This window comes from Stegodyphus dumicola, chromosome 6 (genome assembly GCF_044657685.1).
Source record: "Stegodyphus dumicola isolate Sdum_Otavi_A_Nest chromosome 6, ASM4465768v1".
Classification (NCBI taxonomy): domain Eukaryota; kingdom Metazoa; phylum Arthropoda; class Arachnida; order Araneae; family Eresidae; genus Stegodyphus; species Stegodyphus dumicola.
The window spans coordinates 102,354,397-102,898,995 of NC_140773.1; the positions used below are offsets into that span (position 1 = coordinate 102,354,397).

The 544,599-nt window shown below is 33.9% G+C and overlaps 4 protein-coding genes and 1 long non-coding RNA gene across 10 annotated transcripts; 4 read left to right on the top strand and 1 right to left on the bottom strand.

The window, feature by feature from the left end:
- The first annotated feature begins 55,152 nt into the window (after positions 1-55,152).
- LOC146996813 (uncharacterized) lies at positions 55,153-69,046 on the top strand. The gene is made up of 3 exons (XR_015041684.1): positions 55,153-55,345; positions 63,951-64,011; positions 68,346-69,046. It is a non-coding gene; the product is annotated as an uncharacterized LOC146996813 (long non-coding RNA).
- A 12,334-nt stretch (positions 69,047-81,380) lies between these two features.
- Positions 81,381-353,477, top strand: Nup214 (nuclear pore complex protein Nup214). Of its 4 annotated transcripts, none has more exons than XM_085818717.1 (32): positions 81,381-81,589; positions 113,828-113,876; positions 116,236-116,362; positions 135,136-135,347; positions 138,491-138,683; positions 161,098-161,226; positions 162,632-162,729; positions 171,012-171,109; positions 171,647-171,704; positions 171,859-171,979; positions 172,360-172,515; positions 176,954-177,038; positions 179,560-179,723; positions 195,451-195,746; positions 204,609-204,713; positions 207,140-207,199; positions 209,950-210,096; positions 212,422-212,684; positions 221,638-221,805; positions 240,594-240,763; positions 247,180-247,268; positions 254,521-254,701; positions 269,551-269,616; positions 279,532-279,608; positions 286,320-288,097; positions 289,397-289,468; positions 315,134-315,273; positions 330,850-330,987; positions 338,219-338,363; positions 338,495-338,640; positions 352,892-352,919; positions 353,246-353,477. In XM_085818717.1, the coding sequence occupies exons 2-32, from the start codon at positions 113,838-113,840 to the stop codon at positions 353,289-353,291; spliced, it is 5,595 nt and encodes a 1,864-aa protein (XP_085674843.1). In that variant the 5' UTR covers positions 81,381-81,589; positions 113,828-113,837; the 3' UTR covers positions 353,292-353,477. The 4 variants fall into 4 exon arrangements, with proteins under 4 accessions (XP_085674843.1, XP_085674842.1, XP_085674844.1 ...); XM_085818716.1 differs by having other exon boundaries at positions 81,381-81,546; XM_085818718.1 differs by lacking the exon at positions 81,381-81,589 and having other exon boundaries at positions 338,495-338,622.
- Positions 353,478-418,722: 65,245 nt separating this feature from the next.
- Positions 418,723-426,436, bottom strand: LOC118186715 (uncharacterized). Its single transcript, XM_035356846.2, has 2 exons — positions 425,673-426,436; positions 418,723-419,103 (listed from the first exon to the last, which is right to left on the bottom strand). Exons 1-2 carry the CDS (start codon positions 426,314-426,316, stop codon positions 419,013-419,015), a joined length of 735 nt encoding a protein of 244 aa, XP_035212737.1. The 5' UTR covers positions 426,317-426,436; the 3' UTR covers positions 418,723-419,012.
- Positions 426,437-429,007: 2,571 nt separating this feature from the next.
- LOC118186716 (uncharacterized) lies at positions 429,008-436,037 on the top strand. The gene is made up of 2 exons (XM_035356847.2): positions 429,008-429,728; positions 435,868-436,037. Exons 1-2 carry the CDS (start codon positions 429,082-429,084, stop codon positions 435,962-435,964), a joined length of 744 nt encoding a protein of 247 aa, XP_035212738.1. The 5' UTR covers positions 429,008-429,081; the 3' UTR covers positions 435,965-436,037.
- Positions 436,038-464,464: 28,427 nt separating this feature from the next.
- Positions 464,465-489,759, top strand: LOC118186717 (kielin/chordin-like protein). Of its 3 annotated transcripts, none has more exons than XM_035356848.2 (7): positions 464,465-464,609; positions 469,131-469,271; positions 471,770-471,985; positions 473,440-473,466; positions 480,378-480,602; positions 489,316-489,366; positions 489,509-489,759. In XM_035356848.2, exons 1-7 carry the CDS (start codon positions 464,564-464,566, stop codon positions 489,739-489,741), a joined length of 939 nt encoding a protein of 312 aa, XP_035212739.1. In that variant the 5' UTR covers positions 464,465-464,563; the 3' UTR covers positions 489,742-489,759. The 3 variants fall into 3 exon arrangements, with proteins under 3 accessions (XP_035212739.1, XP_035212740.1, XP_035212742.1); XM_035356849.2 differs by having other exon boundaries at positions 473,446-473,466; XM_035356851.2 differs by lacking the exon at positions 473,440-473,466.
- Positions 489,760-544,599: the final 54,840 nt, after the last annotated feature.

Here is a 544,599-nt window from a genome sequence, read left to right on the forward strand (position 1 = left end):
TTTTTTTTTTTTTTTAATGTGTGAAAATTTTTCCAGAGCTCTGAGAATTTTTCCCAGTCGGTTTCTAGAAGCAACTCGTTAATGTATTTAAACCACTCGCGTTTCGGCTTCAGATCAGTCTGTGCTGTGCACTCAACGTGGATACACGCTTCTCACTCTCCTGGGAAGAGCTTCTGTGAAGGTATGTGAACATTTTTTTCTTACTCTTTTGTATTTCATAGACTACAAATATTTATTGAGTCACCCATTTTATAGAAATGTATTCTTATTTCCTTTCAATACTTTGAGGTAGGGTAATATTTTCACCCCTGCTACTGTTTTTGTTTTTCAAGGCTAGAAATGTTTTACTCAATAGCTGTTTTATAGAAAACATGCTATTATTTCCTATACTGATATATTTTGTGAAACTTTAACAAATCCTTTTCAACAAGGCAAGATCATGTGATCCACAGCTGGCTAGACCCGTCAGTGTAATCGGATCACGATTGTTCCATCATATACTGATATATTTTGTGAAACTTTAACAAATTCCTTTCAAGAAGCCAAGATCTCGTGATCCACAGCTGGCTAGACACGTCAGTGTAATCGGATCACGATTGTTCCATCCTATACTGATATATTTTGTGAAACTTTAACAAATTCCTTTCAAGAAGCCAAGATCTCGTGATCCACAGCTGGCTAGACCCGTCAGTGTAATCGGATCACGATTGTTCCATCCTATACTGATATATTTTGTGAAACTTTAACAAATTCCTTTCAAGAAGCCAAGATCTCGTGATCCACACCTGGCTAGACCCGTCAGTGTAATCGGATCACGATTGTTCCATCATATACTGATATATTTTGTGAAACTTTAACAAATTCCTTTCAAGAAGCCAAGATCTCGTGATCCACAGCTGGCTAGACCCGTCAGTGTAATCGGATCACGTTTGTTCCATCATATACTGATATATTTTGTGAAACTTTAACAAATTCCTTTCAAGAAGCCAAGATCTCGTGATCCACAGCTGACTCCATTAGTCAGGAAAAACGGATCACGATTTTATCAATCGTATACTGATATATTTTGTGAAACTTTAACAAATCCCTTTCAACAGGGCAAGAACTCGTGATCCATAGCTGGCTAGAGCAGTCAGGATCAACGCATCACGATGGTTCCCTCGTATATTGATATATTTTGTGAAATTTTAACAAGGCAAGATCTCGTGATCCACAGCTGGCTAGACTAGTCAGGATTAATGGATCACGATTTTATCAATCGTATACTGATATATTTTGCGAAACCTCTTTAACAAATCCTTTTCAATAAGGCAAGATCTCGTGATTCAGAGCTGACTGAATCAGTCAGGATTAACGGATCACGATTATTCCATTGTATACTGATATATTTTGTGAAACTTCTTTAACAAATGACTTTCAAGAAGGCAAGATCTCGTGATCCACAGCTGACTAGACTTGTCAGAATTAACGGATCACGATAGTTCCATTGTATACTGATATATTTTGTGGAACTTTAAGAATTTGTTTTCAACAAGGCAAGATCCTGTGATCCACAGCTGACTCCATCAGTCAGGATAACGGATCATGATTTTTTTTCAATCGTATACTGATATATATTTTGTATATTTTGTGAAACTTTAACAAATCCTTTTCAAAAAAGGCAAGGTCTTGTGATCCACAGCTGACTCCATCAGTCAGGATAACGGATCACGATGGTTCCATCTTATACTGATATATATTTTGTGAAACGTTAACAAATGACTTTCAAGAAGGCAAGATCATGTGATTCAATAGAATTGTTCAATCGAATACTGGCATATTCTGATAAAACAACAGAATGATCCAATTTTGAATACGATCCCAATATGTTTTTATAAAATCCATTTCATATTTTGTAAAACGTGAACGACTGACTTTCAAGCTGGCTGCATGGGTGTTTTTTTTTCGTGGTTTTTCCCCATGTGTAACGTAAATACGAGCCAGTTTCCCTTCCAAAGTCCTCCACGAAGGCATTTCTTAAGGCAAATAGCCCTCAAATGCTTTACCGTCCTCCGAATCGACTTGACCTCTCTCCAACTTCCACGGTGTCATTTGAACGATCGAGTCGGCTGTTGGAAAAAAATGTCTGACATCTGAAAACAATATCTCCACACACCTTCACAAAACCTCTTTCCAGGAGGAAGAAGCGTGTATTCAGCTCCAGTGCACAGTACAGACTGATTTAAAGCTGAAACGCGAGTGGTTTAAATATATGAGAACCCTCTATAGAAATAATTTGAATATATGTGGTTTTGTGAATCAAGCCGACTGGGAAAAAATTCTCAGAGCTCAGAAAAAAATTCTGAGATGTAAAAAAAAAAAAATATTATTGTTAATTTTTATCATGTTTTCTAGACATGATAAAAATTAACTCCCTTCTCTTTTTGTCTGGGAATGTTGTCTCACTCTTTCTAAAAATAGACTATGACTCATTCTTGTGGAATTCTGTTGGGATTTTACTTTCGATTGGGTTTTGACTTTGTTTCAATTACCCAGTTATCTATAAAAGCATTCCGCGTTTCACTTCAGATCCGTGTGGGCTGTGGAAGAGGCAACACGTCTCTCTCTTTACCCAATCTCATGATATTCTTTAAGAATTTCTTAGCCATTTGTCAAAGAAGGGGACTGTAATTGAAGAATTTATGAATTTGGGAACATGTCACCATGGCAAATCTAAAATCTTGGCACTGGATACTGGAAAGCCCCGCTCTGATTATAATTCTGAGTTCTAGCATGGGACATTTTTTAAATCAATAAGCTAAACTATTTTTCTAGTCTCATATTCTCTCGTGACTAGGGTTCTAGATTTGGGTAGAGAGAGACATGTTGCCTCATCAACAGCCCGCACTGTTCTGGTGGGAAAAAAACTTTCCCTTTTCCGAAGAAACATTTTTGGGAGGGAAACAGGCATGGTGTGCCTTTTCACGACACCCGTGTGGCTGAACACCCTATCGGTCACCGGTGATATCTCTGGAAGGACAGAAAAAAACTATCCACTGTCGTTGTTGGAGTTGTGTTCACTGGAGGCTATTTCTTTCCCTTTTAATTTTCTCTGAGATCCTTTAGAAATGGGTGAGGATGGGTAGCGTGAAGCGCGGGAAACCTGAATCAGCAGAACGAAAATCCCTTTGAACAACTATTTAAAAAGTAAATGTAAAAGAGGACCTAACTTTCGTGAGAAGCATTTCTGTGTAGACGAAAGTAGGAAGAGATTTCGAAAAAATATTCTATCCTAGAACGATGAAGTCATTCTATTGAAATCTTCTTCTTTGATCCATCAATAGCTTCGAAATACGAAAAAGAAACATTCAGCTTGTCTAAGGTTCAGGAATTGTAAGAGATTCTTAAAGAATTCTTCTTAAGATCATCATGGGTTCCAGATTTGGGTAAAGAGAGAGGGAGACATGTTACCTTTTCAAAGCCCACACTGTTATGAACAAAAACGCGGAATACTTTTATAGAAAAGAGAAGAATTGAAAGTGAAAGTCAAAAAACGAAATGGGATCCGCTGGGAAAAAATTTTTCAGAGCTCAGGAAAATTATGAGATTGAAAAAAAAAAAAAAAAAACTCTTCATTTTTCTTTATTAATTTGATGTCTTCACTCTTTTGACCTTGTAGAAAGTCAAAAAGTGAAGACATCAAATTAAAAAAGAAAAAAGGAAGGGTTATTATTATTATTATTATTATTATTATTATTATTATTATTATTATTATTATTTTCTGACTCAGAATTTTTTCTGGGCTCAGAAATTTTCCCAGCCTATCCGATTTCGTTTTTTTACTTTCACTTTCAATTCTTCTCTTATCTATAAAAGCATTCTACGTTTTTGTTCAGAACAGTGTGGGCTGTTGGAAAGGCAACACGTCAATGTTTTCCCCCTCTACTCGATGAGTCAAACGAGACCTATCTAAAGGGTTATTAGAACGAATTCATACTTGTGTATTGAAATCACTCCAGTTTCGACTTAACATCAGTCTGTGCTGTGTATTCTGCTTGGATACATACATTTCCCTCCTAGAAACAGCTTTTGTGAAGGTAGGCCATCCATTCTTCACAGCTCTTAGACATTTATTTACAGCTGATTTGATCGACGAGACATCACCTTATTTTTAAGCATCCACTCTCTGGGATCTATGAAAGTTTTTATCGTTTTGTTTCTGTTGAGTCTGTGCTGTAGAGCCCCCAAATGTCTACAAGGGTTCTTATTCTAGAACGTGTGCACTGTTTTGACGTTTCATTTCATAGCTGGGGTGATGGGTGGGTCACCTTCCTTTCAAACTGCACCGTGGAGGTAGAGATGTTAGAAAGTTTCGAGCCTACGTGTTTAATTCATGGGTGAACCACGCTTCGTGAACAAAAGAGGACCCTTTCGTGGATCGTGCCTAGGAAAAAGCATAGAACTGAAATCGCTACTCGTGTTTGGTCTATTCGACATTATTCAAAAGGATCTCTACTCTCTTTTTGGTTCGAAGTATGTCTCTACCTGTTGTTTTAGGTGTCTAAAGAAATTTGCTTTTCAGGAAAGGAGTTGTCTTAGGTTTCTAAAGAAATTAGCTTTTCAGGAAAGGAATGTTACTTGAGAAACAGGACGAGATAGGTTGAGAGAGGTTTCAAAGAAAAAAAGAGAGATGTCGTTCATTTTTATTATGTCTGAAGGCATGATAAAAATGAACAAAAAGTATTTATAATATATATTATATAATATATATATTATATAATATATATAAATTTTATTTTTAAAATTTTTTTTCAAATCTCTCAGAAAATATTTTCCAGCTCATCTCAAAATGACCCTCCTACTCAGTTTCGAAAAAAGAGACTGTGTCTTACTACTCTCCATTTTTTCAACTTTCTAAGAAAAAAACTATTTTACCACCTCATCTCTCACCATGAGCCACCTTCATGCTTTCTGAAAAACGACACGTTGGTATCGTCTTCATGGGTGTTTCTCTGAGATCCTTTAAAAATGGTTTCAGAATCCACTCGACAGGATTTGTCAAAGTATTCCGAGCTTCACTTCAGAGGGCGTGCGCTGCTAACCATACCTCATTTCAGGGAAAAGAGTTCCACGAGTCGTTGGAGGAGATATCCAAAAAAATATAACGTGGTTGTGAGTCAAAATAAACGAACCCTTTTCACTTGACCCATCACGAGATTTCAGTGACCACGAGAGGGTGGAGAAGATATCCAAAACACATCTCGTGGAGATGACTATCTCGTAAGAAAGCAAGCTAACCGTCCCACCACACCTACACAAACACACATGTTTTTTTTAAAAGGATCATGCTTTTGGAAACTCATTTCAACTTTGAATAGGAAAATCATGTTTTTAAAAGAGGGTCTCATCTAAAACGTAGAGTAAAACATATGAATCATGCCGGGTATAGGTAGACCTAAAATTAGGCATTGAAATTTTTTAATAGATTCATGATCAACAGAAAATAATACAACGTCTTACTTGCAACTATTTAAAAGAATCCTTTAAACCCATACTTGAAAAAGAAATGAAGAAATATCCAGCTAGCTCGTCTAAAGTTCAGAAAGGTTAAGAGATTCTCAAAGAATTCTTCTTTAGAACATCTTGGATTCCCAATTAATGTAGAGAGGGAGACGTGTTGCCTTTTCAACAGCCCACAGTGTTCTGAACAGAAACTCGAAATTCTTTTATAGAAAAGAGAAGAGTTGAAAGTGAAAGTCGAAAAACGAAATGACATCGGCTGGGAAAATATTTTCAGAGCTCAGAAAAAAATTCTGAGATGTAAAAAAAAAAAAAAAAAAAAAAAAAACTTTTTGTTAATCTTTATCATGTCTTCTAGACATGATAAAAATTAACTCATCCCCCTTTTATCTGGGAATGTTGTCTTACCGTTTCTAAAAATAGACCAGAACCCAATCTTTTCTTGGAATTCTATTCTTTAGAAAGGATGAGTCATGGTCTATTTTTAGAAAGTGGGAGACAACATTCCCAGACAAAAAGAGAAGGGAGTTAATTTTTATCATGTCTAGAAGACATGATAAAAATTAACAAAATTGTTTTTTTTTTTTTTTTTTTTTTTTTTTTTTTTTTTTTTTTACATCTCAAAATTTTTTTTTTCTGAGCTCTGAGAAATTTTTCCTAGCCGATCCCATTTCGTTTTTCGACTTTCACTTTCAACTCTTCACTTTTCTATAAAAGCATTCCGCGTTTCTGTTCAGAACAGTGCGGGCTGTTGATGAGGCAACATGTCTCTCTCTACCCAAATCTAGAACCCTAGTCACGAGAGAATATGAGACTAGAAAAATAGTTTAGCTTATTGATTTAAAAAATGTCCCATGCTAGAACTCAGAATTATAATCAGAGCGGGGCTTTCCAGTATCCAGTGCCAAGATTTTAGATTTGCCATGGTGATATGTTCCCAAATTCATAAATTTTTCAATTATAGTCCCCTTCTTTGACAAATGGCTAAGAAATTCTTAAAGAATATCATGAGATTGGGTAAAGAGAGAGACGTGTTGCCTCTTCCACAGCCCACACGGATCTGAAGTGAAACGCGGAATGCTTTTATAGATAACTGGGTAATTGAAACAAAGTCAAAACCCAATCGAAAGTAAAATCCCAACAGAATTCCACAAGAATGAGTCATAGTCTATTTTTAGAAAGAGTGAGACAACATTCCCAGACAAAAAGAGAAGGGAGTTAATTTTTATCATGTCTAGAAGACATGATAAAAATTAAGAAAAAGATTTTTTTTTTTTTTACATCTCAGAATTTTTTCTGAGCTCTGAGAATTTTTTCCCAGTCGGCTTGATTCACAAAACCAGATATATTCAAATTATTTCTATAGAGGGTTCTCATCTATTTAAACCACTCGCGTTTCAGCTTTAAATCAGTCTGTACTGTGCACTGGAGCTGAATACACGCTTCTTCCTCCTGGAAAGAGGTTTTGTGAAGGTGTGTGGAGATATTGTTTTCAGATGTCAGACATTTTTTTCCAACAACCGACTCGATCGTTCAAATGACACCGTGGAAGTTGGAGAGAGGTCAAGTCGATTCGGAGGACGGTGAAGCATTTGAGGGCTATTTGCCTTAAGAAATGCCTTCGTGGAGGACTTTGGAAGGGAAACTGGCTCGTATTCACGTTACACATGGGGAAAAACCACGAAAAAAAACACCCATGCTGCCATTTTGAAAGTCAGTCGTTCACGTTTTACAAAATATGAAATGGATTTTATAAAAACATATTGGGATCGTATTCAAAATTGGATCATTCTGTTGTTTTATCAGAATATACCAGTATACGATTGAACAATTCTATTGAATCACATGATCTTGCCTTCTTGAAAGTCATTTATTAACGTTTCACAAAATATATATCAGTATAAGATGGAACCATCGTGATCCGTTATCCTGACTGATGGAGTCAGCTGTGGATCACAAGACCTTACCTTTTTTGAAAAGGATTTGTTAAAGTTTCACAAAATATACAAAATATATATCAGTATACGATTGAAAAAAATCATGATCCGTTATCCTGACTGATGGAGTCAGCTGTGGATCACAGGATCTTGCCTTGTTGAAAACAATTTGTTAAAGTTCCACAAAATATATCAGTATACAATGGAACTATCGTGATCCGTTAATTCTGACAAGTCTAGTCAGCTGTGGATCACGAGATCTTGCCTTCTTGAAAGTCATTTGTTAAAGAAGTTTCACAAAATATATCAGTATACAATGGAATAATCGTGATCCGTTAATCCTGACTGATTGAGTCAGCTCTGGATCACGAGATCTTGCCTTCTTGAAAGTCATTTGTTAAAGAAGTTTCACAAAATGTATCAGTATACAATGGAACAATCGTGATCCGTTAATCCTGACTGATTGAGTCAGCTCTGGATCACGAGATCTTGCCTTCTTGAAAGTCATTTGTTAAAATTTCACAAAATATATCAGTATACGAGGGAACAGTCGTGATCCGATTATACTGACTGCTCTAGCCAGCTGTGGATCACGAGATCTTGCCTTCTTGAAAAGGATTTGTTAAAGAAGTTTCACAAAATATATCAGTATACGATTGATAAAATTGTGATCCGTTAATCCTGACTAGTCTAGCCAGCTGTGGATCACGAGATCTTGCCTTGTTAAAGTTTCACAAAATATATCAGTATACGATGGAATCATCGTGATCCGTTGATCCTGACTGCTCTAGCCAGCTATGGATCACGAGATCTTGCCCTGTTGAAAGGGATTTGTTAAAGTTTCACAAAATATATCAGTATACGATTGATAAAATCGTGATCCGTTTTTCCTGACTAATAGAGTCAGCTGTGGATCACGAGATCTTGGCTTCTTGAAAGGAATTTGTTAAAGTTTCACAAAATATATTAGTATAGGATGGAACAATCGTGATCCGATTACACTGACGTTTCTAGCCAGCTGTGGATCACGAGATCTTGGCTTCTTGAAAGGAATTTGTTAAAGTTTCACAAAATATATCAGTATAGGATGGAACAATCGTGATCCGATTACACTGACGTGTCTAGCCAGCTGTGGATCACGAGATCTTGGCTTCTTGAAAGGAATTTGTTAAAGTTTCACAAAATATATCCGTATATGATGGAACAATCATGATCCGATTACACTGACGTGTCTAGCCAGCTGTGGATCACATGATCTTGCCTTGTTTAAAAGGATTTGTTAAAGGTTCACAAAATATATCAGTATACGAAATAATAGCATGTTTTCTATAAAACAGCTATTGAGTAAAACATTTCTAGCCTTGAAAAACAAAAACAGTAGCAGGGGGAAAAATATTACCCTACCTCAAAGTATTGAAAGGAAATAAGAATACATTTCTATAAAATGGGTGACTCAATAAATATTTGTAGTCTATGAAATACAAAAGAGTAAGAAAAAAATGTTCACATACCTTCACAGAAGCTCTTCCCAGGAGAGTGAGAAGCGTGTATCCACGTTGAGTGCACAGCACAGACTGATCTGAAGCCGAAACGCGAGTGGTTTAAATACATTAACGAGTTGCTTCTAGAAACCGACTGGGAAAAATTCTCAGAGCTCTGGAAAAATTTTCACGCATTAAAAAAAAAAAAAAAAAAAAAAAAAAAACACTTCCTTTTTTCTTTCTTAATTTGATGTCTTCACTTTTTTAATTTCTACAAGGTCAAAAGAATGAAGACATCAAATTAAGAAAGAAAAAAGAAGATTTTTTTTTTTTTAATCTTTTTTGAGCTTTGAAAATTTTCTTCCCAGTCGTTAACATTTCGTTTTTGGACTTTCAGTTTCAATTCTTGGACCCATGATGTTCTTTTCTTGATGTTCTTGTAGTATATTTCTATACAAATTCACTCCTTTTCCCCAAAAAAGATATCTTTTTTTTATTTTTTTTTACGTTCCAATTTGTATAGCTATATACTGAAAAACAGGCATTAAAGTCAGTTTGTAGTATATTCCTATACAAATTCACTCCTTTTCCCCAAAAAAGATATCTTTTTTATTATTTTTTTTATCTTCCAATTTGTATAGCTATATGCTGAAAACAGGCATTAATGTCAGTTTGTAGTATATTCCTATACAAATATTCACTGCCTTCCCCCCCCGAAAAAAAAGATGTCTTTTTTTATTTTTTTTACCTTCCAATTTGTATAGCTATATACTGAAAACAGGCCTTAAATTCCGTTTGTAGTATATTCCTATACAAATTTACTCCCTTTTCCCCAAAAAGATGTCTTTTTTTTAATTTTACCTTCAAATTTGTATAGCTACATACTGAGAACAGGCGTTCAAGTCCGTTTGTAGTATATTGGTATACATGGTCTATTTTTAGAAAGGGTGAGACAACATTCCCAGACAAAAGGGGGTAGAGTTAATTTTTATCATGTCTAGAAGACATAATAAAAATTAACAAAAAGATTTTTTTTTTTTTTTCATCTCAGAACTTTTTTCTCAGTATTTTTTTCTGAGCTCTGAAAATTTTTTCCCAGTCGGCAACCAAGTGAAAAATTTCCAATCGGCTTTTACTTTCACTTTCAACTCTTTTCTATAAAAGCATTCCACGTTTTCTGTTCAGAACCGTCCGGGCTCTCCACGGTGCAACATGCTTTTTCTCTCTCTACCTCATCTGCAGCCAGGATGTTTTTCCTTCTTCAAGAAGTGGAATTTTTTGGGAATACCTTACAATTTCACGAGCTAGCTGTTTCTTATATTTCGAGGAGATTTCAATAAAATTGTTTATAGATGTCACCTATTGCAGATGGGGAAAAAGTCTATACTGGATCACTGGAGACATCTCGTCCAGATAGGTCACGTTATATTTTTTCCCACATCTAAATAAATTTGACATGAGCCATCCTTTTGTTTTCTCATCCAACAAAGATAGATACTGCAGAACGTTTTGGGTTTTCACTCTTCGCGAACCGAGACGAGCCGCAGCGACACTTTGCGTTTTCTCTGAGCGCACCTATTGCAGATGGATCACGTGAGCAGCCATTTTGTTTCCCATCTCACCCAGATAGGTTATGTTGTATTTTGTTTCATGCACCTAGCCAATTTTGGACATGAGCCATCCTTTTGTTTTTTTTCTATCGAACCAAGATGGACTCTGGAGACAATTTTGTTTCTCAACGGAAAAGTAAATTTTCTGAATGGGTGCCGGTGTTCGAATACTTTTGTGACCGACTGTCTGATTATACTGTTATAACCACGAAATCTCCATTTCAGCGATGGGTTTTACAGTTGACTACGGTAAGACGCAGGGAGACCTGTCATCCCTAGCTCCTCCTAGGAATTCTGAAGATACTATTACAACCCCAAAATCTCAAAAATGATAGGCTTTACAATTGACATCGAGTCCCGAACAAATCGAGCTGACCCTAGAGAGATTGGAAAGGAAGATGGATTCGATGGGTGGGAGATTATTTTTCTTTCGGGATGGAAAAAATATTCGTACTACTTTTCTTTCAAGAGGGAAAGGGGCATCCAATCCCACAACCTGTCGAGCGAACCCTAGAGACGTTGAAAAGGCAGACAGATTCGACTGGGGTCGGTTTCGGGTTAAAAAGAAGAGCCGTTCCGCTTTTCTTCCAACATGGAAAAGGGTATCTAGTCTCACAACTTACAAACGCATCTTCTTTCAAAAAGTTAGAAAGGATTTTAAAATAGGTTGGAAACTATTTTCTTCTTCAAAATTCGGGAAAACAACAACATACGCTTGGGTTCCAAAAAACAGTTAAAGAAGGCTAAATGAACAGCCCGTCTAAAGTGAAATTCCGAAGAGAATAAATGGGTAAGGACTTATCCATCGAGTCGGCTGGGCAATGGTTTTCTTAGAAATTGAAACGGTCCACAAATAAACAACGTGGTAAACAATATCAACAAAATGGTAAAGCAAATCTATTGAGCTGGTCTCTCAAATCTCACCCCGCAAAATATTTTAAACGTAAACAAGTCAACAACATAGTAAATACCATCAATAGAATAAGATAATAACATCGGCTAGAAGGGGAAAAACCTGTCAGAGAAGCAAAAACACAAAAGAGTGGAAGAAAAAATGTTAACATACCTTCACAGAAGCTTTTTCCAGGAGAGATAGAAGCGTGTATCCACGTTGAGTGCCCCGCACAGACTGATTGGAATCTGAAACACGAGTGGTTTAAATAGCTAAGTGAGAGTTCTTTCTAGAAACAATTTGGAAGTCTTATTTTGATCATCGAGTCGACTGGGAAAAAATTCTCAGAGCTCAGAAAAAAATTCCGAGATTTAAAAAAAAAAAAAAAACACTTTTTGTTAATTTTTATCATGTCTTCTAGACATGATAAAAATTAACTACCCTCTTTTGTCTGGGACTGTTGTCTCCCACTTTCTAAAAATAGACCATGACTCATCCTTTCTTAAGAATACAATTCCAAGAAAAGAATGGGTTGGGATCTATTTTTAGAAACGGTGAGACAACATTCCCAGACAAAAAGGGGGTAGTTAATTTTTATCATGTCTAGAAGACATGATAAAAATTAACAAAAAGGTTCTTTTTTTTTTTTTTTTTTTTTACATCTCAGAATTTTTTTCTGAGCTCTGAGAATTTTTTCCCAGTCTACTCGATGATCAAAACAAGTCTTCCAAATTGTTTCTAGAAATAACTCTCACTTAGCTATTTAAACCACTCCAGTTTCAGCTTCAGTTCAGTCTGTGCTGGGCAGTTCACCTGGATATAGGCTTTTGGATACAAGAATGGTTTTTCTCAACTCGCAGAAATTTGTTTCCAGCCGACTCGTTTTCACTTTCCCATTCAACTCGTCTCTGATCTATAAAAACATTCCGAGTTTCAGTTCAGTTCGGAACGGGCTGTTGGACACGCAATACAACAAAATGCTTCTCCTCCAGACCTGGAAAATACTTCCCTATTAGGAAGATAGAGATACGTAAAAGAATAAGCTGTTACGTTATTATTGATTCCATCTCCTTTTTAGCTTCTTCTCGTATGTGTTTACGATACTTTGTAATTTTCATAGAACGTTTAATGATGGTATAGGAAGGATTAAAAGATCGATACGGGAAATACTTTCGAAAGAATCGTTTTAACCTTCTCGAGCAACTATCTAATCTTCGAGGGAAAAGGGGGCCGGCAATAACCCAAGCAAGAAATTCATACAAAAATCGATTACGTTGATCCCATATATTAGACGAAGCCAATTTCTTTTCTGCATAATGTCGTCGAAGATCTGTTTCGTTCAGAAGTTTTAAAATTTCAGTTGCTTTTAAGTCAGTTTCAAGAATGACAAGAATAAATAAAGCCATCTCTTCATATTCATAGCGATCTATAACTATTTTTCTAAGTTTTTTGAGGTCATCTAATGTATGCAGAGGACCTTGACATCTTTTAATATTGGTTTGTTTTGGATGTTCCCATTTCTCACTTAACAAGCGATACAAAAACCAGAGTTTATTCTTCACTTGATTGCGCGATTTCTTCTTTACTTCAGTCAGATACTTTTCATATTCCTCTAATGCTTTCTTATAATGATATTTAATGCCATCACCATGTTTTCGATACCAGTCATAGAATTCATTAAAATAAAATTCATAGTTAGTTCTTGTTGCTTTCGAAATATTCATACGTTTAATAATAATTTGACATTCCTCCATTGTCGGATTTGGTATGAATACTGTACTGTCATGCTTGTGTCTATGTTTAGGAAGAGAGTTTTCCCAACATTTCCACCGTCTCATTCGTTGGTATTCCTTCTCTTTGAATCGAACATTTGGATCTCTTCTCCTTTCTCGTAATCTCCATCGATTTGCTTCTTTTACTCTTTCCAATGACCAATAATGTTTCATGTAGGCCTTCTTTTTCCTTTTCCTTTCAGATAAAATTGTGGATTCCTCATTATTCATCTTGATTCGAACCCTTCATTATTCATTATTATCTATGTTATTTTTGATTCCGTCTTATATTTTTTTTAATCTAGTCCTTTTTTGGTACCTAAAAATTAAATTGATTAAAAAAATATAGGGCTTCTATAAACCTTTTGAATATCCTTTAACCGTAAAATAGAAAAGAGAATAAAAACCTAACCCCTTTCATATTACCCCATTTCTCGCTCAAGGCACCTTGATCAAGTAATGGGATAATGATAGAAGGGTTAGGACTTTAGGATCCTTTTTATTTCACTATAAATTGATAAAAAAGATTTATACTAAAGGATTTCAAAATTTTATTAATGATATTAAATTATTATTAATGATTTTTTCAATGGGTGTCAGGATCTGACGATATTCAAAAAGAAATAACTTTATCAATAATATATATGTTTGAAAAATGAATATCATGAAGGGAGGAAAAAAACATAATTTTTCCTAATATCTAGCTTGTTGTGTTTGATAAATCATGTAAATGGTCAAACAAATCACTAATGTAATGACAAATAAACAGTAAAGCTGGACAGTACGAATGAAAGACATAAACTTACCCCTTTTCAATTTGAAGATTTGAAAAGGATAGAATATGTTATCTTCTTTAAGTGGAAGAGATTCCGGCTATTATATTTCACCTTGAACTGTAGATTGGAAATCTAAATACTTCTATCGATAACAATCGATATGTATCCAAAAGCCTATATCCAGGTGAACTTCCCAGCACAGACTGATCTGAAGCTGAAACTGGAGTGGTTTAAATAGCTAAGTGAGAGTTATTTCTAGAAACAATTTGGAAGTATTGTTTCGATCATCGAGTAGACTGGGAAAAAATTCTCAGAGCTCAGAAAAAAATTCTGAGATGTAAAAAAAAAAAAAAAAAAAAAAAAAAAAACAAGAACCTTTTTGTTAATTTTTATCATGTCTTCTAGACATGATAAAAATTAACTACCCTCTTTTTGTCTGGGAATGTTGTCTCACCGTTTCTAAAAATAGATCCCAACCCATTCTTTTCTTGGAATTGTATTCTTAAGAAATGATGAGTCATGGTCTATTTTTAGAAAGTGGGAGACAACAGTCCCAGACAAAAGAGGGTAGTTAATTTTTATCATGTCTAGAAGACATGATAAAAATTAATAAAAAGCGTTTTTTTTTTTTTTTTTTTTTTTTTTTTTTATCTCAGAATTTTTTTTCTGAGCTCTGAGAATTTTTTCCCAGTCGACTCGATGATCAAAATAAGACTTCCAAATTGTTTCTAGAAAGAACTCTCACTTAGCTATTTAAACCACTCGTGTTTCAGCTTCCAATCAGTCTGTGCGGGGCACTCAACGTGGATACACGCTTCTATCTCTCCTGGAAAAAGCTTCTGTGAAGGTATGTTAACATTTTTTCTTCCACTCTTTTGTGTTTTTGCTTCTCTGACAGGTTTTCCCCCTTCTAGCCGATGTTATTATCCTATTCTATTGATGGTATTTACTATGTTGTTGACTTGTTTACGTTTAAAATATTTTGCGGGGTGAGATTTGAGAGACCAGCTCAATGGATTTGCTTTACCATTTTGTTGATATTGTTTACCACGTTGTTTATTTGTGAACCGTTTCAATTTCTAAGATAACCATTGCCCAGCCGACTCGATGGATAAGTCCTTACCCATTTATTCTCTTCGGAATTTCACTTTAGACGGGCTGTTCATTTAGCCTTCTTTAACCGTTTTTTGGAACCCAAGCGTATGTTGTTGTTTTCCCGAATTTTGAAGAAGAAAATAGTTTCCAACCTATTTTAAAATCCTTTCTAACTTTTTGAAAGAAGATGCGTTTGTAAGTTGTGAGACTAGATACCCTTTTCCATGTTGGAAGAAAAGCGGAACGGCTCTTCTTTTTAACCCGAAACCGACCCCAGTCGAATCTGTCTGCCTTTTCAACCTCTCTAGGGTCCACTCGACAGGTTGTGGGATTGGATGCCCCTTTTCCTCATGAAAGAAAAGTAGTACGAATATTGTTTCCATCCCGAAAGAAGAATAATCTCCCTCCCATCGAATCCATCTTCCTCTCCAATCTCTCTAGGGTCAGCTCGATTGGTTTCGGGACTCGATGTCAATTGTAAAGCCTATCATTTTTGAAATTTTGGGGTTGTAATAGTATCTTCAGAATTCCTAGGAGGAGCTAGGGATGACAGGTCTTCCTGCGTCTTACCGTAGTCAACTGTAAAACCCATCCATTTCGAGATTTCGTGGTTGTAACAGTATAATCAGACAGTCGGTCACAAAAGTATTCGAACACCGGCACCCATTCAGAAAATTTACTTTTCCGTTGAGAAACAAAATTGTCTCCAGAGTCCATCTTGGTTCGATAGAAAAAAAAACAAAAGGATGGCTCATGTCCAAAATTGGCTAGGTGCATGAAACAAAATACAACATAACCTATCTGGGTGAGATGGGAAACAAAATGGCTGCTCACGTGATTCATTATTGCGCTCAGAGAAAACGCAAAGTGTCGCTGCGGCTCGTCTCGGTTCGCGAAGAGTGAAAACCCAAAACGGTCTGCAGTGTCTATCTTTGTTGGATGAGAAAACAAAAGGATGGCTCATGTCCAATTTATTTAGGTGTGGGAAAAATATAACGTGACCTATCTGGATGAGATGTCTCCAGCGATCCAGTATACACTTTTTCCCCATCTGCTATAGGTGACATCTATAAACAATTTTATTGAAATCTCCTCGAAATATAAGAAACAGCTAGCTCGTGAAATTGTAAGGTATTCCCAAAAAATTCCACTTCTTGAAGAAGGAAAAACATCCTAGCTGCAGATGAGGTAGAGAGAGAAAAAGCATGTTGCACCATGGAGAGCCCGCACGGTTCTGAACAGAAAACGTGGAATGCTTTTATGGAAAAGAGTTGAAAGTGAAAGTAAAAGCCGATTGGAAATTTTTCACTTGGTTGCCGACTGGGAAAAAATTTTCAGAGCTCAGAAAAAAATACTGAGATTAAAAAAAAAAAAAAAAAAAAAACTTTTTGTTAATTTTTATCATGTCTTCTAGACATGATAAAAATTAACCCTACCTCCTTTTGTGTGGGAATGTTGTCTCACTGTTTCTAAAAATAGACCATGACTCATTCTAGGAATTATATGTTTTAGAAAGGATGTCATGGTCTTTGGGTTTCTCCATTCCAAAGTAAACAAAGTGAAGACATCAAATTAATAGAAAAAAGGAAGAGGTTGTTTTCTTTTTTTTTTTTTCAGCTTTGGAAATATTTTTCCCATTCAACAGCCAAGAAATATTTCCAGCCAATACAATTTCATTTTTACTTTCACTTTCAATTCATTTCTTATATCTATAAAAACATTTCATGTTTCTGTTCAGATCAGTGTGGGTTGTTCAAGATGCAACATCTCTACTCCATCCCAGAACCACGAAGGAAAGATGTTCTTTCATGAGGAATTCTTTTGGCTTTCGAAAACAAAGATGACATGATGATTGTAATACATTTCTGTTCTCATGTCCCATGATTGAACTCAGAATTATTTCCAGAACTCTCAGAATTTTTCCTAGTCAGCTCGATGAACCAAATTTCGTATATTTATTTTTTAAGCCACTCGAGTTTCCACTTCCCATCCGTGTGTGCTGTGCATTCAACCTGGAGGCACTTTCCCTGAGCTCTAAGAAAATGTTTCCCAGCCTACTCAATCGCTGAAATGGATTAAAAATAAATTCTTTCATACATTTTTAAAGCTCAAGCGTGTTAGCTATCATGGAAAGAACCTTTTTTTCCCCAGCCCACTCAATCGCTGAAATGGATTAAAAATAACTTCTTTCATACATTTTTAAAGCTCAAGCGTGTTAGCTGTCATAGAAACTGAAATTTATGTCATGGTTTGTGTCTCACACGTCGTCAACGGTATGGTTTGAGGTGTCTTTCAATATCATGACATCTCCTTTCAAATAGGATTGAAGGATTTTTCTTAAACTATGTTGAAATCTTGTTGCATCCAAACCACGGATGGGAAATTCTGATTCATGGATGGATCATCCAATTTCGCTAGACCCTGATAAACGGTTGCTGATGAAATCCAAACGAGGGGTCCTAGCTTTTCAAAAGGGAAACATTTTCCCCTAAACAGAAGAATGATTTCTATTCTGTGAGACATTAAAAAGTGGAAAGAAACTTGTATTCACAGAAGCTCTTTCTAGAAGAATGTTCCTGGGTCCAGATGAGATAGAGAAAGAGAAAAAGCATGCTGCACCTTGGATAGCCCGCACGGTTCTGAATTGAAAACGTGGAATACTTTTATAGAAAAGCGATGAAAGTGAAAGTAAAAGCCAAATCGTCTTGGCTGGAAAATTTTCACTTGGTTGCCGACTGGGAAAAAATTTTCAGAGCTCAGAAAAGAAATCTGAGATGTAAAAAAAAAAAAAAACTTTTTGTTAATTTTTATCATGTCTTCTAGACATGATAAAAATTAACCCTACCCCCCTTTTGTGTGGGAATGTTGTCTCACTGTTTCTAAAAATAGACCATGACTCATTCTAGGAATTATATGTTTTAGAAAGGATGAGTCATGGTCTTTGGGTTTCTGCATTCCAAAGTAAACAAAGTGAAGACATCAAAATAATAGAAAAAAAAGAAGAGTTTTTTTTTTTTCAGCTCTGGAAATATTTTTCCCATTCAACAGCCAAGAAATATTTCCAGCCTATACAATTTCATTTTTACTTTCACTTTCAATTCATTTCTTATATCTATAAGAACATTTCATGTTTCTGTTCAGATCAGTGTGGGTTGTTCAAGATGCAGCAACTCTACTCCATCCCACAACCAGGAAAAAAAGATGTTCTTTCATGAGGAATTCTTTTGGCTTTCGAAAACAACGAGGACATGATGATTGTAATATATTTCTGTTCTCATGTCCGATGCTTGAACTCAGAATTATTTCCAGAGATCTGAGAATTTTTCCTAGTCACTCGATGACACAAATTTCGTATATTTATTTAAGCCACTCGAGTTTCGACTTCCCATCAGTCTGTGCTGTGCATTCAACCTGGAGACACATTCCCTGAGCTCTAAGAAAATTTTCCGAGCCCACTCAATCACTGAAATGGATTAAAAATAAATTGTTTCATACATTTTTAAAGCTCAAGCGTGTTAGGTGTCATGGAAAGAGCCTTTTTTCCCCTGAGCTCTAAGAAAATGTTTCCCAGCCCCCTCAATCGCTGAAATGGATTAAAAATAAATTCTTTCATACATTTTTAAAGCTCAAGCGTGTTAGGTATCGTGGAAAGAGCCTTTTTTTCCCCTGAGCTCTAAGAAAATGTTTCCCAGCCCCCTCAATCGCTGAAATGGATTAAAAATAAATTCTTTCATACATTTTTAAAGCTCAAGCGTGTTAGGTATCATGGAAAGAGCCTTTTTTTTTCCCTGAGCTCTAAGAAAATGTTTCCCAGCCCCCTCAATCGCTGAAATGGATTAAAAATAAATTCTTTCATACATTTTTAAAGCTCAAGCGTGTTAGGTATCATGGAAAGAGCCTTTCTTTCCCCTGAGCTCTAAGAAAATGTGTCCCAGCCCCCTCAATCCCTGAAATGGATTAAAAATAAATTCTTTCATACATTTTTAAAGTTCAAGAGTGTTAGGTATCATGGAAAGAGCTTTTTCTTTTCACAGCCCACTCAATCGCTGAAACGGATCAAAAATAAATTCTTTCATACATTTGTTTAAACCTCAAGACTGTTAGCTGTCATGGAAACTGAAATTTATGTCACGGTTTGTGTGTCACACGTCGTCAACGGTATGATTTGAGGTGAAAATTGAAAACCCGGTATGAAAAATCTCTTTAACTTCACTTTAGAAGAAGGTGTGTGATAGAGAGATTTCGTCATGGGAAAATGTCTTTCAATGTCCGTCATGGGAAAATGTCTTTCAATATCATGTCATCTCCTTTCAAATAGGATTGAAGGATTTTTCTTAAACTATGTTGAAATCTTGATGCATAAAAACCACGGATGGGAAATTCTGATCCATGGATGGATCATCCAATTTCGCTAGACCCTGATAAACGGTTGCTGATGAAATCCAAACGAGGGGTCCTAGCTTTTCAAATGGGAAACATTTTCCCCTAAACGGAGGAATGATTTCTATTCTGTGAGACGTCAAAAATTGGAAAAAAGCTTGTGTTCACAGAAGCTCTTTCTAGAAGAGTGGTCCTGGGTCCAGATGAGGTAGAGAGAGAAGAAGCATGCTGCACCTTGGACAGACCGCACAGTTCTGAACAGAAAACGTAGAATACTTTTATAGAAAAGTGTTGAAAGTGAAAGTAAAAGGCCAATCGTCTTGGCTGGAGAATTTTCACTTGGTTGCCGACTGGGAAACATTTTTCAAAGCTCAGAAAAAAAAAATTTGAGATGTAAAAAAAAAAAAAAAAAAAAAAAAACTTTTTGTTAATTTTTATCATGTGTTCTAGACATGATAAAAATTAACCCTACCCCCCTTTTGTGTGGGAATGTTTTCTCACTGTTTCTAAAAATAGACCATGACTCATTCTAGGAATTATATGTTTTAGAAAGGATGAGTCATGGTCTGTGGGTTTCTCCATTCCAAAGTAAACAAAATAAAGACATCAAATTAATAGAAAAAAGGAAGAGTTTTTTTTTTTTTTTTTTTCTTTTTTAAAGCTTTGGAAAATTTTTTCCCATTCGACAGCCAAGAAATATTTCCAGCCAATATGATTTCATTTTTACTTTCACTTTCAGTTAATTTCTTATATCTATAAAAACATTCCACATTTCTGTTCAGATCAGTGTGGGTTGTTAACGATGCAACATCTCTACCTCATCTCACAACCAGGAAGAAAAGATGTTGTTTCATGAGGAATTGTTTTGTCTTTCGAAAACCACGATGGCGTGATGATTGTAATATATTTCTGTTCTAATCCGTGGGGTTTGTGGAAAATACATTCTCGGTACGCAATCCCCCACCCAGGAAGAACAGAAAATGTTTTAAAAGGAATACTTTGGCCTGACTTTTGAAAAAAAACAATGATCACAGGGCTGTTGGGATACTATTGAGAACCCATGATGATGTTGTGCGATGGGGCTAATCCTTTTTACTTAAACGGATCTTCTTCTAAACATCCAAGGTATGATTGTTTCCCTAGATGAAAGAAAACAATACTTTTTTTCTTTTTTACAAGAAAAGTATCCTCAATAATGTTACTGAAAAGATTAAAGCGATATTTTGTCATAGAACTATTGGACCGCTCGTCTATGGTGTTGTCGGAAGGGATATCGCATTCAATCCCTTTTTACCGACTCACAAATCACGAAAGGAGTGGCTTTCCAGCATCCAGTGCACCCAGCTTCCCTTACAGAGTTCCGTGAAGGAGGCTCGTGGGTATTGAATTCTATTTCTGTATGTTATTTCTCAAAGACCCACAGGATGAAATCCATCTTCCTCCCTCGCGATTGACTAAAAGAATTCCTCTTCTCGAGAAAGAACATCCTAGGTCTAGAGGAGGTAGAGAGAGAGAGAGAAAAATAGCATGTTGCACCTTCGACAGCCCGCACGGTTCTGAACAGAAAACGTGGAATACTTATATAGAAAAGAGTTGAAAGTGAAAGTAAATCGCGTTGGCTGGAAACATTTCTGTTGGCTGTCGACAGGGAAAAAATTCTCAGAGCTCAGAAAAAATTTCTGAGATGAAAAAAAAAAAAAAATCTTTTTGTTAATTTTTATCATGTTTTCTAGACATGATAAAAATTAACTCTACCCCCTTTTGTCTGGGAATGTTGTCTCACCCTTTCTAAAAATAGACCATGTATACCAATATACTACAAACGGACTTGAACGCCTGTTTTCAGTATATAGCTATACAAATTGGAAGGTAAAAAAAATAAAAAAAGACATCTTTTTTTTCGGGGGGGGAAGGCAGTGAATTTGTATAGGAATATACTACAAACTGACTTTAATGCCTGTTTTCAGTATATAGCTATACAAATTGGAAGGTAAAAAAAAATAAAAAAAAAAGATAGCTTTTTTGGGGAAAAGGAGTGAATTTGTATAGGAATATACTACAAACTGACTTTAATGCCTGTTTTCAGTATATAGCTATACAAATTGGAAGGTAAAAAAAAATTAAAAAAAAGATATCTTTTTTGGGGAAAAGGAGTGAATTTGTATAGAAATATACTACAAGAACATCAAGAAAAGAACATCATGGGTCCAAGAATTGAAACTGAAAGTCCAAAAACGAAATGTTAACGACTGGGAAGAAAATTTTCAAAGCTCAAAAAAGATTTAAAAAAAGAAAAAAAAAAAACTTCCTTTTTCTTTCTTAATTTGACGTCTTCATTCTTTTGACCTTGTAGAAATAAAAAAAGTGAAGACATCAAATTAAGAAAGAAAAAAGGAAGTGTTTTTTTTTTTTTTTTTTTTTTTTTTTTTAATGCGTGAAAATTTTTCCAGAGCTCTGAGAATTTTTCCCAGTCGGTTTCTAGAAGCAACTCGTTAATGTATTTAAACCACTCGCGTTTCGGCTTCAGATCAGTCTGTGCTGTGCACTCAACGTGGATACACGCTTTTCACTCTCCTGGGAAGAGCTTCTGTGAAGGTATGTGAACATTTTTTTCTTACTCTTTTGTATTTCATAGACTACAAATATTTATTGAGCCACCCATTTTATAGAAATGTATTCTTATTTCCTTTCAATACTTTGAGGTAGGGTAATATTTCCCCCCCCCCCTGCTACTGTTTTCGTTTTTCAAGGCTAGAAATGTTTTACTCAATAGCTGTTTTATAGAAAACATGCTATTATTTCGTATACTGATATAGTTTGTGAAACTTTAACAAATCCTTTTCAACAAGGCAAGATCATGTGATCCACAGCTGGCTAGACACGTCAGTGTAATCGGATCATGATTGTTCCATCATATACTGATATATTTTGTGAAACTTTAACAAATTCCTTTCAAGAAGCCAAGATCTCGTGATCCACAGCTGACTCAATCAGTCAGGATTAACGAATCACGATTATTCCATTGTATACTGATATATTTTGTGAAACTTCTTTAACAAATGACTTTCAAGAAGGCAAGATCTCGTGATCCACAGCTGACTAGACTTGTCAGAATTAACGGATCACGATAGTTCCATTGTATACTGATATATTTTGTGGAACTTTAACAAATTGTTTTCAACAAGGCAAGATCCTGTGATCTACTGCTGACTCCATCAGTCAGGATAACGGATCATGATTTTTTTCAATCGTATACTGATATATATTTTGTATATTTTGTGAAACTTTAACAAATCCTTTTAAAAAAAGGCAAGGTCTTGTGATCCACAGCTGACTCCATCAGTCAGGATAACGGATCACGATGGTTCCATCTTATACTGATATATATTTTGTGAAATGTTAACAAATGACTTTCAAGAAGGCAAGATCATGTGATTCAATAGAATTGTTCAATCGTATACTGGTATATTCTGATAAAACAACAGAATGATCCAATTTTGAATACGATCCCAATATGTTTTTATAAAACCATTTCATATTTTGTAAAACGTGAACGACTGACTTTCAAGCTGGCTGCATGGGTGCTTTTTTCGTGGTTTTTCCCCATGTGTAACGTGAATACGAGCCAGTTTCCCTTCCAAAGTCCTCCACGAAGGCATTTCTTAAGGCAAATAGCCCTCAAATGCTTTACCGTCCTCCGAATCGACTTGATCTCTCTCCAACTTCCACGGTGTCATTTGAACGATCGAGTCGGTTGTTGGAAAAAAATGTCTGACATCTGAAAACAATATCTCCACACACCTTCACAAAACTTCTTTCCAGGAGGAAGAAGCGTGTATTCAGCTCCTGTGCACAGTACAGACTGATTTAAAGCTGAAACGCGAGTGGTTTAAATAGATGAGAACCCTCTATAGAAATAATTTGAATATATGAGGTTTTGTGATCCAAGCGGACTGGGAAAAAATTCTCAGAGCTCAGAAAAAAATTCTGAGATGTAAAAAAAAAAAATATTATTGTTAATTTTTATCATGTCTTCTAGACATGATAAAAATTAACTCCCTTCTCTTTTTGTCTGGGAATGTTGTCTCACTCTTTCTAAAAATAGACTATGACTCATTCTTGTGGAATTCTGTTGGGATTTTACTTTCGATTGGCTTTTGACTTTGTTTCAATTCCCCAGTTATCTATAAAAGCATTCCGCGTTTCACTTCAGATCCGTGTGGGCTGTGGAAGAGGCAACACGTCTCTCTCTTTACATAATCTCATGATAATCTTTAAGAATTTCTTAGCCATTTGTCAAAGAAGGGGACTATAATTGAAGAATTTATGAATTTGGGAACATGTCACCCATGTCAAATCTAAAATCTTGGAACTGGATACTGGAAAGCCCCGCTCTGATTATAATTCTGAGTTCTAGCATGGGACATTTTTTAAATCAATAAGCTAAACTATTTTTCTAGTCTCATATTCTCTCGTGACTAGGGTTCCAGATTTGGGTAGAGAGAGACATGTTGCCTCATCAACAGCCCGCACTGTTCTGAACAGAAACGTGGAATGCTTTTATAGAAAAGTGAAGAGTTGAAAGTGAAAGTCGAAAAACGAAATGGGATCGGCTAGGAAAAATTTCTCAGAGCTCAGAAAAAAAAAATTTTGAGATGTAAAAAAAAAAAAAAAAAAAAAAAAAAAAAAAAACAATTTTGTTAATTTTTATCATGTCTTCTAGACATGATAAAAATTAACTCCCTTCTCTTTTTGTCTGGGAATGTTGTCTCCCACTTTCTAAAAATAGACCATGACTCATCCTTTCTAATGAATAGAATTCCAAGAAAAGATTGGGTTCTGGTCTATTTTTAGAAACGGTAAGACAACATTCCCAGATAAAAGGGGGATGAGTTAATTTTTATCATGTCTAGAAGACATGATAAAGATTAACAAAAAGTTTTTTTTTTTTTTTTTTTTTTTACATCTCAGAATTTTTTTCTGAGCTCTGAAAATATTTTCCCAGCCGATGTCATTTCGTTTTTCGACTTTCACTTTCAACTCTTCTCTTTTCTATAAAAGTATTTCGAGTTTCTGTTCAGAACACTGTGGGCTGTTGAAAAGGCAACACGTCTCCCTCTCTACATTAATTGGGAATCCAAGATGTTCTAAAGAAGAATTCTTTGAGAATCTCTTAACCTTTCTGAACTTTAGACGAGCTAGCTGGATATTTCTTCATTTCTTTTTCAAGTATGGGTTCAAAGGATTCTTTTAAATAGTTGCAAGTAAGACGTTGTATTATTTTCTGTTGATCATGAATCTATTAAAAAATTTCAATGCCTAATTTTAGGGCTACCTATACCCGGCATGATTCATATGTTTTACTCTACGTTTTAGATGAGACCGTCTCTTAAAAACATGATTTTCCTATTCAAAGTTGAAATGAGTTTCCAAAACCATGATCCTTTTAAAAAAACATGTGTGTTTGTGTAGGTGTGGTGGGACGCTTAGCTTTCTTTCTTACGAGATAGTCATCTCCACGAGATGTGTTTTGGATATCTTCTCCACCCTCTCGTGGTCACTGAAATCTCGTGGTGGCTCAAGTGAAAAGGGTTCGTTTATTTTGACTCACAACCACGTTATATTTTTTTGGATATCTCCTCCAACGACTCGTGGAACTCTTTTCGCTGAAATGAGGTATGTTTAGCAGCGCACGCCCTCTGAAGTGAAGCACGGAATACTTTGACAGATCCTGTCGAGTGGATTCTGAAACCATTTTTAAAGGATCTCAGAGAAACACCCATGAAAACGATACCAACGTGTCGTTTTTCAGAAAGCATGAAGGTGGCTCATGGTGAGAGATGAGGTGGTAAAATAGTTTTTTTCTTAGAAAGTTGAAAAAATGGAGAGTGTAAGACACAGTCTCTTTTTTCGAAACTGAGTAGGAGGGTCATTTTGAGATGAGCTGGAAAATATTTTCTGAGAGATTTGAAAAAAAAAATTTAAAAATAAAAAATATATATATTATATAATATATATTATAAATACTTTTTGTTCATTTTTATCATGTCTTCAGTCATGATAAAAATGAACGACATCTCTCTTTTTTTTTTGAAACCTCTCTCAACCTATCTCGTCCTGTTTCTCAAGTAACATTCCTTTCCTGAAAAGCTAATTTCTTTAGAAACCTGAGACAACTCCTTTCCTGAAAAGCTAATTTCTTTAGACACGTAAGACAACAGGTAGAGACATCCTTCGAACCAAAAAGAGAGTAGAGATCCTTTTCAATAATGTCGAATAGACAAAAGACGGCTAGCCATTTCCGTTCTATGCTTTTTTTCCTAGGGACGATCCACGAAGGGTCCTCTTTTGTTCACGAAGCGTGGTTCACCCATGAATGAAACACGTAGGCTCGAAACTTTCTAACATCTCTACCTCCACGGTGCAGTTTGAAAGAAAGGTGACCCACCCATCACCCCAGCTATGAAATGAAACGTCAAAACAGTGCACACGTTCTAGAATAAGAACCCTTGTAGACATTTGGGGGCTCTACAGCACAGACTCAACAGAAACAAAACGATAAAAACTTTCATAGATCCCAGAGAGTGGATGCTTAAAAATAAGGTGATGTCTCGTCGATCAAATCAGCTGGAAATAAATGTCTAAGAGCTGTGAAGAATGGATGGCCTACCTTCACAAAAGCTGTTTCTAGGAGGGAAAAGTGTGTATCCAAGCAGAATACACAGCACAGACTGATGTTAAGTCGAAACTGGAGTGATTTCAATACACAAGTATGAATTCGTTCTAATAACCCTTTAGATAGGTCTCGTTTGACTCATCGAGTCGAGGGGGAAAACATTGACGTGTTGCCTTTCCAACAGCCCACACTGTTCTGAACAGAAACGTAGAATGCTTTTATAGATAAGAGAAGAATTGAAAGTGAAAGTAAAAAAACGAAATCGGATCGGCTGGGAAAATATTTTCAGAGCTCAGAAAAAATTCTGAGATGTAAAAAAAAAAAAAAAAAAAAAAAACTTTTTGTTAATTTTTATCATGTCTTCTAGACATGATAAAAATTAACTCATCCCCCTTTTATCTGGGAATGTTGTCTTACCGTTTCTAAAAATAGACCAGAACCCAATCTTTTCTTGGAATTCTATTCTTTAGAAAGGATGAGTCATGGTCTATTTTTAGAAAGTGGGAGACAGCATTCCCAGACAAAAAGAGAAGGGAGTTAATTTTTATCATGTCTAGAAGACATAATAAAAATTAACAAAAAGATTTTTTTTTTTTTAACATCTCAGAATTTTTTTCTGAGCTCTGAGAAATTTTTCCTAGCGGATCCCATTTCGTTTTTCGACTTTCACTTTCAACTCTTCACTTTTCTATAAAAGCATTCCACGTTTCTGTTCAGAACAGTGCGGGCTGTTGATGAGGCAACATGTCTCTCTCTACCCAAATCTGGAACCCTAGTCACGAGAGAATATGAGACTAGAAAAATAGTTTAGCTTATTGATTTAAAAAATGTCCCATGCTAGAACTCAGAATTATAATCAGAGCGGGGCTTTCCAGTATCCAGTTCCAAGATTTTAGATTTGACATGGGTGACATGTTCCCAAATTCATAAATTCTTCAATTATAGTCCCCTTCTTTGACAAATGGCTAAGAAATTCTTAAAGATTATCATGAGATTATGTAAAGAGAGAGACGTGTTGCCTCTTCCACAGCCCACACGGATCTGAAGTGAAACGCGGAATGCTTTTATAGATAACTGGGGAATTGAAACAAAGTCAAAAGCCAATCGAAAGTAAAATCCCAACAGAATTCCACAAGAATGAGTCATAGTCTATTTTTAGAAAGAGTGAGACAACATTCCCAGACAAAAAGAGAAGGGAGTTAATTTTTATCATGTCTAGAAGACATGATAAAAATTAACAATAATATTTTTTTTTTTACATCTCAGAATTTTTTTCTGAGCTCTGAGAATTTTTTCCCAGTCCGCTTGGATCACAAAACCTCATATATTCAAATTATTTCTATAGAGGGTTCTCATCTATTTAAACCACTCGCGTTTCAGCTTTAAATCAGTCTGTGCTGTGCACTGGAGCTGAATACACGCTTCTTCCTCCTGGAAAGAGGTTTTGTGAAGGTGTGTGGAGATATTGTTTTCAGCTGTCAGACATTTTTTTCGAACAGCCGACTCGATCGTTCAAATGACACCCTTGAAGTTGGAGAGAGGTCAAGTCGATTCGCAGGACGGTAAAACATTTGAGGGCTATTTGCCTTAAGAAATGCCTTCGTGGAGGACTTTGGAAGGGAAACTGGCTCGTATTCACGTTACACATGGGGAAAAACCACGAAAAAAACACCCATGCAGCCAGCTTGAAAGTCAGTCGTTCACGTTTTACAAAATATGAAATGGATTTTATAAAAACATATTGGGATCGTATTCAAAATTGGATCATTCTGTTGTTTTATCAGAATATACCAGTATACGATTGAACAATTCTATTGAATCACATGATTTTGCCTTCTTGAAAGTCATTTGTTAACGTTTCACAAAATATATATCAGTATATGATGGAACCATCATGATCCGTTATCCTGACTGATGGAGTCAGCTGTGGATCATGGGATCGTGCCTTGTTGAAAACGATTTGTTAAAATTCCACAAAATATATCAGTATACAATGGAACTATCGTGATCCGTTAATTCTGACGGGTCTAGTCAGCTGTGGATCACGAGATCTTGCCTTCTTGAAAGTCATTTGTTAAAGAAGTTTCACAAAATATATCAGTATACAATGCAACAATCGTGATCCGTTAATCCTGACTGATTGAGTCAGTTCTGGATCACGAGATCTTGCCTTCTTGAAAGTCATTTGTTAAAATTTCACAAAATATATCAGTATACGAGGGAACAGTCGTGATCCGATTATACTGACTGCTCTAGCCAGCTGTAGATCACGAGATCTTGCCTTCTTGAAAAGGATTTGTTAAAGAAGTTTCACAAAATATATCAGTATACGATTGATAAAATCGTGATCCGTTAATCCTGACTAGTCTAGCCAGCTGTGGATCACGAGATCTTGCCTTGTTAAAGTTTCACAAAATATATCAGTATACGATGGAATCATCGTGATCCGTTGATCCTGACTGCTCTAGCCAGCTATGGATCACGAGATCTTGCCCTGTTGAAAGGGATTTGTTAAAGTTTCACAAAATATATCAGTATACGATTGATAAAATCGTGATCCGTTTTTCCTGACTAATGGAGTCAGCTGTGGATCACGAGATCTTGGCTTCTTGAAAGAAATTTGTTAAAGTTTCACAAAATATATCAGTATATGATGGAACAATCGTGATCCAATTACACTGACGGGTCTAGCCAGCTGTGGATCACGAGATCTTGGCTTCTTGAAAGGAATTTGTTAAAGTTTAACAAAATATATCAGTATATGATGGAACAATCGTGATCCGATTACACTGACGGGTCTAGCCAGCTGTGGATCACGAGATCTTGGCTTCTTGAAAGGAATTTGTTAAAGTTTCACAAAATATATCAGTATATGATGGAACAATCGTGATCCGATTACACTGACGGGTCTAGCCAGCTGTGGATCACATGATCTTGCCTTGTTGAAAAGGATTTGTTAAAGTTTCACAAAATATATCAGTATAGGAAATAATAGCATGTTTTCTATAAAACAGCTATTGAGTAAAACATTTCTAGCCTTGAAAAACAAAAACAGTAGCAGGGGTGAAAATATTACCCTACCTCAAAGTATTGAAAGGAAATAAGAATACATTTCTATAAAATGGGTGACTCAATAAATATTTGTAGTCTATGAAATACAAAAGAGTAAGAAAAAAATGTTCACATACCTTCACAGAAGCTCTTCCCAGGAGAGTGAGAAGCGTGTATCCACGTTGAGTGCACAGCACAGACTGATCTGAAGCCGAAACGCGAGTGGTGTAAATACATTAACGAGTTGCTTCTAGAAACCGACTGGGAAAAATTCTCAGAGCTCTGGAAAAATTTTCACACATTAAAAAAAAAAAAAAAAAAAAAAAACCTTCCTTTTTTCTTTCTTAATTTGATGTCTTCACTTTTTTTATTTCTACAAGGTCAAAAGAATGAAGACATCAAATTAAGAAAGAAAAAGGAAGGTTTTTTTTTTTTTTTTTTTTTTTTTTTTTTTTTAATCTTTTTTGAGTTTTGAAAATTTTCTTCCCAGTCGTTAACATTTCGTTTTTGGACTTTCTGTTTCAATTCTTGGACCCATGATGTTCTTTTCTTGATGTTCTTGTAGTATATTTCTATACAAATTCACTCCTTTTCCCCAAAAAAGATATCTTTTTTTTATTTTTTTTACCTTCCAATTTGTATACTTATATACTGAAAACAGGCATTAAAGTCAGTTTGTAGTATATTCCTATACAAATTCACTTAATTTCCCAGCAAAAAGATGTCTTTTTTATTTTTTTACCTTTCAATTTGTATAGCTATATGCTGACAACAGGCTTTAATGTAAGTTTGTAGTATATTCCTATACAAATTCACTGCCTTCCCCCGCCCCGAAAAAAAAAGATGTCTTTTTTTTATTTTTTTTTACCTTACAATTTGTATAGCTATATGCTGAAAACAGGCTTTAAAGTCCGTTTGTAGTATATTCCTATACAAATTCACTGCCTTCCCCCCCGAAAAAAAAGATGGCATTTTTTATTTTTTTTACCTTCCAATTTGTATAGCTATATACTGAAAACAGGCCGTAAATTCCGTTTGTAGTATATTCCTATACAAATTTACTCCCTTTTCCCCAAAAAGATGTCTTTTTTTAAATTTTACCTTCAAATTTGAATAGCTACATACTGAGAACAGGCGTTCAAGTCCGTTTGTAGTATATTGGTATACATGGTCCATTTTTAGAAACAGTGAGACAACATTCCCACACAAAAGGGGGGTAGGGTTAATTTTTATCATGTCTAGAAGACATGATAAAAATTAACAAAAAGTTTTTTTTTTTTTTTTTTTTTTTTTTTTTTTTTTTTTTACATCTCAAATTTTTTTTTCTGAGCTTTGAAAAATTTTTCCCAGTCGGCAACCAAGTGAAAATTCTCCAGCCAAGACGATTGGCCTTTTACTTTCACTTTCAACACTTTTCTATAAAAGTATTCTACGTTTTCTGTTCAGAACTGTGCGGTCTGTCCAAGGTGCAGCATGCTTCTTCTCTCTCTACCTCATCTGGACCCAGGACCACTCTTCTAGAAAGAGCTTCTGTGAACACAAGCTTTTTTCCAATTTTTGACGTCTCACAGAATAGAAATCATTCCTCCGTTTAGGGGAAAATGTTTCCCATTTGAAAAGCTAGGACCCCTCGTTAGGATTTCATCAGCAGCCGTTTATCAGGGTCTAGCGAAATTGGATGATCCATCCATGAATCAGAATTTCCCATCCGTGGTTTTTATGCATCAAGATTTCAACATAGTTTAAGAAAAATCCTTCAATCCTATTTGAAAGGAGATGACATGATATTGAAAGACATTTTCCCATGAAGGACATTGAAAGACATTTTCCCATGACGAAATCTCTCTATCCCACACCTTCTTCTAAAGTGAAGTTAAAGAGATTTTTCATACCGGGTTTTCAATTTTCACCTCAAATCATACCGTTGACGACGTGTGACACACAAACCGTGACATAAATTTCAGTTTCCATGACAGCTAACAGTCTTGAGGTTTAAACAAATGTATGAAAGAATTTATTTTTGATCCGTTTCAGAGATTGAGTGGGCTGGGAAAAAAAGGCTCTTTCCATGACAGCTAACACGCTTGAGCTTTAAATATGTATGAAAGAATTTATTTTTAATCCATTTCAGCGATTGAGTGGGCTGGGGAAAAATAAGGCCCTTTCCATGACAGCTAACACGCTTGAGCTTTAAATATGTATGAAAGAATTTGTTTTTAATCGATTTCAGCGATTGAGTGGGCTGTGAAAAGAAAAAAGCTCTTTCCATGACACCTAACACTCTTGAGCTTTATAAATGTATGAAAGAATTTGTTTTTAATCGATTTCAGTGATTGAGTGGGCTGTGAAAAGAAAAAAGCTCTTTCCATGACACCTAACACTATTGAGCTTTATAAATGTATGAAAGAATTTGTTTTTAATCGATTTCAGTGATTGAGTGGGCTGTGAAAAGAAAAAAGCTCTTTCCATGACACCTAACACTCTTGAGCTTTAAAAATGTATGAAAGAATTAATTTTTAATCCATTTCAGCTATTGAGGGGGCTGGGAAACATTTTCTTAGAGCTCAGAGGAAAAAAAGGCTCTTTCCATGACACCTAACACGCTTGAGCTTTAAAAATGTATGAAAGAATTTATTTTTAATCCATTTCAGCGATTGAGGGGGGCTGGGAAACATTTTCTTAGAGCTCAGGGGAAGAAAGGCTCTTTCCATGACACCCAACACGCTTGAGCTTTAAAAATGTATGAAACAATTTATTTTTAATCCATTTCAGCGATTGAGTGGGCTCGGAAAATTTTCTTAGAGCTCAGGGAATGTGTCTCCAGGTTGAATGCACAGCACACACGGATGGGAAGTCGAAACTCGAGTGGCTTAAATAAATATACGTAATTTGGGTCATCGAGTAACTAGGAAAAATTCTCAGATGTCTGGAAATAATTCTGAGTACAAGCATCGGACATAAGAACAGAAATATATTACAATCATCATGTCATCATTGTTTTCGAAAGACAAAAGAATTCCTCATGAAAGAACATCTTTTTTTTCCTGGTTGTGGGATGGAGTAGAGTTGCTGCATCTTGAACAACCCACACTGATCTGAACAGAAACATGAAATGTTCTTATAGATATGAGAAATGAATTGAAAGTGAAAGTAAAAATGAAATTGTATTGGCTGGAAATATTTCTTGGCTGTTGAATGGGGAAAATATTTCCAGAGCTGAAAAAAAAAATTCTTCCTTTTTTTCTATTAATTTGATGTCTTCACTTTGTTTACTTTGGAATGGAGAAACCCAAAGACTATGACTCAACCTTTCTAAAACATATAATTCCTAGAATGAGTCATGGTCTATTTTTAGAAACAGTGAGACAACATTCCCACACAAAGGGGGGGTAGGGTTAATTTTTATCATGTCTAGAAAACATGATAAAAATTAACAAAAAGTTTTTTTTTTTTTTTTTTTTTTTACATCTCAAATTTTTTTTTTCTGAGCTTTGAAAAATTTTTCCCAGTCGGCAACCAAGTGAAAATTCTCCACCCAAGACGATTGGCCTTTTACTTTCACTTTCAACACTTTTCTATAAAAGTATTCTACGTTTTCTGTTCAGAACTGTGCGGGCTGTCCAAGGTGCAGCATGCTTCTCTCTCTACCTCATCTGGACCCAGGACCACTCTTCTAGAAAGAGCTTCTGTGAACACAAGCTTTTTTCCAATTTTTGACGTCTCACAGAATAGAAATCATTCCTCCGTTTAGGGGAAAATGTTTCCCATTTGAAAAGCTAGGACCCCTCGTTAGGATTTCATCAGCAGCCGTTTATCAGGGTCTAGCGAAATTGGATGATCCATCCATGAATCAGAATTTCCCATCCGTGGTTTTTATGCATCAAGATTTCAACATAGTTTAAGAAAAATCCTTCAATCCTATTTGAAAGGAGATGACATGATATTGAAAGACATTTTCCCATGACGGACATTGAAAGACATTTTCCCATGACGAAATCTCTCTATCACACACCTTCTTCTAAAGTGAAGTTAAAGAGATTTTTCATACCGGGTTTTCAATTTTCACCTCAAATCATACCGTTGACGACGTGTGACACACAAACCGTGACATAAATTTCACTTTCCATGACAGCTAACAGTCTTGAGGTTTAAATAAATGTATGAAAGAATTTATTTTTGATCCGTTTCAGAGATTAAGTGGGCTGGGAAAAAATGGCTCTTTCCATGACAGCTAACACGCTTGAGCTTTAAATATGTATGAAAGAATTTATTTTTAATCCATTTCAGCGATTGAGTGGGCTGGGGAAAAATAAGGCCCTTTCCATGACAGCTAACACGCTTGAGCTTTAAAAATGTATGAAAGAATTTGTTTTTAATCGATTTCAGCGATTGAGTGGGCTGTGAAATGAAAAAAGCTCTTTCCATGACACCTAACACTCTTGAGCTTTATAAATGTATGAAAGAATTTGTTTTTAATCGATTTCAGTGATTGAGTGGGCTGTGAAAAGAAAAAAGCTCTTTCCATGACACCTAACACTCTTGAGCTTTATAAATGTATGAAAGAATTTGTTTTTAATCGATTTCAGTGATTGAGAGGGCTGTGAAAAGAAAAAAGCTCTTTCCATGACACCTAACACTCTTGAGCTTTAAAAATGTATGAAAGAATTTATTTTTAATCCATTTCAGCTATTGAAGGGGCTGGGAAACATTTTCCTAGAGCTCAGAGGAAAAAAAGGCTCATTCCATGACACCTAACACGCTTGAGCTTTAAAAATGTATGAAAGAATTTATTTTTAATCCATTTCAGCGATTGAGGGGGGCTGGGAAACATTTTCTTAGACCTCAGGGGAAGAAAGGCTCTTTCCATGGCACTCAACACGCTTGAGCGTTAAAAATGTATGAAACAATTTATTTTTAATCCATTTCAGCGATTGAGTGGGCTCGGAAAATTTTTTTAGAGCTCAGGGAATGTGTCTCCAGGTTGAATGCACAGCACACACGGATGGGAAGTCGAAACTCGAGTGGCTTGAATAAATATACGTAATTTGGGTCATCGAGTAACTAGGAAAAATTCTCAGATCTCTGGAAATAATTCTGAGTACAAGCATCGGACATAAGAACAGAAATATATTACAATCATCATGTCATCATTGTTTTCGAAAGCCAAAAGAATTCCTCATGAAAAAACATCTTTTTTTTCCTGGTTGTGGGATGGAGTAGAGTTGCTGCATCTTGAACAACCCACACTGATCTGAACAGAAACATGAAATGTTCTTATAGATATGAGAAATGAATTGAAAGTGAAAGTAAAAATGAAATTGTATTGGCTGGAAATATTTCTTGGCTGTTGAATGGGGAAAATATTTCCAGAGCTGAAAAAAAAAATTCTTCCTTTTTTTCTATTAATTTGATGTCTTCACTTTGTTTACTTTGGAATGGAGAAACCCAAAGACCATGACTCATCCTTTCTAAAACATATAATTCCTAGAATGAGTCATGGTCTATTTTTAGAAACAGTGAGACAACATTCCCACACAAAGGGGGGGTAGGGTTAATTTTTATCATGTCTAGAAAACATGATAAAAATTAACAAAAAGTTTTTTTTTTTTTTTTTTTTTTACATCTCAGATTTTTTTTCTGAGCTCTGAAAATTTTTTCCCAGTCGGCAACCAAGTGAAAATTTTCCAGCCAAGACGGTTTGGCTTTTACTTTCACTTTTATCGCTTTTCTATAAAAGTATTCCACGTTTTCTATTCAGAACTGTGCGGGCTATCCAAGGGGCAGCATGCTTTTTCTCTTTCTCTATCTCATCTGGACCCAGGAACATTCTTCTAGAAAGAGCTTCTGTGAACACAAGTTTCTTTCCACTTTTTAATGTCTCACAGAATAGAAATCATTCTTCTGTTTAGGGGAAAATGTTTCCCCTTTGAAAAGCTAGGACACCTCGTTTGGATTTCATCAGCAACCCTTTATCAGGTTCTAGCGAAATTGGATGATCCATCCATGAATCAGAATTTCCCATCCGTGGTTTGGATGCAACAAGATTTCAACATAGTTTAAGAAAAATCCTTCAATCCTATTTGAAAGGAGATGTCATGATATTGAAAGACACCTCAAACCATACCGTTGACGACGTGTGAGACACAAACCATGACATAAATTTCAGTTTCTATGACAGCTAACACGCTTGAGCTTTAAAAATGTATGAAAGAAGTTATTTTTAATCCATTTCAGCGATTGAGTGGGCTGGGGAAAAAAAAGGCCCTTTCCATGACAGCTAACACGCTTGAGCTTTAAAAATATATGAAAGAATTTGTTTTTAATCCATTTCAGCGATTGAGTGGACTGGGAAACATTTTCTTAGAGCTCAGGGGGAAAAAAGGCTCTTTCCATGAGAACTAACACTCTTGAGGTTTAAAAATGTATGAAAGAATTTGTTTTTAATTCATTTCAGCTATTGAGTGGGCTGGGGAAAAAAGGCCCTTTTCATGAGAGCTAACATGCTTGAGCTTTAAAAATATAGGAACGAATTTATTTTTAATCCATTTCAGCGATTGATTGGGCTGGGAAACATTTTCTTAGAGCTCAGGGAAAAAAAGGTTCTTTCCATGACAGCTAACACGCTTGAGCTTTAAAAATGTATGAAAGAATTTTTTTTAATCCATTTCAGCGATTGAGTGGGCTGGGAAACATTTTCTTAGAGCTCAGGGAATGTGTGTCTAGGTTGAATGCACAGCACACACGGATGGGAAGTCGAAACTCGAGTGGCTTAAAAAATAAATATACGAAATTTGGTTCATCGAGCTGACTAGGAAAAATTCTCAGAGTTCTGGAAATAATTCTGAGTTCAATCATGGGACATGAGAACAGAAATGTATTACAATCATCATGTCATCATTGTTTTCGAAAGCCAAAAGAATTCATCATGAAAGAACATCTTCTTTTCCTTGTTGTGGGATGGAGTAGAGTTGCTGCATCTTGAACAACCCACACTGATCTGAACAGAAACATGAAATGTTCTTATAGATATAAGAAATGAATTGAAAGTGAAAGTAAAAATGAAATTGTATAGGCTGGAAATATTTCTTGGCTGTTGAATGGGAAAAATATTTCCAGAGCTGAAAAAAAAAAAACTCTTCTTTTTTTTCTATTATTTTGATGTCTTCACTTTGTTTACTTTGGAATGCAGAAACCCAAAGACCATGACTCATCCTTTCTAAAACATATAATTCCTAGAATGAGTCATGGTCTATTTTTAGAAACAGTGAGACAACATTCCCACACAAAAGGGGGGTAGGGTTAATTTTTATCATGTCTAGAAGAAATGTTAAAAATTAACAAAAAGTTTTTTTTTTTTTTTTTGTTTACATCTCATAATTTTTTTCTGAGCTCTGAAAATTTTTTCCCAGTCGGCAACCAAGTGAAAAATTTCCAATCGGCTTTTACTTTCACTTTCATCTCTTTTCTATAAAAAAATTCCACGTTTTCTGTTCAGAACCGTACGGGCTCTCCATGGTGCAACATGCTTTTTCTCTCTCTACCTCATTTGCAGCTCTATGACAGCTAACACGCTTGAGCTTTAAAAATGTATGAAAGAAGTTATTTTTAATCCATTTCTACGATTGAGTGGGCTGGGGAAAAAAAGGCCCTTTCCATGACAGCTAACACGCTTGAGCTTTAAAAATATATGAAAGAATTTGTTTTTAATCCATTTCAGCGATTGAGTCTGCTGGGAAACATTTTCTCAGAGCTCAGGGTAAAAAAGGCTCTTTCCATGACAGCTAACACTCTTGAGGTTTAAAAATGTATGAAAGAATTTATTTTTAATCCATTTCAGCGATTGAGTGGGCTGGGAAACATTTTCTTAGAGCTCAGGGAAAAAAAGGCTTTTTCCATGACAGCTAACACTCTTGAGGTTTAAAAATGTATGAAAGAATTTATTTTTAATCCATTTCAGCGATTGAGTCTGCTGGGAAACATTTTCTTAGAGCTCAGGGGAAAAAAGGCTCTTTCCATGACAGCTAACACTCTTGAGGTTTAAAAATGTATGAAAGAATTTATTTTTAATCCATTTCAGCGATTGAGTGGGCTGGGAAACATTTTCTTAGAGCTCAGGGAAAAAAAGGCTCTTTCCATGACAGCTAACACTCTTGAGGTTAAAAAATGTATGAAAGAATTTATTTTTAATCCATTTCAGCGATTGAGTGGGCTGGGAAACATTTTCTTAGAGCTCAGGGGAAAAAAGGCTCTTTCCATGACAGCTAACACTCTTGAGGTTTGAAAATGTATGAAAGAATTTATTTTTAATCCATTTCAGCGATTGAGTGGGCTGGGAAACATTTTCTTAGAGCTCAGGGGAAAAAAGGCTCTTTCCATGACAGCTAACACTCTTGAGGTTTAAAAATGTATGAAAGAATTTATTTTTAATCCATTTCAGCGATTGAATGGGCTGGGAAACATTTTCTTAGAGCTCAGGGAAAAAAAGGCTCTTTCCATGACAACTAACATTCTTGAGGTTTAAAAATGTATGAAAGAATTTATTTTTAATTCATTTCAGCGATTGAGTCTGCTGGGAAACATTTTCTTAGAGCTCAGGGGAAAAAAGGCTCTTTCCATGACACCTAACACTCTTGAGGTTTCAAAATGTATGAAAGAATTTATTTTTAATCCATTTCAGCGATTGAGTCTGCTGGGAAACATTTTCTTAGAGCTCAGGGGAAAAAAGGCTCTTTCCATGACACCTAACACTCTTGAGGTTTAAAAATGTATGAAAAAATTTATTTTTAATCCATTTCAGCGATTGAGTGGGCTGGGAGACATTTTCTTAGAGCTCAGGGAATGTGTCTCCAGGTTGAATGCACAGCACTTACGGATGGGAAGTCGAAACTCGAGTGGCTTAAAAAATAAATATACGAAATTTGGGTCATCGAGGTGACTAGGAAAAATTCTCAGAGTTCTGGAAATAATTCTGAGTTCAAGTATGGGACATGACAACAGAAATGTATTACAATCATCATGTCATCATTGTTTTCGAAAGCCAAAAGAATTCCTCATGAAAAAACATCTTTTTTTTCCTGGTTGTGGGATGGAGTAGAGTTGCTGCATATTGAACAACCCACACTGATCTGAACAGAAACATGAAATGTTCTTATAGATATGAGAAATGAATTGAAAGTGAAAGTAAAAATGAAATTGTATTGGCTGGAAATATTTCTTGGCTGTTGAATGGGGAAAATATTTCCAGAGCTGAAAAAAAAAAAAAATTCTTCCTTTTTTTCTATTAATTTGATGTCTTCACTTTGTTTACTTTGGAATGGAGAAACCCAAAGACCATGACTCATCCTTTCTAAAACATATAATTCCTAGAATGAGTCATGGTCTATTTTTAGAAACAGTGAGACAACATTCCCACACAAAAGGGGGGTAGGGTTAATTTTTATCATGTCTAGAAAACATGATAAAAATTAACAAAAAGTTTTTTTTTTTTTTTTTTTTTTTTTTTTACATCTCAGAATTTTTTTTCTGAGCTCTGAAAATTTTTTCCCAGTCGGCAACCAAGTGAAAAATTTCCAATCGGCTTTTACTTTCACTTTCAACTCTTTTCTATAAGAGCATTCCACGTTTTCTGTTCAGAACCGTGCGGGCTCTCCATGGTGCAACATGCTTTTTCTCTCTCTACCTCATCTGCAGCTAGGATGTTTTTCCTTCTTCAAGAAGTGGAATTTTTTGGGAATACCTTACAATTTCACGAGCTAGCTGTTTCTTATATTTCGAGGAGATTTCAATGAAATTGTTTATAGATGTCACCTATTGCAGATGGGGAAATAGTCTATACTGGATCGCTGGAGACATCTCATCCAGATAGGTCACGTTATATTTTTTCCCACACCTAAATAAATTGGACATGAGCCATCCTTTTGTTTTCTCATCCAACAAAGATAGACACTGCAGACCGTTTTGGGTTTTCACTCTTCGCGAACCGAGACGAGCCGCAGCGACACTTTGCGTTTTCTCTGAGCGCAATAATGGATATCACGTGAGCAGCCATTTTGTTTCCCATCTCACCCAGATAGGTTATGTTGTATTTTGTTTCATGCACCTAGCCAATTTTGGACATGAGCCATCCTTTTGTTTTTTTTTCTATCGAACCAAGATGGACTCTGGAGACAATTTTGTTTCTCAACGGAAAAGTAAATTTTCTGAATGGGTGCCGGTGTTCGAATACTTTTGTGACCGACTGTACTTCAATTTCCTTTCACTGCATATATTAATATATTTATAATACATTTATATATACATATAGTCATTTATTTAAAACAGGTTTTGTATGCCTTAATTTTTTATGCTTTTGGAAATTACGAGAAATATGTTGGTAATGACAGATATATTGGTTATCAGAGATATGTTGGTAATGACACAAACCCGTTCGCAGTATTTGAACCTCGGACCGAACTACCAGTGTTCAGCGATTTTACCACACCGTCACTAATGGGATCGATTTAAAAAGGGTATAAATAGGAATATGCATTGCAATTTCCTTTCACTGCATATGTTAATATATATATATATATATGTAAAATAAAAATGTATGAATCAGAATTATAATATAACTATAAACATAAATTCTTCCTCTCTATTCTAAAATCGTAATAACTTATCTGCATTGCGTCATTCAAATTAATCATGCGATCTTACGTAACCGTTAATACCAGATATCTCTTGACGATTAATCACCGAATTGTAAACCAAAACTTTTCTCTTCGCGTGCTTCCATCTTTCATAACTACGCACTTCAGCTTTAGCTCTGTACTGTGCTAAGATGTAATTTCGCTGGCTTGCTTTCTATCTCAACAATATCAAAAATGTAAATCTTCTGTGGAAAGGCACGACTAGAGTGCCAAGTGATTGTGGCCACAAATATCAATTGGAAATAAAAATGGAATTAAAACTGCTTCGACTGCCAAGTTCTTTAGATATTACCAAGTTAGCATTACTAGCATACTACGCAATCAAATTCTTCTTCAGTATGGGTCTAATCACGCATCTACAGTGTTCCGTCTTTTCCTTGTGCTTTTATTATGACAATTAAGTCGACAGGATAGTTTCCTGCAACCTGAAACCTCAATGGAAAATTTAATTCAGCTCTTCAAATCATCGTTTTGTGATAAATCCAAGATAATGTGAAATAAGTGAATCATCAAATTTGTTTTTTCAGTGTTTAAAAAATAACAGATCATTCTTCTGCTGTGGTGTTTTGCAAGTGTTTCAAGAAAAAAAAAAAAAAAAAATCACGCGTAGTGTTTACAAATTGAAAGTAATCTCTCGATAAAATGAGAAGTTCGAATGCCTAGTGAAAAGTAAATCATCAGTGAATTACCGTTTAGGAATTAAGCATTACAGCGGGTTCAAGATCGATCTGAGTTACTGTTTGCAAGTATGTGCGACAGAAAATTATTTGCACTTCTGCTTTTTCAACAGCTCAAAAATTATTACATTCGTGTGAATGTAGCTTAGGAACTAAATTATTTAATGTGCTGCGGATTCTATAGTTTATATTTCAACTTTGGTTAAAATTTCTGCAATTTGTTTTGAGAAAATCTGAAATTCTTGTTCATTAATTTTTCTAATTTTTCATAATTATGTGTGATCAAATTAAGTAATTAATTTTAAGCTATTTAAATTATTCATAGGGAAGGATATTAAGATAAGTTTTTATGTTTTGAAATTTTGTTGAGAATTTTGAATACAAATTTTATAATTATTCTAAAAATAAAGATGTTAAAAATAAGTGAAATTAGTACAGATAAGTAATATGAAATTATGGTAAATGCATGTTAAAATTTATGGGTTATTGTGTGTTAACTATAGTATGATGAGGGTGTACTGGTTCCTTTAAAAGAGGCCTGCAATTATCTCTGTACATTTGTTCTTTTTACCCTCTTCATGCAAGATAATGTTGGAGGCTCTCATTTTATGAATGCATGTAAATTTTTTATATTATTATTATTATATTTTTTTATTATGGAATGTATTAGTGCAGTTCTCAAAGGCCAGTTACCTTAATGCAAGGAACGGAGGCCTTTTCAAGTAACTGCCTAGGCACCCTGGGCCACCAGTGCAGAGAACACACTGGTTAGCTCAAGCGGATAGCCCTATTGATGGATATGTTTGTTTAGTATTGCGAGGCTTCCAGTTTGGTAAAATCAGGAATTGTAAATGAAAGATGATAACGGTGAAACCATAATTTCTGAAGCTTACTCCTATTATTATATGGTATTAAAATATAATTTATCAATATGAAAATTAATATCATAAATATTTATGTGCATTACATTTTATTATAAGTAATGATTATGTAAAAGTTTATTTTGTGATATTCTGCAATAACAAGAACTTTCCCTGAAGAATTATGATTATGTGAATTCTCAAACAAAAGGACTTTTGGACTGAAATGCTGAAAAATTCAATAGGACTCTAAAAATTAAAAATTTATTTAAAAAAATTGATATTTATAAATTATACTTTACAGGACAAAAATTTTATGATTTATTTATTTTTATGTTTTTTCATTTGCTAGTGCTTTAACTCTTTTTCTTTAAAAAGGCTTCTGTGTCGCTACGCCTTTTTCTTTTTGAAGGGGGGAAATATGTAAGATAAAAATGTATGAATCAGAATTATAATATAACTATAAACATAAATTCTTCCTCTCTATTCTAAAATCGTAATAACTTATCTGCATTGCGTCATTCAAATTAATCATGCGATCTTACGTAACCGTTAATACCAGATGCCTCTTGACGATTAATCACCGAATTGTAAACCAAAACTTTTCTCTTCGCGTGCTTCCATCTTTCATAACTACGCACTTCAGCTTTAGCTCTGTACTGTGCTAAGATGTAATTTCGCTGGCTTGCTTTCTATCTCAACAATATCAAAAATGTAAATCTTCTGTGGAAAGGCACGACTAGAGTGCCAAGTGATTGTGGCCACAAATATCAATTGGAAATAAAAATGGAATTAAAACTGCTTCGACTGCCAAGTTCTTTAGATATTACCAAGTTAGCATTACTAGCATACTACGCAATCAAATTCTTCTTCAGTATGGGTCTAATCACGCATCTACAGTGTTCCGTCTTTTCCTTGTGCTTTTATTATGACAATTAAGTCGACAGGATAGTTTCCTGCAACCTGAAACCTCAATGGAAAATTTAATTCAGCTCTTCAAATCATCGTTTTGTGATAAATCCAAGATAATGTGAAATAAGTGAATCATCAAATTTGTTTTTTCAGTGTTTAAAAAATAACAGATCATTCTTCTGCTGTGGTGTTTTGCAAGTGTCTCAAGAAAAAAAAAAAAAAAAAAAATCACGCGTAGTGTTTACAGATTGAAAGTAATCTCTCGATAAAATGAGAAGTTCGAATGCCTAGTGAAAAGTAAATCATCAGTGAATTACCGTTTAGGAATTAAGCATTACAGCGGGTTCAAGATCGATCTGAGTTACTGTTTGCAAGTATGTGCGACAGAAAATTATTTGCACTTCTGCTTTCTCAACAGCTCAAAAATTATTACATTCGTGTGAATGTAGCTTAGGAACTAAATTATTTAATGTGCTGCGGATTCTATAGTTTATATTTCAACTTTGGTTAAAATTTCTGCAATTTGTTTTGAGAAAATCTGAAATTCTTGTTCATTAATTTTTCTAATTTTTCATAATTATGTGTGATCAAATTAAGTAATTAATTTTAAGCTATTTAAATTATTCATAGGGAAGGATATTAAGATAAGTTTTTATGTTTTGAAATTTTGTTGAGAATTTTGAATACAAATTTTATAATTATTCTAAAAATAAAGATGTTAAAAATAAGTGAAATTAGTACAGATAAGTAATATGAAATTATGGTAAATGCATGTTAAAATTTATGGGTTATTGTGTGTTAACTATAGTATGATGAGGGTGTACTGGTTCCTTTAAAAGAGGCCTGCAATTATCTCTGTACATTTGTTCTTTTTACCCTCTTCATGCAAGATAATGTTGGAGGCTCTCATTTTATGAATGCATGTAAATTTTTTATATTATTATTATTATATTTTTTTATTATGGAATGTATTAGTGCAGTTCTCAAAGGCCAGTTACCTTAATGCAAGGAACGGAGGCCTTTTCAAGTAACTGCCTAGGCACCCTGGGCCACCAGTGCAGAGAACACACTGGTTAGCTCAAGCGGATAGCCCTATTGATGGATATGTTTGTTTAGTATTGCGAGGCTTCCAGTTTGGTAAAATCAGGAATTGTAAATGAAAGATGATAACGGTGAAACCATAATTTCTGAAGCTTACTCCTATTATTATACGGTATTAAAATATAATTTATCAATATGAAAATTAATATCATAAATATTTATGTGCATTACATTTTATTTTAAGTAATGATTATGTAAAAGTTTATTTTGTGATATTCTGCAATAACAAGAACTTTCCCTGAAGAATTATGATTATGTGAATTCTCAAACAAAAGGACTTTTGGACTGAAATGCTGAAAAATTCAATAGGACTCTAAAAATTAAAAATTTATTTAAAAAAATTGATATTTATAAATTATACTTTACAGGACAAAAATTTTATGATTTATTTATTTTTATGTTTTTTTATTTGCTAGTGCTTTAACTCTTTTTCTTTAAAAAGGCTTCTGTGTCGCTACGCCTTTTTCTTTTTGAAGGGGGGAAATATGTAAGATAAAAATGTATGAATCAGAATTATAATATAACTATAAACATAAATTCTTCTTCTCTATTCTAAAATCGTAATAACTTATCTGCATTGCGTCATTCAAATTAATCATGCGATCTTACGTAACCGTTAATACCAGATACCTCTTGACGATTAATCACCGAATTGTAAACCAAAACTTTTCTCTTCGCGTGCTTCCATCTTTCATAACTACGCACTTCAGCTTTAGCTCTCTACTGTGCTAAGATGTAATTTCGCTGGCTTGCTTTCTATCTCAACAATATCAAAAATGTAAATTTTCTGTGGAAAGGCACGACTAGAGTGCCAAGTGATTGTGGCCACAAATATCAATTGGAAATAAAAATGGAATTAAAACTGCTTCGACTGCCAAGTTCTTTAGATATTACCAAGTTAGCATTACTAGCATACTACGCAATCAAATTCTTCTTCAGTATGGGTCTAATCACGCATCTACAGTGTTCCGTCTTTTCCTTGTGCTTTTATTATGACAATTAAGTCGACAGGATAGTTTCCTGCAACCTGAAACCTCAATGGAAAATTTAATTCAGCTCTTCAAATCATCGTTTTGTGATAAATCCAAGATAATGTGAAAGAAGTGAATCATCAAATTTGTTTTTTCAGTGTTTAAAAAATAACAGATCATTTTTCTGCTGTGGTGTTTTGCAAGTGTTTCAAGAAAAAAAAAAAAAAAAAAAAAAAAAATCACGCGTAGTGTTTACAGATTGAAAGTAATCTCTCGATAAAATGAGAAGTTCGAATACCTAGTGAAAAGTAAATCATCAGTGAATTACCGTTTAGGAATTAAGCATTACAGCGGGTTCAAGATCGATCTGAGTTACTGTTTGCAAGTATGTGCGACAGAAAATTATTTGCACTTCTGCTTTTTCAACAGCTCAAAAATTATTACATTCGTGTGAATGTAGCTTAGGAACTAAATTATTTAATGTGCTGCGGATTCTATAGTTTATATTTCAACTTTGGTTAAAATTTCTGCAATTTGTTTTGAGAAAATCTGAAATTCTTGTTCATTAATTTTTCTAATTTTTCATAATTATGTGTGATCAAATTAAGTAATTAATTTTAAGCTATTTAAATTATTCATAGGGAAGGATATTAAGATAAGTTTTTATGTTTTGAAATTTTGTTGAGAATTTTGAATACAAATTTTATAATTATTCTAAAAATAAAGATGTTAAAAATAAGTGAAATTAGTACAGATAAGTAATATGAAATTATGGTAAATGCATGTTAAAATTTATGGGTTATTGTGTGTTAACTATAGTATGATAAGGGTGTACTGGTTCCTTTAAAAGAGGACTGCAATTACCTCTGTACATTTGTTCTTTTTACCCTCTTCATGCAAGATAATGTTGGAGGCTCTCATTTTATGAATGCATGTAAATTTTTTATATTATTTTTATTATATTTTTTTATTATGGAATGTATTAGTGCAGTTCTCAAAGGCCAGTTACCTTAATGCAAGGAACGGAGGCCTTTTCAAGTAACTTCCTAGGCACTTTGGGCCACCAGTGCAGAGAACACACTGGTTAGCTCAAGCGGATAGCCCTATTGATGGATATGTTTGTTTAGTATTGCGAGGCTTCCAGTTTGGTAAAATCAGGAATTGCAAATGAAAGATGATAACGGTGAAACCATAATTTCTGAAGCTTACTCCTATTATTATATGGTATTAAAATATAATTTATCAATATGAAAATTAATATCATAAATATTTATGTGCATTACATTTTATTATAAGTAATGATTATGTAAAAGTTTATTTTGTGATATTCTGCGATAACAAGAACTTTCCCTGAAGAATTATGATTATGTGAATTCTCAAACAAAAGGACTTTTGGACTGAAATGCTGAAAAATTCAATAGGACTCTAAAAATTAAAAATTTATTAAAAAAATTGATATTTATAAATTATACTTTACAGGACAAAAATTTTATGATTTATTTATTTTTATGTTTTTTCATTTGCTAGTGCTTTAACTCTTTTTCTTTAAAAAGGCTTCTGTGTCGCTACGCCTTTTTCTTTTTGAAGGGGGGAAATATGTAAGATAAAAATGTATGAATCAGAATTATAATATAACTATAAACATAAATTCCTCCTCTCTATTCTAAAATCGTAATAACTTACCTGCATTGCGTCATTCAAATTAATCATGCGATCTTACGTAACCGTTAATACCAGATGCCTCTTGACGATTAATCACCGAATTGTAAACCAAAACTTTTCTCTTCGCGTGCTTCCATCTTTCATAACTACGCACTTCAGCTTTAGCTCTGTACTGTGCTAAGATGTAATTTCGCTGGCTTGCTTTCTATCTCAACAATATCAAAAATGTAAATCTTCCGTGGAAAGGCACGACTAGAGTGCCAAGTGATTGTGGCCACAAATATCAATTGGAAATAAAAATGGAATTAAAACTGCTTCGACTGCCAAGTTCTTTAGATATTACCAAGTTAGCATTACTAGCATACTACGCAATCAAATTCTTCTTCAGTATGGGTCTAATCACGCATCTACAGTGTTCCGTCTTTTCCTTGTACTTTTATTATGACATATATATATGTGTATGTGTGCAAGATAATATGTTTTATGATTTAACCTATAGTTATTTAATTTTTTTTTTATTTCTCTTCCTATTACTTTTGTTAAAAGTTTGTTATATTTTTACTCACTGCTTATTGGTATCTACGATACATAGTATATTTGTAGCTACGTGATAGGTATAATTCCTGAATAAATAAAATTTATTGATATAATCATGGGTTGCTAAAAATTAAAATTGTTTTGTGATTCAAATTCATTAGGAATATTAAACACGCGTATGCGGTGCTATATTTCAATGATTTGACTTATGACGTTGTTGCATAACCTTTTCAGACAAAAATAATGTATTTTAATCATAAAAATTCCTGTGAACAAATAGTTTACAAACATATCACCTTTTAGAAAATTTCCATTTTGCAAAAGATCATACGTAAAATTATGTTTACGTTTCTTCACATACCTGAAGTTTTGAAAAGGCCATTTCTTTCTGCGTCTAAAATATCCATAAACGTTCCCCATTTCTTTTTTCCATAGTCTTTACTAAATCCAGCAGCGTATTTTTTCGAAAAATTAAAAATTTCACCATTACTCGAACTCGATTTTTTTTCTACCGCCATCCTCAGTAATAAGCACGTGCGAAACAGCCCCTTTGACAACAAACTACCCCCTTCCCCTGAGGTCGCCGCTTTTTCGGATGGCCCAGACCAAGGAGGTTAGAATAGATGGAGTAAGCCTTCCCCGTATGTTCCCATGCAATGAAAATGAAGCCATGATACGTCACGATGCGTGACGTCACGACTGATATGTGTGAGTCGTCAGCCATGTTTTTGCGACCCTCTAGGGTTGCAATTTCGGTTGGGGGCCAATCTTTGGCTCTTTAGCCGTATTAGTTAAAACTTTAATTATTTAACATTTTAGAGGACCTTTTAGAGAATCATAAGTTCCGATTTTTCGCACTCATACATGCATACAATACATGCATAATGTTAGACAACTCAAAATGTACTTTTTGACAAGAGATTTCCCGAAGCTGTATTTTTAATTTCCATGAGGTTATAATGGGTTTGAAATAACGTTTTCATATTTATGTAACTACTTTTCTTTTATAATTCAAGGTAGTTTCATGTATTATATAAAAATTATAAGCCTTTCAATACAGTACTTGTATGATAATTCTTAATATCTTAACTATACCATTTCAGTACTGATGGAGTTAAGCATATTACTTTTATTTACATTACACGTTAAATTATTTAGAGAACATTAAAGCTGTGGCTACAAATTTGTATGAAGAAAACTTCAGTAATTTTTAAGTTTCTAAAGCTTTTCTGAATCAAAAGTTACTTTTCTAAAATTGTAAGCAAATTTTATATGATAAGTGGATAAATACATGCTGATGCTTTAATATATCTAGCAAGTTCGCATTTTAAACTTCTGAAAAATTTAATAGCTTGTCTGCATAATAATTCTTGTTTTTCATTTTTAATCTACTTCTTGTTTATCATTTTTAATATGCAGTTTGAAGTTTGCTCACATGGAATCGAATGTCTATTATTGCAACAATTTGGTTAAAAATGTTATTTTGTGTGCATATCCAGAAAAAGGTAGCTAAAAGCTTTATGATTTTAAATACTGATTTGAGATATACACCTTTAAATTTTGATGTTTTAGCAGAATGCTATAAAAACTATTTCAATGCTCTAATGGCTGTGGGAATCTATATTTTATAAATATATTTTTATATAAATTTAGCAATGTAAAAATTCCATATCAAAAATACTATTTTTGTTCTTTATTTAGCTAAAAAGAAAATTTTAAAAATTAATAAATACACACATAAATAAATAAAAAATAAAAAGAATACCTTTCCACACAAAATTTACAGACTGTATTTACCGATACATTTGCTATTGAGAAAATACTTCATACAGTACATAGAAAAACTGGTAAATTTATGAATTAAACAAGGGGAAAAAACATACATAAAATTTTAAATTTTAATTTTATATTTGCTTTATACGAGTAGAGAATTTTATATTTGCTTTATACAAATAGTGAATATTTGTTAAATTCAAATTTCATTCCTTGAAGCAATGGCACAAGAAAATTATTAAAATTAATTTAATTTTACTATTTTCTCATGAAACAATGTTGTTAATATATTATTATACATATCTGAATATTTAATGATAATTCAGTACTCTTCTGTTATCAGGATGGAAATCAAAAATGTATGTATACACACACATACATATGCATGGTTCATATATACATACATTCAATATACATCCATATAGAGATTTCTGAATCCGGTCCCGATAACAGAAGAGTACCAATAATTCTATAATTAGTTAATATCCTTATTAATTAATTTGCATAAGTAAAAACAAAAGTATTATTTAGCTTTAAATCTACATCTTTTGATAACAAACATATGCAAAATACTTGTACTTATAGTGAAAATAAAACAAAAATTGTTATTTTTCACTCTTTTTTTCTAACACAGTGCAAGTCATTCCATTATAATTAAATTTTATTAAAACTGGATTTTTTCCATTAAAGTCAACAGCTTTATATAGAATATACATAAAGTCAACAGCTTTATATAGAATATACATAAAGTCAACAGCTTTATATAGAATGATATAATGCTAGACCTACTTTACCTGAAATTTTATTTATATGAATTTATGGGGAAATGCCAGAATAAATGCAAAAAAAAAAAAAAAAAAAAAAACCATCTGAATAAATCTTAGCCGACACTGTTATGATAGTATTTTTGTTTTCAATAAAAAGTTTTTAAGGTATACCATTTTAGTTCAGTTTTCTCCCTATTAAAGGAGCTACCCTAAGAGACATATTTTATTTACATATATCTCATTAATATGTTAAAAATATAGCTTAAGTGAGTTTTATGTGCATGCTATAAGGAGGGGGAAAGCCTTAATTCAAAACCTGTTTTAAAGCAGTAAGTAAATAAATAAAATACATTGCTTTTATTAGCATCTCAAAAAATAATGTTTTGGCTTCTAAAAACAAATCCTAAGCATCACATCATGATAGATAATAATCTTACGTAAGAAGAAATATCTGATTAGGAATACATTCTTTATATTTATTTGATAAGATCAAAACATATATGCAACATCACATTATGAAAAATCCTGCGAATCAGTTCAAAACTGTAAGATATTGATTAGTAAGGTAAACATCAGTTGATCATTCTTTCACAGTAGCAATAAATTTTTCATTCAAATTCTTAAAAATATGCCAAAACAAATTTACGATTGGTGCTTAAGATTTAAGGTCACACAAAAGTAAATTTGATTTAGCAGAGCTTGATATCTTCCGCTCAAAAACATAAAACTAACATAAAAGTAACTGCTACATGATGGAAGTTTTTGTGAACAAAATATAAACATTTTATAAATACTTAACCTTAATGACTAACTTCAAATTAATCCAATAATGATGGAAACAATAATGTAATTGAGTACTGCAAATCTACTTTGTATGATATTTCTATGTAAAATCTGAAATTTATAATAGGTGAAGGACTTTACATTATTTAAACAATGAAGCCCCACTTCTGAAAGGGAGGACTTAGACAAGACATATAGGACATTAAAACATACATTACCATATTATTATATTACTCAAAATTATTACTTTCAATAATACTGTTCTTTTGCTTACTTAATGCATATTCCTATATATATGTAAAATTAAAAATTAAGCAAAAAAGTTATTTTAGTTTAATCCTGATTTTGAACAAACCTCTGTGGACTTTGAAGGCAAATACAGGTTTCTCTTTTTTAGGGGCAAATCTGAAGAAATGAGACCTGTGTCTGATAGGCCTTGAAATCAGTAATTTTAATCAAAAACTATATCAAATTGAGGTTGCTTTTATGCCTCATTTTAAATATGATTATTATAATAAAATACACATTTAATTATATATATATATAACAGCAAAATTTAAACAGTATTATGAATTATTATCTATTAAAAATTTCAATTTTTAATCTATTCTTAGGCACTGAAATTAAAGCTTAATCATATAATGCCTGAATTTCAATATTTTGATTTATTTATAAAACAAATTAGTCCACTTTTAATATGAAAAATTTTTTATGAAAACTATAAAACTTAAAAAAACATACATTTTAAAAACTGGATATCATTGAATGGTAGTTTGGTAAACCCAATGCCTTTTACATACTGTGGGGTCAACAGTTGTGTTGGATTAGGCACATTAAACAAAGCTTTAGTTTTTTAAACCCATCTTTCCTAGAACATTCAAACTGATTTTCTTCAAAATGCACCTTCAAATTTAACAAAAGCATGTATGAAGTTTAACATTAAAATCAAAAACACTAGTATTTAATTACAGTTGCATGTACTAAATGAATTCAATCACACTATTAAGAATGAAATTCTGTGAAAAATTTTAACTTTTATATGAAAATAGGACAAAATTAAGAATAAATAATTAAGTTTATGAAGCTTCCTGAAGGGCACAGAATATATTTACCTTACTATACAGAATAACCTAAACAATTTATAATTTATGTTATACTTACCAATTTTTAAGACTGGCGCCAACTGATATATTTGGCGACAATACATCAGAATCAAAATACAGCATAGACCTTTAATTCACTATTCGTACAGTAAAATTTAAATAAAAAAACGCATATTACAATCCCAACCGAGACAAAGTTTACATAAAATGTAGAATACAATTTTACAAACAGTATAAACTATTAGCAACAGTAAAAAACAGTATTGGCGATATTTTGCTGCACAAATGCACACACATTCCACAATTGATTTTATATTTGTAAAATCATTTCAGCGTCAATAAGTGACAGCTAGGAAGCACTTCCGCAGAGGATCCGTTAAATGTAAACATCGCCAAAATTGGCGATAACAGTTCAAAGTTGGTAACCCGGCGAATTCGGTGGTCGTAGGTAGCAACCTGATTCTTCAAACGCTTAGACAACGAATCTGTTCTCGTATGTTCTGCGCGTGCTCCGTTTTGCCGCTGGCTGGTGGTGCATCACTACCGGATGAGCAGGTGAAATTGCGGCGGAGGGGGGGGGCTTATTGACAATTGGTAACACGCCTGTTTAGAGTAGTATGACTGTGTTCTTAATAATTAAAAGACTAAACACTCAGAACCATAGGGTACCCGAGTCCTAAAACATGATTAACGTGGGCCGCAATAATATAAGGTTTTAAATAATTAACTAAAGTTTTTATTTTTATTACTCTTATTTTTATCTAAAATAATAGGAATTACATCACTTTTCATGCTTAAAAATTTGACATATTTTTAATGTATCTTAGCAATTACCTTTCAGAAGATGCTAGGTGTTTATATACGAGGGCCATCCAGGAAGTAGATTACGTTTCCGTCTGTGTCCGCTAGGGGCGGGGCTAGCGCGGCCATCTTGGGGTCAGAGCGTTGCGCAGCTCAGTCTGCATCTAGCCGTGCTAGTGAGAGGTTCATGCTGTGCTCCGTTCAGATACTGTGACGGTTTGAAATGTCTGCGTTAATTGAAAATCCCGCGAGCTGCGAGGTGCGCTCAGTAATAAGGTTTCTGACTGCAAAAAACTGTAAACCGATAGAAATCTATCGGCAGCTTCGTGAAGTGTATGGGGACAACATTATCACTGAAGGTGGAGTGCGTCAGTGGGTCATAAGATTTCAAAATGGCCGAACCAATGTTCACGACGAAGATCGAAGTGGGAGACCCAGCATAGTGACCGCCGAACTTCTCGAAAAAGTCGATGCTAAAGTCCGTGAAAATCGAAATTTCACAATAACGGAACTTTCTTTGAGTTTTTCACAAATTTCGCGAAGTTTGTTGCACGAAATCATCAGCGAAAAGCTTGGTTACCACAAGTTTTGTGCAAGATGGATTCCAAAAATCTTGACAGAGGACCACAAAAATCAGCGAATGGCTGCAGCGTTGAACTTTTTGGACGCTTACCATAAGGATGGTGACTCTTTACTCGATCGCATCGTTACTGGTGACGAAACATGGGTGAAACATGTGAACTTTGAAACGAAATTGCAATCAATGCAGTGGGGGCACACAAGTTCTCCCCAAAAACCCAAGAAATGCATGCAAACAATGTCGGCAAGGAAGATGATGGCGACTGTTTTTTGGGACAGAAAAGGTGTAATTTTGGTGGACTTCCTGGAAAAGAGGCACTACAATAAACTCTCAAAGGTATTGCCAAACTCTCCAAAAACTCAGAAGAGCAATTCAAAACAAGCGCAGAGGAATGTTGAGCTCTAAGATCTTGTTGATTCACGACAACGCCCGGCCCCACACGGCAAATGTCACTCGTAAAGTTCTTGAATCTTTTAAGTGGGAGTTGTTTCCTCATCCGCCGTACAGTCCCGACCTGGCACCGAGCGACTTCCACCTATTCCCAGCAATGAAGAAGTGGCTGGCTATGCAGCGTTTTGATGACGACGCACAGCTGCAAGAAGAGGTAACGAAGTGGTTGAAGGCGCAGGCGGCCGAATTTTTCGACGAAGGAATTTCCAAGCTCGTACATCGCTGCGATAAATGCCTTAATTTGTATGGTGACTATGTAGAAAAGTAGTATTTGAGTGTGGCTTTCATCTGTATATAATAAAATTTGTTTCCTATACTTTGTTTATTTTTTTATTCCAAAACGTAATCTACTTTCTGGATAGCCCTCGTATGATAGATGATTAGAATGAAATAAAGAAGTAATAATGAATAAAAAAAAGTATTATTGGTTCTCTGAGATGAGATTTAAAAAAAAAAAAAAAATTAAGATTTTTTATTGGTCATCAAAGTTAGTAAGCCACAGCTTTGAGTAATTAATTAAAGTTTGACTTTTGAAAGATAACAAAATGTATAATGTTCTTATAGTTTTATTTACAATGCTACTCTAAAGGATTTGAATATTATTGAAGATTCTTGGCAATGTCCAGTTTATTGTGAAAAAGGCAGTTGTTTCAAAATAAAATATTTTAAGCTATCAGCAAGTAAATTCAAAAAATAACTTTGAAAATTGCTTGCATAAAATGGATATTTGAAATGTATTATTCTGTAATGAATCCATTAATCTATTATATGTACAGTAGCACCTAACATATGAAACACAATTTTGGGAATATTGACAAGCAAAGCACTTAATGAAAAAGACACTTTTAAATGTACTAAAATATTAGTATCTGTATGAACAACAGAGAATATATGTAATGAATAATACCATGACCAAATACCTATATAAACAAAACAAAATTAAGTATTCTCATCCTCGACACTTGAAAAAGTAATCCAGCTGTGCAACATTTAGTGAATTTCTGATTGCATGATATTGCAAGCATTTTTTTAGATTTTTCCTATTAGTGCTTAAGACCATTGAATACTGGTAGTTTGATCTGTGTTCATATCATGGTTAAAGGGCTGGTTGCATGGTTGATTTTTCTAGTTTTCCTCATATGTAATGCAAATACAAGCCAGTTTCCCTTAGAATGTTCATAAATACATCCTTCTTCAGGTCAACAGCTGGTATGCTTTGCCATATTCGAATAACCTAAACTTTCCTTCAGATTATACATTGAAAGGTTATATCTGTAGTAAGCAGGACAATGATCATTCAGCTTCTATCCGTGTGGAAGGAGTACAGTCAAAAGTCTTTAATCCGGACTCGTCGGGACTTAGGCAATTCCGGATTATCGATTTTTCCGGATTATAGATCATCAGTTTAAATCTGGTAAGACGGCATGCAGAAATTATAAAATTAAAAATATGAAACCGTAATTTATAAAATAATGAGCAATTATGATCTAAAGGGTACCAAAATTTACAAAAAAAGAAGCTTAATATTTATTTGTTTACTTTATTAAACATTTCTTTCAACCCGCACATGCGTAAAGCATACCTTAAATGAAAGTACACATTTTGAATAATAAGGGAACTTTTCTAATATGCTATGAAAAAATACGAAGCTGCACTTACTTCACAAAAACACGCTCCTGCGACCGAAATCCATTGATCTCGACCAGAAAGAATTACTTCTTCTTCGTCTTTTTTCATTTTTTTTTGCGAAACAAAACATCCTAAAGTTATTTCTAGAATGATTTGACAATTTGGTGCAGCACATCTATCCATATTTCTCAAAATCAGGTCGAAACGATCAACAAAGCAATGCTGAACTAATAGCGAGTAGCAATAAAGTCAGAATAATAGAAATACTAAAATACCTGTTTATGGCATTTACTTATGAAATTAGCTGCGTAGCAGCGAGAATGATTGATATCCTTCACTACATTCACCAATTTTATCTGGCTGAGCAGTTTCAATACAATTATAAACAAAGCTTTCGTCTTATCCGTACGCTAAACGGCAGCCATGCTGGCTGATCAGTCGTGACGTGACGCTGTCGATCCTTCCTCGGCTTCAATTTTGTGACGTCATGCTTACTCCATCTATTCTAACCTCCTTGGCCCAGACGGAAGTGTCAACCCGTACGACGTCGGACGGCTAGCTCTAACATGGTAAAAATGCTAAACGTACGACTGGTTGCGCAGAGACCATCTGCGCATGAACATGCCTCCAATGTGCCATGCAAATCGAGCGCTATTTTGTTCTCGAACGTGGTCGGATGGTGTGGTGAGTATACGAGTGATATCTATTGTTCCAAATTTTAAGTTGAAATTCAAATAAATTAAAATTCTAATGCTTTTTCCACTTAAATGAATAGTCTTTTTTTTAATTTAATTGTCTTTTTGATTAATTTTAATCAATATTATTTTTTTTCTTGCACAGACCGCAATTATAGGCATAATTCGTTTTCTGCTGAATGTATAGGTAAGAATTATTTTTGATTTTGTAAATATTTAATTAACTTTGAATACAAAATTATTTATGAATTGTATATAGTTTATTGGTTTGTGTGTGCAGTTAAAAGGAAGAAAAAAAATTCGTGGTGTTTATGTACTTATTCACCCATATTTATTATTAAATACTGCGAAATGTAATATATTCTTGTATTTCTGTGTTCTTTTGAACAAATATACTCATTTTTTCATGTTCTCTTTGATATCGTATTAATAGTAATGTTAAATATCTGGCCGAGCAAATATTTTGGTTATCTGCGCTCCACTTCTCATACGTTATTGGAAATCAGCTTTAATAATGCATCTAGTTGAACATGCTTAGCCAGAAACATTAACATATTAACTTCAGCCGAGCTAGAGTGTGTAATATTAATACCAAAAGCCTAACATTCTATGTACATTTATTGTAAGCAATTCTAGTATTATTCTGTTATTTGTAGCGAAATTAAAAATTGCAGCAAGAAGCAGTAGCTTTTGCTGTGATGTAGTTGTTATTAAGCCCAGTTAAATGTTCTCTTGCCTGTATGCAGCCTGGTGTGGGTGTGATGCGGCTATTCTCATTCTTGATTGTAAGGTAAAATTAAAATTTATAATCCATTATTTGCTTAAATGAATAGGTTTTCAATTGTAATTATTTATGTTAATTCATTTTTTTAAAGCAAACTGGTGAATGCGATCTGTCGATCTTTTTTTCCTGAATTTATTAAATTTCAGAATGTAGTTGCAGATTAAATATTTACATGGTTCTGCTCGATTCAGGGTAAGAAATGAACATGGTGTACTTCAAAGGTATTCTTTCAATGCTGTGCGCAGAACTCTATTTTCTTATTCAAACGTAATTGTATGGTGTGGCAGTGATATTGATGTGCCTTTTTTTTTTTTTTTTTTTTTTTTGTTGCTTACGTACTTATTTACACAAATTTCTTATTACATTCTGTGAACAAATTTATAATTTTGTTGTTGTTATTGGATGAGCATTGGTGCTAAATCTCTAGCTGAACAAATTAATATTTTTCTTAATATCAGCAAATATTTCAGTTAGTGTTCATTTGGCAGCATTTACTGCAAACCAGTTTTAATGTTGCTTCTACTTAACCAGAAACATTAACATCGAAGTTGAGCCAAAGTATGTTTTGCCAGGAAGCTAATGTGCGCTATTTTTTTATGAGATTCTGGCCATGTCTAACCATATGCTTTTGCAGTGCCTTTCTTATTTTTTTGTCTGCCATTGTCCATATGATTTGTTTTTAGGATTACAGTATTTTTAAATTGTTAAACTTGTACTCATCTTCAAACATGTCTTTTCACAACAGCAATATGGTAAAACTAGATATTACGGTCCAGATTGGTGAGTTTTTAAAAAATTGCCAAATCGATTATTTTCGTGTGTTTTAGAAAATCGCTAACTCATCATATTGCTGGTTACAAATTTGAATTAATTCTATAAACATGCAAAAATATCTAAAACAGGACTTAAAGAAAAACAATGAAGAATCACCCACTGCTTGGCGCATTTTTAAGAATTACACATCCTCGGTATCCATGTACACATCGACCAATTTTTTACTTGAAGAAACATCTTAGAATTGCACAACTGCACAGTCGTAGTCAAGAAGTTGAGTATGCAGCTGAAATCATAGAATGAATGTCAGTTTGTGTTTGCTTCACTGTATTTCAACAGTTCTTGTGTTAAGTTGGCATTAAGGAAAAAAATTACAAGAAGAAAGGTTCAGTGTAACCTTTGTATGTATTTATGGGATTTTGTCTTTGTAAGTAAGACAATGATTACCGCATCAACAAATACATTTTAAACTATAGGAAAGCTCATTCTAATAATGTATTGAAAAAGTGGAAAATGAGGGAAATATTTTTAATAAATTTCAGCACTGTAAAGTGGGGGGGTGAATATAGCAATTCATCATTGGCAGGTCTTCGATAAAGCAACGTGCATCATAATAATCATCTTTATGACTAAAGGTAAGAATCAGCCACAGTGCCAAAAAAAAAGTCCCTCTTCTGTTTTGACATTCAAAGTTAAAATATGCATCAGGTGATGGTATAGTTCATTAATGCCATATATTTTGTTAATTTCACAAAACTGGATCAAATTATTTCATAACAGTAGTATATAAATTTCATAAAGTTGCTAGCTGGAATGTCCTCTGGAGCAGGATTTTTAATTTTCTTTCCTGTTTCAAGGGCAAACTTGCTAGCAAATTCCAATCTGTGTAATTATGTCATATATTAACCCATTAAATGCTGTGGTGCTCATTTGGTTATTGTAAACAGTCAAAAGTCTTTAATTTGGACTCTTCGGCAATTTTAGATTATCGGTTTTTTTGTATTATAGCTCATCAGTTTAAATCTTTTAAGATGGCATGCAGAAATTATAAAATTAAAAATATGAAATAAAGAGCAATTATGATCTAAAGGGTATAAAAATTTACAAAAAAAAGTTTAATATTTATTTGTTTACTTTATTAAACTTTTCTTTCAAAGTGCGCATGCGTAAAGCATACATTACGCATAGTCGAAATTAGAAAATTGCAACCAGAAAGCTATTTCATGTGTATTCATGATATTTATAATGATGAATTTGATTTAAATCATATCAAAGACGGAGTATATCGAGATGAAATACTACATTTAGTGAGGAATTATAAGCCGAATAAAATAAAAACATCTGCCCTGAAGATGATAGTGCTGACAGATCAACTTCCAGTTCATTGCGCGCTGCGACGTACCCTCCCCCTCTCCCGCAGAGCAGCGCGAAATTGATAAACAGATTTCGGAATGGTTAGAGAAACAAATCACCTCTCTGTCACTTTCTTCATGCCTTTAACCATTTTTTGCAGCAATTTCACTTTTTGTTTGATGGACATCAAAACATGCTTTCGCTGGTAAATCCTTTGATATCTCCAAAATCGGAAACTCTTTTCGACATAATCGAAAGTTCAAGCTTACTTTTTATAAAATTGCTCTAACAGTCTGCAAAAAATAATAAGCCGGATCCAATTAGAAGATTAAGGAACAACGTGATCTGCAACATTAACTGAAATAGATAATTTTAGCTTAGCTTATACCGTCCATTATACATTAAATGCATATGCGCATGCGTTTAAGCATATGCAGAAAGTTTGTAGCTTTGAGGTCCGGATTAAAGACTTTTGACTGTACTTTAAGCCACCTAGTAACACCATCTAGCTATCTCGGAGGGGAAAAAAGGCAACATTCAACTCATCCACTGACTGTCATCTGTTTTGGCCTCCTCGGTGATTGCGGTGATTTGTGCCCAGAGGGCGTACCGCACAAAAAGTTAGTTGCGTTACAGAACGTAAGGGAAGCGGACACGCCAAAATGTCGGGCGTATTACCGCTAATTGAGGTAATTGCATCGTGTCTGTCAGGTGGCAGAAAACTAATATGATGTATCAATTCACATGCCAGGTGGCAGAATATGTCTATCATGTACATTCCAGGAGGCATAACGCTTGTAAACATGCCAGGTGGCATACGACTTGTAAATAAATTGTAAATAAATGTACAGTAAAATATCTTGGTGCAATAGATCAAGGAACAAGCATCAACAACCTTCTGATCATTTGGATACGTACATTTTTTTCTGGTGACCCGGACGTGATTTGTGGAGATGAAGAATGGACGAAGAAAATTAGTGAGTTCATGACTGAAAAGCCAGGATTTAACGCGAAGAAATTCGAGGTAGGCCCTTTTTCATTTTTCCAGTTTTGAATAGAATTGTTGAATAAAAATCTAGGTGATTATTATAGTTGATAGAATCTAATGGTAAAATGGAGGCTATGAATAAGGCAAAGAAGTTGCGTACGGTGACGCGTAACTTAACTACTAAGTTGATGAGTAAAATAGATTCTGCATTGTTAGAAGAGGGTGAAACCGCGGATGAGAAATTAAAAGAACTACTCGAAATGTTACTTGAAAAATCGCAGTTGTTGAAACAATACGATTCTGAGATTGAAAAACGTATAATTACGGAACAGGAGTTGGAAACAGAAGTAATTTCCGCGCAGGAATATCAGGAAAGAATTATAAGTTTTAAATGTAAAATTCAGGAAAAATTAAGAAAAAACGCGTGTAAAGTTGAATCTAGAGGTAAACTGTAAAGTGAGGAAACTATATCCCCGAAGTTGAAAACTTGTGAAGTTAATACTTTAAAATTGCCAAAATTAACGATTACAAAATATTACGGTGATCCTTGTTCTTGGCTTGAATTCTGGAATCAGTTTAGTAATTCCATTCACCAAAACGAAAGTCTCAGTTCGGTTGACAAGTTTTGTTATTTAAAATCGCTTTTGGGAGGTTTAGCTTTAAATGCTATTAGTGGATTAACATTTACTAGTGAAAACTATACGGTGGCTGTTGATATACTAAAAAACCGTTTTGGCAGAGATGACCTGCTAATTAATGCGCATATGAATAAATTGTTGAGTTTAGAACCTGTAAAATATTCCGGAAATACGGCTTCTTTGAGGAAACTTTATGACGATATAGAAATACAAATAAGGAATTTAAATTCTTTAAATGTTACTAATGGTTCTTATGGACATTTATTATCCCCTATTTTGTTAAAGTTAATACCCGAGAATTTAACTCTAGAATTCACTAGGAAAAGAAGTGATAAACAAAATTTCGATGTTAATGAACTACTAACGTTCTTGAAAACTGAAGTGGAATGTAGGGAAACATCAATGATGTTAGCGCGTTCTAAGAATTTTGATGTAAATGAAACATCAATACGAAACAAAAGTTCCCATCAAGGTTGTCAAAATAAATCTTACATGCATTCTAAAAGAAATGATTACAGTACGAATAAGCAAGGTGCTTCGGTATTAACTAGTCAAAGCGAAACTCCCTCTAAATACTTTCAAAAATCACATTTTAATCGAAATCGAAAGTTCTCTACCCCGCCTAAGAAAGAGAATCAAAATGTCTGCATATTTTGTTTATCTGCTTGTCATATGAATCATGATTGCGCACTTGATTTAAAGGCTCGCCGGAAGGCATTAATGGATCGAGGTTTATGTTTTATTTGCTTTTCGAAAGGGCATCCAAGGCGTTTCTGTGCTCATAAAGATGAAAAATGCAGACTGTGCAATGTCCAAGGTCTACATAATTCGTTAATATGTGACGCTGCATCGAAAGATTTAGAGACGGATACTTCCAATCAGACAAAACAAACGCCAATCCTTAAACCTTCTCTTTCGCTCTTATGTAATGAAAATAATAACAAAATTAAACCACTGACTTCCGTTCTTTTACAGACGTTTTCGGCGGCAGTTAGGTGTAAAGGGGGGAACGAAAAGGTATTACGTTGTATGCTAGATTCAGGGTCAACAAAGTCATTCATCTTACGAGAAGTGGTTGATTCACTGGGGTTGAAAATTATTAATAAAGAAGCTCTTATTATTTTCACATTTGGATGCAAAGATGCAAAAGAGCACTTGTATGATATCGTAGAAATCGTATTGCAAAATGTAAGCCATCCCAGTAAAAAGATAAAAATTAACGCAATAGTCATTGATTCTATAACACTAGGGCAAGTAAAAGTTCCTTCTCGGTGGATACGAAAGATGGCGTTTGAGAAAGGAATAGAATTAGCAGATGCTGGTACGAGTGACGAAATTCAAGTATTAATAGGTTCGGATTATATTTGGGAAATTTTAGGAGAACGAAACGTGAAGATTTGTAAAAAATTAGTCGCAACAGAAAGCACTTTCGGTTTTGTGATTCAAGGCAAGGACGAAGGATCAAATTGTAAGGACGCAAGAGTTAATCATATAACTGTTGTAAATGAGGACTTAGATTATGAAAGAGTTAAAAAATTATGTGAATTAGAAGCAATTGGGATAAGTTCGGATAAAGAAATATCTCTATCAGATAAAGAAATTTTAGAGTCATTTGAACGAAATACAACTTACAAGAATAAAAGGTATGAAACTCGATTATTGTGGAAAGAGGGTGTTGAAGGTTTAAATAACAATTATGAAATCGCGAAACAGCGTTTACAATTTTTAAATAATAAGTTTCAGAAAAATAGTGAGCTATATTTAAAATATAATGAGATAATTAATGAACACTTGAGAGATGGTATAGTGGAACGGGTAGATACGTATTTAAATAGTAGTTTGAAAACGGGGTATTACATGCCTCATCACGCGGTAGTGCGCGAGCAGAAGGATTCTACAAAGGTTCGAATAGTTTTTGACGCTTCTTCTAAAAGTAAGGGAAATTTATCACTTAATGATTGTTTGGAAAGCGGACCTAATTTAAATCCTGATTTGCTAAAGATTATCATTAAATTCAGGGTACATTTAATTGCGTTTTGTGCCGACATTCAGCGTGCATTTTTAGAGGTAGGCTTAGCTAAAGAAGATAGGGATTTTTTAAAGTTTTTGTGGATAAATGAAGAAGGGTCAAATCTCGATCACAGTAATCCCAACTTACAAGTTCTTCAACACAATCGAGTTCCTTTCGGGGTCAAGTGCTCACCTTATTTATTAACAGCTACAGTAAGACTGCATTTAAAAAAGTATGAAGATGCCTACGAAGAGGCATGCAGTATGTTAAAAGAGCTTTACGTAGATGATTTAATTTCTGGGACAGTTAATGTAGCAAAGGCCTTACATTTAAGCAAGGACATGATTTTCATTCTTAGCGAGGCCAGTATGAATTTACGTAGATGGGTTTCAAGCTCACCTGAGCTGAATGAACTATGGAAACTTAATGGAATTGACTCTCGTGAAACATCTGAAGGCTCTTTGGTGCCGTTGAAAGTTTTAGGTCTTATCTGGGACAATGTTAATGATAACTTGAAAATAGATGTATCTCAGTTTGAGAAGTTACAAAATCTCAAAGTAACTAAACGCATCATTTTAGCAGCATGTGGTATGCTCTTTGATCTCTTAGGAATTATGAATCCATTTACTGTTCGAATTAAACTCTTAATGCAAACTATGTGGGAAAAGGGTATTCAATGGGACGAAAATGTTCCCCTTGATACAGAATTCATATTTCAGGAATGGTTAAAGGAAGTTGAAAAAATAAAGTTTTTCGAAATTCCCAGACAGTACTTCAGTGATATGTGTTGGAAGTTTATAGAAGCTCACATATTTTCTGATGCCAGTCCCAAGTGTTATGGTGCCGTAGCATATTTTAGATTTAAGAAGAAAAATAAATTAAAACAAGTTTCATAGTGTCGAAATCCCGTTTGGCTCCATTAAAAAGAGCAACACTCCCTAGGCTTGAACTTTTGGGAACATTAATTTCTGCAAGATTAGGTTCGTATTTGCAATCGATATTTCCGCAGTTGGATAAGGGAAATATATTTTACTGGACTGATTCCCAAATTTGCATTCACTGGATCAAGGGGTCTGCCAACGAGTGGAAACAATTTGTTAGAAATCGTGTGGTAGAAATCAAGGAGAAAACAATTTTAAACAATTGGTATTTTTGCAGTGGGAAGACAAACCCTGCTGATAAACTTACGAGGGGGATGGATGCTGAAGCTCTAATTAATGATAGTGATTGGTTTTCTGGGCCACCCTGGCTTTCAGAAGTAGATATTCGACATCACATAAACGAAATGAATACCGAAGCTGACTTGCAAAACGTTAGTGAAGAACGAAAATGTGTTACTTTGAAAACACTTGTGGAATCTACAGAACCGTTACTAAATCTTGAACTGTATGGAAATTTAACCAAAGTACTGGGAATAACGGCTTATGTTCTGCACTTCGTGAACAACTGTAAATCCATTCGTGAAAAGCAATCTGGTATGCTTACCGCCTATGAGTTACGGAAGGCTTCAGAATTTCAAAGGTGGTTAGCAAATGAAAACATAAGGTGGATATTCAACCCGCCTGCTGCTCCACATCATGGTGGTATATGGGAGGCAGCTGTTAGATCTATGAAGCTGCATCTAAAGAAATGTGTTGGAACTCAAATTTTGACTTATGAAGAGTTTCTAACTCTAATTGCACAAATTGAAGCATGCTTAAATTCGAGGCCAATAACACCGGTCTCCAGTGATCCCAATGATTTGACAGCTTTGACTCCTGGACACTTTATTAAAGGGAATATATATAATAAATTTATTATAGGGAATTCTTTAACAGCTGTTCCGGAACAAGATTTAACCGAAGTACGAGTGTCTCCATTGCAAAGATGGCAACTAACACAGCAGATGTTCCAAGGGTTTTGGAAGCGGTGGTCTAAAGAGTACCTGTGCCAACTACAGCAGCGTAGCAAATGGAGACAGCCTAGCAAAAATATTCGTCTAAATGACTTGGTTCTCATTAAAGAAGATAATATGCCTTCATTACGTTGGAAACTCGGGCGAGTAATAGAGGTGTTTCCTGGAAGAGACAATAATGTCCGAGTGGTTAGACTAAAAACTGTGCACGGGGACATTAAACGTCCTATTACCAAACTGTGTCTTTTACCAGTTGAAGAACATTAACTTAAGTGTTTGTTTCATATTGAATATGTTTTATTATTATTTTCATTTCTTATTGTACTAATAATTTTATTTGTTTGTTCTAGTTTAACCCTCATAGTTAACGTTTCAGTATAGTAAGATATAAGATGTTTTGCTAGAAGATTGGTAAGTGTAACATGTAATTTTATACTTTTTGAAGGTTTTTGTATGTTTTCAGTTTCTATATTTTTCAATTACTTGTTTGCATATATTGAAGATTGTATTAAGATGAATGTAATTCATCGGGGGGGGGAGGATGTTTTGGCCTCCTCGGTGATTGCGGTGATTTGTGCCCAGAGGGCGCACCGCACAAAAAGTTAGTTGCGTTACAGAACGTAAGGGAAGCGGACACGCCAAAATGTCGGGCGTATTACCGCTAATTGAGGTAATTGCATCGTATCTGTCAGGTGGCAGAAAACTAATATGATGTATCAATTCACATGCCAGGTGGCAGAATATGTCTACAGTCAAAAGTCGTTAATCCGGACTCGTCGGGACTTCGGCGATTCCGGATTATCGATTTTTCCGGATTATAGATCATCAGTTTAAATCTGGTAAAATGGCATGCAGAAATTATAAAATTAAAAATATGAAACCGTAATTTACGAAATAAAGAACAATTATGATCTAAAGGGTATCAAAATTTACAAAAAAAAAGCTTAATATTTATTTGTTTACTTTATTAAACATTTCTTTCAATGTAAGTTGTTTAAGTTGCTTCGTTTTTTATGTGATAATACATTCTCTTTAATTCTATAAACAGACATAATTTCGTGTTCAGTTACAAAGTTCCGCTGTTCAAGTCCTATAATTGCTGTGTCAAGAATACCGACTAATTTGTCAATCGAAATTTTTTCGTTTTCAATAACCTCTATCACTTTCTTCGCTATCCGTGAATTATAATGACGAGGCATTTGATTTAAATCATATCAAAGACACATCGAGATGAAATACTACATTGAGTAAGCAATTATAAGCCAAATAAAATAAAAACATCTGCTCTTAAGATAAGGATAGTGCTGGATCAACTTCCAATTCATTGCACGCCGCCCGGTGTTAAAGATAAACAATGTTTAGATAAACAAACGTTAAAGTTTACATAAACAAAGGATATGCCTTTATTTATTTTTTGCAGCAATTCTACTTTTTGTTTAATGGACTCCGAAAGATACTTTCGCTTTGTATATCCTTTACCGGAAATTCTATTTGACATAATCGAAAGTTTAAGCTTACTTTTATAAAATTGCTCTAACAGTCTGCAAAAAATAATAATCCGGATCCAATTCGAAGATTATGGAACAACGCAATCTGCAACACTAACTGAAATAGATAATTAGATAATTTTAGCTTAGCTTATCCCGTCCATTATACATTAAACGCGCATTCGTAAACGTATTTTGTGCACGCGCACACGCAAATTTGCAGCGGTAAAGGTCTTACGCGCATGCGTCAAAGCGACGCATGCGCAGAAAGTTTGTAGCTTTGAGGTCCGGATTATAGATCATTCCGGATTATGGGTGTCCGAATTAATGACTTTTGACTGTATCATGTACATGTCAGGAGGCATAACGCTTGTAAACATGCCAGGTGGCATACGACTTGTAAATAAATTGTAAATAAATGTACAGTAAAATATCTTGTTGCAATAGATCAAGGAACAAGCATCAACAACCTTCTGATCATTTGGATACGTACATCATCTGTAGAAAACCTAAAGTGATCACTACCTATACGCTCTTATGCTGAGCTCATGTTCATTTTCACATTCCACTCTCCTCTTATCACAAAAGTGAAACATGTGTTTTGAAAACGGATTAGACATAGTGGATTGAGGCTAATTTTGGTCATTGTGATTTTACTATATTATTAGTGAGTGTTGATTAAAGTGGTTATTTACTTCTAGCAACAGTCCCTGCTAGACGGGACTTTCCTGAGAAGCAAGATTTTTGGTAGCACTAGTTTAAATGGGAGGATTCTTAGAAAAAAAATCCCACCTAGCTACAGAAACAGTGTAGCGGCTATGTGATAGTTCTTCAAACCTCGCCAAAAATGTCTCAGCTGAAACTCTGTCCCGGGTAGAAATGAACCAATCAGATGAAAGTTCTGCTTCTGAAGGATCATGTGGTCCCAATCTGAGCGATAATCGATTATTGTTTGGCGTTGTCTTTGTAGTAAGTGAAAATGGTAACCTAGCTACATGGGTTTCCTGGAAATGTGCAGGTTTTGAGAATTGCCCCTTTCGTCATCCAGTTCGGCATAGCCAAAAGATAATGCGATTTTAAAAATTAGATAATGCTTTTGTTTTAATTTATTTTAAAAATTAGATAATGTTTTGTTTTGTTTTGTTTTTGGTCAGTGTAATTTGTATAGATGATGGACACAAATTCATAAAGCCACATTTGGAGATTACAGTTGATACTGAATAGAATTTCAACAAGCATTTTAAGATTGCATTGTACAAGAAAAGGCTTGAGAAAAGCTTTGAAAGAATTTAAAGATAATATGGGATTCCCAGAACCTCTGTAATTCTGCCTTTGAAGATGACGGCAATGATTTTATAAATGTGGAGCTTCCTCCACAGCAGGTTGATGGAATTTTCTGATGATGGACTAGAGGCAGAATGAGGCATTGCTAGCAGTGACAAGTGTTATTTAAGATTCTGTGCTTAGCAATGAATCATTACAAGCATTTCAATAGAGGTTAAAAATTGTCTTCAGTTAGTCATTTATCTTGAGTAACATACGAGAGGATGCTGAACAGGCACTGGAAGCTGTAGACACACTAATGTTTGTGAAAAATGCAACACCATGAAGGAATTGTTGGAAATGAATGAAATTTATTCCACATATTACCGATAGTGATACAAGTAAACGATCACATTTACAAACGAAAGTTGGAAAATCAGTACTTTGAGTTTCTGTCATGCCGAGCGAGAGCCTGTACACATCGTGGCATTGAATTGTATAGGTTCTGAATGTAATCCTGGGGAATGGCTTTGACTTGATGTGAAAGTTCAGTTTCATTGTGTGCCCCACTAGCTGTACGTGTGAGTCACTGACCGATGAAATCCTAGGCATGCTGATTGAGCAACATATCTGTCTTCAGTCAAAAGCTGTTGTACCTTAAAGAAGGCTTGTGCACAGGCATTTTTTTCCCCCTAAAATATAGTGCATGGAATGCATCGAATAATGCATACTCTGTCATCATTATACTCCAGATTGTAGCCAGATTTGTTGGAGAAAGCAACTTGTTGCCACAGAGCACGCCACGCACTGAGTTGCAGTGCTCACTGAAGTCGGAGGCATATGTTACTCAGTGACAGAGCAATCCTGCGTAGAGGAACCCTTGCATGCAGTTCATGTTGCAGCAGACAGCAACGAACACTTGTAACCGTGCTCCAATATTGTACTAACATACGAGAGGATGCTCTACAATCCATCACAGCCATGCAGATGAGGTGTTTGTCGTCCTGTGCTGTTGTGTGCCCCATTGCCAGGATTTCACCTTGTTTGGTTCTCGCTGTCCATTTCTTCCAAACATGCATCACTGTTGTGGCATTGTGCTGCGTGCGGGCTGTGATTGTTTGATATGAAAGTCCACCCTCTTCCATACAGACGATGTGGGCTCGTTCAAACTTGTTGGTATGGCATCCTCCACTGTTGACGAGGCATACTGAGCACAAATTAAATGTTCACTGCAGACGGAGGATGATAAACAGATTTCAGCACAACTTTACAGTCCTTTAGTACTGCCAGTTCTCATTTCATGCATGCATAATCCCTTTGTAATTCTAATCATTTGTATGTCTTAACTCACTTTACATTTCATGTAAGTTTGGTTCAAAGTGCATAATTCCTTCATGGTTGTGATTTTCACAAACATTAGTGTATATTAGGTAGTCCTAACTAAAAAAAGCATCTTAAAATAAAAGTATGCAGTTGTCCAGATCAAATGTTTATTTTACAGAAAAATATAAACAGCTTATGCATTCATGCATTGTTTTTATAGGATTCTGATCATACCTGAATAATTTTTCACTAAGTTGTATTTTACAATAATTCTTTCAAATAAGTAACAGTTACTTATCCATTATTTTAATTAAAAGAATTTTGTATATATTTTTGTTCTTATCAACTAATGAAAGGGATGTATATGTATTAATTTTATAAAATTCATGTGAATGTATGCAAATAAATTGTTTATAAATGTCACATAAGTTTATACCTCCTTAAACCATTTTCATGTGAAACAGAAGCCTTATTCATAACAATATAATCAAACATACCAAGGTATAATTTTATTAAGACCCTGAGTTACATCAGTATGAACTTATGATGGAACTATTGGAACAATACTCATCATGAGTTGAGGATTACTTATAATTTGTCAGTAGGCATGTATGAAAATGGGTTTTGTAATTAATATTGAATGTATAACTTTTTCTTTTCATATAAATACAGAAGGATTTCATGTCTGCAGATAATGTATTACAAGAGGCTGTTGTGTGCCAGTGGAGAAGCTGAACACTAATAGCTTGAATCCTGGTGAATGGACTGCCTGCATAAGCGTCGTCATGACTTTTCCACGTGTAATATGAATGCAAGCCAGTTTGCCTTAAAGCATCCCTTCTTGGAAAATATCTTCTAGTGTTTCATCACAAAAATCAGTCAAAAACTGTTTCTCATGATTTGAAAAATGCATATAAAGGAAGTCAAATTTAATTGATAAATTGTGCATGCTGGGATTGTATACTATATCATATACATTTTTAATATATTTTCTCTATCTCTAATGTTGAGAATTTTGATGTTTTAATTTAACCCTGAATAAAATGTTAAGTACTATAAGCAAAGTAAGCAGTATTGTATTTGATGTCAGAACAATATTTTTTTTATTTTTTATTTTATACTTGTATATTTTTGCTTATGATTGGAATTTTAGTACAAATTATTTTGGCATGATGTGGCCTGTTCTCATTTAAAATGCATTTTGTATTTTTTTTTCTTCTGTTATTTGCATTATAATAGTTTGGCCATAACAACTTTGGATGCCAAATCAACATGTATGGGAATAACTGTATTAAATTTTGAGAAAACCTTTAGGTGTCATTTATTATAAAGGTTGAGATGATTGTTTTTATAAATTAATTCATTCTTGTCTATTTAAGAATTATCATTTAACATAAAAATATGAAAAAGAATAATATATTATAATACTAAATAAAATATACTTTTATATATATATATATATATCCAAGCTCACTATATGCACACTCAAAGAGATACATTTCTTTTTTGTGATGTATGTGATGATAATTTACTGTTAAGTATCTTAAGTTGTTCATAAATAGTGCTCATTTTTCATAATGCACCAAGCAAACCTCACATAATTAATTTAATATAATATTATTGCAGAGACATATTTTTGAAATTGACATTAGTCCTCTATCCGTCCATCCCATAGGGATAACTATGGGCCAGCTTCTGGGCAGATTCCTACTGTCATCTACAATATGCCCAAGCCCTTCGCCAATGACAGTTGCTTCTCAGTACCCGTATTTTACAATCAAATTCACGAATCTGATCTGGCTGAGTTTCATATCAGGGGAATTAAAAAAGCAAAATACATTCATTACCTAAAACCATTTTTCTCCAACTAGCTGGATGATTATGTGATTGGTGTGCATGGATGGTAATGGGAAAGGATATGATTAGATTTCTTCTAGGTCATAACAGTTTTTAATAATGAAAAGCTCTTGTTCTTTTTACTTTAAATTCTTGTGTTTTTTTTTATTTCAATGCACACTTTTTTAAAAGCAAACTGAATTAGCTGGATGATGACTACGAGTTTCTTGACATATTTAAAAGTAAAATATTGCATCTACATTCATTTTGAATAAATTGTTATTACTATAGTCTGCAATCATTGAGTTCATTTTAATATTATTTGTCCTTTTTTTGTTTGTGAAATAGGAGGCTGTATTTTTTAGATTTTCTGTTTATTTAGCCAGTTTTCTATATAATGGCTAACATAAAATATAATTTATGTTAGCCATTATATAGAAATTTATGTGCCCTGTTTTAAAAATTATGTATATCTTAATTTAAGTTTGTCTCATGTCAGATGAACAATGCTGCTAGTCTGGTTGAGAAATTAAGAAAGTCTGACCATTCCATGAAAAATCTTTTAGAACAGCTCACTGATTAAAATACATATACACACCAATTAACTGTGCTCATCAAAAGTGCTGTATTATTTAATGCTTCTTCTGATGAGCAAAATTCAAAGCATTATTTCTCTTGTTTTCTGTGTATGAAGTTTGTAGCAAAATGGAATTATTTTTTTTTTAAATTTCATTCACTGATATCACTATTTTTATATGTCTGATAATGATCTACTGCATAAGTAATATCTATATGCAAACATAAACCAAAATCTTGCATTAGAAGAATTCCACCGGTTTCGGTTCTCGAATAGATAAGACCACAGAATACTGGTGATACAATTTAGGTTTGAATTCTATCTAATGGGTTAGCTACATCTCTGTTTTTACAGTTTTCCCTATGTTTAATACGAATACAAGTCAGTTTCATTCAAAAAGTGCTCAAAGAAAGGCATCTCTTCTTTTAAGCAGATAGCCCTCAGGACCTTTGCCATAAAAATTCAACAGCTGAGCATGTACTAAAAGATAACATAGTATACAGATGTCCATTTTATAACTTTCAAATGGAGTGGTCGATTTAAATTTCACATCTGGTGCTATAGCAATATATGTGACTTGGGTAAACAGCCAGTTGATATGGTCTAAGGAACAGGGTTTTTAATTTTATTTTCTTTTCGTATAGCAAACTAGCTTGCCTATGCATATATGCAAGTCTAATTTATTTTTTACAAAACATTCATATTAAAATACATACACATATGACAAAGAAATGTATGCACATAAACTATAACTAATAAATCAATTGAGCAATATGTGAACATAGATGCTAATGGTTCAAGTGTCGTGTAGCAGGGTATGACTGCAAACCCTATAGTGGTGCTGCAAACAAAAATTAGTGTCTGATTCAAAGCAGGCATAAAAACTAGTATACAGTTTGTCCCCATATGACACAAAACAAAAAGTATGTAATCAGAAAAAATATCATGTAGACATTGATTTACCCAACTTATAAGCTTCGGTAAAGGCCTTATCATTCACCTTAAATCTGTAGAATGATCAGCACCCTTCTGCTTTGGAAACAGCTCCAGAAAGACATGTTAACCTAATCCACACTACAGTAGAACATGTGCCTCTGAACCATTACCATCGAAACTGCAATTTCAGAGTCACTATGTACACTAATCTCGATATTAAAGCACTGGTAGCTCTATTTGCGATTGTGCTACTGTAGATGAGTGTAGAGCACCATAGAATGGTGATATATAATATTAGGTTTATTTAGGAGAAAAAAAAAATAGAATTGACCTATGCTGGATTCGAAATCTAGGCTTAAAGACTGCCATCCAGAAGTGCTTCTAATTACATCATGAAAGCATGCGTTGAGAAAAAAGAAAATTCCGTACATTCTTCCCCATTTAAAAGGCAGTTGGGGAGGTGGTAACCTAATCGCCACCTGCTGGTGGTGAAGAATTTTCGTCTACCACATTTTAGTTTGGGAACCACTTGGTTAGTTGGTTGAGCCTTTAGGTATTTATTTGAAATAGAAAATATCAGCGAATGACCGCCTCAGGATTTGCATTTCTGGACTTCTCTGTTGCCAGCCGAACGTGCTTCTAATTAGAACACGAAGCCAAGCGGTAAGGAAAGAGAAAATTAGTGACTTAGTATCTTATTTTATTTTGGCTGCACACAGTTCCTATATGTAGCTAAGCGAATTTCCCGGTCAGTAGCATAAATCCCAAGCTTCCTAGTGGACAGCGTGCTTCCGCACGATAGCTGATCAGTTCTGCAATTATATAAATAATAAAATTAAGAATGAAATGGAGAAATTAATGTAACGTTAGTATAAACAAGAAGATGTAACAAAAAGATCAATTAGGAGATCACTTAAGGTCCGGTATTGTACAGCATGCACATATACGTAGCATGATATCTATGGGGTGTAGGAGAGGGTATAAAGCATGGTGTATGCTCAAAACATGAACGGAAGCTACTGCACGGTACATTTGGTTTTAACAACATCGATTTGTAGTCTCAGCGTGACAGTTCTATAGACAATATCTGGACGACTTTGTCTGGAAGTTTGAAAGAAGGCCAAAGTGCGACTATACACATCATGTCAGTAGTTTGGATTACATTTCGAACAAAGGGAGCAGCTATCTGAAGGTTTAGTAATGCTCATTGCCAAATTAGACTTTTATATGCCTGTAGCACTTCAAAGATTTTGCTGCCTCCACATACCCATCTATAGTATAACGCCTCTTTCTCATCATTCCCTCTTTCTCGGGCTTGGATTAACTGCACTATGTATTCCTTTCTAAAATCTGCAGTGAGAATTTTATTTTTGTGGAGCCTTTGCACTCTTTCTTTGAATCTTTAAGCACCTTTTTGTAACGCCGCCTTTACCTGATGCCCTAAGCACGTGCTTACTTTCCTTAATGGCTAATCCAACTCTGGTAGTGGTTTTCCACAAACAACCACGCCAGGATATGAAAAACTGATATCTTCTCTTACAGATGATGAGTTGGGTTCAGTTTATTTAGTTATGGCGAAACATTCGAGAGCTACCTGTCTAAGGGAAGGGATGGCTTCGTGAAAGACTTTCTAAGGGAAATTGGACTGTATATAGGTTACACATATGGAAACCATGTAAACGCTTAGTTAGCAGCCAATCTGCTTGCCGGGATTCGAGCCCCGGCCGGAGTTTATCGGCTTTACCGCTCGGCCACTGGAGAGCCGTCTTTAGATGATGCGATATCTATGCTAATGACTCCCATCATCTGGTGGTGGTGACAGTGGGTGACATCCTAAGATGCATTACTGGACATCCAATATGGCTAAAGACTTGCTATAGTTTTCAGGGCCTAAAGACAACTGCAGATTTCGTACACCCTTCTGTTTTCTAAGTATGGAAACTGTTTCATTCTAAAACTTCGTCAGTTTGGCATTTCCGTAACACTACGCCCAGGAACAGTTGTCCACCCTCGCCCGCCTCTAGCTATAACACTGATATCACTACGAAACAATCTGATGGTGTTTTGATCCCTTTGCGGACTTTCATGCCTTCTTGTCGGAGGCAGTGTCTTCTGTAGTGTTGCAAACAAAAGATCTGAGTAGCTCCAGTGGAGTGGCGAGCATAACTGGCCCCCGGGGCAAAATACCTTTTGGCGCCCTCCTTCCCGAAAAAAACACAGTGATACGATGAAAATCTTGTTTGGAGACTATTTGGCACCCCTCTGCGACTGGCGTATCATACACCCCCTTTACGCCACTGAGTAGCTCCAATGGAGTTGAGCTTTAAGGATAGCAGCAGTCGCTGGCAAGACTAAACAGGGAAAGGGGGTGTCATCCAGTTTTCTAGGACAATAGAGCAGCCGCTGCAATATTATATGAGGGGTTATCATCCAGGTTCAAGAATAAGATAACAGCTCTAATCTTCCGATATTTAGATGATCTAGCCATTCTGGAAGTCTAAATATCTAGATAAAGCAGAGATTACGCAGTCGTCCCTCTAAGATCATCGAAAGGAAACAGTTTGCAAGAGCTCAAATTTTCGTTTGTGGAAGTGAAATGCTTGGTCGCTATATGAAGCTCCATACATCTGAAGAAGATTAATTCACTACTGACTGCAGTTGTGCTAATGTTCTTTTCCTCACGTGCATCTTTTCCAAGATTCTTCGCGAACAATAGTGCTACACTTCATGGTATACCAACTGTCGCTAGCTTGTTAAGGAGTGAAGATATAGCACCTGTCTTAGCGTAGGCATTCTGAAGGCTGTCGTATGCTCCAACTTAATATATGGTGTATGGTCTGGGGACTTTTGACAGCCCGTTGCTAGTGCCTTTCAATGCTTTCATAGCTGTAATCAGCGCTGCAAGAAGAATTGAACATAATTTCTCAGAAATTCGTGGACGATCTCTTACAGAGCATGAATATACAGTAGAGAGACTGCATCACAATTAAGTAGGATTGTATCCCCTAGTGATAATTGCGTTTGTGTTACCCTTATCATATGGGCATTCACCTTCTAATTTGAGTAGAATACAGATGTATTTCGAATCTGCTTTTGTATCCTTTGCATTCCTTTCTTAGTCAGGGTTGTCACATTTCTCACTGTCTAATACGTTGACGATGTTATACTATGCTTTGCACCATTCTAATTACTGCTTGCACATGAGACATAACATGCGAAAATCTGTCTGTCTCAACCAATATACACCAATACCTGACAAAGAATCCAAGCACGATATTTCAGTAGGATAATGAACGCCACTCATAGCTTATTGCCCAAGACTGGCTACGTCATTTACTGACACTTACACAACCTACCTGCTCCAAAAATATGTCCCTTGTTGAGCATAAACCTACCAGTAAATTTGGTGAATACTGTTAGTTCGACTGGTTTGAAATTCCAGCGAACGGACTGGTCGCATGGGAGTTTTTGATGTTTTCTCTTGCGAAATGTGAATGCCAGCTAGTTTTCTTCGAAAAGTTCATCATGAAGCCATCCAGAATCTTTGCGCTTCTTAGACAAATAGCCCTCAAGTGCTTTTCTAAAATCAAACAAACCAAATCGAACCTTTAAAAAGTGCTCCACAAAAGCATCCCTGTTCTTAGGCAGAAAGCCCTTGCGTGCTTTGCAGTGATCAAAATAATGTGACCTAAGCTCTATCTGGCCTGCGTAGGCTCAGTGCTTCGATGTCCTCAATGTGAAACACATTATCTAGCAAGTGTGGAATGTTTGCCATAGGATTATATGAGTGCCTGTTCAATTTTATGCCTCAATGCATTGTGGTCAGTACTTAATTTCTAAAAGAAGGACTATGAAAGGTCGTCAACAAAGATAAAAATAAAGAAAAAAACAAAATAAAATAATAATAATAATAAAAATAAAATGTAAATTAATAAATAAAATTAGATAATTCAATTTAATTAATGAAAATAGTTCCGTAGAAAATTGAAATACCGGAGCTCATCTTAATTTAGACTCCAACAGGAATTATACTTTTGCTCAAAGAGTGAAAAGTACTGGGACTGGATTTTAGGTGGATTAAAGACGTGACTATGACTTGAGATCGTACTGAAGATGATTGCACTGCATGCATATCCTTCTTTAATTGACCTGCTGCTCTGTTTTGATGAGCAGATCTCAAAACAAGAGAATAGATAAACAAGAGCTAAGTTCAGAATCCAGAAAGCAAACAGAATTAACATTTTTTATGAAGAGCATTGCTTATAGATTATAGGTCACATAATATCATGATAGAAGGTGTTTATTACGCTAATCTGTTGACTCAACTTGTACTAGGCCCACCAGCGGCCGAGAGGTAAATCCGCTGAATGCTAGTAATTCGCTCAGAGTTTTATCTTGACGAATAGGCTGGCTGCAGAGGAGATTTTGCTGTTTTCCTCATGTATAAAGTGAATCAGAGCCAGTTTTCCCTATATTGTTCCTTTGAAAAGGCATATCTTCTCTTAGACAGATAGTTCCTCACATTTTTTGAAGTAATAATCCAATACAATTCCTATTAACTATAAAACTGTGTAGCAAACTCAGCAGTAAAATTCCGCTTTGCATAAAAACGCTGCAGCACACAAGACTAAAATTTGCCAGATTGCTGTTCCAGGAATGATAATTTCAGCTTATACCCTATGCACAGTGTTCACTAGACCTTGTCATCATTCTTTTTTGTTTCAAAAACAGAAGAAGTATTTGTATATTTCATACTGCAGTCTGATGATGATTTGAATGATATTCAGGAATGATCTGAAGGCTGTGATAAAAAATATTTTTATATTGGAATTCAATGCGTAATTGATTGCTGTACTAAATGCATTTAAGTCTACATAGGAAACTGAGAATGGAATTTTAGAAATTTATCTTATACAAATTTATTATGCTTAAACTTACTGAATATCTCTATTTATGGAATAAAATTAAGCAGAGAGAAGGAATATTTCACAAATGGCATGACATGACAAAACTAATGTATATAGGCTGTACAATGAAATTTTCTACCATTATGAAGATGTAAGACACAGAGCTCTTAAGTTGTCTGAATAATTTAAAAATAATACACTTGTTATGAATCCAGGTAAACACTGATATTTAAAATGGAAGTTAGATTTTGAACGTTGATCATAAGTTTCAAGGCTATTAAGTTAAACTGCAGAAAACTTTTCAAAAGAGAAATTAAAAACTGAAAACAACAAATTACAGAATTAATGTAGTCACAAAAAAAAAAAAAAAAAAAAAATCACAGGAGTTCACCAGACAAACCAGTTAAAAAAAATAATAATTGAACTAAGGAAGTAGCTGTTATTTTGGAAACAAATGAACAAAAACTTTTCATTTGAATAATAATAAAAAAACATAGAGAGATTTTAAATCATTAGTGAAAAGATCATTAAAAATGCCAGTGTGGTAACTGTATTAGAAATCTCAGCTCTTCTACATATAAATCCATTAGTAACTTTAAATAAATAAATAAAGGTAATACAAGACATTCTGATGTAGTCATACATGTGTGCTGATTCATTGCAGTTAGCAATATTTCTTGAAATGTGTTGTTCCTGAAATCAGTTTCTCATGTATTTCAAGGTTTTGAAAAGAAGTAAAAAAAGTATCAAATTGGTTAAAATTTATTCAAAGGGGTTAAAACAAAAAGAGAGGCATTTATCTCATGTACATATTTTAATTCTTTTAGAACTTGTATTTTAGAACCATCAAAAATTGTTTTCAGATTTTTTCATTAAATAGCTTCACAAAACTCACTTCATTCTCTGACAACTGAAAGTATTAAATTATATTGCTTGTATTATTTGTTACTGTACTAAAAATGGTCTGCCTTAATAGATGTTGTGTAATATTTATTTTTAGATTATTATATTAGATTAAGTTTATTCTTATAGGAAAAAAAAAGTAATAATGTATATATGTGCAAGATAAGTTGATAAAAAGGTTAATTTTTTGATTGTTTACTTAAAACATCCAACAGAAGTCATACACTTAAAATTTATATGTATAAATTGATTCACATATTTGCATTAAACTGAATATTTTTAAATACATTACCTTAGAATAATAATGTACTTATGTAGAATTTACTAATATTTTACTCTATATACATACAAATATATTGCATTATTTCAGACTTCCATATTTAGATATTTGGATAAAAAAGGCCAAGCATTTTTAGATGTCACATCTGTAAATAGTATAAAGCAAAACTCTTACAGGAAAAAAAAAAGGGGGGGAAAGAAAAGGACATTTGAAGTACAGTTCTTATACTAGAAATTAGGTGCTTTGAACCTATAAGTTCTTTTAATAAAGTTAATGACATAGTGCTGCCATTTATTTCTTAAATAGAATATATAAATATGTCATCTATTACTTTAATACAATATATATATATTAATATATAAATATGCTTGGATATAATGTATAATTATTTTCAGGAAAATATTTTTTTAGAAAATATTCATAACATTATAATTTTTCTAACAAAAATAATCATCTGTTATCATACTTCAATACCATAAAATATATTTGGAGGTAAAATGACTTTCCTGTATAAAGTTTTATTTTTGAGCTTATGGGGGCAGGATATGATAATAAAACAAATACTGCATAAGTCATTTGTAAGCGATTATTTTCTATATTCAGAGTGTGTAATCAGTCACATATATTTATAAAAAATACCTTAGAATTATCTTTATTATAATTTTGTATATATCCTCCTCCTTCTTTTCAATATTAAATATAAGAGAGTCAATTGTGTTTTTAATAAATCATCAGGTACACTATCAAAAGGTAAAAAATTTTCACGTCTTTATATTAAAATTTGAGTTCTTCTAAGAGTTTAAAACAAACCCACACACAAAAGTTTGCTGTAGAAACCAAAATTATGATAAAAAATTTCTAAACTTTTTTTTTTTTTAAGGAGCTGGGCGGTTTGTTTACATTCTTTTTCAGCAAGACATTTTTCGAGACCAGACTCAAAAATGTATGTATGCATGTATATCTGTGCACACACACAAACGTATGTACACACATATACATATGCTACATGAACACCTACATCTCCGTACATACAAGCATATGCACATACATTTCTGAATTAATCTCCCGAACACACTCTTTATGTATATAAATGCTTCTGTATGCAATTTTATAGAAATATTTAGCTACGCATGACACAAAAGTTACACAAGGTTTTAAGACGATTTTTCAATTTCGTTTCATAAGAATGTGATTTTACTGCTTGCATGCATGATTTATTTAAATCTGTTGATAAGAATTTCAAGAAATTTTGATTATTTGTGTAAACTCCGCATCAGTATAAAATGATCAAACATTAGCAATTTAAAACAAGAATAATATTCAGATATATTGAAAGTTCTTTATTTTATATAATGTTTTAGATATCTATCAAAGAATGATAGTAATTAGTCATCAAATGAAATAAAAAATAACTTTTTCTTGACATTCTAGCACTACACGGAAAAGCAATTCACCCTTCCGATAATCAGACAGACAGACAAAGTAGACAGATGTCTTGTTTTGCACCCGCTAAGTCTTTCTGCACCGATGGGCGAAAAATCAAGCATAGGTGCGAAGGAAAGGTATATAGAAAGAAGGGCAATTTCGTATTTGAGGAGAATAAAAAGGAACTTCGTACATCTTGTACGAGTTCAAAAGGCCAGGAAGAAAAGATGGGACAAAATAAAATTTAAAATAAATGGCCCAAAAATAATAGAGGGAAAAAAAAAAAAAAAAGGCCTATAGAAAGAAAAGGAAAAGAAGTAGAAAATATCCTAAAATACGATTGTGTCCATGAGTGTAGTTAAAAGGAGAAGAAACTGTCTTCATTTACAATAAATAGTGTCTCACAGGTGTGTTTGGTAATGGTGAATAGATGTGTTACTGGGAAAAAAAACAAATATTGACGGTGTTAAAATTCTTCGTATCAAGGTATTTAGTATGGAATATAAAGTAATATGTACGCTTGCATCCTAAGATATCAACAAAGGTCATCAAACAAAAGTATATATTAATTTAACCAAAGTAACTTATACTACTTTCATTCTCAACATTTTCATACATTTTTTAAAATGCAGCAGCAGACTAACAACATAGAACCATATACAATATAAGACCACAACCGCACACACCCAAAATAAATAAATAATATATATATATATATATATACATACATATATATATATTTATGTGTGTAAATTACTGAGTATATGTATTAAAAACACAAATTAAACAGTATTTATTAATTTAACTATCATAATTTATTACAAGATTAATTATTTTACTATCATAATTTATTACTAGTTAAATAATGTTAATATAACACAATGAGGCACACTGTTATTTATATAAGCTCATAGTTCTAAAAATTCATTTAAGGCGGTGAAGAATAAACCATCCCTTACATATGGACATTTAACAGATAGCAAAGAACAGTATGAGAAAACATCGGTGAGGTATAATATTATTTAAAGGCGAAACTATATTCAAGCGATCTAGAAAGAAAAGAGAATCCAGAAGATCCGAGAGGGAAATAGCGCGATGCCCAAATTATCCCTCTCATCCCCAAATTTTGCCTCTCTCGGGATTCCTTAAGGGCTTTGTAAGTGTTGACAGACGTGAACTGATAACGCTGGCGTCTGTTTCGAGTTGATACACAAAGGAAGCCACAAGCAATGGCAATTTCAAGTATTTTTTAATGCTTTAAACTGATGAAAAATTAAGATTTATTGATTTAAAGGCACTTATTTATAGAAATTTGATTTAGTTTAGATGAAAGAAAAGTACTTATCTTAAAATTCCAGGCTTTTGGAGTATATCCTTACATTGTCCGCTGTTTTATTCTCGTCAACATCGGAGCCGAAATTCATTGGAATGATATAGGTTTTGTAGGAGAAAAATAAACATTTTTCAAAGAAATTTAATTGATAATCACCAAGAGGAAAGGAAAAATTTTCACTTTTTTACGGAGCGCAGCGATCGTGCTGCCGCTTGCCTCGGTGATCACACAGCCCTCCTTTCCGATAATCAACACAAATGTAAACAAACATCTCCTTACGACTGGTCGGAATGCGCAAAAATCACGAAAGTGTCTCTGCGCAACTAGTCGTACTTTTAGCATTTTTAACATGTTTCAGCTAAACGTCCGACGTCGTACGGGTAGACACAGCCACAGTTTGGGCCATCCGAAAAAGCGGCGACCTTTCCCTGAGCCTGGAGCAATGTAAAGGTGAGATAGACTGGTTGTTATTCAATAAACGTCACTTCGGCACGGTATTTCAAATTCACTTTCCGCCGACGGAATTTGAAGGGGCCAGACTTAAGGCTCCTTTAGAGGAGCCTTAGCCAGACTCGCTCTCCCTTCTGCTGTCGAGTGGAAAGAGAATCCCGACTGGTTTTCCGATATCGATCTCGACCGGTGTCCAGACTAGACCCCTTAGTCATCATCGATCCGTTTCCTTGTGTATTGTCCATGTTCATTTCGGTATTTCGAACAAAGCTTAATGTCTATCAGTGGACGAGATATTAGAAATTAATCGTTGACCACTGCCCTGGGTGAGGTTAACTCTCAGCCGAGAGAACCCCGAGACAGATGCAGTAGCTGGAGATGCCTAAGGTTCCTGACATTAGTCTAAAATGAAGCTTGGGGGTAACTTTAACAACGTATAAAATCCTTATAGGAGAAAGGCAGCAGTGAGATAAGCGAAACGCGGCGATGGTTGTGGTCGCTGAGGTCGTTGACCGGCGCTACCGCGCTGGCTGTATGGTGAGGGAGTGGGTGCAGTACTAATGCTAGGAGAGAGCAGAAAATACGTCTTTCTTCTTCGCTTTCCAGCATCCGAAATGCTAGAATTTGGTAGAGCTGGTAAGGAACCCTTTAAAGAAACCTTAGGGTTTGGAAATACGCTAACCGTCCGACGTCAAACAAGTAGACACTTTTTTTGGGAAGGGGTGATGTTTCCTTCGAATTTACCTATTTTTTTGTTATCTGAGTGTATGTTGGATACCCAAATGGATATATATGTTACTTATTACCGTTATTCGAGAAACGGCATTCATTTTTAATATTTATATGATGTGAAATTAGACCTATTTATTTTTTCTTTTGTAAAGAAGTTCCATATAATTTAACTTCTTTGTCTTACAACGGATTTAAACTGGGATTTTCTCTAATTTCTAAATTTAATTCTTTGATATCTTTAGGACGGTGTCTAAAATTCTAATGCATTGTTGGCTAATGCATGCTCCTGAAAATTTTATGATGCACTTTCACTTTCATTAAAAATTTAAGTTTAGTGGTCTTTGTGTAATGTAAACAATATGCGTATAAAATTAAGATTATAGTGTTAACTTGTGTTTATATCGGAGTGTTAGAGTATTATAAAATTCCTAAGTACATACCGTATTTTGAAGCTAAAGCTATTTTTTTTTAATCTTCTGATTTTAATCGCTTGAGTAAGTCATTTTATTATCATAGAAACTGATTCTAATAAGTGAAGTAAGTCTTGATCATTTACTTCAAATGTAGAATTTTTTGTATTATCTTAAAAAAAAAAGAAGCCTTGTTATTTTCATATTTTTCTGATGCCATTATTGATTAATTTGAAGAAGCTGAATACACTTGCAAAAAAATCAGTTCGGCAAATCAATTCAGCAAAAAAATCAAAAGAATAAAAACTTTCTGAAAATATGAAGAGCTCATATACAATGCAGTCGCAAAAAAATTTAAGCTATAATTTGGTTTTTTATCTTTTATTTTTAAAGAATAATTAGTTGTATTTTATCTATAAAGTCAGTTTAAATTCGCTAGTTCGCTAGTTTTTTATACATTCACTAGGTATAAAGAACATATAGATTTTATTCTAAGAAAACAGAGCCAGGAAACTGTACACTTCATTAAAACTAATGCAGTGTAACAATTTTATGAGGCTTTTTTTGTTTTTTTTAACCAACTGAAATCTTAGCTCTTACCCATCAAATGTTTCTCAAATGTGTGAATTTGTGGGTTATCTCTGATAGCTGAATTAAATGTTGAATTCACACTAATGCAAATATCTGACTCTGAAATTTATTCTACTTTATCACCTGTTTTATTGTCACCATAATGTTTTACCGCCGTCACTTGACAAATTTCTCACCAAATATTTTTGACGAGAAACTCCACGATGCCATATTACTATGTAAATTTTTTGTCTACATTTCAAAATTTAAGCCTAAAATGCCTCCAAAAACATGTTTTGAAGACACAATTTAAGCTAAAAATCTGAAACAAAAAATTTAGATAGAAAAAACGTAAAGTTTCTAATAAAAATATTTGACAAAAATCCATGTACACAGCTATATGTTTTAACTTCAGAAAACATCACGGAATTGCACAATCTATGCAGCGAAAGAATCTGTGAACTACACACATTTAGCTTAATTAAATTAACATAACAACAATAAATTTCAAAGAATACCATGTACACAGCATTCTGTTTAAATCTAAAAAAAAATATCTACGAATTGCACAATCTAGGCAGCAAAGAAATCTACGAACTACGCACACCTTGCTTTAAGAATAAATTTCAAGAATATTATGTACACAGCATTCTGTTTAGATTTAAAAAAAGATCTACGAATTGCACAATCTAGCCATTGTGCACTAATCAACAAAATAAACTAAAATAAATTTCAAACAATTAAAAAAAAAACAACAATAACGACAGAAATTCATACTAAAAAAACAATGTACATAACATTCTACAAAATAAAAACAAGAATAAGGTTAGAGTTGACTTTAATGTAGCCCTTGTATTATCGCAAAGTTGTTGTTTCATTTATCGCCAAGTTGTTTCGTTTATTGCCAAGTTGTTGTATCATTAATGGTAACTTGAGTAGCTGAATGTTATAGAAACCCTATAATTACGTAACTGTTTGCCTTATTCTGAGAAATTTTGAATCGTGGGATGTTTTGCAAGGGCTTTCATGGTGTGTGTTGCTTAGGAAGTACATTGCTTGCTTCATTGCTTAGACGGTACAATGGCTGAATGTAGTAGGATTAATTTGATGTTTCTGTACGATTTGGAACAAAAGGGGAAAAGTGCATTAATTGACTGGTGTGTAAATGAAGGTTTACTTAGTAGCCATAGTTCAGAACTACGTAGTATATTTTTGACTCTTATTTTTGTGAATTTCTGTGGCAACACTATACGGAATGTAGTTCAGATAATTTTAGGAAGTTTTTGGATGCTGTGAAGGAATTTTGTGTGCTACAGACTGAAGACGAACGAATTTCTAAATAAGGTAAGGAGATATTTGCTTTGTTTAGTGCTAAAATACATAACAGGTTTTTCCTTTTTTGTGTTATTTTATTGTTTGGTTTAAAATGTAGTTTATTGAGATTATGTATTTTTTGTTGGCCTCTGCTGTAGAATTGGGTGTTCCTTTGACTTTTTAAGTGTAAATATATCAATATGTACATGGACAAACTCAAGGGAGTGCGTGAAGCATAGTTTGTACAATTCTCTGATGTTTTTTAAATGAAAATAGGTTGATGTGTACATGGATAAAGTAAAGGGAGTGCACAATGCCATTTTTATGCAATTCAGGGATTTTTTTAAAAATAGGTCGATGTGTACATGGATACCGAGTTTGTGCAATTTATTGACTTGTTCTTTTGGGTTGAGCAGCGGCAATTTTTGTGCCAAAAATCACCGCTACGCAGGCCAAAATAAGTCAAAGAATTGTACAAACTCGGTATCCATGTACCGCCAAAAATCGCCAAGTTTCGCCAAGGGGTACCCTAAAATATACTTTTACCCAAGAATAAAATAAAATGCACTTATCATGAATGAGTGCTTCTTTGAACAGCAGAAATACTGATTTCAAACATCACCAAAACAATTTCACTACAAATTTGTTAAAAACATCTTCTCCCGTTTCAGAACAATGATGGAAAAATGTATAAACTGCAAAATAAAACACAAAATGGCATTTCCGATTATAAGTAGGCAATTTAGCTTTAACATGCTGTCACGTAATCTCTATCGTATTTATATGACAGCCAGACTCATTATCCACAAAATTTATACTAAAGTGATGTGAATATATTCTTCATGTGATAAAATAACGTCTTCTCGCCGTGATAAACTAGAGTCAATTCCTAAGTAAAAAGGGAAATATGTGAAATATATCTGAAAGCAATACAGAGTGTAACAGAGCCCCACATAGTAAACCCTAAAGCTTCGTCCAGACGGGGGCTTAAAGGGCATAAGTGGTTAAAGCCGAGCTGTGTTGCCAAGGCAACCAATCTGTGCAACGTCTGGTTTAGGGCTCATGGCATAGGGTTCAAAGCTTTCAACTTTATGTCGAGTTTGGGATAAGCGTCGACCAATCAGAGCGAAGCTGAAACGAAGCGGCGTTATACAGAAGATTTCGTTGTCACAAAACAAGCAGAGCGAACGCGGGAAATCATTCGAGCAGGAGAACAGCGCGGGAAAGTTGTAGACACATCCACGCATGCGCAAATTTAGCTTCTCTCATTGGCCATGGCTTACATGCCATTCTCGCAAGTGTGAACGGAATTCCCGTATTTTATGCCCTTATGACTACGCCTCTATGCCCTTTACACCACCGTCTGAACACAGCCTAAAAGACCCTATTTAATAGAGGATAGAAAATAAAATAAAATAAAAAAAGAAATCTGAAAGCTTTCAAATTTTATATTATGCCCAGACTTTTTTTTAACATTTTGTGTGTTACCTTTATTTATTAAATATCATGTTCTTCTCATTTAAACCATAAAATTCAGTTCAACAGCAATATTGCAAAATATTTAAAAGAGCTTATATTTAGAATTTCTGATACGGAATCTTGCGTGCTGGAGATAAAAATGTTTTTTTTTCCATACAGTGTTGCCATTGTTTGCTTTGAAATGATTGAGCTTCTTAGTAAAAAACTCATAAATGCTTAACGGATTCCAGATTCTAAATCTGGGCTTCCAGGTGTCCATTTTTGGGTAGAGATGTTCATTATTCAAAACTTGTTGGCTCAAGATACTGTTGTTTTATCACAGTGTAAGAAACGTACATACATTTATGCAGATACTTCATTATTTAGTTTCTTTAAATATAATACAGGGCTCTAATATTTGGTGGCAACAATTTAAAAAGTAATTTGTCGTTTATAGTGAATCAATGCAAATTGTCAAAACAAAAATATTAGCCCTTCTGGGCAAATTGCCCCTTTCAGCTAAAAAGAATTTGAAGATATATCATAAACATGAATGTTTATATCACATGGAGAGTTAAAGAGCCAAACTCTCTTTACATTACACTTTCTCTCTTCCCCAGCAACAGCTGAAGAATGAAATACCAAAGATAGGCAGAATGTGAACTGAAGCTGAAAAACAACAAAAGAAACCTGAGTTACACAAACTTTCCAAGGAGATGCGAGGATAATTTTCACGTTAGTGTTTGTCATTATCATGATGTAAGATTTTAATACCATTCATTTTTATTTTATCAACAAATAGCATCATTATGAAGTGTAATATCAAGTTTTATTAGACGTACCTATATAGTTTAACTAAGACTTAAAAATTGAAGTATTAAGTTAATTTTAGGCAGTGTTGTGGAGTGAAGAAAGATGTCATGTTGAGAATTCAAAAAGTTATATTAAGATTCTTTGGACATATAGAGAGAATAAACAAAAGAATACACAAGATAAAAATACAAGACAAGTGTAGATAGGATAGTTGGAAGAAGGTCAACCTCAACAAATGTATGTTTTTCAGATTTAGATGTTCTCAGTAAAAGCCAGCTGAAGAGTACCTTAATTAAATTAATAATAATTAACCTACCTATATAATTTACATTTTAAAAATGTTGCTGTCAACAGAGATTTCAGTCATTCAACTGCTGATAATTGGCTGTATTGACTGATGAGTTTGCCAACCACTGCTCTAGGAGGGAATGTGTGAGTAAGTGTGTGCTATTGTGCTCCGTGAGAGCGACTGCATAGAAGCAAACAATTTTCGAAATATCAATTAAAATGTTGAATTTTAAAAAATGTGTGGAATTCTTTTTATAATATGCCAGAAAATATAATTTTGTTGCAAGGAAGAACAAATCTGGAAAAGATTTAAAGCAGCAAAATTCAAGAACAAGATTTCATATAATTTCTAGATAAAAAATTATATTATCACTCAATCTTTAATCACCAGAAATAGTAATTATTACGAGGGCTATCCAGAAAGTAGATTATGTTTTGGAATAAAAAAATAAACAAAGTATAGGAAACAAATTTTATTATATACAGATGAAAGCCACACTCAAATACTACTTTTCTACATAGTCACCATACAAATTAAGGCATTTATCGTAGCGATGTACGAGCTTGGAAATTCCTTCGTCGAAAAATTCGGCCGCCTGCGCCTTCAACCACTTCGTTACCTCTTCTTGCAGCTGTGCGTCGTCATCAAAACGCTGCATAGCCAGCCACTTCTTCATTGCTGGGAATAGGTGGAAGTCGCTCGGTGCCAGGTCGGGACTGTACGGCGGATGAGGAAACAACTCCCACTTAAAAGATTCAAGAACTTTACAAGTGACATTTGCCGTGTGGGGCCGGGCGTTGTCGTGAATCAACAAGATCTTAGAGCTCAACATTCCTCTGCGCTTGTTTTGAATTGCTCTTCTGAGTTTTTGGAGAGTTTGGCAATACCTTTGAGAGTTTATTGTAGTGCCTCTTTCCAGGAAGTCCACCAAAATTACACCTTTTCTGTCCCAAAAAACAGTCGCCATCATCTTCCTTGCCGACATTGTTTGCATGCATTTCTTGGGTTTTTGGGGAGAACTTGTGTGCCCCCACTGCATTGATTGCAATTTCGTTTCACAGTTCACATGTTTCACCCATGTTTCGTCACCAGTAACGATGCGATCGAGTAAAGAGTCACCATCCTTATGGTAAGCGTCCAAAAAGTTCAACGCTGCAGCCATTCGCTGATTTTTGTGGTCCTCTGTCAAGATTTTTGGAATCTATCTTGCACAAAACTTGTGGTAACCAAGCTTTTCGCTGATGATTTCGTGCAACAAACTTCGCGAAATTTGTGGAAAACTCAAAGAAAGTTCCGTTTATTGTGAAATTTCGATTTTCACGGACTTTAGCATCGACTTTTTCGAGAAGTTCGGCGGTCACTATGCTGGGTCTCCCACTTCGATCTTCGTCGTGAACATTGGTTCGGCCATTTTGAAATCTTATGACCCACTGACGCACTCCACCTTCAGTGATAATGTTGTCCCCATACACTTCACGAAGCTGCCGATAGATTTCTATCGGTTTACAGTTTTTTGCAGTCAGAAACCTTATTACTGAGCGCACCTCGCAGCTCGCGGGATTTTCAATTAACGCAGACATTTCAAACCGTCACAGTATCTGAACGGAGCACAGCACGAACCTCTCACTAGCACGGCTAGATGCAGACTGAGCTGCGCAACGCTCTGACCCCAAGATGGCCGTGCTAGCCCCGCCCCTAGCGGACACAGACGGAAACGTAATCTACTTCCTGGATGGCCCTCGTATTATTACTATTAAGTCAAGTTATTATGAATTTGACTTTTGCCGAGATAATTTCACAGCCTAGAAAAAAAGAAATTGTCACCTCATCATTTGTGGGATATTCTTTTGCATGCCTTCTAGTATATTTAAAAAAAAAAAAAAAAAAGGCACAGTTATGCAAGGTAGGTGCCACAGCCAGTGCAGTCACACCAAGCGACAGAATGTAGGAGTGGAACAATTTATGGATGGGAAAATAGTTTAGAATTTAGAGAAGGCACTTCTTAATCCAGCAGAATTTACAGCTCATAGAAATTGCACTAAATGGTAAAATGTCCAGCAGCAGCCCTGCAAGCTATGTGTTGAAATAGAAATTGCCATCCAAGGAACAAATGCATGCTACATTTGATTAATTTTAAAAATGCTATAATTTCATCTGCAGGAAATATTTGTTGCAAGTCTTGGGTATGAGTAATCCAATTTAAAAAAAAGGAGAAATTCATTAAAAAAAATAAAAAGAAAATCTGAAAGGTTTCAGATCTTAAATTACGTCCAAAGGTGCTTTTTTTTTAACATTTTGCGTGTTACCTTTATTTATTAAATATCATGTTCTTCGCACTTAAACCATAAAATTCAATTCAATTGCAATATTGCAAAATAATTTTAAATTGAGCATATCTTTAGAATTTCCAATACACAGTCTCGTGCGCTGGAGATAAATTTTTTTTTTCCGGAATAACGTTGCCTTTGCTCGCTTTGAAATCCTTGAGTTTGTTAATCAAAAATTCGTTAAAAGTGTTACAAAATATGAAATAGATGATAAAACAAAATCTAAATTTTAAATTTCGTCTTCCAGATGCCCATATTCACTGTAGGATTACATCATTCAAAATTGGATGGCTCTAGGTACTGTTGTTTTTGAAAAGTTTTCAACGCAAAATGCCAAAACGAAAATAATAGTCTTTCAAGGCAAATTGCCTCTTTGGACTAAAAAGTGTTAATCTTCATGCATGTTACTTTATGGTTGAATAATATGATATGATGATTTTCTCTACCATTTGTCAGGGTCATGTTGAAAAACCCACTTTAAATATATGATTTTGTATTCTGTATCTTGAATTGTTAGGAATTAATTCTTAAATCAGTAGGCCTATCATTTTTTTTTTTTTTTTAACTAACATTTGAATACAAAGTTAAGACTGGAATTTTTTCCAAACTTGAAAGAGTTTTGAAAACTTAGAAGTACGATTGTGATGTATGGGTGACGCCAACCAACGAGATGTATAGAGGGTGCTGGCTCTCAATCCGAGGAGCGTTTAGTTTCCAAGAGGGAGACCGACAGAGAGGTCATAGGGAAGGCTCGTGGGAGCCATTAATAAAAACGAAATTAACTTGTATTACTTAATATATATACATATGTATTTTAGTTATTAGATTGTTTTAGTATTAGTTTTGTGTTTGAGCAATAAATGTTCAAAAAATAAAAAGGTGAAGTTATTTCTCTTTGAGGCGGAGGACGAAGGATGAAATGATAAAAATACAAAATTGACAGTTTAGATGAGGACCATGCCAAATTAGTATTTTGATGCTGGGTAATGATTTAAATCTAATAACCCATACTCATTGGTGCATAAGTGCCGAGTTTGTGCAATTTTCTGATTTTTTTTAAACCAAAAACAGATCACTCTATACATGAGGAGCACAACAGAAATGTATAGTGTTTAATGTTTTCATTAAACAGTTCAAATTTATCATTTAACCCTTTCCAGATGGTTGTCTCGCATATGAATTCTCTATTAACATTTCTCAGAGCTGAGCGTTCCACCCATGCATCGCTGGGGAATGCTCGTAGGAAATGGGTGATGCATATATATATGCATTTTAAGCTGGAATATTTTTTAAAGACCACTAGATACCCTATGTATATTACTTTTGAACTGAACATGGATTTAAGATACATGTTAATATATGTTCAACGATTGAAATCTCTTCTGAGAGAAACCTTTTTAAAACTTAAATTATATAGGTAAGTTGATTATTATTCGTTTAATTAGGGTACTCTTATACTGGCTTTTACTAAGAACGTCCTAAATCTGAACAACATACGTTTGTTGAGGTCGACCCTCTTCCAACTTTTCCCATCTACACTTGTCTTGTATTTTTATTTCGTGTATCTTCTTTTGTTTATTCTCTGTATATGTCCAAACAATCTCAATATAACTCTCTGAATTCTCAACACTACATCTTTTTTCACTCCACAACACTGCCTAAAATTAGCTTACTTTAGTTTTTAAGTCTTAGTTAAACTAGATAGGTATGTCGAATAAAACTTGATATTACTCTTAATAATGATGCTATTTGTTGAAATAAATATATAAGATATCCAAAACCATAAATTATGATAATGATGAACAAACACTAATGTGAACAATGGCCTTGTATCTCCTTGGAAAGTTACTGTAACTCAGGTTTGTATGCTGCTGTTTTTACTTTTAAGCATTATTATAAGTTCTCATGAATAAGAAATTTACTCTAAATAAGGTTTATGCTTAAAAATAATTACTATTCACACGAATATGTAGACCTGAATAAGGAAAGAACAGCAAACGCTGTTTTTTTCCCAACTGATTACTATATGATTCATGAATGCTATTCCATGTGTAAAAAATCAATGTATCTTTCTTCTCTAGATCTTTCAAAGCAGACCACTTGTGCTGCGAACTAAGCTTATGCTTGTTTTCTCCAATCTTTTCTGTATCAGCATTAAGATGTTCACATTTCAATCTCCATAATTCTTTGTTTTTTAAATCCAGCAAGTGGCTTCCAAAACTGCCAATGTTAATATTAAAGGGAGAAAAATTTATTATGTTACAATAGTATTAAGAGTTTTTTTTTTTTTTTTTTTTTTTTAACAAAAGCTAACATTACTTTATTATTTCTAAATTCCTGAAACCTGCTCAGAAAAATTCTCTCATATTTAAACAGGGTTCGTACGGTCCTTAAGAGTCCTTAAAAGTCCTTAAGTTTTTTGGAATCGATTTTTGGTCCTTAAAAGTTCTTAATTTTGGCCAAAAGTGGCAGAAGGTCCTTAATTTTAATCATCTGAAATTTCTGTCTGCTTTTATGACTGTTATTTTGAGTGTGAATTAGCATTTTGCAAGAATATTTTTGGCGATTCACTGACAAATATGGCTATTTTTTGAATGGGTTGAATATTTTTTCCTATTTGTAATACAAATAATGGTGGGATACTTGAGTTTCTGAACGAGAAGTGAAACATAAGCATTTCAAAATTATTTCATTTTTTGTAATGAAGAGCTCTTAAAGAACTTTCCACTTTTGGGGATGTGAATTCTTTTATTAAACGGTTCTAAATTTGGCGATTATCAACATTTTGGCGATTTTAAGATTGGTTTTTATAAAAAATTTTTAATTATGAGATCTAAGAATTTTTTGACGATTTTTTGTTAAATTTCATTAAAATAATGGTAATATATTGGAATTATATTTAAGAAATAATATTAAAATAAAGTATTTTATTTTTCTTTGTCATATTATAAAGTTCCATTTTGGCCATATATTGTACAATTTTTTGAATGTGAAAAATAAGCAAGGAATAATGCTATAAAGCACAGTTTACAAAACAGTTTTTAGCAAAAGCAAAATAGCTATGTAATTAATTAAAAATGTCTTTTTAATTTTTTCATGGTAAGAATTTTTCCCATTTCTCAGAATGATCAGAATTCTCAGAAAATGCATCAGTTTTCTCTATAAAATTGATTTCACACTTTTTTCTTCCGATTTAAAAAAAAAAAAAAAAAAAACATTTCTGGCTTTTTGCTGTTACAGAATTGGTAGGGGTAATTTTTCTTTAGGATTTTAGACATTGAAGCTTGGAAAGTTTAGAAAGATTTTAAGGCAAATTATAGACCTTCGATTCTAAAAGATTCCAGAAAATGTGATAAAATGAAAGTTTCTGGAGTGTAAGACAAGTGTGTTTCTGACCTCCACTTGCTCTTTACATTAGTTGTGTCAGCTCTGATAATTTGTAATTATTAGTCTTTCCATTACTGCTGCTGACATTTGAGTTTATTATGACAATAGAGTTACTGAACCAGATTAAATTGAAATTAAATTGTATAGTCTTTGACCACTAGTCCATATTTTTAGTTTGAATTTGACTCTTCTTGTTTAATTATATCACCACAAACTGTAAATGATTTTGTTTGCATAAGAACAGGCCTATATGTTCCAAGTTCTTTTTGAATAAGAAGCTTATTTAAACTTTTATTTAAATTTATTATCTGATTTATAATTACTTTCAGACATAGTGATAATTTGTTTCACGTCTGTCGGGGGGGGGGGGTTGTTGGACTATTTAACTTTTACCAGCTCAAGTAAGCCCTCATAGGTAGTACATTGTGGAGAGGTTGGCAGTTGGGAGATAAAACATGCAGAAACTAATGAGAACATTATTTTGCATATTGAGACAAATTTCTGATTGTTAGAAAACATGTTTAAGGAGAAGGAAATCGATATAAATTAGCCAAAATGTCTGGGCAGGCCTTCAAATTAAAAAGACGCATAATTATTTTGTTGAGTTTTATGTTTTGTAGATTTTAATGTGTAATTATCCTAATATTGTTTAGAAATCAATGTCATAAATTGCATATATTTTAAACTGTGAAATTTTATGAGATTGTGATATTAATAGGGTTTTTTAACAAATATTATTCTGCAATTTTTGTTTGGCTGGCGTCAGTCCGCCGGACCGACAGTATTAAAGTTAAAAAATAAGTATAGTCTCAATGAAATGTGATCAAAAGTAGTTTTAATGAAATTTATTGAAACATTCTAAACAAAAATACGGCTTAGCTTTACACATATTACAATATGAAACAACTGTTTTGGTTACATTTTTGGCTATCTTGCATCCAAATGGTTTTGAATTGTCATCATAACATTCCAAACAATACTTTCAGACTTTATGTGCGTCTCCTTCCTTTTTGTATAATTTATGAATAATTTAAGTCGGCAATACAGTCAAAAGTCTTTAATCCGGACTCGTCGAGACTTCGGCGATTCCGGATTATCGATCATCAGTTTAAATCTGGTAAGATGGCATGCAGAAATTATAAAATTAAAAATATGAAACTGTAATTTATAAAATAATGAGCAATTATGATCTACAGGGTATCAAAATTTACAAAAAAGAAGCTTAATATTTATTTGTTTACTTTATTAAACATTTCTTTCAACGCGCGCATGCGTACCTTACGCATAGCCGAAATTAGAAAATTGCAACCAGAAAACTATTTGATTTGTATTCGTGATATTTATAATGACGAGGAATTTGATTTAAATCATATCAAAGACGGAGTACATCAAGATTAAATACTACATTTAGTAAGGAATTATAAGCCGAATAAAATAAAAACATCTGCCCTGAAGATAACGATAGTGCTGACAGATCAACTTCGAGTTCATTGTGCGCCACGACGTCCCCCCCCCACCTTGCAGAGCAGCGTGAAATTTAAAACAGATTTCGGAACGGTTAGATAAACAAAGGATATACCTTTATCCATTTTTTATAGCAATTCGTTTTCTGTTTGATGGACATCGAAACATACTTTCGCTTTGTAGATCCTTTGGCAGCTTCAGAATCGGAAACTCTTTTTGACATAATCGAAATTTCAAGCTTACTTTTCATAAAATTGCTCTAACAGTCTGCAAAAAATAATAAGCCGGATCCAGTTCGAAGATTAAGGAACAACGCAATCATCAACATTAACTGAAATAGATAATTAGATAATTTTAGCTTATACCGTCCATTATACATTAAACGCGCACGCGAAAACGTATTCTGCGCTTGCGCAGTTGCATATGTGCAGTCGTATATGTCGCGCGCACGCGTAAAACGCATATGAGCATGCGTCAACGCGGCGCATGCGCAGAAAGATTTTAGCTTTGAGGTCCGGATTATAGATCATTCCTGATTATGGGTGTTCGAATTAACGACTTTTGACTGTATTGCACCGCTTGATCGGAATATTGCCACCGGCTGATTGCTGCTGGCTGAACAGAAAGGACAACAAATTCGGCGCCGGCTCAACGTGTTAAATCTTTACCGTGGTCACAAAGTAAAACACAAAAATATGAAAATTCATGTGAAACTTATTCTTTGCATCTAGTTAGACTTAATGCAAAATAACTTATCAACGCTAATGCTTTAGTGGCCTAATAGAACCTTAAATTATATTAACTGAGTTACAACCCCTGGAACTCTACACAAAGCTATGACACTAACAGCATCAGACAGTGGTCAGCTAACTTTCAAAACTTGCCAACTGTGCCTATATCAGGCCTTTCAGGTTTGTTCTGATTAGCAGGGCTTAATATAGGCAAGCAGGAGCGGTGACAACAGCCAGTCTTTTGTTATGAATCATGCTGATTATGATTTTAATGCTCATTTTAACCTATGTTGCTTGACATAAAATCTACTTACTAAACCTCTAGACTGAGCAAGTGTGTGACAAAAGGAGACATAAAAAAAAAAAAAAAAAGCTAACTGTTAGTAAAATGTAACTAAAATGTCACTTATCTTCTTTCAGATATGTCCAGTTATTATGAGTGTAAAATATTTAATGCTTCTTGATAAATTTCATAAAAAAATTTTTATTCTCAAAATATTAATAATTATGTTAATTAAGTTATGTTTAATAATAATGCAAGCTACTCACATTCAGGCATAGATATAATATTTTAATTGAATTTATTCAGTTCCCATTTGCTCATAGGTCCTTAATTTTTTTCATTAATAGTTCTTAAAAGTACTTAATTTCCTTGTCCAGAAATGCGTAAGAACCCTGTTAAAACTGATTTGAAATAGCAAATTTCAATACCAGAATTATTTTCTTGGCGATATTTCAACAGGCTTGGAGAGTGAACCAAAGTTTCTCTTTCAAAATCTTGAGCAAAATTAGATGATTTATTTTGAAATGAAATAACTTCGGTAAAAGTATATTTAAGGGTACCCCTTTGTGAAACTTGGCGATGCATGGATACCGAGTTTGTGCAGTTCTTTGACTTGTTATTTTGGCTTGCTATTTTTGGTGCAGAAATCGCCAATATAACAAGACGAAGAATTGCACAAACTGGGCATCCATGTATACATGGACCTATTATCACTTAAAAAAACATCCCACAATTACCCAAAAATGGCATATTGCACTCCCTTGGCTTTACCCATGTACACATCGACCTACTTTCACTTAAAAAACATCAGAGAATTACACAAACTGGGCTAAATCACCACTACACAAAGCCAAAATGAAAAGACAGATAATTGTACAAACTCTGTATCCATGTACACATCGACCTATTTTCACTTAAAAAAAATCGGAGAATTGCACAAACTAGGCTTTGCGCACTCCCTTGAGTTTGTTCATGTATGCATCGAACTATATGCACTTCAGAAGTCAAAAGAACAGCCAACAAAATATATATAATCTCAATAAACTACATTTTAAATCAAACAATGAAATAACATAAAAAGGGAAATTCACCTTTGCACTACACAAAGGAAATATCCGCTTACCTTATTTACGAATTCGCACCTCTTCAGTTAAAGAAAATTCCTTAATAGCATCCAAAAACTTCATAAAATTATCTGAACTAGAATCTGTATACTGGTGTCACCAAATAAATTCACAAAATAAGAGTAAAAAATATCCTTCGTAACGACATTCAACCATACGCATTTCCTTCCTACAAACTGGACACATAATAATGGCTACTAAGTAAACCTTCATTTACACACCAGTCAAGTAATGCTCTTTTCCCTTTTCCTTCCAAATCGTAGAGAAAATTCAAATTAATCTTACCACATTTGGTCATTTTACCATCTAAACCACGAAACAAGCAATATACAGTCAAAAGTCGTTAATCCGGACTCGTCGGGACTTCGACGATTCCGGATTATCGATTTTTTCGGATTATAGATCATCAGTTTAAATCTGGCAAGATGGCATGCAGAAATTACAAAATTAAAAATATGAAACCGTAATTTATGAAATAAAGAACAATTATGATCTAAAGGGTATCAAAATTTACAAAAAGAAAAAGCTTAATATTTATTTGTTTACTTTATTAAACATTTCTTTCAATGTAAGTTGCTTCGTTTCATGTGATAATACTTTCTCTTTAATTCTATTAAACAGACATAATTTCTTGTTTAGTTACAAAGTTCCGCTGTTCAAGTCCCATAATTGCTGTGTTGAGAATACCGACTAATTTGTCAATCGAAATGTTTTCGTTTTCAATAACCTCTGGGTCACTTTCTTCACTATCGGAAGCGAATTATAATGACGAGGAACTTGATTTAAATCATATTGAGATGAAATACTACACTTAGTAAGGAATTATAAGCCAAATAAAATAAAAACATCTGCCCTGAAGATAAGGATAGTGCTGACAGATCAACTTCCAATCCGCCACGTGAAATCGATAAACAGATTTCGGATTACAAAACATACTTTTGCTTTGTAGATACAAATTACATATTAGTAAATATATATCGGAAATTCTATTTGACATAATCGAAGTTCAAGCTTACTTTTATGAAATTGCTCTAACAGTCTGCAAAAAATAATAAGCCGGATCCAATTCGAAGATTACATATCGCGGTAAGGTACACCACAATATGTAACATTAACTGAATTATTTAATTTTAGCTTAGCTTATACCTCCGTTACACATTACACGCGCATGCGCACAAACATATTCGCAGCCGTAAAGGTCTTATGCGCACTCGTAAATGCCTGTGTGCATGCGTGAATGCGACGCATGCACAGAAAGTTTGTAGCTTTGAGGTCCGGATTATAGATCATTCCGGATTATGGGTGTTCGAATTAATGACTTTTGACTGTACTTCCTAACCAATACACACACACAACCACAAGCCCTTACAAATTTACCTAAATAATAGGGCTTCCATAACATCAACTACTCAGGCTACCATAAATGAAACAACAACTTGGCGATAAATGAAACAAAAACTTGGCGATGAATGAAACAGCAACTTTGCGATAATACAAGGGGTACCCTAAAGTCAACTTTAACTGTAACTTCTTCTAACATCGGAAAAATTGTGTTTCCTTTCTCCTGTAGTTTTTGATTAAGCTGGTTTAGATGAGACGTACGCTGACCATTTGTTAGTTCTGGTAATAAGCATTCTTTTCAAGGAGAAATGCTTTAATTTCTGTTAATATGAACGTGAAACATTTTGAAGCATTTCCTCTTGATAACCAACATACTTTGTTATGTATCAGAAGATCTGCTCTTCATTTCAACTAAACATTCTTTAAACTGGCAATGACTAAGAGCTTTAGCTATGATGAAGCTGATAATCTTAATCACTAATTCCATAACTGCAAATTTCTTCCGGAAATGTCTGCACACAAATTGCTACTTGAAGAAGGATACAATAGTAAGTAAATATCTCGCGATTTTTTTTTTTTTTTCCTCCTTTCAAAATAGCAACAAACCCGCATTTTATGCCAGTCATACTTTTCACCCCATCTGTTGCAATTGAAATAGTTTTATCGAGTGGAATGTGATGCTTTTCAATGCATCCATTTGCAGCATTTGCTATATTCTCTCCATGTATTTGACCTTTGAGTGGCAATAATTCTAAAAGTTTTTTGGGACTTGTAGATAAAATAAAAAGTACAAAAAGTATAACTTGCACTATATATGAAGACTCGTCATTGAAAATGCAGAAACCAGTTTAAGATTTTTGACTTGCTGGTTGGTTATATTTGAAGACATTTTGACTGTTTTGTTTTGCCTTGTTTTAGTTTTTTTTTGTCTGTGTATGGTTTCCTTCTTTTAACAGTCTCTTGACTAATCACAAAAACTTTTAATATTAACATTATTGGAAGATTGCATCCAGTAATTAAATACACAACTTGATTTTTTTTTTTTTTTTTTTTTAACTCTTGCTCAAAGTTCCTGAGCTGCTTTCTTCCTTGTTTCACCAATGAGATATTTGGTACTAAATGACATATGTTTAGATGTGAAGTGTCTCTAGGTTTGATTTCTTGTTATTAGCCAATTCTTTCTGACAAGTAAGACAGGCCGGAAGGCCATTTGAGTTTCGAATAAATGCGAAAGTCTCAGTCCATTCAACTCGAAATTCATGGTGGATTTCATCTTACATTTTCTTTGCTTCTTCTTTGTAGCCATGTTGTTATTAGGAGGAATAAATAGAGCCAGAAATATAGAAATGATTGAGGATCAGCCAACAGCAGTTGGGCAAGGTATCCCAGAGCACAAAGTAACAGGAAATGCACATTTTCACACATGAATTCATTCCCCCATTTTAAGTGATTTTTAAATAAAACGGGAAACCTCTTGCATTAACCATTCCACGACAAGCCTAACTGACTGGTTTACAAAAGTAATAACACTTACTCAACTCGTGTATGAAAGGCGAGTGCAGCATTGGAGGTGGTGGAACCTCTGTCATAAAAAGATTGCATCGCAGAGAAGCAAGAACACAATCGAACACGGATATCAGTGTTATCCTTGTCGGTACAATTTCACTGAAATCAGTACAATAGCCCATGTATCAATACATCAGTAAACATTGTACTAAAATACAATGGCAATTTTAATTTTGATACTCCAAAAAACTTAAAGAATGAAATTTCGTGTCAAAATATCTGGGTCTTAGAATTTAGACATTTCCAATCTAAAGTTTTTTCATATTATATGCAACCCAAATATCGTTTATGTATTTTATGTTGCCTAAATTGAGTTGTTAGGGAAATTTTTATTTCAGACACTCTAAAAAACTTCAAATTTGAAAGGTCTGGAAGCTAAAAATCCTTATATTTTGAAACTAAGTTTCATTTTTAAGTTATTTCGTTTCTCATTCAAGTTATTCTCAAGTTAAAACTGTCATTAAATGGTATACACTACAAAGTCCATAATCCGGGCGTCCATTATCTGGAATGATCTATAATCCGGACCTCAAAGCCACAAACTTACACATGCGCGTTTGATGCGCACATGCGCTATGCATGAGCATAAAGCCAGTAAAGCGTTTACACATGCGGGGCTTCCGATAGTGAAGAAAGTGACAGCGATGTTATTGAAAACGAAAAAATTTCGATTGACAAGTTAGTCGGTATTCTCGACACAGCAATTACAGCATTTGAACAGTGGAACTTTGTAACTGAACAAGAAATTATGTCTGTTTATAGAAGAGAGAATTAAAGAGAAAGTATTAACACAAAAAACGAAGCAGCTTAAACAACTTACATTGAAAGAAATGTTTAATAAACTAAGCAAATATTAAGCTTTTTTTTTTTTTTTGTAAATTTTGATACCCTTTAGATCATAATTGCTCTTTATTTCATAAATTACGGTTTCATATTTTTAATTGTTTAATTTCTGCATGCGATCTTACCAGATTTAAATTGATGATCTATAATCCAGAAAAACCCATAATCCAGAATCAGCGAAGTGTCGATGAGTCCGGATTATGGACTTTGTACTCTATTAATTCAAAGCATTTAATTAGTTAAAACTTGGCGTGTGACAATTACTACAACAGCACAGTTTGGTGTATAATCAGTACAATCAAAACGCCGAAATCGCACAAAAAAAAAAAAAAAAAAATTTCCTAGGAATAACATTGACGGGTATGTTTCCAAATGTTTTCATGCTTAGGTAAAATTTGATGGCCTTTGTGTTGTATTTTCAAGATTATCTTGCTTTGATGTGCATGCGCCCGCTTGTGCTATTTTGTGGAAGAGCCACAATTTGCCAACCACTGTATTATGTATAACATGAACATGTATAACATGAATTATACATGAGTTAATTTTCCTTAAAAAGTCCTCCATGAAGGCATCCCTTCCCTTAGTTAGGTAACCTTTGAATCAAAGCCAATCAAGCAAATAATCAGCAATGAAAAAAAATTGTGTTACTTTAAATTATGCAATCTGTGGAGTAGGAGTTCCACCTGTGGTCAAGTAGTAGACATCTGAATACTGGTAGTTCGATCTAGGTTAGAGTACAGAAGAATGGGCTGTCCATATGGAGCATTTGTGGCTTTCTGCTTGTGCAACGTGAATATGACCTAGTTTCGCTGAACAATTAATCCACGAAAACATCCCTTCCCTTTGGACAGCCGTCATATGCTTTGTCATATCCAAATACCCTAACCTGATAACCCACTAGCTACATTTTAAACCGAGACATCTGATGAAATTTTATTATTATTTTTTATTTTTTAATATATTTTTTAAAAACTGAGTAATCAAAGTATTTTTTAATATATTTTTTAAAAACTGAGTAATTAAAGTATTTTTTAATATGTTTTATTTCACATCTTTTAATTTCCTATACTTTCGTTCATTATGAAATTTTAAGCACCTCTATGTCTTTCATTTCCCTTTGCTTCTGTTTCTCATTCAATCTAATAATGTGGTTAAGAAACACAGACAAAAATTTGAACTTTGTTCATTAAGCCTTAAGAATAAAGTGACCACACATCCCGATTTTGGCGGGACAGTCCCACATTTTGGAGGACTGTGCCGCGTCCCGCCGATTTTTAAAAATGTCTCGCCTTTTAGAAAACATCTGCATTTCTTATTGTAAATGTACTGTAAAAATATATTACCTATTATTTATTAGTTATTATAGTAAATATAAAGAAATAAAAAATACATAAATAAAAAAAAAACACATAAAATGCATGCAGAGTATTGCAAAAACCGAAGCAATTATTTGTAATGTTTTATCACTATATTCGTTTTCACAATTTCAGAAAAAATTAGATAAATGCATATTTATCTGATATCATATATTATGATGCTTCCAACCACAAAGATTTAAAATTATTTCCCACAATTGTTAGACTTTTTGATTCAGAAACAGGGATTAAAACTAGAATATTATATTTTGTTTCATTGCTGGGTGAAACTTCATAAATAATTTTTGATTACTATTTTAAAAAAGAATTATTTGAACAATAAAATTATTGCGTATTGTGAGGATAACACTAATGCAAATTTTGGTGGAAAACCTAGAAGAGGCATCAATAATGTTTTTACGAAACTTAACGAACATTTGAACCATAAAAAGTATTGGAGTAGGTTGTGCAGTTTACATTCTACACAGTACTATTCAAATAGCATCTGACTTACTTCCAGTGGATCTTGAAAATATTATTGCAAAAATTTATTCGTCTTTTTATACTGTGTGTGTCAAAAGTTTGAAGGATTTTTGTGAAAGCGCAGAGATCGAATATAAAAGAATTGGTTGACATTAAAAAAGGAAATTTTATGGAAATATGCGGAAAAATCCTTTTGGTATATCGGTAACCATTTTCCGAAAAATAATATTTGCGAAAATGATCTTTTTGATGAGGTGTCATTGGTAAAAAGATATGTTACTGAAGAAAAAATTAAATGTTGGTTGTCTGCAAATGTGGAAACAGACAAAAAATGGACGGAGTTATTCCTTCATTTTAAACAGAATAATATTCCTGATGAAAATATTTTGAAAATTGTAGAACACGCGCTCTCCCTTCCAGGAACAAATGCAGCAACAGAATGTGTTTTTTCTAGTATATCAATAAAATATGAACAATTGAAAAACACAGTTGAACATTAAAATTTTAAAATCTGTATTGAGGGTAAAATATAATTTGACTAACTCATGTGAGAAATTTCACAACATTTTAATAAATGATCCAAATCTATAGCAAAGTATTTACTTAGATAAAAATATGACTGTGAAAGAAAATCATAATTTTTTTAAATAAAATTTTAAATTAATTTAAAACATAATATTCAAATTATAGTTTTTTAAAAATATTTTTATAGTTACCAATATTTAATAAAAATATGTTTTTGTATATAGACAAGTATATGAATGCATACAATAAAAAATATTTTTTTGAATTATTGGTTTGCTTTCATAACAAAATTACTATTCTCATTTCATTCCATTTGTCCCACTTTGTCTCCATGAAAATGTGGTCACTTTACTTAAGAACTAAGTTCATCACTTCATCATCTTTATGAACCCACACTGAATTTTCTGTCAGAATAAAAATATCAAATGGGAAGACTCGTATTTGATGAAATATTGTAACATCGCGGAAATGACTCGGAAGAAGAGATTGAAATTGGCAAAACAAGTCGGAAATTTATTTCAAAATTTGACTCAGTCAAAAAATAAACAGAAAAGTCAAAATAAATAGTAACTTGTAAAATATATATATATAAATCTGTTTGTTATTTAATTTTCAGTTCTTAACTACATAATAGACAGATGATTTAATGGAATTTGATAAATATACCTCAGAAAGAGAGGACTTTCTAATGATGTACTTTTTTAGTTTTCCTTTTGGGTAGAAACAAGAACTTTACTGTAGAAAAGGATATATATAATGAATATATATTTAATAATTGAAAATATTCGATTGATTGAGGGAAAATCACACACATGGTGTTTATGATACCATGAATTTACTTGCAACGCTGCCAGTTTTTCTTACAAAGCCCTCGGCTTTATAAGAAATTGTAAAAGTCATTATTTCATTAAGGAAATAGACTTTGAATACTTTGCTTTGTACAGTTAACCAACCGTCCGTGAAATAATTACAATTTCGTTTTCCTAATCACTGTGCATCAAGTTTAAATATAATGATTTTCTACTCAAAATGTACATTATTGCTTTTGAAACTATAATTAAAGATATAAAATTTAGACTTTCTTTGCATACATTTCTTGTATTATTTTAGTTGTAATCATTAGTTTCAGTTTATGGTTAGTTGTTGTCTATAGTACTGTACAATTATTCTATATTTTATTATGCTACAGAATTTAGCACAGTAAGAGAAATTTCAAGATAATTTCAGGTGCCCAGTCAGCCAAAATCTCTCTTGTTTGAAATTGTTGTTGCATGTGAATTTTTCTATTTCCTCTATTATCGAAACCAGTTTGTTTCAACTCCAGACTGTCTTAGTAGCAGCTTTGACATCAACCATTTTATATTGTGCATTATATATATTGCATTTATGACATATATTATATTTACTATTTAAATTCTATGATATACACTCTTTTGCAAAAAAAATCGAAGCACCATGAAGGAAGTGGTTGTGTTTAATGAAATTGAATATGATTAAAAAATTAAGGTCATAGTACCTGTTCACGGCTCACAATCACCCATTTAGTGTTTAAATTAGTAGTTGGTCAAACCGCCCCTGGTGGCAATTCATGCTTGAATTCGTTGAGGCAAAAGAGTTGTAGAGGTTCCTAATGTCATCCTGCGATACATTCTGCCAGGCATTCATCACTTGTCACTCCAGATCTGCGATATTTTGTAGTGGCCGAATCTGGCGCCCTAATATGTCTCAGATATGCCAGATTGGTGAAAGGTCTGTTGACCTTGCTGGCCAAGGAAGAGTATCAGCTGCACGGAGACAGTCCAGAGATATGCGAGCAGTATGTGGCCTGGCATTATCTTGTTGGAAGATGGCCCCAGGATGACATGCCATGAAGGGTAATGCAACCGGCCGCAGGATGGTATCAACATATCGTTGAGCTTTTAAAGATGTACAGAGGATGACTAAAGATGACCTGCTGTCATAAGAAATAGTGCCCCACACCATCACACCAGTGGTTATGGCTGTATGCCTTTGTAAAACAAAGGCTTATTGAGACCGCTCGCCCTGTCCTCTCCCAGACACGAACACGGTGGTCATCTGCTTCAAGAGTGAAGCGAGATTCATCGTTCAACACTATATGATGCCAGTCTGATGGCAGCCATGATGATCGGCTGCGACACCACTCCAGACGCCTCCGACAACGTTGTGGGGAGAAAGGCAAACGTCTCAAAGGCCTCTGTGAGCATAAACATAAATCCGCCTCAGACAAGTGCCGTGAGATAGTGGATGGTACCACGGGAGGTATAGACGTGGCGGTAGTACTTTGAATAGTCGACAATGATACTGTTGGGACGGTTCGTGCCTGGCGAACAATCATCCTATCTTGCCTCTCATTTGTGCTCCTTGGCCTTCTAGAGCCTTCATTTCATCGACAATTTCCTTGTAGCAACCATTGCTGCCAACATCTTTGCACAGCAGTGTCTGTAAGTTGCAAGTGGTGGCTTATAGCTCGGTATGACCACCCAGCTTCACGCAACCCTACAATGCAACCATGTTTGAAGTTGTTTAGTTGTCTGTAAGGTCTTTGATATCGTCGTAGTGGCATCTTTAGGAAATTACAATGGCAGCAATAAAAAAGATAAATTTTCCACCTCTGTTACTGGTTTTAAATTTTGCAAATTGTGCACTAGAAATGCATGCTATGATTGCAGTTCCTGTTCATTTGCTTTGAAACGTTGATCATTTGCATGTTCGATCAAGATGTTTTTGCATACCAAATTTCATTATCATTGCAAAAGTCCTTGGTGCTTTGATTTTTTTTGCAGTAGAGTGTATTAGTATGTATCTTTATGTGCAATTACTCAAAAAAATTTCATTGTTAGGTCAAGTTAATCCTATACTGACACAGTTGAATTGACCGTTTTTCCCTTTTTGATTGAAAATTTTGCAGCCATTCATTGGTTCATTAACATCTCAGTCATTATGCTCTATTACCAAAACTATTCTATAACTGAGTGTATCAAGGTATAACCAAAGTATGCCCTCAGGAATTTGTCCTTGAGTGTATGTGCCGAGATTTGTGTCTGATGAATGAATGGCAAAGGCATTCAATCGTTTAAAAAGTAAAGGCGCAGAAATTTAGACGGAAAACATTTGTTAGATTAGAACAATGATTTGTATGTTAAATAAGTGATTTTATATCCTGTTTGTATTCTCGGAACTTAACAGTGATATTCACAAATGCCACTCTAATCCATTTTGAACAACCAACTTAAAAATTATTTTACTGTGAAATCAAGATACTGATATGGAGGTAGCTTTTAAAATGTGCCATCTGGAATCTAATGGTTAGAGATGAGCCCTAGGGAGAAAATGAAGAAATTCGTCTCTTCTACAAAGGAAAAAGCTTTCAAACTGATCGACTAGTCTTAGTGTATTATCGATTTCTAGGTTTCAGACTGAAATTGTAAAGCTATTTTTATTTCTTTGACACAAAATTTATACGTATGTTCTTATGATTTGTTTACAACAGTACCATCACAGTAGACTTCCGTGTGAGAAGATCATTTCAGCATGGACAGATACGTATGGAAATAAAAACAGATAGAATGAACTAATAAGAACTGATAAGAATCTAAGAAAAAACTGCTTTTACCTTTATACAAGTACATGGGAATTTATATTTGTTTATGGAAATGTATACCTACATATCTATGTAGTATGTATGTCTGTATTTATATAACATGGTATAAGTGCAAGTATATACATTAAGTGGAAAGCATGCATACCCATTTATACATATGTGTTTGCACGTGGATTTATGCATACCGTATATAAGATATAGATATATGTATTTGTATATATGTATTAAATTATGTATGTATATATTCAATAATATATGTACATTATATTTGTATATACATATACGTTCCAGCATAACTATTTGAAAATATGTGTAGTGTTTTCTCTTGATGATTTTGGATCATGTGGAGGACTCATTGATTTCTTTTTTAAGGATATAAAAATAAGAATGAGATATTGAACAGTTTATTACAGAATGAAAAAAATAGTTTTCGAAAGATATAACCATTAATTTTTATAAGTATGTTAAAAAGAAATATTCTCATTTGCTTTTGTGCAAATTTTGAAGCAAGTGACACAGAGCCCTGTGTTGCATTTTTCACAAGAATATGTTGATCGCTTTCTTAATTCGCTTTCCTGACAAGCAGCACATCTTCGTGGAATCGTTTTGTGAATCGGCAAGTGGCCTGCCAATGAAATAGTGTCTGTGACTCGAGCAGAGCTGACTGAAGCTTCTGAATCATTAAGGAGTTGCTTTATAAGATTTTTTCTATCAATTTCTATGATCTTGTTTTTGATATAAATATGTATTTTTTAATCAAAGATCTGTCTATAACATGCTGAAATAAATGATAATTTTGAATTTCAGTTTTTTCTCTTATGCATAGCCAATAGATTGTAATTTTGTTAATTTAATGCTATCAAAAATTATGTTTTAGTAACACTTACAAAAGGCACTAGTAGTATATTTCTTTAGGTCTTGAATAACTTCTGAAACGTTCATAAACATTATGATTAGGTTTGATTGTTTTTTAATTAAATATGATGAAAGAACATAACCTTTTATGAGTTTGCAATGCACCTGATATAGCATACGAGAGCTATTTGCCCTAAGGAAAAGGATGCCTATGTGGAGGATTTTCTAAGGGAAACTAGCTCGTGTTCACATTGTACATGGGAAAAAATACAAAAACGACCTTAGTAGCCACCCCATTCTGCGGGATTTTAACCGCAGCTTAATGCTATTATTCAGTGATCTTATCCACTCAGCCAGTGGTAGGCCTTTTACTGAGGCTGGGAATTTTAATAATATTAGTAGTGAGTATTGTGAAACATTTACAAATGAAATTAATAATTTCAAGGAAAAGTTAAATTGAATTCTAAAATTTGATTCCATATTCAATGTAATTAAAATACCGAGAAGATAAAATTGAACGCATATTGATCAAATGTCAGGCCTGTCTTCTAAATGGGTATTAAAAATCATTCGGTAAGAATGCTGTAGAAGAAAGTGATTATTATAGATTCGTGCATATTGTATGGATTTTTTAACTTATTCAAACACCATTGATTTCTCTCGACATATTTCGTTCTCTGTCAAACTTTAGTTTGAAAACAAAATTGTAATCCTGTTAATAGCTTGAGAAGCTCTTTTTTTTTTTTTTTTTTTTTTTTTTTTTTTAAATCTTTAGCACTTTATGAAAATGTCTAAGCAACACTTTTTACAATATATTGTCAATGTATTGTAATAAAATATGTATAACATATCTTTACTCATTTCTGAATTTTTTTTACTCAATTCTGAATTACCCTGTATATAATTTTCAATACTTTTGCGAGCGTAAGGGTTCGTAATAAATTGAATGCACAAGTCTGTTGAAAAGTGAATAAAATTTATTCTTATACCAACAAATAAAACAAAATGCTGAAATTTCCTCAGAGATATTCATACAATATTGCAATGTCTCACAGTAGTTATATTTGAAACTACTAAAACATAAATATAACTCAAATTCAAAAACACACAGAAAGCTAATCCGATTTTACCGCAAATTCGCTACAATCAATAACAGCAATAAGCAAACAACTGAATTGAGATGTTTTCCTCCAACTTTTATAAGCTTTTCAATCAAGCATAAGAATATTCTGTTATTTTCTAGATTTTTCCGGAAAGCAAAAGTGTACAATTACCAGGTATCTATTTATTAAATGTGCGTGCTCCTATATTTTTAATTTTTCTGTGTAGCTTTCTCTTCAAATAAGTCTCGTGCTGCATTGCATGGGGATATAAAACAATATTAATTAATTCTACTAAAAATAGCTAAACAAATACAAAATCCATAACAATACAATACTGATATGCTTCTATTAAAACAAATCTTCGTTAAATGTTAAGGTGCATGAAATCATTAAAATTTTGAAATTTATTTTAATGATTCTGTTCAACTTATTGTGTTGATGATATTCGATTCTAAAATAAAAAAAAAGGAACTTTGAATAAGTATTCTGGATTTATATATTGGCTTCAAACTGTCAAACCAGATTTTATTTGAAAAATGCTTAAAGTCTTATTATTCAATTATTTTTATTCTTCATATCAGATATTGGATGAAGAAATAAATTCCATTTTCATTTTCAATACATGTTGAAAGTATTTCTGCTGTCTTGGCTAATTCAGTAGTAGTATTAAAAATGTCAGCAAAATATAGATAGATTTTTGGTGACACAACAGTTTTGTGCAGCAGCATCAAAATATTCGTAGCGTATATATATGTTTGCTGGCCACTTAGAGCAAGATTTGGGTTGGACATATATATATGCTTATTTTAGAAGTCAAACAACAAAAATCAGCATTATATTTTCAAATTTTCACAGCACTGGTTTTGATGATTTTACTGAACCATCATCCTCAGCTGCAAAAGCGCAAATGAACGAGATAAGATATAATGATTAGGTAAGATAAGAAAGCCTGGACAGGAGATAAGCCACTGGTGCCATCTGTTGATGAAACCAGAACTAAAATATAATTTCTTTAAAGGTTGAAGACAAAGATGGACTGGAATTAGGGTTGTTAACTAGAACAGAAAGATTTTTTTTTTAATGTGAAATGCATCTAGAAAGTCCAGTTCGCCAATAGAAGATGTTTTTTGAATAATTTTTGCAGCAGAAAATTGAAAGTGTGATTTTCAGACCAACAACGTTGTGCAACAGAAGACTTCTGTGTTTCCTTTTTTCTTACATATGCCTCATGTTCCTTAATGCAAAATTTTAAGGCTGTGTTAGTTTGACCAATGTAAATTAAGCCACACTGGCAAGGAATCCTGTAAATACCCCAGGAATTCATATCCGGAATGGGGTCCTTAAGTATGGAACTCTAAATTTTATTGATGGGAGAATAAATGACCCAAAAGTTAAATTTCTGCAAAATACATGCAACTTTATAGCTAATTGGTGGAAAGAAGGGAATGACAACAGAATTTTTATAATCTCCTAAAACAAGAGTGTGCCTTTTGGTGTGTTGAGATGAGAATTTTTTAACTGCTTGATTAATAATGTTGAGTGAAAAATCCTTGTCAATAGCTAATTGCTTCTAATAATTTAGTTCTTCATCAAGGGATAGTTTGGAGGAGCAAACTTGAAGACCACGGAAAACATATTAATAAAATGAAGCTAACTTTTGTTTAGTCGGATGACATGAAGGCAAACCGATGAAGGTTTATGGTAAACCGTAGTGTTGAAGTTGGATGTGTTACATCTGACCAGAATGTTGAGAAATGGAAGAGAATTGCAAGTCTCAAGTTCAAAAGTGAACTGACTAGCAGGATCAGTAGAATTCATTGTTGAAAGAACTTTGTTTAAATCATGTTTATTACCTTTAAACAGGGTAAAAGTATCATCTACGTTGCGGAACCATACCGGGAAGTTTAAAGTATAAAACAATTTTGATTCATAATAATGCATGTAGATATCTCCCAGGATAGGGCTGAGAGGGCTAATCCCTCAGTTTGCTTGTAATATTTATTTTGGAAAACGAAATGCGTTTGTTTCAAACAGAGTTGAGTAAGAGAAATTAGCTCATCAATTTCAATGTAAGAGAAATGAAATTCGCGAAGTCTGGTTTCTAGACATCTTAATGCACCCTCCACTGGAACATTGGTGAATAATGATTTTACATCAAAAGAAACCATGAGTAAATTTCTAGGAGAAATGTTTTTAACCTTTTTTACAAACTCTATTGAATATTTTATGGTGTAAATGTTATAGTCTAATAGAGTTGAAAATCTAGAAACTTAATATTTAACAAACAGGTACAAGGCAGTACCTAAATTTGATACAATAGGGCAGAAAGGAATATCACTTTTATGAATTTTGAGAAGAGCATACAATCTGGCACGATTCGCAACAGATGGGATAAGTGAATGTTTTAAGTTGCATGAAAGGATTTGTGAAGATTTGATTGCAGTTTTTATTTTTGACAGGTTCGAAGGTGAAGTATCTTTAAAGATTGGATTATATGGTTCTTCGTTTAAGAGTTTAGTAACACCATCGATGTAAGGGTTCTTATCCATGACGACTATCTGGCCACTTTTGTAAGCCTTTGAAATGATAATATCCAGGTTAGAATGAATTTCACGCATTGTAGCTCTTTCTCTCGCGGTTAGATTTGGTTTCAAAGGTTTATTATTGAATTTCACATTATGTGCAATAAGATGCCAAATCATTTCTTTCTGTGAATCTGAAACTTTACTGAACTTGAAAGCTTTTTCGATAGGTTCCAAAATCTTTGGAATTGAGGGTTTAGAGGTTTGTGAGAAGTTAAAATTATATTTTAGAATTTTCTCTTGTTCTTCTGATAAGCTAACATTAGAAATATTAACTATTGGATTAATGTTTACAATGTGAAGATTTTTTGAACTACTTGAACTGGAATACCATAAAAGAAGTTTTTTGAATTAACCTGCAAGGGTGTTCAATCAAAAACCTTCCAGTCACGTTTTAAGAATTCTGTTAAACTGCAAGCTAGCCTTATTTCGGTCCATCATAAGGGATACATGCCAACAGTTATCCAAAATTGAACATGAGCTCTATTAGCTTCATCTGGAATTCGCTAATTCATATCCGAAATTCACTTCCTTGAAACTATCCCTTGATGAAGAACTAAATTATTTAAAAGCAATGGCTATTAACAGGGGCTTTTCACCCAACATTATTAATCAAGCAGTTAAAAAATTCTCATCTCAACACACCAAAAGGCACACTCTTGCTTTAGGAGATTATAAAAATTCTGTTATCATTCCCTTCTTTCCATCAGTTAGCTATAAAGTTGCATGCATTTTGCAGAAATTTAACTTTCGGGTTGTTTATTGTCCCATCAATAAAATTCCGAGTTCCATACTCAAGGACCCCATTCCGGATATGAATTCCTGGTATATTTACAGGATTCCTTGCCAGTGTGGCTTAATTTACATTGGCCAAACTATGAGAGCCTTAAAATTTCACGTTAAGGAACATGAGGCATATACTAGAGAAAAGGAAACACGGAAATCTTGTGTTGCCCAACATTGTTGGTCTGAAAATCACACTTTTAATTTTTCTGCTGCCAAAATTATTCAAAAAACATCTTCCATTGGTGAACTGGATTTTCTAGAGGAATTTCACATTCAAAAAAATCTTTCTGTTCTAGTTAATGACACTAATTCCAATCTATCTTTGCCTTCAGGCTTTAAAGAAATTATGTTTCAGTTCTGGTTTCATCAATAGATTGCACCAATGGCTTGTCTCCTGTCCAGGCTTTCTTGTCTTACCTAATCATTATATCTTATCTCGTTCATTTGCGCTTTTGCTGCTGAGGATGATGGTTTGGTAAAACCATCGAAACTAGTCCTGTCAAAATTTGAAAATGTATCACTAATTTTTGTTGTTTGACTTCTAAATTAATATTTGTTTGGCGGGCTATTGTATCTTAATATATATGCTAGCTGGGAGCTTAGAAGAGGATTTTGGTTAGACGTATATATGCTTGCTGGCCACTTAAAGTACAATTTTGGTTGAACGTACATATACGGTTTGGCCATTTGGAGGGTTAACGCATGCGTCATCCATTCTCTTTTATTTGCATGCTATATAACGAGGAAAAACTTTACTCCTTTAAATGATCGAGGTTGTGTTTTTCCAAATACGAAAAAAATTACATTTGTGCCTTCCTACAGCATTTGCACATGTTAAATTTGCTAGTCTCATTTTGGAATCTTTGACACCAGTTGAAGGTAGAGGTTGCCAAGATATTTCACAGTATATATTGCTAGAAATGACCAGTTTCATCAGCGTTGTAAATGTGTTCTGGAGATGACATTTCACTGTTATTGAGTTCAATGAATTTATTTGCAAATAGTTCAGCAGCTTCAGTATCAGCTGAAGCTTTTTCATTTGAAATTTTTAATTGCCTTATACCATGGTGATTTTTAAATTTGGTTAAAGCTTATCTGAGTCCTGAATAAATAAATTCATTCATATACATAGGGCTTATCAAGCGCTGGCGCTAGATATCTTACCAAAATCCTAAATTCTGCTACCAAGCGCCTCCTTAAATTCTAAATTTTTGTGGCGTCTAAATTTTGGTTCTCAGCACTTTCCCTAAATTCTAAAAATTTTGTCATCCGTTAATTTTATGGCTCGCTGCTTCTCTAAATTTCAATAATTTTGTCTTGTCTAAATTCTGCCGTTCGGTGCAGCTGTATTTGCTGTATTGCCAATTCTGGGTTTAAGTGAATAACAAATCAGTTAGTCTTAATTCTAATAGCACTAAATATAATCTTTTAGCCTATGAGTATCATTAACAAAATTTATTTTTAGCATATGGAAGGAAATTTTTGTTAAATTTTTCCTTGTCAACATTTCTTAGCGCATTTAGCTTAGATCTGTAATCATCGCCATGCATTATGCCAGCATAATAGGTTAGCATACTCTTTGTTATTCAATTACTAATATAAAAAAATATTTAGGCATCGCTGCATGAGTCATTACTCAGGTTGTCATGTGTTGATAAACATGCAACAATTAAAGCAAAATATAATAAATAATGATTCGCCAGGTTAGCATCAGGGATGTAAAATATTAGTAGGTGTAAAATAAATGATAGTTCTATTTAGAATATTTCGGTTTGAGTTGTATTCGAAGCAGAGCTACAAAGCCAAATTATTGATCACAGAGATTTATGCTAAAATGATTGTTTCTTCAATAACGAGGTATTTTATTTAGTGCCGAAGTGAAATTATGAATCAGGACTCTGCACATGTTGTATTATGTGGGGGGGGGAATTCAAATGCACATGCCTGAAGCAGAGGAAAAAAAAATAAAAAAAGGGGAGGTTGTTAGTGGCTTTGAGGTCCGAATGTTAGATCATTCCGGATATTGGATGTCTGGATCTTGGACTTTGTACTGTATCTGTGAAAATCTGTGTATACTCATAAAGATACTGCTTTAAGTGATGGTGTACTTTTGCAACATTTATTTTGGGTTCTTGGTACTATTATGTATTTTGTGCTGTCAAAGTTTGTTCCTCAGAACCTTTGCTTGCTGATGAACTCAATTATTTGAGATCACTTGCTAATGACTTGAGGATTTTCTCCCATGGTTATTGATAAAACCTTTAAAAATTTTTCTGCTCACAATCAAAGAAAACATTCTGCTGTTAGAAATAACATTAATAACCTTGTCGTGCTTCCACTTCATCCTTCTGTCAGTTATAAAATTGCACGGATTCTCCAGAAAAATCAGTTTTCAAGTCATTTTCTCATCAATAAAATTCATGGTTCGATTGTCGATGATTTTATTTTTTGGGGAATATATAGCATATTGTGTCAGTGAACTTTGAGATACATTGGCCAAACTAAAAGGTTGTTAAATTTTCTTGTCAAGGAACACAAATCTTATGTCCAAAAAGACGAAATTAACATCTTCGATAGCTAATCATTGTTATAAATTTAATAATAATTTTGACTTGCATTATTTTTCATCATAATGACATCATAATTTTGATTTTTTGTCTGCAAAAATTATTCAAAAAGCTTCTTCACTTGGTGACTTTGATTTTCTTGAAACTTTTCTTATTCACAAAGGTTACCTTTAGTTAATGACATTAAGTCCAATCCAGTCCTTCCTAACTCTTTTAAAATTTTATTAACTTAATTTTTCAGCTTCAATACTATTTTTGCTGATAGATGGCACTACCTTCTCTGTTGAGTTTAAATATGATTGCTGTGCCTACTGCTTGCAGGTTTCTTTGCTCCTGATGAAGATGTACCTGTATGTGTTTGCCCTCGAAATCCATTGAGATCTTGACTAAATCTGTGTTAAACTCAAAGTTGTTGCGTTACTAATTTTATGCTTATTTGAACTTTACAATAGTAGTACCTTGTACACAAGTTCATAACCTAAATTCAATGGAAATCATTAAATTAATGACAAAAAATATAAACATATTAAACTCATAAAACAGACAAAATTTAATTTTATTTTATGAAGCATATAAGGCAGCATGAATGGAAACTAAGAAAGCCGTTATATTTTGGATGCAAAATTTCCTACTATAAAAATATCATGTCAATAACTGTCTTTTCTTTGTCTCTAAGTGGCGTTTCACTCCTCTTGAGACTCATTAGTCCACTCACCTGTTTCACTCAGCATTTGTCCAATATTTTTTTTTTTACATTTTAAAATTAAAATTTGTTAAAACTGTTTGATAAGGTGAGATGTGGCACATTATCATTGAAAATGCATATACTTTAGGCTTGCTACTCCTTTATCAGGGTGATATTGTTATGTAAAAACTTTGCATGTTATCTCATTTATTGACAACTGTGCAATATTTGTAACTATATAAATATGCTTGCAAACTAAACTTAGAACTAATCAAATACTTTGTTTTTACAGCATTGGAAAAATGCTGGAAGAAGCTGCAGTTGCTTTAAAGGAAGTTTCTGTAAGTTTAGATTTCAAATTTCCTTCTAATAAATGACCATATATTTAAAAAAAAAAATCTTGTCTTAGAATCCAAAACAAATAATTTTTTAGTGTTGATATCATTTTAAAATAGTCTCTAGTTAATGATTTAATTTCCATTTATTGTTTAACAATAAATATGTAGTTTTGGTATATCCTTAATATATGTGTTTTTTTTTTTTTTTTCCTTTTTGTTTTTGTTTTTAAGTTGTTGTATAAGAACCAATTTCTAAGACAGTTGCTTCATTTCAACCTGTTATGCAGTTAAGCTGCATTTTGTAGAAGAGATTTTTGTTTCCAATGTAAAACTGTGACATTACGAATTAAATCAGTGGAAACAAATGCACTGTATAATATGAATGTGGAAAACATCCTTATGTCAAAAAATTAACATAAAATACTTATTTTCACTTTAAATTAGTATGAAGTACTTAATAACTTGATCATTAATCATACATTTTTAGTAAATTCTGGCTGAAGTTTGCCTAGTATGTCTGCATATGTGGTATAAGCAACAGTGTTGTATGCATTTTAAATGAATGAGTCTGATTGAAATAAAGTTATAACCAAAAAAGACTTGTATGCTTTTAACATTACAGTCGTGTGCAAAAGTTGAAGACCACACATGGAAAAATCAGATTTTTTTGAATTCCGCAACAAAAACCTATGTTATAAATGAAAAAAATATACTTACAAGGTTATTGATGTATAGCCAGTATTTTGTCAAACCTCCTTTATTTTTTATCACTGCTGTAATCCTTTTAGGCATACTATGAACAAGAGACTAGCAGTAAGCTTGAGAAGTCTGTACACCACACATTCTTTATTGCTTCAACAAGTTCTGTAGCACTGGATGGTAGCTTCTCTGCAATTTTATTTTTCACAATGCACCACAGATTTTCTATGGGATTCAAATCCAGGCTGTTACTTGACCATTCAAGCAGTTTGAGTAGCCATCAGATAGTCCTTAACATTCATTGCCCTGTGACACGGAGCCCCATCATACATGAAAACTGAACATCTGTGAACATTCAAGTGAAGCTTCAACTTGTCACGTAACAAATTAAGGTACCAACTGCTGTTTATCATGGTTTTAGGTGGCAGGAAATATACAGCAGCAGTACCAGACACAGACATTGCACCCTATATCATTTGGCTTGGAGGGTATTTCACTGTTGGAATCGTATATCTGTCATCATATCTTTTTCCAAATGGGCGGCGAATACATTTAGCATGTGCAGAAATTTGCTGCACACTTGACTCATTGGCAAATAACACTGTACTCCTCTGTTGTTCGGTCCAATTCTGTTATTGTCTGGTGAAAGTCAGTCATTCCTTTTTAATATTTTGAGTAAGTCAAGGTTTCCTTGCAGGTTTATAGGAAAATAAACCATAATCTTATGTCAAACATCTTGAAATAGTACTCAAACTGAAGCTGGTACCGTTTGCAACGAGAGCAGCTCTGATTTTATTGCAGGATGTTGTTAGACATCGAGTGATCATCCTTCTTATAACACGATCATCACGTGCACAAGTATATTTTGGACGACCGCTTCTCTCAACATCTGTATAATTTTACTGAATTTACTGATAGATTGATGCATGCCTGTCTTGCTGACATTTACCTTCAAACTTATTTCACATTCAGAAAAGCCAACTTCATGCAGGGCCACTATTTTTGTCCGTTTTTCAACAGTAAGCGAAGGTTTCTTATCCATTACAAGAATTATACAACAGCACTGTGTAGGTAAAATCCAATAACAAACTACTGATAAACGAGACCACGTTATAATTATAGCAGTAGAAAGCATTTGATGCAATCAATGCATGAGATAATGCAATTACGAGTGAAAATGGTGCAATCTGTTAAAATACAGGAAAACGGCTACTGGTCTTAAACTTTTGCACATGACTGTAAAATAAATGTGCATATACCTGCATTTATTTTTCTTTCTGTTGGCTGGGCAATAAATATGCATTTATGGGCATTTGCAGTTATGCATTCACCAAGAGATGGCTTTAATCATGGGCTTTGTAAGAATAGAACCTGTCCTTATTGTGTTAAATCCATCACTTGGCAAGGCCTTATATGCATTTATGTTGATGTTTGAAGTAATTACAGTAACCTTGTTATATATAATCTAAGATGCCAAACTTACATTTATAATGATATTAAATTACGGTATTTTTATTCTTTATAAAAAAGGCTTTCCATGAAGAAAGGAATCTTGTTTCTCAAGGTTTCTTTTTTGTTGTTGTTCTGTTACCAAGCTAAAAATTTATAAAATGCTTTGATTTTATCGTCCGTTCTAATATGTAATTTCTTTTATATGTCTTAGAATTTTCATTTCTGCCAATTAAGAACCTTGCGAGTAGCCAAAGGGAATGAGAAAGTACCAAAGAAGAATATAAATATTATTGCTACTGCAAGCAAATATGGCTTAATCTTCATTGGCATTGAAAACGGTAAATATTCAGCAAATTTATAAACATGATTTAATCAGATATAATTTGAATTTAACAAATCTTCTCTATTCGTAAAAAGGAAATTTAAAGTTAATTGTCCTCTATATTATTATATATTTATAAAGTTAGAAGAAACACACTACTTAACATCACTTAGGCATGCTGCTCCACTCTTCAAATACAAATATAGTTGGTTAAATTAAAACTTAATTTTTTAATGCCTTTTTAGTATTATTTTAGTATTATTTATGTATTTTTTATAAATAGTATCTAGTTTCTTTTTGATTTATTTGCATAATTCGTATCGGGGAAGTTTTGAGTTTTTAAATTACTTTGGTTTTCTAAAAAATTTGGTTTTCTACACTTAATTGACTTAAATTATTCTAGTCTTTACTTGCTAATTTCTCTAAATTCCACTTGTTTAAATTTCTTTTTAGTAATTCACAACATTTGATTTTACTTTTAGTTTTGAATTTTCCTTTTACCCTTGCCTACATGGATGACGAAACACGAATTGAATAATTTAAGAGTTAAATTTGGAGGCAACTTCCCCTTGATAAGTCTGTCTCCTGCCTGCTGAACAATTATTCACTTATGCATTTTTATAAATTTTTAGGATTAAAAAATGTATTGGAATTATATATTATACATTTATTACATATTCATAGTTTTGATACTTGCACTTGATTTACATATGCTCTCTCAATTGAAATGATATTGTAGATGAGTTCACAGCAATTATTAGTCATTTATTTTAATTCAATTTCATTTAAAATTTAATTAACTTTAAATTGCTTTTTACGAATAGAGAATGTTTGTCAAATTCAAATTTCATTCCTTGTAGCAATGGAGGAAGAGAGTTATTTAAATTTAATTTAACTTTACCATTTTCTTTTGAAACAATTAGTCAGATATAATATATTTTGATTTGATGTTGTATGTAATCTATTACTTTGTTATTTATTTTTTTCTGGCATTATAAAAATTATAAAAATGCTGTTTTTAAATATGAAAAAAAAAAAAAAAAATAACATATAAATGAAAAATGTTTCTGTGAACTAATTTTAATAATCTATTAAATTTTAAATTCCATGAAATGTAAATTGCTTCTGATGTTGGGGGGGGGAACCCCGCTGTTTTTATACAGTGCTGTGGAATCAGTAGGGAAAACGACGGGCTACGACTCTGACTCGACTCCGACTCCTTCATATATATATACACTGGTTATCATAAATTAAGGAAGAATCACAAAAATCACGATTACTGAAAAAGTTACATGTAGAATTTAATGAAACTTACCCACAATATACAACACATAGTAAGGTATCAAATAACATAAAAAGAAATTACCAGACAAATATGGTAGTATAGAAATTAGCACATGTATAAAATGAACAAATCAAAGGTGTCAGTTTGCTATAGGAAAAGTACCTTCAATATGGAATATGATCGCCTCTAGAAGCAATATAGCACATAAGCGATGTGTGATGCTTTCAGTTATGCGGTCTATCAGTTCCATAGGAAGCAAGAGCCATTGCTCTTGCAAAGCAATTGCAAGCACGACAAGGGTTTGAGGGGGTGGATTGATAGCAGCTAGATGTCTCCTTAAAGCATCCCAAACGTGCTCGATAGGATTCAGTTCCGGGGATCGAGCTGGCCACTCCATGGGCATATTTGTTCCTGTTGAAGATAATCATCTATGATGCGAGCCCTGTGTGGTCTTGCATTGTTGTCCTGTAACAGGAAAGCATCACCTACTGCCCCAGTATATGGGCGCACATAAACATTTAGGATGTCATCTCTATAAATCTGAGCATTCACGGTTCCCCTTGGAAAGACATGGAGCTCTGTGCGTCCACCCAAAGAGATGCCACCCCAAACACAGACACTCCCTCTTCCATATGCATCTCTTTCACGGATGTTTGACGGATGATAACGAGTTCTAGGTTCTCTCCATATCAAATAACGCCTACTATCGCTTTCTAGACCAAACCTGGCCTCATCTGTAAAGAGAACCACCCTCCATTGATCAGGCGTCCAGTGGACATGTTGTCAGGCCCACTGAAAATGGTCCCTCCTATGGCGTGACGTGAGCGGCACACAAATGGCTGGTCGCCTCGCATACAGACCACCTTCGTAAAGCCTTCTACGCACAGTTGATGTTGGCACGAACCTTCCATTGGCTGTAGCAAGGGAGGATCTAAGAAGAATCGGAGTAGCGGTTCTATTCCCGCGTGCACATAATGTCAAATATCGGTCATCGGTGCTCATCATAGCAGTTGGCCATCCTTGGCTGAATCTCCTAGATGCCGAATCTGTGGTTTGAAATTGCCTCCAAAATCTATGAACCACAGAAGGACTCACATTTAGCTATCTGGCCACTTCTGTTTGACTTTGCCCTGCCTCTAGTCTCCCAATGGCTCTGCATCGCTGTTCTGCAGGCAAATGATGCCTGGAGGTCATTGTTACGAATTGGCTATCTCAGATTTCTGATGTCACTGTCACAGTGAAATATGTGGGCTTGCTCTCAAACATGGACTTTTATGCTCCTCGCAGATGACGTATTCCGAAAGCAGTACCACTAATTTGCATATTGCAGTTTTATTCAGCTGCTCTTACTTGGCAACATATTCAAATTTTACATGGTTTGGCTTATTTTTGAGGGAGTTATCGCTATTTTTGTGATTTTTCTGTAATTTATGATAACCAGTGTATATATAATGTAAATGATCTAAAATTCATCTAGCTCGAAAATTTCTTTTATTTCTTTAATACATAAATTTTATATATGCAAACATCTACACACGGGTTACAGCTTTTTTTTTTAATATAAAAGAAGTAATAGATACTACAGGGAAAAAATTGATAGCATAGCACATTATTTATATTAATTAGCATTTGTTATGAAATGAAAAAACTGGCATTAGTTATTTCTAAGAAACAGTATAGCTTTGGCAAGATCTTCTTTGTTGGAGGGCCAAATATCTGATTTGATAAACTCCAGAGCTAAGAAGAGCCTTACCACACTAACTTGAGTAGGAGCAAGAGCTGTTACTGTTAGGGCTACTTCTTTTAACTTTTCAGGATAGATATTTTATAAGTTCTAAAAGACGTGTTTCACAAGCACAATCATATTTCTCTATTTCTTCAAAGGCAGTGTAGAAATCTTGTTTGTATTTTTTCATTTTCATACCTAAAGGCTCTTGGTTCTTTTATTTTCATTCGCTTTGCTTTAGCCTTTTAAATATGATCCAAAAATATTTCTCAAAGTCTAATTCATCACTGGAAGAGGATGATAGAGATTTAATTCCAATGCCTGCAGTTTGACTGTCGTGACTCAAATTCTCCAATTGTTCTGAAAATAATTTCATTCTTAATGAAAGTTCATAGATGGCTTTCTTTGCCTTTTTAATTTATTTGTCATCCAAGAAAATTCGGTGTTTCAGATCTACATATTTATCGAACCCAGCAAGATCCCATTTTCTAGCAAACTAGTTTCTCTTTTTTTTCATTGAAGAAATGATTCCTTCTGCAATAAACCCACCATTTCAGAAAGAAAAACTTCACATTCTTCCATTCTCACCTCCTGTCAGTTCTTCAGTGTTAGTGAAACATTAGAGTTATCTACATCTTCTAAAAAAAGTTCTTAATTCTAACAACCTCTTTATCATCAAATATGTACTTCCTTATCGTGTCGCTTGATCAATAATTGCTCCTTTTCCTGCTCACTTCCTAAAAATGGCATCAATTTGGGAGTTCTTGCTGCTGTTACTGCTTACCTAAATGTACCAGTGAGATTTGTAACTAAATGAATCAGTTTAATCACTAATGGTAAATATCACATCTGTCTTCCTTCGTTATATTTATTTATTAATATGTCAATAAAATAGAAAAGAATAATTTTTTTTAATCCAGATATTTTGTGGATAAATTAAGAATATTTTAAATTTCAGCGCTTTTTAATAGGACGACAGATAAGAAATGCACTCGTGATTTTACTGCTTGCAACGTTGAAAAACGTAAACATGTTGTATTGATGGAAATGAAAAAAGTGGAAATTCTGCTGAAGATGGAGGAAGGTGCTACTACTTGGTTTATAGCAGAATTGTATGGAATTACCACACGGACTGTGTATGATATACAGAACAATAAAGAAAAGCTGTTGAAATTTTATAGCAACAGTGATTCTAACACCGGAATCCGAAACTAGAAATCTTTACATGAGGCGAAATCGGCAAACCTCGATGCTGTCTTGTACGAGTGGTTCTGGCAGCGGTGGAGTGATGGGGTACCTATTTCAGGACTACTCCTGAGAGAAAAGGGGAAGCAGATTCATGCTGATTTAAAAATAGAGTAGCCTAATGGAAATGAACAATATAATCAGTTTATATATGTAATAATAATTTAATGCATATAATTAATTATTGTATTAATGTATGTATTTATTTAATTAAATGTATCTAATACACCTTATTTATTTTGAACTTTTTAGTCTGAATATTATCTTTTCTTTCCTGAAATCCCTAAGATCCACACAACCTCTGGTCCCAAGCGTTGCGGATTTCTGGACTTCTACTGTAGTCTGTTAATGACCAGAGGCCTTGCTGATAATACAAATAGTCATTTAACTTGTGTGTTACATGTAACATATTCTGTATTTTTACAGCAAAGTAAGTTAGATGGAATAAAGTATTATTAACAAATGAGGAAGCGAAAATACATCTGTATTCATCATTATCCTTTATTTTCAGTTCTTTGCTTATGTGATGAATTCATTGGTTTGAAAAATGTCATGATTTTTCTGTAATGTTCAGGAGCAATTTTTATATAACTAATGTTATTTCATATGAAAGCTGTGGGAATATTTAAAGTTTACATTAAAATGCTAAACATGATGATTAATAGAGAATTATTGAAAGTCTTGTTATGCTGAAATGCTTTTATTAATTTGATGAATTTTTCATATAGAGCTGATTATACAAGGTTATAAGTAGATTCTTGCAACATATGAAATCAGTGCAATATTCTACTGTTACTTTAGGCTCTTCAAAGTCGTGCCTTTGTCTAGCTTATGACTATGGTAATAGTCAAGTCTTCTAATCTTCTATAACCCTCAATACTTTCTGATTATCCACACCCCTCTGAAAGTATTCTAGAGACTGTGCTTTCTTATATGAAAAGTAGAAAATTGTTTTTCTTCTTTTAAGAGTAAAATATTTTTCTTATATGATACTGAATAAATTTGAATTCCTGCATGATAATTTTCATGATGGAAATGTTCAATCTGTCTTCTGTGAATATCGAATTTTCAGGCAGTAGGATTGATGATATAAAATTTGGTGTATTCAGTGCTTACGTATTATCACAGCTATCTTAGGTAGAAGTGGCCAAGTTTTTAAAATATGCCAATCTCTGGCAACAATGCTCACAACAGTTCGTCAGTCAAGCAATGTCTCCATTTTTGTATGCATTCTTCTTATAGTATTCCAAATTGCAATGGTTTTGATCAACAGATTGTGATATTTTTTGCTTTAAAACTCGATTTCAAAATAAGTCTTTGTGTAATTTGCCAGCAATGGAGGAGTATAGTGTTTAGCTGTAAAATCACCAAATAAATGATGATGAGATATGTTTGGTAGATAGCCGGTGTGCATTGCCAAAGTTGTACATGACGAGTTTGTGCAATTCTCCGATTTTTTTAGCAAAAAAGTTTAGTATGCACATGGAGACAAGAACAATGCAAAAAATTAGCTGTGAAATCATTAAATAAATAATGATGAGAAATGTTTGGTAGATAGCCAGTGTGCAATGCCAAGGTTGTATGCAACGAGTTTGTGCAGTTCTCGGATTTTTTTTCAGCAAAAACAGATTGGTGTGCACATGGAGACAAGAAAAATGCAAAAAATTACAGAAAGATTCTGTAAAAAATGTAAGATTAATGTTATCATGTATTATATTATCCTTATTTATATAGTTAAAAATTTGTATTTTAAATTATTGTGCTAAATTAAATTTTAAATTTTGTTTTCTTTTTACATATTGCTGTTTTCCTGCTTATGATAAATAATGATAGTTTGGCAATACTTTTTAAAATAAGTCCCGAAAATTACGAAATTCTGCCAGGGTGGGTGTGTTAATACATATGTACCATCAATTGTTTGTTTGGTACAAACTTTTACAGGCATAATTCCTTCTTTGTCTTTGAGTGTATGTAGGTATGCAGTTTTAGTTTCATCAGAAAAATATCTGTTTTGCTTTTATCAAATTAGTATCTCAGCATTTATGCTCTTTCGTAGTGTTAAATAACTTCTTTTTTTTCCTGTTCTTATAATTTAATGTGATGTTAACAAATATCAGTGCTTAATTTATTATCCTGAAGATGTGATAATTTGAGATCTTATTTCATACTAGGGCATATTATCTTTATAAGAAAAGAAGGTTATGTTCTGTTATCAGGACCGGATTCAGAAGTGTATGTATATATATGCACATGTGTATGTTTGCCCATTGTAGGATTCAAATGTTCCTGGACTGAGTCTATAACATAAAAATTTTTTTGCAGTAGTGCGACTATGAGAACATTTTTGTGTTACTACATTCTCCCCCTTTTCTAAAAGGGGTTTGTCCCAAATCATGTGGTCGAAAGCTCGCGGCGACAGCGTTTTTTGTAGGCAGGCGCATTTAGTAACTGGCGATAGAAAGAAATGGTGTCAGTTGAGCAGAGAATAAATATCAAATTTTGTGTTTGCTTGGGAAAGAGTGCTACGGGGACTTTCAAAATGTTGAAGCATGTGTATGGAAGTGAAACGTTATTGAGAATGCAAGCTTTTGAGTAGCATCGTCGTTTCAGAGAGGGCAGGGAAAGTGCCGAATATGACGAACCCTGTGGCCATTCCATGACTTCCCGCACCAATGAAAACATCAAAAAGGTGTCTGCGGCGGTACGTGCGAACAGGCAGCAAACAATTTGCGAAATAGCAGAATCAGTTGGGATATCAGAGGCTACATGTCAGTGTTTACTGACTAAGGATCTTAACATGCATAGGATGTGTCAACACATCGTTCCCCACATGTTAAACATAGACCAAAAGGGAATTCAAATGAAAATGGCGATAGGCTTAATCTCAGCTGTTGACAAAGATATTTCCCTACTTGGCAGAATTGTTACTGGAGATGGGAAATGGTGTGTTTTGTGTCCACAAACCAAGAGAGCATCAGCAACATGAAAATTACCGCAATCTCCACAGAAGCAGAAATTTCACAAAAATCGCTCTAAAGGAAAGGTCATGCTAGAGGTATTCTTCAATATCCAGGGCATTCATTGTGCATCTGGAATTTATCCGTGAAGGATGCACTGTGGACAAAGAACTGTACATCGAAATCCTGTGTCGTTTGCATTAGTCGATCCAGAAGACGAGATCAAAAATATGGGCTGAGCAGTCATGGGTGCTGTTGCATGACAACGCTCCTGCTCATCGATGCCAACTTGTGAATGACTTTCTTGTGAAAACGAAAACAATAGTTTTGCCTTATCCTCTCTTCTTACTCACCAGATCTCACACCCTGCAATTTCTTTCTATTTCCTGAACTGGCAAGATGCTTGCAGGGTCATTGATTTCAATCTTCAAAGAAGTTAATGTGCATCACAAGCTGAATTAAAAGATATGGCCAAAAATGGATTCCGGACATGCTTCGATGAACTTTACAGGTGCTGGCAAAAGTGTGTTGTTGCACAAGGGTCTTATTTTGAAGGAGGATGTGTTTCTGCTATTTAATTGATAATATTTGTTACGTTATAGACTTAGTCTGGGAATTTTCGAATCCTACCTCGTATGTGCGTATATGTGTGTGTATACACACAGATACATATGTACAAACATATATACATGAATACATGAACACATACATCAATCCATACTTACATACATTTCTGAACCTCGTCCCAATAACACAACAGTACTGAAATGTCCCTGTTGCTTCCTTTATTTTATAAATTTTTATGTTTTACAAATTTTCAATGTATTTATTATTTATTATCTTATTTCATATCCTTTATTATACATGATTATTATAAGTACAGTCATAAAGAAGTCCACATTGTATAATAAAAGAACAGATAAAACTTATTAGCTACAATCTATAATAAATTACAGATTTGATGTAAAATTTATTTATAATGTAATGAGCTATCTGGATCATACAGAGGTTAGACAAAAATATCTAAACACCGAAATAGAAACATATTGCTGTGACTAATATGGTGTAGAAAAACTGTTGACATTCAAGACAGCTTGAAGTCTTCTCCGAATGGATAAATGGAAGTCTTGTGTGCTTTGGAAGGGAAACTTGTACCATTTCCCCTGTGAAAACATTAGAAAGTTCAATTGATGATGGTAGTGGATAGCCCTAATGCAGATTTCCCTCAAAAAATAGCCCATAAAGGCTCAATAATATTGATATCTGGTGACTGTGATGGCCATGGTAGATGTGAAAGTTCTGTGTGTGAGCTGAGTGAATAGGAACTGTTTCATCTTGGAATGTGGCATTACCATTGGAGAACAAAATTCGTACCATGGGATGAACATGATTAGGTTAAATGGCTACATAACCCTTGACAATAATATGACCTTGCATAATAATGATGGTTCCCTTGGAATTCCATGATATTGCTGCCCAGACCATGATTGTACTCCCACCATGTTTCATTCTCAGCAGCAAACAGTCTTTATAATACGCTTGGGACATTGTTTGCCAGATGTAAACTCTTCCAGAAGTCAGAAATAGTGTGAAGCAAGACTCATCTGACCAAATGGCTGTCTTCCATTGCTGTACAGCAGGGGTGGGCATTACATCGATCGTGATCAACCGGTTGCCCACCAAGGCATTTTGGGGTGACCTCCTTTACTAGAATCTAAGGCACACATACTAAAATAAACATATTTATGAAACACTGACGCCAGCTGGAGAATGACTGGAGAATTGGATTTTCACAATCGATGTGACTGTGCTTACTTAAGCAAATGATTCAGTGAGTGTGTAGATGGCATGTGTATCTTCTTCGAAGGGCACAATGATCCTTAAGTACATACGTCGGATTCATCAGTTCACATGTGTTTGCTACTCGCTGCATTGAATACGTCCATGCTCCACAATTTAGCAGTTGCTTAAGTTCAAACATTCAGTTTGACAATTTTGTGTTTCTTGTGTTTTTGTAGTAAAAATAATAATCTGTCATATTTTAAAAGAGAGGTGCAATGTCGAAAATAAGTGTTAAGAAAAGAAAAACATACAATTTTCATACAGAATGGGGAGTTTTTCTTTACACTGGTGAATGCAAAATATGTGTGCTATATATGTCATGCGAATGTGACACTTTCAAAAAAGGAAACCTTGAAAGGCATTTCAAAAGCATGTATGGAAGTTTTGATACAGATTTTCCATTAAAAAGCAAAATGCATAAGCAAAAATTGAAAGAATTTAAATTGCAATTAATCGGACAAATTTTATTAAACCCAAAACTATATCTGAGGCTGCAACAATTTCCTCTTATCATGTGAGTTGTATGTTAGTAAAACATAAGAAACTTTTCGCAGATGGAGAAATGATAAAAAAAAAAAGCATTTCTGGAAGCCAGCGATTCATTATTTGGTTCATTCAAGAACAAAAATGAAATTATTTCTGCAATTACAGATGTAAAACTTTCACATAAAACTATCACATGCTGTATAGAAATGATTAATTCTGATCTAGCTGATCAGCTGACTGAAGATATTACTAACTGTGTTTGCTTTTCCTTGCAGTGTGACAAATCTACAGACATGGTTGATATTTCTCAACTTTGCATTTTTATAAAAATGGTTTTTAAGGATATGAGTGTAAACGAAGAATTATTAAGAATATTATTATTATTATTATTATTATTATTATTATTACCTAAAGAAGAAAATAGCAGGTGAAGATGTTTACTATGCCTTCAAAAAATACATGGAGGAGGGAAAAAATTCCAATTTATAAAATTGTATCAAGGACAACTGATGGGGCCCCATCAATGACTGACACAGTCAATGCATTTTTGGCTGTATGTATCACAGACAATGGCATACTGCATGCCCTTTCTTATCATTGCATTATTCTCCAACAGGCCCCTTTGTTATAAAATTCTAAATATGCATCATGTTATGGGAATCTGCATGAAAACTGTGAACTCAATTTGAGGAAGAAATTTTTAGAGAAGAATATTTTGTGCCCAACTAGAAGAAAATGAATCTGATTACTGGTAATTATTATATCGTACAGATGTTCGTTGGTTAAGTTGGAGTATATTTTTACAAAGAATCAGGGACCTACTACAAGAGGTAAAATATTTTTTAGAATCAAATAATAAAGTGTATGTTGAACTTAGCAATGACGTTTTTTTGATGGATTTAGCTTTTGTTATTGATATAACAAGCCATCTTAATGAACTGACAAATGCAAGGGAAAAAATCAAAAAATAGTAGAATTGATTGGATTTTGTTTAGATACTTTCAAAAATAAGCTAATATCTTCCCAGTTGATGAAGAATGAACTAAAGAATTTCAAAAATATTTCTGACGAGTTGTTTAAAAATGGAGGTGCATTAAACAAAGAGAAATATTATGAAGAAACAATAAAACTTTCCTCCAAATTTGAGAGCAGTTGTGTAATTAGAACTTTTGGGCTCCTATGCAAAAGCTTTTCATAGGGGTCCCTCAAAAAGAGGCAATTAGTCCAGAAGGACTATTAATTTCATTTTGGCATTTTGCATTGATTCACTATAAATGACGAATCATTTTTCAATTGTTGCTACCAAATATTAGAGCCCTGTATTATATTTAAAGAAATTAAATAGTGAAGAATCTGCATAAATGTATGTATGTAAAACATCATATTTATATTCGCTATATTACTTTTTTAAAACTAGCTGCATAATATAGTTATCATAAATAATTAAAAGTATATACTGATTTTAATGAGTCTGTTAATATAATTTCATAAAAATATTGAATACTTCTAATTAAACATGTTTATTTAAATCAATTACATCAGAACGTAGTAAAAAATGTTTTCAAGAACTTTTCTTGTTGTTTTTAAAACACTTAGTTTATTTTTTAGTAACCTTCCAGATTAAATATGAAAGTATCTGAACTTTCATATTTAGTATTTCATATTATTAGGCTTTACTGAATAGCAACATGCTGACCAGAGGAAAATAAAAGAATTGTACTTCTAGCAGCGACAACACATTGCTTTCATAGAGACAACTTTGTTAATTAAAATTAAAAGATAAATAAATATATTACACTTTTATGATTAGCAGCACTCTCATGCGTTGAGATAAAAGTGTTCCGTTTCGAACAGTATTGCCTCTGCTCTCTTTCAAATTCATTACAGTTTTACAAAATATGAAATAAATGATAAAACAAACTAGAAATGGCTTTAATGGCTTTAGGCACCCTCGTTCTTTTGAAATGCGAGAAACATACATTCATGCAATCAGAATCTCCATTATTTAACCCTCTGACTGCTCAATTTGTGGACCGAAATCGCTTCAAAAATTTTTTAATTTTGCATATTTTAAATCTATATATATTGGTGAATTGAAAAATGCATTTTTTCTTTCTAGAAAATATTTTTTGTATTGATTTTTATCATGAGAAATTAAGTTCCAGAAAAACCAATTTCAGATGTTATCAGCAAAAAAATTTTTTTAAAATAAATTTCAGTTGAATTACAGTTAATTTTTATTTATTGCATAATATAAAAATGTATAAAATTTAAGAAAACATAAAACACTGAAGAAGAAATACCTTAGAAATGTATTTTATTATGTGATATAGTTCAAGTTTATTGAATCATGATCAGAGTCCAAAAAGTCTATATCACTATCAAAATTAAACTTGCTTTCAGAATCTGGTAAGTAATGCAAAGTGCCTTCAAATGCCATAGATTAGTGGACAAATATTAATATCTGTTGGCCAAAACGTAAACTAAACATCTAATACTGTATATAATTTATTTCAATGGTTAAACGGGGAAAGAACGAGATGCACTCCTCAATAAAAGAAGAAAAACACATGTCCGCGGAAATTGCAAGAGCAGCAGATTTTGCTACATTTGAGTTGCCCATGGAAATCACGGGATGAGCAGCCAGAACGTTAAATCTCTTTAAAAAAATACAGAGTGATAATATGTGACAGCAACAATTTGATAAGGTATATAGCATTTATAGTGAATCAAAGCAATGTATTTTATATTAAACTGTAATAATCACTCATATTGATGAATTTAATTTTAAGCTTAATACTAGGACTGATTTTTTGGAGTTGATTAATGGAAATGCCAGTAACAGATTAAATATATGAAAAATTAAACGCTCCAAAGGCTATGATTTGAAAATTGAGAACTGCAAATAATATATACCATGATTTCTCTTTTAATTTGCTAAGTTCATTCCAAATTAAGTACCAGAACCATGCCTAGTTACTTCTTTGATTTATACTTCAGAATATATCTTGATTATTCGATCTCAATAACAAAATCTACAGAAACAAAATAATTACATAAATATAAAACAATATCAGTTTAATAAGAAATTATTATACCTATTTTCAGGCGTCTTGTAATTTAACTCTTCTAATTTATACCTTGTTACATATTTTGTTCCATTCATATATGCCTATATACATATAGATATATATACACTGCTGGCCACTGTAAATGCAACACCCTGAAGGAAGCATGCAAATAACATAAAATTTACAACATGCGTTAGCGAAAGTGAGATATGCAAATGATTAGAATTTCAGCGCAGACGCGCATCACGCGTGTCTGTGGCACCACTTCAAAGTGCTGTTTAAGACTTGGAATTTTAAACGATTTCAAGTTCGGCAATTGTGTTTTTCTTGTGGAGGGGGGAATCAATTATGTCTTGTAGAAACAGCGATCATTGTTTGATCAAGTATCTGAGTTCGACAGAGGAAGGCTAGTGGTCTACCGAGAGTGTGGATTATCTTTCAGGGAAATTGGTAGTTGTGTTGGACAAAACCGAACAACTGTAATGCCGATATATGACCGTTGGATGTAGGAGGGTACGACGGACCGATGTGTTCGATCGCATCTACCTCAGCGCACCACTTCACATGATGACAGGAACATTGTGCGCATGGCAGTGACGATCGCTCAGTCACATCACGAACCATAGCACAGCACATTCAATCTGTAACGCATCATCCAGGGTCTGCGCATACCATTCGACTCCGTTTACAGCAGAGTGGTCTGTTCGCAAGACGTCCATTGCTTCATCTACCCTTGACGCAGAACTACAGACGTCTCCGCCGCCAATGGTGCAATGAAAGAAGGATGTGGACGGCAGAATGGAATGAAATTGTCTTTACTGATGAATCACGCTTCTGTCTGCAACACCACGATGGTCGGATTCGAGTCTGGAGACAGCGTGGAGAGAGGATGCCGAAGACCTGCGTTATGCACCGCCACACTGGTCCTGCACCGGGTATTATGGTATGGGGCGGTATTGGATATCACTCTTGTACTCCTCTAGTAAGCATTGACGGTACTTAGCCAGCCCTAGATCTCCGAGGTGTTGGAGCCAGTTGTCTTTCCTTACTTTCAGGGCTCGCCCACAGCCATATTTCAACAGGATAATGCACAACCACACGTACCACACATACCACACATTGTCTAAGCGTTCTTCGTCAATCGCCAGATTGAATTGCTTCCCTGTCCGGCTCGCTCTACGAATCTTTTGCAGATAGAAAACATGTGGTCCATGGTTGCTGAACGATTGACCCAGATTACATTCCAAGCTGCCACACCAGATCAACTTTGGCAGCATGTGGAAGCTGCTTGGTCTGCTGTACCCCAAAAACACATCCAAAGTCTCTTTGAATCAATGCTGAGGCGTGTGGCAGCGGTGATCTCCAACAATGGTGGCTACTCTGTCTACTGATTCTAGAATGAACCACACTTCACAGAAGTCTATAAATTTAATCATTTGATACTTGGTCAACATGTTATCTACTAAATAAATTTTGTTGTGATATCTCTTGTCTTTCTTGGTGTTGCAATTTGGGTGGCCAGCAGTGTAATTTAAGAATTCTATATTAACTAAAACGTATGTAACGAAAAGTTACATCAATAATGTATTTTTGAGTATCATTAACTTTATTCTTAAGAATTTTCTGCTGTCTAGATAGCGTTATTTTATAAGTACCAAATAAAAAACAATTAAATTTTTACATGGCATTAGAAAATTCACCAAAAAGTAGCGACCCGCAATGTATTTGTAATTTGATAAATGGTTCTTAGACGTGAAAAGGTTGAACAACATTTGAGATACGACTATTTTCTCAGATACTCAGGTATTTCGTATATGTATGTCGAGTTGCAAAACTCAATATTTACACTACAGATCCATTGATGTTATAAATATGTGTCTTTCTACTCCTATATGCAACTGCAGAACTTTTACTACTCTACATGTGGCTGCAGTATAAAATCACTTCCAGAAACTGGAATTTCTGCGAATTCTAGTGAACTTTAGGGGGCCTGACTTTTTTTCCTGTATCTGAATTTTTGCAGCCATTGTCACTTACTCGCCTCAACAAATTCAGAATTTGTTTTCACAATAAACCCGAACAACATTTTGACCTCGGTTATAGCTAATGATTTGAAAGCTGTTCTCCCGAGGGGAATCAAAACTAAAGCATACAACCTTTTTTATGGCAACACTGAATTTAGCTGTTATATCTGCGTGCAAGGACCCATATCTGCATCATATATATATATATATCTGCATCATATATATGTAATATTAAAAGCACAAGGAAAAGCCGGAGCAGTGTCGATGCGTGATTAGATCCATATTGAAGAAGAATTTTGATTGCGCAGTATTTAAAGAACTTGTCAGTCGAGGCAGTTTTAATTCCATTTTTATTTCCAATTGATATTTGTGGCCACAATCACTTGGCACTCTAGTTGTGCCTTTCCACATTGATATTGCTGAGATAGAAAGCAAGTCAGCGAAATTACATCTTAGCAAAGTAGATAGCAAAAGCTGAAGTGCGTAGTTATGAAGGATGGAAGCACGCGAAGAGAAAAGTTTTGGTTTACAGTTTGGTGATTGGTCGTCAAGAGGCATCTGGTATTAACAATTAATAACTAATGTTTTCAGTTATTCCAACACATCGTGGGCGAATGGTGAGGCTATTCCATTACACGTTCTGGCATATGGTTGACGAAGCTGGGATGATTGAAACACGGAGAAAAATGACGACTCCGGGCTTTTCAATTTTAACAGCAAGCATATCTTTATTTTAATTTAGAGCAGATGACTTTTTCCAGATGAAGTTAATCAAATAACTTATTCAGTAATTGAACTATTAGATACAACTGTCTTCTGCATCATATATATATATATATATATATATACCAGGTTGTTCAATAAGTTCAATAAGAAACCAATTTTTGTTTGTAAAAATGACTTTATTTTTCAGCGTAGTTTCCCTCAACTTCAATACACTTATTCCAACGGTCTTCTAATTTATGGATCCTTTGACTGTAGTGGTTTTTCGGCAGCTCTGCAAAATATCCCTCCACGGCAGCTATTACCTCTTCGTTTGAAGAAAATCGTTTTCCACAGAGATATTGTTTGAGGTGTGGGAAGAGCCAGAAGTCGGAGGGAGCTAAATCTGGCGAATAGGCTAGATGTTGCAACAATTCGTACTTCAATTATTTTGGCAATGGTTTTTTGAGCAGGTGCGCAGGTGTGTTATCTTGGTGGAAAATGATTTTCTTCTTATGTAATCCGTGTCTTCTTTCACGAATTTTTTCGTCTAATTGATTCAAAAGATTACAATAATAATCCAAATTAATTGTTTTGCCAGTTTGAAGGTAATCTATAAACAAAATTCGTTTCACATCCCAAAAAACTGATGCTAACACCTTGGCTGATTTTTGCACACGAACTGGCTTCGGTGCGAAGAGCCGGGTTCACACCACTCCTTAGCCTCCTGTTTTGATTCAGGATCGTGATGGTAGACCCAATCTCATCCATTCTGATAAATCGACGGATAAAGTCACTTTTATTCTTCTTAAAATGCTCCAAATGTTGCTGGCAAAGTCGCATCTGAATGTGTTTTTGCTTCATTGTTAGAGAATGCGGCACCCATTTTGCACAGAGTTTTTTGAAACCCAAATTAACACTCAAACTTTCTGCATATGCGTTGCGTTCACGCATGCTCATAGGCATTTACGAGTGCGCGTAAGCCTTTACGGCTGCGAATATGTGTGTGCGCATGCGCGTTTAATGTGTAACAGACGGTATAACCTAAGCTAAAATTATCTAATTCAGTTAATGTTGCAGATTGCGTTGTTCCTTAATCTTCAAATTGGATACGGCTCATTATTTTTTGCAGACTGTTAGAGCAATTTTATAAAAGTAAGCTTGAACTTTCGATTATGTCAAATAGAATATCCGATATATATTTACTAATATGTAAAGTATCTACAAAGTGAAAGTATGTTTCGAAATCCGAAATCTGTTTATCAATTTCACGCCGCGGCACACAATGAATTGGAAGTTGATCTGTCAGCACTGTCCTTATCTTCAGGGCAGATGTTTTTATTTTATTTGGCTTATAATTCCTTACTAAATGTAGTATTTCATCTCAATGTACTCTGTCTTTGATATGATTAACGTCAAGTTCCTCGTCATTATAATTCGCTTCCGATAGTGAGAAAGTGACCCAGACCAGAAAACGAAAAAAATGTCGATTGACAAATTAGTCGGTATTCTCAACACAGCAATTATAGGACTTCAACAGCGGAACTTTGTAACTAAACAAGAAATTATGTCTGTTTAATAGAATTAAAGAGAGAGTATTATCACATGAAATGAAGCAACTTATTAACTTACATTGAAAGAAATGTTTAATAAAGTAAACAAATAAATATTAAGCTTTTTCTTTTTGTAAATTTTGACATCCTTTAGATCATAATTGTTCGTTATTTCGTAAATTACGGTTTCATATTTTTAATTTTGTAATTTCTGCATGCTATCTTACCAGATTTAAACTGATGATCTATAATCCGGAAAAATCAATAATCCGGAATCGCCGAAGTCTTGACGAGTCCGGATTAACGACTTTTGACTGTATTACTTTGGTGCTGACAGGGTTTGCAAATGTGACATTCAGTTCAAGCAGTCACTTCTGCAGTTGTAGTCATCTCATTTTTCATTACAATCCTCTTTGATGATCATTTGTCATGATTACTCGACACACATTTTTGTCCGCACTGTGATTTAGAAGATGTGTTTTTTTTTTTCTGTATGAGTTAAAGATCTTAGATATTCTGCCTCTTGAAACACCAAACATTTCAGCTACCTTGGTATGGAAGCACCCACCATATGAGCCCCAAAAATTTGCCAAGGTTTGAATTCTTTTAGCTCCAATATGATGAACGCACAACTGCACAAGACACTGTCTCAATAATGATTGACACTTGTAACGTTATTGAGGATGTTGACCAGATGGCGTTAGTAAGCAAACATATCAGTGCCACCAACAGCTTTTGCAAGAATAAACATTTCATTTCAAACATGCATTTTACGAGGTGTTTCCATATTTTTGTTCAAGCCCTATATTTAATATAATTATTTTTATCATCATTTGTGCCTGAAATTTAATTTGGGTGGGCCTATCTGTATATAAGCAAAAATGAATTTGAAAATTTAGATTTTAGGCATGACTCAAAAAAGTTAAAAATTTTAGCATTTTAAATTCGATTTTTTTAAGAAATTCTTCCCCTCTTTTTTTGTTGTTTTTGTTTTGTTCTTGAAATGGACTTTAATTAAAAAGGGAATACAATTTCTTTTTGTAAATATAGTTTAAGTATTCATTTTTGTAGAAATAGTAGCAGGAATTAGTTTGGAGATTAAATTATAAGTTATAATTAAAAATTTCAAACTGTGTTCTTTTATAAAGCAAGTATAGGTTTGGTTTGTTGATGTGTCCCCCCTTTCTATCCTTATTTATTTGCATTAAAATGGAGTATGTTGCATAAAAAAGATTTTGCACTATTGTAAAAATTCATAGTTTTATAAAACTTGAATTTAACAACTTTTGATTTGGGTACCAAAGTAGTAATATAACCCTTGTTAGTTTCTTGATCATATTCAAACAAAATTATTTAATGTTGAATATTTACATAGATTAGCATAAAGAAGTATTTTTAATTTCCTGTTAGAGAGTTATGCCATCTAAAGTTTTTAAGTTTTATACAAATTCTAATACTCTATATTGTAAGAGAATTATTTTTTGAAAGGTGCGATAGGTATCTTCTAAGTAAAAAAGACAGTAATAAAATAACTTTAAATTATATATTTTTCCCTCTCTCACTCAGTAATATAGTGTACAATAATGAAACATCATGTTGTTCTGTAGTACAATACTTTTCTTATTACTCCCCCTCTGTAGTGTAATATGCTGCATACTTGTGAATTATGTGTGCTTATCAATGTAATATTTATTTTCTATATGTTTCTTAAAAGTCTTGTGTGTTTACCTTGAGGTACTTTAAGTGGTATTCACTTCTATTTTGCTAATTTTATTTTTCTTAAATGAGGTGATATTTATGATCCTCAATGATGTTTTCAACTTCATATATTTCCTTTATAGTTATTTGCTTCATAGTTTGTTGTTTTATGGTTATTAATATTATTATTGTTATTTCAGGATTTAAAATTTTAAAATTGGAAAATATATTGGATTTAGATGAAGATAAAGAGAACAAAAATATAGAAGAGAATTATTTCAGCCAGTTTGTGAAGTCAGAATCACCATCATTATTAGCACTTAGTACAGATCAAAAAACTCTGGCTGTTTGTATTTCAAATAATACACATGTTGTTGCTGATATGTATGATATTGCCGCCTTTGCTGATCCGGTAAAAATTTTATCTTTACATTTCATGCCATATTTTTGTTTTTATATTAAGTGTGCTTACTTTTTAAAAATTTTATTTAAAATATGTTTATTATATTATAATTTTTTTATTAATTCATTAATTTCTTCTGAGATGTAATAAATATGTTTACATTCTCATTAGTAAAATTTTTATCAAACTAATAGGCTTCCTACTAAATTTAATTTTTAATGCTGTTGAAATGTAAATGAATTTAATATAAACACTTTCATATAATAAATGTACACACAAATTAACACTATTACTTTTGTACCAACACGCAAAAGATGCAGACACAACTGATAAGTTTCATCTTTAGATTTCTTACTGTCATAATTGCCAATTTAAAAAAAGCGGGGCACACAATTATTTAAATGTTTTAATATCCCAACACTTACTTGAAAATTAAGATTACTATGTAAAAACATTAACATGCATATGTGATAATGGTTTTATTGCCCTTTTTCTAATCTATAATTTAAAATATATCAGTCTTTAAATTGATTGCTAATTACTTTTCTGTTGATACTTTCACTTTGGTTAATTTGCATAATCTTTTTTTTTTTTTTTTTGTCTGGTAATAAGTATTTGCCTTCAGTAACATTACTAAAAGCATATGGTGCATCAAAATGCAGGATAAAGGTAGTGAAAACTAGTGATTACAGAGTAATCATAAAGATACCTGCTTTGCCATAATCAAATGAACCAAACCAAACCAGTATGAATCATACTGATTCTGCTATTATATTCTGTGCATGTGCTAGAAAATTTTGAATATATTAAGGAGAGATATCTCTTCTTTTGTCTTTCTTCATTATCATAGTTTCTACTTCTAATATCAGAAAAATCTTTATGTGTATTCTGTTATTTAAGAATTCATTCATATTTCCTGTGGATACATGTTTGCTTGCAGAATATAAACAAACCGTCTGTAAGCTACTTATGATTAGGAATAAATGTCTAAAACGCTGTGGGCAAATAAATTTTTTATGAGAATTAACCATGAATTCATAATTTTTTATTAAAAGATGATAAAGATGATATTTATAAATCACAGAATATATACCCCAAAATAGGGATTAACTTTGAATTTAAGTTATACACAGTGACTGAAAGCCATCACAGTGACTGAAATCGAACTTCTGTGCAGTTAGAATCAGTGATTTTTTTTTCTGAAAAACCTGTTTATGTTTTTAAAATTAAAAATAATAATAACATAAAAAATAAGTATAAATTTAATAAATAATTTTTTCTTTTAAAACTTTTGTTCATATTCTTAGTCTAATTGTTATTTTTATTTTTGTGAACTTATTTGTATTATGATTATGTTGTGTATGTTGTGCACTGTATATTATACAAAAAATGTAAGGTAGTCAATGAAAAAAAAATGTCAATGGAAGGAAAAGGTTGGGAATCTCTGGTTTAGATGCTGGAGATAAAGGTACTTGCAATCATGGTCATTTGAGCAGTAACAATTACTTTTTTGATGTAGATACAGATAAATTGGTGTTAAGCATGCTGTTCTTGGATGAATTTTGACATTTTTCAAGCAAGCAGTTTATCTGAAGAATGAAAGAGCTGCAGCAAGCTTGCAAAGCAAAGAGGGAATACAAAGTTGTATTTAAAAAGTTAGAATGAGTCAGTTAGGGTTTCACGCAGTCCCTTTATTTGTTGTCTTACATATGCATATAATCTCTCCAAGTTTATAGGAAATCAGGAAAAATATAATTTTAAAAATTCATTCTAAGCTGCATCATAATTTTATGTTTTAAATATATAAAAAAAGTGCGTCTTAAGTTCTAATGCAAATTGCAAAATTTGCAGAAATTCACAATCTCTATTTACTTTAAAAAGAAATCACTAAGGTGGATGCAGAAAGTGCTAAATAACATTGATAATGAAATAAATTTGCTTCTTCAATCAAAATTTGTTATAAATACTGTGTATTTTTCTTAAAAAGTTTACTTGTTTAACCATGTAAGAAAATTTGCCATTGGGAATTTACTGAAAATTAAAATTTTGTTTATGCATATTTCAAAATTATTCCAAGCTGAAAGTTTTAATTTATTGTGTGTATTATACCATAATGAGAAATATTCACCTACCTCCACCACCAAAAAAATATAAATCACCTATGATGTCATAATTTATATTAAAATAAAATTTAGTGAAAAGGGGAAAAAGTGTAAGAAGCATAATAATAGTAAAATCTATACTAAATAGCAGCAGTCTTTTGAAGCTCTTCTGCAGCTTTGGTTATTGATTTGACAGCCCTTGTTTCTATTTTTAGATGTATCCTAAAAAGTACACAACAGTTCTCTCAACAATTCAGATATTTATTTCTTGGTAATATAATAGGGACATTTGGTAATACGAATATAATATGTACATTTAATTTAAATGCGTGTAATTAGTAACTGCAAGTAATGTCACCTGTTTGAGGGGCGGGAACTTCAGTTTTCTTCTTTTTAGATGAAGAGCAGTTTTATTCATGGTGAGGAACTTTTTCTTTTTTTTATGGTTTCATCTCCCCCCTCCTCCACAAAATGTATGATAATTCTAATTAAAGTGATATTTGAGTTTGGTTGTATTTGATAGGCTATAAAATATTTGAGCTATTTAAAATAGGAATGCTTTAAACATAGTTTCTTCCTATACTTTAAACATACTTAATTTTAGAGGTTCTTCGCTACCATATTTGTGTAAATCTATTTTAAAAAATTTCGTAAATTTATTAAATCAGATATTATACTTTCCTTTTAAATATTCAAAATTTTTCTTTGTCTGTTTTCTTTGTTTTTATCTCTTCATTTTCACTACTCTTCCTATATAAATGTTTAAAGTTTCTGTGTCTTTCTATATTTCTCTTTTTACATTTTTAAAAACATTTTTTTTTGTTTTTTAAATGAAATCTTTTACTTAGCTTTTTTGTTTCAGAGTTTTTGAATATGTGCTCTACAGAAATGCTGAGTTTGGTCATTCTGGTTTTTTTTTTTTTTTTTTTTTTTAATAAAATCCTTTGTTTTGATTTTGATATTGAAACAAACAAGGGACAAAGTGATTCTATTTTCATGTTATTTATTTGGTTACAAGTAAATATATGCTTTACTGGATGAATTTTTCAGGAGGGAACTCCAGCTCCATTTCTGAATGTACAGTTGTCTTCAAGTGGTGCTGAATTGAAAGAATTTATTTGGAATCCAGTTATTGATGGAATGTATGCTTTCTGTTTGACTGATGGATCCCTTTATGTGCATGAACTTAATGGGACTGTTTTAAAAATTGTTGCTAGTCAAGCTCAGGCAGCTGCTACAGCAGGTTTGTATAATATATTTATATCATATACAAATTTCATAAATTAATTATTGCTGAAAATTGAGGTGATAGATTTTTTTTTCTGTATTTAGTCAAATGTATGGAATTCTCTGCAAATTTTATAGCCAAAATTTTGATATATATATATATATATAATTACAAAACAATTCTTTTGAAAACCAGATGTCTCAGAACTTTTTCTGATTTCAAATATTCATAAGGCATAAAATTTGACACATATACAAGTACTTTTTATCTTGAATTGCGTGTAACATTTTCAAGTTTTTGTGTACAGAATGAATTAATCTCTACATGTGATCCTTTCGTTGCCCAAAGGATATTCCAATACCATCCATTTGTTGTGCAGCATTACATATGAGGGATGGATGTTATGACTTCAGTAATTCTGTGTCTGTAATGCTGCAATGTCTTTCACTGGTGTTTTTGGTAAATCTGGTTCTTAACCCCTTCGCACCGGGTAGCGCAAACACGTGCTTATCGCGTAGGCCGGCAGTGCCTTACACGAGCGTCTGTCCAGGGCCAGAGGCTTTTTTGCTATTAAGCCTAAATCCACGAAATTTCCGAAGTATCACCGCATTGTTTAATAATGCTCTATAAAGTATTTAAACGGCTTATGCTTTATAGATATTTCTATATATACTTTAATTACCTTATTTCTTGTTTAAATGCATATTTTACACATTTTATTTTCATTACTCACCATTTTATGACTTTTAGCATTATACATCTGAAAACTAAATATATTACTTAAAATTCTCTTTTCGTATGAAAAATTTGAAAACAGTGATCTACACACAGTCCTATGTTACGTTCATTGGACTCGTAATAATGACATTGATGATGAGGACATTAATTAATTAAGGATTAATGATGATGAGGACATCTGTATGCCGACGTCGGCATACAGGTCCGAAATGTCCTCATCATCATTAGATTCGCCAGATTCTTTATGATCAGAATATATCATAGTATCACTATCACTACTATCAGAATTTGTTTCAGAATCAATATCTGAAATATTTTGCAGCATTTCTGCTATTTCATGCTCTGTTAAACATTTTCGACGCTTCGACATTGCAATGGTAAAAACTGAAAGTCTAACAAGATCTAATTATTTTCTAAAAACTGAACTGCAAACCGAAATACCCAACGCTTTAGCGAAAATACAACTTCTCTACTTACAATAAACAACTACCACGTGCGTATTTAAAGAGATGTCTTAAATCACGCCATTCGGAAACATTTATTTCCCCTTTTATTTATATTGTTACGAATTTGGTATTTAAAAAGCTAATGTTAGTTCAATTATGAATTGAATGGTTTTATTTCCCGTGCAGTGCAGCACGTGACGAATATTAAAAGAAAGCTAAGCCAGAAAATTGAAAATACAAGAGCGCGTGCATTAAATAAATAAATATCTCTTTTTGATTTCGAGAAAGTACTTGAAAATTCTAGCGCGCGATTTTAAAATCTTATAAAAGGAGGAAAACATCTCAGTTCGTAGTAGTTGCTTAGTTTGTTGTTGTTTAGAAAACTGCTCTTGTTGATTGTAGCGAATTCGCGTATTAGCGTTCTTTAGCTGTTTTGAATTACGTCTATTGGATATTTGAGTAGTTAAAAGATAACTACTGTAAGATATTGTAATACTGCATGATAATTTGAAAAAATTTAAGCATTTTTGTTGTGATAATAATAAATTTTTGTTCATTTTTCATCGGACTTGTGCATTCATTTCATAACAAACCCGTGCGCACGCAACAATATAATCAAAAACACGTGTATGTGAGTCATGCTTCTCTCATTTCGAGTAGAAGGTGTAATGTACATGTATGTGAAACCATATAGACATACAGTGCCATCTTGTGGCAGAAATTATAGTTTTTAAAACGTTCAGGACACTGGCACAAATACGTGACAGTCGGGGCTGAACGGGAAAACGCTCTGGCACGCCTGCGTGTTGGCCGGGAAGTGAGTGTGTTTGTTGCTGGCACGTAGACGTGACAGTCGGCGCGAAGGGGTTAACATAACCCCAAAGAAAGAAATCCAGTAGTTTTATGTCCAGTAATCACAGAGGCCTGTTTATGGTTTCATCTTCCCAGGAATGTTGTATCCAAATGGGCACAGACATCTAACCTGTAGTGAGGACATCTAATCCCACCAACTAACCGCACCATCTTGTTGGAAAATGTTCTGAATGTTCAGGAATGTTCTGAATTTGTCCCGCATTAAATAACTGCAACATATCAAAATAAGTATTGGTTGTGATCATTTTTTTCACTTAAGAAAAAAAAAAGGTCCTATGATTTTATTGTGCATAAGACTGCAGCATACATTCAACTTAGGGCTGTCTCTCATGGTTTCAAACACAGGATGGGGATTCTCGGATCTCCAGATTCTAGCATATCGGTTGACAACACCATTCAAATGAAATGTGGCTTCATCTGAGAAAACAACATGTTTGAGATAGCCAACGTGTTTCTTAGTGTTAGACAGCATGGCAACAGAAAGTCGTAATGAGTTCTCTAATCCATTGGTTGTAGAGACTGCACATCTGGACTTTGTACACATGGAAAAGAAGATGTTTATGTAGGATGCAATGCACAGATGGCTTGGGAATCTGCAAATCACATGAGGCTCTGTGCACTGACTTCTTGTGATTTCTCCCAAAGTGTCTCTCACTGTCTGAATTGCCTGTGCACTAAGTCCAGGCCTACCTGTTCTAGGAAGATCAGGAGATCACAGACACTGCCAGCGTCCTTAAACTTGGCATATCACATCTTGATGCTTTTAACATATGGTGGCTGTCTGTGGTATGCCATCTGGAATTGTCTCTGGATTGTTTATCGTGACTGTGTCTCATGATACCAGAGGACACATTGGGCGTTTTCCTAGTTTGAGTACATGTTTGTGCAAATGGTGTCTGATTCCGCTCTAACAAAGTAACAGTAAGTATTCACACCAAAACTTTAATATGTTGCCCGCATTTCAAGATAAAAAATATTTGTCTATGTGCCATATTTTATGCCTTATCAATATTTGTAATAAGGGAAGGAATTCTGAAACACCCTATATATACACATGTATACAGTACAAAGTTTGAGATCCAGAATTGTTCGAACTGTAAAAATTTTGGGTCTTAGAAATTTCCAGATTTTTTTTAGATCATTGGTTTAAATTTGTACGATGACATGTGCATATGGCAACATTGGGACTTTGCTTATTATTTAGATCAGATAAAGAATGCTAACTGTCTAGCAGGGCTGTGCTAGAGTGGTGCAGCTTCACCATGAATGCAGCAGAATTTAGGGAAGGCAGAAATTTTAGAATTTAGGGGAGCATCAAGCAACAAAATTAGAGATGGCAAAATTTTTAAATTTTAGGAGAGGTGCTGGACAGCAGAATTTAGGAGTGTGAAATATTTAATGTTTAGCTTGTACCAGTTGTCAGAATTTAGACCCCGCAGAGACAATATGTTTCAATATGTAGCATTGGTTCTGCGTGCTCTACAACTTTTTAAGGGCTGAAAGTGTTATTCTGGCCAACATCAAGTATGATGTCAATCAATGTATTGTTATTGGCTATGGTTCGAATCCCCAGCCAGCTGTTGTCTGAAAGTGATATACAGTCAAAAGTCTTTAATCCGGACTCATCGGGACTTCGGCGATTCCGGATTATCGATTTTTCCGGATTATAGATCATCAGTTTAAATCTGGTAAGATGGCATGCAGAAATTATAAAATTAAAAATATGAAACCGTAATTTATAAAATAATGAGCAATTATGATCTAAAGGGTATCAAAATTTACCAAAAAAGAAGCCTAATATTTATTTGTTTACTTTATTAAACATTTCTTTCAATGCGCGGATGCGTAAAGCATACCTTGCGCATAGCCGAAATTAGAAAATTGCAACCAGAAAACTATTTGATTTGTATTCGTGATATTTATAATGACGAGGAATTTGATTTAAATCATATCAAAGACGGAGTACATCGAAATTAAATACTACATTTAGTAAGGAATTATAAGCCGAATAAAATAAAAACATCTGCCCTGAAGATAACGATAGTGTTGACAAATCAACTTCCAGTTCATTGCGCGCCGCGACGTTCCTCCTCCCCCGCCCGTGCAGAGCAGCGTGAAATTGATAAACAGATTTCGGAACGGTTAGATAAACAAAGAATATGCCTTTATCCATTTTTTGTAGCAATTCGTTTTTTGTTTGATGGACATTGAAACATACTTTCGTTTTCTAGATCCTTTGGGAGCTCCAGCATCGGAAATTCTATTTGACATAATTGAAAGTTCAAGCTTACTTTTAGAAAATTGCTCTTACAGTCTGCAAAAATAATAAGCCGGATCCAGTTCGAAGATTAAGGTACAACGCAATCATCAACATTAACTGAAATAGATAATTAGATAATTTTAGCTTATACCGTCCGTTATATATTAAACGCGCACGCGAAAACGTATTCTGCACTTGCGCAGATGCATATGCGCAGTTGTAAATGTCTTGCGCGCACGAGTAAAACGCCTATGCGCATGCGTCAATGCGGCGCATGCGCAGAAAGATTTTAGCTTTGAAGTCCGGATTATGGGTGTCCGAATTAACGACTTTTGACTGTACAGCAATCTTAGCTAGCCGAGAGAAAAATTGAATTTATGGCACTCTTGTTTCCCTTTGTTGTTTTTTTTGATATTCTCCATGTCTAGATTTTGTAAGGTAAGGAAGGTTTTTTTAAAATTATTTATTAATTTTTTGCTGTTGGTCTGGATATTGGATGTATGGTTTGCAAACTTTGTACTGTGTGTCTAGTATATATATATAATCAATTTGGAGGTCAATGATGTAAGGGAATCCTGATTATTCTATCTTAGGAAAAATGTAGTGAAGTAATTATTACAAAGCCTGTTGTACGAGAATCCTGAACTGGTAAAACTTAAAGATGTATTTACCACCGAGTTGCTGTACTGCCTGTTATATGACTATCAGCATTTATATTCAATTGGTGGAGCCTTCTATTATCGCTAAGCTCAGCCAAAAATCTCTATAGAATATTAAAATTTAATTAAAAATTAAATAAATTTGTAGCTAAATTTATGAAGAAGCTACTTCAGAAGATAGGTATTTGTGACCTACAGTTATTAAAGAGACTCTGTCAAGACTTTGCTGAATATTTTTTTTTTTTTTTTTAGATTGCTTTTAGATTTTTGCAGTTCATTGCCAGGTAGTCTATGAGAGTTTTAAGTTTGTTTCATAGTATACTCTATGAACTCATGTTTCAGCCATACCTGGGCATTTTCAGCTGTGTACGGCCGGAAATGTGGGTCTTTGGTTGATTTCACACTTGAACATATAGTGATCGATGGTACCTGTTGAGCTGCATATGCATGAGTCTGTGTTGTGCAATCCAAAGCGAAACAGATAGCTGCAAAAGGGCCATGTGCCATCAGGAAATAGTTCATTGCTTTGCCTGTAGTGGTTAATTCCCTTGAGGGCAATGGGAGGAAATTAAAATGTCCTCCTGCCTGTTAGCTTTTGTGTCTAGTTCGTTTTCCACAGGGACATAAAGTCCTATTCCAGTCTTGATTTAAGATGTGATAATGAAATTGGCAGAGAAATGGCTGGGGCGAGTTGTCCATTTGCACTATCTCTTGCCAATTGGTCATCTGCTTCATTGCCCACTGTGCCCACATGGACATGTGACCAGTGAAGCTTGGGACGGGTTTTTCTCTGGGAAATAGGATAGTAAGTGTTGGATTTCTCTTACTAGTGGCGAGTGGCTTAGTCCGATTATTACCCGTAAGCTTGGAGCACTGTCAAAAATTATAATGCTTTTTTTCTTGTTGTTTCCTGGCAAATTTAACAGCTTATGTAATGGCTAACAGTTCAGCTTGGAATTCAGATTTGTGCTGTAAAACTTTGCCTGCCATGTAAGAAAGTAAGAGTAAATTAATTCAGTAGGAACAGAAGGCACTTCCAACACCTATTTTAATTTTTGACCCGTCCGTATAGACTCAGATTGGGAAATTATTGAAGAATTCACTATTTGGTTTTCTGTGTTCAGATGGTTTAGATGTAGATCTAAATTGTGCTTATGTTCTTCATAATCTGTTGGATTTTGAATTCATGTTCTGAATTAGTTACATCAAAGTTTCTGTTTAGGTTCTGTATTAGTTGCATCATCAGTGTTATTAAGTAATAGGTATGGATTCATCTAAACATGACACAATAGATGCAACTGAAGTGAAATAGGAGAGAAATTCGATGCATTGCAGATCATGGGAGGGGGCATATGAAAATCTGAAGAAGAAATTTTAAGAGCTATTGTTAATTAAGTTGGTATTAATTTATTTTCATATTTTATATTTTACATATTCCTCCTCTTCAAATAGAAAAAAGGCTTGGAAAGCATTTTAAAGAGAAAGTATTGTAGCATTAGCAAGTGAAGAAAAAAGATTTTGAAATATACAAATTATAAAATTTTACCATTGCTTTAATAGGATGACTTGGAAAAAGCTGCAAAGGATTGGTGATAGTTCTTTCCATTGTAATAACTTGGAGAGGCTTTATGTATTTAGAAAGATGACACTTAAATACAGATATAGCCATAAATCCCACACATAATTTTATTCCTTGATAAATAATTCTTAGGACACATTCATTTTCATTGTACATAATCATTGTGGGTGCACTATTCACCTCACAATTTTATACTGATCATATTTTTAGAACTACGCTGATGGAGTTGGAGATGGACCAATTTGGAGAAAACTGCAATGGATTGGTGATGGTTCTTTGCATTATAATAACTTGGAGAGACGACACTCAGAGACAGCTATAGCCGTAAATTCCGTGCACAATTTTTTTCATTGCATATCATCATTGTGCGTGCACCATGCACTCTACAATTTTATGCTGATTATGTCTATTTTTAGAGCAATGGACAACAGCTAGCAGAGGCTTAGCGATACATTAAGTGTCAGCAAGTAGCGTCTTAAGCCCCGTTCACAAGAGCAGATTCGACCGGAAGCGAAAACCGGTTCTTCCAACGTGTCCCATTCACATGGGACAAGCATTAACTGCCTCACTGAATTGGAGGTAGAACTTAGTTGAATGTTCCTTACCTCCTGGGAGCAGGGCAAATGAGGAGATTTCCCATACTATTTTCCGTACTGCGCGATTGCGCGGTTCACTTAATTTTAGTTTGTGCTCGCTGGACTGTCAGTGAAACAATTGTGCTGATAGATGTCTGGGGATGTGATAGCATCTCCCCAAAATTAGATACAACTGTACAAGACACAGAAATTATAGACAAATACAGACAAGGTTATCTGATGCTAGGTATTCCAAAAATATCGTTCAAATTAAAACTAAAGTTAAGATAAGTGCATATCGGCTTCAACGCAACAAGGGACACAGTATCTTTTGAATGATTTTAAAAAAAATTAAGCATTTTCATCTACTTTTTATAAATATTATTAAATGGTTTTGTGAGACAAAATAATTTTAAGCTGAAAAAAAGTTTTTGCTAGTAATTTTTTTTAAATTAAAATTTTTGAAGAAAAATTTTACAATTAAAATGTTTTTCTTCTCCTACAATTTTCAATGTCTCCACTGCAGTTTTTTTATTGTATTTATTAGAGTGTTCTTAATAACTTCAAGGAATGATTTTGCAATTAATGAATTAGTTTTTGAGAAAAAAATAAAAATACACTTTTATCTAAAATCTTTAAAACAAATATGATCTCAGTCATATTTTCATTTCAAATAATTTTTCTTTTCAGTATTTTGCAAAACCCATCCTTGTTTCTATAAAGTATATAATTTTAAATAAGCAGTAAAATAATAAATACCGTAATTTCCGGAAGAAAGGCCGCATTCGAGAAAAATGGCGGGAAAAAAATTAAAATCACACAGAAACGCCGCAATAGATTAAACTGCGCGTGACATCGTCGTGGGCCGTCTAGATGCAAAAACTCAACCTAAGTCCTGATATATGACATACCAGTTAAGAAAAATGCGTGAAATGAAACCATAACTCAAAAATAAATTAAAAGTAAGAAATGTATAGCTTCTGTGCCGTTTAGAGACATTTTCAAAAATTTTCCACTCCCTAATTAAAAACTATCCAACAAGTACTTGTACCCTAACTAATGTGATCTGTATTTGGCAGAATGCCAAGAAAAATCCATTCATGCTGAAGGGGAAATATGTCAGAGTTCGTTATTGCGAGGCAGGTGGAGTCGTGTCCGCCTTTGAAAAAAATTGCAGAAAAGGCAGGGGTGGAAAGAGGATGGGTCCTGGAAGATTCATCGAATGGCAGAGGAGAGAGACTATTCAAACTGATGAGAATGTTGATTTGAAAGGGGGAAGAATGTTATTGTTCTGAGATCGTTTAGGGTGAATAAGGCATGTAGGTCCGTTCAAGGGAAGGAACGTAAACAAAATAACGTTCGCAAAAAGCAACTAAGTGGTCTTTTGTGTGGGAACAGCACCAATCTATGCACAATGACAAGGCCATCCAAACTATGTACAATGACCATCATAGGAAATATTTTATTTTTAGTGCACCTAAATGCCGCATGGGTAGAAACGCTGCACCCGCTGAAAATTTAAGTTTTAAACACGTAAACACCGCGGCGTTTCTTCCGGAAATTACGGTAATTTAGTCCATACCTGTACAGTCAAAAGTCGTTAATTCGGACACCCGTAATCCGGAATGATCTATAATCCGGACCTCAAAGCTAAAATCTTTCTGCGCATGCGCCGCATTGACGCATGCGCATAGGCGTTTTACTCGTGCGCGCAAGACATTTACGACTGAGCATATGCGTCTGCGCAAGTGCAGAATACGTTTTCGCGTGCGCGTTTAATGTATAACGGACGGTATAAGCTAAAATTATCTAATTATCTATTTCAGTTAATGTTGATAATTGCGTTGTTCCTTAATCTTCGAATTGGATCCGGCTTATTATTTTTTGCAGACTGTAAGAGCAATTTTCTAAAAGTAAGCTTGAACTTTCGATTATGTCAAATAGAATTTCCGATGCTGGAGCTCCCAAAGGATCTAGAAAACGAAAGTATGTTTCGATGTCCATCAAACAAAAAACGAATTGCTACAAAAAATGGATAAAAGCATATCCTTTGTTTATCTAACCGTTCCGAAATCTGTTTACCAATTTCACGCTGCTTTGTGCGGGGGGGGGGGGACGTCTCGGCGCGCAATGAACTGGAAGTTGATCCGTCAACACTATCTTCAGGGCAGATGTTTTTATTTTATTGTGCTTATAATTCCTTACTAAATGTAGTATTTAATTTTGATGTACTCCGTCTTTGATATGATTTAAATCAAATTCCTCGTCATTATAAATATCACGAATACAAATCAAATAGTTTTCTGGTTGCAATTTTCTAATTTCGGCTATGCGTAAGGTATGCTTTACGCATCCGCGCGTTGAAAGAAATGTTTAATAAAGTAAACAAATAAATATTAGGCTTCTTTTTTGGTAAATTTTGATACCCTTTAGATCATAACTGCTCATTATTTTATAAATTACGGTTTCATATTTTTAATTTTATAATTTCTGCATGCCATCTTACCAGATTTAAACTGATGATCTATAATCCGGAAAAATCGATAATCCGGAATCGCCGAAGTCCCGACGAGTCCGGATTAAAGACTTTTGACTGTATATGTTTTAGGACTTTAAGTAAAAGGGTGTAAAGATCGTGACTTGTAAAGATCATGACTCGTAAAGATCGTGACTTGTAAAGATCATGACTTAAAGAGAATGTGAAATATAAATAATAGGACAAGAACTTGCATTTTACGGTGTGACAACAAGAAGAGAATTCGGAAGATTTTTTTTTTTTTTTTTTATAGTTGCAAGAGTTTTAACTGTAGTAGTTAAGAGTTTAAAATTTTAATAGTTAAGAGCTGCAGCATTTTATTTTTTTGGTTCCGTTTTAAGAGCTGCAGCATTTTATTTTTTTGGTTCTGTTCTAAAATTCAAATAAAAGTATTTTGTTCATTCTGAAAATTTAGCTTTGTTCATCCTACAAGGTTCAATATCCGTTATATTGAAATAAAGAAAGGATTTTTACTGGCGCAGCCGACAGGATCGGGGTTTCCCCGCATATAATTACGAACCAAAATAACTCAGGTGAGAGCTCAATTTACCTTGTAAATGTAAAATAATTAATTAAGATTATGAAAAGTTAATTAATGTTTCCGTCATGGAATCTTAGTTTATTTACTTGTCAAAGTAATGAATACACCAGTGTTCAAATGTAATTTCGTTTGACTCGCCAGAGTAGGTGAACAACACATTAAGTATTGATTCCACTGATTGATTTTCATGCCGAATAAAATTAAATTCATTGTGAATTATATTTAAATAGAAAAAGAAAAAAATTGCTTTTTATAAAACTAAGAGTCTATTGACTGAATAAAATCAGAAATCAGTACTTGGCGTCAGTCAGCTGCTACAGTGTTACACATAGAAACGATTTTTTTTTTTTGTTTCCCCAACAAAAGAGAAAACCACAATCAGGGAGTTCATACTTTAAGTAATGTTAAGCATAAATTGAAGGACGCATTAACAAGAAATTAGTTTTTTTTTTTTTATTTTTTTTTTTTATGAAATTTGCAAAGAATAAGGTTATTTAAAATCAAGACATGGCTTTTATGGGACATGGGAAAAAAGTGGATTTGCTAGTTTTAGCTGCTGAATTAGAAATTCAAGTAGATGCAAGTATGAAAATCGTGGTGATAAAAAATGAAATAATTAAAAGTGATACATATGATGAAGCATTTGCTAAAGAAGTGTTTTTAACAATTGTTGAAGAGAGGAAAAGAAAAGAAGAGGAACAGCGAAGGAAGGAGAAAGAAGAGATTGAGGAACAACGAAGGAAAGAACAATTAGAAGCACAGCGGAAAAGAGAGCAAATGGAGTTTGAATTGAGGAAACTCGAAATTGAATCTCGTGTTCGACTAACACAAACTCCACGAACAAATGAAAATTGAGATCATAATTTTGATTTAATTAAGCTTATTCCCAAATTCAATTTGAGACACGATGATATTGTGATTTATTTATCCTTATTTGAAAGACAAGCTAAAAGGACAAAGATTGATCCTAAAGATTGGGTTTCATGTTTATTGACTTTAATGCCATCGGAAATCATTCAATTAATTGGTAGGGAATCTGAAGAAAATTTTGAAGATTATGAGTACATTAAGGCCATTTTATTGAAGAGATTTAAATTAAATCCTGAAAGCTTTAGAAAAAAATTTGTGATGCACCAAAAGAGCGCTGAAAAATCATGGAGAGATTTTCGCTACGAAATTACGAGTTATTTTGAAGAATGCATCGATGGTCTTGAAATCACAAATTTTGCCACATTAAAAGACTTGATTATTACTGACCAAATTAAGGAAAGAGTACCCTATGAAGTAAGAGACCATTTTCTTGACGACTGGGCAAAGTTCGTTTCTCCAACCAAATTAGCTGATAAACTTGACGAATATGACAGTGTTCTTAATATCTCAAAACGGACTGGTGGTAATCCATCAACAGACAAAACTAATGAAAAATGGCAACCTCGTTCTCCACTTCCAGAAAGAGCTTTCAGAAATAAATCACTGTCCGCTGAAAACACGTCAAGAGTGTACCCATCCCGTAAGAGTGATGAACCACAAAAGCCTAGTTACAAACTAACTTGCTATAATTGTGGAAAAGAAGGTCATACATCTAAGTTATGTACCAAAAATCGGATACCAACAAGTGCTTCTGCAACAGCACAAAACAACTTAATACAAACACTAGTACCCCTTGCAAAAAAGAAAAACCAGAAGTGCTAACTGCCAAGATCTCTTCCTAATTCAGAAGTCAAACAACAAAAATCAGCGTTATACCTACAAAATTTTCACAGGACTAGTTTCGATGGTTTTACCGAACCATCATCTTCAGCTGCAAAACCGCAAATGAACAAGATAGGAAATAATGATTAGATAAGATAAGAAAGCCTGGACAAGAATAAGCAAGTGGCGCCATCTGTTGGCGAAACCAGAACTAAAACATAATTTCTCTAAAAGCCGAAGGCAAATTTGGATTGGAATTAGGATCGTTAACTAGAACAGAAAGATTTTTTTGAATGTGAAATGCCTCTAGAAAATCCAGTTCTCCAATGGAAGATGTTTTTTGAATAATTTTGGCAGCAGAAAAATTGAAAGTGTGATTTTCGGACCAACAATGTTGAGCAACAGAAGACTTCTGTGTTTCCTTTTTTCTAACATATGCCTCATGTTCTTTGACGCGAAATTTTAAGGCTCTCTTAGTTTGGCCAATGTAAATTAAACCACACTGGCAAGGAATCCTATAAATACCCCAGGAATTCATATCCGGAATGGGGTCCTTGAGTATAGAAGTTGGAATTTTATTGATGGGAGAATAAACAACCCGAAAGTTAAATTTCTGCAAAATATATGCAATTTTATAGCTAATTGATGGAAAGAAGGGAATGACAACAGAATTTTTATAATCTCCTAAAATAAGAGTGTGGCTTTTAGTGTGTTGAGATGAGAATTTTTTAATTGCTTGATTAATAATGTTGGGTGAAAAGCCCCTGTCAATAGCTATTGCTTTTAAATAATTTAGTTCTTCATCAAGGGCTAGTTTGGAGGAGCAAACTTGAAGAGCACGGAAAACATAGGAATAAAATGAAGCTAACTTTTGTTTAGTCGGATGACATGATTTAAAGTGTGGTGGAAGGCAAACCGATGAAGGTTTACAGTAAACTGTAGTACTGAAGTTGGATGTGTTACGTGTGACCAGAATGTCGAGAAACGGAAGAGAATTGCAAGTCTCAAGTTCAAAAGTGAACTGAATAGCAGGATCAGTAGAATTCATTGTTGAAAGAACTTTATTTAAATCATCTTTATTACCTTCAAGCAGGGTAAAAGTATCATCTACGTAGCGGAACCATGCCGGGAAGTTTAAAGTTTCAAACAATTTTGATTCATAATAATGCATGTAGATATCAGCCAGGATGGGACTGAGGGGGCTTCCCATGGCTAATCCCTCAGTTTGCTTGTAATATTTATTTTGGAAAACAAAATGTGTTCATTTCAAAGGCCGACAAAGGTGGCCAGATAGTGGTCATGGATAAGAACACTTACATCAATGGTGTCACTAAACTCTTAAACGAAGGACCATATAATCCGATCCCTAAAGATCCTTCACTTTTGGACTTATCCAAAATAAAAACTGCGATCAAATCTTCGCAAATCATTTCAAGCAACTTAAAACATTCGCTTATCCCATCTGTTGCGAATTGTGCCAGATTATATGCTCTTCCCAAAATTCATAAAAGTGGTATTCCTTTCCGCCCTATTGTATCAAATTTAGGTACTGCCTCGTATCCTTTAGCTAAATATTTAGTTTTTAGATTTTCCACTCTATTAGACAATAACATTTACACCATAAAAAATTCAATAGAGTTTGTAAAAAAGGTTAAAAACATTTCTCCTAGTAATTTACGCATGGTTTCTTTTGATGTAAAATCATTATTCACCAATGTCCGAGTGGAGGGTGCATTAAGATGTCTAGAAACCAGACTTCGCGAATTTCATTTCTCTTGCATCGAAATTGATGAGCTAATTTCTCTCACTCAACTCTGTTTGAAACAAACACATTTTGTTTTCCAAAATAAATATTACAAGCAAACTGAGGGATTAGCCATGGGAAGCGACCTCAGTCCCATCCTGGCTGATATCTACATGCATTATTATGAATCAAAATTGTTTGAAACTTTAAACTTCCTGGCATGGTTCCGCTACGTAGATAATACTTTTACCCTGTTTGAAGGTAATAAAGATGATTTAAATAAAGTTCTTTCAACAATGAATTCTATTGATCCTGATTGACTGATTCAGTTCACTTTTGAACTTGAGACTTGCAATTCTCTTCCGTTTCTCGACATTCTGGTCACAGGTAACACATCCAACTTCGGTACTACAGTTTACCGTAAACCTTCATCGGTTTGCCTTCCACCACACTTTAAATCATGTCATCCGACTAAACAAAAGTTAGCTTCATTTTATTCCTATGTTTTCCGTGCTCTTTAAGTTTGCTCCTCCAAACTAGCCCTTGATGAAGAACTAAATTATTTAAAAGCAATAGCTATTGACAGGGGCTTTTCACCCAACATTATTAATCAAGCAATTAAAAAATTCTCATCTCAACACACTAAAAGCCACACTCTTATTTTAGGAGATTATAAAAATTCTGTTGTCATTCCCTTCTTTCCATCAATTAGCTTTAAAATTGCACATATTTTGCAGAAATTTAACTTTCGGGTTGTTTATTCTCCCATCAATAAAATTCCAACTTCTATACTCAAGGACCCCATTCCGGATATGAATTCCTGGGGTATTTATAGGATTCCTTGCCAGTGTGGTTTAATTTACATTGGCCAAACTAAGAGAGCCTTAAAATTTCGCGCAAAGAACATGAGGCATATGTTAGAAAAAAGGAAACACAGAAGTCTTCTGTTGCTCAACATTGTTGGTCTGAAAATCACACTTTCAATTTTTCTGCTGCCAAAATTATTCAAAAAACATCTTCCATTGGAGAACTGGATTTTCTAGAGGCATTTCACATTCATAAAAATCTTTCTGTTCTAGTTAACGATCCTAATTCCAATCCAAATTTGCCTTCGGCTTTTAGAGAAATTATGTTTTAGATCTGGTTTCGCCAACAGATGGCGCCACTTGCTTATTCTTGTCCAGGCTTTCTTATCTTATCTAATCATTATTTCCTATCTTGTTCATTTGCGGTTTTGCAGCTGAAGATGATGGTTCGGTAAAACCATCGAAACTAGTCTTGTGAAAATTTTGTAGGTATAACGCTGATTTTTGTTGTTTGACTTCTGAATTAGTATTTATTCGGCGTGTTATTGTGTCTTAATTATCTCTATTCCTGTCTCAAAATCAGTGGACGTGTCTAGAAACATAGATGAGTTAAAACTTGTCAAAGTTAAATGTGGAGATATTATTCTAAATGGAATCGTAGACACAGGAGCACAAATTTCAGTAGTCCGTGAGAAATTGGTTGACAACATACCTTGCGAAGGAGAAAGCAAAATAGAGATATCTTCTGCTTTTGTTGAAAACGAAATTACTCCACTAAAGATTTTCCAGATGAAAATTGACGATGATTTTCACGGTAGAGTGTCCATTACGTGTGCTGTTTCAAAAAAGCTAGTTACGGACTTGCTATTGAGTTCTTCGGCTTATGAAACGCTTTGTAGAAATATCGAACTGTGGAACAGTGATCGTTATTGATATGCATCCCCCTTAGAGTACAAAGAGACAGATGATGAACCCTCACCAGTTGAAGACAATACTACAAATTTGGCTATTGTTAATCATATTTTTCAAGAAAACACAGAGTCTCTGAAAACAAAGAACAGAGTAAGACTAGAATTCAAGACACATCAAGAACAAAATGAAACTCTGAAAAAATGCTTTGAATGGGCAAATAAAAATCAAAATTCATATACTTTCGATGATGGCATATTACTTCATTCTGAATATATCTGTGGTGAAAACATTAAGCAAGTTGTGTTACTTTTAGAAAAAAGAAGGGAAGTCCTAAGAATGGCACATGAAATCCCTCTTGCCGGCCACCTCGGTGAGAAAAAGACAATTCAACGAATTAAGTACTCATTCTTTTGGCCTACTATTAAGCAAGATGTTAAAAAATTCTGTGAAAGTTGTAAAGAATGCCAATTGAGGAGAACAGTTATGTACAAAGATCGAATCCCAATTCAACCTATTGTTAGACTGGAAACACCCTTTGAAGTATGGAGCGTGGATTGTATCGGGACATTAGAACCTCCATCCAGGAGAGGTCATCGGTTTGTGATATGTGCAGTTGACCTATGCACCAGATGGGCAGAAGCCACTCCCGTCAAAGACATAAGTGCGAAAACAACATGCAATGTTTTGATGAGGCTTACTCAAACTGGATTTCCAAAAGTGATTTGTTCTGACCAGGGAACTAATTTCACAGCCGAACTCACCCGAGCCTTTGAGAACTTACTTGGTGTGTCTCCACGATTCTTCACTCTAGGACACCCCGAGAGTATGGGTGCTGTTGAGCGTTGGAATAGAACCTTAAAAGAGATGATGAACAAAAATATCCAAGAACATGGCAGAAACTGGGATTTGAATCTTCCCCATCTCCTGTTTGCCTACAGAGAAGTGCCACATAGCACCACTGGTTTGTCTCCCTTCCAGATGGTATATGGAAGAATACCACCAGGACCGTTATCTTTGCTGAAAGAGATATGGACAGGTGAACGTAGCATTCCAGTTACAGCTTCCCCTTCAATTGAAAATTATCTACAAGACCTTTTAGAAAAATTAAGAAAAGCTCATGACATTGCATCAGCAAATTCCAAAATATCTCAAGAAGAGTACACTTCAAGATACAATTTACGTTCTCAAGAGAAGACTTTCAATGTTGAGGACAAAGTCCTCGTGTTAATGCCATCATCATCATCACATAAATTGCTCAACAATGGCAAGGACCAGCTACCGTGATCAAACTTACCAGGCCACACTCTGCCAAAATCGAAATGGAAAACGGAAGTATTACAGAACTCCATATAAATAAGTTAAGGCCTTATATTGCTCGTGTAGATCACGTTGGTATCATTTTTGATCAAGATGAAGAGTTTGGAGATATCCACTTTGCACCAGCAGATCTTATGAATAAATCTGCTGATGATATCTGGACCCATTTACAAAATTTGAAAGGCGACTTAAAATATTACCAGTGGGAAGGACTATTTAAAGTACTAAAATCTTATGTAGATGTTTTCAGTAGCAAACCTGGTCAAGCCAATGTTAATGGTCATGACATCAAGGTTACAGAAGAATGTAATCCAAAAAGATTAAACTTACCGTGTTCCTATTTCACTTCAAGAGGAAGTCGATCATCAAGTTAAAGAACTGTTAGAGTGGGATGTTATAGAACCCAGTGACAGTGACTGGGCACATCCTATAGTATGTGTTGCAAAAAAGAATGGCGGCGTTAGACTGTGCATAGACTTCAGGCTTTTAAATAGCTTCACAGTTCTGGATGCCTATCCGATGAAGATTGCTAAAGATTTACTATTCGAAATAGGGAAAGCCAAATTCATAACAGTTCTCAATTTAACCAAGGGATATTGGCAAATTCCTATGAAAGATGAAGCTAAACCCTACACACCATTTATCACTCATTCCGGCCATTACCAATGGAAAGTTCTCCCTTTCGGTTTGAAAAATGCTGGAAGTACCTTCCAAATATCGATGGATAAGGTGCTTGCAAACCATAAGAACTACTGCCGTTCATATATTGATGATGTGGCAATATTTTCTGAAACTTGGGATGGCCACCTCTATCACATCGACCAAGTGTTTCAGACACTGAAAAACACAGGTCTAACCGCAAATCTAGAAAAGTGTGATTTCGGAAAGAGTCATGGGAAGTTTCTAGGACATGTAATAGGTTCTGGCACTCACTCTCCAGATCCTGAGAAGGTAGAAGTCATCAGAAATCTGTCTAAGCCTACCACTAAAAAAGAAGTCAGAAGTCTTTTAGGGCTAGCAAGCTACTATAGGGATTATATCCCAAATTTTTCCGAGATTGTTTTACCTCTAACAAACCTTACAAAGAAGAGTGTTCCAAATAATATTCCATGGGACTCTGAAAAAGAAGCAGCTTTTAACAAACTTAAAGAAGAGTTGATTAAAATGCCATCTCTGCATACTCCAGACATCAGCAAGCCCTTTCAACTCTATACGGATGCATCTGCTTTCGCAATTGGAGCGTGTTTAGCTCAAAACGACAAACATGGCAAAGAAATGCCCATAGCATTTTTCAGCAAGAAACTAATTCCCTGTCAACAACGATGGTCAACCATCGAACGAGAAGCATTTTGTGTCATCGAAGCCTTGAAAAAATTTGACACATGGATTTTCGGTGCCAAAGTGCATATTGTGTCTGATCACAATCCCCTCACCTACTTGACTCAAAGCGCCCCTCATGGTGCTAAACTGTCTCGTTGGGCCTTAGCGTTACAACGGTATAACATGACTGTGACATACCGCAAAGGAAGTTCACTTGGGAATGCTGATGCTTTGTCAAGGTTAGCAGTTAACTCTTTCTCTCTCAATGAAGTCTGAGCAGCATTGTCTCTACGGTGAGACTACTAGTGAGAATGGTGACGAATGTGCTTCTTGTGGGGGGACTTGTAAAGATCATGACTTGTAAAGATCATGACTCGTTTGTAAAGATCATGACTTGTAAAGATCGTGACTTAAAGAGAACGTGAAATATAAATAATAGGACAAGAACTTGCATTTTACGGTGTGGCAACAAGAAGAGAATTCAGAAGATTTTTTTTTTTTTATAGTTGTAAGAGTTTTAACTGTAGTAGTTAAGAGTTTAAAATTTTAATATTTAAGAGCTGCAGCATTTTATTTTTTTGGTTCTGTTCTAAAATTCAAATAAAAGTATTTTGTTCATTCTGAAAATTCATCCTACAAGGTTCAATATCCGTTATATTGAAATAAGGAAAGATTTTTACTAAGGGTTTATCGAAAAAAATGCAAAAGGTTTCTCAGTTTGCATTTGCAGTTTAAAGAATATCTAAATAGACATTTAATCATTTCAGATCTTTAAAATTTTATTACTGAATTTCAATACACACCATATATATATAAATCAAACCTAGTACTATTTATTCAATTGGTAAATATTTATATTTAAATTACAAAACTTTTTTTAAAACCTTATGTGGCCGGAAAAATTGCAAAAAATCATAAAACACAAGCAGAATTTTTCTTTACCTGTTTTTGTTTTGTAAAACACGTTCAAAACAATTTTAATACATTAATTAATTATAATATAGTTGTGTGCGTACGGGTTTGTATTAGATTGATAGTAGTTCGTAAATGATTGTTATTGCACTCAAATCCGATGATAGCTTAATTAAATTTATTTTATCAACAGAAACACTTCAAAGTTCTGGAATTTTCCGCAGAAATACTCATACAAGTGTTTAGAATATTCCTAAAGACGAAAGTGTTTTCCTAAAGACGAAACTCTTTCATATCTCCTTTTTCTCCTCTTGCTAATGGCAGCTGTGCGAAGGAGCATTGCATGTGAAAGGGCTTGAATGGGAATAGAGGTAGAAGCAAAAGTGTGCAGTTATCTAATATGGCTGTCTCTTAAGAGAAAGGTTTCAGTTCTTCATATTTTGAGTTCAAGTTTGAATTAGTTATGACAAAGTTTCAGTTTAGGTTTCTCATTAGTTACGTCATCAACATTATTAAGTCATATGTATGGATTGATCTAGAAATGATACAGACGAGAGAAATTTTCATGTACTGCAGATGCTAAAAGGGGGCATATCAAAATCTAAAGAAGAAATTTAAAGAGATGTTGCTAACTAATTTAGTAATTTATTTTCGTATTTTACACACACATACACATATATACATACTGGCGAGCCAAAACATTATGACCATCCCATTTTTCAGTGAACTCTTCTGGATGACGTAGAGGGCACGTGATTAAGTGAGAATGGTACTGAACTGCTGGTGGAGAAGGAATCATTCTTGCACTTACTTATGCAAGTGATGGGACAGGCTGCTGATCTGAATAAATTTGATAAAGGGCAGATTGTAATGGCCCAAACACTGGGAACGAGTATCTGTGAAACTGCACAACTGGTAGGTTGTTTACAATATACCATTGTTAGTATTTATGAAAAGTGGATAAATAATGGTGATACCAACAGTAGATACTAACGTGTTGGACATCCATGTGTCATTAAAGAAAAAGGACGTCGGAAACTGTCCTGCTTGATAGATCAAAATCAGTGCCAGATAGGCTTAGCTGAACCCCAATTACAATGAAGGTCCAAGTGTTTCAAAACACACAGTTCAGTGGATACTGTTGGATATGGGACTGCACAGCAGACATCCCATTCATGTGCCTCTATTGGGCAAGCTTTATTGTCAACTATGCCTACAGTGGGCCCGAGAACATCGAGACTGAAATTGAGTAAGTGGATGACAGTTGCCAGTTGCCAGGTAGGATGAATCGCAATTTCTCATTCATCATGTTGATGGTCATGTCAGTGTACACCATCTTCCAGCCGAACAATTGCTCTTTCCCGTACAGCAGGTCATACGCAGGCTGATTGTGGCAGTATTATGCTTTGGAAGACATTCCCTTGGGCAGCTCTGGGACCCTTAGTTGTGGTAGAGCAGACCATGAAAGCTGCGGACTATCTGAACATAATTGTGGATCAGTTGCATTCTTACATGGCGTCTGTCTTCCGAAATGGAAAGGGAAACTTCCAGCAGGATAACGCTTTGGTGTCACAAGGCGTGAATTCTGTTGGAGTGGTACAAGGAGCATAAGGATGAATCCTAGTTAATTGTCTGGCCACCTAACTTGCCGGATCTTAACCTGATAGAGCACATTTGGGATGCCATGGAGTGGTAGCTCAGAGCTCAAACACTACCATGTTGGAATATCTCGACTTTGCGTGCCCTCTGTTTAGAGATTTGGTACAACCTATCTCCAGTTATCTACCAAGAAATTGTGGCATCAGTGTGGAGGTGAGTTACAGCTGTTTTACAGGCCAAAGTTGTGCAACATGTTATTGAGTAGGTGGTCATAATGTTTTGGCTAAGTTGCAATTTTTTTTTGGTATGGGTTCAAGTTATGAGCGTTTGTCTGAACTTCATTATTGTAATTAATCTATCATTATTATAATTGAAAGGTGCTTCTAATTCCATTTAAAAGATACTGAAAGAAAGTTATTTGCATACATCTTTACTATAAGAATTTTACCATTTGCAGTTGTGAGGAAACTCTCAGTTGTTTTAAATAATGAATTATGACAACTCAAGTAAAGATTATGGAGCAAGATTACAGTAATTAGAGCTATATAAATTATTATTTGTTATTTGACTTCAATTGCCAGTGGATGACTAAATGATATCTTTAAAATGCTGAAAAAATTAGAAAACAATTATTTTATTTATTTATTTTTAATTTGTAATTAAATGCAAGTGTATATAGGAAGAAGTGTTGGTGAAGGCAATGAAAATATTGAATTTCATAATTAGACAAGTCCAGTAAATAGAGCGATTTATATCAACTATTTATGTTTCAGAATATCTATATTGTTTAGGTGAAGCATTTAAAAAATCACATAAAAGATCTCCTCATAATTTTCTACTTTTGTTGTTTCTGTTTGACACTTAAAAAAGGAGCTTAAAAATAATATAAGACAGAGACTGAAAAAGTTTCGTGTGAGTCATTCACATAGGTTCTAAGTAAATAGCTATATGTACCGAAGAAATAACCAATGTAAATTATATCTAATGAATTATTGAAACCTGATATTTAGCTTTTCTTGTATAAAGAATGAAATCAAAATTTAATGTATTTATTACCTAAAAATTATGTTATCTTAAGTAATCAAAGGATTCATATGAAGATTAACTAATATAACATATTAAGTACTAATTACCATTTTTAATTTCTAAGTTTCATTTAGTTAGCTTCTATTTTTAGAAAACTTAATAATTTACTTTATTAAATTATTAAGTTTTCTAAAATAAAATAGCAGTAGTAAATTAACTTACGTGGCATTAAGTAAATTTACTTAATAATTTAACTTTGTACTGCTTGAACGTTGTAGTGGTTAGGGGAGACTAATGAGGTACCTAAGGGCCCAGCTTCAAATCCCGAAAAAAGCATGGTTGTGGCTGTTCATCCTTTCATAGCAGACAACGATGGCTGCCTATTAAGTACCTCCATAATAAAATGGCCACCACCTCTGGCCTTAGGAGTGGCCTGTTATGAATAGGCAAGCGCCCAACATTTGATTATTAAAAGATAATAATAATTTACTTATCGTTGTAACTTGAATTTCATTTTTAGTCTTTCTTTCTCCCCCAGCAGAACATCCAGTAAAAAATGGCTTAGACTAAGTGAGTGCAGGATCTTGCAGTTGACTCATAAGATTGATTCCTTATTGAAATAAGAAGATACTACTATTAGTTAGTGTAGTAATTGTAGTTTTTCAGTAATTTACAATTGTACGAATATGCTATTGCTGTTGGATTTATATTTCTTTCTTAATTAGTGTGTGGTTATTAAGTTTCCTGTTAAATAAATGAGATGTAATTTTAGCAGTTGCAGAAACTTCAGTAGATTTATTCTGAATATTTGAATTACTTCAAATTATTATTGTACTGGAGTTTTCAAGAAAGCTGTATCTAATAATTTTTTAATGTTAATATACTGTGTTTTAGTTTGTTGGAGTCCAAAGGGGAAGCAGTTAGTTGTTGGAAAGAAAGATGGTTCTTTTACCCAATATAAGCCCACATTACAAGAAGTTAAAACTGTTTCAGCTCCACCATTGCAGGAAGGAGAAATAAAAGGTAAAGATTTTTAAAGTAATAGATATTTTATTTGAATAGTCTGTTTTTACTGTAGATTTGATAGTGAATAAGCATTAGAAATAAGAAACTTCTGAGCTATATGCTGAGACATTTAGTTTGATAGAATTTGCAAATATAATTTCAAAGTACTATTTATGGTAAAACCACCAAGAGAAGCAGTTCATGGCAATGCAATGTAGAAATTTCATTTCAAAGTCATCAAATTCAACAACAAAGATATATTGTGTGTTTAATAGTAGTGAGTTTGAGATGAAGATTAATCTTTGGACTTTGTACTGCTGCATTCATCATGTGTTTCTGAATCTTTTAGAAAGCTGCTTCTGAAAATTTGTATTCCTGTTTTCTTTTGGTTTTAGTTTACGTTTTATGTGGAAATTATTCATTTAATTTATTGTTTCATGAATTTGGTAAATTCATTCAGTAATCTCACTAATTGTGTATTTATGCAGAATGTTAGTTCCCATGACGTTAATGTAGTTATAAGCAATATGTAATTGCAACCCATATATTGCTGTAATAAATTTCTGATTTGAGAATGATTGCATTCAACCATCTTACCTTTATGTTTTAATTCTGCATTTGTTTTTCAACAGAGTGGCATTAGGTATTTTCTTAGCAATTGAGCTGATTTATCTGAGCATTATGAGTGCATATTATCACTACTATAAGACAGAAACACAGATCAGGATCTCTGCCTTTTAAGGCTGCATTCATATATATTGGCAGGAGTGAAGAATTTATGCAGCTGCTCATCTTTATTAAAATTCTTGAAAATCAAGTTTAGAGAGAGGTAAAAATGCTGCAGAACCTGCAATTGTATTGAATTATTGATCCTTCATTATAACTAAGTAGTGTATTTTAAACCACAGAGAGCTGAACTGGATTGAAAGAGCAGCAATAACGTATTAATTTCCCATCCTAATGGGGAGATGTGAAATATTCTATAAACCAAATTTAAAGGGTTACATAGATCACAAACACATTCTGTGGCTTAAGATGAGGGACCTCAACATTTCAGGTGAAAGGGTTTCCTACTTCATGAATAACCATTGCGAAAATCAAACTGAATAATTTCAAATTTAAGTCGTGAAATTATCGATTATATGATGATTTTAATAGATTAGAACTCCTCATTGTAGAAGATAAGTTAAAGACCCTTGGGTTCACAAAGGATTTTCTCTGTGGAAAGCTTTCTACAGTATGTTGTGCACTGTGAGAGAAACTGTACTTTAATAGTTCTTAAGCTGAAGTAGGAATGTATGAAGGAGCATAGAAAATTCACAAATGGTTAAATAAATTATTTTTAATTTAATTTTTTTTAATGCTTGTATTTCTAATGTCTGTAAATTTTGTACTGGTTTAACAATCATATTTGAAATTCTAGTTGCGAATATATGTTGGATATCAACTACCTTATTTGCTATTCTGTATGTCCCAGAGGGTGAGAATGTTTCTCCAAGTTTAATTATGGCTTCCACTCCAGTAAGTAATTTATCCTCCTTTATTAAAGCTATTTAGATATTTTTATGTAATTTATCTGCAAGAAAAGCAGAGGAACCCCATCCGATCAGGTATTTTATTTGCAGATATTTTAATTCTCTGTATTTTTAAGTGTGAAAATATATTAGCATAAATATATTATCAGAATTTGAATGAATAGAAATAAACAAGGATAATTTTTTCTGTATATGTTATCAGTATACAGGAAGATTGAAAGCTATGTATCAGAAACTAACAGGAGATAGGGCAAAACAAATATGATTTAAAATGTGCATTGGCTACATCAAAGAAAAATACTGCCTATAAATTAATGATTAAAAAGCATTATACCAGAAGAGCTGAGGAGGAGTACAGAGGGTTAAGAAGGCAGGTAAAGATTCTACATAGAAAAAAAAAAAAAGAAGCCTTTTTCTTGAGGAGGCAAATAGATGTTACCATAGTCTTAAAAATCAGTTCAAATCTTGATTGATCTGCCATAATACTAAAATTAATACAGTCAAAAGTTGTTAATCCGGACTCGTTGGGAATTCGGCAATTCCGGATTATCGATTTTTCCGTATTATAGATCATCAGTTTAAATCTGGTAAGATGGCATGCAGAAATTGTAAAATTAAAAATATGAAACCGTAATTTATGAAATAAAGAACAATTATGATCTAAAGGGTATCAAAATTTACAAACAAAAAAAAAAAAAAAAAAAAAAAAAAAAAGCTTAATATTTATTGTTTACTTTATTAAACATTTCTTTCAATGTAAGTTTGTAAGTTGTTTAAGTTGCTTCATTTTATGTCATAATACTTTCTCTTTAATTCTATAAACAAACATAATTTCTTGCTGAGTTACAAAGTTCCGCTGTTCAAGTCCTATAATTGCTGTCACTATCGGAAGAGATTATAGCGACGAGGAATTTGATTTAAATCATATCAAAGACGGAGTACATTGAGATGAAACAGATCAACTTCCAATTCATTGTGCGCCACGTAGTCCCCCCCTCCCCCGCAGAGCAGCGTGAAATTGATAAACATATTTTGTAATGATTAGATAATCAAAGGATATGCTTTTATCCATTTTTTGCAGCAATTCCACTTTCTGTTTAATGGACTTCGAAACATACTTTCGCTTTATAGATCCTTTACATATTAGTAAATATATATTGGAAATTCTATTTGACATAATCGAAAGTTCAAGCTTACTTTTATAAAATTGCTCTAACAATCTGCAAAAAATAATAAGCCGGATCCAATTCGAAGATTAAGGAACAACGCAGTCTGCAACATAAACTGAATTAGATAATTCTAGCTTAGCTTATACCATCCGTTATACATTAAACGCGCATGCGTAAACGTATTATGCGCTTGCACACACGCATATTCGCAGCCGTAAAGGTCTTACTCGCATGCGTCAACGCGACGCATGCGCAGAAAGTTTGTAGCTTTGAGATCCAGATTATAGATCATTCCGCATTATGGGTGTCCGAATTAATGACTTTTGACTGTATATATAAAACCCTGTTACGTCCCCTACAGGGAAAGTGAAAAGCTCAAGCGCCAAAAGAATCACTATCAGCTGATAAACAAGATCAGGAAAGATTTCACGCCTAATGGAATATGCTGTACAAATAAAGATGGTGTGCTCCTGAATGAAAAGAATGAGATCTTAGGAAGATGGAGGGAATACTTTAAGGATTTGCTGCATGATAAAAACAATATAAATATAGACAATAGAATTATATTTCCTCTCCATACTGATGAACAAGAACTTGATTTACCAATTCTTTTTGAGATTGAATCTGCAATCAAGAAACTTAAACAGATCAGTGGGCCCTGATGAGATTAATGCTGAATTGTTGAAGGTTGATGAACCTGATCTGATTAAGGCTATACATTCTACTGTTTGTAGGGTTTGGACATCGGAGCAGATGCCCATTGAATGGAATGAGGACTTCATCTGTCCCATCTTTAAAAAAGGTGATAGACAAGACTGTTGCAACCTATTGTGGAATTACCCTCTTGAATACTATATTTAAAATTTAAAAGCTTTAAAGCTGTGCATGACAGCATTAATAGGCAAAAACTATATGAGGCAATGGAGGAATTTGAAATACCAATTAAGTTAATTAATCTAACAATAGCTACACTTAAAAGGGTAAAATGTAGAGTTTAACTTGGTAATGATTTATCTGAAGTTTTCTATACTGACAGAGGTTTATGGCAGGGTGATGCTCTGTCCTGTGTACTTTTTAACCCAGCTCTTGAGAAGTGCTTTCATAGCTTCTGGTCTTATGAATAAAGGAATCATTTACCATAAGGCAATACAAATCTTGGCATTCGCCGATGACATTGCTTTAGTTCATAGATCCAGAAAGTATGTTGCAGAATCATTTAATCTATTAGAAGCTAAGGCAAAAAAAATTAGGCTTAACCATAAATGAAAATAAAACAAAATTTTAGAAATTGCATATAAATCAACTAATCCGTCGCCACTGACCGCTACACTTTTGAAAATGTGTCACAATTCAAATACAGTACAAAGTCCAAAATCCAGGCTCATCAGGACTTTCTCTTTAATGAAATGGCGATTCTGGATTTGGGATTTTTCCGGATATTAGGTCATCAATTTAAATCAGATAAGATTGCATGCAGAAAGTATACAATTAAAAGTATGAAATCGTAATTTATGAAATAAAGAACAATTATGATTAAAAGGGTGTCAAAATGTACAAAAAATGCTTAATATTTATTTGTTTACTTTATTAAACATTTCTTTCAGTGTAAGTTGTTTAAGTTGCTTTCACAAAAAATTCATAAAGTTCCTTTTTCTTTTTTCTTATGTCATATACAGTTGACATTCCAAAGCCACACTCCTCGGATAATTTTGAGACGGATATGCCTTTATCCATTTTTGTTACAGCAATTCCACTTTTTATTTAATGGACATCGGAACATGGTTACGCTTTGTAGATCCTTTGGCAGCTCCAAAATTGGAAACTCTTTTTGACATAATCAAAAGTTCGAGCTTAGTTTTTATAAAATTGCCGTAATAATAACAGTTTGCAAAACATAATAAACTGGATCAAACTAGAAGATTAGGGAGCAGCGCAGTCCACTGCATTAAATGAAATGCCATAGAATCAGTAATGGTAATTTTAGCATCTATTATATATTATTGGCTGTGCATCACTAGATTGGCGACGAAAGCCAAGTTGTTTCGTTAAATTTTGTCTTGCTCCTATTGCGTACTTAATTAAGCCTGGATTGTATTAGTTATTTACTGTACCTACGCTTGTAAGTTGTTTAAGTTGCTTTCACAAAAAATTCATAAAGTTCCTCTTTCTTTTTTCTTATGTCATATACAGTTGACATTCCAAAGCCACACTCCTCGGATAATTTTGAGACGGATATGCCTTTATCCATTTTTGTTACAGCAATTCCACTTTTTATTTAATGGACATCGGAACATGGTTACGCTTTGTAGATCCTTTGGCAGCTCCAAAATTGGAAACTCTTTTTGACATAATCAAAAGTTCGAGCTTAGTTTTTATAAAATTTCCGTAATAATAACAGTTTGCAAAACATAATAAACTGGATCAAACTAGAACATTAGGGAGCAGCGCAGTCCACTGTTTTAAATGAAATGCCATAGAATCAGTAATGGTAATTTTAGCGTCTATTATATATTATTGGCTGTGCATCACTAGATTGGCGACGAAAGCCAAGTTGTTTCGTTAAATTTTGTCTTGCTCCTATTGCGTACTTAATTAAACCTGGATTGTATTAGTTATTTACTGTACCTACGCTTATTTCTTGCACATACTTAAAACTAATCATAGTCCTAAATAAATAAACTCCCACATATACTTAAGGCTTTATCTAAAGCCGGCGCTCGATACCACCTGGTGCAGTCTCTACGGTTCCTAAATTATGCTACAAAGTGCCTTCCTAAGTTCTAAATTTTCACCGCACCTAAACTTTGCACACCAGTGCTTTTCCTAAATCATAAAAAACTTCTCATCCCTTAATTTTGCCACTCGGTGCTTCCTCAAATTCCAAAAATTTCATCTTCCCCTAAATTCTACCTTCTGGTGCCGACATATTCTGTGCCGCTGCTTCTGGGTTAATGGTGAATAACATATCAGCTATTCTTAATTAAAATAGCACTAAATGTAATCTTTTGGCCTATGAATTTCATTTGCAAAATCTATTTTTAGCGTATGAGAAGAAATTTTTGTTGAATTTTTCCTTGTCAACATTTCTTAGAGCATGTAAAAATCTATAATCATTGCCAAGCGTAATGTTAGCATAAAAGGTTGCCATACTCTTGTTATTCAATTACTAATATAAAAAAAAGTTTAGACATCACTGCATGAGTTATTGCTGAAGCTGTCATCTATTGATAAACATGCGATGATGAAAGCAAAATATGATAAATAATGACTCGCCAGGTAGGGGTCAGGGATATAAAATAGGTGAATGCTTCGGTTTGAGATGTATGCTAAGCAGATATTCAGCTACAGAGCCAAATTATTTATCTCCCAAATTTATGGTTACATGATTGTTTTTCCAAAACAAGGTATTTTATTTAGTACCTAAGTGAAATTAAGAATCGGAATTTTGAAGGGAAAATCTCCACATGTTTTATTGTGGAAGGAAAAATCAAATGTGCATGCATAAAGCATTAAAAAAAAAAAAAAAAAAAAAAAAAAAAAAATTCTGGATAATGGACATCCGGATTTCGAACTTTGTACTGTATATTGGAACTATTGTCAGTAATACAGTCAAAAGTCGTTAATTCGGACACCCATAATCCGGAATGATCTATAATCCGGACCTCAAAGCTAAAAACTTTCTGCGCATGCGCCGCGTTGGCACATGCGCACAGGTGTTTTACGCGTGCGCGTAAGCCCTTGACTACTGCACATATGCGTGTGCGCAAGTGCAGAATACGTTTTCGCCTGCGCGTTTAATGTATAACGGACGGTGTAAGCTAAAATTATCTAATTATCTGTTTCAGTTAATGTTAATGATTGCGTTGTTCCTTAATCTTCAAATTGGATCCCGCTGATTATTTTTTGCAGACTGTAAGAGCAATTTTATAAAAGTAAACTTGAACTTTCGATTATGTCAAATAGAATTTCCGATGCTGGAACTTCCAAAGGATCTACAAAACGAAAGTATGTTTCGATGTCCAACAAACAAAAAGTGGAATTGCTGCAAAAAAATGATAAAGACATGAAGAATGTGACAGAGAGGTTAGTGAAAACGAAAAAATTTCGATTGACAAGTTAGTCGGTATTCTCGGCACAGCAATTAACGGAACTTGAACTGCGGGACTTTGTAACTGAACAAGAAATTATGTCTGTTTATAGAATTAAAAAGAAAGTATTATCACATAAAATGAAGCAACTTAAACAACTTACATTGAAAGAAATGTTGAATAAAGTAAACAAATAAATATTAAGCTTTTTTTTTTTGTAAATTTTGATACCCTTTAGATCATAATTGTTCGTTATTTCATAAATTACGGTTTCATATTTTTAATTTTAGAATTTCTGCATGCCATCTTACGAGATTTAAACTGATGATCTATAATCCAGAAAAATCGATAATCCGGAATCGCCGAAGTCCCGACGAGTCCGGATTAACGACTTTTGACTGTAATACTTATTTATTTATTGAAATTAATAATAGGCCCCTCATTGCAAACAGATGCTACCATAGTCTTAAAATCAGTTCCAATCTTGATTGATTTGCCATAATACTAAAATTAGTATATATAAAACCCTGTTATGTCCCATCATACTGTATGGCTGCAAATGCTGGGCAATGACTAAAATAATTAAAAGTGAACTACTAATCTTTGAACGTAAAATGCTAAGAAAAATATTTGCTGCTGTTTGTGAAAATGGTGTTTGGAGATTAATGTATAATCATGAAATCTACCAAAAGTTTAAACAGCCTGATATTGTCAAGATCATAAAAAGCCACAGGATTCAATGTTTGGGCCATTTATAGAGAACTGAAGACATAAACCCAGTAAAACAACTTTCATTTACCAAACTTATGGGAGCCAAAAAGCGAGGAAGGACACCAATTAGGTGGCTTGATACTGTTGAGGATGACATTAATACTATACATAAGGGAGATTGGAGGGTATTGTCATGAATAGGCAGGGTTCGTACGTTCCTGAAAGTCTTAGGTTTTTTGCAATTGATTTTTGGTCCTTAAAAGTTCTTAATTTGACCAAATTCAGCAGGAGGTCCTTAATTTTAATCTTTTAAAATTTCTGTCTGTTTTTACGATTGCTATTTTGAATGCAAATTAACATTTTGGTCAAATGTTTTTGGCTAGTCATTGATAAATATAGTTATCTTTTGAATGGGTGGAAATAGTTTCACTTTCTGCTTGCTTCTCACAGATTGTGAATCATTCGAAACAGTTTCTCTTTCCTCTTGCTTCTAGAAACCTTTCATTGTAAGATTAATGGAGTTATTTTTTCTACAAACTGACTTATGATGTAATTTGCTAAAATATTTTTTATGTGCAATTTTGGCTTTACATTTGCAGGACATGTGATATTTTCTAAAACAGCATCAGCACCTACCTTCATCTTTATCTTATCTATTTTTTTTGTTCTACATCCAATTTTTTGCAATTTATGGTATCGTGATGACCGTCACCGAGTAAACTTGATATATTTTTAGGCTTTGGACAGTTTTTTTTATAAGTTTGATCGCTTTGATAATTTTGAGAAAAGGATCGTTTCATTTTGTAACTTTTGGAAGGATTCATCACAATTTTGAATATTTCCATAGATTCCGCTTTATTTCTCAAAAAGGTAATAATTTCTGAAACCTCACAATTCAATCTTTCATTTTCGGTGGAAATCTAAAACCAAATCTTGTGGTAGAAACTTGAATAATACTGGATTCAATAAATACTCGTATGAATTCTCCATTACATTTAATGAATGTAAATTTCTTATATTAACTGTATTTCATTATATAATTTACGCAAACTGTTAACAATTAGAACTTTTCACAGGCCCTAAATTTAATAATTTTGTCATGCAGGAATTTAGAATAGAATCAGTTCTATCATATCTTTGTTTTAAAAGTCCAAGACATGAATCTTTTTTCTTATTTAATTCAAAACCAGCAACAATATTATATGCAGAATGAGAAAGAAGAGAATTTAAATACTGGGATTTTTTCAATTTCTGTAAGAGAACTATTTGAATGGATTGTTCTATCAAAACAATTTAAGAACTCCAGAAATTTGCTACGATCATGAGATTTCTATCTTTGGTACTTTTAAAGCCATAATGGAATTTTCCAAAATACAAGATGTATTGAGAACTGAAGAGTCCGCTGAACATTTTCTGGTTTTAATACTCGAATTTTACTCTTGTTTAATTTTACGAGCCAATACTTTGTCATCATATTCTTCCAAACCTTTTAATTCACTTCAAACTTCCTTATTATCTATGAGCATTTCTACCTCTAAATCTTAGCTTTTCAAAATCAGTCAGTCAGTTCTAATTGTTTCCATAACTCTGATAATGAAGTCTTCAGCAGCTTTATCAAACTTTGGAACTCTTTTATCTAATATAATAACACTGGTAAGAAAGTTACTTCTCTTTTCAATTATTTTTAAAAGTTTATCCATATTAATTCAGAATTTAAAGTTCAGAAAGACCTTATAACCACAGTCCAGGATACAGTAATTTGTAACATATTCAATGGCCAAATAAAGTATCCAAACTTCACAGAATGTTTTAATTATGTGTCTAATGGTGCACCAATGAGGCTTTTGGAAGAACAATAAAATTTATAAATATAACAATAATAAAAGTATAACAAAAACAAATAGTTGAGGGTATATTATTATGCATCTCTGCCTTCCACCTTTAGAATCCTGTCTGCCACTGGCTATTGGAATGTACACAGCATCCTCTAGCCAAATTGGCATGGGAATTATGTAACAACATGTATTTATCTGCATGTGGTGGCTGTCATAATAATGTGACTTGATCCCTATGTGTATATATATATATATATATATATATATAATCCAGAATTAAATATTAAAAAATGCCAAAGTGTTACATTATGATTTTTGTGTATCTAATAGGTAAAAGTATACTTACAATGAAATTAAATAATGAGAGTAATAAATCATATATGAAATTATAATGTTCTTTTAAAATATGCTATTTTCTGAATCTTGAAATGTTTTTCTGCTTTCTGACTTTTTCTTTATATTTAGAAAGGTGCACCAGTTACATATACGAATTTCTTTGATGTATGTCTTGGAAATGCCACCAGTTCTGATCAGAGATATTTTATGCATTATGAATCAGCATGGTAAGCTCTAATTTTGCTTAATATAGTAACAATTCTTCTCACTGTTAAAGGCATATTATTTCTTATAGATTATAATTTTGATGTTTATTTAGACATTAATGTTAATCGACTGTAAATGTGGGATCATGTGGATTATTCTGTAATTGAGTTGTGATATTTATACACATATTTTTTACCCCCTTTTTTGTTTTACTAATGGATATTGTTTAGCTAGAGCTTGTAGTATAACTTAAAAATTGAATAGAGGAGTTTATCTGCTGCATGCTATCCACTATGCTATAGCCATTTTTGGGATAAAATGGCTTGCTATTCTTTTGGTGCTCATTCTGCAGTTGTAAAAATGACATGGTTGTGAAAAAGAGGCAGACATTTATTGATGCATTATTTCTGCTTATTAATTTCCACTGTAGTTGGAGTTCTGCATAACCCACAAATATTAAAACATAATATCTAACTTAGAATTTCCTTGTGAATTCTATATATGAATTTAATTCATTTTCTTTTGGGAAACTGAATATCTTTGTAACTTTTCTTCAGGGGGATTTTAATATGTGCTTCAACAGATTCCATTGAGATAGCTGTAATTGGCGATCCTGTAAGTAACCTAGAAAACTTTGCTAATAATTTGAAATAAAATTCTTTCCTTTGTTTTATTATTATTATAGTTATTTTGTATATCTTAATTTGTAAAACATTTTTGACTTATGTGCAGCCTTTGTATTGTTGCATAATATTTTTTATTTACTTAGCCAAACTGGACACAATGGGATGTAAAAGAAGATGGTAAAGCACTTTTGCCAGGAAAAGATGGTGCTTCTCATGCGATTGGAATGGGTGTTATGTACTGTGCTCAAAGGAAAATAATCATAAGTAAAATTAATAGTTTGTGTTGCTATATAAAAATTTTTTAACATATGTAAATAGAATTTTAATCATTAAAAGACACTGAATCGGTTACAGAATTAAAGAAAAATTATCTTTTTAGAGATTGCCAAATTAGTTTTCGTGCATTTATTATTAAGTAAATAAAATGTACTAAATTGTGAAAGGCTCACTTGCCACTGAATAGTCAAATTATTACACACAAATATAGTTTTTTCATAAGAAATATTTTTAGAAAAATATTATAAATAGTATAATTTAAAAAACATTAGTTTACAGTGTTTTAAGTAAATCATTTGTAAACCCAAAATAGCTAAATTGTTTTGCTTAGGGAAATTTTGTAATAATTTTTTTGTTTTGTTCTGTAGGTGAAAATGAATCATATCCACCAATGCCTATAATCTTTTTTCTGACTGATAATGGACTTCTTGTTTCCTTTCACGTGATTAACAGTGCCCCAGACTGTGTTAGTTTAGTCCGTCCATCAACTCCTATTGAAATTGAAGGAGAGCGGAAGAGGCCAGGTAATTTTATAAATTAGACATTTGGTGGTAGTGTAATATTCATGCTTAATTATGGCTAGAAATATTTATACTTAATATGGCAATATAATTATATTTTAATATTTTATGTGAAAATTATTTTTACCCTAAAAGAGCATTAGCCTAAAAGGGCTATTAGTCTCAAAACGGCATTTTGCATCAAATCATTATAAACAGTGGTATCACTTTTAAAATTGTTGCCACCAAAGATTATCGCCTTGTAATTTAAAGAAATTAAATAATCAAAAATCTGCATGAATGTGTATATGTTTCTTGCATTGTGAAAAAACAATAGTATGTAGATCATCCAAATTTTGAGTAACGTAGTTCTTCACTCAAATATGGGCAATTGGAAACCTAAATTTCAAATTTGTTTTATTATTTATTTCATATTTAGTAAAACTTTAATGAATTTTTGATTAACAAACTCAATGATTTCAAAATGAGCAATGGCAACACTATATGGAAAAACAAAATTTTCATATTCAGTGTGGAAAACTATCCCGTGGAAATTCTAAAGATATGCTGTTTTTAAATATTTTGTGATATTGCTGTTGAATTGAATTTTTTTGTGGAAGGAAGTGCAAGGAACATAATATTTAATAAATAAAAGGAAACGCACAAAACGTTAAAAAAATGCCTCTTTGGGTGTAATATAAAATCTGAAAGATTTCAGATTTTTTTTTTTTTTTTTTTAATTTTATTCTTTTTCACTGTCACAGTCAAACAGTGATCTTTCTTAACGATTCTGTGATGACTTTTGCAGTAGTTTCTTCCTTACAGACAGAATTTGAAAATCTAAGCTTAGCTTCATCTTTGGTTTCTGCACCGTTTTGCAATCATACTGCTTGAATATCTATGCATGTTATGAGCAATTATTTCTATATATTTGTCTTGTAAATTCAACTGCCTTAGTAGCCCTTTTTCCAAATTTAAAACAAAACTTAATGTTTGCTAATTATGTAACAGTGTTCATTCACTAATTAAAAAAATGATGCCATATTTCCCATCTTGCTTAGCAGATGGTGTTAGAATATTCTGTGATTATACACTCACTTCCAAAAGTTAAGCACGAAGATGTAAAATGCAAAAAAATCAACAAATACTGCTTTGATTGACACAGAGTTCACCAGGAAAGTAGCATATATATTTATGCATATAACAAAATCAATAATTATATACAGAAATGAAAACAATATTAAATTTTTGTAAGTTATCAGATAATGACATACTGGAGACTTGAACAGAATTATGTATAAAGTGAAAATAAACAGCATAAAATGAAAAAAAGGACATTAATAGGGTATGTGACCCCCCTCATCTGTATACAAAGTTTATACCTTGTGACCATGCTTTCAATTAGGTGGTCAACCACCACAGAATTAAGCAATTGCCATTCTTCTTGTAGAGCAGTTTTCACCTCAATAAGAGTGGCTGGAGGCGGGAAGCGTGAAGATACAGCATGGCTGAGAGCATCCCAAAGATTTTCAATTGGATTAAGGTCGGGCGAATATGCTGGCCATGCCATACGCGGAATCCCTTCACTCTCCTGGTAGTCATCGATGATGTCAGCTCTATGGGGACGTGCATTATCGTCCATTAAAACAAAAGTAGGGCCGACTGCTGCACCGTACAATCTCACAATGGGTTTTAGGACTTCATCTCGATACCGGACAGCCGTCAAAGAACCCCGTTTACAGATGTGCAGGTCGGTGCGGTATCCTAATGAAATCCCTGCCCACACCATAATGCTTCCATCTCAGAATGCGTGATGTTCGGTGGTGTTTTGGGACTGATTGCATGTTCGTTGTTCACACCATATCCTTATGCGCTTGTCATCTGGCTCCAGAGCAAATCTTGACTCATCAGTAAACATGACATTGCCCTAGTCAGACACATTCCAATTGACATGTTCCCGGCACCACTGTAATCGTGCCCCTCTTGATTGGATGGATAGAGGAACACAAACTCGAGGTACCTGGGCGTACAGTCCACTCATATGTAATCTTCGCCATACAGTAGTTGCAGATATCGCCTTACCAATGGACACTGTAACCATAGATGTCACACGTGTGGAGGTCGCTCTGCGATTCCGCTTGGCTACAATAGCAATATATCGATCTTCCGTGGGGGTTTTAACCCTTGGGCAATCGGCTACAGGCCTTCGGACAACTGTCTGTGTGGTTTGGAATTGTTTCCATAAACGTGAAATTACCGAATGATGAATGACGAAGAAAAGAGCAATATCTGTGATCGACTGTCCTCCTTCAATGTGCCCCACGCCACGCCATAGATCAGAATCTTCCATTCGTCTCCTGGAAGTCATAGAAACAAGTATGTCTTGAAAACAAATTGTACGAAAGTTTTAAACGCCTTCTATCAGCACTTACAATCAACTTCTATAACCCTTCATAAAGCTGGCTTCTTATGAGAGTGCCTTTTTTGCATAATTCTTGATATGAAAGCGCGATTGGCTGTTACCTAACATATTTGCATACTTCCATCTACCTCTGCAGTGAATTGCATCCTCTTCAATTCTGATTGGCTTCTGGAAATTAGTATTTTCCTCTCCATGTTTAACTTTTGGAAGTGAGTGCAAATGCAGATTAGCATTTGGGTGATATATTACCTGCACAATGGTGTTTTAATCTTAGCCATAATGAAATCAGTCTTTTATTTTATAACTAGATTATGCTTTTGTTCATGGATTATACAGAAGTTCTAGAAGGAAAAAAAAGAATGTGGCCCATCATCCCCTGCCACTAAAAAGGGGGGATAAGGGAAAAATAATTTGGTGTGTTGTCTTTTACCTATATATATATATATATATATATATATATATATATATATATGTATGTGTCTAATAATTTTGAAAAAATGATGGTGTAGCAGATGCGGTAAATTTAATTTTGTGAAGCATAATCATGTGAATTACACATGATGACAATTGACACAATCTGAGCACCCATTCTTAATCACACTTTTGTGTACTCTACATCTTTCTATTAGACAGTATTATGAGTGGTTACATTGTAGAATTTTGCATTCCAAAGGAGAACACTGGATGTAAGCGAATAACAAAAGATGTTAAATGGTAATTTTTCCTTAGATTTAGCAGGATAGATGAACAATGCATGTCAGCCTATGACATATGAAAAAAGGCAAGATGAGGTAATAGGCGATAACTTGACATAACTTTTATGTCAGATCTTGTGAGTCTACTTGGCACATGTCATTAGTCAGCAGGTACTTGACTACATTCGATGCATTGCTTCATAGTAGATATGGTCTGTATTAGAATCTCACACTCTAAAGAATTTCTATTACCATTTTTGTATTCGACAGCTAAATACACCAGGATGTCATGATTTGAAACACTGCTCCAAGTTGAGGAGAACTACAGCTACGAGAGTAACCTCACAGATAGCCACCCTGATATCATGAACGACAGCCATCAGATAGGCTACTAGGACATTAGGTGCATGGGACAGACGACAAAGGTGGTACATAGCTCTGGCAGTTTCACTTATTCCTGTTTTCATCACTGCACAGATGCACATTTCCTAACATGTATGAGAATATAATGGATAAAAAAGAGAGGTAAGTGTCAAGATTTTTATAGACAACAGGCAAGACAGTTGTGTGTCGTATTTCAGAAGAAAGTTGAGCTCAAGAAAAACATTGTGGTTCTCAAAAGGAGTTAGTTTTGGTTTGCTGTATTTGGACTGGATAATATTAAAGCTTCAAAAATTATTATTGGCTGAAGTGTTTATATGAGTTATCTGTATCAGAGCATTATGTAAAAATCGTTTGACATGAATTAATTTGAAAATGATACAGTTTAAGGAGTTTTATTCTAAGCAGTTACTATTTTTAGGATAGGAAGGGGAAATAGCCAGATTAAACTAAGAAATAAAGGAAAAATTTTGACTCACGCATTTTTTTATCTTGATATATGAAAAATTCTGTGTTTTTTAAACTGTTGATAATCATTTAATTTTATTGAAAATGTATTAATTTATTATTAAAATATGTATTATGAGATTAAATGTATTAAAATACTTGTGATATTTATGTAAACAATGCATCATATTCTGTTGTGATACTTGTTTCCTTGTCATTTAACTTGTTTAAAAGCATTTCAAGTAGCATTTTGTTTCTTCATTTGAATCATAACAGCAGTCTATCCTTGTCTGGAGCAAAATGTTAAACTTTTCCATGAGACATGTTTTTTTTTATAGCTGCATATTACTTTTAGTATAACAATTTGCTTAAATTGCATGTAAGGTAATTATATAAAAAGTTTTCTGAAACCTGAAACATTGCATGTTGTAACTTTAGCTTGTGATATTGCTAAGTAATGTAAATATACTTTTTTTTTTTTGCAACATATTCTATTGGAGTTTTCTCTTTGTTTTAGATTACATTCAGAGCAAACCTGCTGAAACTACTGTTGTTTCTACTGCTACAGAAGCTGCAAAAAATATAACTGTGACGTCATCTGTGTGAGTCATAGCATAAATATAGCATTTCTATGCTGCATGGTTATTTACATATTTATTTACGTTACATTTTGTATTTATTTACATATTCGCTTTTTAACTGTTCAAGCTTGTTTTGCTAGTGAACTAACCAACTTTTATTTTTACTTTAAATAATTATAAATTTAAGCAATAGGTAATAGAATATATCAGTCCTACAACTTAAATTTATTTCAAATGCAAAAATTGTTCGTTATTAAGATAAATATAAATTTTTCTCTTTATAAATCTTTTTTTTCGGAATATCAAACAAAAGTTGTGAGCATGGATTTCCTACATGTAATATAGTACTGTCTGTGTTTTCGTTTAGTTATTTAAGAAAATAATTTTTTTTCCCCTCCCAATGGTTGAGCACTAGCAATTATAGGCATTGGCCACTACTCAGCCCGGAAGCGGTAGTCTCTTTATTATAGAGCCACCTGATTAGGTGGGCCACCATTGCTTACTATGAAGAGCTTACTACAGTACAAAGTCTGTAATCCGGACCTCAAAGCCGCAATTATTTTTTTTTCCTGTATGCTTTATGCATGCGCGTTTAACGTTATGTATGCGCGTTTAATGTTATGCATGCGCATTTAATGTTTACGCATGTGCGTTTGGCACAAATAATGAAGCAACTTAAACAACTTACATTGAAAGAAATGTTTAATAAAGTAAACAAATAAATGCTAAGCTTTTTTTTTTTTTTTTTGTAAATTTTGATACCCTTTAGGTCATAATTGCTCTTTATTTCATAAATTATGTTTTCATATTTTTAATTATATAATTTCTGCATGCCATCTTACCAGACTTAAATTGATGATCTGTAATCCGGAATCGCCAAAGTCACGACGAGTCCGGATTACGGACTTTGTACTGTATTACTATTATTTTTGTCCATGCCTTGTCCGGGATTCAAACCCGGGCTCTTTGGTACAGCTGACAGAGTTACTAACCACTTTCTAGTCCATGTGGGGGAGAAAATAAAAACTTATAGAAAATAAATGCATCAGCTGTTTCTGCTTACTTGAAATGAAATTATTGTTTTCTAAGTTTTTGATTCAGGTTTATGGTTTTAATTATCATTTAATAATATAATGCTTACTGTATTTAATACAGTGAATCAGTGATTGTGAAGTAATGTAAATTCTTTAATTTAGATTTGTATTTGTCTTGTATAGGTGGCCTATTATAAGCATAATTAATTTTAATTTTATGGTACTTAACATATTTTCTCTTTGACTGGGAAAGTTGGCAGAGATCCTGTCAAAACTATGCCAAGGATTCCGATGGAAGTTTCAAGGAACAAATTGCTATGTTAGATTATGTAATCAAGAATGGCATATAAAAAATAATTTCAAATTCAAGCTTTGAGATTATCTAACAAAGAACGCATTAAAACTTGTGCTAAACATTCTGGCTACCATAGCATTCTGGCTTCCCTAATGGAATATAAAATAACAAAGCTTTGAGATTATCTAACAAAGAACGCATTAAAACTTGTGCTAAACATTCTGGCTACCATAGCATTCTGGCTTCCCTAATGGAATATAAAATAACAAAGCCGTTGCCTGTTTATGAACTTTGCACCACATAAATTCATGTAAATATGAATCTAACTGCTCTGCAATGTCTTTTGCTGTGCCATTTTGATGAACTGTACACGTTTTCAAAGTTTTGAGTATGTGCATCAGTATAGCTAGTCCCACAACTTTGAAAACATCTTCTACTTACTTTTTACAAAACAGCGGTTCCCAACCTATGTAGCACGCACAATGTTTTACAAAAAAATTAACCTCTAAGTCCTGATTATTGGGTAACATTAGTGGAGGATTTGGCTAAAAGTGATCAATGAGATATTCATAAGAGTATGCATGTACAAAATTTTATGGAAAAATTGTGTAAGTTTGTGCACTGATAGATGGATTAAGTATTTTCATTCAGTTTAATTCATTTATATCTTGTTTATGGCTGCATAAGGAAATTTACCCAAAATTAATGTCTTGCTTGAATGTTTATGCATTATTATGCAAAAATATTTGAAAAACAGATCTCATTAACTAGATTTCTAGTAGGAAATAATTAAAAAAAATCATGTTAATGTAAAAAAAAATACTTAATTTTTTATCATGATATTATTTTTGTTTATGATGTGTGCCATGCTGTGGAAAATGTTGGGAAGTACTGCTGTTGAAGATAAATCCTAAATTTTAATATGCTTTTCAAAATGCAAGAGAAAAGTGTAGAAATAACAGTTAATTTGTAACTTTCTTATAATACCTAACCTAGCTTACTAAAGATCAGGGTTACACATCAAAGCGAAGTTCTGATGAGTGTGTTGTGACAACACGCTTATCCATTATTCACAATAAATTGCACTATTTGGTGAGATTGTTGAAAACAGTCTATGGTAGAATATGTAAGTGCCAATTTTACAACTATAAATATTTTGATATTATATTTGGAGTTATTAGGATATATATATATATATTTTTTTTTTGTTTAGTTTGATGTCATCAACTTTTCCATCATCTGTGCAAGAAAATAAAACTAGTGGATTACCATTTGATTTTAATAAAAACAGCACTTTTGGTTTTAGCCAAAGTAATAGTGGATTATCTCAAGACTTCTCTGCACATCAGAAAAATAAAGAAGGTTCATTGCCATTTGGTAAATAACATATTTTAATTGCAGTTTTGTCATATCTAATTATCATTTAAACAATATAAAATTTTGATTTGCTAGAAAGATAGATTCATGGAAAAACTATGGGGGGGGGAACAACAACTTTTTAATAAAAAAGAGGGACTTAATGCATATGAAAATAATAATGGAGAATTCTTTCAAAATATGAAAATACAGTACTGCTAATAAGTTTCTTCCAAAAAAAATCAATGTTAAAGCTTCTGTTTGTATCTATTTATCTTTTGTAAAAAAACAATTATAAATTCATTGCTTAGAATCTCTGATTTCCACTGATACTGGAAATGCAACTATGGCATTGTGAAGCTAAATTGGATGATGTGAGTGCAAGGTTTTAATACAAAGGTCCAAATGTAGACTTCTTGGCTGATCTTTTGAAATCTTATGTAGCCAATGTTCTTTTGTTTTTAAGGTCAAGTGTGCAAAATTTCATCAAGATCAGAATAAAACTGTTAGGGTTGCCACGCTATCTGGAAAACTGGGAAAACCAGAAAATGTCAGGGAATTAAAAAATTGGCCAAAAAAGTCTGGGAAAAATCAGGCAATTTAAATATTTTAGTCAAAATCTGGAAAAGTCAAGTAATGTCATCCCCCAAAAAGAGAGTTTTGCGCCAATGTTGGAAGCAATGGCTTTTCTGGCGAATTATGTATCGGATGAGTGTCATTCGGGAAGCTGGCATACGCCAATTTTCGCAGCTCCAATCAGATTGTCTTTTAGAAAGGCAAAGCAAGTTTGGTTTCCAGTAACTTCGAGAATCCTAAGACTCGCATGTGCAGGTTATGTTGAACTAAAGAAAATACCTTCCCATTCTCGTATACAACAAAATCGGTTTAATCCTAATAATATGTAAGAATGTGTATGTAAAGAAAGAAAGGTTCCATAGACATAATGTAAATCAGTTTGCTAGATAGCTGCTAGAAAGCAGAGGGAAAAACTCGCCAAGGGATTTGGCGACGGAACCTGACGGTGAGAATTTCCCCATCCGCGATGTATACAGGAAATTGTGGAGAATGTATTAAGAAGAAACGTTCTTTGACTTTTGTGATAATTTATACTCGGATTTTTGTACTTTTTTTGCTCAAAATAGCTAATCTATTAATTAATTTACACATAAAAAAAAAAAAAAAAAAAAAAAAAAAAAAAATCTTTTCCTTTGAAGGAAATTTAAAACTGTATTCGTTTTATGTACTCTTGATAAACTTGACCTTCGAATTTCGCGAGCTTCGGAGACAGATATTTCGTGCATACGCAGCTGTTTCCCTCTACATTGGGACAGAGCCATTCCTGTTGCAGAAGTTTTTTTTATCTTAACAATACATATTGTTTTATTCTAACCTCCTTGTACGGTACACATGGTATTTGGCAACATTATGATGAGCAGTAACAACAGTTACAACAGCTTCTGTCTCTTAGTCTCTGTTTAAGAAGGTGTTGGGTAGTAAACCAGTCATTTTGGTGTTGGTGGCAGTTTTCAAAATTGTACAAAGGCCGTAGTGAAGACTAGGATTTTACCACAAAATCTTTTAAACTTTCTTTTTTTCATTTTAATAAATACCTTATTTTTCATTTTGCAGTAAAATAAAAAATAGTAATCAGTCATCTAGGCTAACGTTTAATATTCGCCCAAATAGCATTGATTATTGTAATTCAATTTTTAAGTAATTAACTTCATTTTAATGTTATTTATGTCATTTAATGTTCTTCTTTCCTCGAAATTTATTTATTGCTAGTTAATAATACTTTCAAATTTCAGGCAAATTTCTCTGGCATAATTCTGAAACTAAATCTAGCAGTATGATGACATACTATCACGAAATTTAATGCACATATTTTTGTTTTTGTATGCTGCTAAATAAATATAAAATACCTGAATTTATTTAAAAATATCATTAAATAGGTTTCTTTCTTTTGTTTAGCTGCAAAATGTCTGCAAAAAACTCATTTTTTAATCCAGATTGGGCAGATTCTAATCTCAATCTTCAGTGGAGAAAACAACAACTATTATAGCTATAATTGTAATGCTTTCAGGATTATAAGTCACATGCAATTGGCAGATTTTTGTGTTTTCAAGTGGTACCATAATTAATTTACCTCTCAGAGCAGTCAAAGCGCACTATGCGGATAGAATGGGATTTTCTCAAAACACACCTGAAAAACCTGGAAAAGTCAGGGAATTTCATTCTCCTCTTTAAGTGGCAACCCTGAACTGTAGATTTATATGAATTTACACACACATACTTAAATGAACAGATTCTCTTCCTTATGTGTGTGTATTATGTATAATTTTAATGGATTCAACTAGTGTAATTTCATGAGTCCAGTTAGTAATTAATAATAATCAAAATGAATCTGTGTTTATTGCTTTCAAATTGTTTAGTCTGTTCATTAATTACAGAATAAATTTTAAAAATATATAAAATATATAAACGTTTTGCTGAACCAAAAAACATTGCAGTGTAGAAGATAAAAATGGTTTAATATGGGCAGTGGCAGTATATTTCTTTTGAATCACTGAATTTGTTTATAAAACTCAAAGGACAAGTATATTGTGAGTGGCAACACACTTCTTTTATATAGCTGAGTTTTCTGATTAAATTTTAAACATAAATATCTTACACATTGCAGTGTGGCAACAGAAAGTCTTACTGATAACTTAACAGCATATTGTCTTTACTGTGCTGCGTTATAGATACTGTTGTGGATGCGATGATCAAGTAAATATAAAACATTAGAAACCTTAACTATTTATTGAATTGTTTAAATGCATTGTGTGCCACTATAGGCGAAAACAAAACTGCAAGTGCGTAGTTTTATGTGAGTGACATTCTAGCCAAGACCATCACCAAGAACAAGATATTGCCAAATGCGTTGAAAACATATTGTTCATACAAGAAAAACAGTTAATACTTAACATACCCCCCATCATTGAAGGGTTTAAACACTTCAGTCAATAATGAATAATTAAACATACATTACAGTTACAAGATAATTACTACATAAATTTGCAAACCACAATAATACAATACAATTATAAGAAATCAAATTACACTGTTAGCAGATTGTTGAATCAAAAATAGTCCTTTAAGAAGAATTCTCCTTTAATGCTCAATATCACAATTTTTGCGATTCCTCTTTTTATAGTTCCAATTGGTGCCTGCACATTGGGAACCATAACCTTTCCATCTGGTTTCAGAAAAACATTTACAACACAACCTAACAACCACTTATTTACAGGAAGGCAGTTTTCTGTAACCAATATTAAGGGAACCTAATTTAAAATTTGTTCTATCTGACTGCCACTTTGAATGTTGTTGAAAAGTGCTCAAATATTCTCGGTGCCATCGATTCCATATAATTTGAACCCACCTACTAATTTTGTGCCATCGAGAGAGTCTATTTTCATTTACATTGATTAATTTGGGTTCAACGATGGCTGTCATTGGCCTTCCGATCAGGAAATGATCTGGTGTCAAAGCCTCCATATCATTAATGTCAGGTGATAATGGATTGATTGAACGCAAAATAGACTCAATTTGTGTTACTACAATTAATAATTCCTCAAATGTTAGTCTTACATTACCTACTGTTCACTTTAAATGATATTTTGCAGATTTTTTCCCTGCCTCTCACATCCCACCAAAATTAGGAGTTCGAGGAGGAATAAATTTCCATTTGATTCCTTCTTTGGACCAATAATTAGCCAACCTTTTTTCAGGATGCCTAATTAAATTGTTAAGTTTTTGCAATTCAGTGCTAGCGCCTACAAAGTTTTTTGTGTTGTCGGAAAATATAACTGCCATTTTCTCTCTTCTTTCAATGAATTTCTTCAAAGTGGCAGTGAAGGCAGCTGTTGTAAGTTCAGATGCTAATTCGAAATGAACTGTCTTGATTAAAAAGGCAAACGAAAATTGCTAAGTATACTTTATTGAGGATCCCTTTTCTTTTTCCTTTTTATCTTATGAAAAAAGCCCCCTCCCCCCAAAAACGTCTGTGCCAACATTATTGGAAGGGGCACTGGGATTTACACATTCTGATGGTAAAGAACCCACTATTTGTTCAAGTGGTTGTTTTCCCTACACTTAACACATTCGTGCGTTATATTTCTGGAAAAATTCCTGCTTTGTATTGGCCAGAATTTCTTCCTCACACTACATAACAATGCTTGTGAACCTACATAGAGATATTTTTGTGATAATATTGTACGATAATATTGCTTAACTTACTCTTTGCTGGTAAGATTATTTGTGAAAAACTCAGGTTGGCATTTTTTACTCTACCTGCAACTCTCATTACCTTATTTTTGTCCATAAAGGGATTCAATGATGCTAATTTATTTTGTAAGAAATTGGTTTACCTTGCAGCAATGCATGGTGTTCTGGATTAAATTTTTTTTTTTTTTTTTTTTTTTTTTTTTTTTTTTTTTTGTGTGTGTGTGTGTGTGTGTGTGTTCCCACATGAGATAATTTTGTGCATAATTTAATTCTTTTGAACTTACCCAATTTGTTCTTTTATGAGGAGAATTTCTTCCCTTTCTTGAATTCCAAACAAACCTGAAAATATAGCTCAAAATACATAGTATTTTATTATAATTATTACTAATGTTTAAAATTGAGTTAATTAAATCATTATCGTCAATGCAGATCAGGGATGTGTCAGTCACTTTTCCAAATTCACTAGAAAAGTCTTCTGTTTCTTCTTGATGTTGATAATCAGTGTTTTTAATGGATACAGGGACTTCTTCCTTCATCAGGAAGAAAGATCCATTCCACCAGAGATCAGCATCACATAGTTTGTCAAAATTTACTTCACGGAAAGCAAGATCCGCTGAATTGTCTTCTGAGCGTACGTGATTTCACTGGTAATTCAAAGTTATGTCTTGAATTTTACTCACTCTGTTGGCACAAAAGGTTTTGAGCAAATGTGGAGGCTTTGAAGCCATGCCAAGACAATGGTTGAATCCGACTACAAATATCTCTTACTGATGGTTAAATTCAAGAGAGTCACCTCCTTTGACGCAAGCTGGGATAATAATAAAGCTGCACTAAGTTCCAATCATGGCACTGACAATGGTTTTAATGGTGTTACCCTTGTTTTACTTCAAAGTAAATTTGAAGATGGATTAGCATTGGTAACACAGCATAAATAAATGGCTGCACCATATGTGTGCTCTGAAGCATCACAAAATCCATGAGTTGTAACTAGTTGTTGTATAAAATATACCTATTCACCCATAACTTGTTTATCAATTGTATGGACATGGTAAATTTTTGCCAGTCCTTGATTATGTTTTCAGGTAGGGGTTCATTCCATTCTAGTTTTAACAACCAAAGTCTTTGAATGAAAATCTTAGTCTTGATTATGCCTGGTGTGAGTAATCCTAAAGGATCATAAATGCGAGCGATATCCGAAAAAATTGTTCTTTTCGTGTACATGACCGGTTCCTTGACAGATGACTTAAAATGAAAGCAATCTAATCTTGGGTTCCACCTCAAGCCTAATGTCTTGATGTTCAGATCTTCATCTGAAGTATTAACCCCTTAACTGCCGCAGGTGTATATATATACGCCTTGCTCAGCTGATATGTTAACTGCCCCGGGTGTATATATTCCAAAATACTATCATTTGCGTTGCACCTCTACCTGTAAAATTATTTGCAAAGCTTTGGAATGCAACACCATAATTAAGTATGCATAGGAAGATACTATTTCAGAGAAGTGTGGGGAGAAATTGGAAAGAGGGAAGTGGTGGAAGTAATGACTGCGCGGTATTGGCTGATGTTGTTTGTGTCAAACGTATATTTTAAAAATTCTGTGTACTCCATTTTCATTTACTTTTTGTAGTAGGTTCCAGGAATAAAGAAAGATATAACGAATGTTTCAAACCTATTTATCTTTCTGAATTATATTTTGATGAACTGCTCGAGCTTCATATTGTTACTGAAACTGACCATTTTGTAGACGAATATATGAACCAACAGCTTGCAAACAAAATAGTGGCATTCAACCAATTGAGAAGAAATATATGTTTTTTTAGGCATACTGATTTCACAAGGTATAACACTGAAACCTGATATTACACTTTACTGGTCTAAAAATAAATTGATCGAAACTTCATTTTAGGGATCTTCTTTATTATAAAAACATCATTACTATTATACTTACGTCTTTTTATTATACTTTTACTCTAAACATTAAATTTCGTGCATTCATTTTTTTCTTTTATTCTTTATTTTGTGAAAGTAAAACAGTTTTTAAAAAGTAAAACTTGCACTTATTTTCCCCCTAATACATCGCATAACTACGTGCACCTGTGTGTAAAACTGGGGTACTGGGAAATGAATCTTGTGCGTTTTCCACGGCAATTAAGGAGTTAAATGAATATTCAGTATAGTCCCGTGGGCAAGGCAAGAGTTGTGAGTGGTTAGCGTGCCACTTGTGTAATTGAAAACCACTGCCTTTGAGTAATTCAATCAATTATGAGCCTTCGTTAAGTTGTAAGCTCCTGCCAAAACATCATCTAAATAAAAATCACAATGTACAATTTATGCTGCCAGCGGAAAGTTTTTGCCTTCATCAGTGCAAATTGCTTGAGTGTCCGTGTTGTGACATATGGTACATTTCATGTACCGTAAGTGATAGTGTTCAGTTTATAAATCTTAACTGATTTACCTTCCCTAGATTTTCATAAGATTCTTAACAAGTCTGTTTGATGTTTCTTAATTACGATCTGACCAGACGTCTTAATGATATCTGCAGTGAAGATGAATTTATGAGTGCAAAGTCTACAAATAATGTCAAATAGTTTATCTTGAACTATCCCACTGTTTTATAAAATATCATATGGAGAAAGTCCGCTAGTTGTAACAGAACTTGCATCAAACACCACTTGTAATTTAGTAGTATGTCTATGTGGTTGGTAAATACTGTGATGAAGCATATAAATATGAAAAACTGGGGTTATCTAATTTAGAAATTTCTTTCGAGTGTCCCAATGTCTGGTATTCATTAATAAATTCTTCATATAAAGTTTTCAAAGTTGAATTGTGTGAGAAACTCTTAAGTAAATAATTTAATCTTATTCTGGTATTTTCCTTCGACTCCCCCCAACTGTGTAAGCCCATCATCTTTAATCGGCAATTCTATGACGTATCTCCCATCCTCTCTTCTATAGTGCATATGAAGAAAATGTTCTTCGAAAAATTTTTCTTCTTTACTATTCAGTTGTTTGGTTTCATGGACCTCTTTGAATTCCCAAAATGCTTTTAAGATGTTAGATAAATCATCAGCCGAATTAATGCGCCCACAGAGAATTCTTGCGGCATGTGCATAGAACCACTCACAATGTATCCTACGACGGATTCATGAAAAATCAATCTTGCGTTTTTAATTTATTTGTTCCTAACAGTTCAAAGACCAACATTGACAGATCATTTGGCAACAAAACATGGATTGGGCCAGGTTTATAAAATTCTGGATCTGGCAATTTAATTGCCTTTTAATGCAGTCAGACACGTAATGTTCAGGTGTCTGGCAGGTGTTATACTTGTTATTTTGTAAACAACATAAAAATTTAAATTGCGAATGAAACTTTTATCTGCGTTGGCAATCATTGAGACACTTTCTTTTATGTTTATATAACTCTGTTTAATCCTTATTCAGAGACATTTATTCTTTTTCCTCGTAGATTTAATGATTCAGCACATTCCCTCGAGAGGAAATTATTTTGGCTGCCATTAAGTGCGGTAAGCAATATAATTCCCATCAAAATGTTTAATGTGAATTAAAGCTGTTGAAAGTATTACTTGTTTATTAAAACCGGAAGTCTTAGTGATTGCAAAGCTGCTATTAGAAGTGTATTGTTTATTTCCACTGGCGTCAATCCTGTAATTCTCCATTAAACACATTATCATCTAGTGAAAGATTTTTGCTCAAACTAGGGTTTACATTACACAGATTCAGTGATGATGCTTTGGCATTTTTGCATTCTTCCTTATCTAGATGCAATAATGTATGGTGATATTTATGACACCTTTTGCGCATGTTAATGCTTTTACAAGAATTAGTCGTATGAAGTGATGATAAGGAATTAAAGCAGAATTTTTTTGCCTTTACAAAATTAAATAGTTTTTTACCCAAAAAATTCAAAAACTGATTGCATTTTAACAATACAGTCAAAAGTCGTTAATTCGGACACCATAATCCGGACCTCAAAGCTACAAACTTTCTGCGCATGCGTCATTTTGACGCATGCACGTAACACCTTTGCGGCTGCGAATATGCGTGTGCGCAGGCCCAAAATACGTATACGCATGCACGTTTAATGTATTACGAACGGTATAAGCTAAGCTAAAATTATCTAATTCAGTTAATGTTGCAGATTGCGTTGTTCCTTAATCTTCGAATTGGATCCGGCTTATTATTTTTTGCAGACTGTTAGAGCAATTTTATAAAAGTAAGCTTGAACTTTCAATTATGTCAAATAGAATTTCCGATATATATTTACTGATATGTAAAGGATCTACAAAGCGAAAGTATGTTCGAAGTCCATTAAACAAAAAGTGGAATTGCTGCAAAAAATGGATAAAGGCATATCCTTTGCTTATCTAACGATTCCAAAATCTGTTTATCAATTTCATGCTGCTCTGCGGCAGGGGGACGCCGCGGCGCGCAATGAATTGGAAATTGATCTGTCAGCACTATCCTTCAAGGCAGATGTTTTTATTTTATTTGGCTTATAATTCCTTACTAAATGTAGTATTTCATCTCGATGTACTCCGTCTTTGATATGATTTAAATCAAATTCCTCGTCATTATAATTCGCTTCCAATAGCGAAGAAAGTAAAGTAAACAAACAAATATTAAGCTTTTTTTTTTGTAAATTTTGATATTCTTTAGATCATAATTGTTCTTTATTTCATAAATTACAGTTTCATATTTTTAATTTTATAATTTCTGCATGCCATATTACCAGATTTAAACTGATGATCTGTAATCCGGAAAAATCGATAATCCGGAATCGCCGAAGTTCCGACGAGTCCAGATTAACGACTTTTGACTGTATATGATCACCTTTAGCAGTAAGAACAAGTTTTTGAGATTTCTGAAAGAGGTGTCAACTTTTTTGAATTAACACTTTGTTTCTTCATTTAGAGGTTTGTTATGCTGAAAAGTGGGCGAATGTTCTTTTAAAACAGATGTTAATGATAATATTGTTCCTATTTCATCCTTCTTCAGTGATCTTTCCCACCAGCATCTCGTATTTTTGTCAAGCTTTTCGACTAATACATAAAGAATTAGCGTATCGCTGAAGCTATTCACATTTTATTCTGACACTTTCAAAAATCGTATACATTCATTTATATTGTCTACAAATTTTAAAAATGGAGGGGCTGAATCACATATCTGCAGTAAAGAAAGTAACCTTTTAATTACTGAATTTATCAGATCTTTTTTATTTGAGTTATGAGTAATTTCTCCTGCCTTCTTAGCATGCCTTCATAGTGGGTGTGTATTCCATAGGTCCGTGGTTCAATTTCTGGCGAGGGTGTTGCTCATTTTTCATCACTACTGTTTTAAAAATAACCTAGTGTCTCTACAAGTGGTGCCCAAACTAAAAAAGGTGGTGGATGATGATTCTCCCCCTCCAGGATTTGGTGACTGGGTCCCCTAAAACCCCAGTTGCCCTTTAAAAGGGGGGAGTATATAAGGTATTTCTTCCACCTTCTTAGCATGCCTTTGTAGTGTAGAGGTCATCATGCTTGGCGCATGTTCGAGAGGTCCTTGGTTTGATTCCTGGTGAGGACGTTGCTAATTTTTCATTACTTGTGCTTTAAAAATAACTTAATGTCTCTACAGATTAGCGCTCAACTAATAAATTTCATGCAATGTCATAATTTGTATCGCAAATGGATATAGAATGAATAATGTCTAAGGTGTCTGATTTACAGGAACTTTTCAAATATTGCAATTTTTGCAAGTTAGTCAAAGTTTTGTTCTTATGAACTCTTGCAGAAAATAAATCTTCGAATTCAAGCCACTCTTCAATTTTTCCACTATATGTGGGCAGCGATAATTTTGGTAATTTTTACTTCAGCAGCAGAAATGTGTTTAGGCGGAATGTTCTTGGTGGTATTAGTTTTTACAGAACTGGATTTTAAATTTTTTCTTTCAATTATCAAATTAATTTTTTCTAAACTGTCTATTATTGTTTCTTTCTCTGTTATGAATGTGTTAATGTTTTTATCATCACAATGCGGGAATATAGAATCAAAAACTCGTTTTACTTCTGTTTGAAAACATGAAATTTTAGATTCATATAACTGTAGCAAGGCTGTATCTGCTTCATCAATAGTTGAATATATTTCTTCCTTAAACCTTAATGTATTAGATTTAACCCTCTTTTTATTTGTTTAGCCGAGTTTATTTCGGCCATATTGATAAGTAAGTCAAAATTTTATGAACCTTTGAACATGTGGCTTAATGCATTAATCCGTAGGTTTTTCAAATATTATCCTCCAATCGACGTTAACCCAAAGTGTTGTGGATGTGGATGCGATGATCAATTAACCACTTAACAGTCTCTTTTTTCTGACATATTGTGTCAAAAAATAAGCATATTTTTCAAAAACAATTTTATTTTAAAATCGATTATAGAAACTCAAATCAAGAGTCAAAACTATAAGTGTTGAATTTATGAAGTTATGATAATTTTTATTTACAACGAAAAATTACATTTTTACTTAAAGTTGGCTTTTTTCCTGTGAAATAAGCGATCTGGGAAAAAACTTTACAGAAATGGATATTAGAAAAGAGAATTTATTATTATACTTACATCTAATATCTTTTAAAATTCAGCTTTTGTATAAAAAATTTTAAAACACGGTGACAAGCATAGTCCAACATCGCAGTCGGTACAAAAATATCTTAGTTTCTTTTCTCACTCTTTTTCCGAAGTCATTTCTTTCAGAGCAGCACACAAAGCACTGCCTCGTTGATCTCAGTTTTTTGTCGCTGGGAGCAATCACTTCTAGAAAGTGCCTTTCAGTCAGTCGTAAGGGATCGGGCAAAATTCCTGGTCGTCCTTTTTTTTCATTTACAGTCCCGTGTCTTTCAATCAGGTGATCAATTATATCAAGTCTGAAATTCAAATGCGAGTATTTTCCTCCATGCTTCTGGTATAAAACGAATGCATTCCACAGTGATACATCTAAAAGGTGGAAGAATATTTTTTTGCAATATTTCTTTCCTCTCTTCTTTGTGACTGGATAATTGGTGAGATGCTGATCCATTCTATCAACACATCCCATGGTATTATTATATTCCATCACTACCTTTGGTTTCTTTCTGACTTCATCTTTGTAAGATAGCACTTCAATCATTATAGGGTTGTGTATTGTGGATAATAGACATACAGCTTTCTTATCTATCCATTTCATTAGACAGACTTTTCCTCTTTGGTACGCACAGATTTCTCCTAATTTTAATTTTTTCTTCTGTAATTGTTTTGGGACATCCTTTCTGGTAAGTTTGAGGGTTCCATATATATCTGTTTGATGGTTGATAAGGATATCTGCAAGTTCTGGTGATGTGTAATAATTGTCTGTCATTACGCAGTATCCTTTATTCAATAGTGGCTGCATAAGTGTCATCACTACTTGACTTAATAATAAGTTGCAAAAATTCTCGGCTTGTACGCTGAAATATCTAATATGTTAAACTATTTAGTTTCATGAAAAGTGCAGAACCACAAAAACATTTTGATTTAATACTTAGAATTCTTTCATGTCATTGTTTTAATCGTTCTAACATCAATAAAGGAAAATGATTCTGGTCCAACATATAATACACTTTACATTGCGCAGCAACAAAATATCAACCTAAATAATCAAAAGAAATTGAAACATTTGAAGAAGAAAACATTTAGCTGTTTCCAACTGATATTACTTCTTATTTTTTAACAAAAGTAAAACTCAATTCAAAGTGAATTTCAAATTTAAGTTTTTGTGCTTGTTTCTGCATTTCTTTTTTAATAAAAATGGTGAAAACAAGAAAAAAAAAATTAAAATATATTATTGCTTGTATAATTTTTTTTTTTAAAAAAAGGAATATATAGAAAGAGGACTGTAATCTATCAAATTTATGTTTTAATATCGTCGTTCAATTTTATATTGGATGCACATGATGGTGCACACAAGCAGAGTTGATTTTTTGTAACTGGCTTGGAAGTATTAGAAATGTATCTGTTAAGTACTAACTGTTTTTCTTGTTTGAACAATATGTTTTCAATGCATTTGGCGATATCATGTTTTTGGTGCCGGTCTTGGCGCATGTTGGCTAGAATGACACTCATTTAAAACTATGCATTTACAATTTTGTTTTCACCTACAGCGGCACACAACACATTTAAACAATTCAATAAATAGTTAAGGTTCGTAATGCTTTATGTTTAACAACTTCCCTGTTTTGCCCGAACACCGTTTTGCCCAAATTTTATGCTTGATTAGTTTGCAGTGCTTCTAACAGATGGCTCTAGTAGTCCAGTAAAGATCTGATTGCAAATCCGGTTTCTAGTTTATCTTTTATTGTTTTTCTTTTACACGGGAAAGCTGCGAATTTTGTTTTGACTCAATCTGCTTACTATACAGCTCGCTGCAAATTCTATTTCTTTTGAAGCTGAAAAGTAGAAGAATGAGTGATAATGAACATCTCATAACAGATTATAACTCTTACAGTGGATCAGACAGTGAATCTGAAATTTCTATAAATGACTCCAGAAGTAATGAAAGTTCATTTTCGGACTTTTCAAGTGATGAGGAAACGGAAAGTTCGGATGACCTAACTCAAGTTCGAAACTTTTGTGAACTAGATATAACAAATCCTCCTTCACCTCCACCTCGATTTCCATTCACAGCAAATCCAGCTGTTCATGTAAATATTGATCTAAGTAATGGAACTCTACAATTTCTTGATATTTTCTTTGATGATAATCTTCTTGAAATTATAGTTTCTGAAACCAATAAATATGCAGATCGGACCATTCGGAGTAGTAATCTATGAAGGAAAAACAGAGCAAAAAAATGGGAACCAACATCAAAGCGCGAAATTCAAGTGTTTCTTGCTTTGAATATTTTACAAGGAATTGTGAAAAAGCCTGATGTTGAGCAATACTGGAGTAAGAGACATTAAAATCCATTTTTTTCCAAAATTATGTCTTACTGACGTTTTTATCTTATTCACCGGTATTTACATTTTTCTGATGATACCGAATTTGATGCTAAAACACATGAGTGTCCAAAACTGCAGAAACTGTGGCCAATCATCAAGCATTTGAATACTTGTTACCGAGAAACTATCACACCTGAAAGAGATGTTACAATTGATGAGAGTTTGATGCTGTACAAGGGAAGATTACACTGGAAACAGTATATACCTCTAAAGAGATCACAATTCGGCATAAAAAGTTTTATTTTATGTGAATCGAAGTCAGGTTATGTGTATCAACTTATTATATACACTGGGAAAGATACACTTTTTGATGATAATTACCAGCATTCTGCAGCTAAATTACAGGGGTTGGCTTATGTATGGACCCAGTAATCCTGCAAAATATGTAGCTATTTATTTGTTAGCTAAGCACAAGTGTTAAATTGCCAAATACTGCATTTCTTTTTTCTTTAGTTTAAATTTCTTTAATTGATGAAAAGATTTAATTTTAAATGAAATGAGATTTTTTTTATGAAAATGAGTTTTTTTATTTTTAAAATTGTTTATAATGCTGGTTTGGTTTGTCATCATCAAAACAAAAAATCTGTTGTGTACACCACATCAGACCACATGACTTCCTTGTACGGAATATTAAATTATATGCATTTGTACACCACGACTTCCTTGTACGGAATATTAAATTATATGCATTTTTTCTTGCATTTCATTTAAACTTATTGGATTGAATTAAATCTACTTCGTCGACAGCGCATAAACCACAGTAGAATAAATGCATTCTTTAAAATTCATTATTTATTTACCATAGCGAAACTCTGGCGCTAGGTTCACTTAATATTTCGTTCATATTATAACTCAGAATGCACAAAATTTATATCATTTGAAGAATTATCTTATCGTTGCCACATGTTCTATTCAAGTACTATAATAAAGCTAGAACGATGTATAAAAGAAATTAAGCAAAACAAAAAAGAAACAGTTTTTCTCAGATGATCCAGTATTTCTCATTCAATTAATTCAGTTCTCACTTCGCGACAAGGCAAAAATACCTAAAAACTCAAAATATCTGTATTAAAAATTACGAAGTAAATTTTAAACACTTATTTCCTCGAAAAAATTCCAGAAAGGATTAAACATGATTTAATTCGCAATAATAAATGAAGGCATTATCTTTGTTGTTGTGAAGCTTAGTCTTTCTAGATTGGCAACAAATCTACTATTATTCTGTTTCAAATGTAAACAAATATGTCCGCCATGTTATTTAAAACTCAACCGCACTTAAACAGCTTTTAAATTGTTGATAATTGTACAAATATTGCTTCAGATTTACGAAAGGCATAAAAACCTTAACCAGAAGATAAGAATAACATAATTCAATCATTTTTAAAGCAAAAAATGCACAATTTACAAATGTATAAGAGTAAAGAAACTGAGGTCACTGAGCCAAGTAACAGAGGGGATATATATATAAATATATTTATATACGTTTGGTGTGGTTGATTGCAACCAAAATACAAGGTGCACATCTACATGTTATAGCTGTCCTATATACAAAATTTCAACGTTCTGAGGCTACTCGTTTTTGAGTTATGCGAGATACGTAAGTACATACGTTCGTACAGACACCACAAAAAATTCTCTTCAGAATTCATTTTAAAGCAGTTTTATAATTTTTTTGGAGGAAAAGTCTTTTATTCTGTCCTTATGTACAGATGTCACGCAAAAACATCGTTAAGTTGCATTCGATAGCGGTCAAAATGGATATTTTCGTTGAAATATGCTGCCTGAAACTTTTCGCGATTACAATACTTCCTTTTTACTTCGTACAAGAGGGGGAAAAAAAAAAAAACAACCATAGTATTGTCAGAATTTTTATCACTTGTGATCACCTGTAGTTTGAAATTTTCCATATAAGAATCTCTCTTCCACAGAAAACAAGACCAGCACAGATACCATAGATCATATACAAGACAATAAATGAATGGGAAAATTTTGCTAGCTTCAGATAGAGTTACCAGACAATAATTTGATTGGAAAATAATCCACTCATCTTACCTGTTTGGCAACATTTTTGCCCTCCTGGTGAATGATTGAATGATACAGCATTTTTGCCCCCCATTTTGTCTTATCTGCATGTTTTGAATTTTGGGTAAATTTTCGAAGAACACACTCTTGACATAGAACAGATCCATGTATACACATTCTTGGCTATACATGGATAGGCTTGTTTTCAGTAATATATGGTAGTTTGATTTTTTTAAACATTCATTTTTATGATATTGTTTCAGATCATAACAAAATATTTTGACCATTATCATTACCAATCTTTTCAGGAAAATTAGTAACAATGAATGCAGTAAATTAATTATTTTTTCTTTTAATTGAAAACATATTAATGTTAAATTCCTTTTAGTATTAGGTCATAATCTGAGATTTTCATACTGCAAAATTAAAAGTGTTATTTACATTTTAGGAAGTAACCTTCAACAACCTAATCTCAATATGGTATCCCCATTTCGGAGTGCAGTGTCTCCATCACAGCCTATAGCTACTTCCAGTTCTCTCTTTGGGGGATCATCTCAGTCTTCAGCAACTTTTGGATCTACTCCACAGCCAGTGTATATAAATACCTCTTCTCCAGATACTGAGAAAATACATAAATTATCAAGAGGAATGGCATTAAACCTTATAACATCAACTTCAAACAAAGAAACTGCAGCAGGCATTCGGCCTGTTGCTGTTGCACAAAGATCTACTTCAGGAAATAAAGTAAGCAGTTTTCCTTCTCTTTCATTTTATACATGTGTGACTGTTATTTAAAATATAGAATAACAAAGGGTTATTCATAATTCTGTGAAGCATTTAAAAAAATTATTTCAAATAAACCCCATGATCAATACAAATTTTATCATACTGAAATTAAAGCAAACTGTCAGAAGCCTTTTTTTCCCCAACATTTTTTGCAAATGCTGAATGTGTTTACCTTTGCTGATATAGCAGAGATTTGTGTGAAAACCATTTCATTCCAAGTCCATACTAGTTGCCATGATCAACTGTATAGCCACAGCATCTGTGATATACTTGCAAGGATCTTGGAAATTGACGGGAGACGGAAACACAAAAACAGTACTCCTGAAAAAGCCTTGCAAGAAGGAAATCACATAGGATTAAATCCAAAGACTTAGATGTCAGTACATTAATATGTCATTTCTTCGTCCTGTATATTCTTTCCAGTTTTATGGGGGCCCACCAGCAGCCGAGTGGTAAAGGCGCTGAACACTGGTAGTTTAGTCCGATGTTTGAATCCAGCAAACAGACTGGCTGCATGGGCGTTTTTGTGGCCCTATGTGTAATGTGTATACGAACCAGTTTCCCTTAGAAAATCTTCCACAAAGGCATCCTTCCCGTTAGGCAGATTGTCCTCAAGGCTTTGCTGGAATGACATGAAACCAATTTTTGGCAAATTTTGACTGAGATATTTATACAAATGATGAATTAAATAATTTTCTTGGTGAAAATCATTACTGTTTTTATTCAGTGTGACATTAGCCAACTTTCTAATATATCCATATGTATCCATAATGTGGCATTGATGTCAGTAAAGGTGGACATACAGAGCATTTGTGAAATATATTTATATAAAAAAAGAGAGAGATTTAATGAGCTTACTTCAGCACAGTAAAATTTGGGCATGTTCTGTAATTTATAGTTATAAGTTATCAGGTTCAATGTTTCTTCTAACCTTCTTCGGAAACATACAATGACCTGACTAGGAACAGAGAGCTTACTAAAGCTATGTTCACTAATTGTAGTAAGTAGACAGGATACAGACGAAGGGTATACAAGACCCTTTATTTTTCTTTATATACAATGACTTCCGTACTTCGGAATACAATGACCCTCCACTCGGGGTCTAACGTAAAAGGTATAAAAATAAAACTAAACTCTAATTTAACTTTAGAATAAGATTGGCCTTATAATAACAGGAAGCGTATGTAGCACAGAGACTGTGAACACTACAATACGTTTAATTTATCAAGAGGATTAAAACCTCTGGCCTGGAAGGCAAATAGCAACTGCGTAACTTCTAAGGTAAGCGGCCTGCTTCGAACTCACTGCTTCCTCTCTCCTGCTTGGCAAAAAGGCCACACTTAAATACTTGGCGTTCGCCAGACAACTTTGCATAAAATCCTTCACGCTTATAATTCTGGCCGGAAGTAGAAAATAAGAAGTGATAGTAAAGATTTAAAATAAAATAAACGTTAGTAAAACTTAAGATCCTTACATACTTCCCGCCAGAGTTAATTTGTTTGAAACTGAGGTCTAAAACGACCTTGTTGAAAACTTTTAGCTCTAAAAACTAACGCGAGGCCAACCTTTTACAATCATAACTTAGCTAGAAACTAGAAAATTTAAAAGAAAGAAATTTGTTACAATAGCAGCTCCCGGGATATACAACAATCTTTTTTTTTTTTTTTTTTCATCTGTACTGCATCTAAACAGGAGCTTTATTCAATTCTGGTTCCTTCCAGAGATCTGGAAGGAAAACTAGTTTAATGAAATGTTACAGAATGACATTGCAATTAACATATAGAATATACTTCTCTTAACATTCTTATTTCATTCATGACTATTTTAATTATCTCTCCCCGTGCTCTCTGACATGTGTTGTAAAAGAACACCAAACACGTATGTGTTTCTGTCTACGTGTGCCACACTTCCTCCTACAATCAAAACACTAACGTGTTAATATTCAACATATGAGACCTCTTAACACACCCTACTTTCAACTCTAAACCCTGAGGTACTATTCTGAAAGTGGCTAACTCTAAAGTGTAGCGTCAGAGAGCCTAACTACATCATTCAACCTTTAACACATATTCACCATGATTTAATCTTTACAGTCACACGAATAACAAATTTTTAACATTACTTTCACTTTTACCATATCACGGTATTTCTTAACATTCAAAATAACAGTTCACATGTATACAAGAACATATCAACATGCCGTTAATTTTACACATTTGAAAACATACATTAGTAGTACATTGTTAACTTCTATTCTTTTCAAAGCAAGTGCCAATTCTTTCTACATTGAAATAATACTACATTTCAAAAAGTCTTTCAGACTAAAACTTCTTTCTTGCTAGAATGTTTTAAATAAAATTTATACAATAACTTTTTACAATATTTAAGTCTTTACACAACGCTATTATACATCAACTTTAGTTTTACGCGCAAGTAATTGAAAAACATAATAAGAAAATCGGTCACAACTCATTTCTCGCCCTTTTGGCGATAAAGGTAGACCTCGCATGAGGTAAAACTTCTTGAAATCTGCCACTTGCAGTAAGAATGAAAGATTAACTTAAGTTTGTAAAGTAACATAAAATTTTACTTATCTTTGTAATATTCAGACATCCTTTTCTGGGCCCAGTCTTTAAAGGTATAGCTGATAGTAGCTTGGTTGATCCTCCTTCTTGTACGGGCTCGCCCTTCAGTGCTTTCCTCTGGAAGCTTCCGTTTTTCACCAGTACGGCCACCCTTGAACACCTTCCTTTTGTGCTCTGCTTGTGGTCTTGGCCGTTTGAAGGCAGCTGGTCTTGGTGGAACCGGGAAACTTCTGTCGTGATCCTGCTTGGACCTCGTTGTTGGCCGTTCAAATTTTTCTTGTACTTTTTCCTCCGCCGCTGATGGCCCTTCCGCAGTTCGGCGACTTTTCCTGCAGAGAGTTCTGTCGGATGAGTCAATCTTCCGTTTCACAGCCGGGTTATAGTTGCCGTCCTTTCCACATACGTCGTCCTTCTCCCTTCTTCATTCTGGGGGTGTTCATGCACTCTGTTTTCTGGACGGTGGAACGGCTTCTTTTTCTTTTTACCTTCAGTTTTTCCGTGGGGCAATTTTCTTTTCACTTGCTTCTGTCTCTCATTGGCTTGCCCTTGTACTTGTCGTTTTCCCACCTCTGGAACTTGTACCTGCGGTGTCTGCCGTACCGGATCTTGCAAAGGATCTGAAAAGATTTTCATTTTATTACGATCGAAGTAGGGTTTAATTTGATCAATATTTGCGGAACAGGTTTCACCATTTCTTGCCTTTAACACTACAACAGCGTGAGTTATTTTTTTCTGTAACATATGGTCCTTCAAAGCGTGGAAAAAATTTGGCAGTTTTATCTTCTGGTGCTGAAGAAAGTGAATGCTTGATTTTTAAAACTTCATCCCCTACTTTATAAGTTACTCCCCGTCGTTTCAGATCATAGTATAACTTCTGTTTTCTTTGTGCTACTTCCGTATTCTTTTTTGCTTCTTTTATTAGTTTTTCTATATCACCCATTTTAAATTCTGGGGCTCTTTGTTGCACATAAAATAGTTTATCTAACGGTGTTATAACCTTTCTGCCTAGAAATAACTCAACAGGAGTTTTGCCCGTTGTATCATGTTTTGCGGTCCTAAGGGCGAAAGCAAATTCATTGACATAGTTATCCCAGCTTTTATGAAAATTTTTAACATAACTACGGATAATTTTCATTATATTTCTGTTGACCCGTTCCGCTATATTTGATTGCGGCCGATACGGGACCATTTTTAAATGACGTATGCCCAGTTTTTGGCACATGTCTTCAAATATATTACTTACAAATTGAGGACCATTATCTGATATAACTTTTAGGGGCGCCCCGTATTTTAAAATATATTTATTTAAAATAGAATCAGTAACTAATTTCGCGGAGGCTCGTTTTAAGGGAACAATTTCGGTCCATTTACTAAAATGATCAACCATAACAAGGAGATAGCGACTTTTGTTTAACTGACTTTTTGGGAAAGGGCCCAATAAATCGATGCCGATTATTTCATTTGGAAATTCGGATTTAATACTATTTAGAAACCCGGCCGGGCGGAAATTAATATAATTCACGGCTTGACATGTTGGGCAGGACTGGACATACGCCCTTGTTAACTTTTGCAGTTCAGCAAAGTAGACTGCCTCGCGTACGCGTTGGATAGTTTTTCGAATACCAGCATGAGAAGCTAAAGGGCTGTCATGGAGCTCTTGCAGGATATTTAATCTAAGACTAGCTGGGATAACAGGTCGAAATTCGTTGTTGGAATTCGTAGTTTTTGTGTAGAATAATAGACCATCTATTAGTTCGTAATGGGCCGCCCTATTTCTTATCGCCACATTATCTTGGTGGCTAAAATTTTCAGGATCCTTCAAATACTCATAAATACTTCCAAACTCAGGATCCTTACCCAGTTCGGTTATTACAGTTTCTCGGGAATTTATTGTACACGCTGTCAGCATTGCAACTTTTACGGTATTACCCTGTTCGTCTAATTTAATTCGTGATAGGGCATCTGCTACGATATTTTCCTTTCCAGGGGTATGCTTGATTACCAGATTATATTCTTGCAGCTTGAGGGCCCATCTTATTAACCTTGGGGATAAATTTTTCCCTGAGTACAATCTAGTTACCGCCGCATGATCAGAATATACTGTTATCGGCGCCTTTCCAAAATAGACTCGGAACTTTTGCACTGCTAACAGAACTGCAAGTGCCTCTCTCTCGGTCGCGGAATAGTTTCTTTGTGTTTGATTTAAAGTTCGGCTAAAAAATGCCACGGGCTGCTGATTTTGCGAAAGTACCGCTCCTACCCCATAATCCGAAGCATCCGCTGAAATTTCTAAATTTTCATCCTTTTCAGGAAATTTCAACACAGGGGCTTGCGTTAATGCTTGTTTTAATTTTTCGAAAGCACTATTGGCTTCAGCCGTCCACGAGAATCTTGCCTTTTTCCTTTTTAATTTTAACAATGGCTCAGCGATAGCCGGAAAATCTTTTATAAAGGACCTATAATATGAACAAAGTCCTAGAAAAGAAGAGAGCTTCTTTGCCGTGTTTGGAGTCGGATACTTTTGTACAGCGATTATTTTTGATTCATCTGTCTCGATCCCTTCTTGCGATATTTTCTAACCTAAATATTTTAATTCAGGGGCTGCAAATTTGCACTTTTCGACATTAACTTTTAGACCGGCCTCATTTAATAAAGAAAACACCTGTCTTAAATCCTGTATATGTTGGTCGAGATTATCACTAGTAATAATGATATCGTCTAAATAGATAAATGTGGACTTTCCAAGAACAGGTCTTAACACAATGTCCATGCATCGCTGAAATGTTGCTGGGGCGCCTGAAAGGCCAAACGGCATACGCAAAAATGCATAAGTGCCAGACTTGGTTATAAAAGTAGTCTTAGGCACGTCCTCAGGCCTGACCCCTATTTGAAAATAACCATTCGTTAAGTCTAAAGTCGTCATAAATTTGGTTGATTTTATGTTCCTTAAAATTTCTTCTATGATCGGTAACGGATATACCGGATATTTCGTTATGGAATTTAATTTACGGTAATCAATAGCGAATCTCCACCTTTTTGGATGCTCCAAAGGATAATCATTATTTTTCTTACATAAAACCACCGGACTAGCATAACTACTTGAGATAGGCGTTATGATCTTTTTACGTAGCATATCGGTAATATGCCATTCTATAATTTTTTCCTTATTCTTATCATACCGGTATGGTTTTTGACGAACCGGCAATGCATCTCCGGTGTCAATACTATGGTTAGTAACCTGAGTAAATCCTGGAATATCACTAAATAAGGAAGCAAATTCACTTACCACTTGTCGGATTCTATCTTGCTCATCATTAGGCAGGTGGTCAAGATTTAACCTTGGCGGTTCAACCTTTTCTACACACACTCGTTTCATCGTCAGCTTAAGGGACGCTGCATTAAAATCCAGTGTAGCTTGTGCGTCTGAAAGAAAGTCTATTCCTAGGATTAAATTTGCTTGCAAATTCTTTACTATAAAAAACATCACCTTTACTTGTTCGTCCTTGATACGGATGTACAAAGGTACTTTACCTACGCACTTACATTGTTCTCCTTGCGCCGCTAATACTGTTGTATTATCCGCATTATATATGCGGTATTTGCGAAAATACTTTCTAAAAAAGACTTCTGCCACACAGGAACACTGCGCGCCGGTATCCAGGAGTGCGGTGGCCGGGATATTATTTACCAAGACTTCAATCTTCGGAAGAGTTAAATTTTCCACCATTACTGTATTTAACTTGTAGGAAGAGGGGTTTTCGTGGCCTTCAGATTTCCGCACCCTCTCGTCAGCAGAAATCCGTTTTAGTTTAAATTATTTTTCCTTTCGGTGCTTTCCTTCTTTCTCCACTGGCCTTGAGACTTTTTTCCTGGGTTGCTATTGAACTGTCGACGTTCGCCGGCTGTTTTTGAATGCTCGGGTTTCCTTGCCCACTGATTCGCTTTTTCTCCGTAGCCATGTGCTTGAGTTTGCTGTAGTCTTGGCGTACCAAATTGGTTTCGCTGTTGATATTGGCGTCTTCTTTCGACGTCCGCCGTTCTTCTACTTTCAAACTGCATTGCTAGCTCAAATAACATTTCCAGTGTAGTCGGATTTCGTAATTCAATAAAGTCTTGCACTTGGGGTAGTAACCTCGGCAAAATCACTTGAATTATTTCAGGATCCAGACGGTTTCCATACAAGAGCTTGAAAACGTGAATTTTTCTTAAAATAAAGCTCGAGAGGTTTTCCATTCTTTGTTGATATATACTGAAAAGTTCTGTTTCTAATTTCGCACGATCCCTTACAACAGGGAAGGCTTTTAGTAGGGCAGTCTTGAAATTTTCGTAAGTATAGGTGGGACTTCCTGCTTGACCCAAGAGACTTCTGCCGATACATTTGAACCAGTTAAGCGCTTGGCCCCTCAAAGCGCTGGTAGCTAAGGTAACTTTTTGAAACTCGTGCACGGGGTAGAGCATGAAGTGGTCATCCAATTTTTCCAAAAAACTGGTTACCTGTGAGTTTCCATTAAACGTTGCTTCTGGTTTCATCGAAGCGCGCATGGTCTGGACGATGTACCCAAATCCTTCCAGGGCGGCAGCTGGCATTTCTGGATTCTGAGCCGTTTCTGCAGGCAGCACAGGTTCTTCTTGAAATTCGGCCATGGTTATTCTTCGTCGGGCGCCACTATCAGGTTCAATGTTTCTTCTAACCTTCTTCGGAAACATACAATGACCTGACTAGGAACAGAGAGCTTACTAAAGCTATGTTCACTAATTGTAGTAAGTAGATAGGATACAGACGAAGGGTATACAAGACCCTTTATTTTTCTTTATATACAATGACTTCCGTACTTCGGAATACAATGACCCTCCACTCGGGGTCTAACGTAAAAGGTATAAAAATAAAACTAAACTCTAATTTAACTTTAGAATAAGATTGGCCTTATAATAACAGGAAGCGTATGTAGCACAGAGACTGTGAACACTACAATACGTTTAATTTATCAAGAGGATTAAAACCTCTGGCCTGGAAGGCAAATAGCAACTGCGTAACTTCTAAGGTAAGCGGCCTGCTTCGAACTCACTGCTTCCTCTCTCCTGCTTGGCAAAAAGGCCACACTTAAATACTTGGCGTTCGCCAGACAACTTTGCATAAAATCCTTCACGCTTATAATTCTGGCCGGAAGTAGAAAATAAGAAGTGATAGTAAAGATTTCAAATAAAATAAACGTTAGTAAAACTTAAGATCCTTACAAAGTTAAAAAAAACTATGCAAAATTATGGAAGACCATGTATTAATGAGTTATGGTATCTTTTAAAATTTGTCAAATTGCATAGCAAGTTTAATTACAGTACAGTAAAAAAACTACTGTATCTTTTCAAAGTGAATTTATTTACAACACTTTTTAAAAATGTTATTTATTTATTTTGTGAGGGGGGGCTAAAAGAGACTGTCAATATTGTTGTAAATATTTGAATTCTTTCTTATTATATTTTTGTTTTTCTGTATTGTTGGATTTTTTGTATTGTTTTTTTATTTGTTGTTTTTAGGTTGATAATTTTTGGGTTTATTTTATGTTTAATCTAGTTTGTAGCCAGTCTTGTATGAAAGTGTTTATTTTTTACATAGAAATGAAGATCTTTTAATTCTGAGTGCAACAATATTGGAATTATAAAAATAGTTCAGTTAGAACATAAGATATAGACAGTTTTATTCCTGATGTCCCATACCAACATTGGCAATTTTTTGCCCACTTGGCTGCTTTTTGGAAGATACACAAAAAATCATTTTCAAAGCCTTACAACAAATTTTTCCAGGAGTTTCCAGAACCCATTTTTTACAGTATATGACTACAGATCTTTGCAGTTGAGTTTTGAATCAGCTGTGAGATTTAACGATTAACTAAATTCTGGGTTAGGGTTTACCCTGAGAGTGATTAACTTTACAATTTTTTTATGTGCTAAGGAGGAACTGCTTAGTATCCATCTTCTCTGTGAGTTATTTCCTGGGATTATTATGTTGTGTGTGCTAATTATTGTGCTGTTTTTCATAATAAATTGGGTCTTTCTACGTGTCTGAACCTATTATTTAATGAAACATCATTGCTCACAATAATGTCATGTAAACATGTAAATCAAATATGACATCATTTAGCTTCTTTCTTTATTTTAGTGTTTCCGCACTTTAATATTATCTTAATAGTATCTTTAAAGATCATAAATATTTGTTTTAATTAGTATTTTTAAATATTAGCTTGCCCATGAAGGTGATGTGTCTAGAATTAATGCTGTTACAAGCCTTAAACAATCAGCATTTGAACCTCCACTTCCTTCAGGAAGTCCAGGCAAGATACTGGAGGTAGTATAATTTTTCAGATAGCATATTATAATGAATTAAATGTTGCTGTTTTTTATTATTATCCCCTGCTTTTTTATGTATTGACATATTGATCGACCAGTTTAACAAAATATAGTGAAGGTCCAAATTATATCTGAATTAAATCAGATCACAGACTATTCAAATATTCAAAAAACTGAATTTTTAAGTCATCAGATTTTGAATAGAGAGGAATAATAATGTTCTTTATTCCACCACTTTGTAATCAAGATTTATATTTGGATATTGAGAAATGCAAAAATATAAAATGAGTAAATTATAAGCAGTTACTTTCAGAATTCTAGTGCATTAAGTTAAAATAAAAAGACACAAAAAGTATGTAATATTGTTAGTGGGAGCTCAATACTTAAAATTTCTCATAGAAAGACATTTAAGTTAATACATTGTATTACAGTTTGATATGTGATTTAATTTTTATGAAAATACACTAGCAATAAAGTAAAGTACTTGAGTAAAAACCGTCTAAGGAATATTGTAAAGCTTTATGTTAATTAATGTAGTTATCTTATTATTTTGACTTTATTACAACTTCTGCTTCATGAACTCTCATCAGAATATGAATTAGTAAAGTATATAAGTGCAGAGTTCTTGAGTCTAAGAGAGAGGTTTTGATAACCTTGCTGAATGCTACTCTATTACACCTCTCTGCAACCTGAACTGATTTATCAGCTTAAACCTCAGCAAGTAGCATGCGTCTAACAAATACTTAGAGTCTGAGCCAAGGCCTTCTGATATATGTGCTAATTTTTATTTCACCTTTTAGTTTGACTCAAACATTTATTATGAATTTCCCACAAGCTACAGAGATTTTATTATGTTATATTGTCTCAGTTTTAAGTTAACCATAGGTTTAAATGCTAATAAATAGGTTTATTTTAAACCTTCATATTAGTTTGTGATTCATACAATCGCAAACCAGGACGATAGGTTATCCGATTGTCTCTATGATTCTAGTAGCTTTGCATTTTAAAGTTGTGTGAAACTATACAGGGTCAATGGTTTTAGCTTATATTATTAATTCATATAAAAATGTACAGAGTGAATAAATGATTGCTTGACCATTAAAAGAGTGCTTTTGTTAAATAATGATTCCAAAATGTTGGTTGTTTAAAAATATTATTATTTTTACTTGATTAATTTTAGTTTTTATGCAGTGACCATATGTTTTTTTTTTTTTTTTTTTTTTCAAGATTTGCAGAAATTGAAACATTTTGATTGCACTTTTCAGCAACATGAAGCAAACTGCAATTTTTTTCAGTAAAATATGGGCTACAAATTTTATATTATGCCTTTTCAACTAAGTGCAATTCTAAATAGTGTAATTTTAGCTTAAATTCTTTGCTTCTGTAGCAAATAAATATGCTTGCCATACAAAAACTAAAGTAATTAAACAAACATAATGTTTTGAATTATCAATATGCTGAATAAACTGTCTACACTGTAAGATAAAAAATATTTGAAGTCTAATTTGTGGTATTTCTTTAACTGTGAATTGTAATTTAGGTGTTTTCTGTTTCTATTTTAAAAACAGGCAGCACTTATAATAACATTGCTGTCAACTACAATGTTTCAAAATTAATGCATGCCATATGATTCTTGCATGATGCTAATGATGCAGGAACTTTCATAAATATGTTAGTCAATAATAATTTTGGAAAATAATTATTAACCAATAGAAATTAAATTGGAACTGAAACCCACTCATTCTGAGCTAGAATTTTATTTTAACCATATTGCATTAGTTCTGTGCTTTCTTTGCTAGTGAGATGAGCTGCTAGTGATTCACTTCTTATTGCAAGGATATAAAAATTGTAAAAAGTTCCAGAACAAGTGTTTGGTACACCAATATATTTGTGTTGTCTCAAATGTTTGCCAGAGGGAATAAAAAGAACTATTAAAATTGGCATGACTGCAAGCTTCCTTTTTCTGCATTTTCAAACCGCCAATTTCCAAAATATTTCGTACACATGTGTCTTACCCTAACACACACGCACACACACACACTGAGCGCTCCCTGTCCCCCCTCTCTCAATTCAAGATGAAAGCAATGCCATAACCTCTTAAATTTTTTTTTTTTTTTTTTCTTTGGGATCTTTCAGTTTTTAGGAAAATTCATTCGAAGATTCTCCATTAATAATTATGGCATCTAAAACATTGAATTGTGTAGAGCACGAGAGAAGGGGAAATAGTGTAACTTCGAGTTTGCGTAAATTGGGTGTTACTGTAATCAGTTCTTTTTTGTTGCTTTTGCTACTTGTTTATCAAAATAAAGTAGTTTGTGCATCTTAATATAAGTTTAAATGATACTGTATTATATTTTATTGTTATTGTTTACACATGTTACAAAATTTATATTTTGTCTAAGTTATTATTTTTTAATTTTATAGAGTAGTACAGTCACCAAATTTGATACACAAATGACGTATATGTCAGCCATTGCTGAAGAGGTAAGCATAAGGGATTTTTGTGTTTTTTAAAATTCAGACAGGTAGTGTTTACTCTATTCATTAACTGCTGACTGAAGTTTTTTTGTATGAAACAAAGATAAAACTTTGGAAGTTCTTTTATATTTCTTATATTCTTTATTCATCAACTTTATTATGTTGATTACAAATACATCAATATTTTGTTCATTGTTTTCATGCAAGTTAATATATTAACAGGCTTTGATATAATTTATCTTGTGATCTGAATTTTAATCTGCATGAAAATAAATAAAATAAATTAAACTAAAATAAGAAAATAATAAAAAGCCGTTCTTGCTGTTTTTGATTCTTCAGTTAAAAATCAGTGTCGACCTAACCTTCCATTAGTTTTAAGTAGTGAAAGCAGAAGCAAAATCTTAAGATTTTGAATATAATAATTATGAATATGATATTGTCTCACCATTAAATAGTTTTCAAGTTTAAGAAATTTGTGAAAATTATTTCGTGTGATATCACAGCATTCATAATTTTGAGTTGCCAAAAAATTTAATTTGCTCAGGTCCATATTCAACTAAAGCTGACATTATTGGTTGATATTAGAAAATGCTATAACACACCTAGTTGATGGATATAATGTAATTTGGTCTTATCAAATTGTCTAATTATTATATAGCAACCGTCCTCAGAATCAGCAGTACATATATGGCCAAAAGATTTTGCCTCTGAAATTTTATTACTGAATTTTTTGTAGTGGAAGTATTCTCCTCTATTTTAGTAATTGAAAATATAGATAAATTATCTAGTCAGTTATACTGAAAATTTTCTTCTTTTCAATTTAACTATTAATGATAAGTTCATTTATTCTTTCCTTGCAACTCTTTATCAAGAATATTTAAATGTTCACTAAAGTAAAAAAAGAAATGCTAAATCTGTTATCCATGTATTATTTATTATACAGCTCATCGATAGTTTTATTTATTTATTTTTGGGTCATTAAAATTTTGATTTCATTTATTAAATAAATAAAAAAAACTTTTAATCCAGCATCTTTACGTAACTATTTTACCTCATTGTATTAAAAATTTTTTTTTTGAGTACTCCCTTTCAGTTTCTTTGGGTAATGCAACAAACTCAGGGATTCAGAGTTCATCTGCAGATAAAGTATGCTGTTATCGTTTCAATAAACTTATCCATCTGCAAACTTTTGGCATCTTATTTACAACAAATACATAAGTAAAATATATTCATGAGCTACATGAAATTGTTTCAGGGTCTGCCAGTTTTAGACTATAGCCCTATTCCACTGCTTTATCTTTATTCTTCCTCTTCTATAAGATGTTATAATAGTGCTAAGAATGGTAGAAATTTCTCCCCCTTAAAAATAAATAAATAAAAAATAAAAAATGTTTGTCGTAAATTGAAATTTTGAACATTTGTTTGTTAAAAACATTTATAGAATATTAAATTAAATAGAACTTCAGTGGAATTAAAAAAAGTTGAATGGGATATTTTCCTTTAAGTAAAATAGTTACCTATATCTTGCCATCCTTTTGTGATAGCCTAGCTCTGCTTGATAGTAAAATTGGTCCTGGCATCTGTGTGTTTCAAATTTATGTTGTCACAAAAAGGAATTTTATGAGAACAAAAATTTATCCTCACAAAAAGGAGAATATTGTGAGCTCATTATTTGATAATAATCTCTGACTTGAGAAACTTTCTTTCTTCCTTTTTTTCCCCCCAACCTTTGAAGATGGTTTAGAACTTTTTACTTTTGAAGCTTTTGTCTCTCTTAATTGCGAGCTCATTATTTGATAATAATCTTTGACTTGAGAAACTTTCTTTCTTCCTTTTTTTTTTTCCCCCAACCTTTGAGGATGGTTTAGAACTTTTCACTTTTGAAGCCTTTGTCTCTCTTAAACAGCTGATGCATGAATTACAACTATAATGAAATAACATTAGGCTGCAGCTTAACATTCCAGGATCTTTATATTATTTTCTAATGGTAGTGCAGAGTTTCTCTAGGTTGTTGCAATACCTATTGGCATCAGTGGTTACAGTTTTGTATTCGTATATTGCAAAATGATGGCTTCAGTTTAATATACCAGTATGTTTGTTTTATCTGTTGTATCTAATGGCCTTTGCTAAATGGCTTAAATAAGTTTTATAGTGACCAGCTGAACATTTCCTTTGTACGAAAACTTTACAACTACATTCTGAGCTTGCTTGAACATATCCATTGCAATAGGCATATCAGGGAAGAGGCTGCATGACTTGTATGTGTAAAAAATGTCTTGAGATCTGTCATTAGATGTTTTGAAAGCTACTTAATATGGCACCACTATAGAAAGAAAATGTTGCCTTAGGAATGCATCTGTCTGAGGTTATCTTTCATTTGAACAGCCTTCTATATTTTGATGTAATTACAGTATTTTTGGCTGCAACTTCATACTCTTTAATTATTTTGATGTTTCCTGAATTAACTTTTTGTTTTTAAACAAACAATAAAAAATTGAAGCATCAAAATAAATTTAGAGTAGCTTTCTTTATTATTACATTTGATTAATTTTAAATAAACAATGTGATTAATATTAAATAATTAAATGTTTTAGTTTCAACTTTTAAGTATGATTTGTTCCTTCTTATCTTCATGTATGAAATGTAAAAAAAACTTTCCTTCTTAATATAGGAAAATTCATTTTATAAATATGTATACTATATTATAAATGTTTGTTTTTCACCTTTTTTCCCCCATTATTATTTATTTTTACTAGATAAACAATTTTGAGAAAGATATAAAAGATTTACAACAATCAGCAAATTTTTTGATATGCATCGGTACTAAAGAAGAGATGACTAGTTTAAAGTCATTTACTTTGAATCTACAAGATTTTCTGAAGGATATGTCTGATACAATGCACGTAAGTTGAAAAATTTTAATTAAATATTATGTTTAATACATTAAATATTTAAATTGAAAATAGTTGGTGAAAATCATAATCATCATTAATTTCTTCTTTTTGTGAAATTATAAATTCTGTGAGTTTCTGTCCTGTTATGTTAAATGAATACTGCATATAATGAAAAAGTTTAACATATTCTTAACCTCCTTCTAGCAGCTGAGCAATAAAGCCACTGAACATTGGTAGTTCAATCTGGGTTCAAGGTAGTTTCACTACGTTTTCCATGAAGGTATCCCTTTCCATAGGCAGATAGCCCTTGCATTGCTTTGCCTCATAAGGCATTTTCTCCCTCTTTTTCAACAATGATGTAACGGTAGTGCATTCGGCGCATATTCGAGAGGTCCAGGTTCGTGTCCTGGCAAGGGCATTCTACATTTTTCACATCTACTTCAAAATAACCTAATGTCTCTACAGCTTTAATCAGTTAACTTTACTTTTAAATAAATTGTCCAAAGGTTAATAAAGCATAATGCACATTGTTCTGTAGATTGATAATGGTAAGCACTATAGAAAGAAATTTTATGGATACTAGCATTTGGTCCTTTGAAAATGTCACTGAGTATGTAATTGATTTGTTTTACTACACTGCAGCCATCTTTGTATTTATGACACAAACACATGTCCATTCTATCAAGTGCCTTTTGCTGTCAGTATCAAAATGAAACAGCCAAGTATCATCACATGTAGTGGTGCCATCAGAGCATTCTGGGCAATTCTGAGAACTTTGCTGATCATCATTACACATATTCGTGATTTTTATCATCTCTCATATCAAGAGGCTTGTAATGCTGCAAATACAAAGTTTCCTGTATCCTAATAATTAAATTAATGGTAATATGGATCCTTTTGCCATACCTGTGTACTCCATGATCTGTCTTGTGATGCATCTGGCATTTTGGATATATTTCTCAATGACATACATTTTCATATGTTGTAACAATGATCTACTTCACCACATCTGGCTTTGGATGTTGCAGTCACCACACCAAAACTTTTAAAGCCATTGACACATGTTACTTTGATTCATTATGTTGTCCCTATAGCCTAGCAATAGCTTACTGTGATTTGATGTTGTTAAGTTAGCTTTCAATCTGTAGAGGAATTTGATCACTTAATGTTGCTGCAATAAGGTTTTAATGGCCTACTTAAAAATTAGGAACTTTATATTCTGGCTTGTAATGTGCACTTCAATGCAAAAAATAAGATTGAAATTTATGGGTGCGCATTATTTGCTGGATATAAAAATGATAGCTTTAAAAAATAAGGAAAAGATGAGCATACAAAAATTAAGATTTTTACACATACCTAAATGCTATTTATTTAAAAGAAATGACATAACTTTTGAGCTTAAAAATTTTGTTATTGGTTAACGTGGTCCTCATATTCATCTTATGTTATACATTCGGGCACATCGTCGAATTCTATTTCATGTTCACCATCACTGTTACTGTCATCTATAAATAAATAATCATCTTCCTTTCCATCTAGACTGTGAGACATTAGATTGTATCATCGGATAAAGAAATGAAAAAGATTGTGTTCCTGCATTCATTTGCATTCAGTATATAAAGTGAATATACTTCGTATTGTTCAGTTTATCAAAATGCATCATATATTAAATGTTATGAATTCAATTTTATTAGTATTTATAAATTTTTTCCCATTATCATCCAGAATGTTAGGTGAAGCTCTATTTTATGTTCATATTTTACAAAACACATTTTTAATAACAGGAAAATAATAAAAATTTCTTTTGTAAGATACAAAGAGTTTGGTATCATCCATCTGCTATGAAGAAACATTTGAGAATGAAAAATGGTATTCATATAAACTTTTAGCGAAATGCAAGAGACCTCTAATAAAATGTCTGAATTGTGAAAAAGATGTGGGGATTTTATAAAACTGGAGGCAGATGAACTTAAATAATCAGAATGCTTTTCAGAATTTTAGCCATGATTTTCTTGTTTATTTTTTAGTGTTATGAGCTCTCACATTGCATTCATAATTACTTTTTTTTAAGAGCTTAAAGATCCTTCATAACTATCCAGAGTTTGGACAAATTGATGAGTCCAAAGTCATATGTTTCTTGCACATAACTTCTTTTTTAAATTACCAATATAGAAATTTTGATCTCTTCATGCCTTTTACTATGTATAATGTTATTTCTGAAGAAAGCCTTTTAACTGCACATATTGATCTAAAATATTTGAAGAACTGAACTGAAAATAAATTTTTACAGTTTTGTGTAATATTTGTCTCTCTCTCTTTCTTTTTTCTTTTCAGTCTCTGAATAGTGATTTTCATTCTTTAAAAAATGTACTTCTTGAGAGTTTTGTCATGGTTGAAGAAGCTAATTCTCGAGAAAGACGCAAAAATGATCACTCCTATATCTCAATGCTTAAAGATCGAGCGTTAGATCCCATGACAGCTAAACGCATGCAGAAAATAAATCAGCTTTATCAGTATTTGCATAATCAGTTACGAGAAGTAAATGATAAAATGGACCGAGATTGGGTTGAATTTTTAGAAAAAAAGAAAAATAAAAAGTAAGTGTCCCATATTTTTATTTATTAGATTTATGTAATATCTCAAATTATTCTAGTTTCTCTTGCAGTTATGAGCTTAAAATATTAGCAGATAATATGAAATTGCATTCTTATTTGTCTCAATGATGTCAGTGTTAAAAACTGAAAACAGAAAAAAAATTCTGTTTAGTTTAAATTTTATTCTTATGTATTTATTGAAAAGAGGAGGCAGTTGATAAAAACTTGACAAATTGGAAATTTAGGAAAGGTTGTACAATATTAGGTACTCTTCTGTTATCGGGGCCAGATTCAGAAATATATGCATGTATATATAGATGCATGTGTTCATGTATGCATGTATCAGGTAACAAAGCTAGTTCGTGCGGTTTTTGAGAACAATTACTTTTGGTACATTAGTGTGGTTTGTTTGATTCTAACGATGCCACATGTTTACATTCCTTTCAAACCTTATTAAGTGGAGAGTTTTTCAGTAAATCACAGGTTTTGCTGTTGGTTTTGTAGGAAGTGCAGTCTTCAAGAGAACGTGCCATTGGGAAAGATTTTCAGGTCTATTTTGCTTTACAAGTAAAAATTAGGAAACAAGCTGCAGAGGCCATGAGAAGAATATGCTCTGCATTTGGAGAGATGTCAGTGGGTGAACGGACTGCTCAAAAGTGTTTCAGCCAATTATTTTCCACTGACAAGAGCCTTGAAGACTAGTCTTGTGTTGTTCGTCTATCCACCCTCGAAAAGTCCAGATGAAGGAGGAAATCAAGCAGAATCCTCATCAAACCTGTCAGAAGTTTGCACACAGGTTTAGAGTATCTGACAAAACAATTCGATTGTATTTTCATAACCTCGGGATGATATGGAAACTAAGCAAGTGGGTTCATGTCCTTTCCATGGAAAACAAGCTCCAACTGTTGAACATCTGCTTCTCATTGCTGTCGTGCTATAATAATGCCTCATTCCTGGGCCAAATCTTGACATCTGAAAAACGGATCATATATGGTAACCAGAAATGGAAACATTGCTGGTCGACTTCTAGTTTGATCTCATTGGCCACTACACGGGACATTTACCAAAAGAAGGTAATGCTGAGTGTTTGGTGGACCATTAATGGCATACCTCACTATGAATACCTAGAAAGCAGAAAAATCTGAACAGCCAAGCTTTACTTGTCACAGCTGCAAAGAGTTCTGCACCACTGCACTAGAAGTAGCCAGCACTGGTCAACAGAAGAGGAATTCTCCTTCTGTACTATAATGCCAGACCTGATACAGCAAAAGTGACTAGAGGTGATCAACACACTCGGCTGGGAAGACTATTACCTGTTTTTGGCCGTGAATAACCATGTGTGAGAACAACAGGTCTGAACAACAGGTTTTTAAAATAGAATATTAGGAAAGGGGACCCATAAAAAATGAGTTCTGTATTATTTTCAGAATTGTTATGGTTGGACATTTTGTGCAAATTCTTTTAAATGCATTTCTATAGCATAGCATTAACAATTCAGTAATTTGTATTTTTAGACTTAATGGTACAATTTTATTTAGTATCTTTTTAGTAACAGTTAGAAAGCAGTTACCTTAATTATAATCTTCTTTGTTATAATAATTTTTATCTGAATTCAAAAGTTCAGTATATTTATAAGTTGTTGAAATTTTTTATCATTATTTTTTTCTTTCTTTCGTTCTTGCAAAATTTATCATTAGATCATAATTATTAATGGGATTTCTTTTACATTTATGGTTAACCTTCAGGTGCTGGAACTAAATTAATATTTATTCTTTAACAAGCAATATTTATTTATTTTATTATTATTATTTTTATACAAGCTTAAAACTATATCAAACAGAAGTGTGCTTCTAGATCAGAATTAAATATAGGTAAAAATAAACATTATACTGATGTTAGTTTAATAGGAAAATTATGTAGATTTTGATGAAGATTGGCACCAAGTCCTTTTTCTTTTTAACCTTTTAATTGTCAAGTAATTTTGATGATTTGGGTGCATAAATTGTCAATTTTTTTATTTCAAAAATGAAATGTTTGCCTCGCAGTCAAAAAAATAAAAAAAATGCCATGCACTTTGAACTTTAACCTCTATCCTTTGAAACCTTCAGTAAAATGCTGCCATCTGTTGAACTGAAGCCAAAATAAACTTCTCACACTATATATTTGGGTATAACAATACAATGCACTCAAAAAAAAAAAAAAAAAAAAAAAAAAAAATTAGCCCGAGTAATACTCGGGCGTGACATTTTGGAATATCAGTGCTGTGCCCGAGATTATTTCGGGCATGACAGTTAAAAGGTTAAGGAGCAAAAATCGAATGTCAGTTTAACCACTTCACTATTTCCTCCAAGACAGATTCATCAATTTGAAAACTGTCCTCAGTAACTTTGAATCTTAATACAATATATGTATAAACCAAAAATTCATAATAATTCATAATAAGAAAACTTTCCATATACCTTCTCCAAGGAACAGAAATTCAATTTAAAACCATGAAATAGGAAAAGAAAATAATTTTTGGTCAGTATTTTAATTAGTATTTTCTAGACCTCATTTGTTTTAAAAATATAAAAATCTGCTCAGAAAAATATTTAATTGCAAAAATAACAAATTCAAAAGTAAATATTTTAAGTAAAGAAAAAGTAGCTGTTGTCATTGATTGCAGATTAATCGACTTATCAAGGATATATAGGGGATAAAAAAGAAGAAAAGACATAGCATTGCTAGGCTTAGAATGTAGCTCCATACTGAAGAGGAAGAGTACTGATTGCTTAGAATACTGAAATACTGACAGGTTTTAATTCCATTTTTATTTAAATTCACATTTAGAGCCACAGTTCACTTGGCACTCTAATTGTGCCTATTTTCAGAACATTTACATTTTTGAATACAGTTGCAACAAGGACAAAACACAGCGAAACGACGTCTAAACAACAACACAGTTACAAGCAAATTAAGCATAAATCAAATATGACAGCTCACCAAAGAGGCGGATTAGTTTACAAAGGTTTCAATTCTCAGAGTCTAGGTTGCAAAGTAACTACTTCAGCAGCGTTATGCAAGCTTTATGGCATAGATTAATCTAGAAATGATGCAGTCCAGAAATATCATTATTATTTTTAGAATAAGGAAGAAATAACCAAATTAAAAAGGAGCAATTAAAAGGCTATTATTAAATTAAATTATGAAGCTGATTTACATATTTTTTAACTTCCATATATATGCATATATACACAATTATTTTGATTTAAGATGGCCATTGGCCTGATGATATTATTTAAATTATTAAAGTTGTTCAAAGCCACTGACAGCACTTCAAGCCGATGGATCTGTATCAAAAAATGGTGAATTTTATTCCACCATCAAAATATTGTTTTTGCAGTGCTCAGAATTCATGTGCAGTAATATTTCTGTCTCTGTTGCATTGAGTTATGTAACCTGCCTCAAACATTAGATTTCTGACCCTTCCCATTTAGACATGCTAGTAGAGAGGGAAAGGTACTGAGTTTGTGTGCATGTTATTAAGAGAGAAATTCATGGACAATGTACAGACTCTCATAAAAGGCACTATGATATAGACTATTAGATATATATATTTGCATGTGACACATGTGACAAGTTGTTGATTATTTTGTAATCCGTATTTATTGAATATTTTAATATTTATGCATCTGTCCTAATTTGGCGAGGTGAACAATGACTCCCAAAAGGTGAATCTATACACCAGCACAGGAATAAACAAAAGAATTTTCTCTTGAAGCAAAAATGAAACCAGCCATCATTATCAAGTAGTAGTTGGTTGGTTACAACACTGCATATTTTGTGAGGTTGTGAATGCAGATTCAAAGATAGCCTTTTCATTCTATAAGTGATTAGATTCTTGTCAGTATTCTATCTTCACTGCTGATAAAAGGAACTTTTGAGACATTCCCCCCCACTCGAATAATTATTACATGCAAAAAATAAATTGTTTCGTATATTTAAAGGGTCAAAAATAGGTTTATGTTAACTCTTGATAGAAATGTAGTTGGTAATTACAGATTGTTTGGCATGTATAATTTATTTCTCAGAGAATTCGTATGCTGGCAAGAACAGGTATAGCTTTCCAGTGGTTTGAAAGTCAAATTTAAGACCTGAACAATTGCTTCTTGTGTTCAAAGATCAACTTGAGGCCTCATTCAATTGAAACAGTGATAATCACTCAAACAGCGATCATTGCATCCAGAATTAGTGATCACTTTTGAAAACGAATGATTTTTCATATTCAATTGAAACACTTCTCTACCAGTCGAACTTGTAGGGGTTGCCAGAGGTTACTTGATGCTGTTTATCACTTGGTGAGAAGTTGCGTTGTTTTTGAAATAACCAATGATAGAGCTACTAGATATGCAGGCTGACTCTTCGTAACCGCTCGTTAGGGTTGCAGTTCAGGTTTGGTGTGCCCTCTTTGGCTTTTCAGCACTGTTTCAAAGTTTTATCCATGAAAAGCCTTCAAAGGGTATCATTTTAATTCCTTTATGAAAATAGCTAACCTAAAAGACACATTCCATTCACATAAATCACATACATGTGAAAAATATAGGTAAAGTATATTTTATATGCATACTTGAAAAAAAAAAAAAAAAGTGATTCAAAAGACATTTTAGAGCAAAAGAAAAACAAAATGTACACTATAGCTAACAACTCAAAAAAATGTAATATATTGTAAAAGAAAAATTATGTAATACATAATGGTATAAACTAAATACATAAAACTATAAAGAATAATGTTCATAACTAAAATACCAACACACATCACATTATGGTACATTAACATTGCTATGAAACGAAGGATATTTAGTTAGAAACATACCTTTTGTATTTATTTGATAACACAAAAGAGTAAAACATAAAGATGACAAGAAAATATGAAAACAGGTTATACAATTTAAGAAACAATAAGAAATCTTTTAAGTTATTGCAATGAATAAGACACTGATTAAGTAAATATCATTTTTTCATTCTTTTACATCAATAATAAGTTTTTCATTAAAAATTTTAGCAGGGAATGCCAAAACAGATTTATTATTGGTGCCTTTGATGCAAGGTCACACAAAAATAAACTTGATTTAGTAAATTTCTGAAAACATTAAAATCAAAAGTATTAAATTACAGTAACATATACAGTCAAAATTCGTTAATTCGGACACCCATAATCCGGAATGATCTATAATCCGAACCTCAAAGCTACAAACTTTCTGCGCATGCGTCGCGCGTAAGACCTTTACAGCTGCGAATTTTCGTGTGCGCGTGCGCAAAATACGTTTACGAATGCACGTTTAATGTATAACGGACGGTATAAGCTAAGCTCTAATTATCTATTTCAGTTAATGTTGCAGATTGCGTTGTTCCTTAATCTTCGAATTGGATCCGACTTATTATTTTTTGTAGACTGTTAGAGCAATTTTATAAAAGTAAGCTTGAACTTTCGATTATGTCAAATAGAATTTCCGATTTATATTTACTAATATGTAACGGATCTACAAAGCTAAAGAATGTTTCGGAGTCCATTACGCAAGAAGTGGAATTGCTGCAAAAAATGAATAAAGGCATATCCTTTGTTTATCTAAACTTTAACGTATGTTTATCTAAACTTTGTTTATCTTTAACGCTACGCGTGCGCAATTAATTGGAAGTTGTTCTGTCAGCACTATCCTTATCTTCAGGGCAGATGTTTTTATTTTATTTGGCTTCTAATTGCTTACTAAATGTAGTATTTCATTTCGATGTACTCTGTCTTTGATATGATTTAAATCAAATGCCTCGTCATTATAATTTGCTTCCGATAGCGAAGAAAGTAACAGAGGTTATTGAAAACGAAAAAATTTCGATTGACAAATTAGTCGGTATTCTCAACACAGCAATTATAGGACTTGAAAAGCGGAACTTTGTAACTGAACAAGAAATTATGTCTATTTATAGAATTAAAGAGAATGTATTATCACATAAAAAACGAAGCAACTTAAACAACTTACATTGAAAGAAATGTTTAGTAAAGTAAACAAATAAATATTAAGCTTTTTTTTTTTTTTTTGTAAATTTTGATACACTTTAGATCATAATTGTTCTTTATTTCGTAAATTACGGTTTCATATTTTTAATTTTATAATTTCTGCATGCCATTTTACCAGATTTAAACTGATGATCTATAATCCGGAATCGCAGAAGTCCCGACGAGTCCGGATTAACGACTTTTGACTGTATTATTAAATTATTTTAATTACACATTAAGGAAGAAATTCTCTGAATGAAATTGAGTGACTAGGCTTGTACAGCATTTTAAAACATATTTCATGTTCATATATTGGAAATAAATTGACAGGAATTGCAGTTAAATGGAAGAGCTGGAAATATAGTCTACGTGATGTATAAAATAAGGTCAAAATTATTCGTTAAATACTTAAACTGATGCTTACTTTCTTCAAAATGAATATATTTATGTTACTTTAAAGGAAAATTATATAATGCATAATTTTAATCATATTATCCGATGTTTACATTTTTCTAACATTGGGGCCAACTGACAGATTTAGCGACAATATAACGGAGTAAAAAAATAACATACGATTTTAAACCATGAATCCCACATTAAAATTTAAATAAAAAAGCACACTTCATAGTTACAATCACACACAAAATTGAAATCAAATGTAAAATATAATTCTTTAAGCTTTATCTGTTCCCGATAATAACAATAAAAAAAATCACATTAGCATCGACTTATCGAAATTGGTATCTGTGTTTTGACTATAGAGACACATTCTACAATTCATTTTGTACAAATAAATCATATCATTAATTAGCAATACTTAAAATGCACATTTCGCTGAAACATGACCATTTATTTTTTTAATAATTAGGAAAACATATGAAGCTGAACTTGTAGAGACATTAGGTATTTTGGAAGCAGAAAAGATGAAGAATTAGCAACCGCCTTCACCGGGAATCGAACCACGGACCTCTGGAATACCAGCCCAGCGTGCTACCGTTACATCACGAAGGCACGCTAGGGAAGTGGGAGAAATACCTTATAAACTTACTTCAAAAGCGCGCGGTTGTGTGCTCAGAATCCATTGCAATGGGCAAAAATTAATTACCCATTTTCTTCATATTTCTTCATTTCTCAGGAAACAGAACATACTAAATTTATTTCTGGAATGATATGAATAATTTGATGCAGTGCGCATCCACCCATATTTCTCAGAATTAAGTTGCAATCTATCAATACAAATGTAAACAACACAACACTAAATCAATATCCGCTAGCAACAAGTGCCCTTTATTTGGATCCAACACAGGTGATGTATCGGCTGCCCTTGCTAGGATCCTTATATGCCCTATACTTTAATATAAATTGCTGCTCACCCAGTAGATCTAAAGCATTTTTCTTAGCACAGTTGAATTCTGCCCTCATGAAAACACAAACAACACAGCCGCCATATTGATTTGATTGTTTTCCACTGTGGAATGATGGGTTCGGAGTGATCGCTACGAGAATATGAGCTCATAGTGATTGTTATGTTTCAATTGAATACCAAAACAGCAAAATCAATCGCAAGTGATGATGTATGATGACTAACGATCACTAATTGTTTCAATTGAATGATGCTTAGTCATTTCATTTAGACCTCAGCACTATGAAGTCAGTGTATGAAATAAAGACTGTGGGAGACTTAAAAGTTTTTTTTTTTTTCAACTTTTCCTCACCATTTATATATATTAGTTTTTAGTTCATGTCAATCTTAAAATTCATGTTGGGAGCAGTATTAAATAATAACTCTTTCACATAATCCAAGTTATAAAAACCTGATTCTTGTGTATTATCCCACCAACTGTAAAGTTGTCACCAAGCAGCACGATTTGGTGCCAGTTATGAATAAGAATGATATAACAACACTCTCACAGCATCTGAACTTTTGTTAGATGTAAACCCAACTGATTTCTGATAAGCCATGTTTTGTTTTTGTTTTTATGAGCTAGAATATGAATTAGCTTTTATTGCTTTATTTTTCCTTGCATATTTTGGGGAAGATTGATTAAAATTTGGGCCTTCCTTCTATGGAGCATGAAATAATGGATTATTTACAAAGTTGTGAAATCTTATCTTATCTTTTTTTTTTTTTTTTTTTTTTTTTTTTTTTAAGTGTGTATTAATGGACACAGTATGATCACTTGAATATGGCTGAGGAAATAGTAATAGGTTTTAACAAAAACCTGCAAGAAATTTGTACTTAAAGCATTTTAAGCAGAGCTTCTGGTAAAAATGGAGGACCTAACAAAGTAGTAGAAAGGGATGAAAGACTTTTTATAAAGCTCAGAAAGTTGTGGGTCAAATATTGATTGGTTAATGAAGAGGTATCAAATCCTTCTGAGTTCTGCTAGAATGGTTTACACAATTTCAGGAAGATCTCTGCCACCTTTCATGGTAGTCAACTTTTATGGTTGATAGGATGATATATAAGAATCTAAAAGCCGTATTTATTTAAATAACAAATTTCTGTCTTATACAGTCTTTTAAATTAAGGAGAAAATTATTCTGTATTTGTTCATTGTTATATTGACAATGTTATTTTAATGACAAATGGAAAGTTGTTTTAATGACTAACGAGTGTGGTATTTGAATGAAAAGCAAATATATTTACTAATAATTGTGAAAAAGTATAAAATACTCGTAGAGATTTCAAAGAGTTAAAATTTAACAATTTTAATATTTAAAATTACTGTTTAAATTAAAGGTTTTCAGTAACATTAAGAATGTGTGCTGGTAACAAAAAAGTGAACAGAATGTTTAATCTTATTATGCATCATTCATTGACAGGAATAAAAAACTATAATGAACTGTAATGTTGTTTGAATATGAAATTAAATGCTTTACATAATTTCTTACAGGTTTTTAATATATATTATTTCACTATAGGGCTGTTCGCCAAGTATCCTCGACAGAAGCAATTTACAAAACAATAGTGAATAATCAAAAAATAATACATAATTTGAGAAACAATGTTGATTACATTTCTAAAAAAGTTGCTGAGAAGAAGATTGAAAATATATCTAAAAGAAGAAATCGAGTAACATATAATAAAAGGTATAATTATTTATTTTTTATTTAATTAATTAATTTTTGTGAAAATGGTTAAGGTTTATTATTTGGAAGAAATATTATGGAGGAAAAATAAATGTAGCTTGAATAAAAATCCATTTAAACAGAATGTAGCCGCTGCTTTTAAATAACATCTAACACAGCTTGATTGGTAATATGTGTTTGTGTGTGTGTATAAGGTAAATTAATCTAATTAAAGCAGCACTAACACTGTCCTTGCTTGCATTTGTGTCAAGAATAAATGGTTTGTCAAGCTGAGGATACATCAGGATTATTGCAGGTTTTGAAGCCTCCTTTAGTTTAAAAACTGCATCCTCACCTTCTTTTGAGCACAGGAACTTTCACATGTCCTTTGCCAGTCTGTGAAGCAGTCTTGTAGTGAAAGAAAAGTCCTTCACAAACATTTTGTAGTAAGTGCAAAGCCTGAGAAAACTTCTCAGCTTAATGGACATTTTCAGGGCATCTGTCTTTGTCGTCAGACACTTTTTCTGGTTCCATATGTACACCTTTAGCAGAGATGATATGTCATTTCATGTCTGAACAATTTACATTTGGCAGAACTTAACTTTAGACTGGCTTCCTTTAATTTCTGAAGACCTTCCTAATATTTTCTAAATGTTGTTTAAAACTTTTCCCGACGACGACGATGTCATCAAGCTATATCAGATGGAATTCATAAGCAGTCACTGTAGTCTTCATGGGAAATTTGAATGTTGCCGGCGTGCTACATAATCCAAATGTCATCACCTTAAACTGCCAAAGTTCTTGTCTGGTAGATATGCCATCTTTTCTTGATCATTAGGATGTATCTCTGCCTGCCAATATCCACTGCTTAAATCATGTGTCAAAAACAACTTGCCACCACAAAGAGTGTTCAGAATGTTGTCAGTTCACAGCAGGATATAGCTATAATTCTTTTTCATATCATTCAACTAATGGTCAGTGCAAAATCTAGTTGAACCATCCTTCTTTCTGACTTTGCATATCCTTCGGAAGTTTTCTTACCTAATCCTGTTTAGCAATAAACATCTTAGTTGCTGCTTGATTGGCGGATGATCTCCCATATCAGTTTTATGATGTGTCAAACTGGGTCATTATGCCAGTAGGTGTGCACGAGGAAACATGCTGAAATTCTTGAATGACACATTCTTTAGCATTCCTCTCTTCATTTCTTAGTCGTACATTCTACAGTAACTGTGATGTTAGGCTCTTTGAAGACACAGCGACTGGAGGACTATTGGTCTATTTAAGGCAGGTCAGTGGAATACATGCTACAACTACTTTATCTTATTAATGAATTTCACCTTATCACTTACATTGGCAAGTCTCGCCAAGGATGACTGTCCTTGCTAGGTCAACCCCTGCTAAGGCTATTAGTACTCCTTTTGGCCTGTTACAATTCTTAAGGTATTCCATTGGGCCATATCAGAAATTTCTTTTTGTAGCTATGGAGCATATCTCCCTTTAGGCAAATAGCCCTTGAGTGTTTGCCAAAATCAAGTAAACCAAACCCATGATCGGATCAGTCGGCTGCCAAGTTTGGTGACTTTTTACAATTTCTCACCAAATTTAGCAACGAAATTTAGTCGCCAAAACCTTCGGCAGCTTTACATTATCTTGCCAGTTTGGAGAGAGAGAGCCAGCTCAATGTTAAATTACCTCAATGTTAAATGGACTTATCCCAATAATCTTATTTTTCTGGTGAAGCTTTGCATTCTTGAAGCCTTTTATTTTAATTTTATATGAGAGAATACTACAATTTACATATAATTTCAATAAAATTATTTTACATATATACAGAATTCGTAACAGTATGAATTCTTTTGTTGTGCATTTGATTTTCAAATACCTTTTCTGAAATTTAACCAAGATAAGAAGTATTATAAAAGAGAATTTCTGAATTACTTTTTAGCAAAAGCAAAATTGCTACTGTAATTATGTAAAACTTTACATAGTTTAGCGATTAATCAAGATTTTGGAGATTTCAAGATGAATTTATCTACAAAAACTTAGGTTTGGTGATTTGTGAGTTTCATGATGATTATTTTAACAAATATTAAATAGTTATTATATCATAAAAATAACACAATATATTAAAATTTTGTTTTTCAGGAAAATGGTTTAGTACAAAGTCCATAATAGATCATCAATTTAAATCTGGTAAGATGGCATGCAGAAATTATATAATTAAAAATATGAAACCGTAATTTATGAAATAAAGAGCAATTATGACCTAAAGGGTGTCAAAATAAAAAAAAAAAAAAAAAAAAAAAAGCTTAATATTTATTTGTTTACTTTATTAAACATTTCTTTCAATGTGAGTTGTTTAAGTTGCTTCGTTTTTGTGCTAATACTTTCTCTTTAATTCTATAAAGAAGCATAATTTTGTGTTCAGTTACAATGTTCCACTGTTCAAGTCCTGTAATTGCTGTGTCGAGAAAACCGAGTAACATGTCAATCGAAACTTTTTTCGTTTTCAATAACCTCTCTGTCACTTTTATCACTATCAGAAGCTCGCATGGGTAAACGCTTTACTGGCTTTACGTGCATGCGCATGCATGAAACCTTTACGTGCATGCGTAAGTTTGTGGCTTTGAGGTCCGGATTATAGATCATTCCGAATAATGGACGTCCGGATTACGGACTTTGTACTGTATTAGTTTTATTTCCATCTGCCTTGTTTTAAAATATAGGTAAGATATTTATTCATTTTCATGATTTTCAAATATCTTGATTCTGAAATTAACGAAGGTAAGAAATATTATAAAAGGTAATTTCTGAATAACTTTCAGGCAAAATCAAAATTGCTACTGTAATTATGTAAAACTTTATATTGTTTATCTAGTTTTTTATGATAATTTTTTTTTCTGCAACTATTTCAAAATAATCAGATATGTCTTAACTTTCTCTAAAACTCATTTTTCACTTTTTGCATACTAGTTACCAAAAAACGTCGATTTTTCAAAAATCTTCAAATTATTCATAAATCTTCTGATGATTCACATATTTTAATGAATAAAAGTGCTGAAAACCCTATTACTAAATGAAAAATGTATTACTATAGAATAGACTATTTTGAAGCAAGATTGTGATGGGTTTTTTGTATTTTTGGAAAAAACAGTGAAAACTGAAGTCATCTGAATTTTATATAATACTTAATTGTTTTCTGAATTTTAAACGGCACCAAGAGCTCATATGCTTAGAATTGATGCTTGATGGTTTGGTCATGGTTTTTGCTAAAAGCTTCAAGTAGGGTTGCTGCTTTAGTGCAGTTTATGAACGAGAAGGCTGTTTGAATAATGTGGCTTGTAATACAGCCAAAAGTTGTTAATCCGGACTCGTCGGGACTTCGGCAATTCCGGATTATCGATTTTTCCGGATTATAGATCATTAGTTTAAGTCTGGTAAGATGGCATGCAGAAATTATAAAATTAAAAATATGAAACCGTAATTTATGAAATAAAGAACAATTATGATCTAAAGGGTATCAAAATTTACAAAAAGAAAAAGCTTAATATTTGTTTACTTTATTAGACATTTCTTTCAGTGTAAGTTGTTTAAGTTGCTTCGTTTCAGGTGATAATACTTTCTCTTTAATTCTGTTAAACAGACATAATTTCTTGTTTAGTTACAAAGTTCCGCTGTTCAAGTCCTATAATTGCTGTGTCGAGAATACTGACTAATTTGTCAGTCGAAATTTTTTCGTTTTTAATAACCTATGTGTCACTGCGCTGTGTAGTCCCCCCCTCCCCCCGCAGAGCAGCGTGAAATTGATAAACATATTTCGTAATGATTAGATAATCAAAGGATATGCCTTTATCCATTTTTTGCAGCAATTCCACTTTCTGTTTAATGGACTTTGAAACATACTTTCGCTTTATAGATCCTTTACATATTAGTAAATATATATCAAAAATTCTATTTGACATAATCGAAAGTTCAAGCTTACTTTTATAAAATTGCTCTAACAATCTGCAAAAAATAATAAGCCGGATCCAATTGGAAGATTAAGGAACAACGCAATTTGCAACATTAACTGAATTAGATAATTTTAGCTTAGCTTATACTGTCCGTTATACATTAAACGCACATGCGTAAATGTATTATGCGCATGCGCACACACATATTTGCAGCCATAAAGGTTGATGCAAAAGCAAAGTTTAAAGTAGTAAAATTAAACTTTTAGCAAAAGTAGCAATAGAAGCTTGTGCAGACATTGAAGACAAAAGTTTTAAACTTAACCAATTTATGAACAATATATAAAGATAAAAACACAATGAATAAATTTAATCAATATCAGAAACTTAAAGAGTATAACATAATCATTATCAAAATTAAACTTAGTTGATAATCCATTAACCCCAAAGGTTTTTCCTTTAAAGAATGTTACACTATTAAAGTCACAGTAAATATTTTACCTGATCTTCAAATACTGGCATTCAATATGCAAAAAACATATCACTAAACAGAAAATACGCGGTTTTAATGAAATTTGCTTCACTATCATTAAGTCCATGCTTCGTGGTCAAGAAGGCACCTGGAAAAATTTAAATTAAATCCTTGAGAGCACTTGAACCGGCAAAATGCCGCTCACTGTAGTTACACACGAGAAATCACAGCCTGTGCAACATCACCGCTAATCCCAGAAAAATGCATGTGTTGAAGATGCCGCCTTCATGAAGACAAGATGCCACCTACGGCAGTCGCTAACATTGCCACCACTTCTCAGGATCCAGAAAAAGTCATCTTTCGGAACAGAATCATGGCACTAGTCGCTGGCTGGCATGAATCGCAACATCGTCTTCCAATGGAGGCGGGAACAGCACACCAAGGAGCAAAGAAACAGGAACCAGAAGGAATGAGCCAGAGCGACGCGAGATATTTATACCTGAAGTAGATATGACGTCATCACACGGCAACCAATCAGCTATTGGCACAACTCGGCTTTCCAGATGACGTAACATCAAGTTTCGTTTTTGCATCTTAATTTGGCTGGAACAGTCTGTTCTTAATACAAATAGTGGCAGTAAAAAACGAAGTAGAAGTAACTACTATGTCCCTTTAAAATAAGAACTAAGCCTTATGTAAAAATTATAATTATTTCAAGGAGAAAGGTTCGTTAAAGGGTTACAATAGGTCATATTATCAATATATCATAATATATCATAATATCATAATATATCATAATAAGGTCATCAATATATCATAATAAGGTCATATACCTTTCCTTAAAGGGTTACAATAGGTCATATTTTCCAATAAATGCCCCCCACATCATCATCTCCGACCTGAAATAAAAACTGAACGCCAGTATTTTTACAAAATTCAGAACAAAAATTAATAAATATCACAACTCCATTCAATTCAGAAAATTTTTCCTTTGATGACAATGTGCACATCTTACCCCATTTTTCAAAATTTTTACCATAACAGGAAAGTCCAACATGTTACGAAACAATACAAAGACATATATATGATCATACATTCAATACATTTACCCAGGGCCCTGGTCATTCATACAACATTCTACACTATGCAATTTTACATTATGTTGGTTGTGCATTAGCACTGAACGCGTAATGAGTACGTTTCCTCAAGCACAGAATTAAAGAATCATAAGTCAAAAGATTAACTACGAAATCTTTATTTTAATAAAATAGGATAATTCTGCTTAACTTAAGCATAAGAAAAAGTAATAATGTTCAAGGACATTAAAACACTGAAGTATTGAAAAGAATAACTTACAGAGAATCATCATCAGTCCTAAATATCAGGTTTACCTAGTTTAGGCAATAAGAAAAATAAACAGGAATATACTTTGCCATCGTACCCAAAAGAGAAGAAAGTACTACTGGATTAGACCTTTGGCCAGGTACAAGTAGCTAGGGTGGAAATCAAATATACTGCATTGCACACGAGCTTTACTTTCTCTTTACCTTGGCGCACGTTCGTTTCGTATGCTTTTCGAGTTTCATTATGCAAAATACCTAAATTTATGCTAACATTGCCCCTGTTTTGCTAATGAAACTCATACCAATTGTAATTCATTCCTGCAAAACTGAAATTTAGCTTTAGGAATTGGTTTAGTCATAATATCAGCAACCATTTGTTCTGTTGAAAGATAAGCAAGTTTTACTATTCCTTTGTTATTCAAGTCCCGTATATGATGAACTTTTGTATCAATATGTTTTGTGCGTGAACTGAATTTTTCAGATTCTACAAGTCTTATAGTAGACTGATTATCTTCAAATACCTTTATCGGTAGAGTTTGGGGTAGATTGAAATCTTCTGTTAATTTTAATAGCCATAATAGTTCTTGCGTAGCTTGCGATAGTGCAACATATTCAGCTTCTGCTGAGGATAAAGAAACACAAGTTTGTTTTCTTGAAAACCATGAAATACAGTTCCTTCCTAATAAAATAACACTTCCTGATGTAGATTTTCTATCTTCAATATCTTGTCCCCAATCAGCATCTGAATAAACTGTAATATTAGGTTCTTCACTCAACGAAATTTGTAAGGATAGATTCTTTGTCGTATTTAAGTCTCTAATGATTCTTTTAACAGCATTCCAGTCCTTTTGACGTGGATTATTACACCTTCTGCTGAGTATATGAGTTGAAGCTGTGATATCTGGTCTTGTGATAGACGATATATACAAAAGACTTCCAATAGCTTGGCAAAATTTATCATTTGAAGTTACGAGATTTTCTTCCTTGTTTAGGTTATAATAGTTCGTTTCCATTGGTGTGCTAGCGTGTTTCGCTTCTTCAAATTGAAATTGCTTGACAAGTTGATTTATTTTATTTTTCTGTGATAAGAGATAACTTCCATCTTCCTTGCGATTTATTTCCATGCTTAAGAAATATTTAGCTTCACCAAGATGCGTTATTTGGTAACGTTTCTTTAAATCATTAATTGTTTGAAGAATTAGTCCTTCTTCTGTAGAACTTATTAGGATGTCATCAACATACACTATTAAATTAATTCTTTTATCACGAACCACTTTTGTGAAAAGACACGGATCTGCTTTGCTTTGACTGAACCCCAGAATCTTCGGTGTATTTTCAATTTCTGCATTCCAGCACCTAGCTGCTTGTTTAACCCCAGAATCTTCAGTGTATTTTCAATTTCTGCATTCCAGCACCTAGCTGCTTGTTTGAGACCATAAATCGACTTCTGTAATTTACAAACTTTATGTCTTTCTTCTGGAACCACGAATCCTTCTGGTTGTTCCATATATATTTCTTCATTTAAGTTGCCGTACAAAAAAGCTGTTTTAACATCTAGTTGATGTACCTTGGCATTATTATACGCTGCCCATGCTAAGAAAACTCTTATCGTAGTGTGTTTCACTACTGGTGAAAAAGTTTCATCATAATCACTGCCGTATTTTTGAGTAAATCCTTTGGCTACTAAGCGTGCTTTGTATTTTATATTTTTACCAGTTTCATCATATTTTGTCTTAAACACCCATTTGCTGCCTACTGCATGTTTTCCTGGTGGTTAATTCTGTAAGTTTATAGGTTTCATTTTCTTTTAGAGAATGTATTTCTTCTTGCATAGCCTTGATCCAAGCTTCTTGTTCACGTTTTGGTAAGTTTAGAATTTCTTCAAAGCTTTCTGGATCTTTAATTTTAAGTAAGATTGATTCTTCGTCTTCTGCTTTATAAGAGAATCTTTCCGGTGGGACCCCTTTGGTTGATCTGCTAGAAACCTTTCTTTCTACATTTTCTTCACATTTAATTAACTCTTCGGAACTTTTTTAATCTTCTGTAAAATCATTGCCAAGAGATGTTTCTTCATTATTTTCTTCATCTTCTTGCGAGTTATTGAAGTGAATTAATTCTAAATCTTCAGCATTATTTTCTGCAAGTTTGTCAGGTAAAGACGCGTTTTCTGAAAATTTAACAGTTCTACTTACTGTTATATTCCTTCCACCTACATAAATCCTGTATCCCTTACTTCGTAAATCGTATCCTACGAATATTCCTTCTTCAGCTCTGTTGTCGAATTTACGCCATTTTTGTTTGTTCACATAGTAAAATGCTTTATAGCCAAATACTCGTAAGTGACTTAAGTTTAGTTTTCTACCATTCCACAATTCATATGGTGTTCTATCTGTGGCTTTAGTTTGTAACCTATTTTGAAGATAGGCAGCAGTAGCTGCTGCTTCAGCCCAGAATCCTTTCGGTAATGTAGAGTTTATTAGCATAGCTTTTGTCATTTCTATTAAAGAGCGATTTTTCCTTTCTGCGACGCCGTTCTGTGCCGGACAATAAGGAACCGAAGTTTGGTGAAAAATGCCGAGTTTCTTTAAATAATTTTCAGTACTTTCATTACAGTATTCTGTACCGTTGACGGATCTGAGAACCTTTATTTTCTTTCTAAATTTATTTGTTGTCGATGCAACATACTGTTTAAGTTTGTCGAATACTTCATCTTTTGAAGTAATAAAATAAATTTGAGTATAACGCGAATAGTCATCAATGAAAGTTACGAAATATCTTTTCCCTCCTAAGCTGTTGACTTCAATTGGCCCACACACATCTGTGTGCACTAAATCCAGTGGATTTTTAGATCTAAAACTAGTTTTGGGATAAGGTGTTTCAGTTAGTTTCGCTTTTACACAAGTAGAACATTCCACACTATGAGTGCATTTGCCAAGTTTAATGCCATCTGCCAAATCATTTTTCTCAAGTGTTTTTATGGCATCTATATTTCTCTGGCCTAATCTTTGATGCCATTTTAGTATACAGTTCGTATTTGAACATGAAACATTATTAGCTAAGTATGCTTTCTCATCAATTGGGTTTACGATCAATTTATATAAACCTTGCTGAGCGTTGCCATCGGCTACGAGTATATTGTTACGCTTTATGTAACACTTATTACTATCAAATATAACAATGCAACCTTTATTGGTAACAGATTGAACAGAAAGTAAATTACTATCTAAACCTGGTACATACAATACATTTTCCAATTTTATTTGTGTAACCTGACCCTTTAAGTTTTGAACTTTAAAATAGCCTTCACCAATACCATAAGAATTTAATTTAGCACCATTGGCTACAGTTACTATTTGTTCATTAGAGTCATTTAACTGAGAGAAAAAATTCTTTTCTCTCGTCATATGAGTTGAGGCTCCCGAGTCGATAACCCGTTCTTGCGTTTGCATGTTTTCATGTTTATTTTCCACTTTTAGAACTTGATTAAACTGAATCTGTGTATTTTCAGTTTCAATACTTTTAAAATACTTATTTTCTTTAAGTTTTGTTATGTTTTCTACACTTTGCATATTTGCTATTTGGCATGCATTACTTTTATAATTTTGAGAATAATTTCTTACTTTACTATTATTTACATCTGTTTTCGGGGAAGTTCTAGCGTTGTGTTTTAAATGAAAACAGTCATTTATCGTATGGTTATTTCTCTTACAATAAGTACAAAATTGTGTAACATACTTTGGTTTATTTTCGCTTTTACTTTTTAAAGCAACTGAATCGTACTTTTGAACTTTCTTAGTTTCCACACGTCTACAATACTCATCTATTAGTTTGTTTTTAACATATTCTAGCGACAATTCAGCTTCCGATTTACTTTCTATTGCGGTTATTAAGGAGTTGTATGAATTTGGTAAAGAACATAGTAGTATTGCTATTAAGTTATTTTCTTTAATTTCTTCACCTATACTACGCAGCTTTTCAGCCAACTCTAGTACTCCTTTGATATGTTCCTGCATTTTAGAACTTTCATTATATCTAATGGAATATAGTTTTCTAAGAAGAAATAATTTATTTGTCAAATTTACACGTTCATGGACACATTTTAACTTCTGCCAAACTTCTTTTGCAGATTTACTATGTAAAACATGGATAATTTGCGAATCCGAAATGTTTAGACATATTAAAGCTTTAGCTTTACGATCATTCTTTAACCAAATATCAGTATCAGTTTCCGGTTTTTCTTCGAATACAACATCATCTAAACCTTCTTTTATTAGAAGTTGTTTTATTTTAAATTTCCACACTGAATAATTTTCATCTGTTAATTTTTCTATACAAATTGATTCTTTTAGAGTATACATTATTACTTGTTACAATTATTCTTATAAACTTTGTAACTAGTTTTTTTTTTTTTTTTTTTTTCAACAAAGAGTTTTAACACTTTATGCCCCTGGAATCTTACATCATTACAAAATTTCAATTTCTCAGTCTCATAATCTTTTGTTGGTTGTGCATTAGCACTGAACGCGTAATGAGTACGTTTCCTCAAGCACAGAATTAAAGAATCATAAGTCAAAAGATTAACTACGAAATCTTTATTTTAATAAAATAGGATAATTCTGCTTAACTTAAGCATAACAAAAAGTAATAATGTTCAAGGACATTAAAACACTGAAGTATTGAAAAGAATAACTTACAGAGAATCATCATCAGTCCTAAATATCAGGTTTACCTATTTTAGTCAATAAGAAAAATAAACAGGAATATACTTTGCCATCGTACCTGAAAGAGAAGAAAGTACTACTGGATTAGACCTTTGGCCAGGTACAAGTAGCTAGGGTGGAAATCAAATATACTGCATTGCACACGAGCTTTACTTTCTCTTGCCAATATATACCTTGGCGCACATTCGTTTCATATGCCTTTCGAGTTTCATTATGCAAAATACCTAAATTTATGCTAATACATTATCTAATACTCATCATAATATGACTTACAATATATTATTTTCAACTAAACAAAACTTAATTTTACCATAAAGTTAAATACATACAAAAACAAGTTTCACAAGAAAATTGCTCCACAAAATCTTATCAAGTTATGTTTAGTCAGCTGTTTTGTCATGGGATCAGCCTGATTATCTTTACTTGGAACATATTTTAGATCAAAAATTTCCCTGTTCAATAGATCACGAGTGAAGAATAGTTTTACATCTATATGTTTTGTCCTTGAGTTTTCAACGGGGGATTTTGTAAAACATATAGCAGCCATGTTATCTGCAAACAATGTAGGCTTTGAAACATAATTACCTGGAATCTTAAACTAAATGCATTCATCCAAAATGTTTTTAAACCAAACTAATTCTTTTGCTGATTAAGTTATGGAGATAAATTCAGCCTCCATAGTAGACAAACTCACTCCCCTTTCTTTAAATGTACGCCAAGATACAGGTGATTCTCCCAACAAAGCTATTTGTCCACCAATAGACACCATATCATCCCCTGCTTGAAGCAAATTCCGAATCTGAATATATATTGAGCTTCAGTTCCTTGCATACCAGTTTAAGTTTGTGATGTCTGGTATTGGAAACGTATCCTTCCCAGTAAAACTTGCCAGGATTGCTTTGAAACTGAGAAAATATATTAAGAGCATAGGCTATATCCGGATGAGTACAATTGCAAAGAAACGAGAGGCATCCCAAAACATTTCTATAAGGATAATTCACCATCTCAGTCGTTTCTTCTTGTGTACTGGGACTTTGAGTATTTCACACCTTTAACTATTGGAAGGGAAGTAATTTGTATTTTAAAAGACTTGAATCGATCAACTATGTCTTCTATATATAATTGCTGGTGAATCAGGACACTATTGTTCTCATATTCAAATTCCACACCCAAAAGCTATTTTGTTTTACCCAAAATTTTCAAATCAAAATGTGAATTCAGGACTTTTAATATCCTTTTAGCCTGAACTTCACTTTTTCCAAAAACAACAGTATCATCAACATAAACCAACAGAATGACAAAATCTTTAAAATGATAGACACAGTTACACCACTCAAACTTGGTAAACCCTAGGTTACATAGTGTTCTATCCAATTCGTAGAACCATAATCGCCCACTCTGATGCAGACCATACAAGGCTCTATCTAAACGATACACAAAAGTTTCTTTATTTTGCTCTACAAAACCCTGAGGTTGGGACATGTAAATTTCCTCAGATAAAGGAGTGTAGAGATAGGCACTTTTTACGTCGCATTGTATATTTGCCCATCCAAGGTGTACAACTAAGAGAGAGAAAAAGAGCCTTATTACTGAAAAGTTAACTACAGGTGAGTAGGTTTCATCATGTGTATCGTATTTAATTTGCTGATAACCCTGAGCCACTAAACGAGCTTTAAAATGAACAGTGTTTCCAAATTCATCACGTTTAATGTTGAAAATCCACCTGCAACCTAGTGGAGTCTTGTCTTTAGGAAGTGGAACAAGATGCCATACCTTATGCTTTAGCATGTTGACCATTTCCTCTTCCATCGCCTCTATCCATTTATGCTTTTCTGTGGATTTCATTGCCTGGTTATAAGTGCTTGGAACTGAAACCTCTAGTCAGCTGTCTTGGGTATATGACGTTGAAGGAGTGCCAGTTGATTCAATTTCACCACTATAAGTATTGCTTCCCTTGAAATCAAACAAGGTAGAATCATACTGAATATTATGCTCAGTGCAATACTTTTCTACATCATTTGGTGATCGTAGTCTTTGATTAGACCCCTTCTCAAAATAGTACACATCCATACGAGTGCCGTCTGGCCTTGGAACAGGTTTACGAAGCCAAGTTACCTGTCTCAATGTAGATTGAGTGTCAGTGCTAGGTATAGAAGAGGGCACACTGGTATCAGTTCTTTCCTCTATTTCAGGAAAATAGCCAACTGGAGTATCAGTAGATTGCAACTCGACCCTCTCTTCAGATTCCAAATCAGGAAGGGTGCCCAGTGCAGCTCCACTGCAACTTCTCTGCATTCCAATTGACTCTTTAAAAGTAGCATTTAGGGTTTCTACTACCTTTTGTTCATTTACGAACCAAATCTTGTACCCTTTTGTTTGTACACTGTATCCAATCAATCAGCCTTTCGTTGCCTTTGGATCAAGCTTAGAATTCTTTTAGCCTTTGGAATTCCCACGTAGGCAATCGTTCCAAAATCCTTAAGGTGACGCACTGATGGTTTCTGCTTAATATACAATTCAAATGGGGTCCTATCTTGGCCTTTATGACAAATTCTATTAAATGAATATGCAAAATACATCACTGCATCTGACCAAAATTCAGGACTCATTCCACTATCATGTAAAATTGCACGTACATTGTTGAGAGCTGTCTGATTGAATCTCTCACAAACTCCATTTTGTTCTGGAGTGTATATATCTGTGAATTCGTGCTGTACTCCATTTTTATTACAATATGACCTGAATTGTTCGTTGTCATATTCTCATCCATTATCTGTCCTAAAGTATTTCAACTTAAGGTTCAGAGATCTTTCAGCACGTGCTATATGCCTTTCAAATACTTCAAACACCTGACATTTCTCTACAATGGAGTACACTACCACATAACGAGAATATTTGTCAATAAAGGAAATGAAATAACGTTCACTATTCCTACCTGGAATGTTAATAGGTCCCCATACATCAGAAAAAACCCTTTCAAGCGGTCTCTTCACTTGAATACCTTCTAAAGCTCTATAGGAGATTCATCTTTGCTTATTGATTTGGCAATGTTCACTGTTCACAAAACAAATTAGGTGAGTTCTTTAACACAGGAAGACCTCGAACTGAATGTCTCTTACTAGTCCTGACAATAGCACCATAATTTATATGACCAAACCGACCATGCCATAATTCACTTATTGTTATGCTGTTCGGGAATACATGATAATTACTTTCTATCAACTTAGCCTTGAACATAGTTTCATTTTCATCATTAGTAATTTTAATTTGCCCATTTTTACCATAAAATCTCGCTCCATTGATATCCACCTTAGGTCCAGATATTAAATTTCGTCTCAGTTCAGGTGAGTATAAAACATCTTTAAACAAAATAATTATATCCCCAAATTTCATTTTAACAGTACCTTTCCCATGAATTGAAAAGTTGCCCCATCAACAGCTACTAGCATATTCTCATTCTTCACAGGAGAAAAAGTATCATACAATTCACGATTTTTAGAAAAATGATGAGATGCAGCAGTATCAAAAATCGAACTATCATCATTTTCCTCCAAATTGTTAACATTAGCTTGAGCTATGAAATGGGACTGAGCAGGGGAATTATTTTTACCTTTACACAACTTGGGTTTATTCTTACACTCAGGGGATGTTTTATTACTCCTAGATACAGCTGAGGAAACAGAAGAAGCAGACGAGGGTGATCTGGAAAAATTACCTTTTGTTCTACAGTACTTTTGAATATGACCTGGACGACCACATTTATAACACTTGACCCCTTTAATCTGCTTAAATTTGGGTTCAAATTGAGTACTTTGAACTTCTATAGTCTTATTGGAATTTTTCCTATCTATCTCCCTTAAATTAAGACGCGTTTCCTCTGCTAGTATTTCGAGTTCAACATTTTTAACTATGAACTTTTCATCTGGCCACCTCAAAACATTCTGAACTACCTGATCATATTTTTCTGGAAGAAACCTAAGAAACTGAAAACATATATATACATCTCTTACAGCCTGATTAATATCAGCCAATTGTTCAGTTATCCGTTTTAATCTAGAAGAAAAGAAACTAATACTTACATTTGGCTTAATTTTGCAATTTAAGAACTCTGAAAACAAGGACATATGTCTAGATCGATAATCTGGCTGAAAAAATTTGGCAAGCATATTCCATGCAACTACCAGATCATCAGTTTCACATATTAAGCTTCTATATTCAGGGCTTACAATCATGTAAATCAATGATAATGCCAAATGATTTCTATTTTGATAGTCGGCAACAATTTCTTTTGTAATACCCTTAACATCATTTAAATCAGGACATTTTCCAATACCTTTAACCAAAAGCCATGCATTTTTCTCATTTAAGACAAACTTCATGTCTTTAGACCATGTAAAATAATTACATGCATCAAGCTTAGTAATACTATGCATAACATTAACAGTAGCCATATTTGAATTTCAACAGAAACCGCCCCCCAGTCTCTTAAGTGCTAAATTAATTTTAAACTTCAAAAGTCTTCAAAAGATAACTCAGGGGCTAGGCCCATAACCAAAATGATGCAAAAGCAAAGTTTAAAGTTGTAAAATTAAACTTTTAGCAAAAGTAGCAATAGAAGCTCCCTAAGGTTATTTACTGCGCAGACATTGAAGACAAAAGTTTTAAACTCAACCAATTTATTAACAATATATAAAAATAAAAACACAATGAATAAATTTAATCAATATCAGAAACTTAAAGAGTATAACATAATCATTATCAAAATTACACTTAGTTGATAATCTATTAACCCCAAGGGTTTTTCCTTTAAAGAATGTTACACTATTAAAGTCACAGTAAATATTTTACCTGATCTTCAAATACTGGCATTCAATATGTGAAAAACATATCACTAAACAGAAACTACGGTTTTAATAAAATTTGCTTCACTATCATTAAGTCCATGCTTCGTGGTCAAGAAGGCACCTGGAAAAATTTTAATTAAATCCTTGAGAGCACTTGAACCGGTAAAACGCCGCTCACTGTAGTTACATGCGAGAAATCACAGCCTGTGCAACATCATTGCTAATCAGTGGCGTAACTAGAACTCTTGGGCCCTTATGCAAACAAATTTTTGGGCACCCTATTAAATTCACAGTACTTTTAAGACGGATAAGTGGGTGGATATATATTCTGCCAATTGCAATAAAAAAGTGAAGTGCACAACTAACTATTATAGCACTCCCATATACAAGATTTCAACGTTCTACGGCTAATCATCTTTGAGTTATGCGAGATATATATCTCTGTTTTTCTGTACACATACGTATGCATGTATATGCGAACGTACAAATATCACGAAAAAAAATCCCTTTTGAATCCGTTTTAAACCCATTTTACAATCCTTTTTTGAAAGGAAGAGCCCTTTATTCTGTCCGCACGTACAAATGTCACGAAAATAAACCGTATAAATGGATTTGAGAACGGTCAAAATGGATATTTCCGTTGAAATATGATACCTGACATTTTGGTATATGTAACACTGAATTCAGCTTTTATGGGGGCACCTTGCCCTTGGTCATAGTATTTATAAAAGAATGCATATTTTTTTTGAAGTTTAATCATGTGAATATAGTTCAGCAAAACATTCAAGGGCCCCTATGCGACGGCACTCTTTGCATACCCTTACTTACACCACTGCCGCTAATCCCGAAAAAACACCTGTGTTGAAGACGCCGCCTTCATGAAGACAGGATGCTGCCCACGGCAGTCGCTCACATTGCCGCCACTTCTCAGGATCCAGAAAAAGTCATCTTTCGGAACAGAATCATGGCACTAGTCGCTGGCTGGCATGCATCGCAACCTCGTCTTCCAATGGGGGCTGGAACGGCACACCAAGGAGCAAACAAACAGGAACCAGAAGGAATGAGCCAGAGCGACGCGAGATACTTATACGTGAAGTAGACATGACGTCATCACACGGCAACCAATCAGCTATCGGGACGACTCGGCTTTCCAGATGACGTAACATCAAGTTTCGTTTTTGCATCTTAATTAGGCTGGAACAGTCTGTTCTTAATACAAACAGTGGCAGTGAAAAACAAAGTAGAAGTAACTACTATATCCCTTTAAAATAAGAACTAAGCCTTATGTAAAAATTAGAATTATTTCAAGGAGGAGAGATGTTGTAGAAAAAGGGTTAGAATAGGTCATATTTTCCAACAAAGGTCTTACGCGCACGCGTAAACGCCTATGCGCATGCGTCAACGTGACGCATGCGCAGAAAGTTTGTAGCTTCGAGGTTCGGATTATAGATCATTCCGGATTATGGGTGTCCGAATTAACGACTTTTGACTGTAGTAAAGAAATACCTTTTCTATTCTTGATACAGTGCCTTGATTCCTTTATTTTCTACTCTATTTTTGTAATTTTTTCCTATCAACAGTATGGAAATCGAAAGGAATTTCTCTTTTAATTAAGATATTAAACACTGACAATTTAAAAGATTTTTCTTATATATATGAATGCATAGTATATAATTTCATAGAATTATTCTCAACACTAAAATGACTAAAGAAATAAGATTAAGTAACATCAGTGCACTCTTGATGCATGTAGTTTTTTAGGGGGGGGGAGTTTGAAATAAGAAAATTCAAAGATGAAAAAAATTATAGAGGAAAAATTTGTTTACATGAAGCTAAAGGAATTTTTGCCTTCAAACGAATGTTGATGATGATATTAACAAATACTTCAAAAGAGGGTTCAAAAACTAGGAAGAACATTGATTCATTTATTGGAGTAAATGAACTTCAAAAAGTAAATAATGGAACTAAATTTTAAAAAAAATTATCAAGTTAAAATGACATAAGTATTTTGTAGTATTATAGATATTCTCCATCTTGTAATGTAATGTTTTTGTAACATTTTTTTTAAACTTACATATTATATATGTATTTGATTGAGATTTCAGTAGTGATGTTTTTGATGAGTATTTTTCAAAAATAAAAGAAACTTTTAATAATGATGTGTAAATATTCTTTAAAATATGTTGTACTATTCCTTATCTTAAAGGAAAAATTGTAAAAACTCATGTAACTTGAATGATTTTGCAGCTAAGAATATGAAATTTGCGCAAGATCTTTTTTTTTATCATATCTGACATATTTTCAAAATGCAGAATTGCTTGTTTTTGATAAAAATAAATGAATTAAAAAAATTATAAAGTAAGGTATGGAAAAAGGGTGCACTAATTTTGCATGTTTTAGTGTTGTGAAGGTGAAACCCAATACAACAAAACTTTGAGAGCTGTTTTTATTCACAAAATTTTTTTTATTAAACTTATTTCATGTTAAATATTAGAGCGTGTTTAATAATAATGATGCATAGTATGTACTTATGTTTTATTTAGAAATAATACTGTAGGAGAAGGCGGTGCATAGATAATTGCTTTAATTTATTCAGTTCTTATTGCTGATGTGTCCTTAATTTTTTACTTTGATAGTTATTAAAGATTCTTAAGTCCTTAACACTCTGAGTGGCCAGGGTTTTTGCTAAGAAAGCACAAATTTCCCAAAATTACTATGAGAACAAATTTTTTTTTATTTTTTTATTTTTAATGTAAAAACTCTCCTGGTATTTCATACTGGATTTGTTTTCTTTTGATATATTGCCTTAATTTCTTTGACATATTTTAATATGCATGTATATATATATATATATACGGCCTTGCCCCTTAGAGGGTTAATTTCCATTTAAGAAAATGTATACAAACCTTGATTTAATTTGTGTAAAATAATTTTAATAGTATTTACTTAATGAGCATATTAACTTAAGTTGTAGTAATATAGTTTTATTTAAAAGTAATTAGTGAGACTCATGAATAAATAAATGCATTTAACTGTATTGCTGCAAAGCTTATGTATATTAAACTATTAATTTCAAAATTTGTGAACCTCAATTGTATATGAACAGAAATGTGCCTTTTAGCTGATGGATATAGTCAGAAAAATTCCTCAGAATTTTATCATAGAAATCCAGAAATATCTTATCTAGGAATAGAGTTCTCATTTATTTGATGACAAACATTTCTTATTTTGAAAAAGAAATGTCTCCCTTCAGCTTTTACAACTACTTATATTTAATTTTTTTTTATTTCTTTATCAGTCAACATCACATTTAATAGAATAATCTTTTCCTTTCGAAGAGCCTTCTTTTTTGTTGTATAACGTGTCGATAACATAATGTTTTGTAAGAGCAAAGTAAGGAAATATTAGTTTTGGTAATGGATTAACTGTTTAGTTTTAACTACAAATTTTGAAATTAATTATGTTATTTCTCTCAGATTAGATCGAGGAGAACTTTCACAGTTAGCTGATGCATTTTTGAAAGCTCAGATTTCAACCGAGGATGAAAGTAAAAAAATTGCTAAAAAGTTTTCTCCTAAACAGCAAAATCTTCTAAAGGAATTTCTTTCAAATTCTAGTATTACTGTAGTGAGACCAACTATTGTATGTAAGTAACATTTCTATATTTTGATATCTATTTTAAAGATATTTATTATCAGTAAATAATTTGTTTGGCTTTGTTTATAATATTTAATGAAAATTATCTATAATATACTAATACTTGTGAAATTGAAAATTACTGCTTATATTAAAATGCATTTATAAATTTTAATTTAGTAAAACAAATCAGTTATCAAGTAAAAAATAATTTGAAGAATTATAAATTTCAGATTTTTGCTGTTAGAGAAGACATTTTATTTATAAACTGAGAGGCCATAAGATGCAAATTAAGAACTTAAAAACAGATTGAGCTTCCTTGAAACATATTGAGCTTTGTGCTGAGGCATGTATTAAAAAAACTGCTGGTACTATTTTGTAGAGTACATCTATAAATTATGTTGCATTGGATAATGTTGGATTTTTTGGTCAAATTATGTTGATATGGTCAGCAGAATGCTGTTTTATCTACACTGTAATGTCAAAAACTGGTGACATGATCTTGTTGAAATATTCTTTTACTGTCTCTTGGGATTGAGGTACATAAATATGATCTGCTTTAATATCTCTGCAAATTGTATGTGAGCAGGTATTTCAGACACATGAGAGGACTTATTTTAGACCACATGAATATGTTTTATGCCATTTCAGAACATGCCTTACCCCATACCTTACATCATCCTTTATCCTGAAGAGTACCTTGTAAATAGGAATGATTTGTAGCTTCTTGGAATCCATGCCAAATACTAATGCACTTTCCAATGCGTAACAAAGAGGACTTTTAGTAGTCAAATCATGCTTCCTCCCTTCATTTTACTTATTGACTACCAGAGATGTCCCACAAGTGATATGTAGTTTAGGGAGAAAATTAGGCCATGTGTACATGACATTATGTGGGTGACAGTTGTTAGTGCTGAGCATTTGTTTACACTTGTTGCCTTCATAATTTGAATTGATTTATACGCGTAAGTTCAGTTTCATATTATACTGTGTTGGAAATGGTATATTGTGCTGTAACATTGTGCCAGTGTTATTAAAAGAAGGTTAAGAGTTGGGGCATGACATATCATTGTTTACCAAGTAGGTATTGCAGATAATTTCAATATAAAAAATTCAAGAACATGTCCTCTTTATTTTACATTGTATATGGGATTTAAAAGTAGAATTGTTTGTCTTAACTTTACAAGGGTATTGAAAGCTAATTCTGTTCCCACTTCATATCTTCCTCCACCATCATGTGAAAGTAATTTAAAAAAATGAGTAAATTATATATGTTGTTCTCCAAAAAAACTGAGGGCAGTCTAAAAAGAAACATTTCCAGCAATTTTAGCGATTCATCAAACTCTGTGCTTAAGGGTTAGAGCAATCAGTTTTATGTTCCTGAAATAATGTAACAAGCTTTGCAAAATTGGGCTTCACTTTACCTGATCTAGATAACATAGATTTTGCAAATCAGTTTACTACCAATGAGACATATGAATTAGCTCAACATGTGAAAATTTTAGAAAAAGGAAAATAAGAGTTCTATTGTTGTAAATATGCTATATTGTCAAATAATACTGAAAAAATAATAAAAATGAAGGAAAAGATATAATGAGCTTGCTTCTTGTAGTAAATTATCTAACTTTCAGAAAATGAGGAGGAAAATAACAAACAAATAAATATGTTGTATTGTCAACTAAAAATAAAAGAGAAAATATAATGAGCTTGCTCCTTCTTGTAGTAAATTATCTAACTTTCAGAAAATGAGAAGGAAAATAACAAAGAAGCAAGTGCATAATGAGGTTAAAAAAAATTTAGGAACAATTTTTACAGGTGATCAAAGTAAGTTTACCGATCTCAAATAAAAAATTTGTTAAGAGAAATGAAGATGACATTGGGAAATCTACAACACTGAGAGCAGTATCTTGAAGATGTACAACTACCTTAGAAAAATTATAAGAAAAGTATATTTAAATACTGAACATTATTTTGAAATACAACAAAAATATTTTTAAGAATCAGTCTGACAGAAATACAAAAGAAATTAAATTTATTTAATATGTATGCAAGTTGAATAAGGATTAAAATCAGCAAAAGTTTTCAATTTTTTGTTATTTAATATATTTATTTGTGTGTGTGTGTTTGTGTATTAATCTATTGTGAGAGTTAATTTTTTTTGTATATGAAAGGATGAATAGGGTCTAAATATCAAAGACTATACACTGTAATAAATAATCATGTGAAGATAAATGCCATAGACAAATCTTTACACTTTAAACATACAAAACATAGTTCTTTTAAATAATCATGAAAAAATATGTGAAAACTTGTGGAAGTCTGAAATGAACAAATCATTGTTTTTACTTTTAATACAGACATTTTGAGTTTTTATGTATTTTTGCCTTGTCGCAAAGTGAGAACTGAATTAATTGAATGAGAAATACTGAATTGTCTGTGAAAAACATTTTTTTTTCTTTGCTTAATTTTTTTATACATAATTTTAGATTTATTATAGTATTTGAATAGAACATGTGGCAACGATTAGATAATTCTTAAGATGATATAAATTTTGTGCATTCTGAGTTAAAAAATGATTGAAATGTAGTGCTGTTAAGTGAACCTAGGGCCAGAGTGTCACTACGGTAAACAAATATAGTGAATTTTTAAAGAGTGCATTTATTCTATTGTGGTTTATGCGCTATCGACGATGTAGATTTAATGGTAAACAAATATAGTGAATTTTTAAAAGTGCATTTATTCTATTGTGATTTATGCTCTCTCGAGGAAGTAGATTTAATTCAATCCAATAAGTTTAAATGAAATACAAGAAAAAATGCGTATTAATTTAATATTCTGTACAAGGAAGTGATGTGGTGCACACATCAGATTTTTTTTTTACCCCAAAGTGTGTTGGCCGAAAAGGGTTATTAATTTTGTTTTGGCATTTTGCATTGGAAAACTTTAGGAGGTTGTATCACTTTTCAAATTGTTGCCACTAAAGAAAGAAAGAATCGCATCAGTGTAAACGGCACACTCGAGAAAAATGGCGGGAAAAAAATTTAAATTACACAGAAACACTACATCAGCATAAACGCTGCAATAGATTAAATTGGGCGTGACATCATTATGTGTTGTATAGATGCAAAATCTTAATTTTATGTCCTGATATATGACATATCAGTTAAGAAAAATGCATGAAATGAAACCATAACTCAAAAATAAATTAAAGGTAAGACATGTTGAAAATATATTTACGTTCATGTATATACTTATATTTACCCGCTAAAGAAGTCCATATTTGTAATACTCAGACTATATTATAAAAAAAATTTGCAACAACGAAATTTTAAATTTGGATGACAAAAGGAAATTTTAAATTTTACTTACAAAAGGAATTACAGCAAACTATACATCATATGAAGCCATCTAAATCTGATTCTTCACTATCTGAATTAAAAAGATTTAGTAAATCCTGATCTAAGTCCAAGTCCTCCAAATCGTCACATTCATCTTCTTGGTTTACAGTCTCTTTATCTAAGGAGATAATTTCAGCTTCTTTTCACCCTGCTATTATTGACGATGTTTCTACCGATTTCCACGCTCTTCCTACCCACTTTGCAACTTCTTCATAAGATGCTCTACATATTTTAGAGCTTTTGGTATACGTATGCAATCCTTCACTCATCCAACACTCCCACCGCTTTCGGACTTCAGCTTTGAAGGATTTATTACCTGAAAAATCTGATAGTTGTAAGATTTTTGTCAAACCACCAGGAATTACTGCTACGGTCGTAGACAATTTTTCGCATCTGGTTTTCACTGACTCAAGTAAATGAGCACGCATGGAATCCATTATCAATAACCCTTTTGGTTGGAAAAAAGATCCCCTACGACACTGCCAATTTTTTTAGCCACTCATGCATGATTGTTTTGCACATCCAGCCATTCTCGGTTGCACAAATAATTACGTCATTAGGAAAAATCTCCCTTTGGAATAGTCTTTTGTTTAAAAATGATCATCGGCTTTAGCTTGTCACCGTTTGCGGCACAAGCTAACACACATGTAAATGACATTCTTTCATGCACTGTCGTAAGCACAGATACAGTTTTTGCACCAGTTTCATCAACAGTTCTGCTTGCAGGAGAGTCAAAAGCTAACGGCATTTCATCCATATGTATTATCTGTGACTGAAGAAGTTTTTTTTTTTTGTCATCAATATCTGTCACATATTTTAGAAAAGATGTCTTTTTATCCTGCCAGTCCATTGGTAATTGTTGCCCAACTGTTGTTCTAGTACAAACAGAAATATTTTTCATAAATCTGCTACACCAGCTAGGCCCTTCTTTGAAATCATTTATGTTCATTTGTTTTGCTATAAATTTTGCTTGTAAGCGAATTTTTACAGTCGAAATTGCCATTCTCTTTCCCCGTTGCTCCTTTATCCAGTTTGCAAGGTCGTCATCTAGATTCGGCCACCTTACAGTACCACTTCTTTTGGCTCGTTTCTGTTGTGGCATATTTTGAAGTTCTTCTTTTTCAGTTCTCCAACGTCGAATACATCGCTCGTCCACTTCAAACTCTCGAGCTAATGCTCTATTTCCAATTTGTTCAGCACGTGAAATGACATTAAGCTTAAAACCAGCAGTATAGCTTCTGTTCTGCTAAAAATTTTTCTGAAAGCTTTTTTCAAAAATTTCCGCTCCCTTCTTACTTAAAAACTGTCCAACAAGTACTTGTACCCAAACTGATGGGATCTGTATCTGGCAGAATGCCAAGAAAAATCGATTCATGCTGAAGGGGAAATAGGTCAGAGTTTGTTATTGCACAGGTGGAGTCGTGTCCGCCTTTGAAAAAAATTGCAGAAAAGGCAGGGGTGGAAAGAGGATGGGTCCTGGAAGATTCATCGAATGGCAGAGGAGAGAGACTATTCAAACTGATGAGAATGTTGATTTGAAAGGGGGAAGAATGTTATTGTTCTGAGATCTCGTTTAGGGTGAATAAGGCATGTAGGTCCGTTCAAGGGAAAGAACGTAAACAAAATAACGTTCGCAAAAAGCAACTGAGTGGTCTTTTGTGTGGGAACAGCACCAGTCTATGTACAATGACAAGGCCATCCAAACTATGTACAATGACCATCATAGGAAATACCTAAACACTGCATGTGTAGAAACGCTGCACCCATTGAAAATTTAAGTTTTAAACACATAAACGCCGTGGCGTTTCTTCCGGAAATTACGTATGTAGAATTTATATGGATTACATATGAACTTGATGATTCAAAACTTTTTATATAAAATTTTCCTTGAGCTGTGTAACTGAAAATTAAAGTCATGATCATATGTTTCTCATGAAATGTTAAAATTAGTTTATGTAAAAAAAAAATGCATGTTTTATGAAAAAACAGAAAAATACTTTTTAATTATGTTATTACCGTAGATTTGCAGCTCTGTTTTCAAGTGTTCTGTTTAACAAGAGTTATTTACATGAAATGCATATGATGTGATTTAAAAATAACGAAAAATGCTGTCCTCTTTACAATGTTTAGTTTCCTTAATAAACAGAAATATCTTTTTTCGTAGTCTAATGTTTTTCTTTAGGAAAAGAGGATAATGTCTACAATTATTTTAGCATTCCTATGAATTTTGAATTTAAAATAAACATCTGCTTTAAAAAAAAATAAAAACCATAATCGAAAAGTATTTATCCTGTATTTCCAATGTGTTTTTATATTTACTGCGTAGAAATCATCTAGCGGATTCCTCAGCTAATGTGTCATGTCATTTGAAGGACATCACTCCCAGCAACCAGTGGCAGTGTTTTTTGTTCCTGACCTAACCTTTAGTGTATTGAATAACCTTGGCTGACTACTGCATCTTTGTACCCAAATCATTTATTGTCTTCATAACACTGTGACATTCATTGGGATATAAAGGGTCTTTATGCTTTGCCCAGTCTGAAATTTGCAGTAATTATATGCACCATATCCTATCTATTCGATATTACTTTTTTGATAGTGAATAACCCATTTTTCTAGTTTCATACGGGGAAGTGCTTACAATAAATACTTGTACCTGGGGTTTCACGCTATGTACCTGGGAAGATAAAATTCTTGTATGATCTTATTACAGATCCGTGATGCAACCTATCAGAGTCAGTTAAAGCATATGCTGTCATTCTGAAAAAACAAATATTTACATTAATTCTTTGCTTGTAAACTATTAAACAGCCATCCTGCATATGGCATCCACTGGAGAAATTGCATTTACAGCAATCTAATCTACAGTAACTTTAACTGATGTTCCTGTGTCCCTTGGTTTACATGTAAAAAAGTTGTTTTGTAACACATCTTGATTTTTTTTAGAGTTATTGTAAAATGAAAAACTGTATAAACTATAACTGAAATTAAATAAAATTGAATTCTAATTATATAAATCAATTTTCAGATTCCCCATCTCAATCAAGGTTGATGTCAAAATCTGTGTTGTATAGTGAACATGCTAAAGTAGAACAAACACCTGTTGAAGAAGCCAAGGTAAATCAACTTGCTGCTTTTATGCCTTATCAGATTATATTGAAGTTTGCTGTATTCTGTTTTATTTTTTGTTCTTTATTTCCATTTCAGTTAAATATATTGCTATTTTATTAACAAAATTACTGAACCAGAGACCAATGTGTATTTTTTCATAATTATCTTAAATGTGTGATGTAACATTATATTTTTATCATCATCTAATGTACTTAATGAATGACCATATTATAGTGTAGTACAATTGGTATATTGTTATCAAAATGTATCACATTTTACGTCTATGTCTATATGAAATATATCTTGAGTAGAAAGTAATATTAAATGTGTTTAGATCACTACGAAAAATTGTAAAGCTATCTAGCTTAAATTAAAGTTTTAAGCTTAGTATTATTATACCTGTTATTGTTAAAAGAGTGTTGAGTGTCTTGAGTGTACTGTTTATCATATATACTTTAATGTGAAAAATAGTTTTAAAAAAAGTATAACTGTACTGGCAATATAAATTTTTCAGAAATTCTGAGCATGAAAGACTAATTCTACAAATGTTAAGTGTTCATTGATATTCAACAATATCATTTCGATTTTAAGCATGAAAGCATTACAGGAAAATTAGGAGGCCTTACAATCTTCAAACTTGCAACAGAGTTCAGAATTATATAATGTGTTATCTCTGTGACTATCCAAAGGCTGATATTTTGGAGTAAAAGCTAAATGCAGTCAAAGCTAGCAACCGTCCAGCTCTTAAATCACATTTATTGCAGCATAGAAACAAAGATATTCCAGAAAACTTTGGCTTGATATTAGCTTTGCATAGGTTTGTATTCTTCAAGAGTGATTATGTGACTCTATCCATAGAGCACATTTGAAGACAAAAATCGAATGATATAGCAGTGGTCCAATGTTTATTCTTTTACATTAATTTCAGTCTACAGTCAGATTCTGCCTCCACACTGATTTGCCATGAAGTATAGCAGTGCAGGAAGTATAGTGCCATGAAGTATACAGGAAGAAGTAATGTTGGGAGTGATGTATGGTATTGTGTTGAATGGATGGATTAAGGGATTATGATGAGAAGCTGCTAGTTATTGAATGTGGTTTGCTTCTTTCATGGTGCCACATGTGAAGCAATTCTATTTATGGATTTTGCTTCATTTCATCAAACCAAAGCGGTGTAGTATCTGAAGAATAAAAATATATATTGATTTGTTAATTGCCGTGCCTCCCAGCCCTTACCCCATCTCACTAAGCATGTATGGAACATTAAGTAAAAATGATTTGTAGCAAGCTGTTCTTTTCAAGGGATTAATTTATGCTATAAAGGAGAAGTAGAACAATCTGGCCTGGGGACTACTAAATTGTTTGGAAATCTATAAGATGGAATAAATCTATAGAATTGATCCATATATTGAGATCTCTGCTCCACATCTTGAGACGGATGTGATGGCATGAGCTTGAGGAAGTAAATGGCATGGGTATTGCTAGCAACAGTTCAATTATTCTTCATCTGTCATCAAATCCTGTATGTAACTTTTTGCCATAAGATTTTCTATTGTTACTTTTATTACATCTGACATGTTGTTAATTATTATCTTGTGTTAGATATTAGAAAATGAATAACTTGGCTATATTTATCTGCCTTCATTTACAGTTTTCTTTATACATGTAGAAATACTGCTTGCTTTTAAGTTTTGGATATATGTATACAGTCACTGTGTGTAAAGAATCGAAGATATGGTGTTATCCTGAATGTCAACATTAATTGAATGGCAGTAGAAAGAACATAATGTGTTGAAATCTTTTTAAAATGTGTTGATAAATTTTCTATTAATCACCTTCCATTCATAAAAAAGCAGTGAAGAAGGTGAAATCTTGTGATGAAATATTCTAAATAAATATTTCAGTCCTTAACTTGTCATTTTTAGTGCTTATGAACTTGTCATTATTAATGGTTATGAACATAATGTTGGGTATGAAAACTAGGTTACATAATTCTGGTAAGGGCTGATTTTGCAATACTCAATGAGTATATCATATGCAAAAGCATAACAGTCAATCTACTAACAGATATAAGAAAAAAATGGGATGTGCTAAAAATTATTGAATATTGTAACTACTTAAACACACTTTGGTAAAAATTAAAAATGCATTTCAAAATTTGCTTTTTAAAATAGGTCACACTTGCAAAAATTATGTTGACATGTAGGGTAAATTTGCAAAATTGAAATTGCAGGCATTTAAAAATTTCTACAAATCCAAAAAGAAGGTCTGTATGTACTCTTTTTTATTCCAGATTGTTGTAAACAGTATACAGTAGTTTAGACAGTAATAGTTCTAGACAGTATACAATGCACCTGTTTTCGGTGAAGTGGAAAGTGAAAAGGCAAAATAAAAGCAATTTTAAATGAAATTAAGGTGATTAAGATATTAAATCTAATTCTCTCACAAAGAGAGATTGATGAAAATGGCAACATCTGTTTTCTTTGAATCAGTTTCCAGAAATTTAAAGCACAATAATTATTTATTATTCATAATTACATATAAATTAATTACAGAATGCATTGCTATGATATGAATATTGTTATAGACAAATTTATATTATATTTAATTATATTTCTATTATATGTTATGAGTACTATGCTTGTTGAGATTTGCCCTTGTAAATTTGGACTAAAAGGTGCTAATGAAAGAGCCTCACTTACTGTCTTTATGCTCAGGTTTGGAATAGGAAAAGTATATTTTAAGATAGAATCCCCAATCTCATTTCAATATTTGAATGGCAAAGCATGCAAGATTAAAAGGCTATACTGATTGGCTCTTTGTGTTAAAAATGATAAGTCAGTTTGTTTGTAAACCAAAGGAAAAACTTTAAGGTCTTCTAGAAGCATCTCTGTAACATTGTGATTTTTTAAAATTATAATAAGTATTATCATCTCATAAGCTTAACTGAATGAGAGCATGCAGCAAAATCCGATACCTACTATATGTTCTGTGTTTTATCACATAGATGACTCATAAATGTTAAAGTAAGGTGCCCATACATCCTGAATTTCCAGGACAGTCTCAAATTTTCAGTTCCTATTCCAATTTCTTACAACTCATTTTTTGGTTCAGAACTTATAGCATTTGTCCGGAAAAACAGTACAGTAAGACCCCGCTTAACGCTGTTTCGTTTAGCGCTGTTTCAGTTTAGCACTCTTTTTTTTTCAACCCGGGGATTCCTCGAAATTGCTCGCAGCACTACGGGGATTCCCCGAAATTGTGCGCATCGCTAGGTTTCCAAATAACATATCCGAAACAGTGTAGTTACGTTTCTTGCTTGGTACGGTGCATTACGGACACATTTTTATCATTTGAAACATTTGTTGACCTTATTGTAAGCATAAATTTATATAATACTGTAACGATTAATACAGTGACAAATATTATGATCTTTAGGTTTTATCATGGGTTATAATAAAAAATAAGAAAAGAAAGCAACCAGATAAAGCATTTCACTGGAAACTAAAATGCAAATGATTAGAAGATTAGATTCTGGTGAACGTCAATCTCAAATTAGTGCTGCATTTGATTTTGGCAACTTCAACAATAAGGACAATTCTTAAGATTAAAGAAAAAATACTGTCATCGGCAACTGCAGCTACGTCAAGCTCTGCAACTAGAATTAACTGTTCTAGAAATAACATTATAGAGGAAATGGGAAAACGACTGTCTGTATGGATTGATGACGAAATTGAGCGCAATATGCCATTAAGCCAAACTATCATAATGCCTTCTTGACAAAAAATCAGAAAATTTGCAACACAGAATAGACTGAATGATCTGACTGAGAATTTTATTTGTTTTTATAAGTATATTCGTTTATATTGTTTTATTTTTGTAAGAAATGAATGTTTGGTTTTATTTTTATTAAAAAACATTATTAGATTTAATAATTAACCAATTTTCTACCTATCTTCCCCTAACCCCATTATTTACATGTTAAGATAGCCTCGTTTAGTGCTGTTTCGCATTACGCTCTACTTTGATGGAACGTATCCCCCGCGTTAAGCGTGGTCTTAGTGTAGTGTGAAAATGTAAAAGTTTGTTTGTATGTATTTATTTAAGTAGTGTAGATTGCAAATTGAGAATACAAATATAAATTAAGAAACCCATCCCATACCGGCTGCATAAACAGGGGAATCTCCACCTAGCTTTTACCTTAGAAAAGTTGCAGTGGGGGAGTTCTATTTCTCCTTCATGTGTTTCTTCCCCCCCCCTTCCCCTGAACTTACACAGAATTTTTTCTCGCAGCTCACAGTTGCAGTTCAGACTTTCACTTACAGACAGTGCTACAATTTTTAACTACTATATTAATTTTATTGTGGTTTGAATTTATAATGTAAACATATATTTTTTAATTATCAACAGTGCATTATATACAGTAGTACATATTATTACACGGATCCCAAAATAATTCTTTTTTTTTTTTTTTTTTTGTATTTGCTGAAATTTCATTATAGATTATCCATTTAAAATTATCTTTCTTTTCTCACGTTTAGATCGTAAAATTTTTACTACATCATCATTTTGATTTTGCATAGGGTTATTTATTTTTTTTTTAAATCTGTTGAAACAATGACAGGTAACTTTTCCATTTGGCAAAAACATATATTTTTTATTTATCAGCGGTATATTACATACATGATAAGGGTATATTTTGCTGCAGTTTAATGTAATTAATTGTTTATTTTTACCACCAATTTTTTTTTAGTAATGGGTGAAAAAAAAGTAACATTTAACAAAGATCCACAGAAGGAATTCCCATTTATTTAAAAAAAAAAAAAAAAAAAGTAAGCGATTCCAATGTGCGGTGTAATACATGTTCTTCAAAATTCTCAATAAGCTGTGGTGAACATACAAATATTAAACTTCCTATAAACTGTAATAAACATAAAATGTCAAATTCTGCTGCTACATCTGGCTTGTCATTAAAGAATTTTTTCAAACAGGAGAAATGGGTGATAAAGATGAATATTTAGCTGCATTAGAAGGTACTTTTGCATACCTTACTATTTGCCACTACTATAGCTTTAGTTCTATGGATTGTACATCTGAACTGCTTTAAGTGGCATTTGAGCCTAAATTTACTTTTGTGCGAACCAAGGTTGAAGCAATAATGCTAAATGCTTTTATGCCTTATGTTTTAAGAGCTTTGCACAATGATTTGGAAAAATGCTCATTTGTTTCAATCTTAATTGATGTGTCTGTCTAGTTACAAGGAAATAAAATTTTTCCAATACTTGTTAAATTTATAAACTTCAAACAGGAGAAATGGGTGATGAAGATGAATATTTAGCTGCATTAGAAGGTACTTTTGCATACCTTACTATTTGACACTACTATAGCTTTAGTTCTATGGATTGTACATCTGAACTGCTTCAAGTGGCATTTGAGCCTAAATTTACTTTTGTGCAAACCAAGGTTGAAGCAATAATGCTAAATGTTTTTATGCCTTATGTTGAGCTTTGCACAATGATTTGGGAAAATGCTCATTTGTTACAATCTTAATTGATGTGTCTGTCTAGTTACAAGGAAATAAAATTTTTCCAATACTTGTTAAATTTATAAACTGGAGTTATGGATTTAGACTAAAAATTTTAGAATTTAAATCCTGACCTAGTGAAACCTCCAATGATGTCAGGAAGTATTTAACTGCCTGTTTTGAAGAAAATAATTTAAAAGAAAAAGTTATTGGTCTTTGGGCCATTAATACAAATTCTAACTCTGGAATAGCTGATAGATATGGAGAAAATAATGTTTTTGTTAAACTGAAACAAAATCTTAACCATAGTTTAATTAGAGTCGGATGTCCAGCATATATTATCTATAACACTACAAGAGCATCACCTGATGTTTTGCCATTTGATGTAGAAATGATTATTTCTAAGATATACTTTAAATCTTATAAAAGACTGGGACAACTATACTTTAAATCTTATAAAAGACTCTATTTAACAGTAGGTTAGAGTAGAAGCATTGAAAAATTACAGTAGCTTCATAAAAACTGAATTTTCAATGATTCTAGGATATTCACAGGCAAGATGGCTAGGGTTACTTCCTGCTATTGAAAGGGTACTGTAAAATGATTTTACCATCGCAGGCTTAATTTCAATCTCAAGAATAGTATCCCATGCTTATTTTAAAATTCATTGAAAATCCAATGGCAAAAGCTTGGCTACATTTTATTAACATTCAGGCTTCAATATTTCATAAAGTTATTACAACAACTGAAAATCAAACTGTGTATGTATTTGATGTACCTTCAATGGATGGTCTGAAAGCTTCAATACTGAGCAAGAGAGAATAGAGTCATCTCATGAAGTCATTAAATTTTGAGAAGCTGTTGTTTCATTTTATCAAACCACTCTTACTTATTTGGAGAAATGAGGGGGGGGGGGCGAAGTCAGGAGATGGAAACGTACAGCTGGATCATATTAAATGAAATCTCTTCTTGGAGTCAATTTGAAACAGCTGTTTTGTTAATTAATAAAATGATATCAAACTATAAGTTATTGGAAATTGATATATATGAGGAATATGTTTACCTTAAAAAATGTACCATGTGTGAAAAAATATTTGAATGGTCGAGAAATAAAATGTGTCCAGTTCAGAGGTACATGGAAATAACTGCATATTTTATTAATAACTAAATTCCTTGTTCAAATGTTTTAAAATTGCCAGGGTTTTTCTATTGTCTTCTTGGCACCAGTGCTGCATCTGAGTGAGTATTTAGCATTATGAGCAGTGGACTAATGGTAAGACACAGTTTAAAGTGGACACTTTGAAGGGCATGTCAATCTCCAAAATAAATTTTGAAGGAGATTGCCCAGTCTTTTACAAGACGATAAAAAAAGAAAAAGATGTTCTAAGAAATATTCAGGCTTCAGAGAAATGAGCTAATTAGGTGAATATCTGTCGCATTTGAAGATTTGTCTATCTTGTATGATAATTAATGTCTCTGTTCAAAATTAATTAATGTCTCTGTGACAGCTGTTAATTTTGTGCTATTTTTCCTAATGTTACATTTAGGGGTGGATAGTAGTGTTTAGAAGGCCCTTTTTCCTAATGTCCAAATTCTGTGGTTTAAAAAAAAAATATTCAGTGAAAAATTTTTCTTCTTTGAAAAATGTTTTGTTTCAAAAGTACTATTTTTATATTTTGCTATATTCGTCAAAAATTTATTTATTCATTCATTTTTTGTTCATTAATGTTACAGGCTAATCAAACTGCAGTTCATGTAGATCATAAACAGTCTATTCCTTTACAAATTAATAATGCAAAAAGTGCTACAGAGATTATGATTGAAAAGAAAACTCCAGTGACTACAAAGTTTACGTTGCCAACTGCTCAAACATTTAGTCCACCAGAATCTTCCTCTGTCTTAACAGAAGCATCAGGTACTTTTTAAATTAACGTTTTAGTATTTTTGTAAATATGGGACTTCATTCTGATCAAATATGTTAACTTAATATGCTCAATTCTGAATTCAGAAGTTGCTGAAGTGCTTAATTTTGAGAGAACATGTTTGTCAGTATTTTATAGTTATCTGAAAGGAGGAGCATCAAAATAATGTTCTTATGTAATAAAACCTAACTTAATTAAAAACAACAAAGATTACATCAATAAATCCAAGAGAACACCTTTTCCAGTTTTTGAAAATTAACTGTTTTTATTATCTCATCATTAAAAATTAATACAAGTTTTTATAATGTATACAAGTGATCACCATTATTTATATACAGAAAGAGTGGGCTGTGAAATATTCAGTTTGGAAATGGCCTTAAAAGTATCTGTACTTATTAATAGATATGCAAAAAAATATTGCTGTGTATGGCAAGAAAATTTTTACAAATCTGTGAGGAATTGTATTTTGTCAGTATCTAAGATTTTGAAAAAGAAATTATACCAATTGCTATTTATTTGAGTTTCTGCCATTATATTTAACTTTTAAAAAAAAATTTATTTATGCAATATAAGCAGTGGCATCACCTTAGGGCATGCATTGTATGTGATACATGTCTATAAATTTAGAACCGAGGAAAAATAATTATTTATCTGTATTGTATAATAAAATCCTTATTAACTACTTTTAGTCTGTAGCTATGCACTGAATCACTGATTTAAGAGTCGTTAATTTAAAATGTACAAGTTGTGGGCTGTGTCTATCTATGTGTGTTTTTGTAAATCCTCATCTTAAAAGGAACATGCATGCTGAAGAGCATCAGCATTCAGCTGAGAGAATATTTACAATGGACAAAGTGAAGGCTTCCCTTCCTCTCCTTTTCACACAATATACAAGGGATGGGATGAATTTCTCGTTCTAGCATGGTGTTGCATGATACCTACAAAGAGAGAATATTCCATAGTTTAACACTGAATTTAAAGCAATTTGTTACTACTTTTTAGGATGCTGGAGGCAAGTTTTCTGTTTCGAAGCTTGTGTTGTACAAGACATTTAGTTTAAAGTTCAATTATTACTTCTTTTGGTCTTCCATATGACAATGCATTATATTGCAAAACTAAGGGAAATATTTTTTCTAGAAATTTGAAGCAACATAATACAATTCAATAAAATTAGCAATTAGTAGTTATCTGGTTAGAACAAGTTCTTGGACTGAAGATGAAATAACCAAATTCACCTCATTGATGGTGAAATATACACATACTAATTACTGTGAGGACACTTTTTTCATGAGGACTTTGTTCCTTTTTTGTAGAATACTTTCTCTGCTGTTGCCTGGGCAGCATCAGCATTAGAAAATTTCACCACAGGCTACATTGTATATGCAAACCTATCTTAGAAGCTGTGGTGGGAAACAAAAGTGTGAATACTTTATCATTCAGAAGCCACAAATTTCAGTTCACATGCATGCGGTAGCCCTGCAGCTACAGAGAACGGGGGAGGATTGCCATTTCATTTGATGAAGTACAACTTATTGTCACATTTTAGCTACACTGTTCATTTCTTTTTAATTAAAAGTTTATTATCACAGCATAATAAACAGGGTTGCCACGCTACCTGGAAAACCGGGAGAACCGGGAAAAGTCAGGGAATTCGAAAATTGACCAAAAAATTCAGGGAAAAGTCAGGGAATTTAAGTATTTTTGTCAAAATCTGGAAAAGTCAGGGAAGTTCATACAATGATCCCGCCAAAAAAAGCGATTTTTGCGCCGACGTCGGAAGAGATAACTTTTTTGGCGAATTGCCTATCACGTGAGTGTCTGCTGGCATAGAGCCAATTTTCGCAGCTCCAATTTGATTGCCTTTTAGAAAGGCAAAGCAAGCAAGTTTCCCGCAACTTTTGGTTTCGAGTATTCTCGAGAACCGCATGTGCAGTGCATGAACTAAAGAAAGTACCTGTTCTCGTATAAAACAAAATGGGTTTAATCTTAGTATACGGTACCATGGAGGTTAGAATCAAAGAATATGTATTGTAAAGAAGGAAAACCTCTCTGCAACAGACGTGGCTCCGTTCCATCATAGAGGGAAACAGCTGTGCATGCGTGATATATCTGCCGCCAAAGCTGGAAACCGGTGTCGAAGTTCGAAGGTCACGTTATCAAGAGTTCATTAAATGAATATCCTTTAAAATTTCTTTAACCACTTGCGCTAAAAAGACGTGCCACACACGTCGAGATGTTTTTGTCTCAAACTGCGAGCGACGTGAACACCACGTCGATAAGCATTTATCGCAAAAATGAAAATAACATGGTGCACACGTCGCCTAACAACGAGATTGTTTATTTCTCGAGTTACAGCTCTGGATTGCACTCGCAGATGCGGAGCGGCGTAAATGAGACACTTTACCACTTGCTATATTGTAGCGCACGGCACAAGAAAATATTTTTTGGCGCAAGTAAATTAATTCATAGGTTAGTAATTTTCAGGGGGGGGGAACTACGAAAATCCGTTTTTAAAATTTTCTTCTTGGAAAAATCCAAGAAGAAACGTCCTATGATAAAACGTTTCTTCTTGGATTTTTCGCAATAATTTAAAAACGGATTTTCGTAGCTTCCTTTTTGTCAAAGAATGTTTCTTCTTAACACGTTTCTCAATTTCCGGTACACATCGCGGAGAGGGAAATTCTGGCCGCCAGGTTCCGTCGCCAAATCCCTTGGCAAATTTTCCCTCCGCATTCTAGCGCCGTAATAGCATTTTACTTGTATGGAAAATTTTCTTCTTTACATAGACCAAAGAATTAGAGATTCTTGCATAGATGTTTTTTAGTTAAAATAATCTCCATGTATGGATTTGGCGACATGATGATGCGCAGTAAACGGGTCATTTTGGTCTTGGCGACAATTTTCAAAATCGTGCCAAAGCCTTACCGTATACTAGAATTTTACTGCAAAATCTTTTAAAACTTTTCTTTTTAATAAATACCTTGCCATTTTGCAGTAAAATAAAAAATAGTAATCTGTCATCTAGGCTAACCATGTAATATAACTATATTCGCTAAAATATCGTTGACTATTCTAATTCAATTTTTAAGTAATTATCTTTATTTTTGTTATTCATATAATTTAATGATGCTTCTTCCCTCTAAATTTATTAATTATTAGTAAATAATATTTCTAAATTTCAGGAAATTTTCTCTGGCATAATCTTGAAATTAATTCTAGCAGTATGATGACATACCATCACGAAATTTAATGCACATATTTTTTTTCTTATGTATGCTGCGAACTAAATATAAAATACCTCAATTTATTAAAATAGATTTCTTTGTTTCGTTTAGCTGCAGAATGTTTGCAAAAAAAGCCTTATTTTATTCCAGATTGGGAAGATTCTAATCTCAATCTTCAATGGAGAAAACAACAACTATTATAATTATATTTGTGTTTTCAAGTGTTAAGGTGCTTTTTAAGAACATACCTCACACAAATTAAATTTACCTAAAATCTAACCTAACTATTTAGCATTGCGTTGTGATTTATAAGGACCAGATTAGCCTCGTGTTGAACTGGTGATGATCATGAGTAATAATTAAATAAAACATACATTTGTTATCCAATGTATATATCTTAAATTTTATTAAGTTTCTTAAGTGGAAAAGTAAACAAAATTATCAAACAAAGTATACCAAGAATAATTAAGAATAAATGTCCTCTGGGATTTATTGAATAATTAAGTGAATTTGCTACACAATACAAGTAATACCATAATTTACCTCTTAGCGTAGTCAATGTACATTACGCGGATAGACTGAAATTTTCTTGAAACACACCTGGAAAACCTGGAAAAGTCAGGGAATTTCATTCTCCTGTTTGAGTGGCAACCCTGAATAAATATTTGATTTAAGTCTGGTTAATTTTTTATTTCTGGGCCTCTTTGAATTTTTCTTATAATGATTAATTTTTTTCTAAAAAACATTTCAAGAACAGTGCAAAAGAAATGGAATATATAACATAAAGTCTAATTCAAAAATTACTTTGCCTTTAACTTTTCTTTGAGAAAAAAAGAAATAACAAAAAATGATAGATCTTGCCCTTCTTAAACCACTTTATGTGGGATTAAAAAAATGTATTTGTGGAATAAAAAACAAGAATTCATAAGACTTTTCCTAGCTGGTTGTGGTGTTAAAGAAAGGTTGCTGGCTTTGTCTGTTTGGTGTTGACAAAACAAGTGTATAGACTAAGCATAGATTTTGTAATTTGGATGTATTATCAGTATACATTTCAGAATATGAAAAATCTCTTTTTTTATATATTGAGATGGACATGAGATGACAAAATCTCTTTTTCAATTCTGGATCACCCAAATGTGTCAAGTTATTAAACCTGCCACATATGAGTGATCAAGAACAGTTAAATCAACAGAAGCAGATATCTATAAAGCTTCGTAATGAGGTTGCAATAAAAGAAACAGGGAAATTTTAAAATGATTGGTAAATTGTGCATACTTCTTGGGAAAAGAAGTGCTACCATTTAGAGGCCATGATGAGTCTATAGATTAAATTAATAGGAAAAATTACATAGATAGCATTAAATTTTTGGCTGAATGTAAGAATCATTTTCTCTTAGAAGTATTTTCATTAGTGTTTTGTCACTCAGGTAATATTTTGACATTTTACAAAAGAAAACTGTTAATTACTTATGGTGAAAAAGAAAATCATAAAATTTCACTATGTGCTTGCATCACCAAGAAATGGTTTTAAAGCACTATGGAAAAGTGCCATGCACAGGAGACAAATGAATTGCCAAAAAGAATGTATGTTGATACGAGGGCTATCCAGAAAGTAGATTACGTTTTGGAATAAAAAATAAACAAAGTATAGGAAACAAATTTTATTATATACAGATGAAAGCCACACTCAAATACTACTTTTCTACATAGTCACCATACAAATTAAGGCATTTATCGTCGCGATGTACGAGCTTGGAAATTCCTTCGTCGAAAAATTCGGCCGCCTGCGCCTTCAACCACTTCGTTACCTCTTCTTGCAGCTGTGCGTCGTCATCAAAACGCTGCATAGCCAGCCACTTCTTCATTGCTGGGAATAGGTGGAAGTCGCTCGGTGCCAGGTCGGGACTGTACGGCGGATGAGGAAACAACTCCCACTTAAAAGATTCAAGAACTTTACGAGTGACATTTGCCGTGTGGGGCCGGGCGTTGTCGTGAATCAACAAGATCTTAGAGCTCAACATTCCTCTGTGCTTGTTTTGAATTGCTCTTCTGAGTTTTTGGAGAGTTTGGCAATACCTTTGAGAGTTTATTGTAGTGCCTCTTTCCAGGAAGTCCACCAAAATTACACCTTTTCTGTCCCAAAAAACAGTCGCCATCATCTTCCTTGCCGACATTGTTTGCATGCATTTCTTGGGTTTTTGGGGAGAACTTGTGTGCCCCCACTGCATTGATTGCAATTTCGTTTCACAGTTCACATGTTTCACCCATGTTTCGTCACCAGTAACGATGCGATCGAGTAAAGAGTCACCATCCTTATGGTAAGCGTCCAAAAAGTTCAACGCTGCAGCCATTCGCTGATTTTTGTGGTCCTCTGTCAAGATTTTTGGAATCCATCTTGCACAAAACTTGTGGTAACCAAGCTTTTCGCTGATGATTTCGTGCAACAGACTTCGCGAAATTTGTGGAAAACTCAAAGAAAGTTCTGTTATTGTGAAATTTCGATTTTCACGGACTTTAGCATCGACGTTTTCGAGAAGTTCGGCGGTCACTATGCTGGGTCTCCCACTTCGATCTTCGTCGTGAACATTGGTTCGGCCATTTTGAAATCTTATGACCCACTGACGCACTCCACCTTCAGTGATAATGTTGTCCCCATACACTTCACGAAGCTGCCGATAGATTTCTATCGGTTTACAGTTTTTTGCAGTCAGAAACCTTATTACTGAGCGCATCTCGCAGCTCGCGGGATTTTCAATTAACGCAGACATTTCAAACCGTCACAGTATCTGAACGGAGCACAGCACGAACCTCTCACTAGCACGGCTAGATGCAGACTGAGCTGCGCAACGCTCTGACCCCAAGATGGCCGTGCTAGCCCCACCCCTAGCGGACACAGACGGAAACGTAATCTACTTCCTGGATGGCCCTCGTAAGTGTGAAATTGGGGACTTTACTGTGAGAATTTCGATAACATATTTAATCAAATATCTGAAAGATTTGGTTCCCTTAATAAACTTGAATATATTACTCTTCTGAATGAAGAGAAATTTGTTTCTTATAATTCTATTTGTTCCAAGTTATTGCTAAATAAGTAAAACGCTAATCCATACTGCAGACTTCTTGATTTTGTAAAGCTTAAAAATGTGGTGATTGCTTTATGTACCATATATAAATACCAAGGATATTCATAGCATTGTAAAATACTGTATATGAAACGTATTTATTATCTTCACTCATTCTATCAACACCATCTCCATTTACATTGGCAGAGGTGATAATTTTCAGGAGTGAAAATAATTAATAAATAAATTAGCAACATTATCACTGGAGAAATTAAGTGCATACAGGGTTATCTATCGGGAAACAGCTTCATCTGAGAGTTAAAGCATGGGCCTCATTTTATGAAGATGTTATAAAGGAATTTACCATTAATAACAGAAGGTCAAAATTCGCATTCTAATAATTTAAATGAGTATAATCTAAGTGTTATTTTTAGACTTTATTTTTAGATTTTTTTTTATTTATTTGTTTATTTTTAGACTAACCATATCTTAGGCTTCAGGTATATACTGTTTTTTTCCATAAACCAAATAATATTTATATCTTCAATGTAAAATATTTATATAGATATTAATAGTTTTTTTTTTTTAATATTCAGAAGAACAGAAAATGGGTGAACTTCAAATTTTTGTTATAGATACATGATAATTTAAATTATGTGTTTATATATAAATATGTAACAAATATTTAGTATGCATAATACTAATCCCCATACAGTAATATAGACTGTTCTGAATGAAGTCAAATTTTGTGATTAACAGCATGCGCTTTATGAAAAGGCAGGATACATCCCTGAATATAAGTAAAAGATATGTTTAAAATGAGAAGTTTTAAGTTATTTTATTTTAATGTAAATAAAAACAATAAGTTTGTCAAAAATAATGTGTATAAAAATGAGCTATTTTTTTCCCTTTTGTCTGATCGAGTCTTCTTAGGGGGGAAAAAAATCTAAGACTGCAGTGCTTTAATTAGTTAGGATAAATGAGTCTATACAGGGTTCATATGGGCCTTAAAAATGCTTAGGTTTTTTGGAAATGATTTTTGATCCTTAAAAGTCCTTATTTTTGCTCATCTGATATATCTGTTCCTTTCATCATTCTGAGTGTTAATTAACATTTTAGATGAATGTGGAATTCAAACCATTTAATGGAACCATTGCAAACTGGCCTTGTAAAAGAACAAATAGTAATTGGACATCTCAGAATGAAATTTTCAAAGTGCCTGATTGTTTCTTTGTCCAGCTTTTCAAAACAGGTGTCATTAATGAAAATAGTAAAATTTCAAAGGTGTGGGGAAAAAACATGAAAAAGCTGTTGAAAAAAAGAAAAAGATAGTCTGAAACTATTTGCTCTCATTAGAACAATCTAAATTTGTGGAGGTTTATATATATGCGTAGTCTATTTTAATTACCCCACTTTAGGAGCAAAACATGTTTGCAGATATTTGCAGTGTTTATTAAATTTTGCAAAAACTGCCTTAACAGCCAACTCACCACCATACCTATGAACTTATTCAAAAATTTTGAAAAATCATTCAAGGGAAAATAAAAACATAATGTGAATGTTACAGAGAAAAGTGACACATACCTGAATATTTTGAAAAAATTACATGGGGAGCAACACCATAAAAAATGTAAAAGTAGATACGAGAAATTAATTTTAAAATTACTAATTCTAAAATGTAGTTTGGATGCTTTCCTTTATAACATTTTAAATGTCTTTAGTCTGAAAAATATGAATATGAAGTATGGAGAATATAAATGTTTTATCTTAATATTCTTTCTAAAAATAGAATATCAATATAAATAAACTGTTCTGTTTTTACAATCTTATGTGTGAAATTCATCTTTTATAAATTTTCAGTCTTTACGAAGGTGTCAAATTCATCATCAAATATTCATTTCATTCACATACTCGTGGCAGATATTTGGTTACTGTTTGAATTCATTCCATTTTACTGGATTAGAAAAAAAATTCCCTTATTTGGAAGGTGAACTGTTTTATGGTGTGTTGCCAAATTTAGTGACTTATCAATATTTGGGCAATTTTAAGATAAATATGTCTGTATAATTTTTTATTTGAATGTTTGTGAGTTTTATGATGATTTTTGTATTAAAGTAACGATAATATATTTATATTCTATTTTTAGAAAGATAATATGAAGATAAAACATTTATATTCCCCATACCATATTTTTCAGACTAAAGACATTTAAAATGTTATAAAGGATAGCATCTAAACTACTTTTTAGAATTAGTAATTTTAAAAATAATTTCTTGTATCTACTTTTACATTTTTTATGGTGTTGCTCCCCATGTAATTTTTCAAAATATTCAGGTATGTATCATTTTTCTCTGTAACATTCACATTATGTTTTTATTTTCCCTTGAATGATTTTTCAAAATTTTTGAATAAGTTCACAGGTATGGTGGTGAGTTGGCTGTTAAAGCAGTTTTTCTCACTATAAAAATGCATACCTGGAAAGGTTCTAGCAAGATTTTGAAAGCAAAACCCCCATTTTTATTAGCTAAAAATCCAGGAAAGGCCTATGATAAAGTGAAAAATGTATCCATGGTATTAATATAGACATGTTTTACAGGAAGACTGTGATGAATTTCTTTAAGTGCTTAGCATTTTTTTGGAAAAGGTGTGAAAGAACTATTTAATTTTTTTACTTGATTTCAGCAGGCTTTCTTTTAACATATTTCTCTTTTCTTTATTTTTTTTCTTTTCACTGTGCACAAAGAGGGAATATTACAGAAATGGTTCTGATCATGTCACATATACAGGTATCTGTGGAAAAGGACTTTTCTGCGAATAAAGACCTTGAAAAGTGACTATTTAAGATATTTATATTGTATATTTTAATGTGACATATATTATTTCAGAACATTTTCTTGAGTTATTCCCAATAGTAATGCAAAGAAATTAAATTCTTACTTCAATAAAATAAAATACTGACTGAAAGCTTCCTCTGTACATTCTATCTATACAGAGATTTTGTGAACAACACATTTTTGTAACCTGAGAATTCAATGAGAAAGAGAAAAAATATTGAGGAAAAAATTGAATACATAAATTTAAAAAAATTATTTTCAAAGAGATATTATTAAATATAGTAATAAATTAGTAGATTAATCAGAGACTAGAACATTTTAGAAATATTGATTTTCTTATTAAAGCAAATGAACTTAAATAAGGGGTTATAGAGAAGGAAATGGATATAAATTAGCTAAAGTAAATTTTTCAAATTTAAAAGGCTCATGAATAGTGTAGAATTGTGGATATTTTGTAGCTTTTAATGTGTAACTGCTCTAATATCTTTTAAAAACTACTGTAATAATTTATGTATGTAACTTCAAACTGCAAAATTTTCTTTGATTATGATTTTAATAATGATGTTGCAAATCTGTTTTTAAAATATGGACTGTTATAAGTATAAAATATAAATGTTTCAGGAGATTATATTCCTAATTTAATGTTAACTACTTGATAACTTTAGAGAGAGGATTTTTATTTTCAAATTAGTTTTAAATATTTCAAATTTGTTTGAATTATATTAAATATTAGCTTGTATTTAATAATAATGCATCTTACATATACTTCTGTTTTATTCGTAGAATTGACAAGAGGGAAGTTAGTTATACAGATAAAGACTTTTGCTCAATTTCTGTTTGCTAATTGGTTCTCAAATTTTTTCATTGATGGTCCTTAAGAGTTCTTTATTTCTATGTGCAGAAATATGTATGAACCCCACCTATAAGGCTATTTAAAAAAATATTGAAGAGTGAAAATTGTAATGTATACAAAAATTTTATTGAAAATAAAAGAACCTGCTTTGTATGCATATTTGAAATTTATAGAAATTTTATTTTTTCTTCAGTGTTCCTAAATGATTTAAATTCAGCTTGAACTATTATCAACCAGGCAAAAAACAGTGTTGCAGAATGGCAATGAAATTTCATCACTTTTATTTTGTTTTATATGAAATTTAATAGCAATAAAAATACCAGAAGTTGAAACAGATAGAGAACCATCTGCCATAATGTATTGACCAGCCTGATCAGTGTATTGGTTAGGGATGCTGGCTGCTATACTGATGGACCCAGGTTCAAATTCCAGAGACGGCATGGATGTTTGTAAAATTTATAGTGTCTGTATGGCATAGGGGTATTTACAATACTCACAAACTGAATATCTGCTTGAGTGGCTTAGTGGCAGAGGAAAAGGGGTTGTCCTATTGTATGTTCTCCAACAAAATTGGGAGACTAATGGGAAAATGGTAAATTTCTGGTGTTTCACTCAGTTATACCTATTCTTGTAATGTTGTTTGATGTACATTTATTGTTTTTTAGGATGTCTCTTCTTTGTGGTGAGTATTAACATATTTGTATTCATAAGAAGCAATGATATGATAATCCTAAATGTAATTCAAATCCATGAAAAGGATGCTAAAATTATAATAGAGTATATTTTTTAAACATATTTTGCTTAAAGCAGAATTCCAGTATTACCGCAGTAATTTATATGATGATTAAATATTCCTGAGTTTAAAAGAGCTAAGAAATAATGATATATTTTAAACACTTGTACCACATTTGTTGCAGAGCATGATTAAAGATTGAACCCTGTATATAGGACATTGCATAAACTTTTCATTGGATGTCGTGTGTATCCCCAAGATTGCAGTTTTGATAATTTTATAGATACAGTGATAATTATAATGAAGTACTTAATTAATGAAGTACTTAATAATGAAGTAATTAGATCCTCCAATATAAATCCATGTAGGATTATTCATTTGTAATATTTGTCTCTATATAATGCTGATAACAACCAAAAATTTATATGAATTTTTTTCAATTTACATTTAATATAATACAATTGTCTAGCATGAAATATATTATCACAGGTCTGTTCCTCATATGTTATATGCTTCAGAGAAGTTTCTTCTGCTGTAAATAGTAAATATTTACCTATAGAATGTTAAAGAAATTCCAGGACTGATCTATGAAAAATCATATGATCAGCTCAGTAACAGCTATTGGTATTGTCAAAGTAGTATTCCCTTTAATATCTGTGGGCAAATGTCAATGTTTCTGGAAGTTTTCTGAAACCAGAGGTGGAAGAATCTTCTGGGTTGTTTCTTAGCATAACTGTTATAGTCTTTTAAACTGCTTCATATCACTTCTTATTTGACAGCATTTTCTATTAGAGAAATGAAAATTACTTGGTGACACGTAATGCAAATATGAAAGATATAAAAAAGAAAGAGTGATGTTTGTTTAAATGTTCCCTTACTGATACATTAATTAGTTATTGCCCAGATGCTGACAAGTCAAGTTGGCAATGTCAAATTGCCTGAATGCAAATGTTGTAGTACCTCTGTGTTAAAATTGTGATTTGGGCTTTAGCATCTTCCCTTAAGACAGAAATACCTGATTTATCATAGCTCTTGAACTGATAAATGTGATCATAATTATCTTTTATTTTCAAGGGGTGGATGTTATTTTCTTCATCGTTGAGAGCTCATAAAATTGCTTTTCAGAGCCTTGCCTGTTTATTTGATAGTCATGTTCCTAGTAATTTTATCTTTGGTAGTAATGTTGAACATAAATTTTGCACCATTTTTAGCCTTTTCCAACAGTTTAATGCCATTTATTCTAGTTTGCTTGCACTCTTCTGTCAGTGTAAAAGGAACTGTTTTTACATTGAAATTACTTTTTTCTTAAGTTGTAGCATAAAATTTAGTGACAAGCATCTCTGTTCTAGTTCATATATCTGATATCATATAAACAGAGATAAGATAATCACAAGCTTCTCTCTTTTTCACTGTTTCAGTAATATGGGCTGTAGAAGGCTATTCTGATCATGTATCAACTTACACTGAAATATTATATCCTCAAAACTTCTTGTACTATTTAGACTCATAGCTTTTTGATAATGCCTGATCACTATTTTAAATCATATTTTTTTATGTAGTTATTTTTTTAATTTAATGCAAAATTTAATCTTAATTCTTTGCTCCAGCTGTATGTGCCAATAGGATGAACAGTGTGTTGAGTCTGTTACTTTTGAATAGGAAAAAGTTCTTTTCCACTGCCGAATTTGACTTGTAACCATGGGAGTAAAGGTCCGTTCCCACGTTTATCTGAGCTAACGGAGTCAGTTCCATGTGTCGACTAGCACCGCTGTGCCTGCAGTTCAGATTTTTCAACTTGCTGCCCTATGGGGAAAAACTGGTTTTGGAGATGGGTTGGCTATGTTAGTTGTGTACGTTAGCTCTGATAAACTCCAGTGGGAACAGCCCTTAACAGTTGTGAAAAAACATCTTCCCTTCCCCACTTAATTTCCGTTTAGTATGTTTCTTCATGAAAAGCACATGAATGAAACCTGACTTGAACTACTGTCTCAAATGAGGTGGAGAAAATAAATGTTGTGCTGTGATAAGATAGGAGATAAAATCTCAAATCAAGAAGAGGGGCTGGCAACTGCATTGAAGTGCCTGTTTTGAAGTAACAGACTCTAGGCATGGCCCTGCTACTTGAAGAGTTCACTTTCAAGATCTTGTACATTTACAGCAAATATTAAGTGACTAAATTTTGTGCAGTTAACATGTTCTTAATGTCATAGTTTGGGGTGGAGGATTTTGGAACTTTCCTGACAGAATTAACCCTTTGTTGCATATAAATAATCTAGAGAAGTACCTTAGTAATAATAAAAAAATTAATTTTATTCAAATTTCATTGTAAATAATTGTTACAATTTGTTCACTACAGTGGACAGCATGCACATACGTACATGCATACAAATCTCTTCCCAACAATTTACGGTCATTGCATTTGAAATCATTTCCTGCTTTGTTTGCGGTGATCATAACCATTTTCTAAATGGTAAATCTACAACTGACATGTACATACAGATCCCCCAAAATACCTTCATTTCGTTGATTGTGATTGAATTCATTTTGCTACGATTTTGTCCTTGCCAAACATAAACATTTCCAGTGGTGTTTTGGCTTGATAAGCAGTACATTTGGGTTTCAGTTCAACCTCTTTGGTAGATCTTTATCTACCCACTCCACAATTTTCTCAAACTGACATTTAAAATAAAATGTCTAAAATTACTAATTATGAATAAAAAATGGCAGTATAAGAAAATGTAAGCAATATTATTTAATGTTTACTCTAAGAAACTGTACTAACTTGGAAACAGAAGTAGCAGCCATTTTCCAAATAGCAGTGCTTTATTTAGTGATGCTATACAGCCATCTATGATTGAGAGTTGAAAGTTCTAATAATATAAATGAATAAACACAGGAAATGGAATCTGTTAAGGCATTTACAGAAGAATAAACAAATTTAAACTTTTGTCTACTAGAGTGGACACGATGCAACTAAGGGTTAATATAGACATACACTTATATATTTACATATATATTTTACATATATATATATATATATATATATATATATATATATATATATATGTAAAATAGAAAATACGTAAATCAAAATTTTTAACTTCAGATTCAACAAAATTTTCAATAGTTCCTTAATTCTTCATTTTAACTTGGTTATTTCTCCTTTCTGTCATAAAAATAGTAAATGCCTGTAATAAATCTTTGTGTAATAAATCTGTAATAAACTGCATCATTTCAAAATCAATCCATATTATATGATTCTTGCATAACATAAATGATGTAAATGCTTACATAATGTTTCTATTGATGACAACTACAAATTTGGGAACCAAAACTTAATATCAATTAGTGGGGATATATCTTAACTGAAATTGATTCATTCTGAGCCTAAAATTTTATCTTGGGCATATTATATTCAATCATTGCTTCTTTGTCTAACTAGACAGCTTTTCTAATTTTCTTATGACAGCTCTTGAAAAATGTAAAATCTATTCAAGACTGGCCATACTTTGTCCCAGTTTTATCTGTAATATATAAAAAATTTTAGAAAAAATTAAAAGTATATATATATTGTATCAGACATGACTGGAACTATTTTTTATACATCTGCATGTCTTCAGTAGATATTATTTTATTAGCAATAATTATTTTAAACATGTACACCCACTTATGATGTATAAAAATTATTTCATATGTATACACATCTCACTTAATCTGTATACTTCCTACTCAACCATTCAGGATACATACTGATAACTGAGTGAAGACTATTTAGAATTCACTTTTTTCTTCCAATATTCACAAGGAAATTTTTAAATTATTACTTTAAAGGTACAAATGTGAATTCTCATGAATATGGTTATGCTTACTAGTGACAAGGGTTAAGAATGTATAAGTACTCCAACAGGATAGCTATCAGACCTTTTTAATGAAGAAATTATGCTTGTTATTAAATCATTTTAGTTTAATGTATACATTTGTAATAAAACATCCTTTTTATTTAACCTCCTGTAACTCCTTTTCCTTCCTTAAGTAATGATTCTGTTTGTAAAGATTTTAGCATTGCATTCAAATGTATCTTCATTTCTACATCTGTTAGTCTATTTATTATGTAACAAATATTTAATCTTTTTTGAGATGGGACTATTTATGAATCAATTACACCTCCAGATTCTCCAAGTGCATCAGAATATTCAATTATTGGTAAGATTTATTTATTTTTTAGCTATAAACTGTATTGGTATTTTTCTTATTTTAGAAAATGTTTGCTAATAAATGTGTGATAAGTCTGTGAACCATAAAGCTGTATGAAAAATTATTTTATGTATTTCAACAAATTTAATTATTATTTAAAAAAATGGAAGAATTAATTCTAATGATTGATTAAATAATCATTCTCAATAAATGTTAAATGCATTTTTACTGACTCATCAATTTTTAAGGCATACTTCTTTTGACCAATATGAAATTTATTCATCAAAGAGGAATTAAAAAAATTTTTCCATCAATTATATGAAGAAAGTTAATTCCTAAAGTGTTCTGATGTTGAAAAAAATTTCAAAATATTTTTAATATAATATTTTATCTGTAATTAATATCTGTTGATTAAATTGAAATAATAAGCTTAAGATCTGATTATTATGTTGGCATTCTTCATACTAATACAAGAAATCAGCATAGACCAAGAAGTAGAGCTTAGAAACTAAAGTAAAAATAAATACAGCAGTAAATCCATTTGAAGTAATTTCAGTCATTTTGAATAAGCCTTTAATGTAATTTTCTGCAAAATGAATTCCCCCCCTTTTTTTAAGCAGATCTCCTTACATTATTTCTTTTATAATTCGATGCTATATTTTTGATTTTTTGCAAATAGGTGTTTCTCAATTTAATCAGGATTAAGTTGCAGCACGTAGTAATTAAGTTATCTAAAAGAAGTCAGTTAGTATATGGACATCTGGAATTGTTGTCCAATTGAATTAAATATTTTAGACATCTTTACATCAGAACATATTGTGAAATTCAATTTGGCACCAACTTATAGTTAAATTTAGGAGTATGTATCCAGTGGCAAGTAATTTCTAAGCAGATTGCAAGCTTACCTTTTTTTTAAATCAAGAAATCATCATTATATTGTTTACTTGTGATTTATGACTATAACTATCATCAGATACAGCATGAAAAATTTCCTGTAGTCTTTATAATAGGACTTCATTACAATTACAAATGCCTGTTAGTTAAAGTATTTAAAAAAAATAATTACTATAAATGCCCTTATTTTCGCGGGCCATAATTTTCGAAAAAATGAATATATCGGTGATTTCGCGAGTTGAAAATTTCGCGAATTTTATATGAATAGAACCAAAAGTTGAAAAATTTCAAAAGTACCTAAGTAAAGTTGAGAAAGTTGAGAAATTCGAAAAGTCCTCAGACTTCCCAGCTATTCGAGATGAATTCGTTAAGCGCGTTCGTACAGTGATCGACAGAAATGTTGTTCCCACTGAGATGTTCGTTAACGTCTAATTACACATTGGAAAAATGTGGTTCAAAACAAGTGTCTGTAATCGGCATGGAAATTAAAAGAGAGATGACTGTTTTGTTAGCATGTTCCCTTGCTGGAAACCTACTTCCACCACAATTGTTGTTCGCTGGAAAAACAACAAATTGTCATCCAAAGTTTACATTTCCTGCGGACTGGGACGTGTGGCACACCGATTCGCACTGGAGTAATACTGACACAATTATTCGATACAGAAAGAATATTCTTGTACCGTATTACAACAAGCAGATGAGCTTCTCGGGCTAGTTCCAGAACAACCTGGTGTAGCATTCTTTGATGTTTCCAAGGCACACCCAAATCCTCTTTTTCTGACTGAACTAGAGAACAGGAATATTATTTCAGTTTTTGTGCCCACTTCCTGCACAGGAGAGCTCCAACCTTTGGACTTAACTGTAAATGGCGAGTTCAAGTGTTTGTTCAGGAATGAGTTTATTGAGTGGTATTCTAATGAGCGTCAATTTCTAGAGGAAAAAGAATCTGTGGACTTAACGTATATCACGACTAAAACTGATTGACGCTTCTTGGCTTCTGCGTGTATTTAACGGTATTGAAGCCAAACATGAGATAATTTTGAATGGCTTCAAAGAAGCTGGTATAAATAGTATTCTAAGTGAATGAGCTGCCATCTGTTAATTTTATTGTTTTATATTCGAGAAATATAGTTGTATAATATTCAAAAAATAGTTATAAGAAAGAACGTTGTCAAGAAAAGCTTGTAAGTGTGCAATAAATCATTAAATTTTGGGTAAGCGAAAAATTTCTGATTTTTTTATTATTATTTGAGGCGGGAAAAAAAAGTATTTTGCGAGGCTTAAATTTTCGCGATTACAACGGGCTCGCAAGAATCGCGAAAATAAGGGCCTTTACAGTATTTAAATGTTTTATGAAAAATTAGTTTCTGACATTGTGAAACTGAACTTCTTTTGAATTGGAATTTGGTTTGCTATAAGTTGTATACACAGGTAAATTTCAGCGTACTTAGAAGTACTATGCAAGTTTGAATGATAAGCAATTCATTGTTTTAGTACTATCTTTACTTACATATTTCTCCCTTTTTCCTACTAATTTTACTGCTTTAAAACGAGAAGGGGAAAATACATGGTGGATATTATTTCTGATGAGATGACTTAAATGAGGAATATTAAAAAGCACACTAATTTTATTATATTATGTATTTCAATGAGCTTATCAGTTTAAATATTTTAACTTATACAGAATACTTTCCTATTTGTTCCTGCAAATTACATTGTCACCACTAATCACAAGGATAATTTCTGGATCATATGCTGAAAAAAATTTTTGGGGGGGGGGAGTATATGACATGCGATGGAGTGGGCACCACCCTTTTACAAATGCGGTTAATCGATATAGCACCACGTCCACCTTTATTTAGATAACCATATGTAGTTATTGTGCATAAAGACATAAATGTACACACAAATTTGGTACTTAATACAGTGTTAAAGCTACAGCTATTTTGCGGTGTTGGTAGTTGGTGCTAGATACTGAATTACTATTCGTCTAAATGGCTGACTAAGTATGGCACAGGTATGTGCCAAGGTCGGCCAGTTTATCCATTAAAAGCCCTATTTTTCCCACCAAGTGCCTCTGTTTTATCAAAAACTTACAGAAGGCTTGTTGATTGGTCGACCGAAGGTTGATGTGTAACCCTTCTGTAAGGGAATAGGAGATCAGGTAAATCTCCGGAGAGCCAGTCTGCCCACAGGCATGCTGGCTAGTGTGACTTATTCCCTGTTTGTTAAAGTACTTGGGAAATGGTTCGTGACCCGTGAAGTATCTAACCAATTGCATGTTTGCAAAATTTTTGGTTGTGTCCACATGCTGACGTAATAATAAGTCTGTCGGCCGGTATCGCTGTTATCCCATGTCTTCTGCCATTTTCCGATTGCCTTTAAGCGTTGTGTTCTTTTCAGGTAAGATATTGGCTATGGGATGTTGATTTGTTGAGTTGTTGGTTCTGTGGCAGCTTCTTTGGCCAGATGGTCAGCCAACTCATTGCCATGGTGGCCGGCATGCGCATTGATCTTGTATTTTTTCGCAGATCTTCCTGGATTCCCTGAATAATACTGGATGGGTCTTCAGGGTTTCCTATTGCGTATAGGGAAGAAAGACTGTCTGTCTTTATTGTAGCGTTGCAGGAGTGGTGGGATTGCAGGTAGCGGATTGCTTGCACAATTGCCATTGCTTCTCCCTGAAAAACGTAATTAAATTGCTTTATTTGACCCTTCCATTGACCACATAGGCACTTTTTCATCTATCTTCAATGCATCCATGAAGATGGTAAGCTGTGCTGGACGGTGGGCCGTAGTGGGATTGGTAGTTATGCTTATTCCAGTGCCTTTGACTGCTGGATGGATGTTCAGCGGGCAGCATTTAGCATAGTCCTCTGGCTTAAAATATTCTTTGTCAAAGATGACAGGCCTTTTAAGCTGCAGAACGATTGGTCTTGTGGCCTCCTCTTTGACATGGATGTTTAGGGAAAGGAGGTCAGCGAGCATGTTGATCATGTCTGAAGAGGTCGTGCGGTAGGCTCTGGTGATATTTAATGCAAAGGGTTTTTGAATGGTAGAAAACTTTCTTGCGTTGCATTGGGTGAGCCCATACGGCTGCTGCATAGGTGACTATCTTTTCCACTACTGTGGTGAAGAGGACCTTATAATAGGGGGATTAAGGCCCCCATTTGTGGCCATGAAATAGTTGCATTTGCTTGGTTATTGTCACTGCTCTAATTTTGATGTCCTGGACATGAGGTATCCAGGTCATCTTGTGGTCGAACATAAGGCCCAGATATTTTAGTTGATTGACTATTTCTATCCTCTGATTGTTGATCTTAATGGTTGGTCTTCTTACAAGAGAACCTCCCATTTTAGGTATTAATAACACTTTGGATTTATGCTCTGCAATTTTCAGTTTAAGGTTGTTACATAGGGGATAGAATTGTTGGCACACTTTGTTACAGTGGGTCTGTCATTCTTCTCAGGTTCGACCTTTCACTATTAGTGCTGCGTCGTCTGCATAGGTGTAGATCTGGGTATGCGTTGGCCATGTAGCTATTAGAACTTTGTTGAAAGTTGGATTCCACAGGTGTGGACCAACGCACGACCTGCGGACAGCCTCTCATCTGCTCTTGTTCTATTATGCTTATGTTGTGAACTGCTAGTTGACTTCTACCTAGTTGACTTCTTAGTAGATAGTTGCTTAGCATCTTGTACAGGTTGCTCGGACATTTTGCCTTCCTCAGAACCTGTTTGATAGCCAGCCACCATAATGTATCAAAAGCGTTCTTGAGATCGATTCTTATCATGGCAGTATAGTGGCCGCTATGTCGGTTCTCTAAAATTGTTTCTCTAATGTCGAAAAGTGCATGGACTGTGGAATTGCCCGTCCTTAACTAGTATTGTCTGGAGCTTAAGAATCCTTGTGGGTTCAAATGGTACCGTAACCGTTCATGATAATCCTTTCTAGTACCTTGCCCATTGCCGATAAGAGACAGATAGGGCAAAAGGATGTGACATCAACTTCATTCGGATTCTTTTTTCAGAAATAATATAATCTGCCTTATCTTGTAGGATTTTGGGAATATACCTGCTGCTAGGAGCTTATTGAAATAGTCAACGAAGAATTTAGGGTGCGTTTTGATCATTGCTTTGTTGATAGCATAGTCCATCCCATTGGGCCTAGGGGCTTTCTTGTACGGCAGAGTTCATTAATTGTAATATGCGGATCTGTTGGGGTGCCCAGCATGATTGTTATTGTCCTGAGAAGAGCTTGTTCTGCTTTGTCCTGCAGTACATTGTCTTTGCAGAAAACTGCGTTTAGGACCGTCCGGTAGGGTTTTTGCCATGTATCCCTGACTGTCGGTGATTGAGAGAGGGATCTGTAGCTGTGAAGGTTTAAAAGTTTTACCGGTAGCTATTTTATTTTATGGTGAATACCATATGTCTCTTTTGCTTGGGTACAGAATTCCCTCCAGGAAGTAATCTTAGTCTGAATAATAATCTTTTTGTACCGCGCTCGCTCCCATTGAAATATAGTGAGGGTGTTGGACTCTATCTACAACCGTCTTTTGCTTTTGAGTTTTCATCACAGGGCTCTGCGCTTTCGTTGCTGTGTTCTGAGTGCACTCGACCACCAGTTAATGCCTTTGAGTCTCTTAGGTTTTCTAAATGGGAGATTTTCATTACATATGGCTTGCATTGTTTCTTGTAATGTTAAGAAGTCTTCTAAATCTGCTGCCGTGTTAGCTAGTTGGAGTGAAGGTTCGACGCACATTAGTTGCACTTTAATTTTCTTCGTAAATGTTATTACTATCCGGCCAGGGAGGTTATAATGTTTGATCTTGGACATGGAGGTGGTCTGCGATAGAGAGAAAGTGATGAATTTGTGATCACTGAGGCTCTCTTCCTCTTTGACTTTCCAGTCCTGCAAAAAAGGTGCTATGTGCAGAGTGGTCAGGGTGAGGTCTGGCCATCCCTGCACCAAGACCCTGTCAAAGGATGGCAGTGTATCTGCTATTCTGAACTATTAGATTACTTAAGGATATGAAGTCCTCTTCTTTTCGGTCTGTAGTGCGATATCCCCAGGCAGTATTATGTGAGTTGTAGTTGCCTGCGAAGATCACATTTGGGATTTTAAATCAATGTATGATTTTTTGGATGAATCTTGTTGTCGGGCCAATATCTGCTGTTGGAGGAGAATAGATTGACGCTAAGATAACAGAGAAGGAATGTACTTCTAGGAGCACTGCTACATGATCTTGATCGAGTGAGATAGATGTTGGAGACCAGTCCGGATTACAGCTTATTATTATAGCTCATGGTGGATGGTCGTGATTAGAACTTTGAAATACTGTCCATTGCAATGGAAAACCTGCTGCTGCGCCATCACAGGTATATGGCTCTTGACCTATGATAAAGTCTATTTTATTATCAATTGCGAATTGAACTGTCTGAGCGACTGCAGCCCTGGCTCGCTGCATATTGATTTGTAGAAATCTGATGGGTTCTTTGTTTCAGTTAAACACTGTGTTTATCTGAACATTTTGTGACTGTTGACGTTCACAATTACATGGTGTGTTGTTGTTATCAATATTGGGTGATGCTGCGGATGTAGGCAGCTGTTCGCTGGTATTCTGCGCATTCAGTTGCGTATACTGGGTAGCTACAGTTGTGCATGGTTCCATGTCTATCGTTTGCATCATGGCAGTTGATACATTCTGGTATTTCTGCTTTGCAGTTTTTGACATTATGCGGTCTGGCGCAGTAGGCACAGAAGTTATTGTTATGTGCGTATTTGTCCTGGGTATGTCTGAGCTGCTGACTCTTGTAACAGCGACGGATGCCCAGGTACTCTGTGATTGCGTGGGGGTGCCAGCCTGTGAAAATTCGTCTTGCCCTAAGGACTGTCGGAAGGATGGATGGTTCGCACTCCAGGACCCATTTGACTTGCTTTGGGTTCCGTTCTGAGTCTAAAGAGCGCTTTGATGTCTTTGGATGGGATTCTTGCTGTTGCAGCGATTTCCTCGATGAGTTCCTCAGGCATGATGTTGTCTGGGATGTTATGAACTGTGCAGCATGGATTTCTTCTTTCCCATCTTTGCAGATCAATCTCCAGATTGGCATTTTGTAATTTCTCAGGAGGATAAGAAGGTAAATATGGTTTACACTGAAAAACCTGGCATTTTGTAATTTCTCAGGAGGATAAGAAGGTAAATATGGTTTACACTGAAAAACTAAAATAATATGACCACCTACTCAGTTAGCCCGCAAAACATTATCAACTCACCTTCGCATGGATGCCACAAGTTCTTGATAGATGACCGCAAACCTCTAGAGACAGGTCTCCAGTCTAAGCAGCAGTCATACAAAGTCGAGATATTCTAACATAATGGTGTTTGAGCTCTGAGCTGCCGCTCCATGATATCCCAAATGTGCTGTATTCGGTTAAGGTCTGGTGAGTTAGGTGGCCAGGGTATTAATTGGAATTCATCCTTATGCTTCTCCAACCACTCCAACTCAATTTGAGTGTGACATGAGACATTATCCTGCTGGAAGATTCTATTTCCAGTTAGGAAGACGGATGCCATATGAGGGTGCAACTGATCCACAATTCTGTTCAAATAGTCTACAGCTTTCATAGTCTGTTCTGTTCTACCACAACTAAGGGTAACAGAGCTGCCCATGTTAACATTCCCCCAAAGCATAATACCACTGCCACCAGCCTGTGTATGACCCGGTGTATGGGGTAAAAGCAACTGTTCGCCTGGAAGACAGCATACCCTGAAATGACCATTGACATGATGAATGAGAAATCATGATTCCTCTGGCGAGCCAACTGTCTTCCACTTATCTGTGGTCCAGTCTCGATATTCCAGGGCCCACTGTAGGCACAGTTGACAATGACAGTTGGTCAACAGAGGCACATGAGTGGGACGTCTGCTGTTCAGTCTTATATCCGACAGTTTCATCTGAAGTGTGTATTCCGAAACACTTGCACTTGGACCTGCATTGTATTGGGCTGTCAGCTGAGGCAGTGTTTGGTGCTGATTTTGCTCTGCCAAGCGAGAAAGTTTCTGATGGCCTTTTTCTTTTGATGACACATGGATGCCTAACACCTTGATGTCTAGTGCTGCTTTCACCATCATTTATCTACTTTGCGTAAATACTAACAATGGTAGATCGTGAACAACCTACCAGTCATGCAGTTTTGGAGATAGTCATTCCAAGACTTTGGGCCATTACAATCTGCCATTTATTAAATTTGCTTGATCAGCAGCATTTCTCATCATTCGTCAAAGTAAGTGCAAGAATGATTCCTTATTTTCTCCAGCAGCGGTTAAATACCATTCCCACTTCACATATTCTCCACATCATCCAGATGAGTTCATTGAAAAAACATGGGGATGGTGATAATGTTTTAGCTTGTCAGTTATTTTGCTGCAGCAGTATTTTGAAATTTTTTATATCATCATCAGTTTAATGCTATTAATGTAGAATGATGTATAATATTACTTTAATGATATTCTTTGAACAGGTGAACTCACCTACATATGCTGTTGATTATTGTAATGTAACACGCACATCAGGATAGTTATGAATCTGAATGCAAAATAGGATGTGTATTAATACTTTGCATTATATTAATAACCACAGCATGCAGTAATGGCTTTTAACATGTTCACTGGTAACATGACCTAATAGCCAATTACGTGACAGCACGGTGTGAGGTTACTTCTGGTGAAGTTTTGGATACCTATTGACAGCCTGTTTATGTCATAGGACTACTTTGTTGTCAGGTGGGCTGGCTGACCCTTTAGCTTACCTGCCCTGGAAGTGAATCTGTTTGTTAAGCAGAAAAGTGCTGTTAGTTTGATGTAGGTCCTTCTTCTACAGAAGCAAAATTTAACTGAAGTTACTTTTTTTTGCCTAATTTAAAATTTTGCATTGCCATGTTTCTTGTCCAATTTGAACTATGATTGACAATGTGAAATAGGATTGCTTTAATGAAGACATGTGACAAGGCTTCTTAAATTGCTTTTTTAGTGGTCCCAGTGGAACAGCTACTGTTGAGAGATGTTGTAGAACCATTAGATTTATTTTGGAGCAAGAAATGTGAAAAATCAGATATTTTGTGTTCAAACCCAAGTTCAACTGCCAGTATTCAGTGGGTTTAACTACTTGGTCACTGGTAACGCCGATCTCACTTGAACTCAGCTAAAATCCTCTGGATTAAATTTTTCTGCTTTGAAAGCACTTGTAGAGACTAATTAGAGTTATTTCAATGCAGGAAGTATGGAAAATATGCAATGCTGTTGCTAGGATTCAAATTCTGAACCTCCCAATGACTAGGTGTCATGCTTCTAATCCCAACACGAAGTTATGTGGTAAGGAAGGTGAAAATTTTTCACATCTTTTTTTCTCCACCAGTTTAATTGTGACTATGGAGGAGGGAACCTAGTCATCAAATACTGATGAAGACAAGTATTTATGTTAGGGTTCCATATGTAGAGTCATTAGGTTTATTATAGGGAAGGAAGCATGAAAAATCAGCAATATTCTTACTGGGATTCGAGGTCTGGACCTTCTAATAGTTAGCCAAACATGCTTCCATGTGTATCTCGAAGGCATGCAGCAAGGAAGGAGAAAATTCCTTACAATGTGCTTTATGTTATTTAGTCAACTTTTCAACTGAATGGCATGGTCTACCTTTAAATTTATTCGCAGTAGGTCACCTGCTTTGAACTTACCATCTTAATTTTACAAGATTCCTTTTTGAATGAATAAAGAAAAGTTAGTTTTATAATTTGCATCATAAAAAATTAAGTATGAATCCCCCTCTTTTTTTCTTATAAATTGTCTATATATTATGTTAGTGATTTTTGTTCAATATGTCAAATTTTCTATAATTATCTTCTTTGCTTGAATTATAAAGATGCTTTTAGTGCAGAACGATTTTCATAGTATGACATATATTCATCATTACTGTCTTGTTTATAAATAGTTTTTGCTAATCTATTTATATTTGGGAATCTGGTTTTATAGCTAACAACTCTGGAGACGCAAGCAGACCCACATCTGATAAAAATGGACAAACTATGAATTTCATCCTTCCTTTTGAAGTGAGTTACATAGTTTTATATTAATGTAGTTCAAGTTAATATGTAGGGTAAAAAATACTACACAATTAAATATCTCTTGCATGATTGGTCATAGATCTACAATTTCATGTTAAATATATTAAATAAGATTATTTTTTCAGATTGTGAGAGTTGTGAACCATCTGGTATACTTTGTAATAAATATTTACAAACTGTGCATATTTATTTATAGCATATAAGAAAAAAATGAAATAAAAAAAAAAAAAACATTGTAACCAAATTGTGCAGACAAAATTATCTGAGGTAGCATTAACTGAAATTTTGAGTGGGGGATTTTGCATTACATTGTAAGCTGTCCTGAAGGGAGTTGCATTGTGACTTGGAAATGTAAATTTTTAAAGACATCTATTTGTTTAAGAAGAGAGATATTTTTAAAAGTGTCATCATTTATATTTTTAAAGATAACTTTTGTATCAGGAAGATATAGCACAGTTTACAAATATATGTTTGTAGAAATGCTGAATTTAAAAAAAAAAAAAAAAAAAAAAAAAATGCAATAAAGTTTATTTCTTCTACCCCTGAAACTGATGTTTTGTTCATTTCTGTATATCAGGGGAAGTTATATAATACCAAATCTTCTTTCAAGACTAGTTTTATATGTTATTGTTTTTTTTTTTAATTAGGCTTTTGGTAGGATTAGAAACAGTGCATTAAATAAAACTTTTGTGTATGTTGTACTAGAAATTGTCATGTGACTTAAATAATCATAATCAGAAAGCTTAATATTTTCATTTTTTAAACTGGAACCTGGATCCAGTTGCTAAAAGGCATTTTAAGGTCGCGCCTTTTTTCTGCCCCCCCCCCCATTTCGCAAGGAAAGAAATTTTTACTCTGTTTTCTTGAAAAATTTATCTGTAATGCATAATTAAATTTGATTTCCTTGCTTTTAATAACCAGACATGAATTTCTTACCGCTTACTGGAGGGGAAAAATAATCAAAAATAAATTAATGGAGTTGCTTTTCTTTCCCACCTTAGGTTTAATATATTTTTTTTAACATAAAAATGCAGTAGATAATATAGCTATTGTGGATGATAGAAACAAATTAATATAATCATCAAAATTATTTATTAAATAAAACCAAGTAGAATCGATTAAAATCAATAAAAAACAAAATTCCTGATGAAGCAAAAATTGAGGAAGTGCAGAACTGAGTATTTAAATATGATGCCAAAGGACACATACCAGTGTGTAATCAAAATTTCCTCCACTCATCTATTCAGAAATGTATCAGCAATCATATTGGCCTGACAAACGAGTAGCAAAAAAAAAAAAAAAAAAACTATACATAAATTATAATTATTATAAGCATCTACACCATTACTATAATTAATAAACAGTATTTATAATGTTAATGTATTATTTTTTACATAGTTTTGAGTCAAAAACATTATTTATGTTTAGAATAATTATTTATATTTATAAATGTATGTTTCATGTTTTTTTGTCATTATGCTGCTTATTTATGAAAAAATTTGATCTGGACACTATATGACTTCCTTGCATGGCCTAATAAATTATACACATTTTTTTCTGCACTTTTTTCTGCACATTTTTAAACTTATTTTCTCAAATTTCATTAAAGATAGCAACTTGGCCAATCAGCAGGGAGACAAAATTATCGATGCACAAAACGTAAACGTTAACTTTTGGTCCCAGTATGAAAAAGATATTGAAGTTGGTGCACCAGCTGACTTATTTCACTATTCTACTAAGAGTTTCAAATGTAAGCAAATTGCTGTCTTGTTAAGCTTAACCACTTAAACTTGTAAATTGTTGATAATTCTACAACTACATGCAGGTAAATTAAAGGCATAAAAAAACTTATGCGGAACAGAGGAACAACATAAGTCAACCACTTTTAAAGACAAAAATGCACAATTTACCATCATATACGAATAAATATATTGAGCTGATTGAGCTGGGTAACAGGGTGGGAATAATATGTGCATGTTTTGTGTTCCCGATTGCAACAAGAAAGGGAAGTGCACAACTACCTGTTATAACAATCTCCATATACAAAATTTCAACGCTCTACGGTTACTCATTTTCAAATTATGTGAGATACATGTGTACATACAGACATCATGAGAAAATCTTTTCTGAATCCATTTTACAATCTGTTTTGGGAAAAAAGAGCCTTTATTCTGTCTGTATGTACAGATATAATGGAAAAAAATCATTCAAATGGATTTGAGAACCGTTAAAATGGCTGTTTTCATTGAAATATGATACCCAAAATTTTTCATGATTACAGTGCTTTCTTTACTGTGTACAAGGAAGTTAAAATAATTGAAACTAATTTTCAAATTTTTATCTTATGATTATTTTTTATCTCTCCAAAAATTTTATAATTTTCTCAAAATTTATAATTTTTTGACTAATTTGAAATTAAAGATTTTTACAGTTAAATAAAATTATTTCTGTATATTTTATGAAAAAAACTTCTCAAATATTATTCTAGAGGTCACCATACAACAGTTTTGATATGTCATGATAGTTTTAAATATTTATTATTTCCTTGTACATATTGCAATCATGAAAAATTCTGAGTATCATATTTCAATGAAAATATCCATTTTGACCACTATTGATGCAATTTAACGATGTTTTTGCTTGACATCTGTACGTAAGGACAAAATAAAGGACTCTTTTCCCAAAATGAATTATAAAGCTGATTTAAAATAGATTCAGAAGAGTTTTTTTGTGGCATCTGTATGTATGTGTGTATGTATATTGTATAACTCAAGAACAAGTTGCCTCAGAGCATTGAAATTTTGTATATAGGACTACTATAATATGTTGTTGTGCACCTCCATTTTTGTTTGCAATCAGCCGCTCCAAAAGTATATAAATATATATATATCTACTGTGTCACTTGGCTCATTGAGCTCAGTTGTAATTATTCTTATATATTGGTAAATTGCACATTTTTTGCACATTGTTTGGAAAGGTCAGAAATGATTTAATTATGTTGTTCTTACTTTCCGGTTAAAGTTTGTATGCCTTTAGTTAGTCTCCATGCAGTAGTTGTAGAATTATCTACAATTTAAAAGTTGATTAAGTGCAGCTAAGCCTAATTTTTGTTTACTATAGCAGCCATATTTGTTTACATTTGAAACGTAGCAGAATAGTGGATTTGTTGCCAATATTGAGAAACTAAGTTTTGCATCAACAAAGATTATGTCTTCTTTAATATTGTGAATTAAATCATGTTTAATCCATTCTGGAATTATCATTCAAGTTATTAAATTATACCATATATTGACTTAGCGTAGCATCGACAACAAATTAAGTCAGTTTCTACATTTTTCAGTGTATTTTTGCTAAGTGAGACCACAAGTAAACTTTCAGTTTTGTGCACCGAAAAATCTGCTTCCTTGCCCGCTGGCCGAATTGCCTGTTTTTGTGTAGAAACTCTAATTTTAATTGTAAAAATTGTTCTTTAAATTGTTTTAACTGCATTTATGTTTTATATTTATCTCTATTTTTCAATTTTTAATAAAGATATTTTGAAGTTTCATATATTTCTGCCTCCTTGTGAAGTGAGAACTGAATTAATTGAATGAGAAATGTATATCTAATGAAGTTCGAGGAAATAAGTCTGAACAAAATGCAGGAAAAAATGTGTATATTTTAATATTCCATACAAGGAAGTCATGTGGTGTACACATCAGATTTTTTAATTTGTTGTATATGTGTATTATTGAGTCAAAATGTTTTAGAATATTATTGTATGTATATCTTCTTACCCTTATTGAAACCCTTATTGAAAAAAAAAAGGTAAACTGTTTACCCTTATTGAAAAAAAAGGTAAACTTTTGTCCTTATCACTTATCATAACCTGTTTTCCCCTCCTTCTATTCCTTAAATTTATATTTAATTCCACACTTAATTTAGTGATTGGAAGCAAATGTTATATATGATTTTGTTGTTTTTAGAAAGATTGAATGCTTATGAATTTTACTCTAAGCTATTACTCTTATAAATTTACATAAATGTTGATTTTGTGATTGAGTGCTTCTGTTGTGTTATAAGTGCTTTAACATATATGAATACCTTTGTTGTTTAATTAATAAAATAGCTGATATCAGATTTTATATATTGTTGCTTTTTCAACGAGCAGATGTAATTTTTGATCAGATTTTATTTATTTACTTTTAAGTTTTAATTTAACTTATCTCCAAAGGTGTAGTTTTATCAGTTAGTAATAGTATATTGTATTTATTTATTTTAAGTATCTTCTAAATTGTTACTGAATGTGAAGCTATCAAAAGAAGAGTCCCCCTCCCTTCATTTTAGATTATCGAGTGAGGGAAAATCTTCCATCTTATTTTTACAGTTCATGCCTTGAAAACTGAGAATGTAAAAAGATCTACTTGGGCATTTTTACTACTTTAATTTTCACTACTTTTACTTAGTCTACTTTCATTTGTTGTTACTCTAACTACTCTTCAAATTTTATATAAGGATATTCAACTGTTGGTTAGACGTTATGGGTAAAGAATTACTGTCGTAATTTAATAAAATCCTCTCATTAGAGGTATTTTTTTTAATAGAGGCAAGGAAAAGCGTACCAATTTGAAGTTTAAAACTAGACAAATTCATCACTAAATCAAAGTCTAATTTTTTGAAAAAAACTGATGCCAGTCTCTTTTTTTCAAACGTAAAAATATTCTGTGCCATGTTGCTAAAGTAAAATCACATAAATAGGCAAGATAGGAATGTAGGAGAGAGCGCAACAATAACAGTACAGTTTATTGAAAAAAAAGTGAAATAAGACTGTATGTATAAATATGGTTTGGAAAGGTCAGCTTTTGTATTGCAATGATTAATATAGTTTGTAGGTTTGAATGGAAGAGGAAGCTTTGAAAAAATTTTACTTGCTGTCTGGAGAAGTTTTTTAGTGGCTTTTAACAAACAAATGAACAAAAAAAAAAAAAAAAAAAAAAAAAAAAAAAAAAAGTTAAAAGCAAGTGCAGTTAATAATGATAACTGTTCTTTCTTTCTGACATTCTTATGTTCTTTCTTGTAAAATTATAAAGATTATTATGATTGATTTTAATGATATGAAGGAAAGTTGTTCAAAATTTTATAATGAAAAGAGGGTAAAAAAATAAAGATCTGAAGTAATTGAATTCATAAATAAAAATAGATTTTAGCAAATATTAAGAGCAGAAAAACTTAAGAAAGAATCTGTCTCTTATCTATCTATGTGTCATGATTTAGCATGAATAGGAGAAGAAACAGGCAGAAATTTGTGATGCAGTATAGTGTTTAAACTTATTACACTTATTGAAATCTTAAAAGAAGGAAACTGAGGGATTTAATTTCAAAAGAAACTTAAGTGATTGGATTCATAGAAATTGTATATAATAAGTTATTTATTAAATCATCTGTAAAACTGTGGACATGAACTACCAAATGAGAAAAACAAGCAGACGTTTTGAAATAACAGACAGAAAAGGATTAGTGTTTTTTTTTTTTTTCTTTTTGATTATTTGATCTCAAACTTGCATTAAATATAAGGAAGTGCTAATATAATGTGTTATGATTAAATGTATGGTGTTGTAATAATAATTATGTTATGCATTAACAGATATCAGCCTGATTTAGAGATTAGTTTTCCAGTATGATTGTAGAAAAGTGAAATTTTTAAAATCAGACTTGATAAGTGGGGATATAGCGTTGTTTGTGAAATTATTATCTAATTAAAATTAATTATTTTTAGTGTGGATATTGTTGGAAAGTAATGCAGCCAGTATTGGGATTAAATATTTGGTTTAATGCTTATGAAATTATTTTTAAATTTTAAACAATAGCCTGTAATTTTTTATATGAATTTTAGAAAGGGCATAGTATTTAGTACTGCTGATAGAAGGTGAAATTAGGTTTTTTAAGTGAGTTTGTAAAATATGATATAACTTAATAATGATCTTAACTTTAGAAAATTCAGAAGCTGGAAAATCTTTTTTTCCTGCTAAGTGGGAAAGGGGGAATAAGACAATTTAGGACTTTCATTTAAGAGTTTTGCATTTTCATCATAGTATATAATTTTGCTCATGAAAGCAATTTCATTATATTTATTAGTTTCAGAGATAATGGATATTTGAGAGAGAATTTTATGATTTTTTAAGATCATTATAACTGAACGTTATTTAAACATTTAACATTATTAATAATTATTGCATTAATCTTTTTGAGTGTTACTAGATTACATTATTTCTTTTGACTTTTCTAAAGTTATGATAAAATGATCCCTTTTTTTTGTTAAATAAACAGTGATTTGGAAATTGGATAATTTAAGAAGTTTATGTAAAGCTAGATTTATCTTTTAATATGTTCTTAAGCAGAATATTTGGTAATTTTTAATGAGAATATTAAGGGGCTAAATTCAAAATGGAATAGTTGCCAAATTCATAAAATTATTTATTACTAATTTATGCATATATTTCTTAGAATTTTTGTTAGTTTTAATTTTTTTACTTTTGTAGTTTTTTATTAGTGTAAAATCAATCAGCTATTCTAACATGAATGACAATTTGCATTTTAAAAGTATTGTTAAAATTTTACTGTGTCTCAGAATTTTTTTTTTAATATAAAATTTTAGTTCTTTAGCATTTCTGTTGCATCTAATGTTCTCATTTCATTTCCCTCCTCTTATTTCTCTAGAAAAATAGTCCTTTGTTAATGAAGTCTTCTGTACCAAATGTTTCTGGGGATAAAGTTCATGTATCAGCACATTCTATGAAGGAATTAACACTTAATAAAAATACCCTGTCGTCAGTATTTAGTCAGCCATTGTGTTCTTTATCATCGAATACTTCTGTAATGTCAGTTGTTCAAAGCAGTATATCTGACATTTCTAAAAGTAAAGAAAATGTACCTTCAGTTCAGTCCAAGCCAGTATTTGGAAAGCCTCTTGCAGCACCTCCATCTCTCTTATTTTCTGCTTCTTCATCAATTCCCAGTTCTGATAAAATTGTAGAAGACACTGCAGCTTCAACTTCTAAATCTGCATCAACAACAGTTTTAACTAGTTCACTACAGAATATTCCACCCAAAACTACTAGTTCAACCACTTCATTGAGTTCTGATACGAAGTTTGTTCAAGGTTTATCTGCATTCCATGTTAAGGACAAATCTCCATCTACTCAAAAATCAGTTTTGCCTAACTTTTTCTCTAGTCCGACTGCAGAAAGTAGCAAACCTGAAGCAACTGTTGGACAAGTATTTGGCAGTGGTTCATTTTTCCCTACCTCTGGAGTTAAAAATTCCTCTTTCTTTAGTATTTCTAAATCAAACTCTTTCTTGACTCAAGGAAATACTTCTAAAGAACAGCCATCTTTGCAATCAAAAATTGATTCTGGTGGGGTATCCCTGCAAGTTCAAAAGTCTTCTGGGACTGTATTCTCAGAAACCTTGGCTCAGACTGGTGGTCAAATTTTAGGTTCTACGGAATCTTCAGGCATTTCAGTAGTAAATTCTGCGGAAGAAATTTCAAATTTGAAAACTGAAATGACTCAATCTGTTAGTGTGGCATCTGTAATTACTTCTGTAAGTACTGAGAGCAACATAACAACTTCTGGAACTCTAGGAATAAACTACAGTACTTTTCCAAGTAATATAGTACAGACAGTAGCTTCTTCATCAGCTGCTTTTCCGGAAAAAAATAGCAATTCATCTGCACCTTTGTTTTCACAGCCTTCAGTCACGGAAGGTGGCATTTCATCAACAAGTCTCACAACTGTTGTATTTTCTCCAGTTAGTTCTAGCATACCATCGCTATTGTCTCAAGCAAACTCTACTTCTGTGCTCTGTCAAACTTCAAGTCTTTCTTCTGTTACTACTCTCTTTGCCCAGACAACTTCACCGACAACTGTACCAGAAGCTGCATCACCCACAGCCACATCAGTTGTTTCTGCAGCCCAACCAGCTTTCATTCAACCAATTATAACTTCTAGCTCTACAGAATTTGAATTAAAATCTACTACAGCTTCCCCAACAGTTTTTACTGACGTTCCCAGTACTGCATCTGGAACACAACTTTTTGAAAAGACTACCGAATCGACCTCTATTTTCAGTCAGACAACTGTGGCAAATACTGCATTTGGTAATCCTGATAATACTACTACACCTTCTGTATTTGGGCAAAAAGCTGAGAATACACCATCTTTTTTTGGTCAGACTGCTGCCACTCAGTCTTCATTTTTTGCTAAAGCTGCAGATGCTCCTGCCTTTGGTCAGAGTTCTATACTTCAAAACTCCCCTTTTGGTCAGTCAACAGGTTCTTTTACCCAAGGGGCTGGAACATTTTTCTCACAACCTGCTGGAGGACAACCACCTGTATTTGCTAGTACCACAACTGCAGCAAGTACAGGATTCGGCAATTTATCAGCTGCTTCATCTGGATTTTCTTTTGGAAAATCCTCATTTGGACAGTCTGCCGGGTAAGCCATTACTATATTTTAATCGTGATTTTTATTTTAAATACTAATCTTTTCTTTCCCTTCAATATAGATAACTTTCTGATATGTTTAAAATATCTGGTAGTAATCTATTTTATGGTCATGTGGAATCTTGTATATATTGTGCTTATGAGTATGTTTGCTCTTAATTCCATTCTGAGTTTTAATTTCTGATAGTTTTCAAAATGTATCAGTGGTGCATTAAAAACTATAAAAATGGTGGAAATGTGAAATTAGTATTATGTGATATACCAAAAAATTCAAAATCATTGAAATGTTATGAATGGTTTTTGCTGCACTCTATATATTTATAAACATACTTCTTATGCATTGTTTTAATAAACAGAAAACTTAAATTGTGTTTAAATGCATTTAATGTTATTCATGTTTATATCTTTTAGGTTTATAGAGAAGTGAAATAAATCAGAATATTCTTCTGAATCAAAATCTGTAATTCATAATTGTATGTTATTCTATCAAGGATTGTATTTTCATATTAAAAACCTCTAATTTAAGTTTAAGAAACTGCTTTGTTTTGGGGGGGGTCAATACAGAATTAGCAGTATATATTTCAAAAAGTACTGAACAAAGGAGATTTCAAATTTCTGTAATGATGCACATAAGAAATTATTGTCCCCCCTTTTTTTAGTACCTACCAAATTTTTTTGGGGGGTTACTAATTATTGGGTATATTATTATTTTGACTGTGAAAGTTGGTTACTGTTCAGTGATGAAAGCTGGTGGAGATCCCACCAAACTTGGAGTAATCTTTTCTGTGGAATTCTTATGCGACAGATACCTCTTTATTTAATAAACAATCAACCCACTTTGTTTTCATGCTTCACAAAAAGGCTTTTGTTGATTTCTATTATTGTTAGGCCTTCCAATTTTACCAAAAGTTTTGTGTAAAACACTATAAGTACAAATAATTGTAAAAACCTTTTGTGTGGTGCATTAAAAATTCTTTTGGTAAAATATTTCTCGTTGGATAAGTAAATTTTTTTTTTAATACATTTGCAAGTTTCTGTATTTGATTCATCATCTTGAAAAAGAATAGTTTTAAAATTTATGTCATATGAAAAATTCATTGAAAGTTGAACTTGCTTTCTCTTTTCCTTTTTTTTAAACAATTTTTTCTTTCTTTCATTAAAGAATAAAATTTAAGCTAAAGCTTTATCTAAAGCTTAAGATGCTAAGTACTTTTGATAAATTTTTATCAAAGTTAAAATTATATATTTTGAGTTTTTTTATTAATGTTGAAAATCTAAATTCTATTCATAGATCTTTTGGATTAGCTAAAGCAGTATTTGGTCAAAATACTCAAACATTTGGGCAACCTGCATCATCTCAAAGGTTTGTATAATCTTTGTTTATAAATTATTGTATTATTGCAATTTCTGTTTATTTTGTTTGTGATTTAATGTATTGCTTAAGTAAGATTGTATTTTTTATCTTTTTACCTCCTACCAACCTATGTACGAGGAGGTAACGTAAGGGTACGTCTATGTAAGGGAGGTAACATTTTTGGTCCAAAATTCAATAGTCAATTTTCAGCGAATAAGCCAAAAGTAGGTCCTTACAACATATTTTTATTATTTTTATGATGGTGTCTGTGTTTCTGTATGTGTCTGATTATTTTGCATTATCCCCAATATCTTGTATTAAAATTCTGAAAAGTTTCATTTTTTTGCTTGTAATCTTTCTGCAGTTTTTCAAATAAAGGGTTTATTAGGTTTTGGTTAAAACTGGGGAATGGGAATGGAGGAATCCCACAAAGGCTGTTTATTCTATTCGGGACGTTGAGCCCAAGAAATGCATATGAACCTGATGGTTCTGCTAAATTGGGCTCTTGCTGTTTTTACTTCCCACCCATCTTTATACATAGAGAGAGGAGGTAATGCTTTTGATCCAAAAATTCAGTTAAACTGAGAAAAGACTGAAAAAGAAATGTTTGGCAACGCTTAACACTTTATTTGGAATTTTAAAGGTATGCTGCTTTTTAAAAACTTTGTTAAGCCATTGATTTGTGGATCCAAAACACTATTTGACCAGAGGATATACTATCGATGCAATGTTTTCAAATCAAAGTATGAGAATGGATGTATATATGAGCACATATAGTTATCATTGTTCATTGTATAGAAGAATAGAATAATAAAAGATGAGTACTGTTTATAATTAAAATTGGGCTATAAAGTTTATAAATAAGTTAGATTTTATTTACAAATGATCAACTGGAAGTGATAGTTTACTTAAAGCTTGTTGAAATTTCATGTTTTAATGTGTTGACTGCTCAACACAAGATAACTCGTATTAGCACTCTTCTTCAGGATGCCCAATATGAATTATCTCGTATTTTCTTGACTTGCCACTTTTGCACTGCTACGAGTTACTTACTCGCTTAGCGCTTGTTTTAGCTGTACCGAGGTGACAAGTTGAAGCATCTCTGTACGAATCGACTTGTAATGGGCTTCTGCGAAGAGCTTTGCCTAACAAAAGCTGACTACGAAATAATTCGTAGGACCCTTTTTTCTACAAAACACAACAAACAAACAAACAACTTTTTAATGATTGTTACGAATCATAATTAGTATTTTTAATAATATATGATTAAATTGATTTGGCTTCTCAGACCGGAATCCGAAAAGTGTCGTGGCAGTCAACATGCTAATGTAGAATCAGTGGGAGGACGTGTGCTGGCCACATCAGATTTTTTTAATTTAAAATTAAAATGATATTATTATAATAATAAAGCCTAATTTGTTGAAATTGTCTCTTTTTTGTTGCTTCATGAAAAGAAATAATATTTCATGAAATGCCTGATTACATTGTTTTCAGTATATTGTATTGATAAAGCTTCATAAAACTTCAGAATTCTATAAAACATTTTTTTCTCCACCACTGACTGGACAGCTTACATACTATTTTGCTTCAAGCTGTTATGTCCATGTAGTGAGAAGTTATCTTCTACCTAGCCAACCATAGCTCAAAGGCAGGACCGGAAGGCACAATCGAGCATTTATTTCTATGTATTAATGAAGTTATAGTTTTCAGTTTTATATATATTATGTAGAACTGAATCCTGTAGATACTGGAATTTTACAAATCTTTAAAACGGAATTTTACAGATATCTGCAGTGATGTTTTAATAGTTGTTGTTCCAGAAGGTGAAATTTGAAGCTGTGTCTTTATGTATGAATTTTGAACAGGACTTAGAACTGTGTAATTAGGTGTTACAATTAATACAGTATTGGTGTTTATAGTTTTTGCATTCATTAATATTTACAGTCTTTTCTATCTTGAAAGGTGTTACAACTCATCACAGTTTTCATTTATAAATTTAATTATCTGTATTGCTCTATTTAGAGCTTCATTGATAGCCTAGGTGCAATGTGCACCATTTTTGTTCACTTACTTGTTGATGGATTTTTACAGATGTAACCTTGCCATCATGTGATAGAAGTGTAGGTAGTGGCTGAGGTCACCCTTGATATCACAGCAGCACATGTCCATTTCTCTTTGGCCAAATCTGGGTAGATATGCAAGGTTAGGACAATGTATATAGCTGTGTAGCATAGCTGCAGTTAGTCTTGATTTTGGGGGAGACCTTCGGCAAATATTTATAGGAAAATATTTACACCTATATCCGTGTTGTCCCAATTTTCTTGTGATTCTGATTTGGCCAGAATATTGGTCTTGTTCTTGAGGTGAGAAACTGAATTTGGAATGTGTATGTGATTCATTCTAGGATTTGCTTTTGTGGCTTTTGCTAATTTATCCATGATGGATGTCATGTGTAATTGGTCATGTATAAATGGTGGATGTCATGTATAATTCTGTTTTGACTTCTGGTACTTGTTATTGCCGTAATACTAGAGAAAGTGTCTGAATTGATTACGGTTTGTGTTCGATGTGCTTGTATCCATTTGGCTGTTCACCTAATAGCCATCAACTTTGACTGAAATACAGAGTTAATAGGCTGTAATTTAGCACTTCAGTTGTATACTTTCTGATTATTTTGAATAACACAGAATGTGTAGACTGTGCGTATGTCCATTTTGGAGCCATCTATGTAGATATTTGTTACACAACATGCTCCTGTATTCATGGTGTAGGTCTCTGAAAATTGTGTAACTAGATGGATGTGCTGGTTATTGGTCTATTAGTCTGAGCTAAAAAAATGATTCTATGAGAGAACTGTATCTTTTCATAGGCTTAGCACTCTAGTATTGGTTGCCTTTTCTTTGAGTTTTATGTAGATAGCAAAATTCCAGCCAGGTTGAGCAAGGCCAGTTTTGGGAATTTTTTTTTTAACCTTTTATTTAACAGTGCTGCTTTTCTTTGGATTTTCAGAAACTTCTTTTTCATGGCGCTACTGATATTAAGGACCCAGGCCGATGCTGCATGACAAACTATAAGTTCAGTTACTGTTTCATACTTGTCTTTAGGAAACTGGGGCTGTCTTCCTAAGACTTTTAAATGAGCTGGTGTATATTAGTTACTGTTGATTATCAAGATTTTATTGCTGAGATATTCAATATGAAAGTACCAAGAAATTTTGTCATGTAAGGTAATGCCAAGCTATATTAAATTGTTGCGATTCTGGTATGAGAACTCTAAATTCTCATAACAGAGCTCAGTGTGAGAAAATTAGAGCCTCTGTGTGAGGGGACATGACTTTGTAAGCTGCAACTGACTTATCTAGTTGCATCTGGGGATTATATTCCTTGCTGCATTTTCCTAGAGATTTAAGGACCTTGTTTGTTATCATGTAATTGGTTCCTTGATTTCAAATTTGAAATAATAAGTCATCAGCAAAAGCTTGGGCTTTTATGTCTTGAGAAATTTTGTTGTTTAGTCACATTGCTAAGCCTTCTAATAAAGATTAAGAGTTGGTCACTGATTCTGAATTAGCACTTCTTGAACTTTTTTTAAACAGGACCCGTTTTTATAATCAAAGATTTTTTGTGACCCCAGGTATTTAAGTATAATGTAAAGATATAAAAAAATTCCCCTGTTTATAATTCACTTCTTTAGTAAACAATATACATATGAAAAGGAGTAGCTTTAAAGTTTATTTTGAGTATACAAAAGTTAATGAATGCAAATAAAATGAGATATATGTGCTTGATTTTGGCAGCATAAGAAATTAAATCTTGCAATATTTGACACTGTTGAACGAAAAGCATCTTCAGTGTTTTTTAGCTTTGAATGATATCTGGATTAAACAAGTATTAAAGCTGAAAAAGATGTTTCAAATTAAATATGTGATCAGTTAGCCAACATGGCAGATTGTGGTAGTAAAAGTTCTATGCAGCTGTGGATAATGAACTTCAAAAAAGTGGAATCAGCCATCATTTTGAAATGTAATATGGATCTGCAGATTCATGATGATGCAAAAAAAAAAGCTTTGGCTGAGATTAAAAGTTTGATTACAAGGTATTTTGAGCATTTAAAATCTATACTTTTGTTAAGCTTGTAAAGAAAGCTTATTCTGTCATGCAAATAAAATCTTATGCTAATGCTGTGGTGTCATCTGTTGACACAAATCAGACTGATTCAGATTGCTGTATTGTTGTGATTCTTCGAAACATAAAATTGGAATTGGCAATATTCGAACAGTCAATAAAGTAATAAATAAAGTAATAGTGAATTGTGCTTCGTGTTATGATAAAGAAAAATTGCTTTCTGCTTTGCAGGGAGACTCCAAATGTTTGGAATCCTTCTATTCCAAGGCGAAAATATCCTACGCTCTTATTTAAAAATAAATAGCATTAGTAATGATGAACTCTTAAGAATTATTGAAGAACAGAATCCTGAAATTAATGTTAGTGAAGAATATTAGAAAAATGTTAATGTTCGCTTACTGTAAAAAAGTTTGTTTCAACATGAGAAAAGTGTAGTTATTGAGATGCATTATTCTGCGTGTAAGTGTATATTAAATTTTCAGCATATTAACGTGATGTGGAATATGTGTAAAGCTGAAGATTTTATTGTTTTTAAGATCTTTTAAATGTTTAGGCTATCACAGAAGTCTTCATTCCAGAAATCCCTGGGCATGTTATTGCTGCTCTGGTGAGGATAAGAGTTCAGAATGTGATAAAAAAGAAGTACAAGTGTGTGTTAATTGTATAAGATTCAATTAAAAAAAAATGCAGCTAAGGAAGTTGATGTAATTCATAAGCCATTTTCTGGAACTTGCCCCAGCCATACATTTATGATGAATCTTGCAGCTTCAAAAATTTACCATGGGTAAATCCAGTCATTCATATATTTCTTTTGCACAAATCAACTTATTTCATATGTGGAGGCACATGACAATGATGTTGTGCTAATTTAGGAACCGCACTTTTATAAAGGTGTTCTTTCTGGTTTCCAATAAAATTTAAAGTTTACTATGATTCTGAAGCAAAAGTTGTCAAGTCTGCTATTATTATTATTTGTAATCCGAACTTTTCTCCTTTTTGGGACTTAAATCGTACAGTTTATTATACTGTTGTTTTGGATGTAAAAATTAATGCCACTGACTTGACTATTTGTTCTGCGTACTTTGAACCCCAAACTAACATTGATGTAGAATTATTAAAAATTTCATATATCTTAATGATTAAGGAACCATGCAATTTTTCTATGTGATATGGATTCGACTAGCAAATCAGCAATTTGCACAGTCCTACTACTGATGCTAGAGGATGAAGCTTAGGTGATTTTATTGTTTATTAAGTGTGAATCATTTGTTTCTATTTAATGAAAATCACTGACCTACTTTCAGTTTCACGCATGGTTCGAGTTATATTGACCTTATGCTTTGTAGCTTGGTTTTGCTGCCATACTTTCAAAGTTGGGATATCCCTGAGGAAGATTCTCTTTCTGAGTATAAAATGATTATTTTTTAACTTGCTTTATGTCTTCTAATTATATGTTCTAATTTGAGTACTTTTAATTTAAAAAGAGCAAACTAGTTTTTATTTACAGAACTTTGTAAGAGAGAAATGTATGACTTGAATATCCTTCTGGATAGTTGTTCTTATTGTGTTGCATTCAGAAAGTTTGTAAATAGATTTTCTACCATTATTTTTGATTGTACTTCATTGTCAATCCGAGTGAAGAAAAATATGAAGAATGGTGTTCTTGGTGGTCTAAGGAAATTGATTGTTATAGAAGCTACGTAGGCGTAAATTCCAGGGAGAAAGCAACAGTATTCTTAAGATATACAGTCAAAAGTCGTTAATTCGGACACCCATTATCCGGAATGATCTATAATCTGGACCTCAAAGCTACAAACTTTCTGCGCATGCGTAGCATTGACGCATGCACATAGGCGTTTACGCGTGCGCGTAAGAACTTTATGGCTGCGAATGCGCATAAGACGTTTACGCATGCGCGTTTAATGTATAACGGACGGTATAAGCTAAGTTAAAATTATCTAATTAAGTTAATGTTGCAGATTGCATTGTTTCTTAATCTTCGAATTGGATCCGGTTTATTATTTTTTGCAGATTATTAGAGCAATTTTATAAAAGTAAGCTTGAACTTTCGATTATGTCAAATAGAATAAAATATTTACTAATATGTAAAGGATCTACAAAGCAAAAGTATGTTTCAAAGTCCATTAAACAGAAAGTGGAATTGCTGCAAAAAATGGGTAAAGGCATATTCTTTGATCATCTAATAATTCCGAAATATGTTTATCAATTTCACGCTACTCTGCGGGGGGAGGGAAACAACGCAGTGCGCAATGAATTGGAAGTTGATCTGTCAGCACTATCCTTATCTTCAGGGCAGATGTTTTTATTTTATATGGCTTATAAGTCCTTACTAAATGTAGTATTTCATCTCGATGTACTCCGTCTTTGATATGATTTAAATCAAGTTTCTCGTCATTATAATTCGCTTCCGATAGTGAAGAAAGTAACACAGAGGTTATTGAAAACGAAAAAATCTCGATTGAGAAATTAGTCGGTATTCTCCACACAGCAATTATAGGACTTGAACAGCGGAACTTTGTAACTAAACAAGAAATTATGTCTGTTTAATAGAATTAAAGAGAAAGTATTATCACATGAAACAAAGCAACTTGAATAACTTACATTGAAAGAAATGTTTAATAAAGTAAACAAATAAATATTAAGCTTTTTCTTTTTGTAAATTTTGATAGCCTTTAGATCATAATTGTTCTTTATTTCATAAATTACGGTTTCATATTTTTAATTTTATAATTTCTGCATGCCACCTTACCAGATTTAAACTGATCATCTATAATCAGGAATCGCCGAAGTCCCGACAAGTCCGGATTAACGACTTTTGACTGTATTAGATGCATTAGTCTTTTGCGTACTTTGAGAAAATTTCTTGAAACTCTCTTCATTAATAGAATAAATTGGTATATGAGATAGAAATGTTTCTGTAATTATTCTCAGTTCAAGTTTACACCTTGAAGTCTGCTGAGGATGCCCTTATTTGTCGTAGTAATATCTTGCTGTATGGAAAGAAAATAAAGTTGACAACAGTTCTTATTTTTTGTGGATTTCAAAGGTGCTTTTGATAATGCTTGATGGCCATCTATCTTAGAAATTCCAAAAGATACTGGTATACCACATATGTATAACCTGCCTAAAAGCTTCTTGAACAGAAGGACCGCTGAGCTTTAGCTTGAGTCCAAAGCTAAGGTTTATTCTCTGGATAAAAGCTGTCCTCAAAGCTCTGTGTCTAGAACATAATAATAAATTATATTTTAAGTCATCTTGATGGTTGTTTAAAAATTGCATTTGTAGATGACTTACTTTTAATTTTCCAAGGAAAGACTTTGAATAATATTCTTTTTAGAGTACAAGAAGTGCTAGATTTTGCCTCAAATTGGGCAAATTTTCATAAACTAACTTTCAATCCTTCAAAAAGTAAAGCTATGATTGTTTCCAGAAATTTTGATGAGCAAAATATGATACTCAGTGACTCTCCATTGCTGTAATTAAACATTGCCGTAAATTAAACAGGGTTGTTATTCATTACCACCACAGTTTCTGAAAGTAAAGCCAAACTGCAGAAAGGTCTCTTCATAGTTTCTTTTTTGTATCTTAGTTAGCCATTCTGATTACTGTATCCTGCTTGTAGAAGTTTTATAGCATTGCTATCTGCCTCATTACTTTTGTTACTCGAGTTCAGCCATTTAGCCATGATTAAAAAATATTTTTAGTCTAAAACATGAATAAAATAATATTTCTTATAATAGTTATAATACCAACATTAGTTGAGTAAACCAGTAAAATACAGTACTGTATTGTTCTTGCAATGTACACAATATGCATTGTTATGATGAAACGGAATCAGTGGAACTGTATGTTAATGTATTATCATTACATTAGTTGTAGTGGTGCCAGCCATAGTCTCAACAAGCCTGTGTGTCACAAGACATTACCTACTGTCCATTTGCATCATATTTTCATAATAGTGTATATGCTGGAATTGTAATGTGGCACCATTATTATGCTGTGGTTAATGGTAGTTTTCAATGTGTAAATACAATTTGCAACTCAATGTGGCCAATAGTAAAATTTTATAATTGCACTGTTCAGATGATGTAATGCAATATGTTAAATTAATTGTTACAGATGTTTCTTTAAATTCACATACTTGAATTAAATTTTTTCAACCTACACTTCAGAAGTGCTGTCCTAAATTGCTGGCTGTTTGCAAGTATTACACTAACATAAATAGTATATATAAGGTAGTGTAATACTTGCAATAAACTAATAACACAAAATATTTGTGCACCCATATTAAGATGAAATTAAACATGAATAAATAGGTTTCTGTAGCAACTTAAATTATATCTAGTTATCTGGCTGTACTAAATGGACTTCCTGGAATAAATTGGGAGGAGCTTCTAATTATGATCTGTAACTTCTTTATGTGTCCAGGCTTTGATTTTGCTGTTGAAGTTCATATCACTTCATTTGAAAGTGCATTATCAAAACTTAATATTGCTTAAAATAGAGAAGTAAATTTTATTACTGGTACTGCAGTGTCTACACCCACCACCCCTTTCAGTAGTCATTGACTTTATGCAGCATACAGCATTATCTCTTGGAGAAAGATTGATATGGAAGAAAAACTTTTGATTTGACTACTGCCCCAACATCTTATCAATCTGTTAACACTCTTATACATTCTCACTATACTGAATTCTTATCCAGTTATAAACCTGTGTTAGTTTCAGTCTTTGTTTAACATAAGTCTCACACCACTTCACTCTTCTTCCTCACTGCACTGTAAAAGTACCACCATCTTATTGGATTGTTTCCCATGTTCTGCACGTATGCTAACACCATATACTGGAGCTCCATATACGTGACTCGAAGGTTTTTGATTAGATTTGATTTGAATAAAATTGGGGATCAATTTTTTACATTTACATTTAAGTAAAAAGTCAAGATGATTCAGGAATTTTTGCCGTTTCAGGCGTAATTTAACAATACAGAACAGTAACAATACAGAAAATCAAACAAAATTAACTAAACGTTTAGTTAATTTTGTTTGATTTTCTGTATTGTTTATCATGCCTTCATCCGTTAATCGTTTCACTAAATTACGCCTGAAACGTCAAAAATTCCTGAATCATCTTGACTTTTTACTTAAATGTAAATGTAAAAAATTGATCCCCAATTTTATTCAAATCAAATCTAATCAAAAACCTTCGAGTCGCGTTTCAAGAATTCTGTTAAATTGCAAGCTTGCCTTACTTCGGTCCGTCATAAGGGATACACGTCAACAATTGTCCAAAATTGAACGTGAACTCTATAAGCTTCATCTGGAACTCCCTAAATCATATCCAAAATTCACTGCCCTTGAACAAAAGTCTTGGTCTAGAACAGATAATGCAGTTAACCGTCATAAAAACAGCCTTGCAGTTAAATTCGAAAAACTTCTTTTACAATCTTCCAGTTCAAGTAGTTAAAAAAATCTTCCCATTGTAAACATCAAGCCAATAGTTAATATTTCTAATGTTAGTCTTTCAGAAGAACAAGAGAGAATTCTAAAATATAATTTTAACTTCTCACAAACCTGTAAACCCTCGATTCCAAAGATTTTGGCTCCTATCGAAAAAGCTTTCAAGTTCAGTAAAGTTTCAGATTCACAGAAAGAAATGATTAGGCATCTTATCGCTCATAATGTGAAATTCAATAATAAACCTTTGAAACCAAATCTAACTGCAAGAGAAAGAGCTACATTGCGTGAAATTCATTCTAACCCGGATATTTATTTCAAAGGCCGACAAAGGTGGCCAGATAGTCGTCATGGATAGGAACACTTACATCGATGGTGTCACTAAACTCTTAAACGAAGGACCATATAATCTGATCCCTAAAGATCCTTCACCTTCGGACTTGTCAAAAATAAAAACTGCGATCAAATCTTCGCAAATCATTTCAGGCAACTTAAAACATTCACTTATCCCATCTGTTGCGAATTGTGCCAGATTATATGCTCTTCCCAAAATTCATAAAAGTGGTATTCCTTTCCGCCCTATTGTATCAAATTTAGGTACTGCCTCGTATCCATTAGCTAAATATTTAGTTTCTAGATTTTCAACTCTATTAGACAATAACATTTACACCATAAAAAATTCAATAGAGTTTGTAAAAAAAGTTAAAAAAATTTCTCCTAGTAATTTACTCATGGTTTCTTTCGATGTAAAATCATTATTCACCAATGTCCCAGTGGAGGGTGCATTAAGATGTCTAGAAACCAGACTTCGCGAATTTCATTTCTCTTGCATCGAAATTGATGAGCTAATTTCTCTCACTCAACTCTGTTTGAAACAAACACATTTTGTTTTCCAAAATAAATATTACAAGCAAACTGAGGGATTAGCCATGGGAAGCCCCCTCAGTCCCATCCTGGCTGATATCTACATGCATTATTATGAATCAAAATTGTTTGAAACTTTAAACTTCCCGGCATGGTTCCGCTACGTAGATAATACTTTTACCCTGTTTGAAGGTAATAAAGATGATTTAAATAAAGTTCTTTCAACAATGAATTTTATTGATCCTGCTATTCAGTTCACTTTTGAACTTGAGACTTGCAATTCTCTTCCGTTTCTCGACATTCTGGTCACACGTAACACATCCAACTTCAGTACTACGGTTTACCGTAAACCTTCATCGGTTTGCCTTCCACCACACTTTAAATCATGTCATCTGACTAAACAAAAGTTAGCTTCATTTTATTCCTATGTTTTCCGTGCTCTTCAAGTTTGTTCCTCCAAACTAGCCCTTGATGAAGAACTAAAGTATTTAAAAGCAATAGCTATTGACAGGGGTTTTCCAACCAACATTATTAATCAAGCAGTTAAAAAATTCTCATCTCAACACACTAAAGGCACACTCTTGTTTTAGGAGATTATAAAAATTCTGTTGTCATTCCCTTCTTTCCATCAATTAGCTATAAAGTTGCACATATTTTGCAGAAATTTAACTTTCGGGTTGTTTATTCTCCCATCAATAAAATTCTGAGTTCCATACTCAAGGACCCCATTCCGGATATGAATTCCTGGGGTATTTAATAGGATTCCTTGCCAGTGTGGTTTAATTTACATTGGCCAAACTAAGAGAGTCTTAAAATTTCGTGTCAAGGAACATGAGGCATATGTTAGAAAAAAGGAAACACAGAAGTCTTCTGTTGCTCAACATTGTTGGTCCGAAAACCACACTTTCAGTTTTTCTGCTGCCAAAATTATTCAAAAAACATCTTCCATTGGAGAACTGTATTTTCTAGAGGCATTTCACATTCATAAAAATCTTTTTGTTCTAGTTAACGATCCTAATTCCAATCCAAATTTGCCTTCGTTTAAAGAAATTATGTTTTAGTTCTGGTTTCACCAACAGATGGCGCCACTTGCTTATTCTTGTCCAGGCTTTCTTATCTTATCTAATCATTATTTCCTATCTTGTTCATTTGCGGTTTTGCAGCTGAAGATGGTGGTTCGGTAAAACCATCGAAACTAGTCCTGTGAAAATTTTGTAAATATAACACTGATTTTTGTTGTTTGACTTCTGCATTAGATTACTAATCTCTACTTTTCCTATAAATGCCATTAGATTTTTCTTGATAGACTCCCCCCCACACACACACAACCATATGAAAAAATAAAAGTCATATTGAAAATAATTAAATGGAAAAGTACTTTTTCTTCTACATATGTATAAAAATAGATAAGGTAACATTCTAATTTTAATTTGTAATAGTCTTTTAGCTCTCTTTTTTAGTTATTTTCCCTTTATGTTCTAAAAATAGTAAACTTTATGTTCTACAATAAATCTCTCTAAACTACATTTCAAAATTTAGCTTCTTCATATGATTCATGCATAGCATTAATGAAGCAGATACTTATTATGCTTTCGATAATATCCAAAATTAAATCATTCTGACCAAGTTTTCACCTAAGACATGTTGCATTCTGTCTCTTGCTTCTTGTTGTTAACTCATTTTCTGCCTGCTGCTGATGTCTTCCATCATAATTAATTGTTGTAAAGATGTAGGAAAGCTACAGATGTGATCAGGAACAGATGGGCTGATTATGCTCTGTAAGTCGTATTATAAATGTGTTTCTCTTCCCTAAAAAAGTGTTAAATCAGCCACTATGACTTTTATTTTTATGCACCAAACTCTGTCTCTCTGTGAATTATATTTTTTGTGTCAGTGTCTTCAAAATTATGTAAAATATATGTAATAATTGTATGTGTAATAATAATATATATGCAGAGTTGCCAACTCTCCCGATTTAGGCGGGAGACTCCCGATTTTCGACCGCTCTCCCGCCAACCCAATTTACAATATATTTCTCCCGACTTTTTCTTATTCTTAATATTTCTCACGATTTTTATGGAACTTGGCTTCATACTTCGTTATATGAACAAAAAAAAAAAAGTGATTTTGGACGTCTGAAAGCAACTGAATTTTCTCTAGATTATATCTAAAATAAAGCCTTGCGAATCAGATGAGAATTTCTGCTTTGTGAGTGACAGCATACATATCCAGAAACGTCGTTCTCCAATGGGCATCGAGCTCCACTGCGTGTAATCTGGCATATATTAGCCAATGAGCACAAAGCAAGCTCAAGGCCGTTGGCCGTTATTTGGTTGTTCTTTCGCTATTTCGTTCATCTTGTCCTGAGTTGTGTGAGTGCACGTGCCTTTGGGAAATAGTTTCAGAAATTATCGTCTTTTGTTATGTCTGCGAGAAAGGTGAAATACTCGTGCACGTTTCAAAAATCGTACACAGTTGACTTTCCTTCCATTATTTCTTCAAGGAAATGTAATAAATTTCGATGTGTACCATCTGCCGTTGCGATTTTTCGAATTCGCATGGTGGAAGGGCAGATGTTCTCAAACATGTGCGTACACAAAAACACAAGGACAACATGAGTTGTTTTGAAAAAAAACGAAAAATTAAATTTTTCTTCGAAACAAAAGACCAAAAAGTGATTAATGCAGAATGTCTGTTCTCTGCCTTTTTACTGGAGCACAACCTGCCACTGAATGCATCGGATCACGCTGCAGCTTTATTTAGAAAAATGTTTCCCGATAGTGAAATCGCTAAGAAATACTCAAGTGCAAGGACCAAAACAGGTGCAATTGTTAAAGAAATGGGTTTGGAAAAATAAATCTTCAGTTATTGATTGCATTAAAACAGCTCCGTTCTGCCTCTCTATGGATGGAAGCAATAATACCAATTCAAAACTGTATCCAATTGTTGTTTCTTTTTTTAATCCAGAGTCTTCAGAAATTGAGTGCAGTTTACATTCTGTCCCCACTTTAGAAGGACATTCGACAGGCTTTAATATAGCACAGCTAATTATTAAAACTTTAAAATAAAATGCAGTCCCTCTGGATAATTGCTTAGCACTTGGTGCCGATAATGCACCAGTAATGGTAGGCTTGAAGGCTGGTGTTGCAGGCATCTTAAGAAAGGAAAATTCAGATTTGCAGATTATGAGGTGCAACTGTCACCTCTTAAATTTAGCAGCTGAAAAAGAGGCAGCTTCTTTACCATTAAATGTGGACGAATACATTGTTGATATTTATTATTATCTTGAAAAGAGTTCTAAAAGAAAGGAAAAATTGAAACAGTTCCAACAGCTGCATAATACTGAAATAAGAAAAATTTTGAAACATGTGTGTACACGCTGGCTGTCTTTAAAGAAATGCTTATCTAGAATCTTCGATCAATGGAACCCACTTCTTGCATTTTTTAAAGAAGAAGTAAATGCTTCGAGAGTTAAGATAAAAGGCTCTATTGAAAGTTATAAAGCACCTAAAGTAAATGGAGATGTAGTTACTACTTCTGTTGTTAAAAATAGGTTTGAGAAAAATAAAGTAATTTCTGCATCATTCAGAAATTCAACTGGCAGTTCTCAAAATAATACTGCAAAATATAAGCGTAAAGCTGATACAAATTTCTCTCAAAATAAAAAAATTGCTCAGCACACGAAACATTTTCCGATTAATGTAAGTTTATCTTGTGAAGAACGAATATTTATGTTTTTTTCTTCGGACCTTAACAAAGCTTTTTGCTTTTTTTTACAATTCATTTTGCCATCATTCGATGTTCTTAACGCAATTCTACAAAGCAGAATTCCATTAATTCATGTTTTGCAATCAATGATTTATGATCTGTTTAAAGACATTTAATCAAAGTTTGTAAAACCAGTCTGCGTTTTGTCTTGTAATTCTATATATGATGTGATTTATGGTGAAACGGAAAATCAGAAGAAAGATGAAGATTTGATAATAGGAGCTGCAACTACAAAAGTAGTGGAAGAACTTTCAGAAGAAGACAAAAATAAGTTTTATCTTCATGTTAGAAGTTACTTCTGTCGAGTATGTGATTACAAATTTCCAGTCAACGATGAAGTGATTTTGCATGCTAAAGTTGCTGATGTTTCTGCTCTAGCAAATGCATCTTTTTCTGATATAAGGTACTTTTTGAACAGATTTCCTGTGTTACTTCCTTTAGTCATGAAAGATGACGATATTGATGTTGCTATTGATATACTGCAGTCGAAATTTTGCAGTTTACTATTAGAAAACTTGGATGAAGTTTTATAAATCAGCTAGGATTGACACCCAGTGGAGTTTAATTGTAAAATTGAAAGGTGCTGATGGAATTTTAAAATATAGTGAACTCTCTAGAATTATTTTGGCCATCTTGACAGTTCCCCATAGTAATGCGGAGTGTGAGAGGATTTTTAGTGTTGTTGCGAAAGCGAGTACTAAATTTAGATCTAATATTAGTGATGACACATTAGAAAAACTTTTATTAGAGAAAGCAGGCCAGGGTTGCCACGCTACCTGGAGAACCGGGAAAAGTCAGGGAATTCGAAAATTGACCAAAAAATTCAGGGAAAAGTCAGGGAATTTAAGTATTTTTGTCAAAATCTGGAAAAGTCAGGGAAGTTCATACAATGATCCCGCCAAAAAAAGCGATTTTTGCGCCGACGGCGGAAGAGAGAACTTTTTTGGCGAATTGCCTATCACGTGAGTGTCTGCTGGCATAGAGCCAATTTTCGCAGCTCCAATTTGATTGCCTTTTAGAAAGGCAAAGCAAGTTTCCCGCAGCTTTTGGTTTCCAGTATTCTCGAGAATCGCACGTGCAGTGCATGAACTAAAGAAAGTACCTGTTCTCGTATAAAACAAAATGGGTTTAATCTTAGTATACGGTACCATGGAGGTTAGAATCAAAGAATATGTATTGTAAAGAAGGAAAACCTCTCTGCAACAGACGTGGCTCCGTTCCATCATAGAGGGAAACAGCTGTGCATGCGTGATATGTCTATCTGCCGCCAAAGCTGGAAACCGGTGTCGAAGTTCGAAGGTCACGTTATCAAGAGTTCATTAAATGAATATCCTTTAAAATTTCTTTAACCACTTGCGCTAAAAAGACGTGCTACGCACGTCGAGATGTTTTTGTTTCAAACTGCGAGCGACGTGAACACCACGTCGATAAGCATTTATCGCAAAAATGAAAATAACATGGTGCACACGTCGCCTAACAACGAGATTGTTTATTTCTCGAGTTACAGCTCTGGATTGCACTCGCAGATGCGGAGCGGCGTAAATGAGACACTTTACCACTTACTATATTGTAGCGCACGGCACCGCAACCGTGAAGTTTAGTCTTAGCGCAAGTAGTTAAACTCTAAATTAAAAGAAAATATTTTTTGGCGCAAGTAAATTAATTCATAGGTTAGTAATTTTCAGGGATGGGGAACTACGAAAATCCGTTTTTAAAATTATTGCGAAAAATCCAAGAAGAAACGTCCTTTGATAAAACGTTTCTTCTTGGATTTTTCGCAATAATTTAAAAACGGATTTTCGTAGCTTCCTTTTTGTCAAAGAATGTTTCTTCTGAACACGTTTCTCAATTTCCGGTACACATCGCGGAGAGGGAAATTCTGGCCGCCAGGTTCCGTCGCCAAATCCCTTGGCAAATTTTCCCTCCGCATTCTAGCGGCGTAATAGCATTTTACTTGTATGGAAAATTTTCTTCTTTATATAGACCAAAGAATTAGAGATTCTTTGCATAGACGTTTTTTGGTTAAAATAATCTCCATGTATGGATTTGGCGACATGATGATGCGCAGTAAACGGGTCATTTTGGTCTTGGCGACAATTTTCAAAATCGTGCCAAAGCCTTACCGTATACTAGAATTTTACCGCAAAATCTTTTTAAACTTTTCTTTTTAATAAATACCTTGCCATTTTGCAGTAAAATAAAAAATACTAATGTCATCTAGGCTAACCATGTAATATAACTATATTCGCTAAAATATCGTTGATTATTCTAATTTAATTTTTAAGTAATTATTTTTATGTTATTCATATAATTTAATGATGCTTCTTCCCTCTAAATTTATTAATTATTAGTAAATAATATTTCTAAATTTCAGGAAATTTTCTCTGGCATAATCTTGAAATTAATTCTAGCAGTATGATGACATACCATCACGAAATTTAATGCACATATTTTTTTCTTATGTATGCTGCGAACTAAATATAAAATACCTCAATTTATAAAAATAGATTTCTTTCTTTCGTTTAGCTGCAGAATGTCTGCAAAAAAAAGCCTTTTTTTATTCCAGATTGGGAAGATTCTAATCTCAATCTTCAATGGAGAAAACAACTACTATTATAATTATATTTGTGTTTTCCAGTGTTAAGGTGCTTTTTAAGAACATACCTCACACAAATTAAATTTACCTAAAATCTAACCTAACTATTTAGTATTGCGTTGTGATTTATAAGGACCGGATTAGCCTCGTGTTGAACTGGTTGATCATGAGTAATAATTAAATAAAACATACATTTGTTATCCAATGTATATATCTTAAATTTTATTAAGTTTCTTAAGTGGAAAAGTAAACAAAATTATCAAACAAAGTATACCAAGAATAATTAAGAATAAATGTCCTCTGGGATTTATTGAATAATTAAGTGAATTTGCTACACAATACAAGTAATACCATAATTTACCTCTTAGCGTAGCCAACGTACATTACGCGGATAGACTGGAATTTTCTTGAAACGCACCTGGAAAACCTGGAAAAGTCAGGGAATTTCATTCTCCTGTTTGAGTGGCAACCCTGGCAGGCCTACGTGGCAATTGCTATGAACAAAATTATGAAGTTCCTTTCTTAACGAAAGCAAAATCTGCCACTGTCCATAACATTTGTATGAAAACTGATTAAAGTGTAATTTTTTTTTTTTTTAACGATGCAAGTAATAAAAATGTTTTTATGTCTAAGGTATTTTTGTTTTGCTTGCATTTAAGACTTAGTAACTATTTAAAGTTAATTCATTATTAAAAACTATATTTTTATCATTTAAAAAGTATTTTTAACATTGTGAAAGATTTCCTGATTTCTTAAAAAAATCTCCTGATTTTTGAGTGTCATAGGTTGGCAAGTATGTATATGTAATATACAAGGTGTGACACACACAAAGGAGACTGGTCCAATAAATCATTGTACTTACAGAATCAGTTCTCCATGACATTATCACCTTCAAAGTAGTTCCCTTCAGCTTTCATACACATCTGCATTCGAGGCTGCCATTGCTGGTAATAGTTATTAACTGTAACTGCTGCCATTGCTGGTAACAGTAACATGATATTCTCTGTTTTTGCCTGAACCTCTTCAGTTGAGGTAAAATGTGTTCCCCAAGTAAGATTTAACTTTAGGAAATAAAAAAAGTCACATGGAGCCAAGTCAAGTGAATAAGGAGGATACCCCCATCCCAGTAATGTTTTTGCTGGTCAGAAACTGCTTGACAGATAGGGCCATGTGAGCGGGTGCATTGTCCTAGTGCAACAGCCATCCATCACTCCACAACTGTGGCCTCTTTTTTTTTTTTTTTTTTTTTTTTTTGGTAGTAATTTTTTTCCTTCTAGTCTTTTTAGTACTTCAATGTAGTAGTGCTGATTCAATCATGATGAACATGGGCACCCAGAACATTCATCATCTACCACACTGTCCCTTCTCCCTGAAAACCGCTTATGCCATTCAAACATATGTGCATGAGACAAAGTTTCATCTCCATAAGCCTCAGTTAGCATTTGAAACTTCCTCTGTGGCTGATTTCTTAAGTTTCACAAGAAACTTGATGTTGATTCGTTGTTCAGTTTTTACATTAGACATATTTCTGGCAGAATGGAGTTGCACGTGTTCACTCAGTCATGCAGTACTCCCCACTGGCATGGTCGGTTAAGTTGAAACTGGCCACATGGAGAGAGGAGGTATGTGGTATTACATCACCAAAACAGTTGTTGCCAACTTCACTATGTTTTTAAGCTACACACTTAGCCTTTTTTTTTTTTTTTTTTTTTTTTTCCGTCACACCTCATATACTGTAATGGAGCTTTTCTTAATATATACATACACAGGTCTGCCACACTACCTAGAAAACTGGGAAAAGTCAGTAAATTTAAATATTTTAGTCAAAATTTGGAAAAGTCAGTGAATTTCATACTGGGATCCTCAAACAATAGATTTTTGCCCTCCCCCCTTTTGTATAAAACAAAATCTTTTAAACATTTTCTTCTTTATTAAGTGCCTTATTTTTCATATTGCAGTAAAATAAGAAAAATAATAATCAGTCATCTAAACTAACTATTTAATATATCTATATTCACCAAAATACCATCAATTTTTACAATTCAGTTTTTTATCCTTAAGTAATTAACTTTATTGTAATGTTATACGTATTGTTTAATGTGTCTTTAGGAAATTAAAAAAAAACTTCCTTCTAAATTTATTTACTATTAGTTAATAATACTTCCAACAGGCAATTTTTTCTGGCATACTTGTGAAACTAATTCTAGCAGTAATATGGCATACCATCACGGGATTTAGTGCACATATTTTTAACTTATCTATGCTGCTAAGTAAATATAAAATACTTGATTTTATTTTAAAATATCATTAAATAGATTTCTTTCTTCCTTTAGCTGCAAAATGTGTGCAGAAAAACATTTTAATCCCCGTTTGGGCGGATTCTAATCTCAATCCTCAGTGAAGAACTCCTATTATAGTTATTGAACTACAACTTCTATTATACTTATTAAAACAATGCTTTGGGGATTATAAAGCCATATATAATTGGCAAATTTTTGTGTTTTCAAATGATTTCATAATTAATTTACCTTCAGCACTACCCATTCACACTATGCGGATAGTCTCTAATTTTATTGAAACACATCTGAAAAACCTGGAAAAGTCAGGGAATTTGTTTTGTCTGTTTGGGTCGTAACTTTGTATATATCATAATAGAGCTCTTCCTGAATAAAAGGCTAATAACATTTTACAAATTATATAAAAATATAAAGTGCATGTTATAAAATGATTGAATTGAAAAATGCCTTATCATTTTTCACGATAGTTGGGTGAACCACTGAAGTTTGCCAGACTAAAAATTAAAATGCTGTTCTAAATCACTTGAAAAGCAAGGCTTTGATGGATATAGATTGTTTTCATTAGTATTTGTTAAAATATTTACATTTGGAAGATATACTTCCTACCCTTCGAAATCATCAGAATGAAAAATGTTATTTATATGACTTAGTATTAATAGAAAAGTATTAGATCAGAGGAGGAAAAGTTATCTGTAGTTATACTTTGCAAGCTGTACAAGTTTGACATCGTAAATTTAAAGTGATACATTCATTAACTTTTCTCTTTATTGAAACTCAGAATAATTTATTAATGAATCACATTTTAATGTTAAGCATGCAATTTCATCAAGTTATGTGTGTTATATGCATAATGATGTAATATATGGGACTAGTGCAAAATTGGTATGGGAAACTGAAAAAGTTAATTTAAAAGTTGTTCTTTTTTTTCTCCTTTTTCCTTTCCCCCTTTTTTGTGTGTAGCAAGTAATAAAGTAAATAGAAACCTGCAGTTTTAGCTATTTGTTATCGTATCAAATTGCCATGCAGAAAACATACATTTGATTTCTCTTGAATTATGGCATTTTAAGGAAACTATGAACTTTTCAAGAGTAGTTGATATATATGTATGAATACATTTTGTTGATGAGAATAAATAAATATTTAGTGCAAACCAGTGTATCTGAAGGGAGCTTTAATTAGCATAATGAAATTTGTATGATATTCAATTGTGATATAAATTGTTATATGATTTTAGTTTGTCAATTATTTTAAATTATTAAAAGCTATAGTAGGTTTTAGTTCATTAATTACAAAAATTCTATCTCAAGTCTTGTTTTAGCATTAAAAAGACAGGATTTTTTACCTTACTAAAAGTCTAAAGCCATCATTTTGATGGGTTGAGTTAAAATCAAGAATGTAACATATTTAACCTACTTTTTGTAAACAATTGTTCGATTTTGTTTCATTTCAAATAATTTAGAATTATTTCTAGGCAATAAACAATAAAGAATAGCCATACATTATAATATATTTATATATCATGTTTTTATGAGTGTATGTAATGAGATCCCTCCATCCCAAAAAGATTTTAAGTAAGTTAATATTACTTATGACCTAAGTTGACCTAATTAAATATGAAGACATATTAATGGGATTACATAGATTACACATAGTTAAAATAGGCAAAATAAAATTTATAAATTGCTTTGATTTTAAATAAAGTACATATACCAATTATACTGAGAGAAATGGTAAATTCATGTTTCTATTTTTCATTATCAAGTCCTAATAAGCAATATTTTGCTTTCACTATTCACTATTTCCATTGACTTTCACAGTCAATATAATTATATTTTTATCTTTTCCCCACAAATATTTCTATTACATTTGTAGCACATATTTGTTGTTCTGTTTTTATTGCATTTCCTACTTAACATTGTGCTCAAAAAATTATTTTAAATTCTTGAACGAAAACTTATTGAAGAGAACTTGGAAATGCATTTAATAGTAATATCTTTTTGTCAGAATTCTTTGAAAACCAGCAGTAAAAAATCTCACCAATTTGAGTCTTCAATCCAAGCTAGGAATTGTGCTTCCAGTTGCTTCTTTGTACACAATCCAAGCATTTATTTCAGGCAACTCTAAAAATATTATAGAGTGACCTGTGATTTCCTGTCTTTGCTGAATAGTTTTCAGCTTTTCTGTCTAGAATGTTAACATTATACTTTTTAAAGTCAATAGTTTGATGAAGAGTGCTCAGGGCTAGCATATTTTTGTTCATTTGGGACTCATATTTACTCAGTGTACAGTTATTGGGCTTTTAAGCAGAAGTCAAACAAAGGAACGATGGCGATGCTTCAAAGCATCAGGATTTCTCACATTGATTGTTTCATTATGCCTGCTAACTAAACTGGTACCTAATGAGATTGTCGGTGACTTATTGCCCCATCTACGTAAGCAATTGTGAACTCAGAAGAAGGTTTGAACAAACTTTTTTATGTTAAACTTGACAAATGTAGAACTTGTACAATCAAAACAATCTCTTTAATCTGCAGGATTCAATTTAACATAAAATTTAAGTTAAAATTGATAATAAATTTAACTCTGAAGATTCACAAATAAAAGTCTATGAAGAGTTCTCTCAATCTAGACTAATTTGAACAAGTAATTCTTCTAACATAATTCTCAGAGCTGGGCAAGAAAATACCTCAGTCAGTGTTGCTGCCAAAATTATCTCTCTAACTAGAAATTCTGTTCTCATATACATGCATGTAATTTGAATCCTGCTGAGAACTGACGAAAGTAAAAAATGATAGTATGGGTTAAATAATAAGATAATAGGCTAATTAACACAAACTTCACTACCTAGTGCTCTTTTAAATTCTGTAGTTTAGCACGATTAAGGGAAGTAATAATGTATATGTATATATATATCAGTGGTAGTGTTCTTACTTTTACTACATATGATTCTATTGTACGAGGGCTATCCAGAAAGTAGATTACGTTTTGGAATAAAAAAATAAACAAAGTATAGGAAACAAATTTTATTATATACAGATGAAAGCCACACTCAAATACTACTTTTCTACATAGTCACCATACAAATTAAGGCATTTATCGTAGCGATGTACGAGCTTGGAAATTCCTTCTTCGAAAAATTCGACCGCCTGCGCCTTCAACCACTTCGTTACCTCTTCTTGCAGCTGTGCGTCGTCATCAAAACGCTGCATAGCCAGCCACTTCTTCATTGCTGGGAATAGGTGGAAGTCGCTCGGTGCCAGGTCGGGACTGTACGGCGGATGAGGAAACAACTCCCACTTAAAAGATTCAAGAACTTTACGAGTGACATTTGCCGTGTGGGGCCGGGCGTTGTCGTGAATCAACAAGATCTTAGAGCTCAACATTCCTCTGCGCTTGTTTTGAATTGCTCTTCTGAGTTTTTGGAGAGTTTGGCAATACCTTTGAGAGTTTATTGTAGTGCCTCTTTTCCAGGAAGTCCACCAAAATTACACCTTTTCTGTCCCAAAAAACAGTCGCCATCATCTTCCTTGCCGACATTGTTTGCATGCATTTCTTGGGTTTTTGGGGAGAACTTGTGTGCCCCCACTGCATTGATTGCAATTTCGTTTCACAGTTCACATGTTTCACCCATGTTTCGTCACCAGTAACGATGCGATCGAGTAAAGAGTCACCATCCTTATGGTAAGCGTCCAAAAAGTTCAACGCTGCAGCCATTCGCTGATTTTTGTGGTCCTCTGTCAAGATTTTTGGAATCCATCTTGCACAAAACTTGTGGTAACCAAGCTTTTCGCTGATGATTTCGTGCAACAAACTTCGCGAAATTTGTGGAAAACTCAAAGAAAGTTCCGTTATTGTGAAATTTCGATTTTCACGGACTTTAGCATCGACTTTTTCGAGAAGTTCGGCGGTCACTATGCTGGGTCTCTCACTTCGATCTTCGTCGTGAACATTGGTTCGGCCATTTTGAAATCTTATGACCCACTGACGCACTCCACCTTCAGTGATAATGTTGTCCCCATACACTTCACGAAGCTGCCGATAGATTTCTATCGGTTTACAGTTTTTTGCAGTCAGAAACCTTATTACTGAGCGCACCTCGCAGCTCGCGGGATTTTCAATTAACACAGACATTTCAAACCGTCACAGTATCTGAACGGAGCACAGCACGAACCTCTCACTAGCACGGCTAGATGCAGACTGAGCTGCGCAACGCTCTGACCCCAAGATGGCCGCGCTAGCCCCGCCCCTAGCGGACACAGACGGAAACGTAATCTACTTCCTGGATGGCCCTCGTATATACAGTGCCCTCCAAAAGTTAAGGAACAACATGCTTTTGGTATCTAATTTGAGAATGAAGCAACATAGAAACAAGAAATTTAGCGGACATGTTCATGAAATAGTTCTTTAATGAATGTGATGTAGAATGCTTCTTAAGATCAACACAAACATGAATTACAACAAAAGAATGCACTCTTGGCAGAGAAATCCAGTCTAGGAGAAACAGTATATCACAGTTTTGGAGAAAAAATGTGGTGGTAACTTTACAAAAATGGGTCCTAATAAGGAATGTGTTCACCTCTAGCTGCAATACATTGGTGGCAGCGACATTCCATGCTGTCAATTAAGTTGTCAGTCAGTGAAATGGGAAGTAACAACCAGACATGGAGTTCAAGCTCATCTAGCACCTTGGAGGAGGATTTAAAGCAACAACCTGTCTCCCAAGGTAGTCCTAAAGATGCTGTATTGGATTCAGATCTGGGGATTGAGCTGGCCATCCCACCCGCTCTATACCATGACCCTCAAGATATTCTTCATCAACCTGAGCACGATGCAGTCACACATTGTTGTCCATCAGAAGAAATCCAGGATCAAAAGCAGCGGCATATGGGCGAATATATTGGTCAAGGATCTCGTCTTGATATCTCACACCGGTCAAAGTTCCTTCATGGAACACATGCACGTCAGTGTAACCACCGAGAGAGATGCCAGGTCAAACCATTGTTCCACCACTTCTGTAACACATTAACAATTCTGTAACACTTCATTTCACAATGTGGCATTGGTTGTATCTGGTGCGTTGTTCCCTCCAGATCAGCTGACGACCTGAATTACTGTCCCATGTGAACATGGACTCTTCTGTGAAAAGAACCGAAGCCCATTGCTGAGTGGTCCAGGAGACGTGTTCTCCTGCCCAACATAAACAGGCAGCTCTCTGTCCTCACAGCAAGGGGACACTAACAACTGGTCGTCTAACATACAGACCTGTATTGTGCAGGCATCTGCACACTGTAGTAGCTGAGATTCCTGTGACCACTAAATAATCTGCCATAAGCTCAGGCACAGTAACTTTGCTATTCCTTCGGCCCAAAAGAGCTAAGTAATGGTCTTCTGGAGGGGTTAACTCTTGATCTGCCTGGAACATGTCTTCTAGACGCAGAATCCTCAGATTTAGAATCTGCGAGAGACACTGAGACATCTAGGAGCATCAGCTTGTGACATTCCCATTTCCAACTTCTCCTGGACATTGGTAGACCTGGATATTGTCAGTGAAATTGCTAATAACTATTAAATATCAACACTTGTGAACAAAACGTATATTTTTTGCATTTTTTTTCCAACTCTTACATAAGTATCCATTTCTATAAAATTCTATAAAATAAAAGTACTAGCTAATGTCTTTGCATATATTTTCCTAAACATTGTTACTATCATGCATATAAATTGTGAATATAAATGTTACTGACATTTTTGTAATGATGAGCTTTGAAAAACATGTTGTTCCTTAATTTTTGAAGTGCAGTGTAGAACAGTACAGCCTGAAAGTGCAGATTTCATGCTCTCCTAAACATGGAGAAGCATTTAACATATATATAAAGCTTATGTTGGCAGCAATCCACAGTTTAATCATAGATTTATCACGCTTATTAGGATCATTTGTTTTAAACATTTCTGCTTGTTTTCCATAATGCAATCAAAATGATGGTTTTAGACCGTATATAGTATAGGTATACAATACATTACTACTCCTTTTCATAATCGAATATAGTTTTAAAAATGTGTTTGTATATATATCATGTACATTTGGAAAACTTCAGCAGCCTAAATCACAAATAAAGCATATAAGGACATGACATTCAAAATTAAATCTGAAATCATCAGTATTTTTTCTAGTGTTAATTTCAAATTAAGAATATTATTGCATTCTGAAAGAGAAGTGATTTGATCATCTTTCTTTGAAATTAAATTATTTCTATCTTAGAACCCTTTGAGATTCTTCATTTGAAATTAATGACAAACTAATTTTTAATTTTATTGGGGATTGAATTTTGAATTCTGGTTTATCTGCCATTTTCATTTCAATAATTTACTCTGCCCCATATGCATAGTATCTACTTTTCCTGATCACTTTATTCTTAGATTAGTTAAAGAAGTATCAGATGAATGGCAATTAAAGAGTATATTAGAGCTTTATTCTGCTTTCGGAATTGATGCATATATTTTTTGCTATTACTGTTACCTCATAAATTCTATATTGTTTCTAAAATGCAGTTCCACTTTTGGCCAATCTTCTGGGAGCATTTTTGGACAAGGTTCTTTCTTTAGTGGCCTTGGAGGAAAACCTAGCACAGAAAATGCTTCAAAGAATGTTTTTGGAGGTGCTACATCTGGAAAAACAAGTACTGATAATAGTAAGCATGAGGGAGAAAATTTATTTTTAATTGAAGTGTGTAACATTGCAAATGATAAAATTTATTAATTCACTGCATATGCAATAAGCATTTTTCTGTTATTTATGATCTTGAAGTTAATTTACTTCTTTATGAATGACTTTTCATAGTCTTATTATGTGTAAATTGTAAGGACTGTGTAATATGCTGTTTAATTATATGTTTTGTATTGTTGAAATGCAAGTCCATCTGAGTGCATAGCATTCTATTAATTTATTTAATCTTTGTATTTAGCAATATAATTTAATTTTCATCAGGCAAAATCGAAGGGAGCTGAAATGAATTTTGATTCTTTCTGATTATTCAGTTCCTGGCTTCAACATTCAGTAAAATTAATATGTTTGTGGAATATTTTCAAGAATAAAGAAGATAAAAGCCATAAGGCACATGCATGTACCATGCATATGTTTGAATGTATGTTGATTTGACTCTTTATATATAATTTTATTTTAGGCACACTGGCTGTAAAAAAGAAATATCTGCCATATAAATTTTGCTATTCCATATAAAACTTTGTGTTTCTTAAAAGAGTCTTCTTTTTCTAATTATTTTTTAAATGAACAATATATGTGTGCCCTAAAATTAGTCAAGTGACTGTTTTTTGCAAATTCATGAGTCACCAATAAGTTGCTGATTTTTCATGAGTGCTCAAATAATCAGAAAGTACTAGTAATTTAAAATGTGCAATCAAGAGACTTTTGGCACATAAAATGCCTGCATGTAAAAAAGAAATCTAAGATTCTTTACAGATACACACATTAATATGTTTAAAAAAAAGGAAAAGTTTTTATCACCATTAAAAGTGAAAGCTATTTAAAAGTGCGGGGATATAGAAGATACTTAAAACCAAGAAAATTAGTTTTGTTATCATATACTTACACTAAAAAAATTATAGTTGTTCATAAAAATATTAGGGCATACATTTGCTGGAACGTGGTAAGAAAAATTCATAAAATACTCTTAACAGTATGGAAATTGTGTAATAATAAAATTAGTTGACCAAAGTAAGATGTTACGTTATATGAATTACTTAAGGCCGCAGTGTGTCTTGATATGAATTACTTATGGCTGCAGTTTGTGATTGTCTAGAAAACAGCTCAAATTTGTCAACGTTAATTAAACTTTTTAATTTGTATTTCTTTACTTGATATATGTAAGATATTGTGTTGTTAAAGTTGCAAAAAATTACAATAACAGAGTTTGGCATTTTTGAAAAAAAGATAAAGTTATTTTTTTCTTAAGCTAATAATTTTCAATTAATGGCTTCTTTGCAAGTCTCTTCAGACAAAATTGTTCAAAATAGCTTCCATCTGTTGAATTATATGCCTTTTAAAATTTTCATATTATTCAGAATCTCGCAGTAAATGATTATCATTCCAATCCACACTTTTAAAGAATTTTCAAATACCTCACCCTTTGAACCCCCTTTTTGAATATTATTAAATATTTATTATTCTATGTAGTGTGGGAAAATGAATCCAGCATATTTACGGAGAAAAATTTAGCATCTGAAAAAGGTCAATTTTTGCCACCATCCTTTGAAATGTATATTGTGGCCATTTTGCTATTTTCAAAATAAAATAAATAAAAGTGATTTTTGGCAAATATTGCATATTTTTAATTCTTGAATTTTTTAAAATCTATTTATAATGCACAGTTTTGTTTTCAAAATATTATACCAATCTATTGCTCATGTCTCATGATTAATTTCTTTAATTTCCACTTTATTAGTAAGCATTTGTATTTAAAATTAGGCAAAATTCAAGCATAGGTCATAGTGAACAGCTGTACAGGTTGCTTAAGCAGAAGTGGTGTGTATAGCTGACATCTCTCTTGGTTTTACTGGGAGACTTCTTGTTTTTTTATCACATCTAGGTCTCTTGGTATAATTTCCCAATGTTTAACTTTGCCCAATGCCTGTATTGAAAGTGGTTCTCAACAATATATGAAATTTATTGAATTAATCGGATTTGAGTTGTGCAAGTATAATTCCTCCTTTCCTATTTATTTTCAACATAATTTTTATTACATTTTATTTGATCCAAAATGTCTTTCTACCACAGCCAACTGTAGAGCTTTATATGAAAATTCAACCAATACTTAATCACTAAATATACATATTTAATTTAATTTTGCATCAGTATATGGTACATTGCTAAGTTTATCCACACACCTGTAAGTATATTAATTTTATTTTCATCATGTTTAAAAGTATTTTATTAAATTCGAACCTCCATTACTGAGAAATTTCCTAGTTTAACAGGGAAGAAAGTTACAAAATGAAATGAGCCAAAGAACATAAAAATTTAGAATACCTAATTAAATATTATTATGTTTATGTTTTACTTTAGTTGAATAACCTCTACTTAGATATTAATGTATTTTATGTAAGTTGAACACTGAATCATATGCTATAAAAAAGTAAGTAGTTGCTTACTTTATAGCAAAGTCAGTTTAGAGTTCTTTTGAAGTGATGCCACCATACATTGCAAAAACCTAATAGAAACTCTTTTTCTTTTTTTTTTTTTTTAAAGAAGAATTTTCCAGTTTTTCATATTTTAACGATGGCAACTATGAGTAGGAAATATATGTTAAGTAGAAACACTTCTAAAAGTTCTAATTTTAAACATTTATTGAAAATTCCATGAAAAGCAAAATAATACTTTATAAAGAGCTTATTAAATAAAACCATCTTCAGCATCAACCTCAGCCTCCAGACAACTTTAGAAGTGAAAACAAGTGCATATTATAACCTCAAAAGATAAATTTTGAAATGTATAGCAGATTCTCTTTCTCAGCTTGCCTTTATTATTACAGGCCATATTAGTAGTTATCTTTTCAGTTGTAATCCGCTCATATTTAGTTCTCTCTATTTTGGTCTCTAGGTTTTTTAAACATTTTTTGGTTCTTAAAAATTCTTAATTTAGACCAAAATTTACGAAGTCAAATTTCTTTTCTGTGAAAGCCACCATGCCGACCACATTTGGAGCACTTATTTTCAAAAAAGCAGTGTAGATATACTATAAACACATTTTTTCATTTATTTTCTACAGAGATTATGGAATATTAAAATTTAATATATACTATTATTATCCTGGAAAAAATATTAAATACACATGAAATTTTAAGCAAATTTTAAAACAATTTGAAACATTGAATATGGAAAAATATGAAAAGTATATAAAAAAGTCATACAGTAATAAATTGCATTCTTTTATCTAGGGAATAACATATAATTTAAAGGATATCTTCAAAAACAAAAGAAATTCAACATTTTGAATTTTGTTTATGAGATTTTCGATAAATTCAAAATGTCATTATTTTAATAACAGGCCACAATTTGAAAAATATTTAACATATAAATATTCTAGTACGTCATTCTCTAGATAACTGTATGTAGATTAAGTATACAGTGTTTCATAAAAATAAAATAATAATAATTTGGTTTATTTTTGCACCAAGTAAGCAAATTTTGAGAAAAATGAATTTAAAGTTTAAAAATGCTATATTTTTATTATTAAAGCTTCATACAGATACCTAAAACTCCCCATATCTATAGGTTACACCTTCCTTTTGTTCAGCTTTATATGTTTTGCTGTTTATAATCAGCCTATTTGTTTCTTATGGCAGTTTTTACTCTGAGTAGTGAGTCATATTTTGATTCACTTATATGCTCCATGTCGAGCTTACTAAGCTTTTCGACTGCATATTCACCATGTTGCATACCTATACAAATTTAAATATCTAGTAAGCCTCGAAATTCTCTGTTAAATTGTATAACAGTCATATATGCCCCCAATTTAAGAGTTTGTAATTCCACAAAGTCATCCATTTGTATAAATTTCCAAAAAATGTCATTAAAATTTCGTTCTCATTTTGTGTCTTTCCTTGTAAGAACTTTTATAAGAGTTTCTGCTCACATAGCTTTTTATATACAGGCTTAAGAATACTAATTATATTCTTTGGCAGTCCTTTGGATTTGTTTGTGTACATTCTTCCAGCTGATACAGATCACTGATATTTACAACAAATGTCTGGTCCATCTCGGCATTAACCATGCATAGGTTGTTTTGCACTAGAGGAATTGGGAAGCTTATACTAACAAATGGAGCAATTGCTGCACTTTCAATTCATTGTTCATGATTTTAACTCCATTTTGAAGTTTAAAATAAAGGCATCCGTTAGTGAGTAACCTTGACCCTTCCATCAGATCTTTTTGTTACCCCCTCCATTTTCTAACTCGGGAAGGGTGCTTCCGAATATGACTTATGCATTCATACTTGGTGACACTATTTAAACATAAATATCTTTCATGTCACAGATCGCTTCGAAAATATCTCCTGCTGATGAGCAACGTTTTTGGTTCAGTCAATGGGAATTGCTTCATTAATATTATTTTCGATTTCCTTCGCTACGCGTTTCATAAATTTGCTCCTTACGCATTTACATTTACAAACATGGCTTCGATTTTTTTATTACCCTTACTATAAATGTTATTAAAATAATAATAAATCTAATTGCAATATGTAATGTTTCGAATCAAATGCGAAATCGTATGCTAAACCCATCAGTGGCTGAGTGGTAAAGACGCTGAACTCTGGTAGTTCGGTCCAAGGTTTGAATCCCGCAAACGGGCTGGCTGCATTGGCGTTTTCGTGGTTTTCCCCATGTGTAACGTGTATACAAGCCAGTTTCCCTTAAAAAGTTCTCCACGAAGGCATCCCTCCCTTTAGGCAGATAGCCCTCGTGTGCTTTGCCATAATTGAATAATCCAATCCAATCCGAACTCATATGCTAGCGAAGACATACGCTTTCAACATGTAAATAATGAAAATGTTGCATTTTATTTGAAATAATTTCATGTTGCCACAAGGATTACATATAAGATTCTTTTAATTCCCTCTCTTTAAAAACATTTTTAATTATATTTCAAGGGGAAAATTGCTTATGTCCATTTCTGGCTCTTTCTACCCTTTGAATGTGGACTTTTAGTGATTTAAATGCCCATTTCCGGTTTTCGGGGTTTTATGAAATCCTAATATTTTGGTTTCTAATTAACTTGGAAACAAAAGCAGACCTATTTTGGAAAGTTAAATAAATAATCTATCCAATAAATGAATTAAAGAAAATTGCCATTTTTGTAACAAAATTGACCTTTTTAACATGTTAGCTTAACTTAGCTTATATTTCTTTTTCTTTTCTGTGACTGCCATCCTGAATATGAGTTAACACTTTAAATTAATATGGAGCCATCTCAGTTTGGCATTGTATACAATAATGAACAATCAGCCATCCCGTAATTAAAGTTTTGGGATGTCTGAATGTTAAATGTCGAACTTCACAAAATGGTTATGGAATGTCGAACTTTACAAAATGGAATGTCGAACTTCACAAAACTTCACAATTCAGTTATCACTTCGACCTTGACTGTACAATTATGCTTCAATATATTAATATGGAAGTATGTAGTTAAAAATGAGATAAAACTATTCTAGTTTGACACACCAATACCATGTTTAAACATAAATAAAGATACGGATGATTTTGTAGATGATCGTTCTGCTTCTGCAGCTGGAGCTGAAAGCAATGATTTGATCAACTTCATTTTAACCATGTTAGCCAATTAACATTTCAGCTAGGTTGAAGTCTTCATAAAATTCAGGCATTTACCCTCTGTTGTCAGTGAAGTTGTCTTTTTGGAGATGCTAAAAGTTGTATCAATTTCAATCATGTGTATTTGCATGAATCATTTAATATGATCATGGTTTAATATTATCATTCTTATACTGTTATCAATTTGACAAAGTCCTGGCCATTTGTATACAAAAACATGGAAAATATAGTGCTTATTGTGATCAATAATTTTGTTAATATGATCAAACTATTATAGAATAATTTTATAATTTAAGTAACCAAATAAAGTCAAAATATGATATTAAAACTACTAAGTTAAAAGTTAACTAAGTTAAGTTGCCAAACAAGTTAAGTCGCCAAGTTGGTTTTAGTTTCAATGGTTCCATTTAAAATTAGTCAGAAAGGAACTTGAGTTCAATGTAAATTTTGAATTTACTAATAGTTTTGAGGGCAATCACACATACGTCTTTCTTTTTCCTTGGGGGGGGGGAAGTGTATGACAAACTAATGCTACTCTTTTGCTTAATTTAAAATTTTACATTGGCATGTTTTTTATAGTGAAGGAGGCCTACCAAATATTATGATTAGAAATATGGCATTGGACAAATAATTAACAGAAACATTATAAAGAGTTCATAATTTTTTTTTTTTTCATTTTGCTAATTAAAATACTGTAACAATACTTAAAATGTTCCTTTTATATTTAAATTTGTTAAATTTCATTCTATTTTGGAGGATATTTTCCCTCATCATTTAATGGTATCAAAATCATGTGGACAAGCATTTTCACATTTAGTTATGCATACTGTAATTCACATACTCTTTGCGAACATTCTGATTCCATTTTAATTCATTCCTCCTTATTATGTAGGTAACAGCTCTTCCCTTTTGGGAACTGAATTCTTCTGTTGTGTTTGGTAGTAAAATTACACGTGTGAGTGTTAAAATCATGAAAATAACTTACTTAAAGCTATATTTTTTTGGGGGGGGGATACCATAAGACGTAAAACTTTTTTTTTTTTTTTTTTCAAAACTTTATTTTTTGATATTTTCCTGTCATTTTTTAAGTGTCTTTACTTTCTGTTTTGGTGACTTCCAAATACAGTCAAAAGTCTTTAATCTGGACATCCATAATCCCGAATAATCTATAATCCGGACCTCAAAGCTACAAACTTTCTCCGCATGCATAAAAGCATAATGCCTTTACGCATGCGCATAATACGTTTACGCATGCGCATTTAATGTATAACGGACGGTATAGGCTAAGCTAAAATGATCTACACTCATGTCCATAAATTAAGGATAATGCAAAATCAGGCAAAGGAAGAGTTAGAAGCAAAACAAATTTGACTTATTTGTAAAGCTTATTTATTAAACAAAAGGTAAAGAGCAAAAAAAGATGCTATATGTTTGATATTATTAAAAAAATTAGCGATTTTTTTCTCCCTGGAGCAAATTACAAAAAAACCAATATTACATGGTTGGTATGATTGTTAAAACATTGTATGTGTCCCAGACGATGCAATACAGTCCGTACAACGCCTAGGCATGCTGAGTATCAAATTATCGATCTGATCTTGGGGGATATTACACCACTCAAAAAGCAATGCTCTCCGAAGTTCCGGTAGACATGTAGGAGGAGGTTGACGGGCTGCAACTCGTTGGCCAAGCATGTCCCACACGTGCTCTACTGGATTCAAGTCCGGTGAAAATGCTGGCCAGTCCATACGGGTGATATCCTCCGATTGAAGGCATTTGCTTACGATGTTTGCACGGTGAGGAAGGGCGTTGTCATCCATAAACACAAATTGTACGCCCATGGTGCCCCGAAACAAACGTACATGTTGTTCCAGAATGAAGTCTCGATAGATTTGGCTTCTCATGGTTCCAATTTGAACATGCGGGTCAGTTCTGGAACCCAGAATAATTCCACCCCAAACGAGCACTCCTGCACCACCGTAATGGTGTCGTTCAATGATGTTTTCTTGTTGGTAACGGGTACCTGGAGCTCTCCATATGAACGTCCGGCGAGAATCAGACTGCAAGCTAAACCTGGACTCGTCAGAAAACATCACACAAGCCCACTGTTGCGGTGTCCACAATGCATGCTCTCTACTCCAGGCTAACCGCAGGCGACAGTGAGTTGCAGTAAGTGGAACGCATCTGACAGGTCTACGAGCATATAGACCAATCTGCTCTAAGCGTCTGTACATGGTCTGCCTTGAAATTGTCGTACCAGTGGCTGAAGAGAGCTGATGAGACAGGTCTGAGGCTGTGCTCCGCCTGTTTCTTTTGGCAGTAACTGCCAAATACCAGTCCTCATTCGGCTTTGTAACTCTGGGGCGACCTGTGCTGTAACGACTACTCACATTACCATCATCTTAGAATCGTTGCCAAAGCCTGGAGATGACACTCTTGGCAATTCCAAGTTCGTCTGATACTTCCAGTTGGGTACGCCCACATTCCAGACGGCCGATAATTCTACCACGTAAAAAATCATCCAAATGCGTCCTTTGATTCATAACTATTCTGTTATTGCACTGAAATGCTTATAAAGCACCTGCGAACAATTTTACTTCTTTGCCTGTATTCCTTATATATCACTCTCTTACACTCTCGTCATTGTGATGTACCATCGGTGTCATCTGGTTATTTCCTGAAATTTGCATATGATTCTTGAAGATGTGTATAGTGATTTTACAGGTGATATATTTATTTTAGAGTTCGATTTCCGTGCGACTCCGAATTATCCTTAATTTATGGACATGAGTGTAATTATCTATTTCAGTTAATGTTGCAGATTGCAATGTTCCTTAATCTTCTGATTGGATCCAGCTTATTATTTTTTCCAGACTGTTAGAGCGATTTTATAAAAGTAAGCCTGAACTTTCGATTATGTCAGAAAGAATTTCCGATTCTGGAGCTGCCAAAGGATCTACAAATAGAAAGCATGTTTCAATGTCCATGAAACAAAAAGTGGAATTCAATAAAGGCATATTCTTTGTTTCTATAACCACTCCGAAATCTGTTTATCAATTTCACGCTGCTCTGCAGAGGACGGGGATGTTGCGTCGCATAATAAATTGGAAGTTGATCTGCCAGCACTATCCTTATCTTCAGGGCAGATGTTTTTTATTTTATTTGGCTTATAATTCCTTACTAAAAGTTGTATTTCATCTTCATGTACTCCATCTTTGATATGATTTAAATAGAATTCCTCGTCATTATAAATATCACGAATACACATCAAATAGTTTTCTGGTTGCAATTTTCTAATTTCGACTATGCGTGATGTATGCTTTACGCATGTGCGCGTTGAAAGAAATGTTTAATAATGTAAAAAAATAAATATTAAGCTTTTTTTTTGTAAATTTTGATACCTTTTAGATCACAATTGCTCTTTATTTCATAAATTACGGTTTCATATTTTTAATTTTATAATTTCTGCATGCCATCTTACCAGATTTAAACTGATGATTTATAATCCGGAATCGCCGAAGTCCCGACGAGTCCGGATTAAAGACTTTTGACTGTATCTTGATTCAGAAAAATAAGCAGGATAATAAATGAAGCATAACCAATTTCTGAATCACTTTTTAGAAGAAGGGGACAGAAGGAGTTATTTAAAAAAATTCATGCTCTTATAAATTTGGCTACTATGACAGCAGATTAGCTCTTTAGGTAGTTTTTCTCTCAGACAATTTTTACCCTGTATGGCTCTAGCAAGATTTGGAGACAAATCTAACGATTAATGGCTCAAAATCCAGAACGGTCTTGGACAAAATTAAAAATGTGCCTCTAGTATTAGTACAGAGTAGGCATATTTTACATGTAAATTGCAATCAGTTTCTCTCATCATTTGGATAATTTTTGGAAAATTCAGTAAGAAAAAATATATTTGAATGTTTTTACTTTTGATTCCAGGAATCTTCCTGTAGATATATTTCTCTTTTCTTTATTTTCTGCGTAGTTTTCACACTTTACCTGGTCACAGAATGAAAAAATACAAAAATCATTCTGATCTTCTCATATAGAGAGGCATCTGTAGAAAGGAACCTCTGTACTAATACAGATTTTGAAAGCTAGCAGTTAATGATTCAGCTTACGTATTTCAGTGCACCATATATTGTTTCATGTTTTAAAGTTATTCTGTATATTATTTAGGAAATAAGATTAGCAGCTTTTTCTACTCACTTTAAATACATGAAGTTTTATAGAGCAACAAAAATCTTTTTAACTAAATCTGAAAATTCAGATGTCCATAGAAAAATAATTTAAGAAGAAATTGATTATACAAAGCACAAAAGAAAAATTGTTGAAGGTGTTACGAGGGCTGTTTTTTAAGTAAGGTCAGTTGGTGCGTATAGTTCCCTGGTTCACGCATACGGCGCAAAAAGTCGCTGCACCACTGATGAGCATCCTTTGCGAACAGACTCGGGCCAGTTTCAGCTCTGTAGCAGTTGTGTAAGCTTTGTTGTGCATCTTTAAAATGTTTAAGGTGGTTGAATCGCCCACCATGTGTGAGATACAATCTGTTATCCATTTTTTGACCGCAAGAAACATATCGGCTGCAGACATTCATCACCAGATAATAGAAGTTTATGGCACTGAGGCAGTGAGAGATAGTAAAGTCCAAAAATGGGTCAGGGAGTTTAAAGATGGGCGTACGAACATCCATGACGAAGGCCGGCCCTCTGTAATCACTCATGATTTGGTGCATGCAGTTGAAACAAAATTCACTCTTGTGTTGTATCGGGTCTTCATAATCTCTGTCACCAAGTTGACCTGCTCTCGTGTATCACTTCAAACCTGGCCTGGAGATTTTGGATGCAGTCCTCAGGCGATAAATGCGCATCTGGAGGGCGACCAACCAAGAAATGACAAGACAGGCGAAGGTCATGACCGAAGAGCATCTGAGATGGAGAATAGCTGGTGGTCTCGTGGACAAGCTAGTGAAAAGAGTGGTAATTTCTTGTCCCAGTCCTGTTGGTTTCTGAACACCACCAAGGAGAGGTTATTAAAGATGGTTCGATTAAACCTCTCTACCATGCCGTCTGACTGGGAATGTAAAGGTGTCATTTGGATTTTGTTGATGCAAGTAGCTTGCAGACTTCTGTAATTACAGCCGATGCAAAATTTCTTCTTGATCGACATTTTACTGAAGAGACACTCCAAACCTGGAAATCCAATGCTGTATCATTATTTCTGCTACTGTGACTCAGTAGGAGGCGCGAAATCTTCAGTTGTCCCCGGCCGCTGAAAACCGTAGCTACAACTCTGGAGACACTTAAGCTGGCCACTTGGTGAAGTAACCTATGACAACGAGAATGTATTTGTTGCCATCACAAGTTTATGGGAAAAGTCCCAGGATGTCAAAAGTTACATGTTGAAAAGGTGCTCCTACACTGTAATGTTGCAGCTTGCCTCAGCTCTTTTCTTCCATGTTTTCTGTCCCGCACAGGTATCGCAAGATTCGCACCACTTTTTCACGTCATCCTTTGCATTACTCCAATAGAAGCGCTCTCAAACTCTCTGCAAAGTCTTCATTATTCCAAAGTGGCCTCCTGTAGAACTACTATGTAGCTCTATAAGGACATCTGGAATCCGAGATCTTGGAAGTATCATCTGCCATCGGAAAGTCTTTCCATCATACTATTCAAATTTCCAGTACAAAATGGCGTTTTGAATATTAAGTGAGCCCGAGAGAGCACAGTATTGTTTTGTTGTAGAACTATAGATAGAAAGTCCTGCCAGGTAGGTTTTCTGTTTGAAAACTCAATTAATTCCATTTAATGTCACCGTCTTCCAGCTGGTCATTCCTGACTTCTTTGTCACTCCATAGGTCTTAATCAGCCAATGTTGATGTTGTAATTTGTCATGCAACCTTATAAATCTTCTCATATTTCTCTTCAACCATGGTACGATATTGGCAGCTTTCTGAGTAGGGTCTTCCAGACAAAATGTCAGCATTTCCAGGTGGGGATCCCTCCTGATGATGGATAGTTAAGTCTTCAGAGGCTGATGCAGTTTGTTATTTTTAAAGTCCAAGAAAAAATAGTATTTCCTTAGAAAGTACAGTACAAGTATAAAAGAATCTGTAATGTTTGCCACATATGCCGTGTGACTTCCAAATGTGATGTTAACGTTTAACTTCCCTCTGTGTCAATTTTATCACCAGATGCAGAGTGGAGGGTAACACAGGTTGTATCAAAATGAGTTCATCTTTAAACTGCTGAGCTAAAGGTAAATCTTTCTGAATGATGGTAACATTTGCTCCTGTATTGATCACCATACTGCAAGGAACTCAATTGATATATCCCATGGTGAAGAGTCCATTATTGCCACCACTCGTTGCAAAAATATGAAGCACTTTGAAATGGGGTTTCATCTTATCCTTCAAATTCCTTTTTGTGATATGGCCATTAATTTGTTTCCTTCATCATTGCTGCACAATGGTCTTATTTTCCATGCCCTGGGGTGTTCTGCAGTTCCTACATATATGGCCTTCCCCAACACAGTTCCAGCAGTTAAGGGGTGGATTCTTGTCACTCCTTTTCTGTCCCAAGGCATTGACCTTGTCTGTTTAAAATGTTTGTCTTATTTTCGATGCTCTGAGGTGTTATAGAACTACATATAGTTCCATCGTCTATATATCCTTGAGCTTCACAGTTCCAACACTTTACGGTTAGTTTCTTCTCACTCCTATTCTGTATCAAAGCATTGACTTTGGATAAATCATCTGAACGAGCCATCACTTGATCCACTGTCTGGTGTACTTGAGTAGACTGGGTGGTGATCCCTGCAAGTTGCTTGCTTGCAGCAAGCAATTCAAGGAATGAAATTCAAGGAAGCAACTTGCAGCAAGTTGCTTCCTTGAATTTCACGGCCTACACCAGAGCGCTTTTTAAGTCCTTGACATCCACCATTCGTAGAGCCTTCTGTATTTTATTATCCCAGATGCAGTTGATGAAGTACTTCTCCCCAAAGCACAGCTTCAACGCCTCGGACAGAGCTTCAAAATCCAGCCTTTTGTTTTCGGGAAGAGTCTGAAAGGATATCCAATGCTCTCAGAGAAGCTGTGAAATGACAGATCTCATCCATTCACATCCACCACTATAGAAAATTATATCTTATGTATGTATGTGCCAAGAGGTCTTCCCATCATATGTGGATAACACCAGGGATGGACAAGGAGGCCTGGGTAAAAATGTAAAACCATCAGACGTTTCTTAGTCTAAATGCATTAATGCATTTACGCATGCACAGAAAGTCTGTAGCTTTGAGGTCCGGATTATAGATCATTCCGGATTGTGGACGTCTGGATTAAAGACTTTTGACTGTGTATGCACAGATTTAAATTTTAGTTTTGGGATTTACAACATGAATCTCATAATCAATGAAGAATAAAGATAGCAAACTTTGTTTACCTTTTATTCATGTGTTCAGCAGCGTGGGTTTAAACTCCGAAATTGAACTTGTTCTAAGGGATGTTTTTAATTGTATTCATTAATATTAGAAAAGCATATTCATATAAAACTCATGTTTATTCTGTTTTAACTAAAATAATAAGAAGCGACGGAACAGCTTCAGTATAGCACACCTTCAAAATATAGCGAATTTTTTTGGCTCCAAAATGCATTAAATACCGTGTTTTGAAAAATGGTTGCTATCAAGATTTCCGACGAAACTCCGTATTTCAAAAAAGGCGACCATCTTGTTTTCACCAGAAATCGTGGATAATAGAAATAAATTTATGACTATCATACACGATTTTAAAAGAAAAAAAAAATACAGTCAAAAATCTTTAATCCAGACTCATTGGGACTTCGACGATTCCTGATTATCGGTTTTTCCGGATTATAGATCATCAATTTAAATCTGGTAACATGGCATGCACAAAGTATACAATTAAAAATATGAAGCCGTAATTTATGAAATAAAGAGCAATTATGATCTAAAGGGTATAAAAATTTACAAAAAAAAAAAAAGCTTAATATTTATTTGTTTACTTTATTAAACATTTCTTTCAACGTGCACATGTGTAAAGCATACATTACGCATAGTCGAAATTAGAAAATTGCAACCAGAAAACTATTTGATGTGTATTCGTGATATTTATAATGACAAGGAATTTTATTTAAATCTTATCAAAGACGGAGTACATCAAGATGAAATACTACATTTAGTAAGGAATTATAAGCCAAATAAAATAAAAACATCTGCCCTGAAGATAAGGATAGTGCTGACAGATCAACTTCCAGTTCATTGCACACTGCGACGCCCCTCCCCCTGCAGAGCAGCATGAAATTGATAAACAGATTTCGGAATGGTTAGAAAAAAAAGGATATACCTTTACCTATTTTTGGCAGCAATTCTACGTTTTGTTTGATAGACATCAAAACATGCTTTCGCTTTCTAGATCCTTTGGCAGCTCCAGAAACGGGAATTCTTTTTGACATAATCGAAAGTTCAAGCTTACTTTTGTAAAATTGCTCTAATAGTTTGCAAAAAATAATAAGCCGGATCCAATTCAAAGATTAAGGAACAATGCAATCAGCAACATTAACTGAAATAGATAATTAGATAATTTTAGCTTAGCTTATACCGTACGTTATACATTAAATGTGCATGCGTAAACGCATATGCACATGCATAAAAGTATGCGCATGTGTAAACACACGCGTAGAAAGTTTGTAGCTTTGAGGTCCGGATTTTAGATCACTCCGGATTAAGGACTTTTGACTGTATTAAGGAATGATTAATGAAAGTGATTAAGGTTAAAAGTATGTAATTTTAAGAACAATGCAGAAAATCTTCAGATATTTCGCCCTTAACGAATAACAAGTTATAAAAAGAAAAGAATAGAATTTTACGAGATTACTCTGGAAAAAAAAATATAATAATAATAATAATAATAAAATAAGCCACAATCCATCAAAAATCCTCTAAAAAGGTCATGCTCTCCTGTTAATTTATAGTATATAAAATATATGTTTGGAATACCTGGCTTTCCCAAACTGTTAGGCTTGTTTGAAATCTCCCAGCTTAAATTTTCCTTTAAGATCTCCTGATACTTAATTACAACATCACTAACAGCAGGTTTAGAGCAAGCCATAACTAAATGCAAAAATCTCGCCTCTAAAGTAGCCAAAAAAAAAAAAAAAATGTTGTATTTTCCTGTGCAATGCAGCATAAGACAAATTTTAAGAGAAAGTTATGCCAGTAAAATAAGAATACAGGAGCACGTACATTTAACATTGTGTAAATGGATATCTCATAATTTATATTTAAATTGAATAAATGTAATTGATTACTGTGTTAGCTGTAACCTCTTACTGCTTTCCAGAAAAAATTTACGGTTGTTTACATTGCGTTTGCAGAATGGTATGGGTTGCTACATTCTATCATTTATCGCATGCTTGGCGGTATTTTTTGGGGAAAATTTTTGATGGGCTGTACTGAAGGATATCTGAAGCGACGTATACATTAAAGATACATACAAGCAGGCAAGAGAGTAATAATAAAAGAAATAAAGAATAGAACAAGAGGATTATGGGATATCTTATTTGGCCGTGGTTGGCGCGCGCCTTTGCGTTACAAGCGTTACTAGAAGAAGTGAGTTGCAAAAGATATTTTTCAAATGCTTGATTAATTTACAACAGTATGGACCTTATTCCTTAAATGTTTCCTTCCAAGTATAGTTTAGTTTAAATTTTCTACGTGTGGCTTAATGTTTTCAGTTACTTTAGGCAATATATTCATCTTTTGATATTATGCAAAAGGGAGGTATTGAAAAAGAAAGTTAGAAAATAATATGAATAAATGTAGGTTTTCAAATTCTTATTTCTAAAGCTTTTGTTCTCTGTGTAGAAATATTTAAAAAAATGATTTTTAATTTTTTAGATTTGTTTGGGAATGCTGGTACATCAACCTTCGGGGCAAAAACAGGTGGTTCATTTACTGGTGGAAGCTTTAGTAGTGGAGGTGGATCTGTTGCTCAGTCTGGATTTGGAACTTTTCAACAGTCTCCTCAGAAAACAGGTTCAGTGTATTATATCATGTGAAACTGATATGTTTAACAATCTAATTTGATCACATTTGCAAAATTTCTTAGTTTAATATGAATTCAAAGTTTCAGAATTTCTTAGTCTAATATGATTTGATTTTTTTTAATAATTACTATGCTCTGAAACAGTATGCTGCAGTTATTTCTGCAGCATAGGTTAAAAATATCCTCTTCGTGATGAAGATGCTATGTGCTTCTTCATTCTGTTGAAAACCTTTTGTAAAATGCTGATCATCATTATTGATTAATAATCTCGCTATATTCTGGCCTTTTTTTCACTATATTCTTGTCTTTGGTGTTTTTAATAACTTTTAATAACTTTTGTGTTTTAAGCTTCTTGATGGTATTAAAGTTACAAGTTCCATGTTTAACTTGTAACACCTTTTCTACATAATGCCTATTAATTTATAATTGCACGACTAATCAAAATTGGTGTCCCCTCAGTTATTACAGTCAAAAGTCTTTAATCCAGACTCGTCGGGACTTCGTCGATTCCGGATTATCGGTTTTTCCGGATTATAGATCATCAGTTTAAATCTGGTAAGATGGCATGCAGAAATTATAAAATTAAAAATATGAAACTGTTTTATGAATTAAAGAGCAATTATGATCTAAAAGGTATCAAAATTTACAAAAAAAAGCTTAATATTTATTGTTTTACTTTATTAAACATTTCTTTCAACACGCGCATGCGTAAAGCATACATCACGCTTAGCCGAAATTAGAAAATTGGAACCAGAAAACTATTTGATGTGTATTCGTGATATTTATAATTACAAGGAATTTGATTTAAATCATATCAAAAATGGAGTACATCGAGATGAAATACTACATTTAGTAAGGAATTATAAGCCGAATAAAATAAAAACATCTGCCCTGAAGATAAGGATAGTGCTGACAGATCAACTTTCAGTTTGTTGCGCACCGCATTGCCCCCCCCCCCCGCAGAGCAGCGTGAAATTGATACACATATTTTGGAATGATTAGAGAATCAAAGGATATGCCTTTATCCATTTTTTGCAGCAATTCCACTTTCTGTTTGATGGACATCGGAACATGCTTTCGCTTTGTAGATCCTTTGATAGCTCCAGAATCGGAAATTCTTTTTGATATAATCGAAAGTTCAAGCTTACTTTTATAAAATTGCTCTAACAGTCTGCAAAAAATAATAAGCTGGATCTAATCAGAAGATTAAGGAACATTGCAATCTGCAACATTAACTGAAATAGATAATTAGATCATTTTAGCTTAGCCTATACCGTCCGTTATACATTAAATGTGCATGTGTAAACGTATTATGCGCATGCGTAAAGGCATTATGCGTTTACGCATGCGCAGAAAGTTTGTAGCTTTGAGGTCCGGATTATAGATTATTCCAGATTATGGACGTCCGGATTAAAGACTTTTGACTGTACTTACCATTTTGTTTCATGGTAAATGTTGTCTTATTAAGAAATTTTTAACTTTTTCAAATATAACAACCTCTGTTTTATTGGTTTTTGAGTGATCTTTAAAAGAACTTATTGATAATTTCAAATTTAGAGGTGTGCATTTCATATAAAAATTACTAATTATGTACTGTCTGTTTGGCCATTTCTTTCATTGAGAACTATTGAACACAGTAAAGGCTCAACTGTCTGGAAAGTTTGAGAAATGTGAAGTAATGTTAAATTCTGGATAGTTGAGCATATGAGAAATGTCATTCAAGGTAGAAAAACCTTTGAATGGAAGAAACAATTTTAAGTCTATAACATTTATCTCATTTGTTATGAGCTTGAATACAAAAAGCATGCATCAGACATTGTGTAAGATTAAAAAAAAAAAAAAAGGTGTTTCAGACATAAAAGCCAATGTATTTTGGTAGACTTTTAAATGTACAAAAGTAAAATATCTTATCCTATTACAAAATCCCATCAACCTTGTAAGTTTGCAGAGATTCCATTACACAGGTGCCAGTTACTCCAGCAGAAGTTTGAAAAAATTTATCACCCATTATTTAATTAGGTAATCAAGAGATATAAGATATAAATGTAGCATAAGTCACTTGTGATAATTTTTTATGTTACATCAACATTGTTCTGTTTTCAAATGACGTTACATATTGTGCCCATTAGCACACTTTTATTGTGATGCCAAGATCCCATAATTTTTAAATACTCCATTATATGCTGTGCCATTTAGGGTAGGTTCCAAATTTAATATTTTTTCCCAAATATGAAGGAAAGACAGATAAATAGCAGTAAACTTGCATTCTTCTTCCCCAAAACTAAATAAGTACCAACTTGATTTTTTTTTGGGGGGGGGTTAAAATTCATGGTTTTCCTCTTAGTGAATAATTGTCATTTCAGGCTGAAAATTTCATCTGCTGTTAATCAAAATTTGATTTATTTTATTCATGAATGTGCCAAAGGACTACTTGATGACATGCAAGTAGAGGCCTCTTTAAGACAGAATATTTGCTAATGAAGAATCATTTACAATCCATGAAATTATATATTGATTTGAACAAAACTACAGATGATGTTTATATATTTTTAGAATAATTCTGAGGCTGTTTAGTTGATATTTAAAATCTAAAGAGTATACTTTTAAATGTTCAATCTGCTAGTCTTTTTTTTTTCGGGGGGGGGGGACTACAAATCTGCATAGAGATTTCCATTGTAGAATTGCTTTTCGAAAAATTTCTAGTATTTTTTTCTATTCCTCTCTGATTACTTTCCAAAGTGCATCAATCATGGTGAGTTGGGCTTAGAAAGAGCTCTTTTCAAAAGACTGGAGGCACAATAAGTCCATAGGGTGAAATGTCAGGTGACTTCATAGGAATATGATGAAAGGTATATATGCAATACCTGTAACAGTCTCCATTTTTCTGAGGATTGCAGTGGTATGTTTTGAAGTATGACTTATTACTTTGTCTTGATGAAGTTTCACGCTTTGAAAGCCATTGGGATAAAAAAAAATGGAATTTGTTCTATAAATATTGGAAGTAAAACCATCTAATTACAGTACATTGGATTGATTTTAGCATTTTTTTCCACTCGTCTTATTTGTAATTTCACACTGTAGAGAATCCTGCAATAATCATAAACCCCTCCTGAAACTTTCTTTCCATTGATGGAACCAGATTTGTACATTTCTTTATCTTCATTTTCAATAATAAATAGACCTTCTTTTGTTGCTGTGATTTAGGTAAATCCATGTTTCATCAAGGGTCACAATGTATTTCATTTATATCCTGCTAAAAGGTTTTCATAAAGGGTTCTGCAAACTGTTCTGTGTTAAGCCACATGCTTGAGGAAAATTTGGTGAACTTTTTTTTTCTTTCTTTCTTTTTTTTTTTTCTTTTTTTTTTTCTTTTCTTTTTTTTTTTTTTTTTTGTAAATCTTAGTTTATTGTTTTATTTATTGTTTCTATAAATGTATTTAAAGACTCTGTGATTGATTTCTAGTCAGCGGATTTTCTGTTATTATAATGATTTTAACAGATTGTAGTTCTGATTTCAAATAATATGCTGTTGCCAGAAATTTTTAAAGTACAAAGTCCGAAATTCGGACTCCTCGGGACTTCGGATTTGGAATTTTTCCTGATATTAGAGCATCAGTTTGAATCTAGTAATATGGCATGTAGAAATTATAAAATTAAAAATATGAAATTGTTATTTATGAAATAATGAAGTATTTATGATGTAAAGGGTATCAAAATTTACAAAAAAAGCTTAACCCTTTTTTTGCATAGAAATAATCTAGAGAAGTTAAACGAAAATGTTTGTATTTTTTCTTCTTAAAATAACCTTAGTAATAATAAAAAAAGATAATTTTATTGAAATTTTGTTTTAAATAATTGCTACAATTTGTTCACTACAGTGGACAGCATGTATATACGTACATGCATACAAATCTCTTCCCAACGATTTATGGTCATTGCATTTGAAATCATTTCCTGCCTTGTTTGCGGTGATCATAACCATTTTCTAAATGGTAAATCTACAACTGACATGTACATACAGATCCCCTAAAATACTTTCATTTCGTCGATTGTGATTGAATTCATTTTGCTATGATTTTGTAACCTGTACCTATTGGATTCAAATGTCAAATGTTCTAGAAATTCCTTGCCAAACATGAATATGTCCAGTGCTGTTTTGGCTAGATAAGCAGTCCATTTGGATTTCAATTCACTCTTTTCGGTAGATATGAATCTACCCACTCCACAATTTTCTCAAACTGACGTTTAAAATAAAATGTCTAAAATTACTAATTATGAATAAAAATGGCTGTATAAGAAAATGTAAGCAATATTATATAACGTTTACTATGAGAAATTGTACTAACTTGGAAACAGAAGTAGCAGCCATTTTTCAAATAGCAATGCTGTACTTAGTGATGCTATACAGCCATCTATGATCGACAGTTGAAAGTTCTAATAATATACAATGAATAAACACAGGAATGGAATCTGTTAAGGCATTTACAGAAGAATAAACAAATTTAAACTTTTGTCCACTAGAGTGGACATGATGCAACAAAGGGTTAATATTTATTTGTTTACCTTATTAAACATTTTTTTCAATGTAAGTTGTGTAAGTTGCTTCAGTTTTTGTGCTAATACATTCTCTTTAATTCTATAGACAGACATAATCTCCTGTTGAGCTACATTGTTGAAGTCTTGTAGCTGCTTTTCGAGAATTCCGACTGACTTATCAATAGAATTTTTCTCGTTTTCAGTAACTTCTCTGTCACTTTCTTCACTTCTGGTAGCGGTATTTTCTAGATTTAGAACCATTCTACAGATTTCACCATTCATTAATTGATTGATGATTGAGAAGCATTGTCATCACAATAAAAAACTTCTTTTATATCATCTTCATTTATTACCACTTCTCCATATTTCTTTACAAAATCCGTTAACTGAAAAACTTCACCTTTGTTTGCGATACCCAAAAACCTTTAAAATTAGTGGCTATCACCATCAAATTTAGCTATCCTTTACTATGCATATTTGGCTATGCATCATGAGCTTGGCAACTAACAACAAGTTGTTCCGTTAAATTGCATCTTGCTTCTGTCGCGCACTGAGACAATTAAGCCTGAATTGTATTAGTTATTTATTATATTTATGTTTAATTCTTGCACATGCTTAAGGCTTATCAGAGTTCTGAATAAATAAATTCCCACCATATACTTAAGCCCTATTGAGGGCCGGCACTAGATATCTTACCACCTGATGCAGTCGCTGTGGGTCCTAAATTCTGCAAATCGATGCGGCCATACGAGCCCTGGCACTGGTTCTGGTTTTGTGTGAATAACAAATCAGTTATTCTTAATTTAAATAGTCCTAAATGTAATCTTTGGGTCTATGATTATCATCAACAAAATCTATTTGTAGCATTTGGAAAGAAGTTTTTGGTAAATTTTTGCCCGTCAACATTTTTTAGCGCATTTAACTTAAATCTATAACCATCGCCAAGCGTAATGTCAACATAAAAGGTTACCACACTCCTTTATTATTCAATTACCAACATAAAAAAGAAAAAAAATTTTAGGCATCGCTGCATAAGTCATTACTCAAGTTTTGATAAACATGCGGTGATGAAAGGAAAGTATAACAAATAATGATTCGCCAGGTTGGCATCAGATCAACAATGTATCTATGTGGAATGTTTCAGTTTGAGATGTATGTCAAGCAGATATGCAGCAATGGAGCCAAATTACTGATCGTACAAATTCATGCTAAAATGCTTGCTTCTTTAATAACAAGGTATTTTATTTAGTGACGAAGTGAAAATAAGAATTGGGACTCTCCAGATATTTTATTATGCGCGGAGGGAAAAATCAAATGTGCATGCATAAAGCGTACGAGAAAACGGTGGTGGTGGTTTTGAGGTCCAGATTTTAGATCATTCCGGATAATGGACATCCGGATTTCAGACTTTGTACTGTATTTATTCTAAATCATTTACTTTAAAAAAAAATTCTTTATCGAAATGGTTCTAAAATGTGTGATATAAAGTAGTTCACAAACTGATGGCAAAATACTATATTATAAATTCAAATTTATTTTACTTAAAAAGGCATCAAAAGAAAAAAGCAAATTTTTTTTAAGAAATAGGATCACTGTTTACGAGCCACATGTGATTGAGCCAGAATTATCATGGGCTTGCGCTTAAATTTTTCCTCAAATTGCAAGTTAAATTGTCCATAATGTGACAAATAAACAATTTATAACTTTTAAAATACAGTCAAAAGTCGTTAATCCGGACTCGTCGGGACTTCGGCGATTCCGGATTATCGATTTTTCCGGATTCTAGATCATCAGTTTAAATCTCATAAGATGGCATGCAAAAATTATAAAATTAAAAATATGAAACCGTAATTTATGAAATAAAGAACAATTATGATCTAAAGGGTATCAAAATTAAAAAAAAAAAAAAAAAAGCTTAATATTTATTTGTTTACTTTATTAAACATTTCTTTCAATGTAAGTTAAGTTGCTTCGTTTTATGTGATAATACTTTCTCTTTAATTCTATAAACAGACATAATTTCTTGTTCAGTTACAAAGTTCTGCTGTTCAAGTCCCGTTAATTGCTGTGCCGAGAATACCGACTAACTTGTCAATTGAAATTTTTTCGTTTTCACTAACCTCTCTGTCACATTCTTCATGTCTTTATCCATTTTTTGCAGCAATTCCACTTTTTGTTTGATGGACATCGAAACATACTTTCGTTTTGTATGATCCTTTGGGAGCTCCAGAATCGGAAATTCTATTTGACATAATCGAAAGTTCAAGTTTACTTTTACAGTATTGCTCTTACAGGCTGCAAAAAATAATAAGCCAGATCCAATTCGAAAATTAAAGAACAACGCAATCATCAACATTAACTAAAATAGATAATTAGATCATTTTAGCTTATACCATCCGGTATACATAAAACGCTCACACAAAAACATATTCTGCACTTGTGCACACGCATATGCGCAGGCGTAAAAGGTCTTACGCGCACGTGTAAATGCCTCTGCGCATGTGTCAATGCGGCGCATGCGCAGAAAGTTTTTAGCTTTGAGGTCCGGATTATAGATCATTTTGGATTATGGGTGTCCGAATTAATGACTTTTGACTGTACCTTGTTAATGTGCAAAATATTTATGACACATCTTTGGAAAAATTATTTTTACTGAGTGTAATATATTTGTTTAATTTCTTTTAGGTGGATTTGGTTCTCCTCCAGCATTTGGATCTGCACCAGCATTTGGTGGTACTCCTGCATTTGGCAGCCCTCCTGCATTTGGTAGCTCTGCTCCATTAAGTGGGTCTGTTTTTGGTGGTGGGCAGCAAGCTGCCAACTTTTCGAAGTATGCATTTCTTGTGAATGTTTAATCTGCAATGTAATTATTTAAAGCTGTATGAGTAACTAATGAAGTTCATTTCTGATTGTATAAATTTACTTTAGAATTCCTAGAAACTAAGTATGTAATATTTTCAGCTTCGCATCTGCTAGTTCACCAACTTTTGGCTCTTTAGCATCTCAAAATCCAGGATTTGGTAGCCCACAACAGCAGCCTTCTTTCGGACAGCAAAGCAGTCCATTTGGAGGAACACCTGTCTTTGGAGGTACACCATCATTTGGTGGTAAATGTATTTTTAAATCTGATTTTGTATTTGTTTCATGGAGTTACTTGGGTGTATTTTGTTATTCAAGTTCATTCTAAGATTGAAAAATGCAAATATTTAATTAAGAGAAGACAACAAAAGTCATTTTGAAATGCCATTTCATCATTTGGTGGAATGCAGTACTGTCAAAAGTCGTTAATTCGGACACCCATAATCCGGAATGATCTATAATCCGGACCTCAAAGCTAAAAACTTTCTGCGCATGCGCCGCGTTGACACATGCGCATAGGCGTTTACGCGTGCACGTAAGACCTTTTACGTCTGTGCATATGCGTGTGCGCAAGTGCAGAATACGTTTTCGCATGCGCGTTTTATGTATACCGGACGGTATAAGCTAAAATTATCTAATTATCTATTTCAGTTAATGTTGATGATTGCGTTGTTCCTTAATTTTTGAATTGGATCCGGCTTATTATTTTTTGCAGACTGTAAGAGCAATACTATAAAAGTAAACTTGAACTTTCGATTATGTCAAATAGAATTTCCGATTCTGGAGCTCCCGGTATTCTCGGCACAGCAATTAACGGGGCTTGAACAGCGGAACTTTGTAACTGAACAAGAAATTATGTCTGTTTATAGAATTAAAGAGAAAGTATTATCACATAAAACGAAGCAACTTAAACAACTTACATTGAAAGAAATGTTTAATAAATTAAACAAATAAATTGTTATTAATAAATATTAAGCTAAAAATAAATATTAAGCTTTTTTTTTTTTTTTTTTTTTTTTTAATGCAAATTTTGATACTTTTTAGATCATAATTATTCTTTATTTTATAAATTACAGTTTCATATTTTTAATTTTAGAATTTCTGCATGCCATCTTGCGAGATTTAAACTGATGATCGATAATCCGGAATCGCCGAAGTCCCGACGAGTCCGGATTAACGACTTTTGACTGTACTACCTTGGAATCTAGACTTAATCCATTACAGAATCTTGTTTAACTTTCAAGATAATTTCCTCCCTTTAAAACAATGAAAACTGGATTAATCCATTCCTGGGTCCTGAAAACTGGAATTAAAAATAAATAATAGTAAATACACTAAATTTTAAGACAGAATATAAATAAATAATAATAATAACAATATTTGAATAAAAACAGTAATTTAAAAAATTGAAAATGTAAAAACTGTATTTACAAAAAAAAAAAAAAAAAAAAAAAAAAAAAGGAATGATGATAGCAAGGATGGAAACTGGAGGGGTGGAAGATTATTGCTTAGAAGGTGAGTCACCTTCTATAACAACATTAACTAACTGCATTTCTGATGGTTCTAATATTTGTATTCTTTCCATTTTTATGCCCTTTGCTAAGATACCACTTCCATTCACAGATTTTGATGTCTTGAGAATCATTATTTCAAGGTGGTCTGATAGTGGCAACCGTTTTTGAACTTTTCTAAAATGTTCTGTGGTACTGCCATTTCACAGACTAGCGCATCTATTAACAAAGGCTTTATTGGTTCTAACTCTCATCTGAAGAAATTTCTTCTGCAATTACTTTCTGCTTGCTGCTGGTTGAAATGCTGAAGCTCTTCTGTTGTATACTCAGTTCAGTGATTAGTCATTTATTTGTTGACTTCCAAAACCATGTACCGTACAGAGTCCGAAATCCGGACCTCAAAGCCACAAACTTTTTTTTTTATATATGCTTCACGCATGCACACTTGATTTTTCCTTCCATAATAAAACATGTGGAGATTTTCACTTAAAAATTCCAATTCTTAATTTCTCTTAGGCACTAAATAAAATACCTCGTGATGGAAAAGCAATCATGTAAGCATAAATTTGTTTGGCTCCGTAGCTGAGTATCTGCAGGTCCGTGCTAAGCCTAATCGGCGCAATCGTGCAAATATCTAGCGAGTGCCTTTATGCAGTGACAATATTAAAGGGACATTGCTTATGTTTAACATTTAAAAGAAAGCATTATTAGCATACAAATATGAAAAACCAAAAAATTACATTTTATTTTTTTTATTTGTCTAAATATACAAACATTTTGAGCTTTCTTAACCCTTTGACATGCGCGATATTATTTTTATAATTTTTTTAACTAAAATCTGTAGAAATTGAATATTATGATTGTAGAGGCAAAGAATATATGAATTTAAAAAAAATCTACTCTTGCCCATTGTTCTGTGGGTGGTGGTCACACTGTGAAACCGCCGCGCGTCTAGGACTTTGAGGTAGAAGGGGGGAAACTTACCTTTCTCCATGCACGTTTCCAGTAAAGGATGAAATTTACGAATTTAAAAAAAAAAATGTATATACGAATTGCATTACATATAATTTTTTTGCATTATTTTACAAAGTAAATCGTCAGAAAAAATTAAAAAATAAACATTTATGTAATTTTTTCTGTAGCAGTGAAAATATAAATACCTACATAATAAGGACGTTTGGTTAAATTGAGTAAAAAAACTCAAATAAGTTTAAAAGAAAAAAAGGAAACTGTTTTTTTTTTTTTTTTTTTTTTAAATTTTCAAAGAATAAATTTTTTTTTGCGACACTATTCAAAGCATGCTTTGTCTTTTTGGCACATGCATAGACCCACATTGCACGTTTCACACATGTATCTTCTATGAGGTTTCTTCTGTGTGCTACAAAATGTACGCTGCCTGGATCTAAATTTCTCTGGTATATGTCCAGCATTATTTAGTTTCTTTTCATCTGGCACATGAAATTTGTGGTTTTTTATGTTAATGGGGGGGGGGGGTGGCTTGGTCTTTTTGTCTTTGGTATGGATCATTCATTTTCCATTCATACTTATTTTATTCGTATTTCATCCCAAAATATTCAGAAAATATTTTTAATTTAAATAAAACTTTAAGCAATTTCTATTTTTAATTATAGCAAAGTATATTTACATTAAATTTAAACCACAGGAAAAAATTTATAAAATCACAATACTAGCTTGGGGAGCAAGTGTGTTGAGGTCAGAGAAAAGTATCTGAGAAAGAAACATCTTTTTACTGGGCAGGTGCATGTATTGTTTAGTAATAAAATAACTCTGTGGTTTCAAAACCCCTTATCTATATACAGGTAAAAATGAACATTCCTATTTAAGAAGCAAGCAAGGCACGACCACCGAGCCTCTAGAGCATTGTGACACAATGCTCTAGTGGGGCAGTGGTCGTGCCCTGAAACCACAAAGCAAATGTCATATATAGAGAGCATGGTATAGACGGGTTTTTTTTTTTTTTTTTTTGGATATGCAGTTTAATTATTGCTATTTTTTATTGTTTATGATAGAAATCATGATGTGCGATGATTAACTTTTGAAATTTAAAGTTTTTATATTAATAAAAGGAAGTTATTTTGTCTCATTGAAAACGAATTTTGAAAGGTATCCGATTTGAAGTACTAAGACCTAAAACGTGTATGATTCTGCAGTCATTGTGTTATTTAGAGGTAAAAGATCAGTAATCAATCAATTTTCACTCAAAAATTTTGGAAAGAAGAGGAGGAAAAAATTCGAAAATATGTGGTTTCAGGGTGTGACCACTGCACGTCAGAGGGTTAAAACCCACACTCAAACATATTTATTGAGGAATTATACATACATTTATGTTATAAAAAGCCGCTCAACTGGTATAGTGGTTAGTGTTGTTGACTGCTATGCCGAATGGCCCGGGTTCGAATCTTGAAGAAGGCATGGATGTTTGTAAATGCATTGTGTCACTGTGGCATGGGGGCACTCTAAATATGTGAGGCAAAAGTCCCCGCATACGAAAGATTGGTGGTAGGGAAAGAGAGGTGGGAGACATTTGGACTCGTCCCCCCCCCCTAGGATGCTCTCCATCAAAATTGAGGGCGAAACTGGGCTAAATCGCACTGTCATCTGTAAGGTGCTCAAGGCTGTTGCCAACGATAGGCATACTTTGCAAATTTGTGGATTTAGGCTGACTATAGATCAGACAAGTGAGCATTAGTCAACAACATGTTATAAAAATGTAACACTGCAAGTGAAACGAAATAATATACTAAACATGCTGGATACCAGATACATTGCTGAACACTATTTACTTTCTTAAAATTAAAAACAAATTAATTTAGATATCTAGTAAGTTTGCACTGAATAAAGTGTTGTTCGCAGTGTAGTTTACGCCAAGGTTCAAACTGTGATTACAACAGGGCACAAAAAATACTCTAATATTTAGAGATGTATCCAAAATTCTTTTTTACACACTGCTCTCCAAAAGTTTCCAAAAACTGCAGTTCATGCATAAGATTTATACTATTTATATTGCTTTGATTTTTATCAGTTAATGTTTTTTGCAGTTTTGGCATAAGTTGAGCCGATCTTGTAAATATATGTGAATGAAAATACATGATGCTGATGCGTATGTAAGGGCAGATGCCAGCGCCATAGACGCGATAGACAAGTTGCTTAATCCTTATTTTATGTCTACTGTTGTAATCGCAGTAATTTGTGCGACATTGATCTTTTTTGTGATTTTTTTTCGATTGCTTGTTGTTATTGTTATTTCTACATAAAAAATATGTTACATATTATGTTAAACTTAGGTTAGCCTTTTTGATTAAGAAAAGCGACAATTTGAGCATAATTACTCGAAAAATATTTTTTTTTTACATGAACCATTTGTTTATTAAATTAAACTTATCTTTCGAGAACAAAGGATTGGCATATTTACGGAGTACCACTGAATTTAAAATATACCTATTTGAGATTTGAAGAAGTAAAAATAAACAAGATATTCTGAAATAAAAAATTAGCCATTTTCCGATTTTTAGCAGTATGGAAAACCGAAGGAAAATGTTTCGCTATTTAATTACGTCTTAAATACATATTTTAAATTTGATTTATTTACTTTAATTTAAAAAAAGTACTACCACCTCCTTGAATTATTTGGTTTTGATCTAATAGTTCATATATTTTTTAAGCAATTGGTTTAAGATTTTCTCAGTTTTTCAAAAGTAAGGTAAAATATTTCAAACAGTGACTTTCCGAGTGTTCGTATGCAAAAGTTCTAATAACAGTTATTTTCTACTTTTATTTTTACTTCGGCTTTTTCTGTTTTCACTTTTCCCCAGATATAGGAAGAAAAACAGAAAAATCTGTTTCAGAATCAGAATGCCAATGTGAGAGGAAGACATAATAAACCAGAACTTTAAAATTACTTAGATTTTGCCCAAAACCCAGAGAATACCCAAGCTGAAGCTACTAGCACTAGTTGTCCATCAACATCTCAGCTGCCTTTGAAATTGCCAAAAGAACCTAATAATCAGAAAGTTTTTTAACCCGGGAATTACCTTTAACTTCACTGCAGCCGATCAAAAAAACAGAAGAAATGCTAGTGAAATGTGCACTTTCTACAGTAGATACGCATTTTCCTGTGCTTGATGATCCCGGATTATGGCCAAGTGCATTACTGCCATCCCGAGTTCAAGCCTTAATAGAAAATGGTCCTGGATAACATGGTTTCGAGTTTCGGTTTCCCGAAATTCAAAATGGAAGTAAATTTTTTCAGATGTATTTTGTCGAATCTTGCCACACAATGAAAGAGTTAAAAGGTTGCTAAATTCTGCTGAAAATAATTCTGTTTATTGTTTTTGTTGCAAAATTTTTAACAGTTTCAGCAATGCAAACTGTGTAGTTCTGAATTTCACAAATGGAATCTCTTAAATGGGTAATTAAAACTTCAGGAAAAAAATAAAATGCATTTCTGGAATGTCCGATTTCTTAGAGTGATTAAGAAAGAATAAACCTGTTCATTCGGAATTAAAAACTTTATTTAAAAAAGAGACTAAGCATTGGCACGGTGTTATTGAAAGAATTATCTATGCCATTCAGTTTTTAGTCGAAAACAAAACTTAGCTTTCTGTGATTCCAATAACAAATTATTCGTAAGAAATAATGACTTTTTAAGGTGTATAGAAATGATCCCAAAATTTGACCCTATCAGGTCTGTATATATTAATAACATTCAAACTAAAGAAAATATGCTTCATTACCTTGAAATTAAAATTCAAAATGAAACAGTTATCTTATTAGGGGATAATAGAAAGCAAATTATTTTAAGTAATATCAAACAGGCAAAGCATTTTTCTATTTTACTTGATTGTTGTACCCCTGATGCTAGCCATCAAGAGCAGATATTAATTTGTATGAGGTATCTTAATTTAGAAAATACAGACATGGGTATTGAAAGGTTTTAGTATTTTGGTGTTACAACTGATACGACCTATCGTGATTTTCGGAACTTTTTGTAAAATAAAACATTCCCCGAAAATAATCCCTAGTTAAAATAATGTGACAAAAAGAATTCGTTAAAAAATGCTGTTGATTTATTAAGTATAAGTAATAATATGTTTAGCTTTCCTAATACTCGTATTTCAGAGAAATGTTTGAAACAAAATATTCCGTGAAATTAATTGTTTACCTCTACAGTTCATTTCAAATTAATTCTTGGGATTTATCTTAACCAGTTCACTGTTTGCCCTGAGAGAGATACGTTCACAGGAAAGGCATCATCATCCGTTAGCGTCGGGGTTAAATTTGGGCTGAACCGTTACCCTCGAGACACATACGACGCAGCGACCTTTTCCCAACCCCCACAGAATGAGTCAAAAATCAAAAGGGGGGATTGATGGGTTACTTATCTTCTCAGCGGTGTCGCATTAGGATCACAGCGGGGCTGTTTCAGGAAAATAAAGGATGGAGACACTTTCTTTGAATAGCTACCCCCTCAACATATCTTATGAGATCTTTAACAGCTTTCTCCCTTTCTATTGACGAACAAAGGATTTGAATGCTATCTTTTCAATTCTTCTCTTTTGTTACAGGCCATCAAGAAAATAATAAAACAAAATTCAAGGACACTTCAAATACAAGCTAATGCCCGTATTTTTACTTTATATAAAGCTTTTTCTTGACAATTAAAAATTACATTTACATTGTAATAGATTGCAATATAATATATTGTAATAGATTGCAATATAATATATTGTAATAGATTGCAATATATAAAGACTAGATTCAACGTGTTTCTGGAATTTATGTCATTGAAAGTGAAAAAGGCCTGGTGCACCCAAGCAGTTATAAGAAAGTGGGTTGATTTTATGCTGCCACCACTGTTGAGGGGTCAGAATAGAGGTTTACTAGTTTGGGATTCAGCCAGTGCTCACCGTGCTAAAGACATGGAAAAACTTTCTTGCTGAGAGGAAGATTGATCAAATAATGATTCCGGTAGGAATGACTGGTTACCTCCAGACACTTGACATATTGATCAAATAATGATTCCGGTAGGAATGACTGGTTACCTCCAGACACTTGACATTGCAATAAACAAGCCATTCAAGGATCATTTGCAGATGGAAATCAATGAATATATTGAAAACAGAATGGTGAGAAATCATCGAGGTAATTTTGTAAAACCAGGCTTACAAGAAGTTGTGAATTGGGTAAGAAATTCATGGGGCAAAATAACTGATAGTGATGTTTCCAATGCACTACGAACAGGCTACTTAGACAAGAAGTATTCATTTAATGATAGCTATATCGCAAAACATGAGAGATTCGGACCAATGATTCAACAGGAAATGGATTTGGAAGAAAATCAGAATATAATCCAGAATTTTATTTATGACGATGTTCCAGAAGAAGATGACATGACTGTAATTGAATAAATTTAAATTTCTGTATTCTGTGTAATAAAAATATATAAATATACTTTTATTTTTGCCCTTCCCCGAAAATAAGCTCTAGCGCGTATTTTGGACCAAAGAAGAAAGTAAGACAGTCTCTTATTTTCGGAAAAAGACGGTATAAACAATACAAACCGTCAAAAAGAGCGAGATTTGGTATAAAAGTTTATAAATTATGCGAGTCCAATACAGGTTACTGCTATAATTTCAAAATATAAACTGGCCGTGACATAATACATACTATAAAAAATGCATCTGAAACTGTAGTCAAAGAACTATCAAAGCCAATTTCGCACAAATGACACACATTATATTTGGACAATTGGTATTCTTCACCAAATCTTTTTGTAACTCTACTCAACAGTAAAACTAATGTCATTGGAACAGTGCGTGCAAACAGAAAAAATATGCCAAAAGATTTCTTGAAAACAAAATTAAAAACAGGAGAATATGAAATGAGAAATTGCAATGTATTACTGGCAATAAAATGGAAAGATTAATGAGATGTTTTTATTCTATCTACAAAACATACAACAGTAGCAATGACTGAGCAAATCAAAAAGCAACACAATCCTACTTGGAAACCAAAGTGTATCGTCGAATACAACAAAAGGATGATAGGAGTTGATCGACAAGATCAAATGCTAGCATGCTTCCCTCTTATGAGAAAGTGTATAAAGGGGTATCGGAAAATTTTCTTTTACCTGTTTGACATGGCATTATTTAAATCTTTCATTTTGCATAACAAGATAAATATTGAAAAAAGACAGGGATGTGCAGAATATAAGGTTAAAATAGCTGAATTATTATTGGAAAATACACCATTACGGAACTACAACTGTAAAGGACAGTTGTCAAATGGAGATTTACCACTAAGATTGCAGGCTCAGCAGTGGAGTCATTTTCCCAAACATATAGATCCAATGCCGTCGAACCTACACCCAAAAAGAAGATGTGTAGTTTGCACAAAGCATAAACAACGTAGAGAGACAACGTGGGAATGCAAAAAGTGTAATATTGCATTACATGTACCAACATGTTTTGAGAGATATCATATTGTCAAAGATTACTAAAGTTTTGTATTAAAACAAAAATGTTATTAATGGATTATATAATTTGCAACAATAAATCGTTTTTTTGTTTAATAATCAACCAACCATAATTATTTATCAAACATCTTGCAGAGTTAATTGTACTGCGCATATATATATAAAAATCATAGGAAGTTTGTGATTTGTACAGTTTCGAACGCTGAGCAATGTTGTTTATGTCCCTGCGCGTGACCGACTATGGTGTCGCTTTTGCCCCACACATTTGGAAATTAGATCATAAGGGAAGGGGTTAAAGATGTTGCCAAATTTAAAAAGGTTCAACCTGTTGGCTTGCATCCAGTGTAGAAGAACTGGATGCAATCATTGCTATGAGATTGTGAGCTATTCAGCTTTGAATGCATGGTTGGAAAATATGTTGAAAGTCAATCTTAAATCCTCATGACCAGATTTCCATAAGGAGTAATGAAATCAAATCGAATACTTGCTTTAGGACATTCAGTAATGTTTTAAGTATGGGAAACAAGATCATTTTAAAGTCACACATTGAGACAGGAATTTGCAGTGCTGTGATTGAATTGCTCTGTGAATTCCATTCTGTACTGCAAAAAGAAAAGCCATTCATTAACGAGTTTAAGTGGGAAAAAGACTTCAGTTTGCCAAGAAGTACAAAGAATGAATTTTAGAACAGTGGGGAAAGATAATACAGACTGATGAGCCCAGAATTCCACTATTCCAGTGTATTGGAAACAACAGGGTTAGATGGTAATCATGTAAAGCATCTTACTCTCTCTGTGCAATATCCTATATACAAGGCTTTGGACGAAGTGCTGTAGCCTTGGATTATTTGTGTTTGGTTGAATAATAAAATTCTGTTCCAAAAGTCAGCTGATTATCTTAACCTACTAAAGAATCATCTTATTTCTTTAATGGACTATTTTTCCTTCTTGAAGGCAGTGGTGTATTTGAGGATAATAATGTCAGGTGTTCAATGAATCTGTGAAAGATTATGTTGAGGAGTACAAATATTTACACATGACATAGAATGTCACCACTCTAGTTGTGCTTATATGGAATATAAATATGTGCCAATTTTCCTCTGTAATCCTCACAAAAGTATATTCTTATAGGTTGTCATTTGCCTGTAAGGTAATAATTCTGCCATTATCAAATTATTTATATATTATCTTTAATTACGAGCAGTGTTAAGCTGTCTTATTTGCTTGGTCCGTGATAGTTTAAGGTTCAAAACTTGGGGAATAGGCTGACTGTAAGGAGATTTTGGGTTTTTTCCATTATGTAATGCAAATACAAGCCAAGTTTCTTTAGGAAGTCTTCCTTTGAGACATCCCTCTGTTAAGGTGGATGTCTCTGGTATGCTTTGCCTTCATAACCAACCACTCTTATCCTAAACTTCATGAGCCACAGAAAGTGTTAAAACAAGTCTTTGGTTTTTCAACAACACATTTTTAAATAATCACTGTAAACCAAGAAATGATGTATTAATGGGCCTGGAAAATATTGCAAAGCAAAAATATTGAAAATATTGCAGTGCAGATCATAAAATCTAAAAACATTAACAAGTAATGTAAATATTTTTTAAATGCATGTTTTAATGTAGAAGTTGCTGTTTTCTTTATATTTTTAATTCATAGATGCTTATGTAATGCTTATTTAATCATTATTTAATGATATATAGATTGAGTTTCAACTAAGTGCCATTTTCACGCAGTGAATTAGCTCTTATTTTGTTAATGTTGACATGCCTTAAAATTTCATCTGTATTACTTTAATACATGAGTTTTCAACCAAGGGTCATAATTTCAGGGGGGGTGAATGTGGTCAACCTTTTAGTTAGCTGTTTAGTACAGTCAAAAGTCGTTAATTCGGACACAAGTAATCCGGAATAATCTATAATCCGGACCTCAAAGCTAAAAACTTTCTGCACATGCGCCGCGTTGACACATGCGCATAGGTGTTTGCGCATGCACGTAAGACCTTTACTTCTGCGCATATGCGTGTGCGCAAGTGCAGAATACATTTTCGTGTGCGCGTTTAATGTATAACGGACGTTATAAGCTAAAATTATCTAATTATCTATTTCAGTTAATGTTGATGATTGCGTTGTTCCTTAATCTTCGAATTGAATGCGGCTTATTATTTTTTGCAGACTGTAAGAGCAATTTTATAAAAGTAAATTTGAACTTTCGATTATGTCAATAGAATTTCTGATGCTGGAGCTCCCAAAGTATCTACAAAACGAAAGTATATTTCAATGTCCATCAAACAAAAAGTGGAATTGCTGCAAAAAATAGATAACGACATGAGGTGACAGAGATGTTAGTGAAAACGAAAAAATTTCGATCAACAAGTTAGTCGGTATTCTCGGCACAGCAATTACGGGACTTGAACAACGGAACTTTGTAACTGAACAAGAAATTATGTCTGTTTATAAAATTAAAGAGAAAGTATTATCACATAAAACGAAACAACTTACATTGAAAGAAATGTTTAATAAAGTAAACAAATAAATATTAAGCTTTTTTCTTTTTTTTTGTAAATTTTGATACCCTTTAGATCATAATTGTTCTTTATTTCATAAATTACGGTTTCATATTTTTAATTTTATAATTTCTACATGCCATCTTACGAGATTTAAACCGATGATCTATAATCCGGAAAAATCGATAATCCGGAATCGCCGAAGTCCCGACGAGTCCGGATTAACGACTTTTGACTGTATTTAGTTTATGGATATTAAAAAAAATTCAAGTTTTGATGTTTATCAACATTTTTTATACTTTTTGTTGGTTAATAAAACACATAAAAAATAATCTAAATCTAAATAAATGTGTATATTTTTCAAGTCTTGGAAAAGGGGGGGGGAATTTCAGCAGTGGTAAAAGGGTGCAGGGGGCAAATTTGAGAAATCCTGCTATAATTCATGTAATGATATGGAAAAAAAAATCATTTCTAAGCAGTTTTAGTTTACAGATTAGACATTTTTAATTCATGTTAATATGTTCATTTAATGATGTGTTGGTTATGTTTCCAATACCTGCTACCTTTATGAATTGGTTATTATTTTGTTAATATATTATGTATATGTTATGTTTTATCTTGATCATTTTAATACAAGTGATAAAATTGAAAAAAATTAATTATTTGCTCAGAATTTACCATTGTTTGAAAAGTATATGGTTTGTATTTTAAGTAGCCACTATTATTATAAATCAGATCAGTCTTATTTCATTGATTTTGAAAGTACTGTTTTATCACATTTCTAGATTTTGATTTTGTCTGTGTAACACTGCAGTTGTAAGTGACACTCAAAAACATACAAAAAAGAAAAATCTGAAAGGTTTTGGATTTTAACAACACCCAAAAGGGTTTGTTAAAGTTTTTTTATACTCTTGCTGAGTGCTTAGCTTTATTATACAGCATCATTTTCTTTACACTTATGGCAAATAAAATTCAGCGACAAAGTTGCAAAATTTTAAAAGCAGCATATGTTAAGAATTCCCAATGCAGCGTTAAGTGTTGGCAAACATTTTTATATATTTTTCAGTCTTGTCTCAGTTTATCATGTCAGTGTTCAGTTTTTTTAGCAAGATGGCTGTCAAAACTTTTTTGTCTTTTTATTATTAATGTTTTGTTCTGTTAATTAAATGTCATGTTCCTCGCACTTACCCCACATACAATTCATCAATTCAGCAGTAAAATCACAAAATATTTAAAAACAACATATCTTTAGAATTTCCAATAGACAGTCTCGTGCACAGATAAAAAATTTTTATTCCATACAGTTTTGCCACTGGTCGCTTTCAAATTATGCAGTATGTTAATCAAAAATTCATTAAAATTTTACAAAATATGAAATTCAAAATTCAAAATTCGGGTTTCCAGGTGCATGTGTTTGGATGGAGGACTACTTTATTCAAAATTAGATGGACCTAGGTACTGTCGTTTTTCATAGTGTGAGGTACATACATACATGCATGCATACTTCATTATTTAATTTCTTTAAAAATAATACAGGGTGATAATATTTGGTGGTAATAGTTTGAAAAGTGTTCGCTGTTTATAGGGGACGACACAAAACCACATTTCGAGATAAGCTCATTTGGGCTGACACACTTTTGGGCTAATATACAAGTGCCATTAAAAGTTCATATGATTAATATATATATTCAACTTGATGAAAAGTTTTAAACTATGTTGATTGTTAGCAGTTAAGTAGGAAAATAAGAATAAATGGTTATCTATGGTAATTTTTATTTCAACATATTTTCTACTTTTTCAATGCTAAATACTTCTGCAAATCAAATATTTTGTCTTTGTAAGTTACTGTTCAGCATATCTTCATCATAAGTAATACAGTCAAAAGTCGTTAATCCGGACTCGTCGGAACTTCGGCGATTCCGGATTATCGATTTTTCCGGATTATAGATCATCAGTTTAAATCTCGTAAGATGGCATGCAGAAATTCTAAAATTAAAATTATGAAACCGTAATTTATGAAATAACGAACAATTATGATCTAAAGGGTATCAAAATTTACAAAAAAAAAAAGCTTAATATTTATTTGTTTACTTTATTCAACATTTCTTTCAATGTAAGTTGTTTAAGTTGCTTCATTTTATGTGATAATACTTTCTTTTTAATTCTATAAACAGACATAATTTCTTGTTCAGTTACAAAGTCCCGCAGTTCAAGTCCCGTTAATTGCTGTGCCGAGAATACCGACTAACTTGTCAATCGAAATTTTTTCGTTTTCACTAACCTCTCTGTCACATTCTTCATGTCTTTATCATTTTTTTGCAGCAATTCCACTTTTTGTTTGTTGGACATCGAAACATACTTTCGTTTTGTAGATCCTTTGGAAGTTCCAGCATCGGAAATTCTATTTGACATAATCGAAAGTTCAAGTTTACTTTTATAAAATTGCTCTTACAGTCTGCAAAAAATAATCAGCGGGATCCAATTTGAAGATTAAGGAACAACGCAATCATTAACATTAACTGAAACAGATAATTAGATAATTTTAGCTTACACCGTCCGTTATACATTAAACGCGCAGGCGAAAACGTATTCTGCACTTGCGCACACGCATATGCGCAGTAGTCAAGGTCTTATGCGCACGCGTAAAACGCCTGTGCGCATGTGCCAACGCGGCGAATGCGCAGAAAGTTTTTAGCTTTGAGGTCCGGATTATGGGTGTCCGAATTAACGATTTTTGATTGTATCTGTAATATTTTAATCAAGTATAATAAATGCCATGTGCTTTTTTTGGAAAGGTGTTTTTTTTTTTTTTTTTTTTTGTGTGTGTGTATTTGTTGCAGCTGTAATAGCACATTCTATTGTACATTTATTTAGAAATTTCTTGTTTATGTAATGTTTTGCAGCAGTTTATTATACTATTTGTAACTTTTTCTTGTGAAAATTGAAATACTAATATAATTTTATTCATGATTTCTTTGTATTTCAATTTAGGGCAAGCATCAAGTTTTGGAAGTGCAAAGTATGAAGTATTTTTACTCTTCAAATTTTCATCTTAATTATATGGTTTTACTGTCTTATATATTTAATAAATTTGTTTCATAAAAGGAAAGCTATTAATCATACTGATATTCTCTGAAACACTATTTTTTTGTTCCATAACTTGTTTTAGATTTTGTAATAAAATCTTCATTTTTGCTCAAGATTTGATTTGAATTAATGGATATATTTTACCATTATATGCATTATTTGTTTAAATTTGACATTTTTGCTTTCAGTGTTTTGTCGCTGTTTTATTGCATCAGTTAACCATATTTAATAAGACTTTTCTTATTGCTTTCTTTTCAGTTCACCACAAAGCAATACATCTGCTTTTACCCAGTGGAGGAATTAAATATGCATCAGAACTCATCAAATTTGAAATTTAATTTCTTAAACGTGTGAAATATTTTTACCATTTGTAAGAAAATCATTAGTAATTTTATCACTGCTGTGTTAATAAATGAATAAAATATACTGTCATAATTCAGTGTTTTTTGCTTGCATGTAAAACTTCAATAAAATATTTTTTAGAAATTTAGTCTGAGGATTTCTGGATAGCAGTTTTTAATCTCCTGATCTTAAGGGTAAACCCCTCTACTGACAATGTTCACTTGGCCATTTTTCGTTGTACCTTTTCTCAAAATCCGCTGTAGATACATGCTTGAAATTTTTTCTCTGATTAAAGTATACCTATCTGATTGTACTGAAATGAGCTTTTGGATTTTTTTGGATTTCAGAGTAATTTACAGAATATTTTGTTAGGCATAGTAAAATGTAACACTTTTCTTGTGAAAAAAAAAAAAAAAAAATTTTTTTTTTCTTAGTTTATCACAAAAATCTCATTTCAGTGGATATTAGGAAACATATTAAATAAGCCATAAAAATTGTAGATATCTGTGAGCAGTAGTTCCTGAGAAAAGGTACATCAAGTACAAAAAAATCATGTTTTAAGAAAAACACATTTTTATGTAAAAATCCCCATTTATATAAAAGCATTCGATGACAAATTAAAACTGAATTTTTACAGTTATAATTTTCATGGAGATTAAAGAATGGTATTTTTAGAAAGCTAAAAGTGTAGAGACTTTGAAAATGCAAAAATCCAAAATTACCATATTTTGACGATTTTTGGTTCCCCAACACCCTTTTAAAGCTGGTTTTCAGTTATCATTTATTAAGTTAATGATTAAGTTGTAAATCCCAGAAAAATTTTATACATACGTGCTAAACAGTTTTGAAGACATTATACCAGTCGTGCATGTTACATTATGTTTTATTAGATAAATTTGTCTCATTAATTTTTTGTTTTTATTAATAACACTTAAAAGAGTTTTTCATATGCATAGCTATTTTCCCTATCACATGTTACAGAAAATATTAGCACATTAGCAATGCTGAGGTGACAATTGAAGCTTATTGCCATTGGCAGTAATAGAAAATCTGACTGATTTGAAAACAAAATTCTTTATTAAATAAAGTTATTCAGTGTAGAAAAGAGTAACTTTACAAATAACCTGTTAAACCAGGGGTTTTCAAATGGGGGGGGGGGTAGTCACCCTTTTATTTAGCTGTTTAGGATTTAGTTTTAATATATGAATACTATTAAAAAAATCTCTTTTTATTCAAGTTCTGATTTTTATCAACAATTTTCTACACTTTTGATATTTAATTTGCAAAACATATTGAAGTTTTGAAAAGGGGGGATCATCTTCTAGTAAAGGTGAAAGGGGTGTATGGAGCAAAAAGTATTGAGAACTGCTCTGTTAAAAATGAAACGACGTGCAATAGCACTACGCTGCTGCATATTCCGTGTGTGCTTTCCATTGTTGCTTCCTCCACTGCTATAACACAACAACCTCCTTGGTTTCCTTTCCCTCTCTGGTGCAACAAATAACAAACCCATGGCTTCAAACTTTGCCATCATTTTTCTGAAACCCTGAGATGTCATTGTCTCTCAGCGTATTGCTCTTACTGAACGATACCTTTGCAAAGGTCACCATTCATAGCTATCGCATTCATAATAACATTTAACGTAAAAACACGGTCTTGCATGGTTAGAGGCTTTGTCAATCCGTAATACGCTCACTTTTATCTGAAAAATCAAATGACGTGTAAAGCGCATTTGCATAAATCAGTTGCTTCTTTTTGCTGTAAGCCTTGTGGTTATACATAACTCCACAAACAGTTTCGTTTTAGAAACAATTAAAAACATTTTAAACCGATATCTTAGGGCCGAATTCAGGCTTCAAAAATCACAAATTAGCAATCTGTAAGGAAACATGTTCCGGAATGCGCTTGTACTTTGGCGATCTCACATTTTATAATTGCTAATTTTTGATTTTTACGGATGGATTCTCTGTTACATGGATGCCGCACTCGACTTTTATCGCCTTTAAATGGTAGTTCTGTTTAGATCAGTGTTTCTTAAGAGTATACAACACGTTAAACCCACGTAACAAAAGGTTAAGTTAGATTCCGACCACGGAGTATAATACTGTGGCTCCATTATACTCCGTGATTCTGACCCTTATTACGTTTAACATTATCGCATACAGCACCATTTCTCCCCTGGTGGTTACTTTTTGAACTTCTTTTTTCACAGAAAATAAATTCCGTGACCTGCTTTACACGACTACCAAGTATGATAACATTTTATACAATAGTTTTCCTATTATGACCATTTCAAAGTGGAACTTTAATTATAACCACTGTGTATATTCAACAGTATGCATAAATAAGGATACTATTAAAAGTATTGCAATTCTGGTTTAATGCACAGTTTGTTTTGAATATTACTTATAAAGTCTCCAATACAGGAAATGCACCTAACATCATCTAGGTCTGCATCAAAGCTTCTTTTTAAAACATGGCTTCTTCCTCTGATTCTTCCAGTAACAAATAAAACCATCTAGCTTTTCAAGGTTAAAGGTGGCAAAGATCTGACATAGCAAGATTTCTTTCGCTGAAAGCATACACATTAATGACACAGACACACACCTATTTTGCACATATAAAAAAATGTATATTTTGAATTAATTTACACTTAGAAATGGATTTTTTACGTCAACCTTTCTCAGATTCTGTATTGACATATTTGGTTCACTGAATATGCATCAAATATGTCAATACAATACTGCTGTATGCATATTTGGTTCACTGCCTTTGGATGATTCAGCTTGTATCTAATGCAAAAAGTTTGGAAGACTTCCCAATCTCTATCTGTATGACATTGGATTCTTGAAATTATTTTAAATTTTGAATCTTGAGCTTAGTTGATTTCCTATGCAAGTTGCTTTTTACAACTTTTTACATCACATATACCTTGGGTTCACGATTTTTCATTCTCCGGAAGTCTCTTTTTTTTCCTTCTGTATCACTATAAAATATTACAAGCCGAAATAATTTAACTAATCAAAATTGTCTGAAATGGCAGTTGGGTATTCTGTTCATATGATCTCTAAAAGGTAATATCTGTTTATAAAATAAATAAATAGTCGAGCTGGAACACGAAAATGAGCACAATGAAATTTTCTGGGATGCTAAATCGTACAATATTGTGTTGCGTGCATACAGGTCTGATGTTAGGTTGGTAAAATTTATTGGTACTTTTCCATTTCGCCGGCGCAAATCTCGAAAAGCAAACTTTATTGATGACAACATAAAGTATACACATAAAAAATGTTAACAAATATTAGTTCTAAGATTTTATTATTTTGAAGGCATAAACATTTTAATAGCATTTAAAATTTTGTAAAAAGATCAATAAATAAAGTAAATTTGTAAAAAGACATTAATTTTAAGAATTTACTAGGCTTTCATGGTTCAACATCCTGATTTGCCGGTTCATATCACGTGATCCCAAGTGATCTGATCTCACGCAAACTACGTTACAAAAATATAATTCTCTCAGTAATTATTTACATTAATTTCAAGTTAAATCTTCATTTAGAATTCAAGAATTATTTCAATTTGTACGAATAGCTTACTCAGAAATTATGTAAAACTGCAGTGCTTTATTTCGCTTCTCTAGTAACCACTGTGCTTTACTCATTAGAATTAATGAATTTAACCCTTGACTTTGCCTTTTCTATATTTTCTCCTTCGAGTGAGCGGTGTGATTACATTCTAATTGACTTAATTACCGCAAATGGCCTTAGGGCACAAAATTGAATTATCTGGTAAAAATTCTATCTAATTGTATGCAGTATTGAAAGAAACAGTCAATCTGATAAGAAATGGCTGAGACTTGTTTTGAAAATGAGGCGTAAAGGTTACCAGCGAGAATATTCCGTTTGACATCAGTAGTACCATTATTGGCGACTTTATCACCTGCGCCGGCAAAACGGAAAAGTATCAAGTTATTTTATCAAAAGAAACACTCCAGAGTTCTGGAACTTTCCACAGAAATACTCGTGCAGGTGTTCACAGTAACACAGAGTACAATCAGTAGCTACACTTCAAACTACCAAGAACATTAAACATAATGCAAGCGAAGCTTTTAATACTTCGAAATTGCTCTGAACTCTCTGAATCACTAAACTAAGAAGTTTCAATCAGATTAAGAAAAACATTGGCATGTAACTAAAAGTAGCTGCCATAACGCTAGTGAAACTGAGTCTATTGTAGGTTACCAGAAAACCGGTAGCATCATCAGTATTTGGACAATAAATCAAAGTGTCCCTTTTTACACTAAAGCCAATTTAATAACAGGAAATGAGAATCTAGCTAATAGACGGGAGATATGCAAGCAGATACACCCAATTGCAACTGCACTGGTACATAGTTTTAAAATGCGGTTAAAAGTTATCTCGCATAGCTCGTGCATTTTGTTTGTTAAATTTATAGGGTGCATATTGTAGATTATACTAAGATATTAAACAATGAAATGAAAAATAAATTTAAAAAAAAAATCTGAAAGCCTTAGGATTTTATATGGTGTGTTACCTTTATTTATTAAATATCATATTCTTTGCACTTAAACCAAAAAATTCTATTTCAAAAACTGTATCACAAAATAATTTAAAAAGAGCATATCTTTAGAATTTCCGACGGAATTTTTTGTTTCCGTACAGTGTTGCCATTGCTCATTTTGAAATCGTTGAGTTTGTTAATCAAAAATTCGTTACAGTTTTAGAAAATATGAAATGGATTATAAAACAAATTGCAAATTCGGCCTTCCAGATGGCCATATTCGAGTGGAGGATTACATTATTCAAAATTTGGTGTCTCTAGGTACCATTATTTTTTCACAGTGCGAAAAACACACATAATTCATACAGAGGTAAAAGTTTACAATTGGGTGCCCCTTGTTTATTGGCGATTCTTTTTTGACGCCAAGATCGGCGCCAGGAAGGCACAATTTCAAGATGGCTGCTACACAAAACCAAAATAAGAAGTCAAGGAATTGCACAAGATCTGTGTCCATGTACACATCGATCTGTTTTTACTTAAAAAAACATCATAGAATTGCACAAACTAGGCATTGCGCACTGCCTTAAATATGTCCATGTACACATCAATCTATTTTCATTTAAATAAAATTGGGAAGCTAAAACAAAGTTAAAACTATCGTGGTAACCAGAAGTGAGGTTTCATAGCCAAAATTTTTTAAAAATTGTCGCCAATCGAAGGGCCACCCAATTCTACACTAGAGCCCATACAAATTCTTTATTATTTCATTTCTTTAAATATTGTAATATTGTTCTTCGTACGGGCATAATATTTACTTTTGGTTCACTTACAAAAAGGTTAGAAAATTATCTAAACATAGTTTTCTTAATTCTTAGTAAACTTATAATCCATATTTAAGTCAATTTCACCAACTTAAATTTAAGAACGTAGTTAATAAGAAAAGTGCGTTGCGTTATCTTTTTTTTTTTTTTTTTTTTTCCCGGGATCGTGCCTCAGAGAACAATCATGTTATGAAAATACAAATAATAAGCAGAGCATTTAATTAATTAATCTCTTTTATTCAATTTTAGCTTTAAGTTCTAGGTTAATTAATAAATAATAAAAATAAGTAAAAGTACATATTGTTATGGATTTTGTATTTAGTTAGCTATTTAGAAGAATTATAATTAAAATTGTTTTTTATCCCCGTGCAATGCAGCATGAGACTTATTTCAAGAGAAAGCTACGCCGAAAAAGTTAAAAATACAGGAGCACGTGCATTTAATATTTAAAATAAATGGATATCTCGTAATTATATTCTTTTGTGCTTTCTAGAAACCTCGAGAAAACGGAAATTACCAGAACCTTCTCGTGACTGATTAAGATTGGATTGGATTGGATTATTCAGTTATGGCAAAGCACACGAGGGTTATCTGCCTAAAGGGAGGGATGCCTTTCGTGGAGGACTTTCTAAGGGAAACTGGCTCGTATACACGTTACACATGGGGAAAACCACGAAAACGCCCATGCAGCCAGCCCGTTCGCGGGATTCGAACCTCAGACCGAACTACCAGTGTTCAGCGTCTTTACCGCTCGGCCGCTGGTGGGCCTCGTGACTGATTAAGAAGCTGGAGAGAAACATCTCAGTTCAGTTGTTTAGATAATTAGCGTTTGTTGATTGCAACGAATTCGCGGTGAGATCGTATTAGCTTTCTTTGCGCTTTAGATTGCGTTCTAAAGTTTTAGTAGTTTAAAAAGGTGCTACTTTGGTAGACGGTTGCACGGATTTTTGGCAACTTACATTGGCGCAATTGTTGGTGTTCGAGATTTGCAAGAACTAACCGTTCTCCTTTCTCCTAATAAACTTAAAATAAAATAACTTTACATATAAAATTCTACAGCGTCATATTTATTTTCGAAATCCATACAACTACAACAAAAATCAGATCGTTGCCATTCTTACAGTGACAAACTATGAAAAGAAAAATAACAAATGAGGCTGGGAAAATTCCAGCTTTTTCTCCATTCCATATTTCTTGTGATAAGAATAAATTTTATTAACTGTTTATCAGACTTGTGCATTCAATCCGTACGTACACAGCAATATATTAAAAGAAATCATACCTTCACATAAATAAAGCGGCACCCCAAAAACCTATTTTTTAATCCTGACGTAGGACAGTCCATTACATTTTTATCCAGCATTATCACTTCATTATAATAAATAAAGTTTCTGAAGTGTCCATTTAAACATTAATGATATTTTCAATAACAGGATATCAACTAATTTATTTTCATTGATACCGACATCAGGAAAAGACAGCGAAGAAAATTCTAACTGCTCATTCATACGAAACCGTTTCATATTTACTCATATTAGGTAAAAATTAAGGAAATTAAAGAAAAATAACTAGACTAAACAAACTATATATAGATATATATAAAAAACTTTATCTAGATGAACCAAGCTTTCCGACGACACTCAGTGCTACGACGGGAGCAGATACGTCGATGGGTCGGGAACTAAGACTAGGCTGGTAGTTCTGCTGTACAAAAATCTCCCCGCGAGAGTCTAGCGTCTCCGAGAAAACCCTGACTGGAACATCGAAAGTAGAACACTCAGGATTTAGACGTCTAGTCCATGGAAAGGTCAAACCACATCACTGGACCAGCCATGTTGGAACACATATGGAAATCACGCTAAGTAGATGTGTCTGAAGATCATATGGGTAAATTACACACTGGAATAGCTAGAATACCACTTAGAAACCAATACTGATGGTAAACATTGCTGAAACATCTCCACGCCTACTATATTATCCTTTCACCGGTGGACGCTTCTGGATTTGGGACTATGTGCGAGCATATCACTTCTATAACTCATGGGGGAAGACTACTGTGCAGCAAGCCGGTATTAATTCTCACGCGAGCTCCACATACACATTCAGGCGAAGAGTTGACCTGTTCATAAAATTTCATTCTTATGCTTCTCCAAAGGATTCCCGTAGAAGTCATCTTATACTTATCCCTAGAGTATCGAGAAAATCTGCTTCACCAAAACTGCTTACGTACGTTCTGCACCGCTGTTTCTTACCGAAAGTGACGCATCCCACAAGCTCTCGCAAGACCACGGAAGAAAATCCCAGATCCATAATTTTCAAGAATCACACCCCTTGACTAAATTTCCACTTTTTCGCCAAGTCAGTCAAAAACAACCCTTTGCGCAATCGAGACCAGAAAAACTAGAAGCCAACGGGGAACAGTACTAAAGTCTGTTGACCTTTCTCGTGTATCCTCACATTAACGCTTGACTTTTACTGAAAGACATCACGTACTCCAACTCCCGAGTAATCTGAAGAACAATGCAAAAGCTTCGAGAACATTCTCCGTGCTTAAAATAGAATGACATAGCAAAAATCAGCTTCTCTAGCCCTCCTGATTTTACACAGACAAAGTTTTTCCCTATTTCACAAATCTTCCGATTAAATTTAGCAAACAAAAATTAACATTGAAGCACTGGTTTTCAGATATTAATTTAGTAAACGAATAAAAATTAAAACTATTACCCCAAAGAGTAAGGAAACAAAATATATTAGAATAATTCCAGTTTTCTTAAATAATTACAATCACACTTAATGCCTTTCTTCACGAGAAAACTTCAGCCATTTTTACTTCCTTGTACGAAGTGAAAAGGAAGTATTGTAATCGCGAAAAGTTTCAGGCAGCATATTTCAACGAAAATATCCATTTTGACCGCTTTCGAATGCAATTTAACGATGTTTTTGCGTGATATCTGTACGTAAGGACAGAATAAAAGCCTCTTTTCCTTCAAAAAATTATAAAACTGCTTTAAAATAAATTCTGAAAAGAATTTTTCGTGGCGTCTGTACGAACGTATGTACCTCAGAACATTGAAATTTTGTATGTAGGACTACTATAACATGTAGATGTGCACCTCGTATTTTGGTTGCAATCGACCGCGCCAAACGTATATAAATATATTTATAAATACCTGGCTCAATGATCTCAGTTTCTTTATTCTTATATGTTTGTAAATTGTACATTTTTTGCTTTAAAAATGATTGAATTATGTTGTTCTTATCTTCCGGTTAAGGTTTTTATGCCTTTAGTAAATCTGTATGCAATATTTTTAGAATTATCAACAATTTAAAAATTGTTTAAGTGCCGCTAAGCCTAATAATTTTTTTGATGGCAGCCATTGCTTGTTTACATTTGAAACAGCAGAGTAGTAAATTTGTTGCCAATCTAGAGAAAGGTAGCTTCGCAACAACAAAGATAACGCCTTCATTTATTATTGCGATTTAAATCACGCTTAACCCTTTCTGGAATTTTTTCGAGGAAATAAGTGTTTAATATTTACTTAATTTTTAATAATTAGTAATTTAATTTTTAATAATTAGTAATTTTTAATACATATATTTTGAGTTTTTATGTATTTTTGCCTTGTCTTGAAGTGAGAACTGAAGTAATTGAATGAAAAATACTCAATCGTCTGTGAAAAACTGTTCCTTTTTTGTTTTGTTTGCTTAATTTCTTTTATACATCGTTCTAGCTTTATTATAGTATTCCAATAGAACATGTGGCAACGATTAGATAATTATTTAAATGGTATTAATTTTGTGCATTCTGAGGTATAATATGAACGAAATATAATACTGTTAAGTGAACCTAGCGCCAGAGTGTGGCTATGGTAAACCTATAGAGTGAATTTTAAAGCATGCATTTATTCTACTGTGGTTTATGTGCTGTCGACGAAGTAGATTTAATTAAATCCAATAAGTTTAAACGAAATGCAAGAAAAAATGCGTATAATTTAATATTCCGTACAAAGAAGTCATGTGGTGTACACATCAGATTTTTTTACATAAGAATATAATGCAAAGTGAAACGCCGTACATAGTGAACCAAAGCAATTAACAGCCCTTCTGGGCAAATTGCCCCTTTTGGCTGATAAATACGAGTAATATGATAGTATTGGTGTATGTAATTTAAAATAATATGGGTTTATAAAATTGCTACCAGATTGAATTCAGATAATACCACAATCTATTTAAAATCATACAATTATGTGTATTGCAAGTAAATGTAACTTTAATGTATATTGTAAGATAGTGCAAATTATACATATGCAGAAATATCTTCACAATTTTGAGAATGGGAACTTCTAAAGTTTTTAATTTAAATCATTGCAACAATGAAAGAATACTGGTGCTTTAAAACATTAAAGTGAAATTAATTAAGAAATGCTGAATAATTCATAAATATGAAAATAAAATACTAAAACACAAAACACTGAAGTGAAAAAAATTATGAACCATTAATACCTATTAAAATAACAATAATAATAATAATGATAATGATAACTGAAAGAGCTTATGATAAATGAAGTTCAATAAAATTACAGTGAAATTACGTAGAAAGTAAATAGAAACTGAAAGCATTTAGAAATGGTTAATTGCAGCAATACTACCAGGAATTTTTTTTAAATATCTATCATGAAATAAATTCCCAGTGATTCAGAGCTTGTTGACAAGTAAGGTTTGCTCTTTCCGTGGTGCAGAAATCACGAAAGAGCAGAATTGCAATACAGTCATATTTCTCATAAACAGTCTAAACAAATGAATCTCATTCAAGTGAAATTGCGGTTATAGTCCTATTATTTCAAATATTACATTGTTAAATAATTAAAGAGTTCTGTTGTTGGTGAGAAAAGGATATCATTTTGGAAAGAAACTATATTGTTACGAATTTTCTACGTAGATAGATGATTTTAGTTCAGTTGTATATGAAATTGTTGTATTTTTCTATGTTATGTAATGCGAAGCAAACTTTAACTCTTTCAGGGGCAGGAAAAGGCAATCAACGTTTTCAGCAAAACACTTGTTTTATTTATTATATCAGGTGTTACAATGAAATTTTTTGCGAAAATTACACATATTTTATCCAAGACGCGTGAAAAAAATTACCACTTCTGGTGGTTAGTGTCATGACCACCGCCCACAGAACACATCCCTATAAATCAGTCTCTATAGTATTCATAGAAACAGTTTTTCTTTTTCAAGCAGAGTGCAACTTTGCATGTGTTCCCACACTGTTCTTAGAGGCTTTTTCTTGACGCTGCAGGGCCCACGAGCGGCCGAGCGGTAAAGTCGCTGAACACTGGTAGTTCGGTTCGAGGTTCGAATCCAGCGAACGGGCTGGCTGCATTGGCGTTTTCGTGGTTTTCCCCATGTGTAACGTGTATACGAGCCAGTTTCCCTTAGAAAGTCCTCCACGAAGGCATCTCTCCCCTTAGGCAGATAGCCCTAGTGTGCTTTGCCGTAATTAAATAAACCAAACCAAACCAAACCTTGATGCTGCAGATTGCACATCGTCGTGATGTTGTCTTCGATGGCTGATGCTTATTTTCTTGAAGACGAATTGCAGCATCAACTACTAACTTATGTTTCTTGATTCCATCTAGTGAGCTACATGGGAACTTCAGAAACGGTCAGTCTTGAAAACCACTCACACGAGTGAGTAAGACGTTCAATAGAAAAGGTGGTTACTACAGGTTACTACAGGTAACCACCGCCCTTCAAAGTGTTAAGAGACAAGGTATGCAGTAAAAGTAAGAATACGGAAGCAAGTTCATTTAACATTGAGTAAATGGATATCTCCGTAATTTGGCGAGACATCGCCAAACTGGCAACGGTTTTGGCAACTTATCTTCGACTCCATATTTAGCAAGATATCGCCAAAAGTAACAAAACTTGACGACATTTGGGTCCGGTCCCTGTATCACCGTAATAAGCACTATAATTCAATAAATGTAATTGATTACTGTATTAGCTGTAACCGTAACTCGACCACCACATTGTCTTCCAGTAATTTCAAGCAGTTCTAGAAATATCTCGGCAGGCGGGTGTGAAACATATAAGTCGGTAGGAGCATCTGATGTCAGTTATTGATATTGCGAGTTGTTAGTTCAGCGTAAACTGAGATATTTCAGGTTTTGTGGGAAAAAGCACCACATATTTTTGTGCAAAACATCAGATCTGAGTCCAAACCCGAAAGAACAAAACAACAGCAATATTAGAGAAGATAAATTAAACACCACAAAATGATGAAATACCTGAAAATTTTTCGAAAACTCCTAATGTGTTATTACAAACTTTGGTGGTTACTTTGAGAGGAAAAACTAAAAACCGCAACGCTAGAGCTGTTATTGGTTCGGGTCACATAGGTCTTATGTTTTAAAGAATACCGCTGCTGAAATGCAGTTTGAGAGCACATGAGAAAAAAAAAAAAAAAAAAAAAAAAAACTACAGCATTCGCTATTTGGAAGGACACAGAATTATAGATCACGATGTTTTTTTACTGTGCTTTTATCGAAAACGCAGGATAATTATCTATGCATTTTTATGGCTCTTGTCCAAGAGGTAATTTTTGGAATTATACTACCAATCGGACGAGGTGACTAAATGAACGAAATTGGGAAAAATAATATTTTTACGAATTTTATATTTCGATAGACTATTTTAGTAGAATTATAATTAAACTAGAAAGCCCGGCGGTCAAACGAAATGGCCGCTGTTCTAGATATTATAAATTGTAATTAAAATGATTTGTGCGTAGGTGTCTGCTAATTCAAACTGAATTACCCACGGCAGGCGGCGAGAACGCCCCTTTGCTTACTGCCCCACGGAGTTTCCCCCTTCTATTTTCTTAATTGCTTAAAGTAGAGAGCAATGAAGGAAACCACTGGCGGAAAATTTCTTGAGCCACCGCTAGCTCAATAAATAAAGGTGATTTAAATAATAAAATGTTAATTCGCATGTCAAAGATATCTTTGTACGCAACATTTTTTTGTGTAGATCTTTCCATCATTTTTAAGATCGCCTTACAGAGGATTATCAATTACACTGCTGGCCATTAAAATTGCAGCATCATGAAGGTAAGCAAATACAAAAAGGATCTTTATTGTACGTAAACAGTATGGCATGAAGACAAAATGCTTAAATTTGTAAGTAGTTTTTGGGGTGTACAGGGATGCGAAATCAGTAGAAACAGCTACCACCATCGTCAGCTAAAATGGACCTTATCCACTTAGGCATGGAGTCTAGCTGAGCTTGGATGACAGAAACGGGCAATTCATTCCATTGTTCTTCAAGTTCTTGCCACACTTCATCAACCGTACTAGCTGGAGAGGGATGGCGGGCCAGTCTGTCAGCAACCCATGACCAGAAGTTTTCTATGGGTGACAGATCTGGAGACCGTGCAGGCCAGGGCAGCAATTGTACAGCCAGTATATCGAGGAAGGTCAGAAAACGACGTGCAACATGGGGGCTTGCGTTATCTTGTTAAAAGATGGCGTTTGACAGACGTAGAAGATAGGGCACAACCACTGGATGTAAGATGTCAGAAATGAACCCACCTGCGTTCAAATTACCGTCGATCCGAACTTGAGATAGGCTTGTCGTGTACCCAGTGGCTGCTCAAACCATCATACCAAGTGCAGGGTCCCTATGCCGATATCGAATACAAGAAGGAGACGTACGGTCTCCTTGGAGCCCCCAGACAGTCCCCGCTGCTGCAAACTTCGATGCGCCGTATGAGCGGATACTGGGCGTACTGCAATCATAGCGTTTTCCTGACTGATGGTCCGTTATGTGGTTATACGGTTTTGCATAGGTTATCAGGACTTGTGTTCCTCTTTACTTGCTTTGGAAACATTAACTGTCCTGACTCGGAAGAGGGAGCTTACTAAAGCTATGTTCAATAAATTGTGAAGTAGACAATACACACAGGAAGGGTATACGAAACCCTTTATTTTTGTATCTTTACAGAGATTTCCGGACTTCGGAATACAGAGACCAACCACTTGTGGTCTGAACGTAAGAATATAAAAATATTAACTAAAACTCTAACTAAACCAACTTTGGATTAATATACAAGTGCCTACTTTAAGATTGGCCATTAATTAACAAAAAGCCGTATGTAGTACAGAGAGCTGCTAAAACTACGATACGTTTAAAATTATCAAGAGGATTAAACCTCTGGCCTTGAAGGCAACCAGCAAACGAGTAAAACTACTATGGCCAGCGGCCTGCTTCTAATAACTCCTTCCTCTCTCTTGCTTGGCAAAAAGCCACAACTTAAGTACTTGGCGTTAGCAAGACAAATTTGCATAAATAAGTTAAAAGCTTTTAATTCTGGACGGAAGTAGAAAATAAGAAGTGATAGTAAAGATTTAAAATAAAATAAACGTTAGTAAAACTTAGGATCCTTACATACTTCTCGCCAGAGTTAATTAGTTTGAAACTGAGGTCTAAAACGACCTTGTTGAAAACTTTTAGCTCTAGAATCTAACGCGAGGCCAATCTTTTACAAACATTTCTCACTAGAAACTAGAAATTAAAAAAGTCTATTTTACATTATCAACTCCATGGACAAGATCTTTCATCTGTACTGCATCTAAACAGGAATTTCTTAGTTGAAATCTGGTTCCTTCCAGAGATCTGGAAGGAAAACTAGTTTAATGAAATGTTACACAATTAAATGGCAAGTAACATGAATACTTATATTTCTCTTTTAACATTCTTATTTCATTCATGATGTTATTTAATTATCTCCCTGTGCTCTCTGACATGTGTTGTAAAGGAAAACGCCAAACACGAACGTGTCTATGTACAAGTGTTCAACACTACCGCCTGCAATCAAAACACTAACGTGTTAAAATTCAACATAACAAGACCTCAGAACACACCTTATATTCATCTCTAAACCCTGAGGTACTATTCTGAAAAGTGGCTAACTCTGAAGTGTGGCGTCAGAGAGCCTAACTACATTCATTCAACCTTTAACACATATTCACAATAATTTGCTCTTTTTACAGTCACACGAATAAGTAACAAATTTTTTTTGGCATTACTCTAATATTTTCACTTTTAACATATCACAGTATTTCTTAACTTTTAAAATAACAGTTCACATTGTATATAAGGACATATTAACATGCCGTTAATTTTACGCATTTTAAAACATACATTAGTAGTACATTGTTAACTTCTATTCTTTTCCAAGCAAGTGCCAATTCTTCTACATTCTTCTTTCAAAAGTCTTTCAGACTAAAACTTCTTTCTTGCCAGAATCTTTTAAATAAAATTTTATACAATAACTTTTACAATTTTTTTAAGGTACCTTTCTCAAAGATTATCAATGCTTTTACAATATTCAAGTATTTACACATTCCTATTATACATTAATTTTAGTTTTACTCGCGAGTAATTGAAAAACAATATCAAAATAGGTAACAACTCATTTCTCGCCTTTTTTGGCGATAAAGGTAGGCCTCACATGAGGTAAAACTTCTTGAATTCTGCCACTTGCAGTAAGAATGAAAAATTAACTTAAGGTTTCAAAGTAACATAAAGTTTTACTTATCTTTGTGATATTCAGACATCCTTTTTTCTGCCCAGGCTTGGAAAGTGCCGAAGACTACAGTTTGGTTGATCTTCCGTCTTGTACGGGTTCGCCCTTCTGTTCCTTCCTCCATGAACTTTCTTTTCCTTCCAGTTCGGTCACCCTTGAAGACCTTCTTTTTAGCCTCTTCCTGTGGTCTCGGCCGTTTGATGGCAGCTGGTCTTGGCGGAACCGGGACGACTCTGTCTCGTTCCTGCTTGGATCTCGTTGCTGGCTGTTCAAATTTTTCTTGTTTCTTTGCCTCCGCAGCTGGATCGCCGCCTTCTCCGACGCCGTGCGTGAAGGTTGGATTTGTGCAGCTCCGCTTTCTGGAATAATTACAGCGGAAGTAATCAACTTGGAAGCTAAATGTTATTGCATTGGATAGCCTAAGTCATCCTGTATACTCAGATACCAGTTCGAAGTTTCTACATGCTTTCTGGTTGATTAAATATGAGGAAATTAAGTTATTAAATACGAGAGTTCCATTGTTATCGTATACGGCAGTTTTAGAACGACCATCGAGCAGCCGCTGCCGCCCGCCGCGACAAGTGTCTTACATCGTTGGAAAGCCCTTCTTCTAAGGATTACAGATATATAAAATTCAAGACGGACCGACAATCAGAGCCAGAGATATGAATTTTTAAAATATTCATTTTCGACCACGAGGCTGTGCATGACCTTTGACCCTCTGACCTTTCGCCAACGCCAACGGTCGTGAAGACGGTCGTCAGCTACCCCCCGTGGAGTGAGATTCACATCCCGATAAGGGAAAGGAATACGCCGGACTGAACCATTGTTTAATTAGCCATCGCATATGATCTAATCACGCTAATTGGATAGAGACAACGGCATCGTTCCAGTCATTAGGAGTGCTACCAAAGTTTCTAAAATTGGTGAAAAATCAGGTGATTAGTACAAAAGATATCACTTTCTCTCATTTTATTTGGACTTTGACGAGCGAAAGAAAACATCCGTCCAGATGCCATTTAATTAAGACGAGTGATTACGCCGGTTCTACAGTGAAGTGTTGTTCCTGTGCCGAGTCTACGGAATTGTGCTGGTTCTTCCCTCTGTACAGGACTCTGGTTTTTGATATACGTAAATCTACGCCCATTATTACACTATTTAATTAGTGCTCACGCTTTTTGATCTGTGAAGTGTTGTGTTGGTGCCGCGATTACGGATTAGTGCTTCAGTGACAGTAACAGCTATCATTGGATTACTTTTTAAACACACATGAAAAACAGAGAAAATTAACGCCTAAGGTAGGCACTTTTTAATTAAATACTGCCAGCCGGAAAATAATTAAGTATCTTAATACAGTTCATATATGTATATCATACTTATAGTATTATTCTTAACAGAGTAACTCACAGTATGTATGCATGATTTTTAGTGTACTAATGAATAATTATTAATTTCTGGTTTTCACCCCGATAATTCAGACTTTGGATCTCCAGTGTACCTTAAGTTTTTTTTTTTTTTTTTTAACAGTGTGGGTACCACTCACAACTACATCTGTTCTAATTTATTTTCATGTGTTATCTGCATGTGTTCATATAGGTGTAATTATTCAAATAGTGATTTCCTGTTTAGTGCATTAATTATGAGCCTAATTGTGCAGATAAATTATTCTTGGTACCTGTTTTATTATTAAGCACTATTTTTATTATAATGTTTTAATTTATTTTCATGTGTTATCTGCATGTGTTCATAAAGGTGTAATTATTCAAATAGTGATTTCCTAACTAGTGCAAGTATACAAATAGTGATGTCCTATTTAGTGCATTAAATGTGAGCCTAATTGTGCAGATAAGTTATTCTTGGTACCTGTTTTATTATTAAGCACTATTTTTATTATCTGTTTGATTGCTATTACTACCATTGCTTTATGCCTGTTAATTTAATAATGTTTCAAATAAGTTTCATATTTGCTACACTCATCGCTCTGTAAGCTGGTATCCCCACCTATATTGAGTACAAACCATCTTACCTTTCCTTACGCGCTTCTCTGCTCATCAACAGTGCAACACCACCAGCGCACCACAAATAGTGAAATCACTACAATGACATCTGATAAATCGGCAGATACGTCGGTGTACCATAGCAAATCTGAAGCGTCAGCCCTGATCAATTCAGAAGACATCAGCTACAAAGATAAGGTCGACACGCTGTACGCGAGTGCTGCTGAAATTGCAGTTAGTTACAGTGGTAAAAAACATCTATTAACCAAGGACCTACGCGAACAGCTACTAGGCATCCTCGACGCTCTCAAAGAATTAGCCATGAGAGTCCCTACGCAGAGCCCACAGCCACCAACAGCGAGCACAGCCACCAACACGAATCCTGGATTCCTCAGTGTGTCCACGACAACAACACCTCCAACAGTCTCAACATCCTATGCACAGGTGTCTAAACCACCACCGAAACACACTCTCTTGCTTTACCCTAAAGAAGACACAAAGCTCACAAGGAAGGAACTTAAAGATCGACTCAGTGCTGAATTTCCTCTTCCCACACTAGGGGTTAAGATCACCACGCTAAGACCAATTCAAAAAGAGGGTCTGGCCGTAGACTGTGCTACTCCCGAAGATCTTGAGAAATTTACCAAAAAACTACAGGGTACCCAAGGGAAGCAACTAGTTACGACTAAACTACCTTCTACTAGACTTCCCAAAGTTGCCATCCACGACGTACACTCAGCAGTTTCCCAGGGAGACATCGAAAAAGCACTAGGATCTGAATTTCACCTCAACAAGAATTTAGCTAAAGTCCTCTACAGATTAAAAGACAAAGGAAATGGAGTCAAGTGGGTCCTGGAATGCACACCACCAGCATATCATCAACTCATTCAGTCCCCAAGAATGTACCTCGGTTGGCGAGCACATCGAATCGCAGAATTTTATAATACACGAAGATGTTACCGCTGCCAGGGATTCGGGCACACCCAACAGAACTGTAAAAACAAGATCTATTGCGAATTCTGTTCTGGCAGCCACAGCATTAAAGACTGCAACGCCCGCCAACCCAGCTGTATCAACTGTGCAGACTGGAGCTATAGGAGCCACAATAAGACACTCTGCGCACATCCAGCCTACGACGTCACATGCCCTACATACGGAAGGTACATTGCACGAATCAAGCATAGCATACAGTACGATTAATGGTACCCCTGACATCCCAAACAATATAGCAAGCAACACTACGCAGTCAAACGACACTGTAAAATGTATACAAATCAACCTTCAAAGAGCACGAGCCGCAACTTCACAGCTTATTCAGCACACAATTACGCATGATGCCGACGTACTTCTACTTCAAGAACCCTACACCAGAGAAGGGGAAGTTGCAGGTCTTCCAATTGGCTGGACACTCTTTCAACAGAAATACGTTCCCCAAAATCAAGCCCCAACAGCAGCCATTGCATGCTGCAATCCCTCCTGGTCCCCCATAGTTATTAAACAAGAACGCGACATAGTTGCCATACTACTAGCCCTTCAAAACTTTCATCTCATCCTCATCTCTGTTTACTCACCACCTTCTGAAGATATTATGAATCTCACCACCAACGTCCTTGATGTCATGCAACGATATCCTTCAACTCCGATTCTTGTAGGCGGTGACTTTAATGCCCATAACAGCATATGGGGCTACGCGGATACTAGCACAAAGGGCCAAGAATTAGAAGACTTTGTGGCTTGTCATGACCTCCACCTCCTCAACACTCCAGACGCTCCACCCACTTACGATAACTCCTACAATACTGGCTGGCCAGACCTTACTCTCTGCACGCACAACATCGCACGTAAAATTCAAGATTGGACAGTAAATGAAGAAGAGAGTAACTCAGACCACAAGTACATGCATTTCTCCATCAGCTGCGACACCACCATTTCTGTTATTACCAGGTTTAAGCTCCCAGGCAATAAGATCCGGCACCTCACCTCCTCCTTCTCCACTATCTTACATAACGAAGAAAGAAAACTTCACAGCATTAACAGTCCAGCCGACATGGAATTATTCACCAATCAACTCCTGGCGACACTGAAAGACATATGCCACAACATTCTGCCTACCCGGTCCGCGACGAAACTACAAGGAGTCTCTTGGTGGACCAAGGAGCTTCGCACACAGCGATAAAAATGCAGAGCCCTTAGACGTCGCATCCGCACTGCAGACAACAGCATCAGACAACAAATTTTGCTGGCATACAGGAAAGAGAGAGCCCTTTACAAAAATAATATTCTAACAGCCAAAATTACTAGTTGGAGGAACTATTGTACAGCTAATAATAACCCATATGGCATCCTGCACAAACTTACCACCGGCAAAGTCTTTCGCCCGGCACAGATCCATATCCAGACTCCAGCACTGGCCGATAATAACAACATAGTGGAACACACTGCCAGCAAAATCCTGAGCACTATATTCCCTGATGACAACCCAGAGGAGGACACGCCCTCACAGCGTATCATCCGCGAAAATGCAAGCACTCCCACCTCGTATGATATTCCCTTCAGTAGCAGTGAGATTAGACACGTCTTCAAACTCCTCCCGCGCAAAAAGGCACCAGGCCCAGACGGCCTCGACTATGCTATCATCAAGGTGGCCTACAATGCATGTCCATCATTCTTCAGCACCTTCTTCAATAGACTTCTTCATCTACAAATTTTTCCACAGGCCTTCAAACAAGGACAAGTAGTTCTCTTCTTAAAGAAAAATAAAAGCGCACAAGATTTGCGCTCTTGTCGACCCATCTGCCTTTTATCCGCAATGGGTAAGATTTATGAAAACCTACTTGTCCAACGGCTGTCCTATCACCTGCACGTGACCAATTTCCTCAGCTCAAGACAGTTCGGTTTCCGACCACGTCTCTCCACCACACATGCTCTCTGTACTATCCGGGACACTATACAACGCAACAGAGCTACGGGATATCATACGGCCTTCATCTCCATCGACCTGCAGAGCGCGTTCGACACCCTCTGGTGGCCTGCTATAAAACAAGCCCTCAGAATAGCACGCTGCCCAGCAAATATCTTTAACACCTTTAATAGCTATTTGGAGAACCGAAGCTTTTTAATTTCCAACGACAACGGCATAACCACCAAAAGCCAGGAACGAGGATGCCACCAGGGCTCCTGCGCCGGACCGGTTCTCTGGAACCTAACTTTCAATTCTGTGCTGGAGGCTGACTGGCCAAAGGATACTACAGTTGTTGCTTACGCAGACGACGTCGCTCTGCTGGTCAAGGGACGCACACGGAAGGAATTAGAAAGAAATGGGACTGCAACATGTACCATATTCGAAAACATGTGCACTGCATTAAAACTCAAAATTTCCACTGAGAAATCCATGGCACTTGTCATCCCTAGGGCAGGTACAAATCCATCACGCCGTTCTTGTATCAAATTGCACAATCAAAACATCAAGATAGTCTCAACCCTTAAACATCTAGGCCTCCTCTGGGATCAAGGACTCACGTGGCTCCCGCACATTCAAGACATCAGAAAGAAGACTATCACCATTGCAAGGAAGGCACGCACCTTTCAAGGGCAAAATTGGGGGCAGAACCATCATATACAGAAGATCCTATATCACACTGTGGCAGAGAAGATCGCCACGTACGCTGCCGCTGCCTGGGCCCAAGCAATGGCGCTCGTAAAATCAAATTACTGGCTACCGTCCAACGCCCTTTCGCCCTCAACCTCACGAAAGCCTTTCGCACAACTGCAACAAGTGCGGTGACTGTCTTTGCGGGGTTGCTGCCTCTCCACATCAAAGTAGAAATGGAAGCAGCATATACAACTCTAGTATACTTGAGAAAAGACGTCACATTCTACAATAGCACCTACAGCCCAGTCCAATTTGAAACACCTGGACACCCTCTCCACACACACCCGGCAAATAAAGGCAAAGGAATTTCTGTCATCATTCCACGCACCCCTACCAACACTGGAATGCAAGTACCTTCACAAGGTACCCACATCTTTACAGATGGTTCTAAACAGGAGGAAGGTGTAGGCAGTGCCTACATCCACTACCAGGATGGCCTGATAGAACAAGAATGGAAATGTCGTTTGCAAAATCACAACAGCATCTTCCAAGCGGAGGTCCTGGCCATCACAGCAGCAATGCAGTTGGGCCACACAAGCCAGCCATAACCAAAATCTGCAAAGCTATCACTCAAATCGGGGCAATGGGCCAAGATATCTGCTCACCGCAATAGACCAGATTAAACACGATCATCTTTTCGTCCCCCCTACCGACTATCCAACCTTTTCAAAAGCTTTTCACTCAGGGGCCACCCCCACAAGTTGTTAAACAAAAGCTCCCCACCACCAAGCCTTCAACTTTATGTGCACACGTCAATCTTCTTTAGAACTTACCTTACCGGTGTGGTAGCAGAGTACCAACTGTGTCAACTCAAAGTGCCTTCGAATGCCTACATCACCTTCCAACCTATTGCAATGAATGGTACACCGCACGTATACATCATGCACCAACTCCGACTATGCCTAAGCACTAGTGCACACATCAGTGAAGATCAGTACCTACACCGTACTTGTTCGCAGTCATAGTAACTGTGCAACCATTGTGACTGTGTACTGAAATTACTGTGCCTAACATAGTGTCTGCGCTGTAGTGACTGTACCAACCTATAGCAATTGCATTAAAACTTAGTGACTGTGCCAAACTCCAAATTTAGTGCTATTAGTACCACAGTGTACACTAAACTTTAGTGTAGCCTGAACTCTTGCAAATTTGAACTATAGTGCAGACTGTACTTTCAGCGAACTCTAACACTAACTCCTGGCACCATAACTCGACATCCGGTACTAATAGCTTCATCTCTGTGTTTAAGTGCTCACAGCACATTTGCAACCCCAAGGATACCAGCAATACACATATGACTCTATAAGTATTTATTACTCTTGTTTTTACTCTTGTATCTTACATATGTGTCTCTCTTCATATTTATCTTAATATCAATGCATCCTTATGTTCGTATCAGTTAGTAGTTGTTTGTTTTTGCCTGTATATGTATCTATTCTTGTATTTGTTTTGTATATTTTTATGTATCTGTGTTATTCCAACAGCCATGCACACCCACAAAGTTATTGTCACGCAACCATTGTCAAACAATAATCCTCAGCCCCTGTTTGGCCATGTATTGATCTTTAGATCTGTATTATAAACTCCCGAGGCAGCCTCACGGGACCCCAGGGAGTTGTTATTCCTAGATAGGGGAGGGCGTGGGACACACGCCTGTTTACCTATGTTAAACAATAGGCGTCTCCGTCCTCCGTCACCTGTCACCTGCCTCCGCAGCTGGTGTTCCTTCATCAATTCGTCGACATTTGCTGCGTAGACTCATATCCGATGAATAGATCTTCCGTTTTGGAGCCGGGTTATAGTTGCCGTCATTTCTCCTGGCTCTCTTTGCATTCGTCGTACTTCTCCCTTCTTCATTCTGGGAGTGGTAGTGCCCTCTCTTTTCTGGTCGGTGGAACGGCTTCTTTTTCTTGTTACCTTCAATTTTCCAACGGGGGAACTTTCTTTTCAAATGCTCCTGTCTAGTAATGGCTTGCCCTTGTGATTGTCGTTGTTCCACCTCTGGAGCTTGTGCCTGCCGTGCCGGATCCTGCAAAAGATCTTTAAATATTGGCATTTTATTACGATTATAGAATGGTTTTATCTGGTCAATGTTTGCGGTGCAGGTTTCACCATTCCTGGCTTTTAACACCACTACAGCCTGATTTACTTTTTCTATGATATATGGTCCTTCAAATCGTGGATAAAATTTGGCAGTTTTATCTTCTGGTGCTGAAGAAAGTGAATGCTTAATTTTTAACACTTCATCCCCTACTTTATATGTTACTCCCCGTCGTTTCATATCGTAATAGAGCTTCTGTTTTCTCTGTGCTACTTCAGTGTTCTTTTTTGCTTCTTTAATTAATTTTTCTATATCGCCCATTTTAAATTCTGGGGCTCTTTGTTGAACATAAAATAATTTATCTAACGGCGTTATAATCTTTCTGTCTAAAAATAACTCAGCAGGAGTTTTGCCCGTCGTATCATGTTTTGCGGTCCTAAGGGCGAAAGCAAATTCATTGACATAGTTATCCCAGCTTTTATGAAAATTTTTAACATAACTCCAGATAATTTTCACTATATTTCTATTGACCCGTTCCGCTATATTTGGTTGCGGCCGATACGGGACCATATTTAAATGACGTATGCCCAGTTTTTGGCACGTCTTCAAATATATTACTTACAAATTGAGGACCATTATCCGATATAACTTTTAGGGGCGCCCCGTATTTTAAAATATATTTATTTAAAATAGAATCAGTAACTAATTTCGCGGAGGCTCGTTTAAAGGGAACAATTTCGGTCCACTTACTAAAATAATCAACCATAACAATTAGATACCGACTTTTATTTAACTGACTTTTCGGGAAAGGGCCCAATAAATCGATGCCAATTATTTCATTTGGAAATTCCGATTTAATGCTATTTAGAAACCCGGCCGGGCGGAAATTAATATAATTAACTGCTTGACATGTTGGGCAGGACTGTACATACGCCCTTGTTAACTTTTGCAGCTCAGGAAAATAAACTGCTTCGCGTACGCGTTGGATGGTTTTTCGAATAGCAGCATGAGAAGCTAAAGGGGAGTCGTGTAACTCCTGCAGTATATTTAATCTAAGACTAGCTGGGATAAAAGGTCGAAATTCGTTGTTGGAATTCGTAGTTTTTGTATAAAATAATAGACCATCTATTAGTTCGTAATGGGCCGCCCTATTTCTTATCGCAACAATATCTTGGTGGCTAAAATTTTCAGGATCCTTTAAATACTCATAAATGTTTTTAAATTCAGGATCCTTACACAGTTCGGTTATTACAGTTTCTAATAACTCCTTCCTCTCTCTTGCTTGGCAAAAAGCCACAACTACTTAAGTACTTGGCGTTAGCAAGACAAATTTGCATAAATAAGTTAAAAGCTTTTAATTCTGGCCGGAAGTAGAAAATAAGAAGTGATAGTAAAGATTTAAAATAAAATAAACGTTAGTAAAACTTAGGATCCTTACAAGGTGACCTCACAATATGTCTGCCCTCGCGGGCTTTAGCCACGGGAGGGCGTTGAGATCCTCAATGCCATTCAGTATGACCCTCAGCACCCCACTGATTCCATATTCGCATGACAATGGTTGGATATCGACCAGTGCAATGGGCGCTATCACGATACGATAATCCACACTCTAGATAGCAACGATCCTGCCTCTATCGAATTCCGACACTTACTGGTAAGCATTTCTTCCTCTTATTCGAGGCATAACACGATATTCTGAGCAAACTCTGACCTTACAAAGCGCTTACCGAATGCGCAATCCACTACACAACTTTTCTTTTATGCAGTTCTTCAGATGTCGTTTCATCTACATCTACATCTACATTTACCTACATCATCTAAATGCTCTGAAATACTAATCATTTGCATATCGCAACCTCGTCTTCCTTTCATGCGATTTTGACGTTCGTCAGATTATTCCTTTCTGGTGTTGCAATTTTAATGGCTAGCAGTGTATTTTTAATTTTACGTCCGTTCTTTCACGAACTCTTGAACAGGCAACATGAAGTTGACAGTATCCAAAGGCAGGCTCAGTTAAAAAATGCCAACACGCTTAAGCGTTTGGCCCTGGGACTTATTGATGGTAATAGCAAAGGCAAGTTTTACAGGAAATTGTCTACGTTTCAATTGAAACGGCAACCCTGTGCCGTGGCAACTTCACCCCATTGGCTAATACAGTTACGCAAGCAACCAATAAACTATCGGCGACAAACAGACACTTAAGCCGCATATAATAAAGATATTTATTTATTTCATTATATTTGTTTTTTCATCGTTGCCAGTTTTTGCCGGTTGCATATTTCCGAATTCTATTATATATAGATGTTAAATTTATTTATTAAATGTTAAATGCACGTGCTCTTGAATTTTTAAATTTTTCTGCCTAGCTTTTTCATAATATTCGTCATGCGCTGCACTGCACGCAGAATAAAACAATTTACAGTTAAGCAAGCAACCAATAAACTATCGGCGACAAACCCTTAAGCCGCCTATATATAAGAATTACTGTATTTCCCCGCGCAATGCAATTAAAATTGTTAATGCAACAAAACAATTAAAATTGTTGTATTTAACCCGTACAATTAAAATTTTTGTATTTCCCCCAGCAAATTTTAAGAGAAAGCTACGTCAGAAAAATAAAATACAGGAGCACAATGCACTTGCATTTAACATTGAATAAATGGATATCTCGGTAATTGTATTGAAACTGGACAAATATAATTGACTACTGTGTTAGTTGTAATCGTAATTACATCCTCTTATTGCTTTACAGAAACCTCGAGAAACAGAAATACATGTGAATGAAATGAATGAAATTTCTCGCGACCGTTTGAAAGCAATAAAAGGACAGAGAGAGAACATCTCCGTTCAAAGATATGGGCATACAACGGGAGCTATGGCATTATTCAGCGATGTGCATGAAATGCACTAAACCTCATGAAACTTATACCTGTACCCAAAATAAAGAGGATAATACACCTGCTTGGCTGTGCCCTTTGTGGAGAAAATGGCGTCTCGATTTATAAGGGTTGTGTTAAACACCCAAATAATACACAAAAAGGCCATCGTTGCAGCGAAAGCCAAAAAAGAAGCAAGCAATAAATTCTAACTTAAAAGGCCGCTGACTTCCCCACACTACCAAATAATACAAATAAATCAGCTTGGACAAAAAATAATCCAAATACTAAAAATGAAACTTCGATCTTTTCATGGATTAAAGTATACATTAATAAAGCAAAAGAATTCCTTCAAAAATTCAGAACTGCGAAATCAATGATGAGTAAAATCGAAGTAGGCATAGCCGCTTTCTATTATTTTACGAGTATTAACTTGTAATTCTAGTTTAATTTACTACGATTCCACAACTGCAACTTATTATTTCAATTCATCCTCATTCTGCATATATTCTTCAACTTGTAGTCTGTGAATAGATTTATTTACTTAGATTCTACCAATTTTTGGACTTGGTTTATTTTATGATTTTATGCTTCGAGCTCTAACTGCACTGCATTGGTTTTCATAAGCCATTTTCCCTATGGAATATGTATTAAAGCTAAATACAAAAAAATATATCAAATTAAGCAATTTTCTAGCTTAATTAAGAACTTTTAACGAACTTTGCTTACTTCGAAGCTGACCAACCAGGTGCCTTCTCAAGATCACATGACTCTCCTCTGACTGCTTTTACGTCAGCATAGCGCAACAAGCTGTCAGGAAATTTCAACAAGTCATGCCACAAATAGAATTTTGGTGTACCAAATGGCGTATTTCAATTAACGCAGATAAATCCAAACTACTCATTATCAAAAAGAAGAACTCTGCCACTGAAATCACAGAAAAGCTTAAGCTATTGATTGACACAGAAGTTCCTAGAGTACGCAAGACGAATTACCTTGGCGTATTTATTAATGATAAATTTTCCTGGAAGGATCACCTGACTCATGTCAGGGGAAAAACACTAGGAGTCATTCAGAGCCTTAACCCACTTATTAACGAGCACTCTAAACTGGACTTAGGAAGAAAAGGCACTTAAACATCTCTGTTATACGGCCAATCTTCACGTATGCATCCCCTGCGTGGGCATCAATTAGAGACAGGGACATATCTAAATTACAAATTACACAGAACAAGTTACTGCGCACCTTCACGAATGCGCATTATTTTGTATCTAATAAGACTTTACACAAGGATTTGAAAATTGAAACTATCATAGAGCCTCTTCATCGCTTAAACTCCAGCTTTTTCCAGAAAGCACTTACATGCCCTCACATGACATAATTAAAGGTATTTGACTACATTCCACTACCGGAAGATAAAGAGTTACGACCGCTGGCAGCCCACCTAGCTAGAGATCTAAACTTTCCTACATAAAGTAGAATATTTCTGTATATAGTTGTATATATTGTATATAGTATTCATGAATACTTTTCTCATTATTTCACCAAAACTTCTATATGATATCTAATTTTACAAATTGCATTTTGTCACTGTAACTTTATATTTGCAAACGTATGCTTTTGAGAGTTTGTATTCTTACAAACTCGTTATGTCATGTAGTATGCTCTCACAGTATCTTATCATAAAAACTCATCATTGCTTTACCTTGCACTGCTCCGTCTGCGGCGCGTCTTCTTGTCTGGCCTAGTTCCTAGGCTTGCGGCATCTTTCTCGCCTCCCTTCTGCCTCACCTCATTCTCTCAACTCCTACCACGTCAGACTTACTACTGTCATGTGCCTACTGGCTCTCTTCATGAGCTGGAAACATCGCGCTACTCCAGCTATATATGTTCGGATTCGGATTCAGACGCAGAACATCCTTCGTACAGACTTTACAAACTCATGAACTTTCATTTTGTTTGACTTCATTTTGTTTCATTTTGTTGAACGCCCCTGTGTGCTGATGTACTAATGTACATCTTTATTAATTTTAAATCTAGCAAATGTATAATGGTTGTAATTTTCATGATACTGGTAAAACCCCTTGGAGGTTGAGGCCAGAAATAAAGATACGATCAAAGATCAAATTAAATCTCCGTTGAAGCCAGCATCGTGACTTAATTAACGGGCTTTATAGGGACTCTCTACGCCAGGCATGGAGGATTCTCCGTCAGAAACCCTGTATGATGTATTTGAACAGCGTATAGATTTAGGAGCTGCAATTCATCGATTCACTTCGAAAAAGAATGCGGAAAATTAAGCGATGAAGAGGAACGTATGATTAAATCAATACAAGCAGAATGCGAACCATTAGATAACTTACGTAGGAATGCATCCATTAAAGCATTAATGAAGGCTAGGAAAAAAAACTACCTACTGAACAAGTGATTTCTAATAACGAAGATTAATGGATAGATGCACCCCGTACAAAATGTGGTTACAAAGGAAATAATTCTAACGATGAGGAATTCCCTCCACTACAATCTAACAATCCGTTTCAAACACTTCAGGAACAAAATTTAGATGAAAATAAAATGTACGCTGACAACGTCAAATCCCGCTTTCTACGTTTAACCTAGGAAGTATGCAGGAAAATACCCCCATTAGTCATAAATCAATTGGAAAGAGTTATTAAGGATCTAAAAGACAACCTTAAAATAAAGAAATTAGAAAATAACATCGATGGTGAAAACCTGAAGATTAAACTTAATTCAGTAGAGCATTATCAAAAGGTACAGGACAAGACTGAAACGGAAAACATTCCCTTTCATACCTTTTTACTCAACTCTGAAACATGTAACTGTGTTGTAATCAGAGACCTCTCGCTAGATTACACAGCAGATGAAATAAAAGAGGATTTAGAAGCTCAAGATATCCCCGTCTTTAAAAGTAAGGCAATTACAGAGAACGAGATATGGCATGGCGGTATGTGTACCGATTTTCCACGCACTGCCCCCCCGTACAAAAAGGGAAAGAAAATTTGGCATGTTAAATGCATCTATGAAATGAAAATAGTAGTCAAACCGTACAAAGTAGGCCCTGACGGACGCAATGTTTAAATTGTCAGAGGTACGGGTATACGCAGCCAGTATGCCGCAATGAGCCAAGATGTGTAAGATGTTTTGAAAAAATAAATCTTTGGAGCGTTCCAACAGAAACAAGAAGGATTATACTGCCCAGTCTGTGCTCTGTAAGGGATCACATGCTGCGTGTAGCATTGACTTCCCCAAAAAGCTTAGAACCAAACACCAAGCTAGGAAGCTTAGAACCAAACACCAAGCATTTAGAAAATTAGAAAATCATCCCCAGTGTGATGTCCGAATAAAAAAAAGGTTAAAAACTCATGCTACCGACAACCAGTCGGCTAGAAGCACCGGACTAATATCCTACGCTGCCGCGACAGCTTAGAAACCTCACAAAAAATAACGTTAAATCAAAATTAAGACCCAAAGAAACACAGGATACAGATGAAAATGATATTGAACACTTTATTAGCTTCATTAAAAATCTCTGCAAACTTTATCCCTAATACAAGACATCCGCAAATAAGATGGATAAATTAACCCTTTGCGCGCGAGGCGCTTTTCTGTGCACACTGTCCATTCTGAAGGTTCATTCTCTTCTGTACAATCACTTTGGCTTTCAGATTCACTATCGATTATTCGGAGTTTTCGTCTTCTTGCTCCTCTAACGTCGTCACTATCTTTATCACTTCCGTCTTCGTTCTCATGGGCAAGCTGTCTATGCAGTGATGTAATTTCGTTCGTTATTGCCGAAAAACTAAACTCATCTTCGCTAGAAGTTCCATACTTATTGGGCTCAGTAACTTTGAAAGAAATACTGCGATTGGCAAGAAGGTTGAGTTCGAACTGATGTCGAAGACAGAGTCCTACCCGCGGTCGCAAGTATTTTTGAGATAAGACATTTAATCGCATAAGCATTGCAAAGACATCCTTTATTTGAGATAAGACATCCTTATAGCTATTCAGACACCTCGTAATATGATCTACAAAAGGCCAAGTAGATCTCTCAAGCGATATTCCTTAGGTCAAACACAAATAAACACATCGATTCGAATGGTGCCACCTCAGGCACCACTCGAGTTATCGCATCACATGCAGTGGTGCCTGAGAGGCACCGCTCGAGTGCAAAGGGTTAAGCTTGGCTCTGGAATCAATTAAGATGTTCAACCAGCATAACATGAACAGATACATCACAAACCAGCTCTGCATCTCACGTACGGCATATTAATTACGCTAAATTCATGCTTTTTAACTGCAACGGCATTAAAACTAGTTAACAGATGTTATATCCATAATCATAGTCTGGAAATCGTAATGATAAATGAAATTCACCTTACCTAAATTGTCACAAATTCGCTCTTACTATAACGCTTGAAAGCCTACGCATGCATTTTTGAAAGCAAAGAAGTAGAATATTTAACAGTATCAGCTTACAAGCCATCTAATTCTCAACTCAACACTCAGAATTTAGATTTTATCGCAAGACTTGGCTATCCTACCATACTGGTAGGAGACTTAATCTGTAAGCATATAAATTGGAACTGCCGAGTGAATAACCAGGGCAGTGAAACAATAACTACATATTAAATAATAACGTGCAAATCTTTGCTTCCTCTGAGCGCACTTACATTTCTGTTCATCAGAGAAACTCGGACATTCTAGATATCAGGCTTACCTTTAATGTTTCACAACAGCCATATATTTACGTAGATAATGATTTTTCCTCAGACCACCTGCCTGTGCGCTTTACCCTTTATGGTCTGTGTCACGAACTGCCACCCATAAAGATACAGACGAAGTGGGAAAACTCAATAAGCGAAAGCATCTCTTCATCTGTAAACTTAAATTCGAAAGAAGAAATCGACTCTACTATCAGTAGCAGGAACAAAAAACTTAGTAATACCATTAATAATGCCGAATACACAAGAAATAAAGAGTTCGCATTACCTTATAATATAAGAATTAAAATCCGTGAAAAAAATAAACTTTAAATAATAAATAACCCAGAAAACTACCTCAAGATAGAAGTAACTTCAACCGCTGCAACAGAGAACTCAGAAGAATGATGATGAATTACTGAGACAAAGCATGGAATAATTTTGTCAGCAGTCTCTTGTATAAGAACCACACCGTATTGGAAATTAATAAAGAATTTAAAAAAGGTTAAAGAAAGAAGAAAACATTATCGGCCTTATTATTCACAATAACGAAAGTATTCATGACACAGAAGAAACAGCAAACATCTTCGTAAGCGACTGTGAGAAACAGTTCGTTACGAATAATTTCCCCAAACCAAATGATACTAATATTATAAACAATGTTTTGAATTTTCTCATTTTAAATTAAACTCTTAGCTGCACTTCCACCACTCCAAGGCAAGTCAAAGAAATCATTAATCAGCTTAGCCCGAAGAAAGTTGCAGGTTTAGACGATACTGGAAATAAAGCACTCAAAAACTTAAATAGAAAAGGAGTAATTTTAATCACCAAAATCTTCAACACATGTCTTAAATTAAATTATTTCCCAGTAATTTGGAAGCATGCAATTATCACGGTTATTAAAAACCCAGGTAAGGATGGCACGGTCACGTGCAGCTATAGACCTATAAGCTTGCTGCTTGCCATTGCAAAAGTATTTGAAGGAATTATCTAAAAGTAAAAATTTTAAAGAAAGCAAAAAATCTTCTCATGGATTATCAGTTTTGCATCAGACCTGTTTTTTTCCCACTGTTTAACAAGTTATATGATTAGTCGAACATATCGGAGCCTGCTTAAACAGAAAAGAAACGGTCGCAGCTCTTTCCTCGGATATTGAAAAAGCTTTTGATAAGGTATGGCATAATGGCCTCTTTATCAAACTAATCAACTACCAATTCCCACCTGAATTAATTGTCATAATTGCAAACTACATAGACAGCAGAACCTTCCAGGTTAAAATCAAAAATATTCTATCTGTCAGCAAATTTATTCATGACGGAGTGCCTTAGGTAGAATAATTTCGCCTATTCTTTTCCACTTGTATATAAAATATATGCCTTCCATCCCGTATTCTGTTTTAGCTTGTTACGCGGATAATACAACTATTTTCTGCAATTCCATCAACCTACACCGCGCTAAAGAAAAACTCCAAAAGGCAGCTGACACACTCGCTCAATTGTTTCAAGACTGGGAAATTAAAATTAACACTACAAAATCCTCAGCTAGTTTCTTCAGATGTAATAGAATAGAAGTTGACAGTATCAAGCTTAATAACGTTACAGTTCCAAAAGGTAAATGCATCAAACACTTAAGCGTTCTACTGGACGAGAAACTCATCTTTAGATTGCACGTTCAATATATCAGAAACAAAGTGCATTTGGAACTTTGGAACTTTGCGGTTATACTGGCTTTCAGCAGGAAATTAAAGTCCTGCTCTTGCCAGTTCCTGATGTGATCCCATGTGGGGCCTGACAGAGTAGAAACCTGAAAGAAATTTTCTCTCCTGGAGGTAGAAGTGTGCTGGAGAGAGAAAAAGAGAAAAAGAAGCACTTTGCTCCTGTACTGCTACATCTTGGATGGAATCCGCCAAGCAGGGGCCGGAGAAAGAAACTTCGGATGACCTATGTAGGATAGCCCGAATACTAACTGTTCATTCGTCGGAGCCAGTCACGTGGGAGGTCACCCTCCCAGAAACTGACCCCGATTGATGCTGCTTGAAAACCAGAAAAACTGGAACTTAGAATTCTGAACTCAAGAGGTGGGCGGCAAAGGGGCGGAGGTTTTTGTCTTCAGCCAGGATTTCGTAGATAAGAATGTCCGTGAAATTGAAAGGATCTTAAGTTTTACTAACGTTTATTTTATTTTAAATCTTTACTATCACTTCTTATTTTCTACTTCCGGCCAGAATTATAAGCGTGAAGGAGTTTATGCAAAGTTGTCTGGCGAACACCAAGTATTTAAGTGTGGCCTTTTTGCCAAGCAGAAGAGAGGAAGCCGTGAGTTCGAAGCAGGCCGCTTACCTTAGAAGTTACGCAGTTGCTACTTTGCCTTCCAGGCCAGAGGTTTTAATCCTCTTGATAAATTAAACGTATTGTAGTGTTCACAGTCTCTGTGCTACATACGCTTCCTGTTATTATAAGGCCAATCTTATTCTAAAGTTAAATTAGAGTTTAGTTTTATTTTGATATCTTTTAAGTTAGACCCCGAGTGGAGGGTCATTGTATTCCGAAGTACGGAAGTCATTGTATATAAAGAAAAAATAAAGGGTTTTGTATACCCTTCGTCTGTATCCTGTCTACTTACTACAATTAGTGAACATAGCTTTAGTAAGCTCTCTGTTCTAGTCAGGTCATTGTATGTTTCCGAAGAAGGTTAGAAGAAACATTGAACCTGATAGTGGCGCCCGACGAAGAATAACCATGGCCGAGTTTCAAGAAGAACCTGTGCTGCCTGCAGAAACAGCTCAGAATCCAGAAATTCCAGCTGCCGCCCTGGAAGGATTTGGGTACATTGTCCAGACCATGCGCGCTTCGATGAAACCAGAAGCAACGTTTAATGGAAACTCACAGGTAACCAGTTTTTTGGAAAAATTGGATGACCACTTCATGCTCTACCCCGTGCACGAGTTTCAAAAAGTTACCTTAGCTACCAGCGCTTTGAGGGGCCAAGCGCTTAACTGGTTCAAATGTATCGGCAGAAGTCTCTTGGGTCAAGCAGGAAGTCCCACCTATACCTACGAAAATTTCAAGACTGCCCTACTAAAAGCCTTCCCTGTTGTAAGGGATCGTGCGAAATTAGAAACAGAACTTTTCAGTATATATCAACAAAGAATGGAAAACCTCTCGAGTTTTATTTTAAGAAAAATTCACGTTTTCAAGCTCTTGTATGGAAACCGTCCGGATCCTGAAATAATTCAAGTGATTTTGCCGAGGTTACTACCCCAAGTGCAAGACTTTATTGAATTGAGAAATCCGACTACACTGGAAAAATTATTTGAGCTAGCAATCCAGTTTGAAAGTAGAAGAACGGCGGACGTCGAAAGAAGACGCCAATATCAACAGCGAAACCAATTTGGTACGCCAAGACTACAGCAAACTCAAGCACATGGCTACGGAGAAAAAGCGAATCAGTGGGCAAGGAAACCCGAGCATTCAAAAACAGCCGGCGAACGTCGACAGTTCAATAGCAACCCAGGAAAAAAGTCTCAAGGCCAGTGGAGAAAGAAGGAAAGCACCGAAAGGAAAAATAATTTAAACTAAAACGGATTTCTGCTGACGAGAGGGTGCGGAAATCCGAAGGCCACGAAAACCCCTCTTCCTACAAGTTAAATACAGTAATGGTGAAAAATTTAACTCTTCCGAAGATTGAAGTCTTGGTAAATAATATCCCGGTCACCGCACTCCTGGATACCGGCGCGCAGTGTTCCTGTGTGGCAGAAGTCTTTTTTAGAAAGTATTTTCGCAAATACCGCATATATAATGCGGATAATACAACAGTATTAGCGGCTCAAGGAGAACAATGTAAGTGCGTAGGTAAAGTACCTTTGTACATCCGTATCAAAGACGAACAAGTAAAGGTGATGTTTTTTAAAGTAAAGAACTTGCAAGCACACTTAATACTAGGAATAGACTTTCTTTCAGACGCACAAGCTACACTGGATTTTAATGAAGCGTCTCTTAAGCTGACGATGAAACCAGTGCGTGTAGAAAAGGTTGAACCGGCAAGGTTAAATCTCGACCACCTGCCTAATGACGAGCAAGATAGAATCCGACAAGTGGTAAGTGAATTTGCTTCCTTATTTAGTGATATTCCAGGATTTACCCAGGTTACTAACCATAGTATTGACACCGGAGATGCATTGCCGGTTCGTCAAAAACCATACCGGTATGATAAGAATAAGGAAAAAATTATAGAATGGCATATTACCGATATGCTACGTAAAAAGATCGTAACGCCTATCTCAAGTAGTTATGCTAGTCCGGTGGTTTTATGTAAGAAAAATAATGATTATCCTTTGGCGCATCCAAAAAGGTGGAGATTCGCTATTGATTACCGTAAATTAAATTCCATAACGAAATATCCGGTATATCCGTTACCGATTATAGAAGAAATTTTAAGGAACATAAAATCAACCAAATTTATGACGACTTTAGACTTAACGAATGGTTATTTTCAAATAGGGATCAGGCCTGAGGACGTGCCTAAGACTGCTTTTATAACCAAGTCTGGCACTTATGCATTTTTGCGAATGCCGTTTGGCCTTTCAAGAGCCCCAGCAACATTTCAGCGATGCATGGACATTGTGTTAAGACCTGTTCTCGGAAAGTCCACATTTATCTATTTAGACGATATCATTATTACTAGTGATAATCTAGACCAACATGTACAGGATTTAAGACAGGTGTTTTCTTTATTAAATGAGGCCGGTCTAAAAGTTAATGTCGAAAAATGCAAATTTGCAGCCCCTGAATTAAAATATTTAGGTTACAAAATATCGCAAAAAGGGATCGAGACAGATGAATCAAAAATAATCGCTGTACAAAAGTATCCGACTCCAAACACGGCAAAGAAGCTCTCTTCTTTTCTAGGACTTTGTTCATATTATAGGTCCTTTATAAAAGATTTTGCGGCTATCGCTGAGCCATTGTTAAAATTAAAAAGGAAAAAGGCAAGATTCTCGTGGACGGCTGAAGCCAATAGTGCTTTCGAAAAATTAAAACAAGCATTAACGCAAGCCCCTGTGTTGAAATTTCCTGAAAAGGATGGAAATTTAGAAATTTCAGCGGATGCTTCGGATTATGCGGTAAAATCAGCAGCCAGTGGCATTTTTTAGCCGAACTTTAAATCAAACACAAAGAAACTATTCCGCGACCGAGAGAGAGGCACTTGCAGTTCTGTTAGCAGTGCAAAAGTTCCGAGTCTATTTTGGAAAGGCGCCGATAACAGTATATTCTGATCATGCGGCGGTAACTAGATTGTACTCTGGGAAAAATTTATCCCCAAGGTTAATAAGATGGGCACTCAAGCTGCAAGAATATAATCTGGTAATCAAGCATACCCCCGGAAAGGAAAATATCGTAGCAGATGCCCTATCACGAATTAAATTAGACGAACAGGGTAATACCGTAAAAGTTGAAATGATTACAGCGTGTACAATAAATTCCCGAGAAACTGTAATAACCGAACTGGGTAAGGGTCCTGAGTTTGGAAGTATTTATGAGTATTTGAAGGATCCTGAAAATTTTAGCCACCAAGATATTGTGGCGATAAGAAATAGGGCGGCCCATTACGAACTAATAGATGGTCTATTATTCTACACAAAAACTACGAATTCCAACAACGAATTTCGACCTGTTATCCCAGCTAGTCTTAGATTAAATATCCTGCAAGAGCTCCATGACAGCCCTTTAGCTTCTCATGCTGGTATTCGAAAAACTTTCCAACGCGTACGCGAGGCAGTCTACTTTCCTGAACTGCAAAAGTTAACAAGGGCGTATGTCCAGTCCTGCCCAACATGTCAGGCAGTTAATTATATTAATTTCCGCCCGGCCGGGTTTCTAAATAGTATTAAATCCGAATTTCCAAATGAAATAATCGGCATCGATTTATTGGGCCCTTTCCCAAAAAGTCAGTTAAACAAAAGTCGCTATCTCCTTGTTATAGTTGATCATTTTAGTAAATGGACCGAAATTGTTCCCTTAAAACGAGACTCCGCGAAATTAGTTACCGATTCTATTTTAAATAAATATATTTTAAAATACGGGGCGCCCCTAAAAGTTATATCGGATAATGGTCCTCAATTTGTAAGTAATATATTTGAAGACATGTGCCAAAAACTGGGCATACGTCATTTAAAAATGGTCCCGTATCGGCCGCAATCAAATATAGCGGAACGGGTCAACAGAAATATAGTGAAAATTATCCGTAGTTATGTTAAAAATTTTCATAAAAGCTGGGATAACTATGTCAATGAATATGCTTTCGCTCTTAGGACCGCAAAACATGATACAACGGGCAAAACTCCTGCTGAGTTATTTCTAGGCAGAAAGGTTATAACACCGTTAGATAAACTATTTTATATGCAACAAAGAGCCCCAGAATTTAAAATGGGTGATATAGAAAAACTAATAAAAGAAGCAAAAAAGAATACGGAAGTAGCACAAAGAAAACAAAAATTGTATTATGACTTGAAACGACGGGGAGTAACTTATAAAGTAGGGGATGAAGTACTAAAAATTAAGCATTCACTTTCTTCAGCACCAGAAGATAAAACTGCCAAATTTTTTTCCACGCTTTGAAGGACCATATGTTATAGAAAAAATAACTCACGCTGTTGTAGTGTTAAAGGCAAGAAATGGTGAAACCTGTTCCGCAAACATTGATCAAATCAAGCCCTACTTCGATCGTAATAAAATGCAAATCTTTTCAGATCTTTTGCAGGATCCGGTACGGCAGACACCGCAGGTACAAGTTCCAGAGGTGGGAAAACGACAGGTACAAGGGCAAGCCAATGAGAGACAGAAGCAAGTGAAAAGAAAATTGCCCCGCGGAAAAACTGAAGGTAAAAAGAAAAAGAAGCCGTTCCACCGTCCAAAAAACAGAGTTCACGAACACCCCCAGAATGAAGAAGGGAGAAGGACGACGTATGTGGAAAAGACCGGGAGAAAGGACGGCAACTATAACCCGGCTGTGAAACGAAAAATTGACTCATCCGACAGAACTCTCCGCAGGACTGCGGAAGGGCCATCAGCGGCGGAGGAAAAAGTACAAGAAAAATTTGAACGGCCAACAACGAGGTCCAAGCAGGATCACGACAGAAGTTTCCCGGTTCCACCAAGACCAGCCGCCTTCAAACGGCCAAGACCACAAGCAGAGCACAAAAAGGAAGATGTTCAAGGGTGGCCGTAGTGGTGAAAAACGGAAGCTTCCAGAGGAAAGCACTGAAGGGCGAGCCCGTACAAGAAGGAGGATCAACCAAGCTACGGTCTGCAGCACCTTTAAAGACTGGGCCCAGAAAAGGATGTCTGAATATTACAAAGATAAGTAAAATTTTATGTTACTTTACAAACTTAAGTTAATCTTTCATTCTTACTGCAAGTGGCAGATTTCAAGAAGTTTTACCTCATGCGAGGTCTACCTTTATCGCCAAAAGGGCGAGAAATGAGTTGTGACCGATTTTCTTATTATATTTTTCAATTACTCGCGCGTAAAACTAAAGTTGATGTATAATAGCGTTGTATAAAGACTTAAATATTGTAAAAAGTTATTGTATAAATTTTATTTAAAACATTCTAACAAGAAAGAAGTTTTAGTCTGAAAGACTTTTTGAAATGTAGTATTATTTCAATGTAGAAAGAATTGGCACTTGCTTTGAAAAGTTAAGAATGTACTACTAATGTATGTTTTCAAATGTGTAAAATTAACGGCATCTTGATATGTTCTTGTATACATGTGAACTGTTATTTTGAATGTTAAGAAATACCGTGATATGGTAAAAGTGAAAGTAATGTTAAAAATTTGTTATTCGTGTGACTGTAAAGATTAAATCATGGTGAATATGTGTTAAAGGTTGAATGATGTAGTTAGGCTCTCTGACGCTACACTTTAGAGTTAGCCACTTTCAGAATAGTACCTCAGGGTCTAGAGTTGAAATTAGGGTGTGTTAAGAGGTCTCGTATGTTGAATTTTAACACGTTAGTGTTTTGATTGTAGGAGGAAGTGTTGAACACATAGACAGAAACACATTCGTGTTTGGTGTTTTTACAACACATGTCAGAGAGCACGGGGAGAGATAATTAAAATAGTCATGAATGAAATAAGAATGTTAAGAAAAGTATATTCTATATGTTATTTGCAATGTCATTCTGTAACATTTCATTAAACTAGTTTTCCTTCCAGATCTCTGGAAGGAACCAGAATTGAATAAAGCTCCTGTTTAGATGCAGTACAGATGAAAAAGAAAAAAGATTGTTGTATATTCCGGGAGCTGCTATTGTAACAAATTTCTTTCTTTTAAAATTTTCTAGTTTCTAGCTAAGTTATGATTGTAAAAGGTTGGCCTCGCGTTAGTTTCTAGAGCTAAAAGTTTTCAACAAGGTCGTTTTAGACCTCAGTTTCAAACTAATTAACTCTGGCGGGAAGTATGTAAGGATCTTAAGTTTTACTAACGTTTATTTTATTTTAAATCTTTACTATCACTTCTTATTTTCTACTTCCGGCCAGAATTATAAGCGTGAAGGAGTTTATGCAAAGTTGTCTGGCGAACGCCAAGTATTTAAGTGTGGCCTTTTTGCTAAGCAGAAGAGAGGAAGCCGTGAGTTCGAAGCAGGCCGCTTACCTTAGAAGTTACGCAGTTGCTACTTTGCCTTCCAGGCCAGAGGTTTTAATCCTCTTGATAAATTAAACGTATTGTAGTGTTCACAGTCTCTGTGCTACATACGCTTCCTGTTATTATAAGGCCAATCTTATTCTAAAGTTAAATTAGAGTTTAGTTTTATTTTGATATCTTTTAAGTTAGACCCCGAGTGGAGGGTCATTGTATTCCGAAGTACGGAAGTCATTGTATATAAAGAAAAAATAAAGGGTTTTGTATACCCTTCGTCTGTATCCTGTCTACTTACTACAATTAGTGAACATAGCTTTAGTAAGCTCTCTGTTCTAGTCAGGTCATTGTATGTTTCCGAAGAAGGTTAGAAGAAACATTGAACCTGATAAAATTAGCGGGATTCACATTGATAATATTATTAAAAAAGTTGTTGTTTATTCTGCTGAGGTAGTCTTGAATAGTATCTATTTTCAAGTCGGAGTGGAGAGTCCTATTCCGAACATAGTAAGGAGCTTTTGTGATGATTCTTAGCACCTTATTTTGAAGCACTTGGAGTTTGCTAATTTCGTTTGCTTTGTAGTTTGCCCAGGCTGGGGAAGCATACGTGAGAATGGGTCGGATGACAGTTTCATAAATCCTCTTTTTCAGTCTGAGGGTGAGGTTTTCATTCTTTAGGAGAGGAAAAAGCCTGAAAATGATCCCGTGTGCATTTCCGCTTACTCTAAGCATATGATCCTTCCAATTGTAGTTCTTGTTAAGGGTAACTCCCAGGTAATTAGCTTTATCAACTGTAGGGATGATTTTGCCAAAGAGTTTAACCTCAGTTCTGACCCGTTTCCTCTGTCTGCGATTTCGAATGAGTAGAATCTTGGACTTTTCTGGCTGAATGCACGTTTTCTAGCGATTGCACCACCCCTCAATAGCAGGGATTTTCGCCTGAATTCTTGACAAGGCATACTCTGGGTTTAGAGACTTGGTGGCTATCGCTGTATCATCAGCGTAGCTGGCTGCGAGAACATTTGTATCCTCGGAAAAGCAAGGGAAATCGTTGGTATAGATGATATAAAAAAGCGGGCCTAAAATTGACCCTTGAGGAATACCTGCGTAAATATTTTTGACACATGAAGTTGCATTTCCAACTCCAACGGTGCAAGTTCTATTTTCAAGGAAGGACTTGATAATGAGTATCAGATTTCTGGGGAAACCGAGATGAATTAGCTTATAGATTAGCCCTGGATGCCAGACGCGGTCAAAAGCCTTTGCCACGTCTAGCATCAGGATAGCAACACTCATTCTGTTGTGCATAGCCGCGCCGATGAACTCCGTGAGCCTGACTAACTGCGTTGTGGTCGAAAGTCCTTTCCGGAAACCGTGCTGGTGATCAACGAGAAAGTCCAAGTTTTCTTGCATTCTGAGATAAATAATGCGTTCCAGAATCTTGCTTATGGAGGACAGCAGGCTGATGGGTCTAAAGTTTGCCGGGTAATCCTGTGTTTTCCCTGGCTTAGGAATCATCAGGATGCTTGCTTGCATCCAGAAAAGCGGGAAATAATTTTGATACAAACATGCATTGAGAATGCCTGTTAATTTGCAAACGGTCTTAAAAGGCATGTTTTTCAGCATCTGGTTCGTGATCTTGTCCTTTCCTGGAGCTTTCTTTAATTTAAGTCGCTTAATAATGTTCTGCACTTCGTGCGGCATCGTTAGTTTGATAGAAGGTTCCGTAGAAGGGGAGTGCAGCCATTGATCGTTAAGGTAATGAACTTGAATGTCCGAACTATGATCTGAAGGGAAGGAATTTGGAATGAACTGTTTAGAAAGGTGTTCCGCAAAAAGTTCCGCTTTGTCTTGATTGGAGTAAGCAAATCCGTTATCGCATTTAAGCGGTTTTCTGGCAGAGCAGGGGCGTTTTAGTGTCCTTGTATGACGCCAGATGGCGCCAGGTTCGTTGTTGATCTTTTCCATCTTATCCTGCCATAAGCTAGAACGATGGTCCTGAATCTTTTGCTTGATTTTCCTATTAAGCCTGTTAATTTGAGTTTTGATAGCAGGATCCCAGGTGAGATTAAATTCCTTTCGGAGATGATTTCGAAAGCAGATTATTTCGCGAATATTGGCAGGAAGCGTGTGCTCATGTCTGACACGGTCAACCTCAGTCGTAGCTAGGGACTTAGCAGAATGCAGGTACGAAGTAAAGTCTGTTATAGCACGTTCAATATCCGAAGTGCTTTGTAACGAATCACAATTAAAATCAGTGGTCATCAAAGTATTATGATAAAGATTCCAATCAGTATGCTTAATTGGCGGTAGGTTCTTAGCATTTTCCACTCCAAGGTAAGCAAGCACAGGTACATGATCAGAAGACATGTCACATGTTACCGTAATAGCCATAGAAAGACGTCGTAATAAAAATATCCAGAATGTCAGGCCGATGGTTGAGTATATTTGGCCTATAGGTAGGCTCATCCGGCACATGCAGAAAGACAGGGTAATTACACACAAAATCATGCACTATGCGTCCATTATAATTCGAGTTGCGGCATCCCCAGTCGAGATGCTTGGCGTTTAAATCGCCACCTAGAAAGGTGGGGGAGTCTGAGTTAATAAGTCTATCCATAATTTCAGCACTGAGCTTGTTCCCAGGGCGGTTATACACCGCACAGAAAGTGACATCCCCAATGTTGGGTAAATTCACCATCACTTTAACACTTTCCATTCCATCACAATTTTCTGCACTTTTCAGATATGAATTAAATGTCTTTTTAACATAAATGAGCACTCCGCCACCACGGTGGTGGAGTCTGTCAGTACGGTAGCTGAAATAATTGGCTATCCTTAAGGAGTGCGAAGGGTTAGCATGGGTTTCTGTAATTAAGCAGATGTCTACGTCATTTTGCTGGATAAATTCATGAAGTTCCGGTATCTTGTAGGTAACGTTCTGCGCATTCCAGAGCAGGATCTTAACAGGAGAACTTTGCCGGGAGGTGGGATTATCCATGGTTGGGGAAAGCTGGCCTGACTGTGTCCTCTATCATAGAGGCGGTAGGAATTGCCTTCGCTACATCAGCAAACATAGAGATGGCTGTTGTGAGCTTTTGAATTACCGCATTAGCTTCGTCGAGCTTTGCTTGACGAAGTGCATAAAAACTTTATGGCCATTTATGCATTACTCGGAGGGACTTCAAATTTACATCTAAATACAAAAAAAGGATAATTTACTTACAGGCTATTAGGCCATTCCGACACAATACGCAGCGACGGCATGGGCCGCTACAGCACGATCAAACACGCAATTATTGCAAAATTACAAAATAAGCCTTTACGCGTAATTACAAACTCTCCGTGGTTCGTACGTGTTGAGATATTTGTAATCGCATTCTTACTGGTTAAAAGGAAGTATAGCTTTCTGTCAAGTCCGAAACATTCATTAGCTTTCAGCCAGGTCCGAGTTATTCTGAAACTAAATCCCATTCTGCATGTTACTTTTGATTGGTTATTTATTGTGTCTTGTTTATGATTTGTTAAACCATGATCTGTTATAAAGTTATATATATGGCCTTTGTAACCACTTATCGCTGGCGGGCTGGCGGTTCCGGCTTGGCTTAGGCTGGCTTGAGGCTTGCTTTTTTTCGTGCCTGGATTACTATGATTGCTATGTGATTACAAGTTTTTCAGTGTGTTTTGCGAATCTACAACGTGTGATTTGTGAAACTCTGTTCACTCATCATGAGTGAAGGTGATAATTGTGTGAAAATTATGGAAAAGGCTGCTCGGCAAATTGTTAATTTCTCTGAGGATTACATCGATTACGGTAACTCGGTATTAGGTGGAAACTGGTGTTACATTCTTCATAAAGAGGATTTCGGACCTAGAGATTACATCGCCTGTGTGCAATTTCGTGACAAAATCAAAGCGGATATTAACTCACAAGGTCGATATTGTGCAAACAGCCTAAGGATTATGACGGATGATACCCAGAAACAGATTGTGGAAGAAAACTACAGAAAGACCAGAGCGATTGCCGAAGGACTTATTTCTGCATGCATAGGTAAGTGCGATTTCTTTAGTAGTCTGGATCCTGGTTTTGTTAATCGATTTAAGGAAAATGTAATTAATAGGAATCTTAATTTATCTGATATTTCTGATGTTTTGAATATGTGTAATGTTATTGATGCTCATAATACTACTGACAATGATAACAAACTTAAGCCCAAGTCTAGAAAAAACTCGGTCAAACGAGTTAAAAGATCAATTAATGATACTAGGGATGACGAGGGTTTTATTCTCCCGAAGAATACCTCCCGCCCTGTTAAATTAGTTAAAAACAATATTGATCTCCCTTTGGCGAATAAATTTGAAAAACTGTCTTGTGCAAATAATGATGCTAATGAAAATGTACCAAATAATTGTAATGAAAATGAAGTTGAAATTATTGAAATGGACACGCAACAGGGTTCTGACAGTGTCGTACCACCAGCTCTATCGCCAAAAATTCGACCTATCATGGTTAAGCCTGATATAAAATTCAGCGACTTATTAAAAACTGACAGCAAAGCTGACTTTGTAGGCAAAGTCAGTGGAGAATTCCTGAAAATCTTCCCGGCTACAGAAAATGACCACAGAATTGTTACGAGCTACCTGGACTCTAAAAAATTGGATCACTATGTTATACTCACAAAGCATGACAGACCGATCAAGGTGGTAATCAGAGGGTTGCCAATCGACTGCCCAGTGGAAGAGATAAGCGAAGCGCTGCAAGACCAAGGATTCAAGGTTCGACGAGTCGCTCAAATGCACAGAATAAAAACCAGAGTTCCTATGCCACTCTATCAGGCCCAAATTAACAATGTACCTGGTGTTGAGCAGGTGTATGACATTGTCAAGCTCCTGGGATTTTATGTCAAAGTGACTGCTTACCAATCAAACGGAAGTGTTGTGCAGTGTTACAACTGCCAACACTTCCATCATTCTTCAGATAACTGCAAATTTAAACCAAGATGTGTAAAGTGTGCTGGGCCACACAAATCTGCCGAATGCTCTGCCAAAAGGCTTGATATTGTTAAATGCTGTAGCTGCTTACAAACAGGGCATACTGCTAATTATAGGGGGTGCCCTAAGTTCCCCGTCAACAACACTATTAAAAACAAAAATGCAGGTGCCAAAGTTGGTTCTGATACCCTAAGCGCTCCCAAGCAGAGCGAAACCAATGTTCAAAATTCTCATGTGTCTAATGGTCGTACCTTTGCTGCGGCAGTTAAAAATGTTATTTTTGATAATTCTGAAAATGTTGTAAATAAGCCATCTACTAAGCCTCGTAAAAATGAAAATGTACAATCTCATGTTGATATTGCTAAAAATTGTAACCCCTCTGCTGAGGGAGGCTTTAGTGCCATTATGGACATTTTTAAGTTATTGAAAGAATTAAGCTGTGTTTTTAAAGGCCTCTCAGTAGGCAATGTTATTAGTAAAATTAGTGCCAGGCTGCCAGAGTTACAAGCAGCTAATAATGCCATTGACAAGCTATTTGTTGCCTTTAACATTTGTGAGGACATATTTGGCTCTAATAATGTAAATAATGAATAACTTGATGAATAATTGTGTACATATTTTTACATGGAATGCGAATGGACTATCCCGTAAAATTCATGAACTTCGGGATTTTGTAAATAAGTACGACCCCGATATCTTCTTCCTACAGGAACACCGCCTTGGCCCTTCATCACCTATCTTTGTGCAGAATTATGCTGTACACAGATATAACAGACCAGCTACAGATCAGAACCCTCATGGCGGGGCACAGCACTTCTTATTAAACGCTGCATTCCTCACAACCCTGTTCCAATTCCACGGCTTTCAGCTATTGAGGCCTCAGCCATCTCACTCATAACAAGCAATAATATAACATACATTTTTGTCTCCACATACATTCCACCCACACGTAACCCTCAACTTGTCCGTATGGACTTGCAGGTTTTACTCTCACTTGGCACACATGTTATTATTGGTGGAGACCTTAACGCTAGACATCGCGCATGGAACTGCTATAATTCAAATGACATAGGACGTGTAGTTTTCAATTTGGCCAAATCGGCGAATCTACACATAGCAGCTCCCAAAACACCAACACGGTATACTGCCCGTTCTACTGGAATCTTGGATTTCTTCCTGCTCAAAAATACCAGCGTTCCGCTGGATATTTCTGTGCTCGACGAACTCTCTTCTGATCAAAATCCGGTCAGGCTGATTCTGAACGTCAGCAGCTATACTCCACCAAACACAGTCTTTCGCACGGACTGGCGAGCCTTCGCCAAAACTCTAAACAACATGCACTACACAACCCCCACAGTACAATCGAGGGATGACATTGATAGTTTAATCAAGACTTTCACCGATGATATCACTCATGCTTACTCTGCAGCCAGAAAGCCTGTGCCGAAGGGGCACACTTACAGAAGCCAAGAGCTCAGACTACTCATCAGACAACGCAACGCTGCCAGACGTCAGTTCCAGAGGTCCCGCAACCGTGAGGACAAACAAAGATTCAACAGACTCTGTGGAGAGGTCAGATCTCTACTCAATACACAGGCACAACTCAGCTGGACCAGGTACCTTCAAAACCTCTCCACAGACGATAACTCGCTATGGAGAGCCATCAAAAGGTATACGAAATGCCACAACAACATTCCGCCCCTTAAAGGGCCTCAAGGGATCCATTACACCGAAATTGAGAAAGCAGAACTTTTAGCGCAGCATCTGGAATCTCAATTTCGCACTAACAACATTCATGACTCCACCACTGAAAGCACTGTTCAATACTTTCATTCCACTTTCTCTACAAGCCCACGCACTGACAACATTATTCCAACCTTACCTTCAGAAGTCCTAGCTATTATCAAGAAACTCAAAAACAGGAAGAGCCCTGGCATTGATAACATCACAAACATCATGCTTAAGAATCTGCCAGTCAAAGTCATCTTCATTCTCACCAAGATCTGTAACATCATCCTGGAATGGCAATACTTTCCTGAGTGTTGGAAAAAGGCTAAAATAGTCCCTATACTGAAGCCTAAAAACCCACCAAACAAACCAGAATCATACAGGCCTATAAGCTTGCTTTCGTCCATCAGCAAAGTGTTCGAAGCAGTCCTGCTCAAAAGAATCAACGCACACCTGGAGGACAACAACATTCTGATTCCCCATCAGTTCGGCTTCAGGAAGCAACTCTCCACGGCAAATCAGCTCTATAGGGTTGTTGAGACCATCGCTGAAGGAATGGCTAACAAGAGGATCACTGGTGGAATTTTTCTTGATATAGCAAAGGCTTTTGATAGAGTCTGGTTGGAAGCACTCACATACAAGTTACATGTTCTGGGTTTCCCAGAATACATCATTAACATCACCAATACCTACCTAACAGGTAGATACTTTGTCGTTCATGTAGCAGGCAAACTCAACTTTCCACCCCATCCATGCAGGGGTCCCTCAGGGTTCCTTGCTTGGACCTACATATTTTAACATTTACGTGAACGACATTCCCACCACACATGACACATCATTAGCTATGTATGCGGACGACACTGCGATCCTGGCACCAGAATCATTTATTGGTCCAGCAATACAACGACTACAGAATCACATCCATGCACTAGAGACCTGGCTCACCCAGTGGAAGATTACAGTTAATGTCGACAAAACCAAGGCCATCCTGTTCACTAGGAAAACCAAGATCAAGAAAAATCTCCAGTTCTTTGGTACCACCATTCCGTGGGCCAAGCAAGTCCTATATCTTGGGGTGATCCTCAACAATACTTTCACATGGTCCCCACACATCACTTCTTCACCCAAAGGTTCCGGGTTCGTAAAGCGCAACTCAACCCCTTAATTGCTCGGAACAGTGTGTTATCTATAGACAACAAGTTACTTATTTACAAGTCCATTCTCAGACCATTACTCTGTTATGCCAGCCCTATCTGGGCCCACACACGCAAAACTAACAGAGGCAGGCTGCAGGCTTGTCAGAATATTGTTCTAATGTAAATTACCAACGCAGAATTGTATATCAGGAATAATAGAATACATGAAGAGCTGGGCATGATGCAGCTCAGATCATTCTACTACAGGCTGGCCAAAAGATTTCACAGTAGGCAGCAAATTATTGACAATCCCTGCATCAAAATCTGTGAATATGATTATAACGATCTTGCGAATATTGATCGTCCCCTTGCTCAGCTCAATGTGCACATTATGTAATTTATTCCTGCTTTGTGTATACTCTTTCTCACTTTTTACCTTCCTCTGATGTCATGTATGTTCTTATTTTTATTATCTTCTAATGTATCATTAATTATTGCTCATATATTTTTTGAATCATGTATCATGTACTTAATGGATCCAGACTATTGACTTACTCACTTACCATCTTACCATGTAACTTTGTAGTCACGGCTCGACAGCTTTCCTGGGCTTCCACCATAACAGCAATTTACCCTCTAAAGACCTAAAAATTTATATATATATATATAAAAGAAAAAAAAATATATTTTGGTAATTACTTATATGCTTATATTGAATGGTTAACTGTAAATATCATATTAAATGGAACCAGACATATTCTACAAGGGGTAAGGCCTCTGGCCTAGGCACCCTGGTGTTGCAAACACCGCTCTACTGGGTAATACTTATCGCTGGCGCATTCGAGCTTTGGAGTTACTGCGAGCTGGTCGCTTGGTGAAGTGTTCCTGATCGATCGTGCGCGTAAGTAGTTTTCGAGTTTGGTTTTTGATTTTTCCAAGTGTTTTCATGATGGACTTGCCTTTCCGTTAGGGACGGTAGGTTTTTTGGACTGTTGCAATGAATCCCAACTTAGAGTACATTCAGACTTTAAACTTAATTAATGATAAAAATGTTATTGAAAATCTTATTGAAAGTGGTTCAGAAGAGGAATTAGATGCTATATCTACCTATTTGCAAATCCAAAAAAATCTTATTGATAGTGGTCAAAAAATAGTTGACCCAGAAGTTGAAAAATTGTTTCAGGTTATGGTAGCCAAACTCTTCAGTAAACGGCAATTAAAAAATGTTAAATCTTCAAAGGAAATTGATGAGATTGTAGGAATTGGTCAGATTTTGACCCAACAAAACATGAATAATGTCAATGTGCAAGACAATAACTCTCTTAAGCAGGGCGAAACTTGGATTAAACCCGAAAAAAACGCACAAGCGTACTTTAAGCGATAGCAGTAACTCATCTGTTACAACAATAAAAAATAGATATTCTACCCTTAGAATAGATGACGGCATGGAAGTCAATCAAACGCCCAACACAAACCCTCAGGATATGGACCAATCAGAAGAAGGCGAATTCATAGCCCCTAGAAAAAGTGCAAACCGTGTACCGCCGATTATAATATCTGATGTTACGTCTTGGAAGCCCCTTAGAGATGAAATTTAAAAAAATTACCACAGCTATGGAGTGCGTACAAAAAGGTGGAGACATCCACATAAAAGTCAAATCTGACGATGACTATCGCTCAGTTACAAAATTTTTGGATAATAAGGAAATACCTTATCACACTTTTCCCCTACCAAGGGATAAGCCCATTAGAGTAGTGATAAAGAAGCTTTCAGTGCATACTAAACCTGAAGAAATATTAGAAGAACTCCAACAATTAAAAATTCCAGTTAAAACGGTTAGACAGATAACCAAAAAGATTGACAATGAAATTGTCAAATTGCCAACTTTCCTTGTAGAAGTCCCACGGACTGTTGAAGGAAAAAAGATATTTCAGGTAACACATATCTTGGACCTTGCGGTCAAAATTACCTCTTTCCAACCAACCCCAGGACACAAACAGTGCCATAACTGTCAGAGATATGGACATAGTCGCTCCCACTGCAAACATAACACCAAGATAACCAACATAAACCAAGATGCTTAAAGTGCGGATTAAACAATATCACCACTAGCTGTACAAAAGATAGAAATCTTCCAGGAAAGTGTTGCCTTTGTGGGGGACCCCACGTCAGTTCCTACAGGGGTTGCGAAATGCACCCTGACAATATTAAACGTAAGATTGCTGAAAAAGAAAATCAAAGAGATGCCTGGAGAAAGACAAGAACAAATCCTCCAGAAAACAACTTAGAGAACTTCCCCCCATTACCGAGTAGTAGAAACACTAACGAAAATGTTAATGAAGCCAGTCCCTCATCAGCCAACCAGAATGAAGCTCACGAAAGAGAACAATTAGGCTCCGCCCCGGATTTCCTGAAATGGATCAAAAATCTCTTTACTCAAGGCAAAGCGCTATTTGAACGCTTTTTTAAAGCCAAGTCAATAATGGAAAAGCTCCAAATAGGGTGGGAAGCCTTTGAACTTTTAGCAAATTTAAATTATGAATGATAATATTGTAAATAACTATGCACGCATCCAACTTAGTGCCTCCAGCAGTTTAAATTTCGCCTTCTTTAATGCCAACGGAGTTCGCGGCAAGAACACTGAGATCATAAACTTTCTTAATTGCCATGACATTGATATTTTCTTAATTAACGAGACACATCTTCGAGCTAGTGATAAATTTAACATCCAAGGTTATAGAACCTTTAGAAAAGACAGAGAAAATAACAGGGGCGGTGGCATCCTGATTCTCATCAGAAGACACTTGCAGGCCAACTACTTTAATCTCCCAAGTTCTAGTACTATTGAAACTACTGCCATCATAGCTCACTCTCGCACTAATGAACCTATTGTGATTATTTCTGCTTATAATCCCGCGGGACATAATATCAGCAACAGTGACATGAGCATCTTTAGCGGCATTATGCTTCCCACAATACTAGCCGGAGACTTAAACGCGAAGCATCACTCCTGGAACTCTCGACGTGCAAATGCAAACGGGAACTTCCTTCATAATTATGCCCTTACAAATGATTTAAGTATCTTTGGACCAACGAATCCCACCAGATACAGCCCTGGCAGTGCTGAAGTTCTTGATATTGTTATCACAAACAATATTGCACAAATTCCCTTCCTACAAGTTTCACACCAGCTAACTTCCGATCATCTGCCTGTCAGATTTACTTATTACGGCTTTGAAAAAAATATTCCACTTAGAAAAATCACAAACTGGGATAAATTCATTCATTCTCTGGAAAAACTACCAGCGCATCCTGCTTTAGCCGATATTACTGACATTGAGTATCAAATCACTAAGGTCAATAATTGTATAAAAAGTGCTCTTGACAAATCTACTAAATATGAAGAACATAAAAAAGAAAAACTTCCGGATAACATTATTGACAAAATTAAGGACAAAAATCGCACCGCTAAAATTTGGCGCCGTACTGCTGATCCTAATATCAAAAGAATTCTTAACAGAAAAAATAGGAATATTAAAAATCTTCTAAGTGAATACAGATCTGATAGTTGGAATAATTTATTAGACTCAATGGACTTCAACCCTGATACAGTGTGGCGTATTGGGAAAGCGCTCAGAAAAACTCATAGCGACAACATTGGACCGTTGCACACCGATACTGGAATCGCATATTCTGAAAAAGATATGGCAGAAGTTCTTGCAACACATCTTGAAAAAACCTTCACGACAAATAACTCACAAGATGAAGATACAGAAGAGGAAGTTTTTAATTTCATTATTCACCTTCCTGGTAGAACAGATGGGCAGCATATTGGTTACACCTCGCCCATTGAAATTCAAAACATTATAAAAAATCTGAAAAATAGAAAGGCCCCCGGCTACGACGGGATAACAAATAAAGTGCTCAAAATTCTCCCCAAGGGATATATTGTCCTAATTACCAACATAATTAATGCCTGCATAAGCCTTAACTATTTTCCGCAGCAGTGGAAAATGGCACATATCATTACTTTTGTTAAACCTGGCAAAGATCCAAAAAATGTTAACTCTTATCGCCCAATTAGCCTGCTTCCAAGTCTTAGCAATGTTTTTGAGCGAGTTCTACAGAAACGGCTGACCAGACACTTGGAAGATAGAGGGATAATTCATGGTTTTCGCCCACAGCATAGCACAGTACATCAACTTCTCAATGTTACTGAATTTATTGCCGATTCCTTTTTCAAAAATAATACTATTGCAAGCTGTTTCCTAGATTTAGAAAAGGCATTTGACAAGGTGTGGCATGAGGGACTCCTCTTTAAGCTACACCTTGCTCATCTGCCTATAAATTTTATCAAACTAATGCAAAGTTATCTAAAAAATCGCAATTTTCATGTCAAAATCAATAATACTTTATCCTCAAGAAAAAGAATCAAAAGCGGCGTCGCCCAGGGAAGTGTTTTGGAGCCAATTCTCTTTAATATCTTTACTAATGATATGCCAATCCCACTAAATTCAAAACTTGTGAAATATGCAGATGACACCGCTATTTTTACAAAATCTTTAAAACCACAGTTTGCAGTAGACAAATTAGAAGAAGCAGTTAACATCATCGCACATTACCTCAAATCTTGGAAACTTAAAGTCAATCCGACTAAATGTCAAATTCTGCTCTTTAGAAGGTATAGAAAATTTACTCCAGTAAACGTAAATATAAAGATAGAAGATCAGCCACTCCCCGTCGTCAATAGTAGTAAATACCTGGGTGTCATTTTCGATTCACAGCTCTTCTTCAAGGAACAGACTGCATATGCCTTACGGAAAGCTACAGCCGCAAAAATGGCTCTGTACCCCCTCATCAAAAGAGACTCAAAATTAAACATTCAATTAAAGAAAAGAGTTTACATGATGCTGATTAGACCGATACTACTTTATGCAATTCCCATATGGGCTACAGTGTTTAAAACGTACAGACACAAGTTACAAGTCTTTCAAAACAAGATTCTAAGAGAAATAGTTAATTCTCCTTGGTTCGTTAGAAATTTGCAAATACACAAAGAATTAAAAATCAGACCAATTGCTGACCAAATTATTTCAACCTGCCACAACTTTTATAGTAAAATTGAACAGTCTCAATATGATCATATTAAGGAACTAATCAATTATGATCCAACACTTGAAAATGCTGCTAAGCGTCCTAGGAGCATTTTTCATAATCCAAGGTGGTGAAACTTGTAAATAGCTGTACATACTGTAAATATTTCCCCACTAGAGACTTTTGTGTTTTTTTTTCAACTTATTTATGACTTAAAAAAGCTCAGTGGATTATTACTTTATATCATTATTTTCAAGAATTTTATATTTTATTAGTGTTAGGGACACACAAACTATTACCGCACATATAGGTGCGATCATTTGAGTCACCGTGGTGGTGGGGCCGCAATTTATGTGCGAAACTCGCTACAGTCCTGTTTGATTAGCCAAGATAGAAACGACGGACATGAGATGGTCGCAGTCTCAGTGTACTTACCGCAATATGGTAATTTGAATTTCATTTCATGTTATAATCCGCCCAGGAAACTACTGACGGAAAGTGTTCTTTCCAAACTTCTCTCTGACAATAATAAGTATATCCTAACGGGTGATCTCAACGCAAAGCACTCCGAGTGGGGGTGCCGTAAAACTAACCAAAATGGTAAGGTCCTCTATGAATTTATAAATAATCACCCAGTTGCCCTGCATGTTACTGAGGAGTATACGTACAGACCACAGAACCCAAGAAATGCAGACCTTCTTGATATTCTTCTGACAAATACTTCAATCCCTATTTATACTGAAGTAAAGCACGAATTGAGCTCTGACCATATACCGGTCATTGCTTACCTAGGCACTACTAAAGAGGCAGAAAATGAAATGATCCGCACGACTGACTGGAATAAGTTCCAGAAGTTTCTCAGTCAGAATCCGCCCATCTTTGATACTCTGAACTCGCGGAAAGATATAGATGATGCAGTTGATACCCTCACTGATTCAATCAATAATGCTATTGAAAATGCATCTAGACACGTGAGAAGAAATAATAACGCTGGCATTCTGCCACAGGAAATTAGAGAGATGATTAAGGACCGGAATAGGATGAGGAAAGCGTGGCACCTTACATGGAGCCCTCACGTTAAAAGAGATATGAACAAATTAAATAAATTAATTAAAAAGAAAATAGATGAGCATAAGAGAGATGTATGGGAGGAAAAAATTCAGAATCTTAGTCCGAATGATGGCACCCTCTGGACGTTCATGCGTAACTTGAAAAGGCAGCGTACATGCAATAAGCCGATTTATACTGAAAACTCTGTTGCTCTCAATAATAAAGACAAATCGAGGGTCCTTGCGGACCATTTAGAAGAGCAGTTCAGACCTAACATGACGCCCATGGACATTAATTTTGTCAATGAGGCATGCTACTTTGTTAGGGATTGGCTTAATGCCCACACTGCTAAGAGGTACATAGCCACTGCTAACCCCAGTGAGATCAAAGAAATCACAAAGAAGCTTAAAGTCAAAAAGGCCCCTGGCATAGACGGTATTAATAATCACGCAATTAGAAATCTGCCCTACAATGTTGTGACAAAATTCACGAGTATTATCAATGCGTGTCTTAGTCAATGCTATTTTCCCACAAAATGGAAAATCGCAAAAGTTATTTTATTGCCTAAGCCCGGCAAGGATAACACTAAGCCAGATGGGTACAGGCCCATTAGCTTGCTTCCGGGACTAGGAAAGGTCTTTGAGAGATTAATCTACAGCAGATTGAAACACTATATTGAATTACTGCCTCCGGAACAATTTGGTTTCCGGAGAAAGCTTTCAACAACGAAGCAGCTGGTTCGGCTCGTCGAGTTTTGTGGGGATGCGCTTCACAAGAAACAAAATGTCGCCTTACTCATGCTAGACGTGGCGAAGGCATTCGACCACGTCTGGCATGAGGGGCTTATTTATAAACTTATAAATCTCCCTATGGATAGAGAGCTGATTCAGCTAATTATGTCTTTCATCACTAATAGGAAATTCACTGTGGCTATTGGAAAGGACATCTCCAGTTTACGCACCATGAATGCAGGCGTCCCACAGGGGTCCATTTTAGGGCCCGTCCTGTATTTATTTTATGTTCATGACTTCCCTAGGGCTCACATTGGCAGAAATTACTTTCTTGGGTGCTATGCGGACGATACGGCATTAGCCATAAAGTCCGCAAACGCACACCATGCAATCAAGAAATTACAGGAGCTTCTACCAGTGGTAGAAAAGTGGTGTACGACTTGGAGAATTGCTATTAATGCCAGCAAGTCGCAATTATTATTGATAAGGAGGAAAAATACACAGTTGACTATTAATAGCAAGCTCTTCTTATTCTCTGAAGAGATTCCTAGAGTTAGTAAGGTGAAATATTTAGGAGTAATGCTAAATGAAAGATTAAAATGGGGAGATCATATAACAGAGGTCAGAAGAAAAATTTTCACTGTTGTAAATAGTCTCATCCCTATATTGGGTAATTATTCTAGCTTAGACCTCAGGAAGAAGAGGCTAGTTTATATCACGGCAATTAGGCCATTGATGACTTATGCGTCGCCGGCCTGGTGCACGGCTACCAAGGAGGATATAAAAAGACTTCAAATTATGCAAAACAAAGTCTTAAGGCTTATCACCCATGCTCACTTTTTTGTGAGCAATGCTACACTGCACTGTGACTTAAAACTGGACACTCTAGAAGAGCACCTGAATAAGATCAACAGGAAATTCTTCACGAAAGCTCTGAACTGTGACCATATGAGAAATTTTGATATCTTTACCTACGAAATATTGAATGAGGACGCCAAACTGCGCCCACCTGCGGCCCACCTTATCAGGGACCCGAACTTTCCCACCTAGTGCCCACCTGTAAATAATGTACCCAATGTGTTTAGTAACATTCTTAATTTTGTATCTTACTCATTTATTGTACTTCACATTCTACACTCATTTTATGACTCCCACTTAGTCACGCCTTTACCGGGCCGGTTACTTGCTAGTGAGCTCTTGCTTTGCTGGTCTTCCTATTCTTTATCCGTCTTTCTCCTCCTTACTGCGGACATTATGTGAAGATAGTTCTATGTTATTGTGCCCATCCGGCATAAATTTGATTGAGCCAGATAAACTACTGATCTCAGTGGTATTCTGGCTATAAGTTATCAGTCAGTCAGTCAGTCACACAAACTGAATTAATTATGTGTGTTTCACCATCCCGCCTTCTAAACTGTGACTTATGCTGAAATATTGTGTCTTTTAAATTTACAAGTGTTTCTTAAAAAGTGTGTTTATTCCAGAACTTTGTACAGTGTGAACTGTTTGTGAATACTGTTAATTTATATGACTTTAACATTTCTCGTACGAGAACTCTTGAAATTCACCAGAAATATGTTACTGTTGACTTATTCCTCATTTGAGCCACTCCCACCAGTATAATTACGATCCATTTCATTCTGAACCTGTTTCAAAAGCATACTTAATTTAAATTACTTAATGTTTATTTTTTCAAATGCTTTATTAAGCATACTTTTCAGCTAGTTATATCTTTTGTCACAGCTCGAACAGCTCCCAGATGCTTTTTCACTCTACATACCTTTGTATTTGCTTCAGCTTCGCCTAGTAGGCGCGGCGTTACACGCCCATTTTTTTAATTATATATACCAACGCCTAAGGGCATTTTTTTCAAAAGCGGTGGTTAAAGCAGCAGAGGCTGCTAATTGCCTCCTAACCATTCAAAAGACAAGACAAGACACTTATCGCTGCTTAGTATTATTCTGCTTGTACTTATTTATCTGTGCTAGTGCTTGTATTACTCTGCTTATGCTTATCTCTGTTTGCTTGTAACTCTGCGTATTACTCTGCAATATCTCAGTAATAAATATTTGTTTTGCGAACCACGGCATTTTCTATGTTTAACAGCAGAGCGTGGTTCCTTCAAAAGTTAGAATTCGCTGATAGTTCCCTAATTGAACCTTCAGTGTAATAATTTATCGTTCGCGTGATTTTGATTTGGTATATTATGAATGATGGCTTTTTCCGGAGGGAAGCTTTTGGTGTAGCGCCATTTGACGGTGTTAATAACTTTACTGTTTGGTGTCGAAGAGTTTGAGCAGTATTTACGGCAAGGGAATTGGATACGTTTTTGGAAACAGAAGCAGTTGCGGACAGAGTTGCAGATGTTTTGAAATCAAAAAAGCTTATGCCTTAATACTTGCCCTTCTAAGTGATAATGTTATTGTTTCTCTTCAATGTGAAGACACTGCATGTAGAATATGGAAGAAACTACAAGCTACGTATAGCGCTAAAGGTGCAGTGAGTCAAATTTTAACGCGTAAACGTCTAGCTACCATAAGGAAATCCAAGGATGTGTCAATGAGACAGCATAATGAACCTGGTGAGTAGTCTACGCGTCTCTGGCTCTGAAGTAAGCGATTTTGATATTATTATTTACATTTTAATGTCTTTGCCAAAAGAATATGAAAATATTAAGGCATCTCTAGAGAATCAGCCAAGCAATAATTTGAGTTTAGATTTTGTTACAAGTAGACTTATTGATTGTGAATCTCTTATGCTTGATTATAAAAATGAAAATAAGTATTCTAAACCAAATACAGATAACTCTGTTTTTGTTAGTGCTCATAAAGAATTGTTTTGTACTTATTGTAAAAGAAAAGGACATTCTGTTAAATTTTGTAGGAAAAAGATCTGCGTCTGTCATAACTGGGGGAAAAGTGGTCATTTCAAAAGTGAATGTTTTGAGAATTCTAAAAAGCAGGCAAATTCAAATAGTAATAAGTATGCATCCCCTGCAATATCTTTTATGGCTGGAAATCTTGTGCATGATCAATTTATTATTGATTCTGGTGCAACTTCTCATATGTCTTCTCACAAGGAATGGTTCGCCTCAATTAAGCCTAAGACTGGAACTGTTAAGTGCGCGTCTAAGTCGGCGGTTTTAGAAGAGGAAGGAATTGGTGATATTTGCGGTAAAACTAAGAATGGTGTTGAAATAATGTTAAAAGATTTTCTTTACGTTCCAAAATTAAACGGACAATTAATTTCTGTTAAAAATATTGAAGCAGCAAGTTTAAGCGTAATTTTTAAAAATGAAATAGTTTATATTGAAAACAAAAACAAGCGTTTTAGATTTGGATACTTGGATAAATGCGGACAATATTTTAGTGATTTTTCACCAAATTTATTTACAGCTTAAGCAGTAAAGAATGATGATTTATGGCACAGAAGGTTAGGACACTGCTGTGATCAAAAATTAAAACTGATGAATCTTCCTGCAAAAGAATCCTTTTGTGAAGTATGTGTTCGTGCCAAACAAAGTGCTTTGCCTATAGGAAAGGGTCCTCGCATAAAAGAATCCAAACCGCTTATAACTAACTATACACACTGATATATATGGTCCAATAGAACCTCAAACACTCCATGGGGAAAGGTATTTCATGACTATAATTGATGACTATTCGAGATTTATGGAAATCAGACTGCTCAAAAGAAAAAGTGACATTGCTGATGAACTCAAGCTATTCTTTAAATTGAATCCAACTGTTGCAAAACTGCGCTGTGACAATGCCAAAGAATATGTCAGTGAAGAATTGCATGAAGTTACTAAAAGAGCAGGTGTAAAAATAGATCCTGCACCTCCCTATACACCTTTTCTAAATGGTGTTGCTGAACGAGCAAATAGAACTGTACTGGAAAAAGCTAGAGCAATGATACTTGAGGCAAAATTACCAAAATTTCTTTGGGGTGAAGCAGTACTTACGGCTGCTTACATAAATAATCGACTCTCAAATAGTTCAACTAACAATCATGTTCCTTATTTTCTGAAGTATAGTGAAAATCCTGATTTAAAAAACATGCGTGTATTTGGCTGTGATGCTTATACTCTAGTGCCACCATCGCAAAGAAAGAAACTAGATGAAAATTCTGTCAGAATGATATTTGTAGGTTATTCCATCATGGAATATCGTTTAATGATTCCAGAAACAAGACGCATCATTGTTTCCAGAAATGTTAAATTTAATGAAGAAAAGAAGAAAGTAGAAAATCAAAAATATATTTGCGATAGTTTTGATTTGAGTGAAAATGACAATGATGACATTAAAAATGAAGACAAATCAATTTCAGACACTGATAACGGCGAATTAAATGATGCAAATAAGAAGGAGGAACAAAGAAAATCCTCAAGAGAAAAGAAACAGCCAGTTAGGTATCCTGATTCTGAGATTTACTAAGTAATGTTTGCACAAGACACTCTGACATTTGAAGATATTGCAAATCTACCACAAGTAGAACAAGAACCATGGAAAAGAGCTATGGACGAGGAAATGAAATCTATGGAAGATAACGACGTCTGGGACCTACAAAGTTTACCCCCTGATAAAAGAGCCATTTCCTGCAAATGGGTTCTACGTAAAAAACGAGATGGAACTTACAAAGCGAGGCTTGTTGCTCGTGGCTTTATGCAAAAGGAAGGCATAGATTATACAGAAACGTTTTCTCCAGTGATTAGTATGTGCTCTTTACGTTTAATCCTGGTAATTATCAATAATGAAGGTCGTCAAACCTTTACTTTAGATGTCAAGACAGCTTTCTTGAACGGTAAGTTAGATGAAATCATCTACATGGACCAGCCAAAAGGATATGATGATATGAGTGGTAAGAAATGTAAACTTAAAAAGAGTTTATATGGTCTTAAACAGTCTCCTCGACAATGGTATCAGAAATTTCTTAATTTTGTTATTAAATTAGATTTTAAGCAATTGGACTCTGAACCATGTATTTTCATCAGAAATTTAAATTGTAAGAAAGTAATTATGGCTCTTTATGTAGATGACTTATTAATTGCAGGTTCAGATGTAAAAGAAACAAATATTATAATATCATTGTTATCAAATGAATTTAAAATGTCAAAATCTGAAATTGTCTCAGAATTTTTGGGTATTAGACTGAAATTTGAATCTAATTGTTTGTATTTAGATCAGAAACCATATATTGAAAAATTACTTGATAAATTTAAAATGTCTGATTGTAAAACAGCCCAAACTCCCATTGAACCAAAATCTACAGCAGTTGATTTTCAGAAAGGAAATGCATTTCAAGGCCCATACAAAGAATTAATTGGATCTTTACTTTACTTAGCATATATCACAAGGCCAGATATTATTTTTGCAGTAAATTGCTTAAGCCAACTGCAGGAGCATCCTACTGATGTTGCCTGGTGTGCTCTAAAAAGAATTCTTAGGTACTTGAAAACCACCTTAAATTTAAAATTGATATACAAAAACGGTGATTTGCAAAGGGCAAACTTGTTTTGTATGTAGATGCAGATTGGGGGGGGGAGATTGCACTTTCATCAACAGAAGCTGAAATAATTGCTTTATGTAAAGGTATTCAAGATGTTTTATGGATAAAAAATGCAGTAAATGAAATTTCCAGTGTTAAAAATGTTTATATTTTTGAGGATAACCAGTCATGTATCAAAAGTATTGTTAATGAAAATTTTTCAGGTAGGTTGAAACATATAGATATAAAATTAAAGTTCACTCCTAAGACTGTTAAGGAAAATAATATTAGAATTGAATATGTACAATCAGGTTTACAAATTGCAGATATGTTAACTAAGGCTTTGTCCAAAACAAAATTTTATGAACTGTTATCTTTGAGCTGTTTAAAAATTGTGTAATTCTTTTATGTTATGTATAATGTGCGATTAAGGGGGAGTGTTGAGATATTTGTAATCGCATTCTTACTGGTTAAAAGGAAGTATAGCTTTCTGTCAAGTCCGAAACATTCATTAGCTTTCAGCCAGGTCCGAGTTATTCTGAAACTAAATCCCATTCTGCATGTTACTTTTGATTGGTTATTTATTGTGTCTTTTTTATGATTTGTTAAACCATGATCTGTTATAAAGTTATATATATGGCCTTTGTAACCACTTATCGCTGCTTAGTATTATTCTGCTTGTACTTATTTATCTGTGCTAGTGCTTGTATTACTCTACTTATGCTTATCTCTGTTTGCATGTAACTCTGCGTATTACTCTGCAATATCTCAGTAATAAATATTTGTTTGGCGAACCACGGCATTTTCTATGTTTAACAGTACGTAACACGGTTATTCACACAATATTAAAATTTTGTCTTTAGACAGAGAAAATACACAAGCTATCTCATAATTTCTTTAAAAAATGTGACAATCACAATAATGAGACTGGTCGCCGCCTGAGATAACCACTGACCTGACTTTGTTGTAAGTCTTACAATAATGAGACTGTGAGAAATATTGAAATTACGCCTACTTAAGCGAGTCAACATTGTAACGACCTAGAAGATACATTTCGATGTTAAGCGGTGGATTGATGCAACTAGTGTATATAGTTATTTTCTACTTTATTATTTTCATTATCTCTTCATTATTTTTAATTATTCCTGGCAAAGCAGGATTTTTGGACTTTCCGCCCGTTAAAACGGGTTTGACTTATTGCATTAGTTGTATGTAATGAAATGTGAGTCTCTAATTGGCTTATTCATACTTCACGCATAGTATTACGATATACAGACTTCTCCGAGACTTCACTGGATGTACGCTGCTGCCACAGCGATGCAGAGATATGACCAAAATGCTATAAAATTGCTATATAATTGCTAAAAGTTCCAACTCTGCTACTGGCGATGTAAAACAGCTGGTGTAAAAGTAATTTCCAAATTTTTGGGTTTTATTTTTTCATTATTTCTAGTATTCGCAACATTGGGATACGCAACATAGAGTGGCAAAGGCCAAAGCGCTCAAAAACCACTTAAATAAGATAAGATATGACCTATGACTATCTCAGCTCAGTTGTTTAATTAGTTACTGTTGTTATTGTTGCTAGTTCAGAGTGAGATCGGATTAGCTTTCTCTTTGCATTGCGTTATATTGTAACGTTTTCAGTAGTTTGAAGCATAACTACTGATTATATTGCGTGAAATTGTGAACACTTGTACGAATATCTCTGAGGAAAATTCCAGCGTTCGGTTACATTTCTTTTGATAAGAATAAATTTTATTAACCTTTTATGGAACCTGTGCACTCAATCTGTTACGAACCCGTCTTTGCATTGCGTTATATTGTAACGTTTTCAGTAGTTTGAAGCATAAATACTGATTATATTGCGTGAAATTGTGAACACTTGTACGAATATCTCCGAGGAAAATTCCAGCGTTCGGTTATATTTCTTTTGATAAGAATAAATTTTATTAACCTTTTATCGGACTTGTGCACTCAACCTTTTATCGCGTACGAACCCGTACGCAGACAACATATTTATATTAATGATCATAGAAATGGACTAATAGAAATATTAATTGGAAGTAATTAAATAGTAATTTGGGGAAAATTGATGGCTGAGGGTTTTAGGCTACTTGCCTCAGGTCTTGCCGCTATTGAGATCAATTTAGGATGGACGGTTATGGGCAGAAACTCATCGTCTGTAATTTCAAATAATTCGACTTTTCTTGTCACTTCAATACTTAAAAGACACTGATATCCGATTTGTGGGCTCTTGACACGCTGGGAATTTTAGATCTTTTAGGAAAGAAAAATAAATTAAAACTTCTAGAAGCAAAAAAACATTTATCTACAGTTAAAATAAATGAACAGGGTTGTTTTCAAGTATGCTTAACGTGGTTTAGTGATCATCTGCCCTTGCCATAAAATTTAAATTTAACTATTAAGAGGTAAGATTCTACTGTAAGCTGAAAATCGTTATGAAGAATATGGGGAAGATTTCATGTGAAGCGGAACGAGAAGGAACAATAGAGTCTGTGCCGGAAAATGAAATTGAAGTGTCTTATTATTTACTTCATCATCACGTAAACAAAGAAAACAGTACAACAAAAGTTAGGTCATTATTCGATGCTTCGATGAAACAAAAAGGAGCACCTAAGCTAAATAACTGCCTTGAAAAGGGGTTAAATCTTACTGAACTTATATTTTCAGTTCATCATTGTTTTCAGATGAACAAAGAAAAAAAAAAGTTACATCTGACATACGAAAAGCTTTCGTAAAAATCAGCTTTAATCATAAAGACACAGATTATTTGAGATTTTTATGGAATCAAGCCAATATGCTTACTTAAATATTACACAAACTGTAGAGTTATGTTTGGCGTCTCCAGTGGTCCGTTTTTATAAGGAATATTTTTGCTAAATATCATTTGGATACATTTTGAAAGATGCTTTCGAAAGGAAGTTAAAATATTGAGTAAAATTTGTTGAAAAGTTGAAGAACAGTTTTCGTGTAGCTAATTGTATAAGCAGCGTCAAAAGAATCAATAATTGCTTCACTTCATACGGATGGCTACAGACATCTTAGCTGAAAGGAAATTCGACTTACGTAAAAATGAGGATACAATGATATACCAGAGAAATCCTTAAACACTACTAATGTATTAAGAATGCAATGGGCTAGTAGTAGCGATACACTGAGTTTGAATTATATTAATGCTTTTGATGAACTGCCCGAAAAGGTAACAGAGGACGTGTTTAGTTTTTAAAGTATTCGATCTTCTAGGAATATTATCTTCTGTTACATAACTTCCTAAGTTTATGATTTTCAGATTCTGGAAATCTACATCCTCTTAGGATCAAGATGTTGATTCTGTAACCATGTCAAAGCTTTATAAATGAATGAATGAATGACTCGAATTACTTGAACAAATTGAAAGCACTCAAATTTTGGGAAACAGACTTACAAAGAAAGCATTCTAACTACAGGGCAAGAATAAAAATATTAGCTTGTTGTGAGAAATTTTATGCGATTAAAAAGCGAGTCATCAAATGGAAACATTATAGGCGCTTACCCTTTGCACTTCAGCCTAGTGACTCGTATAATACACAAACAACTCCAGCACTGTTAGTTACAAGTGCCCATATATATTTTAAAAACACGTTTCCTGCAATAAAACAAGATATTCAGCCTAGTGACTTAATCCTGTGCACTTCAGCCTAGTGACTCATATAATGCACAAACAACTCCAGCACTGTTAATTACAAGTGCCCATATATATTATAAAAACAAGTTTCCTGCAATAAAACAAGATATTTATTCCTTAGCTGCGTTATTAAATAAGTGTACAGTCTTTAACAGAATGAAAATTTTACGTTTTGCAATTTATCAGTGCGATATTTTAAGAAACAATCATCCGCATGTTTGTAGGGTTTTCTGAAACAACTATGATAAAATTCATTAATTTCACGTCCTGTTCCTTTTCTCTGACGTTTAAAGCATACAACAGAAGCGCTCAATTAAGCAAAACAAGCGTGTCGCCGTAGCAGCAACAGTGGATTTAAAGGTCATAGTTTAAAAGTCAAGTCGCATTACTGGCAACGGCGGAGCTCAAAAGTTAAATTTTATGAAACCATAGGCATTGAAATAATTCTTGTGCAGCCAGAGCCTGACTAAGCCACGGCCCCGCAAAATCGAATAGAAAGTTTATTTTAAGTTTCCTTCTTTAATGAACTTCGTTTAAATATCAGTATAAAATTAGTCAGTTTTATGTTACCTTCTTCATTAAACTATCGAATGAACACAAAAATGTATATTTCGTAAATCCATGGCTTTCTAGGGCAAAATTCAACTAAATATTTGCAATTACGATGGACAAATTTGGCCAATCAAAAGCCTGTATTTTTACCTGTATATGTCGCAAGCCTGTATCCTTATCAGCACGAATATTGCCGGAATATCGCGCAAGGCGCGACGTCTCCGGCTCGATTATAAGAAGGCCAAGAAGGCACACGACATTATAAAATAAATGCCTGACGTAGTAAAGTGGAGGTCCGAGTTGGGTAAAAAGGGGTGAAAGGAACAAATCCAAACTATTACCCCTACGTGGGTTGTGCGGTAGAAAAGTATACTCACTCGGAGCATAAAAATACCACAGGGTAAATTATTAATGAACTCCACCATTCTTGTTCGTCTTCCGGCAATACCATTCCTTATTCTTAGCACTGATCTCACCTGACAAAATCACATTCTTATTAGTATACAGTATATTCCCCAGCCTGCTAATCTCCAAGAGATTTTGCGGGGAATTGTACAATGCATTGAAATACAAAACTCCATAAAAGGGGAGAAGGACAAACTGTGACCGACTCCTGGCCATTATTTCGCTCTTCACTAATTAGGCAGGACAGCAGTGACTACTTAACATAGATGGCGACCTGCCCACCTCTGTGACTCAACCCATCACATCTATAACACTTATAATTCGGGATATCCAGACTGAGCTAGGCGTAGCAAATGTCTCAGTGAGCATGGCTACGTCGATATCATAATTAGCTAAAAAGTCAGAGCTCGCGAAGTTTGTTCAGAACGCTGCAAGCGTTCCATGTCATTATTTTGATAGGATCTCTAGTAACAAGCTTGTATATGTCGCAAAATACGATGTTTACAAAAATACTGGCTTTTGATTGGCTTAATTGAGCCATCATAATTGCGAAAATTTAGCTGAATTCCTAATGTCAGCAAGGATATGAATTTTTCGCAGCTAGATGACAAAGTTAACAATCGGGAAACTGCATTTCTGAAACTTGCTAAAATTTCACAAACTGCAGCGCTATGATTGTTAACTAGCTTATCATAATCGCAACCGAAAAAAATTCAGTTGTATCGTATTTAATGGATTCTGTTGGATTTTCGCAACACTGAGAAATCACAACAATCAATTATAAGTCGTATTCTCTTAAAATTCTCACAAAATCTCAAATATTCTTTTGATTAATTTCATTTGCAAGACTGAAAATTTATCTGGATCCCTTCCGAAATATCGAATGATAACGGATAGTGATGACTGCAACCGGTATCTTAACTGTTTGTATTGTATTTTACGTGATTTCAAATTGCTAAAAGTGTCTTTACATTTCCTAATTATAAATAGCATTTTTATCAAATTTTAGCTGTTCAGATGTGCTTATATCCTTTTAATGATAGACATAGAATTGTCAGAAATTCAATAAATGGACAGAACAATATTTCGTTTGCCAGTTAGAGGGATGAGGAATTTATAGCTACTTTAAGTTCTAGTCAGTTTTCTTGCTATATATCTATAACGAGGTGAAAAATTTAAATACCTTCATAAAGTTCGGTTCTTCATTACTGAAGTAGTGAAGCAGAGGGAGCCCCCAAAGAAGTTTTTACTCCGGGCCCCAATTAGGCTAAGTCGGACCCTGTATGCAGAACATTTATTTTAATACTATTTTATACCGATATGTATGAAAACTAGATTCTTCATTAAATATTTTCTCCTACACAAATACTTTTAGCTAATGGTCTTAATTCACTAAAATTTATAGCAATAAATGGATATGCGACTGCTGTTTATCCTCCCCAATATTTAATATATCTGTTAGAATTTAAAAGTTTGCATCCAACTTTGAAGAGCAGTCAGTATAAGTTGATATCCAGAACGTTTGGTAGTTAAAGAATTGTAAGCCCATATTTATGCTAAAGGAAAGTACTGGATACTCATTCTAATTACAGAAGAAGCATCTGCTAGAAAATAGCGTTTAACATGTCATGTTGCAGCTCAAAAATGCATGTTTTGAAAGCCAAATAGAAATCTAAATTTTAGGAAATTTTATTATATTATTGCGAAAAATACAAACACACACAATGTAAATGAAATGATAAACATGCTACTAACAGCACATTATAAATTAGCATAACATGAACTAAAAATTTATGACTATCGTGAATGTAATATTTAAGCATGTCTTGTAAATGCGTAAAATGAAAGTATGAAGCTCGATTCAGCTTTGCAGTCATCTGAATGAAATAGCTCCAAATAAGCTCTTGCAGCCTGCTGCTTGCTTAAGGTATTAAATTAAGAAAATTACTCAGTCTTTCTAAAGAGTACATTCATGGAACACAGCACTGCAGTCACCAATAGTTGTACCAGCAACCAAAGCTTGCGAATAGTCATCCAAGTCATAAGAACTAGAAAGAAAATTTTAGAGGCATTTTATTCATTAATTGTATAAAAATAGTCATCCAGATTGAAATAAATAGAATTTTAAAACCGGATGTGATTCATATCATAGGGAAAAATTGGCGATAGTTTAAAAATTTTAATATATTGATTCACAGTTACGAAATAATCCGAATCTATCGAGCTAAAGGAACTGACTTTGTGCATTATCCCGTCCAATCGGCCAAGTAGCGCGATTTAGCGCAAATTATGGATGGGCGTATCTTTTAGAATTCAGAGGTAAAAATTGGCGACCGTTGCCGAAATTTCCGCCATGAGTAGGAATTAATTCGTAGTTGCCATGTACAACAAGTTCTTTGCAGCAACCAACTACGAGATGACTTGAGGATACATAAGCGTTTCTGTTTTTTATAGGATTACTTATACCTTAGGATTTTAAATAACATATACATGATTAAATTAGATTGGCTTTGAGATCTAAATACGAATAATTATCACGGTAGTCGATGCATTATATGCTACTGAAGAGATCGGCCATTCGTTTTGCAAAAAATGGCAAATTTAAATGTGTGTTGGTGTTAAGTGACGCCTAATGTTTTGTTTAATGAGTATTTATGAATGTACTTTGAAATAATAAACGCTGGTTATTTCAAATTTAGACAAATGAGAGTTTTCAAAGCCTTTAAAACAAATTCAAAACTTAAAAATATTCATGAAGTAATGTAATCTTTAAATTTTTCAACCTTAAAATCTAATACATATTAATGGGAACTCAGGACGTGCATATAAATCAAGAAGTTAATGGTATTCTGAGAGTGATCTTTGTTGATCAGTTTCTTTGCAACTATGTCACTTAAATCCGCTCAATTCAGGATGATTTTCCTGATTAGATTTCAAGATATCATGCCTATCTCTTTGACTAGAGTTACTAGAAAGAACATTTATTGAAATCGAGAAATTTTGAATAGGTATGCATCAGGAGGTCCACGTTCAATAAATTTTATTGACCTAGATTTAGCCAATAGTCTCAATTGATAATTCTTGCTTTAGAAATTGGGATCTCTAACGCATGTTTGGGTATTAAAACAAACATTTGCTAAATGCCTAGTTTAAAAATATAAACGTTTTAAGAGTGCAAAATCCATACGAGCAAGTATAACCAACAAGATTATGTAGAATATTAGTCTCTTCCTGTAAGCGTCAATTGTTACTAAACTAATTTTTTAATGGTACGAATAGTTGCGGTACTGTTCTATTATCGGGACCGGATTCAGAAATGTACGAGTGTATGCGCGTATGTATGTATTTGCATATATATGTATACACGCAAATGCATTTGTGCTTACACACATGCATGCATATATGAACACATGAATAAATCCCTACATGCATGCTTACGTTTCTGAAACCGATCCTGAAAACAGAACAGTACCATAGCTGCTTCCAATTCGACTTCAAAGCGTAAATATTTAAAACATGTTGATCAGAATAAGTATTCACTTCCTTTGAAACTGCCTTAAAAGCACTCAAGATTTGAATAGATTATTTGTCAGAGTATAAATGTTTGTCTCAAAATGTCCCGAAAATCATACCCACCTTATATACGATGCTTAAAAATGAATTCAAGTTATTAAACCTTTTATTTTACAACAGGCTTTTATAGAAACATTTTACAGCAGTATTAAGATGGAAATAATTCAAGTTATGGTTAAATTTCTAGCACAGCCCACAACCTTGTCGCGCCCACTTATATGACGTGTATTGATGTGCACATGAACAAAGTCAAGTTAGTGTGCAATGTCAAGTTAGTACAATTCTGGGATGTTTTTTAAGTGAAAATAAGTGATGTGTACATGAATACCGAGTTTGTGCAATTTTTTTTTTTTTTTACTTGTTATTTTCAAGCTGGCGATTTTGAGAAACGCGTGAAGTAGTGGGCGATTCTGCACTTTCCCAGTTTGTCACCAACGGTGGACTCTTCTAGGATTTTACCCAAGTTATCTTAGTCTTTTCGAATCATTTAAAACCCCGGTTTATTTCATTTTGTTCAAATGGAGTTAAAATAAATGATCCCCCAACTTTCGCAGAATGTGGCTCATACCATCAGCAAGGCAAATCTCAAAAGGAAAACTTTGAGCCTTTTACGCTTGAAAACAGTTATCGTAAATATGTAATAGAATTAAATATGGTGTACATCCTCAATGAAAATAGTTTCAAAATAATTTTCATGCCTGTATTTATAAAAAAAGGTTAAGATACTAGATACATAGAAATTTATAAATATGTTGTTTAAAGCACACCTTACATAGTATAATCCCGCACAAGGTAATGCGTGTATTCCTTTATCAATTATTAAATCAGTATTTCAGAAAAAGTCGAGAGAACGTAAATAGGTGAAGTTTCAGAGCAGCAGGCATTACATAACTTTTGACAAGTGACCAACACTGACATCCGAATTCGGGCGACTGCAAAAATTCTGATCAAGCCGCATCACCCGTATCCGGATGACAGTTCGAGTACGTACAAGGTAAAGTAGGTATTAAAAATGATTTTTAAAAGAAAATTATTGTTGCCGACAGCTAATTTCATTTCGTTCACTAAACTGCATTGTGCCTTCTTTTGCATCAAATTTTCGTTCTTCCTAAACGACGAATTCTTGTAAAATTGTTATTCTTGAAAATTCTTGTAAAATTGTTAACCAGTACTATCTGCGCCATATTTACGAGTATTATCACTGCATTTATCAATATTCGAATCAGAATCTGTAGATGTTATTTTGTTTATAATTATCTTTCTAAAAAAGTCGAGACTTCTTTATCGCTAGTATTCGAATTTTTATAAGCCTCGAAACAGGTTCTTCCCTTTTATGATTTATTTAAAAATTATTCTTTCAGACATTGCAAAAAGTTGGGGCAATAATTTTAATAAAAACATTTTAGCCAGTCGTTACTACAATATATATTTGGAAAATAAGAAACAATTTTCGAATCTCAAACCTTTTCTTAGATACTTCGTTCCTGAGGAAAGATTTTAAACTGAATGCATGTCTTAAAATGTTTCATTCTAGACTATCTAAATTCCTACGATCGGGAACAATTGACGTATGGTATAGCAGCGCTCGGGGCCTAAAAATTTTCTTATAACTTAGCAATCAACGTGTTAAGTTTGAGTTTTGTAAATGTACTATGGGCAATAAAAACTTGAGTTGTTGAATAATAGATCTCTGGCTGATTGCTCGAAGCAATACCCGCTAGGACTTTCTGACCACCTGAAATATCTGCAGTGATTCATTATTATATTTACTTCATGCTTGTAGTAAACACGGAAACGTCGTGCAGGAAGCTCGTCTGCCAGGACCTTAGCCCTGACCGAACAACCTTAGTTCCAGTAGATAAGAGAGCTGAATACTTTGACTCGGTCACTGGTGGTCAAAAACGATGGATTGTTTGATAGTACCAAAGTTTTAATAGAAATAAATGCCCATAGGAGCATGTTATGTTTAAGAGGACTTGTTGAGCGAAATTTAATCTGCAGATCTGTTAAAACTATTTCGTGATTTTAGTCACTCGGTCACTGGTCGGCCATTATATTAATTGAAAGTGAAAGGAAATGCCGGAGATTAAAAATCTTGTCCAAATATTATGTATAGAGAAATGTTTGGTCTCTAGTTTTTCTGCATCCGGTTCTGATAACAGGACAATACCAAGGATTCTTCACGAATTTATTTCAGGAGGAATATAATTGCAGGCTTAACTACGGATCTCTGTATTTTGGAAGTAATTAGCCAAGTAATTTCAAGCTTCTTCCAAAAATGTTTTGCCTGCATTATTTATCAGATTTTAAAATTCTCCGAAATCTACCAGTTGGATTAAATAATATGCTACTATAAGGCAGTTATTATATTATATTCTAATGCTTACATCTCAAATTAAAATAATTACCATAAATATGATACTGTCTAATATTACAGCGTAGATGCTCATTGTTGACTTCAGCTCCACCAGCGGCCCAGCTGTAAAGTCGAACACTAACAGTTCGGTTCGGGGATCGAATCCCGGCAAACGAAGTGGCTTGCATGGGCGTTTTCGTGGTTTCCCCCCCCCCACGTGTAACATGTATACGAGCCAGTTTCCTTTAGAAAGTAATGCACGAAGGAATCCTTTCCCTTAGTTTACGGTCGAGTACTTTTCCGTAGTTAAACCAAACCACAGTTGATTTTAGACCTTACAAATTATTTAGTTTTTTATAACACAAGAATAGTGAAATCCAAGCAATATCACACTAATTGCGAGCAAAGGAATTTCAAAGGAACTTAAAATAACAAGAAGGACTGCTAAACCTAAATATGGTATTATGCATTGAACTTAAGGGCTGCATGATATTACATTTTCACTTATACATAAATACAAAATCCAATTATTTACAAATGCTTACCGCGGGTAGAAAAGATTGAAAAAATTATTGAATTTAATGCATTGTAAGTATGAAATATAGTTATGTATTTAAAATCCTAAACCTTGGATTGCGATTATTCCATAACCATTTTGTTTATAATTTCTTTCTTTTTTTTTAAATATCAGTTTAAAGTCAACTTGTTACGTAAACAGACCACATTTTTAAATAAGTTCGGTAACAAACAGGATGCTATTTCGTAAATATGTAGTAAATAAGATGCAGATTTTAAACTGCCATTCTATGCATATTCACCGCAAGAAAGCGAATACTGCAGTATAAAACTAAAATCGCATATTTTTTCTTTTGAAGCATTTGAAAGCAGTTTTTACGCTATGCAAAGTAGTTTGTAAAATAAGACTCATTTATTTGCATTTTCGATGAAGTATTTTTTATTTCATTAAACAGTTTTTCCTTTACCTTCAAACTCGCACACACATTAAGAAATTTAATTTACGACTTCAAATATTAAATGCAGATTCGTTTTCACTTAAGAATCTAGACTCAATTACAATATTATTAAATCCAATATTTTGATCCAAATATTTTGAAAAAGTTTCAAATATTGCGAAGTCAACACTATAATGAAGACTGCGAAGTTTATAATAGAAATATTGTATTTCTGGGAAAAACTAGAAAATAGACACTAATATATAAATTTAAATATATTTTGAATATAGCTTTGCTTAGGCGTTTAAAGGTCATCGTGAGATTAAAATTGTTTTATTTTCAAAATAACGATGGTTAAGTATTCTATAATTAATGAACTGTAACAGATGAATATGAAACAAATTCTGATACGCTGGTAGACTTTGGCTAATCGTTGGAATATGGTAACAGGTAGTTTGGCGACATTTTGGTAAGGTGATAAAAGTTACTAGCTAGGACTCGGTAGTGTACATGGATAAAGTCAAGAGTGTGCGCAATGCCATTTTTGTGCAATTCTAGGATGTTTCTTTAAGTGAAAATAGGCTGGATGATACCGTGTATGTGCAATTCTTAAAAACGCGGCAAGCAGTTTGCGATTCTGCACTTTCTCCCAATTCCGCACCTAATCTTCGTCATGATTAAGCATTTTTGTTCCATAAAAGTTCTAGTATAAGCGTAATTCGGCTAACAGATTGTTGGAAAAAATGTTGAGTAAAAAAAAAAAAAAAAAAAAAACATGCCTTTACTTCATGAAAACAAAATGGCGTCCAAAACAAAACTAGCAGGTTGCTGTAGCAGGGTTGGTTGCCAAATTTTCGCCAAGTTACCATAATCCAAAGATTAACCTAGACTTTTAACAAATCGACCATCTCATTGCGCATGGGTCGCGAAATTTCGTTAGTAAGAAGAGAAATATTTATGAAATGCAAAACAAAGAACATTATAATGAAGAACACTTGTTAAAAATGACATTTAACACAGTAAAAGTTTTAGGAGAAAGCATTTCAGCAAAGCTTTATATTGCTTCAGCACGGTTCATATGAATGACATGTTCAAAAATCCTCGAAATCTAATTTTTACTGCATACTTCTTATATGTACATAGTGACACTGGTACATATATATTTACTTTTTAAAATTAAGTTATGGACATTTTGGTATGCATTAAATTTTACAGTTTAAGGAAACTAATTTTTTAAGTTTGGTCATTTTTTAAGATTTAAATGAAAAGTACAAGTAATCGCAATTTTTTTTTATTTCAAAAACTTTTAATACGAAAGATAAAACACTATTTTATTAGATTTCAAGAAAGGATAATTCAGCGCTTATAAAACAATTTTTAAATCATTTGTAGATGTAAACTACAGTTCCAATTTGTATAACTTGACTCAAATTTACAGAAATACGAACCATTTCACTGACGAAAATTGCATTACATCTGTTAATAGTTTAGTTTTCTGCAACGTTTATTTAAACGGAATAGAACTTACAATGGTAATTAACGTTCCTTAAATAAAAAGAAACAGGAAATATAGTTTGAAATTTATATCATTAAGAAAAAAATTTCTATTAAGAAAAAAAACGTAACGGAATTTCTAAAGTAACGAAACTTTAAACTATAAGCGTAATATTAATTACTTTTATAAGCAGTAACAGAGAATAAAAACAGCAATAATAATAGAGAACAATAATCTTACTTAATTCTTCTTAGAAGGGATCCCAATAGAGGTAAATGAATACTCGTGAACTGTCCAACATGGCACATTGATCTAGAGAGACAGTCTGGACTAAATAAAGTTATTAAGTACTTCACAGTTCCTAGCAGCGAACTGAGACCAAGATTCACCATTCTAGTCGTTTTCCTTAAAGTATCAATACTTCTTTTAGTTGCAGCGATGGTAGTATTCTTCATTACATCAGCTGCTTCCGTCTTGCTAATAACGTCTTTCATAAAGCCAGATGCGAGCGAATCAACAAAACTTGCAGATTTTGCTGATCTTTTTTCCTCGGAAAAGTCTTCAAGAATCGGAAATCCAGCACTAGACAGTCGCTTTGGAACTGCCATTACGGTTCCAACATAACCAATGTAGGCAAGGGTAGCGACACTTAAAAATGGCTCAAGTGTTGGAGATACGGCCTGAAGGGCTTTTGAAAAAGTGAAAGTCATGGAATCAATGGTTTGCATGAGCGGAGAAGAATGGGGTGCTAAGTCCACCATCCTGTCATAATCAGTAATGTTCCATGGTCGAGCGGAAGCACTCAAGAAAGGTAAAAAGTACATAACATAAATTAAAACTTGAATAATATTCATGTCTATAAAATACTTGAAAATTAGTTCCATTACAGCATCGTAAAATATTTAAAAATTAGGTTCAATTACAGCATCGGCGCTCAGAAATTAAAAAAAACCACCCCACCTGTTGCCGAACTAGAAATCACCCACATTCGTTCATGGTTACTGTAATGCAAGGTTCTTTAATATACTAAGGTTAGGCCAGGAACGGAAAAAGCGTGCCATTGGTTGCTGGTAGTGACGTCACCCGGGAGACAAGACGCATCGGCCGACGCGTCTGCTACATGATTTTGGTAATGGAAAAAATGTAAACTAAAGCAAAATGATCATTTTATATGTGGTAGATACACCGGAAATACCGGGTATATACTTTCCGATTAAGTATTTTGTTAAAGAAAATGTTTATTTTATGCACAGAATTCGTACGAATGCTGAAAATAATTGTAAACATTAAATTCTTTTCGTAAAGGAAAGCATTAGAAAATGAAAAACGATATTTAAGTTAATTAAGGGAAATAAATATTGCAAAACAAGGTATTTTTGAATATTTTTTCGTAGTATTCTTTGCACTAAATAAATCTTGTTGAACAGAACACATGATGGCATAAGTGCTAAGACGTAAAAACATAATCAAAAAGTATTATTCTGTTTATTTTCATTGCTCATGCACTTTTTTTTAATACAAATGAACTTTGACATTCCATGAGAAATATATGATCGTGATTTTCAGTTTAAATTACATATCTCAAGCAAAAATATACATAAAAAGATTTGACTTAACAAATTCATATTTAAATACCATAAAATTCTACAAATTTCTTAATATCCGTCATTATACTTTTAAATAGTATACTTATCACATTCTTTTTAAAGTGAAAAGTCACTTCATACTGATTCACTTCAGATTTTAGCAGAAGTGCATATATTTTCAGTATAATCTAAAAGTACTCTTATAATCCTTTACACTCCCAAGATTTCTATATAACATTTATCCTGACGTGATTATTTGCTTTAGTAAATAATCTTCGATATTGGCATCCTATTCTTCCTTCCATACATTAAAAATGGAACAATAAAAATACATTTTCTTACACATATACGCACAATAATAATAATAATAAACTTGCCCTACATCTTAGTTTCGGCCCACCAGCGGCCGAGCGGTAAAGTCGCTGAACACAGGTAGTTCGGTCCGAATCCCGCGAACGGGCTGGCTGCATGGGCGTTTTCGTGGTTTTCCTCATGTGTAACGTGTATACGAGCCAGTTTCCCTGAGAAAGTCCTCCACAAAGGCATAACACCTATTACGCAGATAGCCCTAGTGTGCTTTGCCATAATTAAATACACCACCACATCTTAATTTAAATTCAGACTGTACACAAATTAAATATTTTTAATTACTAATGTATTTTTATAAGGTTGTTTCTTAAAATACTTTTGTTATACTCGAAATATGTGTTCAAAATTGAATTATTTTTCTTTCTCTTATAATTAAAAACAAGTTATATGGAATTAAAATTAAAACTTATGCAGCAGTTAAATAACACTGAACAGAATATCTTACTTACTCTTTCGCTATTTTTATTCTAGCATTATACACAGATTTGTTTTCCTTCAGGTTCAAGCATGTGTAAGTTATATCAATTAAATTACATCACACATACCTGTATGCATCAGTTAAATAACACTGAAAGAAATATGTCACTCACTCATTCGATGTTTGCATCATAGCGAGGTCGAGAAATTGTTCTTTCCTCACGGTGATGCATGTATCAGTTTACTTAGTTCGCAAAGCTTAACCCAGACTGAAGTTGGATACGCGAATTTATTAACTAATCATTCAGGTACTCAGTATTGGTAAACATGACATGAGTTTAAATATCTCACTACGATGTAAGTCTCATACACAAAATGAAGATTATGATAAAAAATGATTTAAAATGAGAAATTTTTCAATTTAAATGTAAAATAGCAGTAAAATGAAAAATAAATGTAAAATTACATCACAGTTATGTATGAAAACTACATAAATTCATTAAAGAATAGTTATTTTATCTGGTTGTAAAGAGTGTTTTCCGCCAAAAAACGTATTAACGTGTATAATTCTGACACAACGCTATAGCACAATTTGCCACTTCCGCCTAGGTATAATAGCAAATTAACAACACAAATCAAATCAAACTGTTGATGCAACGAAAGTAAACAAACGCCAAGAACTAACGATGTCACCCACATGACGTCATGCGTATGTGGCATAACTTTCTCCCTGCACTGCGCATCGCTCTTGGGCCCCCCCCCTGTAATGTTCGCTGACTTATCTGTGATGTGACGTAGCACATGGTTAAAATTTACCCATCGCTCAAAATTTGCATAAAATAGTTTATAAAATTAACTTTTTCTACTGCTTTTTATAGGTGGTATAAATTATTATGAAATTTCCTTTTGAGGAATTATCAGGGAATTAAAAATCTGTATAAACAACTGCTGAATTTTGTTTACCTGTAAACATTCATATTTTATGTAAACCAAAGAAGAATTTCTGTTAAGGACTTATTTCTGGAAACTAAGTATAAATAATGTCTGTTACCATTTAGCAACAAAAGAATTATAATTTAGTAGGTTAATACGAATAATATGTACTTTTGCAATTTTATTATGATCGAAAATGATGAATTATGCAAATTATATGTTTTAAGCTAGAGAAACGCCCCTAAGTTTGATCTGGCATTTTCTCCCATTCCTAAGGGCATTTCAAATAGTTTCGATGTGCATGCTGTTTGTTTGAGATTATGTTCCCCTTTTAAATTGTCACAATGAAGAATTTTTACTATTTTTTAGTCTTAATTTTAATCTTGAAAGCTACTACTGCTTTAAATGAATTAGAAAAGCGCGATAAGGCAGACGCTCGTCAGATGGAATATATTTCTTTAATTAATTCTCTGTTGCAACAAACTAATCTTCTCAGTTCCTTCGACGGTGTTCTTCTAGCTCTCACCACAATACTAGCGTCAAGTATAACTAAAATAAAGCCTCTTCTAATAGCAACAGCTCTGTCTTACATCATATATGTGGCTACAGCAATTTTAATTCCTGGACCATTGTCGCAACTTGGCTTACCTACTATGGAAAACGCGGATCCCAAATTAATGGCGAGATCTGCGGATTCTTCAGAAACAAAGGTTTTTGATAACATTATGGCTGAAACTTTAATGAGGAGTATCCAGATAAGCCCAGTGATGAGTATTATGACAAATGTATCTGTCAATGTTATTACCGAAACTATGGCACGTGTAAGAATAATGAGTCGCATGTTTGTGCAGCAGATGTCAGTTCTACAAAGAAGCATGCTGAGGGTTTCAAGGATGTTGAGCAATGAATGCGTTGCACGATTTTTATGTCGAGTAGGACAATTTACTGAAGTAAATTTCCCTATAGCTTCTACAATGTTGCGGTCTTTAGCGTAAGTATGTTATTCATATTACTTACTGAAAAATAAAACATTAAGGTATATATTAAAGTTTGGTTTTATTATGGTAAAGCATGCTAGAGCTATCTGCTTAACGGTAGGAATACCTTCGTGAAAGACTTTCTAAGGGAAACTGGCTCGTTTCCACGTTACACATGAGGGAAACTATGAAAAGCCCCATGCAGCCAAACCGCTCACCTGAAATCGAATTTGGGTTGAGCTACCAATGTTCAGTGACTTTATCTTTCGGCCGCTGATAGGCCTTAAGCTGTACAGTTAAATATTATTAAAATTCTGATAGCTTTATGGTTTACTGAAATAATATGATTTAGATGAATATAAAATAGCTGTTTCTGTCTGATTCGCATAGACATGTAAATAATCGATGGCTATCATATAAATTGATATTTCAAATTTAAATTTCCTTGATTTCATCCTCATTTAAAGTAAAACGATTAATCTTAAACAAGAGAGTAATGTTTGGTTTTTACCAAATTTTGAACTAGTTTTTATGAAATTATTTGAGAAAAACATTTTTCTTCTCTTTACGACATTGGAGACTAATATGCGTGCCTTATGTGATAAATATTTTGGTTATTGGTCACTACACTCTGATGCAGCGCCATTTTCCCACCAATGATTATTTTTGCGAGCATTGTGGCACCCCTAGAAGCTGCTCTCAACTTTTCTAGAAAGATGTTGTTTTCACTTTTTATTAATATTGTTTTACGAGACTGTAGGGGGTTCAACATGTTAAAATCAATTGGAACAAACACATAATTGCATTACATAATTTTTTATAATTCTTTTCCTAAGGAAAGTTCTCATGTAAACGTTTGTCTTCCGTTAAACTTTACCGAGTTTTGTACCGTGCATTTGTTAGATTTGCTTAGAAATGAAGCAGTAGTAATCCCAGCATTTCCAGGCTTACCGTATTTTACCAAAATATAGTTGAATATTCGAGTTCTCCCTTAAAACACTAATGACGGAATATGTAAGGTAGAAATGTAGTATTAATTACCGATAAGAATTTGGAAATGATTCGACTTAGAGTATTTGATGCCTTATTTAGCATAATTCATATGAAGGCAGAGACAAAGCAATCGATACTGTTCTTTTATCGGTACCAAATTCAGAAATGTATGAGCATGTGCATATAGATGTAAATGTATACATGCATTCATACATTTCTGGATCCGGCCCTGATAACAGAACAGTAACGAGAAATTCTGCAATCAGTTAACAATTTGATGTTAGTCTACCGGAACTAAAAAAATCTAATTGCTTTGAAAATGTAAGCATCGCCAAAAGCACCAGTAGACTGCTGGCGGTGTGCTGGCAAACATTCAAACACATTTTTTTTTCGTTCGTGTAGTTAACTGTTGCAGAGTTGCCCAACTATTTTGATTGATTAGTAGAACAGAAGTTAATTTGAAACTATTTGCAGCAGATATTTAATAAATTCAAGTTTACCTGCAGCGAAACTTTTGACATATCTATGATGCATTTATTTATCTGTTTTAAAATACCTGCGTGTTTGTAGCTTTTCAGAAGGAAAGCGTGAAAAATTACGAAAGGAACCCATCGAATTTTCTGAAGTTTATTTTGTTTGCCGGTATTGAAGAATCTACTTGACGCTGTTCAACAAAATCTAACACGTTGATCCGATTATATTGTATAGTCATATGTAAAGTATTCCGGTTGTGTTCTGGAAATAAGTGGAGGAATGCAGTTCATTCTAAAGGCAAAAATTTAGCAATGAAAAATTTTACTGGCATGCTAGTAAATTAGTGTTTGATAAAATAATGAAAATTACGGTTTATATATTTTATACTTTATAAGTTTGAATATTATTTGTTTGAAGATTGGATAGGGCAGTTAGTTGTAAATAAAAGATATAACTAATTTCAGAATTACTACAAGTATAGAATTTTTCTTTAAATGTCCTTAATCAGTCAGTTTAGCGTGCTTCATTTTCGGCTAGTGAATAGTCATTTATATAACTAAAATAATATCCTACTACCTTAATTATGCGCTTTAGATAACACATGAACGTCGCCAGAATATTAAATTTTCGAATTTCACTAAACATTTTTAGAAAATTGGACATCGTACGTAATGAGTGTAATTTAAAAAATATACAAGCTGAGTTTTCTATAAGCTTGAATGATCTTAATTTTTCAAGAATTAACTGCTGGTGTTAATAAAAGAACTACTAAAAATAATTATAATTGCTTTAAATATAGCTGTTCAATTTTAGTAAACACTTCACTGAATTGAAAATTCTTTCGGAAGTGATTATGCCGAACCGGTGGTAATCGCTTGAATCACCCTATAGCTCAGTTAAACCTTAATTACAGCAATTTCTTTGGGAAGTGGAAGAGGCCAGATAATGAATAAAATTGACAGTATCTCTGCTGGTACAGACTGACAACCACTTTTGACAATGTCCGTTTCTGTCGTATACAGGTACTTTAAAAATAATTTAAAAAAAAATCTTTCATTATATAGAATCGATAATTAGGTACTTTTCCGTTTCGCCGGCGCAAATCTCGCCAAGCAGGCTTTATTGGCGACAACACACAGTATACACATAAAAAAATGTAGACAAATGTTAACTCTAAGAATTTTTTATTTGAAGGTATAAACATTTTAATGTCGTTTAAAATTTTGTAAAAAAGATAATAAATAAAGACAATAAATTTGTAAAAAGACATTAATTAATTTAAGAATTTACTATGCTTTCATGGTACAACATCCTGATTCACCGGTTCATATCACGTGACCTCAGGGGATTTCATCTCACGTAAACTACACTACAAAAATCTAGTTCTTTCATTAATTTCGAATTAAATCTTAATTTGGAATACAAGTTTAAATGCAAGAATTATTTCAATTCGTACGAATAGCTTGCTCGGAAATTATGTAAAACCGCAGTGCTTTACTTCGCTAGTGCATTCTCATTAGAATGAATGCATTTAACCCTTGCTTTGCCTTTATATTTTTGCCCTCGGGTGAGCAGTGTGATTGCCGGCATAAAACTGAACTATCTGGTAAAATTCTATGTAATTGTATGCCAGTATTGAAAGAAACAATCAATCTGATAAGTAATGGTTACGACTAATTTTGAAAATGATGAATAAAAGGTTACCAGCGAGGATATTCCGTTTGCTATCGTTTGTACCATTATTGGCGACTTTATCGCCTGCGCCGGCAAAACGGAAAAGTACCGATAATTATAATTCTTAGCTAAGTTAAGACAGACTACAGAATACAGTAGACATTGCATAAATCGTTTCGATACTTACCGGTTCGTCCCTACGCGGTGTTTCCATGACTGTTTTGTGAAAGTGATGTTCATTAGCTCGCCAATGGCCCAGCTGGTATTATCTCATGAAAGCATCCTACCTTTTAGACAAATAGCCCTCGAGTGCTTTGCTGTAACAAAACAAACCAATGTAAAAATGCGCACTAATTCTCTAATCCACGATTACACTGTGCTCGAAATTTTTCTTATCGTGTCGATTAATATGCCAGTAACTAGTATTGGTCCTATGAATGTAACTAATCTTTTTATTACTTCCTTGTACGAAGTGAAGGAAGTATTGTAATCGCGAAAAATTTCGAATGTAATATAAACGAAAATGCCAATTTTCAGTTTTTGAGTCCATTTGCATGATGTATCTGTGTGACATCTGTATGTACGAAAGGAATAGACTTTTTCCAAAACTGATTATAAAATGAATTTAAAATGGATTCAGAAGAGTTTTTTTCCCTTGCCGTCTGTACGTACATATATATTTACACACACACATATATATATGTACATATATATATATATATATCGCATAACTGAAGAACAAGTAGCCGCAAAACGTTGAAATTTTGTATGAGACTTCTATAAAATTTAGTTGTGCACATTTAATTATAAGTAATATACATTTATTTTCTTTGCTTTCTGAATTTAAATTTAAATAGAATTTTAATACTATTTATATCCCCTTTAATTATATATTTATAATCCCCTTTAATTATAATTATATATATATATATATTTGTTTTTGTGAAAAATTAGTTCTAAATTTCTTACTTTGTCTTGAATATATATAATATATACACACACATTCTGCTACCCGGCTCGGCGAGTTCAATTTTTATTTTAATATGTTGGTAAATTGTACATTTTTTTTCTTTAAAAGTGATTGAATTATGATATGCTCCAGTTAAGGTTTTTATGTCTTTCTTTAATCTGGATGCAATAGTTATAGAATTACCAACAATTTGAAAGTTTAAGTGGTAAAAAGCCTAACGAAGTCGCCATTTGTTTAAATTTGGAACTCTTAGAATAGTGATTTTCAGTTTGTGTACCAGCTTCAGTGCCTTTTTGTCGAGTGGGATCAAAATTAAACTTTGAATTTTGTCCACCGAAAAATGCCTTCCTGCCCGCTGGCCGAATTGTTTGTTTTTGTGTAGAAACTCTAATTTTAATTATAAAAAGTTTTTTTAACTGTATTTGGTATTTTTTCCGTGTTTTACATTTTTTAATGAAGATGTTAGGAGTTTTTTTAACACGCGAGGTAACAGTTGAATTAATCGAATGAGATATAAATTTCTGATGAAATTCGCGGAAATAAGTTTAAATGAAATGCAGCAAAAAGTGTGTGTAATATAATAGGCCTTACAAGGAAGTCATGTCGTGTCCACTTCAGACTTGTACCAAGAAATTTCGTTAACAATAAGGTTAACGAAATAAGTTAAGTTATTCTTTTAGCATGCAATCTATACTTTTTGCTCTCAGGATTTTACAGCCTGTTAACGAAAAAATTATTAGACTGTACTGAATTCAAACTAATTTTCACACCACCGCTTATTTTACGTCGGCGATCTTGGATCTCGCAATGGTAAGAGTGAACATTATTGTAAGATAGTTATTTCAAAGATTACTTAATTTTCATAAAGTTTTTTTCCATTTTATTCGTTGAAAAATTCAGTTAAGTTCATGTTATTCTCTAATTCTACTAAAAATTGAATTTAGATGAAAGATATAAAATTTTATGAAGCCACACAAGCGTCTAATTAAGGTTTATCAGTTATAAAAAGAGAACACATATTTCTACTACTTATATTGTAAGATATGACAGTCTTCGCTATCATAAAGTAATCTGATCTTACCAAAAAACCTAGCGATTTCTCACACAGGCGTAAATAATACCAGCACAGAAAAGGGTAAAACAAACCCTTCATCATTTGTCAAAGTCTTAACGCAAATGCAAGTACTTTCGTACTTAAATAACATAGACGACTTGCGGTGAAGGTTGCGAAGAATTTCACAATGAATTCAAAGATAGAGTAGTGCTGGACTAACAATTTAATTTGGCTAAATAGGCTAGTTTAACAACCTACCCGGTGGTATACTTATTAAATGGCCAAAAATTGTATCGGTAGCTTAGCGTAAGAACAAGGACAAAATAGTAACTTGCGCCGGATAGCGAAATCACGCTCTGAACTAAACTACCCATTTCGTCTGATTTTACACTCACTTCTCCCAACTTTGAATTTGCGTCTTGGAGATGAAATGCGAGGGTAAAATGAGTGGTTTTAGGAAATTTACCAAACTTAAAATAATTTGTTATGGAAACTAAGGGAAACCATACAAATACTGTTTCTAAAATTTATCCAAATACATTAATTACAAATAGGTAAAATTTCATGCCACGTACACCTTAGGCGGCAATGCGTTTTCAGTAATATGGGGAAAATTCATTACCTAGCTATAAAATTCTTTCATGATACGCAAAAATAGAATAAATTTTCCTGCATATAAAATCTATGTAAAATCTGCCAAAACTCTGCTGCAATAAATACTAGAACTTGTGAGACTTTGTTTTCCGAATAAGATCTAAAATTCGAGACTTTTATCCGATGTAAATATGTAAGCTAATTTTTTGTTATTTTTACTGCTCGGCAATATCCTTGGCTTTCGAGAAATTATACCTCAGCAATGGAAGCGTTTAGCGAAATTTCCATATTAAATAAAACCTACGCGAGATGCAATACTATTTTCCATTGATTGTACTGAATATTAATTCAGGTATGAAACTGGAATATTAAAACTGTCTTTGTTTAATTTCAGGAATTCTTCCCCTGGTATGGATGAATACGTAGTCGCAGTCGTCAGAGGAACATCATCTTCAAATTGTTCTTTGATTTATCCAGATTGCACAACGTGATGTTTCTAGAGGAGCTTTTAAAAATTTTAATGTACCTATCGCAATCTTAAATTAAAAATCTTGATTTATTCGATATTTGGTCATCATGTATTATCTAATTTTTAAAGTATGCTATGGCACAGCTACGAATACTTCGCATTTGAAGTTCTGAATATTAGTTAAAATCTGATGCATACCAGTTTCATAATTTGTTGTTTTATAGATTAAAATTGCAAATTTTGTAGTCAAATTGATTTCACTCGGTTACTTTTGTCTCCAATTCAAAGTATGTCCTAATTTTGAAGTCTAATACTTGAACATCTGAATAATCCAGAACTCATAACGGAATGGATTTGTGTATTTTAGGAATTTTCTTATTTTATTCATTTGTTGAGATAATAAATTCAAGAAAAAATATCGTTAAGGAACACTTAATTAAGCGAGGATATATTATTGGGTTTGTCTTAAAGGTTAAGTCTGTTTAATGCGGAAGGAGGAAAAAACTGCTATCGCAAATTATCAAAATAAAGCAAAATTTCTAGGGTAAGTGAAAGGAAATGTTATGACAATAGCAGTGATAATAGATGTTGCAGCAATTAGGAACTGCTTCCGTCGACAATAGTACGCAATTTAACTGCACATAATCTGCTATAAATAGCATTTGTTAAAAATAAGATATTAGTGGTAAAGAATGAATTAAGTATACATCCATAAGTCTTGGGCTTCCCATCGACTTTTATAAAACTGCAAGAGTAATATAAGCAGGTTAGGTTTCTTTTTTTAAAGTTCTGAATACTGATTGAATTTGTGTAACCAAACATACTTAATTCTCCTAATCAAATTGCTTAAAAATGCATGTAAAACTTCAATAGTGTTTATTGTTAATTACAACATGGCTTATTCTTATTTCCTGTTTAATTGCTTTTAGACTATGATTTTGTGTTAATAATGGATGACCCCCCCCCCAGTATTACCTCGCGTAATCGAGAGTCTAATGTACAAGTTTACATTCTTAAGGATGTTTCGGATGAAACACGTTAAAGCTTGTTTCCACTCTTAAATGCCAAATGTATAAAAAACTGCAATATATTTTTAGGTTTTTCTGAAAGTTAACTATATCTTAAGTTACAAGTCTAATTTAATATTTAATGAAAAACTGAAAGTTTACCAAACGAAATCTACAATTGAAACTTACAGTATTCAAGAAATCATTTGCAATGATGCAGAAATTTAAATTCGATGAGAAAGCAAACATGTAAGAATGAATTAAGCTGACAAATTAGTCTTTGAAATATTGTGGCTAAAAGCGATGTAGATAATCAAACTTTATTTTCAAATCTTCTGCGAATTTATTTCCTTTCAAGAAAACATTTTCTCAAGGTGTTAACTGTGATTTTAATTACGGTCACAGGTATTTAGTTTGTTCATTGAATTAGAAGTGTTATATTTTCATGTCATTGTTTCGTGAAATAGTCGCCTGCAATATAGATATATCGTGAAAGTCATCTGACTTAAAGGAAGTAATCTTTTTCGCTACCTTAAAAAGTTACAATTTTGGCCGGATTTTGAGATTAAATAAGTTAAGCCAAATATACATTATACTGCATATTTCAACATTGCATCTCTATATACAATTGTTTCTTAATTTAACACATTTAAAAGGGAACATTTGTATGAAAGGCAAACCAAACTCTATTTCTGAAAATTTCATATTTGAACCCGAGCGCAGAATTGCAACACAATTTAGTAAGTGAAAATTTTCATTTTTACGATAAAAAGTCATTAGTTGTTATTCTTCCCCCATTTAAATTTTACGATACCAAAGCGTACTGACAACATGAAGTTCTAAAAGCCAATAGCATACAATAATTTCATGTGAAAATGTTAAAATTTCTAATTTTTTCAAATAACGAAATACAAGTATTTTTTAGCAACATCATGTACTTATCCTGAAATTTTAAAACCAATATGCACAATAGCTTATTTAAAAGTGCGTGCAAGTATGAGAAACATTTTTGAGAAATACTCTCTTAAAGTTTAAAAGAATTCAGCATATTACCTATTTCAAATAGTTTTCATAGCATAGTTTAAAATCGCCTAGCTGCATTCCAGCTTCAACTGCTATTATTACAGACAGGTTGGCTCATTTTCCTAATCTGCAAACCTCTAAAGTAGATCTATTTGAGCTGATTGGCCTCGATGCTGATCAGTGCGTCAAGCTAGCATGAAATTAAACATGTAAAAGTAGAATCTAGGGCAATCTCTGTAGTATATGTGATTGAGGTATTACTGTACATAGCTAACTGTTCAGCTTTCTCCCCAATTTGGAATTCTGAGAGAAAACTTCGGCCCGCGGTCCTAAAGTTTCTCACTCTTCCCTTACGATTAACCTGTCGAGAGAGTTCCGACGCAGCTTGTCGCCCGAACACTATACGTTCACAATGACCCATTTTTCTCCAGGATTCGAACCCGAGAACTTCGGCACATTAGTCAGCGTCATTAACCACCACCCCGCATGAGCGGCTGAAAATTACAGGCTGAAGCAAAGCCGGCACCTATGCATTCGCGAAAATACATTAGGTCCTATCCCTGCCAACTGCGAGAAGATAAAACACTTAATAGGGACCACGCTAGCTCCGAATGTTACCGCTGGGCATATGGCTCGCACGTATTTACCATTCCCCAGGCTAAAATCGGTCCATCTGTCACTTCACAGCCGGGTGCTGTCTGGCATTTCGCAGCTTAACTGGAATTGGCTAACAAAATGGAATTTACATTCCATTTTGTCAGGATAATACCCATCTTGATAACATCATATAAAGATGATAATTTTGGATACAAAAATTGACACATAATAGCAGATGTTAACTAGAATTCTGGATTCTTGTTGCAGTTCTTAAATTCAAAATAATGGATATATGACAACACCGTTATCCACTCAATTCTTAAATTCATGAAAGTTCTTTAAAGCTGACGGTCTCGTTTGGCATAGTTCATTTAAAAATTCACATGGTCTATGTTTTTTATGGATTTCTAGTGCTTTAATGTTAGTTTTGTTTGTTCTTTGTGAATTAGGTATTATGATTCACCCTTCAGCATTGTATTGAACAGAATTCAGAATATTACCTTAGCTATTACTCAGCTGACACAATGGCGTTGACTCACTACTTTATCTAACGAAACGTATTTACATATTAGGACCATGTTTTAAATTAACACTTAGTTTTCGGTCGTTTAACGTGCTTTACTTAATTTGAGTCTACAAATTTTTTTTACATTATTTCATTATATTGTCACTCTGCTTAATACGAATTCAAATATTACATAATGCAAAATTAAAACCCAAGGAAAAAAATCTGAAAGTTTTCAGATTTTATATTATGCTCCAAGAGGCGGTTTTTTTTTTTTTCCCGCGAAGGATTCAAAACTGGAATTGAAGAGTGATACAGGTATTCAACGTCATTTGACTCAAAATACTGTTAGACATCGTAACGTCTTTGTGTTGCTACACTACCAATATAATACCAGTAAGAAATGTAAAGAAACCTCACGCATAAAATATCCGTGCTTGAAGATGCATGCAATGTTAATGGAACGCTTTAAAAATGATTGAGTTTAATAAAATATTCGTTAGTTTTATAAAATATGAAATAGATAAAAAAAAAGTTCCAAATTCGGGCTTACAGATCCCCATATTCTTTAACTATAATGCAGGACTAATATTTGATGGCAACAATTTGAAAAATGATTCCGATTTTTATAGTTCAGATGCAAAATGCCAAAACTTCTGGACTAAAGCCCATTTTGGCTAATAATTAGCATTACTACTACCAAGAAACGACACTGAAAAGTTAACGAGCGTAATGAATGCGTACCTTATGCACATTTAGTTTCCTCGACCATGGAAAAACGCTAACGTATTCTTGCTCCCCCAAAGTCTGAAAATAATCGTATGAAGCCAGATGAATTCTGCTGGATTAGCCTTCTGTTATGAGTTGGAAAATTATTTGAAAGGTTGATTTTATGGCAGCTCGAGCTTTATCTAGATCTGTCGCCAAGTTAGAAGTTTAGAAAGAAGTTGAATAGAAGGAAGCAGTTAATGAGGATTGTAAATTTCCTAGATGCGGGAATACGTAACAAAAAATGTACAGCGCTTTCCCTCATCCTAGATGTGGCGAAAGCGTTCAATCGCACCTGGAAAAAGAGGCTAATTTACAAGTTTGTCTCTGAAATTCAGCAGACAAATGAATCTGAATTCCTTCCTCGAAGGGAGGGCCTTCGATTTAAGAAAAGTCTCAAAATACTCTTCCTCGAAGAACTGCTTATCTCGGCAAGACAGAAATCATAGACATTTTGCATACCTCTTCTTCGCAGCTGATTCTTTTAAATCGAAAAATGACTGTTATACGGACGATTTGTAAACATAACATGATTGAGTCGAAAATTTACGAAATTTAAGACTGATACTGAAAAGGGTATCAGCCAATGAAATCAAGTCTAGAATGCTTTTAGTAAGATGGCACAAGACCAAACGTGAAGAACAATTAAAACGTTACCTCAAAGAGCACTTAGGTAACCAAAGCTAAGTAACTGAGGGTTATCCTTAGTTATAGCCTTAAAAGGGATCAGCACACCAAGTGTGCAATCAGTGCAATCAACATGTAATACATTAATTTCTCAAAAATCAAATTTGGACCTTAGGAGCAAACGAATTTGATACCTAATGAAATATCAGGGACCTGGAAGATAAAGTATCAACTTAGTCTCAGAAATACCAACGAAATGTTCTTTGTTTAGGCAATTAAGGGCTCTGCTTCTAATTACTCATCGATGATCAGTTATGTAGTTCTGGAAGATGACAGGTTTATTATACCATTCGTTGCGCATTAGGCGGTTGTTACTTTGTTGATAGTTTATATTACATAATCATAATATTTCTATTTTTGATTCATAACTTGTAATATTCGTTTGTGTTAGTAACATAAGTTTGATTAGCACATAGGTTTTTGCTTAATCTTAATTTTACCTTATATCTGTATTGTGTTTTTAGCGTGTGAAAATTTAGAACTTTTCATAAGCGTACTCGTGCTTCATACGCATACACTTTTATCATTCTATTTGAAGCATCTGTTTCAAGGTTGCACATTTAAAGTATGACCCTGGAAACTACCTATCGCAGTCATCAATCGGGACAAAGTTCTTCACTCATTTGCTATTCTTTGGAGCATTCATCTCATCAAACTAACTTCAAAGTCATAGGTTTTTAGGAAAATCTTTATTAAGCGAGTGACAGAGCATCGCCCCTTACATACGTGTAATATATCCGTGCTAGCCAGTGTTTATTGTAAATTTGATTGCATTATCACCAATACGGTATCCAAGTGAATTCATAGTATGTTACCGTCCAGCTTGATCATATAATGTCAGTCTTATTAATTGCTGTCTTGACAGTGATATAGTCACATTTGAAATTTTCAGGATACAGTTTTCAAATCAAACCATTCAATGACTCGTTTGGATTTTGTGTATCCCCTCCTAAACATTTCCTAATAAATAGCAAGATAAGATCTTTAAATATATCCTTTATAATATCCATTACAGACGATGTAATTGAAGTTTAATATTCATATGTAGGACTGTAGATTTTTACATCACCCACTCTTTGACAGGTACGCTATGAATACTTTCCTAGTAGTGGGCAAAAATGAGTAGGTTAGCATGTTGGTAAAACTTTTGTACTAGAATGTTGCCCATACTGAATTTTGCTTAACTTTTGCGGTATTGAAATGTTTTCTAATAAAAACGCTATAATAAACTCTCAGTTTATTTATTTTTTCTTCTCCAAGGCGGGTCTTTTCACTGAGAGTTTAAAGCTGACTTATGAGTCTTTAAAGCTGACTTATGCCTATAAGTTGAGTTGCACGCATCTTATTTATAGAAGTAAAAACAACAGTTACAAATTTAACAATAAAAATGATAGATGACGGTGAAAATTTATGAAGCAGCTGCACATACTCACGTAAACATCAGCTAGTGATGCAGATCATCTCACTGGTAATTATTTTTAACTACTTCCTTTATTTCATAATTATGAAGGTTCTAATTCAAATATTTTGACACGATATTGTTCTAAATGACGGACAAATATCTAAGTTCTTAAAAAGGCAAAATAAAAAAGTACATTTTTTGAAAATATGATTATGACTTCCGTTAATTTTAACAAATTAGAAAATACAAAACAAGTAAGATTCATATCACATACAAAAATTTAAATTATATGAACATCTAATATAAAAATTAGAAATTTCAATATATTTAAAAATACGCTTGATCATTTTCCTTCTGGCATTTTTTAAATCCTGAAGTTTTCTTTCATCTTAAAAATATTCACTTCATTACAAAGTTATAAGAATTACAATAGTCTACAATAATGTGAACAGCAGTGCAGAAGATTTTCTTCTAAACTTATCTGTTATTTATCCTCTCCTCTGTGGAACTGTGTTTGCTACCCCATGTAGAATAAAGTAGAAATTTCGAAAGATGAAATTGTATTAACCTAAAAAGTAGTATTACTTCTTTAAAAAATATTTTTCAGGATGCTAATAGACAGTTCAAGACTTTAGTAATCTGTTATGGACATGATCTAACTGGGAATTTAGCAAACTGTTACTAGCTACAGGCGCCAGAGGCCGTCGAACTGGTTATTTATAAGTCTGTGAATAGTTTCGCATGCATGAAAATTTCCACGGACACTTTTAGTACAAAATTCTGTTACATAAAGACTTGCTTTTCAATAGTTTTAATCAGAATATCGGAAAATTGGAATTTGATATGAATATTATTTTGCTAATGTCGGTTTATCATGTATAACTTCTAAAATGCTTTGTTAAAGTAATAAATTCAAGCAGTTTAGTAGTTATACTGACATTAGTAATTATCTGTTTTCCCATGAAAATGAATAAAACATTTCAACGTTTCACTTCTGTTAGTTAACACATCCTTTGGTAGAAAAGTTCCAGGACAAAGTTCGTAAAAAATAAAAAACTGCATTTACCAAATAATGATCCTAAGCTGCTAAGTAGTCCCCTTGGCTATCTATACACAATTGCCAACGCTTCTGGGGTTTTGGAAGCAAGCGAGGAAATTTTCAACAGCGATGCTTGCAAGCTTATTTGTCACAGCCCGTTGAATGTTTACAATTATATTGATGAAGCTTTTCTTTCAGTCATCTTTTCACTCACGGAAACAAGAAAAAATCACAATAATGTTTTACACAAATATGGGATCACGGTCTGGCTTTATCCAATAGTTTATTAGAGATTCTTCGTCTTTCCTCTTTCTGTTCATCTGTTAGTGAATGAAGGGTGATTCTTGCATTAAGTTTCTGTTTGCCTAAATCTTCGCGTAAAATCTTATGACACACGTCACAATTCAAATTCAGTTCTTCTGATATCATACGCACAGTTACATGACGATCTTCCTGCAATAACTACCTTACACGCTCCACGTTTGCATCGGTATGTACTATAGATGGGTGACTAGCTCTGGTATCGTCATGCACTGAATCTCTGCCTTTACAAAATCTTTTGTTCTACTAAAAACACGACTTATTGAAGGCGCCTTGCGGGCACATTGCTTGCTTAATTATGTCCAACGTTTCACTAGGAGTTTTCCAGCGCTTAACGCAGAAGGTAATGTTCACTTGCTCACAATCAGCATCCATTTTGTCATCTTAACGAATGCGACAACAATCCGAACAGTGTGCTGCTAATCACAGTGTGCCCTACCACCTAGTAAGTTTGCCTGAAAACATGGCTAACATCATGTCAAGTAAGAATATGTACCACATAACATAAAAACAACATTTGTTCCTTTTTAGTACTGCAAACTCAGAAATAATAATAAAAAAAAAAAATTGTCTCCGAAATTTTCTGACAAAGGATGTAGTAATTTAATCTGAATTTTTTTAAAGTATTTTAATCCGACATATTAATTAAAAATATTCAATTTAAAAATTCGGTTTTGAAATGTAACCTTAAAGCGGTCAACTGTCTGAAGAAGAGATGATAGTATTACATTATAAAAATGAAATATCATTTCGTAAAATTCCTTCAGCTATCAGCTGACCAAAATGCATGATTAAAAATATTATAAAACGATGCAAGAAAAGCGCTATTAAGGTTAGGGCGAGGAAGAAAAATTAAATTTAGTTATTGTAATCAATTGATGAAGAAAGTAAGAAGAAATCCTTAATTAGTGTCTTTCAATTTGTATTAGAAGCTAAAAATACATATTTCTGCATGTAACGCTAGTTTAGGTACGTGCAAATCGTCGATAAGAAATGTATTTAATAAAAATGAATTCTACAATCGAACAACTAGAAATAATTCATTCATGAGAAAAAGATTGATATTTGTCAAAAAGTTTTATGTTTCGCGTTTTGGAAGAATGTATTTTATTATTTAACTAAGCAAAACACTGCAGGACTATCTGCTGAAGGAATTATAGCAAACGGCTCTTGTTTTTAAATAATACATAAAGAATAAACGAGCCTGGTTGTAAAAGATCATCACTAAAATTATAGTGCAATCAACCATTTTAAAGTCTTCGAAAAGTTATCTGAATATAGTAAAGAACATGATGGATAAGAAGAGGTCTTTCTGAAAAGATTTAGTACTTTGATACTTTGTTGGTTATTCTGGCATGCAGTGAGAGATGCACTACTCCAGATTTCTACAGATTCCTAATTGAATCCCCTTAGGGTCCTGACGTATGTAAAAGTCCGTAGATGAAGCTTATCCATTTGAGATAGCCTTGTAAAAGAAAAAGATAAAATGAAGCCCCGAGCTTCTGTGATACTTTGATGCTTTGTAACATACTAGTCCACAGCAGGAGATTTCCTTTCCTGCTCTTACCAGTTCCTTAATGAGTCCCGAACAGGCCTAGCGGAGGTGAAAATACCAGCGACGTTTTCTCCAGAAGAGACAGAAATAGAGCAAAGAGTGTGAAGCACCTTTCTTCTTTAAGAGAAGATGCCTGACTGTCTATGTGTTGAATTACTGAATGAATTCCTAGAATGAGTAGAAAATGAGAAAATGAAATCTACGATTAAGGAAGTCATTTCGTGAGATTCCGCTTTCTGAAGTGGTATTCAGTGTCTACAACAAACGTAAAAATGGCAACATGAAAGAGCATAGACACCTAAAAGCTAATTAAGATTAAAAATCTTATATAGTATGTGTTGTGTTACCATTTATTTTTTTTTTCGAACAGAACAATTAAGGCAAATTGCCTGGCAATAAGAACTGCTTGGTGATGAAACGTAAAACCTTGTTTAAGCTTCTGTAATCAGCAAGCCATATCTGGGGAAACTGCAGAAGGGCAGGGAGTTGGGGAAAGTTGGCCGGAAACACGCGATGAAGTTTGTTGAATCCGAAACATGGTGAGTTTGCAAACTACTGTAAAATGCGAAAAACAATACGTATATGCAGAAATATTTCTCTTTACAATATAAAATAACATTTATTTTGATAAAACAGCAATTAATTGGTAGGGATTGTTTCAGTAAATAGCAGGAACAAATAATATAGGATAACCTAATATCAGCAAAATTTTAAAACTGCTCTTTTAAGGGCAAAACAATCAATACACGCTGAGTATGCTGGCTTCTGGTAGCCAGGAGTTATTTGGCCTATCGACGCATAGCAAAGTCCAGATGTTCACAACACTAGAAACGCAAAGATTGTACTTTGCGATGAAAATATTGTCACAAATAGGAAAAATGACCCTTTAAATTGTTCGTAAAAATGGGAACAAGTGAGCAGCGAATCAGCGAAGAAGTTTACCTTCATCAAATATTTCATAGCTTAAGATATTAGCGAAATTAGACGGGCTAATCGCTCTGTAGAAGAATTTTTGAGGCGATTATTAAACTCTTGAATTTGTTCAAAGTTTAAAATTGAATGCAGACTATGATTTCTGACGAAGTAGGGAACTCCGGTGATTATTCTTAAGAACTTGTTTTGAAGAACTTGGAATTTTTTTGTAGTTCTTGTCTTTTGCGTTTTCCCAGGTAAGGGTAGCGTATGTGAGAATCAGTCGAATGACCGTACTCTTTTTCAGAGATAGCTGTTCACATTTTAACAGTGGGAATAGTCTGAACATAATTTTGTAGGCCTTTCCACATACTTCGGTCACGTGATCGTTTCAAGATACAACATGAAAAATCATGAAAACCTCAACCATTTCAGCACGTTTCGATGTCGCTTGTAAATGACCGGTAGTTTTAAGCTACTGATCGGCAGCTTTAGGCTTACAATCACTGTTAATTAAGAAAGCGTGGGAGTGCGCACGTACAGAGACGCGGCTTGAATAAGATTTGTTCACATAATCAGTTACGGCAAAGCATGCAAAGGTTATTTCCTCCCTCCTGAGTATTCAAATAACAAAGTTTGGACTCTGTTATAGGACAACACACCCCAAAACATTTTCTTTAGAAAGTTATACATGTAGCAACATTGCTTATTAGTTGCCTTTAAATTAAGGCCCACCAGCGGCCGAGCGGTAACATCGCTGAACACTGGTAGTTCGGTCCGAGGCTCAAATCCCGCGAACGAGCTGGCTGCATGGGCGTTTTCGTGGTTTTCCCCATGTGTAACGTGTATACGATACAGTTTCCCTTAGAAAGTCCTCCACGAAGGCATCCCTCCCTTAAGGCAGATAGCCCTCGAGTGCTTTGCCATAATCTAATAAAACCAAACCAAACCAACCTTTAAATTAAATGTATTATTTTAGAGCAGTCTTCTTGTTTTCAAGGTAAGTAACACGGGTGCACAATTGCTATCAAGAGTCAACGTTGTTAAATAATTAAAAATAACCATCAGCTAAATGTACATCGATTACTAAACGATGTGGAATCATTGCAGTGGGGTGAAAATAATAGCAGTTTGAAGCAGATCCGTTTAAATTGCGATCGCTGTTATTTGCATGCTATCCTTGAAATCAAAAACTACATATAACTGTCTACGAAGTCGCTCTATGCCTTTCTTCGCAGTAGCTGAAAGAAAATGTTTCTAAATGAATACTTGGGTTTAGCTTTAGAATAAATATATTATCAGAATTTGAGCAAAAACGAAAAAAAAAAAAAAAAAAAATGCATAATAAATCATATTGTCAAATACCAACTCGTAAAAAAACTAATTTTTAAGAAAAATATATGTTCATTATGTGTTTAATGCCCCAAATGAAATGGAGCTACGAAAAATTAAACGAAATATCTTCCATTTTCAGTATCAAACTGAATAAAAATTAATATAATTGGATTTATGCAATTTATAGGTAATAGCTTATAACTTAGCACTTGTGGTTAGCGTCGCTGATTGCCGTGCCGAAGGGCCCGGGTTCGAATCCCGAACAAGGCATGGATGTTTGTAAATGTATAGTGTCGGTGCGGCACACCTGTAAGGTGCTCAAGGCCTGTTGCTAACGACAGGCGTATCTTGCGGTCCTTGCCACGAGAAATTTCGTGGGCTTGGCTTATGTTATTGTCCCCCCCCCGGGGGTCGACGTAGAGAACTCTGCAAAGCTACTGGCTAGGATCTGTACCTAGGCAGTCTCGGCCACGGGGGTATATAATTTATGAACTTGGCGGTTCTCGATGGTCCATGGGGTAGGTTTCTACTTGCTCTTCATGGGCCGGGAGGTGTAAGTCCCTTCCACCAGGGTATTGGTAGCCAAATAGCAAACTGGGCCATTGAGCGTCTGATCCCTGCTGTCCTTGGTATTCCATGTAAAAGCCTAAGGAGAGGGGCATCCCGTGTAGGACTGGTAGGCAGCCCATTTAACGGCTGGTCATCGACCCTAAGTTTCCATCTCCCACCCCACCGTGGTCTCGGTCCGGCCGGGACGGGGGTCTTGACCGGCCCGTGTTTAGCGGTGGGCTTTTAATCGTTGAGCGATTAATATAGGGTTCCATAAAATTGTTGGTGTCTCGGGGGTGTGGGACCCTGGGCCCAGCAGGAGTGGTTCTAGTCATCGGTGGGTGACGCTTTCGGGATTTTTCCCGTTCCCAGAATGTGATTAATTTCACGGGCTGCGGTAAAGATCTTAGTTAGTTATGTTATTGTCGGATCAGTGAGCATAAGATGTTGATGTATTTAATTATGGCAAAGCACACTAGGGCTATCTGCCTAAGGCGAGGGATGCCTTCGTGAAGGACTTTCTAAGGGAAACTGGCTCGTATACACGTTACACATGGGGAAAACCACGAAAACACCCATGCAGCCAGCCCGTTCGCGGGATTCGAACCTCGGACCGAACTACCAGTGTTCAGCGACTTTGTCAGCATAAGTAACAACAACTTAGCACTTAAATATCCTATTGACACAAATCTGCAGAAATTAAGTCAGAAATATTTACGTTTATAAACCTTGCTGTTTCTACAATTCTGGACACTAAAGGAGCTAGAAGGCTTCTATCATTTAAAAATAATTCATGAATGTATTCCATTTCAACTGTATACGAATTTGGAAGCACTATTAAGAATATTTTAAATTGCCAATTAATGTGTCTAGTTCAGAAAGAAGATTCAGCAAGCTTAAAATAATACAAAAACTTAATAAGATAACCACTTTCTCAGGAAAAACTTTCAAACATGGCCATTTTAGAATGTGTTTTTTTTTTGGGGGGGGGGCATCACCACTCTGTTTCAACATGCTATTCTTTCAAGCAAAGCTCTTTTATTTCAAACATGGCCATTCTATGTAGCTATGGAACTAAGTGACCAAGTAGATTTTGAGCAAATAATTGATGATTTTGCTTTGTTAAAAACAAGAGAAAGTAAATTAAAAAATGCTTGAAAAAATAAGTTAGATGCTTTTTAACTTTTAGTGTAAATAGTAATGTAAATAGTTATATTACGATTTACACTATTTTCGATATTATTTGCCATTTATCAGAAAGGAATGTCTTAAAGCTTTTGATTTAGAAACTGTAAATTATTGTGAGTGTCATTTTTCGAAAGTTTTTTATAAGGCTAATTAATAATTAATTATACTAATTATTATTATAACAATAATATTAATAAAATTAACAATTATTATTATAAGAGTTTTTGTGTTATGATCTTATAGGAATGAATGAACTGTTAACCAGAGAACAGGGGCTCCATTACCTAGCTGACATGATGTCTGCCTTACACGGATTAAAGCCCCTGCCTCCAGAAGCTATTTATTATGACTAAGCAGAATAAGTTTACAGTGGCATACAAGGCCTTCAAGAACACAAGAACATAAGTAACATAGTCATAATAGACCCTAAAGAAAGCATGTTACAAGTAGTACCTATAGCATTCAAACAATAAACCGAGTATACTTTCATAATTTGTACTGAAAATACGAAATACTTTCAAAACTGAGTCCAACTAATTTAAATAAAAACTATGGTACAAACAAAATATAATACATCCATTACTGTATTATACACAATTAATATCAATTAGATTCACAATTTCAAGAAGAACCATTCAATTTAGAAAAAAAAAATGCATAAAGATAAACTAAGACAATAAACTGCTAAATAAAATTTTTTCATATGAATTCAGAATTAAGAACCAATAACTTTGATAACTGAACAATATTATCATAAAATACACTGAACCTGAGATATTAAACGACCTTGTTGAAAACTTTTAGCTCTAGAATCTAACGCGAGGCCAATCTTTTACAAATATTTTTTCGCTAGAAACTAGAAATTTAAAAGAAAGAAATTTGTTTTTACAATAGCAGCTCCCACGATACACAATTTTTTTTCATCTGTACTGCATCCAAACAGGAGCTCTTATTCAAATCTGGTTCCTTCCAGAGATCTGGAAGGAAAACTAGTTTAATGAAATGTTACACAATGAAATGGCAAGTAACATGTATAATTATACTTCTCTTAACATTCTTATTTCATTCATGACTATTTTAATTATCTCTCCCCGTGCTCTCTGACATGTGTTGTAAAAGAACACCAAACACGAATGTGTTTCTGTCTACGTGTTCCACACTTCCTCCTACAATCAAAACACTAACGTGTTAAAATTCAACATAACAACACCTCGTAACACACCCTAATTTCAACTCTAAACCCTGAGGTACTATTCTGAAAGTGTCTAACTCTGAAGTTTAGCGTCAGAGAGCCTAACTACATCATTCAACCTTTAACACATATTCACCATGATTTAGTCTTTTTACAGTCACACGCATAAAAAAAAATTTAACATTCACTTTTACCATATCACGGTATTTCTTAACATTTAAAATAACAGTTCACATTGTATATAAGAACATATCAACATGCCGTTAATATTATACATTTGAAAACATACATTAGTAGTACATTGTTAACTTCTGTTCTTTTCAAAGCAAGTGCCAATTCTTTCTACATTGAAATACTACATTTCAAAAAGTCTTTCAGACTAAAACTTCTTTCTTGCTAGAATGTTTTAAATAAAATTTATACAATAACTTTTTACAATATTTAAGTCTTTACACAACGCTATTATACATCAACTTTAGATTTACGCGCGAGTAATTGAAAAACATAATACCAAAATCGGTAACAACTCATTTCTCGCCCTTTTGGCGATAAAGGTAGACCTCGCATGAGGTAAAACTTCTTGAAATCTGCCACTTGCAGTAAGAATGAAAGATTAACTTAAGTTTGCAAAGTAACATAAAATTTTACTTATCTTTGTGATATTCGGACATCCTTTTCTGGGCCCAGTCCTTAAAGGTATTGCAGATAGTTGTTTGATTTATCCTCCTTCTTGTACGGTCTCGCCCTTCAGTGCCTTCCTGTGGAAGCTTCCTTTTTCCACCAGTTCGGTCACCCTTGAATACCTTCTTTTTCTCCTCTACTTGTGGTCTTGGCTGTTTGATGGCAGCTGGTCTTGGCGGAACCGGGAAACTTCTTTCGTGTTCCAGCTTGGACCTCGTTGCTGGGCGTTCAAGTTTTCCTTGTAACTTTTCCTCCGCCGCTGATCGCCCTTCCGCAGTTCGGCGACATTTGCTGCGGAGAGTCCTGTCGGATGAGTAGATCTTCCGTTTTAGAGCCGGGTTATAGTTGCCGTCATTTCTCCTGGTTCTCTTCACATCCGTCGTCCTTCTCCCTTCTTCATTCTGGGGGTGTTCGTGAACTCTCTTTTCTGGACTGTGGAACGGCTTCTTTTTCTTGCTACCTTCAACTTTTCCGCGGGGAAATTTTCTTTTCACTTGCTCCTTCCTCTTAATGGCTTGCCCTTGTACTTGTCGTTTTTCCACCTCTGGAGCTTGTGCCTGCGGTGTCTGCCGTGCCGGATTCTGCAAAAGATCTGAAAATATTTGCATTTTATTACGATCGAAGTAGGGTTTGATTTGATCAATGTTTGCGGAGCAGGTTTCACCATTTCTAGCTTTTAACACTACTACAGCGTGAGTTATTTTTTCTATAACATATGGTCCTTCAAATCGTGGAAAAAATTTGGCAGTCTTATCTTCTGGTGCTGAAGAAAGTGAATGCTTAATTTTTAAAACTTCATCCCTACTTTATAAGTTACTCCCCGTCGTTTCAAGTCGTAATATAATTTTTGTTTTCTCTGTGCTACTTCAGTATTCTTCTTTGCTTCCTTAATTAGTTTTCTATATCACCCATTTTAAATTCTGGGGCTCTTTGTTGCACATAAAATAATTTATCTAACGGCGTTATAATCTTTCTGCCTAGAAATAACTCAGCAGGAGTTTTGCCCGTTGTATCATGTTTTGCGGTCCTAAGGGCGAAAGCAAGTTCATTGACATAGTTATCCCAGCTTTTATGAAAATTTTTACCATAACTACGGATAATTTTCACTATATTTCTATTGACCCGTTCCGCTATATTTGATTGCGGCCGATACGGGACCATTTTTAAATGACGTATGCCCAGTTTTTGGCACATGTCTTCAAATACATTACTTACAAATTGAGGACCATTATCCGATATAACTTTTAGGGGCGCCCCGTATTTTAAAATATACTTATTTAAAATAGAATCAGTAACTAATTTCGAGGAGGCTCGTTTTAAGGGAACAATTTCGGTCCATTTACTAAAATGATCAACCATAACAAGGAGATAGCAACTTTTATTTAACTGACTTTTTGGGAAAAGGCCCAATAAATCGATGCCAATTATTTCATTTGGAAATTCGGATTTAATACTATTTAGAAACCCGGCCGGGCGGAAATTAATATAATTAACTGGTTGACATGTTGGGCAGGACTGGACATACGCCCTAGTTAACTTTTGCAGTTCAGGAAAGTAGACTGCCTCGCGTACGCGTTGGATAGTTTTTCGAATACCAGCATGAAAAGCTAAAGGGCTGTCATGGAGGTCCTGCAGGATGTTTAATCTAAGACTAGCTGGGATAACATGTCGAAATTCGTTGTTGGAATTCGTAGTTTTTGTATAGAATAATAGACCGTCTATTAGTTCGTAATGGGCCGCCCTATTTCTTATTGCCACAATATCTTGGTGGCTAAAATTTTCAGGATCCTTTAAATACTCATAAATGCTTCCAAACTCAGGATCCTTACGCAGTTCGGTTATTACAGTTTCTCAGGAATTTATTGTACATGCTGTGAGCATTGCCACCTTTACGGTATTACCTTGTTCATCTATTTTAATTCTTGATAGGGCATCTGCTACGATATTTTCCTTTCCGGGGGTATGCTTGACTACCAGATTATATTCTTGCAGCTTGAGTGCCCATCTTATTAACCTTGGGGATAAATTTTTCCCTGAGTACAATCTAGTTACCGCCGCATGATCAGAGTACACTGTTATTGGCGCCTTTCCAAAATAGACTCGGAACTTTTGCACTGCTAACAGAACTGCAAGTGCCTCTCTCTCGGTCGCGGAATAGTTTCTCTGTGTTTGATTTAAAGTTCGGCTAAAAAATGCCACGGGGTGCTGATTTTGCGAAAGTACCGCTCCTACCGCATAATCCGAAGCATCCGCTGAAATTTCTAAATTCTCATCCTTTTCAGGAAATTTCAACACAGATGCTTGCGTTAATGCTTGTTTTAATTTTTCGAAAGCACTATTGGCTTCGGCCGTCCACGAGAATCTTGCCTTTTTCCTTTTTAATTTTAACAATGGCTCAGCGATAGCTGCAAAATCTTTTATAAAGGACCTATAATATGAACAAAGTCCTAGAAAAGAAGAGAGCTTCTTTGCCGTGTTTGGAGTCGGATACTTTTGTACAGCGATTATTTTTGATTCGTCTGTCTCTATTCCTTTCTGAGATATCTTGTAACCTAAATATTTTAATTCAGGGGCTGCAAATTTGCACTTTTCGACATTAACTTTTAGACCGGCCTCATTTAATAAAGAAAACACCTGTCTTAAATCCTGTACATGTTGGTCGAGATTATCACTAGTAATAATGATATCGTCTAAATAGATAAATGTGGACTTTCCAAGAACAGGTCTTAACACAATGTCCATGCATAGCTGAAATGTTGCCGGGGCCCCTGAAAGGCCAAACGGCATACGCAAAAATGCATAAGTGCCAGACTTGGTTATAAAAGCAGTCTTAGGCACGTCCTGAGGCCTAACCCCTATTTGAAAATAACCAGTCGTTAAGTCTAAAGTCGTCATAAATTTGGTTGATGTTATGTTCCTTAGAATTTCTTCAATGATCGGTAACGGATATACCGGATATTTAGTTATGGAGTTTAATTTACGGTAATCAATAGCGAATCTCCACCTTTTTGTATGCGTCAAAGGATAGTCATTATTTTTCTTACATAAAACCACCGGGTTAGCATAACTACTTGAGATGGGCGTTATGATCTTTTTACGTAGCATATCGGTAATATGCCATTCTATAATTTTTTCCTTATTCTTATCATACCGGTATGGTTTTTGACGAACTGGCATTGAATCTCCGGTGTCAATACTATGGTTAGTAACCTGAGTACATCCTGGAATATCACTAAATAACGAAGCAAATTCACTTACCACTTGTTCGATTCTTCCTTGCTCGTCATTAGGCAGGTGGTCAAGATTTAACATTGGCGGTTCAGCCTTTTCTGCACGAACTGGTTTCATTGTCAGCTTAAGGGACGCTTCATTAAAATCCAGTGTTGCTTGTGCGTCTGAAAGAAAATCTATTCCTAAGATTATATGTGCTTGCAGATTCTTTACTATAAAAAACATCACCTTTACTTGTTCGTCCTTGATACGGATGTATAGTGGTAATTTACCTATGCACTTACATCTTTCTCCTTGCGCAGCTAACACTGTCGTATTATCCGAATTATATATGCGATATTTACGAACATACTTCCTAAAAAAATCTTCTGCCACACAGGAACACTGCGCGCCTGTATCCAGGAGTGCGGTGGCTGGGATATTATTCACCAACACTTCAATCTTCGGAAGAGTCAAATTTTTCACCATTACTGTATTTAACTTGAAGGAAGAGGGGTTTTCTTGGCCTTCGGATTTCCGCACCCTCCCGTCAGCAGAAATCCGATTTAGTTTAACTTATTTTTCATTTCCGTGCTTTCCTTCTTTTTCCACTGGCCTTGAGACTTTTTCCTGGATTGCTATTGAACTGTCGACGTTCGCCGGCTGTTTTTGAATGCTCGGGTTTCCTTGCCCACTGATTCGCTTTGTTTCCGTAGCCGTGTGCTTGAGTTTGCTGTAGTCTTGGCGCACCAAATTGGTTTCGCTGTTGATATTGGCGTCTTCTTTCAACGTCCGCCGTTCTTCTACTTTCAAACTGGATTGCTAGCTCAAATAACTTTTCCAGTGTAGTCGGATTTCTCAATTCAATAAAGTCTTGCACTTGGGGCAGTAACCTCGGCAAAATCACTTGAATTATTTCAGGATCCGGACGGTTTCCATACAAGAGTTTGAAGTCGTGAATTTTTCTTAAAATAAAGCTTGAGAGATTTTCGATTCTTTGCTGATATATACTGAAAAGTTCCGCTTCTAATTTCGCACGATCCCTTACGACAGGGAAGGCTTTTAGTAGGCAGTCTTGAAATTCTTGTAAGTATAGGTGGGACTTCCTGCTTGACCCAAGAGACTTCTGCCTATACTTTTGAACCAGTTAAGCGCTTGGCCCCTCAAAGCGCTGGTAGCTAAAGTAACTTTTTGAAATTCGTGCACGGGGTAGAGCATGAAGTGGTCATCCAATTTTTCCAAAAAACTGGTTACCGGTGAGTTTCCATTAAATGTTTCTTCTGGTTTCATCGAAGCGCGCATGGTCTGGATGATGTAACCAAATCCTTCCAGGATGGCAGCTGACATTTCTTGATTCTGAGCCGTTTCTGCAGGCAGCACAGGTTCTTCTTGAAACTCGGCCATGGTTATTCTTCTTCGTTGGGCGCCACTATCAGGGTCAATGTTCCTTCTAACCTTCTTCGGGAACATGCAAGGACCTGACTCGGAACAGAGAGCTTACTAAAGCTATGTTCAAAACTGTGGGAAGTAGACAGGATACACAAGAAGGGTATACAAAACCCTTTATTTTTCTCTATTTTACAATAACTTCCGTACTTCGAAATACACAGACCCGCTACTTGGGGTCTAACGTAAAAATATAAAAGTAGAACTAAACTCTAATTTAACTTTAAAATAATACACGTGGAAGATTGGCCTTATAATAACAGGAAGCGTATGTAGTACAGAGAACTGTGAACACTACAATACGTTTAAAATTTATCAAGAGGATTAAAACCTCTGGCCTGGAAGGCAACCAGCAACTGCGTAACTTCTAAGGTAAGCGGCCTGCTTCGACTCACTGCTTCCTCTCTCTCGCTTGGCAAAAAGCCACAACTTAAATACTTGGCGTTCGCCAGACAAACTTTGCATAAAAACCTTAACGCTTATAATTCTGGCCGGAAGTAGAAAATAAGAAGTGATAGTAAAGATTTAAAATAAAATAAACGTTAGTAAAACTTAAGATCCTTACAAAAGTTCTGCCTGAAAAACAGTATTTCTGTCATCAAGCCTTCGAATCCATGTATATACCTTTTGAGTATTGTTAAATACACAAAATGCACAACCTGTTCCACTTTCAGTTTTAGAACCATCTGTAAATAGAGCAATGTCATTGGCTACTGGAGCCGTGTAGTATAAATTGACTGCAGATTTGAGTTTTAAAGAGGCAGGATGGCCAAGATTAGATGGAACTCGTAGTTTATAATCATTTACTAGGTGATGTTGGTTCCATAAATCCCCATTCAATCGTAATCGTAGGATCCGTCCTAAGAAAGAGTCTCTTTGAGCCTGCAGATCTAATGGAGGTATACCCGCCAAAATCTGCAGTGAGGCTGTCTAGGTTGTTCTATAACCTTTGGAAATAAGTAATAGCTGATGCCTCTGTATTGAATTCAGTAAGCCACTCATAGTTTTGTTCATATCAAAACCCCAAATGGAGACTCCGTACAAAAGAACTCTTTCAGTGATTGTTTTATACCACAGCCGCAGGATTTTTGGGGAAGTACCCCAATTGAGGCCCATAGTCCTTGTCATGACATTCGTAAGAACGGCACATCTCTGTTTAAGATGTTTCACATGTGGAAACCAAGACAGCGTATTGCTGATAACAAAGCCTAAATATTTCAAGGTGTTTGCACATTTTATTGGCCTTCGATGGATTTTTATAGACGGATTTCGACGCATTTTTCTTTTCCTACCGATAAACAACATAGTAGTTTTTTCTTCGGAAATTCTTAATTTATGCATATCTGCCCACTCTACAAACTTATTAATCGCTTGTTGAGCTCTAACTTCAATGTCCTTTACGCCTGAGATAATTAACAGAAAATCATCGGCATAAGCTTGCAAAGTTACTTGTTCAGTATTTTCAAACATACCAAAGGCCGTATTAGCGACTAAGTTCCACAGGGTTGGTCCTAAACAGGAACCCTGTGGACAGCCTCTTTGAAAATCTTTTATTAAAATTTCATTATCCAGGGTTAATTGAATTTTGCGTTGTTCCAAATAATTTCGAATTAAATTCAAAATTTCTACAGGGCAGTTTGCGCTATCCAATGCATCAATAATGTCAGGCCTCCAGACCGTGTCAAATGCACCACGTATATCAATGGAGATGATTAACGTGTGCCTGTTACCATCCCTGTTGCGTTTTACTGTGTTTAGCAGATTAAAAACAGCCATTTCAGTTGAAACCCCCCTTTTTAAATCCAAATTGAAAGTCGCTGATCACTTAATTTTCAGTTAGAAAATAATTTAGTCTGTTCAATATTAATTTCTCCAAAGAGTTTATTTAAAGAAGAAAGAAGACTCACTGGTCTATAAGAAGACAAAATAGCAGGATCTTTACCTTTTCATCTGCCGTGGAAATAAAGCCAATTTCCAACATGCTCGATATAAAGATAACAACAATTGGGGGAATTCTTTGAAAAGTATCTTTATGATAATATTATCAAGACCGTCTGGTCCGAGGGCCTTCTTAGACGGTAGAGAACGAATTGTATTTTCTAACTCCTCAAGCTCCAGGAGGGCAGAGTCACTTAAAGTAGAATTCCAAATTTGATTTTTAAATTTTTCTCGCATTACTTTATGTAAATCCATATCGTCAATCTCCAAACCCAATGGAAATAACTCATCTAAAATTTTTTTATATTTCTCTCCCAGAGAAGTACAGTCCGGAGCTACCTCTACTGGCAGCTGAAGAGGTCGAAATACTCTGTCCACTGCAATCTTTTGAGTGATGCCATAAGGATTTTCAATAGCAGCACAAAATGCCTTCCAAGATTCACTTTTTGTCTTTATAATCAATCTTTTAAAAATTGTTAATTCCTTCTTATAAGAAATTTTAAGTGAATGCCTTATATTGTCATCCCTTTCTTTTTGCATACGTCTCCTTAAAGCACGAACTTTGTTCCTTTTTATTGTGAGCGAGTCAGACCACCATGATGTAGAGGTTTTAATCCGTACTCTTTTCGACTTATAGGACGCTGTTGCTGCATCCATCAATGAACCAATAAAAAAGTCGTAGTTATTTTCTAAATCCTCTCGAGAAGTATTAGATTCAAATAAATTTATAAATTGAGAAATTCGTGGACGAAGTTTCTCAATAAATTTTTCATGTCCACCATATGAAGTTTTAAATCTACGTTTCAAAATTATGTCTTCCGAGATTCCAATTTCAAACAAAATAATTTGATGATCACTAATAGACAAACCTGTCAACACCCTCCAATTTGTAATAGAAATTGCAAAAGGAGATGAAGCTAATGTAATATCAGGCCAACCCTTGACTCTGACAGTCAAGAATGTTGGCTCTGAATCGAAGGAATTAAGAACACACAGTCTGTTTTCGTGAATAAAATCATTAACTTTAGCAGCCCTATGATCTTCCTGATTTCCACCCCAAAGAGGACTCGTAGCATTAAAATCACCCGCAATAAGCAAATGATCATTATGAATAATATGTGAATTGCTATCTAAGTCGGCCGTCGGTAGAAAATAAACGTTAGTAATATTAATACTTCTATTGATAAATTGCAAGCGAATTGTCACTGCATCTAAAGTTCTCGCCACAAAAAATGGATTTAGAGGGCCGTTATATATTATCAACGCTTTAAAAGAACCAGAAAAGAATATCTTACTACAGTTTGGTAATCCAATGATCTTGCCATCTTTGACATAAGGTTCTTGTAAGAGAGCGAGCTGTATTTCATTTCTAATCATAAAATCAATAAAATTTAAAGTAGCTGCCCTTGATCTCTGTAAATTTACTTGTGCACAAGTCAGACACGAGATGCTCTGAGTAACAGGTATGTTCATTGAGCCTGTCACTTCTGAGTGTTGCTGAGGCGAAGAATCTTCTGCCTGTATAGCGGACATTGTGATGAGCTAGCCTGATGTGATGTCTCGTACTTCGTTCCTGCAGAGGCGTTGGAGTGAGTACAATTGACGCAATTTGCAATGCTTTCGGAGCACTCCTGAGTAAGGTGGCCCTTCCCGCACTTTGCACAGGCCGGTGGATTTTTGCAAATTAGACTTAAACGACCAAAGGCTTGACAGTGATAACAACGCGTCACTTTATGAACTTCTCGAAAGAAGCACGATGCGAAACCAATATAGACTCTCTTCAGGTCCTTCAACAATTGGTGCCTGTTCTCTAGACACCTCAACAAGCCAGTTGCACGTACCGTCTGTTCTGGATCTGGGTTCCCTTGGAAAAACAAAATTCTTCTCACCTGATGATAAGAGTTCTTGAAAAGCAATTTGTAGTTCCTCAGAAGTAGTATCCTGAGGAACCTCAGAAACTATGAAAGACACTCTTGGTAGTCTTGGAATTCTCCGGTCCAAATGTTCCTTCAAATCCGAGTTTTCCAAAATGACTTTTTTCAATGTCACCAATTGCTCTTCCCCTTTACAACGAACAAGTAACTCTTTGGCTCTTGTTGGACGAGCTTGTAAAATATTTACTCCGAGCCTTTGCGGTTTAATATTCTGAACTAATTGCGTCTTAATACTGTTTGGCGATCTACTTGTATCTTTAGCCTTGATAATCAAAACGTGATCCTGTTGAGCTGGAATCTTCCTTACCTGTGAAGGCTTCGAAGTGAGCCTAACAATTTCTGCAGAAGATAACTCCGAATTCACTTTATCAAATTTACCGTCTAAACTATGTGAATGACAAGCCTGTAAATCGGACGCTATTTCCGAATGTGGTAAGACAGTGGCTTGGTCAAGCTATGTTAACTGATTAAATTTTAACTCAAGTTCCAAAAGTCTTTTTTCCAACAAAGAATTCTTTTCCTCCAATGAAGAGACTCTTTCCTTCAAGCAGGCGTTAAAACCTTCCAGGTGAGCTATGTATAATTTACGTTTGTTTGAATGTGATCTGATATTGCTTACAAACTTTTTAAGTTTCGCTGCATCTTTATTATTTAATTTATGTTTTGCATTGGCATCAACTAAAAATGCTAAGATACCGTCAAAGGATTCATTAATAAATGATAGATGGTTCCCAGTTACCTTTTCTGGAGCCAAATCTTGTACAGAGCCAGGAGAAGATTCAAAGACTGAAGAAACTGAATGTGCCGGAGAAAGCGTAACATTAGAATGAGACATTTTATTATAATTCTATAAAATGGGCTTTCCTGCAGAGGGAGTTACTATATAATCATAAAACCCTTAAACATATGATTTAAAAGTGAAACAGAAATAAAAACACTATGAAAAACAAATTGGTAAGCGGAAAAGAACCAATTAAACAAAAATCATTAATTAACAAAAGACTAATTAAAATTAAGTACGATTTGAATTATTAAATTAACAAAAAGGACCCCAAGAAACATTATAGCACAGAAATTAAAACAATTATCACTTGACTTCAAGTAGTAATATAAGCATGAATTTAACATATAGTCTGTGGAGTTTTCCAGGAAAGAACCACAGTCTCAGAACGTAAGTTTGACAAGTTAAAAAACATTACTTCTCTAGAGATTATAATCAGTAACAACATATAAATTTAGAACATATTTTCTATGCGTATGGCAACTTCCGGTTACAGACTCTTAAGAATTTCGAAGAACAGTGGTGTAAGATAGCGTCTTTTTTGTACCATAGTATAAAAATCTTAATTAATTATCCTAATTGTGATAAAACTGTCCAAAAATTTTATGTAAGTCATAAAATCATAAAAAACATTAATATTTAAAAGAAAAGTGCAATTAATTTCACCAAAAGGACCATTAATTAATTCGAAAACAGTCTCTAGCTTAATGACACTGAATGAACTATGCGTATAAAAATGTACATATATATTTAACTTGTACTATATGTGTATATTTATATGCGTGTCAGAAGTTTTTTTTTCAAATGGCCGGACACTCTACATTGCATACATGCGGCAGACATTAACGTCTTTATCTTAGATGAAAATATATGTAGGCACAGCTTTGCTTACTTGTTATACAGTGTCTCAAAAAAGTGATGGGACACTTGCGCTTTACAAAAGGAAACTGCAATAAAATAAATTTAAAAAACATGTAAAATTTTTTGTGGGTGTGTTTCATACTTAAATTTAGTAACAATTATTACATAACATACATTTTCTCAAAATATTAAAATATTAATTTAATAAAAATACAATTGTTTAGAACGGAGCAGAAAATGGCTCACTTAAGTGATGGGACACTACGTACTATGCAACAAAAATCGTCTGAAGTAAGCAATAAAAATATCTTTTGGGGTATTTATTTTTACTCAAAAGCAATTGCCAATAATTTATAAAATCGTCTGCAGTATTTCTCTCCAGATTGTTTTGGAATTTTTGTGCTTTTTAGCTCTGTGCAGCCATGAATGCTAAACGAAAAGAAACTTTGCCTGGAATTCGAAAATTAGTTATTAATTTGCATATTGAACGTGGAAAATCTATTAGAGAAACTGCTGAAACAGTTAACTTCAGTCATTCAACAGTTTTCAATATCATTAAACGATATAAAAAGAATCATATGATTCAGGATAAAAGAAGACCTGGCCGACCATCAAAGCTATCCAATGGAATAAAGCGAATTAGCGTTCGAAATATTTAAAAAAAAATCCAAGAATGAATGCTCCTAAAGTTGCTGCTGATTTACAAGCATTATATGGAGTAATTGTTAATTCTGAGACTATTAGAAAAGTAATTCGATCTGCTGGATATCACGGTAGAGCAGCCAGGAAAAAATTCTTCGTAAGTGAAAAGAATAGAAAACTCAGACTGGCTTTCGCAAATTCCAACATAAATAAGAATTCTGATTACTGGAATGAAGTTATATTTGCTGATGAGAGTAAATTTAATATATTTGGTTCTGACGGTAGAATCTTGGTGTGGAGAAAACCCAGGGAAGAATTTCGCAAACAGAACTTGGTGCCAACAGTACAACATGGTGGAGGAGGAGTTATGGTATGGGGGTGTATGTCGTCCGCTGGAGTTGGTAATCTTGTTTTTATTGACAGTATAATGGATCAGTACAAGTATATTGATATTTTAAATCAAAATTTGAAATCTTCAGCACGAAAATTGAACCTTCATAACGATTTTAAATTCTACCAAGACAATGACCCCAAGCACACTGCTTTGAACGTTAGACTCTGGCTGCTGTATAACTGTCCCGAAATAATAAAAACACCACCACAATCTCCAGACTTAAATCCCATAGAGAATATTTGGCAAGAATTGGAATCAAGAATTCGCAAACACACCATTTCTTCAAAACAACAATTAAAATCGGTGCTTCAAGAAGAATGGGGTAAAATCACTCCAGAAATCACAAAAAAAAAAAAAAAAAAAAAAAAAAAAAAAAAATAGTCGAATCCATCCCAAGAAGATTAAATCATGTTTTAAAAGTAAAAGGAAATCCAACAAAATATTAAAACCTTTTAAAATGTAAAATTTTTGGATAAATATTTGATGGAAAAGTAAGTGTCCCATCACTTAAGTGAGCCATTTTCTGCTCCGTTCTAAACAATTGTATTTTTGTTAAATTAATATTTTAATATTTTGAGAAAATGTATGTTATGTAATAATTGTTACTAAATTTAAGTATGAAACACACCCACAAAAAATTTTACATGTTTTTTAAATTTATTTTATTGCAGTTTCCTTTTGTAAAGCACAAGTGTCCCATCACTTTTTTGAGACACTGTACTTCATCGACGTAAATTAACACCATTTACATTATGTATTTATTTAGCAAAGATTAAATTTAATTACTGACGAAGTAGTTGTGCGCTTGTTTCATTGGGTCATTTACAATGAACACCGATCCTTTCGATTTTGTCAGGGCACGAAGTCCGCCACTTAAAAGTATTGAACACTTCGAAGAGGTTTCCTTAAAGTGCTTAACGAATTACCTGGTTATGAAAAATAATGTCAGTTAAATTTTATTTTTCTTTTTTACTTCCTTGTACGAAGTAAAAAGGAAGTATTGCAATCGTGAAAAGTTTCAAGCAGCATATTTCAACGAAAATATCCATTTTGACCGCTATCGAATGCAATTTAACGATATCTTTGCGTGATATCTGTACGTAAGGACAGAATAAAATACTCTTTTCCTTCAAAAAAATTATAAAACTGCTTTAAAATTAATTCTGAAGAGAATTTTTCATGGCGTCTGTACGAACGTATGTACGTACGTATCTCGCATAACTCAAAAACGAGTAGCCTCAGAACGTTGAAATTTTGTATATAGGACTGCTATAATATGTAGATGTGCACCTCGTATTTTGGTTGCAATCGGCCGCACCAAACGTATATAAATATAGTATTTATAAATATATCCACTCTGTTACCCGGCTCAGTGATCTCAGTTTCTTTACTCTTATATGTTTGTAAATTTTACACTTTTTGCTTTAAAAATGATTGAATTATGTTGTTTTTATCTTCCGGTTAAGGATTTTATGCCTTTAGTAAAGCTGTGTGCAATATTTTTAGAATTATCAGCAATTTTAAAGTTGTTTAATTGCCGCTAAGCCTTTTTTAATGGCGGCCATTGATGTTTACATTTGAAACAGGAGACTAGTGGATTTGTTGCCAATCTAGAGAAACTTCGTTTCGCAACAACAAAGATAACGCCTTAATTTATTATTTAAATCATGCTTAATCCGTTCTGGAATTTTTTCGAGGAAATAAGCGTTTAAAATTTACTTCGTAATTTTTAATATAGATATTTTGAGTTCTTATATATTTTTGCCTTCTCGCGAAGTGAGAACTGAATTAATTAAATGAGAAATACTCAATCGTCTGTGAAAAACTGTTTCTTTTTTGTTTTGTTTTCTTAATTTCTTTTATACATCATTCTAGCTTTATTATAGTATTTGAATAGAACATGTGGCAACGATTATATAATTCTATTCTTTAAATGATATAAATTTTGTGCATTATGAGTTATAATATGAACGAAATATATAAGTTAACTGTTATATAGTTATTGGATTATATAACAGTTAACTTAGTTTCCGTTCTAAAATTATTATACAAGTTAACTGTTATATAATTATTGATACTGTTAAGTGAATCTAGCGCCAGAGTGTCGCTATCGTAAACAAGTACTAGAGTGAATTTTAATGAATGCATTTATTCTATTGTGGTTTATGCGCTGTCGGCGAAGTAGATTTAATTCAATCCAATAAGTTTAAATGAAATGCAAGAAAAAATGCGTATAATTTAATATTCCAATACAAGGAAGTCATGTGGTGTACACATCAGATTTTTTCTGCAAGCATTTAAAAGCCTTTTTTTAATTCCCTTTTTAACTTTCGACAACAGATATATCTCATTAGTTCAAAAACATTGTTAGAAATATATCATTTATAATTGCTCGATTTTTTCCGCTTATTTTTCCCTTCTATTTTGTTTTTGCTTTACTTAAAAATTGAACGATGAACCATATGGCAGTAGAATAATCAGCAAAACTTATATAAGTAGAATAATCGAACACCTGTATCAATACGTGAAGTCATCTGTTACTGAAAGGAGGGGAAAAGAATAATTACGGCAATAGCAGTTAAGTTTTATATTTGCATTTTCGAAAAACAGTCTGATGCAAAACAGCAAGCATTCAAGTTAAAGCGGTTGATACAATGAAGTTCGTCCTATTCTTAGTATTTTTGGTTTCGGTATGGGGATGTAAGTTTAATTTATCGTTTTTTTCACTTTTTATAGCTTCAAATAAATTGGGTACTCTTCTGTCATCGGGCGGATTAAAAAATTCATGTGAAGTATGTGTTCATGTATGGGTGTATATGTGTATGTACATGTGTAAGTGTTAATGTATGCGTGTATATATGTATGTACGTATGCACGTACTCATATATGCCCATACACACGTGCGTATATACGTACATTCCTGAATCCGGTCTCGATAACAGAAGAGTACCAAAATTTATATTTAAGCTAGTTCAATTTATTTTGAAAGCAATGCTTCTCTGATTCTAATTTTTGTATGATGTGCACTTAGTATTTTTATAAAGCTTTAATGTGTAATTAATATTATTAAAGAAACGGTGTGTTGAAGAAAAGTGAAATTGTGTATTTACTTTAAGGAAAAAAAAAAAAAAAAAAAAAAAAAGAAAGGGTCTGGTTGCCTTTAGGACATGGTTAATAAATTTTTAATATAATGCAAAAGGCTATGCGGAGAATGATGACTTGATTTTTACCTAGTATACCGTTAGAATACATTTCATGTGTTAGTAAGCAATATGTCACCCTAAGATATGTAATATATGTATACAGTCAGTGTCAAGAGTATTCCTACAGAAATAAAATTTAAGATAATCATTTCTATTTTTGAAGAAGTACGTTTAAAATGCATTTAATAGTTACTTTTATTTATTACGGATATATTTTGATTTAAAAAACCGAAATGAAAATCTTCACTTTTTATTGTTTGCATAAAATATGCAAGCTTATGTTAATTTGTACTACATTCGAGTTCCAAATGTATTCATCCGCCCTCTGTTATGACCTGAAAACAGTTTAAAATGACATGCACTTTACTTTTGCAATTAACAATTTTCAAAACGTTTGTATGTGATTTTCCTTACATAGGAAATTAGCTATTAATCTGGGGGAAAAACTGTAAATCTGCAATAAAACACTAAAAATTTCGGCAAAGGCTTTGTTATCAATTAAATTAAAACAGAAAAAGTATAGAGCATGCAGAAGCCATGCAAATAAACCTCGCAAGGGCCAACACCAAAAACTAACGCCCAGATGTAAAAGACTTATTTTGAAAAACGTAAAGCGAAATCCTCATATTTTAGAACAAAACTGAGAAATGAGTTAGAGCAAGAGTCGGGTGTAGTAGTTTCAAGCTCAACAATCAGAAGGACATTAAATTAACAAGAATTTCAAGGAAAGTTCTGAATTTTCAGATAGCAGATTCAGCAGATATGCAGAAATGATCGGAAAAGTTCTGCATATCTGCTGTTAAAGCAGTTAATGTGGTCGTAAGGACTGAGCAAGCGAATATTAAGGCTCACCAATGGCCGAGTTGTAAAGTAGCTGAACATTGGTAGTTCCAAACTGTGTTCGATTCCAGGCGAATGAGATGGCTGCATGGACATTTTCGTAGTTTTAAATATGTGTAACGAGTATACCAGCCAGTTTCCTCTAGAAAGTCCTCTACGAAAGCCTCCCCTTTCTGCCTAACGGATAGAATTTATTTATTTAAATTTAAAATTTAAAAAATATTAAATTTAGATTTGCCACTGACTATAACCTTATTCCAAAATTCTAGAGGTAAATTTTGATATTTGTTTGATTTGGTTTATTGAGATTAAGTGCTTTGCCATAATCTTAATAAACCAAATCAAACAAATATCAAAATTTACCTCTAGAATTTTGGAATAAGGTTTATGGTCAGTGGCAAATCTAAATTTAATATTTTTGGACCTGATGGAAATTTTAAAAAATCCTATAAGCTAGGAACAACACTTAAAAGAAAAAACTTACGAGCTAAATATGGTGGTGGCAGTATACTTGTTTGGAGGTGTATTATTTGCTGCTAATTAACTTTAGAAAGATTTACTACCCAGTTTCCTTTAGAAAGACATTCTTTCCTTTAGGCAAGTATCTTTGTGCACGTTCGCATATTCAAGAAACCTAGCCTAAACTCTCCAAACTTCGGTTAATTGCAAATATTTATAGAGTCCTTTATGTGGTCGTAAAGAATTAAAGGGCATTCCTCTCATGTGCTCTCGTAGGATAACGAATAATGTATCCTATTCGTATTCGTAGAATCCGTGTTGTTACTTACGTACTATAGCGACCTAGGCGAGGGGAAAATCACGTGTTTCAATCTTGGCGAGAAACAGATGCTTATCGATATAAATAAGTTCAGTGTCTACGATGTAGCAGTATGGTTTGTTTACTATAAACTTACAGAAGCAACTTAATATAATATATAAATTCGTATTTATTATTTTTAATGCAATTTTGTAAGCAATTTATTTAGATAAACAATATGCCGAAAAATATCCGAAATGCGTTAAACAGATACTTACCGGTGGGCATAGTTCAACAATTGTGTCAATCGTATTATCGCAGTCGGTATGATGCTTGAACATAAACTCTCCGTTCTTCTGTGCTTTTTGTTGCACTATTTCATTGATATTCCGTAAAATAGAACATTTAAAATAGTAAGCATATTACATACATAATTTTCATAAGTTGAAGAAACAAATTACGCGAGCGTATGCAGATCGGTAAAGAGTAGGCATCGAGTGAATTGCTTATGTGTATAGGTAACAGTTTCTTTCTTTACAAGTCTGCAATGCGTCAATACCCATTTCTCGCCAAAACATAGAAGCGTTTTGCTTCAAGCGAATGCACAGCTCATTTTTCCTATTACAGTCTTCTAATCCCGATTAAATGATATGCTGGACGTAATGATTGCTTTTGACGATCCGGGGGAAAATGTATAACCCCAATGAAAAATTCATTTGATAAGGAAGACAAATTTTATAAATGTTAAAAATTGATTTCCCAACCTTAAAGTCTCAGTTTTCTCAGCAAAAGTATATATATATGAACCTCCTCATCTAGGCATATATATTATTAAAAATTAGCTGCTAATATTCTATAGATAATCCAAAAAATTATTAAGTATGGTATTTTGGGTCGCGAATGGCAAATTTACTGAGATAATTCTGCATAATTTTAAATTTTTGTAAATTTTCTAAAACAGATCTACATTGTAAATTATAAATTAATTACATGTTCATTTTCCTATTTGCATCGGCCTGCCAATGGCCGAACATTTGCGAACAGTCTAACTGGTAGTTTGACCTAGACTCGGGTCCTGGCGAATAAGCTGCTTTACATGGCAGTTTCACAGTTTTCCCACGTGTAACTCGAATATGAGAAAATTCCTATTAAAAAGAACTTCACGATAGCCTTAATGTGTTTTTGCTAAAATGTTATAAATACAGGCCAATCCAATCCTATATTTTCCTCAGAAAGTCCTTCACGAAGGCAAGCCCTCGTATGCTTTGCCATACTCAAATAACCTAACCTAATCTAGCCATAACCAATTCTATTTACATTGATTTAGCAGTTAATATTTTGGCATTATTAGAAAAGGTAAGGAGGCAAAAACAGATGCGTGTGGCGTGGACGCATTCAGTTGATCAAGTGTAACCTTCCCCTTTCTTCATTCCGTAATGTTACAGCAAGGACGCATTTTTTTTTTCTTTTGCTCATCAGCCTTCCCTCTTTCTGGTCCACCAGCGGCTGAGCGGTAAAGCCACTGAAGATTGGTAGTTCTGTTCGGGGCTCGAATTCAGGCGAACAGACTGGCTGGATGGAAATTTTCATGGTTTCCCCATGTGTAACGTGCATACGAGCCAGTTCCTTTTACAAAGTTCTCTAAGAAGGCATCCTTCTCTTAGGAAGATAGCCATTGAGTGCTTTTGCCACAAGCCAATGCACCAAATACCAAACCTTTCATCTTTCTATCACATGCAGTGGGAAATGGTGAGTGTTCGTTGTTTAGCTATGCGTGTATCGCAATTTATTATTACGATTTAGTTAAAGCGAGAGCAAGTTTTCTGCTCTGAAGTTTGCATTTAGTTTAAAATAAGTCTGTACATGTGTATTTTATATACACTGCTCTTTAATATTTTTAGCCCTAACATTATGTATAGTGACGTTTTTGATTAATGTCATGAATAGATTTATTTTGTTCACTTTAGCGCTTATTACCGGACAGAGTTATTTTGCAAAATAAAACAATAAAATAATTTATCTATCTTTGTTTAATCTTTATTTAATAATATTTTTTATTTAATATCGTTTAATCTTATCCTCAAGTTTTAAAACTTATATACAATTGCAAAGCTGGATTTATTCCGTTGCTTTTAATGCTTCTACTCTCCTTCTTCTGCAATCCATATCTCATCGAGTTCCATAAATTAGCTTATTCGATTCGCTAGGGAATCGTGAAATTTTAATATTTTATCGGAAAGTGCTTCTTCAGATTTTCGACAAAATTGCAGTTTATACTTAGCTTTACACTGATTTGGGAGAGAAAAGAAACACATTAATTTCAATAGATTTCAAATATATTTCAATAGATGAAAACAGGATCATGCAATTTTTACCTATATGCATATAATATGTATGTTATTCTAAAACAGTATTTTTCAGATGAGAAGCAGATATCTCCGTGCCAATGTGACAAAAGATATTTCAAGCATTATGAAGTAAAGGGTTGTTCACCAGTCTATGAAAAAGATTGCTGCCCAGTTAGATTTAAATGTCCACAACCTGAACAAATTCCATCAAATGGTTAGTATATAACACAGGTTTTACACTATTTTTTCCTCTCAGCACAAAACTTAGAAAAAAAAATCAAATTACACGCAGGTCGAATGCTTGAGAATAAACAATGAAGCATTGTCTTTCTCTTATTTATTAAATTTTTCTTCAACATAGAAATAGAATTACATATGTCTGTACATAAATAATTTTAAATTTCTTTACTTCTTTCCATAGCTTGAAGGTCCACCAGCGCCCGAGCGGTAAAGTCGCTGAACATTGGTAGTTGGTGCGAGGTTCGAATCTCGCGAACGGGCTGGCTGCATGGGCGTTTTCGTGCTTTTCCATACGTGTAACGTGTATACGAGTCAGTTTGTTTTAGAAAGTCCTATACGAAGGCATCCCTTCCTCAGGCAAGTAGCCTTTCAGGCCTTGCCTTAATTACATAACCCAAAACAATCTACAGCTTGAAGCTTGAGAGTGTTTTCATTTCGACAGAGTTTATAACTGAGGAGAAAAATTACTAAAAACTATTCTAACGGACTGTAGATCAATCGGGGTCTTTATTAATTTTTAACTATGAGGAAAAACTGTTCGCGTGTAAATAAATGTATTCCCGAACAACGTGATTATTTTTAGTACAAAAGTTCGTAATTGAGCGCAGTTTGTTTTGACAAGTACGAAAAAAAATTAATCAAATTTGTATCTGTAAATCTTTGAATAAGATTTACATTATATTGTAAATTAATTAGCTTCATTTATAGATTTTTCTGGTGCTTTAATCACGTTCGTTTTTAATGAAATTTTGCAATACTCTGTTTGCATTAAATACATAATTGAAATGTATTCGCGGGCTGAATAAATTTGCTTCGGGGGCCACATGCGGCTTTCAGGCCGTCAGTTTTAGATCACTGATGTACTTCATTATCATAACTTTTATGTTTGCCAATATTTTACGTGATACGTGGGGGTCTGACACCTCAAAAGAGATGTATTATTAGCCCAAAGGGCGTTAGCACAGAAGGGTTATCCGCAGCGTACATGGGCGCCTCGAAACCCGAAATCTGAATTTGTTTTTGATTTATTTCATATTTTGTATAAATTTAACGAATTTTAGTTTAAAAAACTCAGCGATTTGAAAGCGAAAAGTGGCAACGTTGTTCGAAATAAAACACTTTTTTTCTCTGGCGTGCCAAACTGTTGCCATTCGGCAAAATGTAAGCCATTTATCTTTCAATTTTAATCAACAAATTCAGCTATTTGAAAACAATGTGTTGCCATTGCCTCAACTAGAATACTTATTATCTCCATGCTCTAGCCTACTAGCCCACCAGCGGCCGAGCGGTAAAGTCGCTGAACACTGGTAGTTCGGTCTGAGGTTCGAATCACGCGAACGGGCTGACTGCATGGGCGTTTTCGTGGTTTTCCCCATGTGTAACGTGTATACGAGCCAGTTTCCCTTAGAAATTCCTCCACGAAGGCACCCCTCCCCTTAGGCAGATAGCTCTCGAGGCTTTGCCATAATCACACACACACACGCCCTAGCCTACTAGCCTGTTGCCATTCGATAACAATCAAATTTAACCTTTCTTTTACTGAATAATAAACCAAGTGATTGTAAAGCAATAAACGCACTTCTTAAGAATATTTTCTAAATTTAATGCGATTGCTTTAAATAAAAATGCATTTAAATCACGAGGTATCTAATTATAAATATTAAATGACACTAACTGTATTCATTCAAATATACGTATCTTTTTAACTAAAAAGCTGGTCGTTCCAATGGTTAGTTTTCAAAGAAGTAATATAGCGAATATATTAAAAAAATATGGCTATACCGGGAATTCTAAAGTTATGCTGTTTTTAGATGATTTTGATTTTGCGCTTGAATTTTATTGGCATACGTGCGAAGAAAACGGTGCTTAATAAAAAATAATAATAAATAAAATGTAATATAATAAAGCTGCTTAATAATAAACAGAAGACAACAAAAACTGTGTCAGCAGGAATGATTCCAAAAGCAGACTGGTAACCTGCTCAGCGAGAGCATAAAAAACTTCTGGCGCATGCTAATCTTAATCATAAAATCTGAATACATTCAGAATTTTTTCTTTCTTTTTAATTCGTATTTCATTTGAAAACAATAGCATCTAATTCATGTTTTATTTTTAAAGAAAATAGGTAAAAATTTAATTTGAAAATTATGAGGTATTTTTGCCTCCTTTCCGCATGCCTTCGTGGTGTAATATAATAGCACTCTTGGCGTGCTTTCGAGAAGTTCAAGTTAAAGTCCCGGTGATTACGCATTTTGGCAATTGGGTGCCCTCATACCCAGTCCTCCTTTACGAGCGAGTATATACGTTATTTTTTCCTTTTTCATGTCTTCGTGGTGTAACGGTAGCACACTCGGCCCGTTTTCAAGTCCTGGCACGGGCATTGCACATTTTATTATCTCCTGCTTTAAAAAAAAAAAAAAAAAAAAAAAAAAAACAATGACTGCAAGATAATTCTATATTTTTCATTTCCAGTTTGTAAGTACAACGGCCATTTCTATGATATTGGTACGAGAATTTTGACTTCAAACCCTTGCGAAATTTGCGATTGTGAACAAAATTCTGAGAATAAAAGAGCTGCTATAAATTGCATTCCTGTTGAATGCCCTACAACCTTTGGAAAACCACTGAATCATAACTGCTACGAAGTATACGAAAAAGATAAATGTTGCTCCACTAGTACAATATGCGGTAAGTAAAGTCTTCCATTTTATACATCAATATGATTAAGCTAGGTTACATTATAAATTTTAGTTTCACCTACAACTTTAAATGAAATAGTTTATCATAAGAAACAAAATGGGAATGACTTAAATCATTCTTCTTATGACTAGTACAAGACTAAATTTTAGAGGGCGGGAGAAGAAATTGGGACTGTCAAAGAAATTTGCAGTTGCTTAGGTCGTTTTCATATTCAAAAAAAGGTACATGACATTTCTTAAAAATATATTAAAGAGATATTTCTTATATATATATAAAGTTGGTTACAAAATATTTATAGATGACTCTTGGTGTAACTAAATCATTAAATAAAAACCACAATAATAATTTGATAATCGTAATAATTTTAATAACCTTTATTTCTCTAGTCCAAAATAATATTAAAAACTGTCACAGTTTATCTCAAATATGATTTTGTTTAATTTTTATTAAACTGCAATAAAATGTCTCACTTGAATTAATATTATGGGCCGTAGCACAGCCATTTCAATAATTTTCGGTCAAATATGGTACTACCAGAGAGTATGTTATATCAAGAAAGTCACACTTCAGGCTATTGGAATATGTACTAGCGTTACCTACGGGTATCATATTGTATTAAGACCTCATGAGATGTTAGAATAATGTGCAGTTTTTTAATAAAGGATGTGAATTCCTTATAAATTAGCTGATTAATTTGTGCAGTTGCACAAAATGCTTTAGTCATGCTTCCAAAGAATGTTATTATTAATCTTTATTGTTATAAATGTTCAGATATTTGGAAGAAAATTAAAAATGCCTTCATGAAAAAATTAGGAACTACTTCATCTCAAGATTAAGATTTTGAAAATTATGAGACATTGACAGAAAAACCTTTGCAAATATACTTATTTGTGGATAAAGCTGAAAGTTAATGATTATAATGTATTTTTTAAAATAAATTTTAAAATTTTCGTAGCTAATCTGGCATTTCTTCCGGTTGTTCACCTCAAGCAAGTGCCTCTCTCTTGTTCCGGCTGTGATCCTAATAATACAATAATACAGCGAGAACCTGTGGATCATCATCTGTTCTAGTTTCAGTCAGTAGCACAGATTGTGATCCACAGGTCACTGCTAATGTAATTAGAATGAAGCCACTACAGCGTAAATGGCCATTTAATATTCATAAAAACTACAATACAGTATCAGTATGATGATAATGAATCAGAAAACTGTAAGTTATTTATAACCAAATAAATCATATTAAGTTTCCAAGACACTGATTTCTTAAGATTGTCAAAACTTCAAGTGTTTTCAAGTGAAAAGGCTTTGTAAGAGGGAAACGATTAAAATTTTTTAGTTTTGTATTAATATTAATTTAAAGGAAATTTTATATTGTTTTTTACATCAGTATTTAAATGCTGAATTTTATTTTATTATATGCTAATAGTTATTCTAATTTACAGCAACAGATGAAGCTATGAATCGAACTGGTAATGTGTTTTCATTTTTATAATTATTTTAATTGGTGAGTTCACGAATCTCAACAGTAATACTACTAAAAGAAATGTTATGCATGTTCTACTTCGAAAATTGTAACAATATATGCCAGGTTGTTATGATCGATGGGCAGCCAAAACGAGATATCCAACAGTTGAAGATGGCTCTGCAAATGGTTTCCGTTTTCATATCCGGAATGGGAATGGCTTCAGGCCATCTGGAGAATCTATCTATTAGAGTCAAAAGGTACACGTTGCCTTCTGATGGAGGTAACGGTCCGACGATATCCATATGGATTTCTGAAAAACGTGCATCAGGAAGAGAGAATGTGCCCAGTGGTGCTTTAGTATGCTTAGTAATTTTCGATTTTTGGCAAGATTCACAGGATTTCACCCAATTTTTGATATGACGTTTCATATCGGGCCATACATAACGAGAACAAATAAGCTTCGTAGTAGCTGCAATTCCTGGATGTGACAGATTATGCAGATGATTAAAGATGAGTCTGCGAAAGGAATTCGGAACAAATGGACGAGGAATGTCCGTTGATATGTCACAAAGAATATTACCATCAGAATATTGGCACGGTTTAAATTCCAGTTTCAAAGATGATGTGTTGTTTTTGAGAAGGTCTTGTACCTCCGGATCATGCCTTTGAGCTTCCGAAAATTTTTTAAAATCCAAAAATGGAGATTTTGTTATGGAATCAATTTCGATTCTTGAAAGAGAGTCAGCAACGACGTTTTTTGAACCTTGCACATGCCTAATATCAGTAGAGTACTGAGAAATAAAATCTAAATGGCGCAATTGTCGAGGTGAACATTTATGAGGGTTCTGTTTAAAAGCGTATATTAACGGTTTTTGATCCGTATAAATTATAAAATTTCTGCCCTCTAACATGTGTCGGAATTTCTTAATTGCAGAATAAATAGAAAATAATTCCCTATCGTACGCGGACCATTTCTGTTGACTTTTACTGAGTTTCACAGAGAAAAATGCTATAGGTTCCCATGTTTGTTGAGACAACTGCATAAGTGTGCCGCCGATTGCGACGTCTGAGGCATCTACCCAGATGCTTAGCTGGGCTCCGGGAATAGGGTGTCTCAAAAGGGTAGCCTGAGCAATGGCATTTTTGGCAGCAATAAAGGCTTGTTCAGCATTCTCGTTCCAATTTAATTGTGGGGATGAATCCTGAACACGAGAACGAGATTTCTTTTTATTAATATAGCCTTCTAACAATTTTATTAAAGGAGAAAGAATATGTGCTGCTTTAGGTATGAAACATCTATAAAAGTTAAACATGCCTAAAAATCGGCGAAGCTGAGTGAGAGTGGTAGGTTGAGGAAAATCTAAAATACATTTGACTTTGTCAGGAAGAGGTTCAATTCCGTTTTCACTAAGGTGAAAACCTAAGAAATCAATAGATGTTTGACCAAAGGTGCATTTTGAAACATTTATGCAAAGTCCATATTCCTGAAGTTTGGAAAATAAAGCTTTCAAATGCCTGCAATGTTCCTCAGAATCTTTAGAGGCTATGAGCAAGTCATCGACAAAAGCGTAAACGCCTTCTAAATCCCGCGTGACTTCATCTATAAAACGTTGAAAAGTCGCAGATGCATTGCATAAGCCGAATTGCATACGGATACTTTCGAATAAACCGAATGGTGTGCATATGGCGGTTTTGTGGATGTCGGCTGGGTTAATTGGTATTTGATGGTATGCCTTAATCAGGTCGACATGACTAAAAATTTTAGTACCGTGCAATGCAGCAGTAAAATCGGCTAAACATGGAATAGGGTATTTGTCTTTTATTGTTTGAGTGTTCAATGCTCGATAATCTCCTACAGGTCTCCATTCCAGACTTCCCTTTTTTGGAACCATGTGAAGTGGGGATGCATAATTGCTGCTCGAAGGTCTCAAATGCCCCAATTGCATCATAGTTTGAAATTCTTGTTTTGCTATTTTTAAGCGATCTGGAGCTAACTGACGAGGTTTTGCAACCACAGGTGGACCTTTAGTTATGATATAATGAACGGTGTTGTGTTTAACAGGTTGGTTAGGATCTGGTAATCTAGTAACTGAAGGAAATTCTTTTAAAATTTTGTGATATGGTGTATCACTAAATACAGTTTTTACTGAATAAATGCTTGCATTTTTCACGCAACCGACGGTTTTAAAATGCGTTTTTAAATCTTTGAGACATTTGTTTCTGAGATCAGGCACCAATTCAAAGAAATGGAGAAAATCTGCTCCAAGAATGGGTGTACTAACATTTGCTATAAGAAAAGTCCATGTAAACTGTCGTCTTAATTTGAAATCCAAAGAAAGTGTTTTTTGACCATAAACATAAATAGTAGAAGAATTAGCAGCGAAAAGTGTTTGTTGGGACGAATTCCGTTTTTGAGAATTATTTGCTGGAAGTAAGGACACGTCAGAGCCGGTATCGACCAAGAATGAAAGGTTTGTTCTACGGTCACGAACGAACAGGCGACGTGAAACTTGAGGCAAAGAATAAGTCGCCTCTATTCTTTGCTGGTTTCGTTTCCCTGCCATGAACAAGGTTTTGTACATTTGTCATCTCTACACTTTTTCCCAAAACGTCTATGATACCAGCAAACAGAATAATCTCTCCTTTTGGAATTGCTTCTTTCCTTATTGCGATCTCCGCGATTTGGCGAGCGACCACGAGAAAGAGAAATGCGATCAATACGTTTGTTTAATTTTTCTATTTGTTTAAATAATTTATCCTCAAGAGACTGATCGACTGTGCGAGAAACGGCACAAGTCCCTGGGGTTGGATTTACTTCTAAAATTCTGTCGGCAATTTCTGCAGCTTTATCTACAGTTAAATTGGAAACCGCTGCCAAAATAGACTGAACAGTCGAAGGCAAACGTTGAAGGAATAATTCTAACATTAAGTTATCAGGAACATTTAAAGATTCTGCTCGACGTTTCATATTTATAAGCAAATCGGAAGGTTTTCGAGAACCTAATTCCTCTCCAGATAATAATTGGCGAATTTCTTGCTGAGAAGATTCTCCTGAACGATTTATTAACTCAGTTTTGAGCTTTGTATATGGATCAATAGGGTCTGGTTTCATAAGTAAATCCCGTACTATTGATGCAATATCTGGAGGAAGATGAGAAACTACATAATTATATTTAGTAATGGATTCTGTGATAGGTTTGGGGGTGGCAAGAGCAAAAGTACTTTCACACATAATAAACCATAAAGATGGGTCTGATCGGTTATAAACCGGAATTTGGACGGCATGAACATCAGACATTGTGCAAGGTTTTTAAGCCAAAATAAAAGCAAAAATTTAACTAAAGAAAATGAAATTAAATGATAAGTAGAAAACAGAATTATAAAATGATCTATAATTACTACTCATCTGTGATCCGGAGGACGAAAACCGATGTAATCCATTACTTCTGGTTTGGAGATCTTGAGTGATGGCTTGTAGTCAAAACCGAAAGTGCTTGAGAACTGTTCATACGATTTAACACAGTCCAGGTTACCATTATAGTAATTTCCTTTTAGTTTTTACCACCAATCCTCAAATTCCATATCACAGATTATGTTCTTACTGCATTAATATAAATATTAACAAGACATAGTGCACAATAAAAATTAAACTTTATTTAGGAACATCGCGCATACTCCCCGACAGCCTGCCTGTTTCGCTCTGCTCGCTACTCGTAAGAAACTTCTCCTCTAGGGTTGCCACACTTATCAGAGGGCGCAAGGCGCGCTCCTTATCGCCATCACCACAACTGCAACCAGATGTAAAAGTATTAATTAGAAAACAGATGAAAATTCGCAAAAAATGTTGCGTAAAATAATAAACGCAGTGTTTGGAATGTTTGATTTTTACCTCCTTTTGTTGATAATAAGGGAGAAGAACGGGAAAATTAGTTGCTGGCGAAATTGAGATTAACCTTTGACAAGTGTCCTTTGATTTGACTATAAGGAAATTCTAGTCGTTAATTTTCATTCATTTTTTAATTAAATTTTATTTTCTTTCCCCCTTTTGCTGAAAACCAAATGAAACAGTCTGAAATAAGAAAGGATGTTTTTTATTTTAGTTAAGGGAGAAAAAAATTATGACAAAAGCACCCTGAATCAAATCTAAATTAATATATGTAGGATTTTCAAAAGGTACTAGGATTCTTTTAGTATGGAACAGAAACATAAAAACTTTAGGAAATAGCCCTTGAACCTGAATACACCTGCCCTACTTATCTGTTGCGTTCCAGAAAATACGCCTTAAGCCCTTTTCTTTTGGTGTAATTTTCAAACTTTTCATTGTTCGCTTCAACATTTGATGCAAATCGGCATCCATGAGGGACATGCATTTCACGAAAGTCATAAAGAGTCAAGTCAGACTGCACCATCCATATTTTGAAAACTTTCTTGGTATGCAAACACGATGAGCAGGATCACTGAGCAGCGATTTTTTTATATCTTAACTGATTTCTTATAATGAATTAAGAAAATGAATGGAGAGCGAAGCACTAATGAGAAAGTTCCATTGCATAAGCAACTTCGTTATTGGTTGCTCGATGAATGTCGAAACGATTTTTTGATATGCACTAAAATTAAACTTCATAATCGATATCAAATACCTTTTGGAAAGTAGTACATTTTCTAGATACTTCCCACTATTGACACATTTCTTATTTTGTTTAAAAAGTCTTGCAGTTGGCAAAGTATCTCCCTCATTATTAATAATCTTAGTCTTAATAGTTTAATCACTGCTCTGGCGGATTTGTTCAAATTCAAATAAATTTTAAGTTTTTTAGTTTCCCTTTAAAATCCTTATTGGGCTGCAGAATCACGTATCATCACTATGAGATCTACTTAAAGAATGAGCTACACCCATCAGCACTGAAAACATTAGTTTTTCTCCGTTCGATTTCGGAATTGAAAGGGCAACTATATGGAATTTTTCATGATTTCCTTCATGTATAACGTGAATATGAGTAAACTTCTCCTAGAGAAATTTTTACGAAGGTATACTCTCAAAGGCAGGTAAAGAACGTTTTTACATAATATTTAAACAATATAACTCCTGAACAAGATACAGGAACAACATACTTCTTTAACAAGGTACAGTAAACAGAGCGCTATGTGAATTCGCCATCGTGTGGCCGAAACTTTCAGATATATATTTACCGCCAAAGCGAAATGAACTTTGTTTCCTGGCAAAGCAGGAATTGGACTTTGCTAAAATAATTTATTTCATTATTCATCTTATTTTCCATTAATATATATTACTGTATTGTGATTCTGACAAAGTGAAATGGACTTCGTGCCTAGCAGAGCAGGCTATAGACTTTGCTAATTAACCAAATTTATTTATTGTGGTAAAAATTGTGCTTACGAATTCACTATGCTTTCATGGTAGAACATCGGATTCGCCGGTTCATATCATACAACCCCAAGTGATCTCATCTCACGTAAACTACACTGCAATTATCTACATTAATTTAAAGTTAAATCTTATTATGGAATACAGCTTTAAATGCAAGAATTATTTCAATTCGTACGAACTGCTTACTCAGATATGCAAAACCGCATTCCTTTACTTCGCTAATGTATTCTCATTAGAATTGATGAAGTTAACCCTTGACTTCGCCTTTTCTATATTTTCGCCTTCGGGTGAGCGGTGTGATTGCACCCTAATTGACTTTAATTACCGCGCATGGCCTTAGAGCATAAAATTGAACTATCTGGTAAAATTTCTATGCAGTTGTATGCCAGTATTGAAAGAAACGATGAACGATCAACAGAGGAGACATTAAGACAGGAGCATTTTCCTAAATCATTTTTTTATCAATCATTTCATGTTATGACATCAGTTTTTGTATTTGGCGCTTCATATTTTACTTTATGTTTAAATGAATTGTGATTTACAAAATCGTGAGTTTATCCGGGTAAAATGATAGTCAATGAAAATTTAAAATCGAAATATATTTTTAAAGGAGTTTCATTGCATATGTTTCTGTTAAACTGAAAGACTAATAAGGTTGTTCAATATTGCATTCATCTTGCGTATTATCTAAACAGAAATGAAAGCCTTATCCTCATTGGTCATTTAACTATACTTCTGTGCTGAAAGAGTTCGTATAAAAGTCATGTTTTATGCGTGAAACTCGCTGTTCCTAGATTTCCTGTCAGAGAGCCTTAGCTTACCCCTTAGAGAAATTTATGAAGTGATATCATCTGAAAAGTATATTTTGTGATATAGCATAAACATCATTAAAGCGTTTTTCAACCATTTAGAGTGTGTCGTTATTTTAGAAAGGGCATTTGAGACCTTGAGTTTATATAATCATAAACAATCAATTTGTCAATCTACAGTACCTTATTTACTAGATTTCTCACCTTTTTTATTCAATTCTCTTAGCAGGATGGTTCAACGTTCAATTCAACTTATACAAAATGTTTGTTCCAAAATCCAGATTTTGTTTGGAGAAAAAAGTTTGGTTTCATATATAGAAGAGTTCTACACTATACACAGCATTACGCGTATTTCCCTCGGTTTCGCTTATAAAGGAAGTTTAAAAGTATGAAAAGACACATGGCTATCTCCAGCATTCTAGTTTAACGACCTTATCTGGACATAAATATGTAGGCAAATGTAAAGCCATTTTATAACAGATGTAAAAAGAGACATCCTGCCTGTTCTTCCAAGAACAAGAGGTGAGCTAAAGAATACGTGAATGTTCTCACAGATGTTACTTCGAAGATGACTGGTTAAAACAGTTTATATATCAAATCGAATCACTTAATAAAGATTTTAAAAGAATTGTTTAAGCAGAAGAGTTAAATTGAATGTATAAAGTGGTGCAGTTTCAGTATTTTTTCACATTACTAACAGTTTTTCTATATTTTCAGAAACTTGTAAGTATCGTGGTAAAACATATTTCTTTGGGCAAAATATCTATTCTGACGAAGATCCATGCAAAACATGTATTTGTTCAGAAGAGTGGGCGGGAATCAATGGCCCCAGTTGTTACAATTATGGATGCATTCATTTGGAAGAAGACCTTAAACAGCTCCAAGAAGGGTGTATTCCAATATATCATGAGGCCACATGCTGTCCAATAGAAATCTATTGTGGTAAGAATTCTAAATAATTTTCATTCTTATACGCAACTGAAACTAAATAAAAATAGCGTCTGTCTGTAACATTTAATAATGCTTCTGTAAAGTTTGCGAAATGCACAACTAGTACGCACGCAATACTTTTTTGGTGTCAGGAGTGGGGTTTTGAATACCACTTACAAGAGCGATGGAAGAACAATTCAGGCAATTGATGACTGCATTTGCTGCATTCCAAGAAAAGATGGAAGAGGCTGTCAACTCCGTTATAGATGAGATGAAAGCAATCAAAGAAAAGATGAATGCTGGCCAAGAAAAGATGAAAGCTGGTCAAGTTTCTGTTAAAAAAGAAATGAAAGCTATTAAAGGAAAGATTGAAGCAGGTCAAGAGGAACTGAAAAGAGAAATAACCTGCGTAATAGAAAACAAATTCAAGGCTATGGGAGGCAGATTTAACGCTGTCGAAAATAAAGTTCAACACACTGAAGAGAGATTTTCTGCTGCGGAACAACACATTGATGACAGGGTTACTGCAGCCGCCAAAGAAGTCGATAGCTAGAAGAAATTCGTAGCAACGGCAGGGAGCAGTAGTGATGGTTTTAAATTTTTATCGATGCCTGTTCGTCCCTCTCTGAAACTATCTACATATGATGGGAAAATCTCTTGGCAAGTGTATAAGACACAATTTGCAATAGTGGCGTAAGCGAACGGATGGGATTCCCAAGATAAGACCTGTCATCTCACCGTTTCTCTGAGAGCAGACGCAGCGGATATTCTTCAAACTCTCCCAAAAAACCAAAGGCTAGATTTCGGAGCTCTAGCCGGTGCACTGGAGCTAAATTTTGGGGAGAAATGTTTGAAAGATTACAGCAGGCTTCAATTAAAATCCCACTTCTGACACCAAAAATTGTTGTCTGCGTACGGGATCGTAATAAATTGAATGCGAAAGTCCGATGAAAAGTGAATAAAATTTATTATTATCACAACAAATAAAACAAAATGCTTAAATTTTCCAAATATGCGTACAATATCATAATATTTGCAATATCTCACAGTAGTTATACTTAAAACTACTAGAACGTTCAACAGAATTAAATTCAAAGCAAAGAAAGCTAATCCAGTTTCACCGCGAATTCGCTCCAATCATTAACAGAAATAAGTAAACAACTGAACTGAGACGTTTTCCTCTCGCTTTTATAAGCTTTTTAACCAGCACGAGAATGTTCTGATAGGTTCTCCATTTCTCCGGAAAACAAAAGCCTACAATTACAAGATATTTATTTATTAAATGCGCGTGCTCCTGTATTTTTAATTTTTCCAGCGTAGCTTTCCTTCTAAATAAGTCTCGTGCTGCATTGCAAGGGAATATAAAACAATTTTAATTATACATTCTACTACTATCTAAAAAAATAATAAATCTGATGTGTACACCACATGACTTCCTTGTACGGAATATTAAATTTTACGCATTTTTTTCTTGAATTTCATTTAAATTGATTGGATTGAATTAAGTCTACTTCGCCGACAGCGCATAAACCACAATAGAATAAATACACTCTTTAAAATTCACTATATTTGTTTACTATAACGATACTCTGAATGCAGAAAATTTATATCATTTGAAGAATTATCTTATCGTTGCCACATGTTCTATTCAAATACTATAATAAAGCTAGAACGATGTATGAAAGAAATTAAGCAAACAAAACAGAAAAGAAACAGTTTTTCACAGACGATTTAGTATTTCTCATTCAATTAATTCAGTTCTCATTTCGCGACAAGGCAAAAATACATAAAAACTCAAAATATCTGTATTAAAAATTAAAATCTTAAACACTTATTTCCTCGAAAAAATTCAAGAAAGGATTAAGCATGATTTAATTCGCAATAATAAATGAAGGCTTTATTTTTGTTGCTGCGAAGCTTAGTCTCTCTAGATTGGCAACAAATCTACAATTCTGCTGTTTCAAATGTAAACAAATATGTCCGCCATGTTATTTAGAATTTAACCGCACTTAAACAGCTTTTAAATTGTTGATAATTGTACAAATATTGCTTCCAGGATTACGAAAGGCATGAAAACCTTAACCGGAATATAACAAGAACATAATTCTATCATTTTTAAAGCAAAAAATGTACAATTTACAAACATATAAGAGTAAAGAAATTGAGATCATTGTGCCGAGTAACAGAGTGGATATATATATATATATAAATATAGTATTTATATACGTTTGGTGCAGCCGATTGCAACCAAAATACGAGGTGCACATCTACATGTTATAGCAGTCCTATATACAAAATTTCAACGTTCTGAGGCTACTCGTTTTCGAGTTATGCGAGATACGTACGTACATACGTTCGTACAGATGCCACGAAAAATTCTCTTCAGAATTAATTTTAAAGCAGTTTTATAATTTTTTTGGAGGAAACGAGTCTTTTATTCTGTCCTCACGTACAGATATCACGCAAAAACATCGTTAAATTGCATTCGGTAGCGGTCAAAATGGATATTTTCGTTGAAATATGCTGCCTGAAACTTTTCGCGATTACAATACTTCCTTTTTATTTCGTACAAGGAAGTAAAAAACCGTAATAATATGTTGTTAAATGTGATATATTTAGCAACATGTTTTTGGATGATGTTTCACTGATGTCGCAACTATCAAATTATTATTAAGTTAAATTTACAGTTTCTAAAGACTTCGACATATTATTTCTCATTTTAAAATTTGAATCCATATTTTTTCAAATCGCGGTGCTTTAGAAAACGACAGCTTTTTCATATGTTAATAAAATTCTAATTATGAGATGAAGTATCATTCTTCGTCTAAAGTAATAGAAAATTGTTGTAGTAAAATAGGTTGAGTGAAAAATCGAAAATCATTAAATCACCATAAAGAATATGCAGTATAAAATATAGAAATTTTAAAGTTTTAGTACATTATTAGAGTAAAAAAATGGCAAATTTAAGTTATGTAATACAATTACTCATTTAAAAATATAGTCTATAAAAACTGATTTTATGATTTATTTGATTTCTTTAAGGTATCCGACTATCTTCTAATCGTCAATTTAATGAAACTTTTCAAAAAAAAATTTTTTTACCACTTTATTTTAAAGCTCTTACATCACGCTTTCCAAAAATACTTTTGTTTTGACTTTAAGTTTCTTTTTCAGAACTGGTAAGATAAGGTCTAAAGATACACAGACTCTTCTAAATAACTTTAAAATGAGAATTTTTCATTTGAATACTTTTGGTGATGTTCAAAATTTTATTTTAAACATTTCTATTTGTTATTAAGTGCTAGGGAACAAGATGGATTTTACAATTTAATTTTCATATTCGGCAACATTTCTTTTTCCTTCTGTTTGTGCTTGCATTACCTTATATTTATTTTTACTTCCTTGTACGAAGTAAAAAGAAAGTATTGTAATCGCGAAAAGCTTTAGGCAGCATATTTCAACGAAAATATCCACACGAATGCAAATTAACGATGCTTTTGCGTGATATCTGTACGTAAGGACAGAATAAAAGACTCTTTTCCTCCAAAAAACTAAAAAACTGCTTTAAAATGAATTCTGAAAAGAATTTTTCGTGGCGTCTGTATGAACGTATGTATGTACGTGAGTTCGTACTTTCGTACGTACGTACGTATCTCGCATAACTCAAAAACGAGTAACCTCAGAACGTTGAAATTTTGTATGTAAGACTACTATAACATGTAGATGTGCACCTCGTATTTCTGTTTCAATCGGCCGCGCCAAACGTATATAAATATAGTATTTATAAATATATCCACTCTGTTACCCGGCTCATTGATCTCAGTTTCTTTACTCTTATATGTTTGTAAATTGTACATTTTTTTGCTTTAAAAATGATTGAATTATGTTGTTTTTATCTTCCGGTTAAGGGTTTTATGCCTTTAGTAAATCTGTATGCAATATTTTTATAATTATCAACAATTTTAAAATTGTTTAAGTACCGCTAAGCCTAATTTGATGGCGGCCATTGCTCTTGTTTACGTTTGAAACAGCTGAGTAGCGGATTTGTTGCCAATCTAGAGAACCTTAGCTTCGCAACAACAAAGATAACGTCTTCATTTATTATTTAAATCATGCTTAATCCTTTCTGGAATTTTTAGAGGAAATAAGCGTTTAAGATTTACTTCGTAATTTTTAATACAGATATTTTGAGTTTTTATGTATTTTTGCTTTGTCGCGAAGTGAAAACTGAATTAATTGAATGAGAAATACTCAATCGTCTGTGAAAAACTGTTTCTTTTTTGTTTTGCTTGCTTAATTTCTTTTATACATAGTTCTAGCTTTATTATAGTATTTGAATAGAACATGTGGCAACGATTAGATAATTCTTTAAATGATATAAATTTTGTGCATTCTGAGATTACTGGCGAAAACTCTTTGGTAGTTAATGACCAGAAAAATGTAAGTCATAAGTCATTCTGAGTTATAATATGAAAGAAATATAATACTGTTAAGTAAACCTAGCGCCAGAGTGTCGCTATGGTAAGCAAAGTGAATTTTAAGGAATGCATTTATTCTATTGTGGTTTATGCGCTGTCGGCGAAGTAGGTTTAATTCAATCTAATAAGTTTAAATGAAATGCAAGAAAAAATGCGTATCATTTAATATTCCGTACAAGGAAGTCATGTGGTGTACACATCAGATTTTTTGAAAAACGTGATTTCGTTTTCAACTTTTCTGTTACGAAAAAAACGTTAAATTAAAATATTACTGTAGTCTTATGCAACTTTCCACAAATATTCTATGAATTAAATGGACTCAAAGTTTAGGATTATGTATGTATCTAAACCTTTTTCAGATAATTTTGTAAATGAAACGAGTGAAATTCTCGAAAAATAGCTTGTGAATGTATTCCCCGACAGGTATATTTAATAGCCATTTTATTTTATCACTTTGATTTTAGTCTACTTAATTTCTTATACCTTAATAAATATAATTTACAAAAATAACAGTCAAATACTGATTAATACTTTTGTGTGAACATATCTAATAATCCTGAAACCGAAGAAGTTTTTAACCCAAAATGTAAGAAAAAAGACAAAAAATCATACTTTGGTAATATTATCATTTTAAGTAGTACACCAATGATAACATAACACCAATAATAGATTTATTTGTACTATTTTCGAAAATCTGGGTCTCGAATGTTGTCGGATAACTTAAAAGTAACTTGAAATAGGTTACATTTTTATGAAACTTTGTATGCTTTGTCTATAAACTGTTTTCTGTTGAATGCAAGAGAGAATAATGGCAGTGTAGTTAGCTTCCTGATTACAGTCTGCTTTTTGGATCGTAACCCGGTAAATGTAAAGTAATTGCTTGTTTTAGTATTTCAGACTTTTGATTAATTAAAAATCTTTTAAGTTTTTGTGAAATCATTAGAAAAGGACATCGTACTCTATTGTTTTCTTCGAATAACTTTTTTTTTTTGCCGAAAAATGTTCGATAACGAAATAGAAAATACTCACCTTGAGTTTTCTTTCTTCCGCTTTGAGCAACTGGGTTCGTGAATGATGAAATATCTTCTTTTAAATGGCTAAGATCTCATATTCATCTAAATACACAACAATGATTTATTAGTATTTTGAAAACATTTAATAAGGCAATTAAAGTTACAAGCACATTTTACGGCGTTTTATAAAATACATTGCGCACTCAAAATTCTACACAGCTACGGTTCGAAATCAAAACTTGGAGTTCTTATTAAAGTCATAGTCACAGATACAGAAGCAAGAGAACGTTCAACTAGTTTCAGAGTCACAGATTCATGGACGTCCAAATCGTGATTCCTGAATGACAACTTTATAATTTTCAAGACGTTCAGGATCACTTGGAGCATTTGCGTAAGGAGTTAAACTACAGTCACTGGTCATTATATTGGGATTGTTCTTTTTTTCAAAATTTGTCACTGCCTTTCATTTCATTTATTGTTGTTGCTTATGCTGACGTGTTTGACGCAGTCAGCACAAGCCCATGAAATTTCTCGTGGCAAGAGCGCTATATTACGCCTGCCGTTGGCAACAGCCTTGAGCACCATTTAGGTTACAGTGCGATTTAGCTCAGTTGCGTCCCCAATTTTGATGGACAGCACCCCGGGAGGGACGGGTCCGACGGTCTGTCACCTCTCTCCCCTTCCACCAAACCACATGACAGGATTTTTAGAGTGCCGCCATGCCGCATCGATACTATACATTTACAAACAACCATGCCTTCTCAGAGATTCGATGCACGGTAGTCAGCGACGCTAACCACTATACCGGTTGGGCGGCGTCTTTCACTTCTAATGGATATAATATCCGGATAGATCTCAAATAAGTCCCACGTTTGGTCTTCACTTCTACCACATGTACTTTTCCGTCTTTACCAGGATACATTTTAACCACTTTGGCTAAGCACCAATAGTTTCTGGATGAACACAGTAGATTTTTCAGTAACAGCAAAAAATATTCCATCATCCCTGCAAGGATGCATTTTTTCCAAAAATTGTTCAATAAAGAAATGGGGACTACTCATCTTGAGCTTTCTTACTTCCGTTTTCAGTAACTGGATTCGTTAATGGTGAAATATCTTCTATTATAAACCATCCAATTTGATTAATCATGGTAATATTTTGCTTTCTTCTTTATTTTTGCAACGTATATCACTCTGCAACACAAATACACGGCTCTGCAACACAAATACACGGCATACCCTAAATTCAAATAAAATTACACTTTTTTGCAAAAACATCAAAGAACCCAGAAGGACTTTTGCGATTGTGACGAAATTTGGTATGTAGAAACATCTTGATTGAACGTGCAAATGGTCAAAGTTTCAAGGCAAGCGAACAGGAATTACGATCATAGCGCGCATTTCTAATGCGCAATTCGCAAAGTATAAAACCAGTAACAGAGGGGGAAAATTTATCTTTTATTGCTGCTGCCATTGTAATTCCGTAAAGAAGAAACTAAAGACACCATTAGACGATCGAACGTGGTCGCATTGTAGGGTTGCGTGAAGCTAGGTTGTCATACCGAGCAATGCAATAGGTCGCCACTTGCAGCGTGCAGACACTGCTGTGCAAAGATCTTGGCAGCAATGGTTGCTACAAGGAAACTGCCCACGAAATGAAGGCTCTGGAAGGCCAAGGATCACAAATGCGAGGCAAGATAGGATGATTGTTCGCCAGGCAAGATAGGACAAATACTAAGCAAGATAGGACAAATACAAAGCAAGATAGGACAAATACCATGCAAAATAGGATGATTGTTCGCACTGCTCCGGCTACTGCCGTGAAGTGCTATCGTCTCTAAAACACTGAAGTATGGCTAAAAGTTTTATCACCTTATGGGTATTATAACATTTCAAGCTTTTCATTTATGGCTTTTCTCAAATTTAAACGGAAATTCAATCACTTCTTTGCCGTATAGCCTTAAAAGCTGCTTCGCCCGCCACAACAAAAGGTATTACGATACTTTCAGTCACTATTATGAAATACTGGCTGCCATTGCTTTCGAATTATTGCTTTTAATAGGTAGAGGTACAACCTGGGCAAAAGTTAGTACAAAATCATTATGTCCAATAGTGGGAAAGAAAAACGATCTTAAAGCTTTCTTTCGAATAAATAGGAAGATTATTATACAGTTTCAGTGTTCAAATTTTCAAATTTGTTCTAATGCATGTTATTTATGTTCAGTTATATATGATATAATGTAATGTAGTTATATACAGTGCGTCAGTAAAGTTATGATGTACTTGTTATTTGGTCACCGTAAAGCAACAAAACAAGATAGAAATGTGAAATCTTCACCAAACAAAAAGAAAACTCTCCAAGTTTCCGCAGTTTTATGTGCAAGCATGTGCGCACACAGGTGATGACGCAGCACCGCCAAAACTGCGAAGGAGTAGATCAGCCCATCCACGCCCACGCCAGTCGAGATGATGACCGTACAGAGGAAAGTTCAGTGTATTCTGTGGCGTGTCAAATTCGAATCCCTGACGAAAATGCAATGTGAATATCATCGCGTGTACAGTGAACCGCCACCACATAGAAATAATATTAATCGGTGGGATAAGCACTTGAAGGATACCAGCAGTTTGTTGGACAAACCCCGTTTTGGCAGGCCATCGGTCAGTGACGTGTCTGTAGAGGCCCTGTGGAAGAGTTACCTAAGAAGCCCTTACAAATTGCAGCTGTTGCACGCTATCAAACCGACGGATAGAGCCAAACGATTTACGTTTGTTACAGATATGCTTCATGAGGTCGACAGTGATAATCGATTTCTGCAGAAGATTGTGTTAACGATGAGGCGAAATTTCCTGCTAGTGGGCATGTTCATCGCCATAACATCCGAATATGGGCTGGTGAAAATCCTCATGTTCACGTAGAGTACGAACGTAACAGACCTAAAGTGAACTTGTGGTGCGGCTTGATGCAAGATAAAGTGATAGGATTATTTTTATTTGCGGAGTAGACTGTGACGGCATGAATGGAGCCCACATCGAACTGCACTGAATAGGTATGAAACTTTAAGAGGTTTTCTTTTGTTTGGTGAAGATTTCACACTTTTATCTTGTTTTGTTGCTTTCCTGTGACCGATCAATAGTGCACCATGACTTTACGGACGCACTATATATATATGTGTATAAGTTCCTTTATGTTTAAAATGCTACGCAATTTTTCAAAATTTATATTTTACTTTTACAGGAAGAGATTTCGAGCCTACTACAGTTCCATTAGCCAGCAATGCAGATATTAGTAAGTATTTGGATAACGCAAAATATCTTTTAAAAGAGTATCAATTTCTGAAACCTAATTTACTCAACTGTAATTTAATCTTTATGTCAGTAAAAATAGAAACTTATTTCAAGGATATTAAGATGGAATTGACTCTTTACAGAATCTGGGAAGTCATGTGAATTCCAAGGATTTCACTACAAGCTCGGACAAACACTGGATATAAATCATCCAACGAATTGCGTGACCTGCACCTGTTCTACCCCACCTGATTTCACATGCATTCATCGAATGTGCCCAGGACCTCCGAATGGCGATTATAAAAACTGTTATCCATCTTATTCACCTGCAGAATGTTGTCCTATATATGAATGTAGAAAAACAAATGCTACATAAAAATTCATTTATTTTTAATTTTCAGTAATTTATTTCAAATATGTAGTCTTCTTTTACTGTCAAATGTAAGCCTTTCACTTGTCTAAATGCTTTTGTATTCTTCATTGGTTTCTTGGCCTTTTATTACAGCACTGCAAAATAATCGAGCTAACGGCTTGAAAATTCTGAAGTTTCTCTTAATGATTTATCAGAGTTAACAATACATATGTGGCCTGAAAGTTAATATTAAATGGATGTTATAAAATAATCGAGCTAACGGCTTGAAAATTCTGAAGTTTCTCTTAATGTTTTATCAGAGTTAACAATACATATGTGGCCTGAAAGTTAATATTAAATGGATGTTATAAACTGTTGGAATTTGTCGAGTCGTTAGATTTGTAGGAAACATGAAAAATATACTATGTCGTTACGGGTGATTCAAACACGAGATCTCCCGATTGCTAGCCAAATGTGCTTTCAATTACATCACGAAGGCATGCAATAAAGAGCGAGAAAATATGTTACATTCTTTCCCACTTAAAGGGCGACTGGGAAGGAGGGGACCCAATCGCAAAATGCGGGTTGTGACGAATTACCGTCCACCATATTTCAGTTCGGGCGCCCCTACAAATCGATTAGGTATTTATCGAAGCAGGAAATAACAGAAATTAGCAATACGCTCGCCGAGATTCGTACTCCGGACCTTCTGATTAACTAGAAAGACTTTCTTCAAATTACACCATGAAAGCGCTCGATAAGAAGGGAGGAAATACCTTACAAATTTGTTGACTTATCTCAAAATGCATATTTCGAACAGGCTACGTGATACGATATAATAATTTAAAATAATCAGCAACACAAGAAATATTATTACCTCAGAACTGTTATGTAAAACGATAGGACGATAGGAGACGGTAAAACGATAGGAGTACAATAATATTTAAACAAAACCACTCGAAGCTTTGTTTGGCGGGAAGATATTTATGAGGGACTTAATTGAGCTGAGGCACTCAACTTGGTGTACTTGAGTCCTTGAAGAGTACGCGAAAACTGGCGGTGGTTGAAACATGGGCTTTTTATTTCTATTCTGAATTGCGATCATTTGCTACAGAATGACTCGAAAGTCTGTTAGCATTTGAAAATTCAATAATTCACTGAATAATATAGGTCGAGAGGTAAAAACGGTCATACTTGCTTGAAATGCAGTGGGTTTTTACTAAAAGCAAGAAAAGGGCTTAAAACGGCTGACAGATAGCGATAATTAGCATAGCAATTGATTTTTTAGCAAAAACTATGTTCTTTATAAAAAATGTTCAATATGTCGGTGGTCATTCATCAACAATACCTGTAGTCGAGGGACAATGTTGTGAACAGCACTGTACAGCATACGGTGAGAAACTACCCTCGGATGTTGCCTTTTAGCACCCCTAATGAGGTCGGACAATCGCGGTAGACTTGTGATTTCAGGTAACCCCACAACGAACAATCACAGGGATTGAGATCTGGGGACCTTAGATGCCAAGGAAGTGGCCGCTCAGCACTCTATCCTCACGAAATGATGTGTGCAATAGATGTTTTACACGTGTAGCAGTATGGCGATGGAGCGCCATCCTGCATAAAATTCATACCTTCCAACAAGTATTTATCAACCATACTAGGGATGATGCGATTCTGTAACATATCAGCGCACCTCGCACCCGTCACACTGACAGTTTGAATAGCAGAACTACGCATTTCCTCGAAGAAAAACCGATCCGATCATGACTGATGTTATATCACTGAAATTTATCACATCGCACCATTACCAACACCCGGAGGCGAAGATAGAAAAGTGACAAAGTCATGAAAGGACTGATTGACTGTCTCACTACAGCTCACTTCATACACGATTCTCATGGAGTGTGACTAGCATGTTGCTGCCCAGCGCCATATGTTGACCTTTTTTGCTTTTTGTTTCCTTTCTTTCGGTAAGACCCCATGCCATTTCAAGCCATGTGTGTCAATTTTTACATTTGCATTATTCCGTGAATTATTGAATTTTCAAATGTTAACGGACTTTTGGGTCACTCTGTATTATTACAAAGCCTATGTTTTATATGCATGCATAATAGTTTATATAAAAATGTAATAACTTTTTTAATGACTTGCAGATATTGAGATATGAATCATTTCAGATCGACTTTATTATTTGTTAGAAGGTAAGGCAGTCCACTTTCATCCATTTAATGATTCATGATTTATGTAAATAGATTCAGATATGACTTATATGTGGGAACGTAAATTGAGGATTTTACTCATTTCATAAAATGATTCTCCATGTTAAGTTTTTTGAAAAGAATAAAAAAATACATCATTTCCACTTTGCTTGATGAAACAAACACTGGCTTAATTTTTTATTCCAGAGCTTGATTTGAATTAAAACTTCTTGAATATGTTAGTCGTAACTTGCAAGAAGTAAATATAGTTAAATTTAGCTTTCTTCATATAAATGTTAAATTTGAATAACCAAAACATGCTTCACTGCTTTAAAAAAGTATCGGAAATTGCTAAATATTTAATTGAATATAATTTTGTCTTTGTTTCTAAATACTAACCAAAGAAAATTTTGGTCGTTTATAACACCACTTTGCTTTTTTCTTGTTATTCCAAGCTTTAGCATTCATCACAAATTATAATTTACATCATTATAATTTATTTTGCTCCGGTAAAACTTTCAAATTAATTGTTTTAATTCTACTACTAAGAATTTTTAAACAGCATAGTCGTGTCGATGAGAGGGGATGCAACATCAAAATAAAATAGGTATTAATATGAGAATTCTTAAAAATTATTTAGGTATCGCCGAGTTTGTTAGTCAAAAATTCGTTAAAGTTTTACATAACATGAAATCGATAATAAAACAAATTCCAAATTTGGGCTTCCAGATGCCCATAGTTATTACGTTATTTTACAGGATTACGTTATTTAATATTTGATGGCTCTAGGTACCGTTGTTTTATCACAATGCGGGAAACATACATATATTTATGCAGATTTTTCATTATTTAATTTCTTTAATACAGGGCGATAATCTTTGCTGGTAACAATTTTAAAAGTGATTCGACGTTTATAGTGAATTTATTTGGCACAATGCCAAAACGAAATTAATAGCTCTTTTGGCTAAAAATGTGCAAATACGTAGGTTGGAGCAAAAGTCATGGCAACTATTTTTTTCTTGAAGATATCAGTCCTGTTGGAAAATGTGACATATACAGATGAAAGGACAGGGTCTTAACTACATGTGTGGACAATGAATAGCACTGAAATATTGGAATACACGAATTTATTACGGTAGTATACAGGGCAATATAGCCTTCACCGTGCAAAAGAATGATAACACAATACACATAAAGTTGACATGACAAACCTGGACCTAAAGACCTTCAATGTAGTCCCTTGCTACTGTCACCATAAGCTGCCAAAGATGTGGGAGTTGCTGAATACCATCAGCCTCAGCGTTTGCCGCACCACGTGCGAATCGAGTCATCTGTTGGCGCACAGCATTAGCAATGTCCTTTCGTGTTTCAAACCGCCTACCACGTATTGGTTCCTTAATCTTCGGAATGAGATCCAAGTCACAGAGCGAAAGGTCAGCAGAGTACGGTGGGTGCTCCAATTCTTCCCATTCCCATCGTCGGAATAGCTGCCGTACACACTCTGCTTTATGTGGTCTTGCATTGTCGTGCAGAATTATTGTACTGTCCACAAGATCCAGACGTTTATCCCGAACGCCACGTTGTACCTGTCGCACCATGAAGTCCCTGTAGTACTGTGCGATCACTGTTCTGCCATGAGGAACAAAGTGGCAAACAATGACTCTCCTGACGTCATACGCGACGATCACCATCAATTTGACTGGAGAAGGATTCCGACTCTAGCTCATTATGCAATATCCTGTGGACGGTGCGTTTCTCGATGCCACTTGCCCTCTCTAACTCCAGTAATGTCCATCGTCTGTCTTCATTCATGAGGTGCTCGATAATGGCACGTGCTAAGACGATCAGGACACTCATCGATCGTCCGTCCCGAATGTTGCTCATTACTGGTTGACACACGTCCTTGCTGAAACTTTTCTACCCACCGTGCTACTGTACGATATAGTAGGGCATTATTCCCAAGGGTTTCTACTAATTCACTGTGACATTCCATCGCATTTATCCCTCGGAGAACGGCTATTTAGATGTAAGCGCGCTGCTCATTACGGGTTACTTCCATCTCGCACGGCGCTCACCAACTGACTGATTTCAGAGCCCTCGCTACCACAGAGCCCTCTGTTGTTCTGCATATATACTATGCCTGGAGAACTTCCACACGAAACATATACGTTTTGTGATCCGTTCACATATCTACAAGAAAAAAAATAGTTGCCATGATTTTTGCCCCAACCCTCGTATAATTTAATTTGTACTCTATGTGTGCGCGTATACATATGTATGTATATATATATATATATATATATATATGTTATGGTGAAAGCGATTACTCAGTTATTATTAATAACAACAGATTAACCGCCTAACATGCATGTATGTGCTTTTTTCAACAGCCAGCCATCTTGCATTGTATGGAGAATATGAATTTACCGTTTTGCATCGGGTGAAAAAAATCTGTAGGCACGGCTCTGCTGAGAACATTAGAACTTTTATTTAATATAAGGAAGTTTTACATTACTTAAAGCTAATTTTCAAGACAAAAATGTTAATATTTTGAAATTTTTAAACTGTCAAAATTTCATGCGCATTTTAAAGCTGGTGGTTTATTTGAACAAACAGATTACATCTGCTACAGCAGCTGAGTATATTATTTGCTAATCATTACTCCTCCCCAAACAACTACTGAATTTGTCTGTTTGATTTATGGTTTCATTATATCTTTGGATTGCTTATGAAACACAGAGATAAGACAATTTAAAATATATTTAACATTTAGGACATAAGAATTATTCTACAATCGAGAAATAAGAAAATGCTTTGTGTTTCAACAGTTTTGCATGACAGCGGAATAGGAAATTGTTGCAATTGTACGTCATGCAGAACTTGCAGGCCTAAGAATTACGATAATATCATTGTTGAACAGAAATGTATCTTTACATGCCATTATTAACTGAATATTCTCACTATTCAGCATTTATAATCATGAAGATATTTCAAGGCTTCAAGGCTAAACATGAATTTTCAGTTTTCCATTTTTTTCCCCTTTTTATTTGAAGACTGCATTGAAGTAAAACTTTCATAATAAATTGCTTTTATTCATTTATGATAAACTTTCCCAATTATCATAATTTATTTGATGTAAAGCTTATCTTTATGTGCCTGAATAAAACAAAAATTAAATGGTGTGAAAAAGTGGAGTACTGTAATTTGAAAAAGAATTATTTTCATGACATATCTGCCTATAAATGTGAGTTAATTAAATTTAATTTTAAAATGTTAATGGTAGCATACGTTTACTATTTTTTTCTAGGAGCCATTTTCTCCTTTCTTTTTTTCCAAAACAACTAGATGAATATTGGTAGTTATAAATCACAATTACGAGATATACATGTTGCTCACAAGACTATAATGTTTAGGAAATACTATAAGTATCGCGTATATAATGTATAGGAAATTATCGCCTTTCTAGATGAAGTAGCACATCCAGCTAGCTATTAGAAGTTGCTCGATTCGAGTTCCGAAGAAGGGACGGTTAATTTTCGTGTTCACTGTCTTGAAACTTGGTGCACACTTTAACTTTTAAAAATTTCCATTTAACTTATTTCCTCATCTGTGCATTCTTATAACTTTAAAATTATGTATATATATATTTAAAAAATTAGTTATTATCTCATGCTAGTTACTTTTTGACAGCATTTGAAATTACCTATCTGTTCGACAAGGAGTACGGTCTCTGACCCAGGAGCCCTGGTGCTACAGCGTTTCTCCAGTGCGTTTACTGTCTACGATAAAGCAAATACCTCTCTGGTGGTTATAATTGTGGTGGACGAGAGTTTGTCAGCTTTTTGATCATTTGAGCCTCTTACCTTTTAGGGAGAGAGGATAAGGAATTTCTCTTTGCGTAGTCTTGTTGTGTAAATAATAGCAGGGCCAGTTAGGAAGTGGAAAGTCCTAGTTCGAATCTCAGGCGAGGGAATTAATTATATTTTGAACACAAAGTTGATTCTAACGTTTCGCGACTTTGAAAAAGTTAACTTCTCTAAAACATCATTCAATTTTATTTCGAAATTTTGGTTAGAGAGAAAGAGTATTTAATTTTTTTCTTCCACATTAAAAATTCTTCATTCATTCATTTCAGAAGTTTCAAAACGCTACCTCAAGCACCAGCCCCGTTCCGCTGGCTGTCCTGCCAACACAGGTGTGTGTGTATTTAATTATGGCAAAGCACACTAGGGCCATCTGCCTAAGGGAAGGGATGCCTTCGTGGAGGACTTTCTAAGGGAAACTGGCTCGTATACACGTTGCACATGCGAAAAACCACGAAAACGCTCATGCAGCCAGCCCGTTCGCTGGATTCGAACCTCGGACCGAACTACCAGTGTTCAGCCACTTTACCGCTCGGCCGCTGGTGGGCCCCTGCCAATACAGGAAAGAAAAGAAAAGAAGTTCCTTTCAGCTTGCAGATTCATTCTGTCTGCAAGAAACATAAACAAACTCAAAATTTATCGTTATGAATGCATATAAAAATTAAATTGCATTCTTTACATGGACACAAAATGTAGCATATGAGTAAAAGTTTACCTTGAAATATACGAAACGTAATGAAATAGATCAAACTAACAGATATTGCTTCCAGTGCAAAGGTTATAAATTTCTGATTTTAAAAGAAAGTCCAATGCATGGGTTGTAAATAAAAAATATCAAAAAATATATAATTGAAAAACCGATGTAATATAAATGTTTTCACAAATGTTTTCGCTGTTAAAAATTGTTCACCTACTCAGTGTAAGGGAATTTCTAACCTAGTGTAAAATGGGACTTAACGCACATTGATTAAAGTGATTTCTAGACTTGATTCTCGTTTTTAAAATTATAATATAGCAGAATAATATTGTACGCATGGGGAGCTCAAAAGTTCTGTTTTTACTTTTGGTGAAAGTTTTGCTATGACATTCACTTTAGTAAAATATAATATGGACGTAAAGCTGTTGTTCAAAGGACAGTTAGTAGACGTGTAACATTTGAATGTCAGATTTTGTCTCCTCTTAATAAGATAAGCATTACTTAGACAACTTTCAACGTCTTAATTTTACTTATAAGATTGTTTGAAAATTTCTAACCTAAAGAAAGAAATAATATTTAAAACATTTTAATAAAATTATTTATTTTTCTATTAATTTTAGTTAAATAATTGAGGTAAGGCTAATGGACATTTCCCTTTCAATATCTCTTCTAAAAATAATAATACGACTTACTTATTAGTTAGTTATCTTTAAGGGTTTAATGCAGTTATTTGAGCAGCATCTTTTACAGCGAAATTACACAAATGTAGAGTGTCCACAGCGATTCATTTCTCCTAAAAATAATACAGCCTTGAAATCTGAGTAATTAAAACATATTAATTATCTGTTCACTGAATTTAGTTTATTTAAGCGTAAACCTGCAAAAAGGAATTAAAACTGCATCTAGATAATAAGACATTTCCTTGACTAATCAGAATCGCTATTAAATGACTGAAGAATCACGATGAAGCAAGGAGATTACAATACCCACTTGTTTCTAAATAATTTTTAAGACTTGGCTTTCTCAAGATAAAGTTTGCAATGAATTATCTTCTTCCTCGCCTCGTAAATCCCAGCAGTCTGCACAGTTTGTTTCTGCTTTTGTTTATTATGCGTCAATAGTTTCTTCGATTCAGTGTGAATAAATAATGTTTTATTTAATTCACGTGCAGAAAGGTAGATGTAAGAAAAGCGAGAGCTTCAACATACGCCATTTTCTCTGCACTGTCATAATAATTTGTTCCTCCAATGGCGGGCACAAATCATTGTATAGACGTTGGTCAAGGCAAAAAGCGGCGGTCACTTTATTATGGAGGCACCTAATAGGTGAGCCACCTTTGCCATCTATGAAAGAGTCGCAGTCGGCTCCCCTAACCACAATACCGTCTGGGCGGCTGTCATAATAATTTATGTAGTCAAAATTTTATTAGCATGTCAGAAATAGATACGATTAAGAATATTTTGGTTTTAGACTGCAGAGTGTTTTGTCACCTGACATGCATTGAACAGCAATTCGCTAAAAAAGTAATATACTCCTAATTTGAAATCAGCAAACAACGAAGAACAATTATTTCCTAGTACACTTTTCTAATAAAAGATTTTGTAAAATCACTGGTGTATGTCAATACTGTACAGAGATTTGCCTCGACAATAACTGCTTGAAAATTTAGACAAAAGTAATATAACAGTTTGTATTTCTGTCTGAATTTTCATAGTTATTCGTAAGTGATGCGCAATAATATAGCATTAGTCATTTTGTTTAGAGTCCAGAAGAAATAACAATCCTTCAGATAATTAAACGTCTTCGAAACAGCTAATTTTTTGGTTAGCTCATTCGTATCATTGCCCGTCTTGCCGTTTTCAACTGTCCTTATTGTTCGTTGCGAAGAGAAAGTTAGGAGAACTTTTTGACAGATGTTGGAAGAAGAAAAAATCACACTGTGCATGTCTCCTTACTGAGATACCAAACCTCTCCAGACGACCTTGGATTATAATGCCATAGTGACTTATGAAATGTTTCGAAGAATCTTTATTCCACGATTCAGCGAACAGTGGCCATGCGAAAAAAAGGCGTTAGAATGACATCTCAAGGTTTTTCTTTGATGAGGCCCATTAATAGCAGCAAAATTCTAGTGCTTAGAACCAACAAACCCACTGAGCCGAAAAGTAAATGCTGTAGTGCGCTTCTCGTCTGTATAATAACTTACTTCTGTAAAATAAATTAAAAAAGATTTGTAATAAGTTTCATAATATGTTTTCTCGAAAACTTAAATGGCAAAGCAATTTTTAACTCAGTAGCAGTGAGGACCAGACATATCGCCCATGGTCCATCGTTGCGTGCAGTTACTAAACCTTTTCATTATTTAATGACAGCAAACTCTTATGGGTATTTTCATAAATTTTTATACCAAGGAATATTGCTCGGATACCATATCCCCCCTTTTTTACTAATTTTATTGTTCCAAAATTGAAAGGGAAAAAAATGCAAATAATTTGTAGAGTTGTTATTATTTTAATTAATCAGATATTTAAATTTAGACCTTTACTATAACTTTTCTGTTTTCCTTACCAGAAATGTAAAGGGGTAGAGAGTGGAGGGTTTTGGATTATAAGACAGAGCGTGTTTCTGCTTATTCAGTCCAGGTTACTAGATTCCGCCAGCTCCGATAAGATTGTAATTCGTATCATTCGTATTCGCTTTGCGTTATGTCGACATTTAATTGTTATGCGAGTGTGAAGTTCTGAGCCAATTTAGAATTTTAAAATCAATTGTGCAGTCTTTGTTTTAAATTTGAATCTGACTGTTACCTTAAGTTACATCACCACAAGTGGTGGCCGATATTGTCAATTACAAGAAGTGCATTCAAGTTCTGTTTTAATAAAATGGTTGTTTTAAACCTTTTTAAGTTGCTGCTTCAGACACAATGATAATTCGCTCAACGTCTGTTAGGAGTTTGATACTAATTTATGCTACCATATAAGGTCAACTTCTACAAATTCGATTTTAGAAGGACACGGTTACAGTAAGAACATAACAAATAAAAAGTAGTAAAGGATAAACTACAAACTATCAAACCATAACTATCGCACTATTATTCTTTATACATTGTATTATATGATATGAGATGCATTGTTAAAATTCAACAACACAAGCTCATCTACATATCAAAGTAGGGTCTTTTAAATATTACACTTAGATGTTGTAATCATCACAGATGATCATTGATGATCAGCTGTAGTTCTGATTATATCTCAAACCATAACTTCCTGATATTGAAAAATGGAACTGATATTGTGTAGCGTTTCGACGCAGTGCCAAAGCATTCTGCCGTTAGACTGCATGCACTGTAAATCTATAAAAATTTGCACTTTTTTCAGTACCCTGAAAGAAACCTGTTCAAGATTGTTGTTGCTTTCGCACAAGTGCTTTTGTAAAATAAAATGAATTGCTATGTCTTGAATAATTCTTTTCTTTATTAAATAAGGCCGCAAGTCTCCATGTGACGTTAATTTATGATGAAATGATGGGGCAGAACCTTTTTGCTGTTTTGAAAAGCTTATTCTAAACATCAGATTTTATATCCTGCATCGTTAATTTCTAGAGGACTAATTTTTTGATAACCTCATTTAAAAATTTTTAAAGTGTTAAAGTGACATATGAATTCCAAAGTAAGATCGTAATTTCTTTTCAATCTTATGTTTTTTAAAATATTAAAATATTTATGAAACTTTAATAGTCAACGCTTTGAGATGTTAGACTGTAGTTTGGAATCTTCATATGAAATTCTTGTTTTCCTGCTGTCCTCATATTCGATGCACATTTCCTGAAGTTTGTTGAGCTCCGAAGGAATGAGCTCAACATTAATTACTAGCATAATTACTAATTGCCTAGCATAATAATAATTACGCTAGTAATTACTAAATGCTTACTGAGAATTAGCCACAAATTGCTAAATGTAATTTGTGGCTAATTTTCAATAAGCCTGTAAGCGACTTATCGCATGTCTTCAGAAATACCACAGAGACTTGAGAGGAGTGTAAGAGAGCTTTTATTTTAAAATTAAGTATAATGAACAGACGGCACACCTTGTGCTCACAAATCAGCCAGCATTTATGGCGAGAACTCAAAATCGAAATTCAGTGCAAAATTAAATATAAACAGATAATAGCCAAAAGGTACACAGAGTACTAATTTAAACGCGTAGATGAATCCTAAAGCTTAACCAGGGCGAAATGCTATCGGCAACTAAACTGTATGGCCGAAGATAGAAACTCTTATCTTAAACTGTTATCTCACATCTATCGACATGGTATTCATTAGGCAAAACACGCTCTGTCTGAATCATCTTTGAATTCTGGCTGGTAAACGGAAAAAGAGAAGTGACAGTAAAAATTCTTAATATAAAATAATTGGTTAAACAAATTAAATAAATTCTACCAACTCTACGTAAGCCTACAAAGGAAACATCTGACAAACCAACCCGTCTGATTAAAAGATTTTCGCTGTTTTTTTAAAAAAGCAACTACATAAATTTAATTTTTATGGCTGTTAGTTCAAAAACAGGTTTCAAAAGAGCTTTCTGGTTTCATCTTGATTCCGTATGACGTGATTGATTCAAAAGTCAATAATTTGCTTTGGTCACCTGTATAAATGTGCTTTGTAATGTGCATTAACTCAAGTCAACAGGATGCGCTGGCAAAACATAAGTAACAATGATAGAAATTCCTATCATAAAAAACACGATATTTTTTAATTTCTCATTTTAAGATTATGCAAAAAGAAGAGGCTGGGCATTGTTACAAGCGTTTATAGTTGGTACAACGGGTTTTTCAAATGCAATGAATTAAAGATTTCACTGTAAACACGGCAGGAATTTGGGCTGATCTCTTTCTAAATATCATAAAATGATGAATTTAAATTCAAAATTTGTGAAAAAGTCTGGGTTACGTGAAATATAAGTTGGAAAAATTGTCGTAGAATATGCTACTATCTCAATGTCATTGTATCAATAACCTTTTCGTACCACGTGCAAAGATTTTCATTCCCTTTACCCAGGTTTTTTTTTTCATGTGAAACTTAATATAGAAATTTGTTTTACTACGATGTGCTATGAAGGAAGGTACAAATATTTTTAGACAATAATAGACAGAGAAAATGCTACACCACGGATATGTTAACACAGGCCCATGCAAAGTGTACAGTGCAAGTTATGGAAATGATTAAAATTTCTAGCCTAACTTGAATTAGTTAGGCTAGAAATTTTAATCATTTCCATAACATCATTTCCATATTATGCTGTAAGTAGATAACTGGTACATAAAGCTATCATTCATCACAGTTGCGAGAAGTGTGTGTTTTTGTATATTACTGCGTCCAGAGAACGATCAAGAAGTATTAACAATACAGACACCATGATACGCAGTTTCCTCAAACAAAGGTATTTATGAGAGGTTTCATCGTACATTTTCATACCACGTGCTATTATTATAGTCAATTAATATAAAATTATGGTTTAGAGTGCTATTAAAAACAGAAACTGTGCTCACCTCTAGTACACATTAAGTGCATATTTATACAGCCAATTTGATGAGGTACGTGGAATTACTATATCTTTAGGAAATCTGAAAAAGAAATTTTCAGCTGAGTAACATCCAACCACATAAACTCAGATCAGCTTATATGCAAGGTGAGCAAGTACTTATCTGGCCAGCCAGATCATCTGGTCTCTGTAATCAAGAATCTGTTGGACAGGATTGGCCATCGATTGAATACCTCTTCCTATTCCCGCAAAATGAAGATGATGTGTAACCATGAATCAGTACTACATAATTTATGATACCTCAGGACTTTATTTGGACACCCAACTAATTGATGCTACGTAAGATTCAAATATTGTATCGCTCAAATTGGAGATGCCACTTCCAGCGAATCACCCTGTATTTGAGGCCACTACAGTTGTTTTGCACCTATTGAGCTATCTTTGAGTATATATTTGTCCGTTTTTAACCATTCTCTCAGGATGCATTATTTTTTTCACTTAGGAAGTATATTTAAAAATATGTGTTATTTGTGTGCATATTTTACGTAAATTATTATTATTATTGTTAATAAGTATAAACTAGAAAACGCTTCTGTTAGATTACATAAAACTAAGATTAGGATTTCATCAGTTACATGATGTCCAAATTGTAACTTTGTAACATATTCAGTTCTTTAAGTGACTTGATTTCAATCGCATCAACAGAAGTTTTTTACTGGGAACATTTGTTGCAGTTCAATATTACCAATCTCAGATCGAACAGCTATCCTGAGGAAGTAGAAAATTCATAGTAGGAGGTACGAAGTGAAAGGAACTTAATTTAAAATTCGTTAAATTCGTTAAATTCGTTTCATTAAAATTATTCAAATGCAGGAAGAATTTCATGGTCTCGAAATTCCTTTTACCTTTAGGGAGCAATTCCTTGCAGGTTGAAAATCTTTGTACTATTTGGTGTTACCAAAATTCTCTTCAAAAACAAAAATAATCGTTATATGAACATACAGTAATAAATAGGGTGAACGAGAATTCAAGGCCTTTCGGAATAAATTGGTATAAAATTTAAGGTAATTTTTATTTTTATTATTATTTTTTTTTGTAAAGAATAATTAAAAGCAGAGAACAAAATTTCATTAAAAATGCACGCAAAAATACTTGAAAATGCAAAGCACTTGACATAACTTCATGACTGACTTTGACCCTTTAAAATTTGAGAGTGCTTACGTAGGCGTAACTTGTTTTTCTCTTCAGTGTGGTGAGGAAAAGAAAATATTGAACTTCGAGGTATCGGTAGAAAATTCTCTCTTTATCAAGGGTGGAAGCTATAAGTGAGGTTTTCCCGTGATTTTTTTCTGTTTGTAGGAAAGAGCTGAAAATGCTTTTGATGCAGCTTTCAGGTAGGCGGACACCTTTTCTTGGAATACTGATTACAGAAATTTCATCTTCCTGCAAAATATTAACTCGCAATAGCGATTATTTTTAATGCTTATTTCTATGTCACAATTTTAGAAAATGATGTATCGAGTAAAGACAAAAATATAGTTAAAAAGCAGCGTAATCAAAAGAGGAGCAATGCATAATTGATATTTTTCACTTAACGCTTCTGAACATTTTATTGAAATAGCATGGGCGAAAACCAATCACGAATCCACTGCATTCGTTTAGGACTGACCCAGGGTCCAAGAATCTATAGTCGGTCACTAGTGAGGCTTTAATGCGAATGAGTCATCTGCTTATTTAATAGGCTCAGGGCCAAAATAAATATTAAAATGTGGAAATCTTCGAAATGTTAATTTTAATTTTAATTTGTTCAGGCATTTCGATAAAAAAAAAGGAGAGGGGTCAAATACGCTGAAGTTAAATACTGATAGCAAGTTAGTCTTGGGCTGATTACGAAGTAGCATATTAAGCGCAGTAAATTTTAATGCTGAATTAAAAAATAGATTTAAGAATGTTTCTTTTCCATTTTATCTGGAGAATGTATTGATTTGCCTTATTTGCTTATGGCAAAGCACACGTCGGCTATCTTCCTAAGGGTAGGAATGCCCTCGTGGAGGAATTTCTGAAGGAACTGGCTTGCATACACGTCACACATGGGAAAACGTCCCTGCAGCTAGCCCGTCTCGCTGGAATCAAACCCCAGACCGAACTACCAAGTGTAAATATTCAGCGACTTGTCCGCTGGTGGGCCTTTCGAGAACGGAAGAAGAACTTTTTTATTTATTCACAGATCATTTTTTACCTTATAAGGTATTTCTCCCGATTTCCTAGCGTGTCTTCGTAGTGTAGTGGTCAGCACACTGAGCCGGTATTTCAGAGGTCCGTGGTTCGATTCCCGGCGAAAGCGGTTGCTAATTTTTCATCTTTCCTGCTTACAAAAAATACTAATGTCTCTGCAGTGGCGCCCGAGTTAAAAGGGTTGTGGATGATGATTCTCCGCACCCAGGATTTGGCGACTAGGTCCCCTAAAACCCTAGTCGCCCTTTAAAAAGGGGAGTATATAAGATATTTCTCCCACTTTCCAAGCTCCCTTCGTGGTGTAGTGGTTCTGCACACTGGGCCGGTATTCCAGAGGTCCGCGGTTCGATTCCCGGTGAAGGCGGTTGCTAATTTTTCATCTTGCCTGCTTCCAAAAAAACCTAATGTCTCTACAACCTTAATTTAGAGTTAACGGTGATGAGGCTATGGTTTGATACGGATTTGACAAGCAGTTCTTCAGGAGCTATTGCGTGAATTTTTATATCCTTTTCATTTTGCACTGAATTTGAAACCTCTCCCTTCAACTGCAAAGAAGAGTGTCTGTTGATTGGTTTTCAGAATTACTACTTCTTTTTTAACTCTTTCAGTGTCCCGTTGCAATGCTTTCTTACCTATATAATGTTTTTGATGCTTGATATCAATAATGCTTAGAAATAGACAAGCGTAAAGCTCTTATAAATGTAACTGAATCGATACTTTCATACGATTTCATACAATAGAAATCTAAACAAGAGTTTGTAAAACTCGGAGCAGAGGCAAATGCTTTTAAAGATAAAATTGAAGAATTCATACCATTAGTACTGTAGGTGTACGTTTGGTCTCTAGTAAGATCCTCTTTTTCAAATAATTTGTGAAGGTTGTTCTTAAATATGTGCAAACATTTTCCAGGTCAGTGGAAAGGATTTTCCACAAATGCTCAACTGTTCAACTCCGAGTTCCTTTTTCTTCATCTCCAGATAGCCAATACTTGCAATAAATCCAGGCTTTTCTTTTTCTCAAAAGGCTCCAGGCTTTTCTTTTTCTTTCCTTTCAAAACGAGGCCTGCTGTATTTCTTGTGCATAACAGATGATTACGGAAATGCGCCCCTCCTTCTTACAATAGACATCCTGCTGTGCCACACACACAAATAAAAATAGCAATATACTCTAAAGCATTTCAACTGAAGCATTTACGGACGACTCAAAAATTAATAATAAAGTTGGCTGTGCAGTCTTTTTTCTTAAGCAAAAATTCCTATAATCAGATATTATACGGAAAGGATTCTTAAGAGATGCAAACGGCGTTCATCAAGCTGAAATTTCTGAATTAATAATGGCTATCAAATTAGCAAAAATAATATTATGGAATTAAATGTTAATTCTAAAATTCATTCTGCCACCTATGCTATCGCTAACCCAGAAAATCAATCTTCTATTTCTAATGTCAGCAATAACCTCTCTAACATAACAAATAATTTAAAAATTCATATATCATGGATAAGAGGCCATAGTGGAAATACTGGTAATGAAACAGTTGACAAACTTGCCAAAGAAGCTGCTCTTAATCCAGACAGCAATTTTCTACATATGAAATTCCCCAAATTTTGTCTTAGACTCTTCATGAAAGAACTAATTACTCAAATATATCAAGAACAATGGAATAATGCACCTACAGGACGATGTACATACCTATTGTACGCCAAATGCAATACCGACACCAAGAGTACAAAATCCTTTTTAACAAGTTATATTGCTGGCCATGGGCCATATCCTATTTGTTTTCATCAAAGGAATTTAATAGACACTGGTATCTGTATATGCGAACAAAAAGGAGACAGTGATCATCATCTTTTCTCATGTCCTTTCACGAAAACGTTTCATAATCATACACCCAGAAATATTGAAATATCCTTCAAAAGAATGATCATTAAACTTCATCATCTTCATTCTAATATCAAACAAATTCACCCAAAACATAACACAATTGAATTAGATCTATGCAGAGTAACCTCATCTACAACTAACGAAATATAACAAAATATTAATTTCTAACCTCTTAGAATTTTAAAGAACAATTATTGAGCTTTGTAACAAGTACTTACTTGCCTTGATCCTAACAACAAAAGACACAAAATCCATAACAAACAAAATGAAATATAAAAGTTGAGTCATGTCAGCAAATTAGAATGGAAAAGGTGAGTCATGGTATTGATTTGTTGTGTCATGATAAAAAAGAGTCATGTAAAATATATGAACTTAAATCGTGAACTTTTTATATGAACTATATAATCATGAACTATTTAATAACTCATGAACTCTTCCTAATGGATACTGAAAACTGTTTGTGATCATGAACTCTAATTATTCTTTTCTACATTTTATACTTCCATTTTATTAATTTTGTTATATGATACATCATGTATTATCCTGTGGTTTAACATTTTGTTCCAAATTTTAAAATTGTAAATTTTATTATATGATATATTATGTATTATTCTATATGTATTATTCTGTATTTTATATTCTATACTTTAAGTATTAATTTAAATTTATAATATGATATATTCTTTGTTTTAACATTTTATTCCAAATTTGAAAAATTCAACATTTTATTATATGACATATTATGTATTATTCTACATTTTATTTTCTGTTCTTTTTTTTCTATATTAAATTATAAGGTATTTCTCCCGCCTTCTTAGCCTCCCTTCGTGGTGTGATCGTCTGCACGCTGGGCGCGTATTCCAGAGGTCCGTGGTTCGATTCCCGGCGAGGAAGTTGCTCATTTTTCTTCTCACCTACCTCGAAATAACCTAATGACTCTACAGTGGCGTCCAAACTAAAAGGGTGGTGGATGATGATTCTCCACACCCAGGATTTGGCGATAGGGTCCCCTTAAACTCCAGTCGCCCTTTAAAAAGGGGAGTATATACGGTATTCTCCCGCCTTCTCAACATGCCTTCGTAGTGTAGTGGTCTGCACGCTGGGCATGTATTCCAGAGGTCTGTGGTTCGATTCCCGGCGAAGGAGTTGCTCATTTTTCATGACTCCTGCTTCCAAAACTGCCTAATGTCTCTACAAAGTATTATTCTAAATTTGTCATTTGGCATTTTCTATGCCAGCTTAACGTAAAAAATTGTTTTGTTAGATTTCCCTTCTTTCCTATGGGTGCAAAGTGTTCGAGATCTGGTCTCATCCCGGTTGCTAATAATTGATTCACCAATTACACAGTAACCCTTCTAATGACCCTTCTTCTAGTTTTCTTCCAATAATATTTCTCCCTTTTTAGTCCTCCTCTCTTAATAATAAACTTTTAAACGTTCTTCTAAAGAACTATCATCAGCTTTACTCTTATTCTATCCTTCCCTCCTCAAATAACCTCACCCATACCCTCCAAATTTACCAAGTCTCTGCCACGCAAACGCTTGACCTCATAGGGGTTTAAATTTGCTGTAGCCGGTTAGTGTTTGGGAACTATACCTGTTCGATCTTTAATGAAGTTTCTGGTGCTCCCAAAACCTGTATCTTTATTTCTTGTGCTCTTAATTGCTGAAATCATGTGTAAAAGACCTTCACTCACATTTTCACATTCAGCACTTTATGTTTTTATTTATCTTTAAGGTTTTATCGCAGGTCATTTCATGCACGATTACTCAATATGGGATCTCTTCTTTTCCTTGCGCAGCCTTTAAATCCATTGCAATTTTATTTAAACCTTCGCCTTTATACAACTTTTATAAACCATCCAATTTGATTCATCATGGTAATATTTTGCTTTCTTCTTTTTTTTGCAAAGTATATCACTCTACAACTCAACTATACCCTGAATTCAAATAAAATTACACTCTTTCGAAAAAAAAAAAAAAAATCAAAGCACCAAGAAGGACATTTGCGATCGTGACGAAATTTGGTATGCAAAAACATCTTGATCGAATGTACAAATGATCAAAGTTTCAAGGCAAATGAACAGGAATCGCGATGATAGCGCGCATTTCTAGTGCGCAATTCGCAAAGTATAAAACCAGTAACAGAGGCGAAAAATTTATCTTTTTATTTGCTGCTGCCATTGTAATTCCGTAAAGAAGCAACTAAAGATGCCATTATGACGATATCGAAGACCTTACAGACAACTAAACGACTTCGAACGTGGTCGCATTGTAGGATTGCGGGAAGCTGGGTGGTTATACCGAGCAATAGACTGCTACCTGCAGCGTACAGACGCTGCTGTGCAAATATGGGTGGCAGCAATGTTTGCTACAAGGGAATTGCCGACGAAATGAAGGCTCTGGAAGGTCAAGGAGCACAAATGCGAGGTAAGATAGAACGATTGTTCGCCAGGCCCGAACTGCCCCAACGGAAACATTGTCGACTATTCAGCGCACTACAGCCACGTCTATACCTCCTGTGGTACCGTCTACGATCGTACGGCGCTTGTCTGAGGCGGAGTTACGTTCACAGAAGCTTTTAAGATATTTGCCTTTGACCCCACAACATCGGCGGAATCGTCTGGAGTGGTATCGCAGCCGATTATCATGGCTGCCATCAGACTGGCATCGTATAGTGTTCAGCGATTATTCCCGTTTCACTCTTGAAGCAGATGACCACCGTGTTCGTGTCTGGAGAGGAAGGGGCCAGCGGTCCCAATCAGCCTTTGCTTTACAAAAACATAGAACCATAACCTCTGGTGTGATGGTGTGGGACGATATTTTTTATGACAACAGGTCATCTTTAGTCATCCTCCGTACACCTTTAACAGCTCAACGATATGTTGATACCATCGTGCGGCCATTGATACCATCTTGCATTACCCTTCATGATACGTCATCCTGGGGCCATTTTACAACAAGATAATGCCAGGCCACATACCGCTTGCATATATCTGGACTGGCTCCGTGCAGTTTATAGTTTTCCTTGGCCAGCAAGGTCACCAGACCTTTCGCCAATCTAGAATGTCTAGGACACGGTAGGCCGCCAATTCGGGCACCACAAAATATCGGAGATCTGGAACGACAACTGAAGAATGCCTGGCAGAATGTGTCGCAGGATGACATTAGGAACCTCTACCAATCCTTGCCTCGACGAATTCAAGCACGCATTGCCGTCGGGGTCGGTTCGACCAACTACTAATTTGAACACTCAGTTGGTGATTGTGAGCCGTGAACAGGTACTATGACCTTGATTTTTTAATAATTTTATTATCTGTGTATAAGCTATACACATATTCAGTTTCATCAAAAACAACCACTTCCTTCATGGTGCTTCGATTTTTTTTTTTTTTTTTTTTTTTTGCAAAAGATTGTATTTACTAAAATAAATAGTTAAATAAATAGGCAAAAGGATTTGTAAACTATATTAAAAGAATATGATGACTGAATTACGTGAGCTGCTGCTTTTTCACTAATCTAACTATCCGAGCTGGTTGGGACAAAGAAATGATTAAATACCATTATTTCTAAAACTTGAATCCTCCTCGAATAAAGCAGCTCAATTAGATTTTTTTATTGGCGAGAATGTTCAGTTTGCGAATGTTCACGGAATGTTCAGTTTGCGAATGTTCACGGAATGTTCAGTTTGCGAAATTATGTTGTACTATGCAACGTATTTTAGAAAGACTGTATATTTAAATGTCTGTTAATTACTAGTAGATCTATGGTTCCACTTTAAAGGAATTAAAGTATACCTCGACAGTTAGTCATGTCATAACTTTTAGTTCAATTATGTAAAAATAAAATTTTTGTGTAAGGTACATAAAATAAGCATCGATGTGAAATTTTTTCTTCATATTAGAATTAATTAAAAAAAAAAAAACCCTCCCATCCTACTATTATTAGCAAATAAAACTTATAAAACTTTTCGTAGACCTTACACCAAGGATGTCAAACTCGCGGCGCGCGGGCCGCATGCGGCTCACAACAAATATTTTTGCGGCCCGGCCAATATATCGACAAATAATAATATATAATAATCAAATAACAAATCGACGAAGAAAAAAATGAAATGTTTACTGCTAAGTAATTAACGATAATTTATTCAGTGTTGTTAGATTACTCACAGCGAGCTGACACACACACTACTTAAATTACAAATGCATGTGAGTAGCTTGCGTTCAGCTATCTTCGGCTTTTGGAAGACACGTGCACTCAGAACTTGTACGCATCCCCCGATAGCTGAATGTGGCCGAACTCATGGTCTCAGTTTTCCAATCATAGTTTTGTACGATATATTGGTGCATGCATGTGCATGCACTTTGCTTTATTATTAATTATTTCTTAATTCATATTGTTACGGATTTCATAGTTATTTATTTATTTAGTTTTTTTTATTTTTTTATTTAGAATTGTAATTAGATTTGCTTCGTGTTGCCTTAGCAACGCAGACGATTTTTGAAAAGACAGCTGCGTTGGAAGGTTAAAAATAGAACAGCGCGTGCATTTAATATCTAATAAATAAATATCTCGTAATTGCTGTTCCCATCCACAAAAATCCAGATATTTATAGATGTTTACAGTACATTCGAGAAATTAATTATAAAGCTTATAAAAGCCGAGAACAAACAACTCATCTCAGCTTCGTGCATTCAGAGTGTCGTTATACGTGAAATGATATAAATTTTGTGCGTTCAGAGTTATAATATGACTGTTCTTTTTTATTTTTGGTAAATATTATTTTTGCTTGTTCTTCTCGATATGGCCAGTAATAGCGAACCACCATATAGAGGCAAAATTCCTTGGCATGCTACTTTCAGCGATTATGATAGCGATAATGATTCTACTTATTCGAATTATTCAAGAAAATCGACTACATCCAAAGAGATGCCTGTAATTGCTTCAGATGAATTCGCTTCAAAGTATACTAATTTCTACTAAGAAAAGTAAATTCCAGAGAAAAGAAAAGAAAACCGCAGGAAGTTCTAAGAAAATAGCCGATAATACTAAGAAATTCAAACCCTCCCCTTCAAATTTTGAAGCAGTAGTTAACAAACACAGAAAAGTTTTTCCTAATTTAACAGAAGCTATCTCGCAAGAATATTTTAATACTCAGCTTCCGACTAACCCAAAAGATCTCTCACTCAAATTAGAAAACGAAATCGCCGATAAATTAAACTGTATTGAGTCTATGAAGACACTAATCTCCCCACCAGCGATAGAAATGCGTTCAAAGTTACAAGAAGAAATTCAACAAAATCAGTTCATTTTAGCAAGCATTCAGAACACCCTGAAGCTTGCAAATTCTAAAACAGATGATAAAACAATAAATCAGAAGAATTGGCAAACTCCAAAGAAAACCGCGAAAAATTCCGAGTCTATCACACCAGCAGCTATTCCGCAAAATAACAGATTTGAAACCCTTAACGAAAATAACGAAGATATGGAAGTTACAGATGAAACGCAGATGACTACAACACAGAATAAAGCAGAAAATAAAACGAAAATTTCCCCATTAGTCATTCCAGAAAACGATGTTGATTGGCCTGAAATTGACAAAATGCTATGAAGTAATAATGACAAAATGCTATGAAGTATGATATGTAAAAACGAATTTGAAGTTACAATCAAAGCCAGACAGATTTTCCTTTACACTACCACCGAAGCCGATTATAAAGCTACAGTTGATAAATTCAAGAAAGCACAGATTAGTTTTCATACGTACCAAATTTCCTCAGCCTCTTCAGTTAAAGTTATACTTAAGAATATCCCAAGATCCTACACAGAGAAAGCAATTTACGCAGACTTAGAACGCAGAAGCTTCCCTATAATTAAAGTAAAGCAATTCACGAAGAAAGCAGAAAACCAAATTATCCATTTACCTATATTTTTTCTTGAACTAAAAAGAAATTCTGCAGGAGAGAAAATTCATCAATTAAACAATATGTTCGGATTCAATATCACAATAGAAAAATATCAGCCCAGAAAACGCCCAATTCAATGTTTCAATTGCCAGGAGTTCGGGCACTCCCAAAATAACTGCTTTAAAAAGGTCAGGTGCTGTAAGTGCGAACAAAATCACAGATCCAATACCTGTAAATTAAAACCAGATGAAAAACCAACTTGCATTTACTGTCACGAAAATCACGTTTCTTCTTATCGTGGTTGTAAGGTATACAGAAAAAGATTCAATCATTTAGAGAAGATAGAAAAACCACAAGAAATTCCCACTAAAGATGACTTCCCCGAATTCATTCAAGCTCCAGGCCAAACTAATCAAGAAATGCCTAAAAACCTTTACAGTGACAAAGTTAAGCAGAAAAACCCGCAGGAAAATTTAGCAGAAATCATTAACATTTTCAAAGATCAGAAAACCCTTTTTCTCATGAAATCAATAACCACAATAGTTAAGAGAATTAAATCAGCTAAATCAAATATGCAGAAACTTTGCCTAGCTTTTCAAGCCATTGAGATGATTCTGAACTTTGCAGATAAAGATTAATTCGCAGCTTCTCTCAAGACAAGCATAGCCGAGCGGCAGAAATTCTCAAGTTGCAGATCCTCACATCGTGGGGCCACGTTTACTTCTCTTCTACAGACTCTGCACTAGGTGCAAAAAGTACGTTCCATCTTACTGGATTCAACTCATCATTAAAGACACCCTACTTATAATACACTCACGTTTGTGAAAATTGCAACACCATGAAGGACTTACGCGAGTGAGCTGAAATTTTCAGGAAATGCAAAGTAGCGCATGATATGCAAATGATTAGAATTGCAAATCCGTAGCGCATGCGTATGCTGAGCAGCGCCCTCTGAACGGCTGATGGATCCGAATAAATAGACGGCTGTAGCGAGGCGTGTATGGTTATCGGTGGTTATCTGCTAGTGGTAAACGTTAACTCAATCTGTACTTATGCCTCGTCGACGAAAGAGAGCGAGATTTGAACAACTTACAGAGTTTGAACGAGAGAGAATCATCGGCCTTCGTGAAGCTGGATTGTCGTATCGTGCAGTAGCCTCTCGTGTGCAGCGTAACAGCAGCACAGCGATGCGCGTTTGGAAGCAGTGGACGGACGAGTGTCGGACAACTCGGAAATCCGGGAGTGGACCCCGAAATGTGACGTCAGCTCGCGATGATAGACACCTGGTCCGCATGGCGCGGACGGACCGTACAGCTTCCTCTAGACAATTGGCAGCACTGTGGTCAATAGCTACAGGTGTTTCATTGTGTGCTTCATCAATTCGTAGACGTCTGCTGCAGTGTGGACTGCGCGCACGGACTCCTTTATACAGGATCCCCCTAACGCACGACCATCGCCGCCTGCGGCTACAATGGGCCAATCAGCATAGAGACTGGCGTGCTGATTGGCAGCATGTCGTGTTTTCTGACGAATCCCGCTTTAATTTGTGGTACCATGATGGCCGCATTCGTGTCAGACGCTATGCCGGTGAACGCCACCTTCCGGAGTGCATTATCGAACGCCACAGTGGACGAACACCCGGAGTTATGGTCTGGGGCGCCATAGCATATCATAGACGATCTCAATTGCTACGAATTGTGGGCAATCTGAACAGCAACCGGTATATCCGTGAAGTTCTACAGCCCGAAGCTGTTCCCTTCCTTCAAAGCTTGCCAGGCGCTGTACTTCAACAGGACAATGCCCGCCCTCATACTGCTCGGATTGTTAAATCCTTCTTTCCAGCGCAGCAGGTACAGCTTCTTCCTTGGCCTGCGTGTTCCCCGGATATGTCGCCAATTGAACATGTGTGGGATGTCATTGGTCGGCGTCGTGCTCGTGATCCTCGTCCTGTTGCGTCTGCAGACGAACTTTGGGTACGCGTACAAACGATATGGAATGCTCTTCCTCAGTCAGACATTCAAACTTTGTTTGACTCCATGCCACGTCGTGTAGCAGCACTTATTGCGGCGCGTGGTGGCCACACAAAATACTGATTCTGATCTCTTGTTCTTGTTTGTTTGCTTTGAACATTTAATCATTTATTTGTACCACTACCACTCAACTGTGTATTAAATTGCATTCAATTATGACGATTCCTTCTTGGTGTTGCAATTTTCACAAACGTGAGTGTATATTGGTAAAGGCCGCACTAGGCCGATTGCCTCTTAATTGTGTTATGACATAGACATAGACATAGACACTCATCTCAGCAGTAGCTGTAGTTCTAGCGAACTGTTTGTTTACTTAATGCTGTGATTGATTTGTAGCGATTTCGCTGTGAGATATAATTAGTTTCTCTGTTTTGAACTGATTTTTGCTAAACGTTTGACATTTTGTGATATTGTTAGAATAATTTTGAAGAAATATTTCAGCATTTTGGTTTATCTCTTGTGGAAAGAATAAATTTTTGTTAACTTTTTAACATTAACCGAGTTTTGAAATTTGAAAGCAAAATTCATTGAAGTGGACGTGCCTGAATTTTACAAATATTTTCCAGCCAGGTTTGAAAATACTCGAAAATTCGCATATGTAATTATTTCCATGTTTGGTAGCACTTATCGGTGCGAGCAGTTATTTTCAGTAATGAAAGGTAATAAGTCTCCCATTAGAAACCGTATTAATGATGCTCACCTTGGGTCAGCGTTGAAAGTTATCACTGCAAACAAAATTTCTCCCGAAATAGGAAAGATAATAGCAGAGAAGAGATGTCAAGTATCAGGACGTAAACATTAAATATTTCTTGTTCTTTTCTATATAAATATATATATATATATATATATATGTTTATTATTGTATTATTCGAAATAAATCTACGTTTCTATGAATATTGATTTTTTTTTGCGGCCCGCCTAAAGTTAAACCTTGTTTGTTTGGCCCAAGTGTACCTATGAGTTTGACATCCCTGCCTTACACGAATACTCGTAAGAACGTTGCGCTTTAACGCTTTCAATGCAGATTTCTAAAAGATATCTTTTAGGTTAGGAAAGCAATAATTTAGAAGCATTAGTTACATATTAGCATTATAGAAATTCAAAAATTCTAAATGCCGCTTATCAAATTCTAACAAGCACACTTTGCAAAATAGCTAACAATGTTTGCATGATTTAGGTAAAATTAATAAAACATATTTTAGATTGCCAATAATGCAATAGAAAAAATTTTACTAATAATTAGTAGGAGGAATACACGAAGTGCAGACTTGTGATCGCCACATATTTTCTCAAATCATGGAACTAATACAGACATACTCAATTCCTTTTCTTTATTGATTTTTGCTCTCTTTCTAGATTTTTATCAGAATAATTTCTGAAAAATCTAGCTCCGCGAAAATAACGCGAAAATAAAAAGGAACAAGGGACTAAAATTTTCTGACATCTAGCTCTTTTGGTTATTTATTTTTTATTAATAAACAAAATTATTTAATTCCCTACCACTAAATTTTGTTTTTGACGTATTGTCAAAAGACTTTTTAAACAGATTTTTTATTCTGTATCAATATTATCATTTTTAAAATATTTGTCAAACCATATGATAAGCTTCTTTAATGTTCGTGAAAAACGAATTTTATTCATGGAGAGAAATCAGTTTCATTGGAGGTCAAAAATTGTTGCAACAAGGAGAAATAGTTCTTGCCTTGGGCTTCAGCCATTTCTTCCCCCACTTGAGGTTTGTCTTTTTTTTTTTTTTTTTTTTTTTGTTTTGTTTAGTAAAAGCTAACATTTTCTTGAAAGGTTTCGAAAGGTGAATACTGCTTCTGTTCAAGGAGATAATCAGGGCGTTCAGGTTTTCAAAAATGTCAAATAAATGTGATAATTTTGCCAGAAAGATTTCATTCACAAAATGTTCGTTATAACTATTGTTTTAAGAAAAATATAAATTTCTTGTCATAGCTCAGATACGAGATAATACATGGCTACGATGACTACGAGAAAGCCAACACGAAGTGCTGTAGTAACAAAAAAGATGTGTGTTCAAATCCTATATCCTAAAATAGGTTTATGAAAAATCTTGTCTTCGATGGTCGTCTTTTGATAAAGTTTACTACATCACTACATATTCTAAGATCTGGTTCAAAGGAGGACTCGGATATTTTGACGCGAGTACTTCTTCTGTGAGTAACGCAAGAAACTTAGGGACTTGTCTTCGAATAAAAGCCTGTAATCCTGCATAACATGCAGGCCAGTGAAGGAGCACAATCGTTACAGACACCGATGTATTTAGTCCAAAGTGTTACCGGAAATGAAAATATCAAGGATCTCGAACAGAATTATTATATTGAACATATTAATTAAATCGTGTATAGCAAATTAAATCAGCTTTATTACTATTACCCGTGGCTTTAGCCAAATGCAAGACAAACTCCTTGCTTTTTAATTTTTCAAATAAGCAATTAGATTTATTGAGATTATGGCAAAACACACTAGGGCTGTTTGCCTATAGGGATGGTAGCCTATAGGGATGGTGCTTATGGGCTGTTTGCCTATAGGGATGGCCTTAGTGGTAAACTTTCTAAGGGAAACTGGCTCGTTACATATATACGTTACACAAGAAAAAAGCCACGAAAACGCACAGGGAGGTAGCCCGTTCACCTGGAATCGAACCCACGTCGGAACTATCAGCGTTCAGCGACTTTATCGCTTGGCCACTGGTGTGCCAAATTAGCAATTATTTAGATCTTCCGCCATGTTCTGAGCCTGATGTGTTATTGCATAAACATTTGGTTTCGGTTTGATTTAGCTGACTATGGCAATGCACACTAGGGCTAGCTGCCTAAGAGGACGGATGTCTGTCTGGAGGACTTCTGGTTCGTATACATATTACATATGGAGAAAATAACGAAAACGATCATGCAGCGCGTTCGTCTGGAATCGAACCAAAGTTGGAACTACCAGTGTTCAGCTATTTTACTGTGCGGAGGCTGGTTGGCGTTATTGCATAGAGGCTCTCTTAAGAGTAGCTTTCGAGCAGACTACTGATCGTATTAGCGACCAGATCTACGAATGCCTGTAAAATGAGTTCTGCGATTGCAAGAAATTTCTGAACATTTTGCAGCTCTATGTGCTATTTTGTAAGATGCTAGCAATACAGAGCCTATTATAGCCTCTTTTCGTCAATGAGTTCTATCAATGTAAAACCAAAGTTCAAATAGCTATGTATTTCGATCATTATATGTATTTTCGATATTTATTGTTATTCACTTTCTTGCCATTAGTTGACAATGTATTCTTTTTATTTTCACTTTCACAACTCTTACCGCTGCTTAATAAAAACTTATTAATTTTTTGAAGTGCATATAAATCAAAAATATTTCAAAACTTCACTTGATCACTATAATATTTAGCTGATACAATTTCCCCAAATAAATTCACACACTAAAACAAAGCGAAACTGACATTTATTTATATAGAAACAAAGAGTACTCGAAAGTTCGAGAAACTAATGGGGTATGAGACGTGACATCTAGCAGCAGTGATGCATAGTTATAGTCAGTCCATTTAGCTATTATTCATCAACTTCTGTAGTTGTAACTTCCTGTAAGTTTAAAGCAAAAACGTTTTTCCTGAAACCATAAACGATAATCGCAATGTTTAGTTTCGACCTAGTTAGATCTCAGTTGATTGGACAATGAACGCCTCTTGCATTTTTAAGACAGTTGGCATTCGTTTCGTTTCTTGTATTTTATACTCCCCCACTTGAAGGGCGACTGAGAAGAGAGAAGACTCAGTCACCAAATTTAAGTGGTGACGAATTATTTCTCACAACATTTCAGTTTTGCTCCATTGTAAAGTCTATTAGGCTTTCCAGAACAAAAAACGCGCTAAATAAACGATACTGCTGCCAGGATTTGAATTCCGTGTCTTCTGATTGTTAACCAGATGTACTACTACTAACACTACAAAAGAAAGCAGTGAGGGAAACAGAAATTCCGTACAGCCCCTTAAATCGCCTTTATTTTATTTATTTATTTATTTTTTTCAGATGATCAGATCGTTTAATTTCTTTTCATAACTAATTTTTATAAATTACGGAGCGGAGGTCCTTTCTAAAAGTATTTTAACAGAATGAGGAGTTTACTAATTACCTCTTAGGATGAGGAATTTATTAATTGAAATTTGCTTCGTAAAAGAAAATATAAAAATATTAATTTGGTACTTTTTTACTGACAGGGCAAAGTTTTCATCCAGGCAAGAATAGTTCATTCAATTAAATTTTATCCTGCACCGGAGCCATAGATCTAAGATCATTTGCTCAACAGATATTTAGTCGTTTATTGTTTTAAAACCCACTGCATAATTCAGTGTTCTTTTGCAATGTTCCTTTGAATATTTATGAAGATATTATGATAAAAGTTCACTGTTATTTAATCTTTGGTTTTTTATACGCCATTGCTTTATTTTTAAGTGTTAAATAAGCTACATTTTCCCTTTTATTTGGATTTATTGACACAAAACTTAAAATTGAGATAGAAATTATTAGAAGTGGAAGGTAAGGGAAAATAATCATTTCTATATAAGAAAATTATTTACTATCAGTATTTTTATTAATAACTTTACTCTTGAATCATAAAAATACTGATCTCCAGAAAAAAGAAATGATAATAGTACAGTTTCTTTTGAAGAACATAGTCTATTAGATGAGCCTAAAGGAGGCTGATAAACTTACAGATTCATTCCATTATAGAAATTTAACACAGCTTAGTTATATAAATTTCATGTATGTGTAATTTCACTGCGTCAAACTTGAGTGTGATCTTCAGTTTACTGTGACATTTGTGAGCACGAATAACAAGCTTAAGTAATATACAGTGTACTCCAGATTATCCGGTTTGTGGATTATCCGTACTTGGTGGTGCCCACGCAAGCGAGAGGATCGACATCTGAATCGCGTGAAATATTGAGTGACATCCTCCTCTTTCCTCTCGCTGCAGGAGCATAGGTGATGCCCTCTGGCGGCTGTGTAGAACTAACTGTTACCACATATATATATATATATATATATATAATTTATTTAATAAAGAAATGTTGACTATACTATCTCCTAATATAAATTTAGTAGAATATATATATATCTATCTACAGTTTTTATATTTTACTTATTTTGCAGCATATTGCGCAAGATGTTTTCTAGACCAAAATTAGTTTTTCAAAATTGTAATTACTACCTTGCTTGATATATATATATATATATATATATATGTGTGTGTGTGTGTGTGATGTACCAGCTTTTGTCCGGAATAAATAGATTGATGAAGAATCATAGATGTAGTTGTAGCTCAAAAGTATCAGACGATAAGTAGACTAGAAGAGAAACACGCTAATGTGACAATCAAAATCATAAAAAACAACCTTGTATTTAGCGTAAGTATATTGAAACACTCATTCGATTTCGAGGGCAGCTAAAGGTCCCTCCTCATCAGGAGAAAGAAATACATAGAAAGAAGAAAAGTAAAGGGGAAGGAGTCTCAGAAACCCGTGGTCCTTATCAGCACTGCACGTGGTTATAACCGGATTTTTAATCAGAGTTACACTGGCCGCCTACTTTTACTGAGCCAGGCTATCTGATCAAACATGTAACACAAAGGACAAGAAAATTAGCGAAGTTAAAAATAGGGAGCGAGGGGCAACTGCACCTTCACGCTCAAAATCTGAACTTCGAATGACATACTTCGAATCAGACGATAAGTTTAAAAAACAGTATCCATTTATTATTATTCAGGAGAAATAGCAGTTACAAAAAAGCAGATCTCCGGAGTAAATAAAAAAGAACTACTAATAACTTTTTGTATGAAGTTTACTGCATCGTTACATTAAAGAAAAGACCCCGATATTCCTTTGCGAGTCCTTTTAAAGCCTCTGGAAAGGCGGAGCTTCCAAAAAATGACGTCAGCTTCGTCAGCCATTCCAGTTCGCTTTAAATATCTCCAGAAAATTCTAAAACTGTACGTGTAGAAAAGGCGGGAAAAACAACTTGACTACGGGGCTGTGGATTTAATTCCACGTACTTTCAAATAAGAGACCGTCGCCATTAAAAATGAAAAGAACATACAGTTAGAATTTTAAGTGTATTTTTGACTATGGAATTTTATTATTACATATATATATAATAATGTCAATATTGAATTAATATTAATATATTAATTATTAATTCAATATCTAATATATTAATTTTATTTCAACGCAGTATTTAATAGAATAATAATGTCAAATACATATGTGGACATTTTCATATTTTTAAAAATATTCTCTTATGTCATTATGCAATTTATAATTATCGATCATATATACATAGGGTGCATAAATTTTAATATCAGTTACTGTTTATTGTAAATTTCTAATTTACGTATAAGACATTGTTTAAAAGTTATTTTTTTCGGTGCTGGTATGCTTTGATAATTTATTGTATATATAATAGTAATTAAGGAAAGAGAAAATTTATTAGTATACTAAAACGTATAAATAACATATTTTTCACTTCTGGTGAATAAAACTGAAATCTAAATTAAACAGAAACAAAATTAAAATTAAACTAAAACTAAACAGAAACTAAATTAAAATTAAACAGCTTCTATGTGTTTTCTTAGTCTTGCGTTTTAAAATTATTGTGCTTTTTCTGGCAAACACACATGGCCGTACCCAAATATAACTCTGAAATAGTATTGTGAAATGGTAGAGAACTATCAATTCAAGCGAGAATTTCCGTCATTACTAAGCGTTTCTTTTCCGAAGAAGAAGAGCAAATGTATTCTGACGCAAATTTTCACATTTTGATTGTTCTGGGCTTGCAAGGAAATAAATATTTCTTGGGTATAATGATGAGGTAACAAATTTGCACAGTAAGTGCTTTGCGGAATTTTCGTTTGTTTCTAAGTAACTGACAGCTTACCCAGTCATTCGAAGCCGCCAGCATCCGCTGAAAATAAACTGTGAAACATCTACAACAAAAACATTAAACTGAACTCTGTAAACAGGAACAGGTTTGCCCTGAATCAATAAAAGTAAATTTGGATCAATAAAGTAGAAAGAAATCAATAAAGTAGAAAGAACAGCAATTAGAAATAGTTCTAGATTAAGATATTTAAAATAAATGGCAATTAGTTTGAATTTAAATTTTATTTTAAAGTTTTTCTCCCGAATTTTCAGTTTTTCTCTCAAAAATGCATATTTATAAGATGGAAATATGGTCAACTATATTTCAGATTAAACTTTACATTTAATTTTAAGATAAGGACAGGTTTTTCTGTTTAAAAACTTTTGTCAACAAATTTAAACGGTTTAATAACTGCATTTGGTAAGTGCATGGCAGAAAGATCATGTCAGTTTGCTGTAATTTTATGATAAATAAAATAATTGACTCTTACTGTCTATATTCTCGGAGTTCAAAGTTCATAGGTTATTCTGTTTCAAATATAATTGTTTCATATAATTTATGTGATCAATGAAATATTAGGGTCCATAACTTTAATTTAATGAAACTGTATTAGAAAGCGTCCATCATTTACAATTAATAACTGTTTACGTTCCGATGTTCGAATGGCGCCGATATGGAAGAAGTTGTTTCGATTTTAAATATGTTTAATAAATTCAGCTACTCTAGGTTTATTCAAGCCAAGCTTTAAATATTTAATAATAAATTATTCATACGTAAACATCTAGTAATAATTCAATAACACCGATAAGTTTAAAAATAAGAATTAGAACAGTTGTAGGTGAAATTCGGTCGCTAGGCTTTTAGCGACCGAATTTCATTAACGACAAATCCAATGCGTGTTACTCTACAGCCGTGTTTCCCAACGTGAGACCCACGCCCCACAAGGGGGCAATGCGACTGTTAAGGTGGGCAATTCGAAAATGGACTCGTCCAGAATTTAAGGGGACAAAGGACGTTCTAAATATGTTTCATGAAGTCAAAATTTTTTGAAATTTCATTTTTTATTCCCCAAAATAAAGAAAAATGTAAGTGATGTATACGTAAAATAATTTTTAAATTGTGGTGCATTTTAAATATTTTATAAAGAATTCGCTGTAGACATGAACATTTAAATGCTTTTAAAGGCATTTAAATAACTGATACATTATGCTTTCCAGACATTTCTCGCACATTTCAGCCAACGAATTTATTTTATTTTTTACTGTAGGAATGGCAACCGGTATATTATTCTTCCCTTGAATGGCAACAGCAGATGCTTTCAGCTTTGTTTATATTGATCTTATTATTTGTTTCTTTCAGCCCTTAGTTAGATGAGGGGTGCAAGCAAGGAAAAAACGTTCTACGGTATTCGGAGGCATATTTTAAATTTGGTTTCATACCCGGTCCATTAAACTGTCAACTTTTGTCTTTTATGCTAATAATGCCTGACCAACGAATCAATGAAACTAGGTTGTCTTGAGGCACATTTGAAGGCGAAACATAATGCTGATATTAATTCAGATTTGAATTATTTTCACACTTTAAGGAAATTTTTTGAAAAAAGAGCAATATTAAAGTCTCTATTTACTGCTCATAATGCAACTGTTAATCATGCTCTTGAGGCTATTTATCAAATTTAATTACTCATCGCTTAATCTGGGAAAAGCCGTACTATAGGGGAGAATTGAATCAAACCATCAATATCAGCATTTAAAACTGTTCTAAAAAAAGATGACAGTGACGTTAAAGCTATGCCACTAAATTACAATACTGTTTGCAGAAGAAAGATTAAATGAGGATATTGAAATACAATTTGTTGAAAAGCTGAAAAAAAAATTTCGGTGCAAATGGATGAATCAACTTTTAGAGACAGTGAGACCGTACTTGTAACTTATGTAAGATATATTCATAAAGGAGATTTGGCCAAAGAAATGTTCATCTGTAAATCATTAGATACACCCGTACTTCCAAAGATATTTATAGTAAGCTACAAAATTACTTAGATATAAAAAATATACCAATAAAAATATAATGCATCTTGTACTGCAGATGGTGCTCCTAATATGATAGTTGAAAAATAAAATAAAGCAGGGAATAAGAAAAAGCTTGCTTAAAATTGATAAAAGATGAGAATCCAGAAATGCATCTTGTGCATTGTGATATTCATAGAGAATACGTGGTAGCTAAAAACAATTCGCCTGTTCTAAATGAAGTACTAAATTAAGTTATAAAGTGTATCAATGCTATTAAAGCTATGGCCAAATGTGAACGTCTTTTCAAGTTATTTTATGAAGAACAAAATGAAGACTATATGAGACTTGTACTTCACACTGAAGTAAGAAGGCTGTCGAAAAGGAACTGCTTGGAAAGATTTATGGAACTATTTGATACTCTTAGTTATTTTATAAGCAACAAACCTGAGATGAAAAATCCGTTAACGGATGATAACAAGGCAATTGTGGGTTATTTAGCCGATATGTTTGAAAAATTAAATATATTAAATAAACAACGTTAAGGAGCAAATAAAACTTATGTCGATGCAAAAGGAAGATATTTGGTTTCATTATCTTTGTTGAATTATGTCAGGCATATACTATTTACCACAAAAATTTTGAAAAGTCTCATTGGCTCTAGAAATGTGACGTGACTACCGCTGTACTTGTTATTGTCAATCATCTGAAAATTTTATCGGCTGATTTAAAAGATTTTGTAACTTAAAACAAACTGATTTCCCAGCTTGGAGGAAGCAGCCAATGCTAGTGGATTTGGCTGGAAGAATTTGCAGAAATGCAAAATTATGAGTCAATTAAAACTTTATTTAATATAAAAGGAGCGATGACATAGCTTTGTGAGGAAAACAGAATCAGATATCCAAATGCAACAAAATTTTCAAGAGAACTATTACCGTTTCCATCTTCATATTTTGTTGAATGCGGATTTAGTGCCATAAATGATTTGCTGCTTAAAAAAAAAATCAGTTGGATATAATGAAACCGGGAGATTTGAGACTCAAGTTATCTAAATTGGAACCTGACATAAAATTTCTTTGCAGCAAGTATCAAGCGCAAGGAACTCGCTAAATTTAAATAATAAAAATTACTAATACTTAAAATGAAAAACTTTCACTAAAATGAGTTTGAATTTCAGTTGTCCATGTTTTTAAAGTTCACTGACTGTGTTTGCTCACAACATTTCATAGTCATTTCTTCCTAAAAGCTATCATTCAAGTTTCTTTCGTGAACATTTCAATTTTTAAATATTAATAATTACGTATATGCTAGGGGGAGCTTAAAAATTTTAGAGAGGATTAGGTGGGGCATAGCACAAAAAAGGTTGGGAAACACTGCTCTACAGTAAATAAGGAAGTGTATACAAATTCTTAATTTTATAAAACTAACAAGGATTCAATATTAATTTTTATAACCAAATAAATATCTTATTTCTAATCATATTTGGTAGAGAGATAATTTTAATGAGGTAAGTATGTTTGATAGATCGCTATAGTTTCTTAATTTCAAGGTTAAAGTTACTATTATATAGCATGCAATACGTTAACTGCATTTTTTATTATATTTAGTTATTTGTGTTAAAATTTCATTTGATTCTGCGTATGTTACAAAATATTTTTACTTGAAATTAATACAACGAATTTTTCTGAATATTAGCTGAGGTGTAGTATGCTTTTTGATTTTCCGAACGACACATTTACGTGAGAGTCGAAGATCATAAATATCAACATGTTTCAACACCAAGAATCTGAACTGTTCATAACATAATTTGTACTCTCAGATCATAACAGAAAAATGCAAATATGTGGTAAGCAGCAAAATTATATTTAAGGAATTTTCGAAAGTGACTTTAATAGGATCGTTTCAATCTGAGTTCTGAGAGGAGAATTTGTGTACGCGGCTAATTGTATTTTATAATAACAGTTTTGCCTACTGATATTATAAAATATGGATAACCGTACGGAATAATACTCTTATAAACAGTATTAGCAACCATATAAAATAATATTAGTAATCATATAACAATAATAATAACCATAGGAGCAATTGTATTTCCATGACATCTGAACAAATTCTTGATATTTAACCAGATGGATGCATAATAATTTCTTCTTCTAAAATACTTGAAGTTTCATTCAAACGCCCTAGCAGTTGCACTTCAAAACGATATATTGCAGCCACATGAAAAAGTCTCATAAACAAATAAATGTCAAGTAATAAAACAAAAGTCGCAGCACTCTTTAAACTTAATTGAAATTTTTCCTTTAATTTTCCAAATTACCTTCACATAATACTAAATTTAAAAATAAAATATTGTCTTTAACAATCATATACAGACTCAGTTACATAAATAAATTCTGCCTGAACTTAATATTGCTATAAATAAACTTATTTTGAAAGCATATAAAAAAATAACAGTTTTAGCTCTAATAATGTTCAGGTGGTTCCTTTATTAATTAGTTTGAATATTGTAAGCTCGTATTATATTTTTACACACACAAGCAAATGTAATAAATGCTGTATGTGATTTTCTTGAATAATTGCTTGATTTTCTTAAGAATAAAGACAGTTTAGCACCAAAAAAAATCCCCCAGAACAATACCTAATCCTGCCATAAAACTCTATCAGCATCAGAAGGGTAAAATGATTACCAAATACCTATATATTTAAATATAAGCACAAATTATCGTTTTTATCTTAATTTAATTTTGGATTGAATATTATGAGTTCTATTCTAATTTTGAAATAAGTGCCAGAGTTTTGATAAATATATTGTTCATTGCTTCAGAATTAACTAACACAATTTCGATTTTTTCATTTAATTTTTTAATCTACTTTTTCTCCAGAAAGACTAAAATTTGCATAATCAATTTGGTAGTCGGTATATTTTGAATATTCTTTGAGTATTTTAATGTACTACTTGAATGGCACATGTACTACTTGAATGCGACATGTACTACTGCTTTAATATACTACTTGCAGGCTAAGCTTGTTCAGTGGGGTGAGCTGAAAAAACAGGTTTTTCTATTTTTATATTACTATACCTCGAAAAAATTGTTCATTGTTCAATTATACAAAATGAAAAAAAGTTTTTATATAAAACTATATTTTCTTTTCGCACACTGCACTCAAAATTTTGAAAAATAGTGAAATTTTCTATTATTCATCAATTTTTTATATTTATTAAAATTACTATTTTCGAACCTTTGGAACAGTCACATTTAATATGCCGGCTTATGTGTAGCCGTAACATGTTGCTAAAAATAAAACTGAAGATTTAATCTGCCTTTGCCTCCAATTTCCTAGTCATTATGGATCAACACTTCTTCGTCATCCAGATTCCTGCTCCTGAATATATTACATATATATATAAGATAAAAATATATAAAGGAAACAATAGTATCTTTTATTCTTCATTTTAATTTTGGTACTTCTCATTTCTGCCTTAAAAATCATAACCGTTTATAATATATCTATTTACCCTACGCAATTTCCAAATTGACCCGCATTATAAGTTCTTACATAACACAGCACTGCAGATAACTTTTGTCCAATCCTGAGTAAGATTTCAAATTAAGGACCAAAAATTTCTTCACTTCCCACACTTTTGAATGCGCCATCTTTCGCTTCTTCGTTTGCTTCGCATCTATTGTCTTGATTCTACTGCTTGCTGTTTTCGAAAAAATATATATTTACCAGGCTATTGTTACGGATGTGAAAATTCTTTAAGATCAGTCATGGTGCAGCATCTATCTCATTTGTGTTGGATCAATGAAAAATGTAGGCCAACAATGAATAAAAAGGAAATAATTGAATTCCGCCAAGTCTGCAAACTTCTACTTCTTATTGCGGTGTCTACTACGACATCAGCTCTTCACATACACACATATATATACACATATATATCAGGATTATTACACACAATTCACTGATTTTTTAAAATGCTATATTTCATAAAATTGTAGGATTATCAGGAATTTTTTATGCTAGAGACATGAAAAATTTGCGATGCCCTCACCGGGATTTGAACCCTGCACCTCTCGAATAGAAATCGGGTATGTTTCCAATTACATCCCGAAGGCATGCGGAAAGGAGGGAGAAAATACCTTGTAAAATATTGCGAATAACATCATGAGGAGAAATTTTCATGAAACGGATAAAAAGCCTTTCAAATTATAGTTTTAACACTGTAAACATTCGATGTGTGCTTCCCTTGACCACTCATGTTGCGGCATTTACTCGCTGGTGGTCAGCCATGTAGTTGTAAATGCGGTCGTGGAGGTTTTCTTGTCTTGCTTAAAAGTAGAGGTACACTGCGGGGGAGAAAAAAAAAAAAAAAAAAAAAACGGACAGTTCTATCTATTATATCTACTGTTCTATTCGGCCGACTGACGAAATTCAGCTTGTGTTTTTCATGTCTTGAAAGCGCGACTTAGGATATGTATTAGATTTATGCATAGCATTGTTCTAATATAGGTATTTTGACACAAAATCGGACTTTTTCTGAAATAACATACCATTTTTTTTCCATATTTCAATTCTACGACTCAAATTACGCCAAACCACCAAGTTTTGTAAAAATCTCAAGAGTAGGTTTTAGCAAATTAGCTTTCAAAATGTTAGCTCCTCAATGTTAATTGAATTTGGTATATATTTATTAATCTCTCTTTTTTTGTTAAGCTTATTTGATTCTTCCTTTCACATTTCGAAATTCAGGTTCATTCCGAAGGAAATTCACCCATTTTTTATGCTTTATTTTTAAATTTTGTATTTTAAATTAATTTTTATAAACTTTTGAAAAACATTTACCATCATCTTAAAGTAGACGTATTTCTAAGCATACCTGCAAAAAATTATAATTTTTTATTCAAAATTTCCGAAGATATACGTGAATTTATACATCGGCGCGTTTTGAAATTTGGCATATTTGTGAAAGCGATAAAACATCAGATGTGGTTTAAACACTTTGCTAAAATTATTTGGAAGTAGAAACGAGTGACTTTTTTTCCTCTTATACACAATGTAAAAAGGTAAGAACGAGGTGCCTCTTTTTCCGCTCCGGCATAATAGAATGGAAAGAAAAATTGGTTGCCATATACGAGGTATTACGAAGTTCGCCAAGTGAACAAATTCTCGGCCAAACTGAAAAAATTTCGTCAAGATAAAGTTTTGAATTTCTCTGTAAATTTCGCACCAAATTTTACAAAATTTAATATCTATGCATAATTTGAGTCGTAGAATCGAAACATGGAAAACAATTGGTATGTTATTTCAGAAAAAGTCCGATTTTGTGTCAAAATACCTATGTTAGAATACTGCTATATATAAATCTAATATATATCGTAAGTCGCACTTTCAAGACACGAAAACCGCAATTTGAATTTTGTCACAATCGGCCCAGTAAAACGGGAGATATAGAACTGCCTCCCTTTTTTTGTGCTGTGTATAAACCTTTATCTTAAACATAAGAGATTTTGGAGGCCATCTCAACAATGCGAAGTCACCTTCCGGATATCACCAAACCAACGATATAAAAGCTCAGCATTCGGATAGCGAAGTACCTCGTTTACCCAATGAAATGGAGGCCTTTTTTGCTGGAGTATAAAATTTTCTAAATTATTTGAATAAATAATCATAACTGCAATATATCAAGATATGATGTGTATGCCACAATGTTCCCGAATCGAAAACAAGGCTTTGTTTGTCAAATGGAACACAAGACGTTCAGGTTTTGGTGAATCATATTTATGTTCAACGGGAGCACGACAGTTTTCCCATTTCCGATATCGACACATTGTGGCGGTTCACCTATTGCATACATAGCTCTTAATGTCTTAAGAAAATATTTAAAAATTATATAAAATTTATTTTAATCGAAATAAATTCAATAAATTAAAGTAACCAAATCTTTTCAATGGCAATTCGGAATAATATATATTGAACGTTTATATTAGGAAAAGGTTTTATTATTATTATTTCAAAGAATTATTGACACCATTCTAACTTCCTCCACACTTTAATATGCAAGATGACGAAGTAATCAAGTACACGGAAGCCAGTGCCTTCTAAAGAGTATTTTAAGATTTTCCTTCACAACTTTTCCTTTTACAGTATTTTTCAAAGTGGTTCGTTAAAAAATCTATAGATAATTAATTTGAACTGACTATTTTAGTTATCAGTCCGTAAAAGCATGTAGAATAAAAATCCAAAGTTTCCTCCAAAGGCCCTTGATTTGCACATTCCACGAGTTTCTTGATACGTATTGTCTAGAACGCACTGATATGGGACTATTGAACTTTTTTACATTCTGATCTCATAAAAATATTACCTAACTGACTATCTGGATGGGCACCAGCGAAGTTCAAGTCGATTCTGTAAAAAATCTGAGAATATTAACAGATTTTATGATTTTCAGGAAAGTAAGATGAATTGAGACACAGCATTAAAATTTAGGATTGTACTAAGCGATTCAGAATATCTGGTAATAAATAACAAATTCCTATTGATGTCTTTTCAGTTCTTTCCTCATCCTTTGTCTCTCGATTCTGAAAATCTTTGGATTACAGGAAGGAAGGAATGTTAGTATGCGAATTTCAATCTTAATAAGTTTATGACTTGCAGCTGTGTGAAAATACACAAATCCATGCAGGTCCTCTCTGTACGGGTATTCAGGTTGCGCTCTGCACAAAGGCACAAAGGGAAACCAATTTAGGACGCTGCATCAATGCAGCACGAAGCTGTTTCCGCGCGTCAGCAGAAGACGTTTGTGGTGCCTTTGATATAACCAGCACTAAGATAATAGTTTATTTAAATTAATTTTCGATACATTTGGTGCTCCATTAATTTTGAAACCCAATGGTTATTCCTATAACTCACCTTTTAATTCGGCATTGCAGTAAATATTAATATAAACTCTCATATAACTATTCGTTTGTGAAATAAAATCTTACTACCTAGTTTGCATGACTTAGGTAGTCAAATGATAAAAAATGAACAGTACACTTGTAAGGAATTAAAAGACGAAGCCTTTATGATGTGGTTATCAGTATAACCAGCTGCTAATTGGAAACTAATTATAGAACTGTTAATTAGGCTAAGTTCCGGAGAGTCATAATCGACTTTACAGGATTTCCTGCTGCAAATAATCCTAACGACTCTACAAACTCGATAATAGATTAGAAGTTTTACTCTAACATACCATTCCATATGTGGTCCGTCAAAGCCAGTTTAAACATCTTTACTGCATCCAGATAAGTGATAACAATTTTATTTCTGACCACTTTCAGTAATGCAAATGATATATAACACGTATGTGATGCCAAATAGGAAACAAGTATCGTGTATGATAAAAAGTTTCATAGTGGTTTTAAACACATCGAATTTAAAATATTACCAAGTGAGAAAAATGCACTTGATTAAATGCTTCAAAGCCTATACAAAATTCTTGTCTTTTGTGTTGTTGCTTATCTCACTTGTTTGACAGTAACATCAGAACAAGCACTCGAAATACATATTGGCAAGGAGAGCAAGATTAGGTCAGTCATTAGCAACTCCTTTGAGCAACTTAAGTGACAGCACGATATTGACATTGATAACTTTAAGTGACAGCACGATATTGATCAGTTCTGACCCCCCCAGTCTTCATGGACAGCACCCCGGGAGGGGGACGAGTACAAGGGGTCCCACCATTTTTCCCTTTGTACCTACTAACCTCTCGAGAGGCTTTTTAGCTTGCCATATATTTAGAGTGCCCCATGCCGCAAAGACACTATACATTTAAAAACATCCATGCTTTATCCGGGATTGGAATCCGGGCCCTTCGGTACCTCAGTAGGTTTCTTTAACCACTATACCGTCTCGGCGGCATAAAATTCTTAAGAAATGCTAGTAATTTTAATTGAAAAATTGAACTGTTGTATTTATGAGGTAACATTTAGAGACTCTGAAAATGAATGATAACAGTGCATTTTAAAATTAGTGGAAATTGTCTCCAAATTTGAATTCAGTAACGGTAATTTCTTTACATCCAAATTCAGCAAAAACATTGCTGTTTATTTAGGTGACAGGGTACAAAATCAGTATATTATTTCGAAGGCATAAAATAGAATAGAGTGAACCTTCTCGTTGCGACCACCTCTAAAAATAACTGAATAAAGTATTTCTGAGCATATTAATAAGCATCGTTATTGAATATCACTTTTATAAGGCAAGTACTTCTACGAAATCATGTGAAACTGAGGATGGTTATCTTGAGTTGTGGCACTATATTTTAGAAATTGTCGGAGTTAAAATAATAATAATTAGAAATAAATCCGAACATTTTAATTCTTAGATATGCTCTAGATTCAATTCATAAAACAAGAGGTGAAGTTGTTGTTATATTATTAGTATCCATTTTATTTATTCCAATAAAAATACAAATAACGGAGGAATTCCTTGATATTTCTTAAGATTTCAGCCCACATTCGCTACTAAATCGTTAAAAATTACTAACAGTATCTTAGGTTTATACGGACAAGAGTATATCAACAGTGGTTGTACGCAAGACAAACTTAACAGACTTCATAAGAAGTTACTGAGGTAAATTCAACTGTATATTTAGTTCCAAATGCGACTAATTCCTAAAATTTGGTAACTAAAGATGTAAAACTTAAAATTTTTATGAAATTAGATAATTATTTTTCAGCAATTGAAGCCGCTTAAAAGTGGAATCAAACTAAATTTATAATTTTTTTTTGGGGGGAGGGAGGTGAAATAACAGAAAATTACGTTAAAGATATAGATCCTAAAATTTTCGCTAATTACTTAATTTAAAAAAAATATTTACATTTGTTTGTTTTATTAATATTTGTACGACATCTTAATAGGATTAAAAGCTGTAAACAAACTATTCCAAAAATCCAATATTTAATTTACAAGGACAAAATATCTTGATCTCAGTTACAGAACATTTTGATGAATGCAAAGGATTTCAAGAATCTCAGGACCATTTAAAAAGGTTTTAAATGTTATTCCTTTTACAAAGAAAGGGCAGTTTATCTCTTTATTGATCCCATTACTCCAAACGTTTGAAAGAGAACAAAATATGTGAATACGAATCACAGGATAGGATTATAAAGAATGCTTAAAGCATTTTAAAGCACATACCTATGTTCCGCTATTTTGGATAGCACGCTACCGTAGACTAAAGAAAGATTTGCTTACCCACAGCAATATCAAACTAAAAAAAGGGGAAAGATTTATTTAAACATTTCAAAGATATATGCAGGAAAGGAGCTGCTTTAAAGACTTTCACAATCTAGTTACTAACAACAAAATTTCGTTTCAGAAAATAAAAATCTGTGGAGTTTGGCTCGTTTTGGGAGCATAAACTAATGCCAAACTCCTAACAGACGTAAAGCGAATGATTGCTTTAAAATCGCTGAAATTAATTACAGGCTCTTGGAAAGGTTTAAAATAAGCTTTCTTTTAAACATAAATGCACTTTCTAGTGCTAACAGAATTATCACAATTTCTGGCGATGCAACTCATGTAAGAGGCAAATTCAAATTTGAAACGAAGATTAGCAGTCAAAAACTACACAATTAAATTTAAATTTAATCTGGCTCAAAAACTCTAACCATAGTAGCAATTCAAATGTTAGCAGCAATTACGCAAAGCAGAATAATTACAAACAATATCAGAGCTGGTAGGATCTATGCAACATGCCCGAGAGTGGTAGAAACACTCTTTGTCTTACAATCCCAAAACTTCAGCTTTAATACTTCCTAATTCAATTTACATTTGGTGAGAAAACGGAAAGTAGAAGTTATAGCAAAGGCTGAAATTACAAATAACTGATTAATTTAAATAATAATTCTTACAGATCTTGTAATGTTTCACAAATGATATTCAATGCGTCTATAAAATTCTTGGGTTGAATATTTTAAGCCAGTCTTAGTGAAACTATGAAGCTATATTTAGTGGAGACAACTATAAAGATGCATAAGTATGCTTCCGTACCATTCCAAATTGTAACATTGCCAGAAGAGATTTCAACAAAAACCTTTTGTTTAATTTTATGCAACAAACAGCTGATGATACAGAGATTTAATGACTTATCAGAGAGATTTTCTTCGTACAATGCAGCTGATATTAAGCAAAGAAAAATATAACCGCTTTTAATAATTCCGTAGATTTAATCATCTGCATCCTACTTTTTCGGAGCTCTCTGTGAAGGTATGTCTCTCCTTAGGCAATTAGCTTTTGTATGCTTGAGACGACTGGGTTTTTAGAAACAAAAAGCGTTTAATATTTTAAAGTGCAAACTCACTTTGAAAAACACCTTTTTGACAGCATTTCAAAAGTTCAGAAAATCGTAACGATGAAATAAAAGAGAGTCCCAAGAGTTGACTTCTGTGAATCAACCCAGAAGTTCTGTAATCACGCTAAGAAATGTTCGGCTTCAAAAGCAATATAGAAAAACTTAACTGTGCAAGTTTTTCCATTTTTCAAATTTTGAATTTTTAGAATTCGGCCGTAAAATTTTGTAGATCACAATGTTTTAAAATATTTATAATGACAATAAATTAAATGGTGTCATTCTTTACGTAATTATTTAATATTTCATGTATCCACAGACTTCAGGAGTAAAAGTGATTTTCAAAACTAATATATTTTTTGCTGTTTACAATGACCAAAGAAAGTTTTACTGACTTATATTAACCGTAAATAACATCACGGAGTATATCTATCTATATATATATATTTCTTTTACTGTATTACGAATTTTTCATGTAGATAGGTAATTTTAGTAGAATTATAATTAAATTGTTGTGTTTCCCCGTGCAATGCAGCGCGAGACAAATTTTTAAGAGAAAGCTACGCAGGAAAAGTAAGAATACAGGGGCACGGGCACTTAACATTGAGTAAATGGATATCTGGGCAGTTGGTATTTAAATTGAATAAATGTAATTGACTACTATGTTATCAGTAACCGTAATTCTATTCTTTTTGCTTTCCAGAAATCTCAAGAAGCAGAAAGATCTCGTGCGGCCTGTTGAAAACGAATTAAGGCCTAGAGAGAGCATTGCGCTATTCTAAGGCACAAACAGTTAAGACAGCCGGAACACAGCACGAAATATTCGTGATAATCACGGCATACAGCGAGAGTTGGAGTTGGAGATTCTGCTCTCAGTTGTTTAGTGAGCAGCTGTTGCTATTATGGCGAGTTCAGCGTGATATCCGATTAGTTTTCTCTTTAGCTACGCTTTGCATTGCGTAGTGATTTTACGTTTTTAGTAGTTTGAAAAAGAACTACTGATTATACTGTGAACACTTGAACGAATATCTCTGAGGAAAATTCCAGACTTCTAATCTATTTCTTTCGATAAAAATAAATTTTATTAACCTATTATCGGATTTATGAATTCAGTCTATTAGGAAATCGTATGCACGGAACAATATATATATATATATATTTATGTTACTGTTGTTATTTACTGTATAAATATAATTATATATTTATATATATATATTTATTTTACTGTAGTTAATTTGCGGTTATAAATTCTTGACACTTTCTTCGTGCATGTTCCAGAACAGTTCCATTTTTTATATTATTTTGAGGAAGAAGGGAAAGCAGCAAGCAGCAATCTATCTAGACCGAGGTGTAGAAAGCAAGTGTCTTTTGTTCAGAATGAAATCTTAATTCAAAATGAGTTAGTTTCGGTTTCAATGCACTTGATTGGATAATTATTAATGCTGTAAAATTATCTTTGACTGTTTGAAGTTAAGTTCCATTTACGTCATCAGTGTTATGTAAAAGTCAAATGATATGATTAGTCTCCAAATGATGCAATTCAGAAAAGTTATTACTATTTTTAGAATACAGATAGGATAAAATTAAGCACCCTATTTATAACTTACGTATAATATGTAAGCACATTTTACATATGTGTAAAAATTAAATTATAATTTAAATTAGCAATAGCTCCTTGATGCTTAATTTTAATTAATAATTTATATTAGCAATATAGAAAAAAGGAAAACCTCCAATAAGTCAACAGAGTTCTTTTTTCTTTATGTCTTTCGCATGCATAGAATACCCATTAAATCATTTAACTTTTATTTTACAAGGTTCGTTATATGACGCAATTCATACAAGCATTGCATTGCCATAAGTTTAAGAGCTTCATATATTATGATTTTTTTCTCACAGATCTGCTCAAGCATTAATGTTGGAAATATACTGAACCTTGAAAATATTCCAACTTAGAGAAAGCTAGAAGAGCAACATACTGATGCCACAATAAAGCACTCACCTACTATCAGTTATCTGTTATCTACTATTGAATTAAAAATTATGTATTCTTAAATTTCACGAGACTTTTTGAGGATATTGTATATAGAGATTTTTTTCACTGTTATAATTACGAATTAATGCTGACTGCTTTAATTACTACAGCTCTAAATTGTTATTTACTTCGACAGACTGAGATAATTTTATCGCGTCAAAAAGGAAACCAGTTATTTCGATTATTTGTAAAAATAATTTAATTTTTTTTTCTTTTCTTCTTCTTCTTCTTCAGATTTAATTATTTGCGATGGACGTGTAGTAATTTCAAATATTCAAAATTCGAACATTAATTGATATCCCTAGGCCTACCAGCGGCCTAGCGGTAAAAGCCGCTGAACACTGGTAGTTCGGTCCGGGGTTCGAGTCCCGGCGAACGGGCTGGCTGCATGAACGTTTTCGTGGTTTTCCCCATGTGTAACGTGGATACAAGCAAGTTTCCCTCAAAAAGACCTCCACGGGGCATTACTCCCTTTCCGTGTAGTGCCTAAGGGCGGAGCACGTAATAAGGAAAAAAAATCCCTAGGAAATCACTTTATTATGAAATTATCATTTAAATATAATTTTAAAGAGTTTTTTAAAATTGACTTTTTATTTATGTAAATTTATAATAGTAAATAACTATAAAATTACTGTTGAAAATCTCAGTTTTGTTTTGCCATATCAAAAATGTATGATATTTGTTACTAATAACATAGACTTTTCATAAGAAAGTTACATTTACAACATTATAAATGCCAGGTTTACTCATTATTGTTGCTTAAAACTTGAATCTCAGAGTTTTCTTCGAAAATCTCAATGTTAGCATGACGTATTAAAAAATATTATTTGAGTTTTGTTATTAATAACATAGGCTCTTCTTAAGAAGTTCTCTTTAAAGTTACATTTACAGAACTATGAATGTCAGATTAACTCATTATTATTGCTTAAAAATATTACTAGAACTTCAATCTAAGAGTTTTAATTTGCACAGAACTTTACATCCTTTCATAAGATACTATTTTATTAACGTTAAAAATCTCAAACTGACATATTCATCCCTTTTCTTGGGGAAATGTTTCTCATGAAACGATAATTGTGAAGTAACTAGTGGCTTTCATTTACTTGTGTTCAAATAATGGTAATAAGAATCTGAAATAATGCTAAAATTTTTGAAGATATACTGATCACACACAGTAGAGCAGGATTCCCTTCATAATTATCCACTTTTAAGTTAAAGAACTTTGTAAATGGCAGTGGGTGAAGAGGACGGTGATCAATAAGTTGAGCATTAAATGACCTAATGACCTAATGACCTTTAGGCTACCATAATATTCCAAGGCTGAATACAGCGTTTCCTCATGGATTAATTGTTTTACGGAAATGAAAGTTAGATATGCTGTAAGATTAACTTATTATTTTGTCTTACCGAATCTTTTCCAACATGCTTAATATTTGCGTGAAAAGCGTACAAAGCAACTTCTGGGTAACACGTACTTCTTCTTCTTCTTCTTCTTCTTTTTTTTTTTTAGTAAGTAGCATTTAAGTTTTGTCTTTCCCGTCAAAAACAGTCTATGGTTATTTGTTTTGGATTTTTATGAATATTCTTTTAAATTGTTTACGTGGGTTTGACACATAAAATACTTAATGTAATGCAAAATACTATCTTATGCTGAAAGCCAGCAACAAGGTCAAGACATATCAAAACAGCATCTGGGAAGAATAAATATGAGAACTCTAGCGAATTAAAGTTTTACATTTTACTATCCTTGTATACCTGTTTTGTTTAGCTCATTTGGACCTACGAAACGGAAAATGTTAAACCATATAGAAAGACAGCTGACATCTCATCTCGGAGAGTGAGGATCCTCCAAGCTGCTGCTTATCCAGTGTGGAATGACTTTCTCGCCAAACGGATGAGCGACTACCAACGAAGCAAAAGAAAAGCGAAATTTAATTTCTTCAAGTCTTCAGTTTTGGTTTTATATCTAAAAGTGCAATAGTTGCTACTTATCTGAAGGTTTGCCTCAAAAGAGGTTATTTCGGTTTTGTTATGTAGCAAGAAGCTTTTAATTTAATTATGCTATAAGGTATTTCTCCCGCCTTCTTAAGGCATGCATTCGTGGTGTGGTGGTGTGTACGCTGGGCGCGTGTGTACGCTGGACTTCCAGAGGTCCGTGGTGATTCCCGGCAAAGGCGTTGCTTATTTTTCAAACTCTCTTGCTTTCAAAAAAAATTATAATGTCTCTACAATGGCGACCGAACTAAAAGGGTGGTGGATTCTCCACACCCAGGATTTGTCGATTGGCTCCCCTAAAAACCCCAGTCGCCCTTTAAAAGGGAGCGTATATAAGGTATTTCCCCCGCCTTCTTGGCATGCCTTCGTGGTGTGGTTGTCTGCTCGCTGGGCGTGTATTCCAGAGGTCCGTGGTTCGCTTTCCAGCGAAGACATTGCTAATTTTTTATCTTTTCTGCTTCCAAAAAAGTACCTAATATCTCTAAAGTGGCGTCCGAACTTGGGTCCCCTAAAACCCCGTCGCCCTTTAAAAGGGGAAGTATATATAAGGTATTTCTCCCGCCTTCTTAGCATGCCTTCGTGATGTGATGGTCTGCACGCTGTGCGCGTATTCCAGAGGTCCGTGGTTTGATTCCCGGTGAAGGCGTTGCACATACTTCAAGCCTTCAGCTTCCAAAAAATCATAATGTCTCTACAATGCATTTATTGTAACGATCGTTAAGTTTAATCTAAGAATAGAAATTCTGATTTTAGTCCAAGAGATTGAGTTTTGAGGAAGTTTGGAGTATTTGTAGAATCATTTTAAGCAACTTCAGTGCATATGATGTAAATTATAAACTGAATAGAATTTTCTCAATGAATTTGAATTGTAAATGATTCATGAATGTTTGATAGATTAACTTTGTAAACGTAAGAAAACTTTCTCTTAAACTATGTGTTTACTCAAAATAAATTGCTTGCATACTTGTGAAAGTTGAATTCTTGATGCGTGGATGAAACGTTTAAGGACAAGCTAACAAAGTAAAATAAAATAAATTAAAGCTATCCGTATGCATGCAACTAAATGTTACGATTTCCATATTCAGTACTAAAGCTTAAAGAGAATTTTAAGCTTAGAAAATTAGGAATAGTTTTAAATTTAAGGTGTTGTTGAAGTCAAGTGTATCTAAGTTATTATAGGATTTCGGTCAGATGGCAGTGTTGAAATACTTGCACAATAATACACGCTCTTCCATTCCTTACATTTTGCTGCAGAGGAGAGGGGGTAAAAAATTAGTTATAGAATAACTGGAAAATAGAGATATGGAACTGAAAAGGAAAATGATGTAAAATTTGTTAATGTTTGCTATTGATATTTTTCCTTCCAGATGACTGAAATGAGAGCAGAGTATATTAGCAGCAAAGGGTATTTTACACCTTTCTGAATTTCTGTAGTTATTTAGACTTAGCGATAATTCGCTTAACATCTACCAAGAGCTTGGACACCTTGAATGATTGCAAGACACATTAAACTCTATAAATCTGCCAAAATTTCACTTACAAAAGTACCTGACTCTAGGAAAGGGACCGATTAACGTGTTCAGAAGACAAACAAATTATGAAACCAAACAAATTATGAAACTATTACTGGAAATTTTTCTGACTTTTTCGTATGCATAAAAGCAATAGCATTTACTATGATTTCTCTGTTTTTAGACAACATTTGAATTATAGCTGGAAGAATGTCAGAGGTTTGAGACACCTATTGACAAGTTATTTCTACCAGTGGAAAGTCTTCTGCACATGCAAAACAAGTTTTTGTATAATTGTTACATTTCAACTTTTCTTAAATATTAGCTGCAAGCTGCACTATTTCAGTTTCTTTTATCTTCCCATGTTTTCGATCTTTTATTACGTGCGTATTATGCTTCCTCTCGGCAATATTTTAAACTTCTTGAAGTTGTTTTTCTTGCCCTAAAGATTTTGTACTTATAATAAGTTTATATTGTCTTTTTTTTATTTTATGTTTTGCTCAACCAGCTGGACAGCTTATCTTTCATTTTTTTTAGGCTTAAAAGAAATGTTAACGCTTTTATTCCATGGCATTTTTACTTCTCGAATGACTGTGGATCTTTAATATGTTTTACACATCTATTGCTGATAAATTCGAAATTAACTAGTTTACAGTGGAAGATGGGTCTCGAATCTGAGAAATCCAGTGATGTACCATTCTTACCCACACAAAGGTTTAAGTTTCGAATGCTAGGCAGCTTTTGTTGCAGAGTTATGCGTTGAGAAATAAAGGGACCCGAGTATGGTAAAATTTTTTACTCATCTCAGTACAAGTGGTTACAAGGAAAACTGGGAAATTTTTGTTTGTTGCTAATCTGCGAATTTTTCCCTTTTGGCATTTTCAAATGTTTGTACATTTGAATACTGAAGGTCAAAGCGTCACATTTTCTCCAAAGATTTGGTTCAGAAAATAGTAAAATTAGTTAGAAAATAGTAAAATATATACTTATTATTAACGCCTTCTCCAAGCTGTTCGGCTAGACTCTGATCTTTGTAGTTAGACAGAGATTTTTCCTGCGTAGTACCTCAGAAATCTACAAACAAAACATTCACAGTTAACAAATTATAATTCTGCCCCGCCTTTCTATATTTATGCATTGTGTATCTTAGTCCCTATAAAATGCTGTAAAAAATTAGGAGATTAGGGAACACTTATTATTAAGCTATTTCCTTCCTGAACATAAATATAAATATTTATAATAATTTGCAGTATACCACAATACGGATACACATAATTTTTATTTGACGTCACATGAATGAATTCTTTCTTTCATCCTTTTCAGGCAAAACTGACAAACGTAATTCCCCCATTTCAAGAGAAATTTCTTCTGCCGAAATATCTGGTACCAAAATGTCTGGAAGATAACACTGTAAACATAGTGATCAGGTGAAAGTTCAGATCTATCGATGAGTTAAATGACGTAAGATATTTTTTATCCAAATCAGAGGTCAAAAGGAAATTTTCCGGCTGTCATTCTTATGCTGAAATGTTTTGAATTTCGAGGTAAAAAAATACTGTAAAAATACTTTACGAATATTTTACTTTACGTTAACAGAAAATATTTACAATAGGGGAAATATGTCTTTGTATTCGACGACAAATATAAATATTTTTACAAGTATTTTGTATGGTAGTACCGTAATAACTTGAAACACATTTTCATCTAATTTTTCCTGCTTCAATACAGTTTATATTAGTGACTGGTAAAAGAAATAAAGAATGAGAAGGGCATTCATAATTAATTCAATAACACACTTCTTAAAAATACCTCTTCATACTGTTATTTATACAGTGCATGCATTCATGTTCTATCACAAATATGCAGACAGATATTGACAAAAAGCAGACAAATCTGGACGTATATATTATCTATTTATTCTGATTAAAGAAGTAAATGAAAGTCGCTTTCTTGTAGAAAGATAAATTTAAATATTGTCAATGATTCTATGTATTCTTTTACGCAAAGTAATGGCTTAAACCTCTAATGATGAAAGTTACTTAAATTTCAGGCACCGTTTTACAAGAATTTATTTTATATAACTAAAGTATTCTAAAACAATAAATAAAAACTTGTGGAAATAAAACTAAATATTCATATTTATTATTAAAAATTAATGTTTACGAAGGTCGTTACTATAAATAATCTTGCAAATATCATTCTTTAATGCTATTAGTATAGGATTTCAATAATAGCTTTTGTCTGAAATTTTTCTGGAGTATTTCCAAACGTAGCGCATGCTGTAAAAAAATGGTACAATAAATAAAGATTCATTCAACAAGAAACCAAACTTTAGTCAGAACAAATTAATAAGAGAGATGAAAGACTTCACAGCAAGATAAAAATAACGCGAGTATGAAACCAAGAACTGGGATAATACCAAGATGACGATTGGATTATAAACGGGATTATGGCAACGTTAGTGTAGAGCTGCCTAAGGGAAGGTACGTCTTCGCTGAGAATTTTTCTAAAGAAAACTAGCTTATATTTATGTATACATGTGAAAATCACGCATGCACCTAAGGCTGTTTGCTGAGATTAAAAGCCCGCTTGAGGTAGAGGTTATTTAAATATGGCAAAACACATGAGGGCTGTCTGCTTCTTTAAAAGTAAAACTGGTTCACATTTACGTTACATATGAGGAGAACTCTAAAAACCAGCCAAACAGCCACCCTGTTCGTTTGGGATAGAACCCAGATCAAACTCCCAACTTTTAGTGGTCTTTAACACTCGGCTACTGTTGGCTCAAACGCAAATGAATTTCTGATGCTCAGGTGTCTTACTATTCGCCCACTATAGAGCCTAAGGAGACGAAGTATAAGCTCTAGTTATCTGTCAATAACATTTGTCAAGTATAAAATTTGAAGCTTCCACTTAATTCATATTCCTACTTGAAATGAATAACTCTGTTACTAAAGTTATCTCTATTAACCCGATTTATCAAAGACAGAAGATTTTGTGTTAGATACATAGAAGGCGTTTACCTTCACTAACCTGACGTCGCTAAAATCTGTATTGTGCGGAATAATAATGTTTTTTTTTAAATTTTCTTTATTTTTTCCTTCTCTTTCTTTTCCTTTCTCCTTTTTTAATTACTGAAGATTCGTTAGATAGAATTTAACAACTAACTATTTCGTCCTACCTTTAAAACACCAAGTAAAATAATACAAGGAGGGAGGGAAAAATAAATAAAAAAATCGTATAGAATTAATGTAATACAGCTAAAATAAAAATTGCAAATATTTTGTTGACATATTTGAGAAACTTCATTATATCCACTGCAAAAATGAAGCTCAGAAATTTGCGGTTAAGCAGATTTTCATCTTTTGAGGTAAACGGCTGCAAGGATTTCTGCTTTCTTTGTCTTAGATGATGAGTGACATACCAAAACACGGAGATGGCAGATCATTTCTCGAAGCAGATAGACATGTAATTTCTCTATCGCATGCTTTTCAGGAATTGTTCTTTTCAATTTTTAAACTTAGTTGGTAAACCGAGCGTATTAAAAGGTTATGTTAATGATGTGTCATCAAGTGGAAGGTAGATACCAGAAATCATTACTCTTTTGCTTTCTAATAATAGAGCGATCTAAAATAGGCATTATCTTAAAGCTGCGAATCAAGTCAAAAGCATCATGAGCTTTAATTCTGCAAACGATATATTCTCAGGCCAGTTCAATGTAATTTAAATTACTAAGTATCCATTTTTAGTGCGAAGATAAATCACAGTAACTGTATCATAACTTTGGAAGCCTTGAGATGTAAATCTTTGCTGACGACCAACAACTTACACTAGGGCTTCTATGTAGTTAGAGTAATCTAACACTGCAGTTTCAGTAGCACTAAGAACTTTTTCTACATTTGAATCTTCACAGGATACTAACTAAACAAATTTAGCAGCCCGTCAAATATCTTTCACAGCCGTACCCTTTAAAGACTATACCGACATTTAAAATATTAAAAGCCAGCCTTGAACATATCTTCGTGCATAATGTATGCCTAGCTCTTCATCAAACATTTTAGCTTACTCTTTCATCAGATTCCCATATAGCTCAACCCAATCACCCCAGTATAATCTATATGATTGTCACCGGAACCATATTTATTTCTGCAACTCTTCCATAATTCCTGTTAACCTTATACATATCTATTTCACTGAATAACAAATAGGAAACGATCTGAGCAATTTTTCTCTGTTTCATCATGTCACAAAATGTAGTTGAGCTAATGTTGCATAAATCACACGAGTTTAAAAATACACCACTTTCAAGTTTTTTCAGAAATTCTTCCAAAACTGCTGTGGACAGCGTAGGCGTATTTGAATACAGGTTTTAAAGGAATAAAGTTCCTTCCCTCAATAAAGAAACTTTATATGCTATATAATAGTGCCTTTCTTTTAGTTCATATTTAAGTTAATAAAAAACTTTGATTTATATAACACACATTATTTGTCTCTAATGTTTTTAAATTTTTCCAAGATATTGTTTTCTTGCTTAAAATACTACCGATGCAAAGTATATTGATTCAAAGTATTACCGATGCAAAATATATTTTTCAAAGTAATACCGATACAAAGGTATGTAACATATTTTCATTTCTGTTGCACATACCTTTCATCATGCATCTAACAACATCCATCCTAAAACAAATTGTGAAATCTGAACAAAAAAAGTACATGCAGAATTACTAAAAGTTGAGAGTGCCTATAATAAAAATTATCTCTTTATTCATTGAGAATCTTAAAGTAATAAAATAATTTAATGAAAATTCGAAACTCAATTTTTCTTCAAATGAAAACACTCATCTTTACTGTTTTATCCATCAGGTGATAACTCAGGAAAGGGAATTATATATGAGTATATGTGAGAAGTGTTCAGTACAATACACGTTATATTACCATTTCATATGTGCAATACAATATTTGTTTCATGTGATCTACTCTTTCACGTAAATAAACAGTAGATAAACTACTGAATACAGGTAATTTTAACAAGAACGGCACGCAGCAATGCAATCACGCGGCAAAAATATTTCCCACCAATTAATGCAAAAAAGAAGTATCAAGTTTTTAATTCGCTTTTATTATGTTTACGAAAGTGATGTAATGCAAAAATTTCGCTTAAAAAGGAAGCAAAACATTTTTCTCAGATTTATAGTCTTTTTCCACAAAATGAATATACAAAATATTTATATTTATCATAAAGAACTCAAAATATGAAATAATGGCATCGGGTACGCGAGTAAATAACATTTGATCATAATTAAAGTTTTTCCGGAACAACGTTTCTTTAAAATTACAAGGCCAAAGCATATTTTATTAATAGTGATAAGAATCTGACTTATCCATCGTCCGGCGAGTTGGATAAATTTCCATTCTTATCTTTTACAGAGATACATGAATTAAAATTTTTAAGACCCAAAACCAAATCATCGTATATTAGAGAAAAAATTTCGTTATGTTTGCATCTTTCTTCCAGTTTTCCAGAATCTTGGCCAACTTTGCCAAAACAATTTCGGACTACAGATAATTTGAATAATAAAGGATTTATTATTTTCTTCTATTTTTACATAAGAAATTAAATGTAGTATCTTCCATCAAGAAAACAATATCAGCAAAGTCTATCAAGTAAGGTAACGTTAATAGATTTCGTTGAAACTATTTCTTTT

What these genes read in the sequence shown, in the direction of transcription:
- Nup214 (XM_085818717.1), top strand. Translation starts at nt 113,838, where the DNA reads ATGCTGGAAGAAGCTGCAGTTGCTTTAAAGGAAGTTTCT. An exon ending in AAAAACAAGTACTGATAATA is followed by an intron (nt 315,274 to 330,849) that starts GTAAGCATGAGG and finishes TTAATTTTTTAG; the next exon opens with ATTTGTTTGGGAATGCTGGT. An exon ending in ACAGTCTCCTCAGAAAACAG is followed by an intron (nt 330,988 to 338,218) that starts GTTCAGTGTATT and finishes AATTTCTTTTAG; the next exon opens with GTGGATTTGGTTCTCCTCCA.
- LOC118186715 (XM_035356846.2), bottom strand. Translation starts at nt 426,316, where the DNA reads ATGGAACTAATTTTCAAGTATTTTATAGACATGAATATTATTCAAGTT. An exon ending in TCCCTTCTAAGAAGAATTAA is followed by an intron (nt 419,104 to 425,672) that starts GTAAGATTATTG and finishes TTTTCTTTCTAG; the next exon opens with TTCTTATGACTTGGATGACT.
- LOC118186716 (XM_035356847.2), top strand. Translation starts at nt 429,082, where the DNA reads ATGAAGAATTTTTACTATTTTTTAGTCTTAATTTTAATCTTGAAAGCT. An exon ending in ACAATGTTGCGGTCTTTAGC is followed by an intron (nt 429,729 to 435,867) that starts GTAAGTATGTTA and finishes GTTTAATTTCAG; the next exon opens with GAATTCTTCCCCTGGTATGG.
- LOC118186717 (XM_035356848.2), top strand. Translation starts at nt 464,564, where the DNA reads ATGAAGTTCGTCCTATTCTTAGTATTTTTGGTTTCGGTATGGGGAT. An exon ending in TGAACAAATTCCATCAAATG is followed by an intron (nt 469,272 to 471,769) that starts GTTAGTATATAA and finishes TTTCATTTCCAG; the next exon opens with TTTGTAAGTACAACGGCCAT. An exon ending in AGCCAGCAATGCAGATATTA is followed by an intron (nt 489,367 to 489,508) that starts GTAAGTATTTGG and finishes GACTCTTTACAG; the next exon opens with AATCTGGGAAGTCATGTGAA.